At 41.5% G+C, this 405,122-nt stretch overlaps 4 protein-coding genes across 6 annotated transcripts in view; 2 read left to right on the top strand and 2 right to left on the bottom strand.

Annotated features, from left to right (window-relative positions):
* Positions 1-25,768, top strand: part of eys (eyes shut homolog) — a 251,241-nt gene extending 225,473 nt beyond the window's left edge. The window contains exons 18-21 of the mRNA XM_034185116.1: positions 20,671-20,833; positions 20,969-21,141; positions 22,541-22,702; positions 23,704-25,768. Of these exons, the coding sequence (XP_034041007.1) occupies positions 20,671-20,833; positions 20,969-21,141; positions 22,541-22,702; positions 23,704-24,893 (1,688 nt within the window). The 3' untranslated portion in view covers positions 24,894-25,768. The remainder of the gene's footprint in view (positions 1-20,670; positions 20,834-20,968; positions 21,142-22,540; positions 22,703-23,703) is intronic.
* Positions 25,769-26,267: 499 nt separating this feature from the next.
* On the bottom strand, positions 26,268-73,030 carry phf3 (PHD finger protein 3). Its single transcript, XM_034185115.1, has 17 exons — positions 72,880-73,030; positions 56,816-56,913; positions 56,446-56,696; positions 54,747-54,851; positions 53,359-54,646; positions 49,672-49,945; positions 49,222-49,273; positions 34,809-34,929; positions 34,557-34,713; positions 34,334-34,450; positions 33,888-34,004; positions 33,648-33,792; positions 33,332-33,521; positions 30,857-31,004; positions 30,657-30,746; positions 28,526-28,721; positions 26,268-28,439 (listed from the first exon to the last, which is right to left on the bottom strand). Exons 3-17 carry the CDS (start codon positions 56,678-56,680, stop codon positions 26,425-26,427), a joined length of 5,250 nt encoding a protein of 1,749 aa, XP_034041006.1. The 5' UTR covers positions 56,681-56,696; positions 56,816-56,913; positions 72,880-73,030; the 3' UTR covers positions 26,268-26,424.
* A 27,375-nt stretch (positions 73,031-100,405) lies between these two features.
* Positions 100,406-120,291, bottom strand: si:dkey-103j14.5 (isoaspartyl peptidase/L-asparaginase). The gene is made up of 8 exons (XM_034185522.1): positions 120,104-120,291; positions 117,047-117,189; positions 116,754-116,757; positions 115,956-116,043; positions 110,085-110,156; positions 109,609-109,727; positions 101,446-101,556; positions 100,406-100,525 (listed from the first exon to the last, which is right to left on the bottom strand). The coding sequence occupies exons 1-8, from the start codon at positions 120,129-120,131 to the stop codon at positions 100,488-100,490; spliced, it is 603 nt and encodes a 200-aa protein (XP_034041413.1). The 5' UTR covers positions 120,132-120,291; the 3' UTR covers positions 100,406-100,487.
* Positions 120,292-148,806: 28,515 nt separating this feature from the next.
* On the top strand, positions 148,807-401,810 carry khdrbs2 (KH domain containing, RNA binding, signal transduction associated 2). Of its 3 annotated transcripts, none has more exons than XM_034185060.1 (10): positions 148,807-149,154; positions 229,435-229,562; positions 266,006-266,122; positions 306,124-306,270; positions 341,171-341,298; positions 346,998-347,178; positions 395,668-395,750; positions 396,067-396,125; positions 399,332-399,428; positions 401,775-401,803. In XM_034185060.1, the coding sequence occupies exons 1-9, from the start codon at positions 149,064-149,066 to the stop codon at positions 399,424-399,426; spliced, it is 1,029 nt and encodes a 342-aa protein (XP_034040951.1). In that variant the 5' UTR covers positions 148,807-149,063; the 3' UTR covers positions 399,427-399,428; positions 401,775-401,803. The 3 variants fall into 3 exon arrangements, with proteins under 3 accessions (XP_034040951.1, XP_034040949.1, XP_034040950.1); XM_034185058.1 differs by having other exon boundaries at positions 148,808-149,154; positions 396,067-396,118; positions 399,325-399,428; positions 401,775-401,810; XM_034185059.1 differs by lacking the exon at positions 401,775-401,803 and having other exon boundaries at positions 148,808-149,154; positions 399,332-400,470.
* Positions 401,811-405,122: the final 3,312 nt, after the last annotated feature.

Genomic DNA, 405,122 nt, shown 5'->3' with positions numbered 1-405,122 from the left:
TGTTGTTGTTACCTCAAAATTTCTGATTACTGTTAAAAAAGTTTAGAACACTTGTAATTAAAATAGGTAAATAAATCAATAAATGGTTCTTTAGAAACTTTTCATCTGTATTAAAACCACCTGTTATTTCAGATTAGATAATTTCTTGTTTAACATAAGGAACCTCAGACATTTATTTTTAGACAAATAAAATAACATGGAAACTTGTATATTTTTTGAAGTCTGGTAGATTATTTATATGTTATTTCAACCAGAAAAACAAACACTAAATAAATACAAGTGTTTATTATAAATGCAAAAGGAAATAATTTAACAATGACTGCAGTGTGATCATAAAGTAGGATTTCTGTGACATAAACCTCATGATGTTTTATATATATATATATATATATATATATATATATATATATATAGTCATTTAAACTTGTAATTTCGTCAAAATATGTAATCGCCTTTAATGTTATCAGGACGCCCCCTCGTGGCGCTGGGTCTGCGTTTTGTACTATGATCAAGGTGAAATGACAGTGAAAGTGTGTGTTTAGGTGTGTGTTCATGGTGTTTAGGTGTATAGTATTTGTTCATTGGGGGTTCGGTATGGACGGGTGGGTGTGCGTGTTTGGGGGTGGATTCGTCGGGCCAATAGTGGGCTGGTCCAGAGGAAAAATGCCAGGGACGAAATCTGTTCCCAGTCCGACCCTGCTCCTTATCCCATTGAAAAACAACTTTGTTTTGCCTATGTATATCTCATAGGCATGGCTGCTTCCTGCTGGATTGATAGTGGATGCCAGATGGATTATGGAAAATTACTAACAGCTATGATTGGACTTATACAATTTTATGCCATTTTTGAACACTGGGAAAGTGGGGAGAAACATGATGTTCATTACATGTGCAAATATGGGCTAAAATACAACAGGACATGAATGTAAACCGAGGATTTAAAGGACATGTCGCACGTTTTTAACATCCCAGTTCGCAAGACAACATAAAAGTACTCATGATTGTAAGTCTCTCTGCACACGTGCTAATAATTAGTGATCGCTGATGTCTTTTATTGCTCTCAGTCTGAGCGTTAGCTCGTGCATTTCCGTAAAAAGTCTCACTGGGCAATTCTCTGCATTTTTCGGCCTGTGACGTACATTTTAGAATGAGCAGAAACATCCTGATGACTGACAGACAGAGGGAAATGAAACTCATCCGTCCAAAAATGAAACTTCTGAGCTTTTGTTTGAAAGTGATGGCACGGATTTACAGACGGGAGACGTGTGTGTGTGTGTGTGTGTGTGTGTGTGTGTGTGTGTGTGTGTGTGTGTGTGTGTGTGTGTGTGTGTGTGTGTGTGTGTGTGTTTGGGGGGGTTATGCCGTGTTGCACTTATACAATTTTCACAGACAGCTCGAATGTGGTCATCTGCTCTCTACTCTCCTGCTGGGAGTGCGAATAGCCCCGCTTTTTCTAAGTGCCTAGTGAGTGCTGTTGGATGTTTGTGTGTGGCCTGGAATTTGGCCAACACCTGCCGAGAGAGGGGTCAAATGGGTACTCGTAGGGCACTTGCTGTCGTTTGGAAACTGCTGTGTGCAAATGGTTGTGGCGTCTTGGGATATTTCAGGGGTCTCCAGTGACCTCGCCCCCCCCCCCCTGCCTCTCTTATCCCACGCGTCTGTTGATTTGAAAGAACGTATTAACCAGTCATTTAAATATGAACAAAATTTACTCTGAGGGCTAGTCCACCACTCAAAGATTTATTGAACAGGATTTAAATGTCACAAATTTTGACAGAATTTAAGTTTTACATAATGAGTGAGATAAACAAAAACATACCCAGAAGTTCTGAGGGTCCCAGGAGCCGCAAGCTTCCAACCAGCAATCTGGTGTTCCAGCAAGCTGACAGCAAGGAGGAACCCCGAACAGTGGGCTGGCTTTGTATTTATACCCTATGCTACTACAATGTTTTTCTGCAAATCTTAGGCGTTGTCCTTCATCTGGGTGGTCTTGATCCCTCTATTTCGTGGCATGGTCCTGCCTACACACGCTGTGAAGTCTTCTGATAAGGTTTTCGGGCAACAACTGCTAACTGAAGGTCCTGCCCACCCGCACTGTGAAGTCTTCTGATGAGGTTTTTGGGCAACTGCTAACTGAAGAACTGTCAGCAAGTTACATCACAAGAATGTTTGCACATTTGAAAAACAGCATTCAAACAAAATAACTCAAAATGTATTTAAACATTTGGATATCACGTGATTAACCTTAGCTATTGTTTACATGTTTAATGAGCATTAATATTTGTTAATCATTATGCGCATATGATTAATGTTTCTTTCTATAGCAACAAGCTCTATTAAAATGTAAATGATCACTTCAAAACATTTTAATACACTCAAACAACACAATATATTCTTAGCTCAATAAAGGATAAAACAGTAAACTGATTCTGAATAGAGAAAGAACCACAATTGGTTAATACATATTTTAAAACACATTCAAATAAAACAATATATCCTTCAGGCAATAGCTGCATGAGGCATTTGAGGCGGCTCAGATTTTTCACAAGTGGCACGCAATTCCTCTTTCATGTGCCAGTTGGCTTCAATCATGTTATGTGTGAAGGGGCCCTTAAGAATGTATACAATGTGTGCATTAGGACTTTTCTATCCTGCAAATATCCTGGCAAAGGTTGTTTTGTAATATTTAGAAAGCTTTGCACCACCTGTCTAAAACAAATGTTTCCAAGTATTCCAGCTGATTTTGACAAGGAATGTAATGATGCACCTCACTGACGGTTTCATACGAATCCCGGTGTCGCAGACTGAACGGTCTGCCCTGCCTTCACTGCGCATGCCTCATTTCGGACCACAGCAGCATGTCTGAGACAGAGTTTCTTCACCCAAAGCGATCAAATGGATTAATGGGACTATTAGCCATCAGATGACAATGTAAAACCTCTGAAATCATTCTGAAGTCAGTTTTAAGCAGAAACTAGGCCATTTTAAGCAGAAATGAGGGAATATTCCGTGACACTTTGAAATGATGGACGTCCAGTGAATGCAACAACTAGCAGCCCGTGTAGCCGCATCGCTCTGATCGCTTCCTCCGTCTTTTATGATGAAATAATGCTGAATTTATGTGGAAATGATTGTTGTACAAAAGTTTCAGGTATCTATTGCTGAGATAGCTAATGACTGCAGCGCAGTCTTAAGCAGAAACAAGGTGATAATCCGTGACCCGTGGCTGATGACTCATGCACAGTGAAGGCAGGGCGGACGATTTTTAGGGGGGACCATTCGGTCTTCAATATCGGCTTCAAGGTGATGATCTAGTACAGATCAAGATACATTCCTGTCAGCTTTCTTCATACAATAGTCAATATTTCAGACCTCAAGGTTTTTGTTTTATATATCAATCAATCAATCAATCAATTTTTTTATATAGCGCCAAATCACAACAAACAGTTGCCCCAAGGCGCTTTATATTGTAAGGCAAGGCCATACAATAATTATGTAAAACCCCAACGGTCAAAACGACCCCCTGTGAGCAAGCACTTGGCTACAGTGGGAAGGAAAAACTCCCTTTTAACAGGAAGAAACCTCCAGCAGAACCAGGCTCAGGGAGGGGCAGTCTTCTGCTGGGACTGGTTGGGGCTGAGGGAGAGAACCAGGAAAAAGACATGCTGTGGAGGGGAGCAGAGATCGATTACTAATGATTAAATGCAGAGTGGTGCATACAGAGCAAAAAGAGAAAGAAACAGTGCATCATGGGAACCCCCCAGCAGTCTACGTCTATAGCAGCATAACTAAGGGATGGTTCAGGGTCACCTGATCCAGCCCTAACTATAAGCTTTAGCAAAAAGGAAAGTTTTAAGCCTAATCTTAAAAGTAGAGAGGGTGTCTGTCTCCCTGATCCGAATTGGGAGCTGGTTCCACAGGAGAGGAGCCTGAAAGCTGAAGGCTCTGCCTCCCATTCTACTCTTACAAACCCTAGGAACTACAAGTAAGCCTGCAGTCTGAGAGCGAAGCGCTCTATTGGGGTGATATGGTACTACAAGGTCCCTAAGATAAGATGGGACCTGATTATTCAAAACCTTATAAGTAAGAAGAAGAATTTTAAATTCTATTCTAGAATTAACAGGAAGCCAATGAAGAGAGGCCAATATGGGTGAGATATGCTCTCTCCTTCTAGTCCCCGTCAGTACTCTAGCTGCAGCATTTTGAATTAACTGAAGGCTTTTTAGGGAACTTTTAGGACAACCTGATAATAATGAATTACAATAGTCCAGCCTAGAGGAAATAAATGCATGAATTAGTTTTTCAGCATCACTCTGAGACAAGACCTTTCTGATTTTAGAGATATTGCGTAAATGCAAAAAAGCAGTCCTACATATTTGTTTAATATGCGCTTTGAATGACATATCCTGATCAAAAATGACTCCAAGATTTCTCACAGTATTACTAGAGGTCAGGGTAATGCCATCCAGAGTAAGGATCTGGTTAGACACCATGTTTCTAAGATTTGTGGGGCCAAGTACAATAACTTCAGTTTTATCTGAGTTTAAAAGCAGGAAATTAGAGGTCATCCATGTCTTTATGTCTGTAAGACAATCCTGCAGTTTAGCTAATTGGTGTGTGTCCTCTGGCTTCATGGATAGATAAAGCTGGGTATCATCTGCGTAACAATGAAAATTTAAGCAATACCGTCTAATAATACTGCCTAAGGGAAGCATGTATAAAGTGAATAAAATTGGTCCGAGCACAGAACCTTGTGGAACTCCATAATTAACTTTAGTCTGTGAAGAAGATTCCCCATTTACATGAACAAATTGTAATCTATTAGACAAATATGATTCAAACCACCGCAGCGCAGTGCCTTTAATACCTATGGCATGCTCTAATCTCTGTAATAAAATTTTATGGTCAACAGTATCAAAAGCAGCACTGAGGTCTAACAGAACAAGCACAGAGATGAGTCCACTGTCCGAGGCCATAAGAAGATCATTTGTAACCTTCACTAATGCTGTTTCTGTACTATGATGAATTCTAAAACCTGACTGAAACTCTTCAAATAGACCATTCCTCTGCAAATGATCAGTTAGCTGTTTTACAACTACCCTTTCAAGAATTTTTGAGAGAAAAGGAAGGTTGGAGATTGGCCTATAATTAGCTAAGATAGCTGGGTCAAGTGATGGCTTTTTAAGTAATGGTTTAATTACTGCCACCTTAAAAGCCTGTGGTACATAGCCAACTAACAAAGATAGATTGATCATATTTACAATCGGAGAGAAAGAGTCTAACCAAATACCGGCATCACTGAAAGCAGCCAAAGATAACGATACGTCTTTGGGATGGTTATGAGTAATTTTTTCTCTAATAGTTAAAATTTTGTTAGCAAAGAAAGTCATGAAGTCATTACTAGTTAAAGTTAATGGAATACTCAGCTCAATAGAGCTCTGACTCTTTGTCAGCCTGGCTACAGTGCTGAAAAGAAACCTGGGGTTGTTCTTATTTTCTTCAATTAGTGATGAGTAGAAAGATGTCCTAGCTTTACGGAGGGCTTTTTTATAGAGCAACAGACTCTTTTTCCAGGCTAAGTGAAGATCTTCTAAATTAGTGAGACGCCATTTCCTCTCCAACTTACGGGTTATCTGCTTTAAGCTACGAGTTTGCGAGTTTTACCACGGAGTCAGACACTTCTGATTTAAAGCTCTCTTTTTCAGAGGAGCTACAGCATCCAAAGTTGTCTTCAATGAGGATGTAAAACTATTGACGAGATACTCTATCTCCCTTACAGAGTTTAGGTAGCTACTCTGCACTGTGTTGGTATATGGCATTAGAGAACATAAAGAAGGAATCATATCCTTAAACCTAGTTACAGCGCTTTCTGAAAGATTTCTAGTGTAATGAAACTTATTCCCTACTGCTGGGTAGTCCATCAGAGTAAATGTAAATGTTATTAAGAAATGATCAGACAGAAGGGAGTTTTCAGGGAATACTGTTAAGTCTTCTATTTCCATACCATAAGTCAGAACAAGATCTAAGATATGATTAAAGTGGTGGGTGGACTCATTTACTTTTTGATCAAAGCCAATAGAGTCTAATAATAGATTAAATTCAGTGTTGAGGCTGTCATTCTCAGCATCTGTGTGGATGTTAAAATCGCCCACTATAATTATCTTATCTGAGCTAAGCACTAAGTCAGACAAAAGGTCTGAAAATTCACAGAGAAACTCACAGTAACGACCAGGTGGACGATAGATAATAACAAATAAAACTGGTTTTTGGGACTTCCAATTTGGATGGACAAGACTAAGAGACAAGCTTTCAAATGAATTAAAGCTCTGTCTGGGTTTTTGATTAATTAATAAGCTGGAATGGAAGATTGCTGCTAATCCTCCGCCCCGGCCCATGCTACGAGCATTCTGACAGTTAGTGTGACTCGGGGGTGTTGACTCATTTAAACTAACATATTCATCCTGCTGTAACCAGGTTTCTGTTAGGCAGAATAAATCAATATGTTGATCAATTATTATATCATTTACCAACAGGGATTTAGAAGAGAGAGACCTAATGTTTAATAGACCACATTTAACTGTTTTAGTCTGTGGTGCAGTTGAAGGTGCTATATTATTTTTTCTTTTTGAATTTTTATGCTTAAATAGATTTTTGCTGGTTATTGGTAGTCTGGGAGCAGGCACCGTCTCTACGGGGATGGGGTAATGAGGGGATGGCAGGGGGAGAGAAGCTGCAGAGAGGTGTGTAAGACTACAACTCTGCTTCCTGGTCCCAACCCTGGATAGTCACGGTTTGGAGGATTTAAGAAAATTGGCCAGATTTCTAGAAATGAGAGCTGCTCCATCCAAAGTGGGATGGATGTCGTCTCTCCTAACAAGACCAGGTTTTCCCCAGAAGCTTTGCCAATTATCTATGAAGCCCACCTCATTTTTTGGACACCACTCAGACAGCCAGCAATTCAAGGAGAACATGCGGCTAAACATGTCACTCCCGGTCCGATTGGGGAGGGGCCCAGAGAAAACTACAGAGTCCGACATTGTTTTTGCAAAGTTACACACCGATTTAATGTTAATTTTAGTGACCTCCGATTGGCGTAACCGGGTGTCATTACTGCCGATGTGAATTACAATCTTACCAAATTTACGCTTAGCCTTAGCCAGCAGTTTCAAATTTCCTTCAATGTCGCCTGCTCTGGCCCCCGGAAGACAATTGACTATGGTTGCTGGTGTCGCTAACTTCACATTTCTCAAAACAGAGTCGCCAATAACCAGAGTTTGATCCTCGGCGGGTGTGTCGTCGAGTGGGGAAAAACGGTTAGAGATGTGAACGGGTTGGCGGTGTACACGGGGCTTCTGTATATATATATATATATGGCACACACCTAGCAGTTATAAAAATTGCATTAAAACATTGCAGGTTTTTTTCCCCCAAGTTTCAAGGTGTTATTTTTGCACCCCTAATTTGCACCCATTGGTGTTGAGACATAATACAACACAAGTGAACAAACTGCAATCACAGTGTTTTGATTTATAAACAACAGGTAAGTAATAATGAATAATGAACAAAATAAATGGGTGATTCTTTAACTACGGGCACTATTGGCCTTGTAAATGTAATTTCCACCACACCATTGCCTTACAATATAAAGCGCCTTGGGGCAACTGTTTGTTGTGATTTGGCGCTTTATACATGTGCTCTGATGTCACTGTTTATCTCCATAGAAACTACCCAAACAATCTTTCATACAAACTGTTTAAAGGGACATTACAGTGTTGTGGTGGAAATTACGGCAATAGTGTGGGACAACTACATTTTGTTTAAAAAAATCACAACAGTTGTATGACATTGAATACCCCAATTATGTTTTGATTATTTTACTGATATTTTATTCAGAGATATTTTAAAACATTAGAAAAAACATTTCTTTACCATTCATTTTTATCATTGAAGATCAAAAGTCTGGGTGTGGGACAAGCACAAAACGGCAATATTTGCATATAATGATGCTGAAAAAAGGTGAAAAAGTCATCATAGACTACTAGAACAAATTTCTTAACACACTTTCATTGTAAAGATAACTATAAAAGTGTGAAATTTCCCCTTTTTTTCAGTTTTTCATACAATATGATCAAAGGACATAATAAGTGCCCGTAGTCTAAGAATCACCCAAATAAATGTATTATGTATCAGATGTAAGTTCATTCTCCTTTGAACTGTTTCATTGCTTACTGATTTTAGCATTAAAAGAGCAGACGATGAAATGATTAGACAGTGGTTGGCTTTAATGTTCCAAATCAATTGAAAAAGCAAATTTATTTTGTTTAAAACACCATACACCTGACTGCCTCAGGAATGTGGATCCATATCAAATTATGAATTTCATATTTAAAGGCCGCATACAAAGGTCCGAAAATCTATATTTTCAGGTTACTTGAAGGTTGTTCTATAGAAAGCCAGAATAGTGAGTATATTTTAGTCAAATCGGTCCGTCTCTATTTATTTTGTTTCTTATTTGGTTACACATTGGTCCTGAAATATCCCGGGGTCATAATGCCAACTGGTAAGAAAACGCGCTGCTGCATAATGTTGAGGCAGGGATAGCCCATTATCAGTTGCTTTCATTCACAATAGCATAGGATTCAAACATCAACTTGGAAAGCTTTTTGTCCAGTATTTCTCCCAATGATGACACTGAAACAACTCCAGGGCAACTCCAATTTAGGGCACATTGCCACACCCAGACATAATATTTTTTCAGTATTTCCTAATACAGATTCCACATTGCTGATTCAAAATATCTGAATTGCTATTTCCATATAAGAAACATAAAGAGAAATGAGGCAGAGAAATTTGTAGTACAAAACAGGCAGGGGTAAGATTCACAGCGTGGCAGAGATCGAAGGAAACAAGCAAGGTCAAAAGTACGAGGCAAACAAGACAAAAACAAGGATGCGAGGATGTGAAACAAGGTCGACAAACTGGCAGGGGACAGACAGAAAATGAGGGCTTAAATACAAGGGGAGTAATCAGGGCACAATGTGAAGCAGGTGCGAGGAAGGTTCTGGAAGGGGCGTGGCCAGACAAGACAGGGAAGACAGACAGTGAGTGCAAGTGACCCCACCTACAACCAACCAAGACAAAAAGAACTGAATACCACAGAAAACAAAATGCAGAAACTTAACTAAGACAGAACTCACCACATGGCTAAAGTATAAAAGGAAAAACTCATGACTACAGTGAAAGGCAGAGTGCAAACACAATGAGAAAAAAATGAAAAGCCAAGACTAAACTGGAACTCACTGGTAGCAAACACAGATAATATGAGCGAAGCCTCGCGCAGTGGAGCGAAGGTCACTCATGTTACAGGGCATCCTAAACAGGAAGTGCCAAAATTCAAATCCACAGTAAAAGAGGAAATGTTCAAATGTCAAACACTTCCTGGATTGACAGATGAGATCCCATGGAATCTCACAGGAACTCAGTGGCAAGCTCACACTCAAACAGGAAGTGCCAAATTTTTAGTCATGGGTGGAGCTAGAGCGGAGGCCGGGGTTTCACTGGACTCCCCTGAAATCTGATTGGACACAGGTGATTGACATGTCAAGGCACCACACGTCTGGTTGAAAGACCTGCATTTTGAAATCAGTGAGTCACATTGACTGCTAGGTTCCTCCTGTCCAGTAGTTTGTGCTGTGTACCACAAAAAGTTGTAATCCACCTTAGAAGAAGAAAAATGTTTGCTTCAGAGTTGAACTGAACACGTCATTTGAACTATGGACTTCTAATCTCACCAAACTTATATTGATGAGTAAACGATCATATTTGATGCCAGAAATGAGGTCCAGGTTGTTAAAAGCAGCATTTCTTCTTTAATTCGGGTTGCCTTATATAAACATGTTTAAGCTAACAGCTGGTTCATGGTCTGTTGACTTATTAGTGCAGCAGATAACTGAAACAATCCTTCAAATGGTGATACAAACATCAAATTCAGCACAAATACAGCTGGAGCAAAATTAATGCAGCAACTTTAACTTTTGACCCCTGTTACAAACTGAAACTGACCTTGGTATTTCACACATTTTAATTTGTTTATTCCATTTCAAAAACATTTTTTTTCTAAAATTATCTTCCTTAACTCAAACTGAAAGCAAATCTCTACAACTTGATATAAATTAATTAAAAATATAAAACCCAGCTTCCTGATGAAGTGGTGTAGAGGAGGATTTTCTTAAAAAGAAGACCTGAAAGTTCAGCTGCAATCTGAACATTTGAGATGAAAGCCTAGATTTGATGTTTTGGTGAAAGAAACTTTTGTATTTCTTCATAATTGATGTAAATAAAGTCCAACACATATTCAGTGACTTGGAAATGTTCATGTTTCCATCCCCTGACTTGTCTAAAGAAAACTGTCAATAAAACTGATTATTATTTACAGGTTTTTCAAGTTTTAGAGATTTGCTTTCAGTTTGACTTTGAGGAAGATCATTTTAGAATTTTTTACTCTTTATTTTTTATATTTATTGTATTTAAAATGGCATAAACAAATTAAAATGTGTGAAATTCCAAGTGTTCCAATACTTTTGGAGGGCACAGTATCCTAAACTTATGATGAGTGCAAAATGAGTGTGGTATTATTACCATTTTGTTTAAGAATATTTAATTTTCACTGTTCATGTACTTTGTGTCAAATCATAGTCATATCGTATATCATATTGATATGACAGTTCACTAAGATATATCTTCTATTATACATTCCAAATCTAAGGTTGAACTCTACTAGTGAATACTAAGGTACACCTAAATATCTTTAAAAAAAAAGAGAAAGTAAAGCCACTTAGGTGCCTGGTCTTGAGAACCAGGGATGGTAGATTGTAAAGCTTTTTATCCCACTGGAACTCTCCCTACCCACCTACGTGGCCCAAGAATATGGACAACATGTATATAAGTGACATTTACATGACAATTTATATGACAATATTGAAATACAATAATTTGCCCATATTGTACCATGTTGTACAGCCCTGCTGTCAACTCGCTGAAAACTTTGAATATTAATTTACATCTACATTAAAGAAAAATGCTTAAAGTGGCAGGGGGTAAAGAGTGCTGTAATTGGGGGGGGAGGGGTCAGCTGAAAAGCAAAAAAAGGAAAATGCTTAAAAAGGCGGGGTCTGGGGGGGCAGAGCTCCTGCTTGAAGCTGAAAGGTTTTTGTCATGCTCATGCTCCCAAGAACCATTCTACTGAAAAAAGTCTGAAGGACCTAAAGGACATGGTTAGATGGCGAGGAGCTTTTCCAGGCATGTGAGAGGCAAATAAATAGAAATGCTTAAAAAGGTGGTGGGGGGGGGCTCTGTGCCCCAGAAGCTGAAAGGTTTTAGCCATGCTAATGCTCCCCTAAAGCATTTAGTCAAAATAAAGTCTGAAAGACCTAAATGGTATGGTGAGATGCTGACGAGCTTCGCTCATTCATATCCACGACATATGCATATTATAACATATGATCAAAACAAAACAGATACACTAATGACTACATGCTGAAAACAAATGCAGGGTGGACAAACCTAGAACGGAACGGATGAAGACTACAGAATAAAAGGTGATACAATAAATAATAACAAAGTGGCAGGCAGACTAATGACTAACTAGAAAATAAATGATGAACAGAAAACAAAACCAGAGGCTATGGACGACAGATAAAGCAAAACAGATAACACAACAGAGAATAAATAATAAACCGAGAAAGCAACCAAAAACTAAAGGAACATAACCAGATGATAAAACACAGAAGAGAAGATAAACAGAAACTATAACGGATAATCAAGAACAGAACTCGGGAAAGATGATCAGACCCTGACCAAGACCCTGAATGGGCCAAATCCTGTCACATTCAAGATTTAAGTGTTTTTCAATGACTTACTTCATAACCTTCATTCTTCCGCAACGGTATCAGCATCACCAAAGGACCTCATGGCTCCATAAGCTCTTTCTAATCATCTCTTGATCTCAAAGGCTTAGAACCAATTTGACTGTCAGCATATGTACGTTTCGACAGTTACGCCACGTACACACACACACACACTTCTGATGGGCGCGTCAAGGTAGTGATTGAAAGCCTGGATCTTAGGCTTGATCGAGACAATCACCAACTCCTCACTCAAGCTTCTCAATTACTGCAATCAGGACATCCACTCAATCCACAATAAACCCTTCCTTGCTAACAAAGACACCTAAGCCACTACTATGATGTGAAATGACACTATATGTAAGTATGATCGATACCTATTTCTTTGACATTAACATTTGACCTTGCTCTGTGCCTTTAACCAGTGCTTCTCTAAAAAGAAGAAAACCACCCATGTCTGACCTTCAACCATTTCAAGTTTGATCCAGACAGGAGAAAAATGACTTTACTTATACACTACACACATATGCAAAGAACCATTAGAGTACTGTGTGAGTGTAGTTATTTATAGTTCAAACCCTTTCACTAGTTTCTGTGAAAATTCCTTCCTTCCTTTACTTACTTATAGTATGGACACAAACCAAAGCATAACTTTATTGGCAGAGGTAAACAATTTTAAAGGAAAATAATAATGGTCATGAGTTATGTTATATGAAATGACTGATTATTGGTTGTCACTCTGTACATGCCACAGTCTGCTTTATCTGAGAAGGGTATTTACTCACCATAGCTTCACTGTCTTTTTCATTCCATGACAATAGTCTGTCTATGCACAAACAAATAATAAACAAAAATGACCAGCTCTTATTATGCACCTCCAAACCAGGCTGTTCAGCAGTCTATATTTTGCACAAACACCAGCATCACTTCAGGGTGCCAAGGAAACGGCATCACCCCATGAATATTCAGTAATGAGCCTGACATTTTCTCTGCATCCACTGTTGATGGAGGGTTTGGGAGGGGGAGGAGGAGTTATATCTGGATGCTCAGTCATTGGACACACCTTATAATTATAGAAGGCCCATTCATATGCTGGCACAAGTCAAAGTAAATATTGTCTTGACAAAATTTAATCATGAAAGCAAAAAAAAAAAGCAAATATGCATCATGAGAGGGAACAACATTTGGATTTACAACTCAGACATCATGGATGTGAGCTGGGTTGCAGAGATATTCTTATTGTGATATTAAGTAAAAACATAACCAACTGGTGGTACTTACATCTGATGTGAAATCATTTTAAAGGCTGTGCACATTGTACGCAGGGTTTTCACCTTCTTGTGCATACATGAATTTTTTGCATCGACGGCGAACACCAGTCACGAGCACCAAGCCAACGAGTACAGACATGTAATGTCCCTCCATGGGATTATCATAACGTAACGACTTAAGGCCATTCACAAGCTGAAATGACCAAGTGTTTGACAGAATATGGACTTTGGTTAAGGATGACTTTAGCGTTACCATGCAGTCTAACTTGTGGGGGATGCGGGGATTAGCAGAGGTTCCATTTTAACAGTGGATTTGGGCATGCAGAGAGTGTCAGCAAAATTTGTGCCAAAGTAGCTGACTGCGGGGGAGAAGCAACTGTGTCTGGAAGTCCCGCAGCAGCACATTCTGGTTAGCTGATTCAAACTTTTGTGGCTGCAAACACTCCTGTGATTCGTCAGACTTCCTACTCTCTTACACACACACACACACACACACACACACACACACACACACACACACACACACACACACACACACACACACACACACACACACACACACACACACACACACGCACACACACACACACACTTCTGCCAACAGTTCTGCCATTGATAGAAGCATATCTGGTAGTCCTCTTTGAAATGGTGTCCGGCTGGGTCATCGTGTTCTGCACGAAATCTTCTTGTGACTCAAATCGAGCCCCTTTTAGTGGTGATTTGAACAGCCAAAAATCAGAGAGAGCCATATCAGGACAAATTACAGAAGTGCTGTGTTTGGCTAAGAAAGCCTGACTGAGTTTCCCGCATGTCCAAATCCTCTGTCAAAAGTCCCCACCTCAAGTCGTTCTGTCATCCAACGGAGGAGCAAACAATGTGTTGACTCTTTGGCTTGGTGCTCTGTCTGGTGTGCACTGCAGATGAGAAAAAAATTCAAGCATGTGCAAGAAGGTTCCTTTCACCTCATGACATCTCGCATGCTGCATTTGTTTCCGTGGGATAAAATAAGGTCTGATACTTTTTGCACCTTGTACATTATTTTCATGAATCATAAATAGGCTGACTGCATTTACATAGCTTTCATCATCAAAGTGCTTTACAGTGATGCCTCCCATTCACTTATGAGCACAGACTTGCAAACCAATGCAAGGAGCTCAACAACACACCGACAGATACTTGTGGGTTAAGGGATCCTTAGTTATAGTAGAGAAGCTTGAATCTTTGACTGGACTGGGTTGCTTGACGCGAGGATGTTTTGCTTCAAATCGCAGAAGCTTCCTCAGCTAAAATTCTTGCTCTGGTAATCTGACTTCTGTCTTGACTCTTGTAGAGAAGAATAAACAGAAGCCACAAAAGCTGGAGTTTTAAAACTAACCAGACCCCTCCTACCGAGAGGCAGACTGCTATAGGCTAGTGACTAAACAATAGCTCTAATTAGCACCTATTGTGCACTAGTTAGCACCCTCCTAATGACAGGGCAGCTGTCCCTCCTAATGATGGGACGGACGCCTCTCCTGCCGGCTCCCTTGACGACTCTCCTGATGACGTGAATGACTCATTACCATGAACAAAAGACTGAAACTGCTTTGACCCGAGTACCCCATTGTAAACAGGGGACAAAGCGTGTCTCAGACCCCCTCCCCAGTTAAGGCTGGGTTTCAACTGTTTCACAAAGAATGCCTCCTTGACCCCTCTCTCAAACCATTTCTTCTCTCTGGCTAAGATTTTAACTTCCTTGTCCTCAAAAGGGTGGTTAGTGTCTTTAAGGTGGAGATGAACTGCAGACTGAGGTCCACTGTCGCCACAGTGGACCTCAGAGACAGTATCTACAGCTGCAGCTTTTCTCATGTGCTTCATGAGGTGGAGAAAGCATTTGGAATCATCTCCAAGGTAATCATTTATCATATACATATTGTAATGGCTTGGTAAACAGTTGCATTTTCTTTCCTTCTTATGAGTTTGATAATGTATCTGTAAAATTATTGTTTATTGTGAATGTAACATCTCATCATGATCATTCAGATGCAGTGCGCTATGGCAGTGAGACACACTGACTTGCAGTGACAGTGTTTTCAAATAGATTGCGTAATGTTGACGTCTAGTTCACAAAATTAATGCATGCCAGGGATTTTGAACAGTTCAAAATTTTCTTTGCTCCTTCAGCTCTTGTTACTTCTCTATTTTCTCATGATCCTTTCTCATGCTGCTGTCAGCTGGGATTGCCACATCAATCACAACTGCGGTGTTCTTTCCCTTGCCAACCACCACTATGTCTGATTGGTTGGCCAGCAGCTGCCTGTCTGTCTGGAATTTGAAGTCCAGGACCTTAGCCCTATCGTTCTCAACCACCTTTTGTGGCATCTCCTATTGGGACTTGGTGACATCTAATCCTCTAATCTGTATGCAGCACAGATGTTCCTATACATAATTCCCGACACTTGGTTGTGCTTCTCAGTGTACACTGTCCCAACTTGCATCTTGCATCCTGCTACTATGTGCTGGACTGTCTCTGTTTCATATTTGCACAGCCTGCAACTTTGGCCTGGCTGCAACTCCTCGGCACTTGCACCTCCTCAAGTTCTCTCACAATTGTGTTAAATAAAGTTCATTAACTCCTCACAGACCGATCGCCAGCGAGAGAACGTATCCACATCCAGTATAAGTACTCCCGGAGGACATCTTCATGCCCACTCATGGATGGATCGCGCGCATGTCACAGAAAGAAAAACTAGAAGAGATCAGAGTGCACACCTGCAGTGCTGCACAAGAAGAAAGATAAATTAGAACACACATCAGAGCACACACATCAGAGCACACACCCACAGCGCGGCACATGAAAAAATGATAAACCAGAAGTGAAATCAGAAATAAAGTCCATTAACTCCTAGAAATAATATATTCTGGCTTTTCCAATTTATCAACCCCATTTGCATGTCCAGGCAGTCTGTTGGAGCCAAGCTTCTCCCCTGCTGCACGCAACTGACGCAGACATTCCTGCGTATTAGATATGCAGCATATGCAACTTTATGGGTAAGGGGCTTTAGGAACCTACCAGCCACTTGGCATTGGTGTTGTCTTTCTCCCAGATGTTCTTCCAGTATTGCTCAGTCTCACTTGTGGGCAGGTCTGTTCTTGTGCTACTGTTTTTCCTCTTTCACCCTGGATGGGTCATTGAAGAACAGGCTGTTTATTTTCTTGGCCTCTGATTCTCTAGTGTATCTCTTCAGCTGAGCAGCCCAAGCGTTGAGCCTTTGTTTGGCAGCTTCCAGGGCCTCAGTTATGGACATCTTGTTGTACTTCTTATCCATCCAGGATCTAAGTCTCATGATGCCCTTCTGTACCTCTGTTAGCTGACTAACATCCTTCTGCCCTCTTTCAGGTATTCTTGATCTTATACCAAAATGTGTCAAGAATTACTGTGGAAGTGGCATATAGGAGCTGCGTTTATGTCTGCAACACACAAACACACATACATATATATATTTCATTACCATGTTTGTGTTGTATGCTGCTGTGACAGAAATGGATCTTTTCTGTAACAAACAAATCCATTAAAGACATGAGGGGTGAGAGCAACAAAAATTAAATAATTAAAAGAGAGATGATGAAAATGCATGTGAAATACAAAAACAGAGTGATAAATGATCAAGTGATTTCATTCATTTAAAGCTTATTTGCTGAAAACCATCCTGATATAATAAACAGTCTTGTTTCATCATTTCCCCTATCTCACATTCATAATTAATCCCTGACAACACAACATTATTTATCAGGAAAGTGTCCATATGACAGTTTTCTAAATTAAATTTTAAATTTATCAGCTCATTTCATCATTTATCTCTCCATTTTTAAATTTAAAATACATTTTTACTCATCCGTTTTAAAAATTCACGTGTTTTTATTGGCCGTTTTTACCAGTTATGTTACTTGCACTTCTTATATCCACAATGCAAAATGTGGCAAAACTGAGAAAAACGTGTCAAACAGTTCACCATTCAGAAAGCATAAAAAATAGCCCCCATCCCCCCAAAAAAACAAAAGCAGTTATTATCCTGATTGTGTCATTAGAATGTGTTCTGTAAGTACTTCAAAATTTACATTTGTGTCCTCTCAGAAAGGTTATTTTTTAAATTCAAATATCTAATTTTAAAAGTTGCATATTGTACAATTAAAAAAAAACAACAAAAAAACACTAACTTTAAAAATTACCTCAACTTTGTTGAGGTAACTGTTATAATGATTTAGCCATAACACTGCGTCACATATTTTCATGTCATAGACTCAAATGAGCGATCTGATTTATGCATTCATATCCGGTGCCACGTATTTCAGAAAAAAAAAGTGCAGTACAGCATGAAAATCTGACATCAAAAACACATTATTTATTGCAGACTTTTGTCAGCTCATCATGACATATAGGTGGCCTTACCCAACCCCACAAAGAAACAAATCCTCTGGAGCTGGCACTGTTCTTATAAGAATATTTATCACCTGAAACGCCACCTTCTGTGAAACTTAAGCCCTGGTCACACAGCACTAATGAAGGACAACGATGCCCAAACGAAACAAGAAATATGGACTTTAGTTAACTTTCAGAGGCATTGTTTAACCTTCATTCAGCTTCATTCCTGCAGCTGGTGCTTTGTCGGAATTTTAAACTGTTGAAAAATTTGAAAGAATACCGACGACAACCTCAATTCACCCGCATTTCGTTTTGCTGTTGTTCCTGCCAGTTTCTTATCGTTTGCTTAATTTTTCTAATGATAGTGTGTAGTTTGACTTTCGTCCAACCTCCCAACTCTGACATATTGGACGAAGGTTGGCAATATCTGAACGAATCAATAACTAAAGTCAGGGTTGCCAACTTTGGGACCTCGGCTGGAGTGAGACTGCGCCTGCATAGCGCAGTCTCAATTTGGTAACCCTAATCCTAATTAACAAAAAACAGTCCTTTATTAATAAAAATAATAATAGAAGGGAAACTCAGTTTGATTCTTTTCTTCTCCACATCCATCCTTCTTTCTTTTCCAAAATATTTCAGCAAGCTCATCTACAGGCATGTGAGAGGCAAATAAAGAAAAATGCTTAAAATGGCTGGGGGTCAAGACGGTCCTGGTTAGCCATGCTAATGCTCCCCAGAACCATTTTCTGCAGCGAATTTGCAAGGAGAAATAGGGAGGCAGCCGTTTATCCAACTCTTCACAAGTTGGACAAAATATTCGCCCTATTGATGTTTCAAATCCTGCAAAACTTCGAAGAGGTCACCATACTGCGAGATCTCAGTAATATTGAGAACTGCATTGAGATGCTCTGATCGGGCTGTACTTTAACCGCTGCACACGGACAACACCATTAACATTGCAACATTTATATTGTGCCTAAAACTCTCATGAATATATTCTCTGGGTTTATAGACATTGTTATTGCGTTTGTTTTTATGTAAGCATGAGAGAATCACAGGCTGTCTCTCTGTTATTTTCAATACGCTCGCTTCTTGATCATGTCGTTCTGGGGGAATGAGAAGTTTGCTCTTTAATGTCTTGATTATTGTTCTTTACAACACTGTTTGTCCTCTTTGTTCCAGACAAATATACGTATATAATATGTCTGAAATTCGGTTTCTGTTTATTAAATTCCACACAGATTAAATGTAGCAGACACGCATTGTTATAATTGTTTTAGCAAGTTTTCAGGGTATCATGCATGCAGTCTCTTATTAACATGACGAAAAGCATAAAAAATTACATTTTTGTCGTATAATATTCATTTACAACTGTCATGTGGACTCTCTGGCGTGCAAGGGATTATGGGATATGTCAATAGGGCGAATGTCTTAATATGATACCAACTTCTGTGCCGTGTGAGTCTTCTCCCCAAAACTGGAGAGCAGGAAAAGACTCAAGTCTAAGACCACTGAAAGTTTGTGGTTTTTAAATAAAAACCTTTGGAGCCCCATGTGCTTGGTTTCAGTTCAGAAGGTTCCGGGTTCAAATCCCACCCCTGCCACATCTCTCCATGTAACGTGGAGTTGCGTCAGGAAGGGCATCAGGTGTAAAACCTGTGCCAATTCAACATGCAGATCCACCTTGGATTTGCTGTGGCGACCCCGAGTGCAAACAAGGGAGCAGCCAAAGGGACTTCCTGTATATTATAACAGCCCCTAGTTGGAGGAGCATTTCACAATTTAAATTTCCATTACATACAGTATTTTATGATGGCACAATCACATTATAACAAGTATATTATTGTCTTTAAACGAAAATATAGCCAAAATTTCAAGATGCACATAGAACCTTTATTATTTAACATACATAACAGTGCCTGTTTAATTGTTCAATGCAAATGCTATGTTAAATATTGGCCAGCAGATGTCACTATATTTAATTGTATAGAATGCTTCAAACACTGAACCATTTCAACACAATTGCTTCATATTTATTCAGTGGTTCAAAACTCTTTGGTTTCTACGTCACCAATAACTACCAATAAAATACATCAGCAACCATACATTTTCAGTGCACAGATAGACTTACAATCATGAATACTTGCTAACCAAGACATTAAATAAAGTACGACATGTCCTCTAAATGGCCTAGTTGCAACTTGTTGAAGTCTGTAGTCTACTGTGTCAGCATTGATTAGGCTATGTCTGTATAGTGAAAACCCAGTTTTATTAGACAATAGATTATTTGATTTGTGATACTATTTATTTGGTTACCTTGTCATCTAAAAAAAGTGCCTGACTCAGAAACAAGCTTTGAAGCTTTGCTCAAACTTTCTCTGAACTCTTCACATGCAGTTGATGTATCAGCTGCAAGGTTTTCAGCGACTCAACGATCAGAGAATACTGCAGACAGAACGTCGTCAGCAGATGTTAGCTGTTTCACTTGCATTCCTTTAACTCCTTGCACTGTGGCCTGGTCTGGTCTGCTCCAGTTACCAACAGAAAATTAACGGGAGAAAATTTTATTTTGGCATGACATTTCTTGCTTGTGCGTGATATTGATGCTGAAAGTGTGAGTGTCACACCAGCGCTGTGAGAGTTGGCAACCCTGCTAAAGCTTCGACGAGCTGAATGAAACAACTACACACATTTCAGCTGTTTGTGGCTGGCCTGTGTCTGCATGTCTTTGGGAGTAGCCTTCGTCTAGGGACAGTTCCCCGTGGCTGATGCCATGCTCTCGTCAAAGGTACTTGTCAGGACAAATACTATCACAGAAAGTGTACAACAAGGTACAGGCATGTTGTGAGAATTCAGAATGTGTGCTCACTTTTATAACCATCATGAATGTTTCGTTTTGATTTTGTTTGAGGCGTCAAGGTCGACGTTTGCTTCATTTTTCCTTTTCATTTTAAGTTCTGTTTGAGTTTGTTTTTTGGTGATGGGAAAAGTGGAGGATCTTTCATCCACCTTGACGATTTTTGACTTTTTATCCTTCATCCAGCTTTCGCCGTTTGCCTGGGGCATAAACCATTTCATGTGCTTGTTTTTAAAGGTTGCATATTTGACGTGCAGTTCCGCAGAGGAATAGGCATGAAGTACAGCGCACTTGGACATCCAGCCTTCGGGCGCAGTGTGGGTCAGTGCGGAGTCAACCCATGCGATCACATCCACTGCAGAAATGGGGGCACGTGTGTTGACTCAGGCTCGTCTGTGTAGTACGTAGACATCATTTTCGATTTCTGGCGTTATATTTGACTGCAGAATAGTAACGTGCTTAAATCGGCTCTACAGGACAAGCACAGGAACATTCTGCATGTACACAGTACTCAAACGGTCTCATCTGTCTGTAGTTGCCAGTGCCCGTTTGGATGGAAGGGTGCACTCTGTTCCAACACCGTGTCTGTGTGCGATGCCGAGCACCGTCCCCCTCCTCTCTGTGCAGGCGGCTCCACCTGCATCCCTCTGCCAAATGGTTACACCTGCAAGTGCCCCCTGGGAACTGCAGGACTGCACTGCGAGAAAGGTCACATTATCACACTGTATTATGATATACGAGGGCTGTCAATAAAGTAACGGTCCTTTTTCTTTTTTTCAAAAACTATATGGATTTCATTCATATGTTTTTACGTCAGACATGCTTGAACCCTCGTGCGCATGCGTGAGTTTTTCCACGCCTGTCGGTGACGTCATTCGCCTGTGAGCACTCCTTGTGGGAGGAGTCGTCCAGCCCCTCGTCGGAATTCCTTTGTCTGAGAAGTTGCTGAGAGACTGGCGTGTTGTTTGATCAGAATTTTTTCTAAACCTGTAAGACACATCGAAGTGGACACGGTTCGAAAAATTAAGCTGGTTTTCAGTGAAAATTTTAACGGCTGATGAGAGATTTTGAGGTGATTCTGTCGCTTTAAGGACTTCCCACGGTGCGAGACGTCGCTCAGCGCTCTCAGCCGCCGTCGTCAGCCTGTTCAAGCTGAAAACCTCCACATTTCAGACTCTATTGATCCAGGACGTCGTGAGAGAACAGAGAAGTTTCAGAAGAAGTCGGTTTCAGCATTTTATCCGGATATTCCACTGTTAAAGGAGATTTTTTTATTGAAAGACGTGCGGACGGGTCCGCGCGTCGGGACGCAGCCGCCGCGACGCTCCGCCACAGGAAAAACACCTTTGTTGAAAGCCTTAAGGACAAGTTGGAACATGTCCTGCCTGTTAAACAATTTCTCATATACTCACTCCACTGAAAGCCATCAAAAGCCGCCTGGATTTTACAAATGGTTATCAACACGGAGGTGTTTTTCCTGTGCTGCCGCACCGCGTCGGCTGCGTCCCGACGCGCGGATCTGCCCGCACGTCTTTCATTAAAAAAATCTCCTTTAACAGTGGAATATCCGGATAAAATGCTGAAACCGACTTCTTCTGAAACTTCTCTGTTCTCTCACGACGTCCTGGATCAATAGAGCCTGAAATGTGGAGGTTTTCAGCTTGAACAGGCTGGCGACAGCGGCTAAGAGCGCTGAGCGACGTCTCGCACCGTGAAAAGTCCTTAAAGCGACAGAATCACCTCAAAATCTCTCATCAGCCATTAAAATTTTCACTGAAAACCAGCTTAATTTTTCTAACCGTGTCCACTTCGATGTGTCTCACAGGTTTAGAAAAAATTTTGATCAAACAACGCGCCAGTCTCTCAGCAACTTCTCAAAGGAATTCCGACGAGGGGCTGGACGACTCCTCCCACAAGGAGTGCTCACAGGCGAATGACGTCACCGACAGGCGTGGAAAAACTCACGCATGCGCACGAGGGTTCAAGCATGTCTGACGTAAAAACATGAATGAAATCGTTTTTGAAAAAAATAAAAAGGACCGTTACTTTATTGACAGCCCTCGTACATGCAGTTTCCTTCTTACTTCACCGTCATTTCCATTTTCAGTGGTGACCATCAGCGATCCATTCTTCAGCAGTAAGCAGTCTTCATGGATGTCTTTCTCACCTGTGAGGATGAGACACAGGACTGTCCTCCAGCTGCAGTTCCAGCCTTTATCACCTGATGGCATCCTTGTCTATACGGCACAGCATCTCAGTGCCAGAGCTGGTAAGTTGATGTGAATGCATTTCAGTTTGCCTCATACTGATGAATCCTGCTGTGATCAAATGGTATTAAAATGCAAGATAAATAATAATGAAAAAAAAATTTGAACTGAATTCACAAATATGGATGCCCTTCCTGATTACATGGAGAAAATACATATTTTGTCCCCTTCAAACTGGTCTATTTTTTTCTCTTATGACATCAAACACTTCTTTGTTGGGGTTCATGCAATCCGAGACATCCATTGTCTGTCACATGCTGACTCTCCGTTAACCCAATAATTTAATCAATGTTGCAGTACATCTAATTAAACTTATCACATGCAAGTCCATCCAAGTGCAGTCACTTCAAGAAAAACAAGACTGTCCTCCATTTTGACCTAAATTCACATAAATGTTTCAAAGGTGTGTCTTAAAGATGAACTAAGCAGGGACACACCAACCCCTTATTATCTCCACTGACTGAGGGAGGACAGTAGCTATCTAACTCAACAAGACTCATAATGAAGGTTTTGTGGGTAAAATGAAAACCTACCTTCAGGTCCATAAATGGACAGTGATTTTCTTGTTTTTAATGTAACTTTTTTTTTTTTTTTTTTTACACCAACACAATGTAGTTTTAATGAAACCATAAAGATGTTCTTGTGTAGACTTTTTTCGACTGTCTGCACTACAAACCTATCTCCAATGTGGTGCAAATAATTTTTTTGAGAACTCTCTCTCCAAATACTTCTGGCAGTAACTCCCAACGCTGGATGGACAAAAGAAAAAGATAAAACCAAATAAAATTTGAACTCTTCCATATTTTTTTCTTTTAGAAATAAACTGTACACAAACAAGAGTGACTGCTTAACTGTCAGTTAATGGTTAAAAAAATAAAAACAAGATTTATTAATGTGTAAATAAGTTTTGCAATGGAGGTAAAAAAAAAAAAAAAAAAGTCAATAATTATATATAATATAATTCCAAAGCAGTGAAGTTTACCACGGTTTTTTCTTCCCATAGGAGATTTCTTTTGCCTCTCATTAACATCAAGGTATGTTCAGCTACGATACAACCTGGGTGATGGCACCCACATCCTGCAGTCTGCTCATAAAGTGGACACTAGTGGAAGGATGTGGCACACAGTGAGGGCAGGCAGGATTGGTCACCGAGGTTTCCTACAACTGGACAATAACTTGATCAGAGAGAACACAACCCAAGGGATGGCAACCCTAGATGTGTCAACGGACATCTTCATAGGAGGCGTGTCCACGCTGAGTTCTGTCACTTCAGAGGCAACTGAGGCAGAGCCAATGGGCTTCACGGGGGGCCTGAGAGAACTGATTCTCAACAGTAAAGAGTTTGAGCTGACCGAGAGGGGGGCTCATAGTGGAGAAAACGTAGGAGACTGGGACGGAACAGCCTGTGGTTACAAGGTCTGCCAACATGGAGGACGCTGCAAGGTGACAGGCACAGACTCTTTCACTTGTACCTGCTCACCCCTGTGGACCGGCCTGGTGTGTAACCAGTCCGTAACCTGTGTAAACCACATGTGCAAGCACGGGTCGATGTGTGCACCAACTAGTGTCAGCTCCTATGACTGCATATGCCCCTTAGGCTGGGGGGGTACGTATTGTGAAGCAGTAATATCTACAGATACTCTCAAGTTTGTGGGAAACTCCTATGTCAAGTACCAGGATCCAAGATACAACACAAGGAATTTAAGATGCACAGAAATTTACTTCAGCTTCTGCACGAGCACAAATGACAGCTTAATCATGTGGCTGGGAAAAGCAGAACATGAAGACGATGACTACCTTGCAGTTGGACTTCAAAACGGACATCTAAAGATTGCAGTGAATCTCGGAGAAAGACTTTCCCTGCCACTAACTGTCAGCAATCTGACACTTTGTTGTGACAAGTGGCACAACGTCTCACTATCTTTAAACAGCACCGTTATCCAAGTTTTCCTCAACAATAATGGAGTGCTCTTAAAAGATGTGGACCCTTTTGAACGTTATGTAGCTTTAAATTACGGAGGGCAGCTTTACTTTGGAGGATTTGAATTATATAGAAATCTGTCAATTGTGACATCAGGCTTGTTCTCAAAAGGATTTGAAGGAAATCTCAGAAATGTCCATTTGTTTAATGATACAGAACAGTCTCTTATGGTCAAAACCAGTGAGGGTTTTAACATTTATCAGGGCAATTAGTAGTAGAATAGCATGAGTGATAGTTTTAATACCCATCTCACGTAAAATTTCTAAGTTCATCATTTTATGCACCAACTGTAAATTAAACTGTTTGGATTGCAAGTCTGGTTTGAAAGAGTTTGGTCCACTAGTATTTGTACACACCACAATGAAGTTTAAATTAAATGAAAATGTGCTTATATTGCAGACTTTCAGCTTTAACAAAAATATCACATTAAAAATTTAGGAATTACAGCCATTTTTATGCAGTCCTCCTATTTTCAGAGGCCATAATTAACTGGACAAACTAATTATTACTGTTTGTACAAATTATCACCTTCACAACCAGTTTTCTTTAGATATGCCAAGCAATGGATACAAGAACACTTCCAAGGCACTGGACGTCATTTAGATTAATCATTAAGAAACACAGTATGGTACTGAAAATCAGTAAGGTATTCTGTGGTAAATGCTGCTGTAGGCAATTCTCAACAATTGACCATGTGAGGGAAGCCACCAAGAAACACATGGCAACTCAGGAGTTACAGGTTTCTATGACTGAGTGGAGAAAATGCACAGTCAAATATTTGCCTATACAGATTCACGATGAAGCGGAACAAAGGATTTTGAATTAAAGTTGAACATTTAGACTCCTGCTCAAAGTCTACATGACAGGCACAGCTTGACAATAACTTTGTGGTGTACAAAAGCTAAATTACCAAAACTGTTGACGTTCAACTTAAACCTGTAACCTGATGTTCCTCATTGTGAGCAAGTCCTACTTCAAATTAAATTTCATCAAGGAACCTCAAATTCTAGTCACCTTCTGTCCCCAGAAGTAGAGAAATTGTGTAATTTTTACCCCTTTAGTGCCGGCCCTCAAACGAGACTGCGCTGCCCAATTGTAAGCCTTCCACTGTGGTCGATAATCTTGTTAAAAGTCAATGTTAACTCTCCATGAGTGCTTTTTTATTAACATGTATACAAACGCATTTCTATTCAATAATAAAAAAGAATTAGGTTTATTATGAACTGTACATAAAAACAAAGTGCAAAGGTCCACTTCATTTCTATTGTATATTACAAGCCAAAATGTACATAAATTTTTATTAAAAAGTTAATAAAATAAAGCTGGAAAACCTAAGCAGAACGGTTTTAAATCACTTTCCTCAGTGAAAAGGTTTCCTTACATTCATTCTAAATGTTTGAACTTAACCTTTCACTAAAAGGTCCGTAATTGTGATGTAACGCGAGACTGAAATCATTAAGTTTACAAAACAGAACGCATTGTCAGTAGAGGAGCTTAGTATGCACAGATGTATATATACAATAAAATGCTAATTTAAAAATGTGAAATCAAAATGTGAGTTCTTGGGAGTTTGATGAGAATTTGTCTATGAATATCACTGAAATATTTAGCATTTTGGCTGTTAAGTCAAAAACATGAAAGTAACATCTTATGAAGAAAACAGCATACAAGCTGCACACCAGTATACAAACAAGGGTGCGTTCACAAGCTGTGCTTTAAAAAAAATAAAATTTTATAATATAATCATGAGAAACTGTCTTTTGAACTTCTTCTACCGTTCTCATAATCAGAGTCTCGTCTGTGCCGATGTCTGTCTTTGTGACGACTACTGTAGTCATCACTGTGGTGCCTTTCTTTCCTCCTCTCGCCGTGGCGGTCCTCGGAGTGTCCGTGACGTCGACTACTTTCTCTGTGTTTGTCATCGTGGCTGCGGTCATGCTTTCTCTCCCGCTCATGGTGCCGACTCTTTCTCCCATGAGAGTCTCTGCGGTGGCTATGTCTTCCGTGGTGGTCTCTGTCCTCCATGTTTCTTGGTCTTTCCCATGGGTCACAGTATCTCTCTTCTAGGCGCCTGTGGTCTTTGGCCACAGACTGAAGTCGTCCAGGTGATTCAGAGTAGCTCTGAGGCAGATGACGAAGGTATGAAGCACCATCATGGGCCCACAGCGTGCCGTGGCTATGATCCGGGGCCTGTGAGCTTGACATAGTGTTAGCATGGAGGTAATCATAGCTGCCATATACCTGAGGCTGTTGCGGCTGCAGCCGTGCACCACTGTTATAAACTGGTGACGTTACCGGATCTTGTCTGACCTCAGAGGCTTCTATGTAAGTGGTTGCGTAACATTCATCTTGTGGTTCGTGGACCACAGGAGGATACACAGTAGCAGTTATTGTAGCACCAGGCTGGTAAATATCAGGATCTTGACTTTCATTGCAAAAAGAGCTCATGTTAGCTTGTTCCTGGTCCTCAGATTCCAGCTCTGTCTGAGAAAGATGTGAAGATTGTTGATGAAATAGTGAAACTGAATCACTTCTTGTGCTGCTCAACACAGGAACAGGTTTTGGACTCTGTGGAGGTGAGGAAGTGATTTCACCCTCAAGTAGCACAGGCGAGTCAGCTTCATTCTCACTGGAATATGAAGAAACCTTTTTCACCATTTCTGGAGGTTTTGATGCATTTGTGTGATCTGAAGCGGAGACCTCAGAGTTTGACTGCAACAAAGAGTCATCTTCTGGCTTTTCTTTTTCAAGTTCAGTCAAGAAGTCAGCATCGCCTTCAGTTGTTGAGACAGTGCCACCAGACTCATTTCCACTCGCAGCTGTTGACAAGCTTGCCAAATATGCTTCAGTGGAGACATCTGGAGGCTTATCTTTGAGAGAAATTGACACACTATGTGCAGCTGCTTCTGTAGCATTTGGGCCGGACACTTCAGGCCCCGCCTTGCCCGACACTTCAGGCCCCGCCTTGCCCGACACTTCAGGCCCCGCCTTGCCCGACACTTCAGGCCCCGCCTTGCCCGACACTTCAGGCCCCGCCTTGCCCGACACTTCAGGCCCCGCCTTGCCCGACACTTCAGGCCCCGCCTTGCCCGACACTTCAGGCCCCGCCTTGCCCGACACTTCAGGCCCCGCCTTGCCCGACACTTCAGGCCCCGCCTTGCCCGACACTTCAGGCCCCGCCTTGCCCGACACTTCAGGCCCCGCCTTGCCCGACACTTCAGCCTCAGCTTTAGCAGGTTTGGATTCTTTTTTCTTAATGACAAAGCGGTCTCGTGGCACAGCGGCTGTGGGACTTTTGGCATTTCCACCAGTTGGTGCATCCGTTTTCAGAAATGACTGGGTCATCTCAGTGTCATCTGCCTCGGGTGCAGGTTTGCCTCCAAAATCTGGCAGGGGTGGCAATTCCCCACCCCAGCCAACTAACACACCTGGCAGAAAACGCAGTGGTTTTTGTGTTTCTTGATTGGTGGTCTCTTCTGATGCAGATGGTTCTTCAGATGTCTCTGTAGTGGGTTCATTAACGTCTGCAGTAGTGCTGAGTGGTTTGTCCGCTTCTTTTACATGTGAAGGAGTTAAAGACGAAAAGTAAAATTTCTCATCCTCCTCTGTGACTCTGGTTTCTTTTGTAGCAGTGGTAATTGGCTTAATCTCTGGAATAATCCTTGCAGTTTCATTCACGTCTACTGGATGAAAATCCCTTTTTGGCCTCTGGCGAATTATGAGTCCAAGCAGGAGATTGGCACGGTTGTTTTCTAAACCTGTCAAGCAAAAGGTCAAGATAAGCATTTGGGGGGAGAGAGAATCAAAAATGACTACATACAATTTATTTCAATGCTTATGTCACCTGGGCCATCAAAGGGAACAAGCTGGTGTGGGACTTTCTCGGTGCTGCCCAAAGGAATGAGATACATGTCTTTCACTTGTTTTAGGTTATTGGAAACCACCCCAAAACGCTTTCGACTGCTGAAGTATGCATACAGAAGAGTATAAGAGATCTCATCTTCTTCTGTTTCAGGGGAGAAGCGAATCAGGCACACCTCCTTCAAGAAGACAAAAGTCATGAAAGATTATCACCTCTATGTACATTCCATTTCCTTTACATTTGTTCTCATCATAACTAACTACAATTCTGCAAGGAAATGCTGCTTTTGTCTGTAAACCGGTGGTTCTTCCAACATCATCTTCTACAAAAGGTTTGCGAAAAAGAAAAAAGAAAGTAGTTTGTGTCAAATTTGTTCACGATACAAAAAAAGCACAGTAATTGGCCTGAGTTCTACAACCCCTGGCAAAAATTATGGAATCACCGGCCTCGGAGGATGTTCATTCAGTTGTTTCATTTAGTACGAAAAAAGCAGATCACAGACATGACACAAAACTAAAGTAATTTCAAATGGCAACTTTCTGGCTTTAAGAAACACTATAAGAAATCAGGAAAAAAAAATTGTGGCAGTCACTTTTTTAGACCAAGCAGAGGGAAAAAAATATGGAATCACTCAATTCTGAGGAAAAAATTATGGAATCATGAAAAACAAAAGAACGCTCCAACACATCACTAGTATTTTGTTGCACCACCCTGGCTTTTATAACAGCTTGCAGTCTCTGAGGCATGGACTTAATGAGTGACAAACAGTACTCTTCATCAATCTGGCTCCAACTTTCTCTGATTGCTGTTGCCAGATCAGCTTTGCAGGTTGGAGCCTTGTCATGGACCATTTTCTTCAACTTCCACCAAAGATTTTCAATTGGATTAAGATCCGGACTATTTGCAGGCCATGACATTGACCCTATGTGTCTTTTTGCAAGGAATGTTTTCACAGTTTTTGCTCTATGGCAAGATGCATTATCATCTTGAAAAATGATTTCATCATCCCCAAACATCCTTTCAATTGATGGGATAAGTGTCCAAAATATCAACGTAAGCTTGTGTATTTATTGATGATGTAATGACAGCCATCTCCCCAGTGCCTTTACCTGACATGCAGCCCCCTATCATCAATGACTGTGGAAATTTACATGTTCTCTTCAGGCAGTCATCTTTATAAATCTCATTGGAACGGCACCAAACAAAAGTTCCAGCACCATCACCTTGCCCAATGCAGATTCGAGATTCATCACTGAATATGACTTTCATCCAGTCATCCACAGTCCACGATTGCTTTTCCTTAGCCCACTGTAACCTTGTTTTTTTCTGTTTAGGTGTTAATGATGGCTTTCGTTTAGCTTTTCTGTATGTAAATCCCATTTCCTTTAGGCGGTTTCTTACAGTTCGGTCACAGACGTTGACTCCAGTTTCCTCCCATTCGTTCCTCATTTGTTTTGTTGTGCATTTTCGATTTTTGAGACATATTGCTTTAAGTTTTCTGTCTTGACGCTTTGATGTCTTCCTTGGTTGCCTTTGACAACCTTCCCATGTTGTTTGTATTTGGTCCAGAGTATAGACACAGCTGACTGTGAACAACCAACATCTTTTGCAACATTGCGTGATAATTTACCCTCTTAAGAGTTTGATAATCCTCTCCTTTGTTTCAATTGACATCTCTCGTGTTGGAGCCATGATTCATGTCAGTCCACTTGGTGCAACAGCTCTCCAAGGTGTGATCACTCCTTTTTAGATGCAGACTAACGAGCAGATCTGATCTGATGCAGGTGTTAGTTTTGGGGATGAAAATTTACAGGGTGATTCCATAATTTATTCCTCAGAATTGAGTGAGTCCATATTTTTTCCCTCTGCTTGGTCTAAAAAAGTAACCGTTACTGACTGCCACAATTATTTTTCCTGATTTCTTATAGTGTTTCTTAAAGCCAGAAAGTTGCCATTTGAAATGACTAGTTTTGTGTCATGTCTGTGATCTGCTTTTTTCTACAAAATTAAACAACTGAATGAACATCCTCCGAGGCCGGTGATTCCATAATTATTGCCAGGGGTTGTATGAGAAGTGCATACATTCAGAAGGACAGCAAAGATGTTAACTCACTTTTGTTCCAGTAGCACGAATCTTCTCCAAGTAGTCCCACACTATCTGTGGAGTTATCCTTCCACCAACCTGAATGCTGTCTGGAAGATCCTATAAAACATTTTTATTTTTTTAATTAATTTTTTTTGCACAAAGACCAATGCATATTTAATGTTTAACATGTCAAAACATGTTGCGGTAGCATGTTGAAATGTGCATACCTCAGTTAACTGGTCAAAAATGCCAGAAACAGGAAACGCTTTTGTGACAAGTTTTGCCACAGAATGCATATGAATGAATCCACGCCACAGTGACTTCAGGGTGGACAGGAAAGTAATCTCTTCTCCTTTTGCCGTTGTGTGGTCCAACCTGAAATGTGTTGGAATGAAACAAGGAAATGCAGTCCTAGTCAAAAATGTAAGAAAATATGTTCAATGCTCAATGTGAAAGAATTTATATTGTATAATCACAATATTTAGTAAAATGGCCAAAATTACAGTACAGCTACACAAACTGCTTTCACGCAAAGAGAGAGACTAAATGTGCTGGAACAATTTGATTTAATCCAGTGATGAAAGTGAGGTAATGGGGAGGACTGAACTTTTTTGTGGCTAGTCATGGACAGCCACAAAGTGTTTATATGCAAAGGTCAAAGGCATAAAGCCACCAAAGGGAGCCTGCGGACCTCCTCAGGAAATGATGAAATTCTAAGTGCTCTGGTGTGCATTGAGGTTTGTTCTAGCAGTCAATTTCAACCTGCTTTATGGCTAGCAGAAGGTTAGAAATTGCAAAAAAAAAAAAAAGTGATAAATATGAAACAATATTAGACTGGTATTATTAGAATATTTGCATTGCACCGTGTCACTGAATGCACAGATGATGTTATAATGACACATGAGGAAGATGTGCAACAATCAGACATAAAATCCAGTCATAAATTATCCTGAATTTGGTCATTTTACATAATGAATACTTTTCAATACTTGCAGTTTTACTTAAACATTTTCAATTTAGGACTTTGCCTGCTGTTGGACAATTCTGTCTAGTAGATGGCGGTAATGTATCAACAGGTGTGCTAACCAAAAGTTCGAACAAGGCTGCGCTACGGTAACTTAGCAAGAATCACTTCTGCAGCAACTGTATCAAGTGATAACGATTAAAAACGATTGATGATAACGATTTGGATGAGTGCATATCTGCAGTGGATACTGTAACATTAAACTTGAATTTAAACTAGATATTCACGACATCTTGATGCTTAAAAGATACACCTACAGGATCAGCTTAGCCAAAGCAACACAAAGACACCGGTTCTTAAACATACAAATATTCACAATGCAGAGTAGCTGCGAAATCACAGTCTGAGTGGTGCAAAAACAAAGGGTTACTAACCTCACTTGCTCAATCTGTATGGGAATATCAGACCAAGCAAGCAAAGTTAATGATTCATTTATTATATGGCTGTTTGGAGCTGTGTTTTCATCTTGGTGGTCTTCATTTTGCATGTCCACTTCGAACTCGTATGCTGTTAATTCCACCAATTCAAATGCATCAGTGTAATAAAATTCGCTCGGAGAATGGTCCTCTTCGTCGCTCATAATTTCTTTGTTCGCTTTTTTTTATTTCGCACCTTGAAAATTGTAAACAAAGTCACAAATCTGATGCACAATCCAGACCGACTGTCGGTGTAACACTGTGACATGGGAAAATACCAGACCGGAAATCAGCCAATCAGAGTGTGTGTACCATCGTAGCCATGTAATAAATAAAAAAAATATCGGCTGTATGGTCACATGAACAGAGTCTTAAAAGTAGACAGGCTGTGTGCCCACAGACTATATTTAATTTTATTTATCCTTTATTTAGCCAGGTTAGTCCCACTGAGCTCAGGAGACCTGGACAATTATATAAAGTTTCCAATTCACCTAATCCGCATGTCTTTAGATGTGGGAGGAAGCCAGAGCACCCGGAGGGAACCCAGGAAAACACAGGGAGAACATACAAACTTCATACATCCCCTGACATTCTTGCTGTGAGTCAACAGTGCTAACCGCTAATCCACCATGCTGCCGCCTTGTTCTCTGCTCAAGGCAGTCTGGGGCTGATCCAAAAAGTCATCTTGTGGTCTGATTTAAAGTGCCAGTTCTGTGTTACGTTACACTCCTAGTCAACCACCTCCTGTACTTTTTCACAGTTTACTGCAGGGGTGGCCAAGTTCGGTCCTCGAGAGCCACCTTCCTGACACTCTTAGTTGTCTCCCTGCTCCAACACACCTGAATCCAATTAAAGACTCGTTAGCAGACTTTTAATGAGCCTTTCATGGGATTCAGGTGTGTTGGAGCAGGGAGACAACTAAGAGTGTCAGGAAGGTGGCTCTCGAGGACCGAACTTGGCCACCCCTGGTTTACTGCAATGGCAAATAACAAAAAATCTGCTAAGGACACTGCGCAAAGCAAAAGGCACTTGCACTCACATTTAATGCAGAGATTTCCATTTTGTCTACTCTTTCAACACTTAATAAAAACCCGGATAATTGTCTAAAATAAGTCTGGTGACATTCTGACCACTGAGCACAAGTAGTAAAAGCATCTGACAGATGCTCCCTAACTATGTTGCGTTCTTTTGGGTTGTGCCATGTGATTCTGGATTAACTCGAGCACCATATTCTACAGTATCATGACAGTGGACTTACGTACCTTCCTTCATAGTTTCCTGACTGAGCACTTCGGAAGCTCTCCTCTAAAACAGTGAGGTGCAGGTCGTCATCAGTTACAGGTGGAGGCGTGCTCTTTGTCTCTTCTACTTTGGTCGACTGCCTCCTTATTACTGTGGTAGCAACTTTTACAGCTTTGGTCTGTGCCTCCTCAACAGGTGGCACCATATGACCTAAAAACAAAATAAGTGGATAAAACATATCCTTAACAGAGATTCCTGAGAAATTACACACAAGGATATGGCACTAAAGACAACTTCAACACAAAAATACCAATTTTTAAACGTGAGAAAATTTACCTGTGCAAATTTTGCAGTGTAGGTCAAACAAATGAGACTTGTGTTGGCTGGTGGTATCTTTTTCGTCTTTAGTACTCTCTGGTTTCTTTGCTGGTGCTTTTTCAGGGTCTGTCATTACTTTGATTACTTTGGGAGGAGGCTGAAGCTGTAAACATGAATTCCAAAGAAAATTAAGCAGCTGTACCACCACAGTAGTAAAGTGCAAGTATGATCCAGAGTAATGGTTGAGCCGTTACTTACCTCTGCAGGCACTTTAACTGGTTCTTGGCTCTCGATTTCTATTTCACCTTTGTGTGTTAGCTTGGTGATGGGTCTTCTCTCGACCTCTCTCTGCTCTTTCTCAATCATTTCAATTGTCTGTAAAATAGAGTATGTATTGCTTTGAGTACCAAGAAAACATTATGCAATTCAAATCTTCAAAATACTATGTAGTCCTACAAAGTAAAGACTTAGAATCTGGTCAAAGGATTAGTCTGACATACTTAACTTTCACATTTAAAACATTTTGGAGTACATGTGCAAACTGTGAACTGTCAGGGTCAACTTATGCCAGAGTTTCCCCTAGAATTGTCTTGTTTGCACAGTGGTCAGACCCATGAGGGCCAACCAGCAGTCAACAACTGGGCACTGGCTAGGGAAACCCTTGCGTATAGCAAAATCTGTGTGTCTAGATGCACTTTACTAACATGTCTGTTTTCCCTTTGGCGCCAAGCAGCCAATTCCTTTGAAGCCAGCTCTTCAGGACTCATTCGAATCAGGGTAGCAGGTGAAATTTCTCCTTTCAGAACTCTTTTAAAGAGGACCTTTGAAGAACATAAAAACAAAGCAATAAAATTGAGATGCAACACTGAAAAAAATATGCCCCACTTGTCAGATTTTTTATTTTTAAGTATACAGCAATATACTTACATTGTTTTTTGTATCCTTGAGGTTAAACATTAAACTTCTGTACTTGTTCTTGTATTTGTTGTCAGTGTCTTTATACAAGTGAAAGAGCTCCCTCTCAGTCTTCTTGGCAACTTCAGTGGCTCTCTCCAATGAGACATCCAATTTGGACACCCTTACCCTAAACGCATACAGGGAGTTTGGTGTACAGTTATGGAATCATAAAATGTTTGTGAAAAAATGATCTGATCTGCCAATTGAACATGAAGCCATTACCTTTGAATAAGTATTTCCTTCAAAGAATCACGCACGCTCCGCCTTATCTCTTCTGACGACACAGGTTTCTTCGCAGTTGAAGATGGCATCTTATTTTTTGTATCCTGTTTCAGTTGAGCTCCTATGAGGACAGAATGACATCTGTTAACCAAGTATGATAATCTATGACCACAAAAAATATGTGAGATTCAACACACTGATTCATTTTCTACACCCGCCTACACCAATCAAGGGTCACGGGGCAGGTGGAGCCTATCCCAGCAGTCCTGTGGCAACAGGTGGGGTTAAGCTGACAAAAAACACTTCAAAGTGTGATATATTCAGAAGTGACAATGAACTCCCAGGTCAGGACTGGGAGCATGTGTTGGTGCCACGGTACACAGGCGTCATGATTTAACATCACAGTTTGGTACGAGTTTGGTCTTTACATACTCGGTAGGAGGGGTCTGGTTAGGTTTAAAACTCCAGCTTTTGTGGCTTCTGTTTATTCTTTTCTACAAGAGACAAGACAGAAGTCAGACTACCACAGCAAGAATTTTAGCTGAGGAAGCTTCTGCGATTTGAAGCGAAACGTCCTCACGTCAAGCAACCCAGTCCAGTCGAAGATTCAAGCTTCTCTACTATCTTTACATACAGTAACTTTAATCTGTAAGCAGCATATGAGGGCTGTTGTCAGACACCAACACTGAGACAAACTGTAAATGTAATAAAGATTCATTTTTTTTCATTAAAAAATGCACACATTATTCACTTTGCGTGTTTTTAGGAATCCGCTTGGTTGCGTAGCTACTAGCTCTTAGCCGATTTAGCATGGTGGCTTCTCCTGTCTCTCCCGCACTTTTCTGCTCTGGGTGTGAAATGTTTAGTTATTCCTCGGCCTCCTTTAGCAGTAACGGTACTTGTAATAAGTGCAGCTTATTCGTAGCTTTGGAGGCCAGGCTGGGCGAATTGGAGACTCGGCTCCGCACCGTGGAAAATTCTACAGCTAGCCAGGCCCCTGTAGTCGGTGCGGACCAAGGTAGCTTAGCCGCCGTTAGTTCCCCCCTGGCAGATCCCGGGCAGTCGGGAAAGCAGGCTGACTGGGTGACTGTGAGGAGGAAGCGTAGCCCTAAACAGAAGCCCCGTGTACACCGTCAACCCGTTCACATCTCTAACTGTTTTTCCCCACTCGACGATACACTCGCCGAGGATCAAACTCTGGTTATTGGCGACTCTGTTTTGAGAAATGTGAAGTTAGCGACACCAGCAACCATAGTCAATTGTCTTCCGGGGGCCAGAGCAGGCGACATTGAAGGAAATTTGAAATTGCTGGCTAAGGCTAAGCGTAAATTTGGTAAGATTGTAATTCACGTCGGCAGTAATGACACTCGGTTACGCCAATCGGAGGTCACTAAAATTAACATTAAATCGGTGTGTAACTTTGCAAAAACAATGTCGGACTCTGTTGTTTTCTCTGGGCCCCTCCCCAATCAGACCGGGAGTGACATGTTTAGCCGCATGTTCTCCTTGAATTGCTGGCTGTCTGAGTGGTGTCCAAAAAATGAGGTGGGCTTCATAGATAATTGGCAAAGCTTCTGGGGAAAACCTGGTCTTGTTAGGAGAGACGGCATCCATCCCACTTTGGATGGAGCAGCTCTCATTTCTAGAAATCTGGCCAATTTTCTTGGATCCTCCAAACTGTGACTGTCCAGCGTTGGGACCAGGAGGCAGAGCTGTGGTCTTATACACCTCTCTGCAGCTTCTCTCCCCCTGCCATCCCCTCATTACCCCATCCCCGTAGAGACGGTGCCTGCTCCCAGACCACCAATAACCAGCAAAAATCTATTTAAGCATAAAAATTCAAAAAGAAAAAATAATATAGCACCTTCAACTGCACCACAGACTAAAACAGTTAAATGTGGTCTATTAAACATTAGGTCTCTCTCTTCTAAGTCCCTGTTGGTAAATGATATAATAATTGATCAACGTATTGATTTATTCTGCCTAACAGAAACCTGGTTACAGCAGGATGAATATGTTAGTTTAAATGAGTCAACACCCCCGAGTCACACTAACTGTCAGAATGCTCGTAGCACGGGCCGGGGCGGAGGATTAGCAGCAATCTTCCATTCCAGCTTATTAATTAATCAAAAACCTAGACAGAGCTTTAATTCATTTGAAAGCTTGTCTCTTAGTCTTGTCCATCCAAATTGGAAGTCCCAAAAACCAGTTTTATTTGTTATTATCTATCGTTCACCTGGTCGTTACTGTGAGTTTCTCTGAATTTTCAGACCTTTTGTCTGACTTAGTGCTTAGCTCAGATAAGATAATTATAGTGGGCGATTTTAACATCCACACAGATGCTGAGAATGACAGCCTCAACACTGCATTTAATCTATTATTAGACTCTATTGGCTTTGCTCAAAAAGTAAATGAGTCCACCCACCACTTTAATCATATCTTAGATCTTGTTCTGACTTATGGTATGGAAATAGAAGACTTAACAGTATTCCCTGAAAACTCCCTTCTGTCTGATCATTTTTTAATAACATTTACATTTACTCTGATGGACTACCCAGTGGGGAATAAGTTTCATTACACTAGAAGTCTTTCAGAAAGCGCTGTAACTAGGTTTAAGGATATGATTCCTTCTTTATGTTCTCTAATGTCATATACCAACACAGAGCAGAGTAGCTACCTAAACTCTGTAAGGGAGTTAGAGTATCTCGTCAATAGTTTTACATCCTCATTGAAGACAACTTTGGATGCTGTAGCTCCTCTGAAAAAGAGAGCTTTAAATCAGAAGTGTCTGACTCCGTGGTTTAACTCACAAACTCGTAGCTTAAAGCAGATAACCCGTAAGCTGGAGAGGAAATGGCGTCTCACTAATTTAGAAGATCTTCACTTAGCCTGGAAAAAGAGTTTGTTGCTCTATAAAAAAAGCCCTCCATAAAGCTAGGACATCTTTCTACTCATCACAAATTGAAGAAAATAAGAACAACCCCAGGTTTCTTTTCAGCACTGTAGCCAGGCTGACAAAGAGTCAGAGCTCTATTGAGCTGAGTATTCCATTAACTTTAACTAGTAATGACTTCATGACTTTCTTTGCTAACAAAATTTTGACTATTAGAGAAAAAATTATTCATAACCATCCCAAAGATGTATCGCTATCTTTGGCTGCTTTCAGTGATGCCGGTATTTGGTTAGACTCTTTCTCTCCGATTGTTCTGTCTGAGTTATTTTCATTAGTTACTTCATCCAAACCTTCAACATGTTTATTAGACCCCATTCCTGCCAGGCTGCTCAAGGAAGTCCTACCATTATTTAATGCTTCAATCTTAAATATGATCAATCTATCTTTGTTAGTTGGCTATGTACCACAGGCTTTTAAGGTGGCAGTAATTAAACCATTACTTAAAAAGCCATCGCTTGACCCAGCTATCTTAGCTAATTATAGGCCAATCTCCAACCTTCCTTTTCTCTCAAAGATTCTTGAGAGGGTAGTTGTAAAACAGCTAACTGATCACCTGCAGAGGAATGGTCTATTTGAAGAGTTTCAGTCAGGTTTTAGAATTCATCATAGTACAGAAACAGCATTAGTGAAGGTTACAAATGATCTTCTTATGGCTTCGGACAGTGGACTTATCTCTGTGCTTGTTCTGTTGGACCTCAGTGCTGCTTTTGATACTGTTGACCATAAAATTTTATTACAGAGATTAGAGCATGTCATAGGTATTAAAGGCACTGTGCTGCGGTGGTTTGAATCATATTTGTCTAATAGATTACAGTTTGTTCATGTAAATGGGGAATCTTCTTCACAGACTAAAGTTAATTATGGAGTTCCACAAGGTTCTGTGCTAGGACCAATTTTATTCACTTTATACATGCTTCCCTTAGGCAGTATTATTAGACGGTATTGCTTAAATTTTCATTGTTACGCAGATGATACCCAGCTTTATCTATCCATGAAGCCAGAGGACACACACCAATTAGCTAAACTGCAGGATTGTCTTACAGACATAAAGATATGGATGACCTCTAATTTCCTGCTTTTAAACTCAGATAAAACTGAAGTTATTGTACTTGGCCCCACAAATCTTAGAAACATGGTGTCTAACCAGATCTTTACTCCGGATGGCATTTCCCTGACCTCTAGTAATACTGTGAGAAATCGGAGTCATTTTTGATCAAAGCGCATATTAAACAAATATGTAGGACTGCCTTTTTGCATTTACGCAATATCTCTAAAATCAGAAAGGTCTTGTCTCAGAGTGATGCTGAAAAACTAATTCATGCATTTATTTCCTCTAGGCTGGACTATTGTAATTCATTATTATCAGGTTGTCCTAAAAGTTCCCTAAAAAGCCTTCAGTTAATTCAAAATGCTGCAGCTAGAGTACTGACGGGGACTAGTAGGAGAGAGCATATCTCACCCGTGTTGGCCTCTCTTCATTGGCTTCCTGTTAATTCTAGGATAGAATTTAAAATTCTTCTTCTTATAAGGTTTTGAATAATCAGGTCCCATCTTATCTTAGGGACCTCGTAGTACCATATTACCCCATTAGAGCGCTTCGCTCTCAGACTGCAGGCTTACTTGTAGTTCCTAGGGTTTGTAAGAGTAGAATGGGAGGCAGAGCCTTCAGCTTTCAGGCTCCTCTCCTGTGGAACCAGCTCCCAATTCAGATCAGGGAGACAGATACCCTCTCCACTTTTAAGATTAGGCTTAAAACTTTCCTTTTCGCTAAGGCTTATAGTTAGGGCTGGATCAGGTGACCCTGGGCCATCCCTTGGTTATGCTGCTTTAGACGTAGACTGTGGGGGGGTTCCCATGATGCACTGTTTCTTTCTCTTTTTGCTCTGTATGCATCACTCTGCATTTAATCATTAGTGATCAATCTCTGCCCCCCTTCACAGCATGTCTTTTTCCTGGTTCTTTCCCTCAGCCCCAACCAGTCTCAGCAGAAGACTGCCCCTCCCTGAGCCTGGTTCTGCTGGAGGTTTCTTCCTGTTAAAAGGGAGTTTTTCCTTCCCACTGTAGCCAAGTGCTTGCTCACAGGGGGTCGTTTTGACCGTTGGGGTTTTTCATAATTATTGTATGGCCTTGCCTTACAATATAAAGAGCCTTGGGGCAACTGTTTGTTGTGATTTGGCGCTATATTAAAAAAAGTTGATTGATTGATTAAACATTTTCAAATCTGTATTAGATTTTGTCTTCTGCACTGATATGAATTTACTGTGCAGCGCACTGTTCTGTTTCATTTGATGCAGCGCAATGTGTGGAGCCAGACTGCTTTCAAAATTTGGTACATTTTAGCTTCATTTTATTTTTGCACAGATGAGGACATCTCATAAAACATCACTCAGATTTTGAATCACTGTATGCAGTGTGGCCATTTGGCAACCATCTTATCTGTGAAACTTTACACAAATTCAGATAAAACGTCAACGTTTATCATAAATTGGTGGTGGTGTGTGTATAAAATCGAATGCGTAATGTGGACAGTGCTTCAACAACAAATACCTGATTGGGATGCTTTCGCTTTTAGGTTTACATTTTGAAATAAAGGGTAAATTAACCAATTCCACTTGCTTCCAAAGTTTCTGAGTGGAATAATCCGGTAGCTCATTTCAGTTGGCTGGCCATCTTTTTTCTCCTCTGTCTGCCTAACACACAGACAGCAGACTGAGGTGTAGCCAAGTCTAAGCTGAACAGAGGAAAACAGCCAGTGACGGGATTATTTAACTCAAAACTTTGGAAGCATTAATGAAATTGATTAATTTCCCTTTTCCGTCAGAAAGATTAACGTAAAAGTGAAAGCGTACCAACATGCGTTTGTGTTGAACCACTGTCATTGTATGTATGAGGTCAGTCCGCTTTCCAGCTTAGACAGAAAACGCCACCAACTTGTGACAAAAGTTGATGTTCTTACAAGTTATGCAAACATTGTTGGAGTTCAGATGCAATAGCACAACAGCAATGTCTAAAGTATTCTTAGTTTTTTATTGTGGCCAGCCAGTTTTGAGTGCATAAATGAACAAAGTTTTCAGGTTTGACATTTGAGATATACCTGCATGTGGTAGTAAAGACACCTTGACAGTTACACAAATTTAATTCCCGCACTGCCGTGCAATTCGTCGTGCCAATGGAACCCACTTTGTCCCGCTGGATGCCGCACTTTGTGTTGCGTTACGCAAAATAATCATTTTGTAGCGGATTAATCCTTTACACTCAGAACTTGGCTGATGAAACCATCTCTCATCACTCTCAGAATCACAGAAATGATCTACAGCTGCAACTTGGCTTGTGCATGTCCTGCGGTGGAGAAAGTATTTGGAATCATCTCATAGCTAATTATAATAGCTATATTTTAATGGACTGGTAAAACAGTTGCATTTTCATTCCTTCTTATGATTGAGATAACATCTGTAAAATTGTGTTTTTTATAATTTTGTAGAAAAAAAAAGCAGATCACAGACATGACACAAAACTAAAGTCATTTCAAATGGCAACTTTCTGGCTTTAAGAAACACTATAAGAAATGAGGAAAAAATATTTGTGGCAGTCAGTAACAGTTACTTTTTTAGACCAAGCAGAGGGAAAAAATATGGAATCACTCAATTCTGAGGAAAAAATTATGGAACTATGAAAAACAAAAGAACGCCCCAACACATCACTAGTATTTTGTTGCACCACCTCTGGCTTTTATAACAGCTTGCAGTCTCTGAGGCATGGACTTAATGAGTGACAAACAGTACTCTTCATCAATCTGGCTCCAACTTTCTCTGATTGCTGTTGCCAGATCAGCTTTGCAGGTTGAAGCCTTGTCATGGACCATTTTCTTCAACTTTCACCAAAGATTTTCAATTGGATTAAGATCCGGACTATTTGCAGGCCATGACATTGACCCTGTGTGTCTTTTTGCAAGGAATGTTTTCACAGTTTTTGCTCTATGGCAAAATGCATTATCATCCTGAAAAATTATTTCATCATCCCCAAACATCCTTTCAATTGATGGGATAAGAAAAGTGTCCAAAATATCAACGTAAACTTGTGCATTTATTGATGATGTAATGACAGCCATCTGTCCAGTACCTTTATCTGACATGCAGCCCCATATCATCAATGACTGTGGAAATTTACATGTTCTCTTCAGGCAGTCATCTTTATAAATCTCATTGGAACGGCACCAAACAAAAGTTCCAGCATCATCACCTTGCCCAATGCAGATTCCAGATTCATCACTGAATATGACTTTCATCCAGTCATCCACAGTCCACGATTGCTTTTCCTTAGCCCATTGTAACCTTGTTTTTATCTATTTAGGTGTTAATGATGGCTTTCGTTTAGTTTTTCTGTATGTAAATCTCATTTCCTTTAGGCGGTTTCTTACAGTTCGGTCACAGACGTTGACTCCAGTTTCCTCCCATTCATTCCTCATTTGTTTTGTTGTGCATTTTTGATTTTTGAGACACATTGCTTTAAGTTTTCTGTCTTGACACTTTGATGTCTTCCTTGGTCTACCAGTATGTTTGCTTTTAACAACCTTCCCATGTTGTTTGTATTTGGTCCAGAGTTTAGACACAGCTGACTGTGAACAACCAAAATCTTTTGCAACATTGCGTGATGATTTACCCTCTTTTAAGAGTTTGATAATCCTCTCCTTTGTTTCAATTGACATCTCTCATGTTGGAGCCATGATTCATGTCAGTCCACTTGGTGCAACAGCTCTCCAAGGTGTGATCACTCCTTTTTAGATGCAGACTAACGAGCAGATCTGATATGATGCAGGTGTTAGTTTTGGGGATGAAAATTTACAGGGTGATTCCATAATTTATTCCTCAGAATTGAGTGAGTCCATATTTTTTTCCCTCTGCATGGTCTAAAAAAGTAACCGTTACTGACTGCCACAATTATTTTTTCTTGATTTCTTATAGTGTTTCTTAAGGCCAGAAAGTTTAATTTAATTTAATTTATTAATTTATATAGCGCCAAATCACGACAAAGTCGCACCAAGGCGCTTCACATAATTCACAACAGAAATTAATCTAAATTCAAAATTAAAAGCAAGAAAAGCACAGTTAAAAAATAAAACACAGTAGAATAAAAAGAAATTACAAAGCAAACACAAACAGATTAAAAAATTAATAAGACAGTCTAAAAAAGTGGGTCTTCAGTCTTGATTTAAAAATCTCCACCATGTCAGACTGCCAAATAACAGCAGGTAGATCATTCCAAAGAGCCGGACCATGGTAGGAGAAGGCTCCATACCCCACAGACTTTTTGTTCATCCTCGGAACACACAGAAGCCCTGCACCCTGCGAACGCAAAGGCCTCGCAGGTACGTAGGGCTTAACCAAGTCCGCCAAGTAGGAAGGCGCCAGTCCATGAACAATTTTATAAACCAACAATAAAACTTTAAAATCCAATCTGGCAGAAACCGGTAGCCAATGAAGGGATGCCAGAATGGGAGTAATGTGGTCAAACCTTCTACTTTGTGTCAAAATTCTGGCAGCAGCATTCTGCACCAACTGAAGTCCTTGAATGCTAGACTGTGGCAGACCAGAAAATAAAGCATTACAATAATCCAATCTAGAAGAGACAAATGCGTGAATCAGAGTCTCAGCATCAGCCACAGACAGGATGGGGCGAATCTTTGCTATATTTCTCAGATGAAAGAAAGCAGTCCTCGTAATGTCCCTAATGTGGAGGTCAAAGGACAACTTAGGATCAAAGATTACCCCAAGGTTCCTCACTTTGTCACTATGATGTATAACACATGAACCTAGGCTAAGCGCCAGCTGATCAAATTGGTGCCGATGTCTTGCTGGGCCAAGAACCATCATTTCAGTCTTATCAGAGTTCAAAAGTAGAAAGTTGCTAGACATCCAACTTCTCACTGCTGCAAGACAGTCCTGTAAAGATTTTATGTGGACAGGATTTCCAGCAGCTATTGGCATATACAACGGAGTATCATCAGCATAACAATGAAAAGCAACCCTGAAACGCCGCAAAATGTTCCCAAGGGGTGCCATATACAGGGAAAAAAGCAAGGGACCCAGAACGGATCCCTGCGGAACCCCGAACTTCATGCCCTTAAAGTCAGAGGTAGTGTCATTGCACAAAACACAATGGGAACGACCAGACAGATAAGACGTCAGCCACACAAGAGCAGTTCCAGTAATCCCAAAACAGTTTTCTAGCCTATCAAGTAGAATATGATGATCAACTGTGTCAAACGCAGCACTGAGATCGAACACCACCAATGCTGTATTAGTATCCGAGTCCATTGCTCGCAGAAGATCATTAACTACTATAATAAGTGCTGTTTCTGTGGAGTGATGTCTTCTAAAAGCAGACTGCAGTGGCTCAAAAAGGTCATTCCTAGTAAGATAGTCCACAAGCTGCCGTGAAACCACCTTTTCCAGAATTTTAGAGCAGAATGATAGATCTAATATCGGCCTATAATTTTTCAATTCACCAGGATCAAGATTAGATTTCTTGAGTAGTGGTTTAACCACTGCAGATTTAAAACAATTTGAAACAGATCCAGAGTTTAAAGAAAGGTTAACAATTTCCAGCACAGTCGGCCCAAGAATGGGCCAAAGATCCTTAAACAATTTTGTTGGTATAGGATCAAATAAACAAGTTGTGCTTCTAGTAGACATCACGAGTTTCGTCAGCACACCCTGTGAGATACTGTTAAATTCCGTGAATCTAGGTAGCACCTCAGTAGTAGTCCCCAGCTCAGTAGCTGGATACAATGATTCAACCAAAATATGCTGAGATGTGCTCAACCTAATATCTTCTATTTTCTTTTCGAAATAGTCCAGAAAATCCTGTGCTGAAAAAGGAGAACAACCAACAGGTGGCTGTCCATGAATAAGAAATGCCACCGTATCAAACAAGAACTTTGAGTTATGCTTGTTTTTGTTGATCAATTCAGAATAATACGCCTGCTTCGTAGTCAAAAAAGCATGCTTATAATCTAAAATAGCTTCACATCTTGTTTGGATGTGCTGTGGCAATAAGATTCACTGACTCACAGTGACACTGTTTTTGAGTAGATTGTGCAATGTTCACATCTAGTTCACAAAATTAATGCCTGCCAGAGATTTTGAACATTTCAAAATTTTATCTGCACATTTGCGTGCAGCTGTGCACAGCTTACAAGTTTACTCTTTGGCATGCCAGATTGCGTACCAGTGCAGGATCAGATTCATGCAAGCGTTAAGGTATCTTAAGACTGGAAGCATCAGAACCTTAAAGACTTGTACCTTCATTCTCCATTGAAGGTATAGGCCATGGGTTAAAGCAATAAATTTTCATCTGACTGAAATTTTTTCCTGGCAAAAATCAATGCCAACAATTCCCTAAAATGTGGCGTAGTGGGGGCACACACTCTTTTCCCCTCAATAAATACAATAAACACATTATACAGTATACAAATCTATTCTAAATAGCCTCTAAGGAGAAACAGACAAAGCATAAAAAGAATGCAAAACTTGAACATAAAGGTACATAAAAGGGTGGTGGGGGTGGGGTGTAGTCTTGATTCTGGGGGGGGTATGGGGGTGCTCCCCCAGAACATTTTTTAAAAGACCAAGTGAAATTTTGTGTATTCTGGTGAATTTTAACAGGTATGAAGCCCTCTGAAACAAAGAAAACTCACTTCAAACTATGAGGGTCTGGGGGATCTCCCACAGATTTTTTTGGTTTAAAGAGCAAGTCAAATTCTGTATATTCTGGTGAATTTTAATGGGTATGAAGCCCTCTGAAACAAAGAAAACTCACTTCAAAGTGTAAATTAAAAACACACTATTGATTATGGGGGGTCTGGGGGTGCTCCCCCAGAAATTTTTTAAAAGAGCAAGTCAAATTTTGTATATTCTGGTGAATTTTAATAGGTATGAAGCCCTCTGAAACAAAGAAAACTCACTTCAAACTGTCAAGTAAAAATTCTTTGTCTTCTGTAGTATTTTGATCTGTTTTAATCCGGTGAATGCACCAAATGGGTGCTGTGTTGCTGGCTGTACAGTCAATAAAATACAATATTAGGGCCTAAAGCAACTGACAACGTTGTTCTGCTGTGCACAAAGTAACACTGTCACCAGTTTTGAAAACGCATGCGCACTGAGAAACTCAAAACTGGCGTATTCACATTTTTCACTCATAAAACAAACTAGGGCTGCAACTAACGATTATTTTAGTAATCAATTAATCTTTTTTTTTTTTTTACTTACATGTGAGTTCTGCCATTATTTCTTGAAGTGAGTTATTAAAAGGCCTTTATCACGCAACATCAACGTTTGAGCTTGTAATAAAGTTGTGATGTTATATTCTCGTCAAAAACATACCTGGAGTAATGTTTTGTTTTATTTTGCACATACATACATCACCGACACAACAGAGATTTATATCAGGTGTCATCTGATTATGAGCATTTTTAGATGGCGACAGCAACTATCTCAACCACTGACAACATATTACAGCAAGAGTCCACAAAAGTATTTTAAAGGCCTGACTAAAGCGTAATATGTGATCTTTAATAAGTTATTTTCATGAAAAAAGACACAAATGTACTGCATTTTATTTTCTTGTGTAAAAACACAGCTTACATGTGGTTTGACCGAAACAAATTGTCATTAAACTTAAATAAAACAGGGATGAAGTGGAGTCACTAGGTGTTCACAGTTAACAGTTATTTATTTCTATATTTATTTATTTATGTTCATTGTCAGTTGGTTTAACCTTTTCTGTTGTGTTTTGTTTTATCGGGTTCTTTTTGTCTTTTCTCTAAAATTGTATTGTAGCAATATTAGTTATTATTATCACTTTACCGGGGCGTTGCTAGGCCGACAGTCGACGGCATCTGGCTATACCCGCCCGCTGTGCGTAAGCAAATGACGTCATAGCGCGCACCCCAAGAACTATCCGCAGAGGGTGGGTTAAAAAAAAAAGAAAAAAAAAAAAAAAAAAAAACAGTCCACAGAGGAAAAGATGAAAATGCAAGAAGTGTGTTTTGGTCCCAATATGGATATTCCGGATGATTTTCTCATGGATAGTACGACAATGAACAGCAGCTAAAGCAGCCAGCTTGATGAGGACGCACTGGCTAAATTGGAGAGCAGTGCGCGCCAGCTAGCCGACACGACAAAAGTTAAGTGAGCCAACTTTTTATGTACGTGTTACGTGTTGTGTATCTCAGTAAAAAGTGATAATAATGCAAATAACATGCTGTTGTCGTGCATACCGTATGACAACATGCGCCCTCGTCTAACTCGGGCGAATATCTGTCATTTTGGGCGACTGGGCGTGAATGTTGGGCCTCTGAAAATGCATACCGCCCTCCAAAAGCATGTTATTGTATTATTATTACTTTTGTTTGTGCTATTATATAGCTATACAGTTGTATATAATTCCCATTTTACATTACTTAGTCCACATTTCATTTTATTTTACCTTGTGTTTATATTAGTTGTGCATATACTCTGAATAATTTACCGTTAAATTTCACTATCTTTTGGCTAAAAATTACTCGCATCATGGAAAGCACCTTTTTGGAGTTGCACTCAAATCTCGTAATGCAAACTACAATGACAATAAAGGCGATTCTGATTCTTCTGATTACCTCCGCCAAGGAGGTTATGTTTTCGGTCGCGTTTGTTTGTCTGTTTGTCAGGAGGATAACTGAAAAGTTTTGAACGGATTTTGATGACATTTTGTGGAGTGGTTGGAAATGACAAGAGGAACGAGTGATCAAATTTTAGTGGTGATCCGCATCACGATCCGGATCCCGATGCTAACGCGTTAGCATGTCTATGGCATTTTCAATGTTAAAAGTTAGCATTAAGCAGTTGCAGCTGTCATCACGTTCAGGTGCATTTGTTTTCAAATTGTAATATTTCTTAAATTTATTTTTGTTTATATATTAATAATCTAATGATTATTATATACAATTTTAGAGAAAGAGACAAAAAAATAGATCACTGTGCCAAGGAGGGAATCTCTTTAGGGTCAGTAACCCTATGGCCTTGTTTAGAGAAGTGTTTCATAAATGTTAAAAAATTCATATATTTTCAATTTAGTTGAATAATAAATTGAATTTTGTCTTATTTGTTTTTGTCAAAAAGCACATGCAATATCAATATCAGTGCTCAGATGACAGTAGCTTCTGGGAAAGGTGCAAGTTGCAATAAACTGTGATGCCAAGCGCTAAGGATACATGCTATCCAGTCACAGCAGATGAAACTTTTTTTTTTTTACTACTGAGCAAACATCATTAGACTTTTTTAGGTTCAATGATTCCACGGCGTGTAGATGTTATGGTGTCAGTGACCCGATGGCCTTGGCGGAGGTTTGCACTGAGTGCTTCTAGTTATTAATATACAAATAAAAATAAATTAAAAAATTACAATTCGTAATACATTTGACCCTTTTACAACAACAAACACTAAGCCGTTCATTATTTATTATACAGAAAACATGCACACAAACTGTGCTGAGATGCGAAAAGCTTCATGCTAACTTTAACATTGAAAACGCCATAGACATGCTAACGTGTTAGCATCTGTCCCGTTTTTAAGTTATAAAATACATCTATCAACTGTTTTAGAAGACCATAACAGATCGGTTTAATATAAAAAAGGTAAACATTACTCGCAGACATATGCTCTTTAGGGTTTTAGCGGGGAACAATTAAGATAAAGTGAAATAATACAACAAACCATCGAAGCAGAGTCGGATCATTGCTTCATTGGTTCAAAGCAAAGCCACACCCTGCTCTACTTGGGGAGTGTCTGCCAATGTTCTCACGAAGACAGGGAGGAGAAGGACCGTGGCTCATGGCAAGCAGTAAACAGAGCTGAGGGGAAAGAAAATTCACACAGTCCCTTCCTCCGCAGTCCACGCTGACACTGCTGCTGATTTGATTAGCGCAGAATGGGATGTTGCTTTGACAGTGAGACTATCATATTTCGGCCATAAACACGCATGACACCATGTGCGCATGCGTATGTGTGGTTAAATTTTACAAATGACGGAAATCCGTCGTGGTGACAGAGAACTTTAACCCATGGTACAGGCAGAGCCAAATACTGTATTAACCAAGAACAGATATGGACAGATGAGATTTTAAATTTCTATATAAAAAAAAATGCGGGAAGTGGAAAATGTTACCTTTGTCCTGGCAAAAACGGTAAACTCTTGTCGCAATTATTTTTTACTGCATATCAATTTAGATTATTAGCTTCCTCTGTAGTGAACAGTTTTTTTTTTGGTTCAGGGTGATAGCATGCACTCTTAAAACAGGCAATGGCACATTTATAGCTGATGCCTCTGACTCCACTGGAATGGCTGTGGCAAACAAGTGGTAATATAGAGACACTGTGATGAGGAGTATGTCAATGTCAGTGATGTCCAATAATAAATACATACCTGTTTTATGAGCTGCTTCCCTGCCATCTGTTGAGTGCCTTCTTTCAGAATCCTGTTTTGACAGAAATACAAACATTACCTTAATATATTTATTGGTATTGACTTTTAATAATACCAAGACCACAAATAATGTGTGAGCATTTAGTTTAAAGTGCTCAGTGAGAAAATGTGAGCTTCACGTGAGAAATATGGCAAAAAAAAAAAAAAAAAAAAAAAATTGTGAGTATACCATGGTGACCACACACACCCATGTGCAAACCTTCTGAACAACCAATAATGTAAAAACAAAAGGACAAACCCTTGCACAGTGGTAACACTGGTTATGATTAATGTCAGAAGATCAAATAGCTGGAGGACACATTAAAAATATAAATGTATATATCCTGTTCATACAAGACATGACGTACAAGAAAATACCGTAAGTCATAAGATAATGGCAAGAGTGCTCACCTTTCCTCCTGTCCTGACCCCCCCTGATGCAACTGTGTGGGAGGGTACTGGCTTTGGTTTGACAGGCAGCTTGTGATCCTGTACCTCATTCTTTCCTTGACTTTCTGAAGTTGTTCTCGGAGTCTCAGGTTCCACCTTTGTGCTTTCTTCATCACAGCACTTCAAACATACATACATCTGGTCCTCTTCCTGCATTTCACGTATTTTCGTCATGTCAAGACCGACACAGTCCCCATGGAACCAGTCATCACAACGACCACAGCCGACCATGATCCTAAACAAAGCCAATGTACCATTAAAAAAAAGTGTATAAAGGAGTTTTCAGAGTATCAGAATAAAATCAATCATGTTCATCCTGACATGCAAACAGCCTTTGCTGATGCATTACCCTGTAAAGTCAGTTCAAGTCTGGGAGCATGCACTGGTGCCATATTTCACTGCATCAGACACCTAGAACCAGACCATGCATGGAAAAATGTACCACATGGCCAAAATATTAAAACTGACATTCCCTTACCATGCAACTGATACTCATCATTTTAGTCCCTCTAAATAACTACTCATTTAATACAAAGCCATTCCACCAATACCAAAAGATCAACCAAAGAGACATAGTCCCAAAGACATACAGCATAACCTTAGGCCACTGGTTAATGTCAAAGTCTCACAACCATACAGTAAGACAGGCAGCACCAGAACCCTAAAGACTTGGACCTTCATTCTCCTGCACACATATTGGTAGTGATGCATATTATATATAGTACCCTCCACAAGTACTGAGCCCCTTGGTATTTCACAGATTTTAATTTGTTTATACCCTTTCAAATACAAAAGTAAATCAGGCTTCTCAATATAAAGATTTCTAAAATTATCTTCCGTAAACTCAAAGCAAATCTCTACAACTTGATATAAATGAATTAAAAATATGAAAGCCAAGCTGGTGGGTTGTATAAGTAGTAAGTCCCTTCGGCTGCTCCCTTGTTTGCACTTGGGGTCGCCACAGCAAATCCAAGGTGGATCTGCATGTTGAATTGGCACAGGTTTTATGCCGGATGCCCTTCCTGACGCAACTCCACATTACATGGAGAAATGTGGCAGGGGTGGGATTTGAACCTGGAACCTTCTGAACTGAAACCAAGCGCATTAACCACTTGGCCACCACCGCTGCGGTGGGTTGTATAAGTAATGGGCCCAAAATAATTTGCTTCATTATATGGCTGCAGTTCAAACAAGAATGCAGTCTCCTATTAACAGCAAACAGGCTCAAAGTGAACATGAAAAATGTCAATGCAGTTCCAAAAATAGCCATATAATAAACAAAATATTAACCTCGCTTGCTATGTCTGTATGGGAATATCAGACCTCTATTTTTCGCACGTAGTGTTGCACTGTACAATAGTGTAGGGGCCAGAACACTTGTCTGATAAATGCCAATTTTCACTAGGAAACCGTAGTCTGTGCCTCCACTCTGTACGGCACTCACAGTATCTGTTTGTAGGCTGGGTAAGATGTCCAGCAACTTCTTTTGGATCCCACAAATTCTCAGGATGGCCCAAAGAGCAGCCACATCAATGGTGTGCAAAAATCGACATAGGCTGCAAAGACGCAACATTCAAGATTGCATTTTATTAGTAGTTGCAGTGCTACAACGCAGTCGAAGGCTGACTTCTTGGGCATGTTCCGTCCGACGAGCAGCAACTGGTTGAAACTAACCCTATGAAGAACAACACTTGCAAGCACCTTCTCCGACACAGGGAGCAGTGCAATACCCCTATACAACCCCTGGCAAAAATTATGGAATCACCGGCCTCGGAGGATGTTCATTCAGTTGTTTAATTTTGTAGAAAAAAAGCAGATCACAGACATGACACAAAACTAAAGTCATTTCAAATGGCAACTTTCTGGCTTTAAGAAACACTATAAGAAATCAAGAAAAAAAGATTGTGGTAGTCAGTAACGGTTACTTTTTTAGACCAAGCAGAGGAAAAAAAATATGGAATCACTCAATTCTGAGGAAAAAATTATGGAATCACCCTGTAAATTTTCACCCCCAAAACTAACACCTGCATCATATCAGATCTGCTGGTTAGTCTGCATCTAAAAAGGAGTGAACACACCTTGGAGAGCTGTTGCACCAAGTGGACTGACATGAATCATGGCTCCAACACGAGAGATGTCAATTGAAACAAAGGAGAGGATTATCAAACTCTTAAAAGAGAGTAAATCATCACGCAATGTTGCAAAAGATGTTGGTTGTTCACAGTCAGCTGTGTCTAAACTCTGGACCAAATACAAACAACATGGGAAGGTTGTTAAAGGCAAACATACTGGTAGACCAAGGAAGACATCAAAGCGTCAAGACAGAAAACTTAAAGCAATATGTCTCAAAAATTGAAAAATGTACAACAAAACAAATGAGGAACGAATAGGAGGAAACTGGAGTCAACGTCTGTGACCGAACTGTAAGAAACCGCCTAAAGGAAATGGGATTTACATACAGAAAAGCTAAACGAAAGGCATCATTAACACCTAAACAGAAAAAAACAAGGTTACAATGGGCTAAGGAAAAGAAATTGTGGACTGTGGATGACTGGATGAAAGTCATTCAGTGATGAATCTCGAATCTGCATTGGGCAAGGTGATGATGCTGGAACTTTTGTTTGGTGCCTTTCCAATGAGATTTATAAAGATGACTGCCTGAAGAGAACATGTAAATTTCCACAGTCATTGATGATATGGGGCTGCATGTCAGGTAAAGGCACTGGGGAGATGGCTGTCATTACATCATCAATAAATGCACAAGTTTATGTTGATATTTTGGACAATTGAAAGGATGTTTGGGGATGATGAAATCATTTTTCAAGATGATAATGCATCTTGCCATAGAGCAAAAACTGCAAAAACATTCCTTGCAAAAAGACACATAAGGTCAATGTGCAGATCTGATTTGATGCAGGTGTTAATTTGGGGGATGAAAATTTACAGGGTGATTCCATAATTTTTTCCTCAGAATTGAGTGATTCCATATTTTTTTCCTCTGCTTGGTCTAAAAAAGTAACCGTTACTGACTGCCACAATGTTTTTTTCTTAATTTCTTATAGTGTTTCTTAAAGCCAGAAAGTTGCCATTTGAAATGACTTTAGTTTTGTGTCATGTCTGTGATCTGCTTTTTTTCTACAAAATTAAACAACTGAATGAACATCCTCTGAGGCCGGTGATTCCATAATTTTTGCCAGGGGTTGTAGTTATGACAATCCATACAATCACCCTTTTCTTTCTAGACTGGGACAAGTCCTTTTTCCAGCACATAAGAATGATACTTGTCTCTCAGATTGAAACAAAGACTGTTTGCCATGTCAGGAGAAAAGCATCTCCCGATACCTGAAGGAATTAAGCGTTGATACGCAGACAGAGTTCTTGGATAACGTCTGTATTTGTGTAAAGTAACAACTGATTTAACTGTATAATTGACAGTTAATTCATGCCATCTTCCTTCACTTAATCACATCTCTAAACTGTCAACTCTTAAATCACTCAGATCATACATACCAATATGGACCAATTGTTGGCACATGTTGGTCATGGTAATGTAACAAATATGCAATACACAAAAATTAAAACCAAGAACTGGTCTTGACTGAAATGTTGATTTTTCACTATTTGCAGCAGGTAAAGTGTTCCACTTACATATTGTTATGGTGTTGCTTGCATAGACCACAGCAGTTGTTTCCATCCCAAACAGCATCACTAGCAGCAGGTTGCTCGACAACAGGTTCTTTCTTCACAGCAGGAGCGTTATCTGGGATGAAGAGCTCAGGCTCATCCACAGAGATGCTTCTTGCATTTTTACTTTTCTGTCTTTGAAGAATTTTTTCAGGCTTCTTCACTTTGGACTTTTCGTGACTGTCATCTTCAATTGTTTTTAAAGAATGGCCTGAATGACCATGTGTCAGGTGAACAGTCTCAGCTTTCGACATATCGTGTGAAGGAGTATGTTTGCTTTGACCCTGCTGATCACCATGACGGTTGCCAAAAGGACTTAGTGGTTTTGGCTTCACTTTAGCATCTCCTGTGACCTCTAGCCTTTGCACTTTATTTGGATGCACACGTTGCGCATGGTCACCATGTCTTTTCAGTGACACAAAGCCTTTTTCTTTTGGAGATTTCACTTTGTGCAATTCTCCACCTTGGACGTTTGCTGATCGCATGTCTTGGGATTCTTTAGGTTCCTTCATCGCATTCGACGGTTTATGAGAAATCAAGCCTGGATCTTTATCCGAACTCAGTCCAGATTTCAGCGTCACCAGTTTTTTGGGTCCGAGTTGTTGATTTTTCTTACCATCAGTCTTATGAGCTTCAGTTTTTCCATCATTTGGTGGTGGCCGTTTGGTGCCATGATCTTCTTTATTGACAGTCTTCTGTTTTCCAGGAACATCACGATTGTCAGATTTTGTCTCTACTATGTAAGGAATCTCCATTAGTGTGCCGTTTGCAGTTTGTACATCGTTGGGGTTCACATATGGGCCAAGCCCAAGGGGTCCCTCATCTAAACAAGTCTTCTCCATTTCATCTAGTTCTGCAGTCTCTGGTATAGGATGCTGTATACCTACAGAATCATCCTGCAACATGGAAAATCCCATGTCCCCACTATATGAAAAACCATCATCAAAGCATTCAGACTGAGTTGCAATCGCATTTTGTGTGTAAGAGGGCCCTGGAAGCAACTCAATCCTGAATCCTCCAATTGTGACTGTCAATCGCCTCAATACAACTGAAGGATTCAGCCACAGTCCTCCATCAAGATCATGAATATTAACACGCCCTCCTAGAGTTAATTCTTGCTTCAGTTGGGTCCCACTAACCCCCTTCTCAATCAGAAACGACTTTTGCAGCCAGTTGAATGGTTTCTTCCGTGGTCTACCTCTCAGCCTGGCACTGGTAGATGAAGATGGAGGTTGTGGGCCATCAGTACTTTCTGTTTTAAAAAGATAGCAAAATATTTTTAAAAAATAATGTATCAGTCAATGCCTAATTTACAGTTGTGATATGGTGAAGGCAACATATTATCAGCTTACCAGATTCTAAATTTTGTGGACGTTTCCTTGGCCTGCCAATTGGTCGTTTAACTGTAGCTGTCAGTTCACCAGTGAGGCCTCTGGACGATGAACCATCATCAAGACCTGCAACAATATTTAAGTCCAACATAGGAAAGTAAGGGACAATATTTTAAAACTGTAACAGCCAAGCAATGCAGCTATTTGATAAAATTAGCCATTTGCTTGATGCATTTGTTGTGGCAGTTAAAGTGAAATGGTATTTAAAAAAAAAAAACTACCAAAGTGTTGCCAAAGCAGAGTAATCCTGAGTTGCTCACTCTTTCAGTACTCCAAACAGTCACCAAAAAATAAATAAATAAATAAAACAATCACTTAGAGCAAAGCAACGCTGCTCAGCCTAAGCAATCTTCTATGTCTTCCTGCACTACACACAGCTGAACTAGATCAGGCATCTTCAGCCAGTAGAGCCCCGGGAGACACAGCTTTTGATCATTTGAATACATTTCATTCACCAAACCAGTTATAGTGAAGAGAAGTGGAAAATATGCAATGTGACTGCCCAAGGACTAGAACTGGAAAATACAGATAACACTTATGACATTTATTCATGTGTGAATGTTGCAATATCTACCTAGTTTGGAGATGTGCTGTGGTACAAGAAATATTCAAATTAAAGTCTGAGCTGAGTGATCGATAACCATAGTCTAGTAATTCGTGTGGATGAATTAATCAACACTTCTCAAATACTCGCCTTCTTTGTCTACATCATTTTGCCCCTCATGTGCAGCCAATTTATGGTTAAGTAGCGATCGTATTCACTGTCTTGCTCAAGAACACTTCAACCCTTAGCGGCACTGGCTCTACTTCTGGGGTATTCTTCTGGTCCTTTGAATAGAAGCAGATAATTTATTACCCCCACCAAAGACGCAATGTTTTCAGCCCAATCTGTCTAACTGAGTCAGTTATCTAAAATTTAAAAAAGGAAAACGAACAAACTATAAAATGAACAGGCTTCAATTAAGTTTTGTAAAATAGTAGGTGTTGTGACACAAGATTTGATTACATTTTTGAGTGAGATGCAAGAGCAGGGTCATTTTGCCTGAGATTACTAGGGTAAGCACAGGATCATGAAGTCAATCAGTGAGTGAGTCAGAGGGTCTGCAGAATTTTTTAAATAACTGTAAAATCCACTGCATTAAAACCACTATTCTCTATTCTCTCCCATTTCATTGATACTTTTGTGAAATAGCAGCCCCACTGACACTACAAGTGTTAGGACAGACAGAGGACTGCTGGGCCTTTGTAGAAATATGCCTTCTAGATCCAAGTGGTTTTACAGAAAAACAGTATAATAAAGCGCAGACTAATGAATAATATCTGAGGGGTTTTGGACATGAGTCTGGCAAAGTAACTCCTGTCAGATGAGTGAAACCATCATAATTTAACCAATACACTTTTGCAGTACAAGGGCCTGGTTTCCATTGAATGACATCAATGGCAGCTATTCTGAACATAACGAATGATTCATTGTGTTCAGAATAGATTCAGTTTTCCTGGTACAACCTCTCCTGTGTGCTGTACATTTAAAAAAAAGTGTTCATAAATTCCCACATCAGTATTTTTATTTTCAAAAATGCAGCAAGTAAATAGTCATTTAGAACACATTTAACCACTGTTTTCTGTCAATTAGTCTGCCATTTTAATTTTTTTAACATACCTGTGGAGCCAGCTATTTGAAAAGCAGAGTCTTCATTGTCCAGGAGATTGAAATGAGAGCTTGCAGATCCAAACATGGGATCTTTGTCACTGAGCATGTTCTTCAGTGAATCTTCTAGTTGGGGCCCTGGTCCAAACTCAATACTGGCTTCACATTCCAAATTCTGTCCTATAATTAGGGAGTCGTCCAACTGGTCACTTGGTATTAAATGGTTAAAAGTGTCCACAATATCCATGAATGCTACTGCCTTCCTGCATCAAAACAACACAAAATAAATGTTACATTTCACAAACAAGCAGTGCAAAACACCCCAATTGTGGGATATGCAAGTAAAGTAATGGAAGTGACATTGAATCAAAGCAACAAGTACCAGCATATGTAGGTGTAACTTTGAACCAGTCATGAGCAGGTGAAGTTATTGCAAACAAAAATCATATCCAGTCCAAGTGTTCAGCTCAAGTACAATTCCTGTGCAGACATAACAGAAAATATGACAAATTATTAGCGCTTGCTTTGATCCAATGTTACACTGATGATGCTTGATCTTCATGGTATTGTTGACTGATTAAAACATCATTCAGATTGCAGGTGGCACTGATCTTTATACATTTATTTCTAAATTTTGATGTTACACGATGTTCTTGGGGTTTAACAGCTAAAACTAAATCATGTGTACGCCATCTTTCAGGACAAGGCGATTAAACACACAAAATGCAGGGCTATGAAATGAAAATTGTAAAATCCTAGGAAAATTCGCAGGGGGTCTAGGGGGTGCAGCTCCCCAGGAGCCAGGGTCTAGAGCCTTGTGGGGCCCCAGAAACCAAATTAAATTTTTATCTACTGATACATTTTCAACATCTCCTGGAAGAACAAATCTCAAAATTAGTGCATATTTAAATGATCCTAGATTCAACCATTCATTTGAACCATCAATGATCATGTTGAAATAACAGAATACGATGTGGAAGTAGGACCTGGAATGAATTTCCTTTTAACTGTAAAGAAAATTATGCATTAACTCAGAACAATTAAACTACATGAAATTCATGAAGACTGAAAAGACTGTTAAACCATGTCAAAAACCACAGCTAAAGATTGTAGAATATTTTAACAATCATGGTAAAATATTAATAACATACCTTATAGTAAAAAAGCCACACATTCTTGTGTAAATTCCTGTAAAGCCACTCAAAGCCACAGTGTCTTTTTTCTCCATGAAAAAAGTCTACATTAATAAAAACTCATTTACATTGTGTAAATTCATGTAGCCTAAATTCATTCAAAGCCACAATGTCTTTTTTTTCAATGAAAGAAAGTCTAGATTAATGAACGAAAAAGGCACACAATCTTTTCTGAAATACTGTTTGAACAGCACAATGTTTATTTTCCAGAGAAAAAAAATTCTTACCAGTTCGTTTTTCCCGTTTATCTTTCAGGTGTGTTCATGAAGCCAGCAACAATTCCACGGATTCTTGTCCTTATCACACTTTTTCAAACCATCTTTCTCACCATCTTCACTCTGTCTGATGTCACTCCATGACACAAACATGCTGCAAAATGCTACGTTTAGCTAAGCTTCGCACAGGAGCCACAGTGTCACCGCAGCAACCAACCAGTCCCGCTTTACGGCAACTGTCGTTAACAGCTACGCTTTGAGTGGCATTTTTCCTCAGTGAATCTCCACAGATCCGAGGAAACTGATTTGTATCTGTAACACACAGATCAGTGTCCGCGGACTTATAAAACTTGCATGATGTCGTAAAAAAAAAAACGCTTTGCGATAAGCATTTTAAAAACTCAGTAATGATCACGATTAAAGAGTACAACACTAACACCCCCCCCCCCACCCATGATGAAATCCACGGAATCCCACGGATCCGCAGAGTTTTCACAGCCCTAAAAATGTCATTTCATCTCAGTCACATGTGGTCAACATCCCTCGTTCAAATATTGTTCTGAGTAGAAAGATTGAACTTGCATTCTTTTAGCCAAACTGTCATCAGACTTTGGAATATCATGTCCAATTAACATCACAGAGTCTTAAAACAAGGCCAAAGAAAATATATTGGAAATATTGAAATGTTTAGTGACTTTAAATTTTCCACAAAACTGACAACACTTTTTTATATTATGAAAGCTAGTAATAAAGTACCTTTAATATTGTGGTGAAATAGCTAATTTTACGCTGGTATTATCTTGGGGGGGGGGGGGGATTCCATGGCAAATATAGTCCACATGCTCCATAAGATTCTGCACACAAAATAGAGAGCACATGTAGCATTTATTGGAAACTGGGAACTCAACATTTCTGATTTACTACCTAGTTGAAACTATTTCGATTTGTATTATCAGTGACTAACATTTTTAACACACTTCAACAATACCGCAATTATACAGACAACCGTGATCATTTTTGTTACGATAATTGTGACGTAGAAGTTTCTTATCGTTCCACCTCTATACACCACTCGGCAATCGGTTTTGCCACAGGCACACCAATCACCACTGCGATCTCTATAAACTGGTCAAACTGAACGTCCATTCATACCAGATGGCTACAACAGTGGCTGCAACTAATCTATAAAACAATGTAGGGGAAGACACTTTGTTAAAGCTCGAGCCTCCTACTGATTTCTGATGGCAATTATCATTTAAGATCCAGCCATTTCATTCTGCTCACTTTCCAAAAGTTTACACTGTTTTTGGGCATCATTCCATTTGGTTTGCTGCAAACTACTGCAACTCATGACAAGACACACTAAAATGTGTGTCTTGTATATGTCTGAATAAAAACTGCAACATGTTATAGTTAACCACTGTAGCTGCTAGCCATCTCTCTGTTCTATTCCTCAAAGAATATTCACGTAGGCAGTTTTGGTGTAAGGAGTTTCAGGGTTCCTCCATGACCAGTGAAAGATCAAGGACCGAGACGTCGCCCGGTATGGCGGAGCCGGGGTCCCACCCTGGAGCCAGGCCTGGGGTTGGGGCTCGCGCGCGAGTGCCTGGTGGTCGGGCCTTAGCCCATGGGGCCCGGCCGGGCTCAGCCCGAAGGAGCAACGTGGGCCCGCCCTCCTGTGGGTTCACCACCTGCAGAGGGGGCCATGGGGGTCAGGTGCAGAGAGGATTGTGTGGCAGTCGAGGGCAGGTGGCCCGGCGCCCCGGTCCATGCTCACAGCCCCTGGCTGTTGGGACGTGGAATGTCACCTCGGTGGGGGGCAAGGAGCCTGAGCTTGTGCGGGAGGTTGAGAGATACCGACTAGAGAGAGTCGGGCTCACCTCCACGCACAGCATGGGCTCTGGTACCCAACTCCTGGAGAGGAGCTGGATGCTTCATTTTTCTGGCGTTGCCCACGGGGAGAGGCAGAGAGCTGGGGTTGCATTGCTTATTGCTCCCCAGCTCAGTCGCCATGTGTTGGAGTTCACTCTGGTGAACGAGAGGGTCGGGTCCCTTTCGCCTTCGGGTCGGGGACAGGTCTCTCACCGTTGTCTCTGCCTACAGGCCGAGCAGCAGTGCAGAATACCCGACCTTCCTGGAGTCCCTGGGAGAGGTACTAGATAGCGCTCCGACTGGGGACTCCATTGTTCTCCTGGGGGATTTCAACGCCCACGTGGGCGGCGACAGTGAGACCTGGAGGGGGGTGATCGGAAAGCATGGCCTCCCCGATCTGAACCCGAGTGGTGTTCAGTTGTTGGACTTCTGTGCTAGTCACAGTTTGTCCATCACGAACACCACGTTCGAGCACAAGGGTGTCCATAAGTGCACGTGGCACCAGGACACCCTGAGCTGGAGGTCGATGATCGACTTTGTAGTCGTATCATCTGACCTTCGGCCACGTGTCTCGGACAGGCGAGTGAAGAGAGGGGCAGAACTGTCGACCGATCACCACCTGGTGGTGAGTTGGATCCGCTGGGAGGGGAGGAAGCCGGTCAGACCTGGCAGGCCCAAACGTATCGTGAGGGTCTGCTGGGAACGACTGGCGGAACCCTCTGTCAGGGAGGTCTTCAACTCCCACCTCCGGGAGAGCTTCTCCCAGATCCCAGGGGAGGTTGGAGACATGGAGTCCGAGTGGACCATGTTCTCCACCTCTGTTGTTGATGCAGCCGCTCGTAGCTGTGGTCGCAAGGTCTCTGGTGCCTGTCGCGGCGGCAATCCCCAAATCCGGTGGTGGACACCGGAAGTAAGGGATGCCATCAAGCTGAAGAAGGACTCCTACTTATCTTTGTTGGTAGGTGGGACTCCAGAGGCAGCTGACAGGTACCGGCAGGCCAAGCGTGCCGCAGCCCGTGCGGTCGCAGAGGCAAAAACTCGGGTCTGGGAGGAGTTCGGGGAGGCTATGGAGGAGGACTATCGGTCGGCCTCGAAGAGATTCTGGCAAACCGTCCAACGCCTCAGGAGGCGGAAGCAACTCTCCACCGGCACTGTTTACGGTGCGGGTGGGGAGCTGTTGACCCTGACTGGGGATGTTGTTGGGCAGTGGAAGGAGTACTTCGAGGATCTCCTCAATCCCATCGTCACATCTTCCGAAGAGGAAGCAGAGACTGGGGACCCAGAGGTGGACTCATCCATTACCCAGGCAGAAGTCACCGAGGTGGTTAGAAAGCTCCTCGGTGGCAAGGCTCCTGGGGTGGATGAAATCTGTCCTGAGTACCTTAAGTCTCTGGATGTTGTGGGACTGTCTTGGCTGACACGCCTCTGCAACATCGCGTGGCGATCGGGGACAGTGCCTCTGGATTGGCAGACCGGGGTGGTGGTCCCTCTGTTTAAGAAGGGGGACCGGAGGGTGTGTTCCAACTATAGGGGGATCACACTCCTCAACCTCCCCGGTAAGGTCTATTCCAGAGTACTGGAGAGGAGAATTCGACCGATGGTCGAACCTCAGATTCAGGAGGAGCAGTGTGGTTTTCGTCCTGGTCACGGCATACTGGACCAGCTCTACACACTCCATCGGGTGCTCGAGGGTTCATGGGAGTTCGCCCAACCAGTCCACATGTGTTTTGTGGATCTGGAGAAGGCGTTCGACCATGTCCCTCGGGGCACCCTGTGGAGTGCTCCGGGAGTACGGGGTCCTTTGCTACGGGCTATCCGGTCCCTGTACAACCGCAGCAGGAGCTTAGTTCGCATTGCCGGTAGTAAGTCAAACCTGTTTCCAGTGCACGTTGGCCTCCGCCAGGGCTGCCCTTTGTCACCGGTTCTGTTCATTATTTTTATGGACAGAATTTCTAGGCGCAGCCAGGGTGTAGAGGGGGTCTGGTCTGGGAACCACAGAATCTCCTCTCTGCTGTTTGCGGACGATGTGGTTCTGTTGGCTTCGCCAAATCAGGACCTTCAGCGTGCACTGGGGCGGTTTGCAGCCGAGTGTGAGGCGTCCAGGATGGAGATCAGCACCTCCAAATCCGAGGCCATGTTTCTCGACCGGAAAAAGGTGCTTTGCCCTCTTCAGGTCGGTGGAGTGTCCTTGCCTCAAGTGGAGGAGTTTAAGCATCTCGGGGTCTTGTTCACGAGTGAGGGACGGATGGAGCGTGAGATCGATAGACGGATCGGTGCAGCGTCTGCAGTGATGCGGTCGCTGTATCGGACCGTCGTGGTGAAGAGAGAGCTGAGTAGGGGGGCAAAGCTCTTGATTTACCGATCGATCTACATTCTGATCCTCACCTATGGTCATGAGATTTGGCTCATGACAAAGAACGAGATCGCGGGTACAAGCGGCCGAGATGAGTTTCCTCCGCAGAGTGGCTGGGCGCTCCCTTAGAGATAGGGTGAGGAGCTCGGTCACTCGGGAGGAGCTCGGAGTCGAGCCGCTGCTCCTCCACGTCGAAAGGAGTCAGTTGAGGTGGCTCGGGCATCTTTTCCGGATGCCTCCTGGACCCCTCGCTGGAGAGGTGTTCCGGGCACGTCCCACTGGAAGGAGGCCCCGGGGAAGACCCAGGACACGCTGGAAGGATTACATCTCTCGGCTGGCTTGGGAATGCCTTGGGGTTCCCCCGGAGGAGCTGGGGGAGGTGTGGGTGGATCGGGAGGTCTGGGCGGCTTTGCTTGAGCTGCTGCCCCCACGACCCGACTCCGGATAAAGCGGAAGAAAATGGATGGATGGATGGATGGAGTTTCAGAGTTCACCCCAGAAATTGTTAGTATAGCACTGCTGTTGGCAAGTATCACCCACTCTGATTGGCTGTCGCCATGTTACGTTGTTTGGTATTTGCATAAAATAAACTTCAGGTCTATTTTGGCCCTGTCTAGCTGATGGCAGAGAGACCATTGTCTCTTACTGCTGCAAAACACGCACTGTGATTGTAAATGAATGCCAAGTCATCGCTTTGCCTCTGTCGCTTGTTGCTAATGTGACCATAGTTTAAGGTCACTTTTTTAAAATTTCTTCTTCCCGTTTGCTGCACACGAATTCAACACCTGTAGATCATTTTTCACATAGATAAGTGGCTATAAAATCATTTTTGCATCAAGACAAATTATTTTTCATGTAAATATGATGTAAAAAGTGATCCTGTTGTGTGAACAGTGGACACTGCATGCTCACTTAAGCTCCAGAGTGAAGTACTGATTTTTTTTGTTAAAGATTCAGAGGGATCAAGATCTCATACTACATATTCCCACACAGAAAAACCACAAAGACTACAACTTACAAACCGGAAATTGTCCCTCACAATCTCGGACTAAATCTCAAACCTTGACAGTTTGCAATATTTCAGAATGTGAAGCCACTGGATCAAAGGATTAGGTGTTATCTACAGACCCATGGACCCATCCAGTCAATCTATCACGCAATGATTTCCAACGAAATGAAGACACTTTTCTGCTTGTTGTGTCCATTTTGCTTCTTTTAACACAGTCACATAGTCAGAGGGGTGAGGGGAACAAAAACACTCCCTCTCCAAACATAAATAAATAAATCCTTTCTCAAATTCCAGATAACACCCACGAGAGGGTGATGTATTACACTCTTGCTCAGCTAAATTTTTTGTGGGGCGAGGGGGGTAATTCTTAGATGCATCACGGTGCGGACGTGGATGATTCTGAGTCGATTCACAAATGTCAACTGATTTTATAAACAATTAAGAAACGCGGCTGCTAGGCATAACTAATGAGCACTTTTCACATTCTTTATGTAAACCTATGTTTCTACTTTTACTCAAGACATTTCTTGCACTGGTAATGTACTTTTTAATGGAAGTACATTTGCAATAAGGCTTCATTACAGCCTCTCTCATCACAAAACCTGGAGTACACAACACAGCACAGCTGCAGTTTCTGTGCTGCGTACGTGAGAAAAACCAGCTGTTTTGAATGGTATGCAGCACACCACAGGACAAGAAGCATCTAGCAACAAGATCTGGCTACAGTTTAACTTCTAAATCTTAAAACATTACTTGCTGAGGATCATGGCTATTCAGTGAAAATAGTCTTCACCAGTATTTAATTTTAATATGCGTTGGAGTGTACTGATACTATTCAATACACAACTGACACTAGTATTGATGTAAAGTGCATTATAGTATGGTGTGGTATGTCACTGAAACAGTTTCCATAGGATTTTGTCTCATATACATACATATACGTATACTCAACAAAAATATAAACGCAACACTTTTGGTTTGGTTTTGCTCCCATTTTGTATGAGATGAACTCAAAGATCTAAAACTTTTTCTACATACACAATATCACCATTTCCCTCAAATATTGTTCACAAACCAGTCTAAATCTGTGATAGTGAGCACTTCTTTGCTGAGATAATCCATCTCACCTCACAGGTGTGCCATATCAAGATGCTGATTAGACACCATGATTAGTGCACAGGTGTGCCTTAGACTGCCCACAATAAAAGGCCACTCTGAAAGGTGCATTTTATCACACAGCACAATGCCACAGATATCGCAAGATTTGAGGGAGCGTGCAATTGGCATGCTGACAGCAGGAATGTCAACCAGAGCTGTTGCTTGTGTATTGAATGTTCATTTCTCTACCATAAGCTGTCTCCAAAGGCGTTTCAGAGAATTTGGCAGTACATCCAACCAGCCTCACAACCGCAGACCACGCGTAACCACACCAGCCCAGGACCTCCACATCCAGCATGTTCACCTCCAAGATCGTCTGAGACCAGCCACTCGGACAGCTGCTGGAACAATCAGTTTGCATAACCAAAGAATTTCTGCACAAACTGTCAGAAACTGTCTCAGGGAAGCTCATCTGCATGCTCGTCGTCCTCATCGGGATCTCGACCTGACTCCAGTTCTTCGTCGTAACCGACTTGAGTGGTCAAATGCTCACATTCGCTGGCGTTTGGCATGTTGGAGAGGTGTTCTCTTCACGGATGATGCAAAGGAGATGTCTTGCACTGCATGAGGCAAATGGTGGTCACACCAGATACTGACTGGTATCCCCCCCCAATAAAACAAAACTGCACCTTTCAGAGTGGCCTTTTATTGTGGGCAGTCTAGGGCACACCTGTGCACTAATCATGGTGTCTAATCAGCATCTTGATATGGCACACCTGTGAGGTGGGATGGATTATCTCAGCAAAGGAGAAGTGCTCACTATCACAGATTTAGATTGGTTTGTGAACAATATTTGATGGAAATGGTGATATTGTGTATGTGGAAAAAGTTTTAGATCTTTGAGTTCATCTCATACAAAATGGGAGCAAAACCAAAAGTGTTGCGTTTATATTTTTGTTGAGTGTACATTAGGGTGGCCCATAAAAATGGTCAAAAATTTTTTTTCAAAAAACTTCAAGTCTCACCCTCTAAATTTGTTGTACCTAACATAAAAACACATCATGTACAATTTCATAAAACTCTAATAATTTTTACTGGTAGCACACAGCCCTTAAAGATTTTGCTGGCAATAACTGTCATATAGTATGGTCATTTCCAGATATTTCCAAATTATTTCTGTCAGTTTAATATTGATATGTCAGGACAGAAATTATGGCAATACATTGGAAAATCAAATCTTTTCATATCCCATAAAATAGTTAACACTGAAACATGAATTGTGAGATGCAGTTCTTCTCGTACATGTATCATGCTCCTACAATACCTACATACTGGGGTAGCGAAGATTTTGTAACAATCAAACATTGCATTTTCATTTTATTGATGAAATACTGTTTCATTATTGATAAATTTAAATAAGTCTATGCTTTATATATTTCCACATATACTTTGATCTAGCTCCAAACAATAGTATTCTTTATGCCTTGCAGTACTTAATATTCAAAAATGTATGAATCAGCACAAGAACCAATTATACAGCTGTGTAACATAAGAGAACATCCTTTACATGATAGTGATATTTAAGTTGCTTGCATCATGACCAAGACTTGCTGCCGTTTCAGTCAGAATATTGGTGGCACTTCTGTCTGTTGTTTTGGTCCTATCCAATGCTGCTCCTGGTGTTACAACAGCTTTAATTTTACTGGCTTTTTGTGGCACTGGCATAAATTCTTCATCTGGACTTTCTGTGTTCTCTTCACTCTGGCTGGAGACAGTGTCAGGTAGTGAGACATTAGCTGGTTCAGGCTCCTCCAGTTTCTCTTTGTATTTTGCTTCTGCAGCTTTCCTTTTTTCTGCTCTTTGTTCTTTGGCAGTTTGTATTTTATCTATGCCTGCCATGCATCCCCTTCTACCTTTCTCTCGCTGAGCAAGTAGGAACTGTCTGTCATCTTCAAACTTTATCATTGTTAGGACATCCAGATGTGCCATGTCAAACAAGTCCTCCAAAGATTCACAAAACACTGTTTCATCTTTCTTCTGCTTGTCTGTATTGCGATTCTTGGTCTTTTTCAATGTTTTCCATTTTCCGAACACCTTTTCTAACTTTGTGATCAGATGCTGCTTTGCCCTCAGTGGGATTCTAGCTCTCTCCCAAAAAGGAATTGCCATGTCTATAGAGGTCACAGCAGCATCATGGACAGTTTTCTTCAAATCAGTGTGTTTGAAGAAAAATACCTTGAGTATTTGCCCATTTGAGGGCAATTTGTTTCCCTTTATTTCAGTCGGTGGAACCAATAAGGTATACAAATGTTCTACTTCTAGTAGCTGACATGTTTTACTGAAGTTTCCAGTTAATGGTTAAGCATGTTAAGTCAGCAAGTGTCTCTTTTTACATTTATCTCATGTTAGATTCACCATCACCAAAGATCTGAAAGAAAAGAAGCTGTGAATTGAAGCAAAATTTTCAGCTTGTAGCCTAAAACAACATTTTTGAAAGTATGTTGTTTGTGAGAAATATTTAAACCCAGGTATAGTTTTAAATTGAATATAAAATTATACTTTAGTTACACTCAGGTGGTTAACTTCTATCCTCTTTATAAGTGATGTGATTACATACTGGATAATGGATAACCTATTGCACGGGCACTCGGGCAGCGATAACTGATATATTTACAACCTTCAGCTATGATGTGCTACCTCTAAATATTAATGTATGACAAAAATATTTGGCAGGCTTTCTTTTTTCCCAAAGCATCATAAAATGAAGGGGTGAGAGTAATGAATTTCCAACTTTTATTTTTTTGAACCACCCTAAAATACATGTACAATTAAAAGTGAAATATGCATACATGTATGATTAAAGTATTTTTATTACAACTTGTTTGCATTTTCTAGCACATTTCCAAACACACAGAGACATGTAGAAAACATGCAGACAACATACAGCTATACACATCTACCCCTGCTCCCCAAGACATACAAGCAAAATGTTCACAGATAAGTGTGCTCCTGTTTTCCACTAGAAAGCATGATCATTTGTTTTACATTCACCTTGTGTTCAGTATGTAAGGGAGAATGTTCAACAAACTTATAGACAATTTTCTTATAGTATCCATACAGTTAAAATAATGTGTACACGCACACACACACACACAAAACATTAAGAGATAAGGAAACGTGCACGGCACACATTCCTACATAATTAACACTGGCACACAATTCGTCATGCCCATGCGTGTCATTAGAGGGTACGCTTGAAAAGCCACCTTGACACTTGCACAAATTGAACCCCACACAATCTTGTGTACCAGTGAGTAAACTCTGCGTAAACTCTGTGAGCAATGACACGAAGTGTTTGTGAAAAGGTTGTGCAATATTCACAACTAATTCACACAAGTTTAGGGATGGTTACCGATAAAATTTTATCGATAGATGCCATTGCCGATTCCGCTTATCGATCCAATTCCTTATCGATACCTCTTGTGAATTTTCTGTGTACTAAAGGTAGGCTTTACAGGTTTTCTATGTCAACAACATTTTAAATTGGTCATTGGAGCCTTGATCTCTGGACATAAGTAATAAAATAAAATCAGTAGTTTTTGTCAAAAGCATTGCCTTTCAGACACTTTGGCATGAATGTCACTCCATACCTCTGAGATGAATTCAGCCTGCTGCTGCACGTCAGCACAGGACATCTCATTTTGGGAGGAAAAACATTTTGATCAATTGCAGTTTGTTTGTATTCCAAAGTTTGGAAAGAGGTGTCATTTGATTTAAACGGTGTTTCACTTTGAAAAAAATTAAGATAAAGCGAAATAAAACAAAGAACCAACGCACCAGCAGATTGAAGCACTGCTTCATTGATTTAAGGTTCAAAGCAAAGCCACACTGCAGAAATGGTTGATTACAGACCCGCTGCAGGGTCTGTAATCAATGTAGCGAAATGATCATTTTCCTGACAAACACCCCCAAAAACAACGGCCGCTCTGAAGGACCGATAAGGTAATTGTTAAGCAAAAAGGCTATTGATGTCAATGGATCGAATCATTTCTTACCGCTACTCAAAAAGAACCGGTTCCCGATACCCATCACTACGCAAGTTGCACAAAATTTATGTGCCAGAAATTTTGAATATTTCAAAATTTCCTTTGCACACTGGCAAGCAGCCTCGCACAGTTTACCCACAATTAATGAAGAGTTTACTCATTGGCACACAAGACTGCATGTCAGTGCGGGGATCAAACTCATGCAATTGTCAAGGTGGCTTTATGCTGCTCTGTGAGGGCTTTAGTCTTTCCAGCTCTTCTGTGGTCAAAATTTGTTTTGTTATCAACAAGTCTGACAGAATAAAAACACTATTTTGCAGAACCGCTGCCTGATTTTTCAATGTAAGCATAAACATCCACCTAATGCTAAATACAGATCTCAACATTCTATCTGATGAGGGTCCTGAAAGTGGTTAAAGAAGAAGTAAGCTACTGAACATCAATTTGATAAATAGAAGTTGCTATTAAAAACACATAGTACTTATAACTCTTGATTCTTGTGGGCAAAATATAAGGCTAACACACTTTGGAATGATTCTTTAACATTGCTTTAACATTTCATGTCTTTTCATGTGGTCAGCATCAGGTTTGACAGATAATCACATATTGCACATGTCAATGTACATTTGTAATAAATGAACTGATATAGATAGAATAAGTGACAAATTGGTAAACACTTTAGACCTGACTGCATTAATGCATATAAGCTACAAATATCAACATCTATATTATAACAGCCTAGCCAAATGGCCTCTGTGAGCATGTGCGTGTGTATGGCTTTGATCATGCAAAAACCAGGGAAAGCTGACATTTGCCATTTGGCATACTTATGTATTTTGGGTAAAGGATGAACCTAAATAATCCCACCACCACTTAGTACTATAGCTCCACAGTAATTTGCTGTGCAGCCTCTAGCTTGACATAGCTGAGCAGGGGTGCTACAAGTCCAATGATCAATATACAGCAGGAAATAAGGCTTTGACTAAAAACTTTTTGTGAAGTAACTGGTCTGGAAGCGTTGACAGGCTACATGTCAATGGGGCCTTATCTCACCATCACTACCTATAACAACTTATCATGGTCTTGAACAGTCACACAGTTCTTGAAAACTGTCTACTCCTAACAATTTACCATTCAGTACCCTACTGTTTGTATTAATCACTGATGTAAATCAAGTCCAAGACATAGTGAAGGAGTTTGAAATGTTCATGTAGCCATCACCTCCGCAAACACTAGTTTCCAGTTATGCAAAAGTTTTACATTGGAAATAATTTTCAAGGTCAAATTCCTGTTTGAAGTGGCTTTTCATAAGCTGAATGAATGAATGGTTTATTCAGCACGCACGAACAAAATCTCTCATTTACAAAGCAAGTCAAGCGAAAACAAAAATTAAAACATATAGAACAAAACTCAAAACTTTACCAATTTAGTGCAGCTGAAAGGGTGTGGGCAGAAGCAAAAGCTTGTAAATGCCCACCCCGTACATCAGTTTCTGTGTACCAACAAAGAATAAACACAAAAAACAAATACCAGTCAGTAATGTAACGCAGTGAAACAAACAAAATAATACAACAGCCAAACGAACAAAAAAAAAAAAAATAGCCACACAGGCAATTTAGTTACACAAACTATAACAAGTTACTATATTATTTTTATACAGTCTTTTAAAACAAGCCAATGTACTAGATACTTCAATACAATCTAAACAATCATTCCAAACTCTTAACACCCTTTACGGAAATGCAATGACCTTTAGCAGTAGTTTGAATCTTTCTTCTATCAAATACCAAAGTTCCACACAAATTACAACTGGGCTCTCTCATTTTAAACACCTCCTGGACATGTTGAGGCAAGAATCCATTTTTAACTTTATACATTATCTGTATTGTAAAATAATCAACCAAGTCATAAAATTTTAAAAACTGAAGACGAACTAACAGCGAATTTGTGGGTTCACGATATGGTTTTTTACTTATCACTCTTATAGCTTTTTTTTGTAACAGAAATATTGGATTAGTATTTGTTTTATATGTATTTCCCCAAACTACAATACATTAAGTCATATAAGGGACAAGTAATGACAAACAATGAAACCAACAGATGCTGGGGAAGAAAGTATTGTACTTTGTACAAGACAGAAATAACTTTTGATATTTTGGATTCAATATGTTTTATATGAGTTTTCCAACTGAGCTTATCGTCAACAAAAACTCCAGGAAATTTAGTTTGAGATACAATTTCAATGCCATTCAACAATAATTTACTGCTTAAATTTCTAGGTTTATTTCCAAATATAATGCACTTAGTTTTAACGAAATGAAGTGATAATTTATTAGCGTCAAACTAGTATTTAAATTTTTGCAATTCCCTCTCCACCAAGTCCAAGAGCTGTCTCAAATTATCTCCACTACCAATCACAGTTGTATCATCAGCAAACAAAATACAACTCAAAGACTTGAAACCAAACCTGTATCATTAATATACAGCAAAAACAATAATGGCCCGAGAACTGACCCCTGGGGCACTCCACATGTAATCCTCAAACATTATGATTTTATCCCACCAAGGTGAATACACATATCTATTATGTAAATAACTAGCTATCCAGTTAAAGGCCAGTCCTCTAATACCATACATCTGTAATTTTTCCAATAATATGGTATGATCAATAGTATCAAATGCTTTCTGTAAGTCAAAAAAAAGAAGTCCCCAACAGTGTATTGCTTCTTCTCTATTGCATTTGTAACTTGTTCCACAAAGTCTATTAAAGCCAAAGAAGTTGTTCGATTTTTTTCTGAAACCATACTGCTGTTCGTTAAGTATATGGTGTTTTTCTATAAAATCATTCAACCTCTTTACAAATATTTTTCCAGAATTTTAGAAAATTGTGGTAACAAAGAGAGTGGCCTATAATTTGAAAAAAACAAAAAACAAACAAAAACATGTTTATCACCAGATTTAAACAATGGTATCACCTTAGCAATTTTCATTCTGGAGGGAAATTTCCCAGTCATGAGTGACAGGTTACAAATATATGTTAAGGGTTTGATAATACAGTCAATAATGTTCTTAATCAAAACCATATCAAAGCTATCGATGTAAGGGGATTTTTTTTCCTTTAATTTTGTGAACTATATTAAAAATTTCTTTTTCATCCATTCGTCTAATAACACTGAATCCTGAATTTTATTAAATAATTTACAGTTGTCCATAGAACTAAGTTATGTGAACATCTGATCACATCTGATCACGTAAATCAGATGTGATCAAATGTCAGAAGCATGTATTTAGTTCATGCACTTGAATCAAAGCTCTTTTTTTGTGGTGTTGGCAGGGTTTTTTTTTCAGCTTTTTCTCTTTCTGAATTCTTTTTCAGATAATTTTCACAGAACATTGGTTATCTTTGCTATGCACAATTTCTCATTGCTTTTTGACACTTGGTTTGTGACTGATAACTAGAAGATAAAGGCATTCAAATTGGAACCTCCATCCCATTTTGGTGGTGTAGGTAAATCCATAATAGAAAAAAGGAGATTGAGGCACTTTTGACTGAAATATAATGCAAAATGTACCAAAAAAAATAGGCATTTCAATATTAAATTCAAATCTCCACAAAATCCACAATCCAGATCAAACTTTGTCAGGCAATAGTGAGTGCCAGTCTGCGCCTCACTTTTAAATATGAGATTGACTTTAATGTAAAATAAACTTAAATTGCCACAAAAACTGTAATCTGGATCAGATCCAGATCAACCTTTGTCAGCCGATAAAGGATACCATCCAACATAATGCTGTCAAATATGAAAGAAATGTTACCTTATTTGACAGAGGTATGAGTTTGTGAAATTCGTTCAATGTAACGGGTTGGTTTTTTGAAACCCAACTCTAAATCTGGATGTGGAAAAGCCTTGCAAACATTCAATAATAGATCTTAAAATGACACTTCAATCTGTTGCTGTTATGTGCTAACGCACCTGTCATACTAATGTCATTGGCTTTTTCTTTTTTTAAGTGGTTTCACTACAGTGTAAACAAAAATGCACTTACTCGACCTGTGTCTGTGCCAAATAATTTCCCTAATGTTAACTTGGAGAGTGTACTTAAAGCTAATAAGCTAATAGCGCATGACCTGCTAATTAACACACTGGCTGTGCAAACGAACGGACCAGGCCAAAGTTATAAATACTGCAAAAGTTACCGAAACGGTGCCTAAACGCGACACATTTTGCGGATAGGTTTAGCCAAAGGTTAACACGAGGCCATATGGATTGTGCCGAGTGACTTGCTAATGCTAACGTTAGCAAGCCTGCAAACGCCATGTTAGCAGCTAATGGCAACTTGTGGAAGAATTTACCGCTCAACATACGGCGACATGTTAAACACCGTTCACGTTAATGAGCGTGTGTCCCAGAAAAGATGCAATGTGTCACTTATAACGTATACATGACATATTTAGCGTAAGCTATCTCGGCGGAAAATCTGTCAAAACAAGCTAGCTATACAGCGTTAGCACGGGCCTAACGTAACCAAGTTCGTTTGTAGCCTTGAGTGCAGCTGACGAATATTACACGATCACGACTCCCCTTTCAGCTTCTACTTTGGTCTCCTTTAAACAACAACAATAATAAAACATGAACTTTAACATAAATGTGACTCCTACCTGTGCGTTTCTGCAACGTTGTAACCAACTCGTTTTGGGTCACATACTACTAGCTCAGCTGCTCCCAGTTCAGCTGAACTTCCTCAAAGCCGTCATTCGTCCCGCTGCTGCTGCTGCACAGCGCGTCGAATCCACGCAGCTCCGCTTGTCACGTGGTTTGTGTTTACAGGTAGCTTTGGCTACCTCTCTATGCCAAGTGCGCTTTTCATTCAAGAATTAAAGTCAGTCATTCTTTTTAAAAAATATTCAGTAGTCCTGTGTGTCTATGTACAGCTAAAGCCACAAAGTATTATTGCACTTGAAGAGACTTTTTAGAAATATACGACGGAGTTTTAGGGCCACATTGAATTTTTTTTTTTTTTGGGGGGGGGGGGGGGGGGGGACTTCGAGAATAAGTAATATTACGAGAAAAAAAGTCGTAATATTACCAGAATAAAGTCGCAATATTACGAGAAAAAAGTCATAATATTATATTATGACTTTATTCTGGTACAATTACGACTTTTTTCTCGTAAAATTACGACGTTTTTCTCGAAGTTAAAAAAAATTCAATGTGGCCTTAAAACGCCGTCGTATTAGATATAATAATGCCAGTTTATTTTTATTTTTACAACCCCTGACCCCAAATCTAAGTACAGAATATACAGAATATTGTGCGTGCAAGTACTAAATTAATGTCAGTTTATTTCAAAATCTAAAGGGATCAAATAGAATTTTATTGCATGAAGTGGTTATTGATAAGGGTACATATTTCTTTTTCACGGGGTAGAGTGCCTTAATTGAGAGAGTGGCGTCAACTCAGAAAATGGCGCCATTTTGGTTCCAACTGCGCTGAACTACTGAATGAACCATGTTTTCGACATTTTTTAAAATCATTTAACCACATACAGCAACACATCCAGGTAGAGGTGCTATCAAAATAAATAGAAAAATAGTTAAGCTATCAAATTTCCATAAATTTACAATTTGATGATTTATTTAATTAATTTCTCTTTCTCTGGATTATGCTTTTTTCTGGACTAAATTGACCCTCAGCAAGCTTTTCTTCTACAATCATCACCTCCAAATCAAAAATAAGCTGTACATTTTCCTCTTTTATCGATGTTGTGCTGTAAATTTGCAGACTTTTCTGATACATTTGTAATCAGCATGCACTGTAAAAACTGTTATGTGTTGATAACCATTTGTAAAATCCAGGCGGCTTTTGGTAGTGGCTTTCAGCTGAGTGAGTATCTGAGAAATTGTTTAACAGCAGGGCATGTTCCAACTTGTCCTTAAGGCTTCCAACGGAGGTGTTTTTCCTGTGGCGGGCGCACCACGCCGGCTGCGAGCCGACGCGCCAATCCGTCCGCACGTCTTTCATTAAAAAAATCTCCTTTAACAGTGGAATGTCCGGATAAACTGCTGATTCCGACCTCTTCTGAAAGTTCTCTGTTCTCTCACGACGTCCTGGGTCAACAGAGGCTTAAATTTGGAGATTTTCAGCTTGAAACAGGATGACGACGTCGCCTCGGAGCGCTGCGTGACATCCCGCTCCGTGGGAAGTCCTTACAGTGATAGAAACAATCCAAAATCTCTCATCAGCCGTTAAAATTTTCACCGAAAACCAGCTGAATTTCTCGAATGGTGTCCACTCGGATGTGCCTCACAGTTTTTGAAAAAATTTTGATCAAGCACAGCGCCAGTCTCTCAGCAACTTCTCAGACAAAGGAATTCCGATGAGGGGGCTGGACCACTCCTTCCACAAGGCGTGCTCACAGACGAATGACGTCACCAACAGGCGTGAAAAAACTCTTGCATGCCCACGAGGGTTCAAGCTTGGCTGATGTAATCACACGTGATTCAAATCCATATGGTTTTTTAAAAAAATAATAAGGTCGGACACTTTTCTCACAGACCTCGTATATTCTAGATTCATTAGATGTAAACTAAGCAATTGGGTATCATATCTAACCCCTCATCCAAGTTGTGAGACCTGTAGGTAACAGATCAAGTAGGGGATTGCCTGTTGGGCAGTGTTGTATAAAGTACCGGAAAATCACACTTAAGTAAAAGTACAGATACCAATTAAAAAATGACTTTGGTAGAAGTTCAAGTCACCGATTGAAATGCTACTCAAGTAAAAGTCTTAAAGTATCTAGTATTTATTGTACTTAAGTATGACAAGTAACGTATAACTAAATGTACTCAAGTATTGAAAGTATACGTACAAGTAAATGTTAATAATCAAAAACGGACTGATTTTTTTATATTACAAAGTTTATCTAGGCTTGTAAATGATTGGTAGTATTAGTCAAAATACTGAAAATTGTGCAAATCACACAAAAAACACTTCAGAAACAAGTTTTCAAAACCTAAATGAGAGTAGGCTTCTCACTAGGTGTTCACAGGAAACAGTTATTTATTTCTATACAGTGAGGAAAATAAGTATTTGAACACCCTGCGATTTTGCAAGTTCTCCCACTTAGAAATCATGGTGGGGTCTGAAATTTTCATCTTAGGTGCATGTCCACTGTGAGAGACATAATCTAAAACAAACAAACAAACAAACAAAAAACAGAAATCACAATGTATGATTTTTCATAATTTATTTGTATGTTACTGCTGCAAATAAGTATTTGACCCCCTACCAACCAGCAAGAATTCTGGCTCACACAGGCCTGTTAATTTTTCTTTAAGAAGCCCTCTTATTCTGCACTCTTTACCTGTATTAATTGCACCTGTTTGAACTTGTTACCTGTATAAAAACACCTTTTCCCACACTCAATCAATCACACTCCAACCTGTCCACCATAGCCAAGACCAAAGAGCTGTCTAAGGACACCAGGGACAAAACTGTAGACCTGCACAAGGCTGGGATGGACTACAGGACAATAGGCAAGCAGCTTGGTAGAAGACAACAACTGTTATGATTATTTATTAGAAAGTGGAAGAAACACAAGATGACTGTCAATCTCCCTCAGTCTGGGATTCCATGCAAGATCTCACTTTGTGGGGTAAGGATGATTCTACTACACAGGAGGACCTGGTCAATGACCTGAAGAGAGCTGGGACCACAGTCACAAAGATTACATTAGTAACACATGATGCTGTCATGGTTTAAAATCCTGCAGGGCAGCAAGGTTCCCCTGCTCAAGACAGCACATGTCCAGGCCCATTTAAAGTTCACCAGTGACCATTTGGATGATCCAGAGGAGGCATGGAAGAAGGTCATGTGGTCAGATGAGACCAGAATAGAGCTTTTTGGAATCAACTCCACTTACCATGTTTAAAGGATGAGAACAACCCCAAGAAAACCATCCCAACCATGAAGCATGGGAGTGGAAACATCATACTCTGGGGGTGCTCTTCTGCAAAGGGGACAACTGCACGGTATTGAAGGGAGGATGGATGGGGTCATGTATTGCAAGATTTTGGCAAACAACCTCCTTCCCTCAGTAAGAGCACTGAAGATGGGTCATGGCTGGGTCTTCCAGCATGACAATGACCCCAAACACACAGCCAGGGCAACTAAGGAGGGGCTCCGTAAGAAGCATTTCAAGGTGCTGGAGTGGCCTGGCCAGTCTCCAGACTTGAACTCAATAGAAAATCTTTGGAGGGAGCTGAAACTCCAAACCTGAAAGATTTGGAGAAGATCTGTATGGAGGAGTGGACCAAAATCCCTGCTGCAGTTTGTGAAAACATGGTGAAAAAGTACAGGAAACGTTTGACCTCTCTAACTGCAAACAAAGGCTACTGTAGCAAATATTAACGTTGATTTTCACAGGTGTTCAAATACTTATTTGCAGCAGTAACATACAAATAAATTATTTTAAAAATCATACATTGTGATTTCTGTTGTTTTTTTTTTTGTTTAGATTATGTCTCTCACAGTGGACATGCACCTAAGATGAACATTTCAGACCCAACTTGCAAAATCGCAGGGTGTTCAAATACTTATTATCCTCACTGTATGTATTTATTTATTTTCATTGTTACATGGTTTTTCTTTTCTGTTGTCTTTTGTTTCATTAGGTTCTTTTTGTCTCTTTCTCTAAAATTGTATTGTAACATTATTAGTCTATTATTGTCTATTATGTAGACTATTATTGTTTTTGCTATTATTATTAATATATGAATAAAAATAAATTTAAAAAGTTACAATTTGACTCTTATGACAACGAATGCTGAGCCATTAATTATACAGAAAACAAATAAACACAAACGTGCTGATGCGAACAGCTTAATGCTAATTTTAACATTGAAAACGCCATAGACATGCTAACGCATTAGCATCTGTCTCGTTTTTAAGTTATAAAATGCATCTATCAACTGTTTCAGAAGACCATAACAGGTCGGTTTAACATAAAAAATATTAAATATTACTCACAGACATATGCTCTTCGGGGTTTTAGTGGGGAAAAATTAGGATAAAGCAAAATAAACGAACCCATGAATCGTAGATCGAACCACTGCTTCGATCTGCGAATCACTACTTCGATTGGTTCAAGGTTCAAAGCAAAGCCGCGCTACAGAAAAGTTAATTACAGAGAAATGGTCATTTTCCTGACAAACACGCCACAAGTGCGCAACTGCAAAAAAAGCCTACCGGACATGCCTCATGACAAATTGGCCTGACTTCGTTGCAGTCACTAATAATCAGTGGTGTCTCTGGGTGAAAACATGACTTTTGTGTGTGTGTTTAACGAGTAAGGGCATGGCGCATAGGAAAAGTATCGGAGTAGAAGTATGCAATTAAGGTTGGAAATGTAGTGAAGTAAAAGTAAGCTGAATTTAAAAAACTCAAGTAAAGTACAAAGTCTCCCAAAACGTACTTAAGTACAGTACTGAAGTATTTTTACTTCGTTACTATACAACACTGCTGTTGGGGTGAAATCTTGTGTGCTCTGTGGCTACTACAGTACCCATGAAGGCTTTTGGCAGTTGCCAGAGTAACAGGGGCAAGATTGTGAATCTGGAAACCCTTAGCTCTTACTTGGCACGGAAGAGGCAGATATTTGATTCAGTCTTTAGACCCGAAGCAGGAGGGTTTTTCAGCAGCTGCATCTGTGACTGAGCATCTCTATTTCGGATCCACCCTACTCACCCTGAACAGACAGGGAGGAGGCTAGATAAGGTGCTCTAAACAGTCTGCTTCACCTTAACCTATATGGATTACCACATCCAGAAAGTCACAAGCTATGCGATAGAAAAACAAAAACACAAATGAGGAAATTTTGTACATGGAGCATATAAACCTTGATGGACAAGAAAAATTTGGGCTGAGTAGAAACGTGAACAGCTCTCAGCTCTTGGCTCTCATCTCTTGCGAACTCCAGAAAATTGACCTCAACATCATTGACTTGAGTGAAACAAGAAGACTTGGAGAAGGCCAGCTACAGGAGGAGCAAGGGGGCTATGCTTTCTTCTGGAAAGGGATTCCTGAGGTGAAACACAAATCAATAGCATTGGTTTTGCCATAAATAACTTTCTCCTTCCAAAACTAGCTAAACTGCCAGTGGGTGTCAGTGAGCAACTGATGACACTGCGTTTCCAACTTGCAAGTGAATGCCAGGCCACTTTCATCAGTGCTTATGCACCAACTCTTGACATCATCCATGAAGAGAAGCAAACCTATGCCAAGCTTGACACCTTGCTATCTGCTATCCCAGCATCTGACAAGATCATATTCCTTGGTGACTTCAATGCCAACGTTGGAAAGGACCACCAGCTGTGGAACAGAACCATTTGGAGAAATGGAGTGGGTAAGTACAATGTCAACGGCCCCCTGCTTCTTGTGAAGCGCGCCTAACACAATCTCTTCATCACAAATACCATCTTATGACAAAAGCAAAAATTCAAAGTCTCCTGGCAACACCCTCACTTGGAGCATTGGCACCTGCTTGACTACATCATAGTTTGAAAACGCCATTCATAAATATCAGTGTGTTCGTCTGCTATATGATATATTTAACTGAAATTTCTGATCCAGACAACCAAAGATTTATATGAGCGAAGCGTCGCGCAGCAGAGTGAAGCTCACTCATGGTACAGGGCGTCCTAAACAGGAAGTGCCAATTTTCAAATCCACAGTAAAATAGGAAATGTTCAAATGTCAAACACTTCCTGGATTGACAGACGAGATCCCATGGAATCTCGTGGGAACTCAGTGGCAAGCTCACACTCAAACAGGAAGTGCCAATTTATCAGTTACAGTGAAACAGGAAATGTTCAAATGTCAAACACTTCCTGGCATGGGTGGAGCTAGAGCGGAGGCCGGAGTTTCACTGGACTCTCCTGAAATCTGACTGGACACAGATGATTGACATGTCATGGCACCACACATCTGGTTGAAAGACCTGCCTTTTCAAATCAGTGTCACATAGACTGCTAGGTTCCTCCTGTCCAGTAGTTTGTGCTGTGTACCACCAAAAGTCCTAATCCACCTTAGTAGAAGAAGAAAAATGTTTGCTCCAGATTTGAACTGAACACGTTGTTTGAACTATGGACTTCTAATCTCACCAAACTTATATTGGTGAGTAAACGACCATATTTTATGCCAGAAATGAGGTCCAGGTTGTTAAAAGCAGCATTTTTCCTTTAATTCAGGTTGGCTTATGTACACATCTTTAAACTAACATGCTCTGTTAGCTTATTAGTACAGCAGATAACTGAAACAATCCTTCAAATGGTGATAACAAGCATCAAATTCAGCACAAATACAGCTGGGGCAAAATTAATGGAGCAACTTTAACTTTTGACCCCAGTACAAACTGAAATTGACCTTTATCACCATTCTTGCTGCTTTTACCTCATAACTCCATAACATTCAGTCACAGAATGTCCAAACTATACCTTTTTGGAATTTTGGAATATTTTCATCAGGCAAATAATGTGGTGTAGTTTTCTATATGATTGGAACATCTTTTAATTTGGAACCAGGGGTGGGCAACTTGTTCCAGAAAGGGCCAAGAGGGTACAGGTTTTCGTTGCAGCCAATGACTCCACCAGGTGATTTCACTGGTTAATATCACTTTGAGCAGATGGAATCAGTTAATCAGTGAAATCACCTCAGGCCCCAGACCTTTTTTTATGGAAGTACTGTCAAGTGATGTGTTGCATGCCCTCTTTCATAGGAATGTACACAGAGCCTGAAACAGAAATCAGGGCTCAAGAAATAACGCTGATAACCACTGCTGTAGCACCAATAAGCTTTGGCTGTGATAGGGTTTCACTTGCAGAGCCTGCTCATATACAAACAAAACCTTATTGATTTTGTTTAGTAGTACACTGCTCTTGGCAACCCTGAACCAGTACAAAAAAAAAGAAAAAAAAAATCCATCAATGCCACACAAGGGTGAGTGAATTGAGTTAAACAACACCAATATTAGGACTGCTACCAATAACAATAATTAAAGAGACAAAACAACATTAACCCACAATACCAAGCATTCATTCATTTCCTAAACCCATTTACTCCAGTGAAGAGTAACGGGGCACTGAAGCCTATCCCAGCAGTCACAGGGCATGACGCAGGGAACATGCTGGACAGCACACCAGTCTATCACGGGGCCACATATAGAGAGACAAACTCACAGGCAGTCAGGTTAACAAAAAAACCTTCATATCTTTGGAAGCCGGAGCACCCGGAGGGAACCCACGCAAACTCCACACAGAAAGGCCTACCTTTTTTCTGTGAGGTAATACACACTGAGCAACCGCACTTCCACAATACCTAACAAAGGTAGGCAAGTCTTTAAAATGTTCACAGTTGCCTAAAAAATATTTTAAATGATTTATTTTCTACTTTTATTAGCATCATTTTGTTTTATTTATTAATTAAAATATATTTAAAATATAAGTAATAAAACAATTCCATGGGATTTGAATTATGTATTAATCTTAATTTAAACTGTGATTAAATGATTTGGGTGGGCCCCAGATGATTTTCAGTTTGCAAAGTGGGCCCTGGCATTCTTGAGTTTGGGAATGGCTGGACTAGCGCAATATTATGAAGACTACTACTATTTACTTCCAAATTTACATGATTAGCTGCTTCTTTTTTTTTTTTTTTTGCCAGAATTATTGTTTTACAAGAATGACTGAAAAGTTCTGCCTCCTAAACAATAATTTGAATAACAAGCAAGATACTCGCATAACTAGTATACGTGCTGAAAGTGTAGAATGTGCCAAATCAATATGCAGATCCACCTTGGATCTGTTGTGGCGACCCCGAGTGATGGGGAAAAAAAACAAGGGAACAGCCGAAGGGACTCATTATTATAATTATTATACAGACATTAGAAAATATCCCATCAGAAAGGTAAAGCCAAACATTTGAACATACAACACTGTTCTCACTACATGCAACTAGATGAAAGCATAAAATGTGATACAATCACTCTACGGCACAGTGGATTAGTGGTTAGCACTGGTGCCTTGCAGAAACGAGGTTGTGGGATTGCTGCCTGCCCCTTCTGTGTGGAGTTTGGTCCCCGAGTGCTGGATTGTGTCTAACTGTAATCAGGATGAGTTAAATGCAGAGGACAAATTTTTTTGTATGTATGTACAATGACAGTAAAGGCTCTTGTTTTTCTTCTTCCTGGGTTAACTGCTCTCTCAGTCCTACATCTGACTTGATCCCACACCATAGATCTTTATGTTGCACTGCTGCCCAAACCATATGCTTTGTGGTGAATGTGACCGCCCAATTCTCCCAATGGTGAAACTACAATAGCGCCTCCTGCACTAACACGATCTGCCATGTACTGCAGATACAATGCTGAAGCTTCTGCTACTGATTTACCTGAAAAAGCAAAAATCAGGTCATGAGCCACAGTACACAGCGCATGCAAAGCTGCAGGGCAAAGATCACAGCAGGCTACTACAGACCATTTGCACTCTGAACTTGTAAACTTGGAGGTCTGGTGTATTCGAGACACCTGTAATGTAGACACACGAGTGTTGGGAAACTGATATGTATTCCTTGCTTGAACACACTTTTTTCAAGCAAGTTATTGAGCAGTATGCATAGAGAAAGGCAGACAGGTTTTTTTTTTTTTTGTCTTTTTCCTGCAGGTGAGTACAGAGCTCGACGCTCTGCTGCATGTCAAAGCAGTACACGGGGCTGTATTTCAGCTGTATATGTTTTATTCTGTACTCTGGGCCTGATTTACTAATGCTTTGCATGTGTAAAAACATAAGCAAACAGCATAGCTCTGAAAACCCCCCGGGGGGGGATGAACAAGACCCTGCATGCTGATGTACGAGGTCTATTAGAAAAGTATCCGACCTTATTATTTTTTTCAAAAACCATATGGATTTGAATCACGTGTGATTACATCAGACATGCTTGAACCCTCGTGGGCATGCGAGAGTTTTTTCACGCCTGTCGGTTACGTCATTCGCCTGTGGGCAGTCTTTGAGTGAGGAGTCGTCCACCCGCTCGTCGATTTTTTTCATTGTTTAGGAATGGCTCAGAGACTGTTGCTTTGTTTGATAAAAATTTTTTCAAAACTAATTCAGCTGGTTTTCGGTAAAAATTTTAACGGCTGATGAGAGATTTTGGTCTGGTAGTGTCGCTTTAAGGACGGTCCACGGCACCTGACGGCGATCTGCGCTTCGAGGCGGCAGCGTCTCGCCGTTTCAAGTTGAAAACTTTCACATTTCAGGCTCTGTTGACGCAGTAAGTCGTCAGAGAACAGAGAACTTTCAGAAGAAGTCGGCATGAGGAGTTTATTCGGACATTCCATTGTTAACGGTCATTTTGTAATGAAAGAACGTGTGGGCAGAGTCGCATGTCGGGCTGGACCCGACCGCGGGGGGTCGCGGCAGGAAAAACACCTCCGTTGGAAATCTTAACGGGCAAGTTGGAACATGCCCAAGCTGTTAAACAATTTCTCAGTTACTCACTTGTTGAAAGCCATTAAAAGCCGCCTGAATTCTACAAATGGTTTTCAACACGGAGGTGTTTTTCCTGTCGCGGCGCACACAGATTTGCCGAGTCGTCACGGAAACAACTCGGCGAATTTGCGCGTACGTCTTTCATTAAAAAAATGTCCTTAAACAGTGGAATGTCCGCATAAATTCCTCATGCCGGCCTCTTCTGAATCTTCTCTGTTCTCTCACGATGTCCTGGGTGAATTAAGCCTTAAATTAGGATGTTTTCAGCTCGAAACAGGCCGACGACAGCGCCTGGAAGCGCTGCAGGACGTCCCGACAGAAACACCCCATAATCTCTCATCAGCCGTTAAACTTTTCACAGAAAACCAGCTTAATTTCTCGAATAGTGTCCACTCGGATATTCCTCACAGGTCCAGAAAAAATTTTGATAAAGCAATGCGCGCCGTCTCGAGCAGCGTGTGAAACAAAGGAATTCAGCCGAGAGGGCGGGACCACATCTCACTCAAGGCCTGCCCACAGGGAAATGACGTCACCGACACGCGTGAAAAAACTCATGCATGCGCACGAGGGTTCAAGCATGATTGGTGTAATCGCATGTCATTCAAATCCATATAGTTAAAAAAAAAATAAAAGGGTCGGTTTATTATCTAAGAGACCTCGTACACTCACTGTGCACTGAGGATTGTGTGATTCTGATTCATATGTGCAAAACAGTGTAGCTTTAGTGTGTTTCCCGTCTTGAATATACAATTTGGGGTTTGTCCACCCAAGTGCACAAAAATTGTAGGAACCAACTTGCAAAGCAGTGAGATTTGCACGACAATTCATCTTAACTTATTGCACCTGACAGGCTGTTGTTCCAGTAGTACAGAGGCTGCCACCTCTTGGTATGCAGAATAATCAGCTTCGCCTCGTTGAATGGTTTGTTCCAGCTTTCACCGCATTAAATATTCCTTCCATTGAAAGAATGTAAAAACATTCATTATTTGTTTTATATAACAGCTAAAATAGATCCTTGTCATTTGATATTTTACTAATTTATAAACAACAGAAAAGGGACTTACATTTTGTGTTCCACTGCTGCTAAAGTCCAAATTGTGACGTGTAGTCCGGTGATGCTGTGCACTGACTTCGGAGTACCATAAATAAAAAAGACTTTGTGTAGTTCCTCAGCCCAGCCAAAAATTATGTCAGCTTTTCATCTGAACAGCTCTTCATGCATCCAGACGGCTTACAGCGGAGTGGATTTTGTGTTTGTTACAAGAAATAGCAGCGTCAGTTAGCTCAATCAAATCATAGTCGTTGTCCACCCTGCGGCACGCACACACACTGGGTAGGCACTTGTGCCCATGTGTATACATCCTCAGTGCAGTGAAAAAAAAATCACATCAGAAATTAGTCCAGCTTTTCATTCTTTCTTCCTGCTAACAGCCTCCAGACAGCACAGTGGATTTGTTTTGTGTGTGCATGCGCACACGTGTTGTGTGTGTGTGTGTGTGTGTGTGCGCATGTGTGGGCACGCGTCCATGTGCGTGCATGAGCGTGCGTGCATGTGTGTGTGCGTGTACAGAGTGCAATGGTACCAAACGTATGGAACCAAATTTGCACTCTAAATGGAACCAAACTGCACTCTAAATGCAATGCAACACAAATGGGATGAATTAATCCATGTCATGTGACATATAACGCACCAATCAAATGACAAGGATCCACTCAGCCATTATATAAGAAAAGGTGAAGAATGAAACCACCTGGGTTGCAATGTTAAACGATCAAGTACATTTTGAGGCAGATCTACAAACCATTTTCTGAAATTGACAGAGAAAAATTGGACTGACCACTTAACCTCTGACCTCCTCTGTTGTTGGCGGGGGTATTAAATTTAGTAGGCTGTCAGTGGCACCATAAACAAAATTATTATGTACCTTTTCTTGTCTTCAGTTTATTATTATGCAATATGATACAGATAAATCACTGAAATACAGCCAGTAACGATGCCAGCAGCATAAAAATGTCTTTGGTAAAGTGATATAAATGAAGGAGAATCTGGGAGAAACAGAGAAACTGGGGAGAACTGACATTTGCTATTTGGTATGCTTATGTATTTTTGGTCAAGGATAAACACTGCAAAAATAGAAAGTTGATAGGACTAATACTTTTGGAGAAATTAATGATATTAGCTAACAACAGTGAACAATGGATGTTGTGTTGCAATGCACCATGGGACTTCATGGTTTTGGGGTTTTAAATGTTATTGTGGTTCAAGTTAGTTTAACAGTGTGTTAGTGTTATTGATTTACTGTGCTTTTGTAGTTCAATTGGTTTAGTCAGTTTAGTTAAGTGTCATGTTGCCGTTACCATGAGTGTAAAGTGCAGTGCATTTGATGCCTTCCGCCACGGTTTCTGTTAGTGGGTGTATAAAATTAAAAGTACCGAAAAGTGCAGAAAAGACAAAAAGCTCAGCATTAGTGCATGCATGTGTGCAACTTTGATCATAGATAAACTGGGGAGAGCTGACATTTGCCATTTGACATGCATGCTTATGTATTTTGGGTCAAGGATATACGCTTCCAAAACGAAACATTGATAGGACTAATATTTTTGGAGAAACTGCGGATAATAGCTCACAACACTGAACAATGGACGTTGATAATTACATTCTGGACTCACACACCATTCCACCAGGGGGGCGGTAAATTATCTATATATTAAAAGCGTGCATGCTTGATTTGATTTAGTAACTTCAATGTAAGTACATAATACAATTGTAAATACGTTAAAATACATGGATGACACAAGAAAGTGAAAACACTTATTTCCATTGTGGTCGATTTAAAAATCAAATGTCAAAATAGAAGTAATAATAAAATAAAATAATAATAATAGTAGTAATAGTAATATTGTGTATATCATAACAAGAACCTAATACCCCCATCACACATATGCCGATTGTGGCAGAATGGCCCCAGAATGACACAACCGTGTGGGCTGTAGACGGCAGTCTCTGAGCAGTCTAAATAGTTGGTCCCATTCGCTCGGCTGTCCCGAGTGTGTTGCACAATTCAAAATACTGTTGGCACTGTCGAGATGGGATGCACATCTGACGGTGGTCAATGTGCAGTTTTTGCCCCATCTGATCGCAATCTACATATTCTGACGGCATCATAACAGCATTTGAAACCATCTGATTGCGGTTGATTGAGCTCTGAGATGGATCGGTCACAGCAAAGCCTGCCAGTATGTTGTGCCACATATATCCACCTCCACTGGAACCCGGCCAGGGAGGGCAAAGGAAATGTTGATATGTAGTAACCTGCATGTGGCACACATTCATCATGTGCAATGAATGTGAACAGCATGCAATCAAACCAAAAGCATCGTGTGCCACTGCTGGTCAATGCGTTGCACAGCACATTTTGTTATGTTACAGCCTTATTCCAAAATGAAGTAAATTCATCCCCCCCCCCCACCCTCAAAATTCTACTTACAACACCCCATAATGACAACATGAAAAACATTTTTTTTTTTAATTTTTGAAAACTTATGAAAATTTTTGTGGACTTGGAAAAGGCGTATGATTGGGTACCCCCGGAGATAGTGTGGGAGGTGCTGCGGGAGTATGGAGTGAGGGGGTCCCTTCTCAGGGCCATCCCATCTCTGTACTCACAAAGCGAGAGGTGTGTTCGGGTGCTCGGCAGTACGTTGGACTCATTTCTGGTGGGGTTTGGTCTCCGCCAGGGCTGCCCCTTCTCACCAGGGCTCAGGGTCTCATCACTGCTATTTGCAGATGATGTTGTCCTGTTGGCTTCATCACCCTGTGACCTCCAATACTCACTGGATTGGTTCGCAGCCGAGTGTGAAGTGGCTGGGATGAGGATCAGCTCCTCTAAATCTGAGGCCATGGTTCTCAGCAGGAAACCGATGGATTGCCTACTACGGGTAGGGAATCCAGTCTTGCCCCAAGTATAGTACTTGAAGTACCGTGGGGTCTTGTTCATGAGTGAGGGGACAATGGAGCGTGAGACTGGCTGGAGAATTGGCGCAGCAGGGGTGGTATTGCATTTGCTCTACCGTACTGAAAAGGGAGCTGAGCCAAAAAGGCAAAGCTCTCAATCTACTGGTCAATCTTCGTTCCTACTCTCACCTATGGTCAGGAGGGTTGGGTCATGACTGAAAGACCTAGATCGCAGGTACAAGTGGCCGAAATCGGCTTCCTCAGGATCCCCAATCAGAGGTGGTCAATGTGGCCCGGGAAAGAGAAGTCTGGGGTCTCCTGTTAGAGCTGTTGCCCCCGCAACCCAATCCCGGATAAGCGGTTGAAGATGAGTGAGTAACTAAGTATGTATTCACACCCATTGCTCAATACTTTGTTGATGCACCTTTGGCAGCAATTGCAGCCTCAAATCTTCTTGAGTATGATGCAACAAGCTAGGTGGACCTACCTTTGGGCAGTTTTACCCATTCCTCTTTGCAACACCTCTCAAGCTCCATCAGGTTAGATGGGGAGCATCGGTGTACAGCCAATTTTCAGATTTCTCCAGAGATGTTCAATCGGATTAGTCTGGGCACTGGCTGGGCCACTCAAGGACATTCATGGGGTTGTCATGAAGCCACTCCTTTGATATAATGGCTGTGTACTTAGGTTCTTTGTCCTGCTGAAAGATGACCCATCGCCCCAGTCTGAGGTCAAGAGCGCTCTGGAGCAGGTTTTCATCCAATATGTCTATGTACACTGCTGGATTCATCTTTCCCTCAATCCTGACGAGTCTCCCAGTTTGTGCCACCTAAAAAAAAAAAAAAAATCCCCACAGCATAATGCTGCCACAATCATGCTTCACTGTAGGGATAGTGCCCATTTTCCTCCAAACACGATGCCTGGCATTCACGCCAAAGAGTTCTATCTTTGTGTCATCAGACCAGAGAATTTTGTTTCTCGTGGTCTGAAAGTTCTTCAGGTGCCTTTTGGCATACTCCAGGCAGGCTGCCAGGTGTCTTTTACTAAGGAGTGGTTTCTGTCTGGCCATTCTACCATATAGGCCTGATTGGTGGATTGCTGCAGAGATGGTTGTCCTTCTGGAAGGTTCTCCTCTCTCCAAGGAGGAATGTTGGAGCTCTGACAGAGTGACCATCCCTGATTGCTCAGTTTAGACAGGCAGGCAGCTCTAGGAAGAGTCCTGGTGGATCCAAACTTTTTCCATTTACAGACGATGGAGGTCACTGTGCTCACTGGGACCTTCAAAGCAGCAGAAATGTTTCTGTACCCTTCCCCAGGTTTGTGTGTTAAGACAATCCTGTCTCGGAGGCCTACAGACAATTCCTTTGACTTCATGCTTGGTTTGTGCTCTGACATGCACTGTCAACTTTGGAACCTTATGTAGACATGTGTGTGCTTTTCCAAATAATGTCCTATCAACTGAATTTATCCAAAGTGGACTTGAAGTAAGCTGTAGAAACATCTTTTATACGCGGTAGCGAGAATTGTTGAAGATTAGCACAACTCTATTGCTGCTCTATATCCTAAAATGAAACTAATTCATCACAATAAACAATAGCAAGACTGCCCCCCACAGGACTCAAAACACTTTTCTGGCATGATTCTGATTTTATCCATGTTTTGTTTTAATGTTTAACCCCACCCATAATAATCAATCATACACCAACACCAAAACTGGGTTCATACCCAAATCTACACAACCAAGTGGCCACTTGGTTGAGTAGAAAAAAATTAACCTAATTAATTACAAACTTTTCAATTTATTAATCTAAATTGATCACATTGAATAGCACCTATATATATATATATATATATATACACTCAACAAAAATATAAACGCAACAATTTTGGTTTTGCTCCCATTTTGTATGAGATGAACTCAAAAATCTAAAACTTTTTCCACATACACAATATCACAATTTCCCTCAAATATTGTTCACAAACCAGTCTAAATCTGTGATAGTGAACACTTCTCCTTTGCTGAGATAATCCATCCCACCTCACAGGTGTGCCATACCAAGATGCTGATTAGACACCATGATTAGTGCACAGGTGTGCCTTAGACTGTCCACAATAAAAGGCCACTCTGAAAGGTGCAGTTTTGTTTTATTGGGGGGATACCAGTCAGTATCTGGTGTGACCACCATTTGCCTCATGCAGTGCAACACATCTCCTTCGCATAGAGTTGATCAGGTTGTCAATTGTGGCCTGTGGAATGTTGGTCCACTCCTCTTCAATGGCTGTGCGAAGTTGCTGGATATTGGGAGGAACTGGTACACGCTGTCGTATACGCCGGTCCAGAGCATCCCAAACATGCTCAATGGGTGACATGTCTGGTGAGTATGCCGGCCATGCAAGAACTGGGACATTTTCAGCTTCCAAGAATTGTGTACAGATCCTTGCAACATGGGGCCGTGCATTATCCTGCTGCAACATGAGGTGATGTTCTTGGATGTATGGCACAACAATGCCTCAGGATCTCGTCACTGTATCTCTGTGCATTCAAAATGCCATCAATAAAATTCACCTGTGTTCTTCGTCCATAACAAACGCCTGCCCATACCGTAACCCCACCGCCACCATGGGCCACTCGATCCACAACATTGACATCAGAAAACCTCTCACCCACATGACGCCACACACGCTGTCTGCCATCTGCCCTGGACAGTGTAAACCGGGATTCATCCGTGAAGAGGACACCTCTCCAACGTGCCAAACGCCAGCGAATGTGAGCATTTGCCCAGTCAAGTCGGTTACGACGACGAACTGGAGTCAGGTCGAGACCCCGATGAGGACGACGAGCATGCAGATGAGCTTCCCTGAGACGGTTTCTGACAGTTTGTGCAGAAATTCTTTGGTTATGCAAACCGATTGTTTCAGCAGCTGTCCGAGTGGCTGGTCTCAGACGATCTTGGAGGTGAACATGCTGGATGTGGAGGTCCTGGGCTGGTGTGGTTACACGTGGTCTGCGGTTGTGAGGCTGGTTGGATGTACTGCCAAATTCTCTGAAACGCCTTTGGAGACGGCTTATGGTAGAGAAATGAACATTCAATACACGAGCAACAGCTCTGGTTGACATTCCTGCTGTCAGCATGCCAACTGCACGCTCCCTCAAAGCGTGTGACATCTGTGGCATTGTGCTGTGTGATAAAACTGCACCTTTCAGAGTGGCCTTTTATTGTGGGCAGTCTAAGGCACACCTGTGCACAATCATGTGTCTAATCAGCATCTTGGTATGGCACACCTGTGAGGTGGGATGGATTATCTCAGCAAAGGAGAAGTGCTCACTATCACAGATTTAGACTGGTTTGTGAACAATATTTGAGGGAAATGGTGATATTGTGTATGTGGAAAAAGTTTTAGATCTTTGAGTTCATCTCATACAAAATGGGAGCAAAACCGAAAGTGCTGCGTTTATATTTTTGTTGAGTGTATATCTATATAATTTGTTTTTGTTTTTTTGCTGTTTTGTTTTGTTTTTAGAAAATATTGCCTTTCCAATTGCAAGGCACATAAAATGAGGTTTTAAGAAAAGTAAAAACATTGGAAAAAAAAAATTCAACCTAATTAAAAGCAATTACAAAAATATTTTAATGTACAAAAATAAATGTGCAATCTATGAACTTTGCAATACTGATGCATCACGAACATTCTGAGAATTATTTATTGCAGCACTACAAAAATCAAGAATTTTTATCATCTCAATTAAAGTAGAATGGTTTGGAGACAAAGTGAAAGAGGTTAGATTGAGGTGGTTTGCACATGTGCAGAGGAGGGACCCAGGGTATACAGGGAGAGGGATGCTGAGGATGGAGCCACCAGGCAGGAGGAGAAGAGGGAGGCCAAAGAGGAGGTTGATGGATGTGCTAAGGGAGGACATGCAGGTGGTCCCTCTGCATGATCTGCTGTTGCGATCCCTAATGCGAGAAGCTGAAGAAGAAGAATAATTTAGGTTTGTGTGTGTGTTTGCAGTGTTGCAGTTTTCGCTTTGCATATCAGCTTGGTTATTTTGCACATCCAGGCTTTCAAAGACTTCCTGGACATGATAATCAGAGGTTTCCAGTCCTGATCAGAGTTACAGGCACACCTATATTTTAAGTGCACATTTTAAAATATGGTCAAAAACAAATGCAAACAAAACAATTTTATATAATGAAAATATAAAAAAAAAAAAGTCCAACATTGCCGAACAACAACAATAAAAAGCATTTTTGTAAAGTGAGATTTAAACAAATATAGAAATAAAATGTATGCTGACATGATTATTGTCACCCTTTGAGGAATTTCCAGTAAATCATCACATTCACTCCAGTTTTTCTTTACATGTCTGATGATGGAAACATTAAACCTTGCAAATCACTAAATATGTCTTGGACTTCATCCATATCAATCATTAAGATATACAGATGGCACAGGGTGGTATATCTGTGTCGGGGAATCAAATCCCAGCCTGACCGGAAAATCACTAAGGGTCCTTGGGCAAGGTCCTTAATCCCCTAGTTGCTCCTGGTGTGCAGTGGGCGCCTTGCATGGCAGCAGCCTGACATCGGGGTGAATGTGAGGCATTGATGTGTAAAGCGCTTTGAGCGTCTGATGGAGATGGAAAAGCGCTATATAAATGCAGCCCATTTACTGTGCAAGAAGGAGACTAGTGTGGGAAGTCACCAAGTCATCCATAACAACTCTTCAAGATCTGTAGGCTTCTGTGCTAGAGACCGTATGCAGAATGCAACTTTTAACTGTTTGTATGTTGTCTGAATTGCATAATAATTATGTTACCTATACAAGATAAATGGCATAGGTAACATAATTATTATACAATTCAAACAATACACTTTATGTATTTTAAATAAATACTGTCATTATTACTGATTTAGAGTAATTATATTTTATTAATACTAAATACATAAAGCTGAGGATTATGCATTTCAAATAAATAGGGTTAATGAATATGCATCATGTAAGGGTTATTTGGTAGGTTTGTATTAAAATTATCTAAAAAAGTAAATGGGAATTTGTCATGTAATAAAATTACATAAATCTTAAAAGTTAGGGTAAATATTTCTGTAAGTGCATCAATGCTTTTGAATCTCACTGCTTTTGGCATACAAAAATAAATAAATTAAATAAATTGGAAAAAATAAAAATACATGCTTCTATTTGCAATATAATGAAGAGGTGATACCATTTTCTTTTTTTTACTGAAAAAACAACAACAGCAAAACAGTGAATAACAATTGACTTTAAATTTATTAGCTCATCTTTGTGATTCTGATCAGCACATTTAACATTAAGTCTAAAAGGTCAGAACCAGAATTGATCATTCACAACACTGCCTGCTTAAAAATCAGTTACGCATAAAAAAAACAGTGTCCACGGTGTAAAAATTGATTTAGAATTCAAGTCATTATCATTATTAAGACAAAGTATGAATGTTTCTTTTGAGATGTTGTGTACAATAGTGTGACATTACTGACACTGCTTCTGAAAATCCTCATGTCAGCGAACAGTGAGATGGGAACTGAACTGTATCAAAGGACTTTGACAATGTTCAGTTTGCTTTGAAGCACTGTTTAAGTACAAACAAGTGCTGCATTCAGTCTGTTTCTTGTCATAGGCACAGTCACTCGTCAACACCAAATTATTCAAGAAGGAGCCTGCTTTTCATGACACTTTTTTATTTTGCTATTTCTAATCTTCCCCTTCTCCTACCTCTAACCATAACCACAGCGTAAGTGTGTACCGTGCCCAAACGTTAACCATAACTCCCACAGACCCCACCCCTTCACACTCACAGAAATATTTACCTTAACATTTAAGATTTATGTAATTTTATTACATGACAAATTCCCATTTACTTTTTTAGATAATTTTAATACAAATCTACCAAATAAATCTTACATGATGCATATTCATTAACCCTATTTATTTGAAATGCATAATCCTCAGCTTTATGTATTTAGTATTAATAAAATGTAATTACTCTAATAATGACAGTATTTATTTAAAATACATAAAGTATATTGTTTGAATTGCATAATAATTGTTACCTATGCCATTTATCTTGTATACGTAACATAACTGTTATGCAATTCAGACAATATACTTTATGTATTTTAAATAAATACTGTCATTATTATTGATTTAGAGTAACTATATTTTATTAATACTAAATACATAAAGCTGAGGATTATGCATTTAAAATAAATAGGATTTATTACAGTAATGAATATGCATCATGTAAGGTTTATTTGGTAGGTTTGTATTAAAATTATCTAAAAAAAAAAGTAAATGGGAATTAGTCATGTAATAAAATTACATAAATATTAAAAGTTAGGGTAAATATTTCTGTGAGTGCCTCTCAGATTTTGTGCCCGTTACAAAATGAATTTGTGCCCCCATTACGAAAAACGCCCCATTTTCGTACCCCCATCACAAACCCATATACAGTATTAATGTACTTTCGTAACCCAGTCCAACGAACTGCCTTGAGACTGGATTGATCAGCCAGTCAGGCTGTATTCAGCAACGGTTTTAAACACCATGAATGGCAACCCATGATGTTCACCACCATGTATAATGACCGAACTGTGGTTAATAACCATGGACAGCAACTCAGCGATGTTTAGTGCCATGTACAGCCACCATAGACTGTATATGTACTGGACAAACCCTGTGTGACATCACCCACTTGTTTCTATGGAGTCCCAGTATTATGCATTGCCATGTTGGCAGCATTGGCAGTGCTTATTCTGCCTACATCACAGAAAACCCATAAATGTATAAAGAGGTGGAGTGTGGGTCACTCAATGTGTGACGAAAGAAGCCTGAACGTGTCCCTATCTTTGAGTCTGAAACAACTAAGGTAACATGATAACCTTGTATTTATTCAATCATATTTTGGGGGACTGTGTGGTGGTTCTCATAAGTTTGCTTTGGTGTGGGTATTAAAAATTCTGAGCCGCTTATTTTCTCACTACTAGCAAAGGTACCCATCTTCGCCACGGTGAAGAGTAGTCACAAGATTGTCAATATTTTTCCATTTAAAAAACAAAACATGTAAGCAGATCATTGGAATCATTGCATCAATGCCGTGGTTTTAGGGTATAAATAAACTTCAGCATTCACAGACTTCTCTTGTTCAGTGTTTTAAAAGTGTTGGATTTTTGTACTAAAATGATCAAAGTTGTGATGTTTCCTATGCGTTGAGATGTTTATTGTACTTTTTGATCATTTTATTGGTTCATGTTCTGTCTTGTATGGACTTGCCATACCAAAACAATCATGGTGGCAAAGGTGAAGCGTTGGAAATATGTAACAGAAAGAAATTAGCCTGAGCTTAACAGTGGCACAAAATTTAAACTCGACAATACCCAATCTGGAAGGCTGTGATGTCATTCCTTTCCATGGCAGAGTTTGGCAGGGATTGGACCCATTTCAGCAGAGCAGTTTGCAGTATAATGCCAGGTGGCAACATCTGTTCAAGTCTGGGAGCATGTGATTGTGCTGCTTTGTCATGTCCATGACATTACAACACACATCCTTAGAAACAACACAAATTATAGGTAGGAATGTGCATTAATGGGACTGAATGGCTCAAGCTACACATAGCTTCAAAAAGTGCTAATGCTATACAACATTAAATAAGATGAGCTTTTCACTCAGTGCAAATATTGCAGCAGGGATGTCTTAGATGATCCATTATGAGATTTCACCTCCCAACATGCCATATTATTTGAGGCATTTGTAATAAAATGCTCAATGCGACAGGCACAGCCCTCTGCAAAAGCTCTCAGCTGCTGTCATTCAAAGCAACCACACCCCAATTATGTATAACTTTATTGCTTAAAACATTTTAAAATAAAAAGCTGGGGGAAAATCCTACTGTTTTTTGTACCAGGCTTTAAACATGTTTATTTCTGCTCTAAAGATGGACATTTTAACATGGAATTCAATGGGAAATGGCTCCATTTTAGAGCCAGCCTTAAGAGGCCACTCAAGGAATTGAATCTTTTTCTTCTTTCCAGGTGGGCCTCCTCTGAGGCCATCAAAGCTTACTGCTTGATAGCAACAGTACCATAAGAAGAAGCCCAACTCTGTTCAGTCCCACAGACAGCAGCTCAGCAATGTTTAGCACTATAAACAGAAACCCAGCTGGGTTTTGTCCTGTGAATAGCAACCCACCAATGTTGAGAACTATGAACAGCTATACACAGGAGTGTTTATTCATTTATTTGTCATCAGGTCAGAGGGTCAGCAGCGTGAACTTTGAAAAAATAACAAAGACATTAAAGGTGTACCACCACTGGGTTTTTAAGGTTTAAGTTATAAGAATTTTCTTAGGCACCACTATAACTATATTTATCAGCCTTTAAATAAGGGATTCACAATGTGACATTGCCAATATGATAAAAATTTGTGCTGTCTGAAAAAAAACAATACTTAATTCCCCTGAAGGGAAAAAATGGCCATTAATTATATTTGGTAGGGACCATAGTGACATCATAGATCACATTAGTGCAGCAAATAACTGAAACAATACTTTACATGGCAATACAAGCACCAAATCCAGCACCAACTCTCCTTAGACATTGCTCTTTTGGAAAAAAAAAAAAGAAAAAAAAAATGACAGGCCACTTGAATTTTCAATAGGGGTCAATTAAAGAATTACACAGGGGTTAAAATATAAAAATGCTCCAATCATATTGAAAACTATACCACATTATTTGTTGGATCATAAAGATTCCAAAAAGGTATAGATTGGACTATCTATGACTGAATGTTATGGGGTAAAAACCTTAAGAATGGTGACAAAGGTCAGTTTCAGTTTGTATAGCGGTCAAAAGTTAAAGTTGCTCCAATTTTAGTAAAAAATGGTGCAAACTGTTGATTGAGCTACTTGGATTAATAAATGGAATAGTTTTGACTGTGTTGAATGCTTGGTCTCTAAAGTAAAGGTCAAATAACGTTGACGTCCATTGAATTCTATGACGTGACATATGTTACCCTGTATTGTGATAACTAAGCATGATACATGGTTCAAACTATTCCTTTCTGAAACCCTATTAACTCAACCAATAATTTGCATCACCTTTGAACAAAACTGGAGCAACTCTAACTTTTGACCTTCTAACTTTTTGTTGTCATTTTTAAAATTAGTATATGCTATAATAATGGTATTGGGCAATGTTGCAGTCAAGTGGTTAATGCATTTGTTTTCAAAATTGAAGGGTTCTGGTTCAACACCACCCTTTCTCATACTTCATGTAATATAGAGTTGCGTCAGGATGTACATCCGGTGTAAAACGTGTCAAATCAACATGTTGATTCATATCAGGTGTGCTGCAGTAATCCAGAGTAAAACTCGAGAAGCAGTTGTAGTAGGGGTCTAGTACAGCCATTCCCAAACTTAAGAATGCCGGGGCCTACCCATATCTTGTTGATCAACACTTGAGAATGGAATGAATCATTTAAATCTCATGGTAATGTCTTAGTAATTGTCATTATATTTAAAACACAATTTAATAAAATGTGATTAATTAAAAAATTGTATGTAATTCTAAACTTCATTCTAAAAACTGAAAATAAAAGGCATTTTTATTTTTAATGACATCTCTGTCAACTTGCAGTATCTTCAAGGCCCAACAGAGGGCCACAACCAACACTTTGGGAACAATTAGTCAACTACTATAATTCATTTGCTTTTTTTCATTTGATACTATGGGGTTATGTTCTTTTGTCTCTTTAATTATTATTTGTAGTAGGAGTTATATTAGTGGTGTTGTTACATCCTTCTGTAGAAAGACATCAGTAACACAGCCAAAAGGGAAAAAGCCAATGTAGGATACAGTGTACAATTCTTGCACATAACAGTGTAGTTTAATTTAATTCACCCACTGTTGTATTGTGGGTTTTTGTTGTTGTGGTTCAAGGTTCCTCAAAGGGGTGTACTACAAAACAAGATCAACATAAACAGGTTTTGATTTTGTGAGCAGGATTTACAAACCCCAAAGTCACAGTCAAAGCTTATTTATTGGTGCTACAGCGGTGGTTATCAACTTTGTTGACTCCAGATTTTTGCTTCAGGCTCTGTGTACATTCCAATGAAAAAGGGCATGAAACGTCATTTGACACTCCTTCCACAAAAAGACAATTATAGTTAAAGGCAACACCTGCTGTGAATACAAGCAACAACAATAATAAAGAAACTACTAAAACCAACAATACCAAATAAGGGCAGGTGAAATGAATTGTACTACACCATCACTGTGACTGTTACTACTACAGCAACTACTACTAATAAAACACCAAGAACCCACAAAAACCAAACAATGGTGGGTGAGATGAACTGTACTAGACCAGGGGTGGGCAACTTGTTCCAGAAAGGGCCAAGAGGGTGCAGGTTTTCTTTGCAGCCACTGACTCCACCAGGTGATTTCACTGATTAATATCACTTTGAGCAGATGGAACAGCCCAGTCTCATTTTTTTTTTTTTTTGTGCTCTCATCACGAAATGAGTCAAATTTTCATGACTTTTTTTTTTTTTTTTAGCTCACTACTACTTACCCTACTCCCATGAATGAATGAATTTGTGCTGCCGTGACAAAAATGAGAAGCTTTTTGTCACAATATCACAAACCAATAGATTAATGTATATATATTTGGTGCTGCTGAATCACAACTTGCCGTGAGATCAGGTTGGACGGAATCAGTTGAATTACTGATTTGCATTTATGATATTAGTATAAATTTGAAATTTGTTGCATCAGGTTTGAATGTGATGACATTGAAATTTCCAAATACTGACTGTCAAAGAATGTATGCAAAATATAATCCTGAATTCAAATTAGAAGATTGTTAAAGATCCTGTATGAACTAACATTTTGAATAAAAAACCCCCCACTGGATTTTAGATGAAAATTAACAGTTAATCTAGAGCAGTGATTCTCAACCGGGGTGCCGTGATCGATCGTCAGGGGTGCCGTGGGTATTTTTCATATTCGCGATTATTTTTCATATTCGCGATTACCGTGAATTATTTATTTTATCCACAAAGCATAAAACGACTCAGAATCTGATGTCAACCGTGCTGCAGCCTCGCTCTCGTCTTAAGACGGGACAATAACAAGGAGGCCGACGGCCGATTAAAACAGTGCCGTCTTCTTCAAAAGCTGTCTAAAATGCGGAGCTGTCGGTGTGTGTGTCTGTGCCTGTGTGTGCGCGCGCGGAGTTAACAGGCTGCAGACTGCGAGGGAGGGGGTGAGTGAGGGAGGGGGTGGGCGAGGGAGGGGGTGGGTGAGGGAGATTCCTGAATGCAGGTTCAGTGCGCAGCGAGCGCGGAGCAGAGAGAGGATTTTAACCCGAGTGAACGTTAACAAAACGGAAACGTGAAGCTGCTTTTACTTCTCTCTGAACTTTCTCTAAAGGTGTGATTCTGCCGTTGCCGTCCTGTTCACACCATGTGCGCGTCGTATGCTGAATTTATGAGATCATGAGATGAAATAAATGGTCAAATATCTTTAAAAACATATTTAAAAAATGAGAATATATGAATGAACTGAGCCACAAAAAAAAAACAATGTTCAGACGCACAGATCACAAAAAGCAGGTGAGAACTCTGAACTTTAACAGCTGTTATTTTCCAAAGGTATTTAAATGTTCAATCTTGAGCTTAATGCAGTGTTTAAGCACAAAACGTGACTGATGAGGAGAAACAATTTCAGAAATGCAACAGAAACAACCACAATTCAGAAAAAGTTGGGACTGTATGTAAAATGAAGATAAAAATAAAAATGTTGCACCATTCCCAGTTTCTCCACTCACAGAAGCCAAACATTCTTCCAGAGTTGTGTAATTATACTACAATAGTAGAATATAAAGAAGGGGAAAAAAGAAAAAAAATAGACAATATATTCGTCAATCGCAATTATTTGTCTGACAATTAATCGTCTCCAGAAATTCCTAATCGTGACAGCCCTACTTGAGATCAGAGCGCAAAATGCTTGAGGATTTTCGAAATGCGGTGTTTTCTGTATCGATTTTCTATTAATAATAATAATAATAATGATATTTGGGTTTTGCGCAAGCTGGCGGTGAAATTTGTCTAAATGCCCCCACAAGTGTGTTGTTGAAAAACAGCAATGCACATGTGGCATGCTAGAGTGTCAGCTCCTGTCACAACACGTGCCGTGCATGTGAATCACGAAAGTGGGGGTGAGAGCGCACTTGCATGAACTGCTGATATGTGTGTATGGATGGAGCAGCCAGCCATGTCAGAGCGCACACAGCACAGTGAGCCGCCTCCCAGCTGCTAACCAGAGACTCACTGACTGCTGCAAATGAATGATGGCTCAGTGCATGTTGGATGGACAGAGGGTGCGGCCACCGACTGCATCAGCTGTTGAGATCTCTGGTTCTGTACGTCACAGCTGGGGAACACGTACCATGTTTGCACGGACATGACCTAACAACTGTCCACTGTGATGCGCATGTATCTCCTTGCTGTCATCACGTGGACATACATAAAAACATATATCGTGCACATTGACAGGCTGACCCAGGTGAAATGGACCGTCAGATCATAACACGCAGCGGGCGATATGAATGTCACATCACCCACGTGAGATCTGTTCCACATGATGCGGTGTCTGTCCTGCGGTGCGCCGTCCACAGGACACGCATGTCGGGCCGGACGTGTGCAGGGCTGGCTGGACACACTGGGCCAGAAGATGTGGACATTATAATAGCGCATGAACTGCTTCATTCATGTCATTTCTTGACTGTACGTCTGTGACCATGGGTCATCTACAGAGGAACAGACTATTCATACGTGTATTGTCCGCTCGGTAAGAGGGATTCAATAAAATGCGGTGTTTATTTTATTTTTTATTGTGTGCGGTTTTACGTTTTGTTAAATATGTTTATCTCCTTGTTGATTTCAGACATTTTATGCACCTTTTGTAGGACAGAGATGGTAGTGCAGTGTTAATGTTTCTGGCTGGCAATCAGAGCTTTTGTAAATTGCAGGTTCGAATCCCGTGGGTGGCATGTATTTTTTAATTTCTGCCACAGCAGCTGCATGATGTCGTTCCACACGCTCCAGCTGCTCACACTGTGTTCCTGCTGCGATGGTGTCGTGCACACTCATGCAGCAGGATCGTTCACGCCTGCCCGACCACGTGTCCCTCCCTCCTCAGCTCAATGTTTTCGTGGTTCGCTCATACAAGCTGTTTCACTGTGATTAGCCCTGATTTGTACTTATTCCTATGTGTGAAGAGGCCCTAACTGGATTACAAACATCACAAAATGAAATTTTGTGTGCCTTACATTTTTATGAACATATTTATTTCACAGTGAAAGGAAAGCGCACACACACTCATCTTCAACCACTTAGTCGAATTAAGGGTTGCGGCAGTTGAAAGGAAAGCAAATAAAGTAAATTTCAGATGATTACAGGCATTCAAAAATATCCATTCAAAAAACTGTTTCAAAGTACAGTGGGAGATTTTAGCATATAACACTGCCTTAAAACTAGACAAAGGCATAAAATTAGGTAAAATCACTCCCGGGGTAACAGCTCTCTCAGTTTTTCATCTGGGTTGATCCCATACCACAGATCATTATGTTGTACTGCTGCCCAAACCATACGCTGGGTGGTGAACGTGGCCGCCCACTCTCCTGATGGAGAAACGACAATGACACCTCCTGCACCACAAACACGTTCTCCCATGTACTACAGAGACAATGCTGAAGCTTCTGCTACTGATTTACCTGAAAAAGCAAAAATCAGGTCATGAGACACAATACATGGAGCATATAAGGCTGCAGGGTAAGGATCACTGTGATGACTACAGATCATTTACACTCTGAAATTTTAAACCCGGAAGTCTGACATGTTGGAGACACCTTCAATGTAAACACAATGTAAAACTTGTCTCTGCAACAAAAGATTTACAGAGCAATTCTTCAGTGCTTGGGTAGAAATGGAGATCAGTCAATGGGTTTGCAGCCTGATGGACTGAGCTGAGCCAGTCTCAGTGACATGTTGCACCAGCTCAGTGTCCTGACACTCATCACCTCTGGGAGCAAAAGTGTCCACATAGTCATCAAAGAGGTGTTTCAGTGGTTGTGCTGTCCTGCCAGAAGCTGCAAATGGTCAGTCTCCATGGTGAATTTAGTGGTTGCCTCTAAGACACTGGCACAGGCCACCTTCAACAAGTCAACGGGTCCAGGCCAGTGGTATATAGGTCCTGGATGTTAGCAAGCCAGAATTTATTCATCATCCCCTGGTCTCCCACATGGATCCAGGGATACTTCCTCTCTATATTTCCCACCTTCTCTCCCATGACCAGGCCAGTGACAGTAGAGCAGTACGGGCTGATATTTTTTTGTTTTTACATTTTCGTTCGATTCTGTTTACTGTGAAGAATATGGATGTCTCAGATATGGCCAACTTCCGTGTTTATGACCTCATATGTAAACAGTCTTTGGAAACGTACTTTATTGTGCCATTTAAATGTCAGGCATTATACCCCCCCCCCCCCCCCCCCCCCCCGGTAAAAAGCCTGTTAATGTGAAATTAATATAAAGGTTGCACTTAACCAAATAAGAGCAGAGCAGTGAAAATTTAAAATAGTCCCAAATAATATACTGCATGGAGTTTTATGTTAGAAAACTCTGAGACACTTAACCTCGGTCCATGTGTGAAAGAATGCGACTGGCCAGGGTGACTTTAAGAATGGACTCCCCGTGGCCAGTACAAGACACTGCACCGCGAAAGTTGTCTGCGTATCCTCCACAGCCTTATTTACAAGAGAGCACAGGAAAAAAAGGTGTTAATATTTTGAAGCCATCTCACATCCTGCTTTCCCAAGTGTAATTAGGGGTGGAACCAGAGATATTAAAAACACTAGAGCAGAGATCACCATTCAGTGTACAAAAAAGTCACAAGGAGCTTGGGCCGCCATATTGGGCCATATTTTGAATGCCGTTCCATATACAAAGCAACATACTAGCTGTTTACACCATAAAAGTAGCAGAACTGTTTGGCGAGGGGGAGCTTGTGTAAGGACATTGGTAACCAGGAAGAAACCTCAAGTAGACCAGACTCCCTAGGGTGACAACATGCTTTGGCCACAGTGACTAACAAAATAACAAAACAAAAGCACAACAAAGAATCATCACCCATACAAAGACAGAAATGTTGCAGCTAAGCAACCATCCACATATAGAGTCCAGGGGCAGTGGTGGGCACAGCTAACCAAAAAGTTAGCTTCGATAACCATTAATCTGATAACTGAAAAGTTATCTTTTATGACGCTAAACTGATAAACTGCTAAAACATGTATCTTTCTTACAAATAACCAATAACTTTTAATGTTGATTCAGACGCAGCTACATCAGATTACACTGTCAGATTCTGATAAACCAGCTTTAACTTTCACTTTTCGCTGCTGGGTAAATTCAAGGATCACAAACTCATGAACGCACGAAAAATGAATGAATAAAAAAATAAACTCAAACACTGTCATCATCTTTCAAAAGCAGTAAAACAGTATTAGAAGTCACAGTTTATCTCGGTATTAGATACACCATCATTAATGCTTAACTCTGCCATTAATGCATGGATTGGCAGAGTAAAATACACGTAGTATATATAAATTAATCCACAAAGCATCCTTTAAAAAAAAAAAAAATCCAAAACAGTGTCTAAATGTGAATAGTGCCAACAAATGGACCACATTTGGTGAGTTGGCAATCAACTCCATGTCTGTCATAGAAGGAACTATCCACAGACTCCATCCACACGATGCTGTCCAGAAGTTCTCAGTACACTCCAGACCTTCCACAGCTACCACATAAATATCACGTCTTAGTTCTAGAAGAGGATTAGATAGATGGGCAGTGGATGGACAAAAGGATCTATGAAGCTTCAAAATGTGGTGACAAAAGAGGAACTCTCAAGTATGTCTTACTGACAAATCACTCCGCATTTATTTCTTTTATTATGTTCAAAATAAACCTTCAAATAAATAGTTAAACAGTAAACATTCAGGAGTCACCAGGTAAGTTTAAGATGTTTACTGTGAACATCACTGTGAAACTACAATATATAAATAAAAATCCCTTCGGCTGCTCCCTTGTTTTCACTCGCGGTTGCCACAGCAAATCCAAGGTGGATCTGCATGTTGAATTGGCACAGTCTTTATGCTGGATGCCCTTCCTGACGCAACTAAAATATAAGAATTTGTAATGCATTTGAGTCTTATGGCAACAAACGCTGAGTCATTAAGAACCAGTTTTTATAAGTATCAGGTAGGTTTATGTTGGAGGGTGATTCATGACCCCTTTAGACTTGTCCCCAAATTTTTTTATGGGTAGATATGTTTGAAAGGAACAAAAATTACATTTTTAAAAATCCTTGATAGGGTCCACTTTTTTTTTTAGGGGGTCTTGGAAATTTGGGGTCAAAATGAGCCAAAATGGCAAAATCACAAAATTTAGGTTTTCAAATGCTCATATTTCCGTGCGCCCTGAGTAAGCCAAATTGATTTTCATAAGTCCATCGGGTATGGACTCACCAAAAACATGAAAATTTTGGCGGCTGACTCAGGGACAGCTCATAGGTGGCACTGCATATCAATATTTTTTGTAATTGTGCACATTTTCACAGGGGCAGTGTGGCCTGCGCCCTTAGTCAGCCAAGGTCTTTTATGCATGTAATGATAGATTAGGAGCTCTTATTTTGATTTTGATGAAAATTTTGGAGGTTGACTTTGGGTGCACAAGTATAGGAGGCGCTTTTTGCCACCAAAATGCAAAATTATCACTTTTTTTCACAAAATGATTTCTCTATGCGCTTTAAGTGAAAAGTGATGAAATATTGCTCATATTGTTACTCAGAATCTCTAGTGTCTGTGGTAAAGAGAGTTTTGTGGCTGGTTTTGGTATTGACCCTTTATGCACTGTTTTTGTTGGACCACTTCGCGAAGAGGCCAAATAGGGTAAACTGGCAACTTCCTGATTTTCATGAAACTTGCAGAATTTGCTCCCATAACAGGGTAAAGAGTCCTTTTTAAGTTTGAGTGCAGTGTGGCAAGCCATTCCGGCTGAAGGTTGCCACCTGGTGGCCAAATAGGAACTCCTATTTGTGGCCAAATAGGAACTCCTATTTGTGGCCAAATAGGAACTCCTATTTGTGGCCAAATAGGAACTCCTATTTGGCCACCAGGAAATAGAGCTAATGTGTTCACCCGCAACTGAGTGGTATACTTCACTAACAATCCCAAGAATTTGGACGCAGTGAGAATGTAATGGAATAACTGAGGTTGGAAGGAAAGACAATGATTCAATACACCTAACTCCATATCAGGTATGAGACAAAGATAACAGGTGAATCTTTAATATGGATTTAAATAAATCCACATTGGGGACTAATCCACAGAAAATATGCCAGATAAGAAAAAGATCTGTTACCTGCTGACTTCTTTACCTTTGGAACACACAGTATCCTGAGAATACAGAACATGGGCCAGAACATACGGTTTAATTAGATCTGCCAGATAGAGAGGCACTAGTTCATGCAGGGTTTTACATGTTAATAACAAAATCGGATCTCATGGGAACATTAAGACAAAGAAAGGCGGTAAAAACTGGGGTAATGGTCGAACATTCTTCTCTCTGTTAGAACTCTGGCTGCAGGATTTTGAACCATTTGAAGAACTTCGATGTTACTACATTCAACAAAAATATAAACGCAACACTTTTGGTTTTGCTCCCATTTTGTATGAGATGAACTCAAAGATCTAAAACTTTTTCCACATACACAATATCACCATTTCCCTCAAATATTGTTCACAAACCAGTCTAAATCTGTGATAGTGAGCACTTCTCCTTTGCTGAGATAATCCATCCCACCTCACAGGTGTGCCATATCAAGATGCTGATTAGACACCATGATTAGTGCACAGGTGTGCCTTAGACTGCCCACAATAAAAGGCCACTCTGAAAGGTGCAGTTTTGTTTTATTGAGGGGGATACCAGTCAGTATCTGGTGTGACCACCATTTGCCTCATGCACTGCAACACATCTCCTTCGCATAGAGTTGAAGAGAACACCTCTCCAACGTGCCAAACGCCAGCGAATGTGAGCATTTGCCCACTCAAGTCGGTTACGACGACGAACTGGAGTCAGGTTGAGACCCCGATGAGGACGACGAGCATGCAGATGAGCTTCCCTGAGACGGTTTCTGACAGTTTGTGCAGAAATTCTTTGGTTATGCAAACCGATTGTTTCAGCAGCTGTCCGAGTGGCTGGTCTCAGACGATCTTGGAGGTGAACATGCTGGATGTGAAGGTCCTGGGCTGGTGTGGTTACACGTGGTCTGCGGTTGTGAGGCTGGTTGGATGTACTGCCAAATTCTCTGAAACCCCTTTGGAGATGGCTTATGGTAGAGAAATGAACATTCAATACACGAGCAACAGCTCTGGTTGACATTCCTGCTGTCAGCATGCCAATTGCACGCTCCCTCAAATCTTGCGACATCTGTGGCATTTTGCTGTGTGATAAAACTGCACCTTTCAGAGTGGCCTTTTATTGTGGGCAGTCTAAGGCACACCTGTGCACTAATCATGGTGTCTAATCAGCATCTTGATATGGCACACCTGTGAGGTGGGATGGATTATCTCAGCAAAGGAGAAGTGCTCACTATCACAGATTTAGACTGGTTTGTGAACAATATTTGAGGGAAATGGTGATATTGTGTATGTGGAAAAGGTTTTAGATCTTTGAGTTCATCTCATACAAAATGGGAGCAAAACCAAAAGTGTTGCGTTTATATTTTTGTAGAGTATATATGGCAACCAAAAAAATAGGACATTACAGTAATCAATTCTCAAAGAAACAAAAGCATGAATCAATGTTTCTACATCTGCCATAGACAGAATGGTCTAATCTTCAAGACATTCCATAGATGAAAACAAAAGCATTCTTTGTAATTCCTCTCAGTGACTTTCAGGTGTTTAGAAAATACAGAATTCCAAGATGCAAAATAAATACATTCATGAATTATTTTATCCCAGCTGTAATAGGCCATTTCATTAAGTTTATATAATTATGATGTGCTTTTTATTATAAGCTCTTTTTTGATTACTGGATTTAAAATAAGTTTTAAATTGGATGAACGTATGTGTGCATATTTAAAAGTGTTAGCTGAACAATATTTGCCCTTCGGGGACATAATAAAGCACTGACGTTGACATTAATGTGTAGGACAAAGGACTGTGTGGAATCAAAGTTCACCTTGAGATTTTTTTTGTTTTATTACTAGGATGAAGGACACATGCATCGAGTAATTGTGGCTATGTAGTCTGCTATTTATTAACAGCACTTGGCAGCAAATTAACTTCCTATCAGTTTTGTCAGCCACAGTGTTTCTGGAATGGGAGAGAATTCTGAAGGAAGATTATGAATGAAGGCAAATACTGATATATTATTTGGGGAGAAGCTGTTAAAAAATCTAATTCAATTATTCAATTTTGCAATGTAAATTTTACACAAACCAAAGTTACAAAAAGTTGGGATAGTTTTGAAAAAGCAAAAGTGATTGTTACATTTTCTTATTTTATTGCAGACAATATGAACCCAAGACATTCTGGCATTGAAGAGATCAAGCATTTAATTTTTTTTTCAGGTTTTGCTTTGTCCTGTTCCTCCTCCAAATGTCGTAAATTATGCACCACTACTGGTGTCGCCGAATGAATGGTCACCCCTAAAAAACGGTCCCCCTTATTTCACTGCACATGCGTCATTTCAGAGCATCAGCAGCAATTCACTGATTATCACCTTGTTTCTGCTTCAAATCAAGTCATCACCTATTTCAGTGACAGATATCTGAAGCTTTGGTACATCAATCATTTCCACATAAATTCAGCATTATTTCATAATAAAAGACGGGGGAGCGATCAGATTATGTATAATATGATTATTAACCATCAGATGACAAAGTAAAACCTCTTAAATCATTCTAAAGTCAGTTTTAAGCAGAAATGAGGCGATAATTGGTGATTCACTGCTGATGCTACAAAGTGACGCATGCGCAGTGAAGGTGGGGGGGGACCCATTTTTAGGGGAGACCGTTTGGTTTGCGACACTGGGTCATTGTTGTTCCACTTCTTGTTTTAAAATTCTCCACGCATTTTCATTCGGGGACAGGCCAGGACTGCTGGCACCCCAGTCCAGTATTCCTATTCTCTTCTTCCACAGACATGCCTTTGTAATGTGTGAAGAATGTGGATTTGTGTTGTCTTGTTGAAACATGCATGGACATCCCTGGAAAATATGTCTAAGGCAGCATTCCCAAGTTCCCAGTGTACTTTTCTGCATTAATGCTACCACCACAGAAGTACAAATTACCTTTGCCAAGAGCACTGACACAACCCCATTTCATGACAGACTCAGACTTTTGGACTTCTTGGTTTTAACACTGGATGGACCTTTACGTGTTTGGCCCAGTGCACATGGTGTCCATTTCTTCCAAAACAGATCTGGGTTACTGATTCCTCTGACGACACTACACATTTTCACTGTGTGATGGTCCAATTTAGATGGTCATCTTAGGCTTGAGTCCTTGCCCTTAACACACTGAAATTCCTCCAGATTCCTTGAACTGTTTCATGATATTATACGAGTACAGTGCACCTGGAAAGTATTCACAGTGCTTCAGTTTTTCCACATTTTGTTATATTACTACCCTATTACAAAATGGAGTAAATTCATTTTTAGCCTCAAAATTCTACTCAAACTGCCCATTAAAAACAACATGAAAAGTTTTTGTTTGTTTGTTTTTGAAATTTTTGCAAATTTATTAAAAATAAAAAACTAACAAATCACATGTACAAAAATATTCAACCCTTTCCTCAATACTTTGTTGATGCACCTTTGGCAGCGATTACAGCCTCAAGTCTTCTTGAATATGATGCCACAAGCTTGGTGTACCTATCTTTGGGCAGTTTTGTCCATTCCTCTGTGCAGCACTTCTCAAGCTCCATCAGGTTGGATGGGGAGCGTCGGTGCACAGCCATTTTCAGATCCCTCCAGAGATGTTCAATCGGATTCAGGTCTGGGCTCTGGCTGGGCCACTCAAGGACATTCACAGTGTTGTCCTGAAGCCGCTCCTTTGATATCTTGGCTGTGTGCTTAGGGTCATTGTCCTGCTGAGAGATGAGCAGTCACTCCCGTCTGAGGTCAAGAGCGCTCTGGAGCAGGTTTTCAGCCAGGATGTCTCTGTACATTGTTGCCTTCATTTATTCCTCAATCCTGACTAGTCTCCCAGTTCCTGCCACTGAAAAACATCCCCACAGCATGATGCTGCCACAACCATGCTTCACTGTAGAGATGGTATTGGCTAGGTGATGAGCGGTGCCTGGTTTCCTCCAAACATGATGCCTGGCATTCACGCCAAAGAGTTCAATCTTTCCCCCAATCACTCAGTTTAGACAGGTGGTCAGCTCTAGGAAGAGTCCTGGTGGATCCAAAGTTCTTCCATTTATGGATGATAGAGGCCACTGTGCTCATTGGGATCTTCAAAGCAGCAAAAATATTTCTGTACCCTTCCCCATATTTATTCCGTCAGACAATCCCGTCTCAGGTGTCTACATGAAAGCCACAGTCCCAACAGAATAAAAGGCGGACACACTCTAGTGTTAGATCAGAGCATTTCTGGTGTCAACTGTGTGCACTGTTGAATTGCTCTCCTTTTTAAAATCACCAATCAAGACTGTACTACACTGAATGAGTCCTGCTGAAGATTTTTGAACACTGATAAGAAGACTTTTCTGAATAGTTTAACCCCTTTAAATACTTAGAATCATGTCTAGTGGCCACAGACTTGAGTTCAAAGTCACCAAGACAACACCATACAGCAACAAAGAATAGCTAAAGAATAAAATCAAAGGAAACCTGGGCCACAATGTTTAAAAAATTGAAAGTGATCAAAGGTACATTTTGAGGAACATCTGCAACCTACTTTTTTCTTTATTTAAAGAGGTGCAAGAGTGCTCTGAGAGCAAAATATCCCCTGCTGGCAACTTCTGCTTTAGTACAAGTGCTTGCTACATTCTGATAACATTTCAAAGAATTGTACCAAGTTTCCCAAAATTTCTTCTAAAAATGTGTGAGGAGTTGATTTCAGAATGCAAGCATGAACTCATGAAACTGGCAGTGTCTAGGTTTGTTAATCAAGGGCCATAACTCTGCCAAAATGTGTCAATCTTGTACAATATCACAATATGTGTATTACTAACCTATGGCAAGGATTTGTACCAGGTTACATGAAATTCCTCCTAAAAATGTGAGAGGAGTTGATTTCAGAATGCAGGCACCCAAGCATGAAACTGATGAAGTCTAGCTTTGTTAATCAAGGGCTATAACTCTAGTAAAATGAGCCCAACTAAAATGATATATGAAAAAATGCATATTACCAACATATAACAAGCTCTTGTTCCAAATTTTACAAAATTCCTCCTAAAAGTGTGAGAGGAGTTGATTTCAGAAAGCTTATACCCTTTTTGGGATGGACAGACAGACCAACGGAAATTGCCACAACACAACATTCGGTCATTCAGGCCAGCGAGGGGATAAAAATGGATCAATTCCTTAACCTCTGCCCTCCTCTATTGGCTGGCGGGGGTAATAATTTTACTGGGTTGTCAGTGGTGCCATAAAGTAAATTATGTACCTTTTCTTGTCTCCTGTTCATTAAACAGTATGACAGTTTTGTCATTGAGATACAGCCAGTAAGGATGCCAGCAGTATAAAAATGTGTTTGGTAAAGTGATGAGTAAATGAAAGCAGACCAATGATGGGAGAATCACCGACTCGGCCAGTCATTTTCTGATGGATCCCTCCGGTTGATGTGGCACATGCAACGTTACCAGCACAGTCAACAGCAACAGCACCAACAGTATCATGGGCCCTAAAAGGATTAATAAAAAATTAATAAAAAAAAAAAAAAGACATTGCAAGGGTTTTTTTTTTGTTTGTTTGTTTGCTTGCTTTTTTTTTACATTATTGCTGGATGCCAAAGAAATTCTTCACATAACAGCTTTTTAAAATGTATTTATTGCTTTTTTTTAATTAACCACATTCATCTCATCTGAAATAGATGATGTGAGAACACTGAGATGCTGATCATTGCGGGCATACCTTTGATTCTACTGTAAACTTTGGGGGACTTTTTTTTTTACAGTACACTGCAAGCGGATGATTTCAGGGGAGCATACGTAATCACACAGTCACAAATTAAGCCACATACAGACTTGAAGGTACATACCATTTAGAATTAAAATTTTCCACTACTCCAGCTGCATAGTTCTTGTGTTTCTTCCATTGCTTCATCTGTAACCGACGATCCGCTGGCTGGATCGTCGGTGACAACAACACCTTTATCTCCTCTACCAGAGGATGACGATGTACCGCCACCACAGTATGATTTAGCAGTAAAACCTAAGGTAAAAAGTGAAAAACCAGAAAAACCAGAAAAACCACAAACACGCAGTCAAGCGAAAGTGCCTACAGCCCCTCCCATGGTGGAACACAGTGACCAGGGAGGTGCCTATCCTATGATAGAAGTACCAAATCCTCGTGCAGGAACAGCAGGATATCGAACAACCATGCTCGTATATCGAACATGGGATGCTGATGATATCAAAGCAGCAGTCGACATGATGCCATCGCCACATGTCGATATTGAGGGATTTATGCAGGATATAGAAAACATTAGAAGTTCTTACCACCTTAGTGGACCTGAAGTCCAACAGGTGTGGATGAAAGCATGTGGCCCTAAATGGAGTCAGGTACGCGGAGACTGGAATCCTGCAGACCAACAAGGCGTACCACTGACACATGATGATCTAGTCTTAGAAACAAGAGTGGAAGCTATGGTTACACGGGCAAAAGGTGTGTTAGGACCAAAGATAAATTATACTGAAATGACCAGGACAACTCAGAAAGAAGGAGAACCATGGATAGAGTTTAGATGCAAATTTGCGAGTGTATTTAGAGTCCATAGTGGCATATTGCCAGGAACACCAGTGTATGAAAACAAATTGAAAAATATTTCACCTGTGAAGCTGACAATGACCGATTTGATTCATGATGGCAACTCAACAGCTGTCATAACAGTAACAGGTGCCACTGAAGATGTTTTAAAATTGAGATTCACAGGTATGCCATTACATGTGTCACTTTGTAAACCATATTTGACAGAATGGCAAGAATTGGGACTGACAGTCATAACAGCTTTGTCAGCCACTGATTGGAGCAGAGTTGGACCACGAACGGAGTTCAGTCCATCAACTAAATTGTATAAAGTGCCAGTTAATGTCTCATTGGTGCTGACAGCTGGAACACACATTGATGTGTCCACTTCACAATCCTGAGTGTTTCAGTTGAGTCCTGAAGAGGATGATCTTCTCTCTTCTGTACCATCAGGATTGTGGACAACAGGTCCTTCAGACGTAGGACTGATAAAAAATGCACAACCTGTAGTTATAAGACCAAAAACAGAATACAGACCATGTGTAAGACAGTATCCATTGAAACCTGATGCAATTGACGGAATCAGGCCAGTAATAGAGGATTTATTAACAGCAGGAGTAATAGTGCCATGTCCAGATTCACCATGTAACACACCCATATTTCCTGTAAAAAAAAAGGCTCCGCCCTCAGTGGGGTGGAGAATGATTCAAGATCTGCAGGCAGTAAATGCTGCTGTGATTAAAAGAGCACCATGTGTACCAGATCCGCACACACTGTTAAGCTCATTGAGATTAAATTCTAGTTGTTTTTCTGTAATAGATATCAGTAATGCATTTTTTTTTTTTTTTTCTGTACCAGTACACCCAGATAGTCAATTCTGGTTTGCTTTTACCTTTAAAGGACAACGATATACATTCACCAGATTACCGCAGGGTTACGCAGAGAGCCCAAGTATTTATTCTCAAGTCATGTCAGCATGTTTAGCCAATTTCGTTCCACCGGCAGATAGCCAACTGTTAGTGTATGTTGATGACATTCTGATTGCCTCTGACACACGAGAAAACTGCATAACTGACACAGTGTCATTATTATGTTTCTTATTTGACAATGGCCACAAAGTGAGTAAAAACAAAGTTCAGTTGTGTAGGGATAAAGTAAAATATTTAGGACATGAATTATCAGCCACAGGGCGCACGATCCTGTCTGACAGGAAGGAAGCAATTTTGCACGCTCCAAAACCACAAACCAAAAAGCAGATGATGTCATTTCTTGGACTGACTAATTACTGCAGGGCATGAATTCCCTGCTATGCAGAACTGACTAGTCCACTTTCTGATTTGATGTACAAGGATGATATTTCAATGTCAACCGTGTTGGAATGGAACAAAGATGCTGAGGAAGCCTTTGTAAAAGTAAAACAAACATTAGTGTCATCCACAGTTTTGGCACTACCAGATTATAGTAAACCATTCATTCAAACAGTTGATTGTAAGAATAAGTTCATGACTAGTGTTTTGGTTTAAGTGTATGGCTCAAAATTGAGACCAGTTGCCTACTACTCATCTAAATTGGATGCAGTGGCAAGTGCTTTACCACCATGAGTACAGGCTGTTGTTGCAGCCTCTATGGCTGTTCAAAGTAGCAGTAATGTTGTTCTATTCCATCAGTTGACACTGAAAGTTCCACATACAGTCTCTGCACTTCTGTTGCAGACAAACATGAGCCTTTTGTCCCCAGCAAGACATATTTCGTGTATGTCCTTGCTATTATCACAACCACATCTTACGGTAGAGCGCTGTACAACATTGAATCCATCCACATTGATACCCTTACCTGAGGATGGTGAGCCGCACAATTGTCTTGATGTAGACGAAAGCACGCCCAGACCTCCAGGACACACCCATTCCAAACAGTACAATTGCGTATGTGGATGGTTCTTCCACTAAAAACGCTTATGGACAAACACAATCTGGATATGCTGTTGTCACAAATTCAGAAGTATTGGATTCTGCTTCATTGCCATCCTCATTTTCAGCACAAGCAGCTGAATTAGTTGCTTTAACTGCAGCTTGCTATCTGTTTAAAGGTACGGCTGTAACAATTTATACAGACAGCCAGTACGCTTTTAGCACAGTGCATGTGTTTGCAAAACTGTGGGAAGAGCGTGGAATGGTGACATCATCTGGAAAGCCAGTGACTCATGCCACTCTCCTGACTGCACTAATGAAAGCTGTGAAATTGCCTAACCAAATTGCTATATGCAAATGTGCGGCTCACACCAAAGGCTCTGACAGTGTTTCAAAAGGAAATGACGTTGCTGACAAAACCGCAAAGGCGGCAACAGCTCTTTCTATTTTTCTCCTATATGACACCCCTCCGGATATGACCACAAAAGAAACCCATATTGCCAAAAAATATGTTTAAATGGGCAGCTATTATGAGCCATGGCGTGACGCATGTCCCATCAGGGGGTATGATATCGCAATTGCAATCTATTTTTGGAATACCAGAAACAGTCTATTCAGATAATGGAGCGCATTTTGTTAATACAATAGTGCAATACGTAGGAGAAGCGCTACAGGTCAATCTCAAAAATCATTGTGCTTATCATCCACACAGTGCCGGATTAGTGGAAAGGACAAAGGGCACAATAAAAATAAGATTAAGGAAATGTATAGAAGAGACAAAACGAACCTGGATTGAATGTTGGACCTAGTAAAATTGTATATGAGAATAACACCAACACCATCAGGGTTAACACCATTTGAGATACTTTATGGACGACCATATCGTCTACCAATTTTGACATGGATACTAAAACAGCAGATGAGGAACAAACATTAGCAAATTTTATGAAAAAGACATTAACACAGAAAGAGATAACTTAAACACATTTACTGCCGAATAATTTTGATCTTCCACAGGACGGCCTTCCAGTAGTCTAGCCAGGAGACTGGGTGTTCATCAGAGTCCAGTCCTCGTTGGGAAGGTCTATACCAAGTGCTGTTAACAACACCAACTGCAGTAAAGATAGCGGAGAGATCAACATGGATACATCACTGTAAGATACAGCGTGTGTTGGCGGCCTCCACAGTGGAAGGGGAAGTCTGGCTACAAAGGGAGTCTATTTAATTAGCAATAGATTGTCTCAATGCCAGTGAAGCAGGGAGATCCTTGCACTATTAGGTGAGGTGGTTAACAACACTGTATCCTAGCAATCATGACTGAACTACAGCAGACCCCGGAGCGGCGTGCTCAGCGCCGCCGCTGCCGGACTGTTGGTAGGGCAGTCGGTTGCGTTGTGATCTTAGTGTGTTTCGTGCTCCTCGGAGTCCTGGCCTGGTGGTTGACCCAAGAATTGCAGCTCACTGTGGACCAAGCCAGAGAACAACGCAAGCAACGTCAGAAGAGGTTTATTCATAATGTGAATGAGACAGATGGACACCCTCATATATACCATACTAATATGTGGTACAGATATGTTCATTTATTGGCTATGGAATTACGTTACTAATTGTTATGTTTGTTCGCAAATACCTATATCCTCAACACACCCAGCTCTGACGGCTAAACCGTACCCTGCTAGGGTGACAGAATGTCTTATCATACGGATGCATAATCAAACTGTATTTCGGGGGCAGCAGTTCTCAGCAAATCTGATAAGATGTAACACCACTTGCCTCAGTGCAACCACTTATATGATAGGGATTTCAACAGAGGACGTACAAGCGTGCCCAAGTGCTGCTCCATTGACTAGACTGAAGGGAAACGCAAAAATATCATCACGTTAAATTGTCATCACAACGGCCATTCCCAATTTGCTTTTACGGGACAGGGAATAAAAATGTAGGTAAAATTAAGAAACGTCTGTGTACCCAAACGTATGTTTTATCAAATAATTTAAGCCTAACCAAAACATAATATGTGGATGGTACTTATCTTCATCACATTGGACGGGGATGTAATTATACAGGCTCCTGTCCATGGGGAACGGATGAATCATGTGCTTATGTTAGTAAGTTTTTGCTACCACCTGTAAATGGTATTCTGGTGTATGATGACATCTATTGGCTTTATGGTTCCAGACTGTACATGAGTCTCCCACCAAATTGGGGTGGTGTGTGTGCACCTACCCAGGTGACTGACCATACATATGTGGTAGGACCTCCACAGAGAAGAATGGCAGCACCAGACGGAGGAGATTGATATACCCAGATGTGTTACCACATAATCACATGTGGGGCTCGGATGTACTAAAGGACCAAAAAATTGTGGTCTGTAGGAGATAAAATAGCACATTCATTGTTCCCCTGGATAGGAGTGGGAAAAAATTCATTAATGATTGAAACTCTGAATTATCGATTGGGTCTGTTCATGAATGTAACTAAAAAAAAAATAGTAGCAGCTCAAAACACTGAAATAGATGCTTTACGTACCATGGTGATGCAAAATCGCATGGTTTTAGACTTGCTTACTGGTTCACAGGGAGGAGTTTGTGTTCTGCTGAACACAACATGCTGTACTTTCATCCCGGACGAGCCCCCAGTCAATGTTGGGTATTTTCTCCTCCAAACATTCTTAAAACCTTTGATAAGACAAACAGAGTCAAGAAACACCAGTGAGACAGAAAGTCAAATTTTACGCGCGGAGTGCGGCCAGGCTGTACACCAAAGCTACACTAAAGTCTGGCCTGCGCTTCGCTCTTTTTATTAGTGAATCCCTCATCACATCATAAAACTTGTCCTAAGGGGGGGGGGGGGACAACGCGAGACAAGTTTCTTCCCGTAACATAAACACATACGTCAATAAGCGCAGCTGTAAGGAAAAACAGTTTCTTTCTTTACTCTTATCGTCGGAGGTCAGCACATCTCGTTCGTCTGTTGCAGTTATCAGCTGTTCTGCATCTGCCTGGAACACTAAGCATCACATCACAATCAGTCAAAATTCAACCTTCAGTTCTTTTACTCCCAGTTGTTAGCGGCTACGAAAACAAGTTGTGTAATAATAATAATAAGTACATCCAGCTCCAACAAGGTTGAATAACACGTACATTCTCGGGTTTAAGTGCAAACAGCACAACACCGTTCTCATCAGAAAGAAGACAAAAGGTACAAATGTTTAACAGTGATAACATATATATATATATAAAATCCTTAACAGTAACTCAGACACCAGTTTATCAGTGGGTTCGGTGGCCACACCAATGCTCTCCGCAAACAAGTTTGCACCTTTACCCGTCAATATAACGTGGTCTTGAAATTTGCATGGTGGAAAACATGTAAACACAACAACAACAACAAAAGTTTAGATATAAAATACGCAACATTGTACTTTGTAGACTTTGTAGACTTTCTTACTGATAACTATCACCGTAAAGTTCAAAATACATGCATGTCACCACTTCTACTTATTGTTGACCCGGCATACTACACTGACATGCATTCCTAACCTACTTTTGAGAGCAATTTCATGGTTTTTTTCTTTAAACAATGAACAAAGGTATTGTGACTCTGAAAACTGGGTTTTGAGGACACCACTGCCTCTCAAATGATTATGAAGGAGGGTTCTTTAAATATTATCCATTCTTAAACAGTATTTTATCCAATTTTGCAAAGTCAAATAAATAAAAATTTCATCACAAAAAAAACAGCATTTTGTCCATTTTTTTTTTTTTTTTTTTTTTTTTTTTACTTTTCATTATGTAAGATAATTTTTTATAATAATAATTAGAATAAATTTTATTTGGAGGCGCCTTTCAAGTCACCCAAGGTCACCTTACAAAAAGTAAAAGCATAAAAATCACACACTACAATTTCATTTTCTCAGCAATAACATACTTTTTATGAATTTAAAACTTCTTTTGTAAATAGCTCCTTGACAATGTGACACAAATCTTAAAATGGATCCTTCAAATTACAACTAAAGTAATATAAATGGATGAAGAAATTGATAAATGAGTTACCAGTGTTGTGAGTTTGTTTAGATAAGGGCAAACTGGCAGAATAAAAAAAAGTGTAAATTTCTTCAAATGTGATCAGTTGACAAATGTAAAATTATTTTTTATTATTATTGCTTTTCCTTGTCATTATCAACACAACTCTTGATTTAATTATGTGACTTTCTGTCAAGTTTATGCTGAAAAAAGGACCATTGCCCTTGTTATTCCAAATATTTTTGAAGATAATCTGAACCATTAACCCAATGGTACCCTACTGCTTGCTTATGCAACAAACAAAAGTAAAATATTAAAAGCACCTTTTCCATCACTGTCCGCGCCAGTGACACAGGGTTAGCAATGTTCTTCACTGAAGCCACGGCACCAGCACCAAGTGTTCTTCCATCCATAATAATGGCATCCAGCTCCACCTCTCCTGCAGTGTTTAATGCTGCTCCACATCCTACAATGAAATTCATTACAATGAACAACAACAAGACTGCCCCCATAGGACTCAAACTACTTTTGTGGCATGAGTCTGATTTTATCTATGCTTTCCTTTTATGATTAACCCTACCTGTAATGAACAATCATATGCCAACAGCAAAACTGGGTTTACACCAAAATTTCATGAACTGGCCACTGGCCAGATAAAAGGTCTGGATTTTACCGCATGTTTTGAATTTGTATTTGTGAGCTGTTCATGGGAAGTCTCAATATTAGTTATTAGAAGTTATTGTACTTGGCCCCACAAATCTTAGAAGCATGGTGTCTAACCAGATCGTTACTCTGGATGGCATTTCCCTGATCTCTAGTAATACTGTGAGAAATCTTGGAGTTATTTTTGATCAGGATATGTCATTCAAAGCGCATATTAAACAAATATGTAGGACTGCCTTTTTGCATTTACGCAATATCTCTAAAATCAGAAAGGTCTTGTCTCAGAGTGATGCTGAAAAACTAATTCATGCATTTGTTTCCTCTAGGCTGGACTATTGTAATTCATTATTATCAGGTTGTCCTAAAAGTTCCCTAAAAAGCCTTCAGTTGGTTCAGAATGCTGCAGCTAGAGTACTGACGGGGACTAGCAGGAGAGAGCATATCTCACCCGTGTTGGCCTCCCTTCATTGGCTTCCTGTTAATGCTAGAATAGAGTTTAAAATTCTTCTTCTTACTTATAAGGTTTTGAATAATCAGGTCCCATCTTATCTTAGGGACCTCGTAGTACCATATTACCCCATTAGAGCGCTTCGCTCTCAGACTGCGGGCTTACTTGTAGTTCCTAGGGTTTGTAAGAGTAGAATGGGAGGCAGAGCCTTCAGCTTTCAGGCTCCTCTCCTGTGGAACCAGCTCCCAATTCAGATCAGGGAGACAGATACCCTCTCTACTTTTAAGATTAGGCTTAAAACTTTCCTTTTCGCTAAGGCTTATAGTTAGGGCTGGATCGGGTGACCCTGGACCATCCCTTGGTTATGTTGCTTTAGACGTAGACTGTGTTTCATAATTATTGTATGGCCTTGCCTTGCAATGTGGAGCGCCTTGGGGCAACTGTTTGTTGTGATTTGGCGCTATACAAGAAAAAAGTTGATTGACTGAATATGAGGTCCAAAGACCTTTTGATACAAGTGAAGGTGGCCATTATTGAGCCAAAAGAAGAATAACAATTAGAAGAAAAAGCTATCATACAGCACCAACTTTAGAAGTGGCCAAATCAGTAGTTTGGTACTTTCTTAAAAGAAGGAATGGACTGGTGAACTAAGCAAAACAAAAAGGCAGAGGAGACTGCTGAAGGAGACGATTGTGGAATCCTTTCTTTGGTGAAGAAAATCACCTTCAAGAGTTCTAGCCTAATCAAGAACACTGGATGAGGTTGGTTTCATTGTCAAAGTCTACTATTAAGAGACATCTTCATCAATGTAAATAGAGAGGGTTTATGACGAGCTGCAAACCAATGATAACACTCAACAGAAAGACCAGAACAGACTATGCCAGAAAACATAACTACACCTGCCATGTTCTAGAACAACATTCTGTAGACTGATGAAACTAAGATGAACTTCCCATCATGATGGGAAGAGTATGGCTAAAGCAAGGAACAGCTCGTGACCCTAAGTGTCTATCAAATATGGTGGAGGCAATGTTATGGCATGGGCATGTCTTATGGCCAAAGAAACTGGTTTACTGGTGTTCACTGCTGATGTGACTGCTGATGGAAGTATGGTGAATTCTGAAGACTAAAAGGCTAATCTACCTGCTCAGATTCTGCCAAATGGCAAGAAACTAACAGGACAGTGTATCACAGTGCAAAAGGGTAATGACTCAAAACATACTCCCAAAGCAACCAAATATACTTCTCAAGGTAAAGAAATCAAATGTTCCACAATTGCAAAATCAGTAACCTGACTTCAACACAATATGACTAAGACAAGTGTAAGAGTGGAAAGACCCACAATCAAGCAGTATCTGAAGGAGCCTGCAAGAGTCTGCAGTACAGGTTGAGCATAGCATCTCAACTGTGGAAACTCAGCATTAGGTGATGAGGCTGCAATTGCAAATGATTTTCATCCAAGTACAAACAATAAGGAGGACTGGTAGCTTAGTAGATAAAACAGCTTGTTTGCCCATATGTCGACCTGGGTTTGAATCCCACTCATGCTACCTGTCTGTGTTCTTGGACACAATTAACCTGTATCAGACCGGCATCCTGCCTAGTATGATTCAGACTAATCTGCTTCACACTATAGAATACAGAGAAAAGCACCAGCACCAGTGTGCCTTGGGGCTTGTACATCACTTACGTATCAACAATAATCATTACATTTACTAGTCCTGCGATAGACTGGTGACCTTTCCAAGGTGTACACCACCTCTCACCAAGTGATCACTGGGATATAGTCTCCTTAACTGGAATAAGCATGCACATAAAATGAATTAATGTATTTTATTAACTATGTTAGTTTGTGGGTGTCACAGTGGAGTAGTGGTTAGCACTGTTGCCTCACAGCAAGAAAGCCCTGGGGTCACTTCCCACTTTCTGTATGGACTTATGGACTTAGCATGGGTGTCCTCTGGGTGCTCCAGCTTCCTCCCATTTTCAGAGACATGCAGTTAGGTTAACTGGAAACTTTAAGATTGACCGCAGGTGTGAGTGAGAGTGTGGATGTGTTTTGTCTGGCTATAAGTGGCCCTGTGATGGACTGCCATCCTGTACAGGGTGTAACCTGGCTTTTCACCCAGCGCTTTGAGCTTCTGATATAGATGGAAAAGCTCTATATGAATGCAATCAATTTAGCATTCCTATGAGTTTATGTCTGTACATGTAGAACCTCCTCTGCTATAAGACAAATTCATGGCTCATTTTAGACTTTTCTGTGTACCTGCATTAAACACAGCATTATCTTCCATACTCCTCACAGCTGATTCTACAGCATCCAGAGCACTTCCTCCATTTTTCAGCACAGAGGAGCCATTGCGTGCTGCGGCCTTTACACCATCAACAGACACTTGGAACAGTTCATCCGGTATGGCCCACGCTCCGCCATGCACAACGATCACAGGTGTTCTGAAAGAAAATGACAAAACAAGTTAAAGGATCTCATGGCTGTTCCCCATGGCTGACAAAAACTGGTATACTAAAATTTATTTTTTCTAACACAGAAAACTACAGCACTCGATCCAAATTGTTGATACTAACAATTAAGTCAAGTCAAGTCTAGGAGCATATGCTGCTGCCGCAATTCACCACATCCACACCACCACAGAATTGCCTTGGGTCCTGTACGTCATCACCCAGTCAGACTAGTCTTGCTGTATTTCTCTAAAACACTTTAAAAATTTAAATCATCACAGCGCTTCTGTGTGATAAGAACACATGACACCAGCATGAGAAATGCACCTGGAGCAGAAAAACCACTGAGGGACTTGATTTAAAATGCTACGTTTCCAGCCATGAATGAAAGTATTTTCAGAGGTCATTTTCAAAAATCAGGAGCTTTATGTGGATTCATGTCTGTCTGTGATGGTTAATTGGACTGAAACAAACAGGTCAAATTTATTCTGTGTGAATGAAACAGTCGTTCTGCATAAGGACCGCAGCTTTCAGCCAATAGTGGCCAGCATTAATGGACGCATTTAGACTTAAGTGTAAATTACAAGAAACGTGCGGCAACAATCACATAACTTACCTACAACTTATGTCCCGCATGTGCGGGACGTATGAGTCACACGCTGGCACTCGTTGAAAATATTTCAGCATGCCCAAAGTTTTTTGAGGAGCTCAGCTTATTAGAACGTATATCAGCGAACTTCAGCATGTTTCAATGTGCTCCAGCATGCTTTTAACTTATAAAAAAACTTGCCCTTAACTTACTGGACTTATGCCAGCGTTTTTTTAATACAATTGGCATACGCTTGGTCGGTCAGACAGTGCCAGTCAAACAACTGTCTAAACCCGTAATAAACAGAATTTTACAGATGCTTATAAGGAGTGAAAATGCAACTCTTTTACCAAGACATTACAATATAAATATTATAAATAATGTCCTTTGAGATAATTCCAAATGCTTTCTCCACCCCAAACACACAAGAAAATTAAGCTGCTGGAGAAAATGCCTCTGTGCTTCAGGAGCAATTAAAGATCGTGTTATCAGCCAGTCTCTGAGAGCAAATGGTTAATCCACTCCAAAATAATAATTTTATTTAATGCAGTGTCCAGCAGCACACAGCGCGAAATCCAGCATCGTTGCATTGGCCGAGCGAATTGTGTGGCAGTGCGCGGGTTAAATGCGCTGCAGTGCCATGCCGCTCTTATCATCCAGCCAGCCGGGCTCGAGTTCGAATATTGGGTTGGGGAATGATTTGCCCTCCACATCCTTTAAAAGGGCAGAGTAATCTGTCGCCTTGCTCTGTTGTGATACAAATCAGTGTGTTTTATCCCACCTGTGTTCATTATTCATTGATCCAAATCACAGGCACATGTGCCTATAAGCCTAATAGATGACACAGAACATCCAGGGATACGGACCAGGCAGTTACTTCATGATTATTTTTCTAGAGACACCATTCAGCTGCCATTCACCAACCAGATCCATGATTAATTTTATTTTATTTTTCATGAATAATTTATTTTACACTCTCAGAAATACAAATGTAGTGCAGAAGATTTATCAAGGTCTGCAAAGCGAAACAGTGATCAGCTGATTCTATGTTTATGAATAGACACTGCCTGGGTCGGCAGTGGGTCGAGTTGGGCAAAACCTGAATTTTCAGTTCGTCTGCAGCATAAGCTTCAGTTTTTCTTCCATGGACACCAATACCACATTTTCACAAAAAAAAAATCTTTCAAGGAATCAACACTCCAATGGGAAAAATAATCAGTCTCTGTCATTCTCACTGCCCACACAGTCAGTCATGATGCCTCCAGACTGCAGTTTACACCTGTTGCCCTTTGACCTCACGCATCAGACCGGAAGAGAGCGAGAGTGTGAAAAGAAATAAGTTGGTTCCACTCCTCCTGCAATGCAAAGGAGTCGGTATCAGGTTATTTGGTCACGTGACTTTTAGTCCAGATTCTGACATTTTGCTGATTGGCTGAGACACGCCGCTCTCTGATTGGCTGCAGCCTTTGTTTACAACGTTTCAAACCTCCAAATGTTTTCGGTTGCCTTGCGAATTCCAGACACACAAAGCAAATACCTGGTTTCCATTTTGGTTTGACAGGGGTGAGATAAACTCCCACCCCCGACATTTGCGACATTTTGCAACTAGTTTGTCTCACTTTTCAAGTCTTTCGGTTTGTTTTTCACATTTTCGGCGGTTACGCCACAGCCAATCACAGAGCGTGGAGTGATAGGCAATAGCAGCTGACGTATGAGATGGAGCAATCACAGCCATGTTTTCAAAAACACGCTACCAGTCTCTTTGTATAAGAGACTGTGGTACCGACGGTTGCCCGGTTCCAGATCACCTTTTTTAAAGTCCCGCTATACAGAGCCGTAATGCAACTGAATGTCCTTTATTGGGTATTGTTGTATTGGGCATTTGGATGTTATCTCACTGAAAAAGTCAGGATGGTGTAGCCCTTCCATTTAAAGTGTGAAGCCACATTATGTGTGGTGCAAATATTTGCCGGAAATGGATCACTTTGCCAGTTCTGGATCACGACACTCTGTGTCACTTTAGGGGCATTCCTGGCATCTGGCTGGAGCCCTTCTAATGCAGAATGATACACACTGTGCCCAAGAATGTGTTTTGAACACAAAATGATATGAATTATACTTATTAAATGAGAATTTACTTAGTTTCGAAAGGCACTGTTATACGTTTTTACGAGCAAAAAATGAAGTGTGGAGGTGAGATTTCTCCCGAATTAAAAACTAAAAGCCCCCACATTCATGCCCATTCGTGATTTTGAGATGACCCCCAAGGTACACATGACTCACAAGTACTGACACGAGGCTGCTGCTTCAGTGATCCACAACCGGCAAATTTTCACGTCGGAGATAAATGCGTGCAGCAATTAAACAGCAAGACACAACACACTGACATTTTCTACCCAAGTAAGTAAGTATTTTCCCACTCTAGAACCAAAAACACTGAATGGCTAACTCACCTTTGCTACATCTCAGAGATCGTTACTTTAAAACTTGCAGGAATGAGTGAGTCAGAAAAAGTGTGCACACCACAGACCCCGGGATGTTTTCCCTTACCAAAAAATAGTACTGATAAGTATATAAAAAGTAAACTAGAAGGATACTTGAAACATACTTGCATATACTACTTTTTGGTAAGGGTTGATTCCTCTGCTGATCACAAGGATGGCTGGATCCGGTCGAGCTTGTGGTCGTTTGTAGACAAAACATCAGTCTTTCCATTGGTACCAAGTATGAGCTTATTCACGCTGATTACGAGAAACGGTGGTGCAAATACTACAGCAGTGATCCGGAAATGGCAATGATCTGGAACTGGGCAAGTGACTGTACCAGTGCTAGAAAACAAAAGGCTTATTTGGAGCCCGCCTCAAGCGGCCAATCAAGGAATTGCAACTTTTTCTTATTATATCCCAGCTAACACGGAACGTCCTTGCAACGTTGCTGGGAGGTTACATTTTCGTTGCACAATTGGGAACGTTCTGTCCACCTCCTGGCAACTTCCATCAGGAACGTTTACTTGTTACAGTTTTTGGACGTTTCTTTGGAACGTTGTACTTACATTGAGGGGACGTTCTATTAACTACATAATTCACCAGCCTTATCAATCTATATATTGATTGATAAGGCTGGTGAATTGGTATTGTTGTAAATTTAAATAAAGTGATTCCTGTATTTTCTTTCTTAACACTTATATTTTATAACTTGCTTAATTTTCCGAACGTTTTCATTCTCAGGGATACTTTAATAGGCCTACCGTCCTGATGATAGTCTAGTCCGGATTGACCGGTCGATCGCATTGGTGGAACTCCCGCGGTTCATTCTATCTGCGCATGCGCAGGGTCAAGAGGTCGTGAGGAGCTACAGTGGAGAGCGACGCGAGCGTATAATGGCGGAGGAAAAAGATCCCAAACTTATCATTTTCATCCAGAGTGGGAGGAAGATTATTTTTTCGTTTATTCAAATGGCAAATCCATCTGCCTTATCTGCAATGCAAACGTGGCATTACCGAAGAAAGGGAATTTGGAGCGGCATTTTAAGACGATCCACAAGAGCTACGATGCTAGCTTCCCGGCTAAAAGCCGGCTTGCAGCGCAACAGGCCGTTTTCCCCCGGACAAATACCACCAGTAAGGCTGCAACCACAGCTTCTTATCGTGCCAGCCGTGTTCTGGCAAAAAGAAAGAAATCATTCAAGGATGGTGAAATTGTGAAAGAAGCTTTCATGGAAGCTGCAGATGTGCTCTTTGCCGATTTTAAAAATCAGAAGGAGATCGTGTCTGCAGGATGTGCAGCTCTCAAGAAAGTCTGTTTCACGACGATGCGAGTTAATGGCCGAGGATATTGATCGGCAACTGAGGAATGATATTGAGGTATGTGAGTGTTTTTCTCTGCAATTCGATGAATCCACTGATACTGTGGACGTGGCTCAGCTATGTGTTTTTATTAGAATGTTTTTTGACAACATGAATGTAAAAGAACTGCTGAGCATTTTACCTTTGAAAGTCCACACGAGAGACACAGATATGTTTCAGGTTTTTATGGAATTTGTTAATAAGAGCCAGCTGCCCCTCTACAAACTCATTTCTATAACCGAGCTGCCAGCTCGATGCCATCTTAATGTATTTATACAAACAACCATGTCATCAAATTTCATTGCATGAGAGGCCTATTAACTGATTGAGTAGTTCTGTTGTGTTTATATACGTGTTCCTGCTTTCAGCAGCATTGTAGCTGTTTCATGTATACTAAACTTGAAGCAACTTTGTAATAGATGGTACACAGCAACGACTCGACAGACTGGAGTCAAAGGTGGACCGCATACTACAACTACTGTGAGGAATCAGGCTGCTGAAGAAGCTGACTGCATTGGAGATAATGCAGGCCAGACTTAAAACAACAGAGGAGCTGGACCAATTCAGCAAAACGCTGGAGGACCAGGAGTTTAGGAGGACAGTGGTAAATTATTGTTCCTAACACTTTTGCAGAAGTGGTTATTTTCATGAAAGTTGCATATTGCCATTGCACACATACTTCTTTTTACTCTGTCATAGGTGAATCTGCTGAAACAGCTATCTGGATCAATGCTGAACTCCTTTGCCAGGACGATGCTCGGTGAAATTGGGATGTGGCGGTTGTGGGCTGGCGTCAGCCTCAAAGGATGGAAAGGGAAGAAAGCCCTGCAGCCTCTCACTCTCTAGAGTTTTGAAGAGTAAGTTATCAAGGTGTCTCACTGCATCATTTAATTTTAGTTAGCAATTAAAAAGAATTTTATCGTTTCTCCAGTTAAAAAAGAGGAAAATACAAGACTGTTTTTTATTTTGTTTTTGTGACAGAAGCCTTCAGCAACAAGATGGAAATTTTACCAGATGCTATCGATGATGCGTTAACTGAAACACTGCGCCATGCAGCAAAGAGAGTAAGTAGTTAAACTTTTATGGCATCAGCAACTCACAGGTGACTTGTACTAGCACCATGGCCACACCTAGTCATTCCCTTCAATCAAATCCCGGTCCAGTGTTGACTGTTTCAAGAGTAAAGACCGTGACCGGCTTACATGCACCCCAGCTCTTTGGAGCAATCTCTCTCTCTCTCAATCCGTTCCTCACATTCTGTATTCTCTTTCCGCAAACATCTTAAAACCTATCTGTTTGGGCTCACCTTCCCTCCATAGTGTAACTGTCACTCGGCTGTGTTGACAATTGGAATTCATTCATTCATTATTGGTTTATTTGACAGGGACAGTGCATATTAATGAACGTACAACTGTTTATAGACAGTATATATACGAGGTCTGTCAATAAAGTATAGGTCCTTTTTATTTTTTTCAAAAACTAAATGGATTTCATTCATATGTTTTTACGTCAGACATGCTTGAACCCTGGTGCGCATGCGTGAGTTTTTCCACGCCTGTCGGTGACGTCATTCGCCTGTGAGCACTCCTTGTGGGAGGAGTCGTCCAGCCCCTCGTCGGAATTCCTTTGTCTGAGAAGTTGCTGAGAGACTGGCGCTTTGTTTGATCAAAATTTTTTCTAAACCTGTGAGGCACATCAAAGTGGACAAATTAAGCTGGTTTTCTGTGAAAATTTTAGCGGCTGATGAGAGATTTTGAGGTGATACTGTCGCTTTAAGGACTTCCCACGGAGCAGGATGTCGCGCAGCGCTCCCAGGTGCCGTCGTCAGCCTATTTCAAGCTGAAAACCTCCACATTTCAGGCTCTATTGATCCAGGACGTCGTGAGAGAACAGAGAAGTTTCAGAAGAAGTCGGTTTCAGCATTTTATCCTGATATTCCACTGTTAAAGGAGATTTTTTTTAATGAAAGACGTGCGGACGGATTGCAGCGTTGGCTCGCAGCTGCCGCGACGCTCCGCCACAGGAAAAACACCTCTGTTGGAAGCCTTAAGGACGAGTTGGAACATGCCCAACTGTTAAACAATTTCTCAGATACTCACTCCACTGAAAGCCATCAAAAGCCGCCTGGACTTTACAAATGGTTATCAACACAGAGGTGTTTTTCCTGTGCCGCCGCACCGCGCCGGCTGCATTCCGACGCGCGGACCTGTCCGCACGTCTTTCATTAAAAAAATTTCCTTTAACAGTGGAATATCCGGATAAAATGCTGAAACCGACTTCTTCTGAAACAAATTCCATAAAAACCTGAAACACACACACACACACACATATATATATATATATATATATATATATATATATATATATATATATATATATATAGGGCACACACTTTAACATAAATATGCCAATTTTAGCATAATACTAATTTCCATCCATAGTCTCCAGACATAAAATATAAAACACAGAGCATTTAACAAGCATAAAAACATTGATAATTTACAATATAATACACTGTCATATTTTAATATAACCCAGAGCCATATAAAGGAGGAGTTAATCTGTTCCGGTCAAGATGGAGGTTAAAATGCTGGTGTCTCAATATAAAGTGCAGGAAAGTACTGAGGTAGAATTCAGTTGCAGGTGTGTACAGGTACAGTCAGTTTTATTATAAGATGCTGAATTAAAGTGCTTTGCCGCGATAGTAAAGTGCTCGATACAGCTGCAGTATCTCTTTAAAGTGCTGGTGTGCATAAGCTTACCTATGTGTTGTTGTGTGCGTGTATATGAAAGTATATTGCTTTCGCATGTCTTTAACTCGTAATGATTACAGGTTTGGTTATCTTTCAGCCATGTTTTAAGCTCTGTCTTGAATAAAGCAAATGTGGGGCTGAACCTGATTGTCGTTGGCAGAGTATTCCATGTGCTATTGCCCCTAATAGAGAGTACATTTTGAGCAAAGACAGTTTTTCAAAATTTGATCTCGCAATCACACCTAGCAGAGGATCTGGTGTTAATTTCATTGTTACTTTTCCTGTTAATATAGTTCCTCAGAGGGAGTGGGGCCAAATTGTGTAGGGACCTGTACACAGCACAACACATTTTAAATAGCATGAAATTCTCAAAACTTAAAAGCTCATATTTTTCTAAGATTGGACGGTGATGAGAAATCGTTTTGTTTTGTTTTTTGGTCCAATATTTTTATGGCTTTTTTGTACAATTGTTCTACTGGTTTCAGTACAGTTGTTCCTGCAAAGGACCATGTTGTAATGCAATACTCTATATGTGACATGAAGTGTAAGTAAGATTTGGCCGCATCTATTGTAATAAACGGTCTTATCTGTTTAAAATTAGATCGATTGAACTTTACAGTGTGATTTACCTTTTTGATACGTTTTTTGAATGTAAGATTTGGGTCTAATATCACTCAGAGATATTTGAATTGGTTCACAAGCGCAGTTCTTCCCCTTCCAAGAAAACATGGGATCTGGCTAACTTAATTGGTCTTTTGGTGAACATCATACATACAGTTTTTTGGTGTTCAGCAGAAGACAATTTTTATGTAGTCATTTGTGTATTTTACATAGTGCATTTGTGAGGTCTACAGATATTTTGTCACTCTTTCCCTGGGTCAAGATTACTGCGTCATCTGCATACATTTGCATATTTAGTTCAGAGCACACATCAGGGAGATCATTTCTATACAGAAAGAATAATAGATGGGCTAATATTGAGCCTTGTGGAAGACCAACATAACTAGGGAGATACGAGGATGTGGCACCATCCACAACAACACGCTGCTTTCTGTTCGAAAGATAGGATTGAAACCATTGAATAGTATCCTCTGAAAAATTAAAATATGAATTGTAAAAATTGAGATATTGAATTAAGGATTCTGCATATTAATACATGGACTGGTTGAGTGCCCTTGAACTTCACTGTGCTAAGGGGACTGGCACTATAGAAGTTATTGTATAGTATTTTTATGAATGGTTTTCTTTGTTTTTTAGGGAAAGAAGGAGGATGAAAGAATTGGTACTGGTGTTAATGCTGACTCAGATGCTGGGGTGGATGAAGCCCTGGGCGACGATGTGGATGCCGATGCCATGGACCATTGTGTAGTGAATGATGACCCTAACCCTAACCCTAACCCCCCCCAGTGCATTAATATATTTTCTTTGAATTTATTATTTGAGCATCTGATAACAACCCATCATGTACAGTATTCAATATCTGGTTCTTATGGTTGAAATCCAACCAATCAAACCTTTTTAGAACGCTTACGCGTTTCAGAGGTCAGTGGCTGAATTTAATTAATGACCTTTAACGTGTTTAAGGCTTTAAGCAGCGTTTCAGTGCAAAACTTCACTACTCACAAATATTAAAGCAAGTTACTTCGATAAGAAAAGAAATTAACAGTTGTCTTAGGTGTGCAGCAGCTACAGAAAAAGGAAGAGCTGAAATCATTATTAACTTCCAGAATTATTATATTTGGTGGTATTTTTCATTTTTTTAATATATATATATATATATATATATATATATATATATATATATATATATATATATATATATGTCAACGTGACATTATAATTAATATAAAATAAAACACACTCTAAAAACTGTTACTGTGTTCTACTTTTTTTTTGGTGAAACATTTTACACTTAAAAATACTGAGTAAATTAAAAAGGCTGTGAAATCATTTAAATATACTTGATTATCTTGGTAAATCTAAGTAAAAATATTAAGTATATTAGGCCATTCCAAATATTTTGAATGCAATTTACCAAACAAATTAAGCATATTTCCTAAAATATAGTTTGTTAAGCAAATGCTAACTTATTTCAATGAAATAAGTTCAAATAATAAATGTAAAGTTAAGATAAAATTAACCATTACATTTTTAGGCATTTCATTTGCTATATCCAACTCAAACAGTCAATTGAATGTGTTCCAGAGATTTTATTAAGTCAATATAGCTGTTTCTTACTGTGATATATACAAAGCCACTGAATTACTTTTTAGAGTGCAGTTTTTTTGAACAGCTATAACTGTAATGTGAAAGCCAGAAGGAGATAGAACCTACATGAGACATGAGCTGAGCTTTGTTTTCTATCAATTCTCTTTACTTTAGGGTCCCATCTTTTCCCCTCTTTATGTATATGCAGGTAATCTATATCTTTTGTATCAGTTTTTGGATAAATTTTTGCATCCATATGCACAACATCGTGTCATTTTGAAACTTTTTTGAAAGAAAAACCATGCAACCCACTGTGTCGAGATGTGTTTGACAATGTGATCAAGAGATCGCTCTGGAGTTGGAAACAATATGGTGCCTGTTAGTCTGAACTAGGCTGTATGAACCCTGGGACATTGAATGTCACCACTCTCAGTATGTCAATACTCTAATTGTACAGATAAATATGAATTAACATCCATCAAAGTCTTCCTTGACCCAAAACCTATTTGTCCCCCACTCACCTTTGTGCTTTCTGTCTTACTGTATGGTTGTGAGATTTGGACACTAACCAGTGATCTAAGGCAATGACTGGACATATTTGGTAGTAAGTCTCTTCGGTAGATTCTTAGGTACCACTCGTGTGACTTTGTGTCACATGAGCAGTTACTTTGGGAGACTAAAGGCACATTGACACTTGCATAAATTTGATCCCCACACTGGCACGCAATCTTGTGTGCCAATGAGTAAACTTCTCATAAACAGTTGCAAACTGTGTGTGAACGGTTTTAAATGTTAAACATTTCTGGCACACATGAATTTTGTGAACTAGTCATGAACATTGTGCAACCTATTCGAAAACACTGCATGTCAATGGGTGTCATTGCGTGCAGGGCATCTGAATGATTATGACGAGATGTTACATCTATAAAAAACATAATGTTACAGATGCATTATCTTACTCATAAGAAGGAATGAAAATTAAACTGTTTTACCAATCCATTACAATATATATATATATATATATATATATATATACACACACACACACACACAACAATGATTTAACTCACATTTTTACTTCCACCAACAAAGTTGGCGAAGTAAAAATGTTTGTCTGTTTGTGAACAGCCTGTAACCCACAAATTTTCATATATCATGATGAAATTTTTACAGAAGATTCGTATCATGATAGGCAAGAAATGATTACATTTCCAAGGTCAAAGGTCAAAGTCAGGAAAAATCCCTATGTTTAACATTGAACAAATTTTTTAAAAATTCATAACTGTCAAAAAAGATCAAATATCATATTTCATATATTATCATATTTAAGAGCTTTATGCAGATAATATCCTTTATCGACTTGATTCATTTTGATCCAGATTACAGATTTTGTGGCCAATTAAATTTAAGATTGAAAACCCCATTTAATGTATATTTTACATTATATCTAAATCAAACATGTCCCAATCACTCTCATATTTGAAAGTGAGGTGCAGACTGGCACTCACTGTCACCTGACAAAGTTTGATCTGATCTGGACTGTGCATTTTGTGGACATTTGAATTTAATTTTGAAAAGCCCATTTGGTGTACATTTTGTATTACTGTATATCCCAAATGAAAGTGCCTCAATCACTCATTTGTGACAATGTGGTGCAAAAGGGCACTCTCAGTGAACAGACTAAGTTTGATCCATACCTGGTCCGTATTGTGGATTTAGCAGATATTTGATTTTAACATTGAAAAACTCTTTTGATCCATGTTTTGTATCATGTTTTTAGCTTATGAAAAGTCACTTCTAACAGGACTTTGACCTAGAAAAATTTTTTGTGGTAAAAATTTGTGGAATTGGAAACTAGTGTTGGTGGAGGTTTGCGCTGTACAAGCACAGTGCTCTAGTTTTACATTTAGATAAACTGTATTACGTTGAACCAAAAAACTGTTTTTTTTTTTTCAAGCATCAAAACAAAACAACTAATGTGACTACAATTTTCTTTTAAAACCAAATTCTACTTTGTGAACTATTAAGCCCCCGTCACACATAGCAAGAATGTGCAGGAACCAGGTCGACAAGGCAAATATGGTCATAATCCGGATGCAGTCAGGAGGGGAAAGAGGCGTGGTCAGCCGTGTCAGAACGGAGCCAGATTGCTTTGTGCACACCTGCAGGATGCAGCCCAAACATTTTCAGACAGCAGTCAGATGACACAGACTGCTGCCAGACGGCACAGACATTGGAGCTGTCACTCACCCACTCACTCACCCACGCAATCAAATCTCCACTCGTCCTCACATTCTCAGCGCTAAACTGACCTCTCATCAGGAGAAGGGTGCGCTGGCAGGAGTGTATGTCTCTCACATGACGGAGTGCGCGCGTACATACGTACAACAAGTGATTGAAACAGCATGCGAGTGTGTGGCCAGATGAAATGTTCACTCAGCTGCACGCATGGCTGAACGCACCATGTGCCTGCGTGCGTAAAACAGGTGATCAAAGTAGCGTACGAGTGCGTGCCCGAAATGTTCACTCAGCTGCGTGTATGTGTGTTTATAATGGCCTTATGTGTGCACGTGTCCGCATAGGAGCTGTCCATTCAGGGAGGACACAGAAAAAGGCTGACAACTGTCAGTGATCGCCTGCTGTTAGTTCGGCGAAAAATCCCTTTCGGTGTTTCATCAGTATATATTTGTATTACTAGATTTTATTTGTTTGCCTGGACTATATAACTGCTGCTGAACTTTGCTGGCAGTGACCCAACTTTCCACATGCACGCAACATTCTTCAGATGCAGCCAGCGACCTTTTTCTTCTCTGTTTTTAAAACTTTTTTTGTGGCCATTTCACTTGATACACATCTTAACACAACTGTAGTTGGATTATCGGTGCGGGACAGCACTTCAAATGGGATTTATTTATGCCAGAGGTGAATTAAGCATTTGTGACCCAAGGGATGTTGCCAGCACACAGCGCAGCTGGGTGAAAGGGACTTCACCAGCTGTCTGCATTGCACTGTGGAACACGGGGTACCGGAGGTGAGTTGCATGATTATTTATTTTGTGATGGGCTGAAGAAACATTTCCACATCATACAGATGAACATACTTATATGTGCGTTACAGCAGAGACATCCCGTTCAGCTGCGTTGCGGACCGCTGCACCGAGCCTCTGAGGTGCGCACAGTGCCAGATACATGTTACTATATATCAACATTTCCTTCCCCAAGGCAAGTGGGAGAGGTCATGTCAGTACATTTTAGCCTACACACCTTGACAGAGTAGCTGTGTTCTCAATTCAGTTCAGTTTAATTTCAATTTATTTCCTTTATATAGTGCCGAATCACAACAGAGTTAACTCAAGGCACTTCACACAGGTAAGGTCTAACAATGCCAAGCCACATTCTGCACGTGTTACAACAACATGGCTTCATAGTAAAAGGGTGCGGGTACTAGACTGGCCTCCCTGCAGTCCAGACCTGTCGCCCGGGGACGGAGTTAGCCTATTTTTAGGGGTGCTCAAGCACACCTAAACATATTTTAAGCACTCCTAAAAATATTTATATATATGCTTCTATACTACTATTTTTTTAAACAACCTATTTCAAGCATTATGCCAAAATATGTATTACAAGAACACAGTAATTTGATCATCTCCCCTTCTTGGGCAAATTGTTCAGTCCACGAAGCGCGCCTACATTCATCTCTCTCTCTGCTCTGGCATGTGTTTGTGTCACGTGGTGTTGCTGCGGGTGGCGCTGGTGGTAACCTCGCCCAGCCGCGCTGTCAAGTGAATGCCAGGCGACTGTCACATTTGTCAGGTATTTATTCACAGTTTATGTCTCTGAATGTGAAGAGCAAGTGCAACTTTCTGAAAAGTGCTTATTTTACTCACCTAGTTACCTATCGCTAAACACAGTATATTGCTCTACAAATTAGTGCGCGCTGTGCGTGGTCAAATGTAAGACTGATTCGATGTTGTCTTTTTTTAAACTAAATCCTTTTGTCAGCTACTAAATGATGCTGCCCTTCAATCTGTGTAGCTTCCATTAACAAATCACTGTCCTACATCAAATACCATGTACACAGATCTGACCTTAAATGGTTAGGTCCTTAACGAAGCATTTCAGAATTAAGACAGTAAACTTTACCACAAAGTTTAATGCACAGCATGATAATAAGTGAATAATTTAAATTCCTGCTAAAAAGGCATAAATCATAAAACTCATTTTGTATTTTTCACACATTTTTATTTTTCTTACTTTTAAGGACTTCATTAGATCTTGTCTGTCCTTTCTATGCTTTGCTGTTAATTCAGTAAATAATTCATATTCATATATTTCTTATCCTGAACCCATTTATGTGCAGTATACCATCTGTGTTCTCCATCCAGCCTTATAGTGGAGTGCTGCTGTAGCTGTGCTAAACCAGGTCCTCCTGCACACGGCACTAAACCTCACTGATCAGAACAACTGCAGCTATTTTTTTTTTTATGACTTACAACGTGGATGTGCGTGCTGCCAGAAAAACTGAGACATCAATCAGTTTGTAGAATAAATAAATGAATAGCCAAAACTAAAACACAATCTAAGTAATGCCTAAAACTGTCTAAATGTAATAGAACAGTGATACCAGGGTGAGTGTTCTGTACTAAGTACTATGACATAATAATCTGTTAAGATGAAATAACAAAAATCTTCAATAACTATAGGCTCATAAGACTAATATAAAAACAAGGATAATATACTGTACTCAGCCTCTAAATATTTCAGACCTGCTCCTAAATTGCAATTACTATTTGCCCTCACCACATTAGGAGATTAAATTATTTGTTATATAAACTGCACCAGAATGCAGGAATTTTATGTATGGGCTGTTATCCATTGCTAATATACGTTTTTTTTTTTTTTTTTTTTTTTATCATTTTGACAATGAATGCAGCTTTTACAAGCAATGTTTTCACTCTGAAATCATGGGAAATTGTATTTCTGGACATCTAGATTTTAAAAATTTTAAAAATGTGCTAAGCACCCCTAAAACTGGAAGTCTAAAATCGCCTCTGCTGTCGCCCATTGAAAATGTGTGGTGTATCATGAAGCGCAAAATACAACAATGGAGACCCCAGGCTGTTGAACAACTAAAGTCGTAAATCAAGCAAGAATGGGAAAGATTTCCACCTGCAAAGCTTCAACAATTAGATTAGTGTCCTCAGTTCCCAAATGCTTATTGAGTGTTGTTAGAAGGAAAGGTGATGTAACACAGTGGTAAACATACCACTGTCCCAACTTTTTTGAAATGTGTTGCAGGCATCCATTTCAAAATGAGTAAATATTTGCACAAAAACAATAATGTTTTCAGTTTGAACATTAAAAATCTTGTCTTGTGGTGTATTCAGTTGAATATAGGTTGAAGAGGATTTGCAAATCATTGTATTCTGTTTTTATTTACATTTTACACAACATCCCAACTTCATTGGAATTGGGGTTGCAATGTGTTGTTCAACATCACAGCATCACTGTATTCATGATTGTAAGTCTATCCATGTACATGTGGTCACGATCAGTGGTTCCTGATGTACTTTATTGCTAATTAAACTTTTGGCTCAGTGACTGAGTAGGTGCATTTCTGGAAAATGTTTTACTTGGCATTTCTCCGCAGGTGATGTCAGTCCAAGCAAATACAGAAACAACACAATAGTGAACAGACAGAGTGAAATGAATGTTGCAACATCAGGTCATGACACTACTGACCATTCCTGGCTCAGCATTCATTCAGATCAGTGGACCTGCAAGGACACGATTGGAAAAAGTCTAGAATACATTATTGTTAGTAGATAATGGACTTTCTGCCAGCTCGTAGATGTGCATGAGCACCGTGCACGCCACCCAGTTCACTGCTTTATACAGAGACAGACACTTCACTCTCAACTCTTTAAATTTTTCAGTCTGTTGGATTTAGTATCCAGATGTGTGCCAAGTCTGCTGTCTGTACTGCAGTTGGACTCTCTTTAAATCCCGTCATAACTGCCACAATGCATGCACATTGTGCACGTGATTCTCCACAATGCTCTTTTCACCACCAACTCATTTTATTGTTTTACAGTGACTGCCTCAAAATTAACACAGTTCTCACTTTAAAAACGAGTCATCGTGACACATCGTCACACTTATATAAAGTGCACAAATTAAAACGTATATCATGACGTGACCTCTAATGGTCAAAATCTGAGTTGTTATGAATTCTGTGCAATGTGTCCATGAACGTATCTGGCACTGAAGCAGGTGCTGCATCCAGCAGGTGGCAGACACATCAATGGAATATTCCATAAGTAAAACAAATATCCTTTTTTGTTTGATTTGGTACACCAAACTTAACTCATCTAATGAGTCAACATCAATATTAATCAACATCAACACTTCAACATTATTTTCTCTTTTAAACTCTTTTTTAAACTCTTTTAAAGCGTTACAAGGTGATAGCATTTATTACCTCCACCAACAAAGTTGGAGGAGGTTATGTTTTTGCCCCTGTTTGTTTGTGAACAGCCTGGACCCCACAATTTTTCATATATCATTATGAAATTTTTAGTTAATATTCATATCTTGATAGGCAAGAAGTGATCAGTATGTATGTATGATCAGAAGTGAGCTGTATGTAGGATGGTATCGTTTATCGACTGACAAAGTTTGATCCTGATTTGATCCAGATTACAAATTTTGTGACCATTTAAATTTAACACTGAAAACCCCATTTAATGTATATTTTACATTATACAGTTGTATGTAAAAGTTTGGGTACCCCTGATGATTTCCATTATTTTTCTTTCTAAATTATTGGTTGTTTGGCTCAGCAATTTCAATGAAATATATCATATAACAGACAAACAGTGATATTTGAGAAGTGAGAAATTAAGTTTATAGGATTTACAAAAAGTGTGCAATAATTCTTTAAACAAAATTAGGCAGGTGCATAAATTTGGGCACCCCAACAGAAAAAAATACATCAATATTTAGTAGATCCTCCTTTTGCAAAAATAAGAGTCTCTAAATGCTTCCTATACCTTTCATTGAGAGTCTTGATTCTGGTTGAAGGTATTTTGGACCATTCTTCTTTACAAAACATCTCAGGTTTGTTGGTTTCCGAGTATGGACAGCCCGCTTAAAATCACACCACAGATTTTCAATAATATTCAGGTCTGGGGACTGAGATGGCCATTCCAGAACATTGTGTTTGTTCCTCTGCATGAATGCCTTAGTAGATTTTGAGCAGTGTTTAGGGTCGTGGTCTTGTTGAAAGATCCAGCCCTGGCGCAACTTCAACTTTGTCACTGATTCATGAACATTGTTCTCAAGAATCTGTTGTTATTGACTGGAATCCATGTGACCCTCAACTTTAACAAGATTCCCAGTACCTGCACTGGCCACACAGCCCCACAGCATGATGGAACCACCTCCAAATTTTACTGTAGGTAGCAAGCGTTTTTCTTGGAATGCTGTGTTCTTTTTCAGCCATGCATACCGCCCCTTGTTATGTCCAAATAACTCAATTTTAGTTTCATCAGTCCACAGCAGCTTATTCCAAAATGAAACTGGCTTGTCCAAATGTGTTTAGCATATCTCAAGCAACTCTGTTTGTGGTGTGTACGCAGAAAAGGCTTCCTCTACATTACAGCATCATACAGCATCTCTTTGTGCAAAGTGTGCTGTACAGTTGAACGATGCACAGAGACACTATATGCAGCAAGATCATGTTCTAGGTCTTTGGAGCAGGTCTGTGGGTTGACTGTGACTGTTCTCACCATCCTTCACTTCAGGTTATCTGAGATTTTTCTTGGCCTGCCACTTCGGGCCTTAACTAGTACTGTGCCTGCGGTCTTCCATTTTCTTACTATGTTCCTCACAGTGTAAACTGACAGCTAAAATCTCTGAGATAGCTTTTTGTATCCTTCCTCTGTACCATGATGTTGAACAGTCTTTGTTTTTGAGTCATTTGAGAGTTGTTTAGAGGCTCTCATGTTGACACTCATGCAAAGAGGGGAAACATTTGCAAATGGCCACCTTAAATACCCTTTCTCGTGTTTGGATTTACCTGTGTAAGGAGGTCAAGGGTCAGTGAGCTTAACAAACCAATTTTGTGTTCCAATAATTACTGCTAAATGTATTCAAATCAATAAAATGACAAGGGTGCCCAAATTTATGCACCTACCTAATTTTGTTTAAAGAATTATTGCATACTTTCTGTAAATATTAGAAACTTCATTTCACTTCTCAAATATCACTGTGTTTGTCTGCTATATGATATATTTAACTGAAATTGCTGATCCAAACAACCAATGATTTATAAAGGAAAATCATGGAAATCATCAGGGGTGCCCAGACTTTTACATACAACTGTATCTTAATCAAACATGCTTCAATTATTCTCATATTTGAAAGTGAGGTGCAGAATTGCACTCACTATTGCCTGAAAAAGTTTGATCCGGATTGTGGATTTTGTGCACACTTGAATTTAATATTGAAAAGCCCATTTGATCTACATTTTCCATTAAATTTAAATCAAAAGTGCTCAATCACTCTCTTCTGTGACAATGAGGTGCAAACTGGCACTCTCAGTATATTTTGTGTTATATTTTAGCTTGTGAAGAGCCACTTCTAACAGGACTTTGACCTTGAAAATATTTCCAAGGTAAAAATTTGTGGAATTGGAAACTCGTGGTGGCGGAAGTTTAATTAAGTGTTGCTCTAATTGTTTCTGAGTTATTGCTTACACAAAACTAGCCAGGATGGATAAACCTATCAACCTACACATCAGTATTTTTGTGTTCAAGCCCAAAGCTATTACTGAGTAAGAGTGTAGGCTCAATTCTCTACTGATATAAGGAACTTGGGGAAAATCACATTTATGCAGAAAGGAGCAGAGGTGGTGGCCAAGTGGTTATTGCACTTGGTTTTGGTGCAGTAAGTTCCCGGTTCAAATCCTACCTCTGCCACATTTCTCCGTGTAATGTGGAGTTGTGTTAGGAAGGGTATCTGGTGTAAACACTTGTGCCAATTCAAAATGCAGATCCACCTCGGATTTGCTGTGGCGACCCTGAGTGCAAACAAGGGGGCAGCTGAAGGGACTTACTTTTACATTTATGCAGAAAGGCCCACGTGCCTAACATTTTTGCACAGCTTTCTGGTCGGGAAAACTGTGTAATGCTGTATTGTGACCACTAGAGGGCTGTAAAATCTCAGCAATTTTCCTTTAAAACACTCGACTGTAGTTGGATAACACATATTGCTGTTGGTGTCTTTTACCAACAGTGGTTTATTTATTTTTTCCTCTTGATGAATAAACTTTCATTTACAAACTGTTTGTTCCCTTTCAATACTTTGAATTTGCTTTCATTGGAAAGCTCTTTAGCCTATGTGTGTTCTGCACCTGGCAAGATTAAAAGAAATTTAAAATGTCAAATTATTTCTATATTAACAGCTACAGTAACAGGGAGATAATCATTGCGACTGTGATGAATTATTTTGTGTAATTGTAATCTATCACTGAAGGTTCAGCTGCTATGTAAAGATGAAACAAATTGTTTTATAGAAGAAAGTGAGTGAGGACACAGAAGTGTGAATTTCTGAAAATCAGTGAAGCGTCTCTTTAGAGAAAAGTAGAAGTAACATCCAGCAGTATCATTATCAACAGCTAAAATATCAAATAACACAGTAATAGCTTCACTGTTTTAAAATGCAAACAACAAAAGTGATACTCACACACTGGAAACCCAATTATTCAAAATAATTTAAAAAAATTAAGTAGTGTAACTCAAAGTTTTACAAAAATGTTGTGCTTACTTAGAAATTTCAAGTTTGTGTTACATGGTCTTGCTTTTTGAGTAAATCAAACTCAGAATATTTGATTGGCGTGAACTAATTGTATATTAAGTAAGCAAAACTTCAAAGTATAACTTAAGCACAACTAAGAATTTTAGTAATTGTATATGAAAATATCTGCGCTGACTTAATAAACAGTTTAGCAGGGGTGGTGGCCAAGTGATAAGGGTGCTTGGTTTCTGTGCAGAAGGTTCCCTGTTCAAACCCCACCCCTGCTACATTTCTCTGTGTAATGTGGAGCTGTGTCAAGGGCATTCAGCGTAAAACTTGTGCCAGATCCACCTTAAATCTGCTATGGCTACTACGAGTGGAAAGAGAAGGCAGCAGCCAAAGGGACTTAGTTTTACTTAATGAACACTTCAACTTAATTGTCATCATGGGGTACAAGTAGCATATAATCAAAACTTTTAAGTTCTGGGAACAATTGACTTTTAAGTTTATGAACTCAAAAATTTTGTGGAAATTGATTGCCTGAATATTTTTGAGTTCTGCTAACTTGTTCAGGTTTACAGTGCACAAGTTCAAAAATGAACCACTTGGGCATTGTCATAATGTGACATAATTAAGTCTGTTAATCTCCAAAAATAACTTAGGGCACAGCAGTTTTTAAATAAGTTCACACCTTTACTGCTGATAAAGGTTAAAAAGCACATCAATCCACTTTTTTAATATACTGATGCAGTCTGTTGTTAATGTGCATCAAACTATGTCTGAAAGAACCCAAACAAATAGCTTTTACATTCCTTCACCCCCTTGCACAATAATGACTAGAAGGGGTGATATTTCACAAAATGGATTTCATTTACATTTGTTTAGTTAAATGCATCCTCATAACAGCCTGACAAGTCTGTGTTTGTGAATGCAACTTTAAGCATGAATTGGCCCATTTTCCATATGTCACAAAAGTCCATAGTTTGTACTACCTGCACTGTCAGCTCCTTTAATTTTAAATCTGTGCATTTTTATGAGTTTTCCCCATGGTGGTGTTGTTAGCGCCTATGAAATCAACTTTACTGGCTAAATCTGATAAAGTCACCAAAATGTGACAGAAGCCCACTGTCTCCTTTAAATTAAATGGAAAAACTCAAAAACAATGAATAACATTACAGTTAACTTGAAATCTTTTAGCGCTTGTCTTTGTGATTCTGAACAGCACATTTAACATCAACTCTAAAGGTCGGAACTACATTTGGTCATTCACAACATCGCCTGCTTAAAAGTCATTTGTGCATAAAGAAAAGAGCATAAACAGTGTAGAAAATGGATTTAGTATTCAAGTCATCATTAAAGCAGAGGATGAGTGTTTCATTTGAGACTCTGCCTTCAGAAGTGTGACATTGCTGACATTACTGATACTGCTTCAGAAAACCCGCACATCAGTGAACAGTGAGGTAGGAACAGAACTGTATCAAAGGACTTTGTCAGTGCTCAGTTTGCATTGAGACACTCTAGTTACAAATAACTGCTGCATTCAGTCTGTTTCTTCTCATGGCAGCAGTTATTCATCAACACCAGACAATTCATAAAAAGGAAAAAAGAAACATGTTATATGTATTATTCAGAGGACTATCAGCCAGTCAGGCTGTGTTCAGCAACCCAACGATTTTTAGCACTGAACGGCAACCCATAATGTTCAGCACCATGGACAGCAACCAAAAGTTGTTAGGCCTATGGACACCAACCCAACGGTGTTTAGCTCCATGGACAGCAACCTAACGGTGTGTTAGTGCCATGGACAACAGCATTTTGTCCAATGAACAACCCAGTGATGTTCAGTGCTGAGGACAGCAACCTAGTGATGTTCAGTACAATTGATGACAACTATACACAGGAGTGTTTATTATTACGACCACCAAGGATAATAAAATCATTGATGTTTATTTATTTATTTTTTTTATTTGTCTGTCTGTCTGTTAGCAGAATTACATCAAAACTACTGCATGGATTTTGGCAAAATTTTCAACACAGATAAATATTAGGCCAGGGAAGACTCCATTGAATTTTGGAGGTGATCTGGATCCAGATTCTGGATCAAGATTACACTTTATATACGCTTTTAAGGATTACGTCATAACAACCTCACGGATTCTTCCCAATTTTGCACCACAGATAGATAATTGATCGTGGAAGACTCTACTGCATTTTGGAGGTGACCCAGATCCAGATTCTGGATCAGGATTTCAATTTGTATGCTTCACATACAAACGTCCTTGCATCAAGCAACCCAGTCCAGTCGATTATTCAAGCTTCTCTACTATGGAAACCACCTGGACAACTGAGAGCCTACACAGAAACATGCTTTACTTTGTCCGATTTTGAGGATTACGTCAAAGCAACTTACTTTCACTACTACTTTCACCAAATTTTCACCATACATTGGTGTTAGGCCTTGGAAGACTCTGGATGTGAACACAGATTTGGATTCTGGATCAGGATTTCACTTTGTAGACTTTGTAGACACTTTGTTGTTTCAGTGGGGTTTGAGCCTGTCGATCGGCGCTCGGAGCGTGGCGCGCTCTGCAGCTGTGGGCGGTCTTTAAACCGTGTGGATCACTCCTTAATCTGTGTAATCCCCATAAAATCGTCCCTGAAAGCCATATTAATTTTCCGAACGGTGTCCACCTGGAGGTCTCTCACAGTTTCTGGAAAAAAATTGATGCAGCAAAGCTCCAAATCGTACAGACATTTATTCGCAATAAAAAAAACAACGAGAGGGTGGACCAGTGCTCACACAAAGCCTGCTCACAGGCAAATGATGCAACCGACAGGCGTGAAAAAACTCACACGTGCACGAAGGTTCAAGCTTGGCTGATGCAATCACACGTGATTCAAATCCATATTGTTTTTGAAAAAAATAAAAAGGTCCGATAATTTTCTAACAGACCTCGTATTTAAGCTTCATAGATCCAAAGGATCCAAAAGACCTAGGATAGAATTTCGCCAAAAATTGTAGGTGACATCAAAATACTTTATTATCACAATCAACATTTTTATTTTTAAAAAAATCACTCAACACAACTTAAAACAAAATCTCCTGAGGTAGAGGGCTGACAAATCACAATACAAGGGTGTGCTGCTCCGTGTTGTGTGACACAGTGCAGCGCTGCTCTTACAGACAGAGAGTAGACTTTGATGAATCTGCGTGCGCAGCAGTCAGTGTGTGCGGGAGAGAAAAAAACCTTGAGTATCGATCTTTTTACATGAGGATCTTTCAGTATCAATACCAGCGTTGGTATTGATATTATCGATATTAGGATCGATCCGCCCACCTCTACACATTATTGCTCGTTAACATTTAAATCCCAACAGATGATTCATCTGTTGGGATTTGAATCATAATCAACAATCTGATCAACTATATATAGTTGATCAGATTGTTGATTATGATCTTAGAGTCCAGCTGTGTGTTGTCTGATGGCAGTTGGACTCTGCTGTCCAGCGTGGAAATTCACACAGAAATGTTCAATGAGCAACACTTTGCATGCAGAAGCGGAACTATTTGATCTGGCAGTTATTTGTTCACAGATTCTGGTGACATTGCACTGTCACTGTGAAACATGAGATGACAGCGGCGGATGAATGGTGACGTAATTAGACAGAATGCCTTCACAGCATCTTTGTGGATTCCACTTACCACTGATGAAATGCATCTGGGCTTCTTGTCGACAGGATATCTCTGTTCAGATGAAAGCCCACCCACCACCAGGGGACACTCTGTTTACAATATTCAAATCAGCCAAATAAGCTTCATCTACCTGTATTTTTACCATCTGTCCAGCTGTATTTTGGAGTCACCTGTGAAGAAGACAGCGCTCATGCACACTCATGGAAGTGGACATCTGCCCTCTCCCCTATATCAGGACAAGCAACTGCATTCCAGGTCAAGGCCACAGTAAAGATGTAGAGAATTTAAATACCTTTTTATGTGCATAAATTGTTCTATTGTGCAAAGCAGGTGTTTTTATTGACTGTCTGGGTGGCCGCAGACAGTCTGATAAATCAGCGCTCGCTCCTCTGCAGTTGTAAGGTCAGGTGGATGCTCTGTCACCTGCACTGCAACGATGCTGGAGGCAGATTTTGGGAGAGAAATGGACGTTCATGACTCTGGGAAAAACTCTCATAGCTCATCCCTGTACAATGGAGCAGTCTGCAAAAGCTGACACTTTTAGGGCTTTTTGTTACTCAGCAAAAAGTGAAAAATTTAAAAATGGGTTTTTATTTTCTCCTTCATCAGGAACTCTTGGAAAGGCTATTCTTTTTATTCAAAATGAAAGCAAAACTATGCTGCATTCACAGTATGTTTGTAAATCACTTTTTTTCCCTGCAATTTGCTCAGTAGCTACACACCACAGCAGGTTAGTTAGTCAACCTGGGTTTGAATCCTGGTCATGCTACCAGTCTGTATCCTTGGACAAAACAATCTGTATTGTCCCAGTCCACCCAGCTGTAAATGGGTACTCTTGACTTTGGAAGCACACTGTTAAAAATAAATACATGAATAATTTAAAATTAAAGAAAACGCACACACACACACACACACACACACACACACACACACACACACACACACACACACACACACAAAAATCTAAAAATTGTTTTTATGGAAAAGTGGTTGCCAGGATTATTCTGCAAAAAAAAACAAACAGTAAAAATACATAAATACATTATATACTATTAATTTTACAGTATACAACCATTGCAATTTGCAAGAAAATAATAAAACATATGTAAACTTATATATATATATAATAAACTTATATGGCGCCATCTCACGACAAAGTCGCTCCAAGGCGCTTCACACAATTCATAACAACACAAAGTAATTTAAAATCAAAATTAAAATCAAGAAGGGCACAATAAAAAGATAAAACACAGTAGAATAAAAAGAAATTACAAGGCAAACATAAAAAACAAATTAGATTAATGATAAGACAGTTTAAAAAAAAAAGTGGGTCTTCAGTCTTGATTTAAAAGTCTCCACCGTGTCAGACTGCCTAATAACTGCAGATAGTTTGTTCCAAAGACTCAGACCACAGTAGGAGAAGGCTCTATACCCCACAGACTTCCCTGTGAACACATGGGCCATGCAGGTACGTAGGGCTTAACCAAGTCTGCCAGGTAGGCAGGTGCCAGTCCATGAACAATTTTAACCGGAAGCCAATGAAGGGATGCCAGAATGGGAGTAATGTGGTCAAACCTTCTACTTTGTGTCAAAAGTCTGGCAGCAGCATTCTGCACTAATTGAAGACCCTGAATGCTAGACTGCGGCAGATCAGAAAATAAAGTATTACAATAATCCAGTCTGGAAGAAATAAATGCATGTATCAAAGTCTCAGCATCAGCCATAGACAGGATGGGACGAATCCTTGCTATGTTTCGCAGATGGAAGAAGGCAGTCCTTGTAATATCTCTAACCCCTTAACGCCTGAATTTATATAGCTGTATATAAAAAAATGTTTTGTGTGTGCTTTTGCCTTTAAGTAGATGGTAAATAATGTTGAGATTATTAATTTCACTTTTGCACAAAAAATAAATAGTAATTTTGGTATTTTGGTAATAATTTATGTTATAATGTTATAATAATAATAATGGTATGTTGCAAATTTGCGACAACAGGCATACTGGTCAATTTGGTATGTTGCATATTTGAGTCAAATATTGTAGCATATATGCGACAATAGGCGTTAAGGGGCTAATGTGGGGACCAAAAGACAATGTAGGATCATAAAGTACCCCAAGATTCCTCACTTTGTCCGTATGATGCACAACGCACAAACCCAAATTAAGCACCAGCTGGTCAAATTGATGCTGATGTCTGGCTGGACCAAGAACCATCATTTCAGTCTTATCAGAATTCAAGAGTAGGAAATTACTAGACAACCAACTTCTCACAGATAAAAAAGAAAAGTGAAGTTTAGATGAAAGAAAAGTGAAGTTAGGGCAGGTGTCTTTGACCACACTAATTGCTTGCACTACCATATACAGCTGGAGCTGTACTAGAAAAACATAGATCAAAACATGGATTCCACACTAAACCCCCTGTGGTAGCCCTGAACCAATTCATACAGACATACATTTATTTTATACCCACTTACAACATTCAAGGGTCACTGGCGCTGGAGCCAATCACAGCTGTCATAGGGTGTGAGTCAGGGTACATCCTGGACAGGACACCAGTCTATTACACAACCACATATAGACGGACAGACACACCTATGGTCAATTTAGGGTCACTAATTAGCCAAACCTTTCAGCACGGAGAGAACATGCAAACTCAACACAGAAAGCACCAGGCTGAAAGTGAGCCCACGACTCTCTTGCTGTGAGGCAACAGTGTTAACCATGAAGCCACCGTGCCGCCAAATGGGATTCAGTGTACAATAAACAATTACATTTAAATTTGACAAAATAATTACTTTAGAAACAGCATGATAATGTTAATTTGGGGCCATACAAAACTTGGAAGACATTGTCCCTATTTTTTTTTTTCCTTTATATAGCACCAAATCACAACAGAGTTGCCTCAAGGCACTTCACACAGGTAAGGTCTAACCTTACCAACCCCCAGAGCAACAGTGGTAAGGAAAAACTCCCTCTGAGGAAGAAACCTCAAGCAGACCAGACTCAAAGGGGTGACCCTCTGCTTGGGCCATGCTACAAACATAAATTACAGAAACAATTCACAGAGCAATTCACAGACAAATATACAAGAATTGCTGTTGGTGCACAGGACAGGAGGGTCGCCAACACAAACACAACTCCCATCTCTGGATGGGATGACAAAACTGTACCAGTATGCTAGCCATATGAAAGGGAAAATAAGTGCATCTTAAGTCTGGACTTGAAAGTTTCCACAGAATCTGATTGTTTTATTGAAGCAGGGAGATCATTCCACAGAACAGGGGCATGATAAGAGAAAGCTCTGTGACCCGCAGACTTCTTATTCACCCTAGGGACACAAAGTAGTCCTGCACCCTGAGAACGTAAAGCCTGGGCCGGTACGTAAGGTTTAATTAGGTCAGCTAGGTAGGGAGGTGCCAGTCCATGAATAATTTTATAGGTTAGTAGCAGAACCTTAAAATCTGATCTCACTGGGACAGGAAGCCAGTGAAGAGATGCCAAAATGGGTGTAATGTGGTCGAACTTTCTGCTTTGTGTCAAAAGTCTAGCTGCAGCATTCTGAATCAATTGGAGATCCCTAATGCTAGACTGCGGTAAACCACAAAATAGAACATTGCAGTAGTCCAATCTAGAAGAGATGAATGCATGGATCAGGGTCTCAGCATCAGCCATAGACAGGATGGGACGAATCTTAGCTATATTTCGCAGGTGGAAGAAAGCAGTCCTAGTAATATTTCTAATATGGAGACCAAAGGACAACGAAGGATCAAAAATTACCCCAAGGTTCCTCACTTTGTCAGTGTGATGTATGACACATGAGCCTAGGCTGAGTGTCAACTGGTCAAATTGATGCCACTATACTTTACAATCCTCCTGATTTTAGGTACTTTCAATAATTAGTACTTTAGTACTTTAATTAGTAATAATTAATTTGGATAGTGGGCTTGAACCTATACTGCGAAGGCATGACATCACCACTTTGGGAAAGCCTTTGTCTAATGTCAAAACAAGTCTTGATGTTTGGGTTTCCCCTTGTCACAGTGATGTGAGTCAACCTATGGAGGTGGCAGAGTTTTCATCAAGATTAAGCTTTAAAGGGATTTTCAAATAAAGTGTAAAGGGAGGAGGAGGGAATGTTGAAAATAATACACTCAAAACTGCACCTTTCAGAGTGACCTTTTATTGTGGGCAGTCTAAGGCACACCTGTGCACTAATCATGGTGTCTAATCAGCATCTTGATATGGCACACCTGTGAGGTGGGATGGATTATCTCAGCAAAGGAGAAGTGCTCACTATCACAGATTTAGACTGGTTTGTGAACAATATTTGAGGGAAATGGTGATATTGTGTATGTGGAAAAAGTTTTAGATCTTTGAGTTCATCTCATACAAAATGGGAGCAAAACCAAAAGTGTTGCGTTTATATTTTTGTTGAGTATATTTTGTCAAAATTTATGCAACACTACTCCCCTTTTGAAATGCTTTTTTGAGGAAGCATACATTTTGTTATTGCAATCATTGTGATACAACACAACAACCAGTCGAGATGCTGGTTAAATTTTAAAATGTAATAGTAATCCAAGTGCTAGTCCATCCAGTGGCTATTCACATGCAGTCATTATGTAGCCATTGGATGGAGCTCATGCAATCATCCTGCACAATGTGTTGAAGAGGTGCCCTCAGTCCCCCAAGCAGACCTTTGTTTTAACACACATAAAAAAGCAACAACCTGCATAAGATCTTATTCCAAGGTCAAATATGGCAATCAATTTCTCAGTCATGTTGCAATGTATTTTCTGAGTTTTCTTCTTTTTTTTAAGTGATAGGGAGCGTAAACCTGTGGTCACCATTTTCCAAGCTCGTGCACATCACCTTGGGTGAAATGGGAGTTATGCAAGTGAGGTTTGCTCTGCACATTGAGAGCATTTGACATCCTGTCTGATGGGAAATCAAACCAAAGATCACCTGGTTACAAATCCAACTTTCCAACCTTACATTCACAAATGCACCACCAAAAAGTTCTAATAACATGCAAAAAATATAACCCAAATAGCCTCCAAAAATCAACCTCATTAGCTTCCCAGAGTGTACCTCAGTCCAGCCCAGCCTCACACTTTTTTCGTGCACCCATCACGAAATGAGTGACATTTTCATGACGCATTTTTTTTTTCCTATTTATAACTCTACCCCGTCTCCTAACTCTAACCATAACATAAGTGTCTAGGTTGTGTCTCAAGTGCCCTCCTAGATTTAGAGGCACGCCAAAATTTAATAGCATTATTATGTGGCTACGCCCCACCCATTCACCATATTTTTTTTGTTAAAATCGATTTAGAAAATGTTAAGTCCTGTGATGAAAACAATGACTCCTTGTATAATGACAATTCCCACTTTTTTTTCCTTCTACAATACTCGAAATCTAACCTGTAGAACGAAGCTGCTCAGCGCCAAAGTCATCCAAGCGCACCCTCCACTTTCTTTTTTTATTTATTTACAACATCCAACCACACCGACCAATTAATCTGTGGTGGTTGAGCAACGGACAGCCGCTGATTTCCAATAGTTCCAAAATGTGACCAATAATGTTGCTGAGGGGGCGGGGTCGCGGGGAGCCGCGCGCTCCGCGGAGCCGCGAGTGTGCGTCTGGCGGCGCGCCGAGGAGAGCCCAGCAGCGGAACCAGGGATGGACTCGCACCTCTGAATCCTCCCCCAGTCCGGTGGTGCTGAAATCAGACCGCAGTTGTGGAGGGGCTGTGTGCGTGCGACGCGCACACGCACTGGTAGACAATAGGTGCCAAAAACGGGAGCGGAATCTTGTAATTGCTGCTCCGTGCGCTCTTGCCGTCTCACCTGCGCGTCCGGTGAAGAAGTCCGCTGCGATTATTATGCATCCAGACAAGTGCTTACCTGAACTGATGGCCGAGAAAAACAGCCTGGATCCCTCCTTTGTGCACGCTGTCCGTCTGCTCGCAGAAGGTAAGCACATCTTTTTTTTCCCCCCTCCCAGTTATTTTAGGATTTGGGCATCAGCAGCGTTTTTCGTGATTCACTGTTTCACTGTATGTTTGGAAACCAAACCAAAGGTGAGCCTTTGTCTTGTAACGTGAAAAAAGATGCTCCTTTCCAACTTTTTGGCCTTTTATTTTTTCTGTGAGCACCAGTGACACTAACCGGCTGCTCTCCAAGGTCAAGCAGGCACAGCAGCCAGAAAGTAAATTGAATAATTCATTAATAAATTAAGAAAAAATCAGACAATTGCCTTCATTATATAAATGAATGTATTAAGGCCAGACAGGTGAAGTCTTCCAGATGGGGTTTGTTTAACCATGATACAATTTCTGACTGAATTTCAGTTTTTTGCAAAGTTTTTGTGTTTGTCTTCATTTATTTATTTACTTATTTTCAGATCAAGACACATGGGGACACAGAATACAGTGAAACTTGGATGAACTAAAAAAAAAAAAAAAGCTGTATTTGCAGTCCACTCAACTGTAAATGGATACCAGCTTCGGCTGGGAAAGTAATTTGCATTGGACTGGAGTCCCATCCAGGGTGAATTGTAAGCCACCTTGACAGTTGCACAAATTTCATTTGCTCTCAGAACTTGGCTGATGAAACCATTCTCTCATTGCTCCCACAATCACATAGAAATTATTTATAGCTGCAGGTTGTCTCGTACACATTGTGTGGTGGACAACGCATTTGAAATCTCGTCTCAAAAGGTAATTTATATATATATATATATATATATATATATATATATATATATATATATATATATATATATATATATATATATATATATATGGTAAATGGACTGCATTTATATAGCGCTTTTCCATCTGAATCAGATGCTCAAAGCGCTTTACAATTATGCCTCACATTCACCCTGATGTCAGGGTGCTGCCATACAAGGTGCTCACTACACACCAGGAGCAATAGGGGATTAAAGGCCTTGCCCAAGGGCCCTTAGTGATTTTCCAGTCAGGCGGGAATTTGAACCCATGATCCTCTGGACTCAAGCCCAACACCTTATCCACTAGACCATCACCTCCCCTACACACACACACACACACACACACACACACACATATATATATATATATACCAGGTATCTTATAAAACTAACCGGCAGTTTTATAAAAAAAAACTATATGGATTTGATTGACATGCGATTACACCAATCATGCTTGAACCCTTGTGCGCATGCGTGAGTTTTTCACGCGTGTCGGTGACGTCATTTCCCTGTGGGCAGGCCTTGAGTGAGATGTGGTCCCGCCCTCTCGGCTGAATTCCTTTGTTTCACACTCTGCTCGAGACGGCGCGCGTTGCTTTATCAAACTTTTTCTGGACCTGTGAGGAATATCCAAGTGGACACTAATTGAGAAATTCAGCTGGTTTTCGGTGAAAAGTTTAATGGCTGATGAGAGATTATGGGGTGTTTCTGTCACTGTAAGGACTTCCCATGGAGCGGGACGTCCTGCAGTGCTTCCAGGCACTGTCGTCAGCCTGTTTCAACCTGAAAACATCCTAATTTAAGGCTCTGTTGACCCAGGACGTCGTGAGAGAACAGAGAAGATTCAGAAGAGGCCGGCATGAGGAGTTTATGCGGACATTCCACTGTTTAAGGACATTTTTTAATGAAAGACGTGCGCGCAAATTCGCAGAGTCGTTTCCGTGACGACTCGGTGAATCTGTGTGCGCCGCGACAGGAAAAACACCTCCCGTGTTGAAAACCATTTGTAAAATTCAGGCGGCTTTTAATGGCTTTCAACAAGTGAGTAACTGAGAAATTGTTTAACAGCTTGGGCATGTTCCAACTTGCCCGTTAAGGTTTCCAACGGAGGTGTTTTTCCTGTCGTGACCCCCCCGCGGTCGGGTCCGGCCCGACATGCGACTCTGCCCGCACGTTCTTTCATTACAAAATGTCCGTTAACAATGGAATGTCCGAATAAACTCCTCATGCCGACTTCTTCTGAAAGTTCTCTGTTCTCTGACGACTTACTGGGTCAACAGAGCCTGAAATGTGGAAGTTTTCAACTTGAAACGCTGCCGCCTCGAAGCGCGGATCGCCGTCAGGCACCGTGGGCCGTCCTTACGGCGACACTACCAGACTCATCAGCCGTTAAAATGTTTACCGAAAACCAGCTGAATTTATCGAATGGTGTCCACTCAGTTGTGCCTTACAGTTTTGAAAAAATTTTGATCAAAGCAGCAGTCTCTGAGCCATTTCTAAACAATGAAAAAATCGACGAGAGGGTGGGCGACTCCTCACTCAAAGACTGCCCACAGGCGAATGACGTAACCGACAGGCGTGAAAAAACTCTCGCATGCCCACGAGGGTTCAAGCATGTCTGATGTAATCACACGTGATTCAAATCCATATGGTTTTCCATATCGTTATTCTTTCGTTCTTGAAAAGGTTTCCGTTCACAATGACCTTGTGAGGTTGACTTCTTCCTGTCATTTACTTAGTGCGTGCAGAGAACTGAGAGAAGCTTACCAATATGGCCAGTATGCAATCAAGAAGCCTATGCTGTTTTGCAGTCTCAGTTATCATAAGAGGAAAATATTGCAGGTTATCAATTTTAAAAATGTTTGTTTTTGACAATAATTTTATCTGTGTGCTCACTTTGCTGGGCTGTGATGAACATTAAGGCAGAGGCATAACAGCGCTGTGTCAGCATACAGATTTTCAAATTTAGGGAGTTCTCTCTCTGTTTTCCTGTGTAATTTATTTTTTCACAGCATTATGAGTTTTGGCACTTTCCAGGACTGTGCATATGCGAGCTGTGAATTCCTCAGTGAAGTGGCTGTACCTGTGTGTGAACGCAGCCTGTGAAAAATTGGCTGTGCAGTGCAGCTTTTCCACAAACGCTGCATTGATAAATCCACTGTGCTGATGAAAACTCTAACACAATCTGAATAAAGGTATTTCTTTGAATAGTTAAACTTGATTCACTGGAAGTGCACATCTTTTTCACTTCACCTGCAAGGCCGCAAGCAACGCACAGTGGTGTGTTTTTAAAAAAGTACAGCAACACACTGCTTTGCTTTAAATACACAATAAATCTGTTTCAGGTGATCAGTACGAACCCACTTTCACTTAAAAGGCTTTATTTTACTCAGTGTGCCGCTTTGGGAAGTTGTAGCTTCTGCTGCTACATTGATTAGGTCCTTATGTGCACGTGCTATTGTCTTCTCAGTTATTCATGGTAGTGTTGCAGTGCCACATACAGGCTTGATGTATACACCATTTTCAGTGTCCCACAGTTGATTTATTCTTCTTCTTTGTCTTTTGGCTGTTCCCGTTAGGGGTCACCACAGCAGATCAGTCGTTTCCATCTCACCCTGTCCTCTGTATCTTCCTCTGTCACACCAACCACCTGCATGTCCTCCCTCAGCACATCCATAAACCTCCTCTTTGGCCTCCCTCTTCTCCACCCTGGTGGCTCCATCCTCAGCATCCTTCTCCCTATATACCCTGGGTCTCTTCTCTGCACATGTCCAAACCATCTCAGTCTCGCCTCTGACTTTGTCTGCAAACTGTCCCACCTGAGCTGTCCCTCTGATATGTTCATTCCTGTCCATTCTCGTCACTCCCAAAGAGAATCTCAATGTCCCACAGCCGACATGGAACATTATTAACCAGTTTGGGAGCAATATTTTTTGTTCTAACTGGTTTGGGATCGTCAGTTTTGGGGTGGAACCCAAAAACAGAAACGTAAAAATGGCGTTTCTGTTCAGAAGGAACTGGCGGGGGAAAAAAGTCTAGTTCAAAGCCCTGCAATGGGCCTATATGACTTACTTCTATATTTGTTACACCTAAATTGATTAGTTTTTCTTAAAGTAAAATTATTATTTAAAGTTTTCACCATTTGAGAACCACTCTCAATCACTCTCAATCTCAATCACTTTTAAAGTTTTCAATCCACTTAACCTGCTGGACGTCTTTGGATGTAGGAGCAAGCCGGAGCACCTGGAGAGAACCCTTGCAAACATGGGGAGAACACACAAACTCCACATAGAAAGGCCACAGGTGGGAATCAAACCCATGACCTTCTTGCTGTGAGGCAACAATGCTAACCACCAAGTCACTGTGCTGCCCCAGCAACCGTGCTGGCCCATTGAGAACCATTTCAACTATATTTGAGTCAAAAACGAATGACTTTAGGTTGAACAAGTTAAAGTAGTTTTTTTTTTTTTTTTTTTTAATGTTGATTCAAAGTTTCACTTTTTCAGTTGTGTGTTTGTGTGTGTGTGTGTGTGGGGGGGGGGGGGGGGGGGGGGTGTTGGCTGGTTCTCATGCTACTTGGCTTTTGTTCCTCAGATGGCACTATTCCAAAAAAATATCTGTCACAATTGTAGTCCCTTACTGAACTTTTTGTTAAGGGAAACTTGGACCTACTTGAAAACATCACTGTCGTTTGTTACACCTATTTGTTGTTGTTTTTTTTTTTTTTTTTACTTCATCTCAAAGTATATTTATAACTTTGGCATTCAGCAAAATGATAAATATGAGGTCTGTCCAAAAAGTATCGTACCTTTTTATTTTTTTCAAAAACTATATGGATTTGAATCACGTGTGATTACATCAGCCAAGCTTGAACCTTCATGCGCATGCGTGAGTTTTTCCACGCCTGTCGGTTGCGTCATTCGCCTGTGGGCAGGCTTTGAGTGAGTACTGGTCCACCCCTCCCGTCGGATTTCTTTTGTCTGAGAACTTGCTGAGAGACTGCCGCTTTGCTCCATGAAATTTTTTTCAGAAACTGTTAGAGACAGGCAGTTTGAAACCATTCGATAGATTCAGATGGATATCGGTGAAGATTCTGTCGGCGTCACGCGGATTATGGACTGTTAAAACCTTTTTAAATGAATGAGGTGGGCTTCATAGATAATTGGCAAAGCTTCTGGGGAAAACCTGGTCTTGTTAGGAGAGACGGCATCCATCCCACTTTGGATGGAGCAGCTCTCATTTCTAGAAATCTGGCCAATTTTCTTAAATCCTCCAAACCGTGACTATCCAGGGTTGGGACCAGGAAGCAGAGTTGTAGTCTTACACACCTCTCTGCAGCTTCTCTCCTCCTGCCATCCCCTCATTACCCCATCCCCGTAGAGACGGTGCCTGCTCCCAGACCACCAATAACCAGCAAAAATCTATTTAAGCATAAAAATTAAAAAAGAAAAAATAATATAGCACCTTCAACTGCACCACAGACTAAAACAGTTAAATGTGGTCTATTAAACATTAGGTCTCTCTCTTCTAAGTCCCTGTTAGTAAATGATATAATAATTGATCAACATATTGATTTATTCTGCCTTACAGAAACCTGGTTACAGCAGGATGAATATGTTAGTTTAAATGAGTCAACACCCCCGAGTCACACTAACTGCCAGAACGCTCGTAGCACGGGCCGAGGCGGAGGATTAGCAGCAATCTTCCATTCCAGCTTATTAATTAATCAAAAACCCAGACAGAGCTTTAATTCATTTGAAAGCTTGACTCTTAGTCTTGTCCATCCAAATTGGAAGTCCCAAAAAAACAATTTTATTTGTTATTATCTATCGTCCACCTGGTCGTTACTGTGAGTTTCTCTGTGAATTTTCAGACCTTTTGTCTGACTTAGTGCTTAGCTCAGATAAGATAATTATAGTGGGCGATTTTAACATCCACACAGATGCTGAGAATGACAGCCTCAACACTGCATTTAATCTATTATTAGACTCAATTGGCTTTGCTCAAAATGTAAATGAGTCCACCCACCACTTTAATCATATCTTAGATCTTGTTCTGACTTATGGTATGGAAATTGAAGACTTAACAGTATTCCCTGAAAACTCCTTTCTGTCTGATCATTTCTTAATAACATTTACATTTACTCTGATGGACTACCCAGCAGTGGGGAATAAGTTTCATTACACTAGAAGTCTTTCAGAAAGCGCTGTAACTAGGTTTAAGGATATGATTCCTTCTTTATGTTTTCTAATGCCATATACCAACACAGTGCAGAGTAGCTACCTAAACTCTGTAAGTGAGATAGAGTATCTCGTCAATAGTTTTACATCCTCATTGAAGACAACTTTGGATGCTGTAGCTCCTCTGAAAAAGAGAGCTTTAAATCAGAAGTGCCTGACTCCGTGGTATAACTCACAAACTCGCAGCTTAAAGCAGATAACCCGTAAGTTGGAGAGGAAATGGCATCTCACTAATTTAGAAGATCTTCACTTAGCCTGGAAAAAGAGTCTGTTGCTCTATAAAAAAGCCCTCCGTAAAGCTAGGACATCTTACTACTCATCACTAATTGAAGAAAATAAGAACAACCCCAGGTTTCTTTTCAGCACTGTAGCCAGGCTGACAAAGAGTCAGAGCTCTATTGAGCCGAGTATTCCTTTAACTTTAACTAGTAATGACTTCATGACTTTCTTTGCTAATAAAATTTTAACTATTAGAGAAAAAATTACTCATAACCATCCCAAAGACGTATTGTTATCTTTGGCTGCTTTCAGTGATGCCGGTAATTGGTTAGACTCTTTCTCTCAGATTGTTCTGTCTGAGTTATTTTCATTAGTTACTTCATCCAAACCATCAACATGTCTATTAGACCCCATTCCTACCAGGCTGCTCAAGGAAGCCGTACCGTTATTTAATGCTTCGATCTTAAATATGATCAATCTATCTTTATTAGTTGGCTATGTACCACAGGCTTTTAAGGTGGCAGTAATTAAACCATTACTTAAAAAGCCATCACTTGACCCAGCTATCTTAGCTAATTATAGGCCAATCTCCAACCTTCCTTTTCTCTCAAAAATTCTTGAAAGGGTAGTTGTAAAACAGCTAACTGATCATCTGCAGAGGAATGGTCTATTTGAAGAGTTTCAGTCAGTTAGAATTCATCATAGTACAGAAACAGCATTAGTGAAGGTTACAAATGATCTTCTTATGGCCTCAGACAGTGGACTCATCTCTGTGCTTGTTCTGTTAGACCTCAGTGCTGCTTTTGATGCTGTTGACCATAAAATTTTATTACAGAGATTAGAGCATGCCATACGTATTAAAGGCACTGCGCTGCGGTGGTTTGAATCATATTTATCTAATAGATTACAATTTGTTCATGTAAATGGGGAATCTTCTTCACAGACTAAGGTTAATTATGGAGTTCCACAAGGTTCTGTGCTAGGACCAATTTTATTCACTTTAGCAGCATAACTAAGGGATGGATCAGGTGACCCTGAACCATCCCTTAGTTATGCTGCTATAGACTTAGACTGCTGGGGGGTTCCCATGATGCACTGAGTGTTTCTTTCTCTTTTTGCTCTGTATGCACCACTCTGCATTTAATCATTAGTGATTGATCTCTGCTCCCCTCCACAGCATGTCTTTATCCTGGTTCTCTCCCTCAGCCCCAACCAGTCCCAGCAGAGGACTGCCCCTCCCTGAGCCTGATTCTGCTGGAGGTTTGTTCCTGTTAAAAGGGAGTTTTTCCTTCCCACTGTCGCCAAGTGCTTGCTCACAGGGGGTCGTTTTGACCGTTGGGGTTTTTACGTAATTATTGTATGGCCTTGCCTTACAATATAAAGCGCCTTGGGGCAACTGTTTGTTGTGATTTGGCACTATATAAATAAAATTGATTGATTGATTGACAAAAGCATTTCACAGCTTTGGGACACTTAAGTTTGGATATTGATAACAGGAGGACTTCATAATCTGTCTCTGAATAGTGTTGGTTAGAAAACCAGGCCCGCGACCATGTAGTTGCAATGAAATCGCAAGTTACCCTCAGCTGTTCTCGCCACTTTGCAAGAAGGAAAAATGCAATAAGTGCTAAAATTCCTTGTGAGTTCCACCTGGCACTGTGAAGTGATGGCAGCTTGTGCCATTTGATGTGAGGCCGTTTTTCCTCCATTTTGTAAAACTTGTATGCTTCACAAAGCTCAAAAAGGAATTTAAAATCATGTCTCCAGCCAAGGTTCTCATATTCTGGTATCACTTCTGTGCCCATGTGTGCATTTTGCAAATCATCATACTGTTCCAAAATCTCATCAATAAACTCGTAGTTAATGTTAGGTGACCGTGACGGTATAGGAAAAAAGAAGTCCAACACATGTCGGAGAACAAGATCAAGAATGTGGTGCTGGCAGCTGATGTATTGAGGTTCATCGAATCCCTTGTGTCGAAATGTTCTCTGAAGCCTGGCTACAACACAGTTTTTGTGACCAGTATTGACTGCTGTTGTGTCAGAGATGATCATCTGAATACTGTTCCATGCATTGTACTCATCAAGCAGGTCCTATCTTGGTATATAGATGTCTGCAGTGGTTCTACTGTCACAAGCCAAAATGCCAAGTTGTAATGTTCTTCTGTCATTTTTCAAGTACACAACTTGGTACTCCTTATTGTCAATTTTCTTACCATCAAAATGCAAACAAAATTTCTCTTCAGAGATCAGTTCCATGAGGCGGTTCTTAACTTGTTCTGCATCTCTGATTGTTCGATGCCAGACCACAGACTGTGATGGTGTTTGGACACTAACTCCATCTTCAGGCAGACTTTGAAGCACCTGTGATGCTTTTCTGGTTGACAAAGAGCGTTTAGACACCAGTTTGGCAGCAGACTTTGTTGAGTGGCGTGTTCATGTTTATCTATAAATGGACTGCATTTATATAAATGGTAAATGGACTGCATTTATATAGCGCTTTTCCATCTGCATCAGATGCTCAAAGCACTTTACAATTATGCCTCACATTCACCCCAACGTCAGGGTGCTGCCATACAAGGCGCTCACTACACACCGGGAGCAATAGGGGATTAAAGGCCTTGCCCAAGGGCCCTTAGTGATTTTCCAGTCAGGTGGGGATTTGAAACCATGATCTTCTGGACTCAAGCCCAACACCTTAACCACTAGACCATCACCTCCCCCATCATCTATTTTACCTTTATTTTTATTCTTTTAATTATTGTTTAATAATATATTTTAGCAATATTTATTTGTATATATTTTCTTGTTATTTCTTGATACTTGTTAATTCTTTTCTTGTTACGTTATTTTTAAATAGTATTGTGTAAACTCGTGTATTTTTAAAAGTGATGTCGTGCTAGGTTTTTCCATGATCCAATGAAATAAACTTCAAAAAAGTGATCTATGGGTAAAAGTTCATCAAATGCAACATCAGGAAAATGAAAGTTTTGAAAAAGTTTTGTAGTCATAACCCTACCCAGCAGTCATAGGGCGTGAGGCAGGTCCAATTTGTATTTGATATTCAATACTTTTGGTCAAGGTAAGCATAAAATATTTGTGTTTCTTTGGATGAACAGATAAAGTAAAGAACTAAGTAAAGAACTGTACAAAAGGTATAGGCAAATACACTCTAAGAAATGAAATGTGATATAGATTTACTCTGGTTATGTCAACTGACCTGAAAGAACGGGGCTGTTTCTGTCAGTTGTGACAAGTTGTTACAATTTAGTTTAATTTAATTTATTTATATAGCACCAAATCATAACAACGCTGCTTCAAGGCGCTTCACAAGAGTAAGGTCTAAAGCCCCCGTCACACATAGCCAGAATGTGCAGGAAGCAGGCCAAAACGGCAAAAATGGTCATAATCCAGATGCAGTCCGGAGGAAAGAGGCGTGGTCAGCCATGTCAGAACGCAGCCAGACTGCATTGTCCACACCTGTCAGATCGCATCCAAAAGGTTTGTAGACGACACAGACTGTTGTCAGATGACCATAAGAGGCGCAGAAGACAGCCCGATGTCCAAATGTCTGGATGGCAAACACGGGACTGGAGTGGGAGGCAGCACTCTGTTCTTCCTTTGCACAGGACATCAAAGATAACCAACATATGGACGGGACTCACGCCATATGTGCCCAGGCTGGCAGTGGTGTGGTCACCCACTCCCATTCAATCGCTCCTTTTTCCCGGGCTCACCGGCCTCACTTGCGTGTGTGTGTGCGCGTAGAAGTGCTGACATGAGGAAATGATCGCTCAGTGTGTGTTTCATAACGGCTGACTGGGTTGCCGTGGACTTTACGCCGAGCGCCCTCTGGTGGCCATTTTAGGCAGATGAAAACATCGCCAAGCTCAATACAAATACGAGGTCTGTTAGAAAAGTATCGGACCTTTTTATTTTTTGCAAAAAACTGATGGATTTGAATCACGTGTACTTGCATGAGCAAACCTTGAACCTTCGTGCACATGCGTGAACTTTTTCACGGCTGTCGATTGCATCATTTTCTGGTAAGCAGCCTTTGTGTGAGGTGTGTGTCGTGCACTCGGTGGATTTTCATTCCAAGGAAAAAGACGGAACGACTGGAGCAGCGCTGCATCAAATTTTGCCAGAAACTGGGTGACAGCCAGGTGGAAACCATTTGGATGATTCAGACAGCGTTCGGTGACGATCCTATGGGCATCACACAGATTAAGGAGCAGTACAACCGGTTTAAAGACATCCGCACAACGATGGAGAGTGAGCCACGCTCCGATCAGCCATCAACATGCTGAAATGACCAGATCATTTCCAAAGTGAACGCTGTGGTGATGCGGGACCGTCGTGTGACTGTCCGAGAAATTGCGGAAGAGGTGGACATCAGCACTTTTTCGGCACATTCCACTGTGACAGAAGATTTGGCCATGAAAAGAGTGGCAGTGAAATTCATGCCGATGGCTTCGGCACAAAGCTGCCGACGGCGGAGCAAAAGCACCTCCGTGTTGAAGTCTCAAAGGACATGCTGTGACATGCCCAGCTCTTCCACAATTTCTCGGATAGTCACACGACTGAAAAGTCACTGAAAGCCGTCTGAATCATCCGAATGGTTTCCATCTGGCTGTCACCCAGTTTCTGGCAAAATTTGATGCAGTGCTGCTCCAGTCGTTCCGTCTTTTTCATAGGAATGAAAATCCACCGAGCGCACGACACACAGCTCACACAAAGGCTGCTTACCAGAAAATGATGCAATTGACAGTCGTGAAAAAGTTCACGCATGCGCACGAAGGTTCAAGGTTTGCTCATGCAAGCACACGTGATTCAAATCTATCAGGTTTTTGAAAAAAATAAAAAGGTCTGATACTTTTCTAACAGACCTCGTACATGTGAACTTTAGATAGAAACCTAAAACATATTACATCACAACTTCTGTTTCTATAATAACCAGATTTATAGCCTAGCTTATTAGCTATAATTTAGTTTTACAAGTCTACAGACTAGGTAAACATATACTACAATCTTCTCCTGTATGAACACGTAGGTTTCAGGAGCTAACTCCTATAACATTATGTAGTAACTATATTTCTTGTATATGTAGTTTACTACCCTGATTGTGTAAATGTCACTTACAGTGAGGAAAATAAGTATTTGAACACCCTGTGGTTTTGCAAGTTCTCCCACTTAGAAATCATGGAGGGGTCTGAAATTTTCATCTTAGGTGCATGTCCACTGTGACAGACATAATCTAAAAAAAAAAAAAAAAAAAATCTGGAAATCACAATGTATGATTTTTTAAATCATTTATTTGTATGTTACTGCTGCAAATAAGTATTTGAACACCTGTGAAAATCAATGTTAATATTTGGTACAGTAGACTTTGTTTGCAATTACAGAAGTCAAACGTTTCCTGTAGTTTTTCACCAGGTTTTCACACACTGCAGCAGGGATTTTGGTCCAGTCCTCCATACAGATCTTCTCTAGATCTTTCAGGTTTGGAGTTTCAGCTCCCTCCAAAGATTTTCAATTGAGTTCAACTCTGGAGACTGGCCAGGCCACTCCAGGACCTTGAAATGCTTCTTACGGAGCCCCTCTTTAGTTGCCATGGCTGTGTGTTTGGGGTCATTGTCATGCTGGAAGACCCAGCCATGACCCATCTTCAATGCTCTTAGTGAGGAAAGGAGGTTGTTTTCCAAAATCTTGCAATACATGACTCCATCCATCCTCCCTTCAATACGGTGCAGTCGTCCTGTCCCCTTTGCAGAAGAGCACCCTCAGAGTATGATGTTTCCACCCCCATGCTTTACGGTTGGGATGGTTTTCTTGGGGTTGTTCTCATCCTCTAAACATGGTAAGTGGAGTTGATTCCAAAAAGCTCTATTCTGATGGGAGAAGGGCCTGGAGCGATGGGCCTGGAGTGTTTTGAGCATGTGCAACACACTGGGGACAGTCAGCCAACTGGGACCAACTGTGTGGATGTTCACAGACTGCTGTCAGAATGTTCTGGAACTGAAACCTGGCACTTTTCGGATGTGGGACGATTTGTCATTCTAATGCCATTCGGCGTCATTCTGGCTATGTGTGACGGGGGTATAACTTTACCAACGCCTAGAGCAAGCACACAGGTGACAGTGGTAAGGAAAAACTCCCTTAGATGATGTTCCGAAAGAAACCTCAAGCAGACCAGCCTCAGAGGGGTGACCCAGTGCTTACATCATTCTATGAATTGTATGTTTTGTTTTCAATATCAACAACCAATTCTTCTAGGACCAGCTGACATAACTACATAGGTCAATATAATATTTCATTATTTTAGAGTGCAATGAAAAGCTATTAAAAATATCATATTTAATGAATATAAGTAAATCAAATATTTGACCCAATTTCAGGTTTAAAATGCATCATTTGTTTGAATTGATGAAATGCATAATGGAGGTCTAGTGGTAGGGGAAGTGATGGTCTAGTGGTTAAGCGTTGGACTTAAGATCAGAGGATCCTCGGTTCAAATCCTAGTCTGACCGGAAAATCACTAAGGGCCCTTGGGCAAGGTCCTTAATCCCATTGTTGCTCCCGGTGTGTAGTGAGCACCTTGTATGGCAGCACCCTGACATCAGGGTGAATGTGAGGCATCATTAGTGTAAAGCGCTTTGAGCGTCTGATGCAGATGGAAAAGTGCTATATAAACGCAGTCCATTGACATAATTTGTTTTCCATGATTTTGTCCCCTTTATACGAAAATTGTTTTGTGCTGAACATAATTAGCTTTTAAGTAATTTCATATTAGAGTCATGGATAAATATTCTGTTGCAAACACCCAATAGCAGTGGTTAGGACTTGAATGCAGAAAACAGACCTTGAGTTACAATATCATGATTTATTTTGCAAATAACTGAAATGGTAAGTAGAATGAGCAGATGAGCCAAGCACTGGAGGAGGGAGAGACGAGCCAGAGCGATGAAGCAAAAGGTGGACTCCCAGACCAGGTAGCAGCAGCAGAATAAAGTTGAACCAGAGCAGAACCAGATAGCTGTGACAGAGCTGATTGAGTCCAAGAGCTGAAACAGAGATAAGAAATAGTAGGACAAAAATCATAGACACCAAGAGACCAAAAAAAACAAAAAAAACAAAACCGCAGCATGTGGCCAGATACCCCAAAGGCAAACTGAGCTTCCAGCGTCAGAGGAGATGAAGAGCCGAGGTATAAATACAGGTGAAGGTTGATTGCAGGCAGGTGTGTCCAGTCAGCTCGGTGACATTCGTATTTGGAATTTTGGTTTGTAACTTAAATCTATTTTGAAAAAAAATAAAAATAAAAGAATAATAATAAGAAGAAATTAGAACTGAAGTTTGCTGGAGTAGAAATATTGTAAAACTCAAATTCAGTTTTCTTTCGACACACAATGCAGAAAAGATGTCAGTTGTTATTATCAAAATTTTGGGCTGTCTAAATCATTTGGATAGCACTGTGAACTAAAAAGTGTATTTTTAGCCATCAACAGGCTGAAATGACCAGATCATTTCAAAAGTGAAGGCTGTGTTGATCCGGGACGTCATGTGAGTACCAGATAAATGGCAGAAAAGCTGAACATCAGCCATTTTTCGTCAGATTCCACTGTTACAGGAGATTTTGTAATGAAAGACGTGCGGAGACATTCGCGCGTCGGGACGAAGCCGCAATGGCGTTAGGCCTTCACTTTAGGTCTGGAGTTCACTAGAGTTTTTAGGGCTACATATAAATATGTAGCCCTAAAAACTATATATATTCTGAATCCTCATGACATGGGGAACAAACTGGTACCATTTTTGTAAAAGTTGAACTGAAAATTACCCTGAAAATAGCCATTTATGTAAGACCATACAGTGTGGTACCATGTGCGATAAACTCCCAAACTATAATATGTAGCCCTAAAAACTATATATGTTCTGAATCCTCATGACATGGGGAACAAACTGGAACCATTTTTTAAAAGTTGAACTGAAAATTACTCCCAAAATAACCAGCTGTGGGTATGACCAGGTAGATTCAAATATCCAGCCCTGTATATGTGTTGGCCATCTCTGTTTATTTAATCCCTTTCTACAGCACACTCAGCACAGCACAGCACAGCCACAGCACACTCAGCAAAACAACAACATGCTTACGCTGAGGCTGTGGGTATGACCAGGCAGATTCAAATTTCCAGCCCTGTATATGTGTTGGCCATCTCTGTTTATTTAATCCCTTCCTTCAGCTACTTTATGTTCTCAACTGTTAAGCACCTGACTGTCCTGTACAACCCAGTTTGCCTTTCTATCTAAATACATTCATTTTATGTTTGTAAAATTGCAATGTAAAAACAATGAAATACACCACGACCTCAATTTTGATTCATTGATATTTACAGTTACTGTTACCTACCTTTTGTGTGCAGTTTTGTTATAAATTTGATTGCAAAGCAAAGTCTGCATGAAGGACTTCAAATGTGTTTGTCTTTTAACCAAGTATGCACTCAGTTTGGGGAGTCCACCTCTTACAGTTCTGCTGGACAAACTTTAGCCTATTAACTATTATATTTATAAGACATCAGAATTCCAAAAACAAGTGTTGGGCAATTGTTTTGATTAAAATGATTGGTATTTGGCTTGTGTCTAAAACAGGTTAACCCAGGCAGTGCCGGGTACCCCCAGCTATATATATATATATATATATATATATATATATATATATATATATATATATATATATATATATATATATATATATATATATATATATATATATATATATATATATATATATATACGAGGGCTGTCCGTAAAGTATAGGTCCTTTTTATTTTTTTCTAAAACTATATGGATTTCATTCATATGTTTTTACGTCAGACATGCTTGAACCCTCGTGCGCATGCGTGAGTTTTTCCACGCCTGTCGGTGACGTCATTCGCCTGTGAGCACTCCTTGTGGGAGGAGTCGTCCAGCCCCTCGTCGGAATTCCTTTGTCTGAGAAGTTGCTGAGAGACTGGCGCTTTGTTTGATCAAAATTTTTTCTAAACCTGTGAGACACATCGAAGTGGACATGGTTCGAAAAATTAAGCTGGTCTTCAGTGAAACTTTTAACAGCTGATGAGAGATTTTGAGGTGATTCTGTCGCTTTAAGGACTTTTCACGGTGCGAGACGTCGTGCAGCGCTCTCAGGCGGCGTCATCAGCCTGTTTCAAGCTTAAAACCTCCACATTTCAGGCTTTATTGATCCAGGACGTCATGAGAGAACAGAGAAGTTTCAGAAGAAGTCGGTTTCAGCATTTTATCCGGATATTCCACTGTTAAAGGAGATTTTTTTTAATGAAAGACGTGCAGGCGGATTGCAGCGTCGGCTCGCAGCCGCCGCGACGCTCTGCCACAGGAAAAACATCTCTGTTGGAAGCCTTGAGGACAAGTTGGAACATGTCCAGCTGATAAACAATTTCTCATATACTCACTCCACTGAAAGCCATCAAAAACCGCCTGGATTTTACAAATGGTTATCAACACGGAGGTGTTTTTCCTGTGCCGCCGTGCCGCGTCTTTCATTAAAAAATCTCCTTTAACAGTGGAATATCCGGATAAAATGCTGAAACCGACTTCTTCTGAAACTTCTCTGTTCTCTCACGACGTCCTGGATCAATAGAGCCTGAAATGTGGAGGTTTTAAGCTTGAAACAGGCTGATGACGCTGCCTGAGAGCGCAGCGCGACGTCTCGCACCGTGAAAAGTCCTTAAAGCGACAGAATCACCTCAAAATCTCTCATCAGCTGTTAAAATTTTCACTGAAAACCATCTTAATTTTTCGAACCATGTCCACTTCGATGTGTCTCACAGGTTTAGAAAAAATTTTGATCAAACAAAGCGCCAGTCTCTCAGCAATTTCTCAGACAAAGGAATTCCGACGAGGGGCTGGACGACTCCTCCCACAAGGAGTGCTCACAGGCGAATGACGTCACCGACAGGCATGGAAAAACTCACGCATGCGCACGAGGGTGCAAGCATGTCTGACGTATAAACATATGAATGAAATCCATATAGTTTTTGAAAAAAATAATAGGACCTATACTTTACGGACAGCCCTCGTATATATATATATATATATATATATATAGTTGTTGTTGTTGACAGTTTCCTCGCTTGCGAGGATAGTGGGAAGGCCTTTTTTTTTTTTAAGTTTATTTTCTACAAGCTCTCTGGTGGCTGAAAAGTCCGATGCGGGATGCACAAGACCTGTTACACTTGGGGCAAATGAACACTTGAGTAGGCTGGGCTTGTGCTGCTGCCCGCTCTTTCTGTCTTTGACGCTTCTGGCGTGAGGCCTCACTTCTTTCTGCCTCAAACTTCAGGCTGGCGGATTTGATGCTGGAACGCCAGCTGAGTCTATCTGTAGCTAGATGCTGCCATGACTGATGCTGAATGCCTGCAAGGGAGAGCTGTTTCTTCAGCTGGTCCTTATAGCGCTTTTTGGTGGCCCATTGGTTTCGTCTCCCTTCCTTGAGCTTGCCAAAGAGAATTAATTTCGGCATGCATGTATCATCCATCCTGGCTATGTGGCCTGCCCAACAAAGCTGTTGTTTTAGTATAATAGACTCCATGCTGGGCAATTTGGCTCTGGTAAGGTTGTCCTCATTTGAGACGTAGTCCTGCCACTTGATCCCGAAGATGTTTCGGAGACAACGCTGATGAAAGCGTTCCAGTAATCTGATCTGCTGGTGATATAGAACCCAGGTTTCAGCTCCATACAGGAGGGTAGGGACCACAATGGCTCTGTAGACCTGCACTTTTGTGGAAAGGCGCAGTGCATGATTCTGCCAGACTTTCTTTGAGAGTCGACCAGAACTGCTGGCCTTGGCAAGGCGACTGTCTAGGTCCTTGGCAACAGATGCGTCATTTGAGATAACACTACCGAGATACGTGAAGTGCTCTACTGCATTCAGGCTGGTACCCTCGATGTTGATTTGGGGTGGGGTATATGCTGTATGGGGGACCAGTTGATATAGCACTTCTGTCTTTCTCAGGCTGATTGTGAGGCCGAAGGCTCTTGCTGCTTCAGCAAAACAGTTGACAATGTGCTGCAAGGCTTGCTCCGTATGGGCGATGAGGGTGCAGTCATCTGCGAAGAGCAGCTCCATGATTAGCTGTTCTGTGATCTTTGTGTGGGACAGAAGGCGCCGCAAGTTAAACAGACTTCCGTCAGTTCTGAAGCGGATATAGATGCCGTCTGTCAAGTCTTCTTTGGCCTCACGAAGCATCATGCTGAAGAAGATGGAGAACAGAGTGGGTGCGAGGATGCAACCTTGTTTGACGCCATTTGAGATGGGGAAGCTGCCGGACAGAGTCCCGTTGTACTTCACTTGTCCCATCTGGCCTTCATGCAGCTGGCGGATGATGGTGAGAAGCTTTGGAGGGCAGCCAAGGCGTGCAAGAATCTTCCACAAACCCTCACGACTGACCGTGTCAAACGCCTTGGTTAGGTCTATGAAGGCTGCATAAAGGGCCATGTTCTGTTCTCTGCACTTCTCCTGGATCTGTCTCAGGACGAGGATCATGTCGGTGGTTCCCCTGTTGGCCCGAAATCCGCACTGACTCTCGGGAGTATATTCATGCGCTATGGTAGGGGTAAGCCTGTTGAGCAGCACTCGAGCCAAAATCTTACCTGCTATTGAGAGGAGAGTGATGCCCCGGTAATTAGGACAGTCGGACTTGTCGCCCTTGTTCTTGTACAGGGAGACAATGACCGCATCCCGAAGGTCATGTGAAACCATTTCCTTTTCCCAGCAACTGGAGAAGAGAATCTGAAGCTTGTCGAGGACTGCCTCACCTCCATTTTGGTACACCTCTGCTGGGATGCCATCTATGCCAGGAGACTTCCCTGGATTCAGCTGCGTGGTGGCCTTTCGGATCTCTTCAAGTGTTGGGGGGTCATCAAGTTCCCATTTCACCTCCACCTGGGGAATCTTCTCGATTGATGACTCTTGCACAGTGCGCTTGTCACTGAAGAGGTTTTCAAAGTGTTCTGACCAATGCTGCATAATGGTTTCCTTGTCCGTCAGAAGGGTGGAGCCGTCTGAGGAGCGCAGGGGTGCTTGCACTTGATGTGCTGGCCCATGGGTGGTCTTAAGGGCTTCATAAAAGGAGTGCATGTCTCCGGCATCGGCATGTTGTTGTGTCTTCTCCGCAAAAGCTAGCCACCAGTCGTTCTGCAGTATGCGGAGCTTGCTTTGCAGTGTGGAGCAGGCATTTCTGTAAGCTGTCTTGGCAGAGTGGTCATCAGGTTTAACTAAATAAGTCTTGTGGCAAGCACGTTTCTTTTCTAGTAGTTCCTGGATCTGTGCATCAGACTCATCAAACCAGTCTTTATTTTTCCTGGCTGAGAAGCCCACTACTTCTGCTGCTGTCTCCTGAAGGATAGTCTTTAATCTCATCCACTGTTGTTCAGGGTCGTCGGGCAGGCCTTCTTCTCCACCCAGTCTCTCCTCTAGTTTGGCCTGGAACTCCATTTTTGTGTCTATGTCTTGCAGCTTGTGGACTTGTAGCTTCTTAAACTGTGGGCCTTTCTTCTTAGGAGGGGGCTTGAAAGTGAAAGCAATCTTGGAACAGACCAAGCGATGATCCGTATAGCAATCCGCGCTAGGCATCACCCTGGTATGTAGTACGTCTCTTCTATCACTCTGTCGCGTCAGAACGTAGTCCAGAATGTGCCAGTGTTTGGAGCGTGGGTGTCTCCAGGTTGCTTTGAATCTCTCTATCTGTTGGAACAGGCTGTTGGTGATCGTCAAGTCATGTGCAGAGCAGAACTCCAGCAGCAGGCGGTCATTGTCATTACAGTTGCCTATGCCATGTTTCCCTAGCACGTCCTTCCATACATCAGAGTCGCGACCCACTCTGGCGTTGAAATCTCCCATGATGAAGAGCTTGTTCTGGGTGTCGACGCGCTGTAGAAGGTTGTGCAGATCGCTGTAGAAAGCCTCCTTAACTCCGATGTCAGCCTGCATGGTTGGGGCATACACACTAACAATAGTGGCAAAATCCTTGTTGTTGATGGGGGGCCGGAGTGACATGAGTCGGTCAGAATGTCCAACTGGCAAACTGTGTAACCTATGTGCTATGGCGCTCTTAATCATGAACCCGACCCCTGAGAGTCGACGATCTTCTTTAGCCTTCCCTGACCAGAACAGTGTGTAGCCTGTACCTTCCTCGGTGAGTGACCCTTGGTCTGCAAAGCGCACCTCGCTGAGTGCAGCAATGTCTATGTCAAGCCTTGCTAGCTCTTTGGCGACTAAGGCTGAGCATCTTCGAGGACGATCGCTATTGTCTGAGTCCATCATTGTGCGTACATTCCAGCACGCGATTTACATGTTCTTTGTTTTTCTTTTCGCACCGCGTGTAGTGATGCCCGTTGGCAGCGGTGAGCCAACCGGGTCTAGTGAGACAAGCCATGTTTAGACCACCTTTCCTAGGTCTGTCTCCATGTGGAGCAAGCAGGGCTATCCCTAAACAGGGCTGCTTGGTCACCCAGGGCCCTGTTGGATGATGCTGTTGTCTCGGGTCAGCAATCAAACGACCATAGCTCCTGAGCTGCCTGCATGCAGGATCGAGACTGCAGCTCCCAGTGCCATCATGCACCTGCTGTTTTCGCCTCTTCCCATCGCTGCAGGGCTTTCCTTCCCGCCTGCGCTCGTTGCTTAAAGTGGGGATCAGCTCGCGCACACCAATTCCACTCTTTAGGCAAGGTGGCACTCCACAGTGGCACAGACAAGCTGAGATGGCTGTGGCGACCACCAGGCTGTAGGTTTTACATCAGAGTGACCTTCTCCTAGCCTCTGGCTAAAGAACCTTCCTCGGAGGCACGGGGGCAGTAACCCAGGCTGGGGGTTTAACATAAGGGTTTTCCTTCCCCTAGGTGGACCGCCTTAACAGGGCTAATGAGTCCCATCTACCCACTGCTATAACCCAGTCAGCTGGGAGGCTCGTGATGGCAGGAGCGCCTAGATCCCGTATAGGTCATGGACCTACCACTGCCATACTTGAATAAACAATATCTGTGTTGTAAAACAACAACAACAAAAACATAAAGCCAACCTAATCAAAACCAAAGTGAGTGCAGCTCCAGGAAAACCTACTTGAAACAATCTAAAACTGACTGAAAATAAATCTGACTCAATCTAAACCGAAAACAATTCATCTAGCGCAACGTAACTATAGCTTGCAAGCTAACAAATGAAATATCAAATCAAATTTATTTATTTATTTATATAGTGCCAAGTCACAACAAACAGTTGCCCCAAGGTGCTTTATATTGTAAGGCAAGAGCCATACAACAATTACAGAAAAACAGAAAAACCCCAACGGTCAAAATGACCCCCCTGTGAGCAAGCACTTGGCGACAGTGGGAAGGAAAAACTCCCTTTTAACAGGAAGAAACCTCCAGCAGAACCAGGCTCAGGGAGGGACAGTCTTCTGCTGGGACTGGTTGGGGCTGAGGGAATATAAAGCTAACCAAATCTAAATGCATTTAAAACAATCACAGCCGAAACCTTTATCACTATGAAAACAGATAAGTGTGTATAAAGCTAACTGAATCTGAAAGTAACTGAAAAACAGGTAACTGAACATAAATTAATGCAAAGATATGCAAATTGTTAAATGAATATAAAGGTAGCAATCTAAAATGTACTTAAAATCACACTATCTGAATCTAAAAATGTATTTATCACTATGAACATAATTTCATGCAAAGCAATAGCTAAATGGATATAAAGCTAACGAAGTAAAATTGTAAAATTGACGTAAAATAACACTATCTGAATCTAAAAATGTATTTATTACTATGAAAACAGTTAAGTGTATATAAAGCTAACTCAAAAACAGCTAACTGAACATAAATTCATGCAAAGCTATGTGACTAGCTAAATGAATATAAAGCTAGCAATCTAAAATTTACTTAAAATAACACTATATGAATCTAAAAATGTATTTATCACTATGAAAACAGTTAAATGTATATAAAGCTAACTGAAAAACAGCTAACTGAACATATAAATTCATGCAAAGCTATGCAAATAGCTAAATGAATGTAAAGATATCAATCTAAAATTTACTTAAAATAACACTATCTGAATCTAAAAATGTATTTATCGCTATGAAAACAGTTAAATGTATATAAAGCTAACTGAAAAACAGCTAACTGAACATATAAATTCATGCAAAGCTATGCAAATAGCTAAATGAATGTAAAGATATCAATCTAAAATTTACTTAAAATAACACTATCTGAATCTAAAAATGTATTTATCGCTATGAAAACAGTTAAATGTATATAAAGCTAACTGAAAAACAGCTTGAACCTCGGATTCAGGAGGAGCAGTGTGGTTTTCGTCCTGGTCGCGGCACACTGGACCAGCTCTACACGCTCCATCGGGTGCTCGAGGGTTCATGGGAGTTTGCCCAACCAGTCCACATGTGTTTTGTGGATCTGGAGAAGGCATTTGACCATGTCCCTCGGTGCACCCTGTGGGGAGTGCTCCGGGAGTACGGGGTCCGGGGTCCTTTGCTAAGGACTATCCGGTCCCTGTACGACCGCAGCAGGAGCTTGGTTCGCATTGCCGGTAGTAAGTCAAACCTGTTTCCAGTGCACATTGGCCTCCTCCAGGGCTGCCCTTTGTCACCGGTTCTGTTCATTATTTTTATGGACAGAATTTCTAGGCGCAGCCAGGGTGTAGAAGGGGTCTGGTTTGGGAACCACAGAATCTAGTCTCTGCTGTTTGCGGACGATGTGGTTCTGTTGGCTTCATCAAATCAGGACCTTCAGCGTGCACTGGGGCGGTTTGCAGCTGAGTGTGAAGCGTCCGGGATGAAGATCAGCACCTCCAAATCCGAGGCCATGGTTCTCGACCGGAAAAAGGTGCTTTGCCCTCTTCAGGTCGGTGGAGTGTCCTTGCCTCAAGTGGAGGAGTTTAAGTATCTTGGGGTCTTGTTCACGAGTGAGGGACGGATGGAGCGTGAGATCGATAGACGGATCGGTGCAGCATCTGCAGTGATGTGGTCGCTGTATCGGACCGTCGTGGTGAAGAGAGAGCTGAGTAGGGGGGCAAAGCTCTCGATTTACCGATCGATCTACATTCCGATCCTCACCTATGGTCATGAGATTTGGCTCATGACCGAAAGAACGAGATCGCGAGTACAAGCGGCCGAGATGAGTTTCCTCTGCAGGGTGGCTGGGCGCTCCCTTAGAGATAGGGTGAGGAGCCAGTTGCCATTTGAAATGACTTTAGTTTTGTGACATGTCTGTGATCTGCTTTTTTTCTACAAAATTAAACAACTGAATGAACATCCTCCAAGGCCGGTGATTCCATCATTTTTGCCAGGAGTTGTACAATACATGTTTCCACTGTGCAATACGTTTCCACGAGTGATAGTCCAACCTAGATGAGCCGAGAGATGTTAATGCTGCTTCTGCACAAGGTTAACGTCAGGATTCTTTTTTGAACAGTAACGTTTTAAGTGACATTTGTGAATGTATCAATTTGACAACAGTTTCCCAAAGTAATTGTTGTGTGGGCCGCTGAAGAGGAGGTACTGCTGGCCCACTACCACCAGAGGGCGCCCTGCTTGGAGTGCGGGCTCCAAGCACGAGAGGGCGCCAGACCCAGAGGAAGTGACAGCTGCCACTCATTACTCCAGCTGTCACTCATCTACACCACCATATAAGCCGGACTGCAACTCCACCTCCCCGCCGAGAAATCGACTACCAGTACCAAGGTAATTTCTCTGCTGACTGACACATTGTGTAACCAACTGAACTTCTATTGCAGCCGTTTTCCTGAAGTGTTGCCTTGTCTGGAGGATTGGCGTTTGGTGTGACAGTGACGGCTTCACCTCGCACCCCCTCCCAGATAAGTGGTTGATCAGGAGCTGCACGAGTGTGTGTGATTTGGAGGTGGAGGTGCTCCCTCCTAACGGTGTCTGGACTGTAAATTACTGAGTGTGCGGACTCACACTCATACATCATCTTTCTGTTTTCTGCCAGCAGTACCAGGGTCGACAGCCGAAGACAGAGGCCACCTGCAGACTCGGGACTTGGCGGCTCCGGTGTTCTTCAGACCGTTGGTGGTGGAGGCCGTGTGGGACGCGGCTTCTCTCTCGTCGGGCGTCTTCTATCTTCGAGCCTGCCCACACGTCACCTGGTGTTTATTGACTGTGAAAATTACGACACATTTCGTTGTGTATTATCACAACATTAAATTGTTACCTTTTGGCTTACTCATTGTCCGTTCATTTGCGCCCCCTGTTGTGGGTCCGTGCTACGACACCTTCCCAACAGTAATCCCTTGTTCATGTGGTTATACAAACTACTGATGAATGATGGTTCTTGATGCAGTGCCATCTGAAGGATCAGAGATCACGGATGTTCAGGTTACACTTGTGGCCTGGCCCTTTATGCACTGAAATGATGCCACATTCCTTGAATCTTTAATGATATTATGTGTTGTAGATGGAAAATATGCAAATCCCTCCCAGCCTTTCCTTGAGGAACATTGGTTTTTAAACATTTAAATACTTTTTTCACACATTTCATTTCAAACTGGGGAACCTCTGCCCATCTTTGCTCCTCGAATGCTCGTCTTTCATGGATGCTGCTTTTGTACCAAATCATGATTACAATAATCTTTCGGTATCACCTGTTTGATTTTTTTTTTTTAACCTCATTGCTATCCCTAAATTGTCTTCCTCACAACATTTTCTGGAATGTATTGCACACCTTAAATGCACAAATGGATGGATATTAATCATCTGGGGCCGACGCCGTCGTATACGACGGCTAAGACCAAGCTGAATGATATGAGATAGAAACTTACTTTTTTTGCTGAAAAGTTCACTCCGCGGACTTTCGAGCCAGCCATTGGCCATCTTTGTACTCCTCATAGAAGCTGTGTGATGACGTGCGCAACGTGAGTTTTTCCACGCCTGTCGGTGACGTCATTCGCCTGTGAGCACTCCTTGTGGGAGGAGTCGTCCAGCCCCTCGTCGGAATTCCTTTGTCTGAGAAGTTGCTGAGAGACTGGCGCGTTGTTTGATCAAAATTTTTTCTAAACCTGTGAGACACATCGAAGTGGACACGGTTCGAAAAATTAAGCTGGTTTTCAGTGAAAATTTTAACGGCTGATGAGAGATTTTGAGGTGATACTGTCGCTTTAAGGACTTTTCACGGTGCGAGACGTCGCGCAGCGCTCTCAGGCGGCGTCGTCAGCCTGTTCAAGCTGAAAACCTCCACATTTCAGGCTCTATTGATCCAGGACGTTGTGAGAGAACAGAGAAGTTTCAGAAGAAGTCGGTTTCAGCATTTTATCCGGATATTCCACTGTTAAAGGAGATTTTTTTAATGAAAGACGTGCGGACGGGTCCGCGCGTCGGGACGCAGCCGCCGCGATGCTCCGCCACAGGAAAAACACCTCTGTTGAAAGCCTTAAGGACAAGTTGGAACATGTCCTGCCTGTTAAACAATTTCTCATATACTCACTCCACTGAAAGCCATCAAAAGCCGCCTGGATTTTACAAATGGTTATCAACACGGAGGTGTTTTTCCTGTGCTGCCGCACCGCGTCGGCTGCGTCCCGACGCGCGGATCCGTCCACACGTCTTTCATTAAAAAAATCTCCTTTAACAGTGGAATATCCGGATAAAATGCTGAAACCGACTTCTTCTGAAACTTCTCTGTTCTCTCATGACGTCCTGGATCAATAGAGTCTGAAATGTGGAGGTTTTCAGCTTGAACAGGCTGATGACGCCGCCTGAGAGCGCTACACGACGTCTCGCACCGTGAAAAGTCTTTAAAGCGACAGAATCACCTCAAAATCTCTCATCAGCTGTTAAAATTTTCACTGAAAACCAGCTTAATTTTTCGAACCGTGTCCACTTCGATGTGTCTCACAGGTTTAGAAAAAATTTTGATCAAACAACGCGCCAGTCTCTCAGCAACTTCTCAGATAAAGGAATTCCGACGAGGGGCTGGACGACTCCTCCCACAAGGAGTGCTCACAGACGAATGACGTCACCGACAGGCGTGGAAAAACTCATGCATGCGCACGAGGGTTCAAGCATGTCTGACGTAAAAACATATGAATGAAATCCATATAGTTTTTGAAAAAAATAAAAAGGACCGTTACTTTATTGACAGCCCTCGCATATATATATATATATATATATATATATATATATATATATATATATATATATATATATATATATTATTGCTGGATACAAGAATGCAGTATGTAGTAATACGCAGACATTGAATAGCATGCATGTCCCTGAAATTAATTCAGATTAAATTGAATGCATGCAACAGACACAACAGTGGTCAACCACTTCGTTTAACTGCAGTGTTGCCACAGTTACTTTGAAAAAGTAATCCAATTACTGATTACTGATTACTCCTTGAAAAAGTAACTTAGTTACTTTACTGATTACTCAATTGGAAAAGTAACTAAGTTAGATTACTAGTTACTTTTTAGTTACTTTCCCCAGCTGCCGACAACAACCCTCTGCCACCTCAACATGACAATGATACCTGTTTTTCCAAAACTCACTTTATAGTCACCCTTTCTTGACTTCAATGAAAATAAATATTTGTTTTATAAAAAGTAAAATAAAGACCTCTTTCTTGACCTCATATTTAACTATTGACAGCACTGCAACAGTAAAACTTGCAGTTTCTAACCTACATTGTTTATAAATGTAACTATAAAATTCATTCTAACATTTAAATTATCTCTAAACATTTTACTTGTCGAAATTATTATTATTTTAAGTAGTATTAGTAGTTGTAGTAAAAAAAACGGCTTCAAAACTGGACCTTTAATCTAGGGGTGTTGTGGGGGGCACATCCCTGCCCCACGCCTCATTCCATCTAGATTCGCCCCTACTTTGGCGTTTGAGCACAAAGAATGGATAACATTTATTTATGCAGAAAACATGACCAGATTTACAGGTAAGAAAGTTTTATTGTGTTTTCACATCATGTGGTCCTCAGAAAGAGTTTAGGTGCATTTCCGGAGCACAGCGGTGTTTTGCTGTATCTGTTAATTTTGGCTCTCTGTTGGGACTGTTTACACAGAGACTGCTACCTGCTGCTTTGGACTTTGAACTAATAGTCTTTTTCAAGACTTTTTTACTTTTTTACCTTTTTATTTTTTTTTTTTTTTTTTTTTTTTTTTTTTTTTTTTTTTTTTTTTTTTTTTCTTTTTTACTTGACTCTACTGGTGGTCGGCTCTCACTGCGGTATTGTATCACTTCTTGTTCCGGAGCACAGCGGTGTTTTTCTGTATCTGTTAGCTGTTTGATCTGCGCAGTTAGATTGATCTAGTTATCTAGATTACGATTTGTTTCCCAGTGTAATCTTTACGTGCCTTAACTAAAGCACTCCTTCTGCTGAATCACCTCTAAATTATTTACACATTATTCGCTTTGCGTGTTTTTAGGAATCCGCTAGCTTAGCGTAGCTACTAGCTCTTAGCCGATTTAGCATGGCGGCTTCTCCTGTCTCTCCCGCACTTTTCTGCTCTGGGTGTGAAATGTTTAGTTATTCCTCGGCCTCCTTTAGCAGTAATGGTACTTGTAATAAGTGTAGCTTATTCGTAGCTTTGGAGGCCAGGCTGGGCGAATTGGAGACTCGGCTCCGCACCGTGGAAAATTCTACAGCTAGCAAGGCCCCTGTAGTCGGTGCGGACCAAGGTAGCTTAGCCGCCGTTAGTTCCCCCCTGGCAGATCCCGAGCAGCCGGGAAAGCAGGCCGACTGGGTGACTGTGAGGAGGAAGCGTAGCCCTAAACAGAAGCCCCGTGTACACCGCCAACCCGTTCACATCTTTAACCGTTTTTCCCCACTCGACGATACACCCGCCGAGGATCAAACTCTGGTTATTGGCGACTCTGTTTTGAGAAATGTGAAGTTAGCGACACCAGCAACCATAGTCAATTGTCTTCCGGGGGCCAGAGCAGGCGACATTGAAGGAAATTTGAAACTGCTGGCTAAGGCTAAGCGTAAATTTGGTAAGATTGTAATTCACGTCGGCAGTAATGACACCCGGTTACGCCAATCGGAGGTCACTAAAATTAACATTGAATCGGTGTGTAACTTTGCAAAAACAATGTCGGACTCTGTAGTTTTCTCTGGGCCCCTCCCCAATCAGACCGGGAGTGACATGTTTAGCCGCATGTTCTCCTTGAATTGCTGGCTGTCTGAGTGGTGTCCAAAAAATGAGGTGGGCTTCATAGATAATTGGCAAAGCTTCTGGGGAAAACCTGGTCTTGTTAGGAGAGACGGCAGCCATCCCACTTTGGATGGAGCAGCTCTCATTTCTAGAAATCTGGCCAATTTTCTTAAATCCTCCAAACCGTGACTATCCAGGGTTGGGACCAGGAAGCAGAGTTGTAGTCTTACACACCTCTCTGCAGCTTCTCTCCCCCTGCCATCCCCTCATTACCCCATCCCCGTAGAGACGGTGCCTGCTCCCAGACTACCAATAACCAGCAAAAATCTATTTAAGCATAAAAATTCAAAAAGAAAAAATAATATAGCACCTTCAACTGCACCACAGACTAAAACAGTTAAATGTGGTCTATTAAACATTAGGTCTCTCTCTTCTAAGTCCCTGTTGGTAAATGATATAATAATTGATCAACATATTGATTTATTCTGCCTAACAGAAACCTGGTTACAGCAGGATGAATATGTTAGTTTAAATGAGTCAACACCCCCGAGTCACACTAACTGTCAGAATGCTCGTAGCACGGGCCGGGGTGGAGGATTAGCAGCAATCTTCCATTCCAGCTTATTAATTAATCCAAAACCCAGACAGAGCTTTAATTCATTTGAAAGCTTGTCTCTTAGTCTTGTCCATCCAAATTGGAAGTCCCAAAAACCAGTTTTATTTGTTATTATCTATCGTCCACCTGGTCGTTACTGTGAGTTTCTCTGTGAATTTTCAGACCTTTTGTCTGACTTAGTGCTTAGCTCAGATAAGATAATTATAGTGGGCGATTTTAACATCCACACAGATGCTGAGAATGACAGCCTCAACACTGCATTTAATCTATTATTAGACTCTATTGGCTTTGCTCAAAAAGTAAATGAGTCCACCCACCACTTTAATCATATCTTAGATCTTGTTCTGACTTATGGTATGGAAATAGAAGACTTAACAGTATTCCCTGATAACTCCCTTCTGTCTGATCATTTCTTAATAACATTTACATTTACTCTGATGGACTACCCAGCAGTGGGGAATAAGTTTCATTACACTAGAAGTCTTTCAGAAAGCGCTGTAACTAGGTTTAAGGATATGATTCCTTCTTTATGTTCTCTAATGCCATATACCAACACAGTGCAGAGTAGCTACCTAAACTCTGTAAGGGAGATAGAGTATCTCGTCAATAGTTTTACATCCTCATTGAAGACAACTTTGGATGCTGTAGCTCCTCTGAAAAAGAGAGCTTTAAATCAGAAGTGTCTGACTCCGTGGTATAACTCACAAACTCGTAGCTTAAAGCAGATAACCCGTAAGTTGGAGAGGAAATGGCGTCTCACTAATTTAGAAGATCTTCACTTAGCCTGGAAAAAGAGTCTGTTGCTCTATAAAAAAGCCCTTCGTAAAGCTAGGACATCTTTCTACTCATCACTAATTGAAGAAAATAAGAACAACCCCAGGTTTCTTTTCAGCACTGTAGCCAGGCTGACAAAGAGTCAGAGCTCTATTGAGCTGAGTATTCCATTAACTTTAACTAGTAATGACTTCATGACTTTCTTTGCTAACAAAATTTTAACTATTAGAGAAAAAATTACTCATAACCATCCCAAAGACGTATCGTTATCTTTGGCTGCTTTCAGTGATGCCGGTATTTGGTTAGACTCTTTCTCTCCGATTGTTCTGTCTGAGTTATTCTCATTAGTTACTTCATCCAAACCATCAACATGTTTATTAGACCCCATTCCTACCAGGCTGCTCAAGGAAGCCCTACCATTATTTAATGCTTCGATCTTAAATATGATCAATCTATCTTTGTTAGTTGGCTATGTACCACAGGCTTTTAAGGTGGCAGTAATTAAACCATTACTTAAAAAGCCATCACTTGACCCAGCTATCTTAGCTAATTATAGGCCAATCTCCAACCTTCCTTTTCTCTCAAAAATTCTTGAAAGGGTAGTTGTAAAACAGCTAACTGATCATCTGCAGAGGAATGGTCTATTTGAAGAGTTTCAGTCAGGTTTTAGAATTCATCATAGTACAGAAACAGCATTAGTGAAGGTTACAAATGATCTTCTTATGGCCTCGGACAGTGGACTCATCTCTGTGCTTGTTCTGTTAGATCTCAGTGCTGCTTTTGATACTGTTGACCATAAAATTTTATTACAGAGATTAGAGCATGCCATAGGTATTAAAGGCACTGCGCTGCGGTGGTTTGAATCATATTTGTCTAATAGATTACAATTTGTTCATGTAAATGGGGAATCTTCTTCACAGACTAAAGTTAATTATGGAGTTCCACAAGGTTCTGTGCTAGGACCAATTTTATTCACTTTATACATGCTTCCCTTAGGCAGTATTATTAGACGGTATTGCTTAAATTTTCATTGTTACGCAGATGATACCCAGCTTTATCTATCCATGAAGCCAGAGGACACACACCAATTAGCTAAACTGCAGGATTGTCTTACAGACATAAAGACATGGATGACCTCTAATTTCCTGCTTTTAAACTCAGATAAAACTGAAGTTATTGTACTTGGCCCCACAAATCTTAGAAACATGGTGTCTAACCAGATCCTTACTCTGGATGGCATTACCCTGACCTCTAGTAATACTGTGAGAAATCTTGGAGTCATTTTTGATCAGGATATGTCCTTCAAAGTGCATATTAAACAAATATGTAGGACTGCTTTTTTGCATTTACGCAATATCTCTAAAATCAGAAAGGTCTTGTCTCAGAGTGATGCTGAAAAACTAATTCATGCATTTATTTCCTCTAGGCTGGACTATTGTAATTCATTATTATCAGGTTGTCCTAAAAGTTCCCTAAAAAGCCTTCAGTTAATTCAAAATGCTGCAGCTAGAGTACTGACGGGGACTAGAAGGAGAGAGCATATCTCACCCATATTGGCCTCTCTTCATTGGCTTCCTGTTAATTCTAGAATAGAATTTAAAATTCTTCTTCTTACTTATAAGGTTTTGAATAATCAGGTCCCATCTTATCTTAGGGACCTCGTAGTACCATATTACCCCAATAGAGCGCTTCGCTCTCAGACTGCAGGCTTACTTGTAGTTCCTAGGGTTTGTAAGAGTAGAATGGGAGGCAGAGCCTTCAGCTTTCAGGCTCCTCTCCTGTGGAACCAGCTCCCAATTCAGATCAGGGAGACAGACACCCTCTCTACTTTTAAGATTAGGCTTAAAACTTTCCTTTTTGCTAAAGCTTATAGTTAGGGCTGGATCAGGTGACCCTGAACCATCCCTTAGTTATGCTGCTATAGACGTAGACTGCTGGGGGGTTCCCATGATGCACTGTTTCTTTTTCTTTTTGCTCTGTATGCACCACTCTGCATTTAATCATTAGTGATCGATCTCTGCTCCCCTCCACAGCATGTCTTTTTCCTGGTTCTCTCCCTCAGCCCCAACCAGTCCCAGCAGAAGACTGCCCCTCCCTGAGCCTGGTTCTGCTGGAGGTTTCTTCCTGTTAAAAGGGAGTTTTTCCTTCCCACTGTAGCCAAGTGCTTGCTCACAGGGGGTCGTTTTGACCGTTGGGGTTTTACATAATTATTGTATGGCCTTGCCTTACAATATAAAGCGCCTTGGGGCAACTGTTTGTTGTGATTTGGCGCTATATAAAAAAAAATTGATTGATTGATTGATTGATTTGAGTGGAAAACAGTGTCAGTTGTTGACGCGTCGCGGAGGATCAGCTGTTTTTAGCAGCAGATACGGAGCGGCTCAGCTCAGAATTCTAAATAAAGGAGAAAAAAAAGCACGAGTCGTAGCTGCTGCAAAAAAACGCGGATGAAAAGCTCACAGCTCGCTTAAAGTGGGCAGTTCAGTCGAACCCCGACCTCCTGCCCACGGACCAAGTTTAATGCTGCTGTCGACCCACAATGCAAAAATAATAGTAACGCACAGTGACTTGGAGAAGTAACTTTAATCTAATTACTGATTTGGAAAGATTAACGCGTTAGATTACTCGTTACTAAAAAAAGTGGTCAGATTAGAGTAACGCGTTACCGGCATCACTGTTTAACTGTCAGTCCATTCAGAAAATATTCAGCGTATTCAAGTCGTGGGCAGCATGTGAAATAATGCTATTTTTTTTCGCAATTCGTTGTTGTCATTTCTGTCGGTTTTTGCTCATGTGGAATCATGCATATCAATGGACAGCCAGATAAACAGCACTGGCAGATTTATATATTCACAGCTATTTATTGCTGAATAGCAATGTATATAATCCTGCATTATTCACGTCATGCAATATTGTAAACAGCATAGCATGAATTTCTATGGTCTCAGCCCGCACTTCAGTGTGTGGAATGCATTAAACTACGTTGCTTCTAAAATCATTTGTCACCGTTTCTAAATCTGTGTGGGATAAAAGCTCCTGCAAGTGCCTGTGGCGGTGAGCTGTGTATTTTTCTATTTCAGATGGGAGTGCTGGGCTCTGGCAGTAACACTGAGCCTACAGAGTTCCTTTGAGATCAGATTCAAAATATAACAAAATGCAAAAAAGAAAGAAAGAAAGAATTAATAATAATAATAAATAAATAAACTAAAAATATAAAAGCCAAGATGATAGGTTGCATGAGTAATGAAATGATTTGGTATATTACCTGTAAATAATTGGTTTTACTGCCAGTTTTCTTCAGACAAATCAGAGGATGGATACATGAACATTTACAAGTCACTGAATATGTCTTGGACTTTATTTACATCAATTATTAATATAAACAGTATGGCACTCTATGGGAAATCTGTATGGAGTAGACAGTTCTCAAAAACAGAAATATTTCTGCATTAACCTTGACTGTTTTTTTAAATAATTAGTTTAATTAATTTAATCATCTGACACCAGAATTTGTAAGATGTTTTAGTGAATTCTGGCACATACACTCAACAAAAATATAAATGCAACACTTTTGGTTTTTCTCCCATTTTGTATGAGATGAACTCAAAGATCTAAAACTTTTTCCACATACACAATATCACCATTTCCCTCAAATATTGTTCACAAACCAGTCTAAATCTGTGATAGTGAGCACTTCTCCTTTGCTGAGATAATCCATCCCACCTCACAGGTGTGCCATATCAAGATGCTGATTAGACACCATGATTAGTGCACAGGTGTGCCTTAGACTGCCCACAATAAAAGGCCACTCTGAAAGGTGCAGTTTTATCACACAGCACAATGCCACAGATGTCGCAAGATTTGAGGGAGCGTGCACTTGGCATGCTGACAGCAGGAATGTCAACCAGAACTGTTGCTCATGTATTGAATGTTCATTTCTCTACCATAAGCCGTCTCCAAAGGCGTTTCAGAGAATTTGGCAGTACATCCAACCAGCCTCACAACCGCAGACCACGTGTAAAGGTTTCTGACAGTTTGTGCAGAAATTCTTTGGTTATGCAAACCGATTGTTTCAGCAGCTGTCCAAGTGGCTGGTCTCAGACGATCTTGGAGGTGAACATGCTGGATGTGGAGGTCCTGGGCTGGTGTGGTTACACGTGGTCTGCGGTTGTGAGGCTGGTTGGCTGTACTGCCAAATTCTCTGAAACGCCTTTGGAGACGGCTTATGGTAGAGAAATGAACATTCAATACACGAGCAACAGCTCTGGTTGACATTCCTGCTGTCAGCATGCCAAGTGCACGCTCCCTCAAATCTTGCGACATCTGTGGCATTGTGCTGTGTGATAAAACTGCACCTTTCAGAGTGGCCTTTTATTGTGGGCAGTCTAAGGCACACCTGTGCACTAATCATGGTGTCTAATCAGCATCTTGATATGGCACACCTGTGAGGTGGGATGGATTATCTCAGCAAAGGAGAAGTGCTCACTATCACAGATTTAGACTGGTTTGTGAACAATATTTGAGGGAAATGGTGATATTTTGTATGTGGAAAAAGTTTTAGATCTTTGAGTTCATCTCATACAAAATGGGAGCAAAACCAAAAGTGTTGCATTTATATTTTTGTTGAGTGTATTTGGCTTTGAAATGTTTGCATAGAAACATCTGAGCAATTATTCTAATGCAATTTTTCTTGTGTCTATTCATAATTTTGCAGCGTATAATAGACTTGGCAGTGAGTAGATATGACCTCACTCCATAGTGTTAAATCAACTCTTTCATGCAATTCAGTTCCGTTCAATTCAGTCTCTGTCAAAGTGTTAAAGAGAAGGTTTACCATTTTTTTTAACCTGGGCTCTGGTTTTAAAAGTTGTGGGGTTCATCTTCTGTTTCCTGAGAGAAATGAATTTAATTGTCGCAGCTGTTGTGAAAGTGTAGGAACACGGACCCACAACATGTGGACCCCCCCCTCAGACCAGGAGGTCTGCAGTCTCCTGGGCCGTCGGGAGCTTCGGGAGGGCCATGACTTTTGTGGAGGTCAGGGCTGTCAGGGGACTAACCACCTGACTATAGCCCTTGATGAACCGCCGGTAAAAATTAGCAACTAGGAACTGTTGCAGTTTCATACGGTTTGTTGGTTGGGGCCAGTCTCTCACCGCCGCTACCTTGGCCGGATCGGGTGCGACGGAGTTTGAGGAGATAATGAACCCCAGGAAGGACAAAGAAGTACGGTGGAACTCGCACTTCTCGCCCTTCACAAACAGCCGGTTCTCCAACAACCGCTGCAGGACCTGACGTACATGCGTAACATGAGTCTCAGGATCCGGGGAAAAGATGAGTATATCGTCTAGATATACGAAGACAAACCGATGCAGGAAGTCCAGCAAGACATCATTTACCAAAGCTTGGAACGTCGCGGGGGTGTCTGTGAGGCCGAATGGCATGACCAGGTACTCAGAGTGACCTAACGGGGTGTTAAATGCCACCTTCCATTCGTCTCCCTTCCGGATCCGAACCAGGTGGTACGCATTCCTAAGATCCAGTTTTGTGAATATTTGGGCTCCATACAGGGGCGTGAACACTGAATCTAACAGGGGCAGAGGGTATCGGTTGCGAACCGTGATCTCGTTCAGCCCCCTGTAATCAATGCATGGACGGAGTCCACCGTCTTTCTTGCCCACAAAAAAGAAACTAGCACCCATCTGGGAGGTGGAGTTCCGGATCAGCCCGGCAGCTAATGAGTTCCGGATGTAGGTCTCCATTGATTCGCGTTCAGGACGTGAGAGGTTGTACAGCCTGCTGGACAGGTACTCAATGCCCGGGATCAAATCAATGGCACAATCGTACAGACGGTGCGGGGGAAAGGTGAGCGCCAGATCCTTGCTGAAAACGTCAGCAAGATTGTGGTACTCACTTGGCACCGCCGTCAGATTGGGAGGGACTTTGACCTCCTCACTAGCTGTCACACCAGGCGGAACCGAGGATCCGAGACATTCCCGGTGGCAGGTTTCGCTCCAATGAGCCACAACCCCAGACGGCCAATCAATCCGGGGATTGTGCTTTATCATCCAAGGATAGCCCAAAATCACGCGGGAGGTAGAAGGTGTTACATAAAACACAATCTCCTCCCTGTGATTACCAGACACCACCAGTGTCACTGGCTGTGTCTGGTGTGTGATTAATGGAAGAAGGGTGCCATCTAGTGCCCGTACCATCAAAGCGAAGGTAGAGCCACTAGAGGGAGCCTGACTTCCCTTGCCCATCTGCTGTCCAGCAGATTCCCTTCCGACCCCGTGTCTACCAGTGCTGGGGCGTGAAGGGTCAGATCCCCACTCAGGATCGTAACTGGGATGCATGCAGATTTACAGTGTTTCCCCACGTGCGTATTATGGCCCACTCTTAGCCCAGCTTCTAAGGGCGGGCATTGTCGTTTAACCGTTTGGGGCAGTTCCTCTGTAGATGCTCACTCGAGCCACAGAAAAAACACTCCCCGCAGACCAGCCTCCGTTGTCTGAGCTTTGTATTGACTTTAGCCCTGCTCGTGTCCATAGCTTCGTCAGCAGGGGGAGCTGTTGCCACACGTGAGTCACGGGCTGCGGAGCGTGGGGAAGACGGCACCCTTTCGGACCCGGAAGGAAGAGGGACGGCTCGTGCCCGGCCATACCCCCCGCCCTGCTCCCGACGGTGTTCCTCTAATCGGTTATCTAATCATATAACCGGATCAACAAGCCCATCGAAATTCCGCGGTTCATCCTTAGCCAGTAAATGCTCCTTCAGGACCGGAGACAGTCTGTTTACGAAGGCGGCGCGGAGTGCAACGTTGTTCCAGCCGGACCTCGCAGCCGCGATGCGGAAGTCGACTGCATACTCAGCTGCACTCCGACGCCCCTCTCTGATTGACAGCAGCAAGTTTGATGTGGACTCGCCTCTATGGGGGTGATCAAAAACCTGCTTGAACTCCCTCACAAACCCAGTATACGTCATTAGGAGCTTTGAATTCTGCTCCCAGAGCGCCGTAGCCCAGGCACGTGCCTCTCCTCGAAGCAAGTTTATTACGTAAGCCACCCGGCTGGCGTCTGACTCGTACATGACGGGACGCTGTGAAAAGACGAGCAAGCACTGCATTAAGAAGTCCACGCACGTCTCGACACAGCCTCCGTACGGCTCCGGAGGGCTTATGTAAGCTTCAGGGGATGGTGGGGGGGGGTCGTTGAATGACCAGCGGAATGTCTGTCTCAGGCCGCCGGTCAGCAGGAGGAGGTGCTGCAGCAGCGCCCGGAACCTGCGCTTCCACCCGGGCGGTGAGAGCCTCCATCCTCCGATTGAGAATCACATTCTGCTCGGTGACGAAGTCCAGCCGAGCAGTGAAAGCGGTTAAGATTTGCTGCAGCTCACCTAACACGCCTCCTGCTGACGCCTGTTCACCTCGCTCTTCCATTGGCTGTTCAAGTGATGGTTGACGCCCCTCGGGATCCATGACGCTGGCCGAGAAATCCTGTTGTGAAAGTGTAGGAACACGGACCCACAACAGGGGGCGCTAAATGAACGGACAATGGATAAGCCAAACAGTAACAATTTAATGTTGTGAAATGTGCAATGGAATACAGACAAACACAGTTTTGGTACCACAGACAATTAAATGTTAAGTGACGTGTGGGCAGGCTTGAGGATAGGAGACCTCCGTCTAGAACTGAGCCGGATCCCACACAGCCCTCACCGCCAACGGATCTGAAGAACACCGGAGCCGCCAAGTCCTGGAGCCCCAGGTGGCCACCGTCTCCAGCTGTCAGACCGGGTACTGCTGGCAGAGAACAGAAACAGTTTTGATGAGTGTGAGTTCACACACTCAGTAATTCCACCATCTGTGTTCTTTTGGGAGGGAGCACCTCCACCTCCAGTCACACACTCGTGCAGCTCCTGTCTAACCACTTATCTGGTTGGAGTGTGAAGCGAAGCCGTCGCTGATCACACCAAACGCCAATCCCACAGATAAGGCAACACCACAGGAAAACGGCTGCAAAGAAGTTCAGATTATTACTCAATGTTTTAAGTCAGCAGAGAAAATTACCTCCAAGGTAGCTGATTTCTCGGCGGGGAGGTGGAGTTGCAGTCCGGCCTTTATGGTAGTGGTGGTATGATGTGAAATGAGTGACAGCTGGTGCTGATGACGGGTGACAGCAGTCACTCCCGGTTGCTATGACGCCCTCGTGCTTGAAGCCCACACTTCAAGCAGGGCGCCATCTGGTGGTGGTAGGCCAGCAGTACCTCCTCTTCAGCGGCCCACACAACAGCAGCACTGATTTAGAACGGCAAGCCTAAGTTAAGGTGTTTTCAGAAGTTTCTTTGAATTTAGCGAGGTAAACATACAGATGTTTATTTCTGCAGGGAATCTCCCCATACTACCAGACACTTGAATCAATTCTGCGTCATTTAAATTAATATTTGTCCAGCGTGAAGGTGAAACCCATGGATTCTAAAGGCAAAGCCTGGGTTGAAAAATGTAGAACGTCCTCTTTAAATTAAGCTCATTAACTCTAATGGATGCCCTGATTACTCCACTTCAGTGAGAAGTCTGTGTCTGGGTTTACAATTGTCCTTGATCAAGACTGAGATTCAGGTTTTCAATGACACCCTGGACTCCGCCATCAGAAGTGTATCTGTGCAATATGGAGTGAAAGTGTTGAACTTGTAGTGACATTCATGTCTCTGGGTGCCCATCCTTTGAGATCAAGAGGCACCTGGGAAGAGCCCATGGAGTCATGAGGTCACTGGTCAGAGGTGTTTGGTGATGCAGTGTCTTTGCAAGAAAATGAAGGTCCAAGTCTTTAGGGTCCTGGTGCTTCTTTTTTTTTACTGTATGCTTGTGAGACGTGTGAGACCTACAAGCCGGCAACTGGATGTCTTTGATGCTAGGTCTCTTTGGAAGATTCTTGGATACTGTTGGAATGACTTTGCGTCAAACGAATGGTTACTTAGGGAGACTCAGGTGAGAAATTTCACTGTAAGGGAGTGTTGGCTATGACATTTTGGCCATGTGGTGTGTTTCTCTGTGTGTAAGCCAGCACACAACTGCCTCGGTGTTGTTGAGAATCCCAGTGACTGGAGAAGGTCAAAGGGACGCCCATGTTTCACCCACCTATGACAGATGGGTGGTAGATAGTTGATGCTTACTTTGATCATCTGTTTTTAGGTGATTCCATAGGGTGATGGATGCAGCACCAGCACATGCTCCCGAGCTGAGCCATTATTTTTTATTTTTCATTATTCAATTAATCACAGTAGTACTGTGAGTGAGGAAAGTATTCACTGTTCTGACAGGCACGTGGTTGTCGAGTGTTTTATTAGTTTTGCTCTGCAGCTAAGTTCCAATTTAAAAGACAGATGAAGTTGGAGAGAAGAAAAAGAAACCTGTAGTAGTTCCCAGCGGCTATCGCGGTAAGATTAACCTACGCATTACCTGCTACAGCCCATAAAACTAAGTGGATAAAGGCAAAAGCAAAGTGAGCATTAGGCAAAGAGCAGAACGGAGCTGATGATGGACAAGGAGAAGATTATTGTGCAAGAGATGATGACGTGTGCTTTTTCAAGATGAACACAGCATTTTTGCACCTTGTTTTTTGTTGTTGTTTTTTTTATTTTGACATATTTCACAAGTGTTGTACGCTTAGTGACAATTCAGTTTAATGTGTGTGAAGCTCGAATCAAACTGGGAATACAGTGGAAAATTATTTCACAATAATAATAATATTAGCAAGTGTAATACAGATACAGTTATTGACAGAAATATAAAAAAAAGCTGACATTTTAGTCTTGTGATAACTGTGTTACTATCGTCATGGTGCATTTCCATTTCATGTTCACTCATTGACGTCATTACTCGTGTTTTTAATTATAGATTTGAATTAATGATGTGTGCATCTCGTTCTTAAACTGCACAAGCTTTATTCAGACACATATTTTTGCCATAAAGTGTTTATCAAAGCTCAGATGAACAATAGAAAGCTTTCCTCCTCAGGTCAGCTTACTGTGAGATTGGCAACGGTTCATCTCTGTGCAAAAGCTCTGGGCATTGAACTCACGGGTCTCATCATTACACTATTCACTGGAAGGAGACGAGGCAAGCGGCAGTTAATTATACTTTTGGTCAGTTTCTGCTTGTGTACATGTCAGCACAATGATGATGAATAGAATAGCATAGAATAGAATGTTTTGAAAATGCCAAAAACAGGTCAGTTGTGAACAAGCTCACACCACAGTTTGGAGGTGAAATAATAATAAGAATAACTAGAGCACTGTGCTCATAGAGCACAAATGTCTCCCAACACTACTTTCCAATTCCACAAATTTTTATCTTTGAAATAATCTTTCAAGGTCAAAGTCCTGTTAGAAGTGGATTTCAATAAGCTAAAATATAATCAGCCCAGCCCACCCTGCTACACTTTTAATTACGTGCAGCCGTCACGGAATGAATTAGAATGAATTCGTCCTGCCATGACAAAAACCAACAGATTAATGTATATTTCATGCTGCTGAATCATGACAATCCGTGAGACTGGATTGGATATAATACAAACTATAGATCAAAAGGGCTTTTTAATGTTAAAATCAAATATTCGCTAAATCTGCAATACGGATCACATGCGGATCAAACTTAATCTGTTCACTGAGAGTGCCCGTTTGCACCTCATTGTCATAAAGGAGAGTAATTGAGGCACTTTTGATTTGAGATATATTGCAAAATGTGCGTCAAATGGACTTTCAGTATTAAATTCAAATGTCTGCAAAATCCAGAATCTGGATCAGATCCGGATTAAACTTTGTGAGTGCCTGTCTGCACCTCACTTTCAAATATGACAGTGATTGGGATATGTTTGATTAAGATATAATGTAAAATATACTTTAAATGGAGTTTTCAGTGTTAAATTTAAATGGCCACAAAATCTGTTATCTGGATCAGATCTGTATCAGACTTTGTCAATTGATAAAGGATGCCATCCCACATAAGTTTTCAAATATGAAAGGAATTCAATCCTTTTTTTGACAGAGTTCTGAATTTTTAAAAATGTGCTCAATGTTAAAGGATAGGGATTTTTCCAACATTTTTCCCGACTTTGACCTTTGACCTATGACCTTGAAAATGTAATCATTTTTTGCCTACCAGAATATGAATCCTCTGTAAAAAAAAAAAGAAAAAAAAAAAAGATAAAAATTCATAACAATACATTTAAAAAAATGTTCCAGGTTCTAGGTTGTTCACAAATAAATAGACAAACAGGGGCAAAAACATAATAGAAATAATAATAATTATTGCTTAATTAAAAAATGGAAATTGTTTTGATAGTGAACTGATCGTTTAGTAATTTTTTGAAGAGAAAATGCAAAAGATGTTTCAGTTCCAGCTCATCAGTCTTCTATCATCAGTGCAAATTGAGCAGGTTTGGATTTTGAAACACTGATGAGACAAAACAAGACATTTAAAGACTTCACCTCTGGCTTTTTTGCAGCCCTGGTGGCTACTTTTAAATATTTTCTTACACAGTGTCATTATCTTCATGAGATTTTTTAGATTCAAAACATAATTTATGAATTGAACATTGAAATAATCTTGAGTTGCAGTGTGTTATGACCTGATCTGCATTTCAAAGCACAACACACGACGCAGCAAAACTCCAATGTGGGGAAAAAATAATGTGTCAGATATTTCAGAATTGATTTTAATGTTTAAATCATTGTGTGATACTTAAATCTTCCATAGTGCTGGATTTCTTTCTGGAAGTTGATCATATCAGTGTTGAATCAGCTCTCTGCACATTTAATTCTCTGAAAGAGTAATTTGAACTCTGTCCATTGTGCTATAAATGAGAGACAGAAGTCCTTGTCTCACATGCTAGAAGGTTTCATTGCTATGACACTGCTGTTGCCTCATAACCACACGTTTGCAGGTTTAACCCCCTTCGAGTACTGGGGTATCTTTGTATTTTCTCCAAAACTGAGTCCTGTTCAAGCACAGGTCTTAGGAGGCCAAACCCAATCTGTGGTGTTTGTCTGTGGCATAAATAATTAACAAATTTGATATCTGTGCAGCCTTAAAGTACTACATAGTATTACAACAAAATGTGCTTCATATGTCTTCATATGTCATAAAGTAATGCTGTGTTAGAAACTGAACACTGTTAAAGAAAGTGTCCCTGCCACACTATGACGTTTATACATATTCTTGAAGAATAAAAAAAGCTTTTTCTACATGTTGTCTTTGTTTTGTTTTGTTTTTTTACCATAAAATTACACTGAACAAGTATTTAGATGTTTCATTACTCATCTGAGAATTAGAATTTTCTGCCTCTGAGTTGACCTACTTTTTCGCTGCGACGGATGTGACGTCATTGGAGTAGATGTGTCGCAGCGCGGCTCTGTTTACCAACACGGCAGACACAGACAGCGAAGGCATAGTGCGCGATTATAGCGAAGATTTAAGTGACATATCGATTGTTTTTGAAGAAGATGAGGAAGTTTCTGATGAAAGGAAGCCACGGTAAAAATAATGGGCGGCTCCAAACCATGTATGTTCCAGCTGAACATAACAGAAAGAGGATGAAGCACAGCTGTCAGCTGACAGCAGCAGCGTTGAGGAGGAGGACACAGAATGGTTTGTTCACTCACCACTTTCTTATAAACGATCATTTATTCCTGGCACGGTGTGTTTGTGTATGAAAAAAAAATTTCAGCAGCACAGCGTGCTTAAATTCAGGAATTTGTTCTAAAATCACTGAAAATAAAGTTTCTGTACATTCTGTATATATTTAATCATTTATAAGTCAGTTTCTTGTTATTGCTAATTCTTCACTTTTTATTCAAAGCAAATGATTGCAAATCTTTATCTGAAAAGCTGTAGACCCACATGGGATGGGGGAAGAAGATTTCTAAATAAAAGAAAATTTAACTTCTATATCTGTTGTCAAATTTTATCAGGCATAATCAGGGCTGGACTGGGGAAATTTTTCAGGCTGGGCATTTTTAACCAAGACCAGGCCACCACCAGCTATCGAAGGGGAAAAAAATTAAGCCTGCTGTGACAGTGTGTTTTTTTTTTTTTGGTCCCTTAACCAATCAATGTGCACCAGGAGACACATACATTTTAACACTATAAGAAGCATTATGAAAAGTTCTCCCGAAATACAGTTATCATAGGCTTATCAAAAGTACGATCTATTGACAGTAGGTCACATTACTTTTTACACATAATAAGCCATCATTTCATTCAGCCTTGTTACTTAAATTTAGAAATAGAAATTATATAAAAACATTTGTTATAGAAATACTGTAGGCTATACTATAAATAATATATCATTACTTGTGTGATACAATTCATCATATAAAGCAAGAAATGACTGGATGACTGGACCAATGACTGGATACAAAGTTTGAACTTTTGAAACTGCAATACACAAAAAGGCCACAAGATGGAGAAAGTTGTCTATCTCACTACAAGCTACAAGTAACATCAAGGATTTATTACCAATTTGTGTTGCTAATCAACTTAGAGAATGACTCTCAATTTAAAGTAAAATGTTAGGTATGTGAAATTATGCCAAAAATTATGGGAAAATACATTTTAGACAGGGACGCCGTTATACCATGCCACCGCACCGCAGACTGTGCAAAGCAGCATACTTCATATGACCGACGCACGGCCATCACACAAATAGAATAAATGGTAAATGGTAAATGGACTGCATTTATATAGCGCTTTTCCATCTGTATCAGATGCTCAAAGCACTTTACAATAATGCCTCACATTCACCCCAATGTCAGGGTGCTGCCATACAAGGCGCTCACTACACACCGGGAGCATTTGGGGATTAAAGGGCTTGCCCAAGGGCCCTTAGTGATTTTCCAGTCAGGTGGGGATTTGAACCCATGATCTTCTGGACTCAAGCCCAACACCTTAACCACTAGAGCATCACCTCACAGAGTTAGCACGAACGAAAATTATATCCAACCTTAATTCATATCTGAGTGACCCAGTTAGACAGCACTTTACTTTGGACCAGAAGATCAGAATGTCTCTGTCACACACAGATGTCTGATTTATGAACAAGTTAGGTTGCTGTTCATCAATTAATAGCTGAAGTTAACCTTCACTTACCGTCATGGCCGTAGTGATCCCCGCCTCGTCCACCTGTTGAACTTCTTCTCCGCCACTTGCTGAGGCTGCCTGCTGCAGATGTGGATGCTCCGTGTCCACACGAAGCAAACATGTCTGTTATTTTAAGACATTTTGCAGCATCTGCCTGAAGGGCTACTCTCTTCTGATCCCTGGCTCTATCAGCGCCACCTTTCCTCTTCTTGCCACCATCCATATCACTCGTTATCGCTCTGTCCAGCACTGGCACACTGTGTAGCCCAACCGAGGCCCGAGATGGAGGGGTAATTGGCCTGCCCCTCACCTCATTGGTCCAGGCCACAATCAGTCATGACTAAAGGGCCGATCTACCAGTTTATGCACCAATAGGAGGGTTTATATACCGGTATCCATTGTTGCCACAGTTACTTTGAAAAAGTAATCCAATTACTGATTACTGATTACTCCTTGAAAAAGCAACTTAGTTACTTTACTGATTACTCAATTGTAAAAGTAACTAAGTTAGATTACTAGTTACTTTTTAGTTACGTTCCCCAGCTGCCCACAACAACCCTCTGCCACCTCAACATGACGATACTTTTTTTGCCAAAACACTTTATAGTCACCCTTTCTTGACTTCAATGAAAATATATACTTGTTTTATAAAAAGTAAAATAAAGACCTCTTTCTTGACCTCATATTTAACTGTTGACAGCACTGTAACAGTAAAACTTGTAATTTCTAACCTACATTGTTAATAAATGTAACTATTAAATTCTTTCTAACATTTTTCTAACATTTAAATTTTCTCTAAACATTTTACTTGTCGAAATTATTATTATTTTAAGTAGTATTAGTAGTTGTAGTAAAAAAAGGCTTCAAAACTGGACCTTTAATCTAGGGGTGTTGTGAGGGGGGCACATCTTTGCCCCACGCCCCCATTCCATCTGGATTCGCCCCTGCTTTGGCGTTTGAGCACAAAGAATGGATAACATTTATTTATGCAGAAAACATGACCAGATTTACAGGTAAGAAAGTTTTATTGTGTTTTCACATCATGTGGTCCTCAGAAAGAGAGTTTAGGTGCAGTTGAGTGGAAAATAGTGTTAGTTGTTGACGCGTCGCGGAGGATCAGCTGTTTTAACGTGCAGATACGGAGCGGCTCAGCTCAACTCTAAATAAAGGAGGAAAAAAAGCATAAAAATGTCTTTGTAAAGCTCAGTGCAGGTGTGCTGTTATCACCGCGCTTTAAGAGGTGACGACGAGTCGTAGCTGCTACAAAAAAAAAAAAAAAAAACGCGGATGAAAAGCTCACAGCTCGCTTTACTATGTAAAAAAAAAAAAAAAATCCCAAGGCCAGTAGGCCATCAGGCCAGCGGGCAAATGCCCTGTGTGCAAAACTATCAGTCCAGCGGTGGGCATAATGTTGTAGAAAAATGTTTATGCTAAATAGAGACTTTCCTGTCTAAAATACACATACAGTGCAACTGTAATCATAAATTGTATCACATCTAATGTACTTTGAATGAACAGACTTCTGCACAAAAAACAGGCTGTTCAGTTTACATGCATATGTATATTTGGAAAACAAAAATGTCAATGTTCTGTTTTTTTTTTCCAGGTGCTCATGTGAACACAGTCAGCCGATGCCATTCGTGATTGAGTCTCGCTGTTGCAGGGAAATTTCTGCAGTCTTGGCGGAGACGCAACGTGGTGGCGAAAATCCTCAATGTGTCACACAGCTGGCGAGTTTCTCGATTGTGTGTTTGGATGCAGATGTCCTCAGAGTGCTACACTATGCCTACATGATGCTCCACAGTACGAGTCAGCACATGAAATAGAAAGTTTCATTTACACGGTTTATAGAAAAAAGTAAAAAATATTCAAATACAAAAAGAATGAACTGTTGTTTTGAACATAAATCCATGCTATTTTTTGTTGCAGAAAGTATCATCATATCGCATATCGGCAATTTGTGCGGTTGTGCTGGGGACACTTGGGAAGGCAAGAAGGGTGCCACTACCAGCTTGTGTTGTATTCAAAATAAGGAGTACTTTTCCATCACCATCATCCGACTACACTGGCTCAGCGGTGGTACCTGGTCCGCTTGGCAGCAGCAGCCTCAGCTTTGTCTGTTCATGTTGGCTGCTCAGTGGATGAGGATCATTGGTGGGGATTTCTGGTCGGTTTGGTGTTTTGCAGATCTGAAGAACCTCTTTTGCTGTCACTCATATAGACTGAATAAAATGTTTTTTAACAAATTGTAAAACACTTCTCATTTGAAAGAAACAATGTGAAAGTTATGTGAAATTGTATTTTTATTCATTTTCTCATGCTATATAAAAATATACAAATAACAATGTTTTTTTTTTTTTCATTTTCCACATATCACATGTTGGATATGTGGCTAACTTTCTTACTGTGAATCCTCCTCTTTTCCACTAAGGAAAGTATATTCTGAACCATGGTCTCTCTTGCTTTGTCTGCTTTTGTTGTCTCCCTGCATTTTCATTCAAATGAAGGGTTGCCGCCAAAGTCCTAAAACAGAAGTTAAAACAACATTAATAAAAACAGTGCTTATACATTAAAAAATGCTGTTTGAAAGTTAGGGTGTTATTGAGATAACATAGACAACTTACCTGCAAAGCTGAACCTGATATGAGAAGGAAACTCGATCACGAGTGGCATCGGCTGACTGTGTTCATATGAGCACCTGAAAAAAAACAGAACATTGACATTTTTGTGTTTTCCAAATATACATATGCATGTAAACTGAACAGTCTGTTTTTTGTTCAGATGTCTGTTCATTCAAAATAGATTAGATGCGATACAATTTATGATTACAGATGTTCTGTATGTGTATTTTAGACAGGAAAGTCTCCATTTAGCATAAACATTTTTCTACAATATTATGCCTGATAAAATTTGACAACAGATATAGAAGTAAAATTTTCTTTTATTTAGAAATCTTTTCCCCTCCATCCCATGTGGGTCTACAGCTTTTCAGATAAAGATTTGCAATCATTTGCTTTGAATAAAAAGTGAAGAATTAGCAATCACAAGAAACTGACTTATAAATGATTAAATATATACAGAATGTACAGAAACTTTATTTTCAGTGATTTTAGAACAAACTCCTGGGTTTAAGCACGCTGTGCTGCTGAAATATTTTTTTTCATACACAAACACACCGTGCCAGGAATAAATGATCGTTTATAAGAAAGTGGTGAGTGAACAAACCATTCTGTGTTGTCCTCCTCAACACTGCTGCTGTCAGCTGACAGCTGCGCTTCATCCTCTTTCAGTCGTGTTCAGCTGGAACATACATGGTTTGGAGCCGCCCATTATTTTTACCGTGGCTTCCTTTCATCAGAAACTTCATCTTCTTCAAAAATAATCTATGTCACTTAAATCTTCACTATAATCGCGCACTATGCCTTTGCTGTCCGTGTCTGCCGTGTTGGTAAACAGAGCCGCGCTGCGACACATCTACTCGAATGACATCACATCCGTCGCAGCGAAAAAGTAGGTCAACTCAGAGGCAGAAAATTCTAATTCTGTCTATGTCTAAATACTTGTTTAGTGTAATTTTATGGTAAAAAAAAAACAAACAAACAAAGACAACATGTAGAAAAACCTTTTTTTATTCTTCAAGAATATGTATAAATGTCATAGCGTGGCAGGGACGCTTTAATATCACTGGTCTATAGCCAAAATGCTCTGAAATAAAGATAGTCAAACTTTATTAACTTTGGGCCATGGAGAATGAAAATGTTGTTTGAAATTGTTGATTGGCTGTAGTTTTAAGAAATGCTACTACTGTGCTACTAAGGATTAATATATAACCCTTTTGCTGATTTTTAAAGTGTTACAAAAAGAGAATAGGTAAAATATGCAAACAACCAGAGAAACATAAAAAAGACCTATGTTTATGATTTTTCATGTAAATTCTACTGTTAACACAATATAATTATGTAGACACAAAATGTAAAACCTTGTATATCTTGAAAAAACAGTAGCCAGTTAGACATTGTTAATGTCATATTTGAATTCATCATGCCAAAATCCATAATAAATAGCACATTTCATTTCTGAAGCAGACAGCTTCTAATTATTTGTATACCAGTATATTTGAACATGACTGACATGTTAACCCGACCTATAGTGACAATATTAGAAAGTCTGGAATAGTATTAATTTCAGTGGGACTTATAAAAACACACTGGAGTGTTAAGGGTCTTTCACACTGAATACTTCAGGCCAATCCGTCAGTGCTTCCCAATCCATCTGATTCATTTCCAACGCGTCTGACGCATTCAGCGCATGACGTCAGATGCGTCGCTTCGGAAGATATATGCGAAGTCCCAGTTTGCCCAACAGAGTTGAGCTCTGCAGCTTTATCGAGGTGAGAATAATGTAAAAATAAAACATGACATTTACTGAACTGCTGTGAAGGTTTAATGATCAGCTAACGTTAGCGTAGCCTTTTAGCACAGTTGATCTGAGTGAACGCTTTAATTTGTACATGGTTCAATCTTTTTTATTTTTACCAAATAAAGCTACAGCTTTTTTCAGACACCACAAAAACTCGACTTTAAATAACTTCTTTTTTTGGGCGTTTTTTTCCATCATTTTTTCCCATTTTTTCCCTTTTTTATATATAAACTGTTTAGTGTTTCTTTATATTTGAAGAAATATTTTTATTTGTCCCAATCAGGAACATTTGCTGTGCAGTCAACCAAACTTGCATTGATGAGCTGAACACCATGAAGTCCAGTCGAAAGAAAACATCTCTGCTCTTCAGCAACACCACCAGAGTTCAAAGCTGCAGAAGAGACCTTCATCTGGTCCTGAGAATCCAGCATAACATCACCTGCTTCTAAATAAAAGGATCTTTGAACAGCAACTATTTTATTATTTTTTAAAAAGCTGTTTCATTTTATATTTTAACAATAAATGAACGGATCATTAAAAATGTCCACGAATCGAAGTCAAAAGACATTTGCACAAGTAGAAGCTCTTAACTTATTGCGCTCAAATTCATATTTTAGAAATGACTCTGTCCTGATAACCACATTAAAGGCAATTACATATTTTGGTGAAATTACAAGTTGAAATGACTATAAAAAAATTCATAATGAGGTTTATGTCACAGAAATCCTACTTTACAATCACAATGCAGTCATTGTTAAATTATTTGCTGTTGCATTTATAATAAATATTTGTATTTATTTACAGTGTCTGTTTTTCTGGTTGAAATGAGATATAAATAATCTACCAGACTTAAAAAATGTACAAATTTCCATGTTATTTTATTTGTCTAAAAATAATTGTCCAAGGGTCCTTGTGTTAAACAAGAAATGATCTAATCTGAAATAACAGGTGGTTTTAATTTACTGATGAAAGGTTTCTAAAGAACCATTTATTGATTTATTTAGCTATTTTAAGTACAAGTTTTCTAAACTTTTTTTAACAGTAATCAGAAATTCTGAGGTAACAACAAAAAACATTTCCAAGGATTTTTCTTCAGAAAACTGCTCCATAAATGAGCAGTCCTGTGACACATTTGTTTTGTAGAGATCAATGGTTTCTGCACCAATCCATTTTGTAGAGATCAGTGGTTTCTGCCACTAGTCTTCCGTGTTTTGGCCCGACGCATCGTTCCTATTGGACAACGCAAAGGTACGTCACAGCTCAGAGCGTCGAAAGTTGGATTGGATTGAACTTTGACTGCTTCAGCTTGCCGACAAGCGGCAACGCGCACTCCCGTCAAAAGTGTCGGTTTAGCTCAGTTTGTGACGCAACGCATCTGACGCATCTCTAAAAAGCAACGCGTCTCATTGAAAATAATGCTTTTTAGACCGATTTTTGACGCATTTGACGCGTCTGACGTATTCAGTGTGAAAGGCCCTTTAAACATTTCAGAGTTTATAGTTCTTTTATTAAACTCAAAGTGTTATTGTAATACTCTTGGTGTTGAGCCATGCAAAGTGTTGATGTTTCTTAGAGTTGATAACAGTGATTATTCAACTCTACTGGTGTTATTTAACTCTTTCAGAAAGTGTAATTTTTAACTCTAAGTCAGAAACAGGAGGTTGTATGTTCAAACCCAACTTCCTGCACAGCAGTCACTGCCCCACCCCCACCCCCAAATACATTGATATATCCAAATAGTATTACTGTATTGTTTCTATACTTGGAAAATTAAATGGTTGGGAGTTAAAATTTTGATATTATTGAAAGCAACCCTGTTGGATGGTAAAATACTGAAAGTGTTTAACATTTAACTCATTGAATAGTGTTAATCAGTGGGGAGGTGATGGTTTAGTGGTAAAGCAGTGGTGAAGCTTGAAACAGGATCCTCGATTCAAACCCCCATGTGGCTGGAACATCACTAAGGGCCCCTTCACACATAACACAATTGAAACCGACTGGCGCACAAAGTAGGAATTGCATTCCCCTTGTGAAAAATCAGAGCCATCTCAAACACCTTGTACAGCTGTCATCACAATCATTCACGTGTCAAGTTCGTGGATACCAAATGTTTGGAAATTATGTCAACAATATCAAATACTAAACAAATTTTAATGGAATCAAAAAAGTACAAATAAAGATAAAACACAGTTATAAAAAAATCACAATAGAGGAAAATAATTCTCAGCAATAAAACTAGAAAAATTAGTCTGTATTTGCCAAAGGGGACTAATAATAATCCCAACCAACATCTAAGTCACAAAAGTGTCCCGTCACTTAAAACACCAATTGCATTGTCCTTTTGGTAGAGGGAAGGAAAGGAGGAAATCTTCTTCCTTCACCACGGGTCCAACTTCCAGCACACTGAGAGGGAGGGGAAACAAAAGAGGGGGGCATTCAGTGTCCTGGCCCAACGTTAACCACACCCACACACGCACACAATTGGCTCTTGCAGGGCAACGTCCCTTTTTTACTTAGCTTATGGAGCATCAAATCCTCTCTCCACGTCGAGTCTGGAGGCCGTCCTTGCCTGCGCCGATGACGAATCAGAGGGGGAAAAACCCGCTCCAGTAGGATATCCAGGAAGCCACGGAGACGGCCGCTACAAAAGAACGAGACAGCTTTTAGCGGCCCAACTCAAACAGCGTTAGACCACACAACCTCATCTGCGCACTGCACAACAACGTCCCTTTTTACTTAGCTGATAAAACGTGAGATTTCCCCAGTTACGCCGTCTCCTCGCATCTCCGTCTTCACACCTTCCTCTGTTACAGCAGCTTCCTCCCTTTTTTTGACCGGGGCTCTGCTCCTCTTTCACCAGCCTCCAGCTTTGAAATCAGATAATCCAGTTCAGTGAGGGAGGAGCCATTCAATTAGTTCAGTTTCTCCCCACTCCAATCCAAACAAACATCTACCTCTAATAACAACCCAATAAAACACTACAAGCAAGTACACACACACACACAAAAAAACCTGTTCAAACAAACACAACACCCAAAAAAAAAAAAAAAAAAAAAACCTTAAACAATTGAGGGACCATAAAGAAAAACCCCAACAAGAATAAAAAGACCACTGTGACATTTTCCCCAGTTTTAAAAATTGGTCGTCTCGGCCAGTTACTCGGGATACCGGGCTGGGGGCACACCAGTATTAGAGCGTTGCGAGCGACGCACGATAGGCACTTCAGGAACCAATGGTTCTTCTGAAGGGCCAGGGAGTTCAGCCTGACGCCCATTCTGTTCTTCAGGCACCATCTGGCAGGGGACAAGTCTGGGAAGCCACCAAGTAGGAGGAGGTAGCTTTTCCTGTTGTATCTGTACTTCTACTGTTTCCTCTCGCTCCTCCTGCACGCTGTCAATAGGGCACAAACAGAGGTTGTTAAGATGGATAGTGCGTGTTGGAGCGTCCTTACCCTCAGGGCGTACAATATAAACGGGATGGTCTTCTCTCAGTCGACCCATCACCACAAACAATCCTGGGCCCCACCTGGGGGCTAGTTTCCCTCTTGCCCCCCTGTGAAAATTACGCACTAGGACGCACTCGCCTGGGACTAACAAGGTCGCTTTCGCCTTCCGATTGTATCTGGCCTTGTCCTGTTCCCTCCTGCATGTAGAGTGTCGCTGGGCTGCTTGATAAGCATGGCACAAAGCACTATGGTGTTGTTTTACCCAGCCATCCAGGGTATAACTCTCAGCTGAAGGGTGGAGGCCTGTTACCCAATCCACTGGCAACCTTGCATGTCTCCCAAACACTAAGTAATGTGGTGTCATCCCGGTGGTACTATGCACTGTATTATTATAAGCTTGAACCAGTGCAGGCAACTTATTAGGCCATTGACCTTGTTGTGTCTCTGACAAAGAACTTAGAAGTCTCAAAAGAGCCTGATTAAACCTTTCACATGCACCATTACCTTGTGGGTGGTGGTACGCTGTTGTACGGCTCTTATGACACCCATAAAGTTGACACAGCTGATTCATGAGAGATGACTCAAAAGCAGCACCACGATCCGATAAAATGCGTTCTGGACATCCAAATGTATGAATGAGGTTGCCATATATGGCCTGAACAGTGATGTCAGCGGACTGGTCCTTCGTAGGCACTGCGACAGCGTACATTGAGAACAGGTCAGTAATCACCAAAATATACTGATACCTGTCCTCTACTCATCCCAAGGAAAGATAATCAATCCCCACGACCTCAAATGGATAAGAGGTAGAGATGGGGTGCAATGATGCTCGCACGGATGGACCAACCTTGGTGTAAATACAGTGGTGACAGGTTTCAGTCCATTCTTTAACATCCTGCAACATTCCTGGCCAGTAACAGTGCTGTCGCAGGGCTGCTCCAGTCCTCTCCCCACTTGGGTGGCCCAACCTCTCATGGTAGGCCTGCCATACTTCCCTTTTCTCTTGCTTTGGGACAATAACCTGAAACATTTCAGATTCAGTCCCAGGCTCTTCCCACACTCTTCCCAACACCCCATCCTGTAACCTAATCTTCTCCCACTCCCTCACAACTCCTTTAAGATACGGGGAGGCCTCTCCACATACCCCAGGTCTTGGGATACCCTGCTCCTTCCACTGACACAGCTGTACAAGGTCTGGATCTTTAGCCTGGCGTTCACCCCAAGATACCTCTCCAGCCACCACTGCATTTGCAGCATACCCAGAAGACACCTCTAGCCCTCACTCCGGAAGCCTAGAAAGCGCATCAGCATTTTTATTTTGGGTACCAGGGCGATATTTAATCGTGTACCTGAAATTTGCAAGTTGGGCCACCCACCGCTGTTCTACTGCTCCCAAACGGGCTGTATCAAGATGCACTAGTGGATTGTTATCTGTGAGAACAACAAACTCAGAGCCATAAAGATAGTCTTTAAATTTTTCAGTCACTGCCCATTTCAAGGCCAACAGTTCCAACTTAAAGGAGCTATAATTTTGGTCATTGCGCTCAGCAGGCTGGAGACTTCTACTAGCATAGGCAATGACTCACTCTTTTCCACCTTGGACCTGAGCCAATACAGCACCAAGGCCTTCAAAACTGGCATCCGTGTATAATCTAAAAGGTAATGAAAAATCAGCATAAGCCAAAATGGGAGCATTTACCAAAGCTGTCTTGAGAGTGTCAAAGGCTTTCTGGCACTCCTCAGACCAGTCCACTAATGTTGACTTATGCACAGTATTCCGAGTCAAGGCATGGAGAGGTGTAGCAATCCTTGAGAAACCAGGGATAAACCGTCTATAATAACCGGCAAACCCAAGGAACGATTTCACCTGTTTTGATGTCTGAGGCACTGGCCATTCTTTTACTGCCGCAGTTTTAGCAGGGTCAGTCGCCACTCCCTTCTCACTAATCACATGGCCTAAATAAGTCACCTCCCGTTGAAAAAGGCTACACTTCTTTGGTTGCAACTTAAGGCCATGTTGACTCAGCCTTTGAAACACTTCTTCCAGATGTTTCAGGTGGCTGTTGAAATCTGGAGAGAAGACCACAACATCATCAAGATATATCAACAGAGAGTCGTTAACCAAACTACCCAAACAGCGCTGCATCAGCCTCTGAAACGTGGCAGGGGCATTACATAAGCCAAAGGGCATCCTCTCAAACTCATACAGCCCAAAAGGAGTTGTGAATGCTGTCTTCTCACGGTCAGCAGGGTCCATCTCGACCTGCCAGTAACCACTGGCCAGGTCCAGAGTGGAGTACCATTTGGCCGCTTTCAGCCCCATCAGAGATTCCTCTATGCGAGGTAGGGGATAAGCATCTTTATGAGTCAATGCGTTGAGTTTCCTATAGTCCACGTAAAATCTCCAACCACCATCCTTCTTCCTTACAAGCACAATCGGGGCAGCCCATGGGCTAGCACTTTCCCTCACTACTCCACTATCAAGCATATTCTTTAATAGTGTCTGTAGCTCTTGATATAATGCAGGAGGGACTGGACGATACCGCTCTCGACTAGGGGGCGCTGAGCCTGTTGGTATTTGGTGTCTAACAACTCCAGTTCGGCCAAAATCTTCCTCGTGTTGTGAAAAAACCTTCCTCCATCTATAGAGCAAGGCTGTCAACTCCTCCTGCTGTCCTGGAGTAAGGTCACCTCCTGGGAGGGGCAACACAGAATGTAAATATTCAACTTCTCCATACCCCACCCCCACACGTCTCACGGTCACCTCAACAACATCTGGGGCAACAGGGTTCAATACAAGCTCCTGCTGTCCTTGGATATCCACCACCATTACCTCCCTGACACTAGCCACTGGCTGTTGCTGCGGGACTTCCACTGGGTATGGATTAGGGTTACACACTCTGCATGGAACACGCCCTTCTGTCACTGTGGCCAAGGTCCACCCTATACGCCACTCTTTATCACCCTCTGGAAGAGGTTCAACCACAACACAAGATGAATTACAGGAGGTGGGAGTTATCTGCATCCACAAAACCATCTCCGACTGAGCAGGGATGACTACTGGCAACTGGCGAGGCAACTTGGCAACCCCTTCATACAATGGTACCGGACCTTTGATAATGGCCCTTTGACAATCCACAAATGCTCTAGACCAGGCTTCACTCTCTGTAGATGGCATCACAGTTTTAAAAGCTAGCAACCCCGGATGACTCCCCTCTGTAAGGGCGGACCAAACTGGCCTTATAATGTTCATCCCCAGTATACCCTTATTGGGGCCCAAACAGCCATCCTCTACAATTATTACCCCTTTACCTGGAACATCAACGCCTCCCACCATACAATCAACAAGGGCGTAGCCTATATAGGGTATCTTCAGTCCATTAGCAGCCCGGAGAGTCAGCCAAGGAACAGCATCAGCATCAGTCACCCCAGTCCCTTCCAGGTGCCTCTTAAATAGACTTTGGCTCATCAGCGTGACCTGCGACCCGGTATCGAGTACAAAAGGAACAGCTCAATTATTCAACTTTATTAGAACATCAGGGCACTCACCGACAAGGGCAGACTTCGGCTCTGAGTCAATCCCAGGCTTGGTTATATTTGATTTGGGCTCCTGCTCCAGATTTACTACCCCCGCGACTTGGCCCTCAGCTGCAGGGGAAGCTAAAAATCTAAAATCCTGTGGCTTAACTGACCTCTGAGGGCACCGGCGCTGCACATGAACGGCTGCTCCACAAGCTCGACAAATAGGCCTTCCCTCTGAATCCCACTGATAAATGGCAGCAGTAGTACCCCCTGGCGCCCCTTTGCGGGGAACTGATGAAGCCACAGGTGGTAAACTGTGGGTGGAAAACTGGGCTTTTATCTCTGTAATGAGATCAGAAGAGAGAGCTTTTAATTGATCTTTAATCTCAGTCCTTATCTCACCAAACAATTCTTCCTTGAGCTCAGCCTTAATCTGTGCTTTTAATTAATCAGGGTTAACTGCTCCCTGGCTTTGTGGGGCATAGGAGACTCTATTCGAGATAGTGGCTTCTTCGCCCTCATCGAGCTCCTGTGCCAAAGCCTGGGCTTCTTTGCAAGCATCCTTAAAGGACATAGTTCTTTGACGTCTCATTTGTCGGATCAATTCTTGCCTAATTGGCCCCTTCCTCAAGCCCACCATAAGCTGATCCAACAGTGCCTCATCTTCCCCACTGGTGCCATCTTCATCATTTTCTTGCCATCTATAAAATAACTCTCTTAACCGCAAAATAAAATCATTAACCGTTTCATCAATCTTCTGTTTACAATTAAAAAAATTAGCTCGTAGCTGTGCTTTACTAGTTGGCTGCGCATACAGGGTCTGTAATAAATCAAGAACGTTCTTACCCATATCCTTCTCCCTTGGGCTAGCAAGCTGCAACTCTCGCTTAGCATTACCCTCTAATGCCCCCAGAACAAAATCTGCTTGTTGTTGCTGGCTTAGCCCTTGTGCCCTCAACATAGCTTCTTCCTGTGCCCTCCATTGAGCAAATTTGGTGGTTTCCCCATCAAATTTCGGTTTAAAGGCTGCCCCCATAAACCACGGCATAACAAACTGTGCGGTAATGGCCAAATCCGAACCTTATGGGGCTGCATCCATTTACAAACAATATTGGTATCCTGCCGACAACGCCAAAAATTTGAATAATGTCAAGTTCGTGGATACCAAATGTTTGGAAATAATGTCAACAATATCAAATACTAAACAAATTTTAATGGGATCAAAAAAGTACAAATAAAGATAAAACACAGTTATAAAAAAATCACAATAGAGGAAAATAATTCTCAGCAATAAAACTAGAAAAATTAGTCTGTATTTGCCAAAGGGGACTAATAATAATCCCAACCAACAACTAAGTCACAAAAGTGTCCCATCACTTAAAACACCAGTTGCATTGTCCTTTTGGTAGAGGGGAGGAAAGGATGAAATCTTCTTCCTTCACCACGGGTCCGACTTCCAGCACACTAAGAGGGAGGGGAACAAAAGAGGGGGGCATTTAGTGTCCTGGCCCAACGTTAACCACACCCACACATGCACACAATTGTCTCTTGCAGGGCAACATCCCTTTTTTACTTAGCTTATGGAGCATCAAATCCTCTCTCCACGTCGAGTCTGGAGGCCGTCCTTGCCTGCGCCGCTGCCGAATCAGAGGGGGAAAAAACCCGCTCCGGTAGGATATCCAGGAAGCCACGGAGACGCCCGCTACAAAAGAATGAGACAGCTTTTAGCGACCCAACTCAAACAACGTTAGACCACACAACCTCTTCTGCGCACTACACAACAACGTCCCTTTTTACTTAGCTGATCAAGCGTGAATTTCCCCAGTTACGCCGTCTCCTCGCATCTCCATCTTCACACCTTCCTCTGTTGCAGCAGCTTCCTCCCTTTTTTTGACTGGGGCTCTGCTCCTCTTTTACCAGCCTCCAGCTTTGAAATCAGCCAATCCAGTTCAGTGAGGGAGGAGCCATTCAATTAGTTCAGTTTCTCCCCACTCCAATCCAAATAAACACCTACCTCTAATAACAACCCAATAAAACACTACAAGCAAGTACACACACACACACACACACACACACACACACACACACACACACACACACACACACACACACACACACACACACACACACACACACACAAAAAAAACCTGTTCAAACAAACACAACACCCAAATAAATAAAAAAACTCAAACAATTGAGGGACCATAAAGAAAAAACCCCAACAAGAATAAAAAGACCACTGTGACACACGCACAGCGGCCGAAAGACAGCAAGTGTCCCAGGAGTGGCCATTCCACCCTCTCACGGCAGGTGTTGGCCAAATTCCAGGTGCCACACACGAACATCCAATACCACTTGCTGGGCACTTAGAAAAGGTGGGGCTATTTGCGCTCCTGGCATGATAGTAAACAGCAAATGACCACATTGGAGCTGTCTGTGAAAATTTTCTAAGTGCCCCACGAGTGTGCCGTTACCAAGCAACACATATGTAAAGCAAGTGTGCCCCCCCAACACATGTGGCATGTGAGAGTGTCGGCCCCCCCTCAACACAGCACGTGGCATGCGTGTCGCGCCTCCCCCCAACACATGTGGTGTGAGTGTGCCCCCCCACCCACAACACATGTGGCATGTGGGGAGCACACTTGCATGACATGCTGATAATTATGTACAGACAAGATCACATGGGAACCAGCCAGCCATGTCTGAACGCACACAGCACAGCAAGGCCCCTCTCAGCTGATCACTGGCCAGCCACTCACTCACAGCTGGAAATGAGTGCACATGATGTAAGTAAGTCCCTTCGGCTGCTCCCTTGTTTGCACTCAGGGTCGCCACAGCAAATCCAAGGTGGATCTGCATGTTGAATTGGCACAGGTTTTACACCGGATGCCCTTCCTTACGCAACTCCACATTACATGGAGAAATGTGGCAGGGGTGGGATTTGAACCCAGAGCCTTCTGAACTGAAACCAAGCGCATGAACCACTAACACAGAGGACACAGCAAGCACAAGTACATAAATACTATAATAACTACATACATAATTACATAACAAATAACTAAAATAAATAATCACAGAACAAAGAAACAGAGTGACACTTTGTTTTTGTTTACTGATTGAAAAGGTGGGTGTGTCCGCAAACAGCTGCACCTGTTGGGATCTCTGGATCTGCAAGTCATAGCTGGAGAACATGTACCATGTAATGATGGACATGACCTTACAACTCTCCACCATGAGGCGCGTGCGTGTGCATGTTGTCCTCACGTGGAAATACATAAAAACATATATTGCTTTTGCAATGGCACAACAACATTCCATGTGAAAAGTATTGTGTGATCATGTGAACACTCAGCTGGCAGTCAGACTGTCACGTCCACCATGTGAGTTATGGGCTATATGACGTGTGTCCTTTGACGTGCCACTCGCTGGACACCTGGACATGCGGCGCCAGCTTATGTGTCCACGTTATGAGCGCACGGCTTTATTCATGTCACTCCATCAGCATGTGTACATGCATGACCATGGGTCATGCGGAACAGGAGGATGACCTGTATTTATTGTCCACTCTTCATAACAGGAATTATAAGAGACTGCACTGTTTTGCTTTGTTCTTTTATACAGTGACAACAGATTCATGACCAGTAACATGACTGTGTTACATTTAAATAGCACATTCCTTGATCCTCATGTTCTGGGCCATATATTTGTTGATTTATGTCCAGCATATGTCCAGCATCTAATTGCTACGTTGCTGTGGGAGTGCAATGTGGTGTCACATGTTCCAGGTGCACGCACTGTGCTCGTGCACACACACGACCATGCACAAAACCGTCGGCACGGTATCTTGCATGCCTGTCCAACCGTGTGTCCCTCCTGACAGCACGTGGAATATTTTGTGGTTCCCCATTTCGTTTTTTGTTTGCGGATTTTCGGCCGGTTTCTGCTTCTTTTGCCCAGCTTCGTGTTATGTGTGAAGGGGCCCTAAGGGCCATTGGGCCAGGTCCTTAGTTCGCAAGTTGCTCCCAGTGTGTAGTGAATGTCTTACATGGCAGGCATTGACATGCATTACGTGCATATGAATGGGTGAATGTGAGGCATTCCTGTAAACCGCTTTGAGCTTCTGATATAAATGGAAAAGCGCTATATAAATGCAGTCCAATGAAACTCTATAGTTGAAAGAAACCATATAAGTGAGCTCTGTTAAAGTTGATTTTAGTAGGACATGCAGAGAATTAATGGAGTTAGTCAGTGAGTCTACACTGGGCCTGCAATAGTAATTTTATAAAAACTACTCAGCTGTGACATTTTGGATTCTGTTCCATACAACTGAGGACCAACAAACTTACAATCTTGGGCCATGTTAGCAATTTTTAAAACACAGGCTTGTTAAAATGACTGTGAAGCATTGTTGCTAATTGCTGGGTCCTGGTGGCCACCGTTGTTTGTTAACACTGTCATTTTTGCAGTGATATGTAATTTTGAATTAACATTGGGGATTTTGTGGTATACAGATGTTCTGGCCTTAAGTATAGTCAGCCTAGAGTGAAGCTCAGTAATTAGATACTCACATTAGATGCTGCAGTGAAAATTAGATGACTTGTTGATATCACTATGGCATAATAAATGCTTTCATATAAGTGGCCAAGTGGTTAATGCACTTGGTTTCAGTGTGGAAGGTTCCCGGTTCAAATCCCGCCCCTGTCACATTTCTCCATGTAATGTGGAGTTGCATCAGGAAGGGCATCCGGCGTAAAGCCTGTGCCAGTTCAGCATGCAGATCCACCTTGGATTTGCTTTGGTGACCCTGAGTGCAAACAAGGGAGCAGCCGAAGGGTCTTACTATATCAGTATGTCCACAAGCAAGCAAGCAGTGATCCTTTTGTGGCCATCAGACATAGGTCTTGGCAATGAAAGAAACTGTCAAGTTTATATTCAGCGACTTATAACTTCAACCACACCTGCTCCTAATTTCCATTATACATCAGGCATTGCCACATTGCCACACAAGTGCCAGTTTTCCTAAATCCACATATGCACTGCTGAGAATACATCTGCACTGTTTTTTTTTTTTCTTTTAGCCTTATCTTTCAGAAAGTATCACTTATATAAAAACTGATTCATGTTTCTCACAATTTGTTTGGGTGACCACCAGACTGCAGTTCTCTCCATATTCTCTAAAAATTGATTTTCACTTAATCTATCTGTGCTGTTTATAAAACATTGATCATCTTATCCATTATGGCATGGCTTGCTGCGTGTCTGGCATTGACCCAACTTGCAACGATAGATAAACACCGCCTCGTGTGGTTTGACCGCCCAAAAGGACACAAAAATTACCTTTCAGGAAAAACAGTCATTGCATTACATTTTCGGCATGTAGCCGACACTCTTATCAAGTGGGACTGGCGATGAGTGCATTGGTCGAATAAGATTAAATTCCAAGGTCACTAGCATTTCAGGCAATAGAAAAGAGCGGATGAGCCAAAGCTGCAGCACTCAGACAACAGATATTACATATCAGATTATATTATTGTGCAGCTTTAATGTTCGCAAATAACAGGAAAGTTGTAAGAGCCAGACAGAGGTGATTTTTTTAAAAGCAAACCATGTACAAGGCTTTAAATTTTTGATCATGTGACACATAATGGCAGCAATATTCATACAAAAGAAGCTCATTTATTGACATTTTGACACTGGCAAAGAAAGAAGTCTTTTTTTATGCTTTTAAGACAGATTTATAATCTGTCTTAAAAGCATATTTCAGTGCATTTATTGAGAGCAGATCAGGAGACACTGCCAGGAATTGAAGTAATGCATTCATCTCTGCACATATCAGGGGTGTTTTGTCGTGAGTAAATAAAAGCAAAATGACTAATTTACAGATGTTTTGTTTTTATAAAATGCAATTTTTAGATCTGTTGCATTTATATGTTTTGTAAGTCAGGAATAATTTAACCCATTGTTGGGTGAGAGAGAAAACTTCGCACATCAGACTCCTCAAACGGGTGCGTAGGAGATAAGGGACAAGCTCAGCTAAACGTGAAAATGAAAAGGTCCCGCACTCTGTCTTACTTGCTGTAGAAACATTTTTCTGCAGCAAGTAAGACGGAGTGCGGGACCTTTTCATTTTCACGTTTAACCCATTGTTGGGTAAATTCTCTAAGCTCTACATTCTGGCTGAACCTCAGTGTGTTGGTTTATGTAACATATGGGCAATTTGTTTTCCTACAAAGCATCAGCAAGTTACGTTTGGGACCATCCACTGGTGCAACACGCACCACGCTGCAAACAAGCAGGTAATCCCCTTTTCTTGAAAGTAACCATCCATTTGCCACAGTCAGGTGGAACATAAGCAACCTTGGCCTTCTCCAATGCTATGGTCCTCACCTCATGGTACATGTCGAAATGTTATAGTTGAGGATCGGGATAAATAAAGTTCATCTTACCTTATTTTGTAACGCATCTTGCAAAAATCAACAAAATAGGATTTCTTGTCTATATACTCCATGGGAATAAGGGCCTGTCCCACTGGGGAGAGGATTAATTGCGCATGAATTGAGTATACAAAGTACGGGCATTCGTTGTCGTCCGCAACAAAAATGGCCAAAAATGACAAATGTCCCAGTATGAATTACAGATATATTAATAATATATAGCGAATATATGATGAACAATCACGGTTATATAATGCATGTAATGAGGAAACTGATCCGACACATTGAGATTATCACGGCAGTATTACGGGTGTATTGTGAATGCATTGCATCACTATTCACACCAACAATACAGGCTCTGGAGCATTTGCTGGACTTTACAAGTTGATCACAGAGTTAATGTTCATGTTGTCATGTGAGGGTTAACTGTTCATGAGTTTGGGGAGCGGGAGGGGGAAGCCGCTCCGAGTGTGAGACGGTGTTTTTTTTTTTTTGAGAGTGTCACAGAAAACAGACTTCAGCGTGAGTTTACAGCAACTCTTCCTTTTGTTGGTGTTAAATAAAAGTCCTGGATTGCAGCAGCTACGTCTTTGTGGATCTACACAGCCGGACCGGCACTGACTGGCAGGTATGTCGCTTTCTGCCTCATATAGTACTTTGGATTTACGTGACGTGTTTGTTATGCATTCACAGATTGTCCACAAATCAGCTGCAAAGCAGATGTGATAAAAACGCTTTATTTGTGGCCAATCAGTATGCATTGGCCAGGACAGTGTGTAAAACAGATATATATCGTGCCTATCATTTCTACATCACAAACTAAAATAAGTTGTAGCCAATGCATACAGATTGTCCGCAAATCAGCTGCAAAGCAGATGTGATAAAAACGCTTTATTTGTGGCCAATCTGTATGCATTGGCTACAACTTATTTTAGTTTGTGATGTAGAAATGACAGGCACGATATATATCTGTTTTACACACTGTCCTGGTCCGCTGCCAAGCCGCAAATCCCCGTCAGTTGCGGATATCAGCGGTTAACGGCAGATATACAGCGCATAGAGTGAGTATGTATTGTGTATGTATGGAGTATGTAAGGCAGATGTTATCCGCATCCAGATTTTTGAGCTACTCAAAAATCCTGGCTGCGGACATGTGTGCCTCTGTGGATGATCACGGGCATGTTCGGATGACGGCCGACTCATACAGGCATGTTACACGGATATTGCGGATGTTTGGCGAATATGGGCCAATTTTGTGCGCAATCCATACGCAAATCCTCCTAAATGCCAGTGGGACAGGGCCCTAAGTCTGCAGGGCAGTGTCATGAAGGATATGGGGAATGTTGTTTGGAGCTTCATCTCCAGAGAAGAAAAGCCATATGAGGGCACCAAATGTCTTGTCTTTGGTGGGGAGCATCTGGTACAGTGCCCAGAGACCATCCACTGAGCAGATGTGTCCGGGTTCAAACCTGAGTGGCTCATGCAATTTGGCACTGAGCTACAATGTGCAGGAACAAAAATCAGACTTTGAAAATATGTAATACAGTATGAATTGAATCCATCTTGTGCAGCCATGCTGCTCTGTACACACCTGATCCCATCAGATCTCTGAAGTTAGGCATGATAGGTACTGATAAGTCTTGGCTGGGAGCCTGCTTAGCTGCGCACGTTTCTCCATGTAAGTTGTGTCAGGAAATACACCTGGTGGGAAGCGTGTCCAAAAAACCCCCCCAAAAAACAAGGAAGATCTCTGATGTACCTGCAGCAGAGACTCAGAGCCAGCAGGGCAGCTGAAAGCAAAAAACAAATCAACTCAATACATTTATTGCTTGATTTTTTTAATTTAGTTTTGCAAATCATCATCTCTACTGCACAATAATTCACTTCAACCATATATAGAATATATGCAGCTGAAAACATTGTGAATTTATACACAAATTAAACCCACTATCACATTGAACAGATAAATAAAACATTGCAAAGGCACCGTTGCTTAATAGAGATAAATATATATTCAGAATTGTTGTGAAAGCAGCAGCCACTTGGAACAAATATTTAGTGCTGCTGGGACTGTCTGTCATGTGAAGAATATTTCCTTGCATGCCCATAAGTGTCTGAAATAAGCTAATTATTGAACCGTCACCATGACTATATGTGTAATTTGTTTTCTTTCAATAAAATGTGCACACACAGTAATTAATTGTTCAAATCGGCGTGTACTGCACATTCAGCAGAAGATTTAATTTAGAAGTTGAAGATTTAATTAGAATTCTATTTCAGAGGTAGCATTTCCCTTCATGTCAGCCAGTGAATGTATTTTAGGTCAAAGCAGGTCAGTTAATAACATGTTACTAACATGTTATCAGACACAGTCACATTCAAGTTCAGTCATGTAGATTTTGAATTTATTCAGTGGCAACAAAGGTTTAAAATCATTTTCTTCAAATGGCTAAACAAACAGCACAATTTAGTTTATATCAATAACAATACCTGGTGGACACTTGATACCTATAATATAGGTTTACAACGCGTAGCAGATTATGTGATTATGTTGGGTGAGTTTTGTATATGATGTGATATTAGGATACTCTCTTACTGCTGCGACAGCCTGAGAATGGTAATTGCAGTGTAAGTAAGTGTCGCGCCTAGATTTTGAATGGTTCAAAATTGGTGAGGCATTCAATGGTCCTCCCTGTATGCTCCCAGAGATGTCGCTGGTGTCTTGTGACTCTCTGAGTGCGCTAGCTGGGACTTCTGACGTGAGAGATTCATGAGAGAACTGTGAGAGGGATGGGCCACATGCATAAGCTGCAGGGGAGCATGGGAAAATTGCAGAGATGTTGCGGAGAGGAACAGCCGCTTCTGGAAGTGGCTGAACTGCTGCCAGCCTGGCCGCAGTTGCAGCGGACATCAGGACTCCTGTCACATCAGGACGGCACACTCTGCTCCGATCCAGCTCTCCCACAGAGTGCATGTGTGTCTTTAAACCAAGACAATCAAGAAAATGCAGAATGACGGAGAATGCATCCATGCCAAATGAACGTGCAGATCCACCTTGGATCTGCTGTGGAGACATTGAGTGGAAAAAAAAAACAATTGAGGAAACAGCCAAAAGGACTTACAATGTTATTGCCAAATAAGTCAAATCAAATCAAACGATGCACACCCCTGAAGTGCCACTGAACATTGGCATGTCACAGAAGAGAGGCTGGATCAGCACATGGATGAGTGCTGCACGAGGATCTCTGAGCCCAGGAAAAAAGGGTGATAAAAGCGTGGGATTATCAACTGGACATGGAAGAGAGGACGCTAGATCCAGCAGGGACATGATTCTGCAAGTTGTTGAGTGCACTGTATGCACTTTATTTATTTTGTTTATTTATTATTTTGTTTTGTCCTTACTGGGTACAGTCAGGGGAATTTCCACAGTCGATTCACATGGATAATAAGAGCTGAACACTGCACAAATGTGCCATTGTTTCAGCTGCAAGTAACCACTTCAGTGAGATACCAACTGTGAACTCTCTTCAACAGTCACGCCCAGTGAAATAGTACCCTTACAGCCAGCATATAAACAGGTACTGTGTGTACTATGTGTGCTGCATGGACCAGTGGCACACACTGAGTTTTTCCCAGTGAAAACTGATGTTTGTTTAGGATGTGTTATGCCTCCTACGATGCTCAGTGTTTGCATAGACTGGGTGTTGGGTAGGGTTGTGGAAGCCAGCGACTCATGTGCCTTTGTTGGCAAGGAACGTTTTGCTGACTTTGACGCTGTCATCATTGTGGAATCAGTGAATCCTCTGATTACAGCACTTGAGAAGCTGAGTGAGAAGTTGAAGTGTCTGGCTTTGGGATTGACCCAGAACAAGACTAAGATCCAGGCTTTCAATGACTTTGTGCACTCGGCTATCATAAGTGTATCTATGCATTGAAAGTGATCTATCTAGGAAACCACACCACAGAGTTACTGAATCAACAGAGCTCTATCCCCCCTCCCTCCCCCAAAAAACATTACATATATAAATTGAGAATAAAAAATGCCTCCACATCAAATCATGTATTTTAATTTCTCATAGACTGTTGTGTTTATTTAATATTTATACTTTTGATGTCCCTTTAATAGGTTGTCTTCCTCCTTGGCAATGTAATCATGCTGAAGATTAATAAACTTTAATCTGTTCTTCAGTTTTATGTGCTGGTGCTTTGTGTTGCCACATGCACACCAAAGCAGATGTACGTATTTAACCTTAAGCCACGACAGACTGACTGGGCACATTTTCTGTTTTTTCAGCAAAGCCTTGTCTCTTTCGCTGTGCAGTTGCACACATTTATCTGTAGTTGTTGCTCAGGAAAACCACTTTTATTTTCTTTTTTTCATTCTTGGCTTCTGAGCAGATCCAGTGGAGCAGTTTGCACAGCGCCACAGAGAGAATCAGAAGCAGCAGAGTGTGTTACTCACTGAGTTCACCATTGAGACAACTGTATTTCATCTTGTGTGAGGACTCAAGCCAGTGACCTTCAAAGCGCACTTTCACTTCTCTGATCTTCAGGTTTTCTATTCATATATTCAATGGTGAAGATGCTCGTCTAAGTGATTTTTGCAGCTCGCCACATGACACCGTGCAGTTTTGTCTCTTTCCAAAGCATGGCAGCTGAGTTAGTCGTCACAGTTTGTACAAATAATATGAATAATATAGTCATCTAAACATACAAAAACTCTGATTAAATCATTGTCCAATTAGATTCAACGGTTAGTTTTGAACTGTGCTGAAGTCCTGGTTATAACATTCATCAAAGTACAAATAACGTTCTAACAATCAGAGACAATAGACACTTTTTTAAAACCATCCCAGATCTGGGACCATCTTAAATATGAATCTTCGCTTCCATGTGATATAGCGCCATCAAATTACCTTGAAATCCATCGATGTCTTTCTGGCAAGAGTCTTCAACCCTGCTCGTGGAGAAGACCTCCCTTACATGTCTTCCATATCTATCTGCTCTACTCTCTGGTTTCACAGTTCTTTAGCTGTGTACACCTGACCTGCAGAGCAGGTGCTCTCTAACAGCAAGGTTTGAGATCCCTAGTTTATGAGGTATCAGGCTAGAATGAGGATATAAGGAAAGCCAGCATAATCTCAGACTGTATGGGCATTGTGGCAAATTAAAATATTGCAACCAACACTTGCCACGACATTAAAGGTGCTATGAATGGCATTTTAAACATGAATTTAGCAGCCAACAACTATTTTTGATATGTCTATTGAGTAATGGCTTCCTATGCAGAGAATGAAGCAATACTTCCCTCTGAGCTCTGAAGTTTCCTGTCTCCGTTTACAGTACATCCAGAAAGTATTCACAGCACTTTTCAACATTTTGTTATGTTGCAGCCTTTTCCAAAAGGGAGTAAATTATTTTTTTTTTCCCATGAATATTCTACTCACACCACCTCATAATGACATGAAAAAAACTTGTTTTGTTTTTTTTTTTTGTGATGATGGCCTCTGTTTGTTCTGTCTTTTATCCTTGTTTGCATGTATTATAAATGAAAAAAATCTTAGAGAATTAAATAAATAAATAAATGAAAAACTAAAAAATCACATGTACTTTACATAAGTATTCACACACTTTGCTCAATACTTTATTTATGCACAACAGTGCATGAATAGTGCATGAAAAGTATTGAGTATTACATAATATTTATGCAGCAATTACAGCCTCAAATTTTCTTGAATATGATGCCACAAACTTGGTGCACCTATCTTTGGGTAGTTTTGCCCATTCCCCTTTGCAGCATCTCTCAAGCTCCATCAGGTTGGATGGGGAGCGTTGGTGCACAGGCATTTTCAGATCTCTTCAGAGATGTTCAATCGGATTCAGGTCTGTCTCTGGCTGGGCCACTCAAGGACATTCACAGAGTTGTCCGGAAGCCACTCCTTTCATATCTTGGCTGTGTACTTAGGGTCATTGTCCTGCTGAAAGATGAACAGTCGCCCCAGTCTGAGGTCAAGAGCGCTTTGGAGAAAAAAGCTTGAGTATCAATCTTGTTACAAGAGGATCGTTCAATATCAATACCAGCATTGGTATTGATATTATCAATATTAGCATCGATCCGCCCACCTCTAATTGAAATGTCTTATTTTCTGGCTCGTCACACAATAATACCAGAAGTCATCATCAATGCTGCTGCTAGAGTTCTAACTAGGACCAGACAAGAAAATAATTTTGTCTTCACTTCACTGGTTTCCTGTTCATGTGGGGCCAGATTTTAAGGTTGTCTTATCAACATACAAAATTCTACATGGACTAACACCTTCTTATCTGGCAGATCTTATTAAACTTTAGAACTTATCTACGAGGTCTGTTAGAAAAGTATCCGACCTTTTTATTTTTTTCAAAAACCATATGGATTTGAATCACGGAGCCGTTCATTACGCGAGACAAAACCACCTCGGTGTTGGTCTCACAGGACAGCTTTCAGGTGGATTTCAGACGGCTGTCGGTTGCTTTTCAGTCGTGTGATTATCTGATTGTGATTGTGCATGAGCTGGACCTGCCCCAACATGTCCTGGAAGGCTTCATCACGACGTTGCTTTGCACCATGCAGCTCCACCGTGACGCGCGGTGGAGCCGCTCCTCTTTCCATGACAAAAACTCCGGTAACAGTGGAATGTGCCGTTCATTTCTAAACTGGACGCTGTCTTGATCCGGTATGTCGTCTGACTAGCACAGGAATTGTGAAAAGATGTGGACATCAGCATTTTTTCGGCACATTGAGACAGACGTGCGGAGGAGTTCCGCGCGTCGCGGTGGAGCTGCATGGCGCAAAGCAACGCCGTGATGAAGCCTTCCAGGACATGTTGGGGCAGGTCCAGCTCATGCACAATCACAATCGGATAATCACTAAAAGACATGATAAAAACTCCTGTAACAGTGGAATGTGCCGAAAAAGTGCTGATGTCCACGACTTCTGCCTTTTTGTGAAAGTCAGATGAGGTCCCGGATCAACAAAGCCTTCACGTTGGAAATGATCTGGTTGTTTCAGCGGGGTCTGAGCATGTCGATCGGCGCTGGGAGCGCACCGCGCTCTCAGCAGTTGTGGGCTGTCCTTAAAGCGGCAGTAACACTCCTTAATCTGTATAATCCCCATAAAATCGTCCCTGAAAGCCATATTAATTTTCCGAACGGTGTCCACCTGGAGGTCTCTCACAGTTTCTGGAAAAAAATTGATGCAGCAAAGCTCCAAATCGTTCAGACATTTATTCGCAATAAAAAAACGACGAGAGGTGTGGACCAGTGCTCACACAAAGCCTGCTCACAGGCGAATGATGCAACCGACAGGCGTGAAAAAACTCACGCATGCGCACGAAGGTTCGAGCTTGGCTGATGCAATCACACGTGATTCAAATCCATATGGTTTTAGAAAAAAAATAAAAAGGTTGGATACTTTTCTAACAGACCTCGTACTCACTACTCATCACATAGCTTTTGAATATTTTTCAAGATCATGGACATCAACAACTTTCTCTGAAAGTGTTCGAAAATCACATTTAGAGGCTACAAATGCCTCTGATCAAAGCCACATACAGCTGGCTTTCACCACTGTGGCAGCTGTTAGAGCTGTTAAAAGGCTGCAGCTGCCATTCATAACTGCAATAGAGCAGTTTCTGGCATGTGTAGTTAGTTGTTAATAGTAGTTATTATATATCTGTGTTGTAGTATATGTATTCCTTGTGTTGCTGTGTTTTGTGGTAGGTGAGTTTGAGTTGCTCTTTTGCTTTTTCAAGGTATAGCTGTTTTTCTTCTTCAGATGTTTATTGTAGCTGAGTCATTCCCCAGAGTTCCTGTAAGCCACGGCAGTATTATTGAAAAGAAAAATGAGGCTCCCCCATGTGACTTGGGGCCACTGAACTTCAGCCCAGGTGAGCCTGTGCATTAATCCACTTGTGGATTGAAAATATCACCTTCTTGGCAGAGGTATTAAATGATCTACCCCACATAAGAAACTGAAAATATTTTTGAAGATATCACAAAAGGAAAACTTGATTAGCCCTGAAACCTAGGGGATGTTTTCAACAAGGACACCGGCTGAATCCACATACCCTTAACTTCAAACTGCAGTAGTGTGAACACTGTGTACTCAAGGATAGATCAACATACCGCACCTAGCACAGTTCATGTGTACTTGGTGTGAAAACAAGACAATACCAAAAACAAGGATGTGGAAGGCTATATAGTGTGTGGTGTCATTACTTTGTGACTCTCCCACTGAAACGTGATGCCAAAAGGATGCCCTTGCTGTACAGATAAAGTTAAAATGATTGCTGCAAATTTGTGCAGATGTAAATATTGAGTCACAAATAGATGTGACACACAAATTCAGAGATTATTTGAATAATTTGTGAGTATTTGCATGCAATTGGCAGAGGTGAATCCAGGGACAGGGCTACAGGGGCACCGGCCCCGCCTGAAATGTCATTAGCCCCTGAAGTGCTCCTGTCCTCTCAATATGCTATTATACTCAACAAAAATATAAATGCAACACTTTTGGTTTTGCTCCCATTTTGTATGAGATGAACTCAAAGATCTAAAACTTATTCCACATACACAATATCACCATTTCCCTCAAATATTGTTCACAAACCAGTCTAAATCTGTGATAGTGAGCACTTCTCCTTTGCTGAGATAATCCATCCCACCTCACAGGTGTGCTATACCAAGATGCTGATTAGACACCATGATTAGTGCACAGGTGTGCCTTAGACTGCCCACAATAAAAGGCCACTCTGAAAGGTGCAGTTTTATCACACAGCACAATGCCACAGATGTCGCAAGATTTGAGGGAGCGTGCAGTTGGCATGCTGACAGCAGGAATGTCAACCAGAGCTGTTGCTCGTGTATTGAATGTTCATTTCTCTACCATAAGCCATCTCCAAAGGTGTTTCAGAGAATTTGGCAGTACATCCAACCAGCCTCACCACCGCAGACCACATGTAACCACACCAGCCCAGGACCTCCACATCCAGTATGTTCACCTCCAAGATCGTCTGAGACCAGCCACTCGGACAGCTGCTGAAACAATCGGTTTGCATAACCAAAGAATTTCTGCACAAACTGTGAGAAACCGTCTCAGGGAAGCTCATCTGCATGCTCGTCGTACTCATCGGGGTCTCAACCTGACTCCAGTTCGTTGTTGTATCCGACTTGAGTGGGCAAATGCTCACATTCGCTGGTGTTTGGCACGTTGGAGAGGTGTTCTGTTCAACTCTATGCGAAGGAGATGTGTTGCACTGCATGAGGCAAATGGTGGTCACACCAGATACTGACTGGTATCCCCCCCAATAAAACAAAACTGCACCTTTCAAAGTGGCCTTTTATTGTGGGCAGTCTAAGGCACACCTGTGCACTAATCATGGTGTCTAATCAGCATCTTGATATGGCACACCTGTGAGGTGGGATGGATTATCTCAGCAAAGGAGAATTGCTCACTATCACAGATTTAGACTGGTTTGTGAACAATATTTGAGGGAAATGGTGATATTGTGTATGTGGAATAAGTTTTAGATCTTTGAGTTCATCTCATACAAAATGGGAGCAAAACCAAAAGTGTTGCGTTTATATTTTTGTTGAGTGTAAATTCATATATAATGTTGTTCCCACTCTGGAGGCTAATAATGATGCTTTTTCTTTTTTTTGTATAATGCTTTAACAAAATGCAAAGTGTTTAACAAAAAATGAATGAAATAAAAGCAACATATGTACAAACAAAATTAAGACAACAAAATGAGACAGCCTCAATGAGCGTGGGCAGTCAAGAACATGTGAGTGTTCACTCTTGGCGTAACATCTACCAAACATTAAGAAGGTGGCAATAATGAACCATTTCCTTGATGTCAACTGCAGTAAAACTGGAAAAAGAAGAACCACCAATAATCTATTCACTACAGTTGAAATAAATTTGAACATTGTTAGAGTATTTATTTTCTCAGCCTTTTTATATATATATATATATATATATATATATATATATATATATATATATATATATATATATATATATATATATATATCCTCAAATATGAAAGTGTAGCCAAAGGCAAAGGAATGACTGGTAAAATGTATGCACCTGACATGCACTTAGCTCCTCAATGTAAAATGTGGCCTCTGCATGGCCCCTGACTTGGAATAATCCTAGATCCACCACTGGTGCATGGGTTCAAATGTAGCTGCAATTAGAAAACAGAAAGTATGGGATGCATTGTGTAATTCTGGTAGCTCCACCAATGAACAAATGAAATTTCCACAATATGACACAGTGGACAAAACCAGAATTGATGGTCTGAGCTAAAACCACCTGCAAGCAAGACATGTGTTTTTTTCATCTTTATATCTTAATATTCAGTAGTCATTGACCACTGATATTATCTTAATACGAGGTCTGTTAGAAAAGTATCAGACCTTTTTATTTTTTGCAAAAACCTGATGGATTTGAATCACGTGTGCTTGCATGAGCAAACCTTGATCCTTTGTGCGCATGCATGAACTTTTTCACGGCTGTCGATTGCATCATTTTCTGGTAAGCAGCCTTTGTGTGAGGACGTGTTGTGCGCTCGTTGTTTTTTCATTGCAAGGAAAAAGACGGAACGACTGGAGCAGCGCTGCATCAAATTTTGCCAGAAACTGGGTGACAGCCAGGTGGAAACCATTTGGAAGATTCAGACAGCTTTCGGTGACGATCCTATGGGCATCACACAGATTAAGGAGCAGTACAACCGGTTTAAAGACGTCCGCACAATGGTGGAGAGTGAGCCACGCTCCGGGCGGCCATCAACATGCTGAAATGACCAGATTATTTCCAAAGTGAACGCTGTGGTGATGCAGGACTGTCGTGTGACTGTCCGAGAAATTGTGGAAGAGGTGGACATCAGCACTTTTTCGGCACATTCCACTGTGACAGAAGATTTGGCCATGAAAAGAGTGGCGGTGAAATTCATGCTGCTGCTAACGGTGCAGCAAAAGCGCCTCCGTGTTGAAATCTCACAGGACATGTTGTGACCACCTCTTCCACAATTTCTCGGATAGTCACACGACTGAAAAGTCACCGAAAGCCGTCTGAATCATCCGAATGGTTTCCACCTGGCTGTCGCTCAGTTTCTGGCAAAATTTGATGCGGCGCTGCTCCAGTCGTTCCGTCTTTTTCCTTGCAATGAAAATCCGCCAAGAGCACTACACACGTCCTCACACAAAGGCTGCTTACCAGAAAATGATGCAATCGACAGGCGTGAAAAAGTTCACGCATGCGCACGAAGGCTCAAGGTTTGCTCATGCAAGCATACGTGATTCAAATCCATCAGGTTTTTGCAAAAAAATTAAAATGTCCGATACTTTTCTAACAGACCTCGTATGTCTTAAGATATCTTAATATCAGATATCTTCATAAAATGTTACACTGTTCACACTCCCACTTTATACACTCACTGCCCACTTTATTAGGTACACCTGTCCATGTGGTTGTCACCACAAATTGCTAATCATCCAATCACATGGCAGCAAGTCAATGCATTTGGGCATCTAAACGTGGTGAAAACGACTTGCTGAAGTTCAAACGAAGCATCAGAATGGGGAAGAAAGGGGATTTAAGTGACTTTAAAGGTGTCAGGTTGTTGATGTCAGACCATCTGGTCTGAGTGTTTCAGAAACTGTTCATTTGCTGGGATTTCGACACATAACCATCTCTAGGGTTTACAGAGAATGGCCCAAACAAGAGAAGATTCCAGAAGAGATCCAGTGAGTGGCAGTTGTGTGGCCAAAAAGACCTTGCTGATGCCAGAGAGGTCAGGGGATCATGGGTAGACTGCTTGAATGGGCAACTGAGTGATCATGAAAATTCAGTAAGGTATATCTTATATATTATATTCCAATTCTAAGGTGGAACTATGCTAGTATACTAAAGTGTATCTAAATATCTAAAAAGGAAGAGTAAAATAGAAGAGTAGAAAAGAGCAGAGTAGAGCCACTTAGGTGCCTGGTCTTGAGAACCAGGGATGGTCGGTTGTTAACATGGACCAGCATCTCTGAGGAATGTTTCCAACACCTTGTTGAATCTATACATTTTTACATGCATTCCTTCTTATATCATATCAATGAAAATACTTCAAAATATGCACAGCACAGAAGCAATATTGATTTATTTCCTCACACCAGGCAGCATTATTTTTAAAGCAACATTGCAAAAAGTCCAGCTGTCCTGGACATGTGAAGCATCAGCAGCACAGATGGGGATATGAGGGCAGCAAGGTCTTTTATATGATTTTTCTGTTGGTGTAAACATCGGGTGTGAAATTACCATTTCACACAGTTCACTGAGCTTACCTGATAGAATCTGTCCCAGACTACAGTTGCAAGGGAGTTTATAAATATATACATTTATGACTGCAGAAACCCTAACCCTAACCATAGAAAAGGACTAAAAATGTATATACAAACGTACATAAATTCCTACATATTTTAAAGGAATTTAAAACAATTATTCATTTGCATGCTCCTATTTTGATGGCTTCTTATTTAAAGGCATTGTGGCAGCCTTCATGAGATTTGTCTGAGAGAAGTGGAAAAAAGTGGTGAAAATCATGTTCCAATTTAAAGGATTTTCTTCAGACAACTGACACAATTAGAGAGATTGTGCCCATCGTCCTTGAAGACACAGTGCAGTTTAAGCTGTTGGTCTTTGTGATTTCATAGACAATAGTGCTATCGGCAAATTACCTTAATTCTCAGTGCTAAACTCAAACCTCTGGTCATTAAAACTATAATGAATGAATATAGGAATTGCTTTGAACTGAGGGATCATTAAGATAGAGTAATGGACAGAGAGAAGGTCATCTCAAGGAACAGTCTCAGAAGGATACTTTAGCCGGGACATAAACTAGAACATTCTTTCAACGTGAAGCTGAATTTTCCACCCAGAAACCAATCATTAGTCAAGTTTTGAGATTTGAAAGGCCCTCTGTGGATGTGGATTAGCTCTGTAAAGTGAATTACCTCTGCCAGTGAGGTGAGGTGATGACTGTATTTGGCTTTGGCCCAGAACTGAGTCAAAAGGTTTTCAGACAATCAGCATGAAAACTTATTATAAGAACTTATTATATTTTGATGCTGATGATGCACCTTTTGCAACATGTAACTCAATATCTCAAAGTCAGCTAGAGTAATCTTCTGAGCCCCACAACATACCAGCGTGTTAGAAAGAAAAGTTTTCTTTTTATAGCAATGTTGTATGGAGTAGAGATGGAGACTAAGTTTTTCCCTATGAAAATTGGCATGCATCAGGGATATGTTCTGGCACCTATACTGTTTAATGGTTGCATGGACTGTGTTCTGGGTAGGGTTGTGGAAACCAGTGACTTAGGTCCTTTTGTTCATGAGGAAAGGTTTGCCGACTTTGACTTCATGGGCGATACTGTGATCTTTGCAGAATCAATGGATACTCTGTTTGCAGCGCTTGAGAAGCTGAGTGAGGACTGGAGTGTTTGGGTTGGGAGCTCAGGATCAAAACTCAGATCCAGGCTTTTAATGCGGACTCGGCCTTCACAAGTGTATCTGTATGAAGTGAAGGTGTTGAACTTGTAGAGACATTCATTTATCTCTGCAGTGACATTCATATGGGTCCATGGCCTTTGAGATCAAGATAAGCCTGGGAAGATTGTTGAGTCATGAGGTCACTGGACAGAGGTGTTTGGCGATGCCACTTCCTTTGCAGGAGAATGAAGGACCAAGATGTCCATGGTCCTGGTGCTTCCTGTCTTACTGTATTATTGGGAAACTTGGATGCTAACCAGTGGTCTGAGATGATGACTGGATGTCTTTGGTACTAGGTCTCTGGAGGATCCTTGGATACCACTGGAATTATTTATTTATTTTTTTTAATCAAACGAGTGGTTAGTTAGGGAGACTGAGATGAGGTTTGCATTGTGAAGGAGTGTCAGCCTCGACATTTTGGCCATGTGGCATGTTACTCTGTGCGTAATCCAATGCATAAGTTCTAAGTGTTGAAGACCACAAGGGGATGCCCATGTTTGATCGAGCAGTGGCAGAAAGATGGTTACTTTCTGCCAGACTTGACCTTGCCAAATCAACCAAAAAACTTGGCAAAGTAGCCAAAATACTGATGATCCAGATTATTTAATCAAAATCACTTTATTCTACATTACATCTGTTTTTTTCTCGTAAATGGCTACAAATAAATGCTTTCCTCTGTCCAGTTTCAGGTAAAAAAAAAAATAAATAAAAAAATTCTGCACTCCTCAGAGAATCTGTGAAGCCTTGAATAAGTTGGCTGAAATCAACAGTCACACCACAAAAATTCAACAAACCTTGAACTGACGAGCAGGTTGAAGCAAAGAGAAAACATGGAAAGAACAGAGGCAGCTGACAGTAGCACAGAGAAGGAAGCATACATATAGAACATGTACAGCATGTGTTGCTTCCACCGTTTTTCCCAGTTGGAAACATTTGTGTACACTCGGATTCTGTCTTTCAGTCAGATCCACCATGGCGGCCTTGCGCAAATCTCTCTCTCTCTCTCTCTAATGTATTTTGTGCCATATAATACAGTTACAGTGTCATAAATATTCAACTTACTTTTTCTTCTTTTATGATTTATGGTGTTGTACCTGTGTTATACGGCACAAAAGACATTTTTCAGTCCTCTCTACTTCTAGTTGTGATTGTGCTGTTTCCAAGGAGAGTGCAGGACTGGCAGGTGCAATGAAAAATGATCCCACAGGGAGAAAAAAATGTGACAGGAGCAAAAAGGAAAACAAAAAAAACAACAGCCAACCCAGACAGACTTGAGGTTCAGAGGTTTTACATTTGTAACTACTGCCTGTATGAATATAACGGAATGATCAAATACCCTCGGCCTTATGAGAATAAAAATAGGAACAGAATGTGACCATTTGAACTCTTAAAATAGGTCAAGGTTAGCCATCTTTGAACTTGTCCAATGTCTGTGTCTCAAGAATGGTCCCTGTGAATTTGAAGACCCCTGGCAGTAAAAGGACTGGACTTTTGCTGAGCACAGACAGATGGATGGAAGGACAGAGGATGGATGCAAAGTCTTTGCAATACTCGATGGCCATATTTTGGCCTTGGGTAAAAAATGATTGTTGTCTTGGTCCAAATCTGTAGTTATGATGAGACAGTCACACAAGAGTGACATTAATCGTAAACCCCACCAGCTTCGCTTTTGTTTTCACTCTGGGTCGCCACAGCAAATCCAAGGTGGAGCTGCAGTCTATGTACTTGTGCCATGATTTGGCACAGGTTTATAGACTGGCATCCAATTAAGGGTGTACCCTGCCTCACACCCCAGACTACTGGGATAGGCTCCAGTAGCCCCCCCCCCCCCCCCATGACCCTTAATTGAAGTAAGCAGGTATAGAAAATGGATGGATGCCCTGACTCATCTCCACATTACATACAGAATGGGCATGGGTGGCCTTGAACCAAGAAACTTCCAAACTGGAAACAAGTGTACTTAACTGCTTTGCCACAACCCCTACCCCCCAAGTGTGCCATTAATGAAGTTGCAGTATTATGCAATGATCGATGAAGGGGTAGGATTTGATCATTTTACTTCTTTCTACTCCTTTTTCAGATATACTCTATTCACTAATTATATGGCATGTACAGTGAGGAAAATAAGTATTTGAACACCCTGCGATTTTGCAAGTTCTCCCACTTAGAAATCATGGAGGAGTCTGAAATTTTCATCTTAGGTGCATGTCCACTGTGACAGACATAATCTAAAAAAAAATTAAAAAAAAATCCGGAAATCACAATGTATGATTTTTTTCAATAATTTTTTTGTATGTTACTGCTGCAAATAAGTATTTGAACACCTGTGAAAATCAATGTTAATTTGGTACAGTAGCATTTGTTTGCAATTACAGAGGTCAAACGTTTCCTGTAGTTTTTCACCAGGTTTGGACACACTGCAGCAGGGATTTTGGTCCACTCCTCCACACAGATCTTCTCTAGATCTTTCAGGTTTGGAGTTTCAGCTCCCTCCAAAGATTTTCTATTGAGTTCTGGTCTGGAGACTGGCCAGGCCACTCCAGGACCTTGAAATGCTTCTTACGGAGCCCCTCCTTAGTTGCCCTGGCTGTGTGTTTGGGGTCATTGTCATGCTGGAAGACCCAGCCATGACTCATCTTCAATGCTCTTACTGAGGGAAGGAGGTTGTTTGCCAAAATCTCGCAATACATGACCCCATCCATCCTCCCTTCAATATGGTGCAGTCGTCCTGTCCCCTTTGCAGAAGAGCAAGAGTATGATGTTTCCACCCCCATGCATCACGGTTGGGATGGTTTTCTTGGGGTTGTTCTCATCCTCTAAACATGGTAAGTGGAGTTGATTCCAAAAAGCTCTATTTTGGTCTCATCTAACCACATGACCTTCTTCCATGCCTCCTCTGGATCATCCAGATGGTCACTGGTGAACTTTAAATGGGCCTGGACATGTGCTGTCTTGAGCAGGGAGACCTTGCTGCCCTGCAGGATTTTAAACCACAACAGCATCATGTGTTACTAATGTAATCTTTGTGACTGTGGTCCCAGCTCTCTTCAGGTCATTGACCAGGTCCTCCTGTATAGTTCTGAGCTTTCTCAGAATCATCCTTACCCCACAAAGTGAGATTTTGCATGGAATCCCAGACCGAGGGAGATTGACAGTCATCTTGTGTTTCTTCCACTTTCTAATAAATAATCATAACAGTTGTTGTCTTCTACCAAGCTGTTTGCCTGTTGTCCTGTAGTCCATCCCAGCCTTGTGCAGGTCTACAGTTTTGTCCCTGGTGTCCTTAGACAGCTCTTTGGTCTTGGCTATGGTGGACAGGTTGGAGTTTGATTGATTGAGTGTGTGAACAGGTGTCTTTTATACAAGTAACAAGTTCAAACAGGTGCAATTAATACAGGTAAAGAGTGCAGAATAAGAGGGCTTCTTAAAGAAAAATTAACAGGTCTGTGTGAGCCAGAATTCTTGCTGGTTGGTAGGGGTTCAAATACTTATTTGCAGCAGTAACATACAAATACATTATTAAAAAAATCATACATTGTGATTTCCGGATTTATTTTTATTTTTTTTAGATTATGTCTTTCACAGTGGACATGCACCTAAGATGATGACCCCATAATTTCTAAGTGGGAGAACTTGCAAGACCGCAGGGTGTTCAAATACTTATTTTCCTCACTGTATATAGAAGTATATAGATGGATATGCATGTATTTTCTGTATAATTAGTTCATTTGCATTTCTGTATCAGTCTCTCTCTCTCCATATATATATATATAGAGTGAGCACTGGTCCACCCCTCTCGTCGTTGTTTCATTGCGAGGAAATGGCGGAATGATTTGGGCTTTTTTTCCATCAGAATTTTTTTCAGAAACTGTTAGAGACAGGCAGCTGGAAACCATTCGAAAAATTTATCTGGCTTTCGGTGAAAATTTTACAGGCTTCACAGAGAATAAGGAGTGTTACTACAGCTTTAAGGACAGCCCACGAAAACACCACACGATGGTCCCGGCTCCACAGAGCCATCCGTTTAGAAATGATGTGGTGGTTTCTGCCTCTCGATGGCAGTTCGGAGCGTGGCGCGCTGTGCGCCATCGTGGGCCGTCCTTAAAGCTGTAGTAACACTCCTTATTCTTTGGTTGGCTGACGTAAAAACATATGAATGAAATCCATATATTTTTGCATAAAATAAAAAAGACCTTATATATATATATATATATATATATATATATATATATATATATATATATATATATATATATATATATATATATATATATATATATATATAATTCATCACTCATCTTCAACTGTTTATCCTGGATCAGGTTGCGGAGACCCCGCACTTCCCTTTCCCGGGATGCATTGACCACCTCTGACTGGGGGAACCCGAGGCGTTCCCAGACCAGTGTGGAGATATAATCTCTCCTTCCAGATGGATGTGCCTGGAACGCCTCCCTAGGGAGGCACCCAGGGGGCATTTGACAGATAGATAGATAGATAGATAGATAGATAGATAGATAGATAGATAGATAGATAGATAGATAGATAGATAGATAGATAGATAGATAGATAGATAGATAGATAGATAGATAGATAGATAGATAGATAGATAGATAGATAGATAGATAGATAGATAGATAGATAGATAGATAGATAGATAGATAGATAGATAGATAGATAGATAGATAATGTGGTGTTTGTATTAACACTAAAGAATAGGTGTACGTGTTGAAACTGATATTCTGGTCACTTTTGGCAGGAATGTCTGAAAATAAAATATTCAGTAGGAATAGGATTGGAATAATGCTGCTTATTCCAATGCAAATTTCCAGGATTGTTTGGTCTTGGCTGAGGCATGGACTCTGTTCTCCCTTTGAGGATGTATTTTCTCTTATTCTAACTGGTGGATTCGAGAGAACCGCTCCTGTATGACCCAGAGAGGCCAATATTAAATCAACTTTATAACACTGTGCTGCTGTTTTAACACCACAGCTTTGTCCGCCGACTGTTGACAGCTCAGATAAAGGTGCAGCGCTCGCGTTTAATTGACCTCTTGAGTCTGAATGGAGCTACTCAGCAGTGGTCTATGACTACTGTATAGTTCATGTCTCTTTTTATCGTGCAGGAAGAGTGTTTGCAAGCTGATAATTTTTATTCCCCTGAGTATTAATTTGCGGTGGTGCAACGATGTGCGTGCAATAGCTTCATCGTGTGCATTTGAGTGTTTCAGCTCAAAGGCTATAAAACACATCAGTCAAATATCACCGTTGTGGGTGTTGTGGGACTGTGCAGTTCCTGTCAGGATGAAATGCCACGCTGAACTGGACAGTTAATAGCTGCCTCAACTTTCTTTGTATTGCAGTATGCATGGAGACAGTTGGGCTAATTTGCCCAAATTTGCTATTCTTGCAAATTACAAAGAGAAAGGCTGCAGCGGTTGGAGCCAGTTGTCTGGAATGATGATCTTATTGTGAGAGTTCATAGATGTGATGAAAACCACCTCATCCCTGATCATAACAAATATTTATGGTTAACCCGACATGTATTAATCCAACACCGCGTGCAGATCAGAGGTCTTTCCAGGAGGGATGAGTGCTAACAACCCAGGAGAGCACAGTTTGCAAGGAATGAGGCGCAGACTGACTGTGTGCTGCTGTTATTTGGACAGGGGGGGTTAGTGGATCATGAGATTACCGGGCTGCTGTAAAGGATTTCTCAGGAGTCAGCTCAGTAATCTCATATCATTAAGATTACAACACAAGCATTATCATTGTGACATGCAATAAATAGGTGATGCGGATTTAAACATCTTCTTGTGCGCCTTCAGCACATTACATAGGACAGGGGACTTGATTTAACAAACAGAGCCATCAGCATGTTTTTGTCTGAGTGTTTATCTGTCATCTCTTTTTTATTGCAGAAATTGAAAAATGCGAAGGCGAGGAATTGAGAAAAGACGGTGACATGAAGAAATATCTCGATATCATCAGCAATAAAAACATCAAGCTGTCTGAAAGAGTTCTTATTCCAGTTCAACAGTATCCAAAGGTAAGAGCAACCACACACGCGATATTTAGAGCCAGGTTTGATTTTATTTATGGTGGGGAAAACGTGACAAATATTTAAATTCTTCCAAGTTGTTGCCAGGGATTGGAAAAGTGCTTTTTTTTCTGTATAGTCCTGAAACATGGCACCGTGATGCATTTTCCAGCTGTAGCTCTTGTGATGTCAGTGCAGATACCTTTTAATTTCAAAACGGAATTTCAGGTCCATTGTGAAGTTAAACGTTTTACATTTAGTAAAATCACTAACTGAGTAGCAGTTTATTTACAAGCCTTAATCCTACCCAGAAGAAGAAAAGCAAATTCACATTCTTGAATGGCCGTTTGAGCCTGTCTCCAAAGTGAGCAGATTCCCATAGAAGACCATGTTGAAATGTTTACAGTCTGGCACAACAAAGTGTGTGTGTGTGTGGGGGGGTGTTGGTCTCTATAGCTTGTTTCACTCTCCATGACAACTGTGTATTCTATTTTTAGAACTCCTTAGTTTAAGACATTTTAAACCATAAAGTTATTAAAAATTAGCTCTGTGGTGACTTTGAGTGAGTGCTCAGAGCTTTGGTAGCAGACATTGCTAGCTGTGGATGCTAGCCGCTGTTTAGGAACATGTCTGTTCTTTCTGTGCATTTTATTACGTAAAAGTATCTGTAATAATATGGATTGTTGTGTGGCTAATTGTCCGTCTTATTATTACCCAAGAAGTCTGTAATCCAGTATTTCCATCAAGTCAAATTTTCATGTTATTTATTTTGGATCCTAACTGCGTTAACACTTAACGCAGTTAATCCACAATTACTGACGAATCAAAGTCAGTCTGTTAGCTTTTAGCTTACGTGCTAACTCTGAGATGGTAGCATGTTCAAGCTTCATTTAACCCACCCAGGTCACCTGGGCTCTCATCCATTCTTCACCTCTTTATCCACCTCTTTAACCACGACGTAGGTGGATTAAGCACTGCCAATGTGATGAGAATGTGTTTGTAATTTGCAGTCTGTAATACGCTTTTTGCAACATTTTGTTGGACAACTTTGCCACTGGCCCTTAACGAGAGACATTTCTGATCCATCTCGTTATCTTCTGTCCAGTTAGATATTTTCATTGGTGCTGTTTTTTAATTTCACTTCTTTCCTTTCAGATGTATGAGGTCTGTCCATAAAGTATAGGTCCTTTTTATTTTTTCAAAAACTATATGGATTTCATTCATATGTTTTTACGTCAGACATGCTTGAACCCTCGTGCGCATGCGTGAGTTTTTCCACGGCTGTCGGTGACGTCATTCGCCTGTGAGCACTCCTTGTGGGAGGAGTCGTCCAGCCCCTCGTCGGAATTCCTTTGTCTGAGAAGTTGCTGAGAGACTGGCGCTTTGTTTGATCAAAATTTTTTCTAAACCTGTGAGACACATCGAAGTGGACATGGTTCGAAAAATTAAGCTTGTCTTCAGTGAAAATTTTAACAGCTGATGAGAGATTTTGAGGTGATTCTGTCGCTTTAAGGACTTTTCACGGTGCGAGACGTCGTGCAGCGCTCTCAGGCGGCGTCATCAGCCTGTTTCAAGCTTAAAACCTCCACATTTCAGGCTCTGTTGATCCAGGACGTCGTGAGAGAACAGAGAAGTTTCAGAAGAAGTCGGTTTCAGCATTTTATCCGGATATTCCACTGTTAAAGGAGATTTTTTTTAATGAAAGACGTGCGGGCGGATTGCAGCGTCGGCTCGCAGCCGCCGCGACGCTCCGCCACAGGAAAAACACCTCTGTTGGAAGCCTTGAGGACAAGTTGGAACATCTCCAGCTGATAAACAATTTCTCATATACTCACTCCACTGAAAGCCATCAAAAGCCAACTGGATTTTAACAAATGGTTATCAACACGGAGGTGTTTTTCCTGTGCCGCCGCTCATTAAAAAAATATCCTTTAACAGTGGAATATCCGGATAAAATGCTGAAACCGAATTCTTCTGAAACTTCTCTGTTCTCTCACGACGTCCTGGATTAATAGAGCCTGAAATGTGGAGGTTTTAAGCTTGAAACAGGCTGACGACGGCGCCTGAGAGCGCTGAGTGACGTCTCGCACCGTGAAAAGTCCTTAAAGCGACAGAATCACCTCAAAATCTCTCATCAGCTGTTAAAATTTTCACTGAAAACCAGCTTAATTTTTCGAACCATGTCCACTTCGATGTGTCTCACAGGTTTAGAAAAAATTTTGATCAAACAAAGCGCCAGTCTCTCAGCAACTTCTCAGACAAAGGAATTCCGATGAGGGGCTGGACGACTCCTCCCACAAGGAGTGCTCACAGGCGAATGACGTCACCGACAGGCGTGGAAAAACTCACGCATGCGCACGAGGGTTCAAGCATGTCTGACGTAAAAACATATGAATGAAATCCATATCGTTTTTGAAAAAAATAAAAAGGACCTATATTTTACGGACAGCCCTCGTATATATTCTTCTGGTTTTCTGACAGGTGTATGATAGAAACAGCAACACACCTAATCCCTCTCCACCTCTCCACAGCAGCTCCCTGTACCTTTGACAAGACTTTGTCCATGATTTTTTTTCTCTCGCTGAATGGCAGCGCATTTTAATTTGAAAATCCCAGAGGTTTTCCGACATGTGACATAACATACTGTAACTGTAACGCCTTTGCAGCCAACCAATCACATGGACTATCTTCACAAATGTGATATCTTTGTTGTTGGACTCAAATGCTACATTCTGCTGAGGGACGGTCAGTACATCAGTGCACGTGAGACAGCAAGCATGGAGCAGAGAGGGAGGATTTTAGCCTGAGTGTGGAGCTACATGCTTGGAAAAAACAAAACTGTCAAGCCATGCGCGCATGTCTGACATGCACACGTCACAACCGGTAGACGGCAGCGACAGTAATGCTGAATTTATGAGATGACATTGATGCAAATTTATGCATTAAGCATCATCACAGACAAAAGAAATGGTCAAAATTCAATAAAAAAATGAGATTATATGAATGCACTGAATAAAAATCATGGGAAAAAATGATGTGGAGAAACTGCAATGATGTTCAAAAGCAGAAATCACATTAAGCAGGTGAGTCCTTTTAATAGGGTGTTATTTTCCAAAAGTATTTATTTTACATCTTGAGCTGATGTAGTTGTGTTTTATGTTCAAGTGCAATACATGACTGAGGAGGGGGGTGAAAAAAATAGATTTACATCCATCACACTAAAATGAACTCTACTCATAGTAAAAATACAAACTGGCTGATTTTTATGTTAAATTTTCAAACTTATTAGGCCACAGCAATATGTTTTATTTATTTCAAAGTTGGTTGCCCCTTATTTCATTGTTATTTATTTTCCAAAAATATCGGGATTCAGATCAGCCTGCAAATCTTTGCATTGTCTGTAGATGTGTATGGGAGTGTGACTGTGTTTGTTTGTCTACATGTAGCCGTGCGACAGACTGGTGTCTTGTCCAGGGTGTTCAGTTTGTACCAAAGTATGCCTGAACATGCCCTTATATTTTTTTTCCCCTTTTTATAAGAGTTTGGTGAAAATAGAAAGTTAAAAAAATAAACATTAAAATGTTAACACTTTTTTTTTATAGCAGTTCTGTAATTTCAGAAATCCAACATAAACAACCCTAAATCAGAAAAAGTTGGGACAATATGTACGAGGTCTATTAGAAAAGTATCCAACCTTATTATTTTTTTCAAAAACCATATGGATTTGAATCACGTGTGATTGCATCAGACAAGCTTGAACCCTCGTGCGCATGCGTGAGTTTTTTCACGCCTGTCGGTTGTGTCATTCGCCTGTGAGCAGGCTTTGTGTGAGGAGTGGTCCAGCCCCCTCGTCGGATTTTCATTGCCAGGAAATGGCGGAATGATTTGGGCTTTTTTTCCATCAGAATTTTTTTCAGAAACTGTTAGAGACTGGCAGCTGGAAACCATTAGAAAAATTTATCTGGCTTTCGGTGAAAATGTTACGGGCTTGGTAGAGAATAAGGAGTGTTACTGTTGCTTTAAGGACGGCCCCCAGCGGCTGTGGGGCGCGCCGCACTCCGAAGCCGCCATCGACAGGCTAAGCGACCATTTCATTTCTAAACGGATGGCTGTCTGGATCCGTGACCATCGTGTGCCATTTTTCTGGTTATCACAAGAGCTGGACAGCAGCCATTTTCCGGCAGATTTCACTTTTAACAAGAGATTTTGTCATGGAAAGCCGAGCGGAGGCTTCGCGCATCACGATGGATTCGCTACTGGAGCGAGACAAAACCACCTCCGTTTTGGTCTCACAGGACGGCTTTGAGATGGCGTTCAGACAGCTGTCGGTGGTTTTTCCATCGAGTGATTATCCGAGAAATTGTGGATGTGCCTGGACATGCCAGAACATGTCCCGTGAGGCTTCACCATGGACACCATGATGGTTGGATTATCACATGGGATTAATTTTTTTTATTTTGAGTGAGAGGGTTTTAACCACAGGCTGGCAGTTTTGGCTCCATGTCCACGTCCAAGCTGTGAAACACTCCTGGACTGCTGTTGGAGGTGAGATTCATGTTTATTAACACACAACAATTCCATGTCATATCTGACACAACAGTTCAATGTCATATCTCCAACAGAGTTAGAAGGTGATCATATATTACAGCGTGAGATCCGTTCAGCTCCAAGCCTGATGCGCTACTGCAAACCACGGAGAGGTGCAGCTGCCCATGTTATATACAGATATTATGGAGACAATATTCACATTATTTACATCACCCATGGGAAGGAATGGACAAATATCTGTACTATAAGGTCTGTTGTGGATATAACAACCTGTTCAGACTTGCAGCTGCATGCACACAGTGCACGTTTCTTTCGATTTCATAGCCGCTGTTCCCATTCACTGTACATGATAATAAGTCATAATTATTATTTTGATGAAGCGTGCCATATACATTTTAACAGTTCATTTGCGCTTGGGGGGTGGACATCATTATACATGGCACATGCAGGTCATACCGGTAGGCTTTGCTGTGCCAGATCCATCTCAAGGTTCCCTCGTATGAGCTTAAATTGTTTCGGATCCCCTTTTTCCGCCATCAGAATATGTAAATTGTGGTCAGATGGTCCTCACATTACACATGGACCGCCATCAGATAGGTGTCCTATCTCGATGGCGCCTGGAGGGTTTTGAATATGTGCATCACACTCGGGGCCACTGGCCAATTTTGACCAACTGTGTGGACTCTTGCAGATGGCTGTCAGAACCAGGGGCGTAGGTTTGCATATGGACCATAGGGACAAGTCACAACCAATATTTTGGGATGGCAAAATAGTCCCAACCAATATTTAGCATTTTTTATATAACAAAATCATTCACTATTTTTTTGCGAACTCGATACTATAATTTTAGTCGTCACGTTTTGTGTTTTCGACATGCCAGAGTGACAGGGTTACCCATGTTGCAATTTCATTGGCTCACGTTCTTCTCACATGGACGTAAACAAAGCGCATCTCGTGGTGGCAGGCAGTGCTTAATTTGTAAAGTGGGAGGTCCCGGAGCGCAGAGGATGGGTGGCTCCGGTGCAGAAAAACAAGAAGGGTGGGGGGGGCTTGCGAACAATGCTGTGCGCCCACACAAACACACCTTCACAAATGACACTAATACCCTGCCTTTTCCTCAAAAATTACTACATTTATGTTTGCTGTCTCTGTACTTTTCTGTCACTTTTGCGCTGTTTTTCATACTTTTCCCTCATTTCAAAAGTCACCGAACGCACTTTACCGTAATATATACAACATATAGCATACTGTTGGAAAGCACGGGTTCCTGGCTTGCTGTCAGTGTTGAAATTTTTCAGAGTGAGGGCTTACATGAGAACTTACGGTAATGAGAATCAGCGGCGCACTAGTGTGAAACTTCCGTGTTTGTCCTCTGCGTTATGACATCACAGGCTTACGCTTACGTAATACACCATATATCATTGGAAATCCCTTTTTTTTTGGCAAATTAGGTTGCCAGATACCTACAACTGCATTATTGATGAAGAGAATAGATTATACATCTTGGTTGCAAAAACTTTTTTTTTTGTTAGCTCCACAAGTATTTTTTGTTGTCTTGTTCTCTCAGGTGTAGGCCTATAGAATAGATTCGTGATTTTGGGTGCAATTTTGTTATTTAAGCTGTTTGTTTGCCTACACACTTAATAATGTAAATAAAGTGTTAAATTATTCAGCATTATGTCGTCATATGTTATGTATTATGCTGTACTTGTGCGTCTAATGGTATGAGTGGGTTAGGGGGTGGTGGTGGTGGTACTGTCCCTACCAAAGCTGAGACCAAACCTGCGCCCTTGGTCAGAACGTTCTGGAACTGAAACCTGACACTTTGTGGATGTGTGCCGATCCGTCATTCTGACGCCATTCTGCATGATTCTGGCTTTGTGTGACAGGAGTATTAAAGACTGATGTAAATGAAGTCCAAGAAATATTCAATGACTTGGAAATGTTCATGTATTCATCCCCTGACTTGTCTCAAGTATTGGCTGTAAAAGGGATGACTTGATGTTTTCATTTAAAATAAATTGCCTCTATCCAACTTATTTATTTATTTATTTATTTATTTATTTATTTATTTATTTTGCAAAGTGTTGCAGACCTTAAATGTAGGAATGGATGTATATTAAAAAATTAAATGAATTTGGCTGCACAAAACATGAGTATCTTGGGTTCATATTGTCCTCAATGAAATAGGAGTCAAAGAAAATATAACGATCATTATGCCCCCCACCACCACCACCACATTTTCCATATTGTCAAAACATTTGCTGATTTTGGGGTTGTTAAAAAAAAACTATTGCTGAACTATATATAAAACTTTACAAGCTATGTTGTGTATATTTGTTCATTTTAAGGCTCAAACTTATTTTGTGAATCCAGAAGAATTTTATTTGTGGGAGACGTGACAAAAACGGCTGTTTTGACAGGAAAGTTCACAGACCCCTGCAACTGCAACGTATGACTCTTTGGCTGCTCCTACATTTCCCACTTTGAGTTGGCTCACTGATTCACTCTGGGTGCCCGCGCTAATGTAACACCAGATCTTGTTCCAAGCCGAGAACACTACCACTGTGACAACTTGCTCCAACCCCCCAGAATGTGTCATTCTTTTAGCTGGGCCACATTTATTTTGGCCCAACTTTTGTGCCAGATGCCCTTTCCTTGTGAAACTCCAGATGTTCTTGCTTGGATGTGACAGCATGACCACTGCACCACTGTGCTTCCATAATAATGTATGACAACTGGCGAGTAGAAGAGCTCCCTCCATTCTACAAACTTTGTATCAAAGGTCCGTGTGATCACGAGTGTAAATTTGTCAAAATTTGTCAAACATACTCATAAGAGACAGTTTCACTGAAATGAGCTGAAAATCATGCAGTGCTTTTGTTGAATAAAAAAGGCGTTAAACTGAGCTGATGTGGGTAGATTGTGGGTGTGGTCAGTTATTTATGTAAAACAGCGTGGATGGTTCGATTTTTGGCTGCTGGGTCCGTGTCTTTGAGCAAGACTCTGAACATCAATCTGATCCTGCCAGCTTTTAGGTGTGTGTGTGTGTGTGTGTGTGTGTGTGTGTGTGTGTGTGTGTGTGTGTGTGTGTGTGTGTGTGTGTGTGTGTGTGTGTGTGTGTGTGTGTGTGTGTGTGTGTGTGTGTGTGTGTGTGTGTGTGTGTGCCCTTGTGTAAGTGTGCGGTGTGATTGCAAAACACAGAGTCTGCTCTCAAACAAGAAGGTGCTATATATTCACAGTGCAGTTCATTTACGGGTTATGTGTGGGTAACACTGTTTAATTAAGTTCTTAGCGTTGTGCAGCAGAAGCCTTCCTCGTCTGATTCTTTGGCACTGCGTTCACACTACAGGCAGAAGCAGTCACGGTCTGATGTTTATTCCCAACATTTTACATGTATTGAGTATTAGGGTGCCACTCAAAAATAAAATCTCTAATTTTTATTGTCCCACTTGCCAGATTTGTTCATAATGTGAAAAGAACACTGAGAAAATTTGGATGTACTATCACAATATTTCCTGGTAGCTCAACAGCATCAAAGTTTTGTAATTTTTGGAAAAATGTGGATATGATAACAGTTTTTTTAACATATAAGAATATTGTAGAAATACTTCAAATGAAGACTAGCAGCTGCTCGCAGTTAATTCAGAACTTAAGTGCTTTTTGAACAAAACAGATTAATACAAAAACCAGGGCCCTAAATACTTGGACCTTTGTTCACCTGCAAGATATTGACATCAACAAAATACCTCTGTCCAGCAACTTCATGACTCCATAAGTACTTCCCAATCACCTCTTGATCTCAAAGGATGAGGACCCAGAGACATGTATCTGTCGAGATTAATGAATGTGTCTACAAGTTCAACACTTTAACAGCATACAGATATACTTGTGATAGCTGAGTCTAGAAAGTCACTAATAGCCGAAACCTTGGTCTTGATCCCTGACAATCTCAAACCCAGACACTCCAGTTCCACACTCAGCTTCTCAAGTTCTGCAATCAGAGTGTCCTTTGATTCCACAAAGATCACAGCATTGTACATGGCAAAATCACCAGTGTTAAATTAACACTGACAGTGTCTATATGGGTCAAAACTTGGTCAGTGAGGAATATATAGACACAGGCAGTGCTAATTTAACACTGTCAGTGTTACTTTTACACTGGTGATTTTGCTGTGTACGTGATGTCTTGGTCAGTAAACCTTTCCTCCTTTCGACCCTGTGCAATCTTGCTTCAGTGCCAAATGATTGAAAATTATATCACCACTCAATAATTTCATTATGTCTAAGTTGACAAGTATATTGTTTCCTCTTAAGCAATCAAAAACAAATAATCTCTGAATTACTATTATGATGATGATTATTATTACTGCTATCATTATTGCTCATTATTATTATTATTATTATTATTATTATTATTATTAGTAGTAGTAGTAGTAGTAGTAGTAGTAGTAGTAGTAGTAGTAGTAGTACTGAAATGTCAGAAAGACTGTATTGAAAACACAGGCCCCAGAGAAGAAACTCAGTATAACTAAAGTTAGTATGGCCTCCAATATAATGCGTAAATTCTCATTTTACAGCCAGTTTTTGTTTGTTTCAATGGATAAAAGAGCATTTCCAAGTCACTGAAAATCTCTTCAAGTTTATTTAAAGCAACTGGTAATAAACAGAACGCATGGCGCTATATCAGGGGTGGGCAATTAATTTTTACAAGGGGCCACATAGGGAACCTGAATTATGTCCGAGGGCCACACCATCGATAACTCAGCTGTCTCCCATTACAAATTTTATAAAAAATTACCTATTTAATAGCTTTTATAGGTAATTTTTATTATTGTAATAATATGTAAATATTTAAATATACCTAAATAAACCTCTCTAATGATTTGCAACACACAAGCTTGACATTTTTAATATATTTAATAATAATCACAGACCTCATGAGGGCCGGACAGAGACATGCAAAGGGCTGCATGTGGCCCCCGGGCCGCAGTTTGCCCAGGTCTGCACTATATGGTAATGTTGCTAAGCGCAGGCTCACTTCATAAACAGGATTATAATAAACTAAGCAGACTCATGAGGGAAACTTTTAATTGTCTAATTACAACTCTGAATGAGTTACAAGCTTCTACAGTTGTGATAGGAGAAACTGGGAAAAGGTCAACTTTTGTTTGTTGTGTCACCAGTTACAGCTTCATGAGAGAGTGCCACAAAAACTGACTTTAAGGAAATTTACAAAGTCTAGGCTCCAGTCTCCCCTGTGTGATCTGGCAAACCGCAGGGGAAGCATATACATTTATTTGTACAAAGGTTGATTTGTTTGTTTATATTTGTCAATTTTCTTGGTAAATTAAACCAAACTCTGCCTTAAAGCGTTAAGATTAAAGCTACCACTGTTTTCCACAACATGGTACTCTGAGCAAAACTAGTCAGGACATCAGAAGCTTTATGCAGTTTTCTGCAGTTATTTTCAATCTCAAGGGTTTAGAATCCACTATTCCAAATATCCTGCAGTCAGAAAATAATAATGTTTTGTTCCTCTGTTTTAATTCAAGATCCCATATTGTTTTTGGGAGGTCATGTATAAATAATGTGATCGTAGCTTTGGGGGTGATCCAGACAAGCACATTCCATCATGTGAAGCCTGCAGGATGGTGCATCCTAAAGTCAACACATGAGCATAAGCTCGCTCCGTGGCTGTAATTTTGATTGTTAAGGTCAAGAATAGCACAGGGGTAATTAATGGCAATAATGGTGACTTTATTAATCTTGTTTCATTAAGACCTGATAGAAAGCCAAAAGACACAAAAGCTGAGTCTTGAAACTGATAAATCCAAATCAGTGGAATAGTATTAACATTATATGTATTTGTTCCTCGATTGCATATCATAATCTCTGCTGTGAAAAAGGTGACTATTCAAGTGTCATTTCATAATAATATTCCCATTAAAAGCACCATTGATGCAATCAAGATATAATTGCATTTAACATTTATATTCATCCATTGATGAGACAAACATTTTTGAAAATGTGGAATTGCTGATTGCAAAATTTGCAAAAGACATGGTAGTCACAAATGTTTATTTTCCTGATTTTTCTGTCCTGTTCCATAAATCACAGACAACAGGAAATGCCAGGAGAGTAGAGCAACATGAGTGTGACTCAGGGTGAGTGCTCCAGTTCGAAGACACGCCATAGAAATCAATTTGCTGCTTCCGTCTGAGGCAGTTTCGAAAAACTAAGGCATTTTCCAGAAATCCTCTTTCGATTTACCAAAAAAAAAATAAAATAAAAGTAAATCTCCAATATCTTTCTTCTATTCCAAGCACATTGTTTGCTGCCACTATTCTCACTTTGAGTTCCATTCACATTGCAAGCTAAAGTGTGCCAGTTTAGGTCATTCCCTCTTGATATATGGCAACGTCTTACACCTCTCTCTGCGTGCCCTCTTTCTTATCTCCAACCAATATCATAAATAGATGCTATAGCAGACACCTTTGTATTCCTTTTACATTGTTTGATGTTACATTTGTTGTGTTTTTTGTTGCCAGTCAGATTTCATTTATTATTTCATTATCATTTAATTTATTAGTACAGTGGTCTCTATATGTAATTATTTTTACATATATAGATATATACAGCATTGCACAGTACCAGTGTATGCTCCCAGACCTGTTATGTTGAAATGAAGGTTTTGCATCGTTGTGCTCTTTGAGCAATTTTGAATTAGTTTTAAAAGTGGACTATAGGCCTCTAGAATTGGAATCCCACTAAGAAGCACTCGGATGGAAAACAGCCATGAACTATATTGAGAAAAAAATGTACAAAAGATATTTTTTTTAAAAAAAATATGTATTGTGCAGTCTTAAAATTGTGATACTGTATAATGATCACAATGGTGCCAACTATGGAGAATAAGTGAGTCAGTACAGTCTAGAGGGGCAGCACTGTTGTCTTAACAACACTTACTGAGACCTAATTGCATAGTCAGCACCACACAAGACTGCAGTGTCACTATTTTAAACATCTTGGTAACACTGCACTTTCAGTTAATAGTAATGAGCCGCACAAAGCAACTCTTTGCTCCACTTTACAGACAAGGAAGCAGAGAAGGAACTTAGAAGGACAACTATGATGACAGACCAGAAATAATAGGCGAACACAGCTTAAAACTGGTTTTTGAAGATGACTTCAAAAACATTTTCATGTCAGCAAAAAGCCACACACAGCAAGACTTTAACAATGCTTCCAGCATAATACATGGAAGAAAAACTTTGTCGCAGTTGCATAAAGTCAGATAACACAGTTTCCTCTAAATGTACCAGAGATATTATTTTAGTTTGATTTGCATGGAATGAAATGCTGTTCATTTTAATACAATGTAGTAGAGCAGGTAACTGAAATAATCTTTCAAATGTTGTTGCAACCACCAAATTACATTTAAAATTAATTAAATAAATAAAAAACTCTGTGACCATTAAACAATGGCTGTTATTCTGGCATATTGAATTGCACAGAATCGCACCACATGGACAAATTTGGATGATCTTGGTGTCCAAAAGAAAGTTTTTGCTGATGAAGAAGTAAAGCCACTGTGACACTTGCATACCAATCTTGCATGTCAGTGAGTAAACTCGTCGTCAACTATGCGTGAACTGTGCACAGCTGGGTGCCAGTGCGCAAAGAAAAGTGTGAAATGTTCAAAATTTCTGGCACACAATAATTTTGTGCTACTTGCGTGAACTAGTTATGAAAATTGCACAACCTATTTGAAAATACTGCATGTCAGTACATGCCAATGCGTGTAATTATGCGCAGGGTATCTGAACAATTATGACGAGATGTTACATCTGTATTAAACATAACTTTTCAGATACATTATCTAACTCATAAAAGGAATGAAAATGTAACTGTTTTACCAATCCATTGGAGAGCAGAAGAGCAGAAGCAATGACAGAATGGATTCATCAGCCAAGTTCTGAGAGTAAATGCACCGTCGGTTACAAAATGATTGTTTTATATAGTGAGGCATCAAGAGGGACAAAGCATGATGCATTAGCATGACGAATTGCACGACGGTGCAGGGATCAAATTTGTACAAGTGTCAAGGTGTCTTATGTCCAGCATAGATTCCTGGGGTCCACCAGGTTGGCACTTATCTCTGTATATCATGGCATGAAGAGGATGAGAGTCCACACCTCCCCATGACTGGGACCCCAGACCATCACCACTCACGATGAACTGTGAGTCACAATGTCCCCTGGACTTTATCTTGGGGACTTTCGATGAGTCGTTTATTTCTGTTTGCCTGTTTCACAGTTCTGTGTTGTAATTTGTTCACCTCATTTTTGTTGTTGTGCAGTTGGTCACCCCTCTTAGCTTGAAGTTTCTTCCTCAAAAACTGCCAGAGGGAGTATTTTTCTTACCACAGTTGCCTACATGTTTGTAAGTATAGGCCTTACCCTTGTGAAGCACTTTGGAGTAACGTATGCTGTGATTTGGTGCTGTATAAATAAATTAAATTTAATTGAAGTCTGCGTATATTCATCACCAAAAGAATTTTCATAATAAGCATGACAACCATCTTGGAAAAGACCTACTGTTTTGAAAATTTGAGTGGCCTCTGGCAATTTCAAAAGAATGTCTAAGGATACACTGATATTAGGTCACAAATAAGGCCAAAAATGAAAACCAGAAACCTTTGGTGTTTTGCTAGAAACAAAACCAGAAAATTTATATTTTTTAAATATTCAGGAGCAGAATTGTTATTTTCTAATAATGGTAATCAGTTGATACCATTATTTCTTCGTTCTTGAAAAGATTTCTGTTTACAATGACCCGGTGAGGTTCACTTCCTGTCGTACACTTAAGTTATTTTGGTTGTTGATGGTGGACAAAGCGCTGGTGTCCTGTGTTTCACCCTGAGAAATGCACACGGAGCAGACAAACATCGAGGGATTCCTTTAAAAACACTGTTTCTTTGCATTATTATGTTTTTTCATGTGTCTTGGATCATTAATGGAATTTATTTGAGACAATGGATGCCTGAACGATGGCATAAATAAAGGGAGTGCTATGATGAAGGATTTCTTTAAAAAAGCTGTGATTCTTCAGTAATTTTCAAAATAAGGAATGAAAGGATTTCAAAGACATCGTCTTCCAAAACAAGAATGTCTTTTCGTCAGGCTGTGATGACAAATAAGACTGAAACAACATAAGATATCAGATTAAGACGTTATATTTACTCAATGTGTGAATGGTTTTAATATTCTGAACAGTCAGGACTGTATGAATGGTTCCGTGAGGACTGTGCCCGGTCCATTATTTTGGTACCCCAGACTTCATCTGCAACGCAGAGATCAACACAGTGCCGTGTCTTTTAAAAACACACAAACATACTGCTTCACTTTAAATACACAATACGTCTATTTCAGGTAATGAGAGCGGATCCTCTTTCTCTTAAAAAGCTTTATTTTACCCAGTGTCCTGCTTTGGAAAGTTCTAACTTCTGCTGTGTGCAACAGCACACTTGCCTTCTTCTCAATTTTTCGTGGGAGCTTTACAGCGCCACACACAGGTCTGGTATATACAGTGTTTTCAGTGTCCCACAGCTGACATGGAACGTTATTACGTAACGGTTCAACAACCCAAAACTGGAAAATACTGTTTCTGTTTAGAACCAATTGGGAAATAATTCTGGTTCAAAGCCCTGGTCAGAACTGCCTGATAGGTATGGACTGTTACTGTGTAATTATCCTGGTAGCATTATCAGTGTCTAATTTGTACTCTGTTTATCTGTGAAAATCATAAATTGAAGTTGCATACAGTATGTGTCTTTGTTTCCTGAATATTTTTCCATTGTAGGTATGTACATTGAACAAAAATATAAATGCAACACTTTTGTTTTTGCCCACATTTTTCATGAGCTGAACTCAAAGATCTAAAACATTTTCTATATACACAAAACACCTATTTCTCTCAAGTATTGTTCACAAATCTGTTTAAATCTGTTAGTGAGAACTTCTCCTTTGCCGGGATAATCCAGCCCATGTCACAGGTGTGGCTTACCAAAATGCTGATTAGACAGCATGATTATTGCATGGGTGTGCCTTAGGCTGGCCACAGTAAAAGGCCACTCTGAAATGTTCAGTTTTATCACAGAGCACAGTCCCACAGATGTTGCACGTTTTGAGGGTGCATGCAATTGGCATGCTGACTGCAGGAATGTCCACCAGAGCTCCAGCCCATGAACTGAATGTTCATTTCTCTACCATCAGCCATCTCCAAAAGTGTTTTAGAGAATTTGGCAGTACATCCAACCGGCCTCACAACTGCAGGCCACATGTAACCACTACAGCCCAGGACCTCCACATCCAGCATGTTCACTTCCAAGATGGTCTGAGACCTGTCACCTAGACAGCTGCTGCAACAACCGGCTTGCAGAACCAAATAATTTCTGGCAAACTGTCAGAAGCCGTCTTAGGGAAGCTCATTTGCATGCTCATTGCCCTCATTAGGGTCTCAACCTGACTGCAGTTCTTCATCATAATCGACTTGAGTGGGCAAATGCTCATATTCAGTGGTGTCTGGCTGCTGATCAACTCTATTAGAAGGAGATGTGTTGCACTGTGTGAGGCAAATGGTGGTCACACCAGATACTGACAAGTTTTCTGACCCCCCCCCCCCCCCACCCCCAATAAAGAAAACTGCACATATCAGAGTGGCCTTTTGTTGTGGCCAGCCTAAGGCACACCTGTGCAATAATCATGCTTTCTAATCAGCATCTTGATATGCCACACCTGTGAGGTAAGATGAATTATCTTGGCAAAAGGAGAAGTGCAGATTTAGACAGATTTGTGAACAATATTTGAGAGAAATAGGTCTTATGTGTATATAGAAAATGTTTTAGATCTTTGAGTTCAGCTCATGACAAATGGGAGCGAAAACAAGTGTTGCATGTATATTTTTGTTCAGTGTATAATCACTTGTCAATTTACCATTATATTTGACTTTTCACTGACATTTTTGTGGCTAGATGAAAATTTGTTTGTGCTTTGCATCTACTTCACACTAAAACCTCTCAGTTATTCAGTCACGTCTAGTGTTCAATAATGTCCTGCACTGATTTTCAACACATTCTCATCCCAAGGTATCTACACATCAGCACTTTTGACATTTTATCACTACTTGGACATGGAAGGTGCCCTTCGGCATCTGTGTGGAAAGCACTTTCTGCCAACAGTCTCAGATAATACACAATTCCCTGTGCATTCCTGTGCAATCACCAAAGGGTATCTTCCACTTCCACACCCACATCGTGTAAAAATGTGTCATGTCATTGTGTGGCTCTTTGGGGTCCCATTCCCCAAAAGCATCTTAAAGTGGAACTCCGGAATTTGATTGTTTGTTTGTTTTCCAATCTGTGAAACCTGTTTAAAGATGTCTTTTGGTTCAGTTTTTCACACATGAAAAAACTATGATAATTTGTCTAGTCAAGACCTTCATGGGATAAACAGTTGTATAATGAAAACCTATGGGGCAAGTTTCAAAGTAGCACGGGGAGGATCCTTACAAAGGTACACGTGCATTCTTATACCATATTATGTTGTATGGCTGGGGGTGCCTGGCTGCCTTTTGTTTCTGTCTTCTGTTCTGTCTTTTGTTTTTCCTTCCAGGTGGCTTGCGTTCAGGACTGAGTGGCTGTGTGGCTGAGTTATCAGGACCTCACCCTGATCACCTGAGGCTGGTCATGTGCAGCTCGTCAGGACTCACAGCTGTGGTGCATCTTTATGGATTGGGGCATGGTTGCATTTAAGTCTGGAGTACACAGTGTGTATTTGCCAGAGACTCGACCTTGTGACCAGACAGGTGAGATCGTCGTCTACAGAACCATCTCATCATCATGGATGCAGAGACCGTACCAGGTTTGACGCCATGGTCTGTGAAAGAGGAGGGGGTGAGGTCTCACGCTCGTCAGCACACTTCCTGAGGTACTTTAGGTTTTGTGACTAACATGAGTACAGTCAGTAGATGTGGTGTCCCTCACACCTTGTTATATTGAGCTGTTATGTTAGTCGTTTAATCAGCTTCCACTGCAGTGGAGAATTGAACTGGGTGTTCCATGCCTGCAGGGTGGGAAGCTGATTAGTGATTAAGCCAGGAAGTGTTTGCTGTTTGTGTACACCTTTGAGTGGTCTCTCTGTGTGTGGAGTGGTGGACTCACATGATGGTTTCTTCTTTCACAGACTCGGTTGGTCACGGCCACCTGGGGGGTGTCGGCGGGGTCCTTGGGTCTGAACTGTTCTGGCTCCGGACCGTTTGTGCTGCTGGGAGCGCACCGCTATTCCACCACGCCAGACCACGCACTTATTTGTTTGTAATTCTGCACATCACTGTTATGTTATTAAATTCAGTTATCCTTTGTACCGTGCTCTGCTTATTGTATACTGGGTCTTACTTCAAACGCTGGTCGGTCCTCCGCCCGCGTCCGACACATAACAGTAGTCTCTGGCCAACACATCACGGACCCAGCGGTAGCAGAGGTGGTACTGTGCCGGGAAGGCGGCAGCAGACGTCAGAAGTTATACGGATCAGTTGCGGGTGCTCTCCGCCCGGATGGTGCGTGTCGGAGAACCCATTATTGAAGACTGATTTGAGCTATCTTGCAGCCGTGTTTCCTGTGTTGTTGCCTTATCCGTGGGTTGTTGTGGAGTGTGAATAGCGATGGCCTCGCGTCACACTCCGACCGGATAAGAGGTAAAACGGGAGCTGCATGAGTGGGTCTGTAATGGGTGAACGTGCACGGCGGAGCTCTGTGGCACGGGTCGCTGTGCTTCCTGTTGTTACAGTTGTAGCCCCGTCTCCCCGAGTGAAAATAGCTACTGCGTCTGTTGTGTCAGCTCCGGCGTAATTTAGTTGAAGCACATTTTGGTTGTGTGTTACACATAGCTGCGTACAGGGAAAGCAGCAGGAGTTGTTTTCTCGGTTACCAAAGGGGTTTTTTATTTTTAGCACTTTGGCTCCCCCTGTTGGTGACTGAGTCACATTACCGTTAATGCTCTTAAGGTGGAACAGGTGTGTTCCATTTGTTTGAGCTTAACGGTATAAGTCACTGATTAGTTTTGTGTTGGTTCATTTTTTGTGGGTGTTTTTTGAGTTGGTTTTTGGGTGAGATTTTCTACACTATTAGTGTTCTGGGGTCGTGACCTTGCAGTCTGTCTGGAGCATTGAAAGGACCCAGTTAACTTTGTTAGTCTGTTTGTCTTTCTTTTTATTTCTTTTGGTTTCACCTCCCAGGGTTTGATGGGACGCTCCTCTGGGGGGTGATGGGGGGGGGGGGGTAATTGGGTTGTTTTTTTTTTCTTTTTTCTTTTTTTGTTTTTGTTGTGCCCTCTCTTCTCCTCTGGCTCCAGCCGTGTGAGCTGTAGGTTGTCGGCGTTGCTGGAGTGGTGCAGTTTGGTTATGCTGGGCGTTTCCCAGGTAACCTCTGCACCCGGGAGGGGAGGGGGGGGGTTTATGTTTTTTTTTTGTTGATTCCCTGTTCCACCTCCGGCTTCAGCGCGCCTTTGAGCCGTATGCCATCGGCGTAGCTGAGGTTTGGGGCAGTGGAATATACCCGCAGCTGGTGGCTGGTTTGGAAGTCGGAGGGGTGGTGCTGTTTTGTGCCGTCTGCCATTACCACTGTTCCACTCCTCCCGGTTGACCTCTGGGGTATAGTCGTGGTTGACACTGGACGTACTTCCAGTTTCCACTGCGCCGAGGGGGTGGGGTTGGGGTTGTTTTGTTTGTATGTTTTTTTTTCTTTTGTTTTTCCCCCCAGTTTCCGCCCTCAGGGTGTGACTGTGGTGTCCTCTGGGGGGGAAAGGGCTGTGGGTCCATCTAGCCATAGACGGCCGGGGCTGGGTCCGTTAGTCATGAGGGGGGGGCGTCTCCTGGGGTTTGATGGAACGGTCCTCTGGGAGGTGCTGGGAGTCCCCGTGGGTGACTTTGGATCCCAGAGGGACCTCGGCTGTGGTTATTACTCCTGGAGCTGGCGGGATGTCCTCTGGGGGGTGTTGGTCCTACATACATGTCGTCCGGGGGGGGTTTAGCGTTTTTTGTTTGCAAGCTTAAGTTTGGGTTGTGTTTTTCTTTTCTCCTCTTCCCGGGGTTTGATGGGACGGTCCTCTGGGGAGGGGGGGGGGGGGTGGTTTGGTTTGGTTGTTTGTGTTTGTCTTTTTTGTTTTATGACTAATCAGACTTTAAACAAGGTTGGACAAAGGCTGACCGCACAGGTTCAAGAACTCCTGGCCACACCAGTGCAAATTGAATGACAGAAACAAAGGCAAAGATGCAGTCAGAGGAGATGACGTCAACAGTTCTGTTAAATGAAGATTCAGTTGGAAGATGAATGCAGATACTGTTTCCAGCCATGGTCCCTGGAGGGGGGTGTTTTTCCTGGGCCAGGTTTGTGTGGTCGCCGGGAGGCTTCCCGTGAGGGTGGGGTGCTGTTGTATGGCTGGGGGTGCCTGGCTGCCTTTTGTTTCTGTCTTCTGTTCTGTCTTTTGTTTTTCCTTCCAGGTGGCTTGCGTTCAGGACTGAGTGGCTGTGTGGCTGAGTTATCAGGACCTCATCCTGATCACCTGAGGCTGGTCATGTGCAGCTTGTCAGGACTCACAGCTGTGGTGCATCTTTATGGATTGGGGCATGGTTGCATTTAAGTCTGGAGTACACAGTGTGTATTTGCCAGAGACTCGACCTTGTGACCAGACGGGTGAGATCATCGTCTACAAAGCCATCTCATCATCATGGATGCAGAGACCGTACCAGGTTTGACGCCATGGTCTGTGAAAGAGGAGGGGGTGAGGTCTCACGCTCGTCAGCACACTTCCTGAGGTACTTTAGGTTTTGTGACTAACATGAGTACAGTCAGTAGATGTGGTGTCCCTCACACCTTGTTATATTGAGCTGTTATGTTAGTCGTTTAATCAGCTTCCACTGCAGTGGAGAATTGAACTGGGTGTTCCATGCCTGCAGGGTGGGAAGCTGATTAGTGATTAAGCCAGGAAGTGTTTGCTGTTTGTGTACACCTTTGAGTGGTCTCTCTGTGTGTGGAGTGGTGGACTCACATGATGGTTTCTTCTTTCACAGACTCGGTTGGTCGCGGCCACCTGGGGGGTGTCGGCGGGGTCCTTGGGTCCGAACTGTTCTGGCTCCGGACCGTTTGTGCTGCTGGGAACGCACCGCTATTCCACCACACCAGACCGCACACTTATTTGTTTGTAATTCTGCACATCACTGTTATGTTATTAAATTCAGTTATCCTTTGTACCGTGCTCTGCTTATTGTATACTGGGTCTTACTTCAAACGCTGGTCGGTCCTCCGCCCGCGTCCGACACATAACATATTAAATATAAAGACACTTTTTAAAATGACTGATTATCCAGACAGGGATTCATGTTCTTCCCGTTTGGCAATGCTGCTCCCTGCTAAGACCACATACAGTTGTATGCCAAAGTTTGGGCACCCCTGATAATTTTCAAGATTTTCCTTTACAAATCATTGTTGTCTGGATCAGAAATTTCAGTTAAATATATCATATAGCAGATGAACATTTGAGAAGTGATGTGAAGTTTCTAGTATTTACAGAAAGTGTGCAATAATTATTTAAACAAAACTGGGCAGGTGCATAAATTTGGGCACCCTCTCCTCTCTTCTTATGAGTGGCAACATGGGAGCCTCTAAATAACTCTCAAATGACCTGAAAACAAAGATTGTTCAACATCATAGTTTAGGGGCTGGATCTTTCAAAAAGACAATGACCCTGAACACTGCTCAAAATCTACTAAGCCATTCATGCAGAGGAACAAGTAAAACATTTTGGAATAGCCATCTCAGTCCCCAGACCTGAATATTGTTGAAAATATGTGGTGTGATTTTAAGCGGGCTGGCAATGCTTGGAAACCAACAAACCTGAGATGGAATGGTCCAAAATACCTTCAACCAGAATCCACACTCTCATTGGAAGCTATAGGAAGCATTTAGAGGCTCTTATTTCTGCCAAAGGAGGATCTACTAAATACTGTTGTTTTTTTTTTCTGTTGGGGTGCCCAAATTTATGCACCTGCCTAATTTTGTTTAAAGAATTATTGCACACTTTCTGTAAATCCTAGAAACTTCATTTCACTTCTCAAATATCACTGTGTTTGTCTGCTATGTGATATACAGTATTTAGCTGAAATTTCTGATCCAAACAACCAATGATTTATAAAGAAAAATCATGAAAATTATCAGGGGTGCCCAAACTTTTGCATATATATTGTTTGTCTGTATGTGATCACCCTGAGTATATAAGTGGGGATGGATGGAGAAAATTAGCAGATTGCTTATGTTGTTCCAGTTAATGACGTTCCTTTAAAAACCATTACATCTGTGGGGCTTGTGCTTATGTATGCAGTCATCATGCAGCTCGGCGTCCATTCTGTGTTAAACAGTGTTTTGTCCTTGTAGGTGCTACACTTTTGAGTTTATCAGAATTGGGGTTATTGTGACCTTTAAATGGCACAGCAGCTGTTCTCTACACATCGACAAATCCCATTTCTGTCTGCCCAGAGATTCCGATGTCCTAAAGAAAGAATTGTTGCACGTAAAGGTGTTTTGCTAAGATAAGTGCTGAATACAGCGGAGCCATGTAGAGTGTGAATTAAAATGAAGTGTGTGTACGATAGCATCACATTTTCGCTTTGGGATCCCACTGAGTTTGAGTTTGCGTGATGACTTTGTCTGCTACAATGAGATATAATAAAGATAAAATACATCCCTGTGGTAAGAAGCTTCCCACAAAGCATCAGCAGCAGCTCTGTTCGTTCTTTATCTATCAAGTCTTTCTGCACTATGCTGAAAACAAAATTAGCTATACTTAAAGATGTCAGCGTGCATACACAATTTCCATACCAAGTGCTCATGAGTGTGTGTTCTATAACATTTCATGAAAATACAGAAGTAGTAATACAACAAAATAAAACAACCAAAATAGTACAAATTGAGTCTACAGTATTTATTTCCAACTATTATGTAGGAATATAGAATCCCTTCAGTAGATTGTTGACTTCTTGATTTCTCAGTCTTGTTGTCGCTGCATTTGTTGAAAACAGAGATTTATTGTAAAAATCTAAACATGTATGTGCCATTTATCATTTAGCAGCTTGTCTGTGACCAGAAAGAAAATAGTTGTGAATGTATGAATTGATGTGTTATCACACTACCAGGGAAGCTGTGCAGCTGCAGCCCTGACAGCAAACACAGGCTGTCTGGAACAGTTTCATGGTCTTCTTTTTATATTTGAATCACTTCAGCAGTGCTCATCTTTATTGATTTTGGCTCAGGTTATTTGTCACCTGCTAGATTTTACAGGAAATGCAGTGTTTGCTTTATTGTCTGTGAGAGTAAACCATCTGGCCAGTGGTTCAATGTTTATGTTGTGTGAGAGGAATCCAAGAGTTAATCAAGTCCTATGTAGGCTCTGAGCCACTTATTACCAGTGCTTATCCCTGGATTCTGTAGCGTGAAGCACATGAGGGTCTCCGACACCCACTGGACGGGACGCCACTCTGAGGCAGGTTAAGTACCAAGCCGAGGCCTGTACCCGATTACAGCTGAGTGCACTGGTGCAATGCACGTTGTCTTATTCAAGGACGCAGATTGACGGTGTGATTGTGATTCATTCCCACGCCTAACCCAACACCGTACGTGCAGCTTACCTACAATTTACAGAACAATTGTTCATTTTGTGACTAAAGCACCAAATTTGGCACACATATTCTAAATTAACTAATGCTTATTTTCAGATGTGGAGGCATCCTGGAGCTGTCCTTTAATGACCTACAGGGGTCAATGAAAAATGACACAGGGGTCAAAATTCAAAAAAATGTTTTAATCATATTGAAAGGTATAGCATCTTACCTGCAGGCCCTGACTATACTGAGAGGGTGGAATCTCCTCTGTTGTTTCCAATTAAATCCACTTTGACTTCCTTAGTCTTGAAGACGTTCAGCTTGAGTTTGTTCTCCGTACACCAGTCTACAAGGTGCTCGATCTCAGACATGTGTCATTGTTTGAGATCAGGTCCACCACAAGTACTTTTTTTTATTTCTGCCACCTTTACATTTTTTGAGCCTACATTACACTCCACACCACACACCAAGCAGCACACATTGCATTCTGTATCACTGATAGTGTTTGGAATTGCATCCATACACCCATGGGTACTGTATGTTGGTCTAAAATGAGGTGTGCTAAGGTTTGGTGCAGGCACACTACTATTGTGTGGCAGCAGAAAGCAACTGCACCATAGACCACCACGTGTGTTTATGCAGGGTTCAGATAGCCTCACGTAGGTGGATTCATGATGTGCGTATACACACAGGAATACACACTATCACATCACACAGTGCTTTCACAAAACCAAGTCAAAAATAAAATTCACAATAAAAGAAATGGAATGTAAAATGGAAATATACAAAACTTCAGTAACCCTAGTTTGTACCATAACTCTAAACTGAAGTAAATGTGTGTGTGTGTGTGTGTGTGTGTGTGTGTGTGTGTGTGTGTGTGTGTGTGTGTGTGTGTGTGTGTGTGTGTGTGTGTGTGTGTGTGTGTGCGCGCGCGCGCGCGCGTGCGTGTGCGTGTGTGTGGGCAGGGGGATGGGGGGGATATTAAACATGGTTTGAAATTAAAATGTAGACTGCTGGTAATATATCAATAAGATGCATAACAACCAAAGCTTTGATACAAAATCATATTACAAACACTCATCACGCACTCTAACCTTAAAAGACAAAATGATGCTCACATCGTCTCTGCATCAGAGCACAGAAGTATTATGGGTGTGAGTAAGAGCATTTTTATCTTATTGTTAAATAAGCTCCAGGCTGCTTGGCGTAAAATCTCCTGAGGACCTTATCCTTTCATTTATTCAGGCATTTGGATGTGAAGTCTGGATGTGTCAAAGCCAAGTGCAAGGAGCATCAGCTGCCAGTGGTCAGTTTCAAATCAATTACAATTTATTTCATTTTTTCTTGCACCAAATCACAACAAAGTTGCCTCAAGGTGCTTCACACAAGTAAGGTCTAACCTTACCAACCCCTAGAACAAGCACACAGGTAGCAGTGGTAAGCAAAAACTCCCTCTGATGATACTGAGGAAGAAACCTCAAGCAGACCAGACTCAAAAGAGTGACCTACTGCTTAGGCCATTCTAATTGTTACAAGGTTTTAACAAAGTTTTACAAAGCCGAAGAAACAGAAAACAGGAAACCAAAACAAAGTGCAATTTTTGAGATGACCACGCAGAAATTTATGGTACAGGCAGGGGGTCATCCAGCACCCTGGGGTGCAGGGCCTGCAATTTCTCCATCAAGCCGTTAGTGGGCCTGTCACTGTGGCAAGGTGTATTCCAAATGCAGACTGTAGTGTGCTGTATCAGTTTCAGCCATGGCATCTTGTGGTTAGTCCAATGCCCTGTGGTGTGCAGCTGTCAGTCTTGCGCAACGTCACCCATACCTCGGACAAAAAAAAACAAAAAGAGTAAGCGGGGAAAACTACACCTAAGGTATAGTTCACCAGCAGTAAATCCACTGGAAAGCAGAGAGAATACTAAGGGGGTCGCCGGCCGCCAGTCCTAAGCTTAATTAACAGAGCAAGAATTTAGATAAAGTGAGGTTGGGACCTGTGCCGGTGCTAATAAAAGGGTAAGAAGCAGCGTACCATACTATGCCAGTATGCTAACCATACGAGGGGGATAATAGATGCGTTTTAAGTCTGGAATTGAATGTCTCTACAAAATCTGACTGTTTTATTGCCGTAGGGAGCTCCTTCAACAGAGTAGGGGCATGATAAGAGAAGGCTCTATGGCCGACAGACTTTTTATTCACCCTAGGGACGCAAAGTAGTCCTACACCCTGAGAAAGCAGAGCCCGAGTAGGGTTTAATTAGGTCAGCTAAGTAGGGAGGTGCCAGTCTGTGAATAATTTTATAGGTTAATAACAGAAACTTAAAATCTGACCTCACAGAGACAGGAAGCCAGTGAAGAGATGCAAAAATGGGTGAAATGTGGTTGAACTTTCTGCTTCCTGTCAAGATTCTGGTGGCAGCATTTTGAACTAAATTGTTGCGGAAAGATGTGTTTTAGGATATATTGAACTTATCACTTGTGGATAATTATACCTCAAATAATGGGGGCACCACCTATGACTGAATGATATTATAACAAGGTTATAATATCAATGATTTTAGGGTCAGTCAATAGGAAATATTAAATCAGTCTCTACTCTTACAGTCGTAAGTTCTACAGGTCGAGTCTGACTCCTTTGTAAAACCATACAGTCACAGACAACTTCATATGTTTAAAACATTTATTTAACTCAGTCAGAAGTTGAATAACAGGACATATCACAGTAAGGCAATTTTATGATGACGAAGTTCAAAGAACAATTATTATATGACGTTTATGTAATATGGTTTAGTTGCGGGAGTTTAAGAATGAGTTACGTCCTAGTCAGCAGGGGATTTACTTTGGTATTTATTAACATGAGATGTTGTTAGTGATAGGGAATAGAATTAAATAAAGCCACTCTGCTTATTTCTGATACACAAAACCCAGGTCTTACATTGATGTGCAGTGCAGATGAATCTCTGTGAGGTCAGATGCTGGGAGCCATCTCATTTCCAGTCAATAAATCATCCATCTGCAACAGCTGTTTCAGGGACCTTGGCAAAGGGATTCTGCCGGTCACCGCGCCCGGTTTTGTTGGTTACCAGGGGCGATTTAAGTTGTTACGCTGTGACTTTTGACGGCGTTTCAAATCGCTGTCGGCTCAAGATGACCTGGATGTATATATCTCTGTAGCACTTGTCATCTGGGATCGTCAGGATAAAGGTTTGAGTGTCTTTATTCTCTATTCACCAAAAACAAAAACTTGTCTTTCGTCATCGTCTTTGGAAGCCAGGTCAAATCAAAATCTCAATACAAAAATAGTTGACTTTGTAAGAAAAATGTTCACGAGATGAATTTGGAGTTTAAGAAGAAAAAAGGTTTTAACTTCAAAAATCATCAAAGGAAGTTAACTGTGCCTGTGCGTTTAACTTTACAAAAGTTGAGTAAAAGTTAACTGTAGAAAAAGGAAAAAGTAATATCTTGTTGCGCGCACTGACAAGAAATCAATTCAACAACATGTGGTTGCAAGAATAATGGGTAATAAAAATTGGACGGCGAAGGTGAGCGTCCCAAGAAAAGAGAAAGAGCAAGATGCGTAAAGAGCGTAAGAGGCATAAGAGCGAAGAGCAACAGCCCAAGAGAGCGAGTTCCCCAGGGGTGCATGCTGTTAAAGAGTTAAAAGCTCCACCCCCAAGAATTCTGGGTACTGTAGTTTTTCTCTGCGTTTCTTTGTCTAATTTTATAATAAACCAGTGTCCACTTCTTAAATTCCAGCTTAAACCAAGCAAGTCCTGAATTACAAAACTCTTATAAACAATTTCCTTAGAAATACCACACAACACATTTATATATATGGAAAAAGCACACGTTTGATGAACTTTCTACAATCTATGATCAGAACAAAAAGTACATGATATTGATATATATATTCCATGTGTGAGGTTAAATGAGCACATGTTAATTTCTTTTTCTTTTAAACCTTTTTTTTTTCTTGTTACAACAAACACTAGTACCACTCTTAAAATGTAATCTTCAACTTTATAACATTTACGAATTGGGCACATGTCCTTCCCCAATTTGCCAAAAGGGGCCGCTCTTGTTCCATGTACTGCAAGAGGCTGGTTTTTGGATTTCATCATAAAACATGAAATCTATCAATCTGAGGTCGATTTTGACCAGAAAAATTGTATTGTGATCTCCAAGTTGATGGCAATTCTCCTGTGATATGAACTTATTGGAACTTATCCGAAATCTCGAAGTCTGTCTGAAGAAGAAAATTTTAGAAGAAAATGAGGATGCTGACCATCTGGCTTTCGAAGCTGATAAGGGCCAGACTCTTAGTAAGGAATTCACTTTGGGGAGTCTTAAATCCTGATAGTGGTGAGTTTTATGACACCTGGCCATCCTGTGTTAGGCTCAGGAAAAACATCCTTTGGCACCTAGATATATTCCAGACCTTGAGCTGTGCTGGGTTCTTCTTTGAAGAATACTTTGACCTTTTGCTTAATGCAAACTTAAGAGGTTAATATTGAAGACAGGCTCCTCACTACAAATTGGAGACCGCTAATGCTGGAGTGTGGTAAACCAGAAAATAGAACATTGCCGAAGTCCAGTCGAGATGAGACAAATGCATGAATCAGGGTTTCAGCATCAGCCATAGACAGAATGGGATGAATCTTCACTATGTTTCACAGGTGGAAGAAAGTGGTCCTTGTACTATGATACACAAGCCTTGGTTAAGCATTAGCTGGTCAAACTGATGCCAATGTCTTGCTAAACAAAGAACTAACATTTCGATCTTGTCCGAGATTAGAATCAGAATCAAATTTATTGCCAAGTTCTCACATACAAGGAATTTAATCTGGTGTCACTGGTGCATAAACAACAATAAAAGAAAAGGAAAAAGAAAAACAAACTTCTGTAAGAAGTAACTGGTGCATAAACAACAATAAAACAAAAGGAAAAATACTTTTGAATGGTCCTTGAAAACATTCTAAAATACAGAGAATCATTTTCCAGATATAATGCACCAAGTGTTAATCCAAGTCTCGTAGTGGCTTCCAACACTTTGTGATATGTTCACAGGGGTTTTTGCATTGTCCTTGTTTTTTTTTTTTTTTGTTTTTTTTTTTTTTTCTGCTGTTGCTGCTTGCACGCCAAGTAAGGGCAGGCAGCCTTCTTCACCAGAAAACCTCTCACTTCTGAGATCACTAACTGTATAGCAATGCACAAAAGAAAGAAAGATGGCAATCTGATTGGTTTGTTTCATATCTACAAAATATGCCAAAGACTAATTTGGTAACCTTCATTTGAGCTCATATTTGAGCTGTAACTAGTAACGAGTTGCCCCTCCCCAGCTCCTGCCCCACACACTTGCACTGAGCACTTTAATTCATGTGCCAAAGATCATTAAGGTAGGACCCTGCATTATTTATTATTCTATGTGCGAGATATTATCCTTAACCAAGATGACACTTTTGCAAACTATAGATAACTGAATTGATGACACATTAATATTAGCAGTCACCATTTAAAAAATGGTCATATAATTCTGATTTCTTCATAAAAACCTTACTGCAGGAGCCCACAAACTTTCCAATCTCTTTCGTATTCATAGTAAAATGTAAATAAAGCAAGCAGTCATGTTTGTGTGATGTCTGATGGGACAGCCTGTCATCGAGCAGTCATCCTTAGCTGTCATTAAAGCATGAACCTGTACCTAAGGCACTAATCCTCCTATCAGACAGGACCTGGGCTTCCCCTCAATAGCACAGTTCACTAACCTGGCAGTAACAGCCTCAGGACATCTGCAAATCTTAACTGGCCTCAGTGCACTGCAATAAAGTTCAGTCACCGTGCACATATGTCAGCCTGGGAGCTGCCAAAGATTTTAGCTTATTAGATCTGCAACACCATGATGCACTGCAATATTGGAATAGTTTCATGCTTCTCATGGGTTTGACCTTATTCTATCCCTTTAATCTTAATGCAACCAAGTAATATATGAAGGATGGCGTGTTGTCACTTGTATGACCTTTAATTTAGCAGGATTTAGGAAATTAGGGTCATGAAAGTGTAAAATGCATTTATAAAATGGTATTCATGGTAAAGTCAGTTCTGCAGAATTTTCATATAAATATTTCCTAAAAGTGTATAAATGTCTACAGATGAGCCACATTAATTATTATTATGCATTTTTTGAGAAAAATTAAAATTTATTGCTTCCAAAGTTATGCAACTCGAAATCGGTGACTGTGTACTTTTGCACCGCCAGAAGCATTTATGTCAGAAAAGTAATTCACGGTGAGCTTCTGGCTTGATTTGCATTTTTAAGGTTTTTTTTTTTGTAAGTACTAGGGTTCACAGAGTAGCACTCAACTAGTAAATGTGATTATCGAACCTTTTCTCATGTGTGTCAGTGACATATAAGATAAAATACTATTGTAGTGAGTTTTATTTCTTTAAATAAGACTTATCTTTTATCGCTAACTGGAGACACATGAGTGTGTTTCTTTGCTGTGTCTACACCATGATCAGTGTTGTATTAAAGGGACTAAACAGAACCAGATAGATTAGTTAGTGCTAAGACTGCAAGCAGGTATTACTAGGGTCAATAATAATGTTGGAAACCATCTGAATTTGGGGCGCAAAATGGGACATCTGGTCACCCAAGGTATTACTGTGAGGCTCGATAAGAAGGTTGGTTGAAAGGTTTGTAGGATGGATGCTAAGAAGTAATGCCAGGTCAATGATACTTGGCATGTCCTTGTTTCAACATTCACAGCATCATCAAGTGCATGCAGAAGATGGAAATTCATGGTGCAGCCAGCTTTATCAACAGTACAGTAGTGGCCAGATGAATTTAAGAGGAACCAAAAGAGCCTTGAAGATGACACAAGGTCTGAATAGCAAGTACAGTGGTCCCTCGTTTATCGCAGGAGTTACGTTCTAAAAATAGCCCGCAATCCGCGAAATAGTCAGCGTTATTTTTTACAGTTATTATAGACGTTTTAAGGCTGTGAAACCCCTCACTACACACTTTATACACTTTTCTCAAATAGGCATTAACATTTTCTCACTTTTCTCTCGTGTGTAAACACTCTCAAAGTTCAAACCTTAGTAGAAAAATAAGACCAACCTGTTTTCAGGCCCAAACATTTGTTTGAGAAATAAAAATAGAACGTTTTCCTATAAATAATTATGATGGCTTTTAGAACTAACTAATTTAATTTTAACGATCAACCTACGAGGTTGGACACATAAGAAATTATTATATTAATAGTGACTGGCCAGTAGTCACACAGTTCACAGTTCCCCTGATCGCGCCTCTTCATCCTGGCGCCGCGCCGCTGTCGCGCCTTTTTCCACTGAGTCACACCTCGGTGCAGGTGTCTTTTTCCGAGTGAAGAACACAGTTATGGGTAGTTGTTGGCGCTCTTTTTTCTTCTGGGCGAGAAGATTCTTATAAACAGACACGCAGAACACAATGCGCGTACTCTCCCTTCGCGGTGCCGTGACCGGCCTGCTTGATGAGGACGCGGAACACAATGTGCTGTTTAAAAAAAAAAAAAAGCATGCAAAATTGGATTAAAAAAATTCGCGAAACTGCGAAGCTGCGAAAGGTGAACCGCGTTATAGCGAGGGACCACTGTAAAACATTGATTGTGTTCACCACATGGTGATTGACAGTAGGTGACTAACTCTCTTGCTAATTAATAATGTTGGAATCTCCTGCGAGTCAGCTGAGAACATTTTGTATCAAGGACTTCAAATTTCAAAGGTTTCTACTTAGTGGGTGCTGCAAAACCACACTAGGCTTATAATCTTAAGAGAGAAATTCAAGGGTTTAGAACCAAATCCACTTAATTTTATACAATTTTTCATCCCTTAAGATGAATACTATGAGTCTTACATTACCTCAGAAACATCTTCACCATGTCGAAAGGACACCAGGGACGTTTGGTTTGCAGTAAAGATGGACTCAGCTTTCAGGGATGCAATTGATGTTGGGTATGTGGAGTACCTTCCAAAGGGCGGGTGTTTTGCTAGTTTACAGGGCAGCAATTCCATCAAAATCAGTCACATAAGAAATGTTGTGAAAGTGTAGGAACACGGACCCACAACAGGGGGCGCAATGAACGGACAATGGAGAGAGTAAATAACAAGATTTACTACTGAAACAAGCACGAGTAATACAACAAACACAATTTGGGGTCGAATCCGCTGGTGTCGTGTGGGCAGGCTCGAAGGTAGGAGACGTCTGTCTCAGTCGAACCGGAACCACCCAGATCTCCTCTGCCACCGAACCCTGGAAATACTGGAACCGCCAAGTCCCGAATTCCCAGGTGGCCACTGCCTCCGCTCGTCGGATCCGGTACTGCTGGCAGGAGAGAGCAACAACACACAGGAGTGGATGAACGCACCCAGTAACAGAGAGGGGAGAAGCCGCCTCCACCTCTTGGCAAAGTTTAGCAGGAAGGTGAGTACTTATCCAAAGAATGAGGTTTTCAGTAGTCACCAGTCCTGAAAAAGGTTTTAACAGTCTTAGCTGATGATGCAATGTATAACTGCAGAGAATACTACCTTGGTCTTAGGCGATATCTCGGCACTGAGGTGGAGACGCCGTCCTCCTGATATACCTCGGTGCTGAGTAGAACAGCTGTGTCTGGTGATGGGTGACAGCTGTCACCCAGGCTACTCCCATGATGCGGCAGCGCCCTCTGGTGCCTGGAGCCCGCACTCCAGGCAGGGCGCCCTCTGGTGGTGGTGGGCCAGCAGTACCTCCTCTTCAGCGGCCCACACAACAAGAAAGCTGACAAAGGAGGTCTTGTTTCATCAGGACCACGCCCCAGCACACAGGTCAGGGGTTGACTGTGGCCTCCAGCTGTGTAACCACTCACCATTACCTCTTGAACAGTTTGGCACCATTGGGTGGAGGTAATATCGGAACAATGGTAGTACTGTATATGCAACTGAGGATAAAAGATTCTATGCTAGGTGTTGGAAGACCATTAAAAAATGTGTGTAGTACCTCAATAGGCACTATGTTAAAACACACACACACATACAAAGAGGCTATTGATATTGTACCATATTCCTTTTTCATAGAACACCCTAAAGTAATAAGCAACATGATCGTTCAGAATTCTATAATAAACCGCCGTGATTATTGCAAGGTAAAGAGGGACATCGTGGCATTGGATGTTAGGGTTACGCATGAACCGTGACGTTGGGTAGTTTAAATAACAATGGATGCTGTACTAATATCAATACAGTTTTGGTGCAGTACTATATCAACAACAAGAGTCAGAAATAACCTCCACATGGTTTCATCCCATAAGGACATCATGGGTAGCCTATGAACATTTCACCCAACCCTTTTAGAATTCCTAGAGAGTACATCAGTTTCTAGCAGGAGGCACCTTTCATACATCCACAATGGCAAGTGTGAATTCCAAAATAACTTTCTCCGTAATAGGTATATTAAGATTTAAGATAAGGAGTTCATCACCTCCAGGTAGTTAATGTGATAACTCAAAAATAACAAATGATCTCATCTTGTAACTCAGCTAATTAAAAGGGCAAACTGCTGTGGTCATGCTGCTCTGTGCACGCCGGATCCCGTCAGATCTCAGAAGTGAAGCACATTAGGCTCTGATTAGTGCTTAGCTGGGAGGAATCTTGGGTGCAACAGGAGGTGTGTGCATGTTTCTACATGAAAAACTGGAGTTGCACGAGGAAGGAAGGACATCTGGTGTGAACCCACATCAGCTGTGGTTTACTCCGAGGTCAGCTGAAAAAAAAAAGACTTCAGTTCCATTTGCATGTGGTGAACTTTGATACACCAGATCAATCAAAAAAGCAGCTTTGTTTTGCCCGTGTAATATCCCATAGATGTGTTGTCCATCTGTTGGATGGGTTGTCGATGCTGGATTGAATATGGATTAGTGGCAGCTGTGCTCGTCAAACAGTGAGACAGTCAGACCGACGGAAATTTATGAAATCAGAGAGAAACCTGTTCTTCTCAGATTGTGAATTCAGCTGCAAAAGCAAATGAAGCAAAGGAAATTGTTGAGCAATTGTTCGCTGTGAATGCGATCCATCAAAGAAAACTTTTCTGCTCAGAAATTTATGACATCAGGTAAAATAAACCATTATTTTTATCATTGTTTAAAAGCATTTCATTTCAAAGGTTTAATAACTTGGTCATGCCTACACAACCCAGAAGGAAGGATTTTGTATGTATTTAGCAGTAATGGAAAAATGAGTGTCAGTAAGTGTTAGCCTACACAGATAACCAGAGTAGCTGTGTTCTCTCACCTGCAAAACCACCTTGACATGTTTGCACTCCGGGTCATAAACAAACCGCAAGACATGTCCACTTTCTCACCGCATCGTCACTTTTTCTTTGCATTTTCACTTTGTTTGTGTGTAATTTTCCCAAAAACTCAGAGAAACTGCCATTTTTTTTCCCCCGGAAGTAGAGAAATTACGTCATATGCATCATATTTTACCCCTTTAGTGCCCGCCCTCAAACAAAACTGCGGTGCCCAATTGTTAAACAGAAGTCAGGTAACATTATCAGAAATCCGTGCAACACCACAGGAAGGATTTTGTAGGTGGAGCTTAGCTCTTCTCTTTCTTACCACGGTGTTAACATGTTTATTTTTGCTGAAAAGTTGGATATTTTAACATGGGGGTCTATGGGGATTGAAACTCTTAGAGCAAACCTCAAGTGGACATTCAAAGAACTGCAGGTTTTGGCACTTCCATGTTTGCTTTATTTTTCAGCACTGGACTTGACCGCTGCTTGTTTGACTAAATCGGGCACAATTTTGAAGTAGAATTTAGTAATGACAAAGCAAGTAACATTTACTGACAATAAAGAGAGTATTTACTTGATTTCTCTGTGGAACATATTATATTTTATTTTTCTTTTCAGTAAATTTTAATAGACAGTTTTTTCACCTCCCTTGAGAAGATTGTTTTGATTTTTTTTTTTTAATCTACAGTCTGATCATATGGCTGATTTCATTTAGAATGAGAGCCATATGTAGGCAGCGTCAGTACATTATGTAGATAACCAGACAGGACTTATCTGTGCAGCGTGACAGCTGTACTCTTAAAGCTGCAGTAAATGTTCAAAGCAGCGAAAGTTCTTTTCTGTCATTGTCGTCTCGTTAGGTATGGCTGAGTTGCAAGCCTCAGTCACAAAAGTTCTTGTGAAAAGTGCTTTGCTCAGCTGCATACGGAGGTTTGCAGATTTTTAGGAATTGTTACTCATCTTGCACCACCTCCTTTAACATAAGCGTATTAACATAAACAATAACAACAAAAATTAGATAGGCCACCCGTCTTGTGTCCTGGAGAATATTTGTTCAATATCTAAAATATCTTTGAGCATAACTGTTGCGTCACGAGTCACGACACTGTTCCGTTTCATATCTGCACTTTTATCAGCACTGAGACTGCAGGGGGCACAGAGCATCATTTCAAACCTCATTTAACACCAAACTGTGCCCCTTTTCTAAAGTCCAAATTGCTCACCACGGAGCAGCAGAGTGACTCCCGACATTCATTAGCTTAATGAAAACAGGCCACTCTTCTCCCACCACCCAGTGAGTGCTTTTTCAATGTAGCCACATCAACCATCTGCTCTCACGCTCCCTGCCAGGTAGAGGATAGTCCTGTCAAGGCCACTCCTGTGAAGATCCACAAAGGTGTCTCAATCATTCAGATCAGAGGCCAGCCAAGGACAGGAGGGATGAGCTGATATTCTTTCTTTTTTGTTAATAATGTTTGCATCCCTACGTCCCTGCTAACCTGACACGTATGGCTCACTCGCGATGCTAATGATGCTCCTGAAATCAGCTGAGTGTGCAGTTGCTGAAGTTGCAGCCGTCATGCAGCTGGCAGTGAAGTTATTAGCAGCTCGTCGTGCACAGTGGGACACGCAGCTTTGTGGAAAAGATTAATATCATTTTGGAGGTGGCCAGAGCGTGCTGCAGTGGGCAGATGACCACCTGTTCGGTTCTTCAGGTGCTCTTTTATCGCATCAGGCGATAAATAATTTGAAGGTCAAGCTATTTGTGACAATTAAAAGAAAAAAATATGCATACAGATTTTTGCTCGTACTGGTGTATAAGAGCGTAGGGCTCGTACAGCAAAAATGAGCGGGTGAGTGAATAAGTGTGGGTAGTTCATCCCAACCAGCTTTGTGTATGCATTAACTCAAGAACAATAAATGCAATCATTCTGCAAGTCATAGTGAGGATAACGTGATTCAGGTTATCCTCATCAAATATTTATTGTAAAATTCATGAAAATAATGCACAAAAATGCATACACATGATGATAACATCACAAACAACTAGATCGTAAATACGCCTCATACTGCTGTTGTTATAAATTTACCCTAATGTGCGTTTCTGAATGCTCAATGTGAAACGTGTGTTGTGCATGTATGTCGAAATTCATAGAATGCATGAAATATCACACTTATCTTTTCATATGACACCATACAAAGCACGTCATGAGAGGACTTGCAGTTATTATACAGTGGTTAACTCTGATGCACTGGAACAATCGAAAAAGCAACTTTGTTTTGTCTATGTAATATCCCATAGACGTGTCTGCCACCTGCTGGATGGTTAGTGGATGCTGGATGATTATAGAAAATTTTGAACAGCTGTAGTTGCTCTTTCATGTAGTTTGTCTGCTGCCTCTTCAACACTAGGTGCATCATCATGTGCTCCTCCATCCACTCAGCCAACTGGTTTCCACCTTTCTGTCTAACAAGTTAAGCTAACAGTCACAGCGGAAAACATAATGCATTCCATGTGGGCAAATACAGGGAGAAGTATACAGAGTGGGAATGTAGAACAGGAATTAACACACATTCTCACGCCTACCTTGTCACACATCAATGCAAAACCCTTGCAACTTGCAAGGTAATGCCAAGAAAAATTGAGATGGAAATTAATTATAACAAACACACATGTTGTTAGGAACACTCCCACACCCCACCCTCTTGGTCCCCTTCCCCAAATGAAGAGGAGTGCAACTTAAACCAAACATCTGTGACTTCCTACTGCAGGCTCCAACCACACTATAGGACACTGAATATTTTGAAATGTTTGCAAGGCCTGTGTTCAGAACATTGTTCTGGAGCCCATATCAAAGGAAAACATCACACTTTGTGCTAAACGTGGCCTCATTATGTCAGATGGGTTACATTTGAGTTCCCCCCTCTAGTTTTGAAACATAATAAAACATAAGCGAATGAACATCCACAGTCAGCACAAGTTCTGTATGTGCACTAGCACAAAAAATGCCTTCTATTTCGCATGAGATCAAATAATTATGTTTTTGACCTGATCCCAGTCTACGCACACGATCCTCACTATTTGAATACTGTATGTGTTTCACCTCTTGGCTTAATCACCACTAATCTCTGCAGTGTTGTGCCAGCAACAACACAGAGCCACTTTTCTCAATATGAACACTAGCTGGTGCACAGCGAGAGGAAAATGATAGTCAGAGCCCCAAGGCTTGAATCTGATAGTTTGTCATCTGGATAGTATTACTTAATTTCCCACTGGGAAGAAACTCATTATTTCTGACTTTATCTCAGCACTGACCTCTGGAATAGACTCAGGAACATTATTGGTTTGTGCCCATGTTCCGTTTTTTTCTTGGTGCAACATGGATGACCCTGAATTCCTATAAGATACATGACTGTCGGGGGCACAGCTGAGCCAAAGCATGGAAACGTACTTTAAGCTGGACCTCAGATGGGAGTTCTATTCATCTTTAATGTGCACACTTATATTGATTTATTGTGTTCTGTGTAACAGACATTTTTCTCATATGATGTATGCCAAATGGAATGTGAGATTATAGTGATAATAGATGACTAATGGCCTGCAAACATGTTTCATTGTGAAGCTTCTTTCCCAACAGATCCTTTTCAAAATTCAACACAATGATTCCAACACGTAAAGACGGATGGTTGCTGCAACATTTGTCTTCATTTACAAAACAGCTCCCTGATATATTTCCTTATGAGAAACACTAAAAAAAATGGATCGCATTCCAAAGCCCTTATTTTGTCAGTGCCATTTACTTGTTTTGATCATCATTGTTGATATTTGTCATCACTGGACAAATGTTGAATGAGAAGTGTAATTATTTCTTGCTTTTCATGTCACAGTTTAATTTTGTTGGGAAGCTGCTGGGACCGCGGGGAAATTCCATGAAGCGATTACAAGAAGAAACTGGAGTGAAAATGTCCATCCTCGGCAAAGGTTCCATGAGGGATAAAGACAAGGTATGAATATCTTGATTGTGTTGAAGTGTAGGTGTTTACGCGCTTCAATATATAGAAAAAAATGTTAATAATGCATTTGAAAATCTACAACCACCCCGAAGATTATTCCAAACTATCAACATCTGAGCAGTAAAGGAGATAAATAACAGAAGGAGGAATTAATAGCTTTCGGGTAACAAACACATGTAGGAGAAAATGGGAATGTTTTTCTGTGCATTGTTTAATAGCATGTTCTGTAATAGTCAATTATCAGCACAGAGTAATGAATTTCTCTGCTCAACTCATTTATCCTGCTGACTTACGATGTCCTGGAGTCAAACCTAACACAAACATCCTGCTGGATCTGAGATTCAGGCTCATAACAGGTCTCACTGTACTACAATAGAGATACAGAGAAGTCAGACTTAGAGAGATCAGGAACATACAGTAGTGTTCAGAATAATAGTAGCGCTATGTGACTAAAAAGATTAATCCAGGTTTTGAGTATATTTCTTATTGTTACATGGGAAACAAGGTACCAGTAGATTCAGTAGATTCTCACAAATCCAACAAGACCAAGCATTCATGATATGCACACTCTTAAGGCTATGAAATTGGGCTATTAGTAAAAAAGTAGAAAAGGGGATGTTCACAATAATACAGTAGTAGTGTGGCATTCAGTCAATGAGTTCGTCAATTTTGTGGAACAAACAGGTGTGAATCAGGTGTCCCCTATTTAAGGACGAAGCCAGCACCTGTTGAACATGCTTTTCTCTTTGAAAGCCTGAGGAAAATGGGACATTCAAGACATTGTTCAGAAGAACAACATAGTTTGATTAAAAAGTTGATTGGAGAGTGGAAAACCTATACGCAGGTGCAAAAAAATTATAGGCTGTTCATCTACAATGATCTCCAATGCTTTAAAATGGACAAAAAAACCAGAGACGCGTGGAAGAAAATGGAAAACAAGCATCAAAATGGATAGAAGAATAACCAGAATGGCAAAGGCTCACCCATTGATCAGCTCCAGGATGATCAAAGACAGTCTGGAGTTACCTGTAAGTGCTGTGACAGTTAGAAGACCCCTGTGTGAAGCTAATTTATTTGCAAGAATCTCCCGCAAAGTCCCTCTGTTAAATAAAAGACATGTGCAGAAGAGGTTACAATTTGCCAAAGAACACATCAACTGGCCTAAAGAGAAATGGAGGAATATTTTGTGGACTGATGAGAGTAAAGGCAGGCCAGCATGCACTGGTGCCGTGCATTATGACATCCACTGCACTCAAGAACCCCCTTGAGTTCTAGATGTAAACAATCACACACAAATCACTAGGACTCACAAAAACCTGTAAAGTATCGGCTTCGTCAAGCACCTCTGCAAATGTCATGTCAAGACAGCATTACTTTGAATTTGGCAAATCACTGTGCAGCCACTCTTCTCAAGCTCATCTACATGTTGGAAGCCATGGCTGTCTGTGCTTTTTTGGTATCCCATAAATTTCCATACATATGACCATCTTTTTCAACAGGACTGAAAAATTTGGGGGGTTCACCTCCCTCGGCCATCATACAAAGCATGTTATGTGAAGTGAAATGCTCGCACCAACCAGTTGAGCAGTTGTGTTACTCTATACTGAACACAACCCCTCGACCTCCGGGGATTCCTGCAATGTCTGTCTTTGCCAGGACATAAAAGACAACTCATACCACACTATGATGTCAAATTTTTGTTGTTTTGAAACCATGGCTTTTTCAAATCGTGGTATACCTTAAATCCAAAAACTGGCCCATGCCTAAAGAAGACAGGCAGGGACTGTGCCGACATTGGATAGAGGCTAAGGCTACTGATATTTATGAAAACCTGATGAATATTGATAAATAAATGAAATGCAATTTGTGATGAATTTCAACTTTAGTGATAACTGATATGAAAATTGGGTTCTATTAATACGTGTTTTTTGTTGTTGTTGTTGTTGTTGTTGTTGTTTTGGTATATAAGTCGTGCCAGAGTACAAGTTGCAGAACCTCAAAAATGATTTTAAGAAAAATCTGACTTAAAGTATGAGTAATTGTGTAATTTTTACACTCATTTAAAAAATGCATGATCATTTGTTGTGTTTGTGTGGTATTCTACTGGCCAGTACACTTACAAAAACTAAAAGAATAAAAAAAATATAGCTCACATATTAACTTTTGTTGAAAGTGATTTTGTGTTGACATGCCAATAAAAAGTGTGTGTGTGGGGGGGGGGAATCAGACACTATGTTTATTATAACTCTGAGGTGCCTAAAATGTTTGCACAAAACTCTATGTTTCAGAATTCCCACAACTGTGCAACAATAAATTAGTTTCCTGTCAAGACAAAAGTAAAACGCATTGGGCATTCAAATAGTTTGGTCTGAAATAGCTAAATTAGTCAAGCCGATCACATACAGTTGTATGCAAAAGTTTGGGCACCCCTGATAGTTTTCATGATTGTCTTTTATAAATCATTGGTTGTCTGGATCAGAAATTTCAGTTGAATATATCAATGATCACTGATCACTGATATTTGAGAAGTGAAATGAAGTTTCTAGTATTTACAGAAAGTGCAATAATTATTTAAACAAAATTAGGCAGGTGCATAAATTTGGGAACCCTTGTCATTTTATTGATTTTAATACATTTAGCACGAATTATTGGAACAAAAAATTGGTTTGGTAAGCTTATTGCCCCTTGACCTCCTTACACAGGTGAATCCAATCATGAGAAAGGGTATTTAAGGTGGCCATTTGCAAATGTTTCCCCTCTTTGCATCTCTTCTTATGAGTGGCAACATGGGACCCTCTAAACAACTCTCAAATGACCTGAAAACAAAGATTGTTCAACATCATGGTTTAGGGGAAGGATACAAAAATCTAATTTAGGGATTTCAGCTGTCAGCTTCCACTGTGAGGAGCATAGTGAGGAAATGGAAGACTGCAGGCACAGTACTAGTTAAGGCCTGAAGTGGTACGCCAAGAAAAATCTCAGATAAGCTGAAGTGAAGGATGGTGAGAGCAGTCATAGTCAACCCACAGACCTGCTCCAAAGACCTGATCTTGCTGCAGATAGCGTCTCTGTGCATCGTTCAACAATACAGCGCACTTTGCACAGAGATGCTGTATGGGAGAGTAATGCAGAGGAAGCCTTTTCTGTGTACACGCCACAAACAGAGTCACTTGAGGTATGCTAAAGCACATTTGGACAAGCCAGCTTCATTTTGGAATAAGGTGCTGTGGACTGATGAAACTAAAATTGAGTTATTTGGACATAAGGAGCTGTATGCATGGCTGAAAACGAACACAGCATTCCAAGAAAAACACTTGCTACCTACAGTAAAATTTGGAGGTGGTTCCATCATGCTGTGGGGCTATGTGGCAGTGCAGGTACTGGGAATCTTGTTAAAGCTGAGGGTCACATGGATTCCAGTCAATATCAGCAGGTTCTTGAGAACAATGTTCATGAATCAGTGGCAAAGTTGAAATTGCACCAGGGCTGGATCTTTCAACAAGACGATGACCCATAACAGTGCTCAAAATCTACTAAAGCATTCATGCAGAGGAATAAGTACAACATTCTGGAATGGCCATCTCAGTCCCCAGACCTGAATATTACTGAAAATCTGTGGTGTGATTTTAAGTGGGCTGTCCATGCTCAGAAACCAACAAACCTAAGATGTTTTGTAAAGAAGAATGGTCCAAAATACCTTTAACCAGAATCCAGACTCGCATTGGAAGCTATAGGAAGCATTTAGAGGCTCTTATTTCTGCAAAAGGAGGATCTACTAATTTTTTTTTTTTTTTTTTTTTAATGTTGGGGTGCCCAAATTTATGCACCTGCCTAATTTTGTTTAAAGAATTATTACACACTTTCTGTAAATCCTATAAACTTCATTTCACTTCTCAAATATCAGTGTGTTTGTCTGCTATATGATATACGAGGGCTGTCAATAAAGTAACGGTCCTTTTTATTTTTTTCAAAAACTATATGGATTTCATTCATATGTTGTTACGTCAGACATGCTTGAACCCTCGTGCGCATGCGTGAGTTTTTCCACGCCTGTCGGTGACGTCATTCGCCTGTGAGCACTCCTTGTGGGAGGAGTCGTCCAGCCCCTCGTCGGAATTCCTTTGTCTGAGAAGTTGCTGAGAGGCTGGCGCGTTGTTTGATCAAAATTTTTTCTAAACCTGTGAGACACATCGAAGTGGACACGGTTCGAAAAATTAAGCTGGTTTTCAGTGAAAATTTTAACGGCTGATGAGAGATTTTGAGGTGATTCTGTCGCTTTAAGGACTTCCCACGGTGCTAGACGTCGCTCAGCGCTCTCAGCCGCCGTCATCAGCCTGTTTCAAGCTGAAAACCTCCACATTTCAGGCTCTATTGATCCAGGACGTCGTGAGAGAACAGAGAAGTTTCAGAAGAAGTCGGTTTCAGCATTTTATCCAGATATTCCACTGTTAAAGGAGCTTTTTTAATGAAAGACGTGCGGACGGGTCCGCGCGTTGGGACGCAGCCGCCGCGACGCTCCGCCACAGGAAAAACACCTCTGTTGAAAGCCTTAAGGACAAGTTGGAACATGTCCTGCCTGTTAAACAATTTCTCATATACTCACTCCACTGAAACCCATCAAAAGCCGCCTGGATTTTACAAATGGTTATCAACATGGAGGTGTTTTTCCTGTGCCGCCGCACCGCGTCGGCTGCGTCCCGACGCGCGGACCCATCCGCACGTCTTTCATTAAAAAAATCTCCTTTAACAGTGGAATATCCGGATAAAATGCTGAAACCGACTTCTTCTGAAACTTCTCTGTTCTCTCACGACGTCCTGGATCAATAGAGCCTGAAATGTGGAGGTTTTCAGCTTGAACAGGCTGACGACGGCGGCTGAGAGCGCTGCGCGACGTCTTGCACCGTGGGAAGTCCTTAAAGCGACAGTATCACCTCAAAATCTCTCATCAGCCGTTAAAATTTTCACTGAAAACCAGCTTAATTTTTCGAACCGTGTCCACTTCGATGTGTCTCACAGGTTTAGAAAAGATTTTGATCAAACAAAGCGCCAGTCTCTCAGCAACTTCTCAGACAAAGGAATTCCGACGAGGGGCTGGACGACTCCTCCCACAAGGAGTGCTCACAGGCGAATGACGTCACCGACAGGCGTGGAAAAACTCACGCATGCGCACGAGGGTTCAAGCATGTCTGACGTAAAAACATATGAATGAAATCCATATAGTTTTTGAAAAAAATAAAAAGGACCGTTGCTTTATTGACAGACCTCGTATTTAACTGAAATTGCTGATCCAACCAACCAATGATTTATAAAGGAAAATCATGAAAATTATTAGGGTTGCCCAAACTTTTACGTACAACTGTAACTAATTCTAGTAACAAACTGATGCTGGACAAACAGATCAGGTGGGCTGGCTCTGTGGTTGGCATGAAGGTGGACTCTCTGATGATGGTGGAAGAGAAGAGAACACTAGACAAAGTGATTGACATTATGGATGATGCCAGTCAACCTCTGCACACTGTTATCAGCAACCAGAGGAGCCTCTTCAGCCACAGACTGCTCCTTCCCAAGTGCAGGACCAACAGACTGAAAAACTCCTTTGTCCCTCAGGCCATCAAATTGTACAACTCCTCACCTATTGCTAATTGCAGCGTTACTTTGAATTGCACCTATTGCTAATCTTTAGCAATAGGTGCAAAGAAAGTATAGTGCCACCTACAGTTCTGGAGTGGTAAAGATTAGTACAGTGCAGTCACACGCAATGCAGTCGACCTCTCCTCGAAAGGCAGATTTTGATGCATGGGTGTATAATGTTAAAAATGTCTTTTTTCACCTTGCACGATATAGCAGTTTTCATAATAGACAACTTCTGAAACTTAGAAAAAGTATGGTCCAGGTCTGAATTTGATACCATTTACATTTTGGGGTATCTTCATAAAGTGTTCTTCTAGTCTTGCACAGATTTCCATTACGGATACTGAGCCTAAAGTTTGAGCAGTGTTTATGTGAGCTCTTTTTAGTTCATGATATTATAAAAGAAATTATTCAGAATTACTAGGATCATTACAGAAACCATCAGATTTATACTTTATTTCATCTACAGTTCAGTCTGAGGCAGAGGAATGGTGTGACAAACAGACACGTGATGCTTTGTGTAGCACTCAGGAAAAATAATACAGCAGCTGCCTCTGGCCAAACACTGAGCATGTAACCGCCACATTTGGCTTGAGGTTTTATCTGTGCGATATTGATTTTGTATACAGTCTGAGTTAGTCTGAAGGACTCTGTGATGAGACTGACATCTAAAGGTCATTACCAAAATGCTGGCTGCCATTCAAGACAGATCCTGCAGCTACAAGGCAGTGAGGTACACACATTGGCAAAGTCCCTTTACACACAACAGCACATAGTCAAATTTCAATTTCCATCTCATCAAATTTCCCAGTAGGGTGCATGGGCTCTGTGTTGGGGATTAGGAATACTGCATCAAAGCGGCACAACCAGCAGTATGCATGGTATAAGGTCAACATTATCTCTATTGTCCATGTATGAGTCTGTTATGAGCTTGTTTTTTTCCTTGTATCTTATGCATTTTTGCTGGATTTATTTTGTACTCATGCCATCTACATTACTAATACATTTTGTTTTATCAGAGCTGTAACAACAGAACCTTCTTCTATCATCAATAAAGTTTAATCTTATCTAATCTAATATTTCACCCCAACAGAAACCCTGGGGATTTAATGAGGATCTTATCAATGCCTTTGTAAGCACTGCTTATTGTGCATGGCTTGATATTGATTGATAGGGCATCCTGTAGTCATGGTAACCAGGTAACACCCAAGCAACATATTTGCTCTTGTGAGAAGGACATTCAAGGTCACTGTATCAGTTAATACCAAATACGTAAGACACTGAGGTCACACCTTAATAAAATTTGTCAACTTCACTGAGTGGAGCATGCAGAGCAAGTAGCTCAGTATGATGATAAGTTGGTCTCCCAGTATGTAGATCTTGGTTCAGTTCCCAGACCTGTCTTGAACAAGACACAACCACCCCGCTGTGAGTGGGTACCAGCTTTGGTTGGGGAAGTAACCTGATTTGGAATGCCATCTAGTCCAGGGGGAGTCATAGATGGGATAGGAATCCAGGGATAAGCACCGGTACCACTGGGCTTCTGGGCCTATATAGGACTTTGGACTGAGTGGAATCGGCTACAGTCTATTTTTTTTTCCATGTGTAGAGCATGATACTGTATTTACTGTTCCTTAACTAAGCAGCATGGTGGCTTAGTGGTTAGCGCTGTTAGTTCACAGCAAGAAGGTCCTGGGTTTGATTGCCACCTGGGGCCTTTCTGTGTGGAGTTTGCCTGCTCTCCACGTGCTTGTGTGAAAACGTCACCTAACATGAATGTCTAACTGACGTCCTGTTCAGGGTGTACCCCGCCTCATGCCCCATGACTGCTGGGATAGGCTCCAGCCCCCCCCCCCCCCCCCATGACCCTGTATTGGAGTAAGCGGGTACAGAAAATGGATGGATGGATGTTCCTTAATTATATGTGGAGCCTGACCCCAACATGATTGTTTGACATGTACAAAAAAATAATCCTACATGACTTATGACACTGCACCTCCCCAAATCAAATCAAATCAATTTTATTTATATAGCGCCAAATCACAACAAACAGTTGCCCCAAGGCGCTTTATATTGTAAGGCAAAGCCATACAATAAGTACGGAAAAACCCCAATGGTCAAAACGACCCCCTGTGAGCAAGCACTTGGCGACAGTGGAAAGGAAAAACTCCCTTTTAACAGGAAGAAACCTCCAGCAGAACCAGGCTCAGGGAGGGGCAGTCTTCTGCTGGGACTGGTTGGGGCTGAGGGAGAGAACCAGGAAAAAGACATGCTGTGGAGGGGAGCAGAGATCAATCACTAATGATTAAATGCAGAGTGGTGCATACAGAGCAAAAAGAGAAAGAAACACTCAGTGCATCATGGGAACCCCCCAGCAGTCTATAGTCTATAGCATAACTAAGGGATGGTTCAGGGTCACCTGATCCAGCCCTAGCTATAAGCTTTAGCAAAAAGGAAAGTTTTAAGCCTAATCTTAAAAGTAGAGAGGGTGTCTGTCTCCCTGATCCGAATTGGGAGCTGGTTCCAGAGGAGAGGAGCCTGAAAGCTGAAGGCTCTGCCTCCCATTCTACTCTTACAAACCCTAGGAACTACAAGTAAGCCTGCAGTCTGAGAGGGAAGCACTCTATTGGGGTGATATGGTACTATGAGGTCCCTAAGATAAGATGGGACCTGATTATTCAAAACCTTATAAGTAAGAAGAAGAATTTTAAATTCTATTCTAAAATTAACAGGAAGCCAATGAAGAGAGGCCAATATGGGTGAGATATGCTCTCTCCTTCTAGTCCCTGTCAGTACTCTAGCTGCAGCATTTTGAATTAACTGAAGGCTTTTCAGGGAACTTTTAGGACAACCTGATAATAATGAATTACAATAGTCCAGCCTAGAGGAAATAAATGCATGAATTAGTTTTTCAGCATCACTCTGAGACAAGACCTTTCTAATTTTAGAGATATTGCGCAAATGCAAAAAAGCAGTCCTACATATTTGTTTAATATGCGCATTGAATGACATATCCTGATCAAAAATGACTCCAAGATTTCTCACAGTATTACTAGAGGTCAGGGTAATGCCATCCAGAGTAAGGATCTGGTTAGACACCATGTTTCTAAGATTTGTGGGGCCAAGTACAATAACTTCAGTTTTATCTGAGTTTAAAAGCAGGAAATTAGAGGTCATCCATGTCTTTATGTCTGTAAGACAATCCTGCAGTTTAGCTAATTGGTGTGTGTCCTCTGGCTTCATAGATAAAGCTGGGTATCATCTGCGTAACAATGAAAATTTAAGCAATGCTGTCTAATAATACTGCCTAAGGGAAGCATGTATAAAGTGAATAAAATTGGTTCTAGCACAGAACCTTGTGGAACTCCATAATTAACCTTAGTCTGTGAAGAAGATTCCCCATTTACATGAACAAATTGTTGTTGGGAAGGTGTCGTGACACGGACCCACAACAGGGGGCGTTAATGAACGGACAATGGATAAGCCAAAAAGTAACAATTTAATGTTGTGAATCGCACAACGAAGTACAGACAATAACAATATTGTGGAATGTCAATTATACACAAGGTGACGTGTGGGCAGGCTCGAAGATAGAAGACGTCTGGTGAGAGAAGAGCCGGATCCCACACAGCTTCCACCACCAACGGATCTGAAGAACACCGGAGCCGCCAAGCCCTGCGCCCCAGGTGGCCACTGTCTTCAGCAGTCAGACCCGGTACTGCTGGCAGAGAACAGAAACAGTATTGATGAGTGTGAGTTCGCACACTCAGTAAACCCACAGTCTGTGTTCTTTTGGGAGGGAGCACCTCCACCTCCAATCACACACTTGTGCAGCTCCTGTCTAATCACTTATCTGGTTGGGGTGTGAAGCGAAGCCGTCGCTCATCACACCAAATGCCAATCCCACAGATAAGGAAAACACCACAGGAAAACGGCTGCAAAGAAGTTCAGAGTATTACGCAATGTTTTAGTTCAGCAGAGAAAACTACCTGAATGGTAGCTGATTTCTCGGCGGGGAGGTGGAGTTGCAGTCCGGCTTTTATGGAGGTTGACGTAGATGAGTGACAGCTGGTGGTGATGATGTGACAGCTGTCACTCCACTAGTTTCGGCGCCCTCTTGTGCTTGAAGCCCGCACTCCAAGCAGGGCGCCATCTGGTGGTGGTGGGCCAGCAGTACCTCCTCTTCAGCGGCCCACACAACAATTGTAATCTATTAGATAAATATGATTCAAACCACCGCAGCGCAGTGCCTTTAATACCTATGGCATGCTCTAATCTCTGTGATAAAATTTTATGGTCACCAGTATCAAAAGCAGCACTGAGGTCTAACAGAACAAGCACAGAGATGAGTCCACTGTCTGAGGCCATAAGAAGATCATTTGTAACCATCACTAATGCTGTTTCTGTACTATGATGAATTCTAAACCCTGACTGAAACTCTTCAAATAGACCATTCCTCTGCAGATGATCAGTTAGCTGTTTTACAACTACCCTTTCAAGAATTTTTGAGAGAAAAGGAAGGTTGGAGATTGGCCTATAATTAGCTAAGATAGCTGGGTCAAGTGATGGCTTTTTAAGTAATGGTTTAATTACTGCCACCTTAAAAGCCTGTGGTACATAGCCAACTAATAAAGATAGATTGATCATATTTAAGATCGAAGCATTAAATAATGGTAGGGCTTCCTTGAGCAGCCTGGTAGGAATGGGGTCTAATAGACTTGTTGATGGTTTGGAGGAAGTAACTAATGAAAATAACTCAGACAGAACAATCGGAAAGAAAGAGTCTAACCAAATACCAGCATCACTGAAAGCAGCCAAAAAGAACGATATGTCTTTGGGATGGTTATGAGTAATTTTTTCTCTAATAGTTAAAATTTTATTAGCAAAGAAAGTCATGAAGTCATTACTAGTTAAAGTTAAAGGAATACTCGGCTCAATAGAGCTCTGACTCTTTGTCAGCCTGGCTACAGTGCTGAAAAGAAATTTGGGGTTGTTCTTATTTTCTTCAATTAGTGATGAGTAGTAAGATGTCCTAGCTTTATGGAGGCTTTTTTATAGAGCAACAGACTCTTTTTCCAGGCTAAATGAAGATCTTCTAAATTAGTGAGATGCCATTTCCTCTCCAACTTACGGGTTATCTGCTTTAAGCTGCGAGTTTGTGAGTTATACCACGGAGTCAGGCACTTCTGATTTAAGGCTCTCTTTTTCAGAGGAGCTACAGCATCCAAAGTTGTCCTCAATGAGGATATAAAACTATTGACGAGATAATCTATCTCACTCACAGAGTTTAGGTAGCTACTCTGCCCTGTGTTGGTACATGGCATTGGAGAACATAAAGAAGGAATCATATCCTTAAACCTAGTTACAGCGCTTTCTGAAAGACTTCTACTGTAGTGAAACTTATTCCCCACTGCTGGGTAGTCCATCAGAGTAAATGTAAATGTTATTAAGAAATGATCAGACAGAAGGTGGTTTAAGGGAATACTGTTAAGTCTTCAATTTCCATACCTTAAGTCAGAACAAGTTTTAAGGTATGATTAAAGTGGTGGGTGGATTCATTTACATTTTGAGCAAAGCCTATCGAGTCTAACAGTAGATTAAATGCAGTGTTGAGGCTGTCATTCTCAGCATCTGTATGGATGTTAAAATCGCCCACTATAATTATCTTATCTGAGCTAAGCACTAAGTCAGACAAAAGGTCCGAAAATTCACAGAGAAACTCACAGTAACAACCAGGTGGACGATAGATAATAACAAATAAAACTGGTTTTTGGGACTTCCAGTTTGGATGGACAAGACTAAGAGTCAAGCTTTCAAATGAATTAAAGCTCTGTCTGGGTTTTTGATTAATTAATAAGCTTGAGTGGAAGATTGCTGCTAATCCTCCGCCTCGGCCCGTGCTACGAGCGTTCTGGCAGTTAGTGTGACTCGGGGGTGTTGACTCATTTAAACTAACATATTCATCCTGCTGTAACCAGGTTTCTGTAAGGCAGAATAAATCAATATGTTGATCAATTATTATATCATTTACTAACAGGGACTTAGAAGAGAGAGATCTAATGTTTAATAGACCACATTTAACTGTTTTAGTATGTGGTGCAGTTGAAGGTGCTATATTATTTTTTCTTTTTGAATTTTTATGCTTAAATAGATTTTTGCTGGTTAATGGTGGTCTGGGAGCAGGCACCGTCTCTACGGGGATGGGGTAATGAGGGGATGGCAGGGGTGAGAGAAGCTGCAGAGAGGTGTGTAAGATTACAACTCTGCTTCCTGGTCCCAACCCTGGATAGTCACGGTTTGGAGGATTTAAGAAAACTGGCCAGATTTCTAGAAATGAGAGCTGCTCCATCCAAAGTGGGATGGATGCCGTCTCTCCTAACAAGACCAGGTTTTCCCCAGAAGCTTTGCCAATTATCTGTGAAGCCCACCTCATTTTTTGGACACCACTCAGACAGACAGCAATTCAGGGAGAACACGCGACTAAACATGTCACTCCCAGTCCGATTGGGGAGGGGCCCAGAGAAAACTACAGAGTCCGACATTGTTTTTACAAAGTTACACACCGATTCAATGTTAATTTTAGTGACCTCCGATTGGCGTAACCGGGTGTCATTACTGCCGACGTGAATTACAGTCTTACCAAATTTACGCTTAGCCTTAGCCAGCAGTTTCAAATTTCCTTCAATCTCGCCTGCTCTGGCCCCTGGAAGACAACTGACTATGGTTGCTGGTGTCGCTAACTTCACATTTCTCAAAACAGAGTCGCCAATAACCAGAGTTTTATCCTGCTTTTTCACACACATTATCTGCTTTGAACATGCAATTTTACAAACCAACTTCATTACAAAGCATGCTGATAGTTCAGTTGATTTGTCACTGTTAACTATTTGTAATGTTACAATTTCACAATAATGTTCTACCCCTGGTGTCAGTGTTTTTCTGTATCAGCACTGGCTGTCAGTGCAACACACTAAAGATGCTCGCTTCACATGCTGAAGCCTGAAAACCAAGTCAGTCTTGTATCACCATGCTAGAATGTGCAAATAGCAATAAAAGGTATCTGCATTGTCCCAGTGGTAATGGAGCTGTGTAGATGCTGTTACCTCTGTAACACAGAGTCATCTGCAGGAGTATTCAAATGGTGACAAAAAAGTCACCAAATCATCTGCATATGTACTCATTTCTATCGTCTCATCCATATAGCAACCCATAGTCCACAATGACATAGTGCTCTTGAGGATCGATGGCATTTGGGGGGTGTCAAGTCTTTGCTTATACCCCTGTCACACATATGCCGATTGTGGCCGAATGGCATCAGAATGACACATCTGGCCCTCCAACCCTGTTCCCTTTCCACCAGTGTACAAAATAGAATGGTTCCACCGAGGACATAACTTTTAATCTCCAGATTGGCTGTGTGAATAAGGTTTATAAGTGGCACCCATTATCAAAATGCCCTTGAGAAAAGCACTTACCACCCGACTGTTACAGTGCTGCATAAATGCATAATGGTTGAGAGAGAAAAAAAGACTTAACTGTCTTTACTGTGCTCCATATTTAACAGGTACAAGAAAAACAAGCAGCATCTTACAGGTCTTACATCTCCTGATTTTGTGTTCAGTTTAGAATATTGTAGAATTTAACTGATTCCTTTTAAATACTTAGCGCTATACTCAAAGCAGTATTACAGATCTTTTCAACATTAATAAGCTCATTTACAGCCTCAGGTACAACCACTCAGGTCCAATTTCAGAATTAAAGCTGACTGTTCTTTTGTATCATCATGTTGTGTAACTCTACATTTGGAGCTCAGGCTGTTGAGAAGGTGTCGTAACACGGACCCACAACAGGGGGCGCAAATGAACGGACAATGGATAAGAGAAGGAGTAACAATTTAATGTTGCACAAGAACACAACGTAATATAAACAAGAGTGCTGCCAATCATATACAAGAGGACTGCGGGCAGGCTTGAAGATAGGAGACCTCGGATGAACGAAGAGCCGGGGCCCACACCGCTTCTACCACCAACGGCCTGAAGAACACCGAAGCCGCCAAGCCCTGAGTCCCCAGGTGGTCTCTGTCCTCCGTTGTCGGCCCTGGTACTGCTGGCAGACAGAAACAGAAGGTGGTGAGTGTGAATCCTCACACCCAGCAACCTTGATTAATGATTCCTCTTGGAGGGAGAACCTCCACCTCCAATCATACACACGTGCAGCTCCTGTTTACCACTTATCGGTTTTGGGGTGTGAGGCGAAGTCGTCGCAGTCACACCAAACGCCAAAAATCCCAGATAAGGAATACCAACAGGAAAAACAGCTGCAAAACAGATCAGATTATTATTCGCAATAATCACAGCAGAGAAGTTTACCTCTAATCGTAGGAGATTTCTCGGCGAGGAGGTGGAGTCGCCGTCCGGCCTTTATGGTGATGATGATGATGAGATGAATGAGTGACAGCTGGTGTTGAGGATGATTGACGGCTGTCACTCCCAGTGGTTCTGGCGCCCTCTTGTGCTTGAAGCCCGCACTCCAAGCAGGGCGCCATCTGGTGGTGGTGGGCCAGCAGTACCTCCTCTTCAGCGGCCCACACAACAGGACCCCCCCCTCAACGGGCGCCTCCTGGCGCCCGACCAGGCTTGTCCGGGTGTCGGTGGTGGAAATCGACCAGAAGGGCCGGGTCCAGGATGAAGCTCCTCTTCACCCAGGAGCGTTCTTCGGGTCCGTAACCCTCCCAGTCCACCAAGTACTGAAAACCCCGACCCTTCCGACGGACGTCCAGGAGCCGACGAACAGTCCATGCCGGCTCCCCGTCGATGATCCGGGCAGGAGGTGGGTCGGGTCCGGGGGTGCAGAGCGGTGAGGTGTGGTATGGCTTGAGTTTAGAAACATGAAAAACCGGATGGATCCGCAGTGAAGCCGGGAGTGTTAGCTTCACTGCGGCCGGACTGAGGATCTTGGCGATGGGGAACGGCCCGATGAAGCGGTCCTTGAGTTTGTGGGATGTCACCTGGAGCGGGATATCCTTGGTGGATAGCCACACCTCCTGCCCTGGTTGGTATGTAGGGGCCGGGGAACGCCGGCGATCTGCATGGGCCTTGGCCCTCGTCCGGGCCTGCAACAGGGCAGAGCGGGCGGTCCGCCACACCCGACGGCACCTCCGCAGGTGGGCCTGGACCGAGGGTACCCCGACCTCTCCCTCCACAAGTGGGAATAACGGGGGCTGGTAGCCCAGACACGCTTCAAAGGGGGAGAGGCCGGTGGCAGAGGATACTTGGCTGTTGAGTGGAGGTGACACAACGAAGAGCCTGTTCAAGGTCCTGGTTCGCCCGCTCTGCCTGGCCGTTCGTCTGTGGGTGATACCCGGACGAGAGACGCACGGTGGCCCCCAGCTCCTTACAAAAACTCCTCCAGACTTGCGAGGAAAACTGGGGACCATGATCCGAGACGATGTCCGACGGTATCCCATGCAGACGCACGACGTGGTGGACCAGGAGGTCTGCCGTCTCCTGGGCCGTCGGGAGCTTCGGGAGGGCCACGAAGTGGGCCGCCTTGGAGAACCGGTCCACTATCGTCAGTATGGCGGTGTTGCCCTGGGACGGCGGGAGGCCCGTGACGAAGTCCAGGCCGATGTGGGACCAGGGGCGATGAGGCACAGGCAGGGGTTGGAGTAGACCCCTGGTCTTGCGATGGTCCGCCTTGCCCCTGGCACAGGTGGTGCAGGCCTGGACGTAGTCCCGGACGTCGGCTTCCAGTGACGCCCACCAGAAGCGCTGCTGGACTACTGCCACGGTCCTACGCACTCCAGGATGACAGGAGAGCTTGGATCCGTGGCAGAAGTCCAAGACGGCAGCCCTAGCCTCTGGTGGGACGTAGAGTCTGTTCTTCGGACCGTCTCCCGGGTCCGGGTTCTTTGCCTGGGCCTCCCGGACGATCTCCTCCACGTCCCAGGTGAGGGTGGCCACGACAGTGGACTCGGGAAGGATGGTGTCGATGGGGTCCGACAACTCGGCCTTGGCCTCCTCTTCGTGCACCCGGGACAATGCATCGGATCGTTGATTCTTGGTCCCGGGGCGGTAGGTGATCCGGAAGTCAAAGCGCGCGAAGAACAGGGACCAGCGGGCTTGCCTGGGGTTCAGCCGCTTGGCGGTCCGGATGTACTCCAGGTTCCGGTGGTCCGTAAAAACCGTGAAAGGCCCTGTAGCTCCCTCCAACAGGTGTCTCCACTCTTCTAGAGCCTCCTTCACCGCGAGGAGTTCTCGATTGCCCACGTCATAATTCCGTTCAGCGGGGGTCAACCTGCGGGAATAGTAGGCACAAGGATGGAGAACCTTATCGGACTCCCCGCTCTGGGACAGCACGGCTCCTATTCCTGAGTCTGAGGTGTCCACCTCCACTACAAACTGGCGAGTAGGATCAGGCTGCACCAGAACTGGAGCAGATGAAAATCGGCGTTTCAACTCCCTAAACGCGGCTTCGCACCGGTCCGACCAGGTGAATGGGACTTTAGTGGAGGTCAGGGCGGTCAGGGGGCTAGCAACCTGACTGTAACCCTTAATGAACCTCCTGTAGAATTTTGCGAAGCCGAGGAACTGTTGCAGCTTCCTACGGCTCTTTGGTTGGGGCCAATCCCTCACCGCCGCAACCTTGGCCGGATCCGGGGCGACGGAGTTGGAGGAGATGATAAACCCCAAGAAGGACAGAGAAGTGCGGTGAAACTCACACTTCTCGCCCTTCACAAACAGCCGGTTTTCTAACAACCGCTGTAGGACCTGACGTACATGTCGGACATGGGTCTCAGGATCCGGGGAAAAGATGAGTATATCATCCAGATATACGAAGACAAACCGGTGCAGGAAGTCCCGCAAGACGTCATTAACCAAGGCTTGGAACGTCGCGGGGGCATTAGTGAGGCCGAACGGCATGACCAGGTACTCAAAATGACCTAACGGGGTGTTAAATGCCGTCTTCCATTCGTCTCCCTTCCGGATCCGAACTAGGTGGTACGCATTCCTAAGATCGAGTTTGGTGAATATTTTGGCTCCATGCAGGGGTGTGAACACCGAATCCAAGAGGGGCAATGGGTATCGATTGCGAACCGTGATCTCGTTCAATCCCCTGTAATCGATGCATGGACGAAGTCCGCCGTCTTTCTTGCCCACAAAAAAGAAACCAGCACCCATTGGGGAGGTGGAGTTCCGGATCAACCCGGCGGCCAAGGAGTCCCGGATGTAGGTCTCCATTGATTCGCGTTCCGGACGTGAGAGGTTGTACAGTCTACTGGACGGGTACTCAACGTCCGGAATCAAATCAATGGCGCAATCGTACGGTCGGTGCGGTGGAAGGGTGAGCGCCAGATCTTTGCTGAAGACGTCAGCCAGATCATGGTACTCCCCTGGCACCGCCGTCAGATTGGGAGGGGTCTTAACCTCCTCCTTAGCTGTGATTCCGGGGGGAACCGAGGATCCTAAACACTCCCGGTGGCAGGTCTCGCTCCACTGCACCACGACCCCAGACGGCCAATCGATCCGGGGATTGTGCTTCACCATCCAAGGAAAACCCAAAATCACTCGGGAGGTAGAAGGTGTCACGTAAAACACTATCTCCTCCCGGTGATTCCCAGACACAACCAGGGTCACAGGCTGGGTCCGGTGTGTGATTAGCGGTAGTAGAGTGCCATCTAGTGCCCGTACCTTCAAGGGCGAAGGCAGAGCCACTAGAGGGAGCCCCACTTCCTTTGCCCATCTGCTATCCAACAGATTCCCTTCGGACCCCGTGTCCACCAGTGCTGGGGCGTGAAGGGTTAAATCCCCACTCAGGATTAACACTGGGATTCGTGCTGATTTGCGGGGTCTTCCCGTGCACATGTTATGGCCCACCCTTAGCCCAGTTTCTAAGGACGGGCGTTGGTGTTTGACCGTTTGGGGCAGTCCTTTAACATGTGTTCACATGAGCCACAGTAAAAACATTCCCCGCGGGCCAGTCTCCTTTGTCTGATATCTGATCTCACTTTAGCCCTGCTCGTGTCCATAGCTTCGTCAGCAGGGGGAGCTGTTGCCACACGGAGCCCACTGGCAATGGAGCGTGGGGACGACGTCACCCTTTCAGACCCGGAAGAGAGAGGGACGGCTTGTGCCCGGCCACGCCCCCCGGCCTGCTCCCGACGGTGTTCATTCAAGCGGTTGTCTAAGCGTATAACCAGAGTGACAAGCCCGTCGAAAGTCTGCGGTTCGTCCTTAGCCAGTAAATGCTCCTTCAGTACTGGAGACAGTCCGCTTATGAAGGCAGCGCGGAGCGCAACGTCATTCCAACCCGACCTCTCAGCCGCGATGCGGAAGTCGACAGCGTAATCAGCTGCGCTCCGACGCCCCTGTCTCAGTGACAGCAGCACGGTCGAGGCGGTCTCGCCTCTGTTGGGATGATCAAACACCTGTTTGAATTCCCGTATAAACCCAGCGTATGACGTCAGAAGCCATGACTGCTGTTCCCAGAGCGCTGTAGCCCAAGCGCGTGCCTCACCTCGAAGCAGATTAATTACATAAGCCACCCGGGTGGCGTCTGCTGCGTACATGACTGGACGCTGTGCAAAAACGAGCGAACACTGCATCAAGAAGTCTGCGCACGTTTCCACACAGCCTCCGTACGGTTCAGGAGGACTTATGTAAGCTTCAGGGGACGGTGGGGGGGGTAGTTGAACGGCCAGTGGAACATCTACATTATGCCCCGGGCCAGCAGGAGGAGACACTGCAGCGACGCTCGACTCGCGTGCTTCCACTCTGGCGGTGAGAGCCTCCATCCTCTGATTGAGGATTGCATTTTGCTCAGTTACCAGCTGTAACTGAGCAGTGAAAGCGGTAAGGATTTGCTGCAGATCACTTACCACGCCTCCTGCTGACGCCTGCGCTCCTTGTTCTCCCATTGGCTGTTCAAGCTGTGGTTGACGCCCCTCGGGATCCATGACGAATGGCCGAGAAATCCTGTTGAGAAGGTGTCGTAACACGGACCCACAACAGGGGGCGCAAATGAACGGACAATGGATAAGAGAAGGAGTAACAATTTAATGTTGCACAAGAACACAACGTAATATAAACAAGAGTGCTGCCAATCATACACAAGAGGACTGCGGTGTTATGTGTCGGACGCAGCTCGGAGAACCGACCAGCGTTTGAAGGACCCAGTATGAAATAAGCAGAGCACGGTACAAAGGCTAACTGAATTTAATACATAACAGTGAAAATGTAATAACAGAAAAGGTGCGGCCTGGCGTGGTGCGCTCCCAGCAGCGCTAACGGTCCGGAGCCAGAAGCTGTTTCGGACCCAAGGACCCCGCCGACACCCCCCAGGTGGCCGCAACAACCGAGTCTGTGAAAGAAGGAACCATTATGTGAGTCCACACTCTACACACAGAACACTTAAAGGTGTACAAACAGCAAACACTTCCTGGCTTGATTACTGATCAGCTTCCCAACCTGCAGGCATGGAACATCCCGTTCACAAAACTCCACCGCAGTGGAAGCTGATACATGACTAACATACAGCTCAATACAATAAGGTGTGAGGGACACCACATTTACTGACTGTATAACTGTTAGTCACAAAATCCAACGTACCTCAGGAAGTGTGCTGACGAGCGTGAGACCTCACCCCCTCCTCTTTCACAGACCGTGCATCAAACCTGGACATTCTCAGCGTCCGCTGCTGATGAGATGGCTCCCAAGACGACGATCTCACCCGTCTGGTCACAAGGTCGAGTCTCTGGCAAATACACACTGTGCACTCCAGTCTTAAATGCCAACATGCTCCAATCCATCCAGATGCACCTCAGCTGTGAGTCCTGATGAGTCGCAGGTGATCAGGGTGAAGTCCTGACAGCCTCAGCAACACAGCCACTCAGTCCCAAATGCACGCCACCTGGGAGGAAAACAAAAAGACAAACAAACCAGCAGCCAGGCCCCCCCAGCCATATAACAGTACCCCACCCTCACGGGAAGCCTCCCGGCGACCACACACACCTGGCCCAGGAGAAACACCCCCCCTCCAGGGACCATGGCTGGAAACCGCGTCTGCGTTCGTCCTCCAACAGACTGGTTGAACTGGCTGCATCTTTGCCCTTGTTTGACAGTCTCAGCACAGGTGTGGCCAGGAGTTCCTACACCTGTGCGGTCAGCCTTTAACCAAACATGTGTGATTAGTCAGAAAACAAAACAACCAAAACATCCCCCCCGCCCCAGGGGACCGTCCCATCAAACCCCAGGGAAGGGGAGAAAGGAAAAACAACCCAACCCAAGCCCACAAACAAAAACACTAAAACACCCCCCCCCCCCAGAGGACCGTTCCATCAAACCCCAGGGAAGGGGAGAAAAGAAAAACAATCCAAATTTAAGGTCACAAACAAATGCCAAAATACCCCCCCCCAAACGACACGTAGGGACCAACACCCCCCAGAGGGCCACCCGCCAGCTCCAGGAGTAATAACCACGGCCGAGGTCCCTCTGGGATCCAACGTCACCCACGGGGACCACCAGCGCCCCCCAGAGGACCACTCGTCAACCCCAGGAGACGCCTCCCCGCATGACTAATGGACCCAGCCCCGGCCGCCCACGGCTAGATGGACCCAACGCCCGTTCCCCCCCAGAGGACACCACAGTCAAACCCTGAGGGCGGAAACTGGGGGAGGGAAAACAAAAAAAAACCCAAACCCCCCCCCCTCCCCTCCCGGGTGCAGAGGCTACCTGGGAAACGCCCAGCACAACCTAACTGCACCCCTCCAGCAATGCCGACACTACGGCACACCCGGCTGGAGTCAGAGGAGAAGAGAGGGCATAACAAAAAACAAAGAGAAAAAACAACCCAAAGACCACCCCATCACCCCCCAGGGGACCGCACCATCCAACCCTGGGGATGTGAAACAAAAAGAAACAGAGAAAAAAAAAAACAGACCAACACACAGTTGTTTGGGTCCCTGTTCTCTTTGTGTTTTTTTTTGTTTTTTGCAAAGGCTACAGGGTCACACCCCCAGACAAATAGTGGACAACAAAAAAGAAAAGCCCACACAAAAACCAACTCAAAAAACACCCACACAAAATGAACTAACACAAAACAAATCAGTGAGTTATACCGTCAAGCTCAACCAAATGGAACACACCTGTTCCTACTCCAGAGCTTGACGGTACCGTGATTCAGTCACCACAAGGGGGAACCAGAGTGCTAAAAATGAAAAAACCCCTTGGGCGACAGAAAAAAACAAACGAGCTGCTTTTGTGTGCGCAGCTGAGTGCAACACACAACCAAAATGTGCTCAACTAAATAACGCCGGAGCTGATACAACAGACGCAGTAGTTACCTTTATCCGGGGAAACGGGGCTACGACTGTAACACAGGAAGCCCAGCGACCCGTGCTAACAGAGCTCCGCCGTGCGCGTGAACCCATTACAAACGCACTCTTGCAGCTCCCGTTTACACCTCCCATCCGGTCGGAGTGTGACGCGAAGCCGTCGCCAGTCACACTCCACCACGATCCAAGGATGAGGCACAACACAGGAACACGGCTGCAAGAGAGCACAAATTAGTATCCAGTAATGGGTCTCAAACACGCACCTTCCGGGCGGAGAGCCCCGCAACTGATCCGGATAACCACTGAACGTCTGCTGCCGCCTTCCCGGCGCGTTACCGTCTCTGCTAACGCTGGGTCCGTGATGTTTGGCCAGAGACTACTGTTATGTGTCGGACGCAGCTCGGAGAACCGACCAGCGTTTGAAGGACCCAGTATGAAATAAGCAGAGCACGGTACAAAGGCTAACTGAATTTAATACATAACAGTGAAAATGTAATAACAGAAAAGGTGCGGCCTGGCGTGGTGCGCTCCCAGCAGCGCTAACGGTCCGGAGCCAGAAGCTGTTTCGGACCCAAGGACCCCACCGACACCCCCCAGGTGGCCGCAACAACCGAGTCTGTGAAAGAAGGAACCATTATGTGAGTCCACACTCTACACACAGAACACTTAAAGGTGTACAAACAGCAAACACTTCCTGGCTTGATTACTGATCAGCTTCCCAACCTGCAGGCATGGAACATCCCGTTCACAAAACTCCACCGCAGTGGAAGCTGATACATGACTAACATACAGCTCAATACAATAAGGTGTGAGGGACACCACATTTACTGACTGTATAACTGTTAGTCACAAAATCCAACGTACCTCAGGAAGTGTGCTGACGAGCGTGAGACCTCACCCCCTCCTCTTTCACAGACCGTGCATCAAAACTGGACATTCTCAGCGTCCGCTGCTGATGAGATGGCTCCCAAGACGACGATCTCACCCGTCTGGTCACAAGGTCGAGTCTCTGGCAAATACACACTGTGCACTCCAGTCTTAAATGCCAACATGCTCCAATCCATCCAGATGCACCTCAGCTGTGAGTCCTGACGAGTCGCAGGTGATCAGGGTGAAGTCCTGACAGCCTCAGCAACACAGCCACTCAGTCCCAAATGCACGCCACCTGGGAGGAAAACAAAAAGACAAACAAACCAGCAGCCAGGCCCCCCCAGCCATATAACATGCGGGCAGGCTTGAAGATAGGAGACCTCGGATGAACGAAGAGCCGGGGCCCACACCGCTTCTACCACCAACGGCCTGAAGAACACCGAAGCCGCCAAGCCCTGAGTCCCCAGGTGGTCTCTGTCCTCCGTTGTCGGCCCTGGTACTGCTGGCAGACAGAAACAGAAGGTGGTGAGTGTGAATCCTCACACCCAGCAACCTTGATTAATGATTCCTCTTGGAGGGAGAACCTCCACCTCCAATCATACACACGTGCAGCTCCTGTTTACCACTTATCGGTTTTGGGGTGTGAGGCGAAGTCGTCGCAGTCACACCAAACGCCAAAAATCCCAGATAAGGAATACCAACAGGAAAAACAGCTGCAAAACAGATCAGATTATTATTCGCAATAATCACAGCAGAGAAGTTTACCTCTAATCGTAGGAGATTTCTCGGCGAGGAGGTGGAGTCGCCGTCCGGCCTTTATGGTGATGATGATGATGAGATGAATGAGTGACAGCTGGTGTTGAGGATGATTGACGGCTGTCACTCCCAGTGGTTCTGGCGCCCTCTTGTGCTTGAAGCCCGCACTCCAAGCAGGGCGCCATCTGGTGGTGGTGGGCCAGCAGTACCTCCTCTTCAGCGGCCCACACAACACAGGCTGCTGCCATCCACTGGACACTGTTTGCTGCTAAACATTGCTGTGTGCTAAACTTTGCCCTTTGTTTCAGAACCTTTTTTAAAGACGTCCTTCCATTTGATGCCCCCATCTAAACAGAACATTCCCACTTTTACATGCATAATGTTTAGCTGGTCCAACCCCTATCAAGAAGAGTGGCTCCGGAGCTGAGGCTGTGCGTGGAGGAGAGGCCCACCAGATCTAACTGGTATCGCTCCACCTCCCGCACAAGCTCTGGCTCCTTCCCCCACAGCGAGGTGACGTTCCACGCACCGCCAGAGCTATCCCTTGCCACCCGGGTCTGATCCGCCGAGGCCCTCGACTTTCACTGTCACTCATGCGCACCCAACACCAGTGGTTCCCGCTGTGGGTGGTAAGCCTACAAGGTGGAGATGGAAGGTCCACATTGCCTTTTCGGGTTGTGTCCAACTGGGCTCTGTGGCAAGCCCAGCCACCAGGCACTTGCTGACAGGCCCTGCATCCAGGCCTGGCTCCAGATGGGGACCCCGGGCTTCCTCCGGGCCAGGTCACATTTCCTCTGCCTTGTTCTGTCATGGTGTCTTATGAACCATTCTTAGTCTGGCATCTCGTCTGAGACCAATTTGCCATAGGCGACCCTACCAGGAGCACAAAGGCTACAGACAACACAGCTCTCAGGTTCATAGCAGCACACAAATCTCTCCATGACGATAAGGTGATGGTTCTCGGAGAGACCAGAGAATGGAGAAATGGTGTTGTAGTAATCCTGGGGTAAGAGTATATTAAAAAGTGTGCTGGAGGTGAAGGGAGTGTTTGACAGAGTGATGAGTGTGAAGCTGGAAATTGAAGGGGTGATGATGAATGTAATCAGAGTATATGCCCTGCAAACGGGGTATGAGATGAAGCAGAAAGAAGGTTTCTGACATGAGTTAGATGATGTGATAGAAAATGTACCCAAGGAAGAAAGAGTGATGACTGGAGCCAACTTCGATGGGCATGTTGGAGAAGTCAACAGAGGAGATGAGGAGGCGATTGGTAGACATGGTATCAAAGAGAAGAATGTGGAAGCCCAGATAGTGATGGGTTTTGTGGAAAAATGGTGGAGATGGCTATGGGGAATACATATTTTGTAAAGAAGGAGTACAAGGGTGAGGAATAAGAGTGGAAGAAGGTGCACACAGGTGGACTATGTCCAGGAGATGCAACCTAAAAGAAATAGGAGATGATAAGTTGGGGGAAGGGGAGTATGACAAATTCAATAATTATCTACATTTTACGTACGTGATCACAGTGTCATTGCAAGATTGCTTTTGGTTTTGCCCATCTGTGCTGTGGTGGGGTTTTTTTCCTGTTTCTCTGCATAATGATGACAGTTCACTTCTTGCAGCAAAGGGAGTGCCAATATGCAGCACAACAGGTTGTTGATGCCTGTCTGTGGTTGCTGCAGGGACAAACCTTAGGTGTCCTGGACACCCAGTGAACAGTGTGAATTGACAGACAAATGCACACATCACTCTTTCCAGAGGTTGCACATTTTTTTCTTTCTTTCTTTCTTTCAGCTGCTTGATAATCTTCAAATTCACCTTGCAGTGCACGGTGAGCACTTCAGCACTTCATACATTTCTGTACAAATGTGAGGTAGCCTATCAGGCACAAGCAGGCACCAAACGTGTGCAGCAGCTGTTTACAGCCTTGCATGCAGCATGCAAATAGTTGCAGTTTATCAGCACTCATTTAAACATTTCTAAAACTCTGCAATAAGTCTGCACCTGCTTTGACTTCATTGTGATGGTAATGATGACCAGGGACATGCAACTTGCAGTTATTAGCAGTCATGCACTGGATTCCAGTGTGATACAGAATCCAGTATAAAGTGGGAATGATTGTTCTTAAAGCTTCAAATGATCTTGTTCCTGCATACGTGATGAATATGTGGCACTCATGTATTCCATCAAGATCTTTGATCACCGCAGCCTCAGTTTACACACAAAGAGACCATGCCTTTGTTATCTCCAACACTTTGAAATGCTCTTCCAGTTGACCACAAATGGTCATGATTCTAAATCAAAGCTTAATCCTTTTTGCTGTAAGGATTTGCTGCAGATCACTTACCACGCCTCCTGCTGACGCCTGCGCTCCTTGTTCTCCCATTGGCTGTTCAAGCTGTGGTTGACGCCCCTCGGGATCCATGACGAATGGCCGAGAAATCCTGTTGAGAAGGTGTCGTAACACGGACCCACAACAGGGGGCGCAAATGAACGGACAATGGATAAGAGAAGGAGTAACAATTTAATGTTGCACAAGAACACAACGTAATATAAACAAGAGTGCTGCCAATCATACACAAGAGGACTGCGGGCAGGCTTGAAGATAGGAGACCTCGGATGAACGAAGAGCCGGGGCCCACACCGCTTCTACCACCAACGGCCTGAAGAACACCGAAGCCGCCAAGCCCTGAGTCCTCAGGTGGTCTCTGTCCTCCGTTGTCGGCCCTGGTACTGCTGGCAGACAGAAACAGAAGGTGGTGAGTGTGAATCCTCACACCCAGCAACCTTGATTAATGATTCCTCTTGGAGGGAGAACCTCCACCTCCAATCATACACACGTGCAGCTCCTGTTTACCACTTATCGGTTTTGGGGTGTGAGGCGAAGTCGTCGCAGTCACACCAAACGCCAAAAATCCCAGATAAGGAATACCAACAGGAAAAACAGCTGCAAAACAGATCAGATTATTATTCGCAATAATCACAGCAGAGAAGTTTACCTCTAATCGTAGGAGATTTCTCGGCGAGGAGGTGGAGTCGCCGTCCGGCCTTTATGGTGATGATGATGATGAGATGAATGAGTGACAGCTGGTGTTGAGGATGATTGACGGCTGTCACTCCCAGTGGTTCTGGCGCCCTCTTGTGCTTGAAGCCCGCACTCCAAGCAGGGCGCCATCTGGTGGTGGTGGGCCAGCAGTACCTCCTCTTCAGCGGCCCACACAACACAGGCTGCTGCCATCCACTGGACACTGTTTGCTGCTAAACATTGCTGTGTGCTAAACTTTGCCCTTTGTTTCAGAACCTTTTTTAAAGACGTCCTTCCATTTGATGCCCCCATCTAAACAGAACATTCCCACTTTTACATGCATAATGTTTAGCTGGTCCAACCCCTATCAAGAAGAGTGGCTCCGGAGCTGAGGCTGTGCGTGGAGGAGAGGCCCACCAGATCTAACTGGTATCGCTCCACCTCCCGCACAAGCTCTGGCTCCTTCCCCCACAGCGAGGTGACGTTCCACGCACCGCCAGAGCTATCCCTTGCCACCCGGGTCTGATCCGCCGAGGCCCTCGACTTTCACTGTCACTCATGCGCACCCAACACCAGTGGTTCCCGCTGTGGGTGGTAAGCCTACAAGGTGGAGATGGAAGGTCCACATTGCCTTTTCGGGTTCATACAGCACTTCATACATTTCTGTACAAATGTGAGGTAGCCTATCAGGCACAAGCAGGCACCAAACGTGTGCAGCAGCTGTTTACAGCCTTGCATGCAGCATGCAAATAGTTGCAGTTTATCAGCACTCATTTAAACATTTCTAAAACTCTGCAATAAGTCTGCACCTGCTTTGACTTCATTGTGATGGTAATGATGACCAGGGACATGCAACTTGCAGTTATTAGCAGCCATGCACTGGATTCCAGTGTGATACAGAATCCAGTATAAAGTGGGAATGATTGTTCTTAAAGCTTCAAATGATCTTGTTCCTGCATACGTGATGAATATGTGGCACTCATGTATTCCATCAAGATCTTTGATCACCGCAGCCTCAGTTTACACACAAAGAGACCATGCCTTTGTTATCTCCAACACTTTGAAATGCTCTTCCAGTTGACCACAAATGGTCATGATTCTAAATCAAAGCTTAATCCTTTTTTTTATTTGCTATTGATGTTTGGAACTGTGGATGGAGGACAGGTCGTATTTCTTGTTGTGTGTGTGTGTGTGTGTGTGTGTGTGTGTGTGTGTGTGTGTGTGTGTGTGTGTGTGTGTGTGTGTGTGTGTGTGTGTGTGTGTGTGTGTGTGTGTGTGTGTGTGTGTGTGTGTGTGTGTGTGTGTGTGTGTCTTGTACTTCTTTTGTATTATTGTAAAGAACTATGATTGTAAATGTGCATATGAATGAAATTCATGTGCTTTCTTCATGATGTACATTATGTTTATTCTAAAGACATTCAGACTTTTTGTCACAAGTGTGGCAGGGGTTTAAAAGCTGTAGATATACACTATACAGGGTAAGGTGACTATGTATGCCATAACATACACACTGAAAGGGAATTGAAAGCAATCATTAAAATAAAGAAAAGTAAACAGTCATGGAAAAATAGAAAAACATCTCCTTACTGCTTCAGTGCTTCACCTCAGGGAGCTTAGGTGGCCTCTGCTTTGACTTGATGTGTGCCACATCAATAGAAATGTATAACAACATGTCATAGTCCATCTTAAAACCAATAGGTGCCACTCTGATTGGTTGATTTTATCCTTTACCCACAATATACCCATGACTAATAAGGTGACAGAATCCAGCCCCTTTGTAGCCATCTCCCTGCTTTGCACTATTTCCTACAATATACACAGAAACCCTGGGAAGATATACTAATCTCCTAAAACAGTGTGTATACATGGGTACTGATTTCATACATATTGCAATTTTTATGAAATGCAACTCTGGTATTGCAATTTGATAGTGATTTTTGTTTGCTTTTTGTAGCACTAGAACATGGAGAAAAATAATACAATTCTAGAGACTGTATATCATAAATCATACTTACAAAAACAAAGCACATTGCAGAGTGTTTTTTTTTTATTTTTTATTTTTTTGGAGAACCATGCTTCATATTTAGTAATTAAAGAACATGTTTTATAGTAGAGCTGAGCAATATCATTTTAATTGGTATATGTTGTTGTTGTTGTAACCTTTATTTCACCAGGTTTGTCCCATTGAGATCAAAAGATCTCTTTTTCAAGGGAGACCTGACCAAAAATGGCAGCAATACAGTTTCAACAAACAGTCACACAGACTCAGTGCAATACAAATGTGTAATAAAAAAATCAGCTAAAACAATGACATTCAGAAAGTTTGCATTCCAGCCATTTAACTGCAGACACAAAGTCAAAGACACAAAGTTTTGCATGCAGTTTATTCCATGCAGTGGGTGCAGAAAACCTGAAGGCCTTCTTTCCCAGTTCAGGTCGAACTCTGGGAACAACAAACTGTACAAAGCTCGATGATCCCAGGTTGTGTAATCCATCCTTTAAAATAAATAAGGAGGAAAGGTAGTTGGGAATTTTCCCAAGAATGGCTTTGTAAATAAACACATACCAATGTCATACTCAACAAAAATATAAACGCAACACTTTTGGTTTTGCTCCCATTTTGTATGAGATGAACTCAAAGATCTAAAACTTTTTCCACATACACAATATCACCATTTCCCTCAAATATTGTTCACAAACCAGTCTAAATCTGTGATAGTGAGCACTTCTCCTTTGCTGAGATAATCCATCCCACCTCACAGGTGTGCCATATCAAGATGCTGATTAGACACCATGATTAGTGCACAGGTGTGCCTTAGACTGCCCACAATAAAAGGCCACTCTGAAAGGTGCAGTTTTAAAACACAGCACAATGCCACAGATGTCGCAAGATTTGAGGGAGCGTGCAGTTGGCATGCTGACAGCAGGAATGTCAACCAGAGCTGTTGCTCGTGTATTAAATGTTCATTTCTCTACCATAAGCCGTCTCCAAAGGTGTTTCAGAGAATTTGGCAGTACATCCAACCAGCCTCACAACCGCAGACCACGTGTAACCACACCAGCCCAGGACCTCCACATCCAGCATGTTCACCTCCAAGATCGTCTGAGACCAGCCACTCGGACAGCTGCTGAAACAATCGGTTTGCATAACCAAAGAATTTCTGCACAAACTGTCAGAAACCGTCTCAGGGAAGCTCATCTGCATGCTCGTCATCCTCATCGGGGTCTCGACCTGACTCCAGTTCGTCATCGTAGCCGACTTGAGTGGGCAAATGCTCACATTCGCTGGCGTTTGGCACGTTGGAGAGGTGTTCTCTTCACGGATGAATCCCAGTTCACACTGTTCAGGGCAGATGGTAGACAGCGTGTGTGGCGTCGTGTGGGTGAGCGGTTTTCTGATGTCAATGTTGTGGATCGAGTGGCCCATGGTGGCAGTGGGGTTATGGTATGGGCAGGCGTCTGTAATGGATGAAAAACACAGGTGCATTTTATTGATGGCATTTTGAATGCACAGAGATTCTGTGACGAGATCCTGAGGCCCATTGTTGTGCCATACATCCAAGAACATCACCTCATGTTGCAGCAGGATAATGCACGGCTCCATGTTGCAAGGATCTGTACACAATTCTTGGAAGCTGAAAATGTCCCAGTTCTTGCATGGCCGGCATATGTCACCCATTGAGCATGTTTGGGATGCTCTGGACCGGCGTATACGACAGCGTGTACCAGTTCCTGCCAATATCCAGCAACTTCGCACAGCCATCGAAGAGGAGTGGACCAACATTCCACAGGCCACAATTGACAACCTGATCAACTCTATGCGAAGGAGATGTGTTGCACTGCATGAGGCAAATGGTGGTCACACCAGATACTGACTGGTATCCCCCCCCAATAAAACAAAACTGCACCTTTCAGAGTGGCCTTTTATTGTGGACAGTATAAGGCACACCTGTGCACTAATCATGGTGTCTAATCAGCATCTTGATATGGCACACCTGTGAGGTGGGATGGATTATCTCAGCAAAGGAGAAGTGCTCACTATCACAGATTTAGACTGGTTTGTGAACAATATTTGAGGGAAATGGTGATATTGTGTATGTGGAAAAAGTTTTAGATCTTTGAGTTCATCTCATACAAAATGCGAGAAAAACCAAAAGTGTTGTGTTTATATTTTTGTTGAGTGTAGATGGCGTGTACTTAGAGATGTCCAACTAACTTTAGAATATAAAGTACAGTGATGAGTTAAAAAACCATAAGATGTTATAAATCTCAAAGCTCCATGGTACACACTATCCAACATTTGCAGACTCTGTGCAGAGGCATTCATATATAACACATCGCCATAATAAAGGAGGGGTATGAATGTAGACTCCACAAGTCTCTTTTTGACATTAAAATATAAAATAAATAAAATATAATATAATAAAATATAAATATAATATAAAATATAATAAAAACCTAATAAAACTTTCAGCTTTCTAACAACATGCTGAATATGTCCTTTAAAACCCCAGATACTTAAAAGAGGAGCTCAATTTCATACCCATCAAATTAAAAGCATGCTGAAGATGTACAAAAGCTAGTGCAGGTGTAGATGCACAGCAGTAAATGACCATATCATCAGCATAAAAATGAAAATTTGCATTTGAAACATCCTGTCCCAGGCAGTTAATATAAATAGTAAATAAAACCGGTCCCAGAACTGAACCTTGAGGCACACCTTTATATACAGTATATATATATACAGTACCTCAGATATGAAACCATCTGAAACATCCTGTCCCAGGCAGTTAATATAAATAGTAAATAAAACCGGTCCCAGAACTGAACCTTGAGGCACACCTTTATATACAGTATATATATATACAGTACCTCAGATATGAAACCATCTGACTGAACCGCCTGGGTTCTACCAGAGAGATAATTTGCAAACCATCCAACTGCCTGCTCTGAGAACCCAGAAGCCTTTAGATGGTCTAAGAGGATACAGTTATCCGCAGTGTCAAAAGCCTTAGAAAAACCAATGAAAAAGAGAAAGGCAACACTTTTTATTGTCTAAGGCCTCTAAAACATCATTCACTACCTTCAAGGCAGCAGTGGTAGTGCTGTGGTTTATCTGAAAACCTGACTGAAATGGAGACAGAATAGAGTTAGAGGCCAATAAATCCTTCACCTGATCATTGACCAAAGTCTCAAGCATTTTAGATAAAACAGAAAGTTTGGATATAGGTCTATAATTATTTAGAGCTGTAGAATCACCACCTTTATAAAGGCGGACCACAAGGGCTTTTTTCCAAACTCACGGGATTTTATTACTAACCAAAGTAAGAGTAAAAATATGGCACAATGGTTCAGCAATAAAATCTGAGGCAAGTTTTAAAAACAATGGCTCTAATTTGTCTGGACCAGCTGGTTTATGAGGGTTCAGATTTTTTAAAGCTGATAAAACATCTGAAGTTGTAACAGGAGTAAAGTTAAAAGCAGGGATTTCATGATTGGTGTCCTCCTTAATTGGAGATACCATGTGGAAATTATCCTGTTTAAATAAAAATCCAGAGGATATAAAATGATTATTAAAAGCATTCAGAATGTCTTTTTTGTTTGACATTCTAATGCCATCAATAATAATATTAGCGGTAAAATTAGCAGATTTAAATTATTGGACATGGATTTGATAATGCTCCAAAACTTCTTTGGGTAATTTAAATTTTCAGTTATAGAAGTCAAGTAATAATCAGCCTTGGCCTTACAAACTGAAGATGTCAAATTATTTCTTAACACTCCTACTCCCAAGGCGCTGCCAAATGGCAGCTGCACTCCCTGGATTTACATCTTACATCTCAACGACCCCCTTTCATGAGCTAATACACAGTAGCACCTTATTCAGCTTGCGCATTTGTCCTCTTTGTGTCAGCAAAATAAAAAATAGTTGCAGTTGCATTTGTAAGAAGTAACTCTAAAGACAGAACCCAAGTACATAAGAAAAAAAACAGATGTTTAGTTATAAAGAATAAAATAAACTTTTCAACTTTATCAGATTCTTTGACCATAAAGACATACCCATAGCTTTAGGAATGATATTTGTACCACTATTACTTCAATAGTTATTATGCTAATGTTTTGTTATTTCTATATTCTTATTATTTCTATTGTTACCAGGTGACATTTGACCTAGTTTGTTTGAATGCACCTGGCACTGCCACATCTCCTTTCTGTGAACTTGTTACAAAAAACACAACACTTAGTAGAAGAAATTTAGATTCAAGATTCAAAGCTTTATTGTCATATGCACAGTACTTTGCTGCCCACACTGGATGTCCAAAATATCTTATATGCTCTGTGCTATAAAGCTTAGCCATCTCTGCGTCTCTCAGTCAACAGAGTGAGTATGTGTTGTGAGCTGGCTTTCCAGCACTTGCACATTCTGATCTAATGGCCCCCATGTACATAACAGAACGTGGCCTAATGAGATGTAAAGTACCCAGTGCTGCCATTTGGCAGCGCTTGGTAGATAGAGGAGTAGTGTAAAAATGCTGGTAATTGTCTAAAATAAAGCCAATCAGAATCTTTACCTGACTTCCATGCTCTGGCCCAGGCAGAGTTACTCTCATGCAAGAGGTCTGATAATTCGCTAGAGAACCATGGATTATCACGCCCTTTAACTCTAAATCTGCCGATAGGTGCATGTTTATTAACAATTTTAATAAAAGCAGAATAAAAATAATTCCAGGAAAGTTCCACGTCATCAAAGAGAGCAACTCTGTACCAACGAAAACCACAAACATCATAAATAAAAGCATGTTCATTGAAATTTTTCATATAACGTTTTTCAATAAAACGATGTATGCACAATGTATGCCACTATAGATCAGGCAGATGAACTCTTCTTGTGATCTTGGATTATTTATTTCTTTATTTTCTTTCTTTATTTATTTTTTGCTCAGCATAAAGATTGGATGCTGTGTTCAGCACCACTGCTGGCCCTGGCCTCTCTGGACCAAGCAGCCAAACTTTCAAACGGGACAATCAGCTGTAGCACACATCCAGTTTCTGTGTTAAATAAAGACTCACCGCATCCTTAAAGGGACACTTCACTCATCAATGTTAACCCCTAAAATAAGAGATTATATACTGAAATAGTGACATCTTAAATAAAAACAAGATTTGCAATAGATTAGCTTAATTTTTATGATTTTTAAAAAACTGACCAGCTTTCCATGTGCTACATGTATGAAGTCACAAGTGCTGATGTTGCACAGCCTGGTGTGCATACATGTATAGATACTGCTGTAAAACAACAGAAAATCTTACACTTAAATTATAATGTGACATCAAAAAGTAGCAAATTATATTTCTTGCTCTTATTTATGAATATTAGTCAAATCATTAGCCTATTTTTGAGATTTTATAAGGGGTTTTACTGATATCTCTATACATGTGTTTACATTCAACAGTGTGATGTCATAGCACAGGCAACTGGAGGAAACTTAATTTGAAAAATTCTCAAAAAAATGAATTCCAGTAATTATCAGAAACTGTATTTCAAGGTTGATATGATCTTTATCTTTTAGAAACTGCTATTTTAATACGGGTGGAGTGTCCCTTTAAGGGCCCCTTCACACATAGTGCGAAGTTTGGACGGTGTTTGGAAGAAAATGGCGAAACAGTGTGAAATGGTTCAAAATTAGCACACAAAACATCGAGCTGATGGGCAGGCGTGCACAAACCCGGTGCAAGAGTTTGTGCATGCGTTGGTGTCTGTCGAGCAGGAATAGTGCCAGGTGCACCACATGGCGCCGCTTATGTGGAAGAAATAAAAACCAGCTGGTACCTGTGGAACCACTTTGTGCTGCTTGTGTAGAATAAAAAAAAAAAACACACACACACCACCCTGGATGCAAACTCGCGCCTTTCAAAACCTCTGATTCCCAGTCAGAAACTTTACCACTGAGCTACAGAGCTGTTCTTTGAAAGCTGCAGGAAGCTGCCTCATATCAGGAAGGAATTGGAAATATTCCAAAAAAATTGAAAATCCCACACCATATAAAAACACCGTATTTATCAAGCGAGCAATTACAAATATGATCCGTCTGTTCCTCTGGTGATGACCCATGGTCACAGACATACGTCATAAAATGACATGAATGAGAAGTAGTGTGCTCTGATGTCCACATCTACTGGTCAGGTGCATCCAGTCAGCCGCGGATGTGTTCTGCCCGACATGCGTGTCTTGCGGACAGTGCCCTGCAGCACAGACACAGGATCATGTGGAACAGAGCTCACGTGGATGACGTGGCAGTCAGATAGCCCGCTGCGTGTTCTGATCTGATGGTCCGTTTCAACCTGGGGGGCTGTCAGTGTCCACTTCGTGCGCATGCTCGCTTGGTTGTCGCCACCACGGAGATATATGTTTTTATTTATGCCCACAGCAATACAGCAATCAGACACATGCACCTGACAGTGGCGTAGCTGCATCCTACGGGATGCTAGGGATGCAGCAGGGTGATGTCTGTCACCCTGCTGGGATGCTCTTTCTGCCTTTTTTGTTGTTGTTGTTTGTTTGTTGTTGTTTTTTTGCTAATTTTGCGGTTATGATTCACACAGTGAGTGTTTCACTTTTTATTAAATTGTCTTATTTTGTTTAAAAATTTTTAATTTTTATTTCAGTCTTTTTTCACAAACATGGTGATGTTCAGACTTGTTCAGCCTCCAGAACAGAAACACAATGACGTAGGAAACTCTGTCCCCTATGCACGTTCTGCACATGCAGACACGCTTAAAAAAAAAAATGCGAGTGGAGGCTGAAAATCTGAGTACGCTGCATGCGTGATGTAAAAGGCCTTTAAAGTGTAAAGTAGTGTTTGTTTAAATGGTGCCCGTTGTCCAGGTAGAACATGTAATTCCTGCACAGCTGCTCTCCTGTAAATCAAATTCTGTGATTAGGAGTTTGTCTGTTAAAAAAAAAACAACAAAAAAAAATTGGTTCAAGAAAACAGCGTGTGAGGCACACAGAAATAAAACACCAAACATCCATTTCCAGACTTTATCTAAAATGTTATTCTAGCCTAAAGGTTGAAACAGATAGAGGGTGAAAACATGCATAGTAAATATTAGCATCATAAATGTACCCTCAGCAAACAAGGGTGTGTGAACATCACATGACTTTTATTTGTGATGGAATAAAATGTTTGTACATTACATGTATTTAGCCTAAAGGTCTCATTTTGTTTTAAATGAGTTTGGCAACAGCTTGAGCAGAAATTAAACGATCACTGATAATATATGGCACTTAACAAATAAGAAAGAAGAAAAGCAAAAGAACCGTGGGCGGACTCCTGCTGTTTTAATATATTTTATATCTGCCTTGCCCCGTCTGCTCTCACTCCCTCTCCTTCCCATTTTTCCTCCCCTGGTAGATAAAACAAAGATACAGACAAAGAAAGCTCTATGTGTCTTTGTTTTATTACAGAGTGGGTCGTGCCCCACCCGCCCACTAGGTGCCCCTAATAAGTGTCCCTGTCTGTCACGCCTCCTCTTAATCACTCTGCTGTTCCCCGGCGGTGCCCTGGTTTGTTTTTTTAGTCTGACTCCTTATAGGCCAGCAGGCATTTTAACATCTTGTGAAAAGCAGAGGGAAATGTAAGTGTAACACCCCGTTTACACCAAGTCCACGACTGATGTGCTATCGAAAAATGGCCTCTGCTCCCTGTCACTCTCACCGGGGTTGCAGGCTGGTCATAGTGGGGTCTCCATGGTCCGAACAAAGGTCCCTTCTGGTCACCGTCACTCTCCATCGACCTCCAACAGGTGCACAAGTGTATTAAACTGTTTAAAACTCACGCAGTAGTTGTCCAACCAGTTAAGAGTTACATGGGTCACATAATCAGTTGGTTAACTCTCACAGGTTCCAACTCACAATCAATCAAAGGTGATTTTGTAATGAAAGAAAATGCGGACAGGTCAGCGCGTTGGGACACAGCCGGCGCAGCGCGGCAGCACAGGAAAAACACCTCCGTTGGAAGCCTTAAGGACAAGTTGGAACATGTCCAGCTGTTAAACAATTTCTCAGATACTCACTCAACTGAAAGCCATCAAAAGCCGCCTGGTTTTTACAAATGGTTATCAACACGGAGGTGTTTTTCCTGTGCCGCCGTCTTTCATTACAAAATCTCCTTTAACAGTGGAATGTCCGGATAAACTGCTGATCCCGACCTCTCCTGAAAGTTCTCTGTTCTCTCACGACGTCCTGCGTCAACAGAGGCTTAAATTTGGAAGTTTTCAGCTCGATACAGGCAGATAGCGGCAGCTCAGAGCGTGTCGCGACGTCCCGCTCCGTGGGCAGTCCTTAAAGCGACAGCATCACACCATAATCTCTCATCAGCCGTTAAAATTTTCACCGAAAACCAGTTGAATTTCTCGAATGGTGTCCACTTCGATGTGCCTCTCAGTTTTTGAAAAAATTTTGATTAAGCAAAGCGCCAGTCTCTCAGGAAGTTCTCAGACAAAGAGATTGCGACGGGAGGGTGGACCACTCCTCACTCAAAGCCAGCCCACAGGCGAATGACGTAACCGACAGGCGTGAAAAAACTCACGCATGCGCATGAGGGTTCAAGGTTGGCTGATGTAATCGCACGTGATTCAAATCCATATAGTTTTTGAAAAAAATAAAAAGGTACGTTACTTTATTGACAGACCTCGTATATTTCACTTGAACAGTTCACGCTTGGTGTAAAGGCAAATAACAGATCAAACTGAAGACCAGCCAAGACTTGAGACTTGACAGCAAATATTGTTGTTGTTTTTGTTGTTGCTACTTAATGAAGAAAAATAATTAAAAATAATTTCAAAATGACAGTTACAAGATAGTTAGATCATTTTTACTGTAAAGCGCTTTAACTGTTATGTGTCGACGCGGGTTGAGGAGCGAACCTGCGTCTGACGGAACCCAGCGCTAAAATAACCAGAAAGCGGTTCCAATAACAAAAACAATTTATTGATTTCACCCGCTGGTGCATAATAAAGTGTTAAAACTGAAATAGCGTCCTTCTGGTGGAGTGAAGGCTGGCACGCTCTCCAGCGCCCAAAAGGATCGAAGCCCGGTGCTCCTGGACTCACCACTACCGCCAAACACCCCCCAGGTGGACACGACAAACCGACTCTCTGCGAAGGATTAGAAGAGGTGAGGTAAGTCAGCAGTTACAACTAATATCCTTCAAAAGACACACACTATCAGCAACACATTCAGGTCTGTATTTTAAGCTTTATGCAAATGAGCAGCTTCTCACAACAGGTGGAGAATCACTTGTCCGCACGCCACAGAAGTGAGAAGCCAGCTGCACAATTCCCATCACAATTCAAATATACTGCGTAACAAAATACCAAGTTACTATCAACAATTAGTCAAATACTTAATCACCTCTGATGTGTGCTGACAGCATGTGTCCCTCACCCTTCCTCCTTCATGGGCTCGATGTGTCAAACCCAGGCGTGGTCCTCAGCGTCTCACAAACGAACATCACAAGGTCGAGTTCCCAGCAGTTCTGCTTCAATCACACATGACTTAAATGCAGAACGCCATCCAATTATCTGCTTCAGCTGAAAGTCTTTAAGGCTGCACGTGAGCACCATTCACAGGTGCTGCACATGATGTTGATGAGGGTGAAGAACTCTTCAGCCAGCACCTTCTCCACAGACAAATCAGTTCTCATGCCACCTGGAGAGCAAAGAAAAGAAAAAAACACCAAAATGTCCAGCCACACCCCCCCCCAACACACAACATTAACCATAAAAAAGAAACACACTATATAAATACAGTCCTTTTACCATTTACAAACACCAGGATGAATGCTTCTTTAAACAGAATAGAAAATTCCTGAAGATTACAGAAAATTATGAAATTACTTGGAATCTTCTGGAATTACCTAGGCTAAACATTCTAACTGACTTAAGGCCTACGCTGTGATGGGCTGATGGTCCACCCCATCTTTCGTAACCTGACTTAACATAAGTTGTGATTATCTGCAGTAGTTTTTATCCACGTTATATTGTATGTAAACCTAAGTCCAGAACTCTGTTATATTACGTATGTTTGGAGACATACAAGAAGATAGTGTTTGCTTTTGAGTTATTGTGTTCCCAAACAGGAGGGGATGAATTTGGTAAATGTAAAGTCCAGGATGCATGCCTAGGCTTTTCTGAAGACTAGGCATTTACCCCATTTCCTACTTTGTCTGGTGAAAGGAAAAAAGTCATCATATTGTGGTTTATTTGAATTTGTTCCCCAAACAAGGGGCTCCAGAGGCCAAAACTAGTGTTGCATTGTGGTGTTCCTCATCAACCCTTAATAAGTCAAACATTTCCAAGACTTTCCCAATGAATTTGCCTCTTATTTATACGTGAAGAACTGCAGTATACCTAACGTGATAGGTTTGATGATCCAGCACACAGTTATGACAGTTCATACTAAGGTGTGTAAAAATGATTTTAAAAATGTACCAGTTTAAAAGTAATTATCTTTATTTTCTATGCTGTTGTGATTAACACCATACCCAGGCTAAGAACAGAAATGGAATTCATGTATTTCTTTCACCTTTACCACCCTGCAGTTCATAGTGTATTTTATTTGCAAGCCTGAACTCTACAGCTAACCAGAACACAAAGTATCAGGGGAGACGGAAGGTTGCAAAGGTGAACAAATGCATCAGATTCACTGAAAATAGGGTTTCCTTCTCCAAATGCACTTGGAGAATCTTTTAAAATAACACCACCATGTTTGCCTTTTATCACATCACCACATCCATATATTAGGAAAAAGTTTTATTATAGACTTGTTTTGCTGTCTGCTTGTATTTCCAACATTCTGCATTGCTTTCAAGTTCTTTGTGAGTGCACTAGTAACATGATTTCCTGCAATTTCAAAGTGTAACATTTACTATTTTGTGCCATTTCATCCATTTTTTAAAATAATTTTTCATCCATTTGGTGCAGGCAACCATCAGCACAAAACAGCTTGAACCATATGCCATCACTGTTTGGATCACAAGGTTGTAATTTGTTTGAACACTCCTGAGACTGTTTTGGAGAAAAGAGTTCAAACACATTTTCCAAACTTTGTCTAAAACTCTTTGTTGCCACATTCTATGACATATCTCTACCATTCAGATCATCAGTAATTAGTTCCTAAAACTCACTGTATTCTTGCAAGTGTGTGTAATAGGTTTTCACCTTATCATTTGTTTGTTTGATTAATCATTTTAAAGCAAATGCCTTTGTTGGCAAAACATTCAGACAAAGACTTCAGCAGGTGGATCAGTTTTGGAGGTGAGATGAAAAAATTGACTATATCTCCAAAGCAATTAATAGTTTGTCTAACAGTAACAGTTTCAGGGAAACTAATCAAATGGTGGTACAACCACTAAATATGGCAAAAATACCCTGTAGAATTACTCTGTTGAAAATGCCCACAGGCCACTCAAATTTTTAAAATAGAGGCCATTTTCCAAGATGGCCACCATGTTTGGTGTGGAAATTCTGCTTTTGGTGATAAATATGCAAGATTATTGTTGAGCCTGGCATTGAATCATACCTTTTTAACTATGTAGAATCCAAATTTGGAATTTCACAACTCAATCCTCAACTCCAGCATGCCAGTCATCATGCCAACTGATGTTTGTTTTGAGTTCTGGTCACACTACCTGTCTGTGTTCTTCGACAAGGCAATCACAGTCCAACCAGCTGTAAAAGGATGGCAGCCTTGGGTGGGGAATAACCTTTGATGGACTGTCATCCCAATCATAGGGAATTATAGACTCTCATCTGCATAATGCTATGACTTATAGTGGATAACCACTGGTGCAATGGGCCTCTGGACTTCATTCTTTGTAGTCGAAAACTTACTTTTGGACACCAACATCAACCATATTGGCCCTGATGGTGGGATTCTGGGGAATTCAATGTGCCAGATGGCCATTTTTGTCTTTTTTAATTTGATACTAAGAGTGGCCATGAGCTTTTCAAAAGAGTAGTAAGTAAGTAGTATTTTTAACCAATATGGTGCTTGTACCACCACTATGAATTAAAAAAAAAAAGAAACTCCATATTATAGTAATTTTGAGTAGTAAAAGATTTGAAATGTTTTCTGCATTTACTGCAAAAAGCACAACAAATCATCAAAACTGGTGTGATAACATCCACTTGGCATAAACAGAATCAGACGGACCTGCAATTTTGTTTTGGTAATTGCTTAGCAGTTGATGTTAGTCTGCCATGTGTTCTCTGAATTAATTTGTCATGATTTGGAATTTACTGCAAGCAGATGATGTGGTATTTCTTTTGATTAATGGGCAGTCCTCAAGTGTCCCTCTTTCGCTCTCTTTTCAGGAAGAAGAACTGAGAAAAAGTGGTGAGGCCAAATATGCGCATCTGAGTAATGATCTTCATGTTTTGATTGAAGTATTTGCACCACCTGGTGAAGCTTATTCGCGCATGAGTCATGCCCTGGAGGAGATTAAGAAATTCCTCGTTCCAGTAAGTTCACTACTGTAGACTTTGTTTGTTTGTTTGTTTTTTGAATGAATGGAGGTGGCTTAATCCTGTACGGATTCTTGAAGTTGCTTGGTGGTTTCTCATTTTATCCCACACACATATAGAAGTGCAACTATTAATCGGTTATTAATTAATCAGCAACTATTGTGACAATCTCATTAAAGTCCTCCAAAACATCACCTAATTCTCTAATTCTAGCTTCTTATACGTAAGTATTTTTGAGTTTATCTACTAGTTTCCTAACTCCTCTCTGACAGTAAATCTTTGAAGTGTGGTCAAAACAAGACAATTGTCATTGTGGGCTTTAGGGAACATCGATCATCACTTTTCACTATTTTCTGTCATTTTATGGACCAAACAACAAATTGATTGATCAAAGATATAATCAACAGATTACTCCGTAATGAAAATAATCAGTAGCTGCAGTCCTACACTCAGAAGGTCAATATGCACCAAAGCTGGATAGTTTAGACGTTCACCATCTTGCTCAAGGGCAGCACAAACCTTTCAGGTTATGGAAAACCTGTTGTACCTACTGAACTTTACCATTTCTCTATCAGACAGTGACACAAACCAGGGTAGAAAAGCACTCAGTGGAGTTCATGCATCCACCAATTTTAGAATGTAATTGCTGTGAAACAATCAGAAAATAATGGTTTAGTTGTCTGCTTTAGTCCATTTCTATGTGACCCATTCACGCTATACTGAGCTCAGTCATCTCCTTTGTTGTCTTATTATCTTGCAAGTAAATCCAATGAAAAAAAAAATTTTTTTGCACGGTTGTGTGGAGGCATATTATTTGAGTTATGAATGTTCTCTTTTGAACAATCAGAAAGTAATAGTTTATTTCTCTCATTTAATAATTCTTTGTACAGAAACGCTCTCTCCCTCACGGGCCCCATTCAGTATGTATACCTCCCTCACTCTCTTTTGATTTGTGGCTGAATACATACAAAATCCTTTCCCTTGGGTTGGGTAGAGGTATTACCATGTTATTTGAATTTTAGAACATAATAGCGATGAAACAAACAGAACGCAATGTTTTACTCCTTTGATTTAGTGCATTTCTGTTTCTCTCAATGTCAATCACACCTGCTCCCAATTGTAGAGGAAAAATTGATGCTTGCCCCATACTGTCATGGCAGAAAGTACTGAAAGTTCCGGGGCAGGATCATTCCCTGCTAGCTTTCGTGTTTGTTCCTGTAACACATTGTGCTTCTCTAAATTCACAACTAAACAGCTCATGGTCCAGATGAGCCAAAGGCCATGTTTGTATTATGAGCTTGTTTTCAATTATGGGAGTGGTCCTTAATACCGCTCTCTGAGTGTGGAAAGCCTGAAGGCTCTGTGGTACATTTGCGGTACCTTTTGGAAACTTTTCCAGGTGCACCTGTTTTCTGCTTTGACCAAAATTAAATCTCTCTGCATCATATGTCTGAATCCTGAGTGCTTCTTGCATCGCCTGTCTCATTTTATACTGACATCATCACAGAAATTCCACAACACCAATCCATCATCAACCCACCACCTGCTAACCACATAACAAGTGGCAGACGAATCTATGGTAAATTACATATTTTTTTGATTGCTCTGGTGCATCAAAGTTCACCAAATGAGAAAGTCATTTTTATTATATGCTCTTTAAATTTCATGAATTACAAGATGATAGTATTTATCATTTTTGAATGACTGTGTCAGCTGACTGAAAGGGATGGACTCATTCATTCATCTTTTTACTCACTGCATTTTAAAGGGTACATGCCAAAGCTTTTCCATAGCATAGGAATAAATAAATATGACAAATATGGAAACACCATTACTGCCTCACAAATTTGAAATGTCACTTCTGAGCAAGTCTGTTCTTTCTTGTTTTATAATAATTATTATAAATCTTATTACTAATTAGAAGTAGTAGTAGTATAATTGTTATTATTATTTTTGTCCTTTGTCTAATTAGTAGAAAATCAATTTTTGACATGCAACATTTCAAATGTGACGACTTCTGTTTTTAAACATTGTAGCAAGTTAATGTGTTAGTGTTAAAATGAACTACCTTGGAATGCTGCTGCTAGACTGCCAAGGCCATCACAATAATAAAATGCTTTTACTGTGATGCAAGCTCAGGAACTGGTACGTTTTACCACTTAACTGACATCTGTTGAGTGTTCATATATATATATATATATATATATATATATATATATATATATATATATATATATATATATATATATATATCCTACATCTCTCTCTCTCTCTCTCTCACTTTTCTACTCCTCCCAATTTTTGCTCATGGTCACCATCCATTATGGATTCGCATGTTGATTTGGCACTTGTTTTACAACAGATGCCTTTCCTGACATATCTCAATTTCAATTCATTCAATTTATAAAGCGCCAACTCTCGACAACGTTGCCTCAAGGCACTTCACACCAAACAATTCAAAAACAATTTAAAATGAATTAAAAGATTAAAAGTGCAGTTAAAAAAATAAAACAAGCACAATAATAAAAAATAAAACAAACACAATGAAGAATAAAACATTTAAAAATAATTTTAAAAGGATGCTAACACAATATTCTAACCATAAGACAGAGTAAATAAATGTGTCTTAAGTCTAGTCTTGAATGTCTCCATGGAATCTGACTGTCTTATTGATGCTGGGAGATCATTCCACAAAACAGGGGCACGGTAAAAGAAGGCTCTTTGGCCCGCAGACTTTTTCTTCACCCTTGGAACATAAAGTAGTCCTGCATCCTGTGACCACAGAGCCTGGGCCGGTACGTAGGGTTCAACAAAATCAGCTAGGTAGGTCAGTGCCAGTCCATGAATAATTTTATAGGCTAATAACAGAAACATAAAATCTGATCTCACAGAGACGGGTCGCCAATGAAAAGATGCCAGAACAGGTGTAATGTGGTCAAACTTTCTGCTTCGTGTCAAAAGTCTAGCAGCAGCATTCTGAACCAACTGGAGACCCCTAATGCTAGACCGCAGTAACCCTGAAAATAGGACATTGCAATAATCCAATCTGGAAGAAACAAAAACATGGATCAGGGTCTCAGCATCAGCCATATACAGGATGGGACAAATCCTCACTATATTTCACAGATGGAAGAAGGCACTCCTCATAATATCCCTAATGTGAAGGCCAAAGGACAACGTGGGATCAAAAATTACTCCAAGGTTCCTCACTTTGTCCATGTGATGTATGACCCACGAACCTAAGCTCAGCGCTAGCTGGTCAAACTGATGCTGATGCCTCGCTGGACCAAGAAACATAATTTTAGTCTTAACAAAGTTTAAAAGTAGGAAGTTACAAGACATTCAACTTCTCACTGATGTAAGGCAATCTTCCAAGATTTTAAGTGAATGAGATTACCAGCAGTTAATCAGATTTGCTGAACAAATGTAATTGGATCAGAATGCAAAATTTACAGTGTTTTCTGTAAAGTGTGTACATACTTTTACTGTATCCCTTACAAATTTTTCCTGGCAACCACAGCTGCCAGTTGTTTACCATTAAAACAAATTTTTTTTTTTTAACAGTACAAAGTACTCAGGCTATGTTTTCATAAAACTAAACAATCAGAACACTGCATTATTCTGCAGTCTAACTCTAATGCATGCCTTTACAAATAAAAAGTAATGGATTCAGCAATTAAAGAGGAGCCTTGAACAACTTGCAAGGCTCCTGTAACTTATAGCCTGGAGAACTTAGCGAATAATTAATGTGCATGTTGTGTACTCATGCTGAGTCTAAGCTGTAAATATTAATCAAGCTTCGCATATGTGACGAGCCTAATCGGGAAGTCGTACTGCTACTTTACGGAGTTCAAGCTTCTCCATGAAAAAGCCAACAGATCTTACAGCCACGCTGATGCACTGCATCACCGCTGATTGCTTCATATCTTTCCAAATAGACATGCAATTACTAACCACTGTCCGCCAAACAGCTAGCACAGAAATTACAGGGGTTACTAATGTGTTTCTGATAGATCCGTGTCTGCTGTCAGGAGAAAATAATCACGGGACAGTTCATTTGGCACATTATGGGCTACATCCCTTCCATATCAGTCCAGACTCATTTTGTCTTCCAAACAGCAGAAAGTATAAATGATAGGAGTGATTGCAGAGGGAGAATATTAAAGTCGGATGTCTTGCTGTTTATAGCCTCTTTGCACGTTTAGAATTATTATAGCAACAGTATTTACACAGAAGGTAATGGTGCCATCTAACGGCATCGATCACAGTATAGAAGAAACAATTTGCATAAATAATGCAAAAAATAAAAATGGAAGCAACTTGCCTTGCATAGAAGCATGCAAAGCACATACGGCAGGTGTGATGTGAATCTACTGAGAAACTACTCCCTTTGTGTTTTTTTCGTCTTTGAGTCGCACCATCGTCATCAGCTTGGTGCACTATTGCACAGGTCAGTTGGCATCTCTCGCTCTTTTCAGAGGAGCAGATGCCGATGCCCTGCATTCATGCACAAAACGCCATTAAATGTACTGCTTTGTTTTTGCAAACAAACTCTATTCAAGACTGAATATAAGGCTGGCACAGTTTCAGCTCTTCCTTTGGTGCAGTACCTTGAGAAAAGATGAGGTATTATAAATTATTCTCACAGAAGTGCAGCCAGGTTTTCTAATTTATGCGCACACAGGATTACTTGTAAAACATTTCGTTTTTATATATATATATGCAGATTTCAGGGATGAGGCAAATGGAAAATCTACAGTCAGGTGCATAAGTATTTGGATGGTGACGCAAGTTTTGTAAATTAGACTGTGGAGACTTGCAGCGTTAATTCAAGAGGTCCAACAAAAATATCACTTTAACAGGGATGAAAATGGGCAAAGAAAAAAAATCAGAGGGGGCCCGGGTGTCACTGTAGGCCCCCAGTGGGGTCCAGGGACAGCGCCCCTGGTGGGGGCCCACAGGTTTTGAGCATTTTAGAGGTATTTAGGGGCCACAACAGACATAATTTCATGAATTTCCATTTTATATTTTTTTCATGTTGGAGTATGTGGAAACCTTACTGTAATAAAATAACCTGTCGATGTAGATCTTCTTTCAGTGATACCTGCCTAGTGCTATAGCATATGTACTTACTATACATGCCATAGCATTGGTCAGATATCACTGAACATGCCAAAACTATTCTTCTAGTGTCTTTCCTCCAGAAATACTCGGAAATCTGTGGATCCGCGGAAGATTCTCATCCCTGCTTTAATCATGGAGGAGTTACAGTAATTTTATTCGCATTGCTGTCATTTTCAGAGGGCATAGGTAATTGCACATAGCTTTTCAAATCAAATCAAATCAATTTTATTTATATAGCACCAAATCACAACAAACAGTTGCCCCAAGGCGCTTTATATTGTAAGGCAAAGCCATACAGTAATTACGGAAAAACCCCAACGGTCAAAACGACCCCCTGTGAGCAAGCACTTGGCGACAGTGGGAAGGAAAAACTCCCTTTTAACAGGAAGAAACCTCCTTTTACAAGCAGTTATAGGCTTCTGTCACAGCAGGGGTGGTGGCCAAGTGGTTAGTGCACTTGGTTTGAGTGTAGAAGGTTCCCGGTTTAAACCCCACCGCTGCCACATTTCTCCATGTAATGTGGAGTTGTGTCAGGAAAGGCATCCATAGTCTCATTTAAGGGTGGGCGATAAAGGTCTTAAATGAAAGCAAACATGATGGATATAACTTATAACTATATTCTGGGGACAGTCCCATTATCATTATTCACATAAAATATTGCTAAACATTTTCTGACACAACCGCTCCCATTTGTCTTCCCTTCCCTTCTGGGAACTGAAAAAAAACCCTGTACTTTTCATGACTGCTTCGGCGATTGCAGCCGAAAACAAAACAGTACACCATTTTTCCATTAGAAGTGATGCTGTGTTTGTGCAGGCTGCCCCGGAAGTGGTCAAATCCCGTGATATCATGCAGGGGTTCAAATGAGACTGAGGTGCCCAATTCACCATGCAGATACACCTTGGATTTGCTGTGATGACCCTGAGTAGAAACAGCTGAAGGGGCTTACTTTTTATAGGCTTCTGTCACTGTGTTTGGACAAACTGCGCATTGTGCAACTTTTGTCTGTTACACAGCCAGTCACAGCGCCATGGTGGAGTGGAACAGGGAAGGATTTTTGTACAAGAAAACAGATCAAATATAGTCTTGAGTCTCCCATTATCCTTCTGGCAACCGGCAACCGGAAATTGCACGTGATTTTAAGAACATCCCTCTCAGTGTCATTCCAGTGTGAAGGTCTACAACTGCAACAACTACACATAAAAGTTGCACTATGCACAGCTTATCCACTGCTGGCCTGTCTGATCATCCGTCCCAAAAAGTATATAAGTGTTCTGAAATCGACTCCTCTCACACTTTTGGGAGGAATTTCATGAAACTTGGTACAAGTCCTTGTTTTAGGTTGGTAATATGCATATTATAATATCGTTCAAGTTGGGCCCACTTTACCAGAGTTATGGCCCTCGGTTAACAAATCTAGACTCTGTCAGTTTCATGAGTGGGTGCCTGCATTCTGAAATGAACTCCTCTCACATTTTTAGGAGGAATTTTGTAAAACATGGTACAGTCTTTGTTATAGATTGGTAATACGCATATTTATTATATGGCTGCTACGCTACTCGCACTGTGATTGGCTGATTACCGGTTTGATATTTACCCATATCAGACCGGTTTCCATGACATTCAGCGTATTTTCTTTTCAAACCAGGAAGCTAAAAATGCGATTAGAAAAAGTAAATCGGACACGAACGTACTCCATAAATATCTCAACAGCATTAAAAAACACACAGATTGAAAGCTTACCAGCTAATGACTGGACCATCTGTTAGCAAGTTCTTCATGGAGGTGAAGAAAGAGCGGGTGAATGAGCTCAACACCGTCAGTAGCATATTTGGGCGATACTGTAAGTTTGCGTGTTTATATGTATAACAGCCATATAATAAACAAATTATTAACCACGCTTGCTCAGTATCTATGGGGATATCAGACCTCGGTGTCAGTACGGTACGGTTGTCAGTGCGGATCGAGTAGCTCGGGCTGTACTGACAGCACGTCACCCTGATATTTCCCCGTACAGACCTCGTGCTTGGTTAATAATCCTTTATTATCATTCCAGTTGGGCCCATTTTACCAGCGTTATGGTGCTTGGTTAAACAAATCGAGACACTGCCAGTTTCACGAGTTGGTGCTTGCATTCCTCACATATTTAGGATGAATTTCATGAAAATTGGTACAATTTCTTGAAATGTTATCAAAATGTAGGAGGCACTTGTACCAAAGCAGCATTTGCCAGTGGGGGATATTGTGTTCTCAGACCACTCTTGTTTCATTTTGTTTGGAAGAGAGTTTTATTTTTAAATTAATGATTGGTAAGTGGATTAAAGTCATTCAGTCATTTATTTTTGAATACTGCCTTCTTCAGAGAGCTTTTACTTTTTTACTTTTATTTATTGACATACTTTAAATAAAGTGCTAAACAAATTCAGTGACTTGGAAATGTTCATGTACAAACTTGTTTAGAGAAAAGTGGCTGCAAAAGTAATGATTTATATTAGCAATTAATAATTTTTATATTTGATTAGCCCAATTACTGATAGATAGAGTACGTTCAATTTAAATATTTCCGCCACTTATCCAGGTCACAGTATGTATTGTGATTATCCATCCATCCATTTTCTATACCTGCTTACTTCAATTAAGAGTCACAGGGGGCTAGAGCCTATCCAGGCAGTCATAGGCAGGGTGCACCCTGGATGGGATGCCAGTCTATCGCAGGGCCACAAATACACGTATTCACACCCACACACACACCTACAGGCAGTTTAAAGTTTTAAATCCACCTAACCTGCGTGGCTTTCCATGCAGGAGTAAACCAGAGCACCCAGAGAGAACCCATGCAAACACAGGGAAAGGCCACAGGTGGGAATCGATCCCATGATTTTCTTGCTGTGAGGCAACAGTGCTAACCACTAAGCCACTGTGCTGCCTTAGTCTGATGATTATTATTATAATAATTTTTTTTATTATTAGAATTTTTAACTTCTCAAAGCTGCAAGTCTGCATTAAACACAAACATGATTGCTTCACTTCAGTTTCATTGTGGTGGTATACAGAGGAAAAAAATTACAAGAGTTGCGTCACTGTCCAAATACTTATGGACCTGACTAGATGGGAAGGTGACTTTTCTGACAGTCTAACAGCAGAAGTAATGATTCAACACTACTGAGAAGAAACCAATGTGGCAAGTGTTCAGTGAGAAAAAGGCTAAAAAGTCATCAGTGAGGATGCAGCGCTTGTTATAATTACAGATGCCATAAGCAGGTTAGTGGAGCGAGTCTGCGGTTGTGACTGATCATTCTGCACTCCTCCCCCTTCCCTAACTGTAACGTATTCAATTATTTTGGTTGCGTACATAAAGCTTTCCAAGATTTTTATTACGTTTTTAATCGTAAGTATACAAAATCACAGAATATGTGGAAAAGTAACAAACAACCAAACCAAAAAGTTGTTTTGTCCGTCTGTCACTGAAAAATTATACCAACACATCACAGGTACACTCTTGTTTTGATACATTTGCAGGAAAGCTGCCGATAATATAACACAACAGGCATCCATCATTATTCACGGTAACAGATGTTTTCTGCTTATACCTCCTGCTGTTTACCTTTCTTTCCCACTTCCTCTCAACATGGAGCACCACGCTGTCAGAATGTGACTTCATGTAAAGCAACAAAGAGCTGTGAAGAGCTCAGAGACGGGACGGTTGTTAATTATCAGCATGTGTCTAATGCATTTTTAATATTATTAACTGTCCCTCAGTTTCTAAATGCAGTATTCCTAACAGGCAGCAAAATGTTGCACAGCGGATCATAATCTCTTTATTAGTGCAGCATGGAAAAGCTACCAAAAATGGGAGGTTGGCTGTGGAAGAAAGATGGACTGAGTGAATTTATGATTATGATACAAACATGTCTGTATGGAGCCGCCTGGTGTGCAGCGCCGCTGCTTTATTCTCTGCCAGTTCACCGGGAAATGTCCCTCTGCTCTGGTGACCAATCGTAGCCCTGCTGGAGTTTCATTTTCCTTCAAACAGTGGATGAAACTGAAAGTGGCGTGGCAGGCACGAAGACAGAAGACAAAGATGCTGTAAGCATGTTTGCAGGTGAAAAAAAAAAACCTCTAAAGCACTGTTTCTCAAACTTTTTTTTTTACCAATAAAAAAATTCTTACACCAACAAATTCCCAAAATATCCCAAAACAATAACTGCTTACCACTCGAACAGCCAGTGGTGGGCACAGCTAACCGAAAAGTTAGCTTTGATAGCCATTAATCCGCTAACTGAAAAGATCATTTTTTTATAACGCTAAAGCCATAAACTGTTAAAAAAATTTTAGCATAAGTTACCTCTAACTGCTAACTTTTAGTACTGACTCGGCTACTGATAAGCCAGTTTCGAGTTTAAGCACAGCAGGGGCTGCTGGGTAAATTCAAAGGTCATGTCACATAACCCGCGCATTCCCAGGATCACAAATACAAATCGAACGTACAAAAAATAAATAAAAACCCAAACAGTGCCATCATCTTTATCAAAAAATAGTAAACTGCAGTATTAGAAGTCACAAACTGTAACTGACTTCATTTTAAGAATATCTTCTTCTATAGTACTTCACTATGAAGCTGTACAAAATGTAAAACTTGCACTATGCACATTTCTCCCATCGCAGCCAGAGATGCTCGATAACATCTTCTGGGTTGGCTAGGAGTCTTGGTTGCTTTCCTCACTCATCTCCTTCCTGCACGATCACTCAGTTTTTGAGAACTGTCTACTCCAGACAGATTCACTTTACAGTACTATGTTGTGTTTTAAAAGGTACGTAACTTTTTGTGCATATCAATATGTGATCCACAAGAAAGAACAGTGATCCTGACTCCAAACAGAGGATTAGTTTACACCTCAGAATCTAAGTTTAATGAAAAAACATGGTTAGAGATGTAAAGTCAGAAACTCAAAGTTTGGAAAATGAAGACATTGTGTACCATTAATGCTGAAATAATTAATCAAATGCAAAGCTTCCCTATCACACATTTTAGCAGGTAGGTTCACTTACAGCACACAGGTTTAACAAATAGCACAGGTCTAATTGGAAACCATAAACCTAAAGTATCACACATTGAAACCGGTATTCACCCTATTGATGTATTCCATAATCCCTCACGCGCCAGAGTGTCGCTGTAGTCTAAACAACATATAGAATCCACATGACAATTGCAAATGAACATTATCCTACCAAAATGTAATTTTTTTATGCTTTTCATCATGTTAATAAGAGACTGCATGCATAAGACCCTGAAGACTCGCTAAAACAAATATTCCAAATAATCCATGTTTGCTACATTTAACCTGTGTGGATCTTCATAAAGGCAAACCAAATTTCAGACATTTTATATATATATATATTACTCTGGAACAAACAGGACAAACTGTGTTGTAAAGGACAATACTCGTAAGCAGGATGTTAATGAACAAACTTCACTTTCCCCCAGAACGACATGAACAGGAAGCAATCGCAGCTCACAGTAATTCCCATTGAAAATAACGGAGAAACAACCTAAGCTTTTCATATGTTTGCATAAAACAAACACAATAACATCTAAAAACCCAGATAATATATTCACAGGAGTTTTAAGCCCAATATACAAAGCGTTTTATGTTGTGATGTTAATGCTGTTGTCCGTGTGCAACAGTTAAATTGCAGCCTTATCAGACCATCTCAATCTATTTCTCAATGTTACTGACATCTCGCAGAGCAGCAAATTCTCCAACGTTTTGTGAGATTTTGCGGGCTTTTAAACCTCAGTAGGGCAAATACAAATAATGAATGTTTATGAATGCAATGGTAAGAATATTTCATGAGGTGCCGCTCATTGAATGGAACGTTGGATGGAACGTTCCCCGAATTAAATATTGTTTCCATTGCACAAATGAAAAGACACTCATTTGTTTTATATTACACCAAAAACAATCCTGATGATGTAGTCCGTACCTGATACCATGCAGTGACTGCTTTGTGTACAGACTGTTGTCTGCTTTCCTTAGTCCAGTGAAAAATTGTGGCAGAAATTTGTCAAGCTCTTAATAGGACAGTGGTTCTATTTCAGCTAGACGTCCCAGCAAATACAGCAAATGCCGACAGATGGCTTACGTCTGGAGATACCGTCTGGAGGCACCGTCAACAAAACATAATCCGCCATGTTTGTTTTTAAGATAAGCACCGTCATCACTAGTGGTAAGAGTGTGCAATACTACAAAACATATAGAACCAAAATTGCAAACTAAATAGAACCAAAATTGCACGGTAAATGGAACACAATGGCAAATTGTATGAATAATCCATATCACGTGACATGCAAGCCACCAATAAAATGACAAGGTGTTATATAATGATATCTAACTCATAATGACTGTCTGACAGCTTTCTATAACATCCCAGTAAGCAGATAACGCCACTGTTGGGGGCCATTAGATCAGTTCATTGAAAAGAACCTCAGAAAATAAAACAGGGTAATTTATTTCATGAATTTGTTCCATCTCTCAATATGCAGTATATTCTGATTAACTTGTTAGTGCAATCCTACGGCAGCAACATAAAAGCTTCTGCACATTATAAATCTGACTACTTTATATACAATAAGCACCATCTTATGATAATCATAATATGGATGTTTCATCGAAAATGAACCATAACATTTTCCATTATAGCATCCGCTGAAAAGCCTAAATGCAAGATTTATGCTCAAGATGGGATTAATTTGTTTTCTGAGAGTTTTTATTTATTTTTGATTTATTGTTTCAGTTTGTTCACATTTCACAGTAACAGCTTATCATTTCATGCCTTGAGACTTTAGAAGAGAAATGGCTTGACCAGATCTCTTACGACCCTATTTTTGTGCAATCACAAAGATCAGCACAAGCAGTGCTACTTCTAATTGGTATTTTGCACAACACCAAAGATCTGTTTTCAGCATCTGTTTTTGTGCCACCGCTGAGTGCATGAAATGAGGCAATGCATGTGGAACAGTTGGTATTTGGCTGTAACTTGTCTTAGATGTAGCGATATATGAAGTACTAGTGATGCTTGAGGTTTCTTCTTCAAATTACACCAGAGAGAGTTTTTCCTTACCACTGCTGCCTACATGCTTGCTCAGGGGTTTGGAAAGGTTAGACCTCGCAATTGTGAAGCACCTTAGAGCAACGTATGCTGTGGTTTGGTGCTATATATATATAAAAAAATGAAATTTAACCAAATTGAAAGATCCAGATTGAAAGACACTTGCGTAAAAGTAGAGACACCTTATGAGACAATACCAATGGCCTTAGTTGCCATCAGGACCCTGCAATTAGCAAAAAGGCTTCATAAAGTGCATGCAAATAAAAGGGCTACTTTACACGCCTCTGCCTGATCAATCCCAGACATGTCCCACTGTGCTAACATTCCTATTTGAACTAACATTAAAAAGAATATTCTAACCCAATCCATTTTTCTGCAAATCTGATTGGTTAATTGTGTGAAATTTCAGACCATATAATATAGGGTGTACGGTTGCAAAATATTTGACAGTTTCACAATTAATGTATTACTCCGCACCCTGACCACCTGCACGCTGCTATGCAGATGTCAATAATGGCAGTGTTAGCTGAGAGCGAGAGAAAGTCGCGTACTGACAACGATGCAGAAATGGGTGAATTTAAGATACCATACAAAAGTATTGATGTGGATTCTGATACAGAATTACCATTTCACATTTAATGGATTCGATGGATTTTCACATTTGATGGATTACTCTGCGCCATTACCGCTGTTGGAGTGATGCTGCCTCACTGACTGAATTACCTACAGAAAAATAAACCATGCAAACGATGGAATTGGATTACAATGGGAATAACCTCCTTGTGTCTGATGATTTGCGGACATTCATGCTGGATTACGGTCACAAATATCCATTTTAAAAACTCCTTTTTAAAGCTCAGTTTGCAATCATATAACCAGCATGAACGTCTGCAAATCATCAGACACAACAGGGTTATTCCATAATCGCGAATTATTATGTTAAAAGATGCCAGCATGGACCAAAATAGTTAGTTAGTTAGTTAGTTAGTTAGTTAGTTAGTTAGTTAGTTAGTTAGTTAGTTAGTTAGTTAGTTAGTTAGTTAGTTTATTTAAGGGACAATGTACAGCATCATTAAACTCAACGAGACAGAGATGAGCTGCACCAGATTATAGCTAAATAGCTCATTTCCATCCGCAGTCCCTGGGCACAACAAATAAATTAATGAAATAGCACAATATTCTAAAACTCCTCTCCCACAATAAATCACTTTCACAGGCAAACAAAGTCAGACCATATCACAATCAGATCATATCACATACATTCATCTACCACAGAACGCTTCACCATTCTCTACACAACATCACGCTGTAAGAATCTGACTTCATGTAAAGTGACAGCTGTGAAGAGCGCTTTTTCAAGTAGGAGGTTCACTAGTTCTCACCTGCATCTGAAATTTCAAAGGTGTATATACAGTAGTTTTATGGTGCTGTTGACAGAATTTTTGGAGCCCTACTCACTGTGTCCCAATTCACGGGGTGCATAGTACTAAGGCTGCGCTTTACAAAGATCTGGCCTTCAGAGATGCCGGAGGCTGGAACAAACCATTGTAAAATCCGATGGGCTAGCCGATGGAGCATTTTGCCATTGCATCATTTCCTGCCCCCAAGCCCATCGCCTGATGACATTGGCAGTAGCACACAATGAACTACCATAGTGTGCATAACCCACAGTTTAGTAATTATTTTTATACTTATTAGTTCTAGTTATTATTTTTTACTTTTTCATACTTATAAACATTACTCATCACTCATCTTCAACCACTTTTCTGGGTTTGGGTCGTGGGGGCAACAGCTCCAGCAGGGGACCCCAGACTTCCCTTTCCCATGCCACATTGACCACCTCTGACTGGGGGATCCCGAGGTGTTCCCAGGCCAATGTGGAGATAAAATCTCTCTACCTAGTCCTAGGTCTTCCCCGGGGTCTCCTCCCAGATTGACGTGCCTGGAACACCTCCCTTGGAAGGCACCCAGGAGGCATTCTTACCAGATGCCCAAACCACCTCAGCTGGCTCCTTTCAACACAAAGGTGCAGTGACTCTACTCCGAGCTCCCCATGGATGACCGAAATCTTACCCTATCTCTAAGGGAGACACCAGTCACCCTCCTGAGGAAGCCCATTTCGGCCGCTTGTACCCGCGATCTAGTTCTATCAGTCATGACACAACACTCATGACCATAGGTAAGAGTAGGAATGAAGATTGACCAGTAGATCGAGAGCTTCGCCTTTTGGCTCAGCTCCCTTTTCATCACAACAGAATGGCAGAGCCAATGCAATACCACCCCTGCTGCGCCGATTCTCCGGCCAATCTCACGCTTCATCATCCCCTCACTCGTGAACAAGACCCTGAGGTACTTGAACTCCTTCACTTGGGGCAAGGCTGTATTCCCTACCCAGAGTAGGCAATCCATCAGTTTCCTGCTGAGAACCATGGCCTCAGATTTAGAGGTGCTGATCCTCATCCCATCCACTTCACACTCTGCTGCGAACCGATCCAGTGAGTGTTGGAGGTCACCGGCCGATGAAGCCAACAGGACCACATCATCTACAAAAAGCAGTGATGAGACCCTGAGCCCACCAAACCGGAAACCCTCCTCCCCCCGAATACGCCTCGATATCCTGTCCATGACCCGGCCCGGAGGAAGCCTGGGGCCCTCATCTGGAGCTAGACCTGGATGTAGGGCCCATCAGTGAGCACCTGGTGGCTGGGCTTGCCACGGAGCCCAGTTGGGCACAGCCCAAAAAAGCAACGTGGAATTTCCAGCTCCACCCTGTGGGCACACCACCTGCAGGGGGAACCGCTGGTGTCGGGTGCACTGTCCTTTGGGTGGCAGTGAAAGTCGAGGGCCTTGGCTTATAAACATTACTTATTTACAAATGTACATATGGAGTCTGATATTGTCCTTTTGTTTTGTTTGTTTATTTGTCTTAAATGTACCAATCATTTTGTCTTGGAAAAAAACTTGGGCATTGACTCACACAGGATTGTTGAGCTGTGAAGGATATGCCTGTTGTATCCTCCGTTTTCAGAGGAAAGAAAGCTGCATTTAAAATGGGACAGCAATGTTGCACCACTTACGAACTATGCAGCTGGCAAATGTAGCCGTAGAATGTGTAGCGGCTGAATTGAGACACGGACTCACAGGCACACTGACTGACTTCATTTTGCCTGTGCTTGCCCTGGTACAGTGCTGCAAAAAGGCTTGTGTACCTTTGATCTTCTACATGTTTGAATGGTGCAGTGACATCAAATAAATGCAAATACATTGCATTTATATGGCACTTTTCCCCATCTCAATCAGAAGCTCAAAGCGCTTTACAATGATACCTTGCACTGACCCATACACACCAATACCAGAGCACTCCCATGCAGCACACTCAGTTTGCACATCAGGAGCAACATGGGGGTTAAGGGCCTTGCCCAAGGGCCCTTGGTGATTTTCCATTATGGTGGGGGTTTGAACTGATGATCCTCTAGTCTCAAGCACACTGCTTACCACAAGACCATCACCTCCCCAAGATAAACAACAAAAAATTAAGTCAGGCTTCTTATTAAAACTTCAAAAATGATGCCTTTTAAACTCACAATGAAAACTAATCTCCACAACATGACATAAATGAAATAAAAACATAAAAACCAAAAGAACGGTGTCAGAACTGTCACACTGTTTCATGTGGTGACCCTTCAAAACCATTAATTGAGTGCCATGAAGGACATTGTATGTGCAAGGCACACAGGGTTAGATTTCATCTTAGTGAGCAAACAAACCCTGAGACACCTTGACATTCGCTTATCTCTGTAGACTCATGTTGATGCCTGTGTCAATAGTCAGCTTTGTACAAGCTCTCATTCAGTGCATCCAGAAAATAATCACAGTGCTTTGCTTCATCCACATTTTATGTTACAACTTTATTCCAAAAGAGATGAAATTCTTTTCAGCAAAATTCTGCACAGAATACACCATAATGACAATGTGAAACAAAAAGGGTTTTGTTTGTTTTTTCTTTTTTTTTAGATTTTTGAAAATTTATAAAAAAAAAAATCTAAGAAATCACATGTGCATAAGTATTCACAGCCTTTGCCGTGAAGCTCAAAATTAAGCTCAGGTGCCTGTTTCCACTGATCATCCTTGTGTTGGGTGTGATGTTTCTCTTGCTTAATTGGAGTCCACCTGGGGTAAATTCAGTTGATTGGACATAATAAAGACACACACCTGTCTACATATAAGGTGCCACAGTTGACAGTGCATGTCAGAGCACAAACCAAGCATGAAGTCAAAAGGTATTGTCTGTAGACCTCCGAGACAGGATTGTCTCAAGGCACAAATCTAGGGAAGGGTACAGAAACATTTCTGCTGCTTTGAAGGTCCCAATGAGCACAGTGGCCTCCGTCATCCATAAATGGAAGAAGTTGAGATCCACCAGGACTCTTCGTAGAGCTGGCTGCCGGTCTAAACTGAGCGATGGGGGAGAAGGGCCTTAGTCAGGGAGGTGATCAAGAACCCGATGGTCACTCTGTCAGAACTCCAGCATTCCTCTGTGGAGAGAGGAGAACCTTCCAGAAGAACAACCATCTCTGCAGTAATCCACCAATCAGGCCTGTATGGAAGAGTGGCCAGACAGAAGCCACTCCTTAGTAAAAGGCACATGGCAGCCCACCTGGAATTTGCCAAAAGGCACCTGAAGGACTCTCAGACCATGAGAAACAAAATTCTCTGGTCTGATGAGAGAAAGATTAAACTTTTTGGTGTGAATGCCAGGTGTCATGTTTGGAGGAAACCAGGCACCATCCCTACAGTGAAGCATGGTGGTGGCAGCATCATGCTGTGGGGATGTTTTTCAGAGGCAGGAACTGGAAGATGAGTCAGGATTGAGGGAAAGATGAATGCAGCAATGTATAGAGACATCCTGGATGAAAACCTGCTCCAGCGCACTCTTGACCTCAGAGTGGGGTGATGGTTCATCTTTCAGCAGGACAATGAGCAGAAGCACACAGCCAAGATATCAACGGAGTGGCTTCAGGACGACTCTGTGAATGTCCTTGAGTGGCCCAGCCAGAGCCCAGACCTGAATCTGATTGAACATCTCTGGAGTGATCTGAAAATGGCTGTGCACTGACACTCCCCATCCATCCTGATACAGGTTGAGAGGTGTTGCAAAGAGGAATGGACAAAACCACCCAAAGATATGTGCAGCAAGCTTGTGGCATCATATTCAAGAAGACTTAAGGCTGTAACTGCTGCCAAAGGTGCATCAACAAAGTATTGAACAAAGGGTGTGTGTTGGGAAAGTGTCGGTACACGGACCCACAACAGGGGGCGCAAAGGAACGGACAATGGAGTAGGTCAAACAACAACACTTTACTGTTGTGAATGTGCACAACAAATACAACAGATTACAACAATAGATCAGAATCAATTCACAAAGGTGTCGTATGGGCAGGCTCGAAGATAGGAGACACCTGTCCAAAGCAGAACCGGAACCACACGATTTCCTCCGCCACCAGACCCCGGGAATACTGGAGCCGCCAAGTCCCGAACTCCCAGGTGGCCACTGCCTCCGCGTGTCGGACCTGGTACTGCTGGCGAGGAACAAAAACACAATTAAAGGTGGGCGCGTTTGCACCCAGTAATCCGCACAGCAGGAAAGCTACCTCCACCTCTCGTTGGAAAAAAGGTCTGTTATCACTCACAAAAATCACAAAAGGTTACTGTCAAGCAGTCAGCTGAGAATATTACCTTCCAGGTAGAACGATATCTCGGCAAAGAGGTGGAGATGTCGTCCTGCTGATGTACCCCTGCTGATTGGTAACAGCTGTTGCAGGTGATGCGTGACAGCTGTCACCCTAGCTGCTACTGTGAGGCAGCTGCGCCCTCTGGTGCCTGGAGCCCACACTCCAAGCAGGGCGCCCTCTGGTGGTGGGCCAGCAGTACCTCCTCTTCTGGCGGCCCACACAACAGGACCCCCCCTCAACGGGCGCCTCCTGGCGCCCGACCAGGCTTGTCCGGGTGGCGGCGGTAGAAATCGGCCAGGAGGACCGGGTCCAGGATGAAGCTCCTCTTCACCCAGGAGCGTTCTTCGGGGCCGTACCCCTCCCAGTCCACCAAATACTGGAAGCCCCGGCCCATCCTACGGACATCCAAAAGCCGGCGTACAGTCCAAGCCGGCTCGCCATCGATGATCCGGGCAGGAGGCGGCGCCGGACCCGGAGTACAGAGGGGTGAGGAGTGATGAGGTTTAATCCGGGACACATGAAACACAGGATGGATCCGCAGTGAGGCCGGCAGCCGAAGCCTCACTGCGGCTGGACTGATGACCTTCAGGATCTTGAATGGGCCGATGTAACGGTCCTGTAACTTGGGGGAGTCCACTTGGAGGGGGATGTCCTTTGTGGATAACCACACCTCCTGCCCAGGCCGATACGCAGGGGCCGGGGTCCGCCGACAGTCTGCATGGGCTTTTGCCCTCGTCCGGGCCTTTAGCAAAGCAGAACGGGCGGCACGCCACACCCGACGGCACTTCCGCAGGTGGGCCTGGACCGAGGGCACACCGACCTCTCCCTCAACCACCGGAAACAACGGGGGCTGATACCCCAGACATACCTCAAAAGGGGAGAGGCCGGTGGCTGAAGACACCTGGCTGTTATGGGCATAGTCGATCCAGGCCAAATGGGTACTCCAGGCCGCCGGGTGTGCAGCAGTCACGCAGCGCAAGGCCTGCTCCACCTCCTGGTTTACCCGTTCTGCTTGCCCGTTGGTCTGAGGGTGGTACCTGGACGAGAGACTCACCGTGGCCCCCAGTTCCCGGCAGAAGCTCCTCCAGACTTGCGAGGAGAACTGGGGACCGCGATCGGAGACGATGTCTGTTGGAATCCCATGCAGCCGGACGACGTGGTGGACCAGGAGGTCCGCTGTCTCCTGGGCTGTTGGGAGCTTCGGGAGGGCCACGAAGTGGGCCGCCTTGGAGAATCGGTCCACTATCGTGAGGATGGTGGTGTTACCCTGGGACGGCGGGAGGCCCGTGACAAAATCCAGGCCGATGTGGGACCAGGGGCGATGAGGCACGGGCAGCGGCTGGAGTAAACCTGATGCCCGGCGATGGTCAGCCTTGCCCCTGGCGCAGGTGGTGCAGGCCTGAATATAATCCCGGACGTCGGCCTCTAGGGATGCCCACCAGAAGCGCTGCCGGACAACTGCCACGGTTCTTCGCACCCCTGGATGACAGGAGAGCTTGGAGCCGTGACAGAAGTCCAGGACTGCAGCCCTAGCTTCTGGTGGGACGTATAGTTTGTTCTTCGGCCCAGTTCCGGGGTCCGGGCTTCATGCCAGGGCCTCCCGGACGGTTCTCTCTACGTCCCAGGTGAGGGTGGCCACGATAGTGGACTCCGGGATGATGGGTTCCGGTGGATCCGACAACTCCGCTTTGACTTCATCTTCATGTACCCGGGACAAGGCATCCGATCTCTGGTTCTTGGTCCCGGGACGGTAGGTGATCCGGAAGTCAAAACGGCCGAAGAACAGTGACCAGCGGGCTTGCCTGGGGTTCAGCCGCTTGGCGGTCCTGATATACTCCAGGTTCCGGTGGTCAGTGAAAACCGTGAATGGCACGGACGTTCCCTCCAACAGATGTCTCCACTCTTCAAGAGCCTCTTTCACCGCAAGGAGTTCTCGATTGCCGACGTCATAGTTCCGTTCGGCCGGGGTCAACCTGCGGGAAAAATAGGCACACGGGTGAAGGACCTTATCAGTCTTCCCGCTCTGGGAAAGCACGGCTCCTATCCCTGAGTCCGAGGCGTCCACTTCAACCACTAACTGGCAACTAGGATCGGGCTGCACCAGAACGGGTGCAGACGAGAAGCGCCGTTTCAACTCCTTGAACGCGGCATTGCAATGATCCGACCAGGTGAAGGGGACTTTTGGTGAGGTCAGGGCTGTCAGGGGGCTAACTACCTGACTGTAGCCCTTAATGAACCTCCTGTAGAAATTTGCAAAGCCGAGGAACTGTTGCAGCTTCCTACGGCTAGTGGGTTGGGGCCAGTCTCTCACCGCCGCAACCTTGGCCGGATCAGGAGCGACGGAGTTGGGGGAGATGATAAACCCCAGGAAGGACAAAGATGTGCGGTGAAACTCACACTTCTCGCCCTTCACAAACAGCCGGTTCTCCAACAACCGCTGCAGGACCTGACGTACATGCCGGACATGAGTCTCAGGATCCGGAGAAAAGATGAGTATATCGTCTAGATATACGAAGACGAATCGGTGCAGGAAATTCCGCAAGACATCATTAACCAATGCTTGGAACGTCGCGGGGGCGTTTGTGAGGCCGAACGGCATGACCAGGTACTCAAAGTGACCTAATGGGGTGTTGAATGCCGTCTTCCATTCGTCTCCCTTCCGGATCCAAACCAGGTGATACGCATTTCTAAGATCCAGCTTAGTAAAGATTTTGGCTCCATGCAGGGGGGTGAACATGGAATCTAATAATGGCAACGGGTATCGGTTGCGAACCGTAATCTCATTCAGCCCCCTGTAATCAATACATGGACGAAGTCCGCCATCTTTCTTGCCCACAAAAAAGAAACCTGCCCCCATCGGGGAGGTGGAGTTCCGGATCAGCCCAGCAGCTAATGAGTCCCGGATGTAGGTCTCCATTGATTCGCGCTCAGGTCGTGAGAGGTTGTACAGCCTGCTGGACGGGAACTCAGCGCCTGGAACCAAATCAATGGCACAATCGTACGGACGGTGCGGGGGAAGGGTGAGTGCCAGATCCTTGCTGAAGACATCAGCAAGATCGTGGTACTCAACCGGCACTGCCGTCAGATTGGGAGGGACTTTGACCTCCTCCTTAGCCTGGGAACCGGGAGGAACCGAGGATCCTAAACACACCCGATGGCAGGTTTCGCTCCACTGAACCACCACCCCAGACGGCCAATCGATCCGGGGATTGTGCTTTAACATCCATGGGATGCCCAAAATCACGCGGGAGGTAGAAGAAGTTACAAAAAACTCAATCTCCTCCCGGTGGTTTCCAGACACCACCAGAGTTACTGGTTGTGTCTTGTGTGTGAGTAAAGGGAGGAGGGTGCCATCTAGTGCCCGCACCTGCAATGGCGAAGGAAGCGCCACCAGAGGGAGCCCTACCTCCTTTGCCCATCTGCTGTCTAGCAGATTCCCTTCTGACCCCGTGTCCACCAGTGCTCGGGCTTGAAGGGTTAAATCCCCGCTCAGGATTGTGACTGGGAGTCGTGTGGCAATTTGTGTGTGTCTCACTTGAATGTCTTGACCCCCCCTTAGCCCAGTCTCTAAGGGTGAGTGTTGACGTTTTGGCCGTTTGGGGCAGTCTCTCTGTGTGTGCTCTGTTGAGCTGCAGAGAAAACACTCTCCACGGATCAGCCTCCCCATTTTGGCCCTGTGCGTCTCCCTAACAATGTCACCAGGGGGAGCTGTTGCCCCACAAAGCGCTGCGGCTGTGGAGCGTGGGGAGGGCGGCCCCTTTTCGAACCCGGAAGGGAGAGGGGCAGCGCGTATCCGGTCACGTCCTTCGCCTCGCTCCCGACGGCGTTCCTCTAACCGATTGTCTAATCGTATAACGAGATCAATAAGCCCGTCTAAATCCCGCGGTTCGTCCTTGGCCACCAGGAGCTCCTTCAGGACCAATGACAGTCCGTTTACGAAGGCGGCACGGAGGGCAGTGTTATTCCAGCCGGACCTCGCAGCCGCGATGCGGAAGTCGACTGCATAAACAGCTGCGCTCCGGCGCCCCTGTCTCATTGACAGCAGCACGGCTGAAGCGGTCTCTCCTCTATTTGGGTGATCGAACACTGTTCTGAACTCCCTCACAAACCCATCATATATCAGAAGGAGCCGTGAATTTTGCTCCCAAAGCGCTGTAGCCCAAGCGCATGCCTTGCCGCGAAGCAGATTAATGACATAAGCTATCTTACTAGCATCAGTCGCGTACATGACGGGACGTTGTGCGAAGACGAGCGAACACTGCATAAGAAAGTCCGCGCACGTCTCCACACAACCTCCGTACGGCTCTGGAGGGCTTATGTATGCTTCCGGGGAAGGTGGGAGGGGTTGTTGAATGACCTGTGGAACGTCACTGTTACGCACAGGGTCGACAGGAGGGAGAGCCGCAGCAGCGCCCTGAGGGCGCGCTTCCACCTGCGCGGCGAGAGCCTCCACCCTGCGGTTAAGGAAGACGTTCTGCTCGGTCATTAAATCCAACCGAGCCGTGAAAGCGGTGAGGATCTGCTGCAACTCACCGATCATTCCTCCTGCGGACGCCTGTGCGCCCTGTTCTTCCATTGGCCGTTCAACAGCCGGTTGACGCCCCTCGGGATCCATGACGCTGGCCGAGATATCCTGTTGGGAAAGTGTCGGTACACAGACCCACAACAGGGGGCGCAAAGGAACGGACAATGGAGTAGGTCAAATAACAACACTTTACTGTTGTGAATGTGCACAACAAATACAAAAGATTACAACAATAGATCAGAATCAATTCACAAAGGTGTCGTGTGGGCAGGCTCGAAGATAGGAGACACCTGTCCAAAGCAGAACCGGAACCACACGATTTCCTCCGCCACCAGACCCCGGGAATACTGGAGCCGCCAAGTCCCGAACTCCCAGGTGGCCACTGCCTCCGCGTGTCGGACCTGGTACTGCTGGCGAGGAACAAAAACACAATTAAAGGTGGGCGCGTTTGCACCCAGTAATCCGCACAGCAGGAAAGCTACCTCCACCTCTCGTTGGAAAAAAGGTCTGTTATCACTCACAAAAATCACAAAAGGTTACTGTCAAGCAGTCAGCTGAGAATATTACCTTCCAGGTAGAACGATATCTCGGCAAAGAGGTGGAGACGTCGTCCTGCTGATGTACCCCTGCTGATTGGTAACAGCTGTTGCAGGTGATGCGTGACAGCTGTCACCCTAGCTGCTCCTGTGAGGCGGCTGCGCCCTCTGGTGCCTGGAGCCCACACTCCAAGCAGGGCGCCCTCTGGTGGTGGGCCAGCAGTACCTCCTCTTCTGGCGGCCCACACAACAGTGTGAATAGTTATGTACATGTGATTTCTTAGATTTTTATTTTTAATAAATTTGCAAATATTTAAAAAAAAACTTTTTCATGTTGTCCGTATGAGGTGTTGTGAGTAGAATTTTCAGGGAAAAAAAAAATAATTTACTCCATTTTAGAATAAGGCTGTAACATAACAAAATGTGGAAAAAAGTGAAGCGCTGTGAATACTTTCCGGACGCACGGTAGCTCTGGATAAGCTCCCAGTTTTCCAATTAAAATTTCTGTCATTGTCCTTCAAACCACCGGAGCGCTGTAAGCTTTAATTAATTCATTTTTAACAAGAGCATACATTGTGTCCTATTAGTGATGAATCTAGCATGGAATGTGAATGTTAATTAATGAATCTTCTCTCATTTCGATAAATAGCACACCGTAACAGTGTGACTTCATTCTCGTGCCCTTTTTAGTTGCATTTTTCCTCTTTAAATTCAAAGTAGCTGCTGTGTCGTGGAACATGAAATGTGTTATACTGAGTTTTGACAAAGTGAGACAACCTTGCAATGCTTTGCTGCATCAAGTTAAAAATAATTTAATATACAGTAATCATCCAGAGATGATACTCCTATTTAGAGACATCAAATGAGGAAAATTTATCAGCTTTCCCTTCATAGTTATAGAGCAGGTACTTCAGTAGGACAGGAGATAGAATACCAATATGTATATGGACACACGCACAAATGTGTTGGGGGGAGCGGGGGAAGCACGCAAAACACGCGCACGTGTTATGGGGGGAGCCGACACTCTGGCACACCACATGTCCACTCGGCAACTTCACAGTCATGAGGGCACACAAATTTCACATCCATCTCGTCAGTGATTGTCTGCTGACTGTTGTTGTGTTATGCCGCGGGCGCGACACAAGCGTCAGCAGCGACAGGTTGCCATGTAATCCCTATGGAAGGACGCATTTTGGCGCGAAGTCACGCAGCGCGACGCGATGGACACGAGTGAAGCAATTTTGAACGATTGGCGCGTTTGTGGCATGATATTGCGTCGCGTCACGTCACGTTGTCCTCTCCAAGTTGAAAAATCTGAACTTTTCGTCTTGTCGCGCCGCAATGACCAATCAGGGACTGAATATGTAGTGACGTGGAGATGTCTGGAGTGTGACTGAAGATGTGAACATGTCCTGTATCTGGTAGCAGCCTGTGAGCAGGACTTATGTCTCTTTTGTCCTTTATTTCACAATTATGACAGTTTTTGGAGTGAGCAGCAGCCCCACAGCAGGGGGAGCGGAGGTTTTCTTTTTTTGTTTGTTTGTTTTTTACGTGCGCGTGTGAGCGAAGCGTCCATGGAGATTATTTTACTTATTAACTACACAGATGTATAATGAAACAAATGGTGACTGGTTTCTAAACACAATTATGACAGAGTTTTTTGGGGAAGAGCGAGCAGCAGCCCCGCAGCAAGCAGCAGAGGTTTTTTTTTTATTGTTTACATGTGTACACGTGAACGGGACAGGAGGTCCTCAAACTGGGTCCTGCAGAGGCGGAAGGACCGCTGAAAGTGGCCGTTATCCAGGCGCAGCTCCTGCAGCAAATGATGATACTCCCTGAATTGTGAGCTTTCCACAACAACTCGCTCCATGTGATCAAGGTCCATCATGTTAACTTGACTGACAACTAGAGCCAGCGAGCGGAATGGAAGCTCCTCCTATTTGATGACACACTGGGGAAAATTTTCGCAGCGAAAGCAGAGCGACACATCCGGGCGGTGGTGGCGCCTCCGTCGCCACATGACCCCCGCAAATTTGTGGCATCTGGTCGCTCCCGGTGTGAACGCGGCATTAATCGTGCAACTGGCCACACATTTTCTAAGTGCCATGCGAGCGGTGTTAGATGTTCGTGTGTGTCACCTGGAATTTGGCCATCACCTGCCGTGAGAGAGTTCGATGGGCTTGCACAAAGCACACTCAATTCCTACTTCATGCACACTTTATGTGCAAATCCACCAAATTCGCACTATGTGTGAATGGGCCCTTAGTTACGTAGCTTTATTTTTACTTGTTTGTTTGCGTGTTTTTTGTATTTGTGAGCATTGTCTGCATATGGTAGAATTGTCTTGATATTTTTTATGTACCGTGCATCCTGAAAGTATTCACTGCGCTTTTTCCGCATTTTATGTTACAGCCTTATTCCAAAATGGATGAAATTCATTTTTTTCCCTCAAGATTCTACTCACAACACTCCATAATGACAACATGGAAAAAGCTTCTTTTTTATTTTTTTTGCATATTTATTAAGAATAAAAAAATAAGAAATCACATGCACATACGTATTCACACCCTTTGCTCAATACTTTGTTGATCCACCTTTGGCAGCAGTTACAGCCTCAAGTCTTCTTGAATGTCATGCCACAAGCTTGGTGCACCTATCTTTGGGCAGTTTTGACCATTCCTCTTTGCAGCACGTCTCAAGCTCCATCAGGTTGGCTGGGGAGCATCAGTACACAGCAGAGACAGTCAATCAGATTGAGGACTGGACTTTGGCTGGGCCACTCAAGGACATTCACAGAGTTCCCCTGAAGTCAATCCTTTGATATCGTGGATGTGTGCTTAGGATCATTGTCCTACTGGAAATGAAACCGTCACCCCACTCTAAGGTCAATTGTGATCTGGAGCAGGTTTTCATCCAGGATGTCTCTGTACATTGCTGCAATCATCTTTCCCTAATACCCCTGTCACACATAGCCGGAATCACACAGAGTGGCGTCGGACTTAGGATTCGGCACACATCTGAAAGGTGTCGGATTTCAGTTCCAAAACATTCTGACAGCCATCTGCGGAATCCACACAGTTGGTCAAAATCGGCCGGTGGCCTCAAGTGTGATGCACATGTTCAAAACCCTCTGGGCACGGTCGAGATGGGACACCTATCCAACGACGGTCCTTGTGTAATCAGAGGACCATCTAACTGCAACTTACATATTCCGATGAAAGCAAAACGGGATCTGAAACAATTTGAGCGCATACGAGGGAACCTCAAGATAGATCTGGCATGGTATGCCTGCCGGTGTGATCTGCAGAGCCACGTGTAAAGCGCAAAAGAACTGTTGAAATGTATGTGGCACACTTCATCACAATAATAATTAGGAATTATTATCATGTACAGTGAATGCGCGCACCCCACTGCAATTCTGAACCACTTGTTATATCTACAGTAGACCTTACAGTACAGATATTTGTTCATTCCTTCCCATGGGTGACATAAATAATGTGAACTACTGTCTCCATCGTAACACGGGCAGCTGCCTCTCTCTGTGGTGCGCAGTAATGCATCATTACATGCATCAGGCTCGGAACTGGATGGATCTCACACTGTAATAAATGTTCACCTTCTAACTCTGTAGAAGATATAACATGGAGCTTGTGCCAGGCCATTACACCATTAATAAACACGCATCTTACCTCCAACAGCAGTCCAGAAGTGTTTCACAGTGCTGACGTGGACATAAAGCCCTGGCCAGCAACTGCAGTTAAGGCCCTTTTCCACTACACAAAAGTAGAACTACTCAGCACTACTCGGCTCGACTCCACTTGGTTTTTTTGCTTTTCCATTTGGGTTAGTACCTGGTACCAGGTGCTTTTTTTGGTGCCTGCTCAGGAGCAGTTCCAAGCGAGATGAGCCGATACTAAAATGTGACATCAACAGGCTGCCGGCCACTGATTGCTCAGAGAATGTCGTCACTGCACGAGTCATGAACGCGCCACCTGAGATGAGAATCAAACCTGCCATTTTTAAATACTCACAACCGTCCTTTTCTTCAGTTTCACGGCGAGTATTTTTACTTGCACAAAACCACACTGTTGTCCTTGGATGACTTGCAGACGTTTCTGTGTTTGGTGGCGGAGGAGAGAATACAGAGAGATGGATGAAGTGATCCGAAATGAGAAAATCTCCCAGTCTTTAGTCGCTCACGGGTACCGGACATTACATCAAGGAATTCTGGCTATAGGAGGTTTAGGGTTTAATGAGATGTAACATTTTACCAGAAACTATTGTCCTGTGGTCCATGAAGCCAGAGGACACACACCAATTAGCTAAACTGCAGGATTGTCTTACAGACATAAAGACATGGATGACCTCTAATTTCCTGCTTTTAAACTCAGATAAAACTGAAGTTATTGTACTTGGCCCCACAAATCTTAGAAGCATGGTGTCTAACCAGATCTTTACTCTGGATGGCATTTCCCTGACCTCTAGTAATACTGTGAGAAATCTTGGAGTCATTTTTGATCAGGATATGTCATTCAAAGCGCATATTAAACAAATATGTAGGACTGCCTTTTTGCATTTACGCAATATCTCTAAAATCAGAAAGGTCTTGTCTCAGAGTGATGCTGAAAAACTAATTCATGCATTTATTTCCTCTAGGCTGGACTATTGTAATTCTTTATTATCAGGTTGTCCTAAAAGTTCCCTAAAAAGCCTTCAGTTAATTCAAAATGCTGCAGCTAGAGTACTGACGGGGACTAGCAGGAGAGAGCATATCTCACCCGTGTTGGCCTCTCTTCATTGGCTTCCTGTTAATTCTAGAATAGAATTTAAAATTCTTCTTCTTACTTATAAGGTTTTGAATAATCAGGTCCCATCTTATCTTAGGGACCTCGTAGTACCATATCACCCTAATAGAGCGCTTCGCTCTCAGACTGCAGGCTTACTTGTAGTTCCTAGGGTTTGTAAGAGTAGAATGGGAGGCAGAGCCTTCAGCTTTCAGGCTCCTCTCCTGTGGAACCAGCTCCCAATTCAGATCAGGGAGACAGATACCCTCTCTACTTTTAAGATTAGGCTTAAAACTTTCCTTTTCGCTAAGGCTTATAGTTAGGGCTGGATCGGGTGACCCTGGACTATCCCTTGGTTATGCTGCTTTAGACGTAGACTGTGGGGGGGTTCCCATGATGCACTGTTTCTTTCTCTTTTTGCTCTGTATGCATCACTCCGCATTTAATCATTAGTGATCGATCTCTGCCCCCCTCCACAGCATGTCTTTTTCCTGGTTCTTTCCCTCAGCCCCAACCAGTCTCAGCAGAAGACTGCCCCTCCCTGAGCCTGGTTCTGCTGGAGGTTTCTTCCTGTTAAGGGAGTTTTTCCTTCCCACTGTTGCCAAGTGCTTGCTCACAGGGGGTTGTTTTGACCGTTGGGGTTTTTCATAATTATTGTATGGCCTTGCCTTACAATATAAAGCGCCTTGGGGCAACTGTTTGTTGTGATTTGGCGCTATATAAAAAAAAAGTTGATTGATTGAGTTGGTGTATAATTCTGCTGGTTGACTTACACCAAACCAGAAGTAATTTATTCAGATATTTTGAACAACCAGATTTACTGTCTGTTTGCTCCAATTTGCATTCATGACCCCATTAAATGTAAAACTTATTTTACTACTGGATTATGCTTATGATTATGCTTATAGCTTTTGCAGCGGTGACTCTGAGAAAACCATCTGAAAAACACACACAGCATACATATTTTAATTAGTGCTGTCAGGTTAGTTAAAAAATAATGTAGTTGATTACAGCATCTGTGATTAATTAATTTAAATGAATCGTTTAATTGCAGGTATATTAAAAAACTCAGATCTGTGTGTGTTTGGGAAATTTAATAATCTGGTAAAAAAAAAAAAAAAGGACTTGGATTATTTCTGTTACACATCAAGGAGGTATTGAGCTGTAATATAAATTAATCTTAAATTGGGAGAACTGTCTAACTGTAATTTGGATGGGTTAAATGCAGACAAATTTCATTGTATGTATAATGTGTACATCCATCCATCCATCTTCTTCCACTTTATCCGGAGTCGGGTCGCGGGGCAGCAGCTCAAGCAAAGCCGCCCAGACCTCCCGATCCACACACACCTCCCCCAGCTCCTCCTGGGGAACTCCAAGGCGTTCCCAAGCCAGCCGAGAGATGTAGTCTCTCCAGCGTGCCCTGGGTCTTCCACGGGGCCTCCTCCCAATGGGACGTGCCCGGAACACCTCTCCAGCAAGGCGTCCAGGGGGCATCCGGAAAAGATGCCCGAGCCACCTCAACTGACTCCTTTCGACATGGAGGAGCAGCAGCTCGACTCCGAGCTCCTCCCGAGTGACCGAGCTCCTCACCCTATCTCTAAGGGAGCGCCTAGCCACCCTGCGGAGGAAACTCATCTCGGCCGCTTGTACTCGCGATCTCATTCTTTCAGTCATGAGCCAAATCTCATGACCATGAGGATCAGAACGTAGATCGATCGGTAAATCGAGAGCTTTGCCCCCCTACTCAGCTCTCTCTTCACCACGACGGTCCGATACAGCGACCGCATCACTGCAGATGCTGCACCGATCCATCTATCGATCTCATGCTCCATCCGTCCCTCACTCATGAACAAGACCCCGAGATACTTAAACTCCTCCACTTGAGGCAAGGACACTCCACCGACCTGAAGAGGGAAAAGCACCTTTTTCCGGTCAAGAACCATGGCCTCGGATTTGGAGGTGCTGATTTTCATCCCGGACGCTTCACACTCGGCTGCAAACCGCCCCAGTGCACGCTGAAGGTCCTGATTTGACAAAGCCAACAGAACCACATCGTCCGCAAACAGCAGAGACAAGATTCTGTGGTTCCCAAACAAGACCTCCTCTACACCCTGGCTGCGCCTAGAAATTCTGTCCATAAAAATAATGAACAGAACCGGTGACAAAGGGCAGCCCTGGCGGAGGCCAAAGTGCACTGGAAACAGGTTTGACTTACAACCGGCAATGCGAACTAAGCTCCTGCTGTGGTCATACAGAGACCGGAGAGCCCTTAGCAAAGGACCCCTGACCCCGTACTCCCAGAGCACTCCCCACAGGGTGCCCCGAGAGACACGATCGAACGCCTTCTCCAGATCCACAAAACACATGTGGACTGGTTGGGCGAACTCCCATGAACCCTCAAGCACCCGATGGAGTGTGTAGAGCTGGTCCAGTGTGCCACGACCAGGACAAAAACCACACTGCTCCTCCTGAATCCGAGGTTCGACCATCGGTCAAATTCTCCTCTCCAGTAGTCTGGAATAGACCTTACCGGGGAGGCTGAGGTGTGTGATCCCCCTATAGTTGGAACACCCCCTTCCGGTCCCCCTTCTTAAACAGAGGGACCACCACCCCGGTCTGCCAATCCAGAGGCACTGTCCACGATCGCCACGCGATGTTGCAGAGGTGTGTCAGCCAAGACAGTCCCACAACATCCAGAGACTTAAGGTACTCAGGACGGATTTCATCCACCCCAGGAGCCTTGCCACCGAGGAGCTTTCTAACCACCTCGGTGACTTTGGCCTGGGTAATGGGTGAGTCCGCCTCTGAGTCCCCAGTCTCTGCTTCCTCTTTGGAAGACGTGACGATGGGATTGAGGAGATCCTCGAAGTACTCCTTCCACCGCCCAACAACATCCCCAGTCAGGGTCAATAGCTCCCCACCCGCACCATAAACAGTGCTAGTGGAGAGCTGCTTCTGCCTCCTGAGGCGTTGGATGGTTTGCCAGAATCTCTTCGAGGCTGACCGATAGTCCTCCTCCATAGCCTCCCTGAACTCCTCCCAGACCCAAGTTTTTGCCTCTGCGACTGCACGGGCTGCGGCACGCTTGGCCTGCCGGTACCTGTCAGCTGCCTCTGGGGTCCCACCTACCAACAAAGATAAGTAGGACTCCTTCTTCAGCTTGACGGCATCCCTTACTTCCGGTGTCCACCACCGGGTTCGGGGATTGCCGCCACGACAGGCACCAGAGACCTTGCAACCACAGCTACGAGTGGCCGCATCGACAATGGAGGTGGAGAACATGGTCCACTCGGACTCCATGTCTCCAACCTCCACCAGGTGGTGATCGGTCGACAGCTCTGCCCCTCTCTTCACTCAAGTGTCCGAGACACGTGGCCGAAGGTCAGATGATATGACTACAAAGTCGATCATCGACCTCCGGCTCAGGGTGTCCTGGTGCCACATGCACTTATGGACACCCTTGTGCTCGAACATGGTGTTCGTGATGGACAAACTGTGACTAGCACAGAAGTTCAACAACTGAACACCACTCGGGTTCAGATCGGGGAGGCTGTGCTTCCCAATCACCCCCCTCCAGGTCTCACTGTCGCCACCCACGTGGGCGTTGAAATCCCCCAGGAGAACAATGGAGTCCCCAGTCGGAGCGCTATCTAGTACCCCTCCCAGGGACTCCAGGAAGGTCGTGTACTCTGCATTGCTGCTTGGCCCGTAAGTCGAGACAACAGTGAGAGACCTGTCCCTGACCCGAAGGCGTAGGGACGCGACCCTCTCGTTCACCAGAGTGAACTCCAACACATGGCGACTGAGCTGGGGAGCAATAAGCAATGCAACCCCAGCTCTCCGCCTCTCCCCGTGGGCAACGCCAGAAAAATGATGCGTCCAGCCCCTCTCCAGGAGTTGGGTACCAGAGCTCAAGCTGTGCGTGGAGGTGAGCCCGACTATCTCTAGTCGGTATCGTTCAACCTCCCGCACAAGCTCAGGCTCCTTCCTCCCTAGGGAGGTGACATTCCACGTCCCAACAGCCACGGGCTGTCAGCATGAACCGGGCCGCCAGGCCACCCGCCTTCGACCGCCACCCAATCATCTCTGCACCCGATCCCCATGGCCCCCTCTGCAGGTGGTGAACCCACAGGAGGGTGGGCCCACGTCGCTCTGTCGGGCTGAGCCCGGCCGGGCCCCATGGGCTAAGGCCTGACCACCAGGCGCTCGCGCACGAGCCCTAACTCCAGGCCTGGCTCCAGGGTGGGACCCTGGCCCGCCATACCGGGCGACGTCTCGGTCCTTGATTTTTTACTGGTCATGGAGGTTCTGAACTGCCCTTAGTCTGACCCATCACCTAGGACCTGTTTGCCTTGGGAGACCCTACAGGGAGCACAAAGCCCCCGACAACATAGCTCCTAGGATCATCCAGTTACGCACCTCCCCCACCACGATAAGGTGGCAGCTAGAGGGGGAGCACAATGTGTACAATGACAATAAAAGGCTATATTATATAGAATGTCTATAAAAACAGAATTGTGGGAGTTTGGAGGCTGATTCTGCACAATATAACTCTTTTAATTATTATCTTATTAGGCCCGTCCATTGACGGACTTCCACCTCTAGGAAGAGTCCTGGTGGATCTAAACTTCTTCCATTTATGTATGACGGATGCCACTGTGCTCATTTGGACTTTCAAAGCAACAGAAATGTTTCTGTACCCTTCCCCAGATTTGTGCCTCGAGACAATCTTGTCTTGGAGGTCTACAGACAATTCAGACAGGTGTGTACCTTTCCAAATCATGTCCAATCAACTGAATTTACCCCAGGTGGACTGCAATTAAGCTGTAGAAACATCTCAAGGATCATCAGAGCTTCATGGCAACGGCTGTGAATACTAAAAAAAAAAAACTTTCACATTGTCATTATGGGGTATTGTATGTAGAATATTGAGGGAACATGAATTTTGTCCATTTTACAACAAGGCTGTAACAAAACAAAATGTGGCAAAACCTAACAACACATGTAAATTCATCCCATGCCAGTGTATAACTGATGTCATTTTGATGTTACATGTATAGGATTCCATCTCTATGCAAAGATGTTTAGAACGTTTGTTCCCTACCTTCAGCGCATGTCATCCTTTGACAGTCAGTTGCAAAGTTAAAAAGAAGAAAGCTGAAAAACTATGATTGTCAAAAACACTGACAACCAAGGGAATAGGCTGCTGCCTCGAATGTTTTCCATTTCATTGCCATTACAAAAACATTTTGCCTGTGGCGGTAAATTGTGTGGGCTTGGCTTCAGTGTTTCTGGGAAATAAGCCTGTTTATCTGTCAGCATTGACAAGATAATGAATACCGTGTTGTCCTCTGTGTTATCGCCTGTGTAATAATGCATATCATGTTTGATAACACAGGGAGAAAAGTGGTTCACAATCACAAGATAACAATATTCCACAAAACGTTGTTGACACTGTCAATTAGAGGCGTTGTGCACTGATGGAAGAAATTGTGTGGCACTTAAATGAGAACAAAGATTTATTCATTTAAAGGGATTTTATTTTATATTTCTTAGGATATTAAATTGTATGCATGACCTGGACTGATTTTATTTGCTAGAAGTGGTTGGTTTCACAGTGAAAGTAGATGGTCTTAATATTATAAATTATTATATGATATGGGATTTTGCCAACTTCTGATTGGCCTAGTCGCCACTTTCTGAGCTGTACCACATGCCGAGTTGACCGCTGGTGGAGCCAAGTAGACCGCCCGTGCGAAACTAGTACACCTCACGTAGCGATAGCTAATCGAGCGACGCCTTCTATCGATAACGACCAATCAGATATCGCGATACAACGCCCACTTTGGCTGTCAATTTGTTGACAAGATGGCAGAAGACAGGTTTGCGTCTGTTAGCGACGCTGAATTAAAACAAATTTTACAAGTAAAAGATGCAAAGAACACCCCCAGAAACACACAGTCAGCAGCCAACCTGTTTTGCAAGTACATCACTGAAAAGGGACATGCGCCCAACTTTGAAACTTATGACAGACGGATGCTTGGTGGAGTACTCGGTCGATTTTATGTGGAAGCTAGACAGGTGAATGGCGAACTTCATAAGAAAACAAGCCTGATGACCCTTTGTCACAGACTTAACAGGCATCTCCAGTCGATCGATGGGATATAAGTTGGTGCAGTATGACAGTAATAATAAAGAGTTGAAACTTGAGATTGATTTTTCAGTTTTAGTATGTTTGACAAACTCCCAATTTTCTTGTTTACCATATAATAAAGCAGTTATAGACCTTGCCAAAGCCTCGGTGAAACCCATCCTGACCAGGTCCTCATAATCACGGGTACACCGAAATCAAAAGTCTATAATTATATATTATAACACAATGCTAAATTACCCTCAGCCATATGAGCATTGTCTTCTTTATAATTTGCAGTTGTTTAATTGGTATCCCAGTGCAAAGCATGCATATATATATATAATGCATGTATTGTTATTTACATTAATTATTAGGATCCTATTGACTTAAGTACAATTTGTACATGTTCAACAAAGCCCCTCTATCACTCACTCAATCAATCATTAACAGGTCTAGGTAGCTTGCTGTAGCTGTCACCCCCGCCCCTCAAAAATAACAGAACAGAATTAAACTGAATGTGACATTTTAACCTCTTAAAATAGGCCAAGTTTAAACTTGTCCAAAGTCTGTCCCAAGAATGTTCCCTGTGAATTTGAAGACTCTGGCAGTAATAGGACTGGATTTGTGCTGAGCACAGACGGACGGAGGGACGTACATCTTCGCAAAACCGATGGCCATATTTGATGGCCTCGGGTAAAAAGAAAATCTCTTTTCTCCATTATATTACAAATCTAATGTGCATTTTTGTCCAAACCATTAGCAGAAGATTCTGCACTCAGAATTCAGCGCTCAAAAACACCATGTGTTTCCTGTGTTTATCAAGATAAATTTAATTTGATGGCATTTGCAGCTGTGGAGAGCATCTGCTGTAGTTGGAAGACAAATGTTCTTTTTGTTTTTTTATATATATTTTCTTCTTTTTAATGACATGTTGCATTTCATTCCCTCAGGACTACAATGACGAGATCAGACAGGAGCAACTGAGAGAGCTCTCCTTCCTGAACGGATCTGAGGAGTCGAGCAGAGGCAGGAGTAAACAAGGAAGTGTCCTGAGAGCATCATCTACAACATCCAAAAGGTATGACACTGATTACGCTTGTGCAGAAATAAAGGATCCAAAAAGCATCTCGGATGGCGAGAGTGTGCTCGTGCAAATATTCGAATCAAAGCATTTTGAAGGTTGTTGTTTTACAGCGAATAATTCATGGAAGAAATGTGTTCTGTTTTAAACCAGATTTTCAGAGTAAAACTTTGTGGTTTAAATGAACCAGTGCTTGCAAATGTTTTTACCAGCCTTGAGTTTTGATAAAAATGTAGGCCCCTATCTTGACTGCAGGTGCAGAGTGAGATGCTCAGAAAATGTTTTCTGTTTTCCCAACATTGGCCACACAAATACACCATTGCATGGAACTGGAGACGATATGTGCAGGCAATCAGGGTATATGTGCATTATGAACCTGCTTATGTAAAACGTGTCTGAGTGTTACACTCTTTAAAGGAGGTCCCCAACGCTTTTTAACCTGTGGCCTGTTTTAGATATTGTTGGTTAAACGTTTCACTCTGGAAAAGAACAATTTATCAATCACAGATTTAGTTTAATTGTTAATACTTGTACATCACAGGCTGAAGAGCTATTCAATGTAAGTGTACAGAGTAAACACTTCTTGTCATCTCTTAATAAGCTAGAATATCATTAAATGTGTTGGGGAAGCATGGAGCAGATCCCCACAGAGGTAAACATGCATATTTTTGCAAAGAACATACAAGGTCTGTGATAAAAGTAACGGACCTTCTTATTTTTTTCAAAAACCATATGGATTTGAATCATGTGTGATTACATCAGACATGTTTGAACCCTCGTGGGCATGCGAGAGTTTTTTCACGCCTGTCAGTTACGTCATTCGCCTGTGGGCAGTCTTTGAGTGAGGAGTCGCCCACCCTCTCGTCGTTTTTTCATTGTTTATGAATGGCTCAGAGACTGCTGCTTTGTTTGATCAAAATTTTTTCAAAACTGTAAGGCACAACTGAGTGGACACCATTCGATAAATTCAGCTGGTTTTCGGTAAAAATTTTAACGGCTGATGAGAGATTTTGGTCTGGTAGTGTCGCTGTAAGGATGGCCCACGGCGCCTGACGGCGATCTGCGCTTCGAGGCGGCAGCGTCTCGCCGTTTCAAGTTGAAAACTTCCACATTTCAGGCTCTGTTGACCCAGTAAGTCATCAGAGAACAGAGAACTTGCAGAAGAAGTCGGCATGAGGAGTTTATTCGGACATTCCATTGTTAACGGACATTTTGTAATGAAAGAACGTGCGGGCAGAGTCGCATGTCGGGCCGGACCCGACCGCGGGGTGTCGCGACAGGAAAAACACCTCCGTTGGAAACCTTAACAGGCAAGTTGGAACATGCCCAAGCTGTTAAACAATTTCTCAGTTACTCACTTGTTGAAAGCCATCAAAAGCCGCCTAATTTTACAAATGGTTTTCAACACGAAGGTGTTTTTCCTGTCGCGGCGCACACAGATTCGTCACGGAAACGATTCGGCGAATTTGCGCGCACGTCTTTCATTACAAAATGTCCTTAAACAGTGGAATGTCCGCATAAAGTCCTCATGCCGGCCTCTTCTGAATCTTCTCTGTTCTCTCACGACGTCCTGGGTGAATTAAGCCTTAAATTAGAATGTTTTCAGGTCGAAACAGGCCGACGACGGCGCCTGGAAACGCTGCGCGACGTCCCGCTCCGTGGGAAGTCCTTACAGCGACAGAAACACCCCATAATCTCTCATCAGCCGTTAAACTTTTCACCGAAAACCAGCTTAATTTCTCCAATAGTGTCCACTCGGATATCCCTCACAGGTCCAGAAAAAATGTTGATAAAGCAACGCGTGCCGTCCGCAGTGGCTATTCAGACAAAAAGATTCCGACGGGCGGGGTGGAGCACTCCTCACTCAAGGCCTGCCCACAGGCGAATGACGTCACCGACACGCGTGAAAAAACTCACGCATGCGCACGAGGGTTCAAGCATGTCTGACGTAAAAACATATGAATCAAATCCATTTATTTTTTGATAAATAAAATAAATAAATATAAAATAAAAAGGACCGCTTTTTTCATCACAGACCTCGTATTTTAAATGATTGACTGCAAAGGCAGCTCCATGGAATTTGGAGTTGTATCAGGAAAAGCATCTGGTGTGAAATTTGTGCCAAATCATCTCGCAGATCTGCATGATGATTTGGCTGCTATGAAAACAATAGAAAAGCTAAAGGAACTTACTTCATATTACCAAATAAAATCATGTCATGTGCTGCAGTTTAAAATTGTTTGTGTTTTCTGTTTCCAAGACCATTTTTATGCAAATACCTGTTGTTTAATTCATACAGTGTTTATTGTTGGTGTTTTTGTTTTTTGTTGGGGGGTTTTTTAACCCCTGCCAACGAAATTGGAGGAGGTTATGTTTTTGCCCTTGTTTGTTTGTTTGTTTGTTTGTTTGTGTGTGAACAGCCTGGAGCCCACAATTTTTCATATATCATTATGAATTTTTTTTTTTTACAGAAGATTCATATCCTCATAGGCAAGAAACAATTCAATTTTCAAGGTCATAGGTCAAAGAGCAAAGACAGGAAAAATCTTGGGAAACAAAACCCATCTTTAAGGGCCCCTTCACACATAGTATGAATAAGTACAAATCAAGGTGAATCACGGTGAAACAGCTCATGAGCGAACCACAAAAACATTAAGCTGACGTCGAGTGGAACACGTGGTCAGGTAGGCGTGAATGATCCCGCTGCAATGGTTTTGTGCACAAGCATCACAGTGGACACACAGTGCAAGCAGCTGGTGCATGTATAGCCACATTGCGCAGCTGCTGTGGAAAAAAAATACATGCCACCCATGGGATTCGAACCTGCAATTTACAAAAGCTCTGATTGCCAGCCACAAACTTTACCACTGCACTACCATTACTGTCCTATAAAAGGTGTGTAAAATGCCTGAAATCAACAAAGAGATAAATGTATTTTAAAAAAATAAAACTGCACACCATAAAGAAACAACATATTTTATTGATTACCTCTGATCGACGGACAATACAAGTATGACCCATGGTCACAGACGTATCATCATGACATGACATGAATGAAGCAGTGCACTCTTATCATGTCCACATCTGCTGGCCCGGTGTGTCCAGCCAGCCCTGCACGCATGTCCGGCCCAACACGCGTGTCCTGTGGATGGCGTGCCACAGGACAGATACCACGTCATGTAGAACAGAGCTGACATGGGTGACATGACATTCTGATCGCCCGTTGCGTGTTATGATCTGATGGTCCATTTTACCTGGGGCAGCCTGTCAATGTGCATGCCGTGCGCTCACTCTCTGCAGCCAGTCGCAACAGCCATATATGTTTTTATGTATGTCCACGTGAAGACAGCAAGCAGACACTCGCGTGTCACAGTGGACAGTTGTGAGGTCATGTCCGTCCAAACATGGTACATGTTCCCCAGCTGGGATGTCCAAAACCAGAGCTCTCAACAGCTGCAGTTGTCGGGGGACATGCCCCCTGTCAGTTCAGTGCACACACCAATGTGTCACTCTCTTTTATGTGATCATTATTTTTTTTATTTGTTATGTAACTGTGTATGTAGGTTGTGTAGTTCTTATTAGTATACCTGTGTTGGCTGACACGTCCTGTGCACTGAGCCGTCATTTGTGTCTGTTCAGCAGCTGGGAGGCGCCTCCCTGTGCTGTGTGCGCTCTGACCTGGCTGTGTTCATGTTTGTACATACATATAAGCACTTTATGCAAGTGTGCCCCCCCACACACATGTGGCATGTGGGGGGGGTGACACCCATGCACACGTGCGTGACACATGCACCACATGTGTGTTGCTTTTTGCAACGCCACACTCATAGGGGCACTTAGACAAATTTCACATCCAGCTAGGCAGTGATCGTCAGCTGACTGTTTTCGTGCTGACAGCGCAAATGGCCACACATTTTCTGAGTGTCAGGCAAGCAGTGTTAGATGTTTGTGTGTGTTACCTGGAATTTGGCTGACACCTGCCGCGAGAGGGAACGAATGGGCTCTCACAGGGCACACTCTGTGTTTCAGCCGCTGCTGTGCATGAATAGTTGTAGCGACACGTGTACGAGGCATTGGAGGTACGAATGGTATGCAACTCCTCCTTCATGTGCTAGTCGGCTTCAATTGTGTTATGTGTGAAGAGGCCCTAACATTAAACAAATATTCAAAAATTCATAACTCTGTCAAAAAAGACCCAATCACTCTCATCACTGGCACTCACTTTTGCCTGACAATGTTTGATCCATATCTTATCCGGATTGTGGATTTTGTGGAGATTTGAATTTAATATTGAAAAGCCCATTTGATGTATGTTTTGCATTATATCTCAATCAAAAGTGCTTCAGTCATTCTCATTTGTGATAATGAGGTGCAAACTGGCACTCTCAATGAGCAGACTAAGTTTGATCCACATCTTATCTGTATTGTTGATTTAGTGGATATTTGATTTTAACATTGCCCTTTGATCTATATCTTTAATTATATTTTAGCTTATGAGAAGCCACTTCGAACAGGACTTTGATCTTGAAAATTTTTCCAAAGTAAAAATTTGTGGAATTGGAATCTACAGTGTTGGTGGAGGTTTGTGCTCTATGAGCACGGTGCTCTAGGTTCCCCCCCCCCATCATTTGCAAGCGTTTTCAGCTTTTAATGTCTTCATTTGGAAATGTTGTGGCCCATATTGGCCACCACTGTTTTGTTTGTATCCTTAGCTTTCAGAAAATTGACTCAAATACAGATAAAATATACACAGAGTACGAACAAAAAGCATTACATTACTTTATTTTTGGTTTTTGACTCAGCCATACATGGGGCATGCTTTCCATTTTCATTTTCAGTAAATATTTAAAGCAGGGTGTCTGCAGTCTACCTGAACCATGCTTTAAGTGTGGACATGTTGCCCTGACAGCCTGTCCAGTGCGTATAGATGAGTTCATTCCAGTTGTAACAAAGGATGATCCTGATTTACGGTCATCTCACTTCCCTGCCCAGATATTGTCCTTTTGGTATATCAGGTGGTGGTTTTTATGAATCTCAATGGAAAAAAATGTGCACAACTAACCCCTGTTTTCAGGGTCTCTATGTTTGCATCACAAAGAATTGTTACCTAGGGGAGGATATTCCAGCGGAAGAAACCGTGTCCTCGTCTACCTATGTTAGCTTACCAAACAATAGATGACTGTGATGCTTAATCCCGGTGGTGTTACCATAGTCCTGCTCCTGGACAATCCACCCCTAAATTCCCCTCTCTCTACCTGGACACTGGACAATGATTGGAAATAGCATTTGTTCACTTTAAAAGTCATTCTTGTACTTTGTGAGTGTATTCTGCACATTCAGGCAGATGGAGATGTGTTTTTGTTAAACTGCAGGCATGACTCCCTCAGTTTTATTGGAATAAACGTACTGCGTCCCGCGGGCATATTTGCAGGGAAGAGAAAGACACATGGCAACGCTCTTCAAACCCTCTGATCGCTACACGAGCTTCGTCAGCGCCAGAGGTTACACTTATCTTGCGATTCACCCTGGCACACTGTGCAACTCCCACCAACTGAGGCTGTTCTCACATTTGCAGAGAACTGAAGGATTTAACAGGTTTGTCAGCGGTTTGAACTCCGCCGGCGTGCTGAAATCACTGCGGCTTATTGTTCTTAAGGCAAGTTGATGCCAAGTTTTATGCTTGTTTGTTTTACCAGGGGCCACAGAGGCACAGGAAGGGGCGCAGCAGCACCTCAGGGGACGGCAGCAGCGCACAGCAAACTACCCGCAACCGTTATGACGAGGGAGGTGCAAGCTCCAAGAGCCAGGGGTGCAGCGGGGAATGCTGGGTACAGGGCACCGCTGCTGGCAGTCTCACATGAATCATACGACGAATACGTAAGTCCAATCTGAGCACAGCAGATGGGAAAGTAACTTCAACTCCATTAAAATCAGACCGGATATAATCCTCTTCAGAATCAGAATTGAATTTATTGCCAAGTAAGTACTCACATACAAGGAATTTGATCTGGTGTCATTGGTGCATAAAAAGAAAAAGAAAAGGAAAAAAATACTTCTGTAAGAAGTAAAGGAGTCAAACAGACAAATAAGCAAAAACTATGTTCACTGTCAAATAAATATAATATAGTGGAATGGGGCTGTGCAAAGGCATGCAGATGTGCAGTACCTTCCAGTGCAGGGATGATCAGTCTGTATTTTGTGTTCTGCATTATTTATAAGTCTAGCTGTGGACGTAATTGCAAGTTTACATAAAAAAGTGGGAGCTCGAGTGCCCCGTGCTTTAAAAATGAGGGCAAATAGAAAAATATAATTAACCTAAACTAGGGGATTTTATCCTTTACTCTATCCCACAATGTACTTCAAGCAGGATCATAAGTATTTAGACAATGAGACCGTTTTGTAATTTTGCTTCATTAAAATATATTAAAAAACACCCATTTTCCACAATACCTTAGAAACAAAGAGAAGAAGGATGATCTGAAATGCATATGATTTAACAAGCAAACTGCCATATGCTCATATATCTGTGGCATCATGATGACAACGCCAAAGAATGTATTCTCCTGATGTGTTTTGTATGATATCACATCAGAAGTTAAGAATGATATTTCAGGTGTATTTCTATGAATTTCAATGTGCATGCACAACATCTGTTTCATACTGAGCATTCATAAACGTGTGTTAGGTTTGGGGATAGACAGGGGTAGAGTAAAAATAAGCATACGATGAATACCATTTATTTTTTGCTCTTTTTTAGTCTGAAAAATCAGTCTTTTGAGGGAGGGGACATCATAATCATGAATAGTTGGGCCAAAATTTTGTGCATGGCATAGGAACATGTGGCGCTCAACACCCAACTCGCCACTATCTACCACAAACACGTCACACCATGCCACAATTGGCAGCACATTTGGTTTCCTGCAAGATTTAAGATGTATTTCTGAAGTTTAAACCCGAGACCCGTGATGAACAAACATGGACATGTAAAACCTACACTCTGGATTCATCATTTATCTTCTCTTTCCCCTCAAAAGGTTATAAAATATTCACTGTGATGCTCTCAAGTCTCATCCGGGTTTGAAGTTGCTACATTTAGATTTGTTGAAATGATCTTGAAAGTGTAACTACAGCCTGTCTTTCTGTCTCGCTCTGCACATCAAAGCAGTTTTTAAAAAAAAAGGTGTTCGGGGAGCAAATGTACACATGGTACTCTTTCTCTCACACACACACACACACTCTCTCTCTTTGTGTGCGTGTGCAACTACACAGAAGTGGAGGATGCTATACCTTGCTATAGGACGTTGCATACTTTATCAGACAATCTGTCTGTCAACCAGGTCCGAATAGCCTGTGTGTGGTTTTGAACACAAGTACTTGAGTGTTGGATGAAACTAGATGATATTATGTGAGGAAACTGCTGGAAAAGTTTATCATTTTATTTACTGTTGTCGCTGATGTCACTTGTCCATCAATGGACAAACCTGTGTGAAAAAAGTTTAACACAGGTTGGAAATAAAACAAAGTGATCCAATTTGTACCAACACACAGCTGATCAATTCAATTCAAATTCATGTCTAATTTTATTTGTCACACACCGTCATGTGTAATGCAGCATGGGGTGAAATGCTTCATGCAGTGCTCCATATGAAGTATAGATCGCCTTATTTCTGCAAGGCTGCCTTCTCCTCTGTCTACGTTCACCCAATCTCCTGTATATAAAAGCAGGCGCAGACCGCACAGCCGTGTGGTGCAATTTTCTGAGCATGTTTCAGCACACAGATGCTTTACTGTTGAGGAGTTCAGCAAATAGAACAGGTCGAGGGAATGCCCAGATATCACCTGGCAACAGCAGATGGATGGGTGCTTCAGGGAGTCAGGGATGGACCAGGCAGGACCCAGATCAGTTCCATGAGGTGGTAGATGTAGAAACGTGCAGCACCTGTGTATGCTCACAAACACACCTGGCTCAAGTTGCCATCTGCAGACAACGTCACTACAGCAATGTCGGAAGTGATGACAAAAACAAACTAGAGCACCGCGCTCATGGAGCCCAACACTAGTTTCCAATTCCACAAATTTTACCTTGGAAAATTTTTCAAAGATCAAAGTCCTGTTTGAAGTGACTTTTCATGAATTGAATTAGATGTGATCAAATGTCAAGAGTAGTAGTTCATGCAGATGAATCAAAGTTTTTTGTGGTATTGGCAGGTTTTTAGTTTTTTGTTTTGTTTTTTCTCAACGTTTTCGGTTTCTGAATTCTTTTTCAGATAATTTTCACAGAACATTGGTTATCTCTGCTATGCACAATTTGTCCCAGGTTTTTACCTCTCCAACAAAGCTGGGCGGTGGTTATGTTTTTACCCGTTTGTTTTTGAGCACCGTGTAATCCACAATTTTTCATATAGTTATGAAATTTCAGTGCAGGATTCGTATCCTGATAGGCAAGAATTTATTAAATGTATTAAATTTTAAGGTCAAAGTCAGAAAAAATTGGGAAAAATTGGAAAAATCCCTATCATTTAATATTAAATAAATTTTCAAAAATTCATACCTCTGTCAAAAAAAGATGGATTTTCTTTCCTGTTTGAGAGTATTATGTAGGATGGTATCCTTGATCAAGTTTGATCCAGATTACAGATTTTGTGGCCATTTAAATTTAACATCAAAAACCCCATTTAATGCATATTTTACATTATATCTTAATCAAATATGTCCCAATAACTTTCATATTTGAAAATGGGGTGCAGACTGGCACTCACTATCACCTGACAAAGTTTGATCTGGATCTAATCCAGATTGTGGATTTTGTGGATGTTTGAATTTACAGTAATATTGAAAAACCCATTTGGTATACATTTCGCATATAACAACCAAAAAACCTCAAATGTGAAAGTGGCCGGGATCAGATCCAGGCCAGTCTGCACCTCACTTTCAAATATGAGTGTGATTGGGGCATGTTTGGTTAATGTAAAATATACATTAAATGGGGTTTTTGATGTTAAATTTAAATGGCCACAAAATGTGTAATCTGGATCAGATTAAAGTTTGTCAGTCGATAAAGGATACCTTCTGTCAGGCTTACTGGCACAAAGTGGCTGGACACAAATGCAGGATTCAGATGATGGAGTAACAAGGTTTAATGAAAGTTCAGATTGGGTTCAATACACAGAAAAGCAGGCCGAGAGAAACAACAGTAACCAAAGCATGAAAGAGAGATAGGGTCCAAAAAACAAGCAGGCACGTAAAATCCACAGGTTATCAATAAGAGGCAAAAAAAAAAAAAAAATACTCAAAAGGAAGTGCTCAAAAGTGGCTCAAGACTCAACAATCTCACAAAGAGGTAGACAAACAGGTGTGACTTAAATAGGGGAAGTGATTAGAGGGAAATGCAAGGCAGGTGTGTGAGGAAGGATCTGGAACTGGGCGTGGCAAGCAGGAAAGAGGACAGGAAGGGAACGTCCAACACCAAGCATCAGACACCAGACAAGAAAAGTCCCTCCACCAAAATCTCAAGCAACCATAACAGTGAGAAAATAATCCAACAGAGAAAAAAATAACACAATAATACATTCCCCACAGACCCAATCATGACACCATCATTTATCCATTTTGGCAGTCCAGCCCCTGTTTTTACAGTATATGAATAGTATATTCTGACAGTAAAATACTATACATAAATTTATTGCAAATCTGTGTGATTGCATGTTGAAGCTGTGCATCTGTTAAAAAAAAAAAAGACAGTAAAAGAATCTTGTCTACTAAAGTTTAAAAAACAACAAATACAACACATTCTTGATCAAGGTTGAACCCAAAAGCATATGCCCTCAAATATTTCATTTTTCTCAAGGTCGTGTTCAAAAAAGATCGCACAAGGTGAGCAAATGGAAAAATAGACTTTCTCCAGTCTATTTCCCGCGAGCTTTCCCACTAAGCAAAGCCCTCATGTGTGCTGGCAATTGAAGATTGGGCTGTCTGCATGGGGAAATGCACAAGCACAGTCTCATTACCAAACCAAATTGAGTTCTGGTGTAGAGCCTGTGTATTTCGGAGGACTGAAAAAGCCAAGCTTTTTTCTCTCTCTGTGACTGGAAGCTAGAAAGGATGGTGGGAGCATAGAGAGGAGAGGATTACGGAAAGATGAGTTTGTCCTGAACATTTTCTACTCTCTTATCTCACTTTGTTATTTCATCTGCTACATTACACAGTTTGTTTGTTTGTTTGTTTATTTATTTATTTATTTATTTATTTATTTATTTATTTATTCATTCATTTATTTATTTTTAGTATGATTTCAGAATGTAGCTGATGTCTTCGTACGAGGGGTCCAAAGTTTGGTTTTTCTTTCACTGAATGCTTTTTGTTATTTGGGTACAAGAATCCTGCATTGTGCAGTCCAATATACAGTAAAGAGTCAGCAGAAAACACATCCTGTATTTGTCTTTGAACAGCTCTCTAGTGCATCCGCCTCTCAAGTAACCAGGATTTCTCTGGGGACTGTTGATTGATGGACTGTGCCAAGCTGTCAGTCTGTCTATAAAAGTGATTCTGCATGTAAAACTGTACTTCATCGAGGGTGGTATTGATTTAAAACCTGAATGGAAAGCATGAAGGGGCTGCCAGTTATCGTGTGTCATTGTTCACTTTATAATTTATGAATCAAACGTTTTCTGTGTCATTCTCTGATAAATTCCACCTGATGTGTCATGTACACAGTTTCCTTGACATTGTTTCTGAAACGTGCAAAATGCTACAATATCGCATGTATGTGTTACTCACTGGAACCATTTAGAGTTGATAAACGTACGACTGACAAGTGAGGCATTTAGGCAGAAGGTGTTTATTGAATAGTTTGGTGATTTTGGTACTTGACCTTTTGCCCTAAAAAAAATAGGCTTCTTGGGGTCACCATGTCTAACTCACATACCAAGATGGGTGATAATCAGGCACTTTGGAAATAGGTTTTTGCACAAAGTTTTTTCTACAAAGTGCATTCCGGTAAACTTGACCGTTGACAATTGGACCCCACATCCAATAGGCAAAGCCACTATACGTAATGTGTATACCAGGTTTAGCAACAACTGGGCCAGGATAGCTGAAGTAATCTTACTCACAAATGAAATGTCATGTGACTGACTGACTGCCTCTCTTCGTATCATGATGTGTAACCCACCAGCTGCACTGTGGAGAAAAACAGCTTCATATTGTTTGGCTGTGAAAGGTCAAGTTAGGTCTAGGAACATGCACTGGTGCTGCACTGTGCAGCACCAGTGCATGTTGTGCAAAAATAAGTATTCAAATTTGTATATATCGACACATCATAACAAAAAATAAAGAATATATTAAATCTTGGTGGTGTTACCATAATACAAATCATCTTTTAAAGGTATTCACACTTGGTGAAGAAACCACATACCGAGGCAAACTATTGCATAACACAATTGGTCTATTGCTGAAAACAATTCTTATATTCAATGTAGACCTTTCAACCTCAAGGCTCAGCCCATGGTCTCAAAGGCAATCATATATTTTTATTTCAAAGAAAAAATTTAAATTAATTTTTTTCATACCCGTGTAAGATTTTGTACATTTCAATTAAATCAGAGTGTCTATCTTCTAAAGTACTTAAACCAAGTCAGGCAAGTCAATCCATATAGGACATATGCAACTTGGGTACCACCTTGGAGGCTCTTCTTTAAACCTTTTCCAATACACTTATGTCTTTCTTAAGATATAGCGCCCAGGCCTATACACAATACTCAAGGTGGGGCCTTACAAAACTGTTGTATAATAGAAGAACAGATTATTTATCAATATGAGAAGGCTCTCTTAATCATGCCGAATATGCTATAACCCTTAGCTGCCGACACAACTATGTGCTTTGAGAAGGACAAATTGCTTGAGATTATGGCCCTTGCTTTCTTCTGTGGCAGTCTCTAAACATTTTATTTCATTCTATAATCATAACAGCGATTTTTCTTTCCCATACAAAGGACTTTACATTTTTGTTCATTGAAGCGTAACAGCCCATTCTCAGACCATGCAAAAGAATATTAATATCATCTTTTACTTCTTCCACATTGGTAAGGAAAATAATTGGGTTACATTTTAGTGTAGTCAGCAAAGAGCTTACACTTTGATTTGACCATGCCTGGCAAATCGTTAATAAATAATAAGAACAAAATTGGTCTGATGACTGATCCTTGTGGGACACCACTAGTAACTTGCATTCATGTGGAGCTAGCACCATTTGCACAGACTCGTTTTCCATCATTGAGAAAATGTTTGATCCAGTTACAAAGCTTGCCCCCAATGCCAGACTTACGTAATTTATACACCAATCTACTATGCAGCACAGAATCAAAGGCTTTTTGAAAAAAATCATCATCATACAATTTTGTCCATTCCTCTAAGGTGACAAGTAAATTTGTAAGACAAAATCTGCCTCTTCAAAAACCATGTTGTTCATTGGATTACAACTCTGTCCCTAAAACGTTTTTCACATAATTTGCAAACTTGGGATGTCACACTCACCAGTCTTTAGTTACCTGTGACAGTTTTGTCCTGCCTCTTATAAATAGGGGTAAGATTTGCACGCTTCCAAATATCAGGCTGTTTGCTGTCTGGACAACCTCAAAATACAGTACAAAGGAAAATAAATAACCTCAGCCGATTCTTTAATTACTCAAGGGTAAACTTTATCAGGGACCATCAATTTTGGAGAATTTATAAATGCAGTAGCTTTTTCACATCTTCAAAAGAGAAAAATATGCAATCTAATACAATATTGTCACTAACTAGAGACCATTAAAGTTGAAAGTTTCACACATACACTTCTTCACCATAAATGCAGTACATAAAATCATTAAACCAAATCAAATTTTATCATCTTGTTTTACAAAGACTTTCTGGAAAAAAAAAGCCATTTAATTCAATAACAATATCTTGGTCCTTGTTAATGTCAACACCATTTTGACCTTTTAAGTTCATGAATTTTTGATCTACTTTTTGTCTTACTCTTTCGGTACATGTAAAAGGTTTTTGGATTCTTTTTGTCCCTTTTACAAAGGTTTATTTCAAAGTCTCTCTTAGCAACCCTCTTCTTCTTGTTAGCTGCATTCTTTCCTTTTAAATGCTCCCGGTATCTAACATAGGTTTTAGTTTCTTGATACCAAGCAAAATATTTTTTCCTTTAAAACACAAGACCAGTCAACATTACGAAACAGAATACACAAGTTTTTATAGTTTGTCATTTTATGATCATATCTTAATACCTGTTTGTCACATAACATGCTCAGCCTCGTATGAAAATCCCACGTCAACACACTATGATCAGCTTTACCAATTGGACAACAAATATTGCTAACATTCATTGGCGATGAAGAAATAACCAAATCCAAACAATTAGGGGTATTACTTCCCCTTTGTCTAGTAGGTTCTAATACATTTTGACACAAAAATAAATCAATGTTTGCCATGAAATCTGTTGTGTGGGCTGCGAGAAGAGGAGGTACTGCTGGCCCACCACCAGAAGGCGCCCTGCCTGAAGTGCGGGCTTCAGGCACGAGAGGGCGCTGCCGCCTCAGGAACAAGCCGTGGTTGACAGCTGTCACTAATCAACACATCTGGTATAAAAGCAGGAAGACACCTCCACCAAACTGCCGAGATATCATCTTCATCTGGAGGTAATACTCTCAGCCCCTTTTGTGAGATCGATAAATCTATTATTGTGAGTGTTTGCAGGAGAACCGGTCGTTTTTGAGGAGGCTGTGCAAGACGGCGCTCCTTTTCAGCTGAGACCGCTGCAACGCGCTGAGTGAGAGGTGGAGGTGGCATTCCCACCATTGTTACTGGGTGTTCACACACCCACCTTTTGACTGTCTTTTGCTTTCTGCCAGCAGTACCAGATCCGACACGCCGGGAAGGTGGCCACTTGGGGACTCCGGGACTTGGCGGCTCCAGTATTCCTCGGGTTCAGGTGGCGGTGGAAATCGTGTGGTTCCGGTTCGTTTCCAGACGGGCGTCTCCTATCGTCGAGCCTGCCCACACGACACCTTTATTAATTGACTGTTGCACATTCTGATTCTGCTGTGTTTGGTTGTGACATTCACACCAGTAAAGTGTTATAATTTGACTCCTTCCATTGTCCGTTCATTTACGCCCCCTGTTGTGGGTCCGTGTCACTACACTTTCCCAACAAAATCTTTACAAAAAAGACTTTTCACCTTCATTAACAGTACAGTTTGGCCAATCAATGATGGGCAAATTAAAATCTCCTTTAATTAGCAATGTACCTTTACAAATTTTACGAGCATGTCAAATTGGTTTAACAAACTTTCATTATATTCTTCACTTGCATCGCCCTTTCTATATACCACACAGAGTATGTCAGCTTTACCGCAGTCACCTTTCATCCAAACCCACAAAGTATCTGTGACATTTATGTCATTTAACTCATTACATAACCTCTATGTGGTCTCTCACCATTATTATTACAGCACCTCTAATTTCAGTAATAGCTTTACATAAAAATTTAAAACCAGGTATATTTAAAAGATAATCTTGTATGTCACATTTTAACCATGTTTCATTTCCAAATATAATGTCCGGTTTCACCTTATTAACAAGGAGTCTAAATTCATCAATTTTACTTAATGTATTCTCAAAATTTGTAGCCATGTATTTAACCATGTTAAATACATAGTTGTCACAATCTGAGCTCTTTGAGAAGTTTGCCAAAGCAACAGTCTTTGTAGTCACTGATTTTAATGGCATGGAAGAGTCAAGAGAAATGCCATAATGTGTAGCAAGTTCCTACGCTTGTTGATTATTTACCTTCTGTTTATCCCTGTGTACAGACTGGTTATCAATCACAACCTTAATGTTCCTGATGACCAGGTTCTGCTCTCCGCTCTGTTTCCTGTTCAACTCATTGCGAGCCACCAGTCCTTTTTTCTTTGTGCCATAGTGAGTTCCGGGTTGATAAAAACCCTCTTGTGCCATTCTATGGATGACTGCCTAAGCGACTTGGCATGTGCCAAAAGTTGCCGTCAGGTTTCCCCATTATGAACCTTAATACAGCTGGAGCATGGTTTGCCATCATTCCCGACATCACCCAATCGGGACACACAGTTGATGTCCTCAGGAGACACTTGCACATCAGGGTTTCTATTACCAATCAAACGTCTTTCCTCTCTTGACCGAGAGTAACTCTGGTCTCACCACCAGCATCTTCTGTTTTTAGAGCTGAGGCAGGCCATGCACAATTACATTCGGGGTTTTTTTCTTAATTGCACCTTCTTTAAAGTGGTCTAGTACCACCTCCTTGGCAACAGCTTTGCCATCTTTGTTGCTTTTCACTGCACAAAGTCTCTCTTTTATGTCAGGAAGTTCACTGGCAAAATGCACTATTCTTTAGTCACATATTTTCCAGAACCATCTGATGACACTTACCAGATCATTATCTTCCAAGGCTCTGTATCGGAGGCCTTCAACCACCCATTCCACCAGGTGATTTCACTGATAAACATCACTTTGAGCAGATGGAATCAGTTAATCTCTTATTAATAAGTTCAATGTAAGTACATAATATAATTGTAAATATGTTAAAATCACATGCATTACACAAGAAAGTGAAAACCATTGTGGTCCATTTAAAAATCCAATCATAAAATAGAAGTAATCATAAAATAAAATCAATAATACTGATAATTATAATAAAAAGAATGATAATATTAATATGTGAATATGATAACAGCAACCTAAACAATTTATAAATACATTAAGACAGTAAATTAACATAAAATAATTACATAGATCAAGCCAGTAGTGTGTTACTGACTCACTGTCATCCTGCATACAGAGAATATCTCTGCTCTTAAGCTTCTTAAAAGTCCTCCTCACTACTCTCAGCAGTTTGGCACCTTAGGAGCCCTTTTAAGGCCTAAGGTGCTTTACGGACAATTTTCATCTTACCAAGGGAAAATTCTGAGAAATGTCTAAGAATGTGAGGAATTCTAAGATTTTTCTTAGAATAATGTCACTAGGAGCTATTTTTTTCCTTAGGCTGCTTCGTGCAAACGGGCCCTGGCATTTATCAGAGCTGTGTTTTAGCTCCTACACTGTTCAATACTTGCATTGACTTGGACTTGAGTAAGGCTGTCCAGCAATATCACGTCATTGTCGGTAGGAAAAGTTCACTAACCTTGACTTTGTGGATGATGCTGTGATTTCTGTGGTATCAATGGATGCCCTTATTGCAACACTTTAAAAGCAGAGTGAGGATTATTATGCAAGAAAATAAAAATTTCAAGCAAGAGAAGAAAACAGATCAAATCTTGGCTCAAGTCCCCACATGCAATCTGGCAAACTATAGCTGAAATTTCACATCTTTTAAAGAAAATCCTTTTCTGTGCCACTTTACCATGAAGCTGTGCAGTTGGTGAAAAAGTTTGAGTATGCAGTGTGTTCCAACCACAACCACAGAAGCCTACCTTCAGAGTTGTCATGGGTGTTTTTGTTGCTTTCCTCATGAGTCTCCTTCTTGCCTTTTCACTCAGTTTTTGAGAATTGCCCATGACAGATTTTACAGTAGTGTTCATAATAATAGTAGTGCTATGTGACTAAAAAGATTAATCCAGGTTTTGAGTTTATTTCTTATTGTTACATGGGAAACAAGGTACCAGTAGATTCAGTAGATTCTCACAAATCCAACAAGACCAAGCATTCATGATATGCACACTCTTAAGGCTATGAAATTGGGCTATTAGTAAAAAAAAAAGTAGAAAAGGGGGTGTTCACAATAATAGTAGTGTGGCATTCAGTCAGTGAGTTTGTCAATTTTGTGGAACAAACAGGTGTGAATCAGGTGTCCCCTTTTTAAGGATGAAGCCAGCACCTGTTGAACATGCTTTTCTCTTTGAAAGCCTGAGGAAAATGGGACGTCCAAGACATTGTTCAGAAGAACAGCGTAGTTTGATTAAAAAGTTGATTGGAGAGGGGGAAATGTATACACAGGTGCAAAAAATTATAGGCTGTTCATGTACAGTGATCTCCAATGCTTTAAAATGGTCAAAAAAAAAAAAACAGAGACACATGGAAGAAAATGGAAAACAACCATCAAAATGGATAGAAGAATAACCAGAATGGCAAAGGCTCACCCACTGATCAGCTCCAGGATGATCAAAGACAGTCTGGAGTTCCCTGTAAGTGCTGTGACAGTTAGAAGACGCCTGTGTGAAGCTAATTTATTTGCAAGAATCCCCCGCAAAGTCCTTCTGTTAAATAAAAGACGTGTGCAGAAGAGGTTACAATTTGCCAAAGAACACATCAACTGGCCTAAAGAGAAATGGAGGAATCCAATTGAGAACTTGTGGGGTGACATCAAAAAATCTGTTTCTGAAGCAAAACCAAGAAATGTGAATGAATTGTGGAATGTTGTTAAAGTATCTTGGAGTGGAATAACAGCTGAAAGGTGCCAAAGTTGGTTGACTCCATGCCTCGCAGATGTGAAGAAATGAAAAACTGTGGTTATTATAGTGGGCGATTTTAACATCCACACAGATGCTGAGAATGACAGCCTCAACACTGCATTTAATCTATTATTAGACTCTATTGGCTTTGCTCAAAAAGTAAATGAGTCCACCCACCACTTTAATCATATCTTAGATCTTGTTCTGACTTATGGTATGGAAATAGAAGACTTAACAGTATTCCCTGAAAACTCCCTTCTGTCTGATCATTTCTTAATAACATTTACATTTACTCTGATGGACTACCCAGCAGTGGGGAATAAGTTTCATTACACTAGAAGTCTTTCAGAAAGCGCTGTAACTAGGTTTAAGGATATGATTCCTTCTTTATGTTCTCTAATGCCATATACCAACACAGTGCAGAGTAGCTACCTAAATTCTGTAAGGGAGATAGAGCATCTCGTCAATAGTTTTACATCCTCATTGAAGACAACTTTGGATGCTGTAGCTCCTCTGAAAAAGAGAGCTTTAAATCAGAAGTGCCTGACTCCGTGGTATAACTCACAAACTCGCAGCTTAAAGCAGATAACCCGTAAGTTGGAGAGGAAATGGCGTCTCACTAATTTAGAAGATCTTCACTTAGCCTGGAAAAAGAGTCTGTTGCTCTATAAAAAAAAGCCCTCCGTAAAGCTAGGACATCTTTCTACTCATCACTAATTGAAGAAAATAAGAACAACCCCAGGTTTCTTTTCAGCATTGTAGCCAGGCTGACAAAGAGTCAGAGCTCTATTGAGCTGAGTATTCCATTAACTTTAACTAGTAATGACTTCATGACTTTCTTTGCTAACAAAATTTTAACTATTAGAGGAAAAATTACTCATAACCATCCCAAAGACGTATCGTTATCTTTGGCTGCTTTCAGTGATGCCGGTATTTGGTTAGACTCTTTCTCTCCGATTGTTCTGTCTGAGTTATTTTCATTAGTTACTTCATCCAAACCATCAACATGTTTATTAGACCCCATTCCTACCAGGCTGCTCAAGGAAGCCCTACCATTATTTAATGCTTCGATCTTAAATATGATCAATCTATCTTTATTAGTTGGCTATGTACCACAGGCTTTTAAGGTGGCAGTAATTAAACCATTACTTAAAAAGCCATCACTTGACCCAGCTATCTTAGCTAATTATAGGCCAATCTCCAACCTTCCTTTTCTCTCAAAAATTCTTGAAAGGGTAGTTGTAAAACAGCTAACTGATCATCTGCAGAGGAATGGTCTATTTGAAGAGTTTCAGTCAGGTTTTAGAATTCATCATAGTACAGAAACAGCATTAGTGAAGGTTACAAATGATCTTCTTATGGCCTCGGACAGTGGACTCGTCTCTGTGCTTGTTCTGTTGGACCTCAGTGCTGCTTTTGATACTGTTGACCATAAAATTTTATTACAGAGATTAGAGCATGCCATAGGTATTAAAGGCACTGCGCTGCGGTGGTTTGAATCATATTTGTCTAATAGATTACAATTTGTTCATGTAAATGGGGAATCTTCTTCACAGACTAAAGTTAATTATGGAGTTCCACAATGTTCTGTGCTAGGACCAATTTTATTCACTTTAGACGGTATTGCTTAAATTTTCATTGTTACGCAGATGATACCCAGCTTTATCTATCCATGAAGCCAGAGGACACACACCAATTAGCTAAACTGCAGGATTGTCTTACAGACATAAAGACATGGATGACCTCTAATTTCCTGCTTTTAAACTCAGATAAAACTGAAGTTATTGTACTTGGCCCCACAAATCTTAGAAACATGGTGTCTAACCAGATCCTTACTCTGGATGGCATTACCCTGACCTCTAGTAATACTGTGAGAAATCTTGGAGTCATTTTTGATCAGGATATGTCATTCAAAGTGCATATTAAACAAATATGTAGGACTGCTTTTTTGCATTTACGCAATATCTCTAAAATCAGAAAGGTCTTGTCTCAGAGTGATGCTGAAAAACTAATTCATGCATTTATTTCCTCTAGGCTGGACTATTGTAATTCATTATTATCAGGTTGTCCTAAAAGTTCCCTAAAAAGCCTTCAGTTAATTCAAAATGCTGCAGCTAGAGTACTGACGGGGACTAGAAGGAGAGAGCATATCTCACCCATATTGGCCTCTCTTCATTGGCTTGCTGTTAATTCTAGAATAGAATTTAAAATTCTTCTTCTTACTTATAAGGTTTTGAATAATCAGGTCCCATCTTATCTTAGGGACCTCGTAGTACCATATCACCCCAATAGAGCGCTTCGCTCTCAGACTGCAGGCTTACTTGTAGTTCCTAGGGTTTGTAAGAGTAGAATGGGAGGCAGAGCCTTCAGCTTTCAGGCTCCTCTCCTGTGGAACCAGCTCCCAATTCAGATCAGGGAGACAGACACCCTCTCTACTTTTAAGATTAGGCTTAAAACTTTCCTTTTTGCTAAAGCTTATAGTTAGGGCTGGATCAGGTGACCCTGAACCATCCCTTAGTTATGCTGCTATAGACGTAGACTGCTGGGGGGTTCCCATGATGCACTGTTTCTTTCTCTTTTTGCTCTGTATGCACCACTCTGCATTTAATCATTAGTGATCGATCTCTGCTCCCCTCCACAGCATGTCTTTTTCCTGGTTCTCTCCCTCAGCCCCAACCAGTCCCAGCAGAAGACTGCCCCTCCCTGAGCCTGGTTCTGCTGGAGGTTTCTTCCTGTTAAAAGGGAGTTTTTCCTTCCCACTGTAGCCAAGTGCTTGCTCACAGGGGGTCGTTTTGACCGTTGGGGTTTTACATAATTATTGTATGGCCTTGCCTTACAATATAAAGCGCCTTGGGGCAACTGTTTGTTGTGATTTGGCGCTATATAAAAAAAATTGATTGATTGATTGTCACATAGCACTACTATTATTCTGAACACTACTGTACATACAGTACCATAATGTTTTATTTCTTAGTAACTGATACCCATGAAGTCCAAGACATTCAATTATTTGGGAATGTTCATCCTAAGGCTTGTCTAAAGGAACCTGTAAGAGTGATGATTTACTTTAATAATAATAATCCTTAAGTTTAGCTTGATTAAGTGCTCATGGGCACTTAAAATGGGTGCACTATACCATATTTTATAGTACAACTCCCATCTGTCAAAAAAATGCCTCCCAGCATTATCCGATTTTTAATTTGAGGATTTTGTGCATTGTTGTGTGCCTTTATTATTGCCATTTATTCTTTATTTATTGGATTTCATTTTGTTTACTGAATTGATTAGCATGAAAGTCCTATTTACGTATTGATAGTAGTATAGTTGTAGGACCTCCCAACCTAGTAAAAAAAAAAATACCTGCAGAGATTTCTGACGTCCGCCAATCGGGATCAGGATCACCTACAAAATTCAGTTGGAGTCTTCCATGGCCTAATATCTCTCTGTGGTGAAAATTTTAGGCATTAGTTTTGACATTATCTTTAAAAGCCTATAAAATGAAATTCTGAGCCAAAATCCGGATCCGCATCCGGGTCACCTCCAAAATTTAGTGAAGTCTTTCATGCTCTAATATCTATCTGTGGTGCAAATTTGGTGAGAATCCTTGAAGTAGTTTTGACGTAATCCTTTAAAGCCTATAAAAAGTGTAATATTGATCCAGAAATCTTGATCCAGAATCCGGATCACCTCCAAAATTCAATGGAGCCTTCCTTAGTCTAATATCTATCTGTGGTGAAAAGTTTGTCAAAATCAGTGCAGTAGTTTTGACGTAATCCTGATAACAGAGAGACAGATAATAAACGCGATGATTTTATTATGTCCTTGGTGGATGTAATAATACCTAAATGGTTAATGTGATTGTTAAACCCCTTGAATAAAAGTGGACAATCTACACTATATATATATATATATATATATATATATATATATATATATATATATATATATATATATATATATATATATATATAATATGCACATCCTGTTGCATTTTGACTCCATTGTTGTGGTGTTAAGAGGAAAATTGCAAAAATGATCACTGTCCAACTACTTATGAACCTGGCTGTATCTATATACATAAAGGGCTATGTCTGTCTGTCTGTCTGTCTGTCTGTCCGGGATAAACTCCCAAACTATAATATGTAGCCCTAAAAACTATATATATATTCTGAATCATGACATGGGGAACAAACTGGTACCATTTTTTAAAAAGTTGAACTGAAAATTACCCCCAAAATAGCCATTTATGTAAGACCATACAGTGTTGTACCATGTGCTTTTCATGCTGCCACTTCTGTCTGTCCGGGATAAACTCCCAAAGTGTAATATGTAGCCCTAAAAACTATATATATTCTGAATCCTCATGACATGGGGAACAAACGTTTTTTAAAAGTTGAACTGAAAATTACCCCCAAAATAGCCAGCTGTGGGTATGACCAGGCAGATTCAAATTTCCAGCCCTGTATATGTGTTGGCCATCTCTGTTTATTTAATCCCTTTCTACAGCACACTCAGCACAGCACAGCCACAGCACACAGCAAAACAACATGCTTAGGCTGATGCTGTGGGTATGACTAGGCAAATTCAAATTTCCAGCCCTTTATATGTGTTGGCCATCTCTGTTTATTTAATCCCTTCCTTCAGCTATTTTATGTTCTCAACTGTTAAGCACCTGACTGCCCTGTACAACCCAGTTTGCCTTCCTGTCTGAATACATTAATTTTATGTTTGTAAAATTGCAATGCAAAAACAGTGAAATACACCACTACCTCAATTTTGAATCATTGATATTTACATTTACAGTTACCTACCTTTTGTGTGTAATTTTGTTATAAATTAGATTGCAAAACAAAGTCTGCATGAAGGATTTCAAATGTGTTTGTCTTTTAACCAAGTATTTCCACTTAGTTTGTGGAGTCCACCTCTTATAGTTCTGCTGGACAAACTTTAGCCCATTAACTTTTACAGTATATTTATACGACATCAGCATTACAAAAACAAATGTTGGGCAATTGTTTTGATTTAAATGGTTGGCATTTGGCTTATGTCTAAAACAGGTTAACCCAGGCAGCGCTGGGTACCCCAGCTAGTATATAGTAAATGTCTCCTATATTGGACAAATACATTAAAGAATAAGAGAGACAAAGCTTCATCCGTTGCATGGATGAATCCCTAAAGCAAGCCACTGTTTTCTGTGCCACAGCATTTGTTGAGTTGCATTGTTCTTCATCCTTCTGCAAAGTCAACACAAGTTATTAACATCACGGCACTGTTTTCTGCCAGATACCGATTTGCATAGGATTGCTTATTCATAACGAGCCCACAGACATGTACTGTATCTTTTGGTTTGCAGTCATTGTATTTGTTGAATGAGTGACACACTATTGTTTTCTCCTCATTTTGGAGTGAAGCGTTCATAAACAGTTGACGTGTTTCTGCAGCACAGCGGGTCACCGTGTAACAGGGATTTTTCTTGGGAGTGTAGTGATTAATGAACTCCGTCACGCAGTTATTGTCATGAAACTAATACAGTGACAGTGACCATAATTGTACCTCTTAAAGGATAGCAGTGATTTGCAGCTAACACAAATTGGAGCGCCTTCACAGTACCTCACCATGGAAGTATGTTCAGCTTGCATTAATTTAAAAATCCCCTTCAAACCTTGAGCCACATGTATTTTTAGGTGTTCAAGTCAGAACTGATGTGCTAGGTTCACCATTTCACACTGTTTTTACCCGAGGCCATCATATATGGCTACTGGGTATTGCAAAGGCTCTTCGTCCATCATTCCGTCCGTCTGTACTCAGCATAAATCCAGTCCTATTACTGTCAGACTCTTGAAATTCACAGGGAACATTCTTGGGACACAGACCTTGGGCAAGTTAAAAGATGGCTAACCTTGATCTATTTTAAGAGGTTAAAAGTCACATTCTGTTTCAATCTTACCAATTTTGTTTTTGAGTGGCGCAGGTGATCAGAGTAGAGCTACACCGTAACGTCAGTCGCTGGTCTCTTCAAAACTGCTTTGTTTTGTGTGTTTATATACATGTTTCTCATATATTATGTGAAAGCTAGCGAGAAATAAACACTTATAAAACTGAAAACGCTGATTTTGGAACCTAATAACACCTCTGAACTTATTTACAAGACATTTCGCTGAGGTTAGAATGGTGACGCCACGTCCTGGTGTAGCTACTTCCTAACAGCTTTGTTTCTGGTATATTATGTAAAAGCTAGCAATAAACAAGCACTTCTAAAACTAAAAATACTGTTTTTGTAACCTGATAACACCTCTGGAGCCATTTACAAGACATTCGCCCTATTGATGTATCCCATAATCTCTTGCGCGCCAGACAGTCGCTGCAGTCAAAACAACATAGAGAATCCACATGATGACAATTGTAAATGAATACTACAAAAATTGAATTTTTTATGCTTTTCATCACGTTAATGCATGTATGAAAACTTGCTAAAACAATTATAACAAATAATCCATGTCTGCTGCGTTTAATGTGCGTGGAATTTAATCAACGGAAACCCAATTTCAGACATATTATATATATATATTAGTCTGGAACAAAGAAGACAAACAGTGTTGTAAAGGACAATAATCAAGACATTAAAGAGCAAACTTCACTTTCCCCCAGAACGACATGATCAGGAAGCGAGCGTGGCTCACAGCAGCTCCCATTGAAAATAACGGAGAGACAGCCTGTGATTCTCGCATGTTTACATAAAACAAACACAGTAACATCGTCTATAAACCCAGAGAATATATTCATGAGAGTTTTAGGCACAATATAAAAATAGTTTTATGTTGCGATGTTAATGGTGTTGTCCGTGTGCAGCGGTTAAAGTGCAGCCCGATCAGAGCGTCTCAGTGCAGTTCTCAGTGTTACTGACATCTCGCAGCGTGGTGACCTCTTCGAAGTTCTGCAGGATTTGAAATCTCAATAGGGCGAATTTACAGACATTAGCTTGCACACTAACTTTCACTAGCTCAAAGCTAACTTTCTGTGGAGTTAGATTTGTCTCATTAATAACGGCAAATGCACAGAGGGTGATCTACAAATATTCCTTGATTTTCACAACATGAACAACTGATGATTTGAACATGTACAAATTGTACGTAAAACAATAAGATCTTAATAATTAATTGAAAAGCTTCAAATTATAAAGAACACAATGCTCATACAGCTCAGGATATTTTTGTTTGCAAAACAAATTAAAGCTCAGATTTGAGTAAATATACAGTTCTCTTCAGCTGTGCTGCATCATTTTAACACCAACTAAAGTAATTTTAAGATAAGTGCAATTGAACATACATGGACCAGTTTGAATTCCCATCTAAACTGTGGTGTCAATATACCGAAAATGTGTCTCTTCATTTCCCCAAAGCTCCATAAAGTTATACTGAAAAAAGAGTGAGTATATCCAACTTTTTTGAGACATATTTCCATTGGGAAAAAATAATATCCCAAGATTTGACATTGGCACTGATTTAATTAGACAATTGGAAGGTGGGTGGAGATTAGTGAATATGAACAACAGTGTAAACCCAAAAAAGTTAGTGCAACTCAAAAAAAAAATGATGCAGCTGATTACCTCATTTTTTTAAGTTTATATACTCAAAAATAGGTTATTAGTGTTTAAATGTTTGAGGTTGGTGTTACATAGATCCTTTGAATGTAGCTCAATTAAAAATACTAAAAAAACAGGATGCGCTGGACCACACTTTCAAGCTTCATGAGGGAGGTGGTGGTGTAACAGCTTGCACGTTAGACTGGGACGCCAGTGACTCGGGTTCGCTTCCCAATCGCAGCCACTCTCACGACTGGCACTCTTGACATCAGTGCTGGGGGGGGGAGGAATGACACGTGCTGTGGGCCCTTCTGGAAACAAGCTTTGTGCTTTTGTAGGCTACCCATGTTAAATAAGAAACTCTTATTATTATTATTATTCTTTTCATGGCAAAGGCTGTGAAACCTATGTACACGTGATTTCTTAGTTGTTGTTTTTTTTAATAAATTAGCAAAAATCTAAAAAAAAAAAAACTTTTTCACATTGTCATTGTGGGGTATTGTGTGTAGAATTTTCAGGAAAAAAATTAATTTCATCCATTTTGGATTAAGGCTGTAACATAACACAATGTGGAAAAGTGAAGTGCTGTGAATACTTTCTGGATCCACTGTAATTAATGCCACTGTACAAAGCAAAAAGAAGTGCCCAGATTTAAAGACAGCTTCAATGCAGATCTAAACCTACCTCACTAAATGTAAATAAACTTTTTAAAATCTTGGATTATACAATTAGCCTTACCTTAGCCTTGCTGCCCTATTTAGACCAACTTACAGGAGCAGTGTTCAGTTCTCACATGTGTAGATGGTGCCACCTTGTGTTTGTAGATGATAATGCAGTATATTTTTGCCATGTTACTTTGAAATACAAGTTTCAGGAGCATTCAAACAAATAAAAAAAGTCTGTCCAGAAAATACAAATCAGAAAAATCAGGATGAATCGAAAATGCTATTTTTTTTAAATGCTGCAATTCTTACACTTTCTTTGATTTCTATTTCATTCCAGACAGTATAAAACTAAGATATTTCATGTTTTGTGTGGTCAACCTCAATATGTTTGTTAATACCCCTTTCACACTAGAGCACGAATGCTGTACGAATTGACATTTCAACCACATTCGTGCAATTTGTGCTGCAAATTCGAACGCCTGTACAGCATTCCTACGCCACATTCATGTGTCACTCGTGCTGGAAAACATCCGAACAGAGTCAGTCCTACCACATTTGTACTGCTGTAGCAATGGGCATACTTGTACAAGCGTCAGTTGTGCAATTTAACCTGTAGTCGACCTGCAGTCAAACTGCAGTCGAACTGTATTCAAATTCCTCGGACAGCATTTTTGTGGCACTTTGGGAAATATGTCAAACTGGCACAGCGAGCATGAATGTGGAGAACAGGCACACTACTGTCATGCGGCATTCGAACTGGGGAATATTCGTATGGCAGCCATACCGCTGTGTCACTGCAAGCTCAAATGGCATTCGAACTGGCATATGAACTGGCATCCGAAATGGCAAACCCACAAGCATTCGGTGCAGTCTGATGACATGCTGATTGTGTTACTGATGAGCAGCACACTCCCTTTCCCCCGCAGCCTATTCGGGGTGCGCAAAGGAAATATTGTAATGTGCAAAGTCTGTGGCATGCAGTTATCATGTGCACTAGATGTGAACATTGCGCAATCACACTGAATACACCGTGTGTCACAGCGAGTCATGGAGACGCACTGACATGCACTGTGGGTGTGTGGATGGGGTCTATTAGCCATGATAACACAGATGAATCATCTGACACATGAGGTGGACTGACAATGGATGTGTGATTACATGCTCATTCTGGACGTTATGCTGCAATCACAGGCGCTACATCAGCGTGTCTCCGTGATGCGTTGACGTGCACTGCGGCCACGTGGACGGGGTGTAACAGCCATGATAACGTGATAATACAGATGAATTGTCTGACACATGAGGTGGACTGACAATGGATGTGCGATTATATGCTCATTCTGGATGTTATGCTGCGATCACAGGCGCTTCATCAGTGCGTCTCAAAGCCAGCTGACCGGGCTGTCACTGTGACACCGAGCATCACGTGCTGTGTATGACATAAAACAAGTTTTAAAGACAAGAAAATATAAGACAAGAGGTTGAATCTGCGCCCTGCTGAGGAAGAGGTGACTGTGGAGGGTGAAAAAGCGGCCATCTGCACTCTGGACTCCAAACGTGCATACACTGATGCACACACACATACACATGGATCAGCTCCCACTGGAGTACAACGCTCGATTGGTGTTAACACACACTTGAGGGGAAAACTTCAGTACCGATAAAACTGGCCTGTGTGGCTGTTTCATTTTATTTATTTTATTTAAAATTTTCGTGGCGGAACGCTGCGTAAAGGCAGCACCGCGTTTTGGATTCAAGAGCGCAAAGAGCACCGCGTTTGGTTGCTTTGCAGCAGTTGATGGTTAAACTCTACACTCACCCTCTCAGCTTGTCCACGCCTTTGTCTCCTCCAGGCTGGACTACTGTAATGCAGTTCTCATCGGGATCCACAGTAAGAACATCCAGCAGCTCCAATACAGTGCTGTCAGGATCCTGATGAGGGTGCGAAAGTACGATCACATTACACCCTTCCTCAAATCCCTCCACTGGTTTCCTGTCCAGTACAGGATTGAATTTAAAATCTGCCTGCTGTCCCACCAGTGCCTCTATGGCACTGCCCCCCTCTACCTCAAAGAACTGCTCACTCCCCATTCTTCCCATGCCATCTCCACTCTAGACAGGCCAACCTCCTCCAGCCTCCGAGGACAAAACTCAGTCGCTTCCAGTCTGTGGAATGCTCTTCCTAACCAAGGGCATCACAGACTGTGGATGCTTGTAAAAGGGCTTAAAAACTCATATTTTTGGAAAAGCATTTGATTGATTGCTTTAATTATAGCCTCTCTGTTCTTTTAATTTAATTATGTTGCCTCAGATTAATGTTGATGTTTTTGCAGATGTTTTATGTCTTTACACATTGGAGTACTTTGAGATCATTTATTTGATGTAAAGTGTGTTACAAATAAAATCTGTTATTATGATGGTGGTGATGCTTGTAAAGTTGTTTGTTTTTTTTTAACCCTTAAATCTGTCACAACTGTGTAGTTATAAATGACTGTTCTCCACTCTTCCCTGTTGGCCAGTCGGATATCTGCACCAAATGTCACCAGCAGTTTTACCAGCTCCAGGTTCCTGTCAATGACGGACTGGTGGAGCACCGTCTGTCCTTCTGACCAAAGGAGTTGACATTGAATTTGCAGTTTGTCATGTTCTGCGGCAGAGAGTGCACCTCCTCGGTATTGCTTTTCTTCACTGCTTCTTGGAAAACCCTCTGTGGTGTGGAACATGTTGACACATCCGCCTGGCTCATGACTGCAGCAGGATTTCCATCTCATAAATATATCTAACCCCAACTCAAATAAAGCACATCCATGCAAGATAATTTAATTTAATTTAGTTGGGACTACATGTATTTATTAGAAGTAAATCCAAACCCATGAGTCAATTTTTTGAGTGCAGGCCTAAATTGACTATAGGTGTCAGTAAAAATGTAAAAGTGTCAGCTGTGTGACTGATTCTTGGCCTGTCCAGGGTGTACACCACCTCTCGCCCAATGACTGCAAAAATAGGCTCCACCCACCATCCCTCATAACTGGAACAAGCAGAAATCGAAAATGGGTTTGTGTATGGATCAGGTCTGTGCCTACAGTTTAATGTTAAAGATCAAGTCCCATCTTTTAATGTCAGTACTGATGATAAACAAGAGAAAACTAAGAGTGTTAGTGTTTTCTGTCCTTGACAGCGGGCCATGAATTGTACAAATTGCTGGTAAAAATTGAACAGCGTCTGCTTGATTTTAGACCTGAGCCCTGCAACCATACCAAAGCTGTGCAGAAAATGCCATAATGTGATTAAACACAGAGCTTTGGGAGGCTTTGAAGGGGGGGGAAAAGTCTATAATCTATCTAGTGTGGGAAAAGCAAAAGGACACTTTTGAAATGGGAATGGGAGTGAAATTTTCCCTGTATCATCTATTTCATTAACATAATAGACGTGTGAGATTTTTGGAGATGGCTTTCTGAAGACACCTTTAAGGATGACGTGCATATCTGCAATAATTGCTTTGTAACAATAGGTTCAGCTCCTCTGCTGAGTTTGCATTTGTTAGATTAATTATGGAAATTCTCCAAGCAGAACTTTTGTATTTATTAAAATAGATGTATGACACATTTTTGCTGCTTGCACCACATTATTTAATCGAAGAAAAACTCGGGTAGAATACATAATCGCCTCGCTCATATCATGAGAGACTTCAAGCTGCCTGTGACGAGAGAAGACAGATGCAGCTACATCTTTATGCCAAACTCTACAAGCCCACCGCCTACCGCGATCCTTTTTGCTGCTGAACACGGGGAAGTACGTGCTATTTTTTAATAACCACAAAATTCATTCAAAAATGAATTTATAAATCAGATATTTGCTATTTAAAGTTTTAAAGGGGTTGTAATTATCCAAACTCTGCCTTTACAAGTGTTCTACAGTTAGTTGTTTTCAAGTAAGTCCCACATTGTCAAAACTACAGGAAGTGTTGTGAAATTACCATTACTCAGTGGACAAAAGGCACCATTTTTGGTATGATGCTCCCTTATGATCTACAGGTCAAGTCTGGGGACATGCACTAATGTAGAACATCGCTGCATCCACCTGCTACAGAACCCCTTTGAGTTCTGGGCACGGTTTCATAAAACAGTCTAATCTTGTTTAGTTGAATAAACTCATTTAGTTGACTAACGCTTTGACGTTAGTCGTTGCACAAAGCACTTAGTCAGCTAAAGTTTCACGTTACCCAAATAAAGTTTTTAGCATCGTACAGAGGAGGCTAATCTTATTTTAGTTGACAAAACTTCAGTGTCTTACCTCAAAAAATATCATGTGTGCAGATGAGTTTATATCAGTCTCTGTCCATGTATGTGTAGAGTCTGGAGTGGCCTCAACAACCACAGATTGTAGGGGAGGACAAATGAAAAGGAGCCAGATGCTTAACCAAGGCCATTGAAATCCTTCTGGAGGAAAACAAACAGAGCATTTTAACCTTCGGTAGCTGATAAGGCTGCCATATTTGGGTTAGGCAGAGAAGCACAGAGTTCCAATACGGCCTCTCTTTAACCATCCAGATCCAATTGTGTATATTTACTGGTCTCCAACATCAATTCCTTTGCAAGGCAGACATTTGCTCTGAGATTTTAAATTTGGTTTAAGTTCAAGAGTTAATACAGTCTGAGATTGTACCACCTTGCCCACCTCATTAATCATGACGGACAGGTGTGGGGTTGTGGCTTTGGTAGCAGGCGTCTTGCCAATTTTCTGGTAGGTCAGGGCAGTGCCTAATCCAAGCAGCAAAAACCCTCCTGCCATAAAAGCAAATAAGAATAAATCCTCAACATCTTCCATGGAGAGTGGTGCCAAGTATGCGACCCGCCACTTCTCCCAGTTGTCGAGAACATAGCCCACAGAATAGGTTCCATCTGGGCATGCACGGTCCCACAGCCCTGATTTCCTTGTTGAAAACTTGGTGTCAATAGCGTTGAAAGCCAGCTGATCAATTCCATGCTTATTCCAAATATAGTTCGAAGAATTCACAGTCTGGTGAAGTTGGGAATTTTGAAGGATGGGGCAGAGATAGAGAAACACAGAAAGAGAGGAGGAGATATGACCACCCTCGCCAGAGTCCCAACCGATTCCAACCACCCTGGCAGACAACTGGTACAACCTCATCTCTCGAAAGCAGTAATTCATCTTTCACAATCAGGTGACACGTGGACACAGTCTTGGCCTTTTCCTGTTGCTGCGGTCCTCAACACCGAGTCACTGAGGTGCTGAATCATGCCCAGAGAAATGTCCAACATAGTGAAAATGCCACAGCTGATCTTCCCTCACAATGCAAGTGATATTCTTCATTTTAGTCACCCTAATTAACCTTTTGTTTAATACAGAGTAATGACAGAGATACCCAGGAGTTCTTAGAAGAAACCTAGTACCAAACACATTTAGTTGTAACTTTAGGCCAAGTATCACATTCATATAGTAAGACCACAAGCATCAGGACTCTAAAGACTTGGACCTGTGTTCTCCTGCAACGATATCACCATCGCCAAATAACTCTGGCTAGCGACCTTGTGACTCTATCAGCTCTTGCCAGCCATTCCTCAATCTCAAAGGCAGAGGACCCAGAGGCACAAACATCACTGCCGAGGAAGGTGAAGGTCTATAAAATTTTTGACGCCATCATTACACACAGATACACTTCTGATGGCCAAGTCCAGGGAGACAATGAAAACTTCAATCTTAGTCTTGATCCAGAGCAATCGTAAATCAAGATCAGACACTACCCAATGCTAGAGCACAACCAGTATGGATTTTTGAGTGAACGATACAATACTGATAACAAGGAGTAAAAAAATTACAACATTGATATATCTGCCAAACTATAAAAGAATGTATTTCTTGCAACAGTGTACCAAATATGAGAAAAAAACACCAAACAGATTAGATTTATGTAAAAATACAGCTGTAGGGGATCTTATTCCGCCATCTTGGATGATTTTCTTTGAGCAACCAATTAGCATACTTCAGGCTGGCATTATATTGCTTTCATTCAAACTGGCAATCATCATGGCTCAGCATTGCGTAAAATAGACTTTTCACCCATTCAATTGAATGCCCTCTGCTGGACAAGGTATGTAATGACACTAATTACAACATCGTATCGTTTATTATGTATGATAAAAGTTTCATATCAGCAAAAATAATGGTGATATTGAAATGTTTGTGAAAGGCTCGTCTCAACCCATATGTTGGGTGAGGTCTACCCGGTACCCAGCCCATGCAAGCATTGAACAGTGTCAAAGTTAGTCAAGCTTTATCATGTAATTACAGAACGCTGCTTCTACCCCCACCACAAGCAAAACAAAACAAAAAGTGGCAAGTATCTAGGAATTACCCTGCACCTCCACCCATCTGTCTATCCATCTATGGGTTTTGTAAATGCAACTCCTAAACATTTTGTGGAGTTCAATAAGATGTCACACAATTGTAGCACACATTATGAAAATGTGCATAAAAGAAAATAATTATGCATCGATATCTTCAAGGGAGTTTTGTGTTTAATTGATTATGTTGATTTAGCAAGCATAATTCCTCCTTAAGCAGTTAGTGGATTTCAATGAAGCTTCAACCAGTGAGAGCAAATCAATATAAAGATGTGCATGACTGAAAATAATTTCATTCTCTGTCTTAAAGGAGAAATAATTGGATTTTGTGTTGATGTTTATGTTTATGCATCATAATGTATGACAGGGGTCACCAACCCTGTTCCTGGATATATATTTACCTGCATGTCTTCTAACACTTCCTGCTCATTCTACTGCTAATGAACTAAGTCAGGTTGCCTCGGCCAATCCAGAGCGAGAAACCGCCAGACATGACTAATGAGCTGTGGTTGCAACAAGTAGCCTTGGAAAACATGCAAGGTAGGGAGCACCTACCTTGCATGTTTTCCAAGGCTACAAGGCTTCTACAGGACCTGGGTTGGTGAACCCCGCCAATATTGAATTCATAAGTGCAACTCCTTCAAAATTCCTTTATGGTTATATGAAAATTTTGCACAGTGGCAGCACACCATTTGGAGATGTGCATGAAGGAAAATAATTCTGGTCCATCATCTTCAGTTGGAGATAATTTGAGTTCTATTTTTAACAAATCATATCCACCAATTCCATATGCAGTTTGTCCAGTTACATCTGACCAAATATCTCTAGTTTTTATTTACTACCTAATTTTAATTCCAAGATTGTTATAAATAAAACAAATGCTAGATTTTTTTGGGGGGGGGTGTCACTATTATTGAGTTCTATAGCCAGAATCTGAAATACAGACGTATCTGTGTCTGAACATTACTTTGATATCACTAAAATTGTAATATGTGTGTAAATCTTTAGAAATGTTAATTTTATTGCCATAAAGGTCAGATTTCAAATGAACATCCAGAAGAGCAGAAACACACCTGATGATAACGTGAGTAGGATAACCAAAATGGTTATCCTACTCACGGTCTTAAGCAAAGTCAAAATGACTTTGCTTAAGACTTAGAACAACCGCAATGCAGAGTAGAAAGGACACAGGGAGGTTTATCCATCGCAGTGATTTTATTGTGGCAAAAACATTCCAAAAGTGCAGAGATGAATAAACAATCCCAATCCCACCACACACAGTGCAGCAAAAACAACGGGGGCTGCAAAGTGAAAATATTTAACAAGGGCAGAAAATCACAAAAGGACAAAAACATGGATGGTGATCAGGTACTTACACACAGGGAGAACAAAGAACTGCAGGGAATAGCAAGAACTTAAGAGTAACACTACAATGGTACAATGGACCGCTGCTGACTGACAAAGGAGAAAGTGCTTAAATAAGAGGTGGAATTGACAGCAGGTGGGGAGATAACGAGAGGGCGGAACCAAAAACACGCGTGAATGCCCAGAATGCAGAGAAATAAATAAATGAACAGACAATACCCAGTGTAAGAAATAATCATGAGCATAAAAGAACCACAACTACAATAATCAACCATAATTGAAGAGGAGGAGAAATCACAAAACTGCATAAAACATTGAAGTGCAAGAACAACACAAAAATATAAGGAAGTTAACTAAACACAAGGACCAGAAGTGACCTGAACATAAGGACTAGAAGTGAACTGAACACAAGGACTAATAATGACTATTAAAAAAAAAAAAAACAGCAATGTGGAAACTAAAACATGAAGGAATGCAACTGAAAGCCAAACAGTACTGACAGGGAAGGATACCACCAGGACACAGACAGAATATAAAACTGAGAGAACACATACACTAAATAATAACACAAAAAGAATGAAACAACTGAATACCTGCAAAATATGATAATACTGAAATAATTCAAAATTCAAACAGCTGAAAACCCAAAAAAGTAAGAAACCCTCTAAAACCCCAGCCAAACAGGCTGCAGGGCGGAATCAAATCAAATCAAAATCAAATCAATTTTATTTATATAGCGCCAAATCACAACAAACAGTTGCCCCAAGGCGCTTTATATTGTAAGGCAAGGCCATACAATAATTACGGAAAAACCCCAACGGTCAAAACGACCCCCTGTGAGCAAGCACTTGGCAACAGTGGGAAGGAAAAACTCCCTTTTAACAGGAAGAAACCTCCAGCAGAACCAGGCTCAGGGAGGGGCAGTCTTCTGCTGGGACTGGTTGGGGCTGAGGGAGAGAACCAGGAAAAAGACATGCTGTGGAAGGGAGCAGAGATCAATCACTAATAATTAAATGCAGAGTGGTGCATACAGAGCAAAAAGAGAAAGAAACACTCAGTGCATCATGGGAACCCCCCAGCAGTCTAGGTCTATCGCAGCATAACTAAGGGATGGTTCAGGGTCACCTGATCCAGCCCTAACTATAAGCTTTAGCAAAAAGGAAAGTTTTAAGCCTAATCTTAAAAGTAGAGAGGGTGTCTGTCTCCCTGATCTGAATTGGGAGCTGGTTCCACAGGAGAGGAGCCTGAAAGCTGAAGGCTCTGCCTCCCATTCTACTCTTACAAACCCTAGGAACTACAAGTAAGCCTGCAGTCTGAGAGCGAAGCGCTCTATTGGGGTGATATGGTAATATGAGGTCCCTAAGATAAGATGGGACCTGATTATTCAAAACCTTATAAGTAAGAAGAAGAATTTTAAATTCTATTCTAGAATTAACAGGAAGCCAATGAAGAGAGGCCAATATGGGTGAGATATGCTCTCTCCTTCTAGTCCCTGTCAGTACTCTAGCTGCAGCATTTTGAATTAACTGAAGGCTTTTCAGGGAACTTTTAGGACAACCTGATAATAATGAATTACAATAGTCCAGCCTAGAGGAAATAAATGCATGAATTAGTTTTTCAGCATCACTCTGAGACAAGACCTTTCTAATTTTAGAGATATTGCGCAAATGCAAAAAAGCAGTCCTACATATTTGTTTAATATGCGCGTTGAATGACATATCCTGATCAAAAATGACTCCAAGATTTCTCACAGTATTACTAGAGGTCAGGGTAATGCCATCCACAGTAAGGATCTGGTTAGACACCATGTTTCTAAAATTTGTGGGGCCAAAGTACAATAACTTCAGTTTTATCTGAGTTTAAAAGCAGGAAATTAGAGGTCATCCATGTCTTTATGTCTGTAAGACAATCCTGCAGTTTAGCTAATTGGTGTGTGTCCTCTGGCTTCATGGATAGATAAAGCTGGGTATCATCTGCGTAACAATGAAAATTTAAGCAATGCCGTCTAATAATACTGCCTAAGGGAAACATGTATAAAATGAATAAAATTGGTCCTAGCACAGAACCTTGTGGAACTCCATAATTAACCTTAGTCTGTGAAGAAGATTCCCCATTTACATGAACAAATTGTAATCTATTAGATAAATATAATTCAAACCACCGCAGCGCAGTGCCTTTAATACCTATGGCATGGTCTAATCTCTGTAATAAAATGTTATGGTCAACAGTGTCAAAAGCAGCACTGAGGTCTAACAGAACAAGCACAGAAATGAGTCCACTGTCTGAGGCCATAAGAAGATCATTTGTAACCTTCACTAATGCTGTTTCTGTACTATGATGAATTCTAAAACCTGACTGAAACTCTTCAAATAGACCATTCCTCTGCAGATGATCAGTTAGCTGTTTTACAACTACCCTTTCAAGAATTTTTGAGAGAAAAGGAAGGTTGGAGATTGGCCTATAATTAGCTAAGATAGCTGGGTCAAGTGATGGCTTTTTAAGTAATGGTTTAATTACTGCCACCTTAAAAGCCTGTGGTACATAGCCAACTAATAAAGATAGATTGATCATATTTAAGATCGAAGCATTAATTAATGGTAGGGCTTCCTTGAGCAGCCTAACAGACATGTTGATGGTTTGGAGGAAGTAACTAATGAAAATAACTCAGACAGAACAATCAGAGAGAAAGAGTCTAACCAAATACCGGCATCACTGAAAGCAGCCAAAGATAATGATACGTCTTTGGGATGGTTATGAGTAATTTTTTTCTCTAATAGTTAAAATTTTATTAGCAAAGAAAGTCATGAAGTCATTACTAGTTAAAGTTAAAGGAATACTCAGCTCAATAGAGCTGTGACTCTTTCTCAGCCTGGCTACAGTGCTGAAAAGAAACCTGGGGTTGTTCTTATTTTCTTCAATTAGTGATGAGTAGTAAGATGTCCTAGCTTTACGGAGGGCTTTTTTATAGAGCAACAGACTCTTTTTCCAGGCTAAGTGAAGATCTTCTAAATTAGTGAGACGCCATTTCCTCTCCAACTTACGGGTTATCTGCTTTAAGCTGCGAGTTTGTGAGTTATACCACGGAGTCAGGCACTTCTGATTTAAGGCTCTCTTTTTCAGAGGAGCTACAGCATCCAAAGTTGTCTTCAATGAGGATGTAAAACTATTGACAAGATACTCTATCTCACTTACAGAGTTTAGGTAGCTACTCTGCCCTGTGTTGGTATATGGCATTAGTGTTGTGTGTTGGGGGGGGCGTGGCTGGATGTTTTGGTGTTCTTTTCTTTTCTTTGCTCTCCAGGTGGCATGAGGGCTGATTTGTCTGTGAAGAAGGTGCTGGCTGAAGAGTCTTCACCCTCATCAACATCATGGAAAGCACCTGTGATTGGTGCTCACGTGCAACCTGGACGACTTGCAGCTGAAGCAGATAATTGGATGGCGTTCTGCATTTAAGTCATGTGTGATTTGAGCAGAACTGCCGGGAACTCGACCTTGTGACGTTCGTTTGTGAGACGCTGAGGACCGCGCCTGGGTTTTGACACATCGAGCCCGTGAAGCAGGGAGGGGTGAGGACACATGCTGTCAGCACACACTAAAGGTAATTAAGTGTTTAAGTAATTGTTGATAGTAACTTGGTGTTTTGTTACACAGTATACTTGAATTGTGAAGAGAATTGTGCAGTTTGCTTCTCACTGCTGTGGCGTGAAGGATAAGTGATCCTCCACTTGTTGTGAGAAGCTGCTCATTTGCATAAAGTAAAAAAAGGACACTGACCTGAGTGTGTTGCTGATAGCGTGTGTTTATTGGAAGATATAGTTGTATCTGTTGACTTACCTCACCTTCTCTTTGCTTCACAGAGAATCAGTTTGTCGTGTCCACCTGGGGGGTGTTTGGCGGTGGTAGGAAGTCCAGGAGCGCCGGCTTTAATCCTTGCGGGCGCTGGAGAGCAAGCCACGAATCACTCCACCAGAGGGACGTTGTTTTTATGTTTTTACACTTTTAAGCACAGGTGAATAATAAATAGTTTCTGTTTGGAACCGCTTTCTGGTTATTTTTAGCGCTGGGTCCTGTCTGACGCAGGTCCGCTCCTCAACCCGCATCGACACATAACAATTAGAGAACATAAAGAAGGAATCATATCCTTAAACCTAGTTACAGCTCTTTCTGAAAGACTTCTAGTGTAATGAAACTTATTCCCCACTGCTGGGTAGTCCATCAGAGTAAATGTAAATGTTATTAAGAAATGATCGCACAGAAGGGAGTTTTCAGGGAATACTGTTAAGTCTTCAATTTCTTTTTGAATTTTTATGCTTAAATAGATTTTTACTGGTTATTGGTGGTCTGGGAGCAGGCACCGTCTCTACGGGGATGGGGTAATGAGGGGATGGCGGGGTAGAGAAGCTGCAGAGAGGTGTGTAAGACTACAACTCCCCAATCACCATTGTTGGAATCCCAACAATGGTGCTCTAGTTTGAAATCTCAAGGTTTGAAACTTTCAAACTAAGGTCAAATTAACGATTAATTCATGCATCATTTATTATCTCTTTCTTTAAAAGTAGTGTGGTGATAAACAAAATTATAATTTATGTAATCTCATTTTAATTTTCAGGAGTCAAAAATAGCAACTTTTTTTTACATGGTTTATTGACATTAATAATCTTGTAACTTTGTGTTACACACGAACATTTAAAGTGTTGCATTTATCCCCTATGTAAAATAGAGCACTAGATAGAGTAAATAAAGACCATAACATTGATTTTTCTACCATAATTTTGATTGCTGATTCACATCATCAGACATTGTGCTATGTGGCTTCCATCTTATAATATTATTGTACAGGGCCGCTGCTAAGGTTTTGGAGGCCCTAAGCATAACTGGTCAGGGAGACCCCCCCCACCCCCATACAAGAGAACCACACACACACACACACACACACAAAAGTTCTACTCAAACCGTTACTATTTATTAAAATTCACATTAAATACACATATAGCAATGAACATTTACAATTACAAGTAGTGCACTGACGGCTAACTAGGACTTTGTTGACTTCTAAGGAAGTCAAAATCTTCAAACTACACTGCCCAACTATTTGCAAACGTGCCACATGCCTTGTAATATCCAAATTAGTTTAGCGTTTAAAGCTACATCAAATCAGCAAAGCCAATGCAACCTAGCTTAAGCAGCACCACTGAACATTAAGTAATCAAAACAGTTTAAACCTTTAACACATACTTACCAGCAAGGGATGCACGGGCATCATCTTTTTGTTTCTTTTTCCTCCGTTTTCAGCTCCAGACTCCTGCTGTCGCTTCATTGTTTAATTGTGGCATAGTGGCAACTTGTCGTCTTGTGTCAGAATCGAATGTGGGCTAGCAGTGCTACTTCAGTTAGGCGCAGGGTTGCCAGATTGGGTGTTTTCCCATCCAGTTGGTTTGTTTAGGGTAAAAATATGGCACTGGATGAGTTTTTTGTATAGAATTGCCACAGACATTTTAAAAATCAGTTCAAATTGCGCAGGATTTAGTGCCTCCATGCATTTTTGAGCATTTATTGGACTGGAAATCATCACATCTGGCAACCCTGGTTAGGCGACACAGCGAACAGAGAAAGACACAAACAGGGCTGTACCATTTCCGGGAATTGGGGCGGGGGTGGATGGGGGCTTTATATTAGGCAAAAAAAAACTGTTAATTTGCCCCAATTAAGTAATGGGGTAGGGGCCTACACAATGTTTAAAGACAAAAACGATGGGTCTATTCATAAATAATTCATATTGATTTTGAAATGTAATAATGTAATAATTTCAACACATTTTTCAGTCAATTGGAGGCCCTGCAAACTAGTGCAACATGGTTGGTGCCCCACACAGGCTGCGTAGTCTGCTTATGCTGAACGGCGGCGCTATTATTGTAAATGTACTATAAATTATTAGACCAGTAGATGTTAGTCTCTCATGGCGGTAGAAGTGTTGTGTGGGCCGCTGAAGAGGAGGTACTGCTGGCCCACCACCACCAGAGGGCGCCCTGTCTGGAGTGCGGGCTCCAGGCACCAGAGGGCGCTGCCGCCTCACAGGAGCAGCCGGGGTGACAGCTGTCACTTATCGCCTACGACAGCTGTCACCAATCATCTGATCAGCAGTGGTATATCAGCAAGACGACATCTCCACCTCTTTGCCGAGATATCGTTCTACCTAGGAGGTACCGTACTCAGCCGACTGTGTTGTCTTTTTTGACATTAACACTTTGTTACTTTTGTGCGTTAAATAGCAGACGTTCTTCCGACGAGAGGAGGAGGTGGTTTTCCCGCCATACGGGTTGCTGGGTGCAAACGCACCCACATTTAACTGTTTTTGTTCCTCGCCAGCAGTACCAGATCCGACACGCGGAGGCAGTGGCCACCTGGGAGTTCGGGACTTGGCGGCTCCAGTATTCCCAGGGTTCGGTGGCGGAGGAAATCGTGTGGTTCCGGTTCTGCTTTGGACGGACGTCTCTTATCTTCGAGCCTGCCCACGTGACACATTTTGTGAATTGACTTCTTTGTCTATTGTTGTAATCTGTTGTGTTTGTTGTGCTTATTCACAACAGTAAAGTGTTGTTATTTGACTTCCTCCATTGTCCGTTCATTTGCGCCCCCTGTTTTGGGTCCGTGTTCCTACACTTTCACAACAAGAAGTGAGCTTTAAGTAACAAAGCTTTTGGTGAAGCAACTGACTGGAAGTCAAGGCTGTATGACACTTAAACAAGGTTCAGTTTTATTAGATTTTAGATTTTCAGGTCATAGCCTGCCACGGTTACTTCCTATTTAAAGCAACAGGCACAGAAACAAGTTGTTTGTTAACCCTCTGGGGCCAAGTCCAAGCTTTACTAAATTATAAATAACTTTTGAATGATATGAGATAGAAACTTGCTTGTTTTTTTTTTTTGTTTTTTTTACTGAAAAGTTAACTCCACGGACTTTCAAGCCAGCCATCGGCCATCTTTGTACTCCTCATAGAAGCCGCTTGATGACGTGCGCAATGTGAGTGTCCAATCGGAATTGGTTCACCATCACATGGTTTTCCAAAATCCAATCGTAGGGCAGATTTACCTCACATGAAAAGCCAAAGATCGTTTTCAGGAGTGATGTGTTACTAGTTGGCCCATTTGAATAGCCCCCTGGGTGCTCCAGTGAGTACATACTATTAGTACATACTCAGTGTGCCCTGCGCCATTACGCACAGCGATCAGCGAAAGCAGGAGCACACAGAGAACCTCTGATGACAATCTCACGTGCTCAAATAAAGAGTGTGTAACTATCAGGATTGCTCCACTAGTTTACATGTGAATGTTACTGGATAACTCTGTTGCTTTCTCTGCATAAAGCACTGTTTACCATATCAGTGGACAACAAAATGCATAGACCATTTTGTATATATTGTTCAAAATGTGCATTTGTGTTTATTGTTTGAACCTTTTTGTTGTTCAGTCTTTCACACAAGACCTCAAATTACCTTTATAAAGTGTCAAAACAGTTGTTTATTATAGTTTGCTGTGTGTTTTGAATAAATGTGTGTGGAAAATTATTTTCCGCTTTATTTTTTTCCTTGCTTATTTTTGATTGTAAACCTTTATTACACTTATAAAACACAACAAAAACATATATATTTTGAAAGCACAGGTTGTCCTGAAAAAAGAGGCATAAAACTTGATTGTGGAATGCAGGGAGATCTGTTAACAGCAATAATAAAACATTTATGCCAGGCGAGTGAACTGTCCAAAAAATGTCCTCGGACCCCACAGGGTTAAAGACTTAAAAGTTTTTGGTTTGTGCTTTCACTTAAGTGTACCCTACTACTTTTGATTTGTTTTTGTTTGTTTAAGATTTACATCATAAAAAGATTCTTTTTTCTTTTGGCACCACAATGATTTTATTTATTAGCCTTTAAATATGGGATTCATAATGTGGCATTGCCAATATGATCAAAATTTGCAGTAACTACAATACATAGTTCCCCTGAAGGGCAAAATTTCAAAACAACAGACGGCCTTGAACTACTTATAGTAACAACCCATAGAGTCTATGATAGCAATCATACCAACATCATAGATCAAGTGGGAGCTCCTCCCAACTTGAGACTTCCTAAAACAAAGTATTCGTGAGTACTCATGTATTTCGTAGCTATTAGAAGCGTCCCAGCGCACGCTTCAATGGAATGTAGCTGTTCATGTTAAGAGCTGAGGCAGAGATTAATTCCAAAGTTGACATAAGTGTGATGTTGTGCTATGATGACTCATTTTTAAGTGATAGCTGTTAATTTTGATGCAGTCACAGTAAAAGCAGCAGCTCTGAGAAGGTTTTGTGCACCTGCGGCCATGAGCCAGAAAAGCAGCGTGTCAATAACAATCTCTGTTCGAGGCTCAGTTTTGTGCACAATTAATTATGAGTGTTGTTATCAATAAAATCTACACAAATACATCTGTTGCCAGGGAAAAAACATCATGAAGACATTCATGTTCACAGTGGCAGGAGCTGCTGTCCATCTCATCAGCTGCACAGCGCACACACACACACACATTCCAGCTCTAAATTCACACTCAAAGTAAAAAAAAAAAAAAGAAAAGCTTTCCACAAAATGCAAAAGGGGGAAATCCTGAACATGCCAGACTCACCCAGTAGATTTATTTCCAAATGTAAACTCCACGCGATCAAATCCCACACGCAAGCACACGCAATTGTCGGCTGCAGCTCCACCTTTAGTTCTCTCACATTTGTGGCACGCTAAATAAAATCCATTAACTCCTAACACAGCTTTAGTAAACTACCATCCACACAAACAGTGCCCCACCACACTTTAGGTTCCAAAATCAACACTCTGAAAAAGTTAAGGGTTTGGGGGTGAAGTGTGTCGTCTCCTGTCTGTAAATCCATGCCATCACTTTCGAACGAAAGCTCAGAAGTTTTGTTTTCACACGCCAAAAAATGGCTAGAATTGCTGAGTGAGACATTTTCTGGAAATGCACCTGCTAGCACTCAGAGTGAGAGGAATAAAATACATGCTTGGATTTCAGCAGAAACTAAATTTTGTCAGTTTTGTGAAATTTGAATGGCTGTATAGCTTTTTCAGCCTTGTTGTTTTGGCTACTCCCACTTTAGCAGCTCCGATCTGCATTGGGATTTGGCACATTTTGTACACGGGGTGCCCTTCCTGACAACTCCACTTTCACCTGGAGAAATATACACACAGCCTTCAAGCTTCCAAAGAGGTCTTCTATCCAAGTAGTAACCAGGAATCACTCTGGGCAGCTTCCAGAATCATATTTTTTAAAAGTAAATGAATCATTTTAGAGTATAGCTGTAAACTAAACCAAAGATGCATTCAGATTGAATTTCGAAAGAAAAGAAGAAGAGTAGAATGTATTCAGCCGGTGATGAGGATGCAAACTGAGACAAAGGACTGCAAATCTCATTTTGTGCTGTGTGGAAATGCATTCACAGGCAGCTCCCTGTGAAGCTCAGTCACTGTCAGGGGATGTACAGCTTGTCAATTGATAATGAAGCACACTGCTAAGGGCCTTTAGGTTCTCACTGTCCCTAATTACACAGAGCGAGGACTCTGCAGCCTTGTGCGAACATTTGATTTATTTCCTCTGCCTTGTATTAAAGAAGGGGGAAGGGGGGGTTAATTATTTTTACGGATGATCATCAGACTGGAAGAATCAAGCCTCATTAATTGAGGGACAGATTGTTTGCACACAACAAATATTTACACATGCCGTGACAAATGTGAACACAGCCTGTGGTGTCTGTGGTCCAAGATAACCCAGACAGAATGTCAAACATTTTGGCACGGTTCTCCCTGAGTAGAGCTCACCCTGGATAATGTTAAGGCTTACATATATTCATTGCTTTTGTTTTAAAATTATTATAACGACCCGCTGTACCAACTGCGTGGTCACTTGATGGTTGTCACACCCTTTGATAGGTTTTATCGACCAGTATTGACCTGATGCGCATCCTTGTCGCTAGCGTGTTTCCAACCAGCATTCCATAAAATCGTTGATAATAATTAGGCATTTATTAACATTCCAGCCAGAAGAGAAAGTTATTATGAAAAGGTCAGCTTGTGGTATTACAACAATTTGACACAGTAGTGAGACTCATGTTATGGCGAGAGTATCTTAGTGAAGCAGGTAACAGAAATAATCTTGTAAATGGTGTTACACACACCAAATTTGGTAAAAAAAAAAAAAATAAAAAAAAAAATACTCCTTAGACATAATTCTTTAAAAAAAAAAAAGCCCACAGACCAGCCAAAATACTGAGTTGCAGAATCTCATATGAACCAATTTGGATGGTTTTGGTGCCCAAAAGTATTTTTTGGCTACAAACATGAATCCTTGTTGACCAGTTCTTATCCCGAGCTATCGGTGGATGAGGGTCTCTAGCTCCCACTGATGCCACTCAATCACATTTTACATCCCCTGCCAAGGCTGGTACAGCTGGTTGGACTGCAATGATGCAGATGAAGTGTCTTGGCCAAGGACACAAATAGGTAGAATGACCAGGAATCAGATACAAGAATTTGAACCTGCACTTTCCAAAAGCTCTCATTACCAGCCAGAAACGTTACCACTAAGCTACCATCACTGTCCGGTAAAAGGTGTGGGAAAATACCTGAAATCAACAAGGACATGGAGGAGGTGCTGTGTCCCGCCGCTACAGTCCGGCGTAAAGGTGAAAGTTGTTTTATATATTTCCATGTGAGGACAGCAGGCAGAGACACGCGCCTCACAGAGGAATGTTGTTAGTTCATGTCCTCCAGTTGGGACGTCCAGGAGCAGAGATCCTTATAGCTGCGGCTGTGACTGGACACCCCCCCCCCCCCCATCCATTCAGCACCCAGACCAAACGTGTCACTCTGTGTGTTATGTGGCCATTCATTTTCGTTATTTGTTATTTAATTGCTTATGTAGGTATTGTCATAATTATTTATATAACTGTCCTGATGGTGGTGTCTTTGTTTTTAATGTGTGCACTGAGCTGTCATCCAGCTGTCAGTGTGCTGTAATCAGCTGACAAGTCCTTCACCGTGCTGTGTGTGATAAGACTTCGCTGTCCAGCCCCCTTGTGATCAGATCTGCATACATAAGCATTTTATGCAAGTGTGCCCCCCCCCCCCCCCCCCCCCCCAGGATGCCAGATGTGTTGCGGGTGCGGGGGGCATGGCACATGCGAGACACATGCCCCACGTGTGTGACTTTTTGCAAAGCCACACTTGTGGGGCACTTAGATAAACTTCACATCCAGCTTGACAGTGATCGTCTGCTGATTGTTTTCATGTTGACAGTATGGCCATACATTTTCTACAACCCCAATTCCAATGAAGTTAGGATGTTGTATAAAATGTAAATATAAACAGAATACAACGATTTGCAAATCCTCTTCAACCTATATTCAACTGAATACACCAGAAAGACAAGATATTTAATGTTCAAACTGATAAATTTCAATTCATTTTGAAATGGATATATTTGCAGCAACAGGTGTACACCTGTTGCTACAACTATATCCATTTTTACACGTATTACATGCGATTCCTGCTTCATGCACAGTTTGACCAAATTTGCACTGTGTGTGAAGGGGCCCTAATGGCCATTTGGAAAATGGCTGCCATTCTGAAAAATTGAGTGACCTGTGGGCATTTTCAAAAGGGTAATGTCTAAGGAATATTTTTTGCCATATTTGGTGCTTGTACCACCATTTGAAATATTCCCTTGAAATATTCTATTATCTGCTACACTAATTTAAACATAAACTACTGTACTGCTTGGAGCATAGTGTTCTCAAGCAAATTACCATTTCTATGTTACACAATTAAACATAGTGATTGCGATTGTTGTTGCAAAAAAATGAAAACCATGCATAATTTCCATTTTCTGTCATATTGTTTGATAACACAAGCTGTAAACACAAGTGAACTATAAAGTCAGTACATGAGATCCTCTTGCAGGATGCAACACAGTGGTGAAATTTTAACAATGAGTGGATGTAAAAACAGTTAAATAAAATGACAAGAATCTGTTTTTTTTTTTAAAGAAGTAAAAAAAAGTCTGTAACTGCACATTCTTGCCTCTTCTCCAGTATCAAGGATAACTTCAGACTTCAGACAACTTTATTGATCCCAAAAAAGGGCAATTATGTTTACACTCCAGTTACCTCAGACACAAGATACAGCAATTAATCCACAATTATTACTTGTTTACCGTAATAATGGCACACATCAAAATTAAAGACAACACATATACATTTGACATTTTTTATGTGCACTAAACTTGAAGCAGTCCATCATCCAAATTGAGGCAAAGTGGGTGAAGGCCGCTGTAACTGTAAGTAGCACCGCCAGCCAAGCTTGAGAGGGGACAAGGCCTGCCGCAGGGAGGGAGGGGCAGAGAGTGGTAAGAGGAGAGGCGGGAGCATGCTTTGGTCCATGTGTAAGTCAGTTTATTGTCCTTGTGGCTTGAGATAAGACTGGAGCCAAATAGTCTCACCAGAGCCTGGATAAATTCCTCTGGAGGTAAACAGAGTGCAATTGACTTTGATGCCTGTAATGTTGCAGCCGAGCAGTGAAAAACACTTTTTTTTATATAGATCCACTCACTCAGCCAAATCCCAATTATAAATTAAGAATATTCCTAACTTTGAATTAAGAATATTCACCGGCCTCTGAAACCTTCAGCTTCAACTGCAAGGCATGCATCAGCTCCAAGGTGTCATCCAATTTGCGTCTAAGTTCAAGAGTCAACGCAGTCTGAGAATGCACTGCCTTGCCAACCTCGTTAATCATGATGGACAAGCGAGGGGCCATGGTTCTTGATGCCGCTGTCTTGCCAATTTTCCGGTAGATCAGGACAGCACATAAGCCAAAAAGTACCAGCCCTGTTACCATAAGACCATAACAACAATACAATGGCAAGTTAACTTGTCTGAACTGATTGTCAGCCTTCAAAAATATCCTTTGGTCTTTCAAATTATCAACAACTTTACCATAATAAAGAAACTGGTAGGTTTTGGTGTTTTTGGAACTTTTCAGTGACCCCTGTTTGTATCTCTGTGGCTTAGTTTGTGCAATCTAATCAGGCCATCACCAGCATAGTAATGACATGATGTAAAAAGTGATCAAATCACATTTTTGTTAGGTTTTAGAGATTCCAGCATTATAACTGATCCAGCAACGACTTTACAGCTGCACCATTGAGCACCGATAATCTGCAGGTTTTCATTGCTACCAGTGACCATCATCATTAGGCAAATTACTTCAGTAGTTGCAACCTGGATTTAAAAACCTGGATATGCTTCAGTTTCACAGAAATACTATTTGGACTGGCACTTTTTCATTCCCCAAAGAACACTAACACAGCATCACTATTTAACGCATCTTAATGGAAATGTATTGAATATTATAATTCCCCCACCCACCCACACACACACACACACACACACACACACACACATGACATCACACACAGGAACAGCACTAAATGATTTATTCGTGTGGCTTTTCAAAATTGCAGAAATGTAGTAGTAATATTTAGCCTTGTTAACCTCCAAAACATGAATCGGATACAAATTGTGGTCCCACCAAATAATGAAGGATGGATAATGAACCATGGAGCATTTTTTTTGGGGGGGGGGGGGGTACGAGTCCAGTTATTCAACAGTCGTGGGAGAATAGTGGCTCTGAGAGGCAGAATATTTGGCTAACAAGGCTTATCTCTGAGCGTGGCGCCAATTTCAAGAAGTTCAAAATTTAGCAACAACAGCGTGGGGCAGTTTGTGTATGTGGTACTATGAGTACAAACAAGGATTTTAGTGGTGGTGAGGATGAAGCTGTTAAAAGCCCATTATCCAAGTGGCAGCTACGAGGAGAGGACAGGCTATTTTTGACAGGCTCAGGTCTCTTGCCCACTATAATTCCACCTGCTTTGTGCACCGGACGCTGTATATAAAATAATTATTTTGTAGCTGATTAATCATTTTCTGTCAGAGCTTGGATGTTAAAAACACCTCTCATCTCTTCTGAAATCACAGAGGACATTTCATTTGCAGCTTTTTTCCTCTCTCTCTGTCTCGTGCGCTGAGGTGGAGAACATATTTGGAACAGCCTAAAAGGTAAGTATTTGTAATGTTTTAATATCTTGGTAAAACAGTTGCATGTTCATTTCTTCTTTATAAGCAGCTGTAAAAGTATGTGTATGATAGATTTATCATCTTGTTATAATGGATCAGATGAGTGCTGCTGTGTGTGCGCGCAAGAATGGAATGGCTCGCACTCAAGACTAGCATTTACGCAAAATGCCAACTCGCAAAAGAGTGATTTTGCAGTGAATAATGGACAAACAAAATTAAAAGTTGGATCACAGTGTCAAAATGACTAAGTCGCAGAAGAAATTAAAGCCAGTGAGAAGAAGCACAGAGGTGACTGTCCAGGAACCCGTGGTTCACGTCTATCTGGTCTGGTGCATTTAATGACTCTGGAACACAGGTGAACAGCAGCCTGGCACACAGCGCACACCGATCAGACTGTATTGGAACATCTATTTTTGGACTGCATTTAAAAAATGTGAAATCTTGAATGGATGCTGTGAATTGAAAACCCACACTTTAAAAGGGACCACGTGTGGGAGGGGTAGAGGGTTGGACCAAAAACATACCTAAACGTGCACCAACGTCGCAATACATGGCGCTACATGGATCATATGTGGCTTGATGTGGATCATATATGGCGACACGAGCCATTTGAGGCTGGACGGGACTCAAATGGCAGGTCAGTCGTGGCTCACTAGAGGCTGATACCTGGCACATGTGAGGTACAGAGAGGCATATAGAGGCACCTTAGTAGCGGATATGTGATATCTTAAAATGTGGCTCATTCTTCAAATAATTGCTGACACACCCATGTGTGGCTCATTATTCATGGCTTCCTATTCGTTGGGAGAGAGGCTTTATCTACAAACCATGAATGGCAAAATGTGAATACTGAAAAAAAAATATCTTCCGAAACGTGATTGCAGGTTTCGCAAAGCGTAAGTCGCAAAACATGGGTTTTTTTACGACTTGGTGTATGTGCTTGGTGTGGAGCCAGTAGTGTGAAGGTACCATCTGTGGGATTATGACTGTGCGCCTCTCACTTTCATTGCACCAAGGGGCCACCTCTCAACTCACGTGCACGTTACCTTGACATTTGCACGCAATCTGGCATGCCAATGAGTAAACCCATTGTAAGCTGTGCGTAAAATGTGCGCAGCTGTGTGCCAGTTTGTAAAGAAAATTTTGAAATGTTCAAAACTTCTGGCACACATTAATTTTGTGAACTAGTCATAAACATTACGCAACCTGTTTGAAAACACTGTGTGTCACTGCGTGTCATTGCGCGCAGGGCATCTGAACTTGAAACTGAGATTATAACAAGATGTTACATCTATAATAAACATAATTTTACAGATACATTATCCAGTTCATGAGAAGGAATGAAAAGGCACCTGTTTTACCAATCCATTACTATATAGTAATTATTATAAATAGTTACGTTTGAGACAAGATTCCAAATGCGTTCTCCACCACAGAACACGCACAAGACAACCTGCAGCTGTTGATAATTTCTCTGTGATTCTGGGTTCGATGGGAGAATGGAGTTGTGAAAGCAAATGCGTCATTGGCTATGAAATTTATTTTATATAGCATGGTATCGAGACAAAGCGGGAAGCATTGGCATGATGAATTGTGCGACAGTGCAAGGATCAAATTCGTGCAAGTGTCAAGGTGCCGAGTCTCTTTCACATTCCCTGTTAGTGGGTGAATAATCCAACGCTTGGTGAATTCCGATTCATGATGACAGGAAGAGTTGACATTGAAGTTTCAAAAAGTGACATCACTATGAACTCTTGGTCACCACAGACCAGTTATCTCTGTGGTAACTTTTCTGACACCTCCTGCTTAAAACCTAAAAAGTCAGAAGGGTCAGAAGGGTCACAAGGCTCCATGATCACGGTCTGTATTCACATTGAAAATCAAGCTCAAGCGAGCTTTTGCCCTTCTGCTCCACAGGAATTTTCCATCATCCCTGAGTTTGCGTTACCATTTGACAGGTGTACCGCCCTTAATGAGCCTTTCATTGGATTCAGGTGTGTTGGAGCAGGGAGACAACTAAGAGAGTCAGGAATGTGGCTCTCGAGGACCGAACTTGGCCACCCCTGAACTAGATCATGGGTATAAGCGGCTGAAATGGGTTTCCTCAGGAGGTTGACTGGTGTCTCCCTTAGAGATAAGGTGAGAAGCTCAGTCATTCATGAGGGGCTTGGAGTAGAGCTGCTGCTCCTTCGCATTGAAAGAAGCCAGCTGGGGCGGTTCGGTCATCTGATAAGGATGCACCCTGGGTGCCTCCCTAGGTATTCCAGGCACATCCGGGGAAGACCCAGGATGAGGTGGAGAAATTATATCTCCAGACTGGCCTGGGAACGCCTCGGTATCCCCAGTCAGAGGTACCTAATATGTCCTGGAAAAGGGAAGTTTGGGCTCCCCTGCTGGAACTGTTGCCCCTGTGACCTAACCCGGATAAGCAGTTGAAGATGTGTGAGAGTGATGAGATCTTGCTACAGATAGAATTTCTCAAAACATTATATTTGAGAGAGAATACCATGACTTGAATACTTATGCCAAGCCCATTAAGAAAACTGCTCCATATCTAATAAAAACTTCACAGAGTAAAGGTGTGTTCACATTAACATGGTCTGGGCACTGTGCTCTGTGTGCTGCCCTGATTGACATAGTTAAATTGTTGGTTTTGCCATACACATTATTTTTTCTTTACTCTGGGAAGAAAAATTAATTTGTATAACACTATTGCACTGGACAAGTTGGTAGGTTCAATGGTAAAACAGTTGCACTGCCATACAAAAGAAGAGGGAATCTTATGTAGTCCCTGAGCCCTACAACCATTTGTGCTTACCCCTGGATTCTGTAGCATGACGAAAATGAGAGTCTATGTCTTCCTCTAGACAGGGCACCAAAAGCCAGTGCCCATTTACAGCTGGATGGGCTGGGACAATACAGATTAGATGCCTTGTCCAAGAGCTCGGACAAGTAGCATAACTATAAATTGAATCTAGGTCTATATGCTGGTAGTCCAACGCCTTATACCACTGAACTGCCTGCCCATGAGGATTCGATACCCACTCAGTCCAATTGTCTGTGTCCTTGGGCATCTGCAGTGTCCCAATCTACCAGCTCTAAATGGATACCCATCTTAGCTGGAGAAGTAACCTGGAATGAATTAACATCCTGTCATACACTTACCACTATAGTATCCAGAGATAGGTGCCAGACTGATGGGTCTTGGACCCTGTGTAGGACTTACTGTGGGGGGTTTTTTTTTTTCCCTTTGGCTACCTCAGGTGCTCTGGGTTGCCACAGCAGATCCAGTGCAGTATCACATTGGCATTTGGCACATTTTATGCCTGATGCACTTTTAGACCCACATAGTAAAAATGTGCAGGAACCAGGCCGATACTGCAAAAATGGCCATAATCCGGACGCAGTAGGGAGGGAAATAGGCATGTAGACTGTGGGCGGACCCCGTCCAGACTGCTTCATCCACACCTGCACAATTGCATCCAAAGCTTATTTGGACAACAGTTAGACAACATAGACTGCTGTCAGATGGCCATAAAAAGCGCTGAAGACTGCAATGTCCAAACATCTGATGGCAAACACTGGATCAGAGTGGGAGCCAGTGCTCTGTCCTCCATTTGCACAGGCCCTTCCAGTGAAATAGTATATCTTCCCCCCTGGATATATATATATATATATATATATATATATATATATATATATATACACACACACGAGGTCTGTCAATAAAGTAATGGTCCTCTTTAGTTTTTTTTTAAACTATATGGATTTGATTCATATGTTTTTACGTCAGACAAGCTTGAACCCTCGTGCGCATGCGTGAGTTTTTCCACGCCTGTCGGTGACGTCATTCGCCTGTGAGCATGCCTTGTGGAGGGAGTGGTCCCGCCCCCTCGTTGGATTTTCATTGTCTGGAAATGGCGGAATGATTTGGACTTTTTTTCCATCAGAATTTTTTCAGAAGCTGTTAGAGACTGGCACCTGGAAACCATTTAAAAAATTTGTCTGGCTTTCGTGAAAGTTTTACGGGCTTCACAGAGAATAAGGACTGTTACTACAGCTTTAAGGACAGCTTTAAGGAACACCTCAGATTCGGCGTGTCAGAGGACAAGTTAGGACAAGCCCAGCTCTCCACAATTTTTCTGATACTTACTGGACTGGTAAGCATTGAAAGCCGAGATAGGCATGTCCCAACTTGTCCCATGACACGCCGAAACGGAGGTGTTCTTTGTCTCGCTCAAACAGCGAATCGGTTGTTACGCACGAAGCCTCCGCGTGGCTTTCCATGGCAAAATCTCTTGTTAAAAGTGAAATCTGATGGAAAATGGCTGATGTCCAGCTCTTGTGATAACCAGAGAAAGTGCACACAACGGTCTCGTATCCACAGAGCCATCAGCTTAGAAATGATCTGGCGTTTTCTGCCTCGTCGTCGCAGCTCGGAGCGCGGCGCGCCGAGCGTCCTTGAACCCGTCCTTAAAGCTGTAGTAACAGTCCTTATTCTCTGTGAAGCCCGTAACATTTTCACCGAAAGCCAGATAAATTTTTCAAATAGTTTCCAGGTGCCAGTCTCTAGTAAGTAAGTCCCTTCGGCTGCTCCCTTGTTTGCACTTGGGTTCGCCACAGCAAATCCAAGGTGGATCTGCATGTTGAATTGGCACAAGTTTTACGCCGGATGCCCTTCCTGACGCAACTCCACATTACATGGAGAAATGTGGCAGGGGTGGGATTTGAACCCGGAACCTTCTGAACTGAAACCAAGCGCATTAACCACTTGGCAACCACCTCCTTTACAGTGAATGAACCACGGCTGACTCTTTAAAAGAACTGTTAAATCTACAAACAAGAGCTCTGTTTTTTGTACATTTAACTGCTGTATTTTTTACAGGAATTCCCTGGTGACCACAGCTGCCAGCGTTTTCCTGTAAAAACAACAGTCTTTTTTTTTACAGTGTACAATGGGTGATGTTACAGACTTCTGGCCCAATCAGCTGACAAAGATAACGAATTCCCTCGGCTGAGAATCTATATCTTTCATAGAGAATATCGTCCGGGTATGTCAGCGGATTCCGGCAGTCTTTAAAAGTCCTCGCCCTGCGAGGTGAGCCCCTCACAATTTATGCTCCAATATCAAACGGATCATCCAGGTAGGCCGGCATTGTCTTCGGAGTGATTGAAGGTGGATGGATGGTACTTATAAAGGGAGTGGTTAAGCGAAAACCTCAAGCTAACCGAGAACATAACCTGCTCCGAGCAGGTTTGGCACACAGCGTAAGTTGCCGTGGCAGCATACCTTGATCAAAACCTATCCACCTTTCGTAGTACGGGTTAACCGGGAAGTTACTCCACACGTCATCAACTTGCTCCCGAAGTTACCCTGATAAGCCAGTAACCCCGCTTCGTAGTACAGGCCCCTGTTCTGGACTCTGTTTTGTATATTGTCTTTTCTGTATTGTATTTTGTTTTAACCAATCACTCTTACTGTTAGAATGGCCTAAGCAATGGATCACCCCTCTGAGTCTGGTCTACTTGAGGTTTCTTCCTCAAAAAGAAAAAAACACCAGAGGGAGTTTTTCCTTACCACTGTCACCTCTTTGCTTGCTGAAGGGGTTGGTAAGGTTAGACCTTACCTATGTGAAGCACTTGGTGTGATTTTGTTTTGATTTGGCGCTGTGTGAATAAATTAATTTGAATGCCCTTCCTGACACAACTTGAGTATGACAAAAAGAAGCATATTCACAGCTCCTGTTATTTCCACATGGTCTCCCAGCCAAGGACAAGTCAGGACCTACTCTGCTTTAGAACTGGGAGGATCAGGTGTGGATACCTGTCTGCCTGCATAGGACTTACTTCAAATTTGTTGATGCATAGTTACTTACATTACTACCATTAGCCTTTCCAGTCATCGCACTATTTAACACTCATTACCTGCACATACAAAAGTCACTGTGGTTTGTGGTTAACGATCAGTAAATTTCATCTTCCAGTGATGTGTACCTTTATAGTATTAACAATACTGCAATGCGCTACATACACAATAATAAGGGAGACATGCAAAATATATGTGGCTGTGATAATATGAATATGTTAAGACCTGAGACGTTTGCTGCTGACTGCAGGAGTGAAACTACGCTCCGTTAAGCGCAGACCAGCATCTGCACTCTGTGATTGCTGGTCCCATTGAAAAGAAAGACTTCTATTATATCATTATTCAGTTCCATTAAAAACAGTCCTACCACTTCTTCCATGTAAGTGTTTCTACAGTATGTTTGTGTCTATATGTTAGAAGAGGAGAGCTTGTGTTTGAAACATATTTTTATATATGATTCATAAACAAAGCTTTAATTCAGATTTCATCTTCTTGAGCCGTGTGGTTACAGGAACCATGCGGCTATACTACAGCCACAAAATTAGGACATTTACACTTTGTTTGCTGTGTTTTATTGTTATTGATCATGGGTCACTTGTGGCTTTTTGTGCCTGTTTCCTCAGTAGCTCCATATCAATATTTGAGATCTATATTGCAGTAAGACACTTGGGGGCTGTTCATTAGGGTTCCACTGGTGAGCCATGTTCCCCTGCAAACTTGAATCAATATTGGCTGTGTGACATGATTTTTCTTTCCTGGTTTCCTCTCCTATTATGGACTCAAAGTAATGGAAGTTGCCTGTGGAGCAAAATATTGATAGGTTTTGTTCATTTCTAACCAGTTAGAGCAGATAAAGACAACTCCATGCTCACAAAACTCTTTCTCGTAGGCTTACGATGACGAATGTGGTGGTGAATATGAAGACCAGACTTATGAAGCCTATGACGATAACTACAGCAACCAGTCACAGAGGTGATGGTTACACTCAGGAAAACATACATTAAACAAAATAAGTTTTTTGTTGTTGTTGGGTTTTTTGTTTGTTTGGTTGTTGGTTTTGTCCAATTTATGTAGTTTATGTTCCCCTGCTGGTATTTACAGCATGTGAAAGCTTTATACACTGTGGCACTAATGAGAAACAGCTGCACTACTGAACTATGAATTTACATCTTGTTTCTTTACGCAACAAAGTATTTATAGCCTGACAAAACATTTCAGTAATTTCTCATGTATTCCAAAACTGAAAATATTAACACTTGCTACTGGTCTTTCAATCTGTCTGCTTTAGCTTTTCAGAACATTATGAATACGGACACAGAACAAGTGATGAAACCTACAACAACTATGGTGAGAGCATTTTATTTAATATTTTGGGGAGTGGGGCATCAGACATTTTTTGTTGTGTCTTCCGACTTTGACTTTTGACGGTATGCTCTCAAACTACGTAGTTTGAGAGCATACCGTCAAAAGTCAAAGTCATACATACATACCAAAAAACAGAACCCATAAAAAGTGTAATAAATCCTACAAACTTGTACTTCAGTCTGTGTATGATCATTTCCCAATGTTTTCAGATATCTTGGTCACTTTGCATAGAAGTCATGTTCTCTCAAAATTATTAAAATTATTATTATTAAACTCAAATGGTATGATTTGTTGGTGAAATAGGCCTCCAGGCAAAATGTCATTCCCTTGTTTGACCAACATGTCTTTCATACATATTTCAAGAAATCTGCTGGACCTTTTAATGGGTTCGGAGGGTCACCCTGTAGATAGATAGATAGATAGATAGATAGATAGATAGATAGATAGATAGATAGATAGATAGATAGATAGATAGATAGATAGATAGATAGATAGATAGATAGATAGATAGATAGATAGATAGATAGATAGATAGATAGATAGATAGATAGATAGATAGATAGATAGATAGATAGATAGATAGATAGATAGATAGATAGATAGATAGATAGATAGATAGATAGATAGATAGATAGATAGATAGATAGATAGATAGATAGATAGATAGATAGATAGATAGATAGATAGATAGATAGATAGATAGATAGATAGATAGATAGATAGATAGATCGATCGATCGATCGATCGATCGATCGATCGATCGATCGATCGATCGATCGATCGATCGATCGATCGATCGATAGATAGATAGATAGATAGATAGATAGATAGATAGATAGATAGATAGATAGATAGATAGATAGATAGATAGATAGATAGATAGATAGATAGATAGATAGATAGATAGATCGATCGATCGATCGATCGATCTCTGTACACCAAGAACATCTTTGAATAGTGGAGGGAATTTACTAGCAGTTGGCAGTTGAAGTAAAATGTGGTGTCATGTTCCTGTTTCCAGTCATAGGAAGTAAATATTGTGCCATGAACCTTTGAAATGTTGGCCTGAGACATCATCATCATGAGGCTAATATGGACAAGCAAACATGTAAAGAAAGTATTTTCATCCATCATCTCGTATGAGGAATTGCCTTTATTTTTGATGCATTTGTAAATGGAATCCAGGAGCCTTCTGATCAAATAACTACATTAGGGAAGTTATTTCGGTACCTGCTGTTGTGCAATGAAATGAAACTTGCCTCTGCTATCACTCAGGCAACGCATGGTGTTATAATGATTCTGGGACTGGATGACTCACTATCTCCCTAAGCTTTGTGGCAGAAACTTTAAAATACAGAAAAATTTGTTTGGAGTAAAACAATTGGGGGACGGGACAGATAAAGCCCTGATTTTTTATTAGCACCTTTTTAAAGAAATACAGGTTAAAATGCTTTACTGTTATAAATGTTTTTAAAAAAAATACACTTATGGAACATCTAAAAAAATTAAAACAATTATTTATTATACTTACCTCCCAATACAAAGGTCTCATGCCCATTTTATTTGTACATCTGGAATTGTGTCAGAAAAGGCATCCAGCAGAAAATGTGCCAAATCAACATGTGCATCCAATACCCAATCAGCTATGGTAACCCAGAGCAAATACAGAAGAAGCAAGAAGAAAGCCATTTAAAGTTTTAGAAGGGACTAAATATGAATGTTCAAATGAAAGAAAAGAAACCAGAATGGACCAAAGATTGTTGAAGAAACCAGGAGTCATGATAAAAATAGAGAAGAAGTGGATAGACACTTGTCCTTTTGCAGGTTCAATCCACCAAGTGGACTGGATGGACAGAAATTGTGGGTGTAGGCAAAAGAACAGGACTTTTACCATCACTTGAGCAAGGTGTTGAATATCTAAGTTGCTCCCGCTGAGCACTTTGTTCAGCAGGTCATAAAATTGGTGTGTAAATGTGAGGACTGTCAAGAAAAATGACACTGACATGCATTTGGTATCATGTAGAAATATTTGTATGCAATAACATAAGTTATATGTATTTTTGTCCATGAGATTCTGCAGTTCACTAAGTGCAGGCTAAGACAGCTCATGTGAAAGTACATATTTCACAGTGAATATAAAAGCAGTTTCTGTTGTTTCAAATGAATAGTGTTTTTTTAACAACATTTAACGAGCAACCTTACTTTAATTCATTCATGACTAAAATGTCATGGCCAAACAATCCTTGCTATTCTTGCGCAGACATTTGAAAGATGTTTCACAGCAAAGAAATAAAAGAAAAGCCTTGTGATTCCAGCCCACTCCTAATTATCCACATGCAGGGAGCCGCTTCTGCATGTTGCAAGCTGTGTTTGACTACAACAATAAATACCACAATGGAAGCTCAGGAGGCCAATCACTGTTTTGCCTGGTGGATATGTGCCCTCTTACAGTGAGGTTGCTTCTGAAAAGCTGACAGTAATCGGCTGAGTAATTGCTGGCGTGCATGCAATGCAAGTCCCTCCTGTGCAGCCTGAAATCCCTTTTTATACTTATTGCCCCAAAGATTTTTTTTTTTTTTCTCCTCCAAACTGATTTTATGTAGGAGCCCAGCAGGAACCAGATGTTCTCATCCTATTACGTACAACGTGTGCACGTTTAAATCATGAAAATTTTCAGCCAAAAATCTTAAATTTACTAAAGGTGCTGATTCAAGGTTATCACATGGCAGCAGCGATAAGGTGCTTGTCACACCGGGTTTAGGGTATTGTTCATTTCTTCAGCACAATGAATTGTTCATTGGAGCATTCAGGTCAGACCAAGCCAAAACCAAACAGGCAATGATATGATTTTCTGCTCCATAAACACTTTCTTATTTGGACGTGACGCAGTATGGCATGCAGCAGAGGCCGCCATCTTTATATGATTTGGCTCACAAGGAAGAACCTGCTGACAGTCAAATCTCTGTGTTTGGCCCAACAGAGGGCATAAAATTGGTCTTGTGTGGCAGGAGCTTCAAGTCCCTTCAGTCTCTGTGATAGGATTTCACACTCTTGAATTTTTCTTGTCTTTAGTTAAATCAATTGTGAGACGGCAGTGTATCTGTGCTCAAAGGTTTTACTTTGTGATATGAAAGCACAGCTTTCCACACTGCCTTTTACTTTGAACTGTTTTTGGGTTTTTTTTGCAGGGGAAGAGTGGCCGACTGCCCGCCCCGGCCTCAAAGCCCCAGTTCTACGGCTGACACGAGGGGCTTACAGAAAACATCCCTATGGTAGATACTGAAGGTGCTCCAGATATGTCACCTTTTTTTTCCACTCAAAATGCTGTAACCGTATTTTTGTTTTTTCCATTTCCCTCTAAAATTAAAATAACTCTAGAAAACACATAAATCTACAGAATCCAACAATGCTGTCATAATCAATCTTTTGTTTTATTTCAAATGGATTTGTGTTGATTTTTGAACACATTCTTGTACAGAGTAAAACCACATTCCCCTCTTTCCACTTCAGTATATTTTAAAGTTATACCTCCTGCTTTGAATATTTAATTTCCCTTTAATCTAGTGATTTCTGAAGCTTTATGAGTTGGCACCCCATTTAATTCCCAATGTGTGAAATACTGTTAGGAGTATGAATAACTATATGATTTTTTTTTTAATTACATATTTTTAGGTTATTCAAAGCATATAATCATATTTGACCTTATTCATGAAGTGTGACCGCGTTCACGTGGACTTGCTCGACAGCTTGCGGTGCACTCAAAATTACTTTCCAAGTCAATGGAGGATTTTTAACCCGTGACATGCAAAATTTTCACCAGAAATTCAAAATATGCTGCTGATATTTGACAGCTTTGCAAAACTTCTGCTCCTTTACTGATCAATGTAGCAGCGATTTTTAATAAATGCTTTTTCCCCCAGAAATGGTTTAAAGTCTATTTTATGCATTCCAGAATCTGTAAAGCAAATGTTTTTAGAAACTATTAATTTGTCTGCTTTTGTTTTTAGTTTAAAAGAAATCAGTCAGTAGCAGTGTTGTTGATCATTTTGTCCCTCAAACCGTCTCAAGACAAGTGTTGTGTATTGAACCTTTTCGCTTCCTAAAAGTCTCCAGATGTGGTTTTCCATTCATCCATGAATTGTTGTTTGCTGGTTTGACAGTTATTGTTAATGTAAAAGTGTTCAGAACCAAAATGAATGCCAGGATGAACACCAAAAAAGGCAACGGATGTAAATCTTTCTCAGCATGCTAGAAATATTGTATGGTTAAAGTCCCTCAATTTAAAAAAAAAAAATGTTTAATTCTCAGAAATCTAAATGTACCCCAATTCAAAGATTATGGGTTTCCAGTTACACTATTTGAAACTGACAAAATCTTTGTGAATGTGTGAAGGTAAATATGGTGAGATGTGACCTCATGATAGTGCAAAACAAATTTTTGTCAGGATTGAAAGCACATCAAAATGTACAGTGTGTAAATTTTATTCTATGTATTGTCTGTGTGTAAACTGTATTTGTACATAAAGTATTTAATAAAAACAACATAAAGCACAGCGCCATATGTAAGAATATCGAAATAGGTGGCTGATTAAACTGCCAATGGAGCTCAAACTGTATATTTTCTGTATTTTTTATCACCAATGCAGAAGAATTTGAATTTCTTGTTTCTAAAACTGCATGCTTTCGGGTGATAGGTACATCTGTTTTGTTTGTTTGTTTGTTTTTTATTAACCCATCACCGTGTCCCCAAAAGAATTAATAAATAACATTCCTGCTCAAACGTCATTGAATCTTTCTGACTTAGAAAATATTAATTTTTTTTTCTTAATCTATTTTGTGGAGTTTTACATCATTAAACAGATACTGTGATTGAGTCTGAGAATGATATGGAGATAAAAGAGGTAAGAAGTCCTCATATATTACCATAATTATGTCTTAAATATGTGAAACTGGCTTGTGCAGAGCATAATGAGCCATATAGGATGCACATATTGCTATAATGATTCTATTTTATTGCTGACTGAAAAACTGCACTCGGTCTAGTGTACATATATGCTTTTCCATATGCACTGCAATTTTCTGTGATTTAAACATCAACACTGATGTCCATTTGGCAATTGAATTCTCTTTTGTGATTAGTACACCTGAAGCCTGGCTCTCATTAAGAGTGTAGATCACGGGACTGAAAGGAAGACTAAACTCTAATCAGGTAACCCTAATAATAACAATAATAATAATAATCTAACAATCAAATGATAACTTACACTAAAAAAGTAAACCTGACATTTTTAAACCCCATATAAATCCACTTGATTTAAACTCCCTTAGTATTTCTAACTAGATACTTCACACAAACAGTGTGCTAAAGCAATGATTATTGACATTAAAAGGCACTAAAATAAATGTTTGGAAAAACTTAAAATCACACCTTTAATATAAAGACAATAAAAATGAAAAATTCATCTTTATCACACCTTGAATTGGTTTACTTTTTTCACAGTAATGACTATATGTGTTTTATGTATATTATACTGCATGATGTGTTATTTAAGCTGCATTCATTGATTACTTTTGCTACATAAGGGTGATGTGTTTTTATTATTATTACTTTATGTTTGTTTTGCCCTTATAGATGTACAAACACATCTGGCCAGTTCAGAAGGGACTATAACAGGTAAGTAGATATACACACACAACAATAACAGCAACCACAACAACAATATTAACAATAATAATAACAGTTGTGATAACAACAGTAATAATAATGATAGTTATAATAATAATAATAACTATTATTATTATTATCATCATCATCATAATAACAACAACAATAACAATATTAATAAATTATGACAGTTGTGATAACAATAATAACAATAGTAATAATAATTATTATTTTTATTATTATTACTATTATTATAACAACAACAGTAATATTAACAACGGGAACAATATTAATAATAGTGAAAGTTGTGATAACAAGAATAATAACAACAACAATAGTAATAATAATCAAAGTTGTAATAACGGTAACAACATTAATAATAATGACAGCTGTGATAACAACAACAGCAGCAATAATAATAACAGTAACAACAACGACAATAGTAATGAGTTATAATAATAAATAATTATAACAACAATAGTAATAATAATGACAGCTGTGATAACAATAATTAGAACAACAGTAATAATAATAATAATAATAATGACAACAATAATGACAGTTTTAACAACAACAGCAATGACAATAATACGAACGAAGCGTTGCGCAGAGGCGAGAAGCTCACTCATGGTACAGGGCATCCTAAACAGGAAGTACCAAATTTCAGATCCACAGTAAAACAGGAAATGTTCAAATGTCAAACACTTCCTAGCTTGACAGACGAGATCCCATGGAATCTCACAGGAACGGAAGTGGCAAGCTCACACTCAAACAGGAAGTGCCAAATTTTCAGTCACAGTGAAACAGGAAATGTCAAATTTCACTGGACTCCCCTGAAATCTAATTGGATACAGATGATTGACATGTCATGGCACCACACGTCTGGTTGAAAGACCTGCATTTTGAAATTAGTGAGTCACATTGTCTGCTAGGTTCCTCCTGTCCAGTAGTTAGTGCTTTGTACCACAAGAAAGTTCTAATCCACCTTCGTAGAAGAAGAAAAATGTTTGCTTCCAATTTGAACTGAACACATCATTTGAACTATGGACTTCTAATCACACCAAACTTATATTGGTAAGTAAACGACCATATTTTATGCCAGAAATGAGGTCCAGGTTGTTAAAAGCAACATTTCTCCTTTAATTCGGGTTGCCTTATATACACACATGTTTAAGCTAACAGACAGCAGCTGGTTCATGCTCTGTTGGCTTATTAGTGCAGCAGATAACTGAAACAATCCTTCAAATGGTGATACAAGCATCAAATTCAGCACAAATACACCTGGAGCAAAATTAATGGAGCAACTTTAACTTTGACCCCTGTACAAACTGAAAGTGACCTTTGTTACCATTCTTGCTACTTTTACCTCATAACTCCATAACATTCAGTCACAGATTGTCCATCCTATACCTTTTTGGAATCTTTATGATCAGACAAATAATGCGGTGTAGTTTTCTATATGATTGGAGCATCTTTTAATTTTGACCCCTGTGCAATTTTTCAGTTGACCCCTACCTGGCTGCCTATTGAAAATTCAAGTGGTCAATCAGGTTTTTTATAGCGTTAAAGTCTATGGATTAGTTGTGCCAAATTTGATGCTTGTATCACCATTTGCAGGATTCCACTCTAAATATTCTCTTATCTGCTGCACTATATATGAGATGTAAGATGCTGCTCTGTTTCTCAGTTGCTCTCAAAAGTATTGAACACTTGGTATTTCACACATTTTATTTCGGTTATTCCATTTCAAATACATGTTTCTTCTAAAATGATCTTCCTTAACTCAAACTGAAGGCAAATCTCGACAACTTGATATAAATTAATTAAAAATATAAAATCCAGCTTCCTGATGAAGTGGTGCAGGGGAGGATTTTCTTAAAAAGAAGACCTGAAAGTTCAGCTACAATTTGCCAGAAAGTACATTTGAGATGAAAGCCTAGATTTGATGTTTTGGTGAAAGAAACATTTGTATTTCTTCATAATTTATGTAAATAAAGTCCAAGACATATTCACTGACTTGAAAATGTTCATGTTTCCATCCCCTGACTTGAAAGAAGAAAACTGGCAATAAAACTGATTATTATTTACAGTTTTTAGAGATTTGCTTTCAATTTGAGTTTGAGGAAGATAATTTTAGAAGCTGTTATTTTTTTTGTTTGTTTGTTTTTATTTATTTATTGTATTTCTTGTATTTAAAATGGCATAAACAAATTAAAATGAGTGAAGTTCCAAGTGTTCCAATACTTTTGGAGGGCACAGTATCCTGACCTTATGATGAGCGCAAAATGAGTGTGGTATTATTACTGTTTTGTTTAAGAATGTTTAATTTTCACTGTTGCTGCACTTTGTGTCAAATCATAATCATATCGTATATCATATTGATATGAAAATTCAGTAAGGTATATCTTCTATTATACATTCCAGATCTAAGGTGGAACTCTACTAGTGTTTACTAAGGTACACCTAAATATCTTTAAAGAAAAAAGAGAGAGAGAGAGAGAGAAGAGCCACTTAGGTGCCTGGTCTTGAGAACCAGGGATGGTAGGTTGAAAAGCTTTTTTATCCCATGGGAACTCTCTGTACCCACCTAAGTGGCTCAAGAATATGGACAGCATGTATATAAGTGACATTTACATGACAATATTGAGATACGATAATTTGGCCATATTGTACAGCCCGACTGTCAACTAGCTCAAAACTTTGAATATTAATGTACATCTACATTTAAAAAAAATGCTTAAAGTGGAAGGGGTTTAAGAGGGCTGTAAAGCAAAAAAAGAAAAATGCTTAAAAAATGTGGGAGGTATGGGGGCAGAGCTCCTCCAGAAGATGAAAGGCAAAATAAGGAAAATTCTCAACAAGGTGCCCCCCACAGGCTGAAAGGTTTTAGTCATGCTCATGCTCCCAAGAACCATTTTACTGAAAATAGTCTGAAGGACCTAAAGGACATGGTTAGGTGGCGAGGAGATCTTACAAACATATGAGAGGCAAATAAAGAAAAATGCTTAAAAAGGCAGGGGTCTGAGGCAGAGCCTCCCCCCCAGAAGCTGAAAGGTTTTTTCCATGCTAATACTCCTGTTGTGAAAGTGTCGTGACACGGACCCACAACAGGGGGCGGTAATGAACAGACAATGGATAAGCCAAAACGTAACAATTTAATGTTGTGAATCGCACAACGAAGTACAGACAATAACAATATGGTGGAATGTCAATTATACACAAGGTGACGTGTGGGCAGGCTCGACAATAGAAGACGTCTGGCGAGAGAAGAGCTGGATCCCACACAGCTTCCACCACCAACGGATCTGAAGAACA

This window comes from Thalassophryne amazonica, chromosome 13 (assembly GCF_902500255.1).
Source record: "Thalassophryne amazonica chromosome 13, fThaAma1.1, whole genome shotgun sequence".
NCBI classification, from domain to species: domain Eukaryota; kingdom Metazoa; phylum Chordata; class Actinopteri; order Batrachoidiformes; family Batrachoididae; genus Thalassophryne; species Thalassophryne amazonica.
The sequence above is the reverse complement of the archived record's forward strand: the minus strand, read 5'-3'. Positions and strand labels throughout refer to the sequence as shown.

What these genes read in the sequence shown, in the direction of transcription:
- phf3 (XM_034185115.1), bottom strand. Translation starts at nt 56,680, where the DNA reads ATGGATATTGTGGACACTTTTAACCATTTAATACCAAGTGACCAGTTG. An exon ending in GGAAGCAGCTCATAAAACAG is followed by an intron (nt 34,930 to 49,221) that starts GTATGTATTTAT and finishes CTGTCCTCATAG; the next exon opens with GAGCTCAACTGAAACAGGAT. An exon ending in GCCAAAGGGAAAACAGACAT is followed by an intron (nt 34,005 to 34,333) that starts GTTAGTAAAGTG and finishes TCTATTTTACAG; the next exon opens with ACAATTGAAATGATTGAGAA.
- si:dkey-103j14.5 (XM_034185522.1), bottom strand. Translation starts at nt 120,131, where the DNA reads ATGGAAGATAATGCTGTGTTTAATGCAG. An exon ending in ACTGATAAACTGGTGTCTGA is followed by an intron (nt 110,157 to 115,955) that starts GTTACTGTTAAG and finishes AGCGGATCGTCG; the next exon opens with GTTACAGATGAAGCAATGGA. An exon ending in TCTTTCACACATGGACCGAG is followed by an intron (nt 100,526 to 101,445) that starts GTTAAGTGTCTC and finishes TTGCTTTTTCAG; the next exon opens with GTAAATCAGTAGCAGAAGCT.
- khdrbs2 (XM_034185058.1), top strand. Translation starts at nt 149,064, where the DNA reads ATGCATCCAGACAAGTGCTTACCTGAACTGATGGCCGAGAAAAACAGC. An exon ending in ATGAATCATACGACGAATAC is followed by an intron (nt 347,179 to 395,667) that starts GTAAGTCCAATC and finishes TCTTTCTCGTAG; the next exon opens with GCTTACGATGACGAATGTGG. An exon ending in CAAGTGATGAAACCTACAAC is followed by an intron (nt 396,119 to 399,324) that starts AACTATGGTGAG and finishes TTTTGGGTTTTT; the next exon opens with TTTGCAGGGGAAGAGTGGCC.